The 576,716-nt window shown below is 41.5% G+C and overlaps 4 protein-coding genes across 19 annotated transcripts; 3 read left to right on the top strand and 1 right to left on the bottom strand.

Annotated features, from left to right (window-relative positions):
* Window positions 1-33,371: 33,371 nt before the first annotated feature.
* UCHL1 (ubiquitin C-terminal hydrolase L1) lies at window positions 33,372-47,212 on the top strand. The gene is made up of 9 exons (XM_042936514.1): window positions 33,372-33,465; window positions 33,583-33,594; window positions 34,070-34,198; window positions 36,945-37,095; window positions 39,174-39,259; window positions 39,338-39,385; window positions 40,262-40,328; window positions 41,486-41,544; window positions 46,775-47,212. Exons 1-9 carry the CDS (start codon window positions 33,433-33,435, stop codon window positions 46,859-46,861), a joined length of 672 nt encoding a protein of 223 aa, XP_042792448.1. The 5' UTR covers window positions 33,372-33,432; the 3' UTR covers window positions 46,862-47,212.
* Window positions 47,213-90,730: 43,518 nt separating this feature from the next.
* On the top strand, window positions 90,731-91,786 carry LOC122217177 (ribosome biogenesis protein NSA2 homolog). The gene has a single exon (XM_042934040.1). The coding sequence runs from the start codon at window positions 90,832-90,834 to the stop codon at window positions 91,612-91,614; it is 783 nt and encodes a 260-aa protein (XP_042789974.1). The 5' UTR covers window positions 90,731-90,831; the 3' UTR covers window positions 91,615-91,786.
* A 20,458-nt stretch (window positions 91,787-112,244) lies between these two features.
* LIMCH1 (LIM and calponin homology domains 1) lies at window positions 112,245-438,672 on the top strand. Of its 16 annotated transcripts, XM_042936513.1 has the most exons (33): window positions 112,245-112,392; window positions 238,897-238,967; window positions 261,535-261,604; window positions 332,446-332,552; window positions 338,074-338,104; window positions 340,329-340,439; window positions 347,375-347,570; window positions 353,686-353,938; window positions 363,352-363,654; window positions 366,118-366,357; window positions 367,127-367,456; window positions 368,788-368,903; window positions 369,013-369,124; window positions 369,567-369,827; window positions 374,606-374,641; window positions 379,452-379,578; window positions 380,995-381,152; window positions 381,363-381,771; window positions 385,665-385,880; window positions 400,315-400,405; window positions 402,263-402,426; window positions 406,417-406,522; window positions 411,278-411,318; window positions 415,807-415,887; window positions 418,850-418,942; window positions 419,804-419,908; window positions 421,255-421,385; window positions 423,134-423,255; window positions 423,522-423,645; window positions 425,716-425,793; window positions 427,670-427,778; window positions 430,222-430,324; window positions 435,739-438,672. In XM_042936513.1, the coding sequence occupies exons 1-33, from the start codon at window positions 112,297-112,299 to the stop codon at window positions 435,762-435,764; spliced, it is 4,617 nt and encodes a 1,538-aa protein (XP_042792447.1). In that variant the 5' UTR covers window positions 112,245-112,296; the 3' UTR covers window positions 435,765-438,672. The 16 variants fall into 16 exon arrangements, with proteins under 16 accessions (XP_042792447.1, XP_042792433.1, XP_042792432.1 ...); XM_042936499.1 differs by lacking the exons at window positions 366,118-366,357; window positions 367,127-367,456; window positions 368,788-368,903; window positions 369,013-369,124; window positions 369,567-369,827 and adding an exon at window positions 410,434-410,508 and having other exon boundaries at window positions 112,248-112,392; XM_042936498.1 differs by lacking the exons at window positions 366,118-366,357; window positions 367,127-367,456; window positions 368,788-368,903; window positions 369,013-369,124; window positions 369,567-369,827 and adding an exon at window positions 410,434-410,508 and having other exon boundaries at window positions 112,248-112,392; window positions 415,804-415,887.
* Window positions 438,673-493,941: 55,269 nt separating this feature from the next.
* PHOX2B (paired like homeobox 2B) lies at window positions 493,942-496,727 on the bottom strand. Its single transcript, XM_042934039.1, has 3 exons — window positions 496,487-496,727; window positions 495,452-495,639; window positions 493,942-494,457 (listed from the first exon to the last, which is right to left on the bottom strand). The coding sequence occupies exons 1-3, from the start codon at window positions 496,725-496,727 to the stop codon at window positions 493,942-493,944; spliced, it is 945 nt and encodes a 314-aa protein (XP_042789973.1).
* Between the last annotated feature and the right edge of the window lie 79,989 nt (window positions 496,728-576,716).

Raw genomic sequence — 576,716 nt, 5'->3', positions numbered from 1 at the left:
TGGAAGCGGGGGCCGGCCGTAAGACAACCCAAACTCATACAATGGAGGACTCACCAAAAATAGAAAAAAGTGTCTCCCCATCCTCCCTTCCCCACGTCATGATGCTTTACCCGGACTTTATCACTCACTGGCAAGCATCATGTAGTTCTACGCTTTCAAGACTTTGTTTATGCTGTTCCCTTTGCCTGAAATATACTCTGCTTCACAGACTGACCTACTCACTCCTACTTTCTTCACCTTGTCCACTTTTCAAAATCATACTCATTCTACAAAGGCCAGGACTCTTCCTTAATCTAGTACACAGGTTAATGGTCACTTCTCGCTTCTAGAGCACGTCATATGTTTTTGTAGCACCTCATACCTACAGTTAGGTATTGAATCATTCTCTGTTACTATACTGTGAACCCCTATTTCCAGCTTTATCACAGAGAAGACACTTGGTAAAGATCTGTTTAATGAATGAAAGGAAAAAGGGAAATTAGTTTTTATTAAGGCACTTTGCTAAGCACCTTTCAGTATTAACTCAATTTATTCTCAATTTGTAACACATTCTTTCCTCCAATAGGCTGTATCACCATTTTATAACAGGAAACTGAGGCACGGAGGAGTTAAGTTTCTTTCCCAAGGTCATAAAGCTATTAAAATAGACAGGCAGAATTTGAGCAGAGAGGAGAAAGCTGATTAAATTTACCTGTAAATTTTCACTAAATATTAAAAATATACTTAGTAAATTTTATAAACACTTATTCCACTGTTCTTGGACAACGATAATTGATGGGCTCTACACAGGAATTCATAGAAATTTAATTTATGAGCACAAAAGTACACAATAAAATTCATCACATTCTTTGTCTCTACCCTTCCCCCAGGTGACCAAGAATTGTTATTGCAGACACTGGCATTTTATTGAACTGGTTCTGCCTACAAAGAATTTATGTTCTTATGCTCAGGGCAATCTCCTTCCCTGGCTATATGATATCTTCTCAGCCCTCCAGAAAATGCTTGTTTTGCTTATCTTCAGAGAGTAGAAATTTGAGTCCAGAGTACCAGTGTGCATGGTGTCTCACAATTAATTGTCCACACAGATAAGGGCAAGAATTTAAGTCTTATAAATGGAGGAAAACCATCACCTTCGTATTCAGAGGGTACAACATCAATAATACCATCCAACCTGGAAAAATACTCAATTTTAAATTTATATAAACATAATTAAATAGAAAGGAGGAAATCTGAAATGAAGAATACTAAAAGACAGAACAGGTTATAGTGGAACCAGAAATCACTTACAAAAGAAAAATGCTTCACTCATACCTAGAGGTAGACAAGAAATATATTGCTAATTTGCAAAGGAATTGATATTCTCCTTGATTAAGCAAAAAATTTATAATCTCCTTTCTCTACTCATTCTTGCCAAGTATCTTTTACTTGTAAGCACTTCATTACAAGGTCTGCAAAAAAAAAGAAAAAGAAAGAAAGAAAAGAAGAAGGGAGAGGAGGAGGGAGGAAAACAGGGAGAGAGAAAAGAGGGGCAAACAGGGAAAATGTAGAGAAAGACCTAAAGATCTCTTTAACAGATTATTATTACATCTGTCATTAGGTTAAATGATACCTAGCTCCTTATAAATATCTGAGAGTATAAAAAGTGAATTTGGGAGTGAAGGGGCATTAGTATAGGAAAAAGAAATGTAATTAAAAGTAATAGCACCAAATTAATACCTAACATGGAGATTAGATATTCGGGAAAAAAAGATTGCTGGTAGGGTCAATTAGATAAAAGAAAGACTTCAAAGGCATATAGCAAGTGCTCTATGCCTTGAGACATTTAAAATTAACCTGGACAAAGAACTAGAATATATTTTGTAAAAAGCAATCCTTTCTGACAAGCTGGTAGATTAGTTGTAATTGATTTTTTCCACTTCTAATTTCTTTAAATCTCTGAAATGCTATTCTTAGAAGACAAATGAGTTTTCCTTGAGAATGAATTTTCTGTCTTTATTTTAATGAAATGAGATATGATTTCTCATGAAAATAGTTTCCAAGCCAAAGACTTTGCAAGTAATCATTCAAACTGTTATTTAGAATATAAAAGTTAACAATCAAAGTTACATCATTAGTAAACATGATAAATTGCAATGAATTGTCTTCCGCTGTGCACTGGCAATTGTCTTGGAATAAAATTCCCAAAAAGTGAAGAAATACGAGGCAATTCAAAAACAGGAAAAATGTAACAGGCAAATATTTTACCAGTTTTTACCTTTTTCTTCCAGGTTCGTATCCTGTCTAGAAAGTTATCACCAAAAAAAAAAAAAGTTCTCTTGAAATTATGCCAAATTTTATATTATTGAATCAGATAACAGTTTGAGGAGATAAGGGATAATATCATATACATAATATTTATTGTAAGAAAAGAACTAAATTAGAAGTGTACTAGAAAAAAATTTGCCTGATATCTTTGAGTTTCCTTAGAGAACACTTAACGTAGGAAAAGAGGAGGAAACACTAAGTGAAACAGGAGGCATATCTGTTTCTCCTTACATATATTGAGTTTCAAAGCAGTTCTACATACTTTGATAAATGTTATTGCTTTTCCATGAATGGTAATATGATTGGAAAAATATTTTTGATTAAGACTTTTTTTATCCCTCAGTCATGAAGATATTCTTCCCTATTATTTTCTGATAGATTTCAAGTTTCATGTCCTTTATTTTGTTTTTACATTTAAATCTTGAATTTGTTTTCTAATATGGTGTGAGATACAGATATAATTTTACAAGTAGAAAGCCAGCTATACTAAGGCAATATATCAAACAATCCTTCTCATCTGTAATGACATTTCTATCACGTACCAGGTTCTCATTGGGCTGTTCCAAGGCTCTCTATTCCCTTCCACTGATTAATATTTCTGTTGTGCTATTTTAATTTAACTGCACTATTTTAATTTCTATACCTTTGTAATATATTTTTATATTTGGTCATGTAGGTCTCTCTTTCTCCTTTCTCTCTTTAATATAAATATAAATAATAAATAGATAGATAGATAGATAGATATTTATTTAGTTTGAGAGAGAGATAGAGAGTGAGCAGGGGAGGGGCAGAGAGAGAGAGGGAGAGAGAGGATCCCAAGCAGGCTCCACAGCTATCAGTGCAGGTCTCTCAAGACCGCCTTAGCCTTCCTTTCACAGTATCTCTTCCTTATAAAATTTAAAATAAATATATGATTTTTGATGAAAAATGTTCAGAATTTTGATTGTTGTTACATTGAATATAAATTAATTTGAGGATAACCGACATTTTTGTTTTACTGAGTAATCTCATATATATGTGTATTATATTTTCCCACTTATTTAAGACTTTGTTTTAACCAATAGCCTCTAGATCTACTAAAAAAAAGCCCATATAACTTTTCAAGTTTGAGAGTGATATTAGTAAGACTTGAGTTTTATATTGTCCTAAATCTGCTGTTACTTTACCTGAGACAAGTCTCTTGGACAGAAGTCTATTGTTCTCACTTTATTTGTACTAGATTTGATCTTGGAAAAAGTCAGTGAGATGATGGAAGTCAGTCAAGCACATTGCCTTTGTCCAAGTGACTGGTGTTTATATAAATCCAGTGTGGTTTGGAGTATCGGCCTCAATTTTAATGAGGTTAAGATGACAGTGACTCATTTAGAGTAATCTTAGGTTTGCAAGGAAAGTCACAAAGAAAAAATAAGCAAATTTCTTTCTTTTAACTTGTGTGCAGACCACTGACATTTAATAATCCCTAGAGCAACCACTAAAAGAGAAAAATAGTTAAAAATACAATACATAAAGTTAAATAGAATACTAAAAGTATTTAAATTATCCAAATGAATATAAGAAAGGGAGTAGAGAAGAATAAAAGCATGGAAAATGACCAGTAAAATAATAAAATTGTGGACCCAAATCCAACCATATCAATAATTACATTAAATGTAAGTTGCCTAAATACTCTAATCAAAAAACAGAGATACTCAGATTGGATATAAAAATAGAAGACCCAATTATATGCAATCTATAAGAAAGCCAGTTTAAATATAATTATATACATAAATTAAAATAAAAGGAAAATAAATGGAAAGAGATATATGATAAAAACACTAATCAAATATTATTTTGCTAGGGCTGCCGTAACAAAATACCACAGACTACATGGCTGAAACAACAGAAATTTATTTCTTCACAGTTCTGTACACTAGAAGTCCAAGATCAAGGTGCCACAAGGGTTGGTTTCTTCTGAGGCCTCTCTCCCTGACTTGCAGATTATTTCCTTCTTTCTGTGTCCTCACACAGCCCTTCCTCTGTGCTCTGTGCAAGTACTTCCCTGATGTCTTTTTCTCTACTTATTTTTTTTTAATGTTTATTTATTTGGGGGCACTTGGCTGGCTCAGTCAGTAGAGCAGAGGACCCTTGATCTCAGGGATATGAGTTCAAGCTCCAACCACGTTAGGCACAGAGGTTCCTTAAAAAATAATAATAAATAGATAGATCGATAGATAAATGTTTATTTAGTTTGAGAGAGAGATAGAGAGTGAGCAGGGTAGGGGCAGAGAGAGAGGGAGAGAGAGGATCCCAAGCAGGCTCCACAGCTATCAGGGCAGGGTCCAATGCAGGGCTCAAATCCGCAAATGGTGAGATCATGACCTGAGCCAAAACCAAGAGTTGAATCTTAACCAACTAAGCCACCCAGGTGCCCCTCTTTCTTTACTTATAAGGACACCATCACACTAAATTAAAGCCAACTCATCTAACCCCATTTAACCTGAATTACCTCGTTAAACATCCTATTTCCAAATATAGTCAATTTTGAAGTACTGGGGGGTTAGAGCTTCAACATAGGAATTTGGGAGCAGGGGCACAATTTTGTTCGTAACATCAAAAGAAAATTTGGCCTGGATATATTTATATCAGGTAAAATAGACTTCAGACAAGAAAAATTACCAAGATTAAAGACAGACATTACAAAATGAGAAATGGGTTGATTCATCAGTAATACACAACAATCTTAATGGGTATGCACCTAAAAGTTAGAGATCAAAAATAAACAAGTAAAACTGATAGAAGTGAAAAGAGAAATAGACAAATGTGTAATTATACATGGAGACTTCAACATTTCTCTCTCAATAATAACAGAACGAGTGGACAAAGAATCAGCATGGATATATATCTGACTACTTTGTTAATCCACTTGACCTAATTGACATTTATATAACATTCTGTTCCATGACAACAGAATACACAATCTGATAATAACAGAATTAAACAAGAAATCAATAATAGAATGATATCAGGAAAATCCCCAAATTTTTGAAAATTAAACAGTGCACTCCTAAATAATCCATGGGTCAAAGGGGAAGTCTCAGGGAAAATTAGAAAATAAAATGAATGGAATGAAAATGAAGATACAAGATACCAAAATTTATGGGACACCGCTAAGAGTTTAAAGGAATATTTACAGCATTAACTATTTTTTTAAAAGAAGGAAAGGAGTCAAATCAATAATCTAAGCTTTCATGCTAAAAACAAAAAACAAAAAAACCAAAAAAACAAAGAGCAATTTAAATCCAAAGTAAGAAGAGAGAAAATAATAAGGAGTATTAATGAAATAGAAATTGAAAAAATAACAGAGTCAATGAGCAGCCCCTGGGTGGCTCAGTCAGTTAAGTGTCCAACTCTTGATTTCAGCTCAGGTCATGATCTCAAGGTTCTGGGATCTGGCTCTGCGTCAGTCTCTATGCTGACAGCAAGGAGCCTGCTTGGGATTCTCTCTCCCTCTCTCTGCCCCTTCCTGCTGGTGCACACATGCTCTCTTCCTCAAAATAAATAAATAAGCATTTAAAAAGAGAGAAAGAAACAGAAAAAGTAAGGCTTAAACAGAGGAGATTCAGAGGATATTCTTCCAAAAGCAAACACTCATGAAGTAACATGCAATGCAAATGAGCAGTTGATTATGGGGAGTTTGTTAATATCGGAACATATTATATAGCCTGGTAACGCATATCATTATCATTTTGGAATATGTGTTGTTTTCCTCACAAAGTTGTTTTCCCCTCAATTTCCTTGGCCTAAAAGCTATTCAAAAGTATAAAACATAACTTCACTGGAGGTGAAACTTTAAGCATCAACATTTTCTTTCGACACTTTGCTGTAAGATGGAAACAATTGTTGCCCAAATGGCCCCCGTTCTCCCAACTGGCTTACTTGTCTTAGTAGCTAGAGAACAGGAGGGGACTCCCTCACATCAGAACTGCCTGAAGCCCAATCCCTATATGGCAAGCAGTCACGATCTGACTCATTCACCAGGACAGTGACTGAAGTTCTTGTCTTTGGGTCCTGAGCTCCTCAGTGGTAACATTCATTTAACAAACATATTTGAGTACCTACTACGTACTGGGCAATACTTTGGTGATAGTGCTGTTTGATCTGCCATTCCCACATAATTGAACTATCAGAGTTTTTTTTTTTTAATGTTTATTTATTTTTGAGACAGAGAGAGACAGAGCATGAATGGGGGAGGGTCAGAGAGAGAGGGAGACACAGAATCTGAAGCAGGCTCCAGGCTCTGAGCTGTCAGCACAGAGCCTGATGCGGGGCTTGAACTCACAGACCGTGAGGTCATGCCCTGAGCTGAAGTCAGACGTTTAACCTACTGAGCCACCCAGGCGCCCCAAACTATCAGAGTATTATAAAAGACACAAGCCATCATCAGGTTCATCTTTGAGCCACTGTCCCATGAGTTGAATTGTGTGCCCTCCCCAGAAAGAAAAGTTGAAGTCCTAATCCAATACTTCAGAATGTGACCTTATTTGGAAATAGGGTCATTACAAATGCAATTAGTTAAGATGAGGTCATATTGGATGTAGGTGGGCCCCTCAACCATTATGGCTGATGTCCTCCTAAGAAGACAGCCATGTAGAAACACAGAGACATGGGGAGAATGCCACATGCAGACAGAGGCAAAGACAGAAGAGATGCATCTGTAAGCCAAAAACCCCCAAAACTGCTGTCTGTCAGCAGAAGTTAGGAGAGAGACATAGAACAGATTCTCCCTTAGGGTCCTTAGGAGGAAGCAACCCTGCTGATACCTTGAATTTGGATTTTCAGCCTCCAGAACTTTGAGGGAATAAATTTCAGTTGTTTATACCAGTTTGTAGTCTTTATTACCTCAGCCGTGGGAAACCAATACACCCATTCACCCCATTTACAGATGGGTAAGTATTACACCAGAAAAAATTTATTACCATAAACTAATATTTCCTATTTTAAGTTTTATTTATTTGTTTTGAGAGATGCCCCTCCCCCTTTCTGTGCATGAGCATGGGAGAGGCGGGGGGTTGGGGGGGTAGGGAGAGAGAATCCCAGGCAGGCTCCATGCTGTCAGAACAGAGCCCAACCCAGGTCTTGATCTCAGGAATGGTGAGATCGTGACCTGAGCCAAAGTCTAGAGTTGGATACTTAACCGCCTGAGCTACCCAGGGGCCCCTCCATAAACTAGTATTTCTAAACTTCAGAGATGCCCAAAGTTATCAAAGTCTGAAAAGTTCTTGCGAAATGTCATTGTCCTTTTCTGTAGTGATACATTGACAACGCACTAAACAAAAAACCTCCCTAGATTCAGAGTTAATTTTATCTCAGTAAACAAAATGATGTGTTGTTGATAAAAGGGGAATGAATGCTGAGTAGGCAGAAACAGCTGATGTCCGCTACATGAACCAATCAAATGTCCTCTAAACGTAAGATGAAATAATTATATTTGAAAAGCTTTAAAAAAAATTTTTTTTAATGTTTATTTCTTGAGAGAGAGAGACAGTGTGTGAGTGTGGGAGGGCCAGAGAGAGAGGGAGACACAGAATCTGAAGCAGGCTCCAGGCTCCAAGCTGTCAGCACAGAGCCTGACGCGGGGCTCGAACTCACAGACTGCGAGATCATGACCTGAGCCGAAGTCGGACACTTAACTGACTGAGCCACTCAGGCACCCCTGAAATAATTATATTTGTTAAACATGTAGAAAACAGCCTCTGTAACCTCAAGCTACTAAACGTCTCACTAGTTAGTTACAGTCATCTACAGATCTGTCCAGTTCTTTTAGACTGGAGAAAACACAGACAGAAGTTAGGGGAAATTAATTCAAAAAGCAAAAAGAAAGAACAAAATTAAAGTGGGTAAATTCTTTTAACCCGGCTCCGGACATCAAAGCAGGAACTCCATGATGAGTACAGATGCTTCCATTCCCCAGTCCTCAGAGTATGGAGGGGGAAACTCTTACCTAAAAGTCTGCCCCGAACGTGCTTGCTTGTGTCAGGCTGGTCCTCCTTCCCCGTCTTCCCTTTTGACATTCACTCTCCATCCTCTCTGCAGAAGGAAGGCACATCTCTGCAAACTACTTCTAACTCTGGTGCATTGCCTTGAGTGCAAAACCAAGCAAAAGTACAATTCAACATCCCGCCAGTGGTGCTGAGTTAGCTAAAGACTATGGAGACTGGATTGTCTTACGAGCCCACTGATTCCAACTCCTCACAATTAACAAAATTGGAGGGGGAAGGAATCGAGTTGTCAGCTAATGGATGACCGAATCTAAATTAGAGTTTGTATTTTTTTCATGTAACTTAGATGGAGTGCAAAAAAATGTAGTGACGTTGCCACAACAAAATTCTTTCTGTTCCCATCTATTTTTTTATGTGAACAAAGTTTCTCAGAGGTCTGTCTATAACACTGAAAAGCAGGAATGGAATTGATGTTAAGCTCTGTGTCAATAGGAGGGCAAGGGTGTTTACTATTAATATTACTACTATTATAAACCTTCTAGCAGTAGTAGTCCTTTATTCATCCACAAATGCATCAATTCATTTTTTAAATGCAGCCGTATTCAAAAAAATTTTTGCTTTTCATGTTTAATACTTACCTATAAAATTTGTAACACATTTATGATATTTTGATTAATAATACACTTATAATAATGGTAAGTCAGACTAGAAGATACTTTCAAACATTTAAAGACTTAGGCCACAAGAAATAAGAATAAAATTGAATTTCCATATTGCAGACAATTATCCTGGAATGATAAATAGAAGAGTTTTAGGCATAAAGATACATTACATTAGGATGAAATTTTCTGGGAGAAATGGAAATGAAATAGGAGATAAAGAGCAAAAAGGAACAATGTAAAATGTTAATGAACAGCTGGCTTAAGTATTTTAAAAATACATGATAGTGAGTATCAAATTGTTATGGCATTTAATTCCATTAGATACATTTAAAAGAGTAACACTTGGAGCGCCTGGGTGGCTCAGTTGGTTGAGTGTCTGACTTTGGCTCAGGTCATGATCTCACCGTTCATGAGCTAAAACCCCGCGTCGGGATCTGTGCAGGCAGCTCAGAGCCTGGAGCCTGCTTCAGATTCTGTGTCTCCCTCTCCCTCTGCCCCTCTGTGGCTTGTGTTCTCTCTCTCTCTCTCTCTCTCTCTCTCTCAAAATAAATAAACATTTAAAAAAATTTCTTTTTGGGGCGCCTGGGTGGCTCAGTTGGTTGGGCGACCGACTTCGGCTCAGGTCATGATCTCGCAGCCCGTGAGTTCGAACCCCGCATCGGGCTCTGTGCTGACAGCTCAGAGCCTGGAGCCTGTTTCAGATTCTGTGTCTCCCTTTCTCTCTGACCCTCCCCCGTTCATGCTCTGTCTCTCTCTGCCTCAAAAATAAATAAACGTAAAAAAAATTTTTTTTTTAATTTCTTTTTAAACAAAAGAGTAAAACTTTGTTGGTGTGTATAATGCACCAGAAATTATATTCTTTGCACTTATTTAAGCTCATGATAAAAAATTTTATGTCAAAAAAATGTATGAGGGAAGTACATTGTTTATGGTCCATGGTAGCCAAAAATGTTTGAAGGACACTGATCTAAAGGAGAGACAAGATGGATATTTTAAAAAGAAAGTAACATAAGGTACTGTGTGAGTCCAAAGGGAGTCCACAGAGAAGCAGATACAAATGCTTTGGAGGTGATCATACCTGTAGTGGTTTGGGGGAAGGTACAGAAGAAGGTAAGGTACCAGGGGCACCTGGGTGGCTCAGTTGGGTGAGCGACCCACTTCGGCTCAGGTCATGATCTCTTAGTTTGTGAGTTCGAGCTCCATGTCGGGCTCTGTGCTGACAGCTCAGAGCCTAGAGCCTGCTTTGGATTCTGTGTCTCGCTCCCTCTCTGCCCCTCCCCACTTGCACTCTGTCTCTCTCTGTCTCAAAACAAATAAACATTTAAAAAAAAAAAAAAAAGGAGGTAAGGTACTAAGGTAAAGGCAGGCTGGCTGCCAAAATTGGGTCAGAGTCTCAGCCTTTAGTCTCAGAGACTTGTTTTGGTCAGGGTAGTTCGTATTTGCCACACTCAGAGCTTACTTTTTAATTTACAGTAAGAACTGCAACTATCACATCCTGTATGATGTGCTAGAAGCCAAATTGCAACCAGAAGATCACTTGCTAGATTCAATGGAATCAGAATAAGGGTGAGAGTGATGTGAGGCCAAGAGCGCAATGGTCTGAGGTTCCAACAGCCTGCTGCACCTGTAAGATAGTGGCATTGGAGGACTCCCTTTTAGAGGTCAGGCTGTCCTCCTGTGCAGGACTGGAAAGGATCCTGCCAGCTTCTGGCTCCTGGGGCTTCCTTGTCAATGCCAGACCATGGCTTCTCAGAGCCATTATCTCAGGATCATTATTATGATCATAATCAAATTCCAATCTTGTCTCCTTCATTTGACCTGCCGGTGGCCTAACCTGAAGTTTTGGACAAACCCATTCTTCCATCACACATTTACAGACAATATCTTGGCCTTCTTCCAACATAAGATGAGTTACATCCATGATATGTGAATTCTTTTTCTTGTTTAATTTTCAGGTAAAATTTTTATTTCCAAATTTTTGTGGGAATAGGGATATGGGGACCTCATTCCCATGTATCATCTTTTATTAAAAAAGTGTAATAAATGCAACTAAAAATTTGCATCAGAGAAGAAGAAAATTTAGCATATTAATTATTCAAAATAAGGACTGGTTAGGATAGCTCAGCCCTGTACTGATCATAGCCAATTTGAAGACAGCCAACTAGGTGGGAAGCTTAATGAATTCAACGCACATTTACTGAGCTCCAACTAATGCACTGAAGCATGCCAAGATCAGAAGGTAGAAAGAGGAGTAGGGCAGACTCTGCTATCGAGTTTTTACCTGGAAGCAGGTAATTCTCATACAACATGATAAATGTATAATCAAGGAATAAAAGAGGGTTTAGGAGCACAATAGAGAGGAATGAGGGATGGGCTTCACAGAAGAGATATTTTATTTCTATCTTAAAGGAAGAGCAGAAATTTACCAAGAGGACACAGGAAACAGTCATGCAATGTTCAGAGTATGATCAATACCCGGAGACCTGGGAAGGCATTCATTGCACCTTTAGAGAGTGTTCCTGGAACTTAGGGTTTGGTAGAGTAGGGTGCATAAGGAGGTTTGGACTTTACCAATCTGCATGGAAAGGGTATGAGTATGATTTCACATGGATTGAACCTGTGGGCAACAGAGAAATAGCAACCATCCTAGACATCTTGGATGGACAACGGGGCCAGAGGTAGAATACAAAACACAAAACTTTGGGAACCTACCACCTCAATGAAATCTCTAGGAGTCCAGAGGCATGGGCTATGTTAAGACATCCTTCCCAAGGGTAAGGACAAGTTGCCACATATGATCCTCTTATCGCTGAGGAAAAGTAGAACACCTTGTGTTGTTAGGGTGCTTGGGGGGCAATATGCATATTTCGGACTGCTGCTTTGATTCATTTATCCAACAACGCAAAGGATTTCCCATTTCAAGTGCAGTACAGAGAAAGAGATGACTCTCCAATGGGTCCAGGCTGCCATGAAAGCTGTGTGGCCGTCTAGTCTGTCTGGTCCAGAAGATCCCATGGTGACCTAGGTGTCTGTGACTGATAGGGCTGCTGTATGGAGCCTTTGACTGGCTCCCCAGTTCAGAGAGTTAAGATTTTGGGCAAAACTATGCTCCTCTCTGATTATAACTATCCTCCTTTTTGAGACAGAGCTTCTAGCTTGCTAGTGGGCCCTAGCAAAGACTAAACTATTCAAACTAAAGGGTCCATAATGCTCTGAGTATTGACTGATCCATCAAGCCATGGAGCTGGATGTGCACAGCAGCACTCCATTATTAATTGGAAGTGGGATGTCTAGATAAGACCTCTAACAGATCCTGAAGGAATAAGTAAGTTGTGTGAGCAAGTAACTCAGATCCCCATGGCTTCTATTCTTGCTATAGTGTCTTCTGTCTCTCTCGATCCATGCTTAGAGCCTATGAGAATAGAAGAAGGAAGTCATAAATATGAATGATCATCAAATGATCATTTGCAGAGACAAGGACTATGGTAGTTATGAACATTTCTTTCTTACTTTGATAGGAATATATTTGTGTATATATTTTCGTTTTCTCTGCCCCATTCCCCTACTATCTAACATTATGTATGAATAGCAGTCAACCTTAAATTTTAGAATTTATGTTACAGAATATCAAAAAGGGGCTTCACTCAGCTAGAAAAAAGAATTTATGTAAATAACTAATGTGATACAGTGCAATTTTGCACTATTAGATGCATGATGTTATTAAGAAGTATGCTTTTGCCCTTGTCTTTATTTGAAAATTAAATATGTTTAGGGGTGCTGGGTAGCTCAGTCAGTTGAGTGTCTGATTTTGGCTCAGGTCATGATCTTGTGGTTTGTGGGTTAGATCGAGCCCCTCATCAGACTCTGCATTGACAGCTCAGAGCCTGGAGCCTACTTCACATTTTGTGTGTGTGTCTCTCTCTCTGCTCCTCCCCAGCTTGTTCTCTCTCTCTCTCTCAAAAATAAATAAACAAACATTTTTTAAAAAAGAAAATTAAATATGTTTAGAAAGGCAGCAAACTCACAGAGTTTGGCTGCAGACTCACAGAGGCTGTAACTACACAGAAGAAACAGATTCCCATAGATCTCTCCATAAACTCCCCCTTCATGGTCTAATTTAGTGGCTGGGTGTCCTTGGCTTCTCAGATTTCCTGGCAAGCTCTGTCTTGCATTAGTACTTCAGGAGAATTGGATAGTGACTATCACCATTCTGGACTTTCATGTCCCCAGCTGGTCCCACAGCTACATATGATCTAATTCCTATAATAAATCCCCTGTCCTACAACACTCACAGAGGTTCTGCTTCCCTGACTGAACTCTGACAGATACAAGGATATTTGAGCCAGGACCTGAGAAAGGTAAGGAAGTGGTCATAAGGCCACCTCAGGAAGAGTATTCTAGGCAAAGGGAACAGCAAGTGCAAAGGCCCTGAGGCATGAACATGACTGAGGAAGTAGTGTGGCTGAGTGGAGTCAGTTGGGAGGAGAGTAGGAGGAGATGAGATACAGAGGTAAGGGGAGAGAGACAAGGTCATGTATGGCTTCACAGAATATACAGGAGCTTGAGCTTTTTCTCTACTTGAGATAGAAAGCCATGGGAGAGTTATAAGTAGAATGACATGATCTGACATTTTAAATGAACTCACTCTTGCTGCTATGTTAGGAATAGACTGTAGGAGGCAGATAACGGCAGAAGCAGGAAGATGAACTAAAAGGCCGATGCAATAATCCAGATGAGAAATGTTACTGACTCAAACCCAGCTATTAGCACTGAGTGACGTGGTGACAAGTTGTTGGAATCTGGATATATTTTGAACGTGGAGATTTTAGGATTTAATGTCAAGTGGAATGTTGGGTGTGAGAGAAAAAAAGGAGTCAAAGATGAGTCTAAGCTTCTTGATTTTTTTTTTTTTTTGCAAAACAAATTTTTTTTAAATTTTTTGAGTTTTTTTTTTAATTGAAGTATAATTAACATACAGTGCTATATTGATTTCAGGTGTGAAATATAATGATTCAACATTTCTATACATTGCTCAGTGCTCATCACAGTAAATGCACTTTTTTAAATTTATTTTTTCCTTGAGAATAGGAAGACAAGATGGATCAACATGTTCCCTTTTGTCTGAGCTTCTGCTCCCAGTAGCCCAAATATATCTTAGTATTTATTTATTTTTTAAACATATTTTATTTTTATTTTTTAATTTTATTTATCTATTTACATCCAAGTTAGTTAGTAGTACAATAATGATTTCAGGAGTAGATTCCAGTGATTCATCCCCTACATATAACACCCATTTCTCATCCCAAGTGTCTTGCTTTACTACCCCTTTCCCATTTAGCCCATTCCCCCAACCACAACCCCTCCAGCAACCCTCTGTTGTTCTCTGTATTTAAGAGTCTCTTATGTTTTGTCTCCCTCCTTGTTTTTATATTATTTTTCTTTCCTTCCCTTATGTTCAACTGTTTGGTGTCTTAAATTCTATGTATGAGTGAAGCCATATGATATTTATCTTTGGCTGACTAATTTCACTTAGCATAATCCCCTCCAGTTCCATCCACGTAGTTGCAAATGGCAAGATTTCATTCTTTTTGATTGCCGAGTAATACTCCAGTGTGTGTGTGTGTGTGTGTGTGTGTGTGTGTGTATATATATATATATATATATATATATATATATATATATACCACATCTTCTTTATCCATTCATCCATCGATGGACATTTGGGCTCTTTCCATACTTTGGCTATTGTCGATAGCGCTGCTATAAATATTGGGGTGCATGTGCCCCTTTGAAATAGCATACGGGTATCCCTTGGATAAATACCTAGTAGTGCAATTGCTGGGTTGGAGGGTAGTTCTATTTTTAACTTCTTGAGGAACCTCCATACTGTTTTCCAGAGTGGCTGCACCAGTTTGCATTCCCACCAGCAATGCAAAAGAGATCCTCTTTTCCTGCATCCTCACCAGCATCTGTTGTTGCCTGAGTTGTTCATGTTAGTCATTCTGACAGGTGTGAGGTGGTATCTCCTTGTGGTTTTCCTGATGAGTGATGTTGAGCATTTTTTCATGTGTCGGCCATCTGGATGTCTTCTTTGGAGAAGTGTCTATTCATGTCTCTTGCCCATTTCTTCACTGAATTATTTGTTTTTTGGGTGTTGAGTTTGATAAGTTATTTACAGATTTTAGATACCAACCCTTTATTTGATATGTCATTTGCACATATCTTCTCCCATTCCATCAGTTGCCTTTTAGTTTTGCTGACTGTCTTAAGGTTCTTCAACTGAGTGATGAAGAACAAGATTGCCATTCAGTGAAACTAAGGGTAGGGGTACAACACATTTTGAAAGTAATATTGGAAGTTCAGATATAGTCACTTAAGTTCACAATGTTTATTAAATATACAGCAGAATATGTCAACTGAGCAATTGTATAAACGAGTCTGGCATTCAGGGGAGAGATCTGAGATGGAGATACAAATTTTAGGATCATTTGTTTACAGATGGGTAAGATCATTAAGAAAATGAATGGAGTTAGAAAAAAGAAGAGTTCAGGACTGAGCTCTGGGGCAGTTGGAAATGTTAGAGAGATGAGCAGTGGCCAGAGGACTAAGGAAAATCAGGAGCTGACCCAGGTGCCCCAATTCTGTGTTGCTCTGTCTTTCTTGCAGGCAGAAAATATGTCTAATTGATCACAAATTCCTGCCATCCAGTATGTTATCAGTCATTTACCTGGTACTCAGTAGCAGTGAGGGCCCTGCTAGATGACTAGATGACTGACTTCATGGAAAGATAGCTCCCAGAATGGGGGAAAGTAATTGTAAATCATATATCTGATAACAGACTTGTATTTAGAATATAAAAAGAACTCTTGCAACTCAATAATAAAAAGACAATAGCTCAACTTTTAAAATGGGTAAAGGATCCAAATAGATATAACTTCACAGAAAATTTATAAATGGCCAGCCAAATCACACTTGAAAGATGATCAACATCATTGGCCATCAGGGATGGCCACAATTAGATACCCACTAAGATGGTTAGGATCTAAAACCACAATTAGATACCCACTAAGATGGTTAGGATCAAAAGGAGAAAAACAAGTGTTGACAAGGATGTGGAGAAATTGGAACCCTCATACACTGCTGGTAGGAACATAGAATAATGCAGCCACTTTGGAAAACAATCTGGCAGTTCATCCAAAAGTTACACATAGAATTACCTTTTAATCCAGCAATTCTACTCCTATGTATATAGCCAGGAGTTACAATTATAATAATCAACAAGGTCAGGTTGGCAATAAAGAGGCAGCCTGACTTGCAGAGGTTTATTGAGATAATGGAACTCAGTGTCCCTAGGGGCAAAATAGGTGGGCGATTGATAAGGATACCACTTACAAGTAAAAGACATCAAGGATGGAAAATGACGAGGCTAAGAGAAGGTACCCCATTGAGAAGTTATAATTCCGTGCCTGGTTCAGGACAAGATTCAGTTTTTAGATCCGGACTCAATGACTGAATCTCTAGGAATAAGGGTCCTGCAACACCATGGTATGCTTGGTAGTGATTCCATGGGCTGTTCTCAAACTAGTAGCTTTGCCATATCTACCTGTCGGGTGTGGTATCTTTGTTAGAGCAGATGAATATGGCCTCAGGTACATGGTATGCCGTCATCGATATGCATTTTTCTATTCCAATCCAAAAAGAAGGGGAGAAACAGTTTGTAGTCCCGAGGAATTGACAACAATATACATTTATGGTCTTGCCCCAGGGCTATGCTTCCTTTCTCACATTCCATCATAATGGAGTGTTAAGAGCTCTGCACTTTCTAGACGTCCTATAGAACATCACATTGATCCCTTGCAGTGACAGCATTGGGTGGGTTAGGCCAGATGACCATGAAGTAGCTAGCGCTTTGAAGGTCTTGGTGAACCCTTGATACGGCACCATTCCGCAAGGAGACCAAACAGCCATGCAGTAGCATGTTGACTATATTGAACCTCTTCCATCCTGAGAATGCCCACAGTTTATCTTGATAGAAACAGACATGTATCACTGGTATGGATCTCCCTTTCCTGTCTCCAGGGCTTCATCCAGCATCACTATCCGAGGGCTTCCAGATGGTTTGATTCCTCCTGGAAGGGGAGCACAAGTAAAACTAGGAGACCCACTGGGGCGCCTGGGTGGCTCAGTCGGTTAAGCGTCCGACTTCAGCTCAGGTCACGATCTCACGGTCCGTGAGTTCGAGCCCCGCGTCGGGCTCTGGGCTGATGGCTCAGAGCCTGGAGCCTGCTTCTGATTCTGTGTCTCCCTCTCTCTCTGCCCCTCCCCCGTTCATGCTCTGTCTCTCTATGTCTCAAAAATAAATTAAAAAATGTTAAAAAAAATTAAAAAAAAAACAAACTAGGAGACCCACTGTATAGCAAAGAAGATGTGGAATGTGCTCAAGATTGAGGGATCCACTGATTGGGTCTCCACACGCACCACCTGGAAGCTGTTAGCCATCAACACTGGGGCAAACAGGCCACCAAGACAGCACAGCCAACAGTTGACTGGCTCTGGGATACAGAAGCTGCTGCCTTGTCTTAAAGGGAGGACAATTCTGCAGGGTGGTTCATGCTCCAGAAATGTTCCCCTGTGGATCAGGTCAAGGTCAGACTTTACCTGAGACCAGATCCCTGCTTGGCTCTTTTCCCTCCTTCATAAGGCCTTTCCTGGATAATTTTACCATCAACAAATCATGGTGCATTGAATTCCTCTCTCTGGCTCTGCTTCTTTAAAACCTGACCTAAGACAACCAGCCACAAGGAAATGCCCATGAGAGAGGAGGCAGCATCCAGAAAAGTGAAAACCACACTAGTTACAGGACCTTGGAGAGGACAAATCACTGGTTGAGACAAAGGATCTGCTTTCACTCATTCTTTCTGGCTAAACAGATCCTAAGGGCTGCGAGCCAGTCTGTTTCTCAAACTGAGTTTTTCACACCCTGGGAACACGCAACCACATTCCAGGAGTTATTAGAAATTGTAGGATAAACCCACATCCTCCTAGAGTGACAAGTGTGCTAGAAAACATGGGGGAAATATTTTATATTAGAACAGATGCACATCTATTATGACATAATGTACAAAATGGGCAAAACAATTTTTTTTAAGGATGAAATACCTGATCTCAAAAGGCACATCTCTCCTGATGCAGGCAACTGTGGGCCTCCAGAGTTCAAGGTTCTTCTTCTTTTTTTTTAATGTTTATTTATTTTCGAGACAGAGAGAGACAGAGTATGAATGGGGGAGGAACAGAGAGAGAGAGGGAGACACAGAATCCGAAGCAGGCTCCAGGCTCTGAGCTGTCAGCACAGAGCCCGACGCAGGGCTCGAACTCACGGACCATGAGATGGTGACCTGAGCCGAAGTCAGACGCTTAACCAACTGAGCCAGCCAGGGGCCCCGAGGTTCTTCTGATATAAGTGGTACTTAAGTAAAGTTTGATGAGCACTGGCAGGCAGTTAGTGGTGGCTGCTTTGAACAAGAGCAGAAAACAGGCTTTGTCCTGTAAACCAAGGCAAGAAAAGGAGAGAAAGTAAACTTCCATGAAACCAATTTATGTTTTTAGTCCTTCCCCTTGTAATAACCCTCGTGTCCGAGGGCTCTCTGTTTGCTAATCACTTGACACATGGATTCAACCCTCCAGCACCCTGTGAGCAGCCTCATTTTACACACAGGAAAAGGTCAGAGAGATGAAGTAACTTTGCCAAGGTAATTGGAAAATATGTGGGTATCCTCACTCCGGCTCACTCTGTATCTTCTCCACTCTTTGTGCTCATAGAATGTAGGACATATAAAAATAGAGAGATCCAGGAACGGTATCTCTAGAATAAATGCCACTGAAGTCAAAAGAGTTGAAATCTGGCCCGAATTAGAACATTCCATTTCCCACCTTTTACCCTGATGTTCATTTTATACTTTTGTTCTCTTGATTTCATGTTTTTAAACTGGATATTTTCAACTGAAAACATTGACTTTTTTCCTTGACCATGCTATATTTATTTCTCTGTCATCACCCTTATAAATTGTGCCCTGGGGTTAACCTCTTAGGCCTGGCTTGCTACGTAAAAATAAATAGAAGGTAAGTTTGAAGTTATCAGAAATCAGAACAATCAGGTTTCACAAGCATAGAAGTCATGAAGAATTTCTTTCTAAAGGTTACATTTTATTTCTTTATTAAAAATTCGCCAGTTTCCATGTATACAGTTGGTCTGTCTCTTAAAAAAAAAAAAAGACTTACATGCTATTTCAGGGTTTCATAAATACAAACTCAAATCTATAATCCGGAATTTTTTAGGAGAAAGGATGGAGGTTAACTTATCCCTCCCTTATCAGTAGCATCATTTAAAGAATTGTTTAGCACTATCTCCTTACTCTGCTGAGTCGCTGGGCGTAAGTCCAAGAATATGAGGCAGGTACGGCCAGGCTCTGAAGATAATTTCTATTCTTTTTCAGCTTGTTATTTTATAATTCAGTCTCACAGGTCAATTAATGCTCATATTGACATACTGTCCCCAGAGTATTCCAGCTTGCATTTGTGATATGGGGGCTGCTGTCACAGTTCCTTGTATTTCCTTAAAAACTTTGTCCCAGTGGATATAGAGCATTATTTTTCATAGGTTAGCTAGCCAAGATCTTCAGAAATTTTGTTGAAACTTATGGTTTCTGGCATTTAAGTTCACACTCATAGAATACAATAGTTGTACACAATTAAAATCATATTTAAACAGGTGATTTAAAACACTATAAAGGTATTTTCCCCACCTTTCTGACAAGTATTGAATAATTTTAATACTTTTTTCAAAGTATCATCTTACTGCTCATTATATAAACTGTTTTATATCTTTATAAACCTGTTTTTCAATTAGTAAACAACTCCTAAGGCACTAATTAAACTTTGCAGATACGAAAAAAGGTGTTCAAGGTTAACTTTATGTGATCTCTTAGCTGTAAAGGCATTTCATAAGCCTAACAAATGTATGAATTGAAAACCAAGCTATAGCAATGTGGCGGTTTTGGAAATCACAAACCAAGCATTTTGTTCCAATTTCATGTGTTATTCTGGTAGTCTAGGCCATCTAGAGTATAAAGCAGTGGTAACAAAAATGACAATGAGGATAAATTGCAACTGAATCTTTAAAAGGGAAAGCTGAAAGGGGAAAGTGGGAAGGAAGGAAGGAAGACAGAAAGGATGGAAGTAAGGAAGAGAGAGAAGGAGCAGAGAAAGGAAGGAGGGAAGGAGCCTAACTGTGGTTCTCTTTAAGAGACTGTTGTTCTAAGGAGACTGTTGTTCTAACTGTTGTTCTAAGGAGCACAATAACCCAATGGAAATCAGAAGGCAGTTTCAAGGAAAGACACAATAGAGGTAGGTATCTCTATTGGGACAAGTTGAAAGAAACTGTGTTGAAGGAAGCTTTGTCAAAACGTACCACATTGGATCTTCTGTCCAAGGCCACCATCAAGGTCGAGTTCATGGCTGGGACTTCTGAAAATGCAGATTTAGTGAAATCTAAAAGTCATCATAATGCTCTTTGCAATAGCGATGTAAATAACAGAGACACATGTGGCATAATAGGTTTCTGTCCTACTTCGGCCACTTACCTGTATGACAGTTAATTGAACAATTTGAGGCTTTACTTTCAACGCATTGAGGTGACAGACAGAAATGGATTGGAAGTCCAGGGCCGTCTCTTATTACATAACTTCTATGAATCTATTTCTTCAGCCATAGATGTGAATAAGACATAAAAGGTTGTTTGGGAGAAGCCAGACAAAGACTACATAATATATGATTCCATCTACATGAAACTCTAGAAAATGCAAACTAATCCTTAGTGACAAAAAATAGATCAGTGTTTGCTGGGGGAGCCAAGCAGCAGGGAGAGGCAGGAGGAAAGAATTATAAAGAGGTGCAAGGAAATTTTTTAGGTGGTGGATGTGCCCATATCCTCACCTGGGGATGATTTCACAGATATACACATATGTCAAAATTTACCAAATTACACGTTAGATATTTTAAATATTTATTGCTTGTCAATCATACCTAAATAAAGCTGTGTTTTTAAAAGGGTCAGAGAATTAAATGAGATAGTATATTGTGAACTAATTTGCATACATTGGTAACAATGTGCATTGCAAACAATGGTACAAGAGGGCGTCCAGAAACGAGCTCCCTTTCCTACTTATGTCACAGAACTATTTAAAGTGGTACTGTACTGGGGCGCCTGTGTAGCTCAGTTGGTTGAGCATCTGACTCTTGATTTCAGCTCAGGTCATGATTTCAGGGTTCATGAGATCGAGTCCCACATCAGACTCCATGCTGAGTGCAGAGCCTGCTTAAGATTCTCTCTCTCTCGGGGTGCCTGGGTGGCTCAGTCAGTGAAGTGTCCAACTTCGGCTCAGATCATAATCTCATGGTTCGTGGGTTCAAGCCCCACATCAGACTCTGTGCTGACAGCTCAGAGCCTGGAGCCCGCGTCGGATTCTGTCTTCCTCTCTCTCTGTTGCTCCCTGTTTGTATGCTCTCTCTCTCTCTTTCTCTCTCAAAAAGAAACATTAAAAAATTTTTTTTTTAAAGATTCCCTCTCTTTGCCCCTCTCCCCTGCTTGCATGCTCTCTCTCTCTCTAAAACACAAAAATAATTACAAAAAAATAATAAATAAAATGGTACTGTACTCCACAAACATCTGTCAATATTAGAAACACTGAAATCTTTCCAGCAGTTTTATAGCTGGATAAATATTTTCAAAGAAAAATATGGGACAATATAAAAATATCTCTGTGGATTTTTCAGGATATTGGTTCTGTGACTTTCTTTCAAATCTTTATTAGAAGCATATTTCACATTGTTGGAAGCATATTGTACATAGGACTTGCATGCCACCTTTCCACTCCATATTTTAATCATAAAATGTCTGCGTGTTATTTTTAATGACTGCCTTATAATTTTCTCAGTGGTAAGAATTTGGGATATGTTTTGAAGATAGAGCTGCCAGGATTTATGACAAACTTTGGGATGGGAAGAAGGGGGCCCAGGGATGATGCTGAGGTTTTTGGCTTGAGCAATTGAAAGTTCAATGAGGTGGACTTTGGATGGGGAAGAGTATGGAAAAGGCAGGCTTGGAGAGGTGATGAGGAAGTCAGTCTGTCTGGGACAAGTTAGGTGCTAAACATCAAAACGGACATGTGAAGAAGGCACTGGACAGGAGATCAGAGGGGACGTCTGGCTGGAGATATAAATTTGGGAGTCTCTAGCATAAAGATGGGATTTAAGGCCCTGGGCTGCATGAGGGCTTCAAGGGCATGAGTGCAGAGAACAGAAGAGGTTCAAGCACTGAGTCATGCAGACCATCTATGTCTAGAGATGACAAGCGTGACAGAAAAGGAATGTCAGGGAGGAGGGAGGAAATCCCAGAAGACTGTCTATCCTGGATGCCAAGAGACAAAAGTGTTTATGGGACAGAATGCTGCTGGTCATCCTAGTAAGAGGAGGACAAAAGAGTCCTCTTGAAGTAAAACGTGGCTATACCAAGGGAGCTTTTGGTGGAGTGCTGTGAGCAAAACTATTATTGGAGTGGATTCAAAAGGTTATAGTAAACAGAAATTTCTCCAAAAAAGATATATCAATGGCTAGTAAGCAGATGAAAGGAAGCTCAATATTATTAGCCAGCAAGGAAAGACACATCAAGATGACCATGAGATACCATCTCACGCCTACAAGGATGGTTACAATCAAAGGAAAATAATAAGCGTTGATGAGGATCTGGGGAAATGCTTTCACACAGGGGTACATTTTTAAAGGCCCTTACACTGCCTTTTCCGCTGACGTCAGCCAGCATTCCCTCCTTTACCTTCTCAGGAATCGTATATGTACGGACGGAATCCAAAGACATCCTTGGATGCCTGGTAAGCATCTAAGGCTGAGTATTTCTTCATTGAAAGAGTTTTAATTACTTTAAGTTACTTTACTTTCACAAGGCAGGATTTCTATTTTTTCCAGGTATTTAAATTTTTTCTCAGAGTTTTCAAATTGATTGACTAAAATTGTTCATAGTATTCTCTCACGGTCTTTTGAATCTGTAACGCGTACAATTGTTTTCCCGATGTACATTCTTAATGTTGTGTAGTAATCTCTTTTCTCCCATAAATCTTGCCAAGTGACGGCCTAGTTTATTAATCTTTTTAATTTTTTTGTCTCCCTCCCTTATTAATCTTTTTTAAAAACCAACTTTTGTTGATTGTCTCTATTGCGTTTTACTATATCATCTATTTCTGCTCATTATTACCTACTTTTTTCTACTTGCCTTGAGTTTATTTTGTTGTTCTTTTTCTACCTTAAGTTGGATCCTGAGCTCACTAATTTTCCATGTTTCTTCTTTACTCATATAAGCATTCAATGTTATGAATTTCCATCAAATATTACATTAATTGCATGTCATAAATTTTGATATTTCAACTTTTATTATTGTTCAGTTATAAATATTTTCAAATTTCAATTATGAGTTTTACTTTGAGCAATGACTTATCAAAAAAAGTGTGCATTTTAATATCCAAAGTTAATTTTATAGGTCTCATTTGTCATTTTATTGTTGGTATTTGAAATAATTGCATTGCAGTTAGAAAACAGAGTCTGCATAATACTGATTCTATGAAATTTGTTGAGTCATGCTTTATGACTAGGCATTTAATCAACGCTTGTAATATTCCATGAATGCTTGAATGCACATTTTAAAACGGTCGTGTACAGAGTTTTATATACGTCCATTAGATTGAGATTGTTAGTTGTAGTGTTCCAAAAGAATTTGTTTAAACTTTTATATGTCAGGAGCTCAGCCAGCTGAGATGGGAGAGAGAGAGAGAAGCTAGGTTTCAGAGTAGCTGATTAAAGCAATGTGCCAAAAATGAAAGGGCTAAGCCTTTATTCACTTAATGCTACGGTACAAGCAAGAGGTTACACTGGAGAAAGTGCAGACTTCTCCTGTTCCATTTTCCCCCACGGAACAGTACACTGGTCAAGGTCAGGTAGATTGGTGCAGATGTGGGGGTCATCTCACTATTGAGGGAACCCTGGAACAACAGAGTCTAATAGTGTTATGGAGTCTGCGGTCAGGGTAAGGACATGGAGGAAAGGCCAGGAGTGAAAAATTCTGAGTCAGCCTGGGTAGGAGTTCCCTCGGGGTTTTCCCTCCTCTGCTCCCCATAAGGAGGCCTCAGAAGGGGAACCTGGAAGACCTCTGCCCTGGGCTCAGAAAAAGAGACCTAGAAATAAAGATTCTGGGGCTAGGAATGCACATACAGTGTGTGAAAGAGCGTGACTGGACAGAGGAGCCTGAGTCTTTGCAGCTTTCCTCCAAGGCTGCACTGCGTCGATGTCTGGTGTGGGATGGGCAACCTCCCCCAGGAGGCCTGCCAGATAAAGCCTTTGGGATTGCCTATGGTCAGGCGTGAAAAATCACACATACATTTTCTTTATTTCTTTATCATTTATTACAGTGTGGTTTTATCTTTATTAAGTTCAAAATATTTTCTAATTTTTCTTTTGATTTCTTCTTTGACCCATGGGATATCTAGAAGTCACACATACATTTTAACCAGGAGCCATACTCCTCACCATACTGTCAGCTTGATTATAAATAATTGAGAAAGCTTGGTTCATAGTGATAGTGGCTATTTTCCCTTGTAATCCCATTTGAAGGGATTTTGTGTTTATTTTACCCATTTGAAGACTTTTTTGAAGCATACAATTTTAGACTCATTACATCTTACTAGTGAACTAAATAATCATATGGATGACTCTCTTGAATAATACATTTGCTTAACAATCTGTTATGCTGTTATTAATATAATTATACTAGGTTTCTTTGGTTAATGTTTTTCCTGTAAAACCTTTTCTTTTCCTTTTACTTTCGGTCTTGTCGTATCCTTATACTTTAGGCCCGTCTCTCAAAAATAGCACGTATCTAGATTTTAAAAATCTAACTTGATAAAACAGCTAAGTTTAGTCCATTTATATTTAGTATGATTTTTTATTTGGACTTTTTTCTATATTATCTCGTTAATCCTATTTGTCCTGGATTTTCTGTTTTGTTTTTTGTTTTTTTTTCTCTTATCCTGCCTTTTTGGGGATTTGATTATATGTATTTTTCCTTATTCTATTTCTACCTAATTATTTGGACTTATATATATATACATATATATTTTCTTTGTTAATTTACCTTGAGATGTTATCATGACTATTTCACTTAAAAAGGTCTAAAGTTAATTTCTTAACTCTGCCAGGATAATAAAAGGTCCTCTCAATACTTTTACTCTCATTGCACTTTCCTCCATCATACATACTATTATGCAGAACAGTATTTCACTCTTATTCTTTATATTTTTTATTTTTTTAATATATATATATTTTTAAGTTTATTTATTTATTTATTTATTTTGAGAGAGAGAGAGGACAGCAAGAGAGAGAATCCCAAGCAGGCTCTGCACCATCAGTGCAGAGCCTTATGCGGGGCTCAAACTCACAAACCACGAGATTGTGACTTGAGCTGAAATCAAGAGTCAGACACTTAATGGACTGAGTCACCCAGGTGCCCCAGATTTTTTTTGCTCTTAGAGAGAGACAGCAGGAGCAGAGACGAGTGGCAGAGGGAGGGAGGGGGGAGGGAGGGGGGAGGGAGAGAGACAGAGAGAGAGAGAGAGAGAGAGAATCTTAAGCAGGCTCCACATTCAGGGTAGAGCCTGATCCCCATGACCCTGGGATCATGACCTGAGCAGAAATCAATAGTCAGACACTCAACCAACTGAGCCACCCAGATGCCTCATTGCTATTCTTTTTATTAAAACTATACACTGGGTATTATTATTATGCACAAATACTATTTATTTGGATTTACATACATGCCTCCCCCGAATATTATTTTAATTCTTTTTCTCAGACCATCTACTGGATCATTTTTTTCTTTGTTTAATTACATCGTTTAGAAGTTTCTTTTACATATTGTTGAGGTAGCTTGTTTGTATGTATTTTTTTATTGTTTTGAAAAAATAATTTTGCCAAATATGAAATTCAAGGCTGATGGTTATTTTCTCTCAACATTTTGAAGGTGTATTGTCCCACTGTCTTTTGGCTTCCCTGGTTGCTATTGAGGAAACTGGTGTCATTTTCATTTATTCTTTCTTTATGGCTGATTCTAAAATCTTTCTTTGTTTGTGGTGTTCTGCAGTTTCATTGCCTATACTTTTTCAAAGATTTTTAAATGTTTATTTATTTTTGAGAGAGAGAGACAGAGTTCAAGTGGGGGAGGGGCAGAGAGAGAGGGAGACACAGAATCTGAAGCAGGCTCCAGGCTCTGTGCTGCCAGCACAAGAGCCTGACGTGGGGCACAAACTCAGACCATGAAATCATGACCTGAGCCAAAATCAAGAGTTGGATGCTTAACCAGGCACCACTGGCACCCCTCATTGCCTATATTTAAGCATGGATTTATTTCTCTTTTTCCTTTTAGGGAAAAATGTGTTTCTTCAATTTGTCGTTTTTGAGATACAACACAGATTTTTTTTCCCCTTCTTGACATACAATGTGCTTCCCACCCTCCTTAAGTGATGGGAATCCCCTTACTGAGATAGGCATAAGGCTCAGTTTTGGTCAGTTTTCACAAGAGCAATTTTCAAGGAGCAGGGGCTGCTGGGGACAGTTTCATAGCTGAGAAAAAGAAACAAAGAGGGTATCTGCTTCTGGCATTGTGGCTGACCTGGTGCTCTGAGGGGCTCTTCCACGGAAGGTCTACTAATACACTACATAGGACACTTTTTGAAATACTGCTGGTCTCCCAAGAGGCAATGAAGATCTCCAAGGACAGTCCATCCTTTCTCCTCCTCCCCCATCATCTTCCCAAAACGAAAATAGATTTGAGCTGGGGTCTGAAGAAAGCAGGATGGAGCTGGGGTTAGAACAGTTGGCAGCCAGTAAGGAAGGAGGAAGAGAATAAATTCTGGTTAGGAATCCAGCAGAGTTTGCTACATAAATGTCCAAATCCTGGGAGGAAAAGGGGGAGAAATGAAACTGTAAATTTCTTAGGGTGGTGGATTTATGGGTTGAGGAGTTTGAATTTTTTTTTTCCAATTTGACTTACTCATTTGTTCTTTTTTTTTTTTTTTTTAATTGTTTCATATTCTTAGGCCATTGAAGCTAAATGTCCAGGTAAGACCAAGACACCAGACATCTATATATTGATTTGTTCACTCTAAGGATTCTGAAAAAAAAAAAATGCTTGGTTAGGTTAAGACTCAGCAGTGTTCTCAAGAAAACATTTCTTCCTGGCATATTTATAGATTTAAATTTTTTTCTGCTTATCATATTCCTCATATACTAATCTCCTGGTAAAAGGAAATACATAACAAATGTCTCTGAAGGACACTTCAGAAGCTGATTTTAACTAATAAATCTTGTTTATTACAGCCTAGTGACATTAAAAAGGCCTAATGGCTAAAATTAAGGAATTAGAGACGAATGGAGACCTAACCCAGGCTGTTATATGAGTCGATCTATGTGTCTTTTATTTTCCTGCCCAGGTCCTTAGTATGCTGGACTAAGAGGAATCTTAGAGTTCATGCAATCCTCATTTCACTGTTGAGGAAACTGAGTGCATGCTGCTAGCTATCTTGAACACAAATCAAACGTGACGAGTTTGATAAAAATAATATTTCCCTGTTTCTAAGATGCACATGTTTGTCATGTTCAAACATTTTAAAAAGGAGCAATCCCTTGCAATTGATAAATACATTTGGTACCCTGGGTCCCCCTCCCATTCTCCCTGAAAAGCAGCTTTTTTTTTTTTTTAAGTTTATTTATTTATTTTGAGAGAGAGAGAGAACAAGTTGGAGGGAGGGAAGCTGAGAGAGTGGAACAGGGATCAGAAGCGGGCTCTGTGCTGACAGCAGAGAGCCCGATGTAGGGCTCGAACTCATGAACTGGGAGATCATGACCTGAGCCAAAACCAAGAGCTGGACACTTAATCGACTGAGCCACTCAGGAGCCCCTGAAAGGCAGCTTTAAATTGATGATTTATCTGTAAAAGCTAGGAAACATGGTTTATGCCTTACGCCTGTCATCTGCTACCCACCCCCAACCCAGGTAGCCTAGTATAGCGTCTGGCACCTAGTGCATACTCAAAGAACATTTGTTGAACAAATATATGAGTATATATAAGGTATAAGTCAATGAGAACCTATATTCTCCTCCTTCACAATTATCTTTCTTTCTTCAGATATACTTGTGACTACCCAGTAAATGAACTGCTTTTAGGAAATAGGAAGAAAATGGACTTCGCCATGGGAACTAAGTAGGGCACTTTATTTGCATTACACACTGTCTTTCTTTCTGTTATTTTTAACTTTAAAATCTCTGGATGTCAGAACCTTACTTCTGGGGACATATTATTGACAGAGGAATTGTCTAGTAACTTGAAAAATGTTGAGGAAGTACTCTGTCAATTATTAATGTCATGCTAATTATAAATTCAAACTAGACTCTTAGGCCTCAAAGTGAGCAATGCTTATCAGAAGATTGAGAGACCTGTTCCGGCCCTGCACATCGCAGAAATCATTTTAGCCCTTTCTTCTCAGTGGCTGAACTTCATACTTATTTCTAGTGGTAATTACTAAGGTCCATAGGGCTGGGCTGTAGATGGAAGCAGGCAGAAGAGTTGAACACGCACAAGTTTTGAAAGCAAATGAAATTGGGTTGAACCCCAGACTCAGACACTCAGCAGCTATGTGAACTTTAACAAGTTAAACAGCTTTTCTGGAGCCTCAGTTTTCTTATCTGCAAAATCAGTGTAGACATATGGATATCCAAAAATTGGTATGAGGAGTAAAGGAGGATGACAAATACAATGTCCTTTGTATAACAACAACAAAAAAGCCAGTATTCTTGCCTTTCTTATCTCCCTCCTTGGGTAACTTCTGTAGAAATACCCACTCCGCAAAATATTTGGGGAGTATTGCTTCAGTGCTTGAGTATCCTGCCTTCATAAACACACTGCACACTCTACCCCATCAACCAATAAAGCTCTTTTGTCATCAAGCAGAGTTTTTCTATCACCGTGATTTGTGAATGACTCCTATAGTTTTTGCAATATCCTTATAGACCAATGATACTATTTGCTTAGTATAGGTTAGATTTGCCCAAAGGTTTAATACGGGTAAAATCACAAACTTGATATTCTAATTATACACATATACAAGAACATATAGCTTTTCTGATGAGTATTAAAATAAATAACTATTCCATTTTTGTGAGTCACTTAAAATGCATGCAGTATGCCAGTATAGGAGTCTAAAACCACTCTAGGTATTTTAAGTAGAAAGGGATTTAATACAGGGAATTTGGTGCTTGCATAGCCACTGTGAAGTGCTGGTGGAATAAACCTGGGGCTGAGCCTTCAGGATTGACTCCCATAACACTGTAAATCTGACCTGCCAAGGACATTCGAGTTTCTGTTTTATTAAGTCATCAGAATTATCAGAAGGTAGATTTAAAGTTTTTTAAATGTTTATTATTTATTTTTGAGGGGGGAGGGGCAGAAAGAGAGGGAGACACAGAATCTGAAGCGGGCTCCAGGCTCTGAGCTGCCAGCCCAGAAACCGACGCACCTCACCGTAAGATCATGACCTGAGCTGAAGTCGGACGCTTAACCAATTGAGCCACCCAGGTGCCCCTCAGAAGGTAGATTTTAAAGGTTCATCCCAAACTTGCATTATTGTTAGAGAAAGAACACTTATGATAAAAAGAAATCCTGCTGCTGGTGCATCAGAAATGGCATGTTTATTTATGAAGGACAACTTATTCATTCATTGATTTGTTTCTCCACCTATAACAGGTCTATTCTGTTTGTCTTGTGTGTTAACTGATTTTTTAAAAATGTGTTTCTGTCACTGAAAAAAATGTGTTCCTGCCTTTGTGTATTCATTTAGTGTTTATTTATTTTTGAGAGAGAGAGAGACAGACAGACAGAGCAGGAGTGGGGGGAGGGACAGAGAGAAAGGGAGACACAATCTCAAGCAGGCTCCAGGCTCCTAGCTATCAGCACAGATGCTGGGCTCGGACCCATGAACTGCAAGATCATGACCTGAGCCGAAGTCAGACACCCAATCGACTGAGCCACCCAGGCACCCCATGTGTATTCATTTTTAAGTGAGTATAATCCAAATGTTGACTTTTCACTTGATATTTTCCCATATTATTACATACTTTTGTAACCATAGATTCTGGTAGATTAAAAAAAGAAAAGGTGAATATAAACTGTACTATGCTAATTGGCATGAGAAGCTTCACACATATCCCTACTAAGTTTTTAACAGCTTATTGAGATACGTTCACCATTTAAAGTTTTTTGGTATATACATAGGGGTGTATAATCATCACCAATATCTCTATTAAATTTCATCGTTTTATTTTGAACTCATTTTTCTAAATCTCATAATTCTGGCTTTTAGATTGCTTATTCTTTTTTAAAAAATGTTTATTTTTGAGAGAGAGAGGGAGAGCAGAGTGTGAGCAGAGGAGGGGCAGAGAGAGGGAGACACAGAATCTGAAGCAGGCTGCAGACTCTGAGCTGTCAGCACAGAGCCCGACACGGGGCGCGAACCCACAAACCGCGAGATCGTGACCTGAGCTGAAGTCAGACACTCAAGCGACGGAGCCGCGCAGGCGCCCCAAGATTGTTTATTCTTGCGTGCATGCATGCCATCTACCTCTGCTCTAATGAAACCGCCCAAGCAAGGGTTAAAACCATTGCCAGGTGGCTGCAGGTTGAAATTACTCCATTCAGCCGCACTTTCAAGTTTTTAAAGGTAGAATAAGTAAGTAAGCTATAAAACCGCCTCTACTCTGATATCAATTGATGCCAACCCAGGCAACATGAAGAAGACAATGGGAAATGATTTGCCTGTTCTGCTAGCCAGTGACTCCAAAAGAAAAGGCGAGGTGCTGGCTGGCATAACTTGTTCTAAATGCAGCCATTCTATTTTTTCTAAGACTCCCAGAATTTTGCTAATGACTGGTATCAAATCTCCCAGGCTGCAGTTTCAGCAATATACCCCTCCCCCGCCTTTTTTAAAGATCAGGATAAGATTTGTTTTTGTCCAGTCTCTGGCATCTCATTGTAAGCAGGGAGATGTTCTGTTCATTGCTCCTACTATGTGCCATGGTTCCTGGCACATAGTAGGCCCTTCATATACATATTTGTTGTGTGAATGAATGAATGCCTTTCACAGAGATTCTAGTGTTTTCATGACCATTGTTACTATTTATTTTGGTAATAACTGTCACCTGCTAACTTCAACCTGTCCATCAGCCCTTATCTTGAATGTCACTTCCTTCAGGAAGCCTTCCGGAGCCTCTCCACTAGGTAAGGTGTTCCTGAGCTCCCTCTTCCACATGACTCTTATTACTGATCAAAGCTCCATGGGGGAAGTTTCTGTGTTTATTTGCTGTGTTCACCTTTGCATCCCCAATTCTAAGCTCAATGCCCATCACAGATAGGTACTTAATCAGTATTTGTCGAATAGTTAAAGTAAATTGGAATGTCATTCACGTCTAAAGGCAAAAACTCATTCAACACAGCCAGGTGTTCTTGTACCACCTATTCATCTGTCTTGACTCTCAAGTTGTCTTTTTTTAATGTTTTATTTATTTTTTGACAGAGTGAGAGAGAGAGCGAGCACGCAAGTAGGGAAGGGGCAGAGAGAGAGGGACAGAGGATCCAAAGCAGGCTCTGTGTTGACAGCAGAGAGCCTGATGTGGGGCTCGAACTCATGAATGGTGAGATCATGACCTGAGCAGAAGTCAGATGCTCAACCAACTGAGTCACCCAGGTGCCCTGTAAGTATATTAAAAAAAAAAAAAAAAAAAAAAAAAAAAAAAAAAAAAAAAGTGCTGAGGCATGGTTTATATGTCATAAAATTCACCCATTAGAGTCTTCTTACTCATGTTTCTCTCTCATTTTCTGTGTGAAGGTCATTTTTCTGATGGTAAAAAATGGGAGAAGATAGAAGTGGATTATAGTGTTAACTTGGATAGAGAATGGGCTCCTAGAGCCCAATTTACCAGGATTTACTTCTGTTTTATTTCTCTTTGTGATTGTAAGCTAATTAACTTCTCTAAGCCACAAATTCTAACCTGTAAAATTGTACTAGGAAGAGTTTGTTTCATTGGATACTTCAAGGATTGAGTGAGATAACATCCAAAAGATCTGTCAACTGATCCACTGTAGGGATAATAACAAAAAAAAATGTAGATTACTTCTCTTCTCTCTGTAACTGTTAACTTGGACCCCCTAAACAGGTCTATTCTTTCACCATTATCATTATTTTGTTATGAGCATATTTAAAAACAAAACAAAAGAAAACAACCTTCTTGCTTCCCTAGCGTCTCTGCAAGCCCCACTTCATTCTGAGGTTTAGCTTCACCGACACTATTCCTACAGATTTTTGTCCCTCTTTTTATTCATTCTCCCGCATATGCTTTTTTCTCTCCATCTTTTGAAAACGCTGGTAGGAAAAACAAGCCCCACCTGAGATCATTAGAGAACAGCGGTTCCTTTAGTTGCCATTCTCTTTCTCCTTCACTCTGAATCTTCCGCCGTGAACTCAGAATTTTATTTTTCAAAGCCTCCCATTCTTTTAAAAATACGTTTCCTTTCACACCCTCTTGTCTCGAAATCACACCTGTCTTTTCCCTGGATCCGTTTCTTAAAGTCTCTGACCGCCTGCCTTCTGTGCTACATCACGGTCACATCCCCCAGTTTTCTACAGCTTCTCCGCGACCCACCAATTCTTCCCCGGGAGTCACATTACATCAGCATTACTAATACAATATCGTTTACATTCCAGACTGTTTTATTCTAGGCAATCAATTAAAAACGAAGCTCGGTACTGGCTTGATTTAACATGGAGGATGAATTGTCTAAGGTCAAATGCAAACTGCTGCAAGATGTGGGAGACCTATATTTATATTCATACTAAATATATACCTGTTGAATTTGGGCTTTTTCTCAACGCTTCAGAAACCCTGAGCTCTCGGGTAACTGGGATGGTAAGAAGGATAGGTTTCCAGAAACTTCGCAAAAAAAAAGACTCCATCTAAAGCACTGCTCCATACGCTCAAGGAATACCCACCAACAAAAACCATCTCCACAACCACCAGATTATCTCACCAGCAAGTGAGACTGCAAGGTTTGGGGGCCCGGCTGTACCACTCTGCGCGGCGCATGGGGGGGTTCGTACCCATTTGGTAGCGACTGACCGTTTCCCCGTCTCTTGGTTTTGCCCCTGCTCCCCCTGCGCAGGCACCTAAAGTGCGTCAGGCCGGCGCTTTATAGCGGCAGCCTGGGCGGCTCCGCTTGCTGTTTTTTCTCTTCTTCTGGGCAGTGGCTCCTCCTGCGGTTCGCGAAGATGCAGCTCAAACCGATGGAGATTAACCCCGAGGTGAGCGTCAGGTGCATCGTTGCCCCGGGAGCTCAGGGCTGAGGGTCCGCCCTGGCCAGGTAGCTGCATCGATGAGTGGCCTTGTTTTTGTATTTTTTCTTTGCATTTGCCTTTCAGATGCTGAACAAAGTGAGTGGCGTCTCGCGCCGCCTCTGTCCCCATCCCCCGGAGGGGCCCACCGGCCCCGGCTGTCTCGCAGGGACCCAGCGGCATCCTGCGCGCTCCACAGGCGGCCGGGCTGGGGCGAAGTCCGGGCGCCCTCCCTCCGCCCCTGCATCGGGGTCGGGCGGTGACTCTGCGGAACCGTCAGCGGTGGGAGGGAGGAGGGGGCTGCGCCCAGATGTGAGCGCTGGCCCGGCCCCCGAGGGCGTGGCGCGGGCCGCGCCGACTCGTGTGCCCGGGCTTCGCGGGAGCCACGTGTGGGCCGCGCTTTGTGCTGTGTCATTGCGCCCGCTGGGGTGAGGGGTGGGGGGCGGGGCGGGCCGCTACTCCTCCCCGGCTCGGGTCGGGGCGCGGAGACTGCCGGGGGGCGGCCCCGGAGTCCGGCCGGTGCCCGCGACTCGAGGGTCTCCGCTTGCCTGGCCGCCCTGTTTCCTCTCTGCAGGTGCTGTCCCGGCTGGGGGTCGCCGGCCAGTGGCGCTTCGCGGACGTGCTGGGGCTGGAGGAGGAGGCTCTGGGCTCGGTGCCCGCGCCCGCCTGCGCGCTGCTGCTGCTGTTTCCCCTCACGGCCCAGGTAGGGCGTGGGGCCAGGGGTGCTCGGGCCTCGGAACGTGTGCGCTGCTTCCAAACCCGAGGGAGGCGTTGAGGACAGTGTAGACGCCCGGCTTCCCTCCCCTCCCGGCCTGCGAGTCCACACCTGCAAAACTGCCCTCTTTCTGCGGGGGATGGGGTGAGAAGCCCTCTGTGTCATGCTACCTACTCACTGGCTGTTAACAATTTGTTGGCTCCTTGCTCGTCCATCCAGCACTGCCTGGAATTTCAAAGAGAAGCAGCATCTCTGTTCTATTATCTCAGTTATCCAGAGAAAGCACTCATCCTACTCATAAGTAAGCTTGAACCTGCGCTTTTCAGAGCCTTCCACTCCAAAGAATGGCTGGTTGTTTCCCTTTAAGGGCTGCGGCCTGTCAGTTTATTGTTTGGTTCTCAGACTCCCACCTTACAGTAAAACAGGGGGGCGGGCTTGCCTGCCTAGACCACAGGAAAACAAAATAGGTTGTTTAATGCTCCATCCCCACTCTTGGGTCTCCACTGGACTCCTGTTTCTTCCCATCCCTCCACTCCCTACAACATGCACACTTGGTTTTTAACCTCCCCAATGTGCTTGTAAAAAAGACCTTACTCATTTGCGTGTGGTTCCTGTGTGGGGACCTCCTTCCACCTCTCTTATCCTCTTTCCTCTCTGACCTTGTAGCTAAATGAAATAGGTGGGCATTAGAGCAGTCTTGGAAACACCTTTTCATTTCCCTTTAGATGGTCTTCCTCCTACAAGTGTGCATGGATGTATGTACCTCAAAGACTGAGCATCAGATATAAAAAGGTAGCTGGGTTAATTGTTGTCTTGCGATGTATGAAATCCCACTAATTGGCATGGCATTGTCTATCTCCTATTGCTGTCACTTGACCCCTGACTGGGGAGTGATGAAATCTGCATTAACAAAACTTGGGATATTAGCATTTGGGGCATCATTCCAAACACAGTAAGCGGAACTGAAGCACCATGCTAACGCTGGGTATTCTAGAAGCATCCTCGGCATAAATTATTAAGCTCTGTGGGAAGTTCCAGGCGTTCCTCCTAGTAAATGGGCTTTGTGTTGTGAGTTAAAAACCCTTATTAAAGCTATTAGGTTAATCCCACTGACATGTTTTTTATTGTTAGGTAAAACGGAGCCGCTAAATAATTGCAAGGCAAATTAGCTTCCCTGTTGACCGAATCAGACACCATCTCCTCTCTCCTTTGAGCTTCTCTCGAGCTCTCTTATTAGAGGAACCATGATGACTCGGAGATTTTGAGCAGCACTCACAGGCAAGGCCTCTGGGAGGCAGTGGTGCTTCGTGTTTGTCTTTCAAAAGCCCACTGCTTGCTTTTTGCTGATCAAGCTGCTCTTGGTAGAGAACCGGTCTGGTTTGAACAAGCGAGATACTTCATACTCCTTCACTTCCAGCTGGGCAGTCAGATTTATTGAGCCACCTGTTCTGTGACACAAAACACCGACTAGGCTAAACACTGAGACAAATTCAAAGAAAAGCTGGAGTTTATATGTTGACTTCCAAACAAGCTGATGTTAATTTAGAAAGCATCCACTTTTGCCTAAGAGAAGGTTATGAAATCCTAACTGGATCACATCTGAAACATTAAATTTTAAGTGGTAATGAAAAATTTGCAGAAGTATTTCCATGCAAGAGCTCAAACAAGTAAAGAATGGTGCTATCCGATTAAAAAAAAGTTAACCTAGAAAAGTGAAAACCCTTAAGTCCATGATTAACACGTTTCAAAGATGCGGTACATCTTTGATGCTAGAACTTCCTGTTGGTTGGAGCTTGAATTGGTCTGGTGGAACAAGCCCTCTTATTCGTATGGTGTCACAGACAAGGCTTAAACTTCAGTTATGTGTACAGTAATGAGAGGCAACTGGAATTGGAAATCTTCTGGTATCGTGTCTAAATTACACTGGTTATGGGAAATTAGTGTTTCTATAACATTGGCACCTTGCTTTTAACTGTGAAGTCCTACCTTTAAGGTCTAAAATTCATTAGCAAAAGGTCCAGACAAGCCCACTAAATTACTGTACAAAGAGCAAATGGATTCTTGGAGGGACACTATCTCTACTCTTACTCATTTGTTGATTTCTTAGGACTGCCCCCCCATTGTTAATCTGTCCTCAAACTGTGGTTTGCAAATGTGACACAAACAAGTGTCATATCTTGCTCTTGTAGGATGAGACGATTTTGTGAAATCACAGCCCAGAACCCTAGACCAGTTGTCTTTCCTTCCAAAAGAATGAGGGAATAGTTAATTTTTTTAAATTGCTTCTTTCAGCAGTTAAGTCTTGCTTTGTGTTTGTTTTTGAATTATACTTGCACACAATAGAGGTAGAACTTCAAAGAATACTGAGATAGTTGGTGGTGGTGTTTAAGGAAGAAAATAATGAACTTGTGTGTTTTTCTTCAGGACACCATCCATTTCAAGCTAAAAGGTTGTAGTGGTGTCTAGACAAATCCTTGGGCAACATCCAAGGCCATTACTGCACTGCAGCATGAGGGTGGAGTCTCCGAGCCTCTCAGAACCCCACGGACTGGCTGACGTGGGCGTGGGAGGCAGACAGGCCATTCTCTGGTCACTGGCCAACACCTAGGACCAAGGCTCCTGGTCCCACATCCCACTTGTGTTTCCATTTAGGTGGTAGAACTCGCTGTGCTGCCATCTGTTAGTTCTTTGCATTTTCATTTTGAGATACAAAAATGTTTTTTTATATTCACAGCATGAGAACTTCAGGAAAAAGCAGATTGAAGAACTGAAGGGACAAGAAGTCAGTCCCAAGGTATACTTCATGAAGCAAACCATCGGGAACTCCTGTGGTACCATCGGACTGATACATGCAGTGGCCAATAACCAGGACAAACTGGAGTTTGGTAAGTGGGTGTGGAGGGTAGTCCTCCTCTAGTTGACCTCTAGTTCACGATAACTTGTCATTCCAAAACCCCCAGGGGTCTACTCTGCAAAGTCTTTGCCTTAAATTTTTTTTGAAACCTACTTCTCCAGATATAATCAGTAGGCGAATTAACATTGATTCTCTTTCGAGGGAAGGAAACTCATTTTCCAAGAAGCACGGTCTAGCTTCTTCCACCTGGAGGGGAAGAGGGAGTGATACGCAGTTTTGTACTGCCTCTCTGCCTCTGCTCTTCCATTTGCAGACAGCCAGTCGTCATGATTCCCCTGTGCCCCCGTGCAGGTCTCAACAATTCGGAAGAATTAGAGATGATGTCCAGCCATAAAATAGTAACACCAAGGACCTGTCTTTAATGGTTCTGGGTCTCCTAAGCAACAGGAGAACCAAAAGCCTAGAACGGCTGGACAAAGATGTTGTGAACATACCTTCAGGGAAGCATAGCAGCAGCTCAAAACCTTGAAAGATCCAGCTGTGAACAAAGTCATGTCGGGGGGTGTTAGCTCCCCTCCAGTGAATGCTGTGGAGGATATAGAAGAAAGCAGTCTCTGCCCTGACGTTTGTCCGAAGCACAATTAATAGCACTAAGCTATGTTAAGATACACGGTGTAACGTATGATATAGGCCAAGGGTCAACAAACTTTCTTAGAAGGTAAGAATAGGTCTTTTAGGTTTTGAGGGCCATTTGGTCTCTGTAGTTCAAAAGCAGCCATAGACCAGATGTAAGCCAATGGGTGTGGCTGTTTTCAATAATACAAAAATAGGTACAGTAGTTTGCCAGCTCCTGATCTAGACAATGGATGGGAATGGCTAAGAATTGCATAATTTCAGCTAATAAAGTCCACGGTGTGGCTTGTAGCAAGCAGGTCAAATACTTTTTTAAACAAGGTGTAAGTGTGGCCAAGACCACTGCTAGTGTACTTTTGAAATTAAAACAACAACAACAAAACTCGTTTGGCTATAATAATCCAAATCTTCTAGAACCTACTTTTTTGAATGTTGACTTGCCATATTAAAGAGTATTGTAGCTTGATCCTTTATTTCTTCTGCAGTAAGTCTCCCTTTAGAGTACTGTGTTCAGAGGTCAGAAGGATACTGTAACTCTTTGTAACCATGGTCATGATAGAGCCAAAGATGTAATCCGAGTCCTAGCCCTCCCCATAAAGTTAAGAGGATTCCTATCACTTCCAGATTTTAAACCGTCTTCACTTAACGAATATGTTTTCGCTTAGAGCTGAAAGTTCGAATGCAGTCTTTAGAAAAATAACTCGCTCTTACTCTAGCTATGTATTCAGTGTCTCCTAGACTTACCCATATTGAGCAATGACAAAACGCTTATTCCACACCGTCAGCCGGTCACTTGTCTCTGGGCCAGGCTATAAGGCTCTTTCCATTTCTTAAGATCCTTAAGTCAGGGCGCCTGGGTGGCTTAGTCGGTTGAGCATCCGACTCTTGATTTTGGCTCAAGTCTTGATCTCAGGGTTTGAATTCAAGCTCTTACTTAAAAAATTGTTTAAAAAAGATCCTTAGGTTAATGTCCACCTGGATAACCATACTACGGAGATTGCATTTTCTACCCTGAAGTAAAACATCTTGGTTTGAGAATCGTTAACTAGACTAGAATGTAGTTGTACCATGTAGGATTGTGTACTGTCAGGTGCTGTAGGTAACAGTAACACACAGTAACACACAAGACCCACAGTTCCTGCCTTTATGGGATGACAAATCTCACAAATACATGTCACAAATGCACAACCACTGTAAAGAAGACGGTAAGGGATTGGAGAGGTGAGTGTGAGGTGGGAGGGAAAAGAGGTTGAGAGAGCAGGGAGGAGATGCAAGAGGGCTTGGCACACGGGGGGAATGGAGAGTTCTGTGACTTGAATGTGGTAGAAGGGGGGTGGTTGCAAGAGTGGCTGAGGGGGAAAGGAAGGCTCTTCCACCTCCGAGACCACAGTAAAGACTTAAGTCACTGAGCATGGCTGGCTGTGCACCCATTTGCGTTATTTTATTTATACTAATAGACTTTTCTTCCCCCCAAAGAGGATGGGTCAGTCCTGAAACAGTTTCTTTCTGAAACGGAGAAGCTGTCCCCTGAAGACAGAGCAAAATGCTTTGAGAAGAATGAGGTAGGAAGATGGCTTCTAGAGCATCAGTTTTCAATTCCTACAGAGGTTTTTGTGCTAATTATTCTCTCTTTCCTGCAGGCCATTCAGGCAGCCCATGATGCCGTGGCCCAGGAAGGCCAATGTCGGGTAAATACATGCAGATGCAAATCAGAGCCAGGCTGCCCAGGTGCTGTCTGTGTTTCCCCTGATACGAACAAGAACCTCTTCCCTGGACACAGCAAATGTTTCCAGCCACGGCCAGCTAGGCCCATTAATACCAGAACATTCTACCAGAATAATACTTTGACTACAACTGTTCATAAAATGGCTCCCCACAAATCTAATTGGCAATAAAAGAGTCTTGAATAAATTCAAACTGATGGTTTTTTGTTTAGATCCAAATGATTCTACAAGAGTAACACCCCTCCTGGAAATTGAGCATTTCACATACTTCTCTCACAGACTGTTGGCCAAGAGTGAGATTACCAGCTAGGATTGATGGTTTCTAGAAGGCTTAAATATACCATTAATCTGAATAGAGTCCTCCTGTCAACTGTTAATTAGATTTATGTTGGTTATCAGTGCCTTTATGACTATAGTTGACCCTGCCACTTTCTAGTCTTGACCTTGGGTGAGATGCTTATCCTCCCTAAGCCTGAATTTCTTTCTTAGTGAAAAGCAGAGTTCTGATAGTTACACTATATCTACCATAATAGATGAAGGTATTAAAAGAGTCTTCTAATATTGTCTATTATATAGGAAATACATGTTAGCTGTACTGATTTAAAATGGTACATAAGCGAATCAGTTCAAGCACATACTTAGTGACAATTTATTTTTTAACAAATTAAGCTCTGCTTTTAAAATCCTTGCAGAATATGTGTATTAAATCAACATGTTCTACATTTTGAACTTACACGATATTAGGTCAATTATATCTCAGTAAAGCTGAAGAAAAAAAAAATTTAATGCAATGTATATTACAATAAAAACTCATTTTCAAAATATTTCTTGACTCTTCAGGTAGATGACAAAGTGAATTTTCATTTTATTCTGTTTAACAACGTGGATGGCCACCTCTATGAACTTGGTAAGTTTGTCCATTTTGGGAACCCAGTATGGTTTCATGCATTCTTTTATTTAAAAAAATTTTTTTTAATGTTTATTTATTTTTGAGAGACAGAGACAGAGCACGAGTTGGAGAGGGGCAGAGAGAGAGGGAGACACAGAATCCGAAACAGGCTCCAGGCTCTGAGCTGTCAGCACAGACCCTGATGCAGGGCTCGAACCCATGACTATGAGATCATGACCTGAGTGGAAGTCAAACGTTTAACTGACTGAGCCACCCAGGCGCCCCATAGTTTCATGCATTCTTTCAGATGAGATTCCTTTTAACAGTATTGGTGTGTGACTTTGTGGCACTTAATGTATGTTTGTGGAGTGTATCTTTGTTCAGGAAGTCAGAACAGCAAGGTATTCTCATGGGGGCACTTAATCCTTTATCATACCCAGACCCTTCCCTTGACCAGTCAGTCAGTGACCTGCAGAAGGAATGACTTTGGTCACACACCGGTAAGGAGATCAGTGCCAGTTCAGGGCATTCATGTCAGACTTCCTCTTCCCTCCTTCCACTACAGCATTACTGGCTTAGGAGTGCTAGCAGCAACCTGACAAGGAATACTTTTGGAAAAAGATAAATGCACGTGATCTTGCTTGTATAGAAAGAATTTGGATGTGTTGGGGGATAATTTCCCTTAGCTTGTATACGGCAATAAAGAAAGCTTATCCATCTTGTAAAAGTCCTCCCTTCTGTATTAACGGAGGAAGACTGGTAGCCATGTTGCCTCAAGTCAGGAACTACCTTTGAGCAAATAAAAACAAAGCTAACGTGGGGTCAGTTGGCAGTCGTTGAGGGGCAGTGAAATCCGAAGCATTCCTTCTTGTCTCTGCCCCTCCCTGTACTTCGGAGGCTGCATCTGGCTTTTGCTTTGGGGTCCTGCCCGGCAGATGGGGCACAAGCCTTTCTGTTAGGATGGTTACGTTTCGCTTGTGTGGACCTGTTGCTTGTGGATTAGAATTGCCCGGAATGGGCATCTAGGAGCATTTGAACCTTATTTGCTTCTGACCAGCCTTCCTTTGTGGAGTGGCAGTGGTATTTGGGAGATCTAAAACTTCCCTTTAGGCTGGGTGAACACAGTAGCCAGCAAATGTGCAGAGAAATTGACATGCCTGGCTTCTTCATTGTAGATGGACGAATGCCTTTTCCGGTGAACCATGGCACCAGCTCAGAGGACTCATTGCTGCAGGTAATCTTCGGAACCCGCCTCCGACTGGGTCCACGTTTCTTTAGCCATATTATCTACAGTGCTAATACCTTGTCAGTGCGGCCAGCACCAATCACCTGGGTTAATAGCAGTCTTTAGGGTTAAAGGATTATTCCTGTCTACCTTATCTTATAAGATACGGTTTTAAACAGGATCCTTCAGAACAGCCCTGACTAATCTGTCTCGTGTGCTGACTTTAGCCTATGGTTAGAATTAGTCTGAAAGCTGTTGCTTAACTTCCTCGCGGGATTAAGGTGACCATTGTTCTCTTGTCAAATTACATCATAGCTAACGACTCAAAGAACAGCAGCCTGAGCCTTTCCTAAACCCTCTCAAACTGATGGATTTGGGTCAGTCTTATAGGTAGTGCACTATGGATTCTGGTTAGGCCGTCAACTTCAGTTTTTTCTTCTCCTTTGGTCCACTGTTACAGCACAAGAGAAGCAGATTCAAAATCTGCCTCGATAAGAACTTAAGATCCAGGATCACTATCCTACTCTAAGTGACTATAGAAACCTCTTAATTCTGGACAACAGGCTACTGTAGGCCCCTTCACCCTAAAAACAAGTTTCTAGAATCAATTTACTGTTATAAAGGAAAGATGTTTCATCGTGATACAATAAAAAGTGCAGTTAAGGTAAAAGTACTTCATTTTTTTTGAGTGCTTGCTATGTGCAGATGAAGGGCTGGTGAACTTCCTGTAAAGAGCCAGGTAGAAAATGTTTTCGGCTTCGTGTGGCATTTGGCTCTGTTACAAGTACAGAAATACTTCAGGGATATTGTGGGCTCTGTTCCAGACCATTGCAATAAAGGGAATATTGCAATGAAGTGAGTCCAATGAAATTCTGAGTTTCCCAGTGTATGTAAAAGTTATGTTATAGTATAAGTATACTGTGGTTTATTAAGTGTACAATAACGTTATGTCTAAAACAGTGCATGTACTTTAATTAAAAATACTTTATTTCTTGGAGTGCCTGGGTGGCTCAGTGGGTTAAGCGTCTGACCTCGGCTCAGGTCATGATCTCGCAGTTTGAGTTCAAGCCCCTTATCGGGCTCTGTGCTGACAGCTCAGAGCCTGGATTCTGCTTCGGCTTCTGTGTCTCCCTCTCTGCCCCTCCCCTACTCACATTCTGTCTCTCTCTCTCTCTCTCAAAAATAAACAAACATTAAAAAAATAAAAAGAAAATACTTTATTTCTAAAAAATGCCTACCATCATCTGAGCTTTCTGTGAGTGGTAGGTAATGTTTTTGCTAACGGAGGTCTTGCCTCGTTCTTGATGGCTGCTGACTGATCAGGATGCCGGTTGCTGAAGGTTGGGGTAGTTGAGGTGATTTCTTAAAATAAGACGGCAAGGAAGTTAGCCACATCCACTGACTCTTCTTTTTACAAACAATTTCTCTGTAGCCTGCGATGCTTTTGATAGAACTGTACCCACAGTGGAGCCTGTTTTAAAATTGGGAGTCTGTCTTCTCAAACCCTGCCGCTGCTTTGCTGCCTTGGTCTATGTGATGTCCTAAGTCCTTTGGTTGTTTCAACGGTCTTCACAACATCTTCACCAGGAGTAGATCTCATCCTAAGAAATGTGCTCATCCGTCATCTGTTAAAGTTTGATCATGGGGTTGGAGCAACTCAGGCCCATCCTCAGGCTCCACTTCTCATTCTTGTTCTCTTGCTGTTTTCACTGCATCTGCAGTTACTTGCTCCACTGCGTCTTGATCCCCCTCAAAATTATCCACGAGGGTTGGAATCCACTTCCTTCAGACTCTTGTTCATTTTGATATTTGATCTCTTCCCAGGAATCAGGAATGTCCTTAATGACATCTAGAATGGTGAATCCTTTCCAGGAGGTTTTCAATTTATTACCCAGGTCTATCAGAGGAATCCATATCTATGGCAGCTTATAAGCCTCACAAAATGTATTTCTTAAATAATGAGACTTGTAAGTTGAAAGGACTCCTTAATTCGTGGGGCCACAGGATGGATGTTTTGCTAGCGGGTATGAAAACCACATTAATGTCATTGCACATCTCCATCAGAGCTTTTGGGTGACCAGGTGCATTGTCAGTGAGCAGTCCTATTTTGAAAGAAATCTTTTTTTTCTGAGCAGCAGGTCTAACGGTGGGCTTAAAATATTTAGTAAGCCATGTTGTGAACAGATGCACTGTCATCCAGGCTTTGTTCCATTTATAGAGCACAGAGTAGATACAGCATACTTGTTAAGGGCCCTTGGATTTTCACAATGGTAAGTGAGCACTGGCTGCTGCTTCCAATCACCGGTTGCATTAGTCCCAAACAAGAGAACCTGTTCTTTGAAGCTCTGAAGCCAACTATGGACTTCTCCTCTCACTATGAAAGCCCTAACTGGTACCTTGTTCTGGTAGAAGGCTGTGTCCTCTGTGTCGGAAATCTGTTGCTCGGTGTAGCCACCTTCGTTAGCGATCCTAGCTGACCTTCTGCAGGTACTGCCTCAGCACGGGCTGCTTCACCGCACACTTTGATGCTACAGAGGCGCCTTCTTCATTACACTTACTGAGTCCGTGTCTGCCAGCTTCAGACTTTCCTTCTGTAGCCTCCTCACCTCCCTCAGCCCCCGCAGAATTGAACAGAGTGAGGGTCTTGCTCTTCGTTGGGCTTTGGCTTAAGGGAATGTTCTCGTTGGTTTGATCTTCTATCCAGACCCCGCAGACTTCCTCCATACCAGGAATAAAGCTGTTCTGCTCTCTTCCCATCCATGTGTTTGCTGGAGTAGCACTTTTAATTTCCTTCAAGAACCTTTCCTTTGCATTCACGGCAGGGCTGAGTATTTGGCACAATAGGTGTAGCTTTCAGTCTGTCTCCGCGATCGACATGTTTTCCTCAGTAAGCCTAATCATTTCTAGCTTTTGATTTGAGGTGAGAGACGTGGGACTCTTCCTTTCACTTGAACACTTACAGATGACTGTAGGGTTATTAACTGGCCTAATTTCAACATTGTGTCGGAATAGGAAGGCCTGAGGGGAGAGAGACACGGGGGGACAGCTGGCCACCGGAGCCGTGAGAACACACACGACATTTATACTAAGTTCTCCGGTCTCGTATGGGCGTGGTTTATAGCACCCTAAAACAATCCTAATAGTGACCGTCAGATCTCACTAAGCACAGGTCATCGTAACAAATACAAGAAAAAAGTTGGAAATGTTGCAGGAGTCACCACAATGGGGCACAGAAGCACAAAGCAAACGAGTGCTGTTGAAAAATGGCGCTGATAACTTGCTTGATGCAGGATTGCCATAGACTTTCACTATAAAAATGCAGTGTCTGAGACGTGCGGTAAGGTGAAGGGCAATAAAATGAGGGTGCTCATATTCAGTTCTGTTACAGCTGTCCATTGACCGTGTCCAAGTGAATGTGTGGCCATATTCTATTAAAACTTAATTCATAAAAACAGGCAGTTGGCTGCAGTTTGCCGACCCGTGTGCTAGATGCTCTTCTAAGTGACTTACAGCTTTTAGGGATGCTTTTAACGAGGCTCTGAGGCATTGTATTCACGTTTTACAGATGAGGAAAATGAAGTTAAGTGATGCACAGGGTCGTCAGTGACTTGAATGACAAAACCATGGTTCAAATCTGGACAATCTTAGCCACTGTTCGATACTACCTTTCTGTGTAAAAGACCGGATTTTAGGACATCCTAAACCTCATGAGCTGCAGGTGTTAGTGGGCCAGATTATGCTACAGTAGGTGGGGTCACTGCCTCGAGTTTGCTGTTACACACCTGAGATCAGTTAGAGACAAGTCTGGATTTACGAGGGGTATATGGGAACAGTACGGAATGAGACCTAGATCTAGAAAAGCAGGATTGAAGGATATTTGCAGAGTCGAATTTACTTATGGGAGAGCATAAGAACAAAGGCGGAACTTCTGCTTATGACCCATTTAGGGGAAAGACTGGTCCTTCTAATAAGGTTTGAGGTAGTTACTGTCCTCTTGAACACTGCTGGTACGATAAGTGTGCCCCACATAGGAAACTTAAAACTGTTACTTTGAGTAGAATTTGTGAGGTGTGGGGAAGATAAAACTTTGTTTTAAAACAACAACAACTATTTAGAATCTCATTTAAAATTAAATGGAATATAAACCAGCATCATAGTGAAAATTCTTATCCTAAGTAAGGCTGCTGCTATATGTGGTTACAGTTGTTTTAGATTATCTAAACTGTAAATTACTGCTAATCTGGTAAGAAAGTACATAAACTTGATCCAAGAATTCTGAACGTGAAAGGATTGAGGTCACTGCTCATTGTAGGGGATGGCTCTTCCGTTTATAGACACATCTTTAATGTTAATCATCATTGTGGGCCCTATAGGAAAGTCAATTTGGGGAAGGAACATCTGGAATATCAGTATATTAAAAATTCTGACAGTGAAATATGTAGATGTCAATCTATAGAATCCACTCTAGTTTTTACAAGTGGTTCTAAAGCAGGAGCAAAACTCTGGGTGTGGTTGATGCCTTTTAAGGGCCAAACTCACGGGGTTGATTGGTTTTAGACCTTGGGAGCTGACTGTTGTATCCTCTTAAAGGTCATATTCAATATGGTTTGTGGAGCTGTCTTTCCACTGGACTTTTTACAGACTAAACAGTGATTGATATTTACTATGCCAAGGCTTTTAAAGCCTAGAATTTGGTAAATAACTAACATTGGCATCAATTTTCTATTACCAATCTTTGTAATCTAGGCCTTAGAACTAGTCACACATGTCATTCCACCATCAATAAGAATTCATCATCTGCACCTGGAAAACCAGGCTGTTTTGTGAAATGTTCACTTGAAAGAAATTTGTGTCTCCTTGGAATTTCTGAGTTAGGGGAACTTTTCTCTTATCCCCCCTTATCCCTTATGGGAGAGAGGATCCATTTTTTTTTTTTTTTTTATCTTGTTTTGCTTTGAGGAGAAGAGCACTAATAGTGTTGTTTTCTTGTCAAAACCAGGCACGAGGCGGGAAAAGCACAGAGTATTTGGTGGAAGTAAAAAAAAAAAAGAGCTTCCGAAGTCAAGTCTGTGTGTTGTGGGTTCCTGTCTGCCCATCACCTGATTTTTGTCTTAAATCAGCCCTGGTTCTGAAGTTTAAGGGGAGGTTTGAAGTTGATCAGGGTGACCTGTTCCTTTTCCTTTGAAACTTCATTTCGAGCTGCTGCTGCTTTGGATATTAATGACCTTTCTCCTTGCAGGATGCCGCGAAGGTCTGCAGAGAATTCACTGAGCGTGAGCAAGGGGAGGTCCGCTTTTCTGCTGTGGCACTCTGCAAGGCAGCCTGATGCCCTAGGGGAGGGACAGAGCTTCCCCCCACCCCCTTCCCTTCAGCGTGAAACCTGTCCCCACAGTGCAGTCTAAAATGCTTCAGTACTTGTGGAACACAGCTGTTCTCCTTTGGTTCTGCAGATACGCTCTTACCCTCCACCACACCCAGGCACTAGCAGAGCTCAGCTGTCGATCGAGCAAAGTTTGATAGAAGCTTCAGATGGCGAAGCATTTTCCCCCAGTGTATGTATTGTACCTCAATAGCTAATGCTTTAAATGACTACTTTTGGTTTCTGTCTGTAAGTTCAGGCCTTGGATGTGGTTTAATTGTTTGTCCTTAAAAGAAATAAAACTTTTCTGCTGATTAAGGGATGAGCCTAAACTGGTTTTCATTTTCTCCTTTACCTTACCCTTCAGTACGTTTTCCTAGTGTTACACGTTTATGGCCTTCCATATAAGCAACTCCTACAGCCCATAGGAAAATGATGATGAAAATAGTATTGGTCCAGTGGGTCTCCAGACTTTTTCCTATATATTTATTTGTTTATTTTCAAGCTTTTATTTTTTTAAGCTTATCTTGAGAGAGAGAGCAGCATGGGCTGGGGAGAGGCAGAAAGAGGAGGAAAGAGAATTCCAAGCAGCCTCTGTGCCATCAGCTCTGTCTCATGAACTGTGAGATCATGACCTGAGCTGAAATCAAGAGTCGGACATTTAACTGACTGAGCCACCCGGGTGCCCCTCAAGACTTTAAGTAACCTCTACGCCCCGTGTGGGGCTCAGATTTCACTGTGAGATCAAGACTTGCATGTTGTACCAACCGAACCAGCAGGTGCCCCTTTCTGTATATCTCTATTACTGTATATACCTGTAGACTTAAAAGATTTTTAAACTTTGTTTAGAACAATTTTAGGTTTATAGAAAATTGAGAGGCTATTACAGAGTTGCCATATATTCCTCATCCATTTCTCCTATTAACCTTTGCGTCAGTAGGAAACATTTGTTACAGCTAGTGAACCAACAATTGAAATTACTGTCAACTAATGTCCATAGTTTGTTTATTCAGATTCTTCCAGGTTTTGACCTAATACCCTTTTTCTGTTCCAGGATCCCATCTAGGACACCATGTTACTTTCAGTGGTCATGTCTCATTAAGCTCCTCTTGGCTTTGACAAGTTCTCAGACTTTGGTTTTGAGGACTTAACAGTTTTGAGGAGCACTGGACAAGTATTTTACATGATGCCCCTCTACTGAACTTTGTCCAATGTTTTTCTCTCACTAGGGTTTTGTATTTTGGGGGAGAAAGACCACAGGGATCAAGTTGTCATTTTCATCACCTTATATAAAGGTTACATACACAGTATCAACAGGATTTATCACTTGATACTGACCTTGACGCCTGGCTGAGGTGGGATTTGTCAAGTTTTCTCCACTGTAAAGTTACTTCCCACCCTCCTCCCCTTCATACTATACTTTCTGGAAGGAAGTCTATGCACAGCCCACACTTTTGGAGTGGGGAGTTGAATTTTGCTCTCCCTGAGGATGAAGTATAAATTATTTGGGATCTTCCAAGGGAGATTTATCTCTTCTCCCCTATTTATTCAATCATCAGTATGAACTCAGATATTTTATACTCTGGGTTATAATCCCATAGTATGTTTTGTTCAAATTGTTCTAGCGTTGGCCATTGACCTACCTTATAAATGTAGGGGCTTTTTGTTAAGCAAGTCCTTGTTTTCCAGAAATTAGGGTTTTTTTGAGCAAATGTCTGCCATTTGTTGTTAAGGCTTACTATTTTATAGATAAGGATATGCAAATATGTGATGTGTAAGCTTGCATTAAAGAGTAAATGACATTCTCAACAATCGATGCTTGGATATAATTGATTCTCACTAATTAAAGGAATTAAGGACAAGGGGGAAGAAACTCAGTGCTCTTAACTGTGATCTTCACAGAAAAGCTTTGTTGCCAGGGGTCCAGATAATTTGGGTCTCTGTTACCTTAAATTTTTCAGCTCTGATTGTTCTATGGTGGTAACACATCTGATTCCAACTTCCAAGTGAAAGATATTTTGGTTCTCAGGAGGAAGATGGTCACTACTATTGACATCCTTTTAGTGTAAAAAATAAAATATACAGTGATTGAGAGAATTCTAATTGCTTAGGGTTGAAGCCAGAGGGATGTGGTTTGAATTTTACCTTATTGTGTGACTTCTATACAATTACTTCAGAGAAGGACTTAAGGGAAAGGAAGCAAATCAAGGCTTCTTCCTACTTATGTGAGCCAGAAAAAAATCACTTGGCCTCTGAAATACAAATTATGTCACAAAATGTAACTATAAGCCTTTATACTTCGTGTACAAGAAACCTATTTATTAAAATGATTCCAAACTAACATGCATGCCTTACCATGCCACACCATGAAAGGTTATGCAATAGCTAATATATGTGGGTGGTCCCACCCCTGGAGGTGCAGAGAAATTTCAGTTTTATAGGCACAGAGGTTAGGTTACATGCCCAAAGCCTCACAGCTATTCACTAGGGAAACTGGGCTTAGACTGTGGACTGACTACCCAAAGGTAGCTAGCATAGGTTGGGAGTCAGTAGAATAGGCATTAAGGTTTATCAAACCTGTCTTTGACCTCCACTTCTGCCTCTCAGTAACTTTGGGCAAAGGAATTACTCCCCCACCCCCGCCCCCAATCTTCAGTGTTTAATATTACACTGGACGCAAGAGTGAAGATGTTGGGAAAGTGCCTCTAGAAGGTTACATCCAGTAGCAACATCTTCCCCACTGCTCTCCCTGGGGCCCCAGCCATGTACAGCTCCAAGGGGTACCACTGACTTTGTATTCCACGTGAAGGCAGTATGCACCTGTTTCCCTATTAAGCCCTCTTAACTGACATCTTGGACTTGTCAAGGATCTGTGTCCAGTTGGCTTCTTCCTTTAAAATGTTATTAGTCTTTGACCTTGAAGATGACTAGTGCTTTCAACAGGCAAAGCCACCTGATGTTAAGCATCTCCCTTTTTAAACTAACACTCAAAATGTCCAACTGAGGACATCTTTAGGTTACACATCTATTGAGTATAATACTTGGTCTGTCTGAAAGACCCAAAAACATGGGAAAATATTCATGGATGAAATGAGTGAGATAGTTTTATAAACGTGGATGCATATGTGCTTAGAGAAGACCATAACAGCTAAGTTTTTGGCTATATTCTGAATTAAATTTTGTCATCATATGAGATTGGTATTATCCCCATTTTGCAAATAGAAAACTAAAGCGCCACAAAGCTTAAGCAACCTGTTGAAGGTTATTTGGTAGTAAATATTACCGAGATTCAAACCAAAGCAGACTAGCTCTAAGAGCCCACAATATTGATTATTGCCAGGCATAGATAGACCCAACTTAAACAAAATGAAGTTTAAGCTTCAGGGTCTTATACTTCCATCACCCCTTCCAACATACTGGCTGTGCGACTTCGTGAAATTTGCAATTTCTCAACGTGGATCTGTCCCTGTCTCTAGATTATGGGTTATTTTAACTTTATGTTCTCTTTTTCCAAGCTTTATAAAATTGCCATATTATTCATGATAAAAAAGTGTGAGTTTTTTTTCCCTAGGACTTAGAAATCTGCAGTGAGCTCCTGCTGGTTACTCTCAAGTTTCTTTAATTTATGGTTAAAGTCAGAGGAACTTATTAACTTTGTCTTCTGTCTTCTACAGGCTCCATTATAAGGCTATTTTAGTTAATTAATTAGTTAAGTTTTAAATAAGCTCTATGCCCAACGTGGGGCTTGAACTCATGACGCCGAGGTCAAGAGTTGCATGTTCTACCGAATGAGCCAGCCAGATGCTCCCATTATGAGGCTATTTTAGAACTTTAAATAATCATCGTTATGCTCTCCTAAACCTCAAATTATTTGGGACATGTTCAATTTCCTACACAGCCTGTCATGTTAAATAATGGCTTGACATGCTAATTTGGTAGAGTTACTTTCTTTGTCCCTTGAATGATGGGATCTTAACTCGTTGGTATAATAGCATTAAGTTGTTCACCTGTTTGATTTTTGGACTGGGCATTAGCTGAGGAACAAGGTGTGGTTTGGCTTAACCATTCAGAGTGTGCTATTGTGAATTGTCGATAGTCAGTCTGGTGCGATCCTGTAGAATGGGAATGATAGGACCTGTCCCACAGGATTTATCTTAGTTTATCAAGCTAAGTTAAGCCACATGGAGCTTAGTACATGGAGAACATGCCTTGAGTAATTGTAGTAATGTAACATAAACTGTTAATATAGGGTTGAGGAGTATGTGTGTATGTGAATCTTTATGAAAAAGGACAAAGAGAAGTAAAGTCTCAGCAGAATAAACAGTATAGATGATGTTTTCTCCTAATACAAAATCTCTGGATTTGGACAATTTAAATAATTTGATGATTGCCTTTCACTGCTTGTGTTTGCAATCAATATTCTTAAGCCGATTCAAAAATCAAATTTTATACTGATGTGTTTCCTAATTCTTAGGAATCAGACGTTTTCCGTAGTGTTAATCGTTCTCTAAAAAGCAGGTTTAAAAAAAATCTTAACCTGGGGTGCCTGGGTGGCTCAGTCATTAAGCTTCCGACTTTAGGTCATGATCTTGCGGTTTATGAGTTTGAGCCCGGCATTGGGCCCTGTGCTGACAGTTTGGAGCGGGCTTCAGATTCTGTGTCACCCTTTCTGTCTGCCCCTCTCCCGCTCATTCTCTCTCCCTCTCTCTCTCTCTCTCTCTCTCTCTCTCTCTCCCTCTCTCTGTCTGTCTCAGAAATAAGCATTTCAAAAAATCTTAACTTTAGTATGATACATTTACCACAGTGAACGAACCAATATTGATAAATTATTAACTAAAGTCATAGTTTATTCATATTTGTTTTCACCTAATGCCCTTTTTGTGTTCCAGAATCCCATCGAGGATACTGCAAATCATGTAGTTGTCATGTATCCCTTAGGCTCTTTTTGGCCGTGATTTTTTAAAAATAAAATCAATTACACGAAAGCAGGGGCTGCTTTGGCTTTGGCTCCGGGCAATGCTGTTTGTCAGTGGGACAGCATAGCTTTGTGCTTGAGAGCTGCAGCCTGTGCGGTCAGTTGCATTACCAGACGGGTGCCTCCAAAGCTTGATTTCCTCATCTGTAAAGTGGGTTCAGTACTTCCTCATAGGTTTGTTGTGAGAATGACATGAAAATACTTCTGAGGTTCTTGGGCATGTGCCTGGAATACAGTAGATACTATTGTTTTTATTTTTGTCATCAGCTATTTTCTTTCTATCCTTCTCTCTTTGTTTTCCAAGCTAAGTCCTAAGGTAGTATGTGTCCTTTTCTGCTCATTGCCGAGCCAGACCTCATTTTCTGGGGTAAGACGCTATTTCCAAAACAATTCTTCCTAAAAGTTATCTTAAACCGTGGTTCCTTGACCACTGGTGCTGTTCTTTGCAGTGAGAGGGTACTTTTCGTTTTACATCAAGACATGAACGGTACCAGTGTATTTACCCTCTTGTAGGGAGGGGTTTTTAAGGGACTCATGATTTAACTATCTTTTCTAAGGACAGAAGAGGTGTTTTGCAAATGGAGATTCATAGGTTTGTTTGCTTTGGTTGACATTAAGGTATCTCTAGGCATTAGAGAAAACGACCTTTAAAGGTTCAGTATTTGGATATTTACGGCCAAATTGAGAGGCTAAATAAATTCTCCGTTCCACATCCAAGCCCGTTGAGTAAAAGACAAAATCTTTATTCGAAACTATACTTCTTGTTTCCAGTAGGTGGCAGCATAAGAAAACTTATGGCAATTTTGTAGCTAAGCAAGTGAACAAAATTGAGTCAGGAAGAAAAACCAATCGCTATTGGGGTCTTTGGCCCTTCTGAGCAAATGAAGTGTGATAGTGTTTGGGCTTCATTTTGGCCCAGTGTTTTGGACTGGACTAACCAGTCTTGATATAGATTGGCCAAAGCCAGCCTTCTGAATTGCTTGTTAGGTTATTCATAATTTACCCAGGTTCTATTTATTTTTTCTGATAAAAATAAATAGAAATAAGCAGTAAGAAGTTCAAATCACAAGGTCACTAAATAAATACTTCGCCTGCCAATGCTGAGTTAGATATTATCCCAAGTACCATCGATGTGAGATAACCAATTCTACAATCAGTTCTGCCTCTAGTAAAACCTTGCTTCCAAATCCATCTTAATGTTAGAAAATACTGGAATTAATTGTATCGTATTAAATTGTTAGATCTTTAGGGAAGCATTGTCCCTAACACTTCAGTTAAAAAATGTCAATTTTGGGGCGCCTGGGTGGCTTGGTCGGTTAAGCGTCCGACTTCAGCTTAGGTCATGATCTCACGGTCCGTGGGTTCGAGCCCCGCATCGGGCTCTGTGCTGACAGCTCAGAGCCTGGAGCCTGTTTCAGATTCTGTGTCTCCCTCTCTCTGTGACCTCCCCCGTTCATGCTCTGTCTCTGTCTCAAAAATAAATAAACGTTAAAAAAAAAAATTAAAAAAAAATGTCAATTTTATTTTCAAATAGTTTCATACTCATTTCATACTTGTCTCGTTTGACCCTTCCATTATAAGTACTGGGTCTGGTCCCAACATTGACATTAGCTAGTTGGGTGACATTAACTCCCTTTTTTGTTTGTTTTAGTTTCTTCCTTAAAAAAGAACAGAATTAGAAGTCCTTTGTATCTCTGCGAGTTTATATATCAGACGCTCCACTACTCGTTCTCTTGGCCAGTCCCAGCTTCAGCAAGTCCACACTGTAAACCTTTGGCCCTTTCTTATAACCACTATGTTGTAATGCCTCCTTTACTATCCTGAGACTTTAGAGTTGATATAACCTATCCACACGTGTGATTTTAAAAAGTCAACTTAAAGAAAGAAAACATGGTGAAAGGTTCAGCTTTGGGAATACACTCAATGACTGTTGCAGCAATGAGAGTTGTAGGTGACGGACGGTAGGTACACTGTGGTGAGCAGAGTATAATGTATTGACTTGTGGAATCACTATGTTGCACACTTGAAACTAATGTAACGTTGTGTGTCAGCTAGACTGTGATAAAAAATGAAAAAAGAAAAGGAATACATGTTCAACAGGTAAACGCTTAGGTAATGCTGTATTATTAGAAGACAGGAAGTAGGGTGAGGCCTGTATTTAACATAAAAACGCCGAGACAGGGACAGCCACGACTTCAGTCGGAGGCAGGATTGGCACGTTGACAGTTCAGATTCCACGAGCAGCCTTGGTATTGGTCATGTGAATTTTCCAAGATGGCGAATAATTTTGGGAAAGTCCCCAACAGAATAACCACATTATTTCTCTGGAAATAATTTATTCACGAAGTGCATTTATGGACGCGTGAGTGCAAAAACTGAGCAAAAAATAGAGAGAAGTTCAGAAAGCTACACAGCTTTTTCACCGACATGAATGCCTGGAGGGACATCCGAGACTGTGTGGTACCTTGTGCAATTCCTCATTGTGTGAGCTGTCATCCGGCAAGCTGGCCATGGACACTAAGTGCCAGTGGAACCTACCCTCCATCACTACAACCCCAAAACAATTGCCCAGCAATTTCCAGAACATCCATTAGGGCTTGGTACCGCCGTACCCTGAAGATCACTTACCTAGACTGGAGAATCCTTCCTAAGTAATTTGCTGCGGGCAGAATTCTACAATGGCCCTCAAGACTCCCAGCCCCCAGTGTACAAAGACTTTCTCCCAGGTATTCAATCAAACACTAATCTAGATGTTGCTCTGAAAGGATTTTGTAACTGTAATTAAGGTTCCAAATAAATTGGCATTAAGATAGATTATCCCTGTTTGGCCTGACCTAGTCCTTAAAAAGGATTTGGTTCCTCCTGGCAAAGGAGTGTGGTTAGCATTTAGGAGCCAAGAGTGAGTCCAAGCTGACAGTCAGCAAGGAAATGAAAATCTAAGTTCTACAACGGTAAGGAACTGAATGTGAGCAACAGCCAGGAGGAACTGGGAAGCAGAGCTTTGCCTTAGAGCCTCCAAAAAGAAACACAGCACACCCAACATCTTAACTTGACCTTTGCGAGACGACCCAGTCCTGCCATACTGGACTTCTGACCTACAGAACTCTGTGCTAAGAAATGGGTGTTGATTTAAGCCTCTAAACTTGTGGTCCTTTATTACACAGCAACAGAAATCTCACACGTAATTGAACAAGGCAAGGCAGCATGGTCACTGAGTCACTGGATTGCCCTGTTTGTCCACTATAAACCACCCATCCACAGTCCCCACCGCTGACCCCATGGCTGCACTGGGAAGAAATCACATTGATTCTTCTCAGTTCCTTGCCCTCCCCCCATCTCTGAGTATAAGGGTGTGAACAATGTGCTGAAATGACAGGAACTGACAACCCTTCCTTATTCTACATCCTCCCTGGGGATGTTTAAGGTCACTCTGTTCCTTGGTCCAGCCCACAGCCTGAGTTTGCCTTACTAACACGTTCGTAACTCTGCTTATGGTTTTCATCACAAGGCACCAGGTTGGTGAAATATAAACAGGAAAAATGATGTGTAACCGTAATCACTTATTGAAATCTGACCTACGCATTTTACTCATTGCTATAGAAGTTCACATAAATCCAATCTGCATGAATATAATTTAAAAAAATAATGTTCTTAAAATGCATGGTACTGAACATTTACATTTCTTCTGCTATACTGTTTCTCAACATCTCAAACATTTCTCAAACTTTTAAAATTACAGCATTTTATATTTTCTTCCTAATCTTTCCCTCTGATTACATTTCTTCTCCATCGTGTTAATAGCTTTTAAAGTGTGATCTACATACCATGAAATTCATCCATTGTAAGTATGCATTTCAATTATTTTAGTAAATAGAGTTGTAAGCCCATCCCCATAAATCCAGTTTTAGAACATTTCCATCAACCCTAAGAATTTCTCGTGTCTGTTTACAGTTAATCCCTGCTCCCACTCTCAGCCTGAGATAACCACTGATCTGATTTCTACCTCTATAAATTTGACTTTTCTAGATATTTCATATAAATAGAGTTCTACAAATGTAGTCTTTTGCACCTGGCTTCTTTCACTTAGCATAAGTTCATTCACATTGTAGCCTGTACTAATAATTCAATCTTTTAAATTGCGGAATAGTATCCCATTGTATGAAAACACCTCGTCTCACTTATCCATTTCTCAGTTGATGGACATCTGGGTTTTTTCCCACTTTAGGGATATTATGAAGAATGCTGCTTTGAATATTTATATACATGTGCTTGTATAGGTGGGTTTTCATTTATCTTGGGTAGACTCTTAGGAGTGGAGTTGCTGGGGCACATAATAAATTTAAGTTTATAAACTGCCCCCAAACAGAGAGTAACATTCCTTCTCAATAAGTACATACTATTCAAAAAGTGTGATAAGAAATCAATTTTGAAATATGTATAAAAAGTCTTATAAATATACACCATCTAATTAAATAAGTCCAATTCTTAGAAGAATTGAAGATCTATGTGAAGATTTCTGTACTAAGCTTTGTTCTTGACAATATTATAATAGTGAAAAAAGGGAAAAATACAATTGACCGCAGCAAGGGGAATGGCTTAATAAGTGGCTACATAACCACAAAATAGACAAAAACCTGGGCCCTTGGGTAGGGGGAGAGGGGAAGGGTACAAGACAGACAGTAAACGATAAACATGTGAGGAAAGTATCTGGTACAACAGAAAGTGAAGAGAGCTATGGAAAAAAGAAAAAAATAAGATAGCAGAGCAAGACAAGAAGGCGGGGCAGGGGCATTGGCAGTGTTGATGGGGCAACCAGGATAGATCTCACTGAGAAAATGATGTGTTATCAAACAGATGATCTGGGGAAGAGGGTGCCAGGAAGCCAGTGGGGTAGGAGCGAGAGAGACCGTTGGTGGGGGCAGGTCATATGGGATCTGGACGGCCATCGTAAGGACTTTGGCTGTATTCTGTGTGACAGCATTGATGAGAAGCCATTGCAGAATTTTGAGCAAAATGGTTTGATCTTAAAAAACAAAACAAAAAAAATCCCTGTAACTGCTGGGTGGAAAATAGACTGTAGGGGGCGCCTGGTTGGCTCAGTCGGTTAAGCAAGTCCAGCTTCTGCTCAGGTCATGATCTCGCTGTTAGTGAGTTCGAGCCCGGTGTCAGGCTCTGTGCTCACAGCTCAGAGCCTGGAGCCTGCTTCGGATTCTGTGTGTGTCTCTCTCTCTGCCCCACCCCTACTCGTGTTCTCTCTCTCTCAAAGAATAAATAAGCATTTAAAAAATTAAAAAAAAAAAAAAGAAAGAAAATAGACTGTAGGGAAATGAGAGAGGAGCAGAGAGAAAAAGTAGGAGGTTCATAACGACCAGATTTAAATGATGTTAAAACTGGTAACTTCACAGTACTGGACTTGTCCACCTTCTCTTTCAATATCTGCTTCTTTTTCCTTTTCTTCTTTCACACACACACACACACACACACACACACTCCAATATGCACACCATCACATGTGAGTGGTGATGCAGTTGGGGTTGTGGTGGGGATTCTCCCCTTCTGGTTCTTTCTCATCTCCAGCAAAACCATGTGTGAACATGGTGCTTGTTCTGGAGGCACAGAAATAGGAGAGCACAATATGTCCCAGAGAGAGAGGGAGAGAAAGAGACACAAACAGGCCATGGCGGGGGGGGGGGGGGGGGGGGGGGGGTGGAGACAAGCAAAAGCCACAACGATGCCAAGACCCAGCTGGTCATATGGTCTCTGGCACAGCCCCAGGGGTTTGGGAGGGGAGGAGCGAGATCCCTCACTCTGTGAGGATGGGGAACCAAGGGCGCAGGTGAAGCACCTCAGGTGGTTGGGGGCTGAGCTAAGCCTGGAGGAGAAGGAGGTTGTCAGGCAAACACGGCTGGCAGGAAAGTGTGCCAGGCAGAGTGAAGTCCAAGGCACAGGGGAAAGTGTGCCTTTCTGGTTCAAAAACTGCAGACAACTGAGGGTGAGGTTGACATAAAGGAGGGTAAGGGTTCTGGGCGGGGTGGGGGGGATGAGAGGTGCTGGGAATACAGGCAGGAACCAGATTATGAGGGTTTGAGAGCCCCAGCTCAGGAATTTGGACGCTATCTTTCAGGCAGAGGGGAATTGTCGTGGGTGGGGTTTAAGCAGAGGAATGAGCTCAAATGATTTTCCGTGTAACTTCTGTGATTTTAACAGAAGTGGAAGCCCCTCCCCTTTACCATGGGGGGGCGGGACTTGAAATCAAGATTATTTAATGGGAGCTGGCACCATTGCCCGTTACAGCAAGCATTTACAGCTGGGTGGTTCCTCTAGTGATGCAAGCCAGGCTCGGCCGGGCAGGAAAGAGGTAAATCTCCTTCATGCAATAACAGCAGAGGCTATCTTGTTCCCGAACAGGCAGGGCTAGCAATCTTCTACCATTTGTCTGCCAGACCCCCTGCTAGAAAATGGCGAGGACAGGGCCTTATATGTACAGTGGTGTTCCCAGCCCCAGGGCTTGTGCCTGGAGCTTGGTGGACATTTAAGAAATGTGTGGGTTTTTTGTTTTTTTTTGTTTTTGTTTTTTTTTTAATTTAAAGCGGGTAGAAAGGGTCAAAGCCAGATTAATGGGAGAAACATCCTTTCCTCTAGATGAGAGTGCATCACATTGACTATGTCATTGTGATGTGTGCTCACTGCTCAGGTGCCCGTGGGAAATCATCTATACCTCTCTCTGGTGGGAAGACTGAATACAGTATCTGCATCCTCCCTGGTGGGAATTGAAGTGCCCCAAGCCCGAAGCCCAAGCTGAAACTGAGGCTAAGACCCTCAGAATCCTCAGCCTATAGTAGGTGCTCAGCAAATATTTCTTTGCTGACTGAGCAGATGTCTTAATGAACATCTCGTTGAATCTAAAGCATTGCTCAGGTTTGCAAAGTGCAGGTAGAGACCAAGAGACTGGAACTCCTTTTCCTCAGTGGAGGGATTGAATTTTCTCACGGAGGCCACCAGGCTGAGGGATTTGAGATGTGGCTCAGGAAGTATAAAGCGGGTTTGGGAAAGGAGAAAGTATTCCTGGAGACCTGTCCTGGAGGAAGAGGCAGCACAAGGAGAGGTCAGGGTCAGAATTCCAACACTGTCCTCTCACATCAGACTGGCATTCTGGGTCCACTACCCTGACTCTTCCTTGAAGGTCTTTGGCTGCACAGAGCGAAAGTGTTGGTGTTGGTGTGACAGAGTCCATTCAGGAAGGTAGCCTGGGGAGAGGATGGGCCTCATTCTCTGCCACTGTCCTGAGGAGTGTCTGCAGAGAAGGGAATGGGAGGGACAGGTGACTGTCTTGTAACCGGTTTTCACACATGAGCCATGTGTGACAGTGGCCTCCTCAGGCTCGAGAGTCTCTAAAGCTGAATTCCCTGATGGCCCCCATGGATTCCCCAAGAGCGAATTTCAAGACCTCCTTGTAAAATGTGCTCTGTTACTATTTTGAATGTGCAGTGAGAGGTAGTGTAAGTCGGTAAGAACTTCGGGTCCAGAAGACCTGGATTTGAATCTTGGTTCTGTTATTAACTATACACATTTCCTTGGGCAAGCAGCTTAAATGTGTCCCGATCATCATTAAGCCAGGGAGAGAAGAGCTACCTAGCAGGGTTGTCATAAGGACTGAAGGAGAGAAAATGCTTGTAATGCACTTAAAAAAATCAGAATGAATACACTTTATTGTTTAAACCTTTTTTATTCTAATAAATGACACATACAGCAAGACCTTATAGACAATCATTCAACTTTAAAACTGTTATTTTTTTAATGTTTGTTTATTTTTGAGAGAGAGAGAGACAAGGGAGGGACAGAGAGAGAGGGAGACACAGAACCCAAAGCAGGCTCCAGGCTCCGAGCTGTCAGCCCAGAGCCCGATGTGAAGCTCGAACCCACAAACTGTGAGATCACGACCTGAGCTGAAGTCAGAGGCTTAGTCAACTGAGCCACCCAGGCGCCTGGATGATCATTCAACTTAATGAATTATTTTAAGGCAAATACACTTGGAGCCACCACCCAGATGAAGAAACCACTTTGCCTGCCGGCCGAGTCCTCTGTGTGCCTGGTCTCAGTCACCTCTCCCTGCCTCCCCACAAATGTAACCTTTGTCCTGACTTAAGATGGTCACTTTCTTGCTTGTCGTCATTCAACAGTGCAAACCTACATGCTGTGATTTTCTCTTCTTAACAAAATCTGTCTCTTAAATCCCTTTTCATCTACAGAGATTTTTTTCAACCTGCTTTTTAAAAAATACTTTATTTTTTAGGGGCACCTGGATGGCTCAGGTGGTTAATCGTCGACTTCAGCTCAGGTCATGATCTCGCAGTTCATGAGTTCGAGCCCCGCGTCAGATTCTGTGCTGACAGCTCCAAGCCTGGGCCCTGCTTCAGATTCTGTCTCCCTCTCTCTCTTCCCCTCCCTCACTCATGTTCGGTCTCTCTCTCTCTCTCTCTCTCTCTCTCTCTCTCTCAAAAATAAGTAAATAAACATTAAAAAAACATTTAAAAAATAAAAGTACTTTATTTTTTAGAGAAGTTTTAGGTTCATAGTAAAATTGAGAGGGCAAGTACAGAGATTTCCCATTTCCCCCTGCTTCCACTTATGCATGGCCTCCTCCATCACCAACACCTCCCACCAGAGTGGTGCATTTTTTACAACTGATGAACCTCAGTGTCACATCGTCACCACCTGAAGACCAGTTTACGTGAGTGTTTCCCCAGTGTTGAACACTCTATGGGTTTGGACAAATGTAGAATGACCCGTATCCATCATTATAGTATCATGAGAGTAGTTTCATTGCCCTAAAAATCCTCTGTGCTCCACCTACTCCCCCCCACCCCCTGCCCCTGTGATACACTTTTTAATACAATGCCTTCAACTGTCTACCGACATATTCTGAGAATGAATTCTAACAGAGATGGCTAATCAAGGTCTCAAACATATCAAGTCCTAAAGAGTGCAGCCATATTGGCCTTTTAATTTTTCTCTGTTCCTAAAATCTTCTGAGATCATCTTTGCCTCGTGTCCTTTGTACATGAGGTTGCCTCTATCTGAGATACTCTTCCTCCATATCTTTGAAAGACAGGCTCCATCCCATCATTTAGGGTGCAACTCACTTATCACCCTGGCAGTGGTATCACCCTCACTGACACATCCCCCTCTTGGAGTTAACTCACACCTCTTGCTCACTGATACTGTTTTGGAAGTTGCCTGTTTTCCCTTCACTAAAATCATCTTGAGGCCAGGGACTTTGCCCGTCTTTCCGGCACTTACCCCAATGCCTAGGATAGTGCTTGCAAGATTGTAGGACTCAGCAAACATTTGTTTAGTTCAGGATTTCCTTTCGTACATTCCTGTGACGTAGTCTATCGCTTTTCTTTCATTCAGCTCTGTACTCTACTACCTTCTAGTCATTTCAGAATTCGTGGAAACCAAAAACCCTAATCCGTTTTCCTGGAGGATCTCACATCACAGCTTCTGAGGAATCAGCAAACTTTAAAGAATTCCTGGCCCGAAGTTGGAAGATTTGTGGCAGACCTTTATGGGTCTCCATTTCATCACCTTACTGTAAAGCGTGGATAGAACGATGTGTCCTTTCTAGCTCACTTACCTCCCAAGACTGAAACCTGGAGTCCCTCCCTCATCTCCATACACACTCTTTGATTATTTTCCCCCCAAATGTATTCAGAATTTGTCTTCTCTGCTCCATCTTCACTGACATTGCCTCAGGTCAAACTCAGCACTTCTTACTCGATTATGAAGAAAACATTTAAAAAATATTAAATCGTGGTAAAACACATACAGCATAAGATTTACTATCTTAACCATTTTGAAGCGTGCATCTCAGTGGCATTAAGTGCACGTACACGGGGTACGATCATCGCCATCCATCTCCGGAACTCTTCATCTTGCAAAACTGAGACTCTGTACCCATTAAATAATATCTTCCCATTTACTCTTCCCCCGGCCCCTGGAGCCATTCTACTTTCTGTTTCTATGGATTTGAATTCTAGGTGCCTTATACAAGTGGAATCCTACAGTATTTGTCTTTTTGTGACTGACGTATTTTACCCAGCGTAATGTCCTCGAGGTTTGTCTGTGTTGTGGCACCTGGCAGAATTCCCTTCCTTTTTAAGGTTCAGTAACATTCCATTGTATGCATATGCCACATTTTCTTTATCTGTTCATTCACTGATGGGTACTTGAATTGCTTTCATGTTTTGATTATTGTAAATAATGCTGTTATGCACATGAGGGTACAAATATCTCTTCGAGACCCTGCTCTCAATTTTTTTGTGCATATACCCTGAAGTAGAATTTCTGTAGCATATGGTACTTTTACTTTTAGTTCATTTGAGGAACTGCCATATTGTTTTCTACATGGTTGCATTTCATATTCCTGCCAGCAATGCCCAAGGGTTCCAGTTTCTCCCCATTCTCAAATAACCTTGTTATTTTCTGTTTTGTTGGTTGGTTGGTTTTGATATTAGCCATCCTAGTGGGTGTGAGATGGTATCTCATTGTGGTTTTGATCTGCATTTCCCAAATGGTTAGTGATGTTGAACATCTTTTATGCGCTTACTGGTCATTTGCGTATCTTGTTTGGAGAAATGTCTACTCACGCTTTGCCCATTTTTAAAATCAGGTTGTTTGTTTTTGTTGTTGAGTTGTAGGAAGTCTTTATACAGTGTGGATATTAATTAGCCCTTCATCAAAGGGTTAATTTGGGCCTTTACCGAAAAAGTTTGTGGGCTCTTGTTTGGATGCCTCTTTATGTATTCCCACTCTCAATCCTGCTGTGATAGAATATGTCACAGTATTGGCCATCTTGTCATATATCTGTCTTCCTTCTTGATTCCCACCATCAGAGTAGGGCCCATGCTAACACAATGCTTAGTACACAATTGGTTCTCCATCTATGTTTATTGAATTAGGTAAAATGTTGCTTCCTACAATATCATTATGAGGTCACTCTAAATAAACTCATTCAGGGGCGCCTGGGTGGCGCAGTCTGTTAAGCGTCCGACTTCAGCCAGGTCACGATCTCGCGGTCCGTGAGTTCGAGCCCCGCGGCAGGCTCTGGGCTGATGGCTCGGAGCCTGGAGCCTGTTTCCGATTCTGCGTCTCCCTCTCTCTCTGCCCCTCCCCCGTTCATGCTCTGTCTCTCTCTGTCCCAAAAATAAATAAAAAACGTTGAAAAAAAAATTAAAAAAAAAATAAATAAACTCATTCAACTAAATGAGAACTTTTGGGAGCATAACTATGACTAGGGCAATGGAAGAGGTACAAAAGCTATAGGAAACTTGGTCACCATTCCTTAGAAGGACATGAGAATTTAAGGGTTCTTGATGGGGCACAAGACTCAAACTAAGCAGCACCTCAAAAAGAGAATGGCAAAGAGCAAAGTGGTGGTGTACATAGGGAGTGTGGAGTAGCAGCATGAGAAACCGGGTAGGATTCATTATTGCACTTGACTGCAAATGGTAATCACCTGGAATGCTATAAAGAGTACTGATGCCTGGGTCCCACCCCTGGGATTCTCATTTATTTGGTTGGGGTAGAGACTAGTCATCTGGATGTTTTAAAATCCCCAGATAAGTGATGGAAATATTCTAGAACTGGGTAGTAGTGATGATCGCACAACTCTGTGAATGTACTAAATGTCACTTATATGACACTTGTGTGTAAATTTATGTTTGTGTATTTTAACACACACACACACACACACACACACACACACACACACACACACACAGTTCCCAGATGCTTCTAATGAGAAGCCAAAGTTGAGAATCAATGAGCCTTTATTACTATTTCCCAGAATCAAGTGGAGGTCTTTATTAAATCCACAGACTGCTGGATCTCTGAGCCAGAAATTCTGATTCTGTTGTTCTGGATGAGGGCAAAGGAATTTGCTTTCCAACTAGAGGGGATTCTTAACATGAGAGAAGGTTGGGAAACCCAGCCTAGTTTAGTGTTTCCCAAGCTTGCTGAGTCCTAAAAATCACTGGGGACTCTCTTAAACTTTCAGATTCTGGGGCCCCACCCCAGGCCTATCAAATAAGGATCTCTAGAAGAGAGAGGGGACTCAATGGGTTTGACAAGCTATCCACATTCTTTGAAGGAGGCAAATTTGAGAAACACCATCTAGCCCAGTCCTCAGTGTTGGATCTTCCACAAAAACTCCAGTGAGCTTGAAAAGAGGCAAATTCCCTTCTTCTAGAGATGCCGTTTCTGGGGCAGGGCTTAAGTATCCACAGTTTTGGGGTTTTGTTTTGTTTTGTTTTGTTTTTTAAGGTACCACCTCTGAGTTTGAAGAATAACATTATTGTAGCTATTCCTTTTTTTCTTTCTACTTCCCTGAACCCCCCTCCCCAGCTTTGTTGAGCTATAATTGACAGATAAAATCATATGATATTTAAAGCATATAGTGATTTGATATACAATATAGTGATATATACAATATAGTGATATACAATATACAATATAGTGATTTGATATACATACACATTATGAAAGGAGACCCCCCCATTAGGTTAATTAACACATCCATCACCTCACATATTTATTTTGTTTTATTGTGTGTGAAAACATTTAAGTTCTACTTTCTTAGCAAATTTCAATTATACAACACAGTGTTACCAAATACAGTCACCATATTATACATTAGATCCGTAGACCTTATTCATCTCATAACTGGAAATTTGTACCATGTTTACTAACCTTTCCCTATTTTCCCCACATAACAGCCCCTGGCAACCACTTTTCTTTTATTTATTTTTATAATATAATTTATTGTCAAGTTAGCTAACATACAGTGTATACAGTGTGCTCTTGACTTCAGAAGTAGATTCGCGTGATTCATCACTTATATACAACACCCAGTGCTCATCCCAACAAGTGCCCTCCTCAATGCCCATCGCCCGTTTTCCCCTCTCCCCTACCCCCGCCAACCCTCAGTTTGTTTTCTGTATTTAAGAGTCTCTTATGATTTGCCTCCCTCTCTGTTTGTAACTATTTTTTTTCCCTACCCTTCCTCCTCCATGGTCTTCTGTTAAGTTTCTCAAATTCCACATATGAGTGAAAAAATATGATATCTGTCTTTCTCTAACTGACTTATTTCATTTAGCATGATATCCTCCAGTTCCATCCATGTTGTTGCAAATGGCCAGATTTCATTTTTTTTCATTGCCAAGTAGTATTCCATTATATATATATCCATATATATATGGATATATGGATATGGATATATATGGATATGTATATGGATATATGGATACAGATATATATATGGATAAAGAAGATATTATATATATATATATACACACATATATATATATATATATATATATATACACATATATATATACATATATACCATAGGAAATAATGGAAAGAGCCCAAATGTTCATTGACTGATGAATGGATAAAGAATATATATATACCATATCTTCTTTATCCATTCATCAGTCAATGAACATTTGGGCTCTTTCCATAATTTCACTATTGTTGAAAGCACTGCTATGAACACTGGGGTACATGTGCCCCTATGAATCAACACTCCTGCAAACTTTGGATAAATTCCTAGTAGTGCTATTGCTAGATTGTAGGGTAATTCTATTTTCAATTTTTTGACCAACCTCCACACTGCTTTCCAGAGTGGCTGCACCCATTTGCGTTCCCACCAACAGTGCAAGAGGGTTCCCCTTTTTCCACATCCTCGCCAACATCTGTTGTTTCCTGAGTTGTTAATTTTAGCCACTCTGACGAGTGTGAAGCAGTATCTCAATGTGCTTTTGATTTGTATTTCCCTGATGAGGAGTGATGTGGAGCATCTTTTCATGTGTCTGTTTGCCATCTGGATGTCTTTTTTGGAAAAGTGTCTATTCATGTCTTCTTCCCATTTCTTCATTGGATTATTTGTTTTTCAGGTGTTGAGTTTGGTAAATTCTTTATAGATTTTGGATACTAACCCTTTATCCAATATGTCCTTTGCAAATATCTTCTTCCATTCCGTTGGTTGCCTTTTAGTTTTGTTGCTTCCTTTGCTGTGCAGAAGCTTTTTATCTTTATGAGGTAACAATAATTCATTTTTGCTTTTATTTCCCTTGCCTTTGGAGACGTGCTGAGTAAGAAGTTGCTGCGGCTGAGGTCAAAGAGGTTGTTGCCTGTTTTCTCCTCTAGGATTTTAATGGTTTCCTGTCTCACATTTAGATCTTTCATCCATTTTGAGTTTATTTTTTGTGTATGGTGTAAGAAAGTGGTCCAGTTTCAGTCTTCTGCATAGTGCTGTCCAGTTCTCCCATCACTGTTTGCTAAAGAGACTGTCTTTTTTCCATTGGATATACTTTTCTGCTTTGTCAAAGATTTGTTGACTGCACATTTGTGGTCTGGGCTCTCTATTCTGGGCTCTCTATTCTGGGCTCTCTATTCTGTTTTTGTGGCAACCTCTTTTCTACTGTGTTTCTGTGAGTTTGACTTTTTGTTTTATTCCATATATAAGTGATGCCATGTGGTATTTGTCTGGCTTATTTCATTTAGCATAACACCTTCCAGTTCTAACCATGTTGTCCTAAATGACAGGATTGCTTTAAAAAAATTTTTTTTAACATTTATTTATTTTTAAGAGAGAGAGAGAGTGCGAGCAGGAGACTGACAGAAAGAGAGGGAGACACAAAATCTGAAGCAGGCTTCAGGCTCTGGGCTGTCAGCACAGAGCCTGACCCAGGGCTTGAAGCCAAGAACCATGAGACCATGATGGTTAACTGACTGAGCCTCCCAGGTGTCCCTGATTTCCTTTTTTTTTAAGGCTGAATAATATTCCATTGTATATAAATATATACCACATTTTCTTTATGCATTCATCTGTGGAGGCTCACTTAGGTTGTTTCCATACCGAGGTTAGAGTGAATAGTGCTGCCATAAACATGGGAGTACAGATAACTCTTTTGAGATACTGATTTTATTTATTTATTTGTTTGTTTATTTATTTATTTCTACTCAGAAGTGGAATTGCTAGATCATAGCGTTGTTCTATTTTTAATTTCTTAAGAAACCTCCATACTGCTTTCCCAGCAATAGCGCTGGGAATGTTCCCCTTTTCTCCACGTCCTTACCAGCACCTGTTACCTCTTGTCCTTTTAATAATAGACATCCTAACAGGTGTAAGCTGATATCTCATTGTGGTTTTGATTTGCATTGTTTTGATGATTAGTGATGTTGAGCACCTTCCCATGCCCTTGGTCATTTGTACGTATGTCTTCTTTGGGAAAATGTTCTTTGGCTATTTCTTATTTTTTCCTGCTATTTAGTTGTATCTTTTGCCCATTTATTTTTGAGAGAGGGAGAAAGAGAAGGAGCACAAGCTGGGGGAGGGGCAGAGAGAGAGGGAGACACAGGATCTGAAGCAGGCTCCAGGCTCTGAGCTGTCAGCACAGAGCCGGATACAAGGCTGGAACTCACAAACTGTGAGGTTGTGACCTGAGCTGAAGTCAGAGCCACCCAGGTGCCCCTCTTTTGCCCATTTTTAAATTGGGCTATTTGTTTTGTTGCTATTGGATGTTGTAGCCATTTGTTATGAAAACTAATTGTCCCCGCGCTCCCTGGTTACACACGGAGTCACTGAGCATGCTCAGTTCTACATTGGCACTATACCCACAAGCTGAGAGTTCCAAGGTGAGAGACCTGGACCTGCCTGCTCAAGGGGCTGAGAAGTCACAGAAGCAGCAGAGGGATTAAGATGTACCCAAAGTAAAGAAATAGAATCCCCCATAACAACTTCGTGTTGTGTGGGGGGAAGTAGAGACCCTGGGTGACATCTCCAAGGGGCATGGTTGGCAGAATGTTCAAGGCTGGGTCCTGGGAAATTGTTCTGTGGGTTATGTCCATCCTCTGGCCTGGTCCCCTCCTAATTAAGAAGTTAGCTCAGTGATTAGTGCTGACCAGGATATGATTCTACCTGGGGTAGAAAATCCACAAGACGAGGATTCTTTTTTAGTGTCTTTAAAAAAATATTTACTTATTTAAGCAATCTCTATACCTAACGTGATCATGACCTTGAGATCAAGAATCGCATGTTTCTCTGACTGAGCCAGCAAGGCATTCCTCTAGTATCTTTTTAGGCTTGACAAGAATAACATGAGTTTGATAATCAAGTAGAATAAATCAAAAGTCATTTATTACAGTAATCTTTTTTTTAAAATGTTCATTTATTTATTTTGAAAGAGAGAGAGCACACACAGGGGAGGGGCACAGAGAGAGAAGGGAGAGAACCCCAAACAGTCTCTGAGTCGCCAGTGTAGAGCCCAAAAAGGGGCTCAAACCCATAAACTGTGAGATTAGGACCTGAGCTGAAATCAAGAGTCAGATGCCTAATTGAGCCACCCAGGCACTCCACTAATCTTTTTTTAAAAAAGTAAGCTCTATGCCCAATGTAGGGCTTGAACTCACGACTCTGAGATCAAGAATCACATGCTCTACCAACTGAGCCAGCCAGGTGCCCCATATTTCAGTAATCTTTATATCTGCAGAAGGAAATCTCCTATTTCACTTTGCCTGTCCAAGTTACGAGTTTTAAATAATTTTCTATAGCCATCATAAACATTTTCTTTCTGCCTTGCCACCATCCAAATACTCTTTTCTTAGGTTGAGAGCATAGGGGGAAATAAACACAGGCATGGCCTATTGTCCACAGCACCTTGAACAGTTGTTTGTTAGAGCAAATGCATTATAAATCCAGAGGGAAGTCCAGCCAAAGCCATGACCCATAAGGATGGTGCTTATGGAGCTTTGTCTGTTCTGGCCCCCGGAATCTTGACAGTCATGGTCAAGTAGAGTTCAGTGCTTATTCCAGATGTGAAGGAGAAAAATTATGATTTTTACTCCCTCTAATTTTTTTTAGTGTTTATTTATTTTTGAGAGAGAGAGAGAGAGAGAGAGCTGGGGAGGGACAGAAAGAGAGGGAGACACAGAATCCAAAGCAGGTTCCGGGCTCCCAGCTGTCCAGCCCAGAACCTGACACGGGGCTCAAACTCATGAGCCGCAAGATCATGACCTGAGCTGAAGTTGGTCGCTTAACCAACTGAGCCATCCAGTCACCCCTATTTTTCTTCTAAATTACTTATTTACATGTCTGTCCCCTGGCTGGCTGAAGAGCTTGAGAAGGGGAGCCTGACTTTATTTATTGTTGTATATCCAGCAATTATTTCAGGGTCTGGTACAGAATGGAGAGTTGTAATTGTTGGTAAAATTAATGAATGAGATAGACTCTATCTCTTTGGAAATAACAAAATGATGGTAAGTCTAAATTTATAAGAGGAATATAAACCGTTGCATAGATCTATCCACTTTGATACGTATATGCCTGTACTCTGCTGGTAAAGTCCCAGTGGTCAAACATTCCCAAAAGAAACACTTTCTACTTGGACTTCTGTTGTTACTAACATCTGCTTCGCATGGCTTAATGCACCTTTTAATTTTTGTTATACTCTTAAGTGCGCTTTGAAGAAAATGTCCACAACTTTGCTGTGTGCTTTATGTTGTTAGTTGCCATTTTTTCCTCCACATTTTCAGTGGCCAACTTGAATGTATTCATCGCTTGATTTCTCATCAAATCAACACATTTGGAACTCCTCTCCTTGCTGGATTTTCCACCTTCAACAATAATAGAGCAAGAAGGAGGAGCACGTCGGAAAGTAAACATTAAATTTCTGTCTAAGAACACAACAGAAATGTTCACCCGAGTGATTGCCATGTACAAAGGAAACCCGCCACAGAAATCCCGCTGCAAACGTTAGTGTCCATTAGAATCAGCCTCGGTGACCTAGATCGGCAGAGGCGAACCATTGTGTTACTACATTCCCCTAACCAAGCCGCTGAGTCAGCATGTTGGGGAAAAAAAACCCACTCATTTTCAAAATAAACTTGAACTTGGATAACTGGCATCTCATCAGCTTGTTTAACGGCAGCACAATAGTGTTTGCTACAGTTTAACTTTCTTTCTGAAGAATCTATGTCCCTGGACTCTCATCTAAGCGAAAACTGACGTTATTGCACTTAAAATGCCAGACATTCAGAACCAACAGAGTAAAAAGAATGGGCAGATTTTCATATGTGTCCAAAAGACAATGGATAGCATTGACTGTCAATTTGTTTGGGACTCTGTCTCACATGCCGGGCTGGCATCTCTAATCCCCACTCCTGTGGGATCTGTGACCTTCCTCACCCATATGGCCACTGTGGGAGATGCTATTTTCTTATGTGACCTCACCCTGTCATCCTCGATGGCTGAGTCTTTTCCTCGAATTTATTGTAATATGAAGACAGCAGGAGCGCAGTGACAGATCATAGTGCCGAAATGGAGCGAGAGGCTGAGAAGAGTGACCAAAAAGGGAGCTCTGGTCGGGTTTAGGAGTGTGGTTCTGGTCATCCCTTGGGTTCAGCAACATCCCTGCTGGGTTTAGTTGTTCTGTTCTTTTTGGGTTCTACAAACCAATAAATTCTGCTTTTTGTCCAGCTGCTCCGAGAAGTGTTTCTATCATCTGAAACCAAACAAACACAGTATTAAGAGCAGTCAGTGGTCACCTCCAGGCAAAGACCTTTTTAGGGAACTTACTTGAATGATTTGTATTTCCAGACCCTGTTTGGTGCTAGATACAGTATTATTTGAGTCGCCCTCTTCATTTGAATTTGCTGGAGGAGATAAAATGGAAGAACTAATCTCCATAAAGATTTGTGGGTTTTTTTTTCCCTTAGTATAAAAAGATGTTATTATGGATGTATGATAGAATGCCTTTTGAATAACTTTTTCAATAGTGATGATTAACGTTAATGTGATTCAATAGAAAAGCACACATTGGACACCCACTACATGGTGGCACTGAGCACACAGAGACAAGAGGCCAGTTCCTTCTCTACAAGAAGCTTATGGTCTAGGGCCTGGTGCTTAAAGTGGTTTTTTGGCTGGCCACCTCAGCGTCACTGGGAACCTTGTTAGAAATGCAAATGAGAGGCGCTCGGGTGGCTCAGTCCGTTAAGCTTTCAACTTCTGCTCAGGTCATGATCTCCTGGGTTCGTGGGTTGGAGCCCTACATGGGGCTCTGTGCTGACAGCTCGGAGCCTGGAGCCTGCTTCGGATTCTGTGTCTCCCTCTCCCTCTGTGCCCCTTCCCCGCTCGTGCTCTGTCTCTCTCTCAAAAATAAATAAACATTAAAAACAATAAAAAAAGAAATTCTGGATGTGGCCCCAGTAATCTGTTTTAGGAAGCCCCCCGCCCCGCTGATTCTGATGTGGTTAAAGTTTGAGAACAACTGGTCTAGGAATTTATTATCTATACCTGCTTACCCCATCTTCCGTTTCACTAATGGCACAATTTGTGACTCACCTGAACTATAACACAAACCTGTGTCTTCCCTTTCCCCCCATTTTAATGACTGAAATGGAAGTCATTTTGAGCTTCCTGAACAATTAAACCAAGTTTAAAAATCCTGGGAAAATCTCTCGGCTCTTTGCCCCAGGGTCAACAAGAAAGGAAGGTGTATGCTCCAGGCCTGTCTGAAGTGGCTCCAGTTTATCTCAGCAGATAAGACAGCATATGGAAATGACTGGAAAGGGTTGGTCCCTGCAGGCCTGGACTCCATCTTGGCACTGTCTCACTCAAACCCAATCTACGAGCAGGGAGTCTGTGCCAGGGCATCCGTGGGAAGGTGTCCGAGAAAAGCCACCGATATCAGCCCTCAAACCGCATTCGGAGCCCCATTCTTCCTCTATTAAAATTTACCACTTGGTTTGAAAAGAGAGAGAGAGGGAGAGAGAGAGGGAAGAATAAATTGAGAGCTAATTAAAATCAAAATGTTCAGAGAATGTAGGAATTCTTCCACCCTGAGAAGTTCTAATTGGCATTGTTTTTCTGAAGACTGTCTTCTGGCTACTTTCTCTCAAAGGACTTTCTTTCTTTTTCTTTTTTAAAATTTATTTATTTTTGAGAGAGAGTGAGCAGGGGAGGGGAGAGAGAGAGAGGGGAACAGAGGATCCGAAGTGGGCTTTCTGCAGAGAGCCCAATGTGGGACTCAAACTCACCAACCGAGAGATGATGACCTGTCTGAAGTCAAATGCTTAACCGAAGCATTTCAGTTAAGCATTCAGCTTAACTGAAGTCAAATGCAGGTGCCCCTCTCACAGAACTTTCTAATTTGCTCTTTTCTGTCCTTTTGCTTTCTCATTTAACTTCCTATTTCCCATCGCTCAATTCAATTAAATATTCAGTCAGTACTTATCACGTGCCAAGCTCCAAACCTAGCACAATGGGATGAATAATATTTAGGGCTTGCTCTCAAGAAGCATGTAGTCTGCAATACTCCAGTCAACCGCCATTTGATGGCTGAACTACGTGCCAGGCATTGAGTGAGGTTCTGGGGGTTCAACAACGAATACAAGATGGCCCCTGCACCACAGGAGTTTGTTGTCTGTAGGAGACTGGCCTAAGTGATGCATCATAAGGACTGTAATGGAGGTGAGAAGGTGCACAGAGACAGGAGTGACTGACTTTGCCAAAAGGGGTTGGGGAATGCTGGAAAGAGAATCTGCCCTTGGAGTTGGGTTGGTCGTGTGAAGAGTGGTGGACAGGGGATGGCATGTGACAAGCTGGTGTGTCCGGAGATAGAGGAGAAGCTCGTGGTGGCTAGAGTTCAGGTTTCATGGTTGAAGATTAGGTTGAAAAAGTAAGCTGGGGCTCAATTGTGAAGGATTGCGTATGCCCCAGGGCAGAAGTAGGAGTTGAGACCTGATTCTGTATGAGTGGAAGTCCATCAGGGTTTACTTAGGGAGGAGATATGGCCAGATTCAGGCTTTGGAAAGAACTGGGAAGGAGTGTGGAGGATGCATTTTTGGGTATAATGGCAAGTAGTGAGTGTTTTAGTTATCAATCACCATGTGCAAATGACCCCAAACTTAATGACTTAAAACAATGAGGAAATATCATTTATTATAATTTTGTGAATTACTTGGGTGGCTCTTCTACTGGTCTCACCTGGGCTCACCCATGTGGCAGCCTTCAGGTGCTGGGGCAGCAGAGAGCTGGCCAGGACTCTTTCCACATGGTCTCTGTGCTTGCTCATCGCTCAGTGTCTAGGCCACGTTTTCTTACATCGTGGTGAGAGTATTCCAAGAAGGCAAAAGCTGACGCTTCGAGTCTTCTGAAGGCCTCCCATGGAGGTGGCACAGTGTCATTTCTGCTGGAGTTTACGGCTCAAAGCCATGCGGGAGAAGGAGGAGGCACAAAGATGAGAAGCACAGTTAAATGGGAGGCCACAGAACTAGGGGGTTACTTTCAGTGTCGGTGCAATAGACAATGAGGGGCTGAACTACATTAGCGGTGTGTCAGTGTGGAGAAGCAGATGTTTAGGAAATGTAAGAATTAGCTGTACGATGGGACGTTGTATTAAAGGTCAGGTGAAGTTACAGGCTGAGCTCGAGTGAGTAACAGGCTGCAGGCGGAGGGCATGCACCCCTGGTACTCTGTCCCTCGTCGTCTTTATCTGCCAATCCCCCGCCCAGGGCTGAGCCTTGGCTGGTAACAACTCACAGCTTTCCCTTTTTCTGGAAAATTGCCCTTGGCTGGAGAGGAGCTGCCTTCCCCGGGGAGGTGATGTACCCCACCCCACTGATTGGCACAGCAGTACAAAAGGCCAGCCCCCTGCCTCCGGGTGGGATGTCCTGGGGGCTTAGTCTTCAGGAGGAATGGCATCTTGCTTAGCGACTCCACTGTCCTGTCTCTCCCTGAGAACCTTCCTCCACTCTGCTTCTAGGGACCCCAACCTAAGAATGGAGGAGGGAAAATACTCAAATAGGTGCTGGAATTTCTGATGGCTTTGGTCCTCTCTGCTTTCTTGGTTACACCCTTTCGCCATCTATTTTCAGTTCATCTTTCTCCGTCTGCTTTCTGTCTTCTCTCCTATAACTTAGTTTCCCTTCTTCTTACGGATTCTTCTGCATGACTGTGCAGATTTAAGACTGTTTAAATTATTCTTTCTGTGAACCTGAATAGATCTCTCTGCAAATGATATGGCCTTGGGGCACCTGGGTGGTTTAGTCAGTTGAGCGTCCGACTTCGGCTCAGGTCATGATCTCAGGGTTCGTGAGTTTGAGCCCTGCATCAAACTCAGGTCCTCTGTCCCCCTCTCTCTCTGCACCTCCCCTGCTTGTTCTCTGTCTCTCAAAAATAAATAAACCTTAAAAAAAAAAAAAAAGGTATGGCCTTTACAGAAGTGAAGCCAACAAGCTAGCGTTAGATAAAAAAAAAATAATGACCTTAATCTTATAAAGTAATAGTTGTTTTATGGACAAAGAACATGGTCTATGGGTCTGAAGACTTGGCACAGTAGCCACCTGGTGTTTTTGTTCTTCAGCATCTATTCATCCTCTGGCATATAGCCCGATGCCTCCCCTGCAGACCCTCTCCCCCACCCTGAGCCATGTTCTTCAGGAGGGGCTGCATTTCTGACTCAGAGGAGAGTATGTAACCTAGATATCGGGCAATCGGAACATATTACCCCGGAGTTCACAGATACAGACCTCAAGTTAGGCCAGTTAGGGGCGATCAGATGCAATTTGTGACTCTTCCTTCAGTTCTCAGAGAAGGAGTTTCCTGCTTTTCTCCTTGTGGTTGTGAATCAGGAAATATGGGGCTCCAGGAGCTACTGGCCGCCATTGTTTGTGGGTGAGGGGAGACTGTAAGCCGGAGGGAGTCAACACAGAGGAAACAGAACTAACAAGTAGACAAGCTGGTCCTGATTTAATCGTGGGAGCTTCTGTGTCTCGCTGTGCTTGTTATTCTTGGATTCTACAGCTACGCGAACCGCTAAAGGCTTTTTTTTTTTTTTTTTTGGTTTGGTTTCACTTAAGCTGGTTTGATTTGGGTCCTGACACTTGCAACCACAAAAGACCCAACTAAAAAATGTGGATTTTTTTTTTTTGAGACACTTGGTCTATTATACCCACGCGCCCACTTTCTGTTTGTCAAACATATGCAGTGGATAGGAAGAGCTGATATGGACATCTAAGCAGGGCTGCAGCTTCTTAATTAGAAAGATCATAAATAAAAAAGGAGACAAGTGTTGGCTGAAATGAAGGGAGATTGGCTGCTAGGGGAGGAAAACATGGATACTTATCCCAGTTCTGCCACAAATCGTCCTAGGACTCCTGGTCCAGCATGTTTTTGTCACATGGCTACTCAGTCCTGAAGCGCCTCTCTGCTTCCACTCCATCACTCTCTTATTCCTATTGGGTCTTTGGATCTTCTTCTTTCCCTCCTTCCCTTTATCTCTATTCAGGGGACAGAACTACAAAATTGAGGGATCCCTACAGATGATTAGAGCCCTTTGCAAATATAAAACCCCTGGCTTCCGTGTCCCTGGCCCTGTTTCAGCGACGTCACCTCAGGGTGGTTCCCGGACCTTCCCAGAACACAGCCACGCACACAGATGTCCTCACCAGTAATTTTCGAATGCTTACATAAGTGACCATCAGCTCACATATGCTAATGCCTTCAATTCTCGGAGGAACCTTGCAGGGTAGGTATTCCTGTATCCATCTTATAGGTGAGAACATTTGAGTTCAGAGTAAGGGCTTTCCTCAGATTAAAAAAAAAAAAAAGCTTGTAGGTGAGAGTCAGGACTGAAAGAGCTCTGACTCCATATGCCATGCTCTTTCCGTTCTGTCCGCTCCCTTGCAGGAGAATGCGAGGCTTTCTGCAATTGTGCTGGGGAGACAGGTACTTTTGCACACCCTCCCCCTGACCCTGAAACCTCTTTGAAGGCTCTCTGGGGTTAAATCTGCATATGCATTCACTTAGTCATTCAGGAAAAATTAGAGCCTATCAGGTGCCAAGCCAGTTCCAAATGCTGAGAATACAGCAAGGAACAAGAGAGAAAACGTTCCTGGTCCTCAGAGAACATTACATCCCAGTGGGCAGGACACATAATAAACATGCAAACAGATGATGTATGTCATAGCAGGTGATCATAAGTCCTATGAAGAAATAATGAAGCTGGATAAGCGTGTTAGAGAGCAAGGAGGTGCTATCTGAGATGGAGTGGTCGAGGAAGACATCTTTGAGGAAGGACTTTTGAACAGAGACCCAAATGGAGAGACAAAATGAGGTATGCAGTTTTCTGGCACAGCAGTGTTTTCTGCAGAAACTTTTTCACCACCATGGAGTATCATCAGCTGTAACTTCTCTGCCCTACCATCCCTCCATTAGCCAACTCCCTGAATGTGGGGAAAGCCCTGTAGAAGACAGCAGAAACTGCGCCTGTCCTGGAAGTGACCAGAAATGAAGCCACTTCTAACAAGCAGATGCTGACAGGAACTCACCTCAAAAATGCTAGCTGCCTAAAAGCTATGTGGTAACCTGAATTGGATCCTGGAATAAAGAAAGAATGTTAGTAGGATAACTGATAGGAATCTAAATAAAGTCTATAGTTTAAGTTAAAAATAGTTACCAATGGGGGCACCTGGGTGGCTCAGTTGGTTAAGTGGCCGACTTCAGCTCAGGTCATGATCTCACAGTTCGCAAGTTCGAGCCCCGTGTCAGGTTCTGTGCTGATAGCTTGGAGCCTGGAGCCTGTTTCAGATTCTGTGTCTCCCTCTCTCTCTGTTCCTCCCCCGCTCGCACTCTGTCTCTCTCTCAAAAATAAATAAAGATTTTTTAAAAAATTAAAAAAAATAGTTACCAATGTTAATTTTCTTAATTTTGGTAATATATCATAATGTTAACATTAGGCAAAAGTGAGTGATGGATATGTGGGGCTCTGTACTATCTTTACAACTCTTTTGTAAATATAAAATTATTTTTAAACATTTTATTTTAATTAATTAATTTTTAAAATTTTTATTTATTTATTTTGAGGGAGAGCATGCATGCATGAACAGGGGAGGAGCAGAGAGAAAAGGAGAGAGAGAATCCCAAGCAGGCTCCATCCTGTCAGTGTGGAGCCTGATGGGGGCTCGATATTATGAACCTTGAGATCGTGATCTGAGCTGAAATCAAGACTCAACACTTAACCAACTGATCCACCCAGGCACCCACTATAAAATTATTTTTAATAAAAAGTAAAACAAAAGCAAAAACAAAAAAATACTGAAAACTACAAAATATTAGTGAAACACATTAAACAAGACCAAAATAAATGGAGAAATATGCCATGTTCATGAAGTGATGGACTTCATATTGTCAGTTTTTCCCAGAAGGATCTCTAGATTTGATGTAATTCCCCTTAGCATTGCAGTAGGTTTTGTGTATATATGGAAATTGATGATTCTAATTTACATGGATGTGCAAAGGACCAAGACAGCCAAGGTAATCTTGAAGAACCTACTAGGTATCAAGATAATTACTATAATTAAGACAATGATGATGCAAGGGTAGACAAAGAAATGAACAGAATAGGCAATCCAGAAACAGACCATATATGATAACTAGATTTATGACAAGGGATCAAGAAATTGCAAGGAAAGGAATGGTTTTTAATAAACGGCACTGAGTCAATTGGATATCCACTTAGGAAAAAGTGAATTATGACCTCTGTCTCAAACAATACACAAAATCAATTCCATATGTATTGTAGGAAAACAAAATAAAGCTTCTGAAAGGAAACAAAAGGGATAGTTTCATGACCTTGGTGTAGGCAATTATTTCTCAAGACACAAAAAACACAAACAACAAAGAAAATAAGTAATAAATTGGACTACCTAAAACTAAGAACTTTCTTTATTAAAAGATCTCATTAAGGAGCATAATAATAATGGGAGAGAAGATATTTGTATTTCATATATCTGACAAAGGACTGGTATCCAGAATATGTAACTAACTTCTACAAATCAAGAAGCCAATTAAATACTTCCCAAACACAAAGCAATATGGATGAATCTCACCAATATGGTGAGTTCAAAAAGCCAGACACAAAAGGACATATACTCTATGAACCCATTTATGTATAGTTCAGAAGCAAGCAAAACTATTCTATGACCATGCTGGTTGCCTTTAGGAAGAAAGTGGTTATGTAATTGGTAAAGGGCATAAGGAATCCTGGCAATATTTTATTTCCTGGTCTAGGTGCTGTATAAAATGATGTATTCTTTTAGGGTTTGTACGCTTTTCCATATATATGTTATATTTCAATAAAAGTTTATTCGAATGCTATATGACTTAGTGGATGAGGGAAGTCTAGGTTAGCATGTATGTGAATAATTTTTGGATGAGCTTGTAAACTGGTTAGTATATTTTTTTTACTGCTGCATAGCAATTATTCCAAAACGTAGCAGCTGGAAACAACGAATATTATCTCACACGGTTTCTGAGGGTCAGGAATCTGGGAGTAGATTAGATGGGTAGTTCAGGCTCTGAATTTCTCACGAGGTTGCAGTTGTCTGAAGCCTTCATGTGCTGGGGGATCCACTTCCTGGCCCCTTCACCTTGTTGGCAGGACTCAGCTCCTTGCCGGCTGTTGCCCGGTCCTCAGTTCCTCGTTATATGGCCCTTTCCATAGGCTGCCTGAGTGTCCTATCAAAATGACAGCTAGCTTCCCCTGGGATGAGAGAGCTGAGGGAGAAGAGATTCTAAGATGAGAGAAACAGTGGTTTTTTTAATAACCTAATTGTGGAAAAGCCATTCCATCACAGCTGCTGCATGCTGTTGGTCATCCAGACCAATCCTAGTATAGTGAAAGGAGACTACCCAAGAGGAATACCAGGAGGTAGGCACTGGGAGCCATCTTGTTGGCTGGCTCCCCTACCCATCTTCCTCACCATCCCCTACTAGAATGTTTGTAGAAATTCTAAGATTCCCAAACTTCCCTTTGTGTGTGTGTGTGTGTGTGTGTGTGTTACAGTTTCATCAATATACACAAAGATTTCCAGCTACTTGTAAACTGGTGACTCTGTTGGAAGAACTTGCTGGTAGGAGTGAGGAGAAACTTGGGAAGAGGGACCGATTCTCCCATTGCTGTCTCACAGGACATCTGTTCTATGAAGATGGCTGTTCAGGCCTGTGATTACAGAAATTCTGGCGGGCTTCCCATTCCTATTACCTCAACCTAACTTCTTCCTTTGATCTCTGATGCCTGAAATACCACCAGTTGAAACCAGTACCATTAGCAAAAGCTTTTTTTTTTTTTTTCTGGTCACTTGCAGGCGCGTTAATCAGAACACTACAGCAGTGGTTTTCCACTGCTAGCTGCTCATTGGAATCTCTTGGGTAGCCATTAAAAGTACCAATTTCCGAGTCCACTTAGATCCACTGGTTCAGACCCTTCAGAGTTGGGCTCCGAGAATCCATATTTTGAGAAAAGCTCCAAATAGGTTCCGAGAGAGTTGGCCAAACATCTCACAACTGATTCTGCAGCGGTATTTGGAAACCCCTGGTATATACCATTAATGTGCGTGGATTACAGAACCTTTCTGGAGAGTGAGTTTCAATGAGGGTAAACCATTTGTTCGCAAAGAGCCCATTTTCCTTTCCACCTCCATCTGCTCAATGTGTTGAGTGAGATAATGCTTCCCGGCCCCTTTGAATGCCCTCTTGTTCCTCTGCTGCACTTTGGTTCCCATCACATCAGCCTTGAGGTGGAGTGGCCTGTCAGCACCGTGGGCTTCTGCCTCGCACTGCAGAATCAACTTTCTCTTCTCCGCTGCAGACTCTGTGTGAACCCATGCCAGGAGGGGTCCGGGGACTTATGGATAAGAGAACACATGGCCATCTCTTGACACAGACAGGAGATGTTTCCTCTTTGGCAATAAAAGGACGCAATGCCTTCTAGAGCTGCCACTTAACATGAGTGAGATTACGGTTTTTGGACTGGATGGATCTAGAGACTCTTTTCTCACCTATGGGAAAATATACGAATAGTCTGAAAATCCTTCAAAGTGAATTTTAAAAATAAATATTGTTGGGGTGCCTGGGTGGCCTCATCTCAGGTCATGGTCTCACTGTTTGTGAGTTTGAGCCCTGTATCAGGCTCACTGCTGTTAGCACAGAGCCTGCTTCCTGTACCCTGTCCCCCTCTATATCTGTCCCCCCACCTCACGTGCTTTATCTTTCTTTCAAAAATAAACATTAAAAAAATAAAAATAAGTGTTTTTTCATTCATTTCCTCGACAAATATTAAAAAAAAATTTTTAACGTTTATTCATTTTTTGAGAGACAGAGAGAGAGCGTGAGTGGGGGAGGGGCAGAGAGAGGGAGACACAGAATCCGAAGCAGGCTCCAGGCCCTGACCTGTCAGCACAGAGCCCGAGACGGGGCTTGAACTCACAAACTGTGAAATCGTGACCTGAGCTGAAGACGGACGCTTGACCGACTCAGCCACCCAGGTGCCCTCCCTTGACGAATACTGATTGAATATTTCTGACCTCTCTTCTGCTCTCTTGCTTACCCCATTCCAGCCACACTGGCCCTATTGCTATTCCCTGAACAAAACTCGCACTTTCCTGCCTTCAAGAATCTGCTCTAGCTGCTACTTCAGCCTGGAACACTTTACCCAAATACCTGTTGGACTAATTACCTTTCCTCCTCCAAGTCTTTGTTCAAATCCTACCGTCTCATTGAAGTTTAACGTGGCCACCCTATTTAACACTGAAACCAGCTCCCCTTCCTAACCTGGCTCCACCTTTTGTTTTTCTTCCATGATGCTTTTCAACTTTTGACATGCCATATACTTTATTAGGTTGGGCATTTATTTTTTGAGTTCTTGCTCCTGAATCTAAGTTTAATCAGGACAGAAATCTTTTTTTTTTAAGTTTATTTATTTATTTTGAGAAAGACAGCATGAGTGGGAGAGGGGCAGAGAGAGAGAGGGAGAGAGAGAATCCTAAGCAGGCTCCACACTGTCAGCCTGGTGTGGGGCTCAAACTCATGAAACTGTGAGATAATGACCTGAGACGAAACCAAGAGTCATATGCTTAACTGACTTAGCCACCAGGCACCCCCCTTTTTTATTTTTAATTTTAATTTTTTTAGAGATAGAGAGTGTGTGAGTGGGGGAGAGGGGCAGAGAAGAGAGAGAGAGAGAGAGAGAGAGAGAGAGAGAATCTTTTTTTTTTTTTTTTTTTTTTTTTTATTTTTTTTCCAACGTTTTTTATTTATTTTTGGGACAGAGAGAGACAGAGCATGAACGGGGGAGGGGCAGAGAGAGAGGGAGACACAGAATCGGAAACAGGCTCCAGGCTCCGAGCCATCAGCCCGGAGCCTGACGCGGGGCTCGAACTCACGGACCGCGAGATCGTGACCTGGCTGAAGTCGGACGCTTAACCGACTGCGCCACCCAGGCGCCCCGAGAGAGAATCTTAAGCATACTCCACACTCAGTTCAGAACCTGACTTAGGGCTTGATCCCAGGACCCTGGGACCATGATCTGAGCGGAAATCAAGAGTCAGATGCTTAACTGACTGAGCCACCCAGGTGTCCCAGAGCAGGGATCTTTTTTTGTTGTTCACCATGCATCCCAAGTATCTAACACAGTGACTGTCACATAATAGACATTTGTTAATACAAGCATACTTCAGAGATACTGTGGTTTTGGTTCCAAACCACTGCAATAAAGCATATACCACAATAAGTGAGTCAAATAAAGTTTTGGTTTCCTAGTGCATATAAAAGTTATGTTTATACTATGTTGTAGTCTATTAAGTGTGCAGCAGCATTATGGCTAAAAAAAGCCAATGTACATACCTTAATTAAAAGATACCTTATTACCAAATAATGTTAACCATTATTTGAGCTTTCAATGAGTTGCAATCACTGATCTGGAGTTCACCATAACAAATATAATAATAATAGTTATATATTGCAAGAGTTACCAAAATGGGACACAGAGACACAAAGTGAACAAATATTGGAAAAATGGCACTGAGAGATTCAAGGCGGGTTAACCACAAACCTTCAATTCATTAAAAAAAAAAAAAAAAACCATAGTATTGGGATGCCTTCGTGGCTCAGTCAGTTAAGCGTCTGACTCTTGACTTTGACTCAGGGCGTAATCTTGAGATTTGTGAGTTCGAGCCCCGTGTCGGGCTCTGCGCTGATGCTGCAGAGCCTGCTTGGGATTCTCTCTCTTCCTTTCTCTCTGCCCCTCCTCCACTTTCTCTATCTCTCCTCTCAAAAATAAATAAATAAACTTAAAAAAAATTTTTTTTAAAAACCCTTAGGGTCTATGAAGTGCAATAAAGTGAAGTACAATAAAATGAGGTTTGCCTGCATTGGTTGAGTCGATAAATTGGGGCTGGAATAGTGGCAAACAATGCAAATATGATCATTGTTGTCACAGAGCTTATGATTTGTTGGAGGAGATCATTAACACAGAAGTAATTACAAAGATGTGTATTCAGTGATTACGGTGATTGCTAGGATGGAAATATACTCTTCTATAAGAGGGTATGTGAGGAATCAGCTTGTCAGGGTGTTAGGGATGGTTTGCTGGGAGAGCAACATTTAACTTGAGGCTGGGAGGTTAGATGGAGTAACCCAGCTAAAGGAAGGAGGGGAGGCAGAAGAAATCCTCTCCTACATTTTGAGTAGTTTACAGTAGCCCAGCTACTTATAACCATTGAGTGAGCCTACAACCGCATCTGGAGGTGCCTCTCTGTCCTCTCAAAGTATCTATTCAAATTAACTTTCTAAAAACCTGTCGACCATTTACCCCCATTTCTAGTGAATATCAGTATCTGAAAATCAACTTCAGAAAACTTCTCCTGCTACAGGGATATTCTTTGATGATATTCTTTATCTTCTGGACTCCTTAATCAGATGAAAACACAGTAAATAAATCAGCTTTCAAACCTCATGGATCTGTCCGGTCAATAAATAAAATTTAAATACCCTTGGCAATGACTCAAGAGTTTTAGAGATGTTGTCTCAGAAACAAAACCAAATAAAAGTGCTTCACACTGAGATGAAAGCCTTAGTTGATGAGATGAGTAATTCTCCAGGTATTCTTCTAAGAATTTGAAATAAAGTACTTTGCAAAAGGCAAGTAAAGAAAATGTCTGTGGGGATTTGAAGGTCAAAGTTATAATAGCTAATCACCTGCTAGAGATCACCTGACTGCATTAGGCAGTTTTTTTCTTTTCGTTTCTTAGAAGGACAAACACATTTGTAAGAAAACACACAGGTATGGAGTAATGAGCATACTGTGAAAGAGATTAGAAAAGCTCATAAACACTAACAGAACTTAAACATTCACTTGTTGGCCAGGACGTGAAGAAAAAGAACCCTAGTGCGCTGTTGGTGGGAATGTAAATTCCTGCAGCCACTGTGGAAAACAGTATGCAGGTTCCTCAGTATTAAAGATAGAACTACCTTACGACCCACCAATTATTCTAGGAATTTATCTGAGGGAAATGAAAACACTAACTTAAAAAGATACCTGCCCCCTTATGCCCTTATGTTCGTTGCAGCAGTATTTATAATAGCCAAGACATGGAAACAGCTGTCATGTTCACTGATGAATGAAAGGATGAAGATGTGGTGCACACACTTACACGCATGCACGTGCACACCCATGCACACACACACGCTCAAACATTACTCAGCCATAAAAAAAAAAAAAAGAAAATTCTGTCACTTGCAACAACATGGATGGACCTTGAGGGCATTATGCTAAGTGAGATAAGGCAGACAGAGAAAGATAAATACTATTTGGCCTGACTTACGTGTGGAATCAAAGAACAAGACAAAAACCAAAATAACAAAACTCGAAACTTGTAGATACAGAGAAGAGATTGGTATCTGCTGGAAGCGATGGGTGGGGAGGTGGGCAAAATGGGTGAAGGTGGTAAAAAGATGTAAACTTCTAGTTATAAGATAAATAAGCAATAGGGATATAATGTACAGCATGGTGAGTATAGTTAACAATATTGTATTGTATTTTTGGAAGTTGCTAAGAGAGTACATTTTAAAAGTTTTCACCGAAAGAAAAAAAACGTAACTGTGTTGAAAGACGTTACCTAGACTTATTGTGGTGATCATTTCTCTCTCTCTCTCTCCCTCTCTCTCTCTCTCTCTCAGTATATATAATTATGTTGTACACCTGGAACTAGCATAATGCTATAGGTCAATGGTATCCCAGTAAAAAATTAAAAATTAAAAAAAAATTTACTTGTTAACTCACGTCTGGGAACCCAGTCTTGGAACTGGAAGCAAGAGGAAAAACAATATCATTTTTTAAGCTCCATGTTCCCAATTTTAGAGATACCCCTGAGGTTAAGCCACACGTAGTACGTGAAAACCGACTGAATGCTTGTAGGAGGAACATGCGGGCTCCTTCATCAGAGGACTATGGTTCCATTAATAAGATCTTTGGGGGCTGAGTGTGCTTTTTGCTTTGTTTCTGTTTTATTTTGTTTTTGCCAAGTTGTGGAGAGGAATGGTAAACGTTCATTGAAGAGTTGTGGTGGTTGTGATTACTTCAAAGGAATCAGGGACTTTATCTCAGTATTTCCCTCTGGATCCATCAGGAAAGGCTAAGCTATGCTGCTGTAACAAACAAGCCTACAGTCTCAGTGACTTAAAATGATAGAGGTTTGTTTTTCACATGACTCTATGTGTCCATTTTGGGTTGGGCAGGAGGGATTGACTCGTCACAACTAGGAACTCTTACTGATGGAGCAGCTAACATCTCTAACGCTGTGGGTCACCACACCAGAGGAGAAAGATCTCTGGAAGCTTTCCCACTGTCAATTAGTCATAATTAGTCATTATTATGTCATAATTAGTCATAATTTGCTGCCCAGAACTAGTTACATGGCCCCACCCAACTCCCAGAGGAATAGGAAGTACAATCTTTTTATATCCCTGGAAAGGAGGAAAATAAGAAATATTTGGCAAAGAGATTTAATAACTGGCATGCCAATCCCCAACCTGACAACTTATCACCTGGGTATACTATTCTCTCTGAAAGAGAGAGAGTGCTTCTTTTCAAGGGTCAAAAGGAGGCTAGAAATTGCTGCCCTGGTCTTAAATGAGAATGACAGAATATGTCTCTGCCAAGTCATGGAGAGAGTAACTGAAAGGAAATTGAGAATCCACATCCGGTTATATATCTATTACTTTTATTCTTGATGAAGACTTGTGTTGTTCTCATCCATCCTTTTCTTTAATACATTTACTACACTGATTTTAGAAAATTGTATCTGTCAGGCTAAACTTATTTTTGCTGTGGTTACAAGTAATCCCCAAATCTCAGGTACTGACTGTAACGAAAATTTACTTCTTATTCATGCTACAAGTCCACTGTAGGTAGATTCTGCTCCGTTTAGTCACTCAGAGACCTAGGGTCTCTGAGGCTCATCAGTACGCATTTCCATAATCACCCTGCAGTTGTGAAGGGATATGGTGATTCTCAAAAATGCTCTTCAAGGTTCTTTTTAGAAATGACATATATCATTTGTGCTCAAAATTCATCAGACAGAGCAAGTCATATAGTCATATCTAATTTCAAGGAAACAGTGAAGTGCATTCCTATCACGTGCCCAGAAAAGGGGAACAAACAGGAAAAATTGGAAAGCAACCCCAAAGACTACCCTCCAAGGGAAGCATGGAATACAGAGAAGACATGTCTTGGGTAGAATCACCACATTAATTTTTAGGCAGGCCCAGGATTGAGGACTGACACATGGAGTTGAGGAGTTGAGGAAGAACTTGAGTTTTCCAAGGCATTTTAAGGTTTGAAACGATTTTCATACTCCTGTTTTTTTGTCTTTACAAGAATGCAATGAGACAGACTATGCACGAGTTATCCCCATTTTATTTTTTAAAAAATGTTTATTTATTTTGAGGGAGAGTTTGAGAGTTCAGAGTTTGAGAGCATGGGAGGGGCAGAGAGAGAAAGAGAGAATCCCAAGCAGGGTCCAGTCTCAGTGAGGAGCCCGACTCGAGGCTCGATCCCACGATCGACCGTGAGATCATGACTTGAGCTGAAATCAAGAGTCAGATGCTTAACGGACTGAGCTACCCAGGTGCCCTGAGTTATCCCCATTTTAAAGAAAAGATGCCCAGAGAAATGACAAGTTTTCCTAGATTCCTCACGGCCCCTAGTGACAAAGTCAGGACAGCCACCAGAGCTCTGATCCAGAACCATTTCCCATCTGTACTTGCCAGCCACCAGGCTGGGTGCTTTCTTGGACATTACTAGTGACTCCTGGACCCTACCTAACCTGTGTGCCAAGGTAAGGAGCCACGTAGGAGATTGGAATGGGTAATAAAAATGCAATAATTCTGGCAATTGGTTTGATGCTTTAAGTAAAGATATGCTTAGTTCATCAAAAGTAATATTCAACATTACTTTTAGAATAGATTAAATCATATAAATAATACGTGGTCATTACAAAAATGTTTAAAAATACAAGAATATTCAGAAGAAAATAAAAATCACCCCCCCCCGATATTCTGCTTTTTAAAAATTTCTTGTTCAAACGAAAATTTTAGCACATGTAATAATGTGATATGTGATAAGAAAATACATATTTGGTTTTCATCCCTCTTTCTGGCACAGAGCTAAAACATTTGGAATTTCCTAAATGATGAAAGTAATAAAAGTCTTGATGTTCACAGCAAACTCCTTTCAACCACCCCTGAGGTTACATTAATGAGGTTACTTTTGGAAAGCACCTAAAGATGCGAGTTGGTTGCCACGTGATTATAGGGGGTTGGAATTCTCAGTCCCACCTCTTTGAATGCAGGGGAGGTGGGCATGGCTGGAGGTTGAATCAGCAGCCAATGGCCAATGATTTAACTAACCATGTCTATGTAATGGCGCCTCTATAAAACCCTAAAGGACAGAACTTTGGGATCGGCAAGCACGTGGAACTTCTGGGAGAGTGGCATGCTGGGAAAGAGCATGGAAGTCCTGCCTCCATTCTCCATCTCTTGCCCTATGTATCTCTTCCATTTGGCAATATCTCAGTTATAATCTAGTAAGTAAAATGTTTCTCTGAGTTCTATGAGCTACTCTAGCAAATTACTTGAATTGGAGGTGGGTGTCGTGGGGACTTCTGATTTACAGCTGGTTGGTCAGAAGCATAGGTGACTACTTGGACTTGTAATTGGCCTCTGAAGTGGAGGGCAGTCTTGTGGGATTGAGCCATTAATCTGTGGGATCTTGTACTATCTCAGGGTAGATAGTGTCAGAGTTGAGTTGAATTGTAGGACACCTAGCTGGTGTCAGCAAATTGCTTGGTGGTGGGAACATCCACCAGTGGCCCCTGCTACCCCTGCTCCCTGGCCCATGTTAAAGAGGAAAACAGAAATGGCCCTCAAATGGAGTCACTTGTGCTAAGCCCCATGTCAGCAAACCAAGATTTAATACATAACCTAAGTGTAGTTTCAGCCTCTCCCAGGAATGTGACCTTCAACTAGTCGATCTGGAATCACCTGGTCAGCACTAGTAAAGTAATCTGCCCAGTAGACCCCTGCCTTCTCCCAAAGGAGGGTGACTTTACGTGAAACAACCCATGCTTTGCAAGAATGTCTTCCTGGACCCACTTCCTTCTGTTTATAAAAGTCTTCCCATTTTCACAGATCCTTCTAGCTCCTTTCTATCTGCTAAGATGGGAGGTGCCTGATTCATGAATCATTTAATAAAGCCAATTAGAGCTTCAAATTTACTCAGTTGAATTTTGTTTTTTTTTTTAACACCCCTCCCCCATACATATATCAGGAATTGGGTATCAGAATCATTAGCATGTAAAAATTAATGAAAAATCGAAGTGTACTTGTCATGCAGCTTGAGAAAAAAATAATCATTATAATTGCAATTGAAGCTTCTCTATAGTTTCCCAATCCCCTCCCTCCTTCTGCAGAGATAACCAGTATCTAGAATATGGTGTTTATACAGTTCCCTACATGTCTAATATCTAGTACATACAAACACATTCATAAACATATATAGCATTATTGTGCATGTTTTCAAATTTTATTTATTTATTTAATTTTATTTTTTTTTAATTTTTTTAATGTTTTATTTATTTTTGAGACAGAGAGAGACAGAGCATGAACAGGGGAGGGGCAGAGAGAGAGGGAGACACAGAATCCAAAACAGGCTCCAGGCTCTGAGTTGTCAGCACAGAGCCTGACGTGGGGCTCGAACTCACGGACCGCGAGATCATGACCTGAGCTGAAGTCGGATGCTTAACCGACCAAGCCACCCAGGCGCCCCTCAAATTTTATTTAAATGACATTGCACTATACTCATCCTTGGCAACTTGTATTATTTTTCTCTGAATATTATGTTTTTAAGAGTTATTCATGTTGACCCAAATAGTCCTAGTTCATTCATTTAACTGAATAGGACAGCACAAACTTTGATTGGTACGTGACTTACCGGGATCTTGTTAAAATACAGATTCTGGTTGAGTGGGTCTTGGAGCTCTCGGGTGGAGTCAACAAGATTGGTCGGGAATCTCATTTTGGGGAACAAGGCTGTAATATACTTCAAGTACACATGGAACAATTAACCTGTCTTGTCCCTTGTTGATGGACTTTTTAACTTGTTTTCCTTTTTGCCTTTACAGACATTCGTACAGTGAGCACCCTTTGCATATCTCATGGCACACCTGTGCAAGAGTTCTCTAGGTTATACACCCAGGAAGGCAATTGCTGGGTCATACGGTCTAAAAATGTTCAATTTTATGTATGTATGTATGTGTATATGTATACATGTATTGTTGACATACAATGTTATATCAGTGTCAGGTGAATAACATAGTGATTCGACATCTATCTATGTTATAAAATGCTCACCCATGATAACTGTTGTTACCATCTGTCACCAAAGTTATCACAATATTATTGACTATATTCCCTATGACGTACTTTTCATTTCTGTGACTTATTTATTTTATAGCTGGAAGTTTGTACCTCTTAGACCCCTTCACCTATTTCACCCATCCCTCCACCACCCTCCCCTTTGGCAACCACCAGTTTGTTCTTTGTAGTTGTGTGTCTATTTCTGCTTGTTTTGTTTTTTTAGATCCTACATAAAAGTGAAATCATATGGTATTCGTTTTTCTGTCTGATTTATTTCACTTAACGCAATAGTCTCTAGGTCCATCCATGTTGTGGCAAATGACAAGGTTCCATTCATTTTTATGGCTGCATAATAGCCCGTCACACGTATACATCACATATCCTTTATCCATTCATCTCTCAGTGAACACCTAGTTGCTTCCCTATCTTGGCTATTGTGAATAATGCTGCAATAAACATAGGGGTGCACATATCTCTTTGAATTGGTGTTTTTGCTTTTGTTTTGTTTTGTTTGGATAAAAACCCCAAAGTGGAATTGCTGGATTGTATGGTAGTTCTATTTTTAATTTTTTGAGGAACCTCCAGATTGAATTCCACAGTGGCTGCACCAATTTACGTTCCTACCAGCGGTGCATGAGGGTTCACTTTTCTCTACATCCTGTTCGATTTCATTAAATGTTGCTAACTTGCTCTCCAAAGTTGCTGTTTTCACTGATTACTCCACCAGCAAGCAGTTCGGAAGCGTTCTTTTTGTTCTGAATGCTTGCTCCACATATTATTGTCACCAGTGGGGTTCTTTTTTCATACACTTATTGGACATTTGACTTCTTCAGTCTTTTTTTCTCTTCTTTAAAAATAGTTTTTTTTAATGTTTATTCACTTTTGAGAGAGAGAAATAGAGCGAAGCAGGGGAGGGACAGAGAGAGAGGGAGACACAGAATCTGAAGTAGGTTCCAGGCTCGGAGCTGTCAGCACAGAGCCCAGTTCAGGTCTCCAACCCAAGAACCATGAGATTATGACCTGCGCCGACGATAAACGCCCAACCAACCGAGCCACCCAACAGCTCTGTTTAGTCTTTTTTTCCAATCTTGCCTGGGAGGTACAATTTCAGTACGTTAACTCAAAAGTACAATTTTTTTCTTTTTGCCAAAGCACAACTGAATTTCAATTATAAACTCGTATTTTGCCAGACTGGTAGAAAATTAATCTTAATCAGTTTGGGATTCTCTTACCACTTATTTTCCATGAGATTAAATCTAAGTCCCAGGAGGTTTATGCAGTTACAGGGTGTTAGGGGGAAGTCCCTAGGTCCTTCCTCTCTACATTGTCACTGAGATGCCCCTCATTCCTGCCAAGCTGGTTCTTCTGTATCAGTTTTGAGTGCAGTGGAAACATGTACTCTTTTTACCACACCGAGCAAGGAAATGGCTGCAAGATTCTAGAAAGACTTGGGGCATATGTTTTCCAGCAATTTCCTCTCTCTGCTTTGTGGAGTCTAGTCACCAAGGAAAGCATGCTGCCCACCTAACAACCACCTTCTGGGACCCAGTAACTATGGTCTCATCTCTTCTGTCCCATCTCCTGTTTTCTGCCCAGCCCTGGAGGAAACTTTTCTTGTACTGAGGATGGGGTGGAGTGGAATGCATGAGGGAAGTCCTCCCTCTAATCCTGTTTGTCTCATCTGCCAGTCTTCATTGTTCCCCAGAGGGTGTAGGCTTTTGGAAATGAAAGTCAGGAACACCCCTTCGTTTCTTCTTTCAGCCAGTCACATCCTTTCCTTGCGGCAAGGGGAGAAGAAAGGCCTAGCTACTCGAATGGAGGGTCCAAGGAAAGAAGGGGAGATTATGGCAATGAGAAATGTTGCCGCTAATTTGGAAAACAGTCTTGCAGTTTTTCAAAGGGTAAACACAGTCACCATATGGGCCAACCATTCTACTCCAGTGCAGGTGCCTATGAGAACTGAAAATGTATGTCCACAAAAAAAATCAAATGTTCGTAGCAGCACTATTCACTAGCCCAAAGTGAAAATAAGCCGCTTTCCCGTCGGGGTGCGTGGAGTGAACTCGCGGGTCTGTGAGACCCGAAAATTGAGAGCTTCTTTGCGCCCCGGCACCTGCACCCGGCGACTCTGCGGCTGTCACCATGCCACAAAACGAATATATTGAGTTACACCGGAAGCGCTATGGCTATCGTTTGGATTACCATGAGAAAAAGAGAAAGAAGGAAGGTCGAGAGGCTCATGAACGTTCAAAGAAGGCAAAAAAGATGATTGGTCTGAAAGCTAAGCTCTACCATAAACAGCGCCATGCTGAGAAAATACAAATGAAAAAGACTATCAAGATGCATGAAAAGAGAAACACCAAGCAAAAGAATGATGAAAAGACTCCACAAGGAGCAGTACCTGCGTATCTGCTGGACAGGGAGGGACAGTCCCGAGCTAAAGTACTTTCCAATATGATTAAACAAAAACAAAAAGAGAAAGCAGGAAAATGGGAAGTCCCTTTGCCCAAAGTTCATGCCCAGGGAGAAACAGAAGTATTAAAAGTTATTCGAACAGGAAAGAGAAAGAAGAAAGCATGGAAGAGGATGGTTACAAAAGTCTGCTTTGTTGGAGATGGCTTTACTCGAAAACCACCTAAATATGAAAGACTCATTAGGCCAATGGGCTTACGTTTCAAAAAGGCCCATGTAACACATCCTGAATTGAAAGCCACCTTTTGCCTGCCAATACTTGGTGTAAAAAAGAATCCCTCATCCCCACTATATACGTCTTTGGGTGTTATTACCAAAGGTACTGTCATTGAAGTGAACGTGAGTGAGTTGGGCCTTGTGACACAAGGAGGCAAGGTTATTTGGGGAAAATATGCCCAGGTTACCAACAATCCTGAAAACGATGGATGCATAAATGAAGTCTTGCTGGTTTGACAGCACTTTCAGACAAGTAACTCTTGACAATTACTGAAGACTACTCACCCGTTAAGAAGACACCGTTTCTGTGGTGGTTCTCCAAATACTGCCCAACAGCCTTACATATCTGCAGCCTTCAAGAGAACTATTTATTCTATTGTAAGAAACATTAAAATAGGCTTATTTACAAAAAAAAAAAAAAAAAGAAAGAAAATAAGCCAAGTGTCCATCAACTGATGAATGGATAAATCAAATACCTATATCCATGCAATGGAATCTTATTTGGCAATAAAAATGAATGGCTTGAAAGCGTTATACGAAGTGAAAGAAGCCTGACACATACAAAAAAACACACATTGTGTGATTCTATTTGTAAGAACATCCAGAATAGGCTAATCTATAAGACATAAAGTAAATTAGTGGTGACCTAGGTCTGAGGGGAAGGGCTTGGGGAGAAATGGGAGTGACTGCTAGTGGGCTTGGGGTTTCTTTCCAGGGTGATGAATGTTCTAAAATTAATTGCGGTATTGGTTGGACAATTCTGTGGATATACTAAAAACCATTGGATTGTATACTTTAAGAGAGTGATTGCATGGTATGTGATTTATCACCTGATAAAGCTGCCTAAAAAAGTGAGCCAATTAAAAAAATACTGTTACTCCCCACCAAACCACTTTTCAACTACATGGACATCATATACATTACAGATATTTTAACAGTTGGGAGCAGATCCTATATACAGGTTATCTTACTTTCCTTCCTAAATGAGTATTAGGCGCCTCCTTTGAGCAAAGTACCATGGTGGATACTGGGGAAATACAAAGATGGATAAGGCATGTCCCTTCCTTTGAGAATCTTACAGTATCATTGTTTCCATCTGCTTGACTTCTAGCTGCCAAGGACGTGTTATCGATCATTTTTTTCACCTGCCCAAATTAACATCACAAACTTTAGTGAGTTGAGAGCAGCAGTTAAAATAATCAAGAGGACAGAAGGATTCAGTAAGAAGTCATACTAAAAAGCGTTCAACTTTGTAGTCAGTAAAGATGCGTGGAGAAGGGCAAAGTTGGCTTGAACTGAAATGTACGCTCGAAATCTAGGAACCCTCACCTAAACTTTTGAACCTTTAAAGAGGTTGCACCTTGTGTTTATTAAGCCAGACTCTGAGGGTGAGATACAGGCATAGATGGTTTGAAATGTCTCCCTTGATTCCATGTGCAGGTTGGAAACTCCTGGTTAAATAGTTTGTTGTGAATAAGGGACAATGTTACTTTATTAAGGGGAGGAGCAGTTAACCTAAGGGATGCATTTCCTATCAAAGAGCGTGTCTGGAAGGTTGGGCCATACTCAGTGTGACTTGTCTGGGTGTCTGGATAAATATAGAAGATGGCTCCCAACATCCTGGTTGTGATCAAAAGCCATCAGAGGGACATAGGAGTTTACAAACCAAGAAATAGAACCTTGGGGTAGACTGCAGAAGAGGTAGTCATCAACTCATTAAACTGGAGAGCCAAGGAAAAAAAAATGCACTGAAGGATGTCCAAAAAGTGATTGAAGAGGAGGAAGTAAGAGAAGAGGGAAGTTTAGGAGTTATCTCCTTGAATGCTGAATGATGACTGTATAAACTGACTCAGTCTGTTTGGCTGGGTTCAAGGTAGAAATGTTATATGACTGTGTTAGTCTTATGAGGACTTATAAGCTGTAATTAAGGGCAACTGGAGATATCTGGGGTCCACTGATACCTTGGGGGCTTTACATCATGAAAGGCAATTATACTATTCCTGGGGGGTGGGAGGGAGGGGAGGGTGGGTGATGGGTATTGAGGAGGGCACCTTTTGGGATGAGCACTGGGTGTTGTATGGAAACCAATTTGACAATAAACTTCATATATTGAAAAAAAAAACATTTATTAGTCTCCACTCTTAAAAACAAAATATTGGGTTGAATGGATTCCTCATCACTCTGACTCAGTGGTTCCCAGTGTTCTAATGTCTTACATTTCTTTTTTCTTTTTTTTTTTTTTTTTAAGGATTGATTTGTTCAGAATGAGAATTGTGACTGGAAGTCTTTGTCCACCATACGATCCAAACAGGGACAAAGGTTTCTGTGTTTGCTCAAGGCTCTATGTTGAACAGGATGTACTTTAGACATCATGCTTTTTTTTCCCCCCAAAGCATTATCCCATTAGTAGCAATGGAATTAAACACAGAATGTCAAACTCCATATGATTGTGGTCTTGGCATTGGAGTTATGGTCTTGGCACTAGGAGCCATTTCCTGGTACAGGAACCTAGAGGAACTGCTTTCCTGTTATGTTTCAACTATCCAACTTGACTATCTTCTCTCCCAGAGTATCCATAGAAGCAGGCTAGCTCAGTTGTGGGGAAACCCCGCCCAGACTTTTAGGACTGATAGGCAGAATTTCCCATGGCAGGATGGCTGTCTGCAAAGCAGGGGCAGACGATGATTTGGAAGGGTCCGACTGAAGGTCAAATCAGTGCTGTGGAGGACACTAGCATTCAGTCAGGCAACCTGAAGGGTCTTCGGTTTAGGATCAAGCCAGATTGTCTCAGCATCTCTGAAATCCCTAAACTGAAGAAGTGAAGAGGTCTTAAGGTTGGGCGGGGGGGGGGGGGGGGGGGGGGGGGATGGGGGGGGGGGGGGGGGGGGGGGAGGTTGGTCTTTCATTTCCTTCTTTGATTACATTTCCAAGTACATTTTTACTTAAGTTCTAATTGCTTACAGGATTTAGCCCTGGAACTTTAAAAAAGTCAGAATATTTGAGATTTGAAAACCCTTGTGCTGGGAAAGATAAGGAATCCTAAGGAGTCTGTTAATGCTGCCACAAAAAGCAACTGTAGTTTTTGGAAAATAAAATGGATTTTTGGCTGGTTTTATTGTGATTTGGATAGAATGAATTGATTATTGATATTAAAGTTGGAGAAATGGGTGAGATTTTGATAAAAGGGATAATGGACTTGTGTTCTCTGTTCTAATATCTTTTTATTTGGCTACTGGTCAAATATTTGAATTGGTAAAACAAACTTGTTAAAGACTGGAATTGTCTCAATTTTGCTTTTACTTTGATATGTTGACACTGGTTAATTAAAGACATTACACATTCAGTTTATTTTCTTGAAGTTTGTTATAGAAGCAACCAAAGTTCTGCAGATTTGTAAATAAATTATATCTCACTGTACATAACCTGGGTTACATTCTTGGGTGAATCACATCAACATTGGCGGAGCGTTTAAATAAACATTCTAGAGAAGGTTAAACAGAGGTTAAACAGTTTATGTTCTCCTTCATACCAAGTTCCTTAGGCATTTGAATTCAACTTTAAAGTTGCTATTTTGCTCAAAAAAATTTTCAAAAACAAAAATTTTCATGTTCAGTCTTAGTAAAAATTATTAGTATTCCTTAATATGAAAGCCAATTAATGTTTCACTAATCACTCACTTAATCTAAACAGATCCATTAAAAAATCAGTGCCCCCCAATGTCACAATATTAAAAATGTTTGCTGCAGAGATTTTCTCACTATAACATTAACAGGAGTTTCAGCTTTTAACAAAGTTTATGGGTGGAGTGGGCATTGGGGTAAAAGGGATACAAATAATGAATTAGAATGTTGGAATTCCTTTGTGTTTCTAGCAAGGCCCGAAACCCCTAACTTCTTTCTCTACTAGACTATCCTTTTGAACACAGAGGTTGACGTAAGACCCAAGTTGGACCCTGTCCTCTTGGCCTCAGGGATTGATCCAAGGTAGACATGTGATCCAAGCTGGACCGGTTTTTGTCCTTCGTTGGAACTTTTCAGCCTGGAGTTGGAAGTAAACAGTTCTTTTTCATTCCTGAACAGGGAGCTATTGGGATGTGAGTCTATCACCACAGGCCACCATATTCCATATCACTCCTTGCATGGAGAGCGAACTTTCGGAGTATCAGAGAAAGAACAGCAGGCAAGTGAAAGCAAAGAGAAACAGAGATGGATAGAGTAAGAGGAAATTGCAAAAAATAGAAGACACTAGAACTACTCAAGTACAAATGGTTTCTTGGTAGCAGTGTCAGGAATGGCAGAAAACAGCTGTGTTTATTATTTGGCTGCTATTGAAGATGCTCATCCGTGAAGTCACTCAATGCACGCTTTGTAAAGGAATACACTCCTCACGCTTCCTGTTTCCTTGTGCAGAGAGATCCTCAATGTCACACCCTTGGCCTCCCTTGCCCATTCTTACTCCGCCCTACGGCAAGAGGAATGCCTGGTTTAATTGGTAGTATGGAAGAAGGAATTGGGCATGCTCAGCTATTCTCCCTCTTTCCTCTCTGTAGAGCTTTGCCTGCCACCAAAGTGGTGTTCTGTCCTAGTTTTGTGATATGCATCCCTGAAGTGCTTGGAGGGGAGAGACAGTAAGACGAATTCATGGACAGATAGTACAGATAGATGCATATTTTTTTAAAAACTTTTTTGATGTTTATTTATTTTTGAGACAGACAGAGACAGAATATGAGTGGGTTAGGGGCAGAGAGAGAGGGAGACAGAGAATCCGAAGCAAGGTCCAGGCTTTGAGCTGTCAGCACAGAGCCCGATGCGGGGCTCGAACTCAAGAGCTGTGAGATCATGACCTGAGCTGAAGTCGGACACTCAACTGATTGAGCCACCCAGGCGCCCCCAGATAGATGCATATTTATAGAATAAAACAAGAATAGTAAAATGTTGTACAGAATTTAGGTAGTGGTATAGGGGTGCTAATTATAAAATTCTTTCAATTCTGCTTCATGCTTGAAGTTTTCCATAATAAAATGTTGGGGGAAAAAAAAAACCAGTCTGCATTATGATGGTCTAGTTTGACACAGGCATTTAATATAAGCTGGGAAGCAGACAGAGATTATATCCCTTGAAAAGAGCCTGGTATCAGGTATTGAGTTTTGCAGATCACATAGGTCTTGCAACCAAATGTAAGTCTAGCTGTACAGCTTCAAAAAGTGGCCAAACAGGTCATACTACTGATTGCCTAGAAGAAGCAATTCTTCCTCACCGGTGAAAGCTTTTGCTCTATTCACTGGCTGGAATTTTGAAACGCGACTCTCCTTACCAGAAAGCAAAGTAATGGAAACTGGATATTTCAATAGCTGATGGGATGTGGAGGGGTAGGTTAGGGGAAACACATTTTGTAACTTAATTGAGATAATGCTTGTAAAATGCTTACTACGTTGCCCGAATAAGTTCTCCATCAATGGTAGCTGTGATTATGATTAGCTTCTTATTTAAAAAGAAAATCATATATTAGGTGTAACTTGTAGTAGGTTGTGTGTCCTCCAAAAAGATATGTGCAAATCCTAACCCCTGGTGCCCCAAATGTGACTTTATCTGGAAATAGTTTCTTTGCAGATGTAACTTGATGATAGCAGGCTGGATTTAGGTGGGTCCTAAATCCAATGACAAAGAAGAGAAAGACACAGGAACGAAAGGCACTTGAAGATGGAGACAGAGATTGGGTTATGCTGCCACAAGCCAAGGAACCCCAGGAGCCCCTGGAAAGGAACCCACACGGAAGGATTCTCCCCTAAACCATCAGAGGGGGTGTGGCCCTTCTGACACCTGACACCTTCTGGCTTCCAGAATTGTGAAAGAATAAATTTCTGTTGCTTTGTCTCCACATCTGTGGTGATTTGTTACAGCAGCCCTAGGAAACCAACACAAATTGTAAACTGAGAAAAAGGATGCGGTTTGTTACAACTGAATAGTATAGATCGGGATGGGAGTGTTTGGGGGAAATGTATTAGGATCACCTGGAGGAGGTGTCAAGTCTCATGTACTGCACTTCTTTTCCAGGGAGGAAGGTACCAAACTGGGGGCAGGTTCTGCTTTAAAAATCACTACCTTGTTGTTGGGAAGACATGGGGCCCTCAACCGGGCTGGATCTGAATCAAAGCAGGAGAACCCCAGTATAGATAATAATTGTAGTATATCAGATGGCGAGCAGATGATTACCACCTGGAAGGCATGCCAATCTATATTTGGTTGCCTAGACAACATAGGCAAAAGGAAATAAATGATCTATACTTAAGCCATTTACAGAAGATTTAAAATGTTAAGATATTGGCTGTCGTATTAATTCTCAAGGCTCTCAGTGCCTGCTGAGAGAAATAGCTCAGTCATTTTTACAGTTATGTTGTTAACTGGAATGCTGGGGAAAAAATGTCTCTGTGATGTATAAGGCATGACAAATATTTTTGAGCTTATGATGTGAACCTTAAGTGCCTATCCATTTCTCACCTGTGTTCAAGTATGGTCATGGTATGTTTCAGCCATCTCAATGAACTTTTTTCTTTTAAGTAAAATTAAGAAAATAGTAACACTAGCAATCCCTGCCCATTGTAAAATAGAGCATACAGAGAAGTTTAAATTATTAATAATCGTATCAAATATTGTTACTGTTAGTCATTGGTGTTCCTTACAAAATTTTTCTATGCAAGCATATGGTTACAAGAATTTGATCATAATATACACACCATTTAGAAACTTATTTTTCTCCTCTTTCACTATATATTACAAACATTGAATATGTTAGTAAGCATAGAACATCCTCAGTGATTTTTAATGGCTATATATTGGTCCATTTAAATGTTTTTAAATGTTGATTTTTGACAGAGAGAGACAGAGACAGAGCATGAGTGGGGGAGGGGCAGAGAGAGGGAGACACAGAATCTGAAGCAGGTTCCAGGCTCTGAACAGTCAGCACGGAGCCCGACACAGGGCTCCAACCCATGAACCACGAGATCATGAGCTGAGCTGAAGTCGGATGCTTAACTGAATGAGACACCCAGTCGCCCCTATATTGTTTCATTTTAATAATTTATTATAATTTACCCCATTGAATATTTTGCTATAATTATTCACTATTGTGACACTGAAATGAACATTCTTTATATATACTAACTTGCATGTCCAAAGATTTCCTTAAAATTGGTGCCAAAATGTCAAGATCGTTTATATTGGTTTATTCTCCCACCAATGGTATTTGTGAATGCCTGTTCCCCTACATTCTTAGTAATGTATCATTACCAGCCTATTTCATGTTTATCAATCTGTTAGGCAAAATAAATGGAATTTTGTTATAATTTGTGTATCTCTGATTATTAATGATTTCTAAAAGATATGACACTCTTTCCACAATGCAGGAGTGAAAAAGCCACTATTTCTTTATTTTTCTGTACTTAGCCTCTTTCCTCAGCCTTCCAGTCCTCATTCCACTGGAAGGCTGGAAACAACCTCAGTCCCATTCACTCTTCTCAGGGATTGTAGCCAAATTCCAGGGCACTGAGGTTGAAGGCATTGGGTGTGTGTGTTTTGGGGGAATCCAACTGACTGGCAATGCCATTTTTTTCCACACTACTGTCTACTGGAATGAGATGGCCATCTATCCTTTTGATTCTTGATCACCTATCCGTCCCTGCAGGCTAAGGGACAACAAGATGTCAAGATGTCCAGAGGAGCTTTCAGTGCTGACAGCTCACTTTGCCATTTCTGAGGCTCCCTTTGGGTACAGGTAGCATTGTGCTGCTCTGTGACAGGCCGGCACTCCGGAGAGATCCTGAGGCTGTCAGAGGCTCCATCTGCCTGGTAGGGCCACCACGTCCCTAGGGCAGTAAGTGTGGAACACCCAGCTGTTGAAATGCAGGGAAGGAAGGGCAAAGGAAGAAAGCAATTCCCCAGTGAAAAATACCTGCTACTGTTTCAGAGTATTATCTTATGTTAGGATCGGCCAATTGCACTAATCCTTTTGTGAGATGCCTATTCTTGTTCTTTGTTTATGCCCACTGTTTTCAACTTTCTCAAAGGACCATACTCTTGTGTACTTGCAAATGTCTTTGTGCACACTTTTTCTTCCGGTTAACTCCTTCTTCGATTCTACGTATAATCATAGTTCTAGTCCCCTCCAAATTAACATTTATCATGCTGTAGGTAACTGCGTATTTATTCGTTTGTGGGCAGTGTCGACAATAAAACCTGATAAAACAATTATTCTTCTCATTGAAATACTGTATTTCTTGAAGGAAAGGACTGTGTTATAGGCTTCTTTTTTTCCAAACATGTCCTAAAACAAATTTAGAAGTACAGAAATAGTTTAAGCCTTGGGGCGCCTGGGTGGCTCAGTCGGTTGAGCATCTGACCTCGGCTCAGGTCATGATATCCTGGTCTGCGAGTTCGAGCCCTGCATCGGGCTCTGTGCTGACAGCTCAGAGCCTGGAGCCTGCTTCAGATTCTGCCCCTCCCCTGCTCATGCTCTGTCTCTCCCTCTGTCAAAAATAAATAAACATTGAAAAAAAAAAGAAATAGTTTAAGCTTTTGGTGAATATACTTCACTAAGATGAAGATTAATGAGCAGGAGTGGTTTAATGTGCAACCTCTAGAATCAGAAAGAATCGAGTAAAGCTAGAATTTGTTATTTACTAACCATATGACTTTGGGCAAGTTATTGAACAACCTCAGTGTTCTCATCTACAAAATGGGAAGGATTATAGTGACTTGATACGGAATTATTTTAAAGCACAGTGCCTGCCACTTAGTAAGCAAACAACAAATACAGGTGATTATTGTTAATAAATGTTCTTAGGTGGAGAACAGAAAAGCTGACATGCTTACAGTCTTCTGCTTTGCTGGTACTTGGTGGGCAGCACTACGAATTATTGAAATCAAGTAATGTATGCCAGAGAATTAGTGCTAGAGAGGCAAAAGAGGTGGTTAATATAACTGATGATTAGTGACTATGACTGATTCTTTTGCTGCTTTCTGTCGGGCTGGTAAAAATAATGTCTTCGGTGAGCTAGAACGTGATTGAGTTTATGTATGACTTTTTAGGAAGTGAGCGTTACATGAATTTAAGGCAGACATTGTCAATGCAAATGCTGTAGAGGCCAAGCAGCAACTACTAATGAATGAAGCAGGCTAAAGTGAAAGGATCAAGAGTGACAGGGGTTGCGGCAAATGGGAGCTCCATGCCCCTCCCAGGGGACAGCTGCTGAGCCCTGGCTTTGACAGTAATGCAGAACCAGCCACATCTTCCAAGTTTTCAAGAGAAGTTGGAAATCTAGAGTTTTGTTTTGTTTTTGTTTTTGTTTTTCCTCCCCATGAAGTTTCTGAATTTCTAGAAGCTGGTAAGTAATTCAAGCATTGTTTTGAAACACTCTGCAGGCCAAAAAACCATGTCTGCCGGCCAGAACTGATTAACGGGTCACCAGTTTGTGACCTTTGATTTGAGATATCATTAGCATTTTCAAGAAGCACATAGAAATGAGGCAATTTTAGAGTTTAAAATGCTGATAAAACATTACACAAACTTTGTCCAGTGTAATGTGAACTATTTTTAATAGCCCATCTAGTCAATTTGCATTATACATAGGTTAATTTAAAAAAAAAACTGCACACAGTATTTTTTAACTCTTTTCATCCTTCAGCTAATTCTGCGTTTGGGTTCAGCTGACTCTGTTTTCAATCTTGACCCCTGTGGAGATAGCCCAGGGAGTTCCTAAGTAAACTTCATTCTCCTAACAGGCCTCTGCATGATATCAGCTGGAGAAAGCCCTGTAGCTCAACAGGCAGATGGCAGTAAGAAATTAACTTGAACTTCAGCAAGGCCAAGGTTTCCATGGGAACAGAGGAAGCAGCCATACTGCCTGGCATTTGAACTGAATAGGAAACAGCCTCCCTATCAGCATAGTTTTAGAAATGACTGTACTATTCTACCATTCTCCCAGTGTATATTTAGTTTTCCCTCCTAGCGTGCTTTAACTTTAGCTAATAACCAGATAATAAATGATACTCAGGGACACGCTTAAATGGGTTAAAGTGTCTATGAGCATCAGACACAAGAAAGAAAGTGTAAGCATCTAATTGCTGAAATCTGAAAATCATTAATAAGCTTTAGTTGTCTCCAGCACAAAAACTGTGTTCTTTACTAAGCGAGCCCATGCCATGCAGAAATCATTGCTTTAATCTTATTTTACTTTAAGGAATTCAAAACTCAAACAAATGTATTTTTTCTGTCCGTGTGGGGTTTTTTTTAAGGAATAAAATATATCATTAATATGTATTTTGTCTGAACTTCCAGGCACTCAACATGTGAGGAATAACTAACTCTGGAGAGTACTATGCTTTTCTGAATTAATGACTGAAGAGGGTTCGTTTCACTTGTGTCTTTCACCCAGAGGTGGATTAACCTGGAAACTAAGGGAATTTAAGCTTCGTGTCCCCTCAGTTATGTTAGCCTCTTCCAAGGCCCTGGAGTGAGCCTCCAGAATATTCACATTGCCATATATTTTTGTAACCTTTTTGTAACATTTGTAAAAGATATTTTCATTGCAGTGGTTAAGACTGCTGTCTGTTTCCACTCAAACTTGCCCTCCATCGTAATTTCCCTCCAGTTGATGGATGATGAGACGGCTACAGGGATTTTTGAGGTGTGGGTAAGGGGAATAGAGTTGGGGATACATTCATTATGGATTTAGTGGGATATATGTGGGTCACAGTTTTGTGTATGGGTGTGTTACTGCCAGTTGTCCTGGAGTAGGAATAACTTCTAGTAATATTCTTACTGCCCACTATGTCAATCTACAATGTGTCAGCTCCATGATACAAAGGGGCCAGTTCAGAGGCTGGATTGAGGCAGGAGTATGGCTCCTGGCGTCCTGGGATGTGGGTGTGGGGGAGAAACAAAATTAAGTAGAGCCAGGATCTAGCCTGTGGAAAATTCTTTCCATCATCAGACAGGTAAAGTTATAAATGGAGGATTTGGCTTTCAATATGTTCTAGACAAACTGGAAGTTCTAGCCTATGGGAAATAGTCTTGATAATGCAATGCATACAATTATAAACACACTGTATTCTTATGGGAATTGTGTGATACGGAATTTATGAGAATTTCTATAATTAAATAATTAAATTCCCATCTGAAGTTCATGAAACACTGATGACAAAGGTAACATAAAAATCAATACATGAGGGGCGCCTGGATGGCTCAGTCGGTTAGGCGGCCGACTTCGGCTCAGGTCACGATCTCATGGTCCGTGAGTTCGAGCCCCGCGTCGGGCTCTGTGCTGACAGCTCAGAGCCTGGAGCCTGCTTCGGATTCTGTGTCTCCCTCTCTCTGACCCTCCCCCGTTCATGTTCTGTCTCTCTCTGTCTCAAAAATAAATAAACGTTAAAAAAATTTTTTTAAAAAATAAATTAGTACATGATTACCACAGTAACACCGATGACAAAATGGTTAATGAGACCAGTTGATTCAAAGAGCATTTAAGATGGGTCATTACTACAGTGACTGTGACTTACAGGAAACTTGAAAGGCTTAAAAGCTCATAACTTGTATAAAAAAATTAGACGTTTTCCCAAATTTGATAATAATCTTGAAAATTTACATCATGTTGTCCAAAATGGACTGTTGCAGCTGAAAGAAACTTTCCGAACAATAACAAAAGTCTAGAATTTATTAATGCCACGCATGCCACTGTTAGTGATAAAATACTCCTCTTCTACAAAATCATTTACTGGTCTAAGTCCTAAACAATTAGTGCTGTTACTGTTGAGTTTTTACAACCTAATATATGTACAGGGTTTAAATTAGTTCATCTTGTATTATTGTTCTTTAATCAGCATTATATACTACATGGGAGTTTTGTATTTTTTGGGGGGGGGAGGGAGTTATGTCTGGAAAACTCCCAGTTATACAGTTAACCTCAGACACACACTGATGCGGTCACATGTTTTGTCTTGTTTTTGTTTTTGTTTTTGTTTTTGAGAGTAAGCTCATAATGGCTCGGAATTATTCCAATTTACCGTAAACACAGGTGTCTCTAATGCCAGTGATAATATGTACTCTGCATGTAAACCAGCAGCTTCTAAATAAACAATGATAGCATGACAATTGTAAATATGAAGAAATAGAACTTGAGTTATTTTAATGCTGTTATTCTTCATGAAAATCAACCTCTGAACTTCGCGAGTTTCTTTTTTGGAATCAATTTTTCATGTGTTTTCTCCCCCCATTTTATAGTAATATAACTAAACACAGTAATGCAACTAAAATATTAACCTATTACTTTTGTCCTTTCTGCCCTTTCTGTAATGTATGTTGTGATATTTATTATTTTATTTATTCCTATTATGAGTATATAAAGTCTAATAAAGGAAAAGTTTGGTGAAAAAAACCAAACCAAATGTCAATTTACATGCAAGATATAAGACTGCATCTCTCTCTGTCTCTTCTCTCTACAGAAAATGATTATACCAAATATCATATGAGGAAGTAATCAAAGAGGATAATCCCCAAAAAGGTAGGAAAAAGCCTTACAGAGATGTGTCAGGCAGTCAATTAACAAAAATAATTTTATTTTTCTGGATTTTGTAATGGTTATGGTATTTGATAGCCACTTAAAATTTGTAATTTGTTTTATTTCTTTTATCATTCTAAATAAATATTCATTTTCAAAGCCAATTTCGTATTTGTAATTTGTAAAAGGTCTAGGACGAGTAAAACCCAGATCTACCCTATTCTTATTCCCCCATTAAGAGCAAAGTCAGTTTTTTTAGAGAAGAATTTACAGAGAGTAAAATGCACAAACCTTAAATGTATACATTAAATTTTTACCTATTTACATAACTGTATAACCACCATCCATGAAGATGTAAAACATTTCCATCACCTCAAAAAAATGAAAATTTCAAATATTCTCAGGTTTGAAGAGTTTCTGTATCCATGAGAATATTTTGCCAAGAAAAAGCAATACTCAACACAAGCAAACTCTTAGTAATAAAATTAGAGTTATTAAAATTAAGAAATTTAACAGAGAGACTAGAAATGAAGGTTGAGGAAAGTTGAGGAAGGTTGAGGTTGCCCAGAACATCAAGTGGAAAGACAAAGAGATGGAGAAAAGAAGAGAAAAGATGAGGCACAGGGGACCATCAAGAGGAACAGCTCCAAAAAATAGGAGTCCCAGAAGAAGAAAATGGAAGGGAAAAAACTTTGAAAGAAATAAACATTTTCAGACTTGAAGAATGATATGACTTTTAAGGAATCTCTTACTACCCAGAAGATCCATAGTTCAGAAGTGTTATATAGTATAGTTTTTACTTGCATTTCTCTTACAAAATCATCTTAAAATTTTGTGAAACAAATATAGTTGAAAAATTAAAACGATTAAAGATGAATATGTTAGACGTGTAATTGATCTTCACTATAGTCTGGCTCAAACTATTCATTGGACATTTGGCCATTGTCATTCATTCATTCACTCACTTATCCATCCATCCATCCATCCATGCATCTATTCAGCACTTACTTGGTGCCAAGCCATGGCAGTTCAGTGTCAAAGGAAAGGACTGATTCCTACTATACATCTAACCACAGTATAGTATTATACATGCTGTTGTAGAGGCACAAAGAAGCAGCCATCCAAGTATTTATCATTGTAATTAAACAATGTCTCTTTTAAATAAGTGTAATACATTTTTCTGGACTCATGCTGTTTGAATCTAATGATTCATATGTTTCATAAATTCTAAAAAATTCTAGCCATTCTTTTTTGAAATATCACCTCTCCTCATTGTCTCCATTCTCTTCTTCTATAATTCCTAGTAACTGTTTTGTAAGAAATTTGTATTTTCTTAACCATTCTTTAGTTTTTTTTTCTGATTTTCCTATGCTTCATTCCATATAATTTCCAATGATCTATCTTCCAGTTCATGAATCTTGTCTTCACTTGTGTCTAACCTATACTCTAACCCATTCTTTGCATTTTAAATGTATCACCACAATTTTCTAGTTGTTCTTTTCATAATTGTTCATATCTGTGTGTCCTTTTTACTGTATCTTGTTATTTTCTTCTGTTTGGATTCATTATTCTATGTCTTTAATCACTTAAAAATTTATTTTATAACATTTACTGATAGCTCTATTAAATGAATTCTGGGAAACTTGATTGGGTTCTTTGTTGTGTCTCCTAAAATTTTGTTTAGATTACATTATTTTTGCATGCATTTTGTACTTTTATTTAAAAATTTTTTTTAATGTTTTTATTTTATTTTTGAGAGAGAGAGAGACAGAGTGTGAGTGGGGGAGGGACATAGAGAGAGGGAGACACAGGATCTGAAGCAGGCTCCAGGCTCTGAGCTGTTGGCACAGAGCCTGATGCAGGGCTCGAACTCATGGACTGTGAGATCATGACCTGAGCTGAATTTGGATACTTAACCAGCTGAGCCATCCAGGAGCCCCCATATATTGTACTTTTAAACTGAAAACTCATCTTTATCAGGGTTTGTCTGTGGGAGTCCCATGAGGATTGGATGGAAGTCATGTCTTCCAAAGGAATTTTACATTTGTTTCTTCTAGGTGTCCAAGAGGTCCTAGACTAAATTCCCAGTTAGGGTCTTGGCTTGAGGGCCTTTGGATCATGTATATGTTGTCCATAAAGAGGATTAGGCTTTTGTTTACACATTCTCCAGGGGGGCTCACCCACATCCCCCAACCCAAAGCCGAGGTCAAGACAAAACAGCTTCCTTATTGTCTCCTTCTCTGGTGATGGAATATGTTCTAGTGCAGTCTCTCTCTGTGGAAGCAGTGTGTGTGTGTGTGTGTGTGTGTGGGCATTGCTGCTCAGTTGCATTCTCCACATGGCACAGGCCCCAGGCCTCAACTTCTATTACTTCAGTCCTAGCCCTAGGTTTCCTAGTCTAGCAGCTACTATGCACTATGGCTCTCCATGGGACAGTCAAGCGTCAGATCATGAATCTACTGCCCTGGTTTTATCTTTCCTTTCCATTTTGCCTCCTGGGGAACCTCTGTTAGTTTCTTTTGAGCTCAGCTCTTCATGGAAAGAATATTGTTTTGTGTGGCATTAATAGGAATTTTGTAGCAGAGAAGTTATTTAGTCTGTCATAGTGTGGGAAATTGAAATTGCTACTTATGTTCTTTTTATTTTTTATACTAAAACTTTTTTTTAAGTTTATTTATTTATTCTTGGTGGGGGGGGGTGGTAGCATGAGCAAGGGAAGGGCACAGAGAGGGAGAGAGACAGAATTCCAAGCAGGTCCTGCACTGTCAGCACAGAGCTGATCTTAGGGCTTGAACTCACGAGCTGTGAGATCATGACCTGAGCCAAGACCAAGAATCAGATGCTTAACCGACTGAGCCACCTAGGTGCCCCTATTCATGTTATTTTTAAATGGTTTTAAATGTCAAAGCAATGATGAATTGAGAATATTTTTCAAAACCCTCCTTAAATATTCTCACACTTATTTCCCTGTGTTGAGAATCACTACATTATGGGAACAGAGAAGGAGAGGTGACTAATTTTGACTTGGCTGTTAAGGAAGTCACCAGAAAGGTGGGGTTAAAGTCAGACTTTGGAGAATGAGCAATTTGCACACTTATTTACCATCAACCATAAATCTTCAAGCTATTTTGCACAGTGAAATTTAGAGTTAGTCTTTGTCCAATTGATTTACTTCATCTTATATATTAATAGATATACATATTTTAATATACGACGTCATCAAAGTTATTATTAACCATTGATTTCTAAGTGTCAGGCAAGGAAGCAGATGCTTTATCAATAAAACTGAAAACCTAGGAAGACTAAACAAGATTTTCACTCATGTAACATTAATGAGTGACAGGGCTGGATTCAAACATTAGTGTGGCAACTGTAAAATGCACACTTCAGGGAGCTTAGCTGGCCAATGGCCCCAGCTGCTGTGCTCTGAGGTCCATTTCCATGTTTGCACTGAGCCCCACTTTCCCCTGGTCTGCTCTCAGGCTGTTACTAAATATGGCAGGGATACTAAGGCAGGCTTTTCTGGGGCAGACATGGGACTCCTCTGGCAGCAGACTGGCTCCCTGACCTCCTTGCTGAACCTTCCTCCGAGTGAAAGGCAGCCTAAGATGACTATCTACCCGACCTTCCTTCCCTCTCTTGGCTTGAGGTCAGGCTTACATTGTACTCTGCTTCCTCAGCATTTTCTCTCGAAGTCATTTCTCTAAAAAATCCTTACGTCTTTAACTCCATCTTGGTTCTGCTTCTCAGAAGACCCCGACTATCACCCTCAATTTGTGTGACCTCAAAACCCATAGGTTTTTATAAAAAATAAGTAAAAACACTAAAGACCGAAACATAAGAGTGACAACTGCAAAGTCGTTAGAAGAAACATAGGCACAAATCTTCGTGACTCTCGATTAGGCAACGCTTTCTTAGATATGACTCCGAAAGCACAAACAACAAAAGAAAAAAAAATAGGTAGCTTCGACTTCATTAAAATTAAAAATGTTTCTGCTTCGAAGAACAGGATCAAGAAAGTGAAAAGTCAACACATGGAATGGAAGAAAACATTTGCAAATTATATATCTGATAAGGGACTCCTATCTAGAATATATAAAGAACTCTCATAACTCAACGATAAAAAGAGAAATGAGTCAATTAAAAAATGAACAAAGATATGAATAGACACTTCTCCCAAGAAGATGAACATGAAAAGATGCTCAATTAAAGGAGCATCAGGGAAAATTAGTCATCAGGGAAATGCAAATTAAAGCCACAATAAGATGCCACTTCACATCCACTAAGATAACTATAATCAAAAAATCAGAAAATAGTAAGTGTTAACAAGGAGGTGGGGATGCTGGTGGGAACGTCAAAATGGTACAGCCATCTGGAAAAACAGCCTGGTTGTTTATCAAAAGGTTAAACATAGAATTGTCATATGACCCAACGATTCCACTTGGCATATATCCAAGAGAAATGAAAACATACGTCCGCACAAAAACTTGTACATGAATGTTTATTGCAGCATTATTCACAATAACTAAAAAGTGAAAATAACCCAATGTCTATCAACTGAAGATTGGGTACACAAAATGTGATATACTCCTACAATGGCATATTATTTGCCTGTAAAAAGGAATAAAGTACTGATACATGTTGCTACATGGATGAACCTTGAAAACATTATGCTAAGTGAGAGAAGCAGTACACAAAGGGCCACATATTATGTGATTCAGTTTATACAAAATGCCAGAATAGGCAAATTTATAAGGACAGAAAGTAGATCAGTGTTTGTCAGGGGCATGGGAAATTTGGGAGATGACGGCTGAAGAGTATGGGTGTTTTTTTGGAGAGATCAAAGTGTTCCAAAATTAATTGTGATTGCTGCACAACTCAGTGAATGTACTAAAAAACACTGAAATGTACACTTTAAATGGGTGGATTGTATGGTAGGTGAGTGATATCTCAATAAGTCTATCACTAAAAAATTCATGTTCTTTGAATACACTATACTATCCTTCATTTGGCATTTATCATAGAGTACCTTGTCTTATGGTTATTTTTTCCAACCAAAATGTTGCTTCATACCTTCCAAATAGTGACGATCATTGAATTGTGGAGCTTCTTCTGGATTTGGTTTCTTCATTATAGTTTTCAAATTCTCTCCAATGGGTGTACATTACTTTTATATTTGAAAATTACATTACAGAGAAATGCAAATGTTGTTTCATTAACAAAATTATTAGCTCCTAAAGAAAAAGGTCTGTGTCCCTTGTGGATTCTTCTGAATCTGTTACACATAGTAGGTGTTTAATAATAATTTGTAGATATTCTTTTTTTTTTTAATTTTTTTTTTTAACGTTTATTTATTTTTCAGACAGAGAGAGACACAGCATGAATGGGGGAGGGGCAGAGAGACCGAGACACAGAATCTGAAACAGGCTCCAGGCTCTGAGCCATCAGCCCAGAGCCCGACGCGGGGCTCGAACTCGCGGACCGCGAGATCGTGACCTGAGCTGAAGTCGGACGCTTAACCGACTGAGCCACCCAGGCGCCCCAAATTTGTAGATATTCTTGATAATGGCACTAGGTTTGAACTCTATTGTGGTTGTAAGTCCTTGGGTCTTTGCTAATCTACATGAATTTCTTATTGGTAACAGAGTCCCGGAAAAGTAGGTGCTATTGTGTGATTATAAACCTTGCAAGACAAAGTATTTTCACTTAAAGAAAAAAAACCCATGTTTTAGTTTGAGTGTCAGTTTCAGTAGCAGATTTTTACAGATATGATAGATTTCATCTTAATGGAAGCATTTTCAAACAGATTCAGATATGTCATCTGGGGCAGTGGTTTCCCCTCCTCCTAGCGACACTCCTATTAGCGTGTTCGAGTCAGTTTGTGAATTATTTACTTTCCCGTGGTTCTTTGTGGAGACAAGGTCATCCTCTGACAATATTTTATTAGCCCCTTTCCTCAGCTTGTCATCTTTACTCGTCTTTGTAACATCACCCTTCCCTCCTTTTTTGGAAGGCGGGAGGGGAGGGATGGTCAGCTGGCTTATACGGAGCACTGACTATCTGCCAGCCCCAACTTTGGTCCTTTTGCATTCAGAAATCCTGTTTGCCCCTCACAATGATTCTGCAGGAATGTTGCCATTTCAACCTCATTGGAGATGAGGAAACTGAGGCGCACATTGTAAGAGGCAGGGTCTGGACCGCGGCTGGCAAGGCAGGGCGGTGTGTGGGTAAAGGCAGATCTGGCACCAGGCTGTCTGGGCTTGAATCAGGGCTTCAGTGCTCACCAGCTGTGGGGACTCTCCCCCCTTCTTTCTCCTAGTTCCTTACAGGGTTGATAATAGTCTATCTTACATGGTTGGAATAGGGAATGAGTTAGTCAATTATTTGTAATGCACTTAGAACAGTGCCTGGCACAATGTGAGTGCCATATAAGTGTTTTAAAAGTAAATAAACTGAAAGCTGTCTGACTCTAAAGCCGGTAATGGTGGAATTTCAGGCCTGCTTTTTGTTCCATTCCCCTATTAAAGCAGCAGAATTGGGCAAAAACTAAACTTGGACTCTGAACAGGGAACAGAGACTTAGCTGCTGAGACGTTCATGGATTTCCTGCCCTGTCCAACCCCTCTTGCCATCAGCCGTTCTAAAATGTGAATCCATTTGCTTAAAGTTAGCTAAGACTATTGAGTTCTTATGTACCAGCCCTGGGCTCACCTGTGGATGCCCATGCAGTAAAACCCCACCATGGCCTGACCTCACCTCCCCCTTCCCCACCCCAAGTGTGGCCTGGCCTGCGTCTCCCATGTTGTCACTCCCACTTGGTTCCTTCCCCAGCACACTCCAGGCATGCTGGCCTTCTGTGGGCTCCTTGACCCCCTCCAGGCTCATTCCTATCTCAAAGCCTGTGTATGCGTCTGGAAACGTTTCCCCAGATTGCTGCGTGGTTAACATCTCTCCCATTCATGTCCCCTCATCACCTCATCTCGTCAGAAAAACCTTCCAGGATCATCCGTTGGGCTCTCAAGCAAAACAGAAGGCATGCTTCAGGAGACTGGCTGAGGGAGTTTATTAGGACACCATTAGGAGGAATTGGGCAGGGTGGGGAAACCACAATAAGATGGGGAGGCCTCTACCACCACCTGGCCTGGGGAAATAGGATGGCACAAGAGGAGGCAGGGAACTTTGGAGAACCCAAGGACGGGCCTCAGACAGAGCTGTGGTCCTCAGGGGATTGGTGCAGCCCATCTGCTTCTGCGGTATGGGGCAGCTTAAACACTCCTCCTCCCTCTCCTCCAACCCCCCCCCCCCCCCACCTCCTGCCTCCCTCCCATTCACGGAACCTGGACACCCAGATCGGATCAGCCTCTCAGATGGAGGATGGAGAGGTAATCAGAAGTTAGCCAACGCTCTCTCTTCCCAGGTCAGCGTTTATCTTCTCTTTTACCTTCTTAACATACATGACTCTCCACAATTACCTTATTTTGTTTTACACGTTTATTGTCCCTCCCCCCATTCCCTCTAGAATGTAGTTATCTTAGAGGGCATAGATTTCGGAGTTTTTAATTTTTCTTTCTTTTTTCATCTCTGGGGCCCCAGCGCCAACCTCAGTGTCTGATATATAGCAGGCGCACAGTAAATATGGGTTGAATGAATCCAAAGACTGGGTCACAAATAGCTCTCTTGAAGAGAAAAGGCTTATAAGGGTCGTTTTTCCTTTTTCGTACAGAAGGACCGGGTGAGTGAACACTCCGGAGCGCCAGGACCGAGGCCGCACCTCTTGCCCCCACTTCCGCGGCCGGGAAGGACGGCAGGTGCGGCCAGGCCACTGCCCGAGCGTCCTCCTGCCCCGCTGCGGCCGCGCCGCGCCCCCGGGGACGTGTGCGTCACGGTGGGCACGCGTCTCCCAGGTGCCGCCAGACCCGCCCGTCCGCAGCAGGCCCGGCGCGGGGACGTGCGGGGCGGCTGGCCGAGTCCCTCTCCAGGCCCCGTTGCGGGCAGGGAGGGAGACACCCAGTGCTCCCTCGTGGTTATTTTTAGTCGGTAGCTGACACCCTCCCCCCGGAGGGGGGGGGCGAGCCGCCCGAGAAGGTGGGGAGAGAGGGAGCTCCCGGCGCCTCCGCGCTCGCTCCCGCCGGGGACTCAGGGCGCGGCGGAGCCCGAGCGGCGCAGGGAACAGCTGCCGCGGCGTCCTCCGGCAGCGCGCCGCTCTCCTCCGGGACCTGCGCCGGGCGGGGGCGGGGCGGGCAGGGGAGGGGAGAGCGAGCGAGCAGGCGGGCGGGAAGGGGCGGGGAGCGCGCTCCTGCGGCGGCAGCGGTGGCGGCGGCCGTCCTCATCCCAGCGGCCCAGCGCTCGAGTGCACGCGGGGCTTCGCAAATGGCTTGTCCCGCCCTGGGTCTGGAAGCTCTTCAGCCTCTGCAGCCGGAGCCGCCCCCCGAGCCCGCTTTCTCCGAGGCGCAGAAGTGGATCGAGGTAGGTGCTCGGGACTGGCGGGAGGCCTTGCAGGGGCGTCCGAAGCCACCTACCCGCACACACGGACGACAGGTCCAGTCTCGCCTCCCCCCCCCCCCCTACTTTCTTTTGCCAGCTGCTCCGGGTCATCCGCCCGGGGCCCCGGGCGAACTGCGATGCCTGGCACGGGTCTCGGGCGAGGGTGGGCGCGAATAAGGGACGCTGCAGTCTAGCTGCGCGCGTGGATAGCAGAAATCGGGCTCCTGCGCCTCCATCCCTCCTGCCTGCCAGCCGCGCAAATCTCAGCTCCCGCCGCTTCCACGCGGGGCCAAGGGAAGCGCTGTGCCCGCAGAGGCGCCGCAAAGGCGCAGGAAGCGCGAGACCCAGAGTGCTGCGGGCGCCGCATTTCAGGGGGTCCTGCTCACCGTCCTACCTTCTGCCTCTTGACGCCCCCCGCCCCCCCTCAACTACTCCCGAGCGGAGTTGGCAGTGTCTCCACGGAAGCGCGTACCCACCGGAGCTTCTGGCTGTATTCCTGGCAGTGGGTCAGGTGTGAGCCTGGCATAGAGCACAGGGCCGGCAGCCTGCAAGACCCACCTGCGAGCGCGCCATCCGCATAGACGCTGCCTAGCCATTGGCAGCTCCCACTCCATGCCAGAGGCGGTGGGGCGGGCTCCCAGGGGCCGGGTACCCGGCCCCGCTGCATATTTCACTTCTTAAATGACTCGGTGGCAGGCCAGGGAAATCACTGGAGCTCTCGGCTCAGTCCGGGAAGCGCTCGCTGGGTGATCCTGATTCTCGATGTCTATCTGTAGATGCAGTTTGGTGGCCCTGCGCTCTCGAAATGACGTGTCTGCTGGGGATCAGGACGCTTGGAGGGCGCGAGGGGGGAAAGGTGACCCCCTGTGATCCGTGCACTGAGCCTCTGTTTCGCTGGACCACCTTTCTGAAGGCTTAGCGGAAGGCAAATTTGACCCTTTTTCTCAGTTACAGGCAGCCCTCCTTGCCGATAGTTCAAAGGAAGAGAGGTACCGCTAAGTCATTGGCCCAGCAATGGTGAAGCCTGTTCCTACCCAGCTTGTCACTCAGTGACATCCCCTGTGGCACAACAGTTCTCAAGATGCTGCTGGGGTAACAGCGCTACATGGTACAGATTTGAACCTGCTGAGCTGCCTGCAGAAACCACCCTCACTTAAGGCTGCCCTAATGCTCCAGCAAGGGACCTCCACCTCACTGGGTTAACCTGCCGCCCGCAGGATTGTTAGGCAGAGTTTAGAAACATCTATTTAAAAATAGGGCTAAAGAAACAGAAGAATAAACTCAAGGCTTTTTTGATAAAAACCCCAATCATATCTCTCTTATGGCTCATGACCAGATGAGAAGACCACTCGGGCTTTTAATTTTTGGTATGTGGCTGGAAAGGCTTGGGGCGCGATGGTGCTGTCTGTGCTGCCCCCAGGGCACACAGGAGACATATCCGTGTTCGCTGGCTTATTGAGAGTTGGAGAACTGTATTTTTCATGTTCTTGCACTTTAAAATTCTCAGGCGAGATTTTGGATGTGGAGAGTAGGTAAGGGGAGGGTATCAGGGCAGGGCAATCTTGCAATTCTTGAAGGCAAGTGGTTTATCTTCAATATCCTTAATCTAACATTGATATAGCCTACTTTAAAAAAATGTGTTGTAGTATAAATTACATGCAGGAAAGTGCACAAATCTTTTTTTTTTAATTTTTTTTTACATCTTTTATTTATTTTTGAGAGACAGAGCACAAGTGGGGGAGGGGCAGAGAGAGAAGGAGACACAGAATCCGAAGCAGGCTCCAGGTTCCGAGCGGTCAGCCCAGAGCCTGATGCAGGGCTCGAACTCACAAACTGTGAGATCATGACCTGAGCCGAAGTCGGACGCCTAACCGACTGAGTCACTCAGGAGCCCCAGGAAAGTGCACAAATCTTAAGTGCACATCTCCACGAATGTTGTCACGTGTATATATACACAATTATAGTCCCCACCTAGGTGGAGATCTAAACCGTCTCCTTCAGCCCAGAGGACCACGGTCTGTTTTTAAGTGGTGGTGTACATTAGGCTACATATTTATTATGCAGGGCAGGATATCAGCTTTTGTCTTGGTTCCACTCGTTTTAAGAAAAGAAGGGCTTCCTTAGGAAAGCAGAGCCCCATTAGGCCCTGTGGACGGTCTGGCATTATTCGTCCTACCTTACCAGTATGCCAGTTTGAGCCTGCGAAAACCGAGGGTCGCGCGTGCCTTTAGGACCAGGCGCTCCGCTCTGCGCGTGCATTATTGAAGCGGCCTATCTCCTTTCAATTGCGGAGTTCGGTTTCTGGGAAAGGAGAGCTTCCCCTCCCAGGCTGTATAAAAAGGTATTTGCTCCAGGGAGAGATAGTGACCTCCCCCTTTCCTTCGCGGAGGTTCCTCTTGAAATGTAAATGCCGCGTCTACAAACCCGGGGAACCCGGGAGCAGTAACAGATGGTTTTGCACGCAGTTGCCCGGTGAACAAAGATTCCTCGGCTAATATAGCAATAATGTAGCACTCAGAGCGAGCTGAATTCCTGGATGGATCGTTATCTCGAGACAATTGCATCTCCTTTAGGGGCCCCATTGTCTTCAGCGACATCCTCATTGGTAGGGCTTTGTTTTTCACTTTTGTTCCGTCCGTGATTAAATTTCCCACAGGCGCCCCTCCCCCCCTTGAGTGGTCAGGAATTTCACCCTTTCAGAAGAATGTTCCCTTGGGTGCAGCAGGTTAATCAACAAACTTTGCAGCTTGTCTCTCCTCCTCAGTCCTTGGTCTTCCTTGAGTCATGGGTTGGCGAGAAAAGGTTCATTCTTAATAAAGGCTTGAGGAACAAGCTCCATGAGATCACTTGTTAGTGAGGAATTTCTCAGCCTTCAGCCGGGGCTGTTGGAAGGCCGGGTTACTGGCAGGAAACGGTGGCCTGGGAACTGATGCTGCCACCTCAGCCCACCCCCAGTTTCTGCCTTAGCTGGCAAAGGTGAAAACCCTGATGGGGGTCACAGACCATGTGGGAACAGCTCCGTAAGGCGGTGCCTCTTTTTATAGCTGCATGTGTTCATGTGGGTTTAGGGCACCCCTAAAGGAGACAGCAAACTTCCAGTATTCATTGTGGCTACCGGCAGGCAGGAGCCTAACTTCCTTCCAGATTCCTTTTCTAGAAGGCCTTCCTAAACAAAGGGGCAGCCAGGACAGCACTGGGATTAAGAGGTCAGACTTCGGAGCTGGGGAGTCTGGGTTTGAATCCTGGGTCTCTTGCCCTCTAGCTGCGTGACCTTAGGCCGCGTTTCCTCTCCTTTTGGTTCTAAACATTTTCTTTGAAAGCTAGCTCTATTTGTTAAAACATAGTGTGGAAAGCATCTGTAAAACAGGGGCACTAATCATAGCTTGCCTATCTCTAGTGTGAGTGTGTGAGAATTAGATGAATTAATAGTTTTTAAATGCTTAGAATGGGACCCACTATTAGGAAGTGTCGAGTAGTGGTTGGCATTATCTCCATTACTACTGCTAGAACCACGACCATCATCACTACTAACATGATTAACACTCCTATTACTGCTATTATTGTTGTCTTCTACAGCTGTTTTGAAAGAAAATCTTCAGGACCCTGAGTTTCTTCCCGTAAAAAGTGTAATTCAATCACCTACCGATCTCATGCCGTTATTTACCTTGTTAGCTCTGAACACCTGGCCTAGAACTTAAGTAGATGCTCTGTTAACTTACATTCAAAGAGATTTAGGGATCAGAGCAAAACCAGTAATGTGTACTCATAAAATGATCCTGGTAGTCCATTAATGCTTAGAAAATCATTCCTCAATACTGTGTTGAAAATTTAAGCTTAATGCAGAATCTTTGTTACTAACCACTAGGCAGAGTGCTCAATGCCTCTCCTCTGGCAGACGACCCAGTAGTTAGGTTATTAGACACATAGTGGCTGTCTGAATATTCATCTCAAACATAGCACTGTTTTGTTCACTAAAGTTGTACCTGCGCCTGCTGGGAAGAAGGAGAAATCCCCCCCTCTAAACAAAGAAATCCCCCTTCCTTCCTTTCTTTCCTTTTTTCCCCTGATGATATTTACTGACTTACAGGAGTTTGTTAGCAGGTAGATGATTCTAATTTTTTTTTAGTAATCAAGACCCCCCCCCCCCCTTTGCCTCTCTGCCCACAACAATATTTATCTGTTCTAATCTGTAGTTCTTCTCTGCAGTGCCAAACACTTTCTGGAGAAACAGATGTCCCTTCAACTTGGTTTCAGTTATGATTTGGAATAGGTTGCCAGGTCTTTGAGGAGGGGTTGGAAATTTCAACCCAACTCAGCCTTGCTTGCTTCTCAACTCGAGAAGTCTCTGGACCCCTTTAACTTTAATCATAGCATGCCCCTGGGGCTTGGTGCTGAATATAATCTTATTTGTGACCTAATCCGTATTTCACAGGAGTGGGAACTAGTGCCGGGAGGGATCAGTTCCTCATTTTGGGTCATTTCCCCTGTCCATATACAATTGTTTTCTTATTCAACTGGGACCTGAGTTTGAAGATTAAAAGCACCGAGGATACCTTAGCTCTCCAAGACTGAAAGATGTTATATTGTTTGGCAGTGGGGAAAATTTATGAGTAGTCTTTGAGAGAATCTAGCATTTAGCGGCCAGTAATATATGACATTTGCAATGTAATGACAAGTGAACATGTGCCATAAGTTATATAGTCGTTCAAATTCTCCACCTCTTAGGGACCCCATGAGTCTTACGTCTTTTTACCACAGCGAAGATGTAACTTTGCACATGCTTCTCCAGCATTGCCTGGAGACCTGAGGAAGAGGAAGAAAACCTTTGCTGGCTCGATGGAGAAAGGAGTAGGGGTCTGAATGGATATGTAAATTAGAGCAGGCAGCGTCTTTCTCACAAGGACATTTAAATAATCTGGCCTGTTTGTATGCAAGGGCTGCTGTGACACAAGGTTGTCATGTGGTAGGAGCACAGAGAGGTCCCACAGATTTGGGGAAAGGGGAAGCGGAATAGGAGGTTGAGCGGGTACTTCTTGCCCCAGCATCTCCCCGGAAACCGAGTTTGCATCAAGGGAGCTCCAAATGCAAGCCTGAGCTCTGGTCACCAGGAAGGGGTAGGGTGGGACGTGTGTTCCCAGCGACTGGAGCCCTTGGCCCCCTGCTCTCCGCTGATGCATGACAATGGAGCCGTGATGCAGACATCTGGCTGTGATTCTGTGGGTGGCAGTCAGTGCTAGGTGGGACCAGGCAGCTCCTGGAAATCAGCCTGCCAGCTTCTCTTTTTGCTTTGAATCACTCTGAAATTTAAGAGTGTTATAGTTAGGAGTACCATGGTAGTGATGATGATGGTAATGAAACTGAGGCTCATGATGAAAAAAGCTGATACTGAGTACTTATTGTGTGCTAGGTGCTGGGTTAAAAAGTCTGTGTCTGCATGAATCCCTTAGAAGTAAGTACTATTATCATCCCCATTTACAGATGAGAAAATTGAGGCTCTAAGAGATTTGGTATCTTGTCCAAAGTTAAAAGTAAGTTGGCATAACTAGGACTTAGGCACCGTTTCTAACTTTAATGAATATCTATATCTTTAGATACCTCAAATCTATAGTTGAGGAAATTGGGGCTTTCAGGAATCAGGGAACATGTCCAGAGTCACCTAGTCAGTAAGAACTTGTTCGAGTCAGGATTCAAACCCAGGCTGTCTGACTTTGCAGCCCTTGTTGTCTGATCCTTATGTTGCTTCCCACATTAGGACCGGGTTTAACAACTCCTGTAAGGACTAAGCATCCTGTTCCTCTGACTGCAGAAATCTCCCATTCCCCCACCCCATTTCCCTGTAGGTGCGGACAGGATGTGGATTTCTGAAGCTGTGGGTCCCTAGACAACTCCCATGGGTGGTCTTTTTCAGCTGCAGGACCTAGGGGCTCTCCTCACTTGGACACACCACGTGTGGGGTGTAACATTGGTGGGGAGCAGGAGACCAAGGAGGTGCACTATGGAGGCCCTCAGGTGAGAAGTATCAGGCTCCTCACCTTTGCCTGCTGCCTTCAGACCTCACGTTGCTAACGTAGGCATTGGAGTTGTTTGTGGTTCAGGATTGCTAGAATCTGGTTTCTGTCTCCTGTTGTCACTGCCACAGCCCACAGTCACTGTGCTGAACTTTTATTAGGGCCAAGTGGCCAATAGGTAGGTGAGAAGGTTTTAATTTTTTTAAAGCTTGCTGATTCATTATCATATGCTTGTTTAAAGAAGGCAGTACCAGAATATTATGTTTACGATCTTCAGGACCACGGCTCTCTCATTACAGTTTTCTCCCCAGTGCCTGTTGCACAGTGGGACTGAATAAATGCATAGTCTGTGTGTGCTTTTAACAGTATCTAATGGAGAAGGTGCACTATTCCATACTTTAGATTCCCCAGAGAGTTTGAGCCGAGACCCGTGTGGCCTGTTTTATTTTCCAAAGATGGGTGCGAAGCGATGTCTTTTCTCCGTGCTGATGTGTTTAAGCGCTGTTGGCGCATCCGTCTGAGGCCTTTACCACAGCTCCTTCACCTTCACCTGGGAGTGCTCCCATCTGGCTAGGATCGCACCTGGGAACAGCTTCGTTGTTGAGTTCAGCCAGGAAGCAAGTCCTTCCGAGAGAGGAGCTTGTCAGCCTCCCCTGGAGGTATCCCTGTCCCATCCCGAAGAACCAGAGGGTCTGAACAAAGCAGCTCTGTGACTTCTGGGAATCTTGGCAGGTACTCAGCATCCCTGTCACCTCCCTTGCAGTCTAACCTTAATCGTTCTGGCCTTCATTTTCATGGGTGAGGACTGAATCAGTTAACGCTGGTTGATCTTTGACTAAACTACTCTCACTGGAGCTAGGTTTTCTTTTTAAGGCCCGTTTGCTCTTCTGTGGTTCAGAAAAATGTACAGAACAATTTTATAATATTTCCCCTCATTTGTTCCTAAGGATGTGTGTGTGTTTACATCTGAAGCCAAAGAAAGGTCTCAGATATGGTCTTTTTGGGGTGGAGGGTTGGGTGGGAAAAAGGACAATTTCAGTGAAGTCAGATGAGGAAAGGAAAGGATAATAGAACTTTGTTTTTAAGTGATTGGGAAATATAAAAATAGCCTAAACTAGAGGGTTACTAGATGATACAGGGGAAAAAAATAGTTCTTAAAAAATGACAAAATATTTTTTTTTAATTTTTTTTTAACGTTTATTTATTTTTGAGACAGAGAGAGACAGAGCATGAACGGGGGAGGGTCAGAGAGAGGGAGACACAGAATCTGAAACAGGCTCCAGGCTCTGAGCTGTCAGCACAGAGCCCGACGCGGGGCTCGAACTCACGGACCGCGAGATCATGACCTGAGCCGAAGTCGGCCGCTTAACCGACTGAGCCACCCAGGCGCCCCAAAAAATGACAAAATATTGGAAAGACTTCTGCCTGGACATGTGGAGATGTTATATCTCTCTCTGCAAGGAAAGATGATGTCATGGAGTTCAGTGCTGCTGTGGTAGAATTCCATGTTTGCAATGTTGAAAACAACACTCCCCGAGAGATGTCCTTGTGCAGCTGACCCTGACGGGATGGCCCTTGTATCTCAGGGAATTATCTTTGGCGTAAGGGAAAAAATGAGGTGACATAGTCATAGAACATGGACTTAAGGAATATCTTGGTGGGTACCTTTTCTCACTAAACTCATACTATCAGCAAAACTGCATCTTATATCTAGCGTGGGACCTTAAGAACAAAATATTGGTTAGGCTGAGAAAGCTCCATGTTTCCACGGCTCTGCATTCTGCCTGTGCTAGTAACTGTGGGGTAGCTAGTGCAAGATGCAGCTTGGACACCTGGTCAACCATAGAATTTAGAGCCATACCCCACCCATCTATCCCTAAATAGCCCATTAGGAGGCCATGTAAGAATAGACCTGCACTTGTTCTTTTTTTTTTTTTTTTAAGTAAATGTCAAGGGCAAGGGCTTGTGGCATTTTTATTTCCATGACCCAACACTGTTATAAAAAATCCTCAGCCTTATTTTCCTTAACAAGGGATTGAAGTTTCATTTATTATGCTGAGTACACAGCTCTCTCTTCCTTCCCTAAGAAACATTTAAAAAAGAATGATATTCAAACAATTATCTTATTCTAATAGGAAACTGAACGAAGGCTAGGATAGGCTCAGCCAGATGGTTTCAAATATGAAAATAATCAAATAATTATTTGGGACACTTGGCTCTCATTTGTAAGTTCACTTCAGTGTAAACACTAAAGATAAGCATTAATGGTGGAAATAAATATCAGTGTGTTAAAGCGTTTTAAATGAATTAAAAAATTTGTTTCCTGGAAAGTGGTTACTAAGCTCCAACAATGTGCCAGGCATAGTGCTAACAACCAGGGTCAGGTGGTGAACAACATACCTCGACTTCCCATCTACATGAAATACGCAAGGTTGTATGTGTATGAGTTGAGCTTGAACAATAAATACACAATTGCAAATTGGGGTAAATACTATGAAGACAAAAAATGGGGGCTTAAGAGAAAAGTATTTGAGGTGGACAAGGACTCAGTGAAAGTAATTAAGCGAAGACCATTGAAGGGTGCTGAATGGGGGAATTAGTTGGATACTGATTTATTGAAATAAGAGCTTGCATGCTTTCATTGTGATTATGCTTTGAGTAAAGGTAGAATAGAAATGCCATTAAAGTTCTCCAGATGTATTGAAGGTGCGTGTATGTGGAGGGGAGGGGGCAGGAAAGGGGGCTGAGTAAGAGTTCTTGAATGTTCTTGCAGGCCACTCAGAGTAAGGTTTGCATGATGATCACTGTACCTCTTAGACCCAGGCACTGAAAAATCAAGAACTCTTCTAAGAGAAGTGACAGAGAGGATCTTGGGATTTCTTTTTTCAGCCTGGACTCTGGAATTAAAATTCTTCTAGAAAATCTTATAAAATTCTTCTATAAAAGCCGTACCTCACTTTGTGGTAAGAAGAGGCTTGCAAGAAACCTGCCTGCCTTTTAGTGAGTAAGCAGAATGATTTTGTATGAGAATTTGGGTGATGACCTACACATGTCCTTTAACTGAGGAACTTGCCCCAGACTCCTCTAAAAGAAGGAACTTTCTAAACTAATAAAGTTATGTGCCATTTGGGAACCCCAGAAATTGTAAACTCTGGAGGTCTGTGACTTTGGTTTCTTTAAACCCTTGAAACCACCATCTCTAGACCCCCTTCCTCATGGTTCAATGTGGCTGCTAGAGACTCATCATCACATCATCTCTCCAGAAAGTAGGATGGAAAAATGGAAAATGAAGACTACATCCTTCCCTGATAAGATGCCTTTTAGACAATTTTTCCTGATACTTCTGCTTGTATTTTATTGCCCAGATTTTCAGTACCATGGCCACTCCTGGTTACAGGGAAGGCTGCAGTGTCCTCAGGTCATACTCTGGGTTCTGTTACTCAGAAGAAAGGGGAAAATGGCTCTTGAGGTAGGGGGACCCTGGGATGTCCTTTCTTCACTTCTCCAGGGACAGATCCTTTCCAGACAGAGCTTCAATATGTCTGCCTCTGAAAAAGACTCCCTGATTCCTCTAAGCCCATTAATCCTTCCTTCTCTGTGCAAATCTGGCGTTTAGTATTCTGTTAGAAACGTTGTCATGTATCATTGTAACAAATGTATGGTTGCCTGGGATCTGCCTCCTTTGATAAACCCCAGAGCTCTTGTGGACAAGGACTGGGTTTTCGTCCCTGTCCCCACTCCTCCTCAGTCTGCTCCCCACTGGAGCCCCGTGGCCACATTACCCACGGCCTGAAAAGTTTCTCAGGGAGCCTGTGCCCGGCTACAATTGCCTGATTGGCACTTGGACTCAGCCGTGGCAGAGAAAATAGACTCTGTTGCTGCCCTGACAGGAAGCAAAGCTTTTTTTTTTTTTTTTTTTTTTTTTTTTTAAGGCTGATTAAAAAAAGCAGTTTACCCAGTGGTTGCCTGGAGACAGTCAGTGATTGGACACTTGGAAAGTGATTTCACTGTTGGCTCTTAAGCAGGTGATATCAGTTGAAGGAATGACTTAGGAGGCCAACTTTCTCCTCAGGTTGGATTGGACCGATGTGGGGCTCACAGTTCCTCTCTGCAGGGATGGAGAGCAAACATCTCTGTTCTTTAAATAAACATGCCCCCGGCATTCTGGCCTGGGACTCTCCTCTCTTCCTCTCCCACCTCAGAGCAATCAGTCAGCTTCCTCTCTCTTACCTGTTGTGGGGGTCCAGATAAGTCCCACCTCTTAGCATGAAAGAAAGATCAGAGTACGTCTACTTACAGGATATTTTTTTAAAAAAAAAGGCACTGAGGAATTTTTATTACAGTGGTGGCCTGTATGAGTTCTTATTAGATAGGTATTTTTAAAAGGAGAATACCCCATAAAAACTAATGACCAGTAGCTGGCAGTAAAAAATGACCATGGCTATGACCATCAATTGTCATGACCCAATGGAAACCCCGAGAAATAGCATCCTCTCTGCCTTTCCTGCAGAAAATGTACAAAGGACCTTTTGGAGCTGAATGTTGTCATCGGCCAACAGATGTGGTTGCCGCCTGTTTCCACAGAGACCTTGCAAGATGTCATAAATAGGAGGGGTGGGTGACAAGTGGAGCCTGATTCATCATGTTGCAAAAGTTGACAGAATGTGATAACATCAAGTGATAAAGTGGCGAGTTCAGTGCCAAGGAAAATAGTAATAGTTAACATATTTCCAGACCACTATGTATGTGCCTGTGCCTAGTCTAGGCCCTTGTTTGAGTTAATGGGATTATACTATATGTATAGTATATCTATACTATATATATAGTATATCTATATTGCATAATTATAATTGTATAAATTATATTGTATAAATATAATTGTATATATATCTATAGTATATATGTATAGTGCATACAGCACACCTAGCATTGTGCCTGGTACATAGGTGCTTCTCAGGTAAGCACCATTTTATGCCCATTTTACAGACAAGAAAACTGGAATACAGTTACCTGATTTGCCTGGTATCATACAACTAAGTGGCAGGGTTGGAGTTTGTACCCAGGCAGTCCCATTCCAGAGCTTAAGCTTGGGCTAGTGACTGCTGTGCTCCAGAAGAAAAAGCAAAACTTCTAAAAGTCATGATCCCAACTAACTCTCTAACCAAGCAGGTGACCTGCCCTCCCACTCTCCCTCCTTTCCCCTAAACAGCTGTTTATTGAACATCTTCTTTGTGCATGGTGCTATTAGTTGCTAGGAAACAGTTTTGTCTGTGCTAGTAATTTGCAGTGGTCTTACTGCTTTTTTTCAGTGTTCTGGTTACAAAATTGAATGGGATTTGAGCCTTCTGCCTGAAGTCTCTATTTCCCATAAGCCCTGTTATTTTTTAGTGTGTGATTTTGCAAAACACGAGGTTGGCTATTTGTCTTACTTTGGGACATTATTCATTCACTTTCAGGGATGTGTGTATTGTTTTGCAATAGAAAGACTTGGATCTTAACGTTTTATACAGACTTACTTTCTTTTCACTCACAAGCTCTTGCGTACAGCTGTAATCTGGGAATCTGGGATCTTGGGTCATAAGGAGACTTTTTTTTTAGGAACTTCACATTTCCTATCCACTGTCACAAGACCTTGGACACTCGGCAGTATGTGAGACACCCGTGGTTGCTGCCCTTGTGCGATTATATTTCACCGTGAACACAGAATTCTGAGCCCAGAATTCCACGTGTCATACATGTTCAGAAAGGGAAGAGCAGGTCTTGTGGATCGTGGAGAAGCTGGGACCACCTTGGGCCTTAGGCAGGCCTCTGAGGAAGGGCTGTTTAGGCTGAGACCCAAAGGATGAGCAGGAACTGGCCAGGCAAAAAGGAACAGGATGTGTGGAAGGGACAAAGGAGCCCATCGAGGTGCCGTAGGTAGTGGAAGGACTGCTCGGCCCTCAGGCAGAAGGTGTCTTCAGTGCTGCCTGGCCCAAGCCTGGGGCCATGGATGGCTCTCTCTGGAAGCTCAGATCTTCTTCAAACTCCCGCAAATTACCATAGTCCATGACAAAAGTTTTTGAAGGCTTGTAACCTGGCTGGCCCTGTTCTAAGCATTTTACTTCCCACCCATCCTGTGAGCTAAGTTCAAACTCTTTTTAATTCCCACTTTATAGAGAAACAAGTGACGTCACACAGTCATTAGGTTGTGGAGCTGACCTTCAGACCCAGGCAGCCTGGCTGGTAACCACTGTGCCATGGGGTGTGATACAGGCTCTTCACCAAGAGCATCCTTGAGGGATAGTGGCGAGGGGAGCGTAGTGAGGAATGTGGGGTGGGGTTGGGGAATGCCTAAGGATGCAGGAGGCCAGTGTTGGCCTTCGACATGCTTTCGGTATTTTTGAAGAAATCTCCCCAAATGAATCTCATCACCCACTACACTGCTTGATAGTTGGTGCCACCTAGAAAGGAGAAAGAGCTTATCCAAAGGAGGTTCCAGGCATGTCCCCAACTCTACATTCTAATGCATATGGGGACTCTGGGCCCCTAGTGGCCTGATGGACCCTGTTGTTCTGATATGGTAGGTACTGTTCTGATATGGTGGATCCCCACTTCAGAAAAAGCTGACTCAGCAGCAAAATGTTATCAGTAAGGACAAGGATTCCCTCAGCCTTTCACTGAGCTGTGCATTATGGGGCTTTATGCTCAGGATTTACACAGTGCATCCACACCTGTCCTACACTATCCTGGGAAGTCTAGGCTTTTCCTGTTGAGGGCTGGCTGGGCAAGACCGAATCCAGTCCTCAAATTCTCTTTACGCCCTCTGGGCAAAGGAAGGAGACCCATCCCTCTTCTGTGATCACCAGGGGAATAGATGAGTTGATTAGCTTAAGCTAAACAGGGTCCACCCTGGTCCATCTCTAACAAAGATTCCGGCTACTACCCAATAGCAAAGTGCTGAATTCCCTAAAGTCAAGTCTGGGGAAGTAGATACCAACATTTTAATTAAAATGTGATAGTATATAGGAATGCATACACAGGGGTGGAAAGACTATAGGGAAAAGCAAGGACATTTTTTTTTTAAATAAAAACTCAGAAAAGTGGCTAGTTCTTGGAAGTGAGCATGAGGTTTGAGACTTTAAAGAAGGCTTTAAGAGATTGTTTTATTCCTGTTTTTATAAGACTAGACAAGGGTCAGTTTTAAAGATGTCATTGAGGGGCGCCTGGGTGGCTCAGTCAATTAAGTGTCCGACTTCAGCTCAGGTCATGATGTCGCGGTTTGTGAGTTCGAGGCCTGTGTTGGCCTCTGTGCTGACAGCTCAGAGCCTGGAGCCTGCTTCAGATTTTGTGTCTCCCTCTCTCTCCCTGCTCATGCTCTGTCTCTCAATAATAAATAAACATAAAAAAAAAAGAATAGCAATTCAGGAATTTAGTGTTGCAATAAAGTTGATTTAAAAAAAAATAAAGATGTCATTGAATGGCAGGCGCTCAACCCAGCATCTCACTGGTTTTCCTAGCATTGGGCTTTGCGCTGGCAGCTCAGAGCCTGGAGCCTGCTTCGGATTCTGTGTCTTCCTCTCTTTCCCATTCACTCTCTCAAAAATGAATAAACATTTAAAAAATGAAAAAAATAAAAAATAATATAACCCATACAACTCAATAGCAAAAACCCCAGACAATCCAATTAAAAAATAGGCAGAGGAACTGAATAGAGATTTTTCTTTTTCTTTTTTTCAATATATGAAGTTTATTGTCAAATTGGTTTCCATACAACACCCAGTGCTCATCCCAAAAGGTGCCCTCCTCAATACCCATCACCCACCCTCCCCTCCCTCCCACCCCCCATCAACCCTCAGTTTGTTCTCAGTTTTTAAGAGTCTCTTATGCTTTGGCTCTCTTCCACTCTAACGTCTTTTTTTTTTTTTTCTTCTCCTCCCCCATGGGTTTCTGTTAAGTTTCTCAGGATCCACATAAGAGTGAAACCATATGGTATCTGTCTTTCTCTGTATGGATAAAAAAATTGTGGTTTATATACACAATGGAGTACTACGTGGCAATGAGAAAGAATGAAATATGGCCCTTTGTAGCAACATGGATGGAACTGGAGAGTGTTATGCTAAGTGAATAGAGATTTTTCCAGAGAGGACATGCAAATGGCCAACAGGTACAGGAAAAGGTGCTCAACACCACTAATCATCAGGGAAATGCAAATCAAAATCATAATGAGATATCACCCCACACCAGTTAGAATGCTTATCATCAAAAAGACAAGAGATAACAAACGTTGGTGTGAGGGTAGAGGAAAGAGAGCCCTTGTGCACTGTTGGTGGGAACGTAAATTGGTGCAGTCACTATGGAAAACAGTATAGAGGTTTCTGAAAAATTAAAGATAGAATTACCATATGGCCCAGCAATTCTACTTCTCGGTATATATCCAAAGGAAATGAAAACAATGAGAAAAAATATTTGCACACCCATGTTTATTAAAGCATTATTCACTATAGCCAAGATATGGAAACAATCCAAGTGCCCATCAATGGATAAATGGATAAAGATGTGATGTTTGTGTATGCATACACACATGCATGCACACACACATGCACGCACGTGCGCACACACACACACACACACACAGAAATATTATGCAGCCATGAGAAAGAAGGAAATCCTGTCATTTGTGACAACATGGATGGAACTTGAGGACATTATGCTAAGTGAAATACGCCAGACAGAGAAAGACAAATACTGCATGGTATTACTTACATGTGGAATCTTAAAAAAGAAAAGAATTTTAAACTCATAGAAATAGAGAGTAGAAAAGTGTCTGCCAGGGGTTGGGGATGGAGGAAATAGGGAGAGGTTGGTAAAAGGATACAAACTTGAAGCTGTAAGAAAAATAAAGTTGAAGATCTAAAGTATAACATAGTGACCATTGTTGATAACAGGTGTTGTATCACTGACATTTGCTAAGAGTAGAATTTAAATGTTTTTATATATATATATATTAATATATATATAAATATATATATTAATATATATAAATATATATAAATATAAATAAATAAATAAAATATATATATATTCTCATATATATGTTGTCATATGTATATTTGTATTTATATAATGTATAAAAATAAATATGTGAGGTGAGAGATGAGATGAGAGAAATTCTTTCACAATGTATACATATATCAAATTATCACAATGTGTGCTTTAAATATCTTACAGTTTTATCAATTATACCTCAGTAAAGCTGAAGATAAAAGAATATAGAAAGATCCATCCTGGGTACTCCTGTTTTCCTTTCTTCCCAGTGTATCTGGACCTTTCCACTGAGTTATAAAACAGCTTTTAAAAAATGTTCAAAATGAAAGTATTCGATACCAGCATCTGATTTGTTTTCCCCATTTAATTCCATGTTCCTCAGGTAACAATGTATTTTTTAAAGCCTGAAGCCTAGAAATAGCAAAACCACACAGTTGCTATTTGCTGGATACTCTGGCTGGAGAGTGTTGGGCTCCGGGCCTGTGCACTCCCCAGGCATGTGGGGCCCTTCTAAAAGTGGAGAGGCGGCTGTTGCCCACTGATCCCCTGGTTGAGTGACCCAGATTGGCACAGCGCAGCTGGGTCCTATGCAGAGCCAGCACGGGAAGGAGGAGTGTAAAAATAAAAACTGGTTGGACAGCTTAGATGGGGTCAGGATACTTGAAAGCTTACTGACCACTTTGCTAGTCCTTGATCCGATTTTCACTTCATTGTAATATTGTTTAGAAGGATGGTTTCCTAGTTTCTTAGATTTGGTAAAATAGTTTCATACAGCATAGCAAAATAAAGCCTGGGTTACTTTTTGTATACATAGAAGATATGTTTTTGGGGGCACCTGGCTGGCTCAGTCGGAAGAGTGTGCTACTCTTGATCTTTGGGTTGTGAGTTCAAACCCCATATGGGGTACAGAGATTACTAAAATACATACATACATACGTACATACATACATAAATGCATACTTAAAAAGAAAATGTTTTTTTGTGTTTAGAGCCTTTCCCCCTTGATATGAGCCTCTTATTTATCTCATTATTCAAGATACAAGAATTCAATAAACTTTGTTTCCAAAGGCATCTCTTTTATGGAGTTACTCTTTGAAATAAGATCTCTCTCTCTCTCTCTCTCTCTCTCTCTCTCTCTCACTCGCTCTCTCTGTTTTGGTTAATACAATGAAATGAGCCTGTCATTATAGAGTGTTTTTTAAAAATATAGTTTTCTTGGGGCGCCTGGGTGGCTCAGTCAATTGAGCATCCGACTTCGGCTCAGGTCATGATCTCACAGTCTGTGGGTTCGAGCCCCGCATCAGGCTCTGTGCTGACAGCTCAGAGCCTGGAGCCTGTTTCAGATTCTGTGTCTCCCTCTTTCTCTGACCCTCCCCTGTTCATGCTCTCTCTCTGTCTCAAAAATAAATAAACGTTAAAAAAATTTAAAAAATATATATGGTTTTCTTTGTAACAACAACAAAAAATGAGTAACAGTGTTTAAATACGGTGTCGATTATCCAACCAGAATAATTTTTCAATCCTGCCATTCTTTTGGATTTTGACATTTGTGTTTTTAAAGTGTGAATTTGCTAGTTTTTAAAGCTCTTGTCCCTATTATTAGAAATATTGAGATTTTTAGGAGCACCTGCGTGGCTCAGTCGGTTACGTGTCCAACTTCAGCTCAGGTCATGATCTACAGTTCATGGGTTTGAGCCCCACATTGGGCTCTGTGCTGACAGCTCAGAGCCTGGAGCCTGCTTCAGATTCTGTGTCTCCCCCCTCTCTGCCCCTCACCCTCTCTCTCTCTCTCTCTCTCTCTCTCTCTTAAAAATAAATATTAAAAAACAAGAAATATTGAGATTTTATTTTTGGCATTTGACCAAGAGATTTTTTTCTTTTAGTGTTTTCCTCAGTTTTCCTCAGTTACTGATAGCTTTGAACTATGTGAGATTTTTTTTCTTCCATCCTGTATGCTTTGTGGCTTTTAATGTAAACCTTTCTCTGTGATCTGTAGATTAAAATTAAATCTCCAAATGGCCTCTTGCAATAGAGTTATAAAGAATATTAAATATTTATGTTTAAAATATATGGGAAATACGTGTATAAGTTATTTAAAAATGACCTTAAAATACCTAATAGAGAAACATTTCTGAAAAAGATTCTTTTTCTGCAATGTTTATATCATCCTGCTAGCTTGGAGTAAGAGTTCTTCTAAGAATTTCCTTACATTTTTCACTCATTAAGTTATTCATTTACAAAAACCTAAGGGACTGCTAATGGCTCTGAGTGTCTTTCTGGGGTGATGGAAGCATTCTAGAATTGGGTAGTGGTCATGATTGCCCCTTCATTTATAGTACCTAGTGAAAGTACTAAAAGATTCTGATATATACACTTTAGGAGGGTTTTATGGTATATGAAATATATCTCAACAATGTCAAGAGTTCTGAATGTCCTAAGCACTGTTCTCAGCCTTCAAGACATGTAAACAAATTAAGACTTCTGTGTATGTATTAGTCAACTCTTGGCACAGTATTGTGGTGTAACAAACCACGTCCAAAGCTCAGTGGCAGATAGTGATGCTTCTTTTTTCTTGCTCACGGATCCAAGGGACAGCTGGAGTGGTTCTGCTTCAATCTCTGGGTTGGCCACATTCAGCTCAGGGCTGTGGGTTGGGTACAGGTCTGCTTCTCGTGTCTCTGTGTTCTCCTTGGATCAGAAGCAAGCGAGGGGATGTTGTCTTCGTGGCAAATGAATGACAGGTGCACTACAGCACAGTCAAATCATAAATGGCTTTAAAATCTCCACTTGCTTCACATCTACTCATGTTGTACTATCAAAGCAAGAAACGTGGCCAGGTCCGGAGTCCTGGGATAACGAAAGACATTCTAACTTACAGTGGGAGGGGAGTGGAGGGAATATATGGTGAATAATACTTCAGTCCATCACAAAGTATTAGGAAGCAAGTTTGTGTATGTTTTCTTGGAGCCACAATGGAAGAAGTGAACATTTCTTCCTTGGCAGGGATTGGCATCTTTGAGGAGATGGGTGTTGGGTTGAGGCATGAAAAATAAGCAAATATTGATATTTGGATGAGAAAGGTAAGAGTGAGGAATGGTGAGAACAAGGGCTGGAGAAGACCTTCTAGATTGTGAGAGTGGCTTAAGCAGAGGCATGGAGGTTTGTGGGAGCAGGGTACATTTAGATTAGCTGCATTGCTGGAGTACAGCATTTGCCATGAGAAAAGACTCCGGGTGATATCAATGAAGGCCCTGCGCATCATGCTTTAGGATTTGGTGCCGGAACTAAAAGGGCTGGGCTCCAGAATCAGACGGCCTGAGTTAAAAACTTGACTGTGCCATTTACGAGCTCTTTGACCCATGGGGAACTTACTTGGCTTCTGTGGAGACTTAGTTCATCTTCTATGTAATGGTAAAGGTATTCTCAGTGTCTGAGTCAGGAATTGTGGTTAACGTTAGAAAATTAATACATGTAAGGCCCCAATAAAGGCGTTTGACACGTGGTCAAATGTTCAATAGGTGTTAACTGCTATTCATACTTTAATATTGAATTTGGATTTTATCCGTAAGGCATAGGGAATAACTGAAACGTAGGGAAGGGACGTAATTATAGTATTTTTCAGGATGATGACCTTGGCGGCAACATAGGGAATGATTATAGAGGCCAGTGCTAAAGCAGAGGGGCTAGAGTTGTTGCAGGAATATAGACAAGAGGTGATGATGGTAACGACAGTGGGAGCGAATGTGAAGGATGTAAAATTGATGGAATTCAGTGGCTGAATGGATGTGGGAGGAAAGTGGAAAAATGGAGACATCGAGGGCAGCTCCTGAATATATAGCTTGGTTACCGGGGTGCAGTGATTTCCCAAGGTGGGGAAGCCTGGAAGAGGGGTGGTGTGAGGAGAGAGGATGAGTTCCGGCTTGCGTGTGTGCTTTGAGGACCCCGTGAGATATTCAAGAAGCAGGTCTGTGGTTGTGGGAGTTAGGAGGACAGTGTGAACTGCTTTGTTATCACAGTGGTTGCAGTGGCTCAAGGCTTGTGGGAGGCGTGAAAACAGAGAGGGACTGTAGATTACTACTTCATGGTGCCTGCCAGTGGAGAAGGGAGAGCAGCGAGGACCGAGAAGAGAGGAGTGTGGCCACGGTCAGATTTTTTTGGTTCTGCGTTTAAGGACGGGAGAGACTGGAACATATCAGAAAGCTTTCAGAGAAGAGAAGGGGAGCTACAGCTTATCTGACAGAGAGAAGAAAGGATTGGTAAAACAAGGTTCCTGAGATACACAGGGAGGGTATTGAGAGTATATAGAAACGTAAGAAGGGACATTTCTAGCTATTTGTCAAGAAAACTTAAAGTTTTGTGATGGTGCATAATCTTTGCTCTATAACAAATTAACCCAAAGCACAGAAGCTTAAACCAACACATATTCATTATTTCATTGTTTTTGTGAGTCAGACATTAGGGAAAGATTGAACGGATAGTTCTGTGTCAGGGTCTTTTTTGAGGTTGCAAACAGGAGGTTGGCTGGGGCTGCAATCACCTGACAGCTTGACTGGGGCTGGGAGGGCCTGTTGTAAGATGCTCACTCACGTAAGCAGGAGCTTCCGGTCTTTGCTGGCTGTTGGCAGGAGGTCTTAGTACCTTACTATCTAGGCCTCTCCGTGGGGCTGCTTGTGTGTCCTAATAACATACAGCTGACTTCCCCCTCCCCTCCTGAGTGAGTGACTCAAAAGAGCAAGGAGGAGGGCACAACTCTTACTGTGAATTAGCCTTAGACTTACAGGCTTCCGTATCTGCCACAGTCTATTCCCTAGAAATGAGTCACTAAGTATAGTCTACACTCAAGAGGAGGGGAATTAGGCTCCACTTTCAAAGGGAGGAGCTTAAAGAAGTGGTGGACATATTTGAAGCCACCACAAGTGGCTATAGAATCAGCATGTCCTTTTAACTCAGTGTTCATGTGTCGTGTTTGATATATAAAGGATTCATTATTAGATATTCTAATCTGTAATCATTAGTCCTAATCTAGTCTATTTGGATAAATGGTAAGCTTGGGATGTTCTCTCTAGATATGTCTTCTAAAATGAACCTAGTCTTTTAAATTATAAGGTTACAAACAACACCAAACAATAGAGTGATAGAAGAGCTTCCGGACCTGAATCTCACCCTGATGCAGGTAATCACTGGTCCTATGGACCATTTACACCCAAATCCACATTGCCCCCAATTTTGCTTAATTCTGGGGCCTTTCATTCAAATAAAGTCTTAGAGGAATTTGGGATATTCTCAAATTTTATTTTTTAAAATAAGCCTTCAATAATGATTCCCATGGCCCTGCTAGCAGATATCTCTAGCTCAGCAGTTCCCGGCTCGGGTTGCACATTACGGTCACTTGGGAGCTTTCGATTTAAAATGATCTGGATCAGGGCCTGGGAATTGTTAGTTCGTAACGGTTTCCCCCAAGTGATTCCAGTGTGCAGTCGGGGTGGAGAACCCAGCAGATGACAAAACAAGGGAGTAAGTTGCGCAGGGCAATATTGGCAGATGTAAGATTCAAAACTTATTTTAATGATTATTTCCGTGGGGGGTGTGTGAGGGATGTGCATCCAGGGAATATTATATTTTCTGCCAACAACATCATTCCTGGCTCATGTGATGGAATAAATAGTCAGTCTATCATGGCAGACGCTAAAGAACAGTCTGAAATTCCAAGTATCTGAGCAAATTTGACAACAGTTTCTTTAGGAGAATCTTCCTATTTTCTGCATTGAGTCACAGATGTCCCAGGGCATGTGCTTATATCCTTGTCACTGTCCCTTTTATGAATGCATTCATTTATTCAGTAAACACTTCTTGAACAGCTATCATGTGTCAGGACTGTGCAGGCAGAATAAGACATAGATGTTTCCTTCGAGTGAGCAATTCTCCATCCCAGTGCAGGAGACCAGCAGGCAAATAAGAGGCAAAGGAGCTGAAATTTTAAGAGCTGTTATCAAAACAGCCCAGCGCCTACCAGTCAGAACAGCCCAGTTACGGTGTACCAGCCATCGGCAACTGGTTTAGTGCATACCAGCTGTCTATCACCCCTGAGTGTAGGTAGCACAACATATGATATTTTAAATACGAAAAGAAAAGTGACAGCAAGAGAGAGCACAGAGAAAGGGGAACATATATAATTCCAAATTCGTGTTGCCCTTGTAGAGGGAACAGAATTCATATGGTTGACTGCACCGATGCTTCATTCTGTCCTGTCTGTGTATCCTTTGGCAAGTGACTGTAGTTCTTACTAGAGAGGTGGAGTCTGTCTCCCTACCACTTGGATCTGGGCAGGCTTTGTGACTTGCTTTGGCCAACAGAATGTGGCAGAAGTGATGATGTACCATTTCTACGCTTAGACTGTAAATGCCTTGCAAAATTCTGCTTGTTCTTGCTTCTCTGCCATCACTATGACAAGACGGCCAAGACAGCCTGCTGAAGGAGAAGAGACGGTGGACAGAGCCAAGTTGCCTCAGTTGATGGAGACCATCCTGGATCAGCTGATGGCCAGCCAACACCGACAGCAGGGTTTCTCAGCTGTGTCACTATGGACATTTGGAGCTGGAGAATTCTTTGTTGTGGAGAAATGTCCGTTTTAGGACATTTAGCTTCATCCCTGGCCTCTAACCTCCAGATGCCAGTAGCACTCATCCGCCTCTAGTTGTGACAACGAAAACTGTCTTCAGATATCCCCTGGGGGGGCAAAACTGCCCCTGATTGAGAACCACCGCTCTAGACTTAGGAGTGTGTCCATCCGAGATCAGCAGAACTACCTAACTGCTGACCTCAGATGCATGAGCAATAAGTACTTATTGTTTGCCATCGAAATTGGTGGTGGTTTGCTATGTAGCATTATTGTGGAATAGGTAGCTGATACAACGAGTTGTGTGAGTACACGGATGCATGAGGTGGAACTGGACGGTAATGAGTAGTCCCGTATGATAGTAGCACAGAGTGGGTTGCTAGGTAGAGTGGGGGTCAGTGTAGTAGACAAGGTTGAAAGCTGGGTTGGGAGCTGTATCCATGGAGACTTAAGGTGCCTTGGGAAGAATTGTGGACATGGTTATTTGTGCACAGAGGGGAGCCATCAGAAGTTTTATTTATGTGTTTATTATTTATCTGCAGCAGAGGGAACAGGGTTATCAGTCTATACTTTAGGCAGCAGTGGTGAAGGGAGATTGGAGGCTGGGGTGAGGGTTTTGCAGTAGTTCAGCTGATTGGTGCAGAAGGCCTGAATTAGGAGGATGACTGTGAGTTTAAAAAGGCAAGGATGGGGGCGCCTGGGTGGCGCAGTCGGTTAAGCGTCCGACTTCAGCCAGGTCATGATCTCGCGGTCCATGAGTTCGAGCCCCGCGTCAGGCTCTGGGCTGATGGCTCGGAGCCTGGAGCCTGTTTCCGATTCTGTGTCTCCCTCTCTCTCTGCTCCTCCCCCGTTCATGCTCTGTCTCTCTCTGTCCCAAAAATAAATAAAAAACGTTGAAAAAAAAAAATTAAAAAAAAAAAAAAGGCAAGGATGGTTGGGGCGCCTGGGTGGCTCAGTCAGTTAAGCGTCTGACTTCAACTCGGGTCATGATCTCACAGTTTGTGAGTTCAAGCCCCACATCAGGCTCATTGCTGTCAGCACAGACCCTGCTTTGGATCCTCTGTCCCCCCTCTTCTCCTCCCCTGCTCACACATGCTTGCTTTCTCTCTTTCAAACATAAATAAACATTTAAAAGAATAAAAAAACAAAAAAAGGAGAGGATGGCTGCCAGACACATTTGGGTGTAAGACTGATACAACTTGGTAACCCATACATTGCTGCCTTTGCAGATTTGGTTCCCTTGTGTGAAATGCCCTTTTTCTCCAGCGATCCTCTACTCAATCTTTAATACTCAGCTGAACACTCAGGGAGGTCTTTTGGTGAGGTCTTCTATGCCCCATCGTGGTAGAGCTCATAAGGCTCTTACCTCTGTTTTGTTTTGTTTTGTTTTGTTTTCTTCCTCATAGGACTATTGAATTTTCTACCTTATCATTTAATCAGTCGTAAGTCTGTCTCTTCCACATTATTGACTGCTAATTCCCTTATTAAGCATCTACTCTGTGTTTGGCTTGGTGCTTGGTGCTTGGGTATAACTGAATTAGAGAGGTATATGCTTTCTTGAAGCTTATGGCCTAGTGGAGTACCACACAGATAAACAGAAAATTACAGTAGGTGCTCTGATGAGAGAGATATAGAAGGACATAGGGGGATATAGGAGGGGCACTTAACCTGGAACAGAGGGTTCCAGTGAAGGCTTCTTGGAAGAATGAAATGGAAAAGAGGTAGTGGTGTGGGAGGTATTAAAGCCAGGGAACTGGGGGTTTTATGACTGGATTGAAGGAAAACGCACACATTTGAGAAACATACAGTTGAGCATAGCTTGACCATGAAGGGCCTTGTAAGATATGATCAAAGCTGGGTTGGGAAAAATCACTCCGATTCATTTTCAATCTTGGCTGCACATCAGAACCGCTGTATGGAACTTGTAATAATACAGATTCCTGGGTTCCACTCCAAACCTGTTGAATCACCACGATGTAGATATAGGTGTATGTCCATATACATATATATGTATATGTATATATTTAAAACCCCATGGTGATTCTGGTGTGTGGCCAGGGTTAAGAACCCTAGGCCTGCACTGGAGATGAAGGAACAGAGGGAAGGGGCAAGATCAGAGTCAGAGAAAGGAGTAATCTAGGTGGCTGATGATGGTGGCTCCAGCTAGAGTCGTTCAAGTGGGATTGGAGAAAACATACATGCATTAAGAGATTGAGAAGTTAGAATCCGCGGACTGTCAGGTTGATTGCTTGTAGGGAGATAGAGGATGTGGTTCATGGATGACACCCAGAATGACCACAGAGTGGTAGGTGGTGCTCTTTACTGATCTAGGAAATGTCAGAGGAGGAGCAGGTTTTGTGAGGAGGGTAAGGCTTTTAGTTTTAGCTGAGTTCGAGACACTCAGTGGAACCTTCACCTAGAATTGTTCGCTAGGTAATTTCAAGAGTCTGGAATTCAGGAGAAGTATCTAGTTTGAAGAACTGTAGATCATCACTGTATACCTGACACTTGAGGCCATGATAACGGGTGAGATTGACCAGGGAGTATGCAAAAAGTAAGAAGAGAATGCAAAGAACCACATCATTTAAAGGATGAGTAGAAGAGGAATGTACTGAGAAGCTAGGATAAGGACGTCTGAAATGCTGGTGGACAGCTAAGAGGGTGGAGTCCCAGAAGCCACTGGAAGACACGTTTTCAAGAAGGAAGGGGTGAGCACATCTGTCAGATGCTGCAAAGAAAGCAAACAATGAACTGAGAGTGGCCAATGGACATGACTCCTGAAGGCTGAAGTGTGGCATGATGGGGGAGAAACTTGGTTGCAGGGGGCTGAGTGGTGAGTGGGAGATGAGAAAATGAGGGCAGTCAAAGGCCCTTCGCCTTGGGTTCTGCCATCTTGGTCATCATAGAGTTCCTTAGCACCTGAGTTGTAAGTAAGTGGAAGCATTGGTAACGGGAGAGGAAGGGGTTAAAGATGGCGCAAAATTTTAGCCTGGGAGCTCCTGGGTGGCTCAGTTGGTTGAGCGTCTGACTTCTGGCTCAGGTCATGATCTCACCGTTTATGAGGTCAAGCCCTGTGTCCAGCTCTGTGCTGACAGCTCAGAGCGTGGATCCTGCTTCAGATTCTGTGTCTCCCTCCCTCTCTGCCTCACTCTCTCTCACTCTCTCTCTCTCTGTCTCAAAAATAAATAAACATTAAAAAAAAACACAAAAAATTTAACCTGATGTTTGGGCCCTTGGTAATGGCCTTTGCTGAGATTTGCAGCAAAGCAGGAAGAACAGCCTGAATTTGGTTTTGTGTCTTAGGTGTGCAAAAGAAAAGAGTGCATGTGGGCTTTTGTGCTTGTTGAGTTTGATACTCTTCTTCTGATTGTTTTATAAGTAGAATATTGCCTTCAAAGCCCATTCTAAATACAACCAGGGATTACTTGCAGTTGCCAAAACTCGCCTGGTAAGCTTGGGACTATGACAGAGCTTGCATGAAAACACAGTAATAAATCTAGGAATTTAAGAAAAAAAGGGAATGAAACAATTCATTTCTGGGCATAAATGAAGTAGAACTGATGGAAGAGAAACAGTCTTCTTTGGATGACCACCTTGGACTGCCTCTGTTATATTTTCAAACTGTGTATTTGGTTTTTCAGTGTATTTAACTTCTGTCCTTTGGAAATTGGGAAAATTCAGTTGTACTCTGGACCAATGGTCATTGTGATCTGGCTCTGTTACTCTCGGGCAAGCTTTGTTTCCTTAATGAATGCACTTCCTCATCTGTTAGTGATAAGCAGGCAAGTGAAGAATTCTTATCTGCATATATGGATTGAACATCTGTTTCTATTCCACTGTGTTTTAGTTTAGACTTCTCTACGAAGAAATTAATGCAAATAAGTAAGCCCTCTCTTGTGTAAAGCCATTTGGGACTGTGAGTATTTATTATCTGAACACCTTATATGGATTAAATTGATAAATCAGAGATTTTTTTTTCCTGATATTTTGAGTGATGCAGAAATCATTGTCATGGGTTTTCCCCAAATGTCTGCTGCAACAGATTTTTTGAAAATGTAATTTTGTGGATGATAGCTACCAAGTTTATCCTCTGGGATAATTCAGATTTGTCAGAGTGCTATAAGATATCTTATTCTGCGTATAAAAAATGTTCCAGAATGAGCAAAAAAAAAAAAAAAAAAAATCACCATGGAAACTTGAGAGAATGCTCATTTGTTTTTCTGAAAGTAAAATTCTAAAACTAGGAAATGAAGTAAAAGAGCAGTGGAGAACGTGTAGCTGACTTCCAGGAAGCGAGCTCAAGAAAGAATGGATTTGCCAACACTGTGTAGGTCAGTGTCATTTAGTATCTCATTTCCCTTTTCTCATGAAGAAAAGCTATAAAAAGGTCCATCAAATAGCCTGCTGAATTTTTGTTTGCAATGCAGCCTTTTAGAAGTCACCTGCAAGTATCAAGGCCAAGGATGAATAAAGAGCTGCAGGGATTGGTGAGAGAAGTTCCTCAAGATGCCAGAATTACCCAACCTATCTGCTTGTCAGAATCATTTGAGAAATTAAGAAGGAGCCCTGGGCCTAAAACCCAGCCTTAGCATCCTTGCTTTCAGTGTTCTTCCAGGTGGTTGTCCTGGCCAGCTGTGTGGGACACCACTGTTCTGTGGCTCTAGATCGTGAACTACTGTAAATACAAGAACATGCATAGTCAATAGGTGTCGATTTCACCTCTCCTTCCGGTCTGTGTTAAATAGACGTCCAATTCGACCCTCAGAGCCCCATGGTTTGCTTTGCAGCCTTTCTTCTCATACTTAAACCCGGACTTGGTATTTCTTTGCATTCACCATGGGGAGCTAACTCACCTCACAAGCATCAGCACTATGGATTTTTTTTTTTTTAATTTTACTTTAAAGACAGAAAAGTAGCATTAATCACAGAGAAAACAACATTCTCTTTCCCCCTAAATCCTGGGTGTCCTCTTTCTGTGACCCTCTGCCAACTTGCTGATGTATGCCTCTTATGCCACTCCTTTCCAAAGCTTAGGTGACCCCGCATGTTACTGCTGCTTCTCAAAGAGAGGTGACTCCTCAGGCTGGGCAGCCTCCGACTCCCTAGAATTCTGGGGTGTACAGTTTTCTTCATTTTGTTGACTGGTTGTTGTTTGTCCCTTTTGTTTGAGTATGTATCCTGCTTAGTTCAGCTCAGGTCATCAAATAGCTCCGGAGGGAGTGTGATGTGTAGAAGATCTGCTGTGTCATAGTGTGTGATGTTCCTGTGCCCCTGGATTATCAGATGGCATCGAGGTACCTATGCTTTGCAGTCTAACTAGGGTTGCCAGATTTAGCAAATAAAAATACAAGGTGCCCTGTTAGATTTGAGTTTGAAATGAGTAACGGAAATTTTAGGTTTAATATTTTCTTTCATCTGAAGTTCACATCTAACTTTGTCTCCTGTGTTTTATCAGGCAACCCTAAACTTTCCATCAGACCTGGCTTCACTCTTGGCTTCTCCACTTGACTAGTTAGAAATTTAGCAGGTTATTTAACATCTCTGAACCCTGGTTTCTTTATTGGAAAATTAGGGTAAATATCACCTATAAGTGTGGGCTCCCCTCCTTCTCAGTGGACTTCAAGCTCACAGCAGACAGTGGTTAGCTTTATGTGCTGAGCTTAGAACTTCTTATATTTATTGTCTGGAATTTAATCAAATGGCTACACATTGCTCTGTGGGTGGCTTGGATTGGGTCTTTATTCTGGGCAACCATATGCCTAAGCTACAAATTGAGGATTCTATTATATGGGAAGAACTTGGGGACAATTAACAGTCTTGCCCACACATTTTGTTTTCTTTCTACAGTACTGTTAAATAAATGCTATTGATCAAACACAATTAATAGAACAAAGGGTATTACCCAGTTGCAACAGTCAAGAAATTGTTTGGGTCATTGCCAAGGATGCAGAATGGGAGATTATTCTTGGATTCAATTCACTGCTGTTTTGTTCTGCCATGTTGGGGAAATATTTTAATCCTTAAGTGTTCTACTTTTTCTACCTCTGTGGTCACACTCTGCCTACTCCCCCTGCCCCCATTCACATTGATTGGGTCCACAGAAATAATCATAATATATGGCTGCTTATTGATCCCACTTTTGGGACACGTCACCTTCATTTTATAGACCACATCTTGTCTTGGTGACCGAGTGAAAGTGGAGGTGCATTTTTTTTTATTAAAAAAATTTTTTTTAAATATTTATTCATTTTTGAGAGACAGAGAGAGACAGAGCACAAGTGGGGGAGGGGCAGAGAGAGAGGGACACACAGAATCTGAAGCAGGCTCCAGGCTCCGAGCTGTCAGCACAGAGCCTGACGCGGGGCTCAAACTCACAAACTGTGAGATCATGACCTGAGCTGAAGTCAGATGCTTAACTGACCGAGCCACCCAGGTGCCCCTGTGGTGGTGCATTTTTGCAAGAATTAGGTTCTAAAGTCAGCACAGGAAGCAAACATCATATGTAGTTGGAAAGCACTCCTGAGTGTGGGCTGACATGGTAACTTACTTTGAGCCAATAGAACATGGAAAGGGAAAGATAGTATCTTCTTGGTGCAGGAACCTGGTAGCACTGGCTTTACCAACTATTCAAGGTTAATGTCACTAATGATAATGATAGTTGGCATTATATGCCCTTTGATATGATGCAACGAGAAGGGTGCTTCAAGTCTGTGTTATTCTTCAAAATCCATATCCCAGACTAATAATGTGAAAGCATCAGACAAACCCAAAGGAGGGACATTCTATAAACTATCTGACCAAGTGCTTTTCAAAAGTGTCAAGATCATGAAAAGCCAAGGAAGACTGAGAAGCTGTCACTGAAGGAGGAGAGTAAACAGTCAAGATGACTAAATAGAATAAGGACGTTCCCGGGGGGGAAGAAACTGTGGTTTAGTTAACAATATTGTACTAATGCTCATTTCTTAGTTTTGATAAATATAAGTGGCTAGATACAATGTTAACATTAGAGAAAGCTGGGTGAAAGGCATACGAGAATTTTCTTTGCAATTCTTATTAAATCTAAAGTTACTCTTTTAATGTTTTTTGAAAAAAGGTACTCCTGAAATTCTCTTGAGAATGTCCCATGTTATGAATGAGAACCAAGGGCCGCCTTCAAAGAAGATTAGCATGTCTGTTTTTCTTCCAGTATTAGAGCAGATTATTGTTTTATCAATAGATATTTACACATGGATTTTTCTGGTACTGGGTATACAACAGTGAACACAACAGTAAAAGAAATTCTCTGCCTTCCAAGAGCTTACATTCTTGTAGAGGAAGATAACAAACAAGATAAAAGAGCAAAACGTATATATAGCATGTTGAATAGTTTTAAGCGCTGTGGAGAAATATAAGGCAGTGAAGGAAGAAATAAAGTGTTGGAGCATTGATAAAGTTTTGTTTGAAGGCTCAAAGAAGACTTTACTGAGAAGATGACTTTAATGTAAAGACATGAAGAAAGTGAGGAAATGAGTCATATAGACCATATAGATATTTCGAGGAAAAGCCTCCCAGACAGAGGAAATAGCATGTGCAATGGTCCCGAGGCATCACTTGCTTGATATATTTGAAGAACAACAAGGGATGCTGTTTACTTGTTTGAGCCTCAGATTAAGTGGCTAGTTTTCATTTGGGGTCATACTGTAGGCAAAACATGTTATCTTTACCTCCTGGAATCACACTCAGCTTGCTGGGATGCTTATACTGTGAGAGGCATGTGGGAACTCAGCCTGATGGGAGGGGCCGTGTTCCATCTCATCCAGTGCCTTAGGCTTCTCTGCTGAAATGGAGGGCTGAAATGGTCACACTATTCAAAACATTATTTTTCTCTCTTTTACTTTTTTGGTCAACCACATATGGTTTATATTGAATTTTTTTTTTCTTTTTTAAATTTTTGCTTAAATTCTAGGTCGTTAACATACAGTGCAATATTGGTTTCAGGAGTAGAATTCAGTGATTCATCACTTACATACAACATCCAGTGCTCATCACAAGTGCCCTCCTTAATCCCCATCACGCATCTAGCCCATCCCCACCCACTTCCCTCCATCAGGCATCAGTTTGTTCTGTATCGTTGAGTCTCTTACGGTTTGTTTCCCTCTATTTCTCTTTTTTCCCCTTGCCCATATGTTTATCTGCTTTGTTTCTTAAATTCCACATATGAGTGAAATCACATGGCATTCGTCTTTCTCTGACTGATTAATTTCACTTAGCATAATACACTCTAGCTCCATCTATGTCATTGAAATGAAAGGTTTCATTCTTTTTGGTGGCTGAGTAATACCCCAGTGTGTGTGTGTGTGTGTGTGTGTGTGTGTGTGTGTGTGTGTGTATGCCACATCTTTTTTATCCATTCATCAGTCAATGGACATTAGGGCTCTTTCCATCGTTTGGCTCTTGTTTACATTGAATGTGTTAAAGGTGAGTTGCATGTGACTACATAGTACATCCATAATGGACATGTTGAGTATAGCTGGAAAAGGATGACTTTTTCCTTGATGGCTATCAGTCTTCTCTGACTTTCTGCATTTTGTGCCCACTTTCCTCCCCGAGAGAAGTGGCCAGGAGGAGTGTGCTCTGTCTTTCTTCCCTTTGGTAGAGGATGAGAATGTGGCAGCTGCTGCAGGTAGCAAATTATGATGATTGTGTTCTGCTGTCCATGAACGTCACTCTCACCGGCAATAAAGTGTGTTGGGAGAGTCTGTGGGATGGCTGCACTTGGTTTTGGCATGCCCTCTGATAAAAGGATTCCTTTATTATAGGGTCATAAAAGACAGCCTCTTTAAACATACCTGGTGAGAAGGACTGGACTGGTTATACAGTTGTGGTTCGAGTACCTCACATGCAGCTAGTCCTGTGATGGAGGCAGAATGTTGGGAAACTCCACAGGAACTAAAACAGTGAAGGTTTCTCCCACAGACCAGAGAATCATAGTTTCATTTGGAGCTTTAATACCTTATAACAAATACCATGGCTTTAAAACTGTTTAACAAAAGAAAACATGCTTTTATCTTGACCTCTTCAGCCTATAAAAATGGATCCCTTTCTTAAGCATCTAGATGCGTATGCCTGAATATAAACGGTAAAATTGGAAAGACCTGAAGATACTTGTACAAAAAGAAATAAAGTTTCCTTTTACTCAGAATGCATTTTTATCAGCTGGCTCAGAATTTGTCATTTTTAGGAGACTGAATTATCAGTCTATTCAGCCTATTTCAACTGCATTATCTCAGGTGCTATTTTTACTGTGTCATTAGGAAAAATAACAATGGTTTCAGAATAACATAAAATGTCCTTGAGTCTGAAATTTATAGGCTTAAGTAGAAACTTAATATGTGAGGGCAGCTTTTTATCCTTGTTTTGGGGATGGAATTCTTTGTCTGTGGAAACTTAGTTCCTACAATTTTAAAGTAACAGCATAAGGAATTTTCCCTCCATTTCCGAAGCATACTATGCCAAAATTCGTTCTGTTTTATGTATTATTAACAGTTTGCGTTTGAGCCCTACCAGCATCGTCGGGAGAGGATTGTTGTGTCCCTTGTTGTGATATGTTAAGGAACGAACACTTCCAATAGAACCCAAGTTGTGGCATGTTGATAGAATCAGAAGTTGGATTCTTAGGTTACATCTAAACCTCCCAATGAAAAGGACTTTTTATTATACTATGAAACAAGAATGAAATATTCGTTTTCTTGGAGCCTGTTAAATTCTTAAATTTCATATAGGAGGTACAGAATAAAGACCTATTGTGGGCTAAACCTAATCTGAAAATCTCTATCATACTTCTCTGCAAGCTGGAAAAGCTGTGCAGTCGTACCCTTGGTCTTGGTATTTAAAACCTTTGGATTTCCTGAGATTGGTGGCGGAAGGGAGTATAGAAGTGAAAATGCCAGGGAAATTACTGCTTTTCCTGATCTGGGATTGTAGGGGCTTCTGTGACCTTTAATTCAAGACTCTTTATTATGAGTCACCTTCGTGTTCCCCTGGAAATCACATGTGTCAGGGAGTACCTAAGTAGCTGTCTCTTGGTTCTGTAATTGGGAAGTATTCAGGGCAGGGCAGCTGATTCAGAGCAGCTTTTGTGGCTGCAGGAATCTGAGTTCTTGGAGACCTTGCGGCAGGTCGTGACATTTCCACATTATGCTCAGAGCAAGGGCACTGCCTGGATCCAGGTCAGAGCAGAAACCGTGGACTCTGCATGAGTTCTGAAGATCTGTGCAGACTGGATCATTAAACCTAACAGAACAGCCTTGCTTCCCTCTCTGGACAAAAGGAGAAGATATACTGCTGGGTGTCAGAGAGAACGAATTGCAAATGCACTTAAAGAGACTATTAACGCACTGTCAGTATAAGACGGGAAGTACCAAGAATTTGTTCTTTACGGGTCTAGCACCTTTGTCATCCTAAATTAGTGTCTCATAAAAACAGGGAGCTGAAGAGAAAAAGTTTGCCTATGTTGGGTGATTGTTGGGCGATTGTTGGGCATCACATGTTAATTTTAGCAAAATAATTGCATTGGACTCCTTTTATGGGCTTACCCTGGAAAAAATAATTTGGTATTCTAATTTATATTTTTTAAATGGATTTTCTTTATCAGCTGGTATTATACTCAGTGGTGGTATAATTATTTTCACATTTGACTTCAGGAAAGAAAGAAAAATATACTGCTCTCTTAAAGTACTTCTTAGTGGCTAGGTCTTGATTTCCTTCTCTTAAGCTTGGGTGTGCTTTTATGAAAGTCTTTCCTGCTATGGTTTCCTGTTCTCTCCATTCTTCCATTTAGCAAATATGTATTGAGCACCTATTATGTGCCAGAAACTTTTCTAGCTCCTGGGGATCCCTGTCTTCAGGGAACTTATATTCTAGAGGGTAAAGACAAAAAAAAAAAAAAAAAAAAAAGAGCTACATATATATGTCAGGTAGTGATGAGTGCTATGGAGAAAAAGAAAGCAGGGCAGTTGAGATGGGGCATATTTGGGATGGGAATATGCTGTGTATTTAAGGTGGTCTCACTGAGAAGGTGACATCTGAGCAGAGACCCAAAAGGAACCAGAGAGAGAACCATTGTGGCACCCAGCAAATGAGCCAGAGTGGGGGAGTGTGTGGAGAGAGAGGAGGAAGCAGTGATAGGAGATGGCCTCCGAGAGGTCACGGGACCAGACGTGTAGGCTCTCATAGGTCAAGGGAAAGATTTTGGATCCTGGATCCAGTGCGATTGCTGCTCACTTTCTGCCCAGCCTCTTTCCTCTTCCAGCACCAGCCCCAGTTGTTCTACCATCCAGACATGGTAAAGTTTAAAACCAAACCAACAAAAACAACCCAAAGAACAAAGTGCTAAGTGCAAATAAGTGAAATCTGGGTGTCTATTTCTATTAAAACACTCTTCTTTATGTGTGTCATTTGCTGGGGAAAGCAACATTTGCTCCTGACCTATTTAAATATGCTGAGCTCAGTGCCCTTCCCGGTCCAACAGAATGTACTGAACCCTCTGTGGGGATAGAAGCTTGATATACTGTTTGTTTCGGGATTGCATTGTGTAGTTTTGTGATTGTGTGTCTGGCTTTGAAGTTCACCTGCCTCAGGACATTTTTAGAAAGCAAGCTCTGGGAAAACAGGTATGTGTTTGGTATGATGGTTATTGTGGTTGGCTCCTTGACATCCAGTCTACCCCACCCCACGCTGATCACTGTGGTTGGCTCCCTATATCCAGTCTTTTCTACTAAGCCAGTCATGGCTTTCCTTTGCTCCTTGCCAGGGGTTGGTTACGGAATGGATGTGGCCAAAGTTGGGGGAACTTCTAGGAAGTGTTGGCTTCTAAGAAAGACACAAAGAGAAGATTGCCTTTTTGCCTCTGGTCATTGCTGTGTCTGTATGTGATGCCTGGGACAGCTGCGGCCACCTTGCTACAACCTGACAATGAAGTCAGTACTCTCTGAGCTATGGAATCATCCAGCTCTGGAGCCCACCCACTTTGGGCTTTTTGTATCCTTATTGAGGTAAATTATACCCTTATGGCTTGAGGCAGGTTTGTTTGTTTATTGTTCCATTTACAGCTGGAAGCATCCGAATGGATCAAGATTTGTTCTCTTCTGGCAGCTCTTTTCAGAATACATTATGTGGATTTACACTTACTATATTCCAGGGACACTTGGCTGCCTGGACTCTCAAGTTACTGAAATAATTTAGAAAATTAAAATGGAAACATGGTTGCATTAAATAGCCTATGGATAATATCTGGAGTTTCGCATATGTGAATATAGATTTTTGCATATATGATAACTTTGTGTGTTTAAAGAGTGGATAGGGCTCTTTAGACAATAGTAATTTATTCTGACGATCATTACTCTGCTCTTTAAGTTAAATTCTTTAAACATCTGAACTGGCAATGCTAGAAACGTGAAGGCAAATGTTAAGGTACAAACCTATGCCCATATGACAGATGCTTTGGGAGCTATTCTCACATAAACCCAGATACCTTAAGAACTTAAAAGGTACCATCCAACAGCTTTGGATTCATGCCTTTATCCCGCTTATTTACTGAGAGTATCCCTAAGCACAAGTGAAAATGGTAAATTGAGACACCAGGATGCAAGGGTTTTAAGGTGGGCAGAACGGAAGCCTCATCAATTTCTGTACTTTTCTGTCACCTAAGTTTAGGGTATTAGGAACATTATTGCTTTATTTATTTTGAAACAATATTGTTGGTGTTTTGTCCTAACTTACACATCTCTCTTAGTAGTTCTAAAGGCTTGGGAAGGATCCTTGCTGCTCCAGTGAGGAGTGAGCAGGTAAAATGAAAAGTTTGGCTGAGACCCTGGGAAAATGGTAACAGTGAGTGTCTTTTCTCTATCGGAATTGAAATCTGAGAGGTTCCGAGGTTCTGCACAAGGTAGCTTTGTGCATATTCCTCTGATTGCTGAGTCTGGAGTGAGCTACGTGACAGGCTTCTGCTAATCGATTCCAAAAGATTGGAATTCTCTTTCTCTTTTAAAACCTTATAGGAGAAGGTGAACAAAAAACCATGAAATAAGTATTCTCTGCCCAAGCGTCCCCATCCCAAGCAGAGCATGGCTGTGGGATACTGACAGACTTAAAAATACTTCTCTCTCTCGCCTCCTTCACCCCTGAATGCAACCACCCCAGATGCCTTGCAGGAAGACGATTCCTTTTTTATTTTGGCAAAATGTAGGAACTCCTGTGTTTTGGTGTCCGCAAACATAAAAGGCGAAATCTATGAAAAGATTTCAGCTAATTAACATTTACAGGGTACCTGCCGTGCCACCATGTGATGTGTTAAGTTCTGCTGAGATAAATTAAAAATTTGTCTTTGTCTCCTTGCCCGCTTAGAGCGGAAAAGCAGGAGGCGTCATTATAAAGAGGTCAATTTTCATGTGAGGCTTAGTATAAATCAGTCTCATTACTTTGTCTTATTGTTTATGCTAACAAACATGATGTTTTATACAAAACAGACTCCTTTACTTATTTGCTTGTATACTAAGACTGCTCAATGGGATACATAAGAGGAAAACCGCCCCCATAAGATATAGAGAGGGGGCGCCTGGGTGACTATGTCGGTTCAGCGTCCGACTTCGGCTTATGTCACGATCTCACAGTTCTTGAGTTCGAGCCCCGTGTCGGGCTCTGTGCTGACAGCCCAAAGCCTTGGAGCCTGCTTCGAGTCCTGTGTCTTTCTCTGTGTCCCTCCCCTGCTCATGCTCTATCTCTAAAAAATGAATTAACATGAAAAAAAATTTAAAAAGGTATATAGAGAGGCTGAAGGGGGTGGGGAGAAGGGAGGGAATGTAGAAGGAGAAGAAATGACATGATTCACAGGAAATCAGCCGAGGAGATGAAACAAGTGGAGGTATGTTAGTTCAAATAAAAGAGAGCAGTTGTTGGTTGAGAGAAGGAAGACGCCCTAATACAAGATTTTGCATGTAGCTGGTCAAATACGTAGATTCTAGACACACCTTTCAACAGTACTGGCTGATGGTTCATGGATGCTTGTCACATGGGCACCCACACTGGGGAGAAGCAAGGCTCTGTGTGCATTATTCAGCTCATCTTACTCTTAACTGTCCTGGGAGGTGAGTACGATTTTCATTTCCATTAAAAAAATTTTTTTAATGTTTATTTATTTTTGAGAGAGAGAGAGAGAGAGGGAGGGAGGGGCAGAGAGGGAGACAGAATCTGAAGCAGGCTCCAGGCTCTGAGCTGTCAGCACAGAGCCCGACACGGTGCTCGAACTCAAGAACTGGAAAGGTGACCTGAGCCGAAGTCTGACGCTTAACTGACTGAGCCCCCCAGGCGTCCCTCTACCCCTGTATTTCAACTCTCCAAAAAGGGTAAAATGCATATTCTGCCCAGTCAATTTGTTTTCCAGCTTGTTGTTCATGATAACTGTCAGGGCAGATCTCTATTTTAAATTGGACCCTGTCACGAGAAATGCTTGAAGAATTATGTGTACCTGGTAGCTCATACTGAATGCCAAGCTGGGATGCAGTAAATTTTCCTATCTCGTATCCCTTGTAAATTTTCTCTACACACAGAGTAAGAAGAGTAGAGCTCTAGTGTAGAGCTCACCAATAGTAACTAAGATTATTCCTGTGCTATAATTCTGCCAAGGGCTCTAGAATATAGTTCAAACATTATTTGGTGTTTTCTAGATGATCTTAAAATAGATATCAATATAAAGCAAATTTAGTGGGGCACCTGGGTGGCTCAGTCGGTTAAGCGGCCGACTTCGGCTCAGGTCATGATCTCGTGGTCCGTGAGTTCGAGCCCCGCGCCGGGCTCTGTGCTGACAGCTCAGAGCCTGGAGCCTGTTTTAGGTTCTGTGTCTCCCTCTCTCTGACCCTCCCCTGTTCATGCTCTGTCTCTCTCTGTCTCAAAAATAAACGTTAAAAAAAATTAAAAAAAAATAGAGCAAATTTAGAGGTACAGAAAATTGAGCCTACAATGTCAATTCTTGGACATATTTTGGTGAGAATGTGAGAGATTAGCCACAAATCACACTTTGCAATTTAAACTTTGGAACAGAAATTTCAAAGCTAAATACGTTCAAGTGTTCTTTGAGCTCACTTTTTTTTGTTGTTTTATTAAAAAAAAAAAAAAGACCTATCCAAATGCTGAAAATGAAATGAGTAGGGAGTTGGTAAGGGTGAAATATTTCATGCTGATGGTTTTATGTAGTTATCATGACCTGTTTTCCAAGTCCAAAAAACAAATAAGCTTAGTGAATCAAATCTAGGATAGTAGACTAGATGCTGTAAAAATGCTTCCACTATCTATCAGACATTTTATGACTAAATTTTCTCTCGGGGTAAGGTTGGAAGATGGAATTTCCTACTTGATTTATCACATGAAATTTAAGATGTAAAGGACTGTGTTTCTGTTTTAAAGACCCACTACTTTTTGGTAGTAACCCTGTAATTCCCACCTAGCTCCTGCAATGATCCTATATATTTTCCAATCCGGTACATTTGAGTTGACTTATTTGTATGTTGAATTCCCATGGCAAGGTTCATTAATCTCATTAATTCCATGGCCTTGTCAACTGCTGGGAAGAAAAGTTGGAATTATGGTGGCTTCTGTTGGATGAAAAGATGGAATGCTGCACTCCCTCCTTCCCTTTTCTCTTTCTCTTTTTCTGTCCAAATAGTTTGCTTTAAGGCAATATCATAAAAACATTGATTTGGGGTATTTAAGATTTAATGTGTTGGGCAAGTGAGGAGTGTTTGATATGGGTGTAGGAATAGGGGAAATGGGAATGATTTTATGTGCTTAATAGCGTGTGCCTGAGCCAAGATAAGCTATATTATCCTTCAATAACAAGCAATCCCAAGATCTCACTGGTTGGTACAACGGAAGTTTTTTTCTCACTCATGCTATATATCTGATATGGGCTGGTGCCCAGACTGGCAGAAGCTTCCTCCACAATATCTCCTAAATGACCACCCTTACAATGGGAAGGGAAAGTAACTTTTTTCTGGGAAGTGAGTCACTGACCAAAGTCAGTCTTACAGGATGCCCAGCTGTAGAGGGGGCAGATAAGATCCATCTGGCCGTGTGTGAACAGAAAAGACAGAAACCCATGATAGCTAACAGTACTCACTGCCTTTCCTTGACAAAGGGCAAGATCAGTACAGGTTAAGGTGGGTACAGGGCCAGCCACTTGAATCCTGTGCTGACCCTCTGAGAGTGTCTTCTTTTTAAAAATCTGAGAACAGAATTCAATAAACCAATATCGCTTGCGGAAGCAATGGCGGCATAAGTGGTCCCAGGGCATGTTTGTCTATTCATTCTTTTCTTCGTTCTTTTGTTCCTTTATCCCTTCAATAAATATTTATTGAGCTATCATATGTCAAGGACATAACGTAAGCCTTGACTTATTTATTTTCTTGATTTTTATTTGACGTGTATACTCTTTGGTGTTTGTTTCTTTAACACATTTTTACTGCCTTACCAATTTCTTGTATGTGTGTTTATTTTGAATCTGTTATTTTTTAACCTCCTTTGGGGTATGAACCTGATCTGTTTTCTTTACCATACTATCCTTAAAAAAATTTTTTTTAATGTTTATTTATTTTTGACACACACACATACACACACACACACACGCACACACACACAGAGTGCAAGTGGGGGAGGGGCGAGAGAGAGGGAGACACAGAATCCAAAGCAGGCTCCAGGCTCTGAACTGTCAGCACAGAGCCCGATGCGGGGCTCAAACCTATGGACCGTGAGACCGTGACCTGAGCCGAAGTCAGATGCTCAACCACCTGAGACACCCAGGCACTGCTTTACCATACTATCCTAATGTTTTCTTACTAAAGATTTGATAACCAAGGAGTAAGCATGGTGTAATCGTTGTATTTTTTCCTCAGTAGTTCCATAAAGCAATTTCAATCAGAACAAAACAATCCCAATTTATTAACATTTCAATTAACATCTTAAAATTTTATCTAGGACACATAATTTTTCCCTTGCTGTTTCACCTATAGAGTCAAATGACAGACATGTCATACAGGTCACTCAAAACACTTCGGAATAATAAGAAACATTATTCTAGAGGAGTGGTCTCAATTAGACAGTGAAACATGGCATAGTCCTTGAGTGCAGCTAAAAAAAATTTTTTTTCCCCCAGTAATCACTGTCCCCTTGGTTCATCTTTTCTTTGCTTTCCACATTTCTGTTGCATGGCCTGCCTTAATGTGATTCTATAATTTTGTCTCTCTCAAAACTGGTTGAGCACAGGAAGTGTCTTACTTGTCTCTGTAGCCTACCACCCCTTGTAAACCTCACATAGTACCTCGTCCATAGTAACAGGTGGATAAAAACTTGTTAATTGGATGTGGTTTTCATCATCCACAGTGGGTGAAGTTTTCATGTGATGCAATGTGAAAAACGAACTCACAGTCATTTCACACAGAAAGCAGTTGCAGAACTAAATCTGGGGGAAGGTGGGACAAAAGAGACTGCACAGGAGGTTCTCTGTATGGAATGTTCTAGCCTGCTTAGGTTGTCTTGATGTGTTTCAAGGGAGCCATGTTTTTCACTTTGCCTCTACAAAATTAATGTTTCTGAAATTAAAACAACAACAACAACAGCAACAAAACCCCCTTTATTCTGATATAATAAAGTGTCTATCAATCACTTGAACTTTCTTTTCAGTAACTTCAGTATCTTCCTTTCAGGAGAGTGTTTGAAGTAAACTCTTCTGGGACCAAATCCAGTGTTTCTGCCTTGGAGAAACATAATTAATTGACATTTTAAAAGCTACTCTGACTGTAGGCAAAGAATATCACTTGATTTATAGTTTCTGAAAAGTCGACATGCAGGATTTGGTTGGGTTTTATGGCAGTTCTTTTAGTTGATTAGTTTCATTTTTATTTGGTGGTAAATTATTTACAGCAGCTGTGTGATGTCATCAGAAACTTGACTTTTACTTTACTGTACTTGGAAGGCTGAAGCACAAGAAAATATTTCACGGTGAATGGGAAGGCTACACTTGTGTTCACAAAGAGAAGGTAACTGCGGATGATGCTGTCATTTATTAATTTCCCTCTTACTGTAGTGTAGAAGCCAAGGGTTTGGACATTGTTGAAAAAAATTATTGAAATGTCAAGGAGTTTGTTTTGTGGCTGGGATTCTCTGAAGACTTGTTCTAAAAGAATCCAACAGTGGATTACAGTGTCACATTCTAAAGAGACTGGCAAGATTTTTGGCAAGACTGGCATTAAAATTTTTAAAAAATTGCAACAAGATACTGGATAATCGTACCTTCCTTTGGTGTGTGTGGTAATAATTTTATTCCTCTGAGCTGAAGGCAGGGTATATATTCACTATAAAAGATCACAACAAGGCCATGAGAATCTTCCATGAGAAGATTCCTCCAGAGTTACCATGCTTCAGGAAATATGGTTAAGAGTTTGTGACATTTGTTCACAAGCCACAGGCATTCTTGGCAGTCTCTGTGCTTCCAGGCATAGGTGACTACCACTGCTGAATGTTCCAAAATGTTCCTAGCGTCTCATGTATCAGTTCAAGTTGATGTGCCTTGTGGCTTTAGGATCCTTTAGTGAAGACCAGCACCATTTTCATGATAATGGGCTTCTAATGAAGAGGCTTTGTGTTGGTCCTTGTGTTGGTTCTGGGGATTTGGGTAAAAGAAAGAAACCCCCTCCTTTGTGAGTCAGATTCCCCACTGGGTGCTTCCTGTTGCCTTCATCCTCCACAGGAGGTCCTGGGGGGAGCAGTCAGTGTCCCTAGGTGGGTGGTGTCAGTGTTGCCATTTGGCCCGGGAAGGTGCCAGGTTAAGAAAAACAAAAACAAGACAAAACCAAACAGCCTGGGTCTAGACTTGAATATTTGAGTATTTGAAAACCATTAAGCCAACTGCTGCTACTTTTTCGGGTTCTTAAACTCTAGGCTGTTAGTGTTCTGAATACTTCAGTTTGTCATTCAGCAGGTTCAATAAGTGCATACTGCTGGGCTTAGTTTATGAATGTCATTAAAAAAAAGTTCCTGGTGGGGCGCCTGCCTGGGTAGCTCAGTTGGTTGAGCTTCAGATTCTTGATTTCAGTTCAGTCATGCTCTCATGGTTGGGCTCTGTGCTTTTTAAAAAATGTTTATTTTTGAGGGAGAGAGAGAGAGAGAGCCAGCACGAGGAGGGGAGGGGCAGAGAGAGAGGGAGACACAGAATCTGAAGCAGGCTCCAGGCTCTGAGCTGTCAGCACAGAACCCGACGCAGGCTTGAACTCATGATTCACGAGATCATGACCTGAGCCAAAGTTGGCCGCTTAACCAAATGAACTACCTAGGCGCCCCCCCCCCCCCCAATAAATAAACTTTTATAAAAAAAGTTCCTGGAAACAATATAAGTAGGAAGTATTTTAAGGTCATTGGCCTGGCCTGATTTCATACTTCCTCTTGCTCTGTGTCTTATCCATAGTTGGTGCTCAAAATATCGGGTTAAATGGACGAGGAATGAGTGGTAGGCAGATTTACCAATAGAAGGGAATGAAAGAAGCAAGGAGCAAGTGGGCAGGGGTAGGGAGACCTGCCTGGGGGTGCTTTAATGAGTCAAAAATAAATAAATAAAATGCTCTCTAGGTTGGTGAGGTCAGTGAAGTTTGCACAGAGATGGCTGGATTGGAGCACAGGAAAAAGAGATTTTCCTGAAGCTATCACTCTGTGAAATGTTCTTTGGAACACAGCAAAGCTTGTGGAAAGGATAGGGTTTAGAATTAGACAGAATTGGGCTCACACTTATTGGCTGTGACCTTGAGCTGACTACATAGTGTCTTTGGGCTGTTGGTACAAGTTGAATAATTAGGATAACATTATACACTGCTCAATATCTTCTTGAGAATTAATAATACACATAAGAGTGGCTAACAGCAATGTGTATACATGTGTTTATGCATGTGTGTGTGTATAAAATTTCATTTTATGATTTATTGAGTGCAGCTTGGTGCTACTTTCCAAGTATTAACTTATTTGTGCAACATATTAGGTTGGTATTATTATTATTATTTTTTTCTCAGATAAGGACACTTCGGCATTGGACAGTAACAACGTGCCCATAGTTGTCCAGCTAGTGAGTGGTGGGGCTGGACTGTGAACCTGGGCTGTCTAAGATGAGCCAGTCTTCTAGATGCTTACAACCAGAACAAGACCTTTGAGGTCCTCCTGTGCCCAACCGGGGCTGGTTAGCCTCTCCAGTGAAAATAACATAAGTTGTCACTGTGTTAGCTTTCATTGTGGTCACGTTGCCATGAACCCTCCATCCCCTTTAAAAAATACTTCAGAGAAATTTTGAGGTTAAAGATTTAGTTTTTACTGGTCATATTATAGTAATAATATAGCGGTAGGGTCCCAGAAAAATGAAGGACACTATCACAATACTTAACGTGCTGGCCTTGATCTAATGCATCTTTATTTTCCTAGTGACAGCACGTAAGCAGAATTAATATTGGCTATTATTTGTTAAGTATCCATGATGTCCTTAAGCACCTATAATATTTTAAATTCACTTCTAGGTCTCATCGTACACAGGGATTAGGTTTTAAACTTAAAACTCAAGTCTATACAGTGGAAAAGTGTATACAGTAAAAATTATCCCTAAAATACCTTAATTTCGACCCTTTCTCAATTCAGTTAGAATGTTAACTCCAAGGACTTGGTTGCTTTCATTCACTGCTATAGCCCAGGGATTAGAAGAGTGATCAGTACATATTTGTTGAGTAGATTAATAGTTGACTTGCACTAAGGAGCCAGTTTCTTGAAAACATGACACCTTTTAATGCTAGCATCCCGTGTTGTGCGGTAAAAGGCTCATCTTAAGAATTCCCCATGGAAACTTCCTTTGTGGAATCCATATGGTTGAATTTCTGCAACCTAATGCAAATATAACATGACTCCATGGTGTATGTTTCTGTGATTACAACATGCTGCACAACATCCATTATTATCCCATTTTGGAAATGAGGAAATTGAGACTCAATAGAGTCAAGAAACACAGCCAGAGCCTCCCTGCTGGTCCTCAAAATGCAGTCTCACATGAAAAATGTTGGCTTTTCCAGTCTTTCTCCTGCAGCTGAGGGTATAGCGTCTGTTTGCCCTGGACAAAAGTAGGGAGTGGGTGAGAACCAAGTAGTGTTGTTTCTTGTCTGATTCTGTGGAATCAAAAAGCAACAGGTGTTGCTTCCACCCGGATAGATATCTTCATTTTGTTTAGCCCCTTTTGAAGCATCTGTGATGGTTGGAACTTTTGAGAGTTCACTTGGACTATAATGAAGGTAAGCTTTCAAGAGCCCCAACAACTATTGCCATAGAGTCTTCTAGCAGTAAAATTAGTCCTGATGTTTCTGGTAAGTTCCAAGATGATCAGCAGTTTGGTCTTGGAATCAAGGCTTATCACCTTAGCTGCATGGACCAATGGCCTTGAATAATTTGTCCGCATCAGTATCTTGATTAAAAGTATTTGTGAAATTCACCACCCCTGACTTTGTCAGCCCATGCATTGTGTGTAGATCAGTGTGGGGGGAGTGTTATTGCTTCATTTTGAGGACTCTTTCTTACATAAGCTTACATAAAGACTTTCTCACTTGACTTGAAATTCTTTGGTGTGACTTCTTATTCCTGAGTTGATGCCAGGACTTGGCTTATTTCTCATGCCAAATTAAAAAAAATATATTATTTGTAAGGAATTACATTTGACTCATTATTACTAATGAACACCTGAAGTCAGTGGCTTGAATTTTAAGTTGCTTCATTAGGAAATATTCAGCAAACAATTCTTGGATCCCCTCTGGGCCTGGAGTATCAAGGGGATTATTGCAGCTAGTAGACTATTTCCATTATGATATTTCAAATTTGAATGATAGCCATTGAGGGGAGTGAGAAAATGTATCTAGTGATAACCAGTAATAGCTTAATATTGGGTAAATATTGACTGATTTGATTAATCTTTAAAAAATTTGGATATCCTTACTATAATTAAAAATCTGTCATTTATACCTAAGTGGAGAAGAGTGATGATTTGATAGTTGTAAGCTGGTGGAGTCTTTATTCAGAAATTGTATTGAAATTAACGTATGGGTGGTTCCTATAAATGACATCATGATACAGTAACACTGTATTAATCTTTTAGAAGTCAATTCTTGGCTCTTTTATCCAAACAATGTTGCCAGATATTACAGCTGCAGTGTAACTTGAAACAATGTGAAAATTGCCCTGTTTACTCATTCCAAGCAAAAAGGCTAATGCTAAGTTAGTTTCCATGCTAAAAGTTGATGGAATTGGTAATAGCCAGCTGTATTCACTCTTCTCTGGTCCTTTTAATGAAAGTCTTTCCTCCATTGCAATCCTTTTGATTTAAATTCTTTAAAACCAAAAGAGGAAAAAAAATCCTAAAAAAGTTACTTTTTTTAAAAAAAAATCTTCCTCAGAATAGCTGAGAAAGAGTATTGTGTTAGGAATTCCTGAAAATGAATTCATAAAGGGCTTTATATCTCATGCTACCAGAATCCTTTTATGTAAACTGGGGGAAAAAAACAAACCCGTCTGATTCTGAATGAAAGCACAGGGAAAAGAAAAAAAATGTTAGGGCTGATTTTAGTGGAGTAGCCTCAGAAGATGAATGTAGTTACACTGTGATGCCTTTCCAAAACAACGGTGATTCTGGGTCCAACTGATACCTGTGTGCTTTCCTAGGAATCTGTTTAGGATTCCTAGGGTCTATGGATTGATCGCATCTTATACAGTTTGATTCTTCTGTCTTGTCCATGAACTCAGCTTCACGGTCTTCAGGGTAGCTTCTTTTGGTTCAGTGAAGATCTGCACTCCTCTCCACCTGCTTGTTCTCTTCCATCAGGGCCTGTGTTGCTGGTGCTGTAGGAAAGAATGATTTCTTCCTGTTCGCGTACTATCGCTTTTTACTTTTTTATCCGCGGTCCTTCTTTGCTTTGCTCCGAAGAATCTGCCCTCAAACTACTTTACATTTCTACCTGATGTGATAGCTCTGCTTGGGCGCACTTTAATAAAATGTGGTGAAAAATAGAACATGTATTCCCTGCAAACAGTACCTCCCCCATGTTGTCCATCACTGCCAGCAGTCCCTCCCTTATCCTTGGGATTCAGAGACAAGTGTTTGGGCCTTAGACATTTTGGGGTTGTTATGTGCTTCTGTTCCCACTGCATAATTGGTTCATTAGCTGTCTTCTGGCATTCGTCAGCTCATCCTTGAATTAGTGAAATCCTCTGATTTTTCTCCATGCTTGTTGCAAAACTCAAAAGAATTACTATCACCTTTTTGTTGGATCACGGACGCTTTTTATTTGAACCGCTATTGATTTGTCTCTGCCCTGTAGGAATCTGCTTATGGCCAAGGGACCTTCACATGCCCTGGGCCCCTTTGATTGTTTGGTGAAGCCTATGGACCTCTCTCAGAATAATTTTTAAACATATCAAATAATGTACCTAGTGCTACAAAGGAAGCCAGTTATGTTGGAATAAGTTATGAAAATGTTAAGTTTACATATGGCTACACATATGTGCTTTTTGAAAAAGCTGATGAAATGACGAGATTCAGTGGTAGATCAAAACCCTACCATAATTTTAAAGTAATGGCAGTGGTAAAAGATGTGTTTGATGCCTAAAATTGTAATGTTACAAGCAAAACAATCTTTGCTCAGAGATTCTTTCTTGGTGACAAAATCACAGATTCTGCCAATGGTTCTGTGGATTCTACTGTGGTTTCTTAATTAAAGGAAATGGTAAATTTCAGTCAGACTTAGTGAAGTAAAAATGTAATTTTCTTCTTCCAAACTCACAGATACCTCCAGCATGATCAGTAGACTCCTACCTGTCTATGTACAATGCTCACTTAACCTTTGGCTTTAGCTGACTTTCCTGCACCACAGCCCTTATCTGCTTGGGACAAGACACCACCTGTTCTTTCCATCCTACCTTTCTGGTCTTTTCCATGTCCTGATTCTGCCCTGACCCTGAAAGCAGATAAACTAACCCATTCTGCAGTCTTGCCCTTTGTGTTTGTACATGTTTATAGAGCCCAAGAAATTATTCGCCATCATCAGATTGTTTTTTTCTCTTCTGTTAGATTGCATTTAAGACTCTCTGTCTTCTCAAACTCAATGTTTAGTAATAGCTTAAATGTATAAAGCATTTTTATAGTGTGTATTTTCACCTCAATGTCTCATTTGATCTTAAGAGGGAAGAAAGGTTATTATTGTTATTATTATTATTATTATTATTATTATTATTCCTTTCATCTGTCCTTCCATCCATCCAATATTTATTGAATCAACTATCTACCAGGTATCTCTACATCAGATCTAGGCACTTGGGACATGGTGGAGAAATGCTGTGTGACTGTACAGGATGGAGACCTAGTCTAACATCAAGGATGGGAGATGGCCAGAGGCCAAAAAGTTTAAATTAAGATCTGTAAGATCTGGTGGAAAGAGTTGGGGAGTATTTGGGGGGAGTGGTCAGGAAATTGAGGGAATGTTTCAGAGAGAACAATTAGCAGACAATTTTCTATAGATGAGAAAGGAAACTGTTCCTGAAAGTTAAATAACTTGTCAAAGCCACACATCAGGAATCCGGGATTCCTTATCTCTTTTCTTTGTGCCGTCCCTGGGTTAGAAATGACGTTATCCTCTGTAGTGCATAGCTACATGTGGAATTAACCATTCTGATGTATCTGTTTCTTTCCTTTTCAAGTTGGGTGTTTATTGAGAAAACGTGTATGTGTGCGTGCGTGCGTGTGTGTATTTAAAATCCAGTGAAAATTAAAATTCTATGAACTCAGTTGGCACCCAGGGAAGATTTAGCATTTCATAATAACGATAATGATGATGATATGAAATGGTAACAGTTAACGTTTATAGAGCCTTTCCTGTGTACCAAGCACTCTTTTATATACTTTGCACATATTCACTCATTTATTAATCCTCAAAATACTCCTGTGAGATAGACAGTAATATTGAATTACATAGGGGTAGAGTGGCCTGAGCTTACAAATATATCCAAAACCTAGGCTGGGATTTGAACCCAGGTAGTCTGGCTCCAGAGCCTATTTTCTTAAATTACTAAGTTTTGTACTTGGGATAATAGAGAGCTAAGACCTTGCACAAAACCCTATACTATATATAACCTGTTTTGTTTTGTTTTGTTTTGTCTTTTTGCCTGCCTGGTACTCTAACTGATCATGGCCAAAGTTGTCTTCAGGTGTCATCAGTCAAAAGTTACTATGTTGCTGTTTTGCATTTTCTCAGTGCGTTTCCTTGCAGGTTTAAAGAGACCTTCAAACCTCACCTTTTCATTGCCTGGGTGACACTTGTACCATCCCTTCTTGTGTCCTACACCTGCCCATGGGCTTAGCTCCTAGAGAACGAAAACGTAGTCGTGACACAGGTTGAAAACGCCTGTTTAAAACCGATTGCAGAGAGTGTAAATTTTTAAAAGGCAACTCCATTAGCAGAGGTTATTAGCTATATCCAATTTAATATATGTGCTGCCGAAGCGAGCACAGCTATATCCAATTTAAATTAAGTTCCTTTTTAAAAAAAAAAAAAATGTTTTCTCCCTCTCCTTAGAGCCTGTGACCCACAGCTCCAGTCCTAACACTCTCACCCTGGAGTTGATGCAGCCGAGCCACGATTTATTAGGTACAGATTGAAGGTTTCATATGGAGTTGGGTTTTCCTCTTGTTTCATGCAGCCACATATTTTCGAATGTGTCTAAGAAGGGGTCCAGTTGAAAATGAGAGGATGTTAATACATGAAATTATGTCCTGGAGATGCCTGACAGCTGTTGTTCTAGGTGCTGAATTGCATGTCTCAACTCATATGTTTCCTTCGCTTTCACGTTGGAAGACTTAAAAGAATTTTTTTTAATGTTTATTTATTTTTCAGAGATAGAGAGTGACAGAGAACGAGCAGGGGAGGGGCGGAGAGAGAGGGAGACACAGAATCCGAAGCAGGCTCCAGGCTCTGAGCTGTCAGCACAGAGCCCGATGCGGGCTTGAACTCATGAACCGCGAGATCATGACCTGAGCCGAAGTTGGCCGCTTAACCGAATGAACTACCTAGGCGCCCCCCCAAAATAAAGAAACTTTTATAAGAGAGTTCCTGGAAACAATATAAGAAGGAAGTTCGAGCCCAGTGTGGGGCTTGAACCCATAAACCGGGAGATCATGACCTGAGGCGAAGTTGAATGCCTAACCGACTGAGCCACCCAGGTGCCCCAAGGTTTGAAGACTTTTAGATAATTCCATCATCTATAGAGGTTACTCAAGGATACCAAGTGACTTTAGGTTTTATAGTCATAGGGGGAAATAGAGGTAAAATGGGAAACTCTCAAATATTAATATTTAGGGCAGTATTTAAAAAAAGAGTGGTAATTGGGTCAGCTTATATATGTATGCATACATATGAGAAAGACAAATGCACTGGAAAAGGGAAGACGTTTTTGCATTACATTTGAATACTGTCACATATTAGAATAGTGCTTCACAGATGGAAAAATGAGCCTTTGAGAGGTTAAATGAGTTGACGAAGGGGCCATGGGGTAGTTAAGACAGAGCCAGTGTTGAAATACATCCTCTGCCTTCATATATGCTTCACGTTTGCCTTCTCTCTAAACAGATTGTAAAAAAATTCACCATGTCAAGAGAAAAAAATGGAAAGAGCTGTTTGTCTTGGGGGTCAATGTGCTTTACCTGACTCTGATTCACAAAAATGGGTTAGTACAGCTCTGGGGTTTCCAGCTTTGTAACCTGTGTAAGTTTCAGGGCCTAGACCACAAGTGTGGAGATCCTCATACCTAACCTGAAAAATTTTGGGGGGATGAACTTGCCTGCTACCTCTGAGGTTAACTGAAATTATGTATATGAAAGTATCTGGTACCTGATAAATGTGAAATTTCTTTCTCCTTCCTTTACATACTGGTTTATAAATTGTTTACATTTTTCCTGATGACATTATTTGTGTTCTGCTTAGTCCTCTTCGTCTTATAACACCTTATAAAGAACGATTTTATGAAATGCAGCATGTATACTTAAAAAGTTAAAAAAAAAAAAAAAAGCAGAACTTTGGATGTTGTAAGGTAACTTCCAGGAGGTTATTATCTGGCCAAATGGTTTGAAGTCTTGTGAAGCCAAGAAGATTCCATTTGCAATTTAACTTTTAGGAAAACAGTAGGATGTAGCCTAAACAACTAGAAAAATGAAGAGATGTTAGTAACTATACCATTTATACTCATGGCTGTGAGTTTTGTTGTGGAGTGGTTAATGACCAGATCAGTTCCACATAATGGAAGGCTGACCTCAAATACGAGCAGGATAAATGGGCTAAAAGAAAAAAAAAAAAAGACTAGCAAACATTGCTGTGGTTTCTACGAAGGAAGTGTCTGGGGAGGAGACTGATCACTGAAGATGGTTAGGCCAGGGATAACTGGTGCAGCGTAAGAGGTGGTGGGGCCATGCCTCCCTCCTTCCTGGTAGAATGGGAAATAGCATTAGAGGGTAATAAATACATTCAGTTTATACTTCAGTTCTGTATATTTATATGAGAAGAGATTAGATTACAGATTTATTATAACTCATTCCCCAAAATATCTGGGAATGAGTAAATACCCAAATAATCCTCTATTATTCATATTAACAGGATGGGGGAGGCAGGAAGAGGGTGTGTATGTGGACAATATAGAACAATGAATAATATAAAAACCATTGATGGCTGACAGACTCCCACAGAATTTTCTCCCCGGTCTTCTGCCTGACCTTCTTGGCTGGACAACACTGGACACAGCTGAATCCTTCACGAGAGGAAGGGGAAGTGGAGGAAGAGACAACTCACCTACTACTGACAGCAGACGATCTTAAATTTTAAGAAAACATTACCCCACCCTTCCCCCTTAAAACCTGTTTTCCTCTCAACTTCCCACACTCAGTGAAATACACTTATATGCTTCTAATGCCTGACTTGATCCTCCCTGTAATGATTAGAGTCAGATGTTTAGACACACTAGGCTAATGGGCTTTGACTTGGCCACAGTTGAGACCATAAATCCATATGACAGGTACTGGGCAGCTGCCATGTTTGTTATGAATGTAAATTATGTCGGACCTGGAGCCTGATGTAAAATGATGCATTATGTTGCTGTGTCAGCTAGTCATCACAGAAGCCTTTGTTTGATGTTGGTTCTGATTGTCTAATTTCAGGAGTATGAAATGCAGTAAAGGGTGCCAATTTCAAATCCAGATGTCAGCCAGCCATGATGATAAAGTTTTAGACATTCATGCTTTGAAGGAACTTAAATCTTACAAAGGGTTCTCAATATATAAAGAACAGAACCGTTCAAGTGCTTTCGAAGAGCGTTGTGCACATACTGCACTCACAATATTAAAAGAATGTGTTATACATAAAAAGGAAAGTGATCGGGAACATGAGAGTTGGTTTAGGTCTTGATCCTCCCGTTTAGTAGTGAATGTCTCTCAACCTTATTTCCCCCATATGTACAACGGGGAGAGCACGATACCTGTTTCATGGGGATGTTGTGATGATTAATTGAGATGATGCTTACAAAGGCGTTAGCCAAGCATATTGTGAGTGCTCAGGAAATGCTAGCTGCAATTAATAATAATGATAGAAATAAATAATAAAATTACCACTTGTAGCATCTTGTGGTACCTTCCCGAAAATGCGGGAGGGTTAATGTCGTTGATGCAATGTTGGAGAACATATTTATTCTGTCTTTGAGCACTCTTTAGAGTCATATGGAGAGTGCCAGTAACGTGTCCTGAAGGGAGATGACTTTATACTGATTTCTTTTTTAAACATCCAGTTGAGGTGAAATGTTCTTTAAGCCTTTCATCTCCTCTCTTGTTTTCTCCTCGAAGAGAAATTTGGTGGCAATAACGTGGGTATGAAATCTTTGCTGGCCTAAATGATCTCAATTCTTTTTTAGAAAGTGTTTTAATGTAGGGGCGCCTGGGTGGCTCGGTCGGTTGAGCGTCCAACTTCGGCTCAGGTTACGATCTTGCGGTGCTTGAGTTCGAGCCCGCGTCGGGCTCTGTGCTGACAGCTCAGAGCCTGGAGCCTGCCTCGGATTCTGTGTCTTCCTCTCTCTCTGCCCCTCCCCCACTTGTGTTCTGTCTCTCAAAAATAATAAATAAATGTAAAACAATTTTAAAAAGTGTTTTAATTTAATTATTTTTTTTTTTTTAGAGAGAGAGTGTGCACATGTGTGAGCAAGCCAGGAGGGGGGTGAGCAGAGAGAGAGAGAGAGAGAGAGGGAGGGAATCCCACGTAGGCTCCACACTCAATGCTGAGCCTGACTTGGGGCTCAGTCCCACAACCCTGGGATCATGACCTGACACTTAACTGACCGAGCCACCCAGGTGCCCCCTAAATTCTTTGAGTTAATGAAATAACGTGCTGCAGGGAAAAAAAGCAGGATTAGAAGCAGGGGTCTGAAACCCACCCTTGCTTAAAGACATCTGTTTTCAGCTTTGGAGGACAGCTCTTAGAAACATCACCAGCTCTTTGATGCTTCTGTGCTTCAGGTATGCATTGCTTCCTTTGTCTACATGCCTGGTGGTGCTATTTGTGTACATGACTGCAATTATGCCTGGAATACCATATGGTTACTAAAAGGAAAAGCAGCTGCCTGTCCACCAGAGTGGGAGTTGTTTGAGAGGATTTTATGTACCTTTATATTCTCAGTGCCCAGCATAGAGCCTGGCGCTGAATATTGACTTCATAAAGCTTTGTTGCGTGATTGCACGGCCCGGATCAGGACATGACTGCAGTCTTCCTTGTTGGATGATCCTGTTTTTAAGCCCTTCATCTCTTTGTCTCTCCACTGAGCATTACACCTAGCTTTGTCTCCTACAGAGCGTTGATGTGAGCTCAAATGAACACGTGTGAATATTTTTTGGAAATTTCAAAATGTTGGGCAACAGAAGGTAATAAAAAAGAAGTCACGATACTGAAATGTAAGCCGTAATCTTTATTGTGGTATCGTCTGGAATAGAATTGGCAACAACTGAAACTTGTACCATGAGGGCGTTTGCTGAGTAGCTGATGCCATGTACATGGCATATAACACCGGGCAGCTGATAATAAGGTTAGTGAAGTTTTTATTATGTCCCAGGTCCTATTCTAAGCACTGAACAACGATCTCATTGAATCCTTATAACGTCCCTATCAAATCTGGATGCGATTATCCTCAATTTCCAGGTGAAGTAGGACGACATGGCTAGCACAGGAAGAGGTACTGAGTATTTTGGACTTGGAAAAAAAACAGGTTGAAGCCAGGATGTAGAATGCCATCTGCATTTATTGAGCAGAGAAGAAACAAGCCTGCTAGGTCATCCACCAAGGAACCAACAGTGGTTGTCTCTAGGGACTGAATTTGTGGAGATGCTGTTACTCTCTGTAGGGTGCTTTTCTATTTGGTTTGATTTTTTTTTTTTGTTTTTACAGTGAGCCTGTATTGTTTTATAGTTAATAAAATGAAGCAACAAATGATAGTTCTACACAAAAGAGACTTTTGCTTTCTTATTCAAAACAAGAGATACACAAGATTTCTTTTTTTTTTTTTTTTTCCTCTCACCCTGCTCACCATTTTCCTGTTTCCCAGATCACAGCAATTCCCTTGACTTTCATTTGCAATGTTTGCGCAGCGAGTGAAGTTTTAGCTTGTGCATAATATAGTGTGATATCTCCGTGACTATTAAAAAGATGACAGCTTGGGGCGCCTGGGTGGCTCAGTCGGTTAAGCGGCCGACTTCGGCTCAGGTCATGATCTCATGGTCCGTGAGTTCGAGCCCCGCGTCGGGCTCTGTGCTGACAGCTCAGAGCCTGCAGCCTGCTTCGGATTCTGTGTCTCCCTGTCTCTGACCCTCCCTTGTTCATGCTGTGTCTCTCCCTGTCTCAAAAATAAATAAAATGTTTAAAAAAAGAAATTAAAAAAAAAAAGATGACAGCTTGCTGGCTGGCACATGCCTCTTTCCCTCAGGGAACTAACTCTTCAACTTTCAAAAACTGAATAAGCCAAAGGCAGGAGCGCCTGGGGGCTCAGTCCGTTAAGCCTCCGGCTCTTGACCTCCTCTCAGGTCATGATCTCACGGTTCGTGGGTTCGAGCCCCACATCAGACTTTGCACTAATGGAATTCTCTCTCTCTCTGCCCCGCTCGTGTATACTCTCTCTCTCTCTTAGAATAAATAAACTTAAAAATTAATAAACCAGGGGCGCCTGGGTGGCGCAGTCGGTTAAGCGTCCGACTTCAGCCAGGTCACGATCTCACGATCCGTGAGTTCGAGCCCCGCGTCAGGCTCTGGGCTGATGGCTCAGAGCCTGGAGCCTGTTTCCGATTCTGTGTCTCCCTCTCTCTCTGTCCCTCCCCCCGTTCATGCTCTGTCTCTCTCTGTCCCAAAAATAAATAAACGTTGAAAAAAAAATACAAAAAAAAAATTAATAAACCAAATGTATCCTAGATTATATGGAAGTTGTAAAGCTTAATTAAACCTGCCTTCTTCGTTCAGCAGTGTGAGAAGGGACTTCACCTGGCTGAGCAGTTGACAGCTGGCTGGGGAGGCCTTGGCCACCCGTGCGCACATGTCCGTAGACCGTATGGGTCCTAACGGCGTCCAGGTCCGCTTTAGGAGTCCACCACCAGGTGACCGTGTGCCAGCAAAGTCTCCAGGCTCCCAGGAGCTGCCTGGAGGCAGCGAGGCCGTGGGTCCTGCCATCCATTCGGCGGCCTCCCCGTGGCACCTGCACCTTGTTGCCCTTGGGATGCCAGCTCTCGTTGTTGCTTCAGAAACTTTTGTCACCGCAGAACTTTCTCACACTCGCTGGCCCAGATGTTTGCTGAATTCCAGGGCTAGAGTGTGTGGTCAGGCAGCCAAATTCCAATTTTAGAATGCTGCTGCTTGTGACTGTGAAACTCTGTTAACTCAGGCTTTTAAAGGGCTGACAGGGTGAGTGTGTGTGTGTGTGTGTGTGTGTGTCTGTTGTGTGGTGTGTATGTATGTGTTGTGTGTGTATGGTGTGTGTTGTACGTTGGGGTAGGGAACAGAAATGAAGAACAGTCAACAAGCAACTTCCAACCCGAGAACAAGCATCTATTTGGAGAGGTTTTGAATGTCAGCAGTGATAAAACAAAGGTATCTGAGAGGTTGAATGTCCCTGGAATTTAAAGTCTTCCACATTTCACAAAGGATTATACTAACACTTTTTTTTAGAGGGCTAGAACACTTACTTTACCTCTGAATTTTTAGTTATTTCACAACTTTCTTCAGTGAATGTGCCTCAGAATTTGACATCATTTCTAAGTTACAAAGTTCTTTCTAATGCTCAAAATAAGCCTTCCTCCTTATGGAGGAAATTATGGAGGCATCTGTGTTCCATCCCTCTCTCTCCCTCCTTCCTTCTTTCCTTTCTTCCTTCCTTCCTTTTTTCCTCTCATACTTAAGTGCCTATTCTTTTTTTTTTTTATTTAAATTTTTTTTTAAATTTTTATTTTTGAGACAGAGAGAGACAGAGCATGAACAGGGGAGGGGCAGAAAGAGAGGGAGACACAGAATCTGAAACAGGCTCCAGGCTCCCAGCTGTCAGCACAGAGCCCGACGCGGGTCTCGAACTCACAGACCGTGAGATCATGACCTGAGCCGAAGTCGGACGCTTAACCGACCAAGCCACCCAGGCTCCCCTTAAGTGCCTATTCTTTACCAGGTACTGTTACTGGCATTGAGTTCGTTGTTACTCTCAGAAATTGTCATTCCACGGGAGACAGACAATAAATAAATTAATAATTTCAGATAATTTTAAGTGCTATGGATAAAACTAAACAAGATAATGTCATAGGGGGTCTGAGAAGTGGAGAGGGAGGGGACTTGCTGCTTTCATTTGGGTGGGTGACCTTTCCACTGAGACTTGAATGATGAGAAATTATGGGGGACTCTGTTGGCCAGACTCAGGAGCTTTAGCTGTCCTGTGTGTAAAGGTGGGTCAGGATGATGATACCTACCTCACATGTTGGTTGGGATTAACTGACGTAGCATGCAAGAATGCCCAACATAGTGCTTTGGCACACGATAGCCTTGAATTCTAATAATAGTAGGGCTTTAAAAAATATTTCTCCCCACCACAGTTCTGCATGTCTGTTAGTGGAAGTAGTCATCATATCATCTATGTAAAAATCTGTTGGCCGTAGAGGCCAGAATAAAAGATCTACTGGAGCCATGGTTTGGATTTAGCGTGTAGGACCAAACAAGATGATTCCAGAATCTAGCCTGGCCTCTTGAGATTACTGGAGGGGCTGATTGTGTTCCATAATATGCCAACTTTATTTCAAGAGTTGGCTAGAACACAGTTATTTGATAGATGAGCTGGACCTAAGACTTCAGAATATGAACCACGCCTTAGGTTTGCTTAATTCAATTCCTCCTCCCCAAGGAGGTGAGTTTCTGGAAGCCCCGAAGGCAGGGCCAACATGCTAGCCTCAGGAGGCTCCTGAGATATGCTCAGACCTTGGCAGGGTCTTCCACCGAAATTCCCCAACTCCGCAGTGCAGAGCGTGGAAGAGATGGCTTTGGCTTTGGGAAGATTTGACAGCAGGTGTTACCTTGTGGCTGCCAAGTGCTAGATGATAGAGATTCCTCATTGCAAGAATGCCGGAGAAAGCACATTTTACTGTACATGGGCCAATCGGAATTTATTCTTACCAGCCATAATTGCTGTAGACTTTATTTCAAAACTGGATTCAAGGCTTCCTGAAGTAACACCATAATAACTAATGTTCACATTTACGTAGTAAATACACCTTGACCTGGATCTTTGGACCTTACAGTAACCCTGATGGTTCTTAGCATTTGCTCAGGAATGGTGTCCCCAAGCGATGTGACAGAGTATCAATGAGGGCCGTCGGTGCTGTGATGCTAGACTTCTGTGAGTTGAACCCAGGTCCTACCACGAGCTGTGAGATCCTGGTTGACTTCTTCAATCGCTCTGTGACTTGGTTACTCATTGTAAAGTAAGGCTCGTGGTACTCACCTCGGGAGTGCTGTGCGGATTAAGTTCATATGCGTAAGCCCTTAGAATAGTGGCTGGGCAAGAACCAAGACTTTACATGGGGAGAGATGGAGACTCCAGGGGTCACGTGGCTGGCTTGCCTTAGCAGATTTGCAGAGCGGGGACCCAACACGAATCTCTTGATTCTGAGTCTGGTGATCTTTCTACTTTTTCTTGTGTCGAACAAGTTGTTGTTTTGATGTTAAAACATGAATTCAGAAAGGAGTGTATGAAGATATTTGAGATCATAGTAATAAAATATTATTATTTTTATTAGTAGTAGTAGTAGTAGTGCTGTTCACCCTGCTTTACATATGGGGAAACTGAGGTTCATAGTAGTATTTTTTTAAGGTAAGCTTTGTGCCCAGCATGGGGCTCGAACTCATGACCCTGAGATCAAGAGTTGCATGCTCCATTTACTGAGCCAGCCAGGCACCCCACATAGTAATTGTTTTGAAATGACTTCTGATGTTACTTTTGTTGATATTTTTAAAATGCCATTCGTCTTTTCATACCTGCTTCCTAATTTTATAATGAACACGGAAAGCATATGACTGAAGATGATATTTCCAATATAACAATCAAATGAACTTTCCTTGAGGGCAAGACTATAAAAAGGATGGAATTTAAAAAATGAGCAGAAACAAGGGTGCCTGGCTGGCTCAGTCGGTGGAGCGTGCGACTCTTGTTTTCAAGGTTGTAAGTGTGAGCCCCCCGTTGGGTGTAGAGATTACTCAAAAAAATGAAGTCTTTAAAAAAATGAACAAAAAGGTGTAAATCATAATGCTCATTTTCCCTTCTAAAGTGAGGCTATAGTCGTCTCACTGAGGCTGTCACTCCTCCAGTACTCTCTTTCTCTTTGGAAATTGCCTGAACAATCAGCATTACCTTATTTTAACTAAAAACGTTAAGGTTCATACTAATTAAAAAAAAATATTTCAATGTAGGGGCGCCTGGGCGGCTCAGTCAGTTGAGCGTCCGACTCTTGATTTTGGCTCAGGTCAGGATCCCAGGGTGGTGGGACTGAGCCCCAGATGGGGCTCTGTGCTGAGCATGGACCCTGCTTGAGCTTCTCTGTCTCTCTGTCTCTGTCTCTGTCTCTCTCTCTCTCTTCCTCCCCCTCTTGCCACCCCCCCCCCCCTTGTGCTCTCCCTCTCAAACTGAAAAGACAAGCAAAACAAAACAAAAACTAAAGGCATGGCAAGATTATGATTTTCCTATGTGGTTCCAGCGGAGAGGAGGATTTCAAATGCCATTCTCTGCACCCACAGCAGCCTCAATGCAAAAGTGAATACCCTGAAAGAGACTACACTGAAGGCTAGTATTCAAAGAGCGCTTGATAAATATGGCCAGAAACCCTCTGTGTGACAGGAAGAAGTAAAAAAGAGCGCATTTAGGAACAGGCTTGAAGTCATAACTTTTCTTTCCAAGGGTAATCGCCTAAGGGAAAGTCTTCTGGCTCTGACTACAGACATCAACAAATGGAAACATTTGAATTTCATGAAGCCAGGGAGAGAGATTTGGGCGGGACACACACCAACGTGCTCAGGAGGCGGCTAAAGTAGATTTTGCAAATGAGTAAAAAAATGATTTGCATTAAATACAAGGCTGTTGTCTTGGGGTAAGAAGAAAGCCTGCAGGGCTCCGAGGAGAGCACCAGCTATTGATTTGAGAGTGGAGGTGGAAGGCGTGGGGTGAAGCTTTGGTGGTGGTCTGTTGGAGAGGCAGAGGAGGGCAAGTTATGGGCTTCTAGAGAATTTCCTGAAGGCAAGAGGAAGTAGTTACCCACGTGGGGCAGCGGCGGGGGCGTGGGGGGCAATAACCTGGAAGTGCCCCCAGACCAACTTGATGTAATTACCCAGTTGTCTTCATGCACACCATAGACACACACGTAGACAGGAGCTGTCTGCTTGGAGCTATAGATTGGAGGATAGTAAACTCAGGCACTTCCCTGGTTTATTAAAATCTATGCAGAATCACAGATGTTCCTCATCCATACAGGACTAAAAGCTATCACTTAATCCGCCTGAGGCAGGACACCGGACCTACCGAATGTCTCTGAATGTGACACCGGTACTTTCTTCTAAAACTTTTAGATCAGACCTACAAAAGCCAGACGTTTATTTTACAGTGGATTTAATCTAGGATTTCCAGTCGTAGCTGTGGCTCTGGTTGTTAACTTCCGCCACAACTTACTTCACTCGTATTTTAAATCGAGTCTGAGGCAGTAATTTTTGCAGATGTCAGATATGTGAATGCGTGATTGCATTTAGGAAATTTCAGCATTGGGAGATGATTTTAATTTGGTTTGAGATGAGAATAAGTTGCTGCTCATAAGTTGTTGAGATGAGAATAAGGCTGACATCATCACGAAGAATACAAGCCAGGAAGCTGTTCCACAAACATCCAAGTTAAAAAGACCCTCCCAGGTACCTGTTCTACTGGGGAAACAGAATTCTTGCATCCAGGAAAAGAAACAAGAGCATCATTCTTTCTCCACAGCCTTAGCTGGGAACAGGAAAGGAAAAGAATCACTCTATGATCTTGAATAAATACTCCATGTCTCTAAGTGTGTTTCCTCATATCAAAAGTTAGATTAATAATGGTATCTGTATTATTGAACTTTTGCAAGAATTAAGTAAAACATATAGCACCTGGCATATTAAGTGTACAGGTGAGGTAAAAAAAAAAGTGTTATTTGAAGTGTTGTTCTCACAGTCCAGTGAGGTAACCTCTTTTATGTTGAGGAGGTGACAAATCAGAGTTCAAGTCCTGTCCTCATGGCCACATATTTACGTAATGGTGGGGCTGGGACTCAGACTGAATTCTTTCTGACTGCAGAAGTTCATATTCTTCCCACTACACTTAACTTTTTCTGATTGTTAACCTAGGCTGTATAACTGAGTAAAAAATAAATTCATCAGTTCATTAATTCCATCAGCTTTTATTGGATTTCATCCTCTGGGTCCACTGTGTGTTAGCTGAGTAGGCCTCCCTTAGTAGGCTTCCCTGAGTAGGCGTACTAAGTTATTTCACCTTGCCATACCTCAGTTTCCTCATCTGTAAAGTGGGAGCAATACTGGCATCTATTTGTGGGGTTGTATGAGCCTTAAGTGAGTTAGAACACACTAAGTGTTTACCAGGATGCCTGACACATACATAGTATGTGCTCAAGAAGTGCTGGTTATTATCAATTTTATTCTTCACACTTTTGTCATTATTGGTTCAAAGTTGGCTCACGGGTTCTGTCTTTAGTATCAGCTTCCAGTACTCCATTTGATTTGCTGCTTTGGTGGAGATGAGGGTTCTGGCACTATCCCTCCAGCTCTCAGATACCAGAATTGCAAAGTGAGTGTTTGTTAAGAGCAGGCCAGCATGTTCACTTATGTAATATAGGATATGTGTTCTGTATTAACTTTATAATATCTAGACAAGTCTGAAGTATAAAACGTATCCAGACTCAACAGTTTCAAATAAGGCTCTGTCTAGAACTGTACATGGTAAGATTACTTCCAGCAGTTGAAAAGAATATTTGAACCAGGGCTCAGTATATACTTTTTGGCACAATTGTTAAAATTAAGTATAAAATGAAAACAATACTTGAGCAAGGAGTAATCAAGTTTCCTGAGACCTGTATCTCACTTTTACTTAAAATTCTTTAATTCATTTAACCAGCATTTTTTAAAGGCCCCGTATTGTGCCAGACACTGTGTTAAGCAAACAGGTCCAAAGTCCCTGCCTTTTCAAAGCTCACAGACTGTGTGTGTGTGTGTGTGTGTGTGTGTGTGTGTGTGTGTGTAAGTTTTATAAACTGATGCAGTATATCCCAGTTGGTTGCTGTGATCATCTCAAGCTGGGAGAGTTCTTGGTTGAAGGCTGAGAATTGAGAAATTAAATTTTAAGGTGAAGTCAAGGCCCGGGCTTTGGGGAAAAGGGGCTTTGGGGCTTTCTTTAGGGGAAAGAAGGTGGAGGTAGCTTGGGGGAAAACTGCAGAGTAGCATAGTGGTGTCTCGGGTTGGCGGGACCAGTCAGTGGATTACTCTTTCCCCAAGAGTGATGTTCCGAGCCTTAAATAATTGCAGGAAGGTTCTGCCGATAGTGCTGTTGTGTGTGTCTGTCTCTGTCCCTGCCTCTTTTCCCCTCCCCCTTTCTCTTTCTCCCTCTCCCATCTCTCTCCCTCCTTCCCCCACTTCTCCTTCTTTCCTTCCTTTCATGACCTGTGAACATAGAACTCTGTTGATAACTTAGGCAGCTATGGTGATTCTTATTACTGATCATGTTTTACGGTTAAGACAAAAATAGAGCCGAGGCCTCCTGGAAATAAACACATTGATATCTAGCACTGTTTCAGGCGCATAGTGCTTTACAAACGTTGCCTGAATGAAAGAACGCAGGTGAATGTTAAAAACTGTTTCAGAGGGGCACCTGGGTGGCTCAGTTGGTTTAGTGTCTGACTCCTGCTTTCAGCTCAAGTCATGATCTCACGGTTTGTGGGCTTGAACCCCGCTTTGGGCTCTGCACGGACCACACGGAGCCTGCTTAGGATACCCTCTCTCTCTGCCCCTCCCCTGCCCGCACACACACACTCTCTCAAAACAAAGCGAACTTAGAAAAAAAACGGTTTCAGAGATTCTTATTGGCAACTTCAAATAATCTCACGAGGTACAGATCCGTGAACACTTATCTGCAACTTTGCAGGCTAAGTATGTTTCATATTTCAGGATTTTCCAGTTTTAAGAGGTTATATTCAGGGCACATAACATGTATTATGTAACATCTCTAGGTCGCAGCACCTTACATTCAAACGCATTAATTTTTTTTTTTAATGAAACTTAAGAATGTTCACGTTGAATACAGCTTCGAGTAAATTCAGGTCAGGTTTTGTCACAAACTGAGTTTTTACCAAACTTACATGCTTGGTGTTTTTGGAGCTCTTGGGATTTGGGGATTGTGGGCATCAGGAATTGCGGGTCATGGTAGCACTTTGCAACTACTTCTTGCTTATGTTGCTGCTGGCCGTTGCCTTTGAAAGTTGGATTCCTCTGGGTCAGACAGAGTGGCCATTGATACCATTTGTCTTCTGTTTCCTGCAGGAAATCTGTATTTCTTTCATGTTCCACGGTCAAAGAGAAAACCAGGGGAACATTCATCTTTGGTCTTCCCTCTGGGTGTCTGTGTTAGATCCTGATTAGCCCTGACTCTTAATTGTAAAAGTATTCCCTCTCAGCCACCAAGTTTCCCAGTCCCTCTCCTGGTCCCTTTCTTTCTTTATTAGTGCTCAAAGAATGTGACGCCATTCACCGCTTTGAACAACCTAGGTCTGGCCGTGGATATAAATGGATTCTTAAATCCAGAAGGGCGTATCTGTTTTTCTTCTGAATATTTAAGAAGATTCTGAACTTGAAACAGATTGTAAAGAATAATCTCCTTGTTTAAATACAGAGAGAATGACTTCTAGTGGCTTCGAGTCGATAAAGGGTTGTGATCCCATGAACAGTTCTGGCCTCATCTGTTTCTTGTTCCTCGTCCTAGGGACACCAGCTTCCACCCTCACTTTTCAATGCATTCAGGGGAATCTTTCCTGCCACCCCATCTCTATTTCTGTTGTCCACTGCCTCTGTTTCCTGCTGTTTTTTTTAACCAATTATATGGATTTTTAGTTATTTTTCCACACAGATCGGGTGTCTGTGGGCTTTGGCTTGGGCGATCAGTTGCCAATCTCTGAGAAACAACTTACGTTGCCTCTTCCTCACTCTTCACATCACAGACTTCTCTGGGATTCTGCTCACATATGCAGACACTTAGACTTCTGGTTTCATGGCTGTTTTAGAGAACTGGGGTTTCTGGGCAGCTGAAAGCTGGATATCTGACGTGCTGCAATTTTTAGGAACATTTATATGCATGTGAACAGTTTTGATCTGAAACTGAGGCTAGCTATGAAATCTGAGAGAGTGAAAAGATTCCTATAAAATTCCAGGTGATTCTTAGTTCTTTTCATGTATGTATATAAGAAGTGTTTTTCTACATTCTTCTTTCTAATAGTGAAAGATTTATTCTGTGTAGATGTTTCATAGGAGACTTTAGTGAAATTTATGAGTCATAACTGTATCCTGGCAATTTTACTTTAGAAATATTATATGCTTAGAGTAATTCAGATAACTGAATCTCTTGAAGGTTGTCTACATATTGCTGCCTTTCATGTTTGAGGAGAGATTTGGAAAAGATTATTCTCTGGGTGTAAAGAATCCAATATGTACTACAGTTGTTTCCACACGGGCTTGTCATTTCCTACGAGGGACTCTCCCCTTTAGAGTTAGGGCTGGCACGGAAACAGTATTGCTTAAATAAGCCACCCCATTCCCGAGTGCAGTTTGACAGGTTTTTGTAAACAAACTTCTTCAGCCTTGTTGAAATTCATGGACAGATCTAAGCTGTCACATTCACAATTCACAGTTATTGAGCAATTGTTGGCTTCTCTTTCATGTAAAATAATCATTACAGGTAAGATACTAGGTAAAAAGTACATTCATTTATTCTTGGTATGTAAAAACACACCTGCTTGGTGTTTTCATTGAAATTCTAGTGAACTTGCGAGCCCCCTGAGGCCACAGATGGAGATGTGGGGTGTTAGTTTCTACACCCACCGCCTTGCACAACCACTGGGCAGAGAGAGTGGCATCCGGTTCACATTAGGTCAGTCAACGAACGAATTATCTTTGGTACTTCCTGATTCCATCTGATAATCAGAGAAAGTGGCCAGACCTAAGTTATTTTACATTTGAACATTTCTTGGGAAGTTTGGAGGGGGAGATGTTTTGAGACTAATGGCTTGAGATCATTTGCATTTGGGGGGAATTTCCTTTGCTCTTACTTCCCTACCCTCTTTCCACCATGAACGGTCTAGGGTCTTCCTGTATGCACTTTTCATTCTTCTGACTCAAAGGAAAGCCGTTTCATGTATATTCGAAGAACTACATAAAGTTTGTCTTCCAAGTAAAGACTCCTTTGCCAAGCTCGCAAATGATGGATTTTGTTTTCCTTCTTCTTGAGGGTCAAGAGAGTGGGCAGTTTTGTATTTATCAGTCTGCATGGCCATTTCCTCTTTCCTACCCTACTGTCCTCTCCGTGTCTTATGCAAGAAATCACTTGGTCCAGTGTAGTGACCTCCTCTGTGTCAAACAATTCTGGAAGCCTTTGTGTGTGCTCATTTCCTTAAATAAATGGAAGGTGAAATATTTGAAAGCAGGGCAGCTCTGGGCTGTTCCAAAACATCAGTGTTGATTGTTTGTTTTTCTGGATTTTAACAAAGGAGCTTTAGCCAGAAGACCTTTGCACTCCTGCTCATACAGCCCCCAAATTACAAAAATACATAACAAAAATAAAACAGAAGCCAGACTTAAGGTTATCTTACCAAAACAGGACTTCTTCCTTCTTTAGATTGTACAAACAAATGAGTTCCCCAGTTAAGTTTCAATCAATCATCCCTGATGAATTCAGTGCAGGTTTAGCTTTATCGTTAACTCATACCACATTGTCTAGTCCTCGGGGCTTAGTTTGGTTTCCTCACCTTGTTTACCCAACAAATGGTGAGTCCATTTGGAAAAAAAAATAATGGTTTACCGGTTTCTTTTCCTCTCCATGTGTTCAGCAATTAGAACGAAAAGGCTCCAAAATGTGTTCTGGGGAATAATAAGCAGTTTTTCTTGGGTGGTCTTAACAGCCCAATGGCTAGATTACTCTGAAATTGAGATTTTCAAAAGTGACCTCTTGAGGAGGCAAGGAGATTGTTGACTTTCTAGTCTTTGGGAGAGAAGGGGATGCAACAATGGAGAGAGACAGCAGTGGGCAGTGGCAAAGAACAGAACTCTGAGGCCAGTCTACTTGGTTTCCTGGCTCTGCCTCTTATTAGCAGTGGACCTTGAACAAGTCACATAATTGCTTTGTGCCTCATCTGTATAATGGGGATGATAATAATAGTACCACCCCATGTCATGGTGATTAAATAAGTTAATATTTCTTTCTTTTTTTTTTTTTAAGATTTATTTAAAGTAATCTCTACACCTAGCATGGGGCTTGAACTCACAACCCTGTGACCAAGAGTCACATGCTGTACTGACTGAGCCAGCCAGGCACCTCTAAATAAGTTAATATTTCTAAGGCACTTAGAACAATGGCCGATAAATGTTTGTTATATAAATTAAAAAGAACTGAAGATGGAAAAATGCCAGGAAAGATTAGTGTCAAGATCCCCAAGGAGGGGGTCAATTTAAAATAAGAAGAGATAATTAGCAGGGAGAAAAGTGGAAGAGAAAGCAAGTAGGTTGGCAGTCAAAAGGTAGACAATAAGGTGGCTGTTTGGAGATCTTAAGTGGCTTTTAACTATTCCGATGTGTGACCTTTAAGCAAGTCATTTAACTTCCCATCTATAAAAGGTGACAATCCACTGGCTAGATGGTCTTTTATGTTTATTACAACTCTGGAAATCTATGGACCTAGTTTCTGTTTTTAGTGAAATGCTTGCAGCGGCAGCTAGATTGTGGTTTCAGGTAGGATTGAGGAGAGATTATAGAGTCCACACCTGGTATCTGTCATTATCTGAACATGAATGGAAAAAAGAGGACAAGGCTGAGGACATGAGTTGCTTCATGACAACAGTTGTTCAATGTTGCCTTACGACTTTCATGGGTTTCTTACATCTGTTCTTCTTTTCCCCTCTCAAACATTTGGTTCCATTTCCCATTTCTTTTTTTTTTTTTTTTTGATCCTTTCCCTTTCTAAGTTGCATGTGAAAGGGCCTTATTGTTTGAAATCTCTCTGCTTGGGAAGGAAGAAAGTGGCATGCATAAGATGCTAACAGTAACATAAATAGCAGGTGCAAATACTCCAGATGAGTTCCAACAAAGGGAGAGTGCGTATGTGGCTGTGCTGAATTCTTCCTGCCTAATTTGATAGCATATTTTTGATATTCTGGTCCATCTGTGCACCATTTTCTTATGTGTATGGTTTGTGTGTGGGGGGGTGTGCACACACGTGCATGGGGGGGTGCATGTATTGCTTTATTGTTTTCATTTTTCCCTCGGCCTCTTTAAATAGTCTTGTTCTATGAAGCAGCATTTGTTTTTTGCTTCTAGTACTCTGACCCCTTGGTTACTTGAATATAAATTTACTGTGTTCAGTCATTGAGTGAAGGGTACTTATTTCTGAGGTACACACCTGTTATTCTGGCATAAGGTATGTGAACAGACTGTTCTCTACAGATTTTAGTATCTTCGAGAGGTGATGCTGATAATAGTGGCATTCGGTAGCATGATATTCTATTTAAACAAATATTCAACTTGGTTGTATTAATATTTTTATCAGGCTACTTACTGCACACTATCCTCAGGTTTAAACCTGGAAAGAATTATGAAGAAAGTACTGTGAGTTCATAAGGATTCTACCTATTGTCTTCAAGTTTTCCTTTCTTGAGTTTTCTTTGTTAAAAAGTTTCATTCAGAGTTTGTTTTTTTTTTAATCAGTCAGACTGTGCTAGGTTATGCTGCAGTAACAAACAACAGTCATTGCTTAAGACAACAAAGTTTTCATTATTGTTTACATTACAATCTAGTGAGGGCTGGCTTTGGGCCCCATGTAGACCTCATTCATGAATGCATGGTGATGGAGTCTTCCCCATCTGGAATGTTGTCAGTTACCATGGTGAAGGGAAGGAAGCATGGCGAATCATGTGTGATTCAAGGGATTTGTCTTAGAAATCATATTACTTCCACTCGCATTTCGTTGGCCAGTCAATAAAAGGCTGGTCAAGGCAAATCAATGGCCATGCCTAACTCCAAGTGGGCAGGAAAGCATAATCTTATCATGTTCATGGAGGGAGGATAATCAGAAATATTTGGTGAGTAGCACTAAATGCTTACCGCAGAATTTACATATAACAGATACTATAATGGTTGCTAGGAGCACAAAAATGAATGGAGCGTACCCTAGTCCTAGAGAAATTAAATTTGGGGGAAACAGCTTTATGTAGGAATTTCAAAAATATAATGATGAAGTAAAGATGATTTAAAAATGATCTCTGTATTTAAAAAGATTGGGAATGTCTTCTTTATCATTCCATTTCTCTAGTTTTTATAATTATTTTCCAAAAGTTACAAATAGCTACCAAATAATCTTCAGAATGTAAATCTGTTTGAGAAAAATTGGCTTTACTTAATTTTACACAAGTTTTGGGTCCTCTTTATGAAACGCACACTTTTTGTGTTTTTGCCATGCTTTAGCAGTCTAAAAATTGAATGTGCCTAAGGAGAATAACTTCTTTATTACATGCTGGCTGAAAACTCAGCCAAAATTCCATTGAAAGCCAATTGGTTTTCTTTCTTTCTTTTTTTTTCCCCCCTCTATGTGTCCTTCAGTGCTGAAACTGGAAATAAACCAGCATTATGGGTTCATAACTGAGCATGTAGCGTTTCTGCACAATACACAAGGAAATTTGTCATTTAAAATATCAGACATCTGTCTGAAGTTGATGCTGACCTTCTAAACTGCAACTGAATGTCCAGATTGTTACTTCTCATCCTCCTCAAAGGCTTTTTCAGTGCTGGGTTCGCAGCCCCATGCTTCGTGTCTGCTTCCTAGTGGGTTATGGGTTGTTTCCTAGAGTCTAGACATGAAATGAAAAATGATTGTGTAATTCATTTCCTGTTCGTCTCTGCAAAATTCAGAGGAAGGTCGCAAAGCTTTAAGACACACCACCTTCTTGTACTTGGTAGGAGGAGCAGACATTCTGGCTCTGTCGACACACGTTGAAATCTCCGCCAACCCCTTGCTACCTGTAGAACCTTGGGCAAGTCGCATAATCTCCTTATGTGTCAGTTTCCTTCTCAGTAAATGAGGACCAGAAGAACTGTTTCAAAGGGTTGTTGTGAGAGTTGAGTATATAGTTTATAGAAAATGCCAACGATATCTGACATGTAACAAGCACCAAATAAATATTCCCTACTGGCACAGTGCTTACTGGTTTTCAAAGGATTTCATTGCATTTTTATCTCATGGGAATAAATCAAGGACATGGAAGGCACATAGCTAAATTGGTTTTCCATTTACTTGCAAAAAAAAAAAGACTTTGAGTTCTCTTGGAGTCAGAGTCACAGTTGACTTAGCAAAGATTTTATTTAATTATGACGTGTGTCTCTTCTCCTCTGTTCACATTTTTCCTCACTTATCATCTTTTTAGATTCTATATAGACTGAGTCCCACTAACTACCTTCCTTAATTTATAAATCGTTTTTCATGCTCTTTTGAGTTTTGAGTGATTACTTTAGTGAGCAATGATCACGGACTAAAGGGGGTTAGTGCCAATACTATCGGAAAGCAAAAACTTCTGTATTTTTATTTAAAAATTTTTTTAAATGTTTATTTATTTTTGGAAGAGAGAGAGAGAGAAACACGCACACACACACACACATACACACATACACATGCGCACACACACACACACACACACACACAAAGCATGAGCTGGGGAGGGGCAGAGAGAGGGAGACACAGACTTCAAATCAGGCTCCAAGTGGTCAGCACAGACCTGGACGTGGGGCTGGAACTCATGAACCATGAGATCATGACCTGAGCCGAAGTCGGACGCTTAACCAACTGAGTCATCCAGGCGCCCTGTATTTTTAATGATAGGGGCTAACATTATTTGAATCTGTACCTAGCTCATAATTAAAGACTATTTTTTCATATGAAATCATAGCTAAAACTCTGTGAACCCTGTTGAGGTAGCTCTGAGGACTATTTGTACATTACAGATGAAGAAATTCAGGCTGGGAAGTTAAGTAGTTGGCCCTAGGCAACACACTTAGTAAATGCTAACAAGCAATATTCTTAGAATTTGAATCCAGGACATTTTGACTCCCAAAGAGCTTGTTTTCTCTCACTAAGCTCTACGGTCCAGGCAAATTTGAGTTCAAAATAGGGAGGTTGTATTCCTGGCTGATGAATGCTGTGTGAGCACTGTTTGAATAGATTAATCATGGCAACTAAAAATAACAGGGTGTTTTGTTGCCTTTTTGTACATTCTACACTTGCTTGTCCGGATGACTGTAAAATACAAGCGTGGTCTGTTCTTGATTCCTGACAAAGTTTTGAGGCTTAAAAGCTTGTTGTTTGTGTAACTCTCCATATGTACGTTCAGATTTTGTGTACCTCTGGCCTTCCTAGGCATCCATGATGGAAGGGTGAGTAAGAAGAAGAAAGATGGAAAATAGGCCCTGCCTTCCTGTCTGAATTGCTCCCTCTTTTTTTTTTTTTTTTTTTTTTTTAATTTTACCCCTGACCACTTTCTAAACAAATTGGCCTGGTAAAGTAAATCTAGGGCTCCTCTGTCCTTGTTTGGAATAGTATCATTTGAACATGGCTTCACTGTCAGTTTTCCATTTAAAAACATTTCCTAAGGTAAATGTTATGGACCAGGTGACAGCCAATGGATCAGGATTTTTACTTTGAATTATGATGCTTACTTGTCTGGACAGCATTTTAAATGGTAATGATCTTTCATGACTTAAAACCTGATTGCTAAAACGTAGGGCAGTTTGGAGATCTTAAAAGGCCCAAATTCTTACATGTTTATTTATTTATGCATTTTTTAAGCAGGCAGTGGAAGCTGGTGCATGATTTTCTAATCTAGTTTCACGGTCCTTTTGATCAACCACAAATAAAACTGAACAAGACAGCATCTCTCAAAGGGTTAATACCCTGGAATTTCACACTTCACAATTGGCATTATGTCCTCTGCATTCTTGAGGAATTTTCTCACTGATGTCAAAAGACTTTGGTTTGTTATGCAAGCCAGTGGTCCAGTGACTTTGCATATTACATTCTCTTAAAAGGGAGGGAAATCCTTGCATGCTAATTGGGGAAGAAAAAAAGTACATAAGTGGTTCTTTGGCTACAGAATTAAATGAGTGAGTGCATTTATTGAGAAAAAGCACAACAAAACTCTTGCAAATAAGTGGGCATTCTGTTGAAATGTCTCCTTACCACATTTTTGTCATTTTCTGTATATCTTACTATTGTGTCACCATGATCACATTTTTAAGGAAACACTTCAATATATTTATATAGTTTGTTTTCTGGGTTTTGTTTTTGCTTTTGCTTTTTTTTTTTTTTTTTTTACTGACTGCTTTAGTTACCTATTACTGGGTAAGAAACCACTCCAAACTCAGTGGCTTACAGTAACACCAATTTATTATTTCTCAACATTCTCAGAGTTGACCAGCTCAGCTGGGCAGTTCTGTTTCATGTAGTGTCAGCAGGTAACCGGATTCAGCTGGTGTCAAGGCTGGGCAGGAAGGTCCAAAAAGTCTTCTCCCACCTGTGTGGTACCTCAGTGCTTCTCTTCATGATCTCACTACGTGGCTAGTTTGGGCTCTCGTATAGTGTGGTGGTCTCGATTTAGTTGTATTTCCTCAGCTAGCTGGCTTCCAAGAGAGAGAAGACAGAAGCTGCCGGTGCTGTTAAGACTAGGCATGCAAGTCCCAGAACACTACTTGGACCATATCTTTTCGATCAGAGAAGTATGGAGTCAAGCCCAGATTCCAGGGCGGGGAGTTGTGGGAATAGATCACACCTCTTAATGGATGGAATAGACATGTGCCTAAAAGGAGGGAAGGAATTGATGGCCAAAATTAGACAGATAGAGAGTAGTACTGAGGGCAGAGGGCCTTGTGGCTGATGGAAATGCCAGAGGTGGAGGTAAGTTTTGTCCCACTTCCTTTCTAGGGTTCTGGGCAGAGACTGCTACATGGGCTAACTTCGTGCCAAGCTGCAAGAAGTGCACAGCAACATAAGGGGACAAAATGATGAGGTCAGGAGGGGACTCAGAAGATAGCTGATGAAGAGGAAGTGGGTTTAGGTCAGGAACTGGATGGAATGTGAGACCCTGTGCTGGCTGTGGCACCCAATGTGGCATCCCAAGGCCACCAGCTTGGATGTCAGCAACAGATGCCCATGGAATATCCAGGGTTGAAGATCTAGCCAGTCCCTAGGCCAGGTAGCAGCCCAGACTAGCCCAGACTAGCCACTTAGCAGCAAAGGGCAGCCAGGGTCCAGGGGACACCATTTGATTTGCATTTTCCATCTCCCACATCATCATGACAAAGGGAGACACACACCCTCTCCTCAGGCATCTAGTTACTCTCTTGGAGATGGGCCGGAGGAGGGTGAGAAATCTGAGCAACTCATCATGATGCCCAAAGAGACTGAGCCTAAAATAACCGTGTAACTTATTGCTTTGGACTAAATATTCACCAACTTGTCTACAGTTAGGTCTTTTTCTTTCTGGTAGTCCGAATAATCCCCTCCCCCGGATGTGTTCATGCTCTACTCTTCAGAACCTCTGAATATGTTATCTTCTATGGTAAAGGAGACTTTGTAGATGTGATTACGTTAAGGATCTTGAGTTAGGGAGATTTTCCTAGATTATCTGAGTAGGCCCAAGGTAATCACAAGGTTTCCTTATAAGAAGGACACAGGACATCAGAGGCAGTAAAAAGAGATATGATGATATAACCGGGTGTTGGGATTATACATGTTGAAGACAGAGGAAGGAACCATGAGCTAAGGAATGCAGGTGGTCTAAAGGCTACAAAAGCCAAGGAGAGCTCCCAGGAAGCCTGGAAAAGGAATAGAGTGCTACCAACACCTTGATATCAGACTTTGGAAACTGTTAGAAGAATAACATTTGTGTTGTTGTAAACCACTAAACTTAATGTGGTAATTTGTTACGGCAGCAATCGGAAAGGAATCCACCCCTACCACCTCCTGCCAAAGTCCCTTAGAAACATTGAAACTGAAATTTCTTTGTTCATGCGAGTGCAGAATAAAGCACTCCCCGTTCATTCTCCTAGTAAGATATCAGTTCTATTTGATAACTAAGAACATTAGGGGTAGGGAGTGAATTCAGGAACTTCGTCCAGATGGAATGGTTAGTGATTGAGCCAGGATTGGAACTCGGTTCTAGAGCCATAGATGAAGCTGTCTGGGAACGCCATGCAAGAGCATGGTCTTGTACCAAAGCATGCCAAGTACAATGTATCAGGTAGAAATCTATATGAGTCAGCTTTCAGGATCTCAAAAATCCTATCTTAAAAGTCCTGTGTTATAGAACATACTGACACGATGCTTCTAGAAGTCCTGTGAAAAAGAGTACCACTACAGGACTAAATGACCCACTCATCCTTAAGAAATAACAAGTACACCAATACTGGCTCTACTTTTAATGCTACAGGCAGTCTTCAATTCACTTACAGTGTTTTACGAAGTTCAATTCAAATTTCCCTTGGTGGGGAAGTTCATAGAGCCACACAAAAAAATCTCTTTACGCTTTGGTTTTCTATTAAAAAATAATAATAAAACTGCATTCTGACTTCTAAATTAGGATGCCAGGCATCTTCCTTGCATCTTTGGAGGTGACGTTGACGGCGGTGGTTTGAGCCTCTTGTTTCCTCACCTGGATCTTGGTATCTAGACACCAGAATTGTTCACTCTGGACTTCCCCATCTGGATGTGGGCACACCTCCAGGTCACTTCTCCTTCAGCTTTTCTGATTTAAGGAAGGTGGGCAGTGGGGTGCCTGAGTGGCTCAGTCATTTAAGCATCTGCCTCTTGCCCTCAGCTCAGGTCTTGATCTCAGGGTCGTGAGTTCGAGCCCTGTGTTGGGCTCTGTGTTGGGCTCCTCACTGGGTTCCACACTGGGCGTGAAGCCTGCTTAAATTAAAAAAAAAAAAAAAAGTAAGAAAGGTGGGCCGTTGTCTGCAGCGGTGGATTGGGATTGCAGGCTTATTCAGGGCCAGCTCGTGAGCCTGGGTCACTCAGAAATCATATCCATATGTTGGGGACAGCTTGCATTGAGAGTAATCTTTGTGACCCAGTTAATACCCAGAGAGATTTTTTCCTAACGTTGTCATTGTGCTATTTGCAGCACCAGTTCCAACAAAACAGCTTTTGCATGTTGTCGTTAGGACTGTAGAGGCAGCATGGAAAGTAATAGAATAATAGCGCCAGAGCAGTCTATGGGAGACATGCTATCGGAACTGGAGATGGAATTCAGGCATTTGAAAATTTCTGTGCATGAGCTTTGGTCACCCCCCAAGCAACTATAATATGTGTTTTACTGCTTTGCTTACAGAGGATGGGGAAACTCAGATTTGGTCAGTGTGCAGGTCTATATTGGAAATGTGGTAAAAAAAAAAAAAAAATCACCAAGGATATGGATTCTAAAGGGGGAAATTAGGGTAGAGATCCCTGGTTTCTGGCTGGTCTTCCACACTTCCTATCTGAAAGGTGAATTCTTTGGGGCGCCTGGGTGGCTCAGTAGGTTAAGCGTCCGACTTCAGCTCAGGTCACGATCTCACGGTCCGTGAGTTCGAGCCCCGCATTGGGCTCTGGGCTGATGGCTCAGAGCCTGGAGCCTGCTTCCGGTTCTGTGTCTCCCTCTCTCTCTCTGCCCCTCCCCCGTTCATGCTCTGTCTCTCTCTGTCTCAAAAATAAATAAACATTAAAAAAAAAATTAAAAAAAAAAAAAAAAGAAAGGTGAATTCTTTAATCTGAACAATGAAAGCCGTCTCAGAGGCCCCCAGGTAACATGTCAAACACTGTCATGGTGTTCCCATCCCTTTAGTTATGCTCTTTGTTATTTCTGAACCTGAGCCTGACACCAAAATCTTCTCTTAAGGAGGATTTCCAGAAGGGTTACTGAAGCTGTGTGCATGCTTTAGAATACAAGTAAATCCATTTCTCATTAAAACTAAAAAAAAAACCCAAAACAAAAGAACCCCACAAAAACTTAGTTTGTGCCCATGAAAAATATCTTTGCACGTCTAGACGGTGGTGCTGATCAGTTGCCTTTCGTAAGGAGGGGATACAGAAAAACTATTCTTCTCTGCAGAAACCTTGTAAGGTCCCACGTGACCCAAGTGACCTCTCACTCAGCTAGTGTAACAGGAGCCAGAGGTGTGCAAGGAGCCCGAGCTTGATGACTGTCATGGTAAATCGGTGCTGGCATCGTGGAGCTTTCCTGGTTTGGGCTGGTAGCCTCTTGAGGACTGTTGTGGATTGTCTTGCAGGTTGAGGGTGAAGAAACTTGTAGAACCAGTGTGAGTAGCATCAGTCACATATTGCGAGGTTGCCACCCGGACAGCATTTATAACAGACAGAAAGGAAACTCCCTAATGTCGTTAACTTAAATAAGGTGAAGGCAGAATTAAAACATAATTTTACAGGCAAAACTTGCATAGACGGATCCAAAGGGAATGTTTATTTCCTATCTGCTCTTGCCAGATATTGTGCTCGGGGTATTGCAGATGGCCTTTACAATAACGAAAAAGGTTTCGGTTTTTGTTTTGCGTTTCCCGAGTGGCCGGAATGCCTTATGCATGCTAGTGAGAAGTCATCTGTGTGTTTCCCTCCATTTTCCACATAAGTGGAATTTTTCTCCGTCTTGTTCTCCTAGACATCATCTTCCATGTTTATGACTGTAAGTCATTAAAGCTGTCCCAGAAAGCTGTTTTTAGGTCTTCAGCTGTTGTTGGATGGAGTTGAGAAATTTTTGCTTTCACAATGGCCCAAAGTGAATTGTCACATGTGGTGAAGTCTAAACCCCACAACGACCACAGGATTATCATATACACATCCAGTCCATTGTGTGTGTGGGATTTATTGCCAAGACACTTTCTACCTGGGGTATGAGAAGGTGCTGGGGCATTCACTATGCTATTGCGGGTTAGCTGTTGCCCAAAATAGCTATCGGTTTGTTCACACAACTGTGGAGCAAACCACATCCAAAGCATTTTCAAGTGTGTTGAACGCACGCTTCAATTGTTGCCCAGTTCGTGAGATGGAGAGGCAGCAGTGCATTTAGCAGAGACATAGCCTCCTGCACACAGATCTGCTCAGAGAAGAAGACAGAGGTTCAGAGTGGCTCAGTAACTTGCTCAGGTCCCACGATCAGGTGAGTGGTAGAGTGAGCGGACTCATTCCTAGGTCTGTCTCCAAAAGTCTATGCTTTTTAAATTTTTTTTTTAACGTTTATTTATTTTTGAGACAGAGAGAGACAGAGCATGAACGGGGGAGGGACAGAGAGAGAGGGAGACACAGAATCGGAAGCAGGCTCCAGGCTCTGAGCCATCAGCCCAGAGCCCGACGCGGGGCTCGAACCCACAGACCGCGAGATCGTGACCTGAGCTGAAGTTGGACGCCCAACCGACTGAGCCACCCAGGCGCCCCAAGTCTATGCTTTTTATTACAGGGCTTCTTAGACCTTTATGGCAAAGGACTAATTTTTTTTGTTTGTTTCTGGGTGTTTTTTAAATTTCTAATCCATTGTAATACTGTACCTGTGTATTATACATTGTAATACTGAATGTACACAATTAGCACACAATCTGTATCCTGTGCGGCTCACCTAGGTGGTGAGCCCACACCTAAACATTCACACCTGCTCGGCAAGATGAGTCCACTGATCATGTGCTTGGATGTAGGGCAAGGTCACATTGCCGTGATGATTTCTAAGTGCTTCTTCTCAATTCCTGTAATTTATGACATCATGGACAGGTAATGATCGATTCACAGATCATACTCTGAGTGGTGCTACGTTAGTGTAAGGGTGAGGGGAGCATATGCCATGCGAAAGCCCGACTCTGACTGAAGAGAAGCTTTGGGGATAAAGCTGAACATGTGGACGATCGACCGGTCAGCTGGCAGATGGTATGGTTTCCTTATTCTCTCAAAGACAAGCCTGATCCCGGTGGCCGTGCTCTTATTCGGTTATATGCAGGGAGGGCATTGCTCTCAAGTCAGATAGGAACACACTGCAGCTTCCTGTGCAGGGGAAACACCAAGTGATTTCTAACGCCTGCAACAGAATTTGCATGTGGTGGGGTTGGGAGGAGAGATTTCAAAAGGGGAGGGCAACAAAACACTCATCTTTACAGTAGTTTCCCCTAAAGTCCTTATTAATTCACTTGGCAATCTGTTCGGCTCCTGTACTGAGCCTCTCCTGTTGTACACCAGGCACTTTAGTACATGTGACGTGATTAAAGAAGTGTTTCTGTATCTTGTAGCTTATTGCTGCTGGAGGAAGGGAAGAAGTAAGAGACACTTAAAAAATATCATTAAATAGACATTAGTATTAATTTTGTTATTAGTTGTTATTACCCTATAAGTAACAATTATAAGAAAATGTTTAAAGCTTAATTATATCCTTTATAGGTGATTAAGCATGGTTTTTTGTAGTAATTGTATTTTTTAAGGGAATTAACCAGGAAACTGGCATCTGATTAGAACAATGCTTCTACGGGAAAATCACATCTTGCTGAAATATTTTTGACTTTAACACTTTCCTCAGGAACAAAACCTGTCAGACAGAAGTGAGAAAACCGTCCATACGTAGCAGGATAATTTGTTATGTGAGCCAGTACGGGCTAAATTGTGCAATATGGTACCATTTGGGTTTCTTTGGCCCAAGATGTCGTAAACAATCTTCTAGAATTTTAGAGTCTACAAAATAAAGGAAAAATACCACTGTCTATCTTTAGTAATATGGGCAGACCTAATTCTATGGTGACTGAGTATAAAAAAAATTAATGACATTCTCAAAAGCCTTTAACAATAAGGCTGAATACGAAGTGGAAGGATAATAAACGTTGTCTTCAAGTCTTTGACTCTAATTGTTCACGAATTCTTTTCCTGCCTGTTAGATTTCACTTTCTGTTTCGTGGTTTGGGTGCCTGCTTCACTTGGTAGTGATGTATAGGCGTTACCAACTTCAATTCCTTTTCCTACCACTTCTTTGTCTGGGAAGGTCAAAGATGACCTGGGTTGCTAGGGATTCTCTTTTAAACTGATCTCTTGATTGAAATTAGTTTACAGGGAGAAAATATGGCTGCACTTCCAAATTATTATAGAAATCAGTAAAAGATGAAATTTGCCTTTGTTTTAATGAAAAATGAAAATTAAGCAGCTTCTTTGTAAATAAAATCTATTCATAATATCTTAAGTAAAGATCTAATTATTAAAAAAATACTTGTGTGTGTTTTAGGTTCCTTGGCTCAGTCCTCTCTCTCTCTTTTTAAAGTTTATTGATTTATTTTGAGAGAAACAGAGAAAGTATGAGCAGAGAAGGGGCAGAGAGAGGGAGAATCCCAAGCAGGCTCTGTGCTGTCAGCAAAGAGCCTGACATGGGGCTCAAACCCATGAAACTGTGAGATCATGACCTGAGCCGAAATCAAGAGTCAGATGCTTAACTGACCGAGCCACCCAGGCGCCCCATCAATCCTCTCTCTTGCTCTCTCTGTTTTTATGTTTCTATGGAGAAAGATTTAAAAACTTAAGGTGTGCTGTCTCTCAAATCTCTGATTTTTCTTTCCACTTTGGCAAAGGCATTATTGTGCCTTGGTTTTAATATGAGGGAAAATGAAGATGGGGGTGGAATTTGTATTAAATATTTGGAATTTTTCTTCTTCTCCACCCCCAACATCTAAATATGCATGGGCTTTGGAAAACACATTAGAAACAAGGTCTCTCACAGATACTCAAAAAATGCATTTCTAAATGGTGACAAGTTCCGATTTCTGAATAGTGCTATTTCATTTAGGAACTTTGTTTGCTAAATTGTATGTGACAATCTCTATTTTTCTTTCTCCTTGGGTTTTATTTTGACTTCCTAAAGAACGAAAGACTTCTTATAAAAAAATTAATACCAAGTATTCATTTTGCTAATACAAACTCATTTGCTGGAATAAACCAATAATAGTATAAGCTAAAATATATTAATTTTACATATATACGTATATATTGTGGGACATTTGGTAAGGAAATATAAGGTAGTTAGAATCTGGAATAGTTTCGCTTCTTTGTCTTTCTCTGTCCCTAAACTCTTGGGTTAGTGGGAGCATGGAGACCATACATGAAACAAAAGATAGGATTTCTTCTCTAGGCATGAATTCTAAAATAGAAAAAAACAGGCCACCAAAAAAGCATTTTGCAAAAGGCGCAAGTTTGGCCATTTAGGGTTAGTGTTTATTTTTTCTCACTATTATGTACATGCTTAGCATATTTCCTTGCACACACACAGCCCTCAGGATATATTTGTGCAGTGAATGAGTGAAGGAAGAAATTGGGTATGTAACCAATCAACTAATTGACTGATTGCAGTGATAGTTTAGAACTTCATTTGTGTGGGTCACCATTGCAGAGTGAAATCACCTTATTTTTCAAATAAACTTTCTCTGTATTCATTTTCTCTGTACTCCGTGTTGATGAGGGAAGAGACTACCACCCAGAAGTCTAAATATAGCTTCTCACACAAGTGCTCATGTTACAGTGATGCAAATGGAAAATCATAACAGACTGAGTTTTAATCACGTAAGTGGCACATGTCTCCTTGTCCTCCTCACTCAATTTTATCACAGATACTTACATTGCTATGCATCAGTAGTTTTTACCAAGATAGACAATAATTGTTGGAAAACTACAGTTTTTCGTTTGAAGAAAGGGCTTGCTAAGTAAATGGAGGGGAAAAATGCGAACGTCTTGTGTTTGGTGATTCTTTTTGTGTAGCCATTTGTTTAGCAATTCGGGAAGTGACTTAAATTTTGCCTGCCAATGTTTGATGCTAGATTCTTATCAAAGGAAGGGTCATATCGTTTTTCATGTGTGTTTAGTTAGAGATTTGTGTTAATGGAAACATAAGCTAGCAAGCAACAGTCTCACTTCTAGGGAGCGAGTTCCCTCATGAAAGCTTTGTAGTGTAAAGAGAAAAAAGTCATATTGGATGTCTTTTCTTTCTGGTTTGGAGAGTGCATCAGACACAGCCAACATAGTGAGTTCAGACCACCTGTGAGACTCCAGATTGCTCTTCCTGGATCTATGTTGAATTAAAAAAAACAACATTTGATTATAGTATTTAAAGCAAATCAAGGAATATTCAGACAAATCAGTGGATAAACACATTTAATAGTATGGACCGTGCTCTTATTGCAAATGGATTATTATCCAGTGAAACCATTCTTCTTTCATGTTGTAAAGCTTTCCAGATTTCAGGAAGCCAAGGCAGCTGTATTTTTCAAAACCTTCATATGTCATCCAAAAGCACCATTTCCTAGGAGAAATGCAGATCTGTTAATATACAGTATTTGTAAGCAATGGCTAACCTCTTTTCTGAGAACATCAGAAATACACCTGGTGAAGGAAAGCCCTCATGCCAGATAAAATGGAATGTTCTCAATTAACCAAGGGAGCAGTTTGGATAAGAGAGATCCACATTGCTGGGGCTGCTGGGCCTCTCATTCCAGCATACGAAGGATGGGAGGAGATTTGCCTGGCCTCCAAGGATTGAGAACCATTAACATGAACAACTCAGCAACTCCCTACTTGGTTACTTGCTTTGTCTTGAAGGATGTGCCCACATGAAACTCACTGACTCAAGGAAATGCAAGCTGCTTAGACCTAATTCAAACTGTGATTGATAGAAAAGGCTGTCAGAGAAAACCGTGTAATCAGAGACAGTGCAGATGTTTCTATCTGATTGCAACTGTCAGTGGGTCTGAAGGGAGTTGAAATGTGTACAGATGACTCAGAGACTAAAGACCTCTTCCAGTTTGTAGGAGTCCGAATAGTTCCAAAAACTTAGACACTCATTTAGTTTAAGTTCTAGCAGATTTTCTTTGTACAAAATTTTATTTTTGGTACTCCTAAACAGCCACGTGGTGATTCTTCAGTCATATATACATACACACACATATATTGTTCAGGACATAGTGTCTATGGAGAAGTGGTAAGGATGACATACAGTTATAGAGTTTTAGGAAAAATCAATAGTAATACATTAGCTTGACCTTAAAGGTAAGTCACTGGTCCTGGGAATATTTGGTTGGTGCTGGGCCAGCTCAAACTTGTGTTTGTGGTGACTTCATTGCCCAACACAGTGGCATCTTTGCCTGGCAAACTCTACCTCTCATTAAGGGGGTCAACATATCACAGTAGCCCTTCCCTCCCCAAATAACCCTGGGAAAAGAGGAGCTAACACAACCATTAGCCCTTGCCAAGTACAACAACATGAGATTCCATCTGCCCTAAGGAGGGGCATCTCTAGAAACCTGAGTGCCCCTGAGCCGGCCATCAGAGCAATGGGATTTTTAGTCTTGCTCAACATTGGGGATTTGAGTATCTCTTTGGATAATCTTCCCTTCCCTAGTGGTTAGGCATATGGTTTTCATAAAAGAAATCTTCTGTGGACTATATTTTGCTCAAGTCTGCCCATCCAGTCTCTGATGTGATAACCAGACCACCAGACTGAGGTTAAAGTGCCCGATGATTTATTGGTGATGTTGCCAACTTCTTTTGGCTCAGATAGTCTTGCTCAGTAACCACTATGTGCTTTTGTAGATACAGATTAAAGGGCTCTTCACCATTTCCCCAGTCTTTATTACCTTGTAGGAAGCATATTTGGATCTCAGGCCTCTGACTGATGATGAGTTGATTGACCATGAAAGGTGGACTCGTCCCATCCTGAGTTTGCCAGCACTAGTGTAGGTTGAAAATGATGGCTGTCTTCTGAAATGAGAGCTCCTGTAAGGAAACCATAAAGCCAGAAGGATTGAAGACACTTGTGGAATTTTTGTCCTTAAACTTTTTGGCAATAAAAATGATAATGGGAGCACTCTTAGTATTTTCAAGAAAAATAGTAAAAGTCAATTGGTATAATTAGTTCCTCCAATTAGGTATTCCAAGAAAACATGAAAGTTTGTGAAGGTTTCCTTATCTGTGTGTCTGCTGACTTGTATCTTTCCACTGTACTTTTCAAATGGAGCTTATTTAGCCTAAAAATGGAAGTTAATTTTGTTTTGTTTTTGTTTTTTTTAACGTTTATTTATTTTTGAGACAGAGAGAGACAGAACATGAACGGGGGAGGGTCAGAGAGAGGGAGACACAGAATCTGAAACAGGCTCCAGGCTCTGAGCTGTCAGCACAGAGCCCGACGTGGGGCTCGAACTCACGGACCGTGAGATCGTGACCTGAGCCGAAGTCGGCCGCCTAACCAACTGAGCCACCCAGGCGCCCCAAAATGGAAGTGAATTTTGCAGCAATGGCCTGGAATTAGGGTTTCTGTGCATTCTGGAGATAGGGGTAGCTACTGACCTTTATATCTTGCTTTACGGACTGTTGCTCTTGGCGGTGCCTTTCTCTTCCAGGACGCATTCCCAGAATGGGTCAGCGAAACAAACGCAGTCTTTGGAGGACTTTGGCTATTTGTGGCTGAGATAAATATATATCAACTTAGAGTGGGTTTTATTTCCCTCTATGAATGAATTCCTAGAGAATTACAATTGTGGAAAGAATTAAAAGTTCAGATATAACAGAATGACGTTTCCCTACAGGATTATGGTTTGAAGCCTCAGTACGTTGAGTAATTGCTCTAAAATCGGTCTTTCTTGTCAAGGGGCTTGAGGGTTTCTGCCAGTCCATTTTCCAAGCAGAGGATGAGGGGAACACGTCGCAACTTCAGGTACAATTGGAACATAGTAGAGAAAATGTCTCCATCCTGTCAGACGTTGCTTGTTTGAAGCACAGATGAAACATAAGAGATCAGGATGGCCTGGAGGTGGGGGTGGGGGTATAGCAGGGTATCGAGGAATTAGGCTGGTATTTCCTATCCATTCCTGTTGCACGTTTGAAACGTCCAAAGCTTTTAAGGCTCTGTACAAGTGTACATAAAAATAGATGAAAGACTAGATCCCTAATCGATACGGAAGGGGAAGATTACCCCGAGAGATTCACAAATGTGGATAATTAATGGAACCATAACTTTTAGAAGTCAGTATACAGAGAACAGCATGGGAATAACTGGAATGAAGTGAGTTTTGAATGCTGATTGCTTTACTTTCATACTAGCTAATGAGTTAATGTGCCACACATCCTCTAACCTTTCTGGAATGGTGAACAAATGGAGAGATGTGCTGAGTAAGTACTGGAAGACAACATGAGCCCTTAGGCAATTAGCTGGAATTTAAAGGAATAAACCATGCGTTTATGATTAAACTAGTGAAAGCCTGTGTATAAACCCGATTGGTAACACTTCATATAATGACAAGTGATAAAACCCTTATGCTTTTCTTGATCTTTCAAAGTTTCTTCAAAATGAAAGGTGGCTTCAGAAATTGAATTAGCAAGAGAGGAAAAGGAAGAATGATTGTAGGGTGTGTGTGTGTGTTTCTCTGTTAAAATATTAAAGATTCTTTTTTTTAATTAAAAAAATGTACGTTTTATTTATTTTTCAGAGAGAGAGAGCTCGCACAGGCGGGGGAGGGGCAGAGAGAGGGGACAGAGGATCCAAAGCAGACTCTGTGCTGACAACAGCAGCGAGCCCCTTGCTGGGCTCGAACTCAAGAACCGCGAGATCATGATCTGAGCCAAAGTCAGACACTCAACCGACTGAGCCACCCAGGTGCCTCAAAGTATTAAAGGTTCTAGTGTGAATCTGTGTAATGGAAACATCAGAGACAAATTAGAAGGTTAATTCATTGCATTTCAAGAGAAGCAAGTGTTGTGAGAGGTTATAGGGTCTTTGGTTAAGTTGGGCCAAATACTGATTTCTGCTGCTTTCACAGGGTCACCACTCGTGTCTATGTCTGGAAATAAGATGATTCGTAGGCAGCAAAATGCTGTTTTTATTATTATTGCAGTGATGTCAATCCAAAGTAGATGACTATGAATCATGGAATCTTCAAGGAAAACCAAATATTCTTTTTTAATAAAGTAATGGAGTTGGGATTTGCACATCTGCTCTTAAAAATCTGTTTTTTATAATATGGAACATATGTTAATCGCTACATCTTTTATTAAGTGGAGGGAAAATTTTTGTCGAGGGCATTAATACTAGATCCTGAAAATGTGGAAAAATGGAGGAGACCATACTGAGACAGATGCCTGTTTGTCTCACCTCTGCCCCATAAAGTGGTGGCTTGCCCACTGCTGGGTGTGACCGTGGCAAAGATAAAAACATCAAGTAATGCATTGTGAGTAGCATTTAAAAACAATGAAATGGAATAGAAAATATCGTGTACACTGAGCATAGTAAAAGGTAAGTACTGTTCTGTGAACTCTGTATCAGTGATGTGTGTGTGTGTGTGTGTGTGTGTGTGTGTGTGCGATCATGATGTGAAATGTATTTTTCCTGCATTCCAGAGCTTCATCGTTGGAGGCTGCTTTAGGCTTGGCTAGGCCAAAAAGTCCCACCACAGACGAAGGCCATGTCTAATTTAGGGAGCTGTTTTCCCTACAAGCCCCTGTCTGTGCCCCCACCCCAATTTGATGCCCTCAGTTTAGTGTGGACTGCCCAGTTGGGTTAGGGCTCAGCTGAGTTCTCAGCCTCTTTTTCTGTCCTCCAGCACTCCACCCTCCTTTTCACAAACGCCAGCCAGCTTTCCTAGATGCTGAGGGTATTTTTCATGATGCCAAAGCCATGTCCTAGCTGTTCCCCGGGCCTGGGATTTTCTCCCTCCCTTCGTCCTTCTGGTGGATTCTTTCTAATCCATAAAGAACATGCGGGTTTACGTCCTCCACTAATTTTCCTAAATCTCCTGAGCACAGAGGCACAAATGCTCTGCCTCTCTCTTCCCTTCACATCCCAGAGCTGTTTACCTATCTCCTATGTCACTTAGCAGGTTTGTGGGTATCCCGCTAAACTTCAGGGGTTACATTTGTAGATTGTTTACCTTTTTTTTTTTTTTTTTTTTTTTTACTGTTCTAAACAGTGTTATGAAGAACAACTTCTGTACATGAATCTCTTCACTTGCCTTCTGCCTTCTTAGGATAGTTTGCTATAATGTTGATGTCATTTTTTTGTCATAATGAAAAAAATGTTTTCAGAAAAATAGGTTGGGATCAGACTGTGGAATTACTTGGACATCAGATTGAAGTGATTCTAAGCCTTAAGACTTGTTTATTGGGATATTGCTTGTATCAGTTTGCTAGGGCAGCTATAACAAAGTACCATAAAATCAAGTGGCTTAAACAATGAAAATTTGTTGTTTCACAGCTCTGGAGGCAAGAAGTCCAAAATGTGGGTGTTGGCCCGGCTGGTTCCTTTTGAGGGTTTTGAGGGAAAGATCTGTCCCAGGCCCCCTTCTATGCTGTGTTCATGGCAATTCTCCTGTATGTGTGCCTGCATCCAAATTTTCCCCTTTTATAAGGACACCGGTTATGTCGGATTAGGGGCCCACTCTGCTCCAGTATGACCTCAGCTTAACTAATTACATCTATAATGACTTTATTTCCAAATAAAGTCTCTGGGGGTTAGGATGTCAACATATGAATTTTTGGTGAGGGACATAATTCAACTCCTAATATCAATTGATACAAAATTAAATTTATATTTTATTTAGGGAGATTTCATGTATTTATAATATTGACCTTTTCTTTTTTTTACAATTTTTTAAGGTTTATTTTTGAGAGAGAGAGAGACAGAGAGACAGAGACAGAGTGCCAGTGGGAGAGGGACAGAGAGAATGGGAGACATAGAATCTGAAGCAGGCTTCAGGCTCTGAGCTGTCAGCACAGATCCTGACTTGGGGTGAACCCATGAACCATGAGATCATGACCTGAGCTGAAGTCAGATGTTTAACTGACTGAGCCACCCAGGTGCCCCATTATTGAATTTTTCCTATCAGGGACAAGATCTACTGTTGGTTGGCCCTTGAACAACACCGTTTGAACTATGGGTCCACTTGTATATGAATTTTGTTCGATATAGTGCAGTATTGTAAATGTATTTCCTCTTCCTTATGATTTTCTTAATAATGGCTTTCTTTTCTCCAGCTTACTTTATTGTAAGAATACAGTGTATAAGACATATAACACACAAAATACGTGTTAATCAACTGTTTATGTTCTCAGTAAGGCTTCTGGTCAACAGTAGGCTGATAGTAGTTAAGTTTTGGGGGAGTCAAAAGCTATACACCCGATTTTCAACTCTACAGGGATTGATGCCCCTACTGTATTGTTCAGGGGTCAACTGTATCTCTCTGTGTAAGACCTGTTTATCACTGTCAATTAAATTTATAGATTTATTGGATTTGGGGCACTTAGAAAATTGCAGTATTCGAAAAATAACAAAAGAATAGGAATGTGGGGTAAACTGTGTTAGGAATGTATGAGAATGGGGGGGGGGTACCTTGCATATAGTTGGCGTTCCATAAATATCTGTAGAATGCATTTGCTGAACAACTAGAGAGACAGTAGAAGAGTAAGGCAGAAAATTTAACTTTGGAATATAAAAATTGTAGGAGATGTTGCTGGATATCTGGGGTTACTGACATATTTGAGTTAGTCTAAAATTGTCCTTTATCAGCAGACTGAGTTTTTAATTTGATATTTCACTATGTGGGTTTAGCTTATCATAGAAGCATAGGATCTGAAATACTATTATGAGAAGTTTGCATAAAATAAATCATTACTAAGGTCTCCTTTTACTTTCAGAAATACAGGTAATTGAAAGTTATTTATATTACACAGAAAATAAGAAACACCCTTATTTATAATACCCTTATTTATAAACACCCTTAATGATAATAATTACCCTAAAAGGGTAATTCTTTTAAAAGATTTGTTTTTATGGTCAAAAGAAAATTCAAGTCTGCCTTCTGCTATATACCCTATTGCATTTCCAGCTCCGGGGACTTTTTCTGCCTCCCGAGTCCTCTTCTTCCTGGTGGAGTGCTGGTTCAGGAATATGTGAGGATTGGCCTATTGTGTCAACACTCAGCATTTCATATTTCATCTCAAGTCCTATAGATGAAAGGAGAAATATTTTAAGTTTTGAAAGCATGAGGATTTTTTTCCATTTCACAGATCCACAGTTCTGGTTTCAGAGAGTGGCTTTGATGTTTGCGACTTTACTCCAGTGCTTAGTTTAAACTACCTTCAGGGTGGCACCGCACATTCAATCATTGCATTGTTTCCTTTTTCTATCTTCTTTTTATTCTGCACGAAAATTGATCTCCTGAGCTAAGCTCCTACCTGCCCCATCCTTTTACCTTTTGGGAAGGCTCTGTCGGTTTCAGGCTTCTTTCTTATGAGAGTCTGCGGATTACCACCTTGTTTCCTCAGAAGCCCCACGATGGGCTTTCTGGATGAACTCTTTTCTTTTTAGAATCAAACAATCCAGCCCCAGCTGGGATTTTGTCTAGGCTCAAGCTCTAGTCCAGAGTCTGACACCCACCCCCTCCACTTCTTCTTCCCCATACAGAAAGAAAAAAGGCAGGACATGCTTCTGCTGCTAGGGCAACCACTGCCTGCCACTTATTAGCTCATTTTGAAGTTATTTCTTGGTTGTGAAGGTTAATTTGCATAACAGTATCAACCTGTGGGGCTAAATGCTGCTAACCCTTCCCAGTCCTCATTAGAAGGTTTTGCCTCACTTCCTTTTGGAACCCTTTGTTATAGCTCCTACAGTGCAAGGATTTCTCCACTGCGGATATGTGGAGTGTGTTCCCTGCCGATTGTCTTGAGACCTACAAGTCCCTCCGTGTGAGAGGTCCATCAGCTTGTTATGCGCTGTCAGTGTGAAAATATCTTTTGGCAGACTTGTAATTGGCTGCAAATCCAAAGTAGGGTGGTATTTTCAAGACTGCAGACTTGAGAACACATGATATAGATCACTTTGGGCCTCTGTGAACGCAAAAATTCTTTACAACTCATAACAATAGGCTACTTTAATTCCTACCATTAGAATGGATGAAGATGTCCAGAAGATCGTGGGAAAACACAAAATTGTGTGCAGGCAATGAAGAGGAGCACGCAGGATGGCTTCTAATGACATGGTTTGGAATTTGAGGTCCCTTCTTTTGGATGGTCATTGAAGCAAAAATCCTAAAGTCTTTAGCGTCACATGATTCCTGAATCCCGTTTATGACTTCTGGACCAAGAAGATTTCTCTATTCCACAATAACTACCTTCAGGGTCTGGAAAGGGTCTGCTGTTTAGGAGTTTGGCCATCTCCTACTTAGTTAGTTAGTTCTTTCTTCTTGAAACTGCCTTTCTAAGATCTGTCATTGTGTCAGCTTATTACAGGGTTTTCCAACTGTTTAAATTCCCTAGACAGTAGGGAAACATTTGCATTTGTTGTGTGGCTAGAAGAGACAGTAGAAAGAAATGATGTGTCCAAGCAAAGCCATGAGAGACAAGCATCCAAGTAATGCTCACATGAAATGTTAATTCATCAACTCACTCAACAGATTTTGAGAACAAATGACTTGTGAGGCATAGCGCTAGATGATGAGGACTTGGAGACCGGAGTTGTGCTGGCTTCAGGAGTGTCCAGTTCATCTGGAGAAGAAGTATATATAATATATATATGAAGCCTACTCTATCCCTGTTCCCAATTCCATTCTCTTTCCACATTTAGAAGCAATCACCAATCTGATTTTGGTTTTTATCATTCCCATGCATGTTTTTATATTTTTACTAAATATGTGTGTCTCCGTAAATTATGTGTAATATTGTTTTGCATGTATATAGAAATAGTAGCACACTGATCCTATCATCTTGTAACTTTGAGATTTATGCTACTGAGTCTTACTGCATGAAAAAAACCACATTGCTTATTCATATCACTTGTTAATAAACTCTTAAGGTGTTTCAACTTTTCACGGTGGCAAACCCTGATGGATTGGACAATTCTGCACATGCCCTTGTACGAGAGTTTCTCTGGGTCTATATGTGTTAATTGTTGAATTGTATGATCCGTGTGTCTTCAGCCTTTTTAGATTTTGGTCAGAGTTAGTTGCTCCTCAAAGTGATGATGCCAACTTAATCTCCCCCCAGTGCTGTGTTTGAATTTCAGTTCCATGCATGCTCACTCACACTGGGTTTTGTTGTCTTTTTGATTCTTGCCTCTATGATGTTCTCACGGCTTTCTAAGCTTTTGTCTTCTCATCACACTTGTTTAATCTCCTTGTCAAACTATAGACTCTAAGAGGCAGGGACAGTGCCGGCTTATTCATCATTTCACCCCCAGGAGTTACCCAAATCCAACTCCTCCATCCTTCCTCTGTACTTCAAGGCCAATTTTGGATGCCCTATCTTCCCACAAAGCCTGCCTTGCTCACTCAAAATCAGACGGCTCTTGCTTATTCAGGGACAAACAAGAAACACTTTGTTTGTACATTTTATGTTCACCATAGTCTACCACGTCTTATATCTAAAAAATACTTTTTGTTGACCCCGTAGATTAGTTCTTAAGGGTAAGCAAGTCTTACTTATCTTTGCAGCACCCACAGTATCTGTGCCCTGTATGTTTTAGGTGCTTGGTAAGTAAATATTTATGCAAACATTTCAGTGCCTGGTATGTTCTAGACAATCATTCACACCCTTCTTATTTCATAATATTCAGTGGGGTTGCCAACAAAAGATAGGCACTTATTGTAGGCTCATGCTCTGGAAGGACTTCAGAAATGAGAGGACTTTCCACCTCACATCTGCCCCATGCTGGCATTCATCTGTCAGTAGGACAAGGAGAAAACGGTATCTCTTTGCTTTAATTTATTTTCAATATTAGTTAAGATGGACATCTTATAAATATTAGCTAGCATAAATATAATATATATATCATGTATATATTATATATACAATATATATAATCTTTTTCTTCCTTTAGTAAGATTTCTGTTTATGTTCTTTGCTCTTTTCTCTTTTAGGGTGTTTGTCTTATTCCTTGTATGACCTTTTTCTGCATTAAGAATTTTAATACTCTTTACATTAAGAATTTTATGTTGCCTATTTATGTATTATGTAAAGCTTGTTACTTAGAATGAATTGCCTGCCTGAGTGCCTCCACTCATACTATTTCTCTGGAAAGAACATTCTGTCTCTTCTACCCTTCTCTTCCTCCTCCACCCTCCTCTCCGTGTCCCGCCTCCTGTAACACTCTTAACCTGGTCAACTCGGACTCACTCTTCATAGCTAAGTTTCAATACTGCCGCTTAGGATAGGCCTCCAGTCCCGTGCTCTCACCTCATGTATATCAACCCCTCCCCTTATTCTCTTCCATAACTTCCTTCATGCTCCCTCATGCAACCCCCCCCCCACAACCATTTGCAATTATATGCATGTTTAATGTTTTTACCCACCACTACAGTGAAACCCCTTCAGGGGCTGGGATTGAATCTGTTTGGTAAATAAGGGAATGAATAAATTAAACGGCCAAGTGATTCTCTTTGATCACTGTTTTATGAAATTACACTAAAATTTAATTTCTATTTCATCAGGTGGTAAAGAAGTTGTTTAAAGACTTCCACTTGCATTCTGAAAAAAAAACTTATATGTTTGCTAAATGACAATTAATGAAAATGGGAGTTTTGTCAAATGGGTGGATGAGTGAGAGAGAGAATTCGCATTTGGGAGCCAGACAGCTGCATATTTGGGCGTAGGTGTGGTCAGCTGTGCACCCTGTTTCAAGGATGCTACATCGCTCCCGGTTTGTTTGCCCATGTCAGCTCTGGGAGAAGTCTGTAATATTCAAACAGCCTTTTGAGAGTGTCTTAAGGCGGTGGGTCTAGTGGCAGTGCACATTTTACAGCTATTTCTAAAAGATAAAGCAGAGGCATGAGCTATGCAAGGCACGTCAACATTCACAGCAGGCTGTTTTCTAGAGAGCACTTGTGAATCTGATCTGATTATCAGGCTATTTTCACACATGGTAGGTGTTTTTTAAGGGCAATCCCTTGCTCAGTGGTGAGAAAATGAGAAATCGAAATCCTGACCTTTTCTGATTCTGCATCAAATGCTTTGATAGCACAGAAAACGTATTTTTTAGGGTCTTAGAGCTGTGTGTGTATGCACAGAAGCGTGTGTGTACGTGCATGTGTGATCAAATTTAATGCAAATTTGCTGCTTTGACTGGTTAGTTGGGATTATTGACACGGATACTATAGATACAGCCATAAAATGTAGTGTGTTTCTTTGCGGGTTTGACTGTTATAAATATTTATGTGTAGTTTCTTTTCTAGAATACAGTTTTGCCAGATTAGAAGGAAAACAATAACTGCCTATTCTGAAAGATGAAGAAACGAGAGGCTGCTATTAATTATAGTGTTTGAAAGTATGGCTTTAGATAAAAGGATGAGTTGTTGTTTAATGTATCAAACAATATTGTGAGCAAATTTTGGTTGACCACAGCAGGGTGTGTTCCCTTTGACCCTTAAGGAGAGGGGTGAGCCAGAAGTGATGAGGTTGGAACCAATCCACAGGGCAGAGAGGGTGGGGCTGGATTGTGAGGAGGGGAGAGAGACACTGCCTGGGTTGAACCTTATAAATGAGCATGGGTATTTGGGGAAGACATTGCTTTAGTCCAGCTGTGCAAGGTCAGCTGCACATGATCTTTAGTTGTTTCTTCCAATCAGCCTCTAACGATGCGGCTTAAACTCAGCTCCTTTCGGGTGGCTGGCATCCTCAATGGAGCCTTCTCTTAGATCAGTTTTATCCATTGCCCAAAGTGATTTAAAACACACACACACACACACACACACACACACACACACACAAACAGCCATATTGCAAACATGCTGATGACGACCTCTGCATCTGCTTGCTTTGACTCAGCACACAGATAAATTTAATGCTGAGTTTGAGGAATTATCCAAGCCCTAAATTGTTACTGCTGTGGCTAGTCTATAATGTCAATAGTTTTGTTCATCATTTTGGCTGTATTAACCTGTTGCTGAGGCTAGACTGGCTTCAGATAAGATATCCGATAGTAGTCCCATCTGACTTGATCCTAAACACAGAAATGCCTGGTTTTTTTAGAATGACTAGTATAATTCTTTAACTAGTTAGTGAGTTTATATCTTAACATTCCTTTATTTCTAATTTTATTTAGCTCCTGTGTCTGAGATACTTACTTTTTTTTTTTTTTTTGTCTGCATGGCAAAAAAAAAAAAGTATCAGGGAAACAGCTAGATCGATATCTTTTATTACAATAGTGGTTTTGTCAGTGGTTTGGTCTATTGATGTTTATAAAACTTACGACTTAGGAGCAACATGAGCTTCGTCAGCCATTATTTTGAAACATGGTTAGGTTTATATTTCTCACACAGCTTATTAACTTTGGTTTTAGGGTTCACATCATATCATTTTATCAATAGAGAAAATTAATGATCAACAGGATTCTGTATTCCTGTAATTTTCATCAATCTGTACCACTCTGGGGCGCCTGGGTGGCTCAGTTGGTTAAACGTCCAACTTCGGCTCAGGTCACGATCTCGCGGTCCGTGAGTTCGAGCCCCGCGTCGGGCTCTGGGCTGATGGCTCAGAGCCTGGAGCCTGCTTCCGATTCTGTGTCTCCCTCTCTCTCTGCCCCTCCCCCATTCATGCCCTGTCTCTCTCTGTCTCAAAAATAAATAAAACGTTAAAAAAAAAAATCTGTACCACTCTTTGATACAGTTTCTTATTTCTCTTATTTTCATTTGTTTTTTTGGTGATATTTCCTTGCTCAAAAAAGGGACCACAGATTTCCTGGGTGCAGCAAGTAATATGCCTTGTCTTAAACAACTAATTAGACAATCTATAATAATTCATTATTTTAATAATTTTCATAATAATTCTAATAATTTTAGCTAAACTCAGCTTTATTATCAGACTGGTCTAGATTTAAAACAATACTGTTTGGCCTGGATCATCCTCTTTGACCAATGTTGCAATTTTGAGGGATATATGCTAAGGCACAAGCAGGTAGAAGCTACTGCCTTTATCAGTTAGCTATTGCTGTGTAACAAACTGTCTGCTATAGCTATTATGCCTGCTTAACAAATTGCCCCCAAACTCTGTTGCTGGAAACGCTGATAGAATTTATTTCACTCACAAACCTGCAATTTGGTTAGAACTCTGCAGGGATAACTTGTCTCTGCTCTACTCAGTGTCTGTCAGCCAGGTCAGCTCAAAGCTGGAGGCTGAGATTCTCGGCAGCTCACTGGCTCCCACATCTCATGGTTGATGCTGGAAGTCAGCTGAGCCCTTAGCTGGGACCAGTGCCTTCGCACCTACATGTGGTCTCTCACATGGCCTGGGCTTCCTGGCAATTATGGGGGGTGGGTTTCAAGGGCAAGGACATATTCTACTGTGTAGGAAGGGGAGGCCACCTAGCACTCTGTCACTGGCCCTGAGACCATCAGGGCCAGAGCACACAAAAGGAAAGTACCACTTGGAAACTGGGCACGGCAAACATAAAAATCCAGAATTCACACATTGATTAGATACAGAGAATACATGTGCATTCTCTACAATAGGCGCGACAGAACGAATCTCTTGGATTTGTTGGACATACAAGCTCTCAATGTAGACAAATTGTGAAATATTTTAACATCTTAACTGTCAATTTTATCTTTCTTTCACAGTTGTATTGATATATTCTGCTGACAGTAAATTTGATTATCTTGTATTATAGGTAGATGATTTATTTTCCGGAGGCCAGGACGAGACCTGAGAGAGATTATGGATCTGAGATTTTTACTTCCATGGCTAAGAGACTTTATGTGCATTTTAACCAAGTGCATCATACTGATTTGAGAGGCAATGCCATATTAATAAGAACTCACATTTATTGAGCTTTTAGTATGTTCCAGGCACTGCTATAAGCACTTTATATAAATAGCTCCTGCATCCTCTCAATAGTATTATGAGGCAAGTAGTTTTATTATCTTCATTTTATAGGTGAAAAAACAGTGGCCCGTGTAGTTAAACATAGGCGGTTAGACGTTTTTGGCGATAGAATCCATGTCCCTAACTGTGGTGAAGGTAGAGACTTTGGACAAACCTTAGGCCTTTGACTTCCATGTCTCCTGAGAAACCACACGATGCTGCATGTGTGAAGAGTGATATAAATTAACTCAACAAATAGTTGCGAATCGTCGAAAAGGAATTTGTAAAAGTCACTCTTAGATACTGATAGATTTTAAACATTCCTTAAAACACCACCTTTTTTCTCAAGGGCTTTACTATTTGGTAAAGATACCACAATAAGAACATAACTGGAGTCGAAGCCAGACAATGGAAAACTGAAGGAGAAAGTAAGGACATGGGGAGAAAGATGAGAGGACTGGGCTTTGGAAACAGTAGGCAATTAATACATATTTATTGTGCTGAAACTAAATGGAATTTTGAGTAGGTCTTGGGAGGTCTCTGAGTGATAGAACTGGGTGGGAAGACACAGATTGTGTATGTGAGGGAAACAGTGGAAAGAAAGCTGGGATGCTGGTAAGACGAAAGGAGGAGTCAGGACTGGAAAGGTGTGTTATAGTTCGTTACGGAGAGTCTCTTGTGAAGATTAGGCTGAGGACGGGGAACTTTTTCCTGAGACCATGGGGCGTACTGGATGGTGTCAGACAATGTGCTGGAGTGGGAGGAGCTGGCAAGAACTTCTGAGGCATGCAGAAAGTCTCTTTGTTGCTGTTTAAGCTGCCTAAGTTAACCCTCCAGGCCTCATTATCTTCAGTTATAAAATGGGCATAAAAACACTGGCCTCATAGGTTTTATAAGGAACAATGAGCTATGATATGGACAATTCCCAATGTATTTATTTATTAAAATGTTTGCTTATTTTGAGAGAAAGCACAGGCATACACATGTGTGAGTGGGGGAGGGGCAGAGAGAGGGAGAGAGAGAATCCCAAGCAGTCTCCTCGCTGTCAGTGCAGAACCTGATGTGGGGCTGGAAACCATAAACCAAAAGATCACGACCTGAGCCGAAATCAAGAGTTGGTTGCTTAACTGACTGAGCCATCCAGGCACCCCCTAAAATCCCCAGTGTAATGCATGACATGCAAGCACCACCTAAATGGTGATTCCTGATGTACTTTCATATCATACATTATTTAGATGACAAAGATGATTATGGCTGGCTTCATGGTGGCCATTGTCAGGATGAATTAGAGTAGAGTTAAAGAAGAAACTCCAGTCAGTCTTCAGTAAGAAAAATAAAAACCATAGTAGGTGTTTCAATGGAGAGCATTTAATAGAGGGAATTGGTTATATAGATGGTTTAAGGGGTATGAAGCAAAATGGGACCGTGAAGCAACCCAGAGATTAGCAATGGCAGAAAGCTGCCACTACTCCTAGGGCTAAGGGACATAGGGAGAAAATAGTGTTACCTGAGCTCAGAAATGGTGCTGCTCAATGGGCATTGGACCGCAGTGAAGGCTGCCGTTGCTAGATTGGGATCTAGCAATGTAGAGGGAGGGGCTGGCCGCTGCTAGAGATGCTACCTGAGGCACAGCGAGGGAGGGGACAGCTCTCTGGCTTTTCTACTCCTTCTGCCTTAGTCTTTCTCAAAGCCTCTCACTGACTTCACTTACTTGGAAGATAGTTATCAAGAGAGCCCAGGAATTGGAAGTGCCCTGTGATATAAAGCAGAGAGTGGGTGTAGGCAGGAGGGGATAGTTCTGAGAGCAAACAAAAGACTGGCACAGATGGAATTATAACTGGCTGTATCTGTGCTGCCCAGTATGGTAGCTGCTAACCACACATGGCTATTTAAATTAAATTTGAAATTCAATTTCTCAGTCGCTAGTGCAGTCGCACTAGCGACTACATTTCCAGTGCTTAAGAGTCACATGAGCATGTCCATCATTGCAGAAAGTTCTGTTGGCAGTGAGGAGGTAAAATGAACAGACATTATAAAATTATGGTGGAAATAAAGACAAGACAGAAGCTTGTCTTTGTGACAAATGCACTGATAGCACTTCTAGAAGCAATGGGGAAGCCGCTTTGGGAGGGGAGAGACTAAGCTTATTTTGGGCCATGATGGGTTTGAGGATCCACTCAAGCTGTATGTGTGAAGGTGTTTAGGCAGCTGCGTGTTTGGATCTGGTTAGAGGTTGGGCTAGAAATATAAATTTGAAAGTTCTCATGGAAGTGATTTTTGAACTTTTAGGAAGAGGGCCACCCACTAAGGATTTGTGACTGTTGAGTATACAGGGACAAAGTAGACCATGTCGTTCAAGCCTTGGCAAATCAAGAGATGATGACTCCATCTGAAATTGTCAATCATGTGGCCCAGGTTGCGTGGGAAGGTCATCAAAAGCAAAACAGAAGAGACAGATTTAGGAGAATAGGGCAATTGGAGATCTTGATGGAAATGGAAAAGTCAATTGAGTAAGTGGGAAGTAATGTCAAGAATAAAAGGGAGAGCAGTTTCCTGTTAGGAAACTTGAGTTTGTTCAGGAGATGCTTGTACAGTGTTGGGTGCAGACGAGGCTTGAGGTGAGGCAGACATGGGGTGGAGGGGCAAAAAGGAGATTCAAAGAAATTAGTCCCTTTAGAAGTTGAAATTGCTGTGGATTCATCCATTAAATAAATATCTGTGAACATTTGCTGTGTGCCCAGCACTATGATAGGCACTGGGCATAACCTATTAAAGATAGAGCCCTGTCACTTCCAGGAAGTCATAGTCTAAACTAGAGTAAGGATCTCCATGGGGTGGGGGAGGTTGTTAAAAATGTGGTGCTGGCCCCACATCCAGAGAGTCTGAAAGATTTGATGGTTGGAGGACAGAGGAAATGGGTGGGCTAAGACACTAGAACTGAGAGAGCAGAGGTGATTCTAGTTCTGAGTGGGGGCGGGGGGAGGGGACCATTGCACACCAATGCCAAGGCTACAAAGACAGTTAAGAAAGAGGAAGGAGAGAGATGGGCAGGTTCTAGACCCGTGTTAAGGCAGGAAGGATGCTGAAGAGGTAGGTTTTTATTTGGTTTTGGTTTTGGAGGAGTTTGGAGAACAAGCCAGTTCTAAAATTTTGTGAACAATTTTTCTACCTATACCTTTGTGCTAATATTTAATAAAATCACATGTTTCAACCTACAGGGCAGACTTAAGGCAACTTGACCTTGGCATTCCAAAAATGAGATGGTTATTACTTCAGACTGGTGGTGAGGTTATAGCTGTCACTAGCAAGCTCTGGTCTACCTCTCGCAGTGGCCGCCAGTGCGAATGGCCCTGGAGCCTGGCTTTGTCAGGCCACCTCCCAACTTACGTTTCAGCTTGGTTCACTCTTTGGAAAGAGCCATCTGCTTTGGTCACAAGTGCCCCTGCACATCATTTGTATGCCATGATGAGTGGCTGGGAAGGATGTCCCTTCACCTTTTCCTTTTCTAGATAAGCCTGTTATTTCAGTTTGTGTAGTCGACTGAGGCTCAGAACCAAAGTGACAGGCTTGGTGGCAAGAAAACGCCTGCGCACATGAACTTCGCGCTGTCCTCACTTCCCCTGGGAGCAGGTGTGTAGCTGGTGCTAGGAAATTGCTGGGTTTTGTTTTTTTGTTTTTTGTTCTCAAACACATCATTTATTTTATTTTATTTTATTTTATTTTATTTTATTTTATTTTAGTATTTTACGTTTGGGTTTTTATGTTTTTGAGAGAAAGAGCATGTGCACAAGCACGGGAGGGGCAGAGAGAGGGAGACAGGATTTGAAGCAGGCTCTGCACTGGGAGCAGAGAGCATGATGTGGGGCTCGAACTTGCAAACTATGAGATCATGACCTGAGCCGAAGTCGGCCGCTTAACCGACTGAGCCACCCAGGCGCCCCTCGAGGCCTAGATTTAATGCTAGATAGTTTATTTGCACTTACTTCTTTGCTTAAAATGATCAAGGAGATTTTTGCCTCACTTAATATATGGTTGTATAGTGAGTTACACAACTTTTCTGTCGTTTGCTTGAAAAAACAACAAGATGAAAAACATGAAAGAAAATTACATATGTTGGGGCACCTGGGTGGCTCAGTCGGTTAAGCGTCCAACTTCGGCTCAGGTCATGGTCTCACGGTTTGTGAGGTCGAGACCTGCATTGGGCTCCGTGCTGACAGCTCGGAGCCTGCTTCAGATTCTGTGTCTCCCTCTCTCTCTACCCCTCCCCCACTCATGCTGTCTCTCTCTCTCATAAATAAGTAAACTTAAAAAAAAAATTACATGTTTTTTTTTGAGAAGTTGAGGGTCGGTGGTCCCATTTCACTGTATTGGTACCTAATGCCTGCCTCAGATCACATGTATAGTCTTAGCTTACTGCTACACTCCCTTAGGATGTCTATGACACGCTTAGCTCAAAAATAATAGAAAAGGCCTTCCTGGGGGGCACCTGGGTGGCTCAGTCGGTTAAGCATCCGACTTCGGCTCAGGTCATGATCTCACGGTCTGTGAATTCGAGCCCCGTGTCAGGCTCTATGCTGTCAGTTCAGAGCCTGGAGCCTGCTTCGGATTCTGTGTGTGTCTCTCTCTATCCCTCCCCCCTTCACACTCTGTCTCTCTCTGTCTCTCAAAAAATGAATAAACGTTAAAAAAATTGTAAAAGAAAAAAGAAAAGGCCTTACTGGGGTTGCTTCTAGGGCTGGTGCTTGATTTCTGTTAGGTTTGTGAAAGCTTGGCAGTTTCTTAAGGGCTGGGAAGCCCTCAACATAATCTGGATTTTTTTTTTTTTTTTTTTTTGATGACTTACAATTGTGAAAGCCATCAGCAAAACATTAGCCCAAATGGCATTTCCCCTTCACATCCTGTCCCTTTACTTTGCATGGAAATGATTACCTTAGTTTCAAAACATAAAGGAGAAAAGTCCTCAGACCTAAGTTAAGATCCTAATGAAATGAACATGTGTGGACCATGGCCCTTCATCGGGGCTGAGACCATGATTGATTGTTCTGCAGGACTGTCTAAATCAGTAGCATGTTTTTGGACAGCTTGCAGAAGACCAGCCTCTTTAGCATTTTGGCCAGCGTTACTGAGGGGTCTGCTGCTTCATGTCTGTGCAGTTCTTTGTATGATAAATAATTATAAAGGGAACTGTCAACTTGAGCATCTGGCTGATGGAAAGACTGACTTGAAAGCATGCTGAACTTTGGGTGTATACAGCCCCAACATCTGGTGTGGGGACTTGATGGGTTTGGGGGGGGGAGCAGTATGCTTGGCATCTGTGTATTTAGGTCCTAGAATGTTCCTTTCAAGTTGTTCGTTCCGGTCCCAGTTGACTTGTATTCTCTAGGAAATAAAAAGACAACTGCAAAAAGGATTAATTAGATTCCATTTCTCTGGAAAAACAAAATCTTTATTGGTAACTTACGGTTTAAGATGAGAGTTTTCATTGGTAATATAACTTCTGATGGGTTTGACTTCTGCCTTGAGTAGTACAATCCAGGAGATGGCTCAGGAAGAAAAAAAAAAAGTTCAAACATCATAAAGGTAAAAAGATAGAAGAAGAGAGAAAAAGAATCCCACAGGAATCGTGAGAGCATTTGGCATAGAGAAGAAGAAGTAATTCGAACACAAGCTGAAAAAAAAAAACAACGCTTTGAATCACATAGAAAAGCATAAGTAAATCATCAGTTTGTGCTGGATGCATCCTGAAATTTTGAACTTTTGTACATTACATAAACTCAAAAGAGCACAAGTTTTATACCAGTGACCCAAAACCACAAAGTAATTTACTTTTATTAGCATTGGAGTAAATACCAGTGTTTTCTGGCTTGTGGCTTGGATATGAAACATAAAAGAGGAAAAGTCTGTTTGGATTTTTTCCCCCAAAAAACTAATACAGCTGGCAAAAGGCAACATTTTGCCTTACTTGTAATTGCCCGGAAATTTAAAATAGACCTTTTACTTTTTCGGAGTTTATATTGAAATTCCATCTTGACATGAAGTCAGTGAACATAGGTTTAATAGCACACATTGGTCTCTCATGCGTACTTTGTATTATGTGAAAGACCAGAGCAATTTTGAGCACCAACATGGCACAATTCTTAATTCTCTTGGGATGGGGCTGCTTGGAGAGGATCCAGGATCTTGAATATTGAATCAAATATTGAACCAACTGAATATTGTCTTCTGTGCTACTGCAATCATGTCCTTCCTGGAAGGTCTCAGAGGGACTTACACAGAGAATCTGTTGAGAAAATTCATGCTTTTTTTTTTTTTTTTTTTTTTTTTAATAAGCTCTTTTGCAACACCTCCGAGGCCCCCTGAAGAGCTTGGGTGGGGTGACCAAAGTGTCACCTGTTTAAGATCTAGACACAATTGAGTTCCTAGAGGTCATTTTTTCTTTTTAGGATATAAACCTGCATTTATGTTATCAGTGATAGCCTAGAACAGAGATTATGTTTTCTGTTTTTAGAGCTCAGAACAGGAGAAAACAAGAGAGTCTTCACGGTTTTATCTTTGCCAGTCAATCTGTGACAAATGTCTAGAATCCAGGGCATTTTGAGTTGGTAGAAGTCTGCTATCATTGGTTAATTGTGGCATGGTTTCTGGTTAGGAGTCTACAACAGAAGCATGCCAGTGTTGTTCTGCATCTACTCTCGTTTCCCTTCTCCCAGTGCTTTTTCTTCACCATGGGATTTTCCTCAAACATTCGTCTGACCTGTTACCCTCTTGCCTGACTCAGCTTCATTCCATGGCTTCCCACTGTTCCCGGGCTCAGGTGACATATCTTCAAGTGCTTTGCGAGACTGTGCTGGCCTTCTTTTCCACCCACCTCTCTCTCCAGGTGTTGGACTCACGCTCACCTTGCTCCCTGAGCTCCTGATGGAGTATCCTTCTTTGCATGCCTCACGCTTGCCATGTTCCCTCCCTGCACGGGGCTGTGCACATGCTATTTCCTCTTTCTGGAAGGCTTTTCCATCTCTCTTTCCTTCCTGACCTTCTACTCATTCTTCTAATCTCAGCTCTGGAGCCATTTTCTTGAGTAGATCAAATCTCCTCATAGTATGCTCACCTACAGCCGTATGTTTTTCCTTTGTGGAACTGACAGCTGTTGTAACTTTACATGTCTGTAACTTAAGGACCGCTTCTCCCCTCTGCATGGCTCATCACCATTCTCATCGTAAGTACACACAAATAGTTATTGAATCAGTGAATATTCTGCAGGGTATAGCTATTCCTGGATCACAGTGACCAGAAGCATACCCAATCTGCTTGCAGAATTAAAACTTTGCAATCGTGGCACCTCTCATCTCTTTGTTTCCCGGCATCCTGGTCCACTATTTGATGCATATTCAGAACCTCAAGCTTTCAAACTTTTCTTTTGGACATTCCTAGCAGCCCAGAGTTGAATTGAGCAGGCTGCTCCAAAATTAAAGGAGGGACTTCCTCCTTTACATTCCGCACAGCTTTCTCCTGCCTGTTTCTATGTTTTCATTCTCGGCTGAGTCCCCAAACTTTGCCACTCGTATGCTGCCATTTGTTTCTCCCTGTTTGGATCTCTAAAACCTGTGAGCTGGTCTCCTGGGATGGTTCCCACCTGCCGCCACATTCGTTCCCATCTGAGATGTCAGCTCAACGGGTTTATACACTGGTGGTGCCTTTGGTAGTGATTCCCAAGTCCCTGCTGCCAGCATGCTCGTGAGGTCCAAAATGTCCTCGGCCAAATGATCCTGCTCAAGGCTCGGCTTCCCTCAACTTTTGGACCCCAGGCCTTGGGTTAGAATTCCCTCCTACCAACATGCCTTTCTACTACCTCTTCTGCAGCCCAGATTACAATTCCTGTTCTTCCAGTGCTTCATTTCCATTGTTTTTGTTTTTAAATCCAAAACTAGTGTTTTATATTGGCCCTACTCCTCTCTGCATTTGAAATTCTCCTGCCAAAGCCCAAGTAATAGTTTTCTATCTACTTAGAAAATCTGAAGCCTTCTTTCCCTCTAGAGCAGAGGTCAGCACATTGTGGCCCACTGCTGGTTTTAGAAATAAAGTCTTATTGGAACCACACCCATTCATTTAGGCTTGTTTATGGTGGTTTTCACACTACAAAGGCAGAGTTGAGTAGTTGTGACAGAGACAGTATAGCTTGCAGAGCCTAATTATCTGTCTGAAAACCTTTGCATACCCCTGCTCTAGGTCAGTAGTTTTCCACCCTCTCTGTGCATTAGAATTACCTGGAAAGGCTTTGAGGCGCAGTCGGTTAAGCGTCCGACTTCAGCCAGGTCACGATCTCGCGGTCCGTGAGTTCGAGCCCCGCGTCAGGCTCTGGGCTGATGGCTCGGAGCCTGGAGCCTGTTTCCGATTCTGTGTCTCCCTCTCTCTCTGCCCCTCCCCCCTTCATGCTCTGTCTCTCTCTGTCCCAAAAATAAATAAAAAAAAAAACGTTGAAAAAAAAAAATTAAAAAAAAAAAAAAAAAAGAATTACCTGGAAAGGCTTTGAAAGAAATGTCAGTGGTCAAGCCCTGCCCCAGAATGATTAAGTTAGAGTCTCTGGCTGGAGCTGCATTTCCAGGTGATTGTAAATGTGCAATCAAAATGAGAAGTGCCTTTAATAGTTTCCCCTTTCTTCCTTCTTGATTATTCACTGAGCTCTGCCTCCTGGGCCTCCCAAATTTATGACCATTATCAGTTGCTTAGCCTCAGCTAAGAGAGAGAACCCCGTGCTGCACATCATCTCGAAAGCCACCAAGCTGCTCGCTGAAGGTCACTGCAAATTCCCAAGGAGATACAGTTCAGTTTTCCTTTCCTGTTATGTTAGTCTCCTACATAGATAACTTCCTGGTTCGTCCGTATACTTTTCCGTGGAATTTTGGACTTTTTTTGGCTGTTCCTTATAGAGTTCCCGTGTTATGTTTCAGGTTGTTCAGTACATTTTTTTTTCACACTATGCCTTTTTGTACTAGGAAATTCCTTGTTATTATTTTGTGGTAAAATACAGATAATGCAAAATTTACCATTAACCATCTTAAGTAGACAGTTTAGTGGCATTAAGTGAATTCAGATGGTGCAACCATCACAGTCATCGATCTCCAGAACTCTTTTCATCTTGCAAGACTGAGACTTTGTACTCATTACACAATAACTCCTGATTACCTGTCCACCCCCCCCCCCCCCTTGGTAATCACCATCTACTTGCTGTCTCTGTGAATTTGACCACTCTAGGCACCTCACATCAGTGGGATCATACGGTATTTGTCTTTTTGTGACTGGCTTATTTCACGCAGCATAATGTCCTCGGGGCTCATTGGTGTTAGGACATTGACAGGATTTCCTTCCCTTTTAATCCTGAATAATATTCCATTGTATGTATATATCATGTTTTGTTTATCCATTCATCTGTCAACTGGTATTTGGGTTGTGTGTTGTCTAAATGGGGTGTTTAACTGGTTGGGGGCCCCCAGATGTGGGGCGATGATCAAGTGGAAGCCGGTGGTATGGGAGGTGAAAGAATTCACCTGAGGCAGGAACAAAGGAGATAGAAGTTTATTGAATACATTGCAAGGGAGCGGCAGGCAGGACAGCAGGGGAGAGGCCATCTGCCACGAGGCAGTGGGTGAGGACTGTTTTTAAAGGGGGAAGATGAGGAGGTATGGTGACATATGGAATTTCCCCTTTTTTGGTAACTGCACCTAGTTTTAAGTAGCCCACTGGTCAGTTAGGGCCTATGGATAGTTTGAGGTGGGTCACGTGATCGGCCTATCTGTATTCAGCCAGGGGCCCCTGTAACCCTTTCTACCTTCCATTGTTCAAGCCTGTTTGCCTAAAAGCAGCCTCTATGCGTTGCTCCTGCCTCTTGGCTATTGTGAATAATGCTGCTATGAACTTGAGTCTACAAGTATCTCTTCAAGTCTATTACATTCCTTTTTAACTTGATATCTCTGATCCTGTCTACGAGGAATTTGAACCTGGCGTATGGTCCTTATTATTCTCACATTGGACATGATGTTCTGGAAAAGTCAATGGTCACTAAGCATTGTATATCTTGCAGCTTTACCAGAAAACAGAATACCAACGTCATGCTTATAGGTAGCACTGAGCCCAGAGGCCACGTAATATTTAGCGTGTCCCTCACCGTGCAGTCAGCAGCACTGGCGTGTGCTGGGCACCATTCATACAGTAATCACAAATCATCCTCCAGAGATGGGGCTTGCCTGTTGATTTTAAATATTTGATAATCTTCATGTTTTCCTTTCGCTTTTCACATGGTAAAAGCGCCGGCTCTTTGGGAGTCTGGTAGTTAATATGGCACGTTTACAAGCCAAACTGCATATTGACTTCACTTTTATAGGTCCACGGTCATTGGGGCACAGTTACAAAACCTAAACCGCTTTGAGAAGTACAAGTTTTCCTTTTAATTTTAGGTTTTTAAAATGTGGGGTTTTTTTCTTCTTCCTTTCTTCTTCCCTCCGCTGCTTCCCTCCCTCCCTTTTCCTCTCCCCTCCTGTGCCCTCCCCTCCCCTGTCTCTCCCCTTCCTTCCTCCCTTCCTCCCTTCCTCCCTTTCTTCCTTCCTTCCTACCATGATTCATTCAGGCAAAACTTTGACCTGATCTGAAATGACTTCATGGTATTCATTGTCTTTATTTACTATTTACTCTATTTCATGTGAACATTCAAACTTTTTACCACAAAAATATTGTGTTTGATTACAGGGTACTTGGCTAGACTTCTTGGAGGTGTTACATAGGGGACAGTACATACATTCAATTACCATTCTAAAATCTAATACATTGGGGGCAAGACTTCTAGCCCTGCATTATCAAGTATCTGTTTTTCTCTCATTCAGATAAGATCAAGGTTGGTGATGACATTCTAGCTCCCCTTTGGAGTCCTGCTTACTTTTACACACTCTTTCTGTTATTTGGCCACCATAGCATGTGGGTAGCTTCTCAGACTTCTAACTCTGGGCCTTTGTCTGTTGGGAATGTGCGTGAAGCTCATTTGTGGAGAGATTCTTATTTTTAAGAAGTTACAAAGCTGTCATACGACCCTTGAAAACCCAGGCAAGATGTGTATCTTAGTGATTTTCAAACCCTTCTCCCAAGAGACTCTGTAGAGGATTTGTCGTAAGGGCTCCACTTAAATATCATCAACTGGACAGCTTTCCCCATAATTATGAAGCTGTCACAGGGTTCATCCTATGAATCAATTGAGCTATATAGACCATCATACCTCCTAGGAGGTGGAAAGTCGGTAAGCTGTACCTCTTGGTAATCGGACATTGGTATGTTTAAACCACCACAACCACTGAAAGGGAGCCAACTACATTTGAGTGACTGGCACTCTTCCACCTTTGCTGAGCTTGCTTCCTTTTTTTGCGGAAAATGGGATCCTTAATATTACTCCAGAATATGCCAGAATATGTGAGTGTGGTCACAACTCAAAACTCAGACCATGCTGGTTTGTTTTCTGTCTCCTTGAATTCAGTAATAGATTCCCCAAGTCTGTTTGAAGTATTGTTTCTCTGGCATGTCCCGCTTGTCAATGACTCCCATGTACTTGTCAAAATGAGAGGTGAAGGTGATTCTGAATGTGGGCTGTGGGCCATGCTTGCAGTCCTAGGCGTTTTCATAGTGTCTCAAGTGTGGCTGGCTACACACAGTCCACAAAAACTCTCCCTTTAGAGTTAATACCCCACTTCAGGATAATATCTTTGCTGGTTTTGAACAACTTGTAAAAGTTCCTCTGGCTTTGAGTTTCTTCTGGCTTCAGGTTTAGAGTTTCTGAGAGAAGTAAGGCTCATCTTGAAGCACAAGTCCCAGGGTTGTGTGCTTTTGGATAACAGCTGCAAAGCTGCACAGGTTCTTGAAGGAGAGCCAAAGTAGGTGGTGAGGGAGGGATGGACCATCAGATGGCAGCTTGAATGTATTCACCACCCACTTATCAGTTCACTCTCCACCTTTTTCTTTCCTAAACCTCCAATGCCATTCTTTTCCCCTTACCCTCAATGGATGCCTTCTAAAAAGCAATGTGAAAAGATCTGCTTATCTTCCTACCATCAAACTTGTCATCTACCCTGCTCTGTACCCATTTACTCTGCTTTCCTTCTGTTCCAATGAATGATCTCTCCCTGCACATCTGAAGCCAGACCTTCCCCTTGTGATCTGCATCCCTCCACAGGTTCAAAAATTGGCTCTTTGCTCCCTCAATTGTCATCTCTCTCTTTTCTGCATCACTGACTTCTTTTTGCCACTGAGTCCTTCCTTTAGCACATGCCCTTCCTAAAGTACACGCCCATCTCTGCCTGCTTCTCCAGATCTGCTCACTTGAAGAGTTGACTGTGCTTTCCTTGCATTGTCTACTCCAGAAGATGCACATACTCACCATTCCAAAGAAATTACTCATGAGAAATTACTCATTATTCCAAAGAAATTACCTGTGCCCTTCACTGCCCAAATCCAACAGATATTTCCCGGTTTTCACCTTATACCACCTCTCAGCATGGTTTGACCATTAACGACTCCTTCCCTCTTCAAACATTTTTTCTCCCTTGGCTTCCAGACCATCCTTATCTTATAACTGCCCTCCTAACTCCTTAGCTATCCCTTCTGGTTCTCCTTTTCTGGACTCTCCTCTTTTTCCTGACTTTTAATTGTTGGCTGGTCTCAGGGTTCAGTCCTTGGACCTCTTCTCTTGCACATGGCGTGGATGATTTTATCTTGTGGCCCACATCTAATCATGTATCTCTAGCTCTGTTCTTGCCTTTGAGCTCCGCTATGTCTAATTCTTTCCCCAGTGTCTCCACTTGGATATCACACAGTCATCGCAACCTTAATAGGACTGAAATACTGTTCTTGATTTTTCTTTCCAAAGCTGCTCCTATCCAAACCTTCTCTATCTTAAGAACTTGTACTACCATGCATTCTGTTGCTCTAGGTCAAAATATATAGATATTCTCTACTCTTCTTCTTTGCTGATATCTCATATTTGGCTAGTCCATCAACAAACCTTTTAGCTTCTATCTCCAAAATAAGCCTGGGATCTGACCACTTCTTACCACCCCCTCAGCTACTATCCTAGTCCAAGTTACCATTTTTCTCAACTGGCCTACACAACTGTGTCTCCACTGTCTTCCTGTCCCCAGTCTTGCCCATCTGTTTCTCCATGTCAACTCTCCATACAATGGCCAGAGTGGCTTTTTTAAAATGTTAATCAAATTGTATCACTTCCCTGCTCAAAACTCTCTTTTCAGTGGCTTTGAATAGCACTGAGAGTAAGTTACAATGTTATTATTGTCTATAAGGCTATTAGCTACCTCTCTGCTCTCATCTTGTTGCCCTGCCACCCTTAACTGGCTACATTTCAGCCATACTTGCTTCCTTCTTCACCAGAAATTCCACGCTCACACTGACCTGTGGGCCTTGAACTTGCATTTCTCTGCCTGGTGTGCTTTTCCCACGGCAATGAGCATTCCTCACTACCTCCTTCATCCATGTCTCTGATTATGTGTCACTGCTTTGGAGAAGCCTTTTAAATCTAAAATATCTCAAGTAGCCATCCATTCTTTGCCATTTTTTATCCCCTTGTTTTACTCTATTTTTCTTCATAGCTCTTATCACTACCTTATACTGTATGTTATATTATTTATTCTCTTTCTTGTCTACTAGACGGTGCCATGAATTCAGAGACCACACTTCCAGGATCTAGAATAATACCAGTTACAGAACATGTACTCTGTAAATAATTGTCGAATAAATTAATCTACTCAGGAACACAGGGGCAAAACATAGAAGTATTAATGACAGTAGGTAAGTTACATGAACAATTTTCATGTGCTCTCATATGCATAACCTCATTTTTTAAAAAATTTTTGTTTTAAATGTTTATTTATTTTTGAGACAGCGACAGAGCATGAGCAGGGAAGGGGCAGAGAGAGAGGAAAACACAGAATGTGAAGCAGGCTCCAGGTTCTGAGCTGTCAGCACAGAGCCCGACGCGGGGCTCGAACTCACGGACTGTGAGATCATGACCTGAGCCGAAGTTGGATGCTTAACCGACTGAGCCACCCAGGCGCCCCTGCATAACCTCATTTAATACTTACCTAAGATCAGTGCTATCATTTTCCCTATTTTACAGGTGAAGAAAGAGCCACAGTACAGATGTACCTTCCCCAAATCACAGAGAATTAGTGGTGAAGTCAGGATTTAAGCTCAGATCTTCTGATTATAAATCCTGTCTACTTCATGTGTAAGAGACAGTAAATACTTTAGAAGTTGGAGAGAAATGTGGTTTACAAAGAGACACCAGGTACTAGTGGGTGCTTTGTAGAAATCTTAGAATATTTGATCTGGAGATTTGAACATGGGATTGGATATAAGTAAATAAAGAGTAAAGATATTCTGGATATCGTAAATGGCATGTAAAGAGCCATGGATATGTGTGGTGAATTTACACAAGGAATAGATTCTTTCAGGAGATTTCTTGATCAGCAGTCCAAGGAGTTAGGGCTAGAGCTTCAGGCAGTAGGAAACATTTGGAAATATTCGAATCAAGAATGCCATATGCAGTCAGGTATTTTGAAGATACTCCAGCGTGGCCAGCAGTGCAAAGAGAAAGGAGTGGAGGGGATCAGAGGGGGAACAAGTGGAACCGAGGCCTGAGTTGGAAGGACTTGCTCTGAAAGAAGGAGCGGCAGTTCTCAAAGGTAGAAAAAAAGGTGCTAATGTTAGGGAAGATTCTGGTAGCTCCCAAGGTTTTGGAGAGTGATCTTTTTTGTGTCTGAGGATGCCAATCTTTTCAAAGCAAGGCATGCTTTTGAGAATATAGGTAGAAGACTAATCGAGTCTGGGGGTAGTGGTTTTGAGCTCTTAAAGAGAGTTGGGACACGTGGGTGGCTCTTGATTTTGCCTCAGGTCATGATCTCACGGTTTGTGAGTTCGAGCCCCGTGTTGGGCTCTGCACTGACAGCACTGAGCCTGCTTGGGATTCTCTGTCTCCCTCTCTCTCTGCTCCTCTCCCACTCATCCTCCCCCCCACCCCCACCCCCACCCCCACCCCCACCAAATAAATAAATAAACTTAAAAAAAGGAGAAATCTTGAAAAGAGTCATCATGTGAAAAATAACAAATTATAGAACAGCAACAGTTAGATCTTAATTCATAGTGAGAAACACGTTTTGAGCTCCTATCATGTTAGATCTAACTTCCTAATAAGAAAGTACTTTTGTATTTTTTTGTTTTGCTTTTTAGACTGTGCTTATCACATTGTGGTGAAGTTAAACTACTATGCATCGTGACTTGAGGCAAGGTGGAGCTTTATTTTAGAAGCTGACTCACTTTGAACTGGTTTTTAATAAATGTTCTAGGATGGTGGAAAGATCTGGGTGGAACAGTGCTTAATATTTCAAAGTGAGCACTTGAAAATCTATTTCTGCTTCTCAGTAACAGGATCTCTGAAGTTCCAGAATTATTTTCAACTGGTTCACTGGTTCTTGGAGGCCCTGCTATCCCAGGTCTGTGGAACTGGAGAGGATTTTGATGTGATTGCTTTTGCACCTGGCATTTGATGGAAATTGTTTGGGGAATTACTTAGTCATATATCTCAGAAATATCTGGTGTTTATCCTCTTAGAGATTGGGTTTAATGGCCAAAAGGCTTGAGTTGACCCTATGTATGGCTCAGAGCTACTTAATTATTAAAATTCCTGACTGCTGAGTTCCTCGATTAAATTGCAAATTTAAATCAAACATGTGTGTTTCGTGTCTCTAATTTGAGGCAGTCTGTGATCTGTTTTTATGACTTTCTGATCCCAGCCCTGTGCTTGTGTTCTTGGACCTTCCTTTCACTCTGCATATATCCCCCCTTTCTTCCTGCCCATCTGAGCTCATCCCTCTTTTCAGAAGACCTCTTTACCATCCCATTCTCACTCGCTTTGTTTCACTTCTCTGAACATTTATATGCAAGCGCACTTGTAATTTTTCTTTCCTTAACTTTGCCCCAACCTGGATGCCATATACAGTTTTTTAAAAAAAATTCCTGTATGGTTTAAAATATTCTGCACACTGGGGCGCCTGGGTGGCTCAGTCGGTTGAGCGGCCGACTTCGGCTCAGGTCATGATCTCCCGGTCTGTGAGTTCCAGCCCCGCGTCGGGCTCTGTGCTGACAGCTCGGAGCCTGGAGCCTGTTTCAGATTCTGTGTCTCCTCTCTCTGACCCTCCCCCATTCATGCTCTGTCTCTCTCTGTCCCAAAAATAAATAAAAAACTTAAAAAAAAAAACTTAAAAAAAAAAATATTCTGCACAGAGAAAGCAAGTCTGTGGGCACAGCATGCTCCATTAGTCCAGTTTTTTTTTTTTTTTTTTAAGAGAAGCAATAAAGACCCTTTGTTGTTGTTTAAGTATCAGCACTTCTGATTTTTTAATTTTGGTGGCTTTTTCAAATTTTTAAAAACCAGGTGACCAGGTGATACAATGTGACGAAGGCCAAACAACATGTGTGAGGCCCTATTTAGTCCCCCAGGCCAAGAGTTAGCCAGCTCTGCAGAAAGCCAGACTTTCTTATGGTTCCACTCACCAGAGACTTTTCTCAAAAAAAGGTCTTGGGTAGATGGATTGGGAAGTGCTATGTTATTCCCCACTGGAGAATGTCTGTGCACATTAGTCTGTTACTAATGTTTGAGCTCTGAGAAGCTCAAAGTTGAAAAAAAGCGTTTTTTTTGTTTTGTTTTGTTTTGTTTTGTTTTTAAACACAGCGTTCCTCAAACTTACTTGACCATGGAGCCTTTTTTCCACATCACATCCCTTAACATCCTGTGGAATTAGGATACTGTGGGACACCGGGAAATGCTTCTGTTAAGTATTTCCTCTCTTGGGTAGGCCAAAGAGTAAATGTGAAGGCCAATCCCCATGAAATAATAATTTAATGCCCCTAAAGACATGATGTGAAGTTCAAGTATTGTCTTGGCATTTTAACTCCACCCTGTGCCATAAAACGACAACTCAATACATTTTGGTGAGTAGGTCTTTGAAGGGCCGTCCAGTACCAAGAGTGGGGAAAGGACACGCGTGGGCTCTTTGCTGTGTATTCTTTGAGATGTTGGGTCTGCTCCCTTGTCTTTCATCAGGTTTGTCATTGTGTGCAGTGGCATATACGGGTCCCATCACCGCCAACGTGTTGCATAATGGATGAGGCTAAAGAGACTGAGGCAGCAGGTGTTCTAGCAATTAAAAAAAGAAGAAGAAGAAGAAGAAGGAAGAACAGAGCTGTTGATTGTTGGAAATAGCATTCGTCCTCCCTCCTTCCTTCTACAGACAGCAGCTCTCTGTGTCCATCAGGGGCGAAATAGCACTGCTCGCTCTGATTGCCTCCCTAGCAGTGTGGGCAAAGCTTTTGTTTGATAGTTTCTGTTCTTAAGTTGGAGGTGGGATGTGTGTTTGTCCTCTGTGAGGGTATTACATCCTGGTAAATATCCACAAATTTATTTAGTTAAAAGTTTTGTCGCTGTGTACTAGAACGGATCTGGGAACAGCTACTAGCTTTGCTTATAATTCTTGGCTCTCCTATAAAAGGAGGAGCCGTGTCTTCAAATTTAGGACTAGAGAGCATGCAAACTTTCGAGGACCTGAGCTGTATCCCATATCTCAGAAACATTTACTTCAGGAGAACAAAAGTAAAGTTTTTATATTTGATTTCAAATGTTTGCAAAAGGCCTAGTCTTTGGATTGTTGCTACTGCTCCAATTTTCGGGAATTTAGTAGAGACCTTTTGCTTTGCTTTCTATTGCTTCCCTAGTAGCCAGGAAATTGGAAGCAGCTATCTGAAGAGATAATAGGCTCGTATTGTCATAATAGTTGCGTGTTCTGTAAGATGTTGACTATTTACACAGAGGAGTACATGCAAGTTTAGAAGCATTTACATTTTTGTGTGGTCATATGCTTTGTTTTCAATTATTATTTGATAAATTCTCCAATATCATGGATATTTAGAAATTGTAATACATGTGAAATATTGTACTTAACTCAGCCTCATCGTGTCTATGTAATATGGATTGCAATTTTGCAGTGGTATTTCAGAGCCAGCTTTTATGGCTCAGGAGAGAAGACTGTGTGTATCTGCTCCTCTCTGTGTTCAGTGACATCAGGTTGAGTTTGAACTTGACAGCGGTGGGCATTTTTACACCACGGGGACTGGCAAATGCCACACATCAGGGCTTCCCCCTCTACCCCCATGAACCGATGGTTAAGCATTTAGCAGGACAGTATTGGTTCTAGGCCATCTCTGAGGACATCTCGATTATAAAAGGTTTTTAAAATATAATCAAGGACCTCTTAGAACATAGCACAAGTTCTAATAATAACAGAGTTACCCTTTAAACCTCTTCTCATTTCTTCCTCTCCCCACTGTTTTGGTTCATGTTTTCCAAGATGACGTGTGGGCAGAAGTTCTCATTGTTGCTTTTGTTTCATTTTTGGTTAAACATGGCTCTCACCTGTTGAGTTTACAAAGAATAGTCTTCTTGTTTTTTTCTTGAATTTGCCTGTAGTAGTCCTGTGTTACCCTATTTTCTTTGTAACACCCTGAAGACAGGACTCCTTCCCTGTTGACGTGCACATTATTTGTGCAGGAAGAGGTAAGGAGAGCTAAATACACAGCCTGAGCAACGTTTGCTTCCCTGGATGCCAAGATGGCAGCTGCTTCCTCAGTCTGGGGCTGCCATTACACTGAGGTGTCATGAGGTCCCATGATGAATGACATTTTAGTGGGCTGGGATTACCACCTGCTGTCTTCATCACAAATCAGCCAAAAGAACAGATTTCCTGCCATAATACATTATTTGTAAGTTTAAAGAACCAGAGGAAGATAGGGAAATATTTTGTTGTAGAAATGCCTAATGGTCTTAAATGAGGCATCTTGTCTTCCTTCCTTCTCATCCCCTCCATTCTCCATTAATGGATATTTATTTTTCATTCCATAGGGAGTCACATTGTGTACAGGGTTATTTCAGTTTGGATTCTTTGGATATTTGTGATGATTCTTTACATACAGAGATAAAAATGCAGTGACATCACAGGTTGTTATTTTTTTATCCCCATGGTGGTGAGTGAATTGATAGTAAATGCACAGACAGTTTGACATTCTTCTGGATTTGGGGGCTTATTTTCTTATGCCATAGTTTAAGGAAAAGAAGGTGGCACAGGCAGTGAGAAGTCAGATCTTTAGGAATAGTTTACAACTGAACTGATAATAGGGGAAAATCACACGGATACAGATGTATTTAGGAAGCATAGCATGCTGTGTAGGAACATGGGTCAGGAGCCAGACCACCCAGCTTAGAGTCTGGACTCTGCCACCTACCAGCCATATGAAATTGGACAAATTACTTACTGGTCTTTACTTCAGTTTCTTCACCTGGATAACGAGGATAATAATAGTACTTATATCTGAGAGCCCCTTGAGCAATTTTATATAAAGTCAGAAACACATCTGAGGGTAGAATGTATGAGTTTGGGTACAGACAGTGGCTTTTTTTGTGTATTTGGAAAACGTGACTTTCCCTTCAGAAGAGTTGGTGTGGTTTGATAAAGAGAGCCCAGGCTGGTTCTTACCCTCAACTTGTCTCCTCGGCTGGGCACCCTTGTCCAGGGCACAACCTGTGTAACCAGCCATGGGGAGATGAGGAGTACACGAGTCAGTTAGGGTTCAGTAAAAGATGCTGTTAAATTTCAAGGTGAGAGGGTAGGGTGGAAGAGGGTTCAGAAAGCCTATAGATTTGTGCAGGGCTTATAGATTTGTGCAGGGCTGTCTTGGACTTAGAGAAGTGAAGTGATTTGCTAGAAGCTGTTGGTTATTGGCAGACCTGTGACTAGAACCCTGTTGTCTTGACTTTTGGCCTCCTACCAACGCTGAGTAGGTGTCACTAGACAACTGTGTGATTCAAACAAAAGTGCCATTGATATAAGATGGGAGTGAGGGGCACTGTGGCCATTCCCAACACCAAGTGCCTGCCTAGAGCCATTCACATGGCAAATTTGCAGAAGATGATGTATCTTTTATTTTTCAAAGCTAAACAGTACTTTGGCTCCTTTGTCTGATATCCAAATACTTTTTTAAAAATATACTATGCAGAGAGCATGTGTAGATCCCAGCCACCATTTTAACAGTGAACTTGAGGAATATTATTACATGGAGTTATGCTTCATTTGAGTGAAAAACCTTTGGAAAGTGGCACTTTCCCACTCCAAAATTCTCTAAGTAAAACCAAATGGAAAATGGCTTTAGTTACTAAACAGAGAAAAAAGAAATGAGGTTGAGTCATGATGGAGGTTGGCCTATTCCCTTTTAAAATCTTTTAAATTGTAGGGGCGCCTGCGTGGCTCAGTCAGTTAAGTGTCCATTTCAGCTCAGGTCATGATCTCATGGTTTCGTGAGTTTGAGCCCCACTTTGGGCTCTGTGCTGACGGTGCAGAGCCTGCTTGGGATTCTCTCTCTCTCTCTCTCTCTCTCTCTTTCTCTTTCTCTGCCCCTCCCCTGCTCACACTATCTCTGTCTCTCTCAAACAAATAAACAAAAAAATTAAAATATTTTAAATTGTAAAATGTAGCATAATTATAGAAAACCACATGACACAAACACAGAGCTCAGTTAATTATTGAAGATGAACAGTCTTGGAATCCTGTGTCAAGAAGTAGATCCAAATCAAGGAGTAGAATTTTGCCATCTTGGAAGCCCTTCCTGGGCTCTCCCCAGTGAGATGGCTCTTGACATTTATCTTGGTCACTTTCTTTTCTTCATAGTTGTGTTGCCCAAGCCATACAAACTTCTCAAAGGATAGGCTATTTGTGTGGTCATCCTATCTGTATAATGAGCATTTCATCATTTTGTAAAGTATAATTAACATACGATGGTATCTTAGTTTCAAGTGTGCAACGTATTGATTGGACATTTCTATACATTATTCACGATAGGCATGCTCATCATAAGTGTGGTCACCATTTGTCACAATACAACATTATTACAGTATTATTTATTATATTCCTTATGCCGTGCTTTTTACCTCTGTGACTTATTTATTTTATAACCACAAGTTTGTATCTCTTAATCCCTTTTATTTATTTCACCCATTTCCCCTACTCTGCTCCCCGACTGAATACCATCCGTTTGTTGTCTGTATTTAAGAGTCTGGGTTTTTCTTTTCTGTTTGTTTGTGGTTCATTTGTTTAGTTTTTTATATTTCACATGTAAGTGAAATCATATGGTATTTGTCTTTCTGTCTGACTTCTTTCACTTAGCATAATGCCCTCTAGGTCCATCCACGTTGTCTCAAATGGCAAGATCTCATTCTTTTTCACCATGTTTTATTTTCATTTAGTAATCTAATAACTTGTTTAGGTGAATTCTAGTAGTTTTCTAACTTAACTTAGATGCCTTTTTAAATGCCAAGTACTGGTGAAGTACAGCAGTTTTGTGGTTACTTTGGATTCTTAGCTAAAAAGTATTCATTTATTAGAATATCAAATGGTGAAATCGATCAGTTCTTCACACAGCTCTACAACTGTCACAGGACTGTGTGTACTTGGCAGGGCCTCTGGTTCTAGTTCTCCTCCCCAAATCAGGAAGCCAAGGGGCTTGACCTCTCTTTCCTTCCCATCCTCAGTGCTCACGTCATTGATTTGACGGCTGGCAAGCGCCATTTCTGTGTAGTGAGCCGGTGAGGGAGTGGGTTGAATATAAATGAAATGACCAATAGTGAACTGGTAAGTGACTGTCATCAGTGTAGAGATAAGAGAAAGTGCTCCAGGGAAATGAATGAGTGAATGAATGAATGGAGGAAGCACTGGTCAGGTTGTTGACCTGAGTACTCTGTGGGCACTGCTTAATGACTTTCAGTCCTAGTCCCAGACAACATTTTGTTATGAATATTTTTGAAACATTTGAAAGAAGGAAAAGAAGGAAGGAAGGAAGGAAGGAAGGAAGGAAGGAAGGAAGGAAGGAAGGAAGAGGGAGGGAAGAAGATAGATAAGTTCAAAGAAACCCATGTAACTACACCTAGTTTCAATGATTGCAAACATATTCTGTATTACCTCTTATACACACATACACACATACTTTCACACATACCCCAACTATTTTTTCAACCATTTCAAAATGAATTGCAGGCATCAACGCTCTTTCCCTCTAAATACTTTAGTGTGCGTCTCCAAAGTGTAATAACATTCTTCTCCATAACCAGGCCACTGTCAGTCTTAATAAAGTGGAGTAATGCCCTAGTATTATCAGGTCACCGGTATGTATTCAGATTTCCCTGGTCGTACCCAAAATGTCTTCTATAAAGTTTCTTTTAAACTAGGATTCCCTTTGGGGCACCTGGGTGGCTCAGTTGGTTGGGCGTCTGACTTCAGCTCAGGTCATGATCTCGCCATCTGTGTGTTTGAGCCCCGCGTCAGGCTCTGTGCTGACATCTCAGAGCCTGGAGCCTGCTTCGGATTCTGCGACTCCCTCTCTTTCTGCCCCTCCCCTGCTTGTGCATGCTCTCTCTCTCTCTCTCTCTCTCTCTCTTTGTCTCTCTCTCTCTGTCTCTCAAAAATGAATGAACATTAAAAATAATAAACTAGGATTTCCTTAAAGAGCAAATAATGCAGTTGGTTGTACCTTAAGTCTCTTATTTTATAATAGCAACCCTCCCCTTTCTTCATGATATTGGCTTTTTGAAGGTCAATTTTCTTATAAAATTATCATATTCTGGATTTGCACAATTGCTTTCTCATGGTGTCATTTAATCCAAACCGTGTGGATAGGAAGTTAGCACATTGACTTCCCTGTGTGATTTTGTACCCAGCACCTACAAACCCAGATCCATCTACCAATGAATGGCTGGTCTGCCCCAGCGATACTCACTTTCTCCTGAGTACTGTTTCTGAACAAAAATTGCAACCACTTGATTTAGACACTTAAATTGTGGGTTTCTTTCCTCCTTAGATATAAAGCTTGGAGAAAAAAAGTAATAGAACTTCTGATCAGCATTAAATATCCTACTAGATGGTTTTCACTTATGATTTGTAACAGGCTCCTGCAACTGTCTTTTAAAGACAAGAGAGCTGGGGCGCCTGGGTGGCTCAGTCAGTTGAGTGTCCGACTTCAGCTCAGGTCATGATCTCACAGTCTGTGAGCTCGAGCCCCGCATCGGGCTCTGTGCTGATGGCTCAGAGCCTGGAGCCCGCTTCTGATTCTGTGTCTCCCTCTCTCTCTGCCCCTCCCTTGCTCATGCTCTGTCTCTGTCTCAAAAATAAATTAAAAAAACATTAAGAAAAAAATTAAAAAAAAAAAAAAGAAAGAAAAAAGACGAGAGCAGGTCTGAGAAATTAAGCCATTTGTCCAGTGTCACGTAACTCCTGAGTGTCAGACCTGAAATTTGGACCCAGCTTCGCCTAATTCAGAGGTTTTATACTTCACTGTGCTGAGCACTAGATGACAGTTACATACACTGATTTACCAAAATTAGTCTAGAACTGAAGTATTTATTTAAGGAACTAAACATGATAGCCAGGTAAAAATAACACCATGGCTGAAGCATGCCTCTGCCCTTTGAAATGGAGACAACATACATAGCCCAGAAGCCCTCCACTAGCCATTTTCTCTCTGGACTCTTCTTCCTCTTTACTCTCAAATCAGTCACTAACACTTTTTGTTGTGTTAAAGCTCACTTTAAGTGTTGTTTTCCTTTGCAGCTTCTGTTCTGTGTCTTTGTAAGGCAAGAACAACTTGAGGATGTGCAAACACAGTTACTGCTAAACCCACTCACATGTTCCTGGACTGACCCATTTTCTGTGTCTAAAGCATACAATGGCTAGATCAGAGGATTTAATGCTCCCAGGGTGCTTTTGAGCATTGCCTGTATTCTTAATTATGTATTTTTTTTAGTGGAGTCTTTCAATCTGTGGCTATAAACAGCGCCTTCTGGTTTTCTGATGACATGATGAAAATATAAATGGATTCTGCAGATTGCATTTTATTATCCTCAGTATTAAGCGCTCAGATCTAGTGCTGGAGAGGATCATGGTCTGATAATGTTGATTAAATAATCTCAGGCCTGGACTTCTGTGCTGTTTCTTTGCCAACTCAAACTGAATGGATATAAGAAGCTATTGTTATTAAAGAGAGTATGGCAGTGTAAGTGTCACAAGAAGTGACTTCAGAAGGCAGTGTGATGAGGCAGTGAAACCCTGGCCTGGGTGAAGGAAGGCCTGATTCTAGTCTCATCCTTGCTGATAGCTAGCTGTATGATCTTGAGCAAGTCACTTAATTTGCAGGATGTTACTTTTCTTAAACGTAAAATGAAGGGGTTGTATATATGACTTGGACTTATTCTGGGTAATGAGAAGGGACACAGGATGGATCTATAGAAAGATTCCTGGGTGCTGCATGGGAGGCGGTTTGCAGAAGGGCCACAGTGGGAGCAGAGAGATCACGGCAGTGGCTGCCGTTGTTATCTTGAGGAGATTCAGTGGAGGCTTGGGCTGGTGTGGTGGTGTAGAGACGAGGGGAAAGAGCAGGCATAAAGTACATTTAGAGGGAGAAGCATTGCCCTTCTTGATGGTTTAAATGCATCTCTGTGTTCTTAGGGATGGGAGATGGTGGTGCCTTCCCTTGATATGGAAGAGACCAGGAGTAGAACAGGTTGGACCAGGGGACACACATCACAAATTTTCTTTTGATCTTGTTCATTAGGTACCCAAGTGGAGAAGTCAAGTAAGAAATTGGGTGATTTCATTTTGACTTCAAGGGGGAAGGGTCAGTACCACCTAGGAAAGTGTGTGAGTTAGGATATGCAAGATATTTAAAGGGGGGATATTTAAACTCATAACAATTTATGAGTTATTGTGTGTGACGTATTTAAAGGCATGGGGCTACCCAGGGAAGGGAATGTGTGGCTAGAGAGAGAGAAAAAGGCAGCGTGAAGAAAGGAGAAAAAGAACCATGTTGTACAGGTAGGAGATGAATGAGGTACATGTATGTAAGGCTACAGTGATGGGGTATTTACTGAAATGCTTACTTTCTACTGAGGTAGAAAGAAAAGCAGGAGTGTCTGGTTGTGGAAAAGCCTAGAACATGCAAGTGATCCAAACAGGGGTGAGTGGTTGACTGTCATGGTGCTGGGGCCTTGATGCACATCAGCAGAGCAAATGTCTCAGTGGATCAGACAGTATGGTAATACTAGAATTTAAGAAGAGAACCAGTAAACCATGGCATCAATTAAGATCAGGGAGGAAAGACCTGTAAAGAGTACTGGAAAAAGAGAAGTCAATAATGCGATCTAATTCCAGTATTGTTGCCAATACTAACAATGAGATTGACCAAACTCTTGCTGTGGGTCAGGTACTGTGGGAAGGGTTTGACATACACTAATTCACTTACTCTTCCTGAAAACCTTTGGAGTAGGTATAAGTATCATTTCATAAGTAGGAGAGCTGAGGATTAAAAGAAGTTCATCAATCTACTTATAATTTAGTTTGTGCTTGTGGAGCTCAGGGTCAGACTCATGAGTCTCAACTCAACCCTCTAAGAATTTTCGGTGAATTAAACGTGGACAGCTTGTAGGCACCTGAGCTATGATGATAAGGGCAATGGGTACTGGATACTCATAGAGGGAGTTTGGACTGTGAAAAACAGGATAGTTGATGGGCTAGATTGAATTAGCATTCTTAGGAGAAGAGGGAACTCATTCAACCAGCAGGGAGGTAAAGAATGCTGTGGACCAAGAGGTAAGGTAAGCACCTGGGGAAGGGGAGGGATGGCATCCAGAGCCTTGATAGAGGAAAGAGAAGGTATATTTCTTCCTTTTGAGGAAAGGATGAAAAGGTAGGTGTAGGTACTGTATATAAAGGGATGTGTGGGAGGCTGGAAGCAGTGGTCCTAAAGGAGGTCTGGCCAGATGGTTTCCATCGCACTGTGATTCCAAAAGCAAAGCCATTCTATATTAAATGGGGGTGGTAGAATCTGCAAGGAAGTAATTGAGAGCAACAAGCAAAATGTCGTTTTGAGACTGTCTCTTTGGGAATGGAGAATTAGTGGGAAATGGGGAGAATGATTGCCAAAGAACCACACCCTTGCCTTCATCTTCTTTTGTTTCAGGGGTGTCTCTTTTGTTTCAGGATCGAGTACAACCCATAATTGTAACACGTAGATCCTTTACTGTCTGGGCCATGCTCACTCTGGCACGTCATGTTCTACCACCCCGCCCCTCCCCACCTGCCTCCCTCCTGTGGTCAGCCCTTAGAACTTTTCCTCTCTGCTCAAAGAAACCCATACAAGTCTTTGTGTCTGCCTGGAGTGTCCCACTTCATCTTCGTACTTTGGAGAATCCCTCTTATCCTTCAGGACCAACTCAAATGTCAGCTCCCCAAAGGTTTTTCTTGACTGTCTTAGGCAGAGAGAGTTCATTCCTTTGCTCAGATACTGCACAGAATTGTGCTTAGGAACATGAACTCTGCAGTCACACTACCAGGGTTCGATCCTGGCTCTCCTATTTAGTAGATTTGTGTCCTTGGGCAACTTACTTAACCTTTCTGTGTCCAGGTTTCCTTGACTTTAAAATGGTAATAATAGTCCTAGGATCCACCTTACTGGGTTGTTACGAGGATTACATAAAATAATATTTGGCGAGCATCTAGAACAGAGAGTGATGTGATACGGTAGTTAGTATGTGAAGGTGAACTGTTATCCTTCAACTATTCCTTTAGTTGTGCAATTTGTGTTAATTGCTTCCTCTCTGCTCTTGCAGAGCTGTGTCCATATTTCTCTTCCAACACCTACTATACTGTTTGATCTTTCCCCTTGGATTGTGGACTCTTACTGGGTAGGGTACAGAGCTTGTTATTTTGGTTTCACACACACACACCTATTACTTTGCCTGGGATGAAATAGGTATTCAGTAGATGATTGATTGGTTAGCTGCTAATTCTGGTTCAGAGGAATATGACTTATGATTGTTTATGAAGAGTTCCCATAGAAACTTGGTTTGATTTTTCTAGCAACCCCACAAAGGAGACGGAAATAGCAGCGGATTTGTTTCTCAGTAAATGTGAAAAATAAGAGCAGTTCTGTACTGTTTTATTTTGCAATTTAAGTGTGAAAATATGCAGAAATGTCCTTTTTTATTAAATAAGTCAAATATGATCAGAAGACAAGGGAGCATAATAAGCCACAGATAATCTTCTTTGGTGAATTTTAAAGAGGTATTATTTTTCATTTACTGCTTATAGTAGGAAATCAATACCTTCTGAAAGCATACCTTTTTTAAATTATTATTATTTCAACAAATATTTATTGAGTACCTACTGTGAGCCAAGTACTTTTCTAGGCACAGAGTATGCAAAAGTGAAGAGAACAAAGAAAATTTCCCATTCTCACCTGACTGGGTGGAGCTGGACAATAAACAAAATAATAATGTAATATCAAATGTACCTGTTTTTGTACAGCAATTTAGAGAAAATATCCATGGTTTTCAAAAGTTAAGTCAACCATATTAAATTCTGTATTTTCTTCAATTGCTTGAATCCAGGGACCATTATTTGTCAGCCAATAGAATCTCCTCTTAAGATCATTATAATAGGGTTTCCAACATTTATTGAAAATCTTCTTCATTGGGGCACCTAGGTGGCTCAGTCGGTTGAGCATCAGACTTCGGCTTAGGTCATGATCTCATGGTTTGTGAGTTCGAGCCCCGCATTGGCTTGCTGCTCTCAGCACAGAGCCCACTTTGGATCTGTCCCCTGTCTCTCTGCCTCTCCCCTGCTCATGCTCTCTCTTTCTCAAAAATAAATAAAAAACATTAAAGAATATTAAAATCCTCTTCAGGCTTACAGTTTATTGGTGGACTTCAGTTTACCCACCAGATTGCATTTACAAAAACCCTGAAGATTATGAAAACATTTCTGAAATACAGTTTGTATAAATGGTAATGATCAGGCTGAGAGACTGATTCTTGGCAATCTTTGGCTATTCATGGCAATTAATAACAGTGGTAACAAAGTAATTAGCAAAGTGTAGCATTTTGATATATAACGTGTTACATTATAAACACATCATAAAAATATCACCATAAAGTTCTGTGGATTTTTATTAGACTTTTTTTTAAATCCTCCATATTTCAGTTATTTGAATGGTTTAGAGTAGTGCCATTGACATGAACAGACTCAGAAACATAATTACCTTTCAGATCAATGAGAGGGAAATCAAATACAGATGAGCTTACTTAATAATTACGTGCATATAGCGAAGGAAACAATCAGCAAAACTAAAAGGCAACCGACAGAATGGGAGAAGATATTTGCAAATGACATATCAGATAAAGGGTTAGAATCCAAAAATCTATAAATAACTTCTCAAACTCAACACCCAAAAAACAAATAATCCAGTGAAGAAATGGGCAAAAGACATGAGTAGACACTTCTCCAAAAAACACATCCAGATGGCCAACTGACACATGAAAAAATGCTCAGCATCACTCATCATCAGGGAAATAGAAATCAAAACCACAATGAGATACCACCTTACACCTGTCAGAATTGCTAACATTAACAACTCAGGCAACAACAGATGTTGGCGAGGATGTGGAGAAAGAGGATCTCTTTTGCACTGTTGGTGGCAATGCAAGGTGGTGCGGCCACTCTGGAAAACAGTATGGAGGTTCCTCAAAAAACTAAAAATGTAACTACCCTATAACCCAGCAATTGCACTACTATGCATTTATCCATGACATACAGGTGTGCTGTTTTGAAGGGACACATGCACCCCCATGTTTATAGCACCACTATAAACAATAGCCAAAGTATGGAAAGAGCCCAAATGTCCATCGATGGATGAGTGGATAAAGAAGATGTGGTATATATATATACAATGGAGTATTACTCGGCAATCAAAAAGAATGAAATCTTGCCATTTGCAACTACGTGGGTGGAACTGGAGAGTATGATGCTAAGTGAAATTAGTCAGAGAAAGACAAAAATCATGTGACTTCACTCAGATGAGGACCTTAAGAGACAAAACAGATGAACATAAGGGAAGGGAAATAAAAATAATATAAAAACAGGAAGGGGGACAAAACAGAAGAGACTCATAAATATGGAGAACAAACAGAGGGTACTGGAGGGGTTGTGGGAGGGGGGATGGGCTAAGTGGGTAAGGGGCACTAAGGAATCTACTCCTGAAATCATTGTTGCACTATATGCTAACTACTTTGGATGTAAATTTTAAAAAATAAAAAATAAAATTCAAAAAAGAACTAAATATAATTGGAAAAAAATTAAATTAAATTAAAAACATAATTACGTGCATAAAATAGTATGATGACACATTGTGATGTCCTCTTGCTTCTGCTTTTGGTTAATTGCTAAGATACATGGAAGTGCTCCTTTTCCTTTAAAACAATCAATGTTCCGGTAAGTTATCCATTCATTGAGTATTTTAATCTGACACTTACAGCATGTCCCTCCATTGCTGTAAATAGCAAATCTTTTGCTTAGTAATGAAAGTGAATTAACCCTGAACCATAAAGCAGGAAAGAAATCTGTTATTGGGCTTTCCTGAAACGCACAGGGGACGTAGATGCGGATATAACTGCCACCATAAGTGTTTCTGAGGATCTCTTTGAATGGGGAGATGTTCATTATGGCCAGCCTTGACGTCATGGTGGTGTCTAGGGTTTGGTCCATGTGCTCCTGTCAGTTTTTTTTTTGTTGTTGCTTGTTTGCTTGTTTTTCTGGTGAATACCTTCAGGGAACTGAAGGAACTTTGGCTTTTACTATGAGTGAGATGAGGAGGTATTGAGGGGTTTTAAGTGGAGTAGTGACATGATCCAACTTTATGGGATTCCTCTGGCTGCCCTATTGAGAATAGATGGAAGGGAGGCAAGGTAGAAGCACTGAAGCCAGGTAAGGGACTTATCCAGGTATAAGATGGCGGTGGCTTGGAGTAGGTGGTAGCATGGAAGCAGTGAGAAGTGGTTGGATTCGCGATAAGTTTTGAAGGGAAAATCAACAGAATTTGTTGGTGGGTGTGATTGGTATGAAAGGTAAGGGTCAAGCATTGCTAAGCTGAACAACTGCAAGGATGAAGCTGCAAGGATTAATTGATCAGATGGGTGAGGATCAGCAGCGCGGGGAGAGCAGGATTTAGGGGAAATGATAAAGTGCTCTTGACATTTCAAGTTGCTCTTCCACTGCTAGTCCTGGGATGCTCCTGAACCTGGATTCTCTCACCACCCACTCCATGTCCCAGGTCTCCCTTTCAGGTTCTCTTTAAGAACTTTACTAGATCTTTCCATCCTGCTCTGTGTCCTTGGAAAATCATAAGGAGCTCATGGCTTGGCCAGCGCCTTGTCTGAGAGGTTATTGAGAGTCCTTAGTCAGTTGAAATCCAGGTGGGAAGGTTAGTGAAGAGTGTGGGTGGTTATTGTTCCCTTACCTTGCTCACAGATTGTTGGTAATGGTGGTTGAATCTTGGCAGCCATATTGTTTTTTTATAGCAATGGCTTATGCTGTCATTAAGGGAATAGTAATTAGTCTTTAGAGTTAAAATAAATGTGTGGCATTGTAAACACATGATAAAGATGTTGCTGAGAGGCATTGTTGAGACAGTTCATTCAAAATCCTGATTCCAGTTAAAGGTCCTCCTTTTCTGATTCTGAACTGTTGGCTTACTTTTGTATACTAGTTCAGGGCTTTGTAAATTTTACTTTGCATGTGAATCATGGGGATCTTTTTTGGATGCGGTTCTGATTAAGTAGGTCTTATAGGAATGGGAGGACTGATCGTCTGTATTTCTAATGTTAATTCCAGGTAAAGATGCTGCTGCTACTAGTCTAAGAACCTAACTCTTCAGTGGCATGGTCCTTGTTGAATTTCTGGGGTCTATTCCACTGATGACCCTCCCAACAAAGATCTAGACACCTCTATACTAAATAACGTGGCCCTGGAAGAAAGGGAGACATTAAAGTCAGTGGAGAGCAGTGAGAAGGTTATGCTGGGACCTGTAGACGCAGGAGCAAGGACAGAAGCAAAAGAATAGAGGCAGAAATGATCACCTTCCTCCAAATGCATGGCGTTTGTTCCCATCTCCAGAATTGGCAGTCTAGGAAATTGAATTTAATCAGACTACATCTTGGAGGATGTGGATTAGCAGGCTGACTTGGGACTGTTAAACATATCTACTTGCAATATTTCACTGGCTACATGTCATATACAATATAGTTTTAAATAGTACATGGGCACTTTAGGTGGTCCATGGACCACCAATATTTTCTTACAATCTTAATGGTCCTGTTACTGTCTGTTTATGGTATGAATTTAGATATCTGCTCTCCTCTGCAGTCTGTGAGCCTTCTGCATGCAGTGACCATGTCTCATTTGTATTTCTATCTCTAGGCCCTGCCCGTCATTATGGCTCAATAAATGGAAAGGGGCCTGGGTTATCTTGGCCAGAGATTCTGTAATAGATGTAGGTAAATTCTCTTGGGTTTCATTGTTAGTTAGCACCATTTGTGCTAGAACATAATAATTTTAACAAAAATGTAAAGACCTGGGGGAAAATGTTTTCAAAATTTTCTAATGACTTCTTGGTGAATAGGGGTCAGTTTTATAAATATTAGTGGTGTTTTGAGAATATAAATTAGGATTTAGGAAGAAAATGCTAAAATGTTTAAAGTCTGTGTTTAAAATCTTAGCTTTGTAAAGGACATCTTTCCTATTTATTTCTTTACAAACTGTAAATACAAAATACTTTTTATACATTTTCTCACCATCCCTTAAATAAGAATGAGAAGATATTAACAAAGGACTTCCTTCTTCCTTCTTTCCTTCCTTCCTTTCTCCCTTCCTTCCTTCCTTCCTTCCTTCCTTCCTTCCTTCCTTCCTCTTTCCTTCAGGCATACATTTTATTGACTTGTGATTTGCCTTTCTAGTGGGATTGGCAATGAGGATGTTTTATAATACAATTTGAACTATGGTTTACAAGAGTTGGGATCACTTAGTTTCCTTAGACTGCTCTTTAAAAAACAAACAATGGGGGCACCTGGGTGGCTCAGTGGGTTAAGTATCTGACTTCAGCTCAGGTCATGATCTGTAGTTTGTGGGTTCAAGCCCCGCCCTGGACTCTGTGCTGACAGCTCGGAGCCTGGAGCCTGCTTCGAATTCTGTGTCTCCCTGTCTCTTTGCCCCTCCCCTGCTTGACTCTCTCTGTTTCTCTCTCAAAAATAAGTAAACATTAAAAAAATAAAAAACAGACATCAAACAAACAATATTGTTTGGATTTTCTGATGATTAGTAGTGTGTATTAATTGTACAACGTTTTAGGAAAATAGGGAAAATTTAAAGAAGAAAATAAAAATCACACCTGCTTTCCACCATGAAGAGGTAACATGTTGGCATATTGTGTGTGTGTGTGTATCTATTTTGTAATAATATTCTTGTCTGGTTTTGGAATCAGGTAATGCTGGTCTCATAGAATGAATTGAGAAGTATGCTTTCCTCTTCAGTTGCTTGGAAAAGCTTGTGTAGAATTGCATTATTTTTTTCTTATATAGTTGTTGTAATTTTCCAGGTAAACCTTCTGAGCCTGACGTTTTCTTTTGGGGAAGTTACCTATTTCTTTGTTGAATGAACTTGGTTGATTGTGTCAAGAAATTTCTCTAGTTCATCTAAGTTGGTGAATGTATTAGTATAAATTTATTCGTAATGTTCCCTCTTAATTTTTTTAATTAAAAAATTGTTTTTACATTTATTTATTTTTGAGAGACAGAGAGAGACAGAGGTCAAGTGGGGGAGGGGAAGAGAGAGAAGGAGACACAGAATTCGAAACGGTCTCCAGGCTCCAAGCTGTCAGCACAGAGCCCAGTGCAGGGCTCAAACCCACAAACTGAGATTATGACCTGAGCCGAAGTTGGACGCCCAACCAACTAAGCCACCCAGGCACCCCCATTATTCTTTTAATGTCTATAAAATATGTAATGATATCATCTGTGTCATTCCTGTTGTTGGTAAGTTGTGTCTTTCTTTTTTGGCTAAAAACCAAAGGTTGTCGATTTTATTAGCCAAAGATGTATCAATCTGGCTAAAGTTTTCTCAATTTTACTGGTCTCAAGTAAGTAACTTTTCATTTCATTGATTTTTTTCTGTATTGCTTTTTGGTTTTCTGTTTGATTGATTTCAACTGATATAGTTTTTTTCCTTTTTTTTCCTACCTAATTTGGGCTTAATTTGCTTAAGGTAGAAGCAGAATTTATTGATTTGAGATTTTTTTTTTCTGATATAGGTGTTTTGTGCTATACATTTCCCCAAAATACTGCTTTAGTGCCTTTGTCACATTCTGCCATTATAAAATATATTCTAATTTCTTTTTATTTCTTCTTTGATCAATAGGTTTAACATTGTGTCACTTAGTTTAAAATTATTTGGGGATTTTTTTCCTAAGATATTTCTGTTACTAATTTCAAATTTAATTCCACTGTGGCCAGATGACATGCTTTTTTATGAATTGAACTCTTTTAAGTTTGTGGAGACTTGTTTACAGACCCAGAAATTGGTCTATCTCAATACATGTTCACTGTGAACTTAGGAAAAAAAATATGTATTCTGCTACTGTAGGGTGAAGTATTGTTGAAATGTTAATTAAGTCAATTTGGTTGACAGTGTTGTTCAAGTCTTCTATATCCTTATTGATTTTTTGTCTACTGTTCTATCAGTTATGAAAGAGAGAACATTCTTCTGGCTCTAGTTGTGAATTTGTCTATTTCTCTTCACAGACTTTTTTTGGTTTATGTATTTTGAAGTTTTTATTAAATGTAAAAATGTTTAGGATTTTTATGTCTTCCTGATGAGCTAAACCTTGTGTCATTATGAAATGACTTTCTCTGTCCTTGGTATTATTATTTTTTCTAAAATTTTCTTTGATATTAATATCCAGCTTTTTAAAATTAACATTAGCATGTTATTATCTTTTTCTATTCTTCTATCTTTAATCTACTTCTCTCTTTATCTTTAAAGTGCATTTCTCCTAGGCACCACATAGTTCGGTTTTATTTTTTATTTCCAATATGACAATGTCTGTCTTTTAATCGGGGATATTTAGTCCATTTATATTTAATGTACTTATTGATATGGTTAGGTTTAAGTTTATTGTGTTGTTATTTACTTTTTATTCCATATGTTCTGTATTCTCTTTTCCTCTTTTTCTGTCTTTTTTCATTGTTAAGAGTATTTTTTATGATTCCGTTTTATTTCCTTTTTAAGCTTATTAACTGTAACTTTTTATTTTGCTGTTTTAAAGGTTGCTTTAGGGTTTTTAGTATACATATTTACCTGGCATATTCTAGATAGTCAATATATACTTATTGAATGAACAAATGATTGCCCTAGGTGCCTAGGGCAAAGGGCTGCTGAGAGCCAGAGGTATCAAGAATGGTCATCAGTCCTGTGTTGTTAGTCATTCCTTTCCAGCTTTTATTTTCCTCTTTCACACCAAGTTAGTATGGATATTGGCTTTAATATTCCTGTCTTGATGTTTGTCTCTTGAGGATAGGTGTCTGTATCTTCCCCACTACTCCCCCCACCCCCAATAATATTTTAACAAACAGATGTTTTATCCTTAGGTGGTGCTTTCTGCAGGCTTTTTTGAAAGTGTGTGGATTGAGGCTGTGGCCTTGACTTATCATGGCCAAACCCTAAAAGTAACACCCTTATCAGGAAGAACAGACAATTTAAGGAATTGGGTAGGAAAAAGCTTCAAAATAATGGTCTACATTTAGGATTAGCTGATCTCAGCAAACTACACATGGAAAGGAAATTCAGACCTAACAGATTTTCTCCATTCTTGGAATGCCACCAGTTATTTCAAGCCTCTTAAATATTAAAAAAAAAAAAAAATCATTGAAATTCTTGATTAAAAAAGAAAAATTTATGCTCTCTCTCTCCCTCTCTCTTTTTTTTCCAGCAAGTAACCGGCAGAAGTTTTGGTGATAAAGATTTTCGGACAGGGTTAGAAAATGGAATCCTTCTCTGCGAGTAAGTATAGCCTATTGTTCAACTGGTTTTGCTCAAGAAGAATCATCAATACTATTCAGTTCATCTGTAAAGCTTCGTATTTTGTTTTGCATTTTATTCATAGTTTGATTCTGAGATTTTAAAAAATCACTGGGCTAGGCAGTAAACCTAAGTAGGTGAGGAAGCTTTAGTGTATGGTAGGTGGGAAGTGATGGGGACTGTGGCATTTCTAATCAGGTAAAGAAGATGTACCTGGTAGCTGCTACTCAGCTCCAACCAATATTTATAATGTAGGAATCTGAGCCCAGGTAATTGGAAGGATGTGGACCCATTTGTAGTGAAAGTAGCAGCTTTTCTCCCCTGTATCCCCCAAGCAAAAGCAATTTGTACCATGTGAAGCAATGCATCTAATTACTTACAACTTCTTAAAACATGGCAGTTAATGTTCCTCACTGGGCTTGCTCCCCTGACGCATTTTGAATATATTATGCTACTGGCAAATTTCAAATGTGAACAATAACTGCCATGTTTAACTTTTATGGTTTGAACCTGGGTTTTGTCATAAAGCGCGGCTGTGGGGATGGTTTCAAGAACTTGCTGTGAAGTGGTTCTAGACACAAAATAAACTAGAGACTTAACACTTAGAGATGGATGAACATACACTTTAAGGTCTCAAAACTTGAACTTAATAGGCTCTATAATTCAGATACTGATTTTTGTTCCACTGAGGTGAAATGTACACACAGGAAAAACACAGCTCCAGATATACAACCTGATGGATTTTGAGAACTGTGTACATGCATGTAGCCTAAACCCTGATGAAGATATAGGACAGCAAATGCCCTCTTGTCCCCTCCCAATCCATCTCAACCACCTCTAGAAAAACACTGTTCTAATTTCTATCACCATAGCATTTATTTGCCTTATATCTTGAACTTTGTGGATGTGAAATTACATAGAATGCACCTTTATTTTGGCGACTTCCAGAATATTGTTTGGGACCTACCAATGTCGTTGAAAGACTTCCGGTTTTGGAGCCTGAGAACTAGAAATGCAAGTCTTACTGTACCCCTTAGATCATTTAACCTTCTTGAGTCTCAATCTTTTCTTTCTAAAATGGTAATGAAAAGTTACAACTCTTGCTTACTTCATAAACTTTTTATGAATTTCAATGAGATAATGTGGGTGAGGTGCTTTGAAAAATTACATTTGCTATACAAATGTTGATTATTAGGCAGCACTTTTTAACACAGTTCATGCCAGCATTTTTTTCCTGCTCCCTACTGTCCTTTTTTCCTCAAAGAGAAATTAACATGCCCTGATTGCTGTTTCCATTCCTTCCTTCCTGTGGAGCCTCTTCTCTCTTCTCATACTTTACTTCCCTCATTGCCTCTTTTCCCTTTATTAAATCTAAATCTGAGCTCATCTCTTACATAAACCATACTTAGTTTAGCATCTCCCCAGAGATAAACCCAGGCAGACTCCAAACACTTCCCTTGTGTTCTAACACCTGCTTCTCCAATGATTCTGGGCTTAGCCTTCTCCTGATGTTACAGACTAGCCACAATCTGATCTAATTTATGTGCATCATTCTGTCTTAATTCTGTTGAAGTGGGTCTTTGGTACCAATTTTTGTTTAGCTCACATTTGCTTCAAAAACTCTTGTAGGCGTCCATCTCTCCACTATATTCCTGTGAATAAATCTGTGAAGGAGTAGCATTGCTTGCCAGACTTTAGACTGAGAAGGCTCATCTGAAGCTGAAGCTCTGGGTCTGGAGACATTTGCACGCATAGAACTTGCTTCTTACCAGATAAAGATGTTGAGTCAGAGGATGGATTCTGTCATGTGAGCAGTGGCACTATCCATTGGCCTTTCACAAACACATTACTGAATGTTAGAGTTGTTTAGGGGTGGAGGGATGGGGCTTGGGCCTAGGAAATATTATGGTTAGCCAAGATAGAGGCACAGATTATAGCCAGGGGCCTCTTTAAGTTATAAAGGGTTTGGACTGCTGACAGCCAAGAATGACGCTGAGTGAACTGGCCAACACAGAGGCTTGGACAAGTGTTACTGAACGGCCAAAATAAGTGAGTTATTGTCTAGGTCTTCTACACATGGAAGATTAGACCCACTGGCGTATTTGAAGGAGTCTGAGGACCAGGGTCAAGTCTTGGCTTCCTTGTGGGACTCCAGCTGGCAGCTCCAGCAGAGGTTGCTAAGGTGAAATGAACTGCATCAAAAGAGCCAGTAGCATGAGTCTCAGTCAGAGGCTTTGAGGGAAAGCTGGGTCAGCAGCTGGAGAAACCAGATACAAACAGATTTCTAAGTCCAGGACCCACAGAGCAATGAGAAACAAAAGCATGGCCCAAAAGCTGAATGCACTGAAGGTTGGGAGCAATGGAGGAAGATTTTCCCCTCGTCTTTGGTCGGGGCGGGGGCATGGCTAAGTTTTATCCAAGCTGGAGCATACTGGGCTGCTGTAGACTGAGATCAGCAGGTTTGTTTTCTGGGACTTGTATCCAGAGACCCATCTGGCAAGAAGAGGGACTTGCCCTGTTCCAGGGGTGGGGCTGGTTGATGGCAAGGACCAAAAGGCAGGAAACTCCGTTTGGAGGGTCTCAGGAAAGTGTGGGTTCCCAGACAGTGGATCCATACAGGTTTTAAGCACCTGTGTTTGGAGAGTAGAGAAGAATGTGTAAGGCTGTGCCACTCTGTAGAAGCAGAGGGAGTTTCGTGGATGCTGGTGATTCAGGAGTTCTAACTCCAAACCTCCACTCATGTAGCAACGTTTAACAACGTAAGAAGAAATCCCTATAATTTCAGATTTAGAAAACTAGCAATTCAGCTCTTCTGAGACAGGCTTTCATAACATACAGCCCTCTTTTTAAAAATTGTTGGGTTTTTCAACTTTATATTTTTCAAAACAGAAGCGCAGTTGGTGTCTTGTAATAGTGTAATGACCCCAGTTGAAAAATACATGAACGGCATCAGTGAATGATTCCTTTTGTTCAGCAAACTCTCGTCTTTTTGTCTGAGTTAGATCAGCTCTAAATGGTGGTTGCAACTGGAGAGACATGCTCTTTGTTCACTAAACATTTCCTGAGTTGTTTATGAGACTGAAAAAAAATTCATAGTTCTCATCAAACAGAGGTCACCCTTCTGTGCCTGGGGCCTGATTTCCCTTCTTACCAAACTTTCATGTGGCCTGTAAGAACTATTATCATACCCATTTTACAGAGGAACGAAGAGCAGCACAGAGGATTCAATAACTTGGCTGAGGTTATACAGATAAGAAAGTTTTACATTCAGAAGTCTGATTCCTTAGCTTTTGCTCTAAACGACTGTCCTGTGCCTACAGTTGGGATTTCAGTGGGAGAGAAAAGCAAGAGGTTTGGTTGGAGGTTAGTGATGGTGGCATGGAATTGGTGCCAGAAAACACTGAGCAAGCAGAGGAGGGCAGTGCAGAGGATAACCGCTGGGTCTCAGCATGACGGAGTGTGAAGGAGGACTGCATGGGGTTGGTGGTCTTGGGATGTAAGTATCAAGGGCCTGGTGGTCCTTCTTAAGAAGGCAAGTCCCATGAGAGTGAAAGCATGAGAGAGCGAAGAGGCTAAGGAGGCTCTAGTCTGCAGAAGATGTAGGGATTTCAGCTTTCTTACGTACAGCCGTCAAACCAGATGGAGACAAAGGCAAGGGTGCTGATGTTTACTAAGGACTACAGAGACAAGAGAGAAGAGACTGGCTCCAGGCAGCATATAAGGTGGAAATGGAGTAGTGTCAGAGTCACCCTGGGAGCTTTTTTTGACTTTGCCTGTCAAGTGCAGTACCCATGGCTTTGCATAGGCTGCCCCCATATTCAGTAATACTTCGGCATAAATGTATAACTCACGGTAATAGCAAGTACAAACCAGACTCTGTGTGTGCCAAGTAGAATTCTAGTAGATGTGTTTTTGCTATAATCATTTCTCTCTTTCTCTGTTGATTTTGCCAACTGTGTGTACTTGAAGTTTGGAGGTTAAACGATCAAATGATGTGAGTCCTCTGCGGAGCAGTAAATAAAATGGGGTCAAAATGTGGCAAATATATGACTTCAGGGTTTAAAAGGAAGGCTGCAAATAACTATTCCCTAAGGAAGTCCCTCCCAGTACAGTGTTGCTGATGACTGCCATCTACTTCCCTGTCCCTGGATCAGACTGTTTTGAAATAATTCCAGAAAGGAAAGTTTCTGACTTGGTTTCCTGGCTATGACTTTATTATTTAGATAGAACTCTATGGAATTCTATCTATATCAGGGGTTGGCAAATTATGGCCTTTGGCCTGTTTTTGTACTGGTTTTCTCACTAAGAATGGTTTTTATATTTTAAGAGGGTTGTAAGTAAAATAAGACAAGAGTTGGTATATGGCTCACAGAGCCTAGAGTGTTTACTATCTGATCCTTTACAGAAAGTTTGCCAGCCCATAAGGACTATGGGATAAATTTTGGATGTAATTGTTTACCCACATAAAGTTAAGTGAGTTTGGGCAGTGCAAAAATGCTGTTCAGGTAAATGAAATAACTTTTTAGAAAAGATTTTCTCAGGACTTTTTTTTTTTTAAGCTTATTTTGAGAGAGACAGAGACAGCACAAGTAGGGGAGGGGAAGAGAGAGGCGGGGAGATAGAGAATCCCAAGTGCACTCTGCACTGATAAGATGTGGGGCTCAAACCTATGAAACTGAGATCTTGACCTGAGCCTAAACCAAGAACCAGATGCTTTACAGACTGAGCCACCCAGGCGCGCCCCGTTCAGGACCTTTTAGAAGTCCGTCTTCCACCCAACTTTTTATTTTGAAAAATTTCAAACTCCTAGAAAAGTTATAAGAATAATATAAGGATTATGCATATAGCCTGCAACTGGATGCAAATGTTCAGGAAAAAAGAGGCATATGCAGAAAGAGATCAAGTAAGTATGGCAAGATGATAATACAGTTAGCCCTTGAACAACATAGTTTGAATTGTGTGGGTCCACTTACATGAGGATTTTTTTGATAAATACAGTGCAGAACTATAAATGTATTTTCTTTTCCTTATGCTTTTCTTAATAACATTTTCTTTTCCCTAGCTTATTTATTTATTGTAAGAATGCAGTATATAATACATATAACATACAAAATATATGTTAATTGATTGTTTATATTATCAGTAAGGCTTCTGGGCAACATTAGGCTAATAGTAGTTAAGTTTTGGGCAAGCCAAAAGTTATACATCAATTTTCAACTGTGTAGGGGGTAGGTGCCCCTAACCCCCATGTTGTTCAGGGGAACTGAGGTAGCATCTAGTTACGGGGTGTATGCTCTCCTACCTTCTCTGTTTGATTTCTCATCCTCCCTCACCCCTTTTACTTTCTTTTTTGTTACCATCCAAAGATACACAAAGCCAATTCCTGTGCTTTTATGAGATGGTATAGTGGAAAGTGAATGGATCGGGGAACACTTAGGTTGAATCCTGTGCAACTATACTAATAGACCAAAAACAGTCAGAAAATGTGGTTTCATATGGTTCAACCTAGTTAACAGCTCACATCCTCGGTTTGTCTCCTATGTGTCCTCAAGCAAGTTACCTAACCTCTTAGAACCCCAGTTTCCTTAGCTATAAAAACCAATGTAATTGTACCTAATTAATAGAGTTCTTCTGAGGATTAAATGAATTGATGATATGGATAAATCTCTTTGTTTAGTGCGTGGAACATAGCAGACACTTAAATATTAACTTGTCTCCCTTCATCTATGGAATGAGGAAATCACTACCTCATAAGGTCCCTGAGAGATTCCAGGAAGAGAATACTGTAAAACACTCAGCAGTGTTTGGTGCTCGCTTGGCACTCTGGACCACTAGCTGTTCTCATTATTATTGTTGGAAATAGGCCCGAAGTCAATTATGAATATAACATTGTCAATGCAACTCTATGTCAAGGGGCACCCATCAGCTCTTTCTCTAGGACAGCCAACAAGCTACAGGATGAACGAACTGGGATTTTCCTTTCCAGCTTCTCTTGCCTAGCCTGTGATCGAAAACTGGGCAAGAAAGTTTGAGTCCCTTACAAACTTGATCATCTGTGAATAATGAGCTTTGGCTGGCAGAAGCTCGAGGCCTAGAGTGATTGTTTTGAAAACAGTAACCTTGACCTCTGTGGTGATGTCATTTCCTCTCACTCTCTCCAGCCTGGTTTCTTTCTCTGGGAAGCTGTTCCAGAATCCTCCAGGGAGAGTGAGTAGGTTCCCATCTGGCTTCTAAGGACCTGTACCACCTCAGGGCTGGCATGTATCACAGTGTTTCTACCTCTTTGTCCCACACCTACTTCCTGTACCAGAGTGAAAGCTTCCTGAAGACCCCTTCTGTTTATCTTTGTATTTCCTTCACTGGACACTGGTCTGGCACATAACATGTCTATTACAGGCACCTGTTGAATAAATTGAGTCCAGTAGTAAGATTGCTATCTAGATTACCTAATCATCAGTGACCTTAACTTTCTCCTAGTCTTAGTTGTCATTGTCAGTATCATCCTCTGTCTCTGTCCCCACCCCTCCGGTCCTCTGCCCTCTTCTTTTTCTCCTTTTTCCTTTTTTCCTCTTTCCTCCTCTGCCTCCCCTCCCCTCCCTTCCTTACACACACACACACACACACACACACACACACACACACACTTTTACATAAAGAATAGGGCCATCCCTGAAGTCTAGAAACCAAAGCACAGAAGTATCTACTTTTAGTATAAGAGTTTCTACTACATCCCCATCTTCTTTGGAATTATAGAGGTCAAATTATGGGTTTTGTTCTACAGATGTGTTTTCATGGAATGCAAAGTCTGAATATGTCAGTTTGCAAATAATAAGTGACCAACAGAGAATGTCTTGGTGTATTTTTGTCTCAGTTCTTATGTTGGTGAAATAATTGTCTGAAGATAAGAAATCTGTTGGCAGACACTTGTCTATATTACCACTGATGAATGAGCTGCTTATTCTAAGGAAGGCTTGTCCTGGATCCTTGTCCTGATTTCAGTGTGAGATGTGGTGTGCCACAGATGTGTACTAGCCTTCTAGGACAGGTTAGAAGTTGATGGTGTGACTTTGCATGGAGACACTTTGTCATATGGAGGATTTGTTAGATGTTGACCATGTTCTGCACAGCCCCAAAGGAGGAACTGAGAGACATGAAAAGGGAATGGAAGGCGTGATTCCTGATCTTCAAGAGTTTTATAATGTTTTGGGGGCTTGAACACACTCACAAAATAGTTAAGTAACAGCGTAAACCAATATGTGAGTAAATGCAAGTGACCAAGATTTAATGAGACATTAGACAAAGGAAGATTGTTATAGTTTGGGAGATAGTTATTGGAGAGATGCTACATCAAGTGAATTTTACTTAATGAGAATAGTCTGAGGGAAAGAGAAAGGCATCCTACACAGAGACAAGGGTAGAAGGCAAGGTTTGGGGTCAGAAAGGAGGATGCTGTGTTTAGTATACATAGAAGAGATCTGCCTGACAGCAAGGAGGGTTTCTTTTTCTTCATTCAAGTAACATTTTGAAAAGCCCACTTATAAGTGTGCTAAGTTACTAGAAAGTCTAGTATACTCTACAATTAAATCATGTAACAGGGGTGCCCTGATCAGATCTGGAATCTAAATCCTGACTCCACAGGGGGCATAAACCCCACTTCTCTTGTAGAAGAGACATTAAGGTAGAGATCTGAATGAAGAGTAGAGATTAGCCAGGAAATAAGGAGGGGAGATGGAAGTAAGGAAGAAGCATGTTATAGACTGAAAGAGTAACATGTCTCAGGTCTCTAAGTGTATTAGAGGAATTACAAGGGACTCATTGGGCCAAAATATAGGAAACAGAGGATGATGGTGTGAGATGAGGGTAGATGGAGAAGAGGAAGAGGCAGGGGCAAGATTGCTCAGGGCCTTGGAAGCCATGGAAGGACTTTGGGTTTGACTTCCAGAACAATGGAAATAAGAAGAATGCTGAAGAAATCACAGGACTTAGTAAGGTAAAGGATATAGATAAATGAAAGAAATGACTACAAAATAACTAGTGTTTCAGTTATTAATGGCAAGCAGAGTAGGGCCCCTGATGCACACTGAAGAGGATCCTTTATTTGTTGGGAGAGGTCATGATTTCAGTTTGCGCAAGGTGAGTTTTGGATATAGAAGGCCCACCTAGGGGACAGTCCAGCGGACTGTTGGGGACAGGGGCCTGGAGCTTAGAGATGAAGCGATGCCTTTCACTTTCTCAAATATGATTTGCCAGCCATTGTTGGACATCAGGGCCAAGCTGTGATTTGTGACCGTCTCTCTGCAGAAAAGATCACATCAAGAAAGAATAGCAGAACAAGGTCTCCGTTTGAGGAAGCTCACCACCGGATCAGGGACAAGAGAAAGAGAAGCTTACAAAGGGGGATCAGAGAGATGAGAGGAAACCCAGGAAAGTATGTCTTGGAAACCAAGGAGACTAAGAAGACTTTTAAGAGGCTGGTGGTCACCTGTATTACATGGCCCCAGCAGAGGTCAGCTTGCACAAGACCTAAGAAAAGGTCTGCCTTACTGGTAGAGGGAGGCACTGGAGACCTTTGTCAATTACTAGCTGTCTCTGAGAACTGCCAGACCAGTGATCATGATTCCACATTGGTTGTAAGTCTGGCTCATTCTGTTACATCATTTCAGTAGGCTCTTGGTAGAGTCCTTATCTAATGTAAACTACATATGCAATATTTTCCTCAGCTATTAAAAAAGAAAAGAGGTTCATCTGGCCTAATGTCTTCTTTGTAAAGCGACTATATAATATAGTTTGTCATTCAATTGAGATGGTTTTGAGAGTAAAAGGGGGTGTCGACTGGCCAAGACACTAGAACGACAAATGAAATCTGAGCCTGTCCTCAGCAAACGGGGTTGTGTGTGGTCGGCCCGGTTGTTGGCGACTCCAGACTGATGCCTTCTAATCACCACTGCTTTGATCAGTATCTGCAAACCCAACCCTTATTTAATCCTCACAGCAGCCCTGGCAGGTGAACAATCTGGGTGAGCTCTTCCCGCCTCCCTTTGTAATGATGAGATGGAGACCCAGGATGGTAGAGCGCAGTATGTCTTCGCACGCTTTGTCTGGAGCTCTTTCGCTAACCCAGATGCTCACTCAAATCTCAGCAAGCTTGGGTCCTTTTGCCTTTACTGATTTTGACCTTAGCAGGCTGGTAAGAATTTGATAGGCCTTCTGTGTAGGGTTCTCCTTTGTCTTTCGACCATATCACAGTTGGCTTCGCTGACTTGGCCAGTCTCCCACTCTTTGGCACCAAGACTCATTAAGCTTTTAAGTTCAAGTGAGGACGTTTCAACCCACTCTTTTTTTTTTTTTTTTTAAGTTCTCCAGTGAAAAGCTGCTTTTTGTTTGAAGATTGGCCTGGCTTAGGTGGGGACTTAAGCAAGAACTGAGTATCCCAACAGCCTTCTGTTAGGAAAGATGAAAACAGATGAAAACCATAGCAGGAGAATCTGTAGGATTCATAATGAGCATAATGGACTCCCAGTGTTGTCTTTTTCCTTCTTTCATTCTCATGAAATAAACAGCCCTTGGTTCCTACTCAAAAGAGGGACTCTTAGCGCAGTGTGTGTGTGTGTGTGTGGGGGGGGGTTACTGTCCCCATTCAAACTGTGCCTTGGCATCAATTACAGGAGTCTGCTGGATGGGGGAGGGGGGAACGTGTGTGCATTTGAAACATTCTCAAGCTTATCCATCTTTGCAAATATTTTGTCCGTTAAAATTATATAATCCTGGTCGCAACTTCTTTTTTCTTAATACACAGCTTTACATGACCTAGACTCAGTAGGGAAATTATACACTTGTCTTTATGCTGCCAGAAAACGTGTTTGAAACTTAATTGGTACAGTTATCATTCAGGAACCATTCCTCTCAAAACGTGGTGATTTCTTTCACCCTGCCAATCTGTGCCTTAAAAAAGTATTAAACTTCTGCTCACTTAAATCACATGCTTAATCTCCTTACTCCTGAACAAATTTATTCCACATTTGTTGGAATGATCAATTGACTAAAAAAACATATAACAACAGGTTTAAGTATGGGCTGCTTGTGTGGTAGAGGGGAAACTGGCCCATCTCATTGCCTGCCTTTGGAGTTACATGCTGGATTAGGCTTTGCTTGTATTTGAGAGGATTTAGTAGCTCCCTAATTGTATTTCCATAATAATCCATTTTTTGATTGTCTCTACTGGGCTGTCAGGCTGGGTGGGCTGACTTCCCACAATGAAGTGTGCAAAATTCCTGCCTCAAGCGTGCCATTCCAAATGTTTCCTTTGGTAACCCACAGAAGAGGACCCTTTTAAATAGCCCACCAAGGACCCGGTTTTTAAATGATCTTTTTTTTAAAGTTAACTATGCAGAAATAGACTTCCCTCTTTATATTAAGGAAAAGAAGAAAGAGTGAATGACATGACAAATAGAAAGTTAGGACTTTATGGCTGGGCGATTAGCTCTGGTGCTTGCCTTTCCTTATACCACTGTAGACTCTGCCATGAGGCCAACATTCCCAGACATGACCTCATCATGCCCGGTACCCTTCCCCCAAAATAGGACATAATTCAAGTTCCTTTGCCTGGAACCCGGTGTCCCTCACTGGGTGCAGTGTTTCTATTCTATCTTCACCATCCCTTTGCACTGGCTACAGAAAATTATTGTATTAATGATTTTCTTTGTGCTTCCCCATCTCTGTGCCTTTGCTGCATTTTGTTCCAGCCACCTGGGGTGTTCACTTCCTGTCCATTTCCATCTCCCTAAATCCTAAACCCACATGTTGGGTGTCTTTTCCTCCACTAAGATATCCCCTCACCGCAGCCTACATTCAGTGCTTCCTTCCTCCTCTTAGCAACCATGGTGGTAACAACCATACATCCTGGGGTGGAGACAACTGTGATTTCAAGTGCTCTCTCTCTTGTTTCTGGTCTGAAAAGTGTTTTGGCTATGCCTAGAGCAAGTAATTTGTCTTACACAGGGCACTACTCATGAGATTGTATGTTTTAACTTTCTAGTTATGAATTCTTGATACAGGGACAGTGACTCACCTATCTTTCTATGCTGAATGATGCTTCTTGTGTAGGAATGTAAAAAGCATTTAGGAGGAAGAGTGGGAAAAAGGAAGATTACTCCAAAATTCACATTTTCAAGTTATTAACATGGTTATAACTAACCAATGTGTATTAAAAACATGCTATATTAGCTGAAAATGCATTGTAGACCTAAATGTAAGGGCTGAAACTAGAAAGTTTTTAGAATAAAACATAGGAGTATATCTTTGTGAGCTTGGATTAGGCAATGGTTTCCTGCATATAACATCAAAAGTACAAATGACAAAAGAAAAAGTGGATAAATTGAACTATATCAAAATTAAAAGCTTTTGTCCTGCAAACGATACCATTTCCCAGCTCACAGAATGGGAGAAAGTAAGATGATATTTGCAAATTGTATATCTGAGAAGGGACTTGTATCTAGAATATATAAAGAACTCATAACTCAATAATAAAAGAATAAACAATCTAATAAAAATGGGCAAAGATGTCTGAATAGATACTTCTCCAAAAAGGATATAAAAATGGCCAATAAACACATGAAAAGATGCTCAATATCATTAATTTTTTGAGAAATGCATATCAAAACTATAAGATACCACCTCACAGCCACTGGAATGGCAAAAATAAGTGTGGTATGGATGTGGAGGAATTGGAACCTTCATATACTGCTGGTGGTAATGTAAAATGGTACTGCCACTTTGGTAAATGATTTGATAGTTCCTCAAAAATTTACACATTAAGTTATCAGATGACCCAGCAATAATACTTCTAGATACAGATCCAAGAGAAATGAAAACATGTGTCCAAACAAAAACTTCTATACAACTGTTTGTGACATTATTCATACTAGCCACATGTTGAAAACAACCCAAATGCCCATCAACTGATGAATGGATTACAATATTATTTGGCCATAAAAAGGAATTAACTACCAATGCATGTTATAATATGGATGAACCAACATCATTATGCTAAATGAAAGAAACCAGTCACAAAAGACCACGTCTTATATAATCCTATTTATAGGAAATGCCTGGAAAAGGCAAATCTATAGAGACAGACAGTAGATTAGTGGTTGCCTAGGACTGGGAGTTGTGTGTGGGTGGGGTGGGAGTTAAAGCCAATGGGTAAGGGGTTTCTTTCGGGGGAAGGATATTTAAAATTAGTTTGCAGAGATGGTTGTGTGATCCTGTCAGTGTACCAAAAAAAATGGATTCCGCACATTCAATGGGTGAGTTATGTCTCAAGCTGTTAAAACATACACATACAAAATGCACACCCGTACACTCACTCACAATGGAATTTAAAATTTTTGCTTCACGATCTTTCAAATGCTATCTAAAAGACTCATTCCAAATGTCATTTAGTGCATTTCTCGAGGTACTAATATCATATTGTAATGTGCTGTTAATATTCTAGAACTTTATTGAAGAGCATGTACTGTAGATTGAATATACTAATATTCTACCTCCAATAAGATTTAAAGAAAGTGTCCAAATGAAAACTAAAATGAGACATCATAACATTAGACATAGAAAGGCCATGGGATGGGGAAATGAGGAAACTTTGTTGCTTATATACTGTAGTTTTTCTTCCCTTAAAGGTCTTTTTCTACCACAGACGAAAAGGTTTACTTCTAGTCTGATTCCTCCCCTGCCAGAGCCTCTGACCTCCAGAACACATTCTCTGTTCCTCTGAATAAGACTGCATTTTGTATTTCTACTGCACCCACAGTAATGTGGCCTGCCCAAGGGGAAGTGACCATGGTGTTGCCTCCCCTGGCACCCTTCCCACTGTGTGCCCTGTGGGACATCGAAAAGAAGAACCTAGAGACTTTACTGCTTCCTTTGGGGCCAACCAGCTCCCAACAGTCCTTTAAAGGGGAACAGGGTGACTCCACTCATTTTCATCCCGTCCCACAGACCCAACAGAAACTTACTAAAATAAATGTAATTGGTGGGAATGAACCAGAAGCCTGTCAGATGATCCTTGTATGGTGTGATTTCTTGAACCCAACTCTAGTCTTGGTGCTGAGAAACTGGTTAGGATGTGATGAAGAATAACAACCAAAGTTGCCAAATTGTTCGTGGCTCTGAAGTTCATTGCAGTTTCAAAACTGATGTTTTCGGTTTCCCAATACTTTGCAATTGTTGCTCATTTTAATATCACTTTACTCAGCAAACAAACATTGAGGTCCTACGAAGAGCTAGCCCTTCCAGTAGAGATGGGGTTGCAGAGAGAACTAACCCTTTGCCTGATGGGGATGTTGGACAATTTCTGTGATGTGTGATAAGTAAGGAAGCCAAAGAGTATTGGAATCTAGAGGTGAAGATATAATCTGTACCTCGGAAATGGGTGAAGAAAAGGTAACATGTAAGCTGGGTTTTGAAGGATGAGTATGAGTTTGCCAGGCCACAAAGGAGTCAAGGGAGGCCTGTGGTAATGGCAAGTCAGAAGGAATAGCAATAACTTGAAATGCTCAGCAACACGAAGGTGCTTTGAGTGCTCAGGGAAGAAACTGTGACCAGAGCCTAGGACAAATTCAAGATGGGGCAGGCTGGAGATGAATGGTGGGTATCAGGTCAGTTTTCAGAAGACCTTGAATAACATGTTGGGGAGTTTCAATAGCATGTGGCAAGCAATAGGCAGCCAACATGGTTTCTGTATAAAGGAGTGATGGGATTATGTTTGTTTTCTAGGAAATGACATCTGGTGATGGTGGAGACACTTGATTACTTTCTGCTGTGCACCAAACACAAATATTTGAATAAAATGCTTTGCTTCCCAAGGAGAAGCAGAGATATTTCCTACACTTGTCTTACTATGTCCATCCTTAGTTTACAACTCCTGTATGTATACTGTGTTTCCAAAACTCTCTTCCAAGTCACCATTTAGAACCTGGAAGTTTCCCTATAGAACTAATGTTCTTCACAGTGTTATGTAACTCCTATCACATCTGAAATAATGACAGTCCCATTGTAGACCCCAATTTCTGAGGGCATCTGAGCATAGCTCAGCACCTGGTGTGGGGTAAGCGTTTGATAACAGTATGTGGAATGGATAGTAAATCAATTCAGAATTCTAACTAGCCTTATAGGGGCTGACCTCCCCTTCCTAGGATAGCAAAGCATCTCTTCAGCTCTTGGCTTTCCTCCATCACTCTCAGGATGGCAAAAGAGGTAGGGAGACAGGAGCAAGAGTTAAAGGATTAGCCAGAACTTGGCAGGAAAGCAGGGCCACCCGCAGCTGTGGGCACAGCTGCAATGTAGCCGAATTTGTCTTTGGAGCTTTTTACTGCCTTTCATTTGTCGGCATCCTTCCTTCCTTCCTCCCTATCCCCAGCTTTGGAGACTACGCCCAGAGACATAGTCTCTCCAAAAGGACTGACATTATCTCATTCCTTCCCTTCTGTTTTTTCATCTCTTCCAACTCTCAGCCTCCCTCTAGCTACAGGCAGGATGCTTGGGAGGAGAGGTGAACAATGTTGGATATATCAGATTTCCATCTTCGGGGAGAGCTGGGGTCAAAACCTGCATGGAGATGGTAATATCCACCGCCATTTGTCAAGTGTATACTACACACGAGGCTGGTGCCAAGTGCATTACATGCACTATTTCACATTCTCGTGCCATGACTAATAGGTATTATTGTCCCCATTTTACAGAGGAGGAAACTGAGGCTCAAGGATACTGAATACTTAAATAACTTGCCTAGTGAGTTGCAGAGTTGGGATTTGAACCCATGTCTTTTTGTCTCTGGAGGCTACTCTTACTCTTGGAATTTTGAGTGCCAATCCTGTAACTCTTGGTTTTGAGCCCTTCTTCCTGAAGTGTGGAGAGCAAGGGCTGGCTGTGTATCCTGCTCAAGTCGGGCTACAGAAGCTTTCAGAGATAAATCACAGCACTTGCGTGTTCCCTGTTTTCTTTCCACCCTCCTGACAGTAAACCTAGCAATACCAGGTTTTAGTTGTGCAAAAGAAATACTAATTACTATCATTTATCCATAATTACTACATAGCACAATTGTGATCACATGTATCATTGCCTGTGTCGGGGTAACTCTAAGTTTCCATTTTATTTGGTTATACTGAATTCTGTTCATATATTGCCAGGTTTCACAGTTCATTGATCACACGTGCCATCTCAAACTTGTGCCTTATAAAATCAAGGAGGATCTTGAGTGGGAGGCATGGTGGGGAAGGCAGTTTGGTGGGGGGAGCTTGATTACCAGGTGAAGGCATTTGGAGGGTGTCCTGTGGGCACTTGGGAGCCTAGAAGTCACGGGGGGGGGGGCGGGGGAAGCAGCATGGCCAAAGCCAAGATTTAGAAGGGGTCATTTTGGATGTGATGAGCAGATTGATTCAGATGGAGATTATTTCCTGAAGTGCAGAAAGTGAAGCATCAAAGGAAAGTCGTCTTCTCAGATTTAGAAACGTGAGTTTGTACTCCTAATACCCCTTACAAGCTCTGACCTTAGACGTGTGCCTGATGGCAGTTTCCTTATCTAGATTGATTTATTGATTTTTCAGCCTCTTCTAGTCCAAAACTCCCATAATTTCCTGACAGCAGGAATGGCCATAAAAAGATTGGACTGTGGGAGAGACTGATAATGAATCAAAAGGAATCCAGGATGCTCAGATAATTGCTAGAGTTTCTCTTCCATGCTTATAGATTATTTCGTTAGTGTTAGTTTTTTAGTATTGAGGACGGAGCCATACGTAAGAAGAGTTTTCCTCTAGCAAATGCGGGAAAATAAAAATGGGTCCACTTGTTTACAGTGTGTCAGTTGCTAGTTCATCCCCTTCTAGCTGCCCTCCCAGTGAGCCCCAGAGGAAAGGATGTGCCAGGCGTTCAATTCCGCATTTTAGGACGGGATTTTCTTGGGTATAGTTTGGCAAAGTAGGGCCCCTTTTTACAGGAGAAAGACCGATCTGCGATAGGTAGGGTAATGCTGTGATCTCAGTGGTTTAAAACCATGGAAATGTACTTCTTACTCTTGTGTAGCCCACTTCTGGCGACAGGGAAGAGTGGAGATGACTTTGCTTCCGGCAGTGGTTCAGGGATCCCAGCTGATAGAGACTCCATCCTCAACACCTGACTTCTTCCTCAGGTCTTCCTGGGTGTCAACATCTAACCTGTAAATGCTGGAGGAGAGGGAGAATGGAGCAGTACTTGGGAGGCGTTTTCGGGGCAGGCCTGCGTGTGACATATACTACTCTGCCTACACCCCATTGGCCAGAACTCCGTTATATGGCTACAGAAAATTGCAGAAGAGGATGGAAAATGTAGCCAAGGTGGGAAATATGTGCTCAGGAGGAAAAGGAGACAAGTGGTGGGTTTTCTCTGCCACAGGAGGTGTGTTAGAATACCAGCATTGCTGAGCTGAACAATTCACAGAGTTGGTCCCAGCTTCTGGGAATTGTAAGACAAAAACCTTCTAAAGCCCTCCTGATCTCTTCTTTGAGTACGTTCAATGCAGGTGGCTTAAATAGACCTATATTTCACACATTCTGGATGATGCATAGCACCCCTCAAACGTTTGGTAGATATTAACGATGGCAATTTACATTCCATCACTGTTTTGTTCGTATAAAACTCTTGTTTGGTTCAAGTTTCACTTTTCCCTACAGTTTAGTCCATTTTTTTTGATCTCAGGTTTATTAACATTTATCCTTCTGCCGAGGCAACTCTAAAAAGAAGTCTTTAAAAATGACATCTGTAACAGGTTTATAGTCAAGGTTAAATTGATCTCATGCTTAGGTTCAAAAACAGTTGCCATGTTAGATTAAATGAAAGTGCATACACCTTCATTCAGGATGCATAGTCAAACTCAGAAAGTGATCAAGGAAACCACGTAGAAAAACACTATTGAGCCAAATTAAAAGAGACACAAAGTAGGTAATTTTGTGATCATAGCTGCCTGTTGCAGCTGTACAAACCAAGCTAATGAGATGGTGATGTAATCTCTTGTTGCAAAGAATAAAGTGATTTCCCATGAGATTAAGCATGACCTTCCCAACCCTGTGCTCAAGGTCTAGATAGCTTCTCTGCTCTCCCCCAAACTCTAGGATCATTATTAGATGTGAATTTATGAATTGAATGATTTGTAGGGTAAGCTGAATTCTGCAATTTTTAAAAAAATCTTGCCTTTAATGTTTATGTTATAGTTCAGTAACAAACTTCTCATTGGTATAATTCCTGATGTCTGGATGGTCTTGTAATGTATCCTTTGTAGCTATATTCTCAGTGTTACGTCCCTTGCGGAGCTATTATATTGGCTGCTGGAAGAATCAGAATGAACCAGAGTGAAGTAGAGATTTGAGGTTTTTTCTTTTTAATCACAGATAAGAACAAATTTCTTCAGTTTGTATTTTATAACCATTAAACAATGATTGAGGGTTGCCACAGCTGGATATTAAGTGTTACAAAGAGTTAATAAATTCAGCCTGTGGTCTAATCAGAACATCAGCATAATTCCTAGGTGTTTCAAGAATTGTTTCTTTAAGGAATCTAATCTTTAATCTTTTAAGAACTATATTCCATAGAATTTGTGCAGAGCAAGTCTTTAATTCATCTTCCCAAAAACTCAAGATGGCCATGCATTAGGTTGTGTGACAATGAACCACACATGTGCATAGTTCTGGTCTTCCTGTGGGTTTTAAATCTACTAGTGAGCATGCCCCATGAGGAAACAACCTGGGGTCTCTCCTGCCTTCCTTTATATCCCTGTGCCGAGCTTCAGGCCAGAACATCATGCATGCTCCATAAATATTTGTTGAATACGTGAAGGAACATATGAAATATCCTTCCTTGAAATAGGTCACAGTGTGTTTCAGATTTAGAATGTGAGTTCAGTAGATACCATTTAATTTCCATTGTATAAGAAACACATGTATTTTTGCTTACCTTTAATGTCATTAACTTTTTCATAATTGAGGATTATCCAAGATCATGACTTGCCTTCCTGTTTCTGGTCATTTCTGACCACACATATATTAGGCAAGCTATACACATTTGTTGAGTTGATTCATTTATGTAAGATTTTTGTCCAAATGTGGCCAGAAAAAGAAAATAAGTAAAACTTATCTTAGTCTTTGGCAGCTGGCTGATGGAAAAATTGAAACTAAGATGACCTGAACTTACTTAGCAGAAAGAGGTATGCTCAGTATACTAAATGAGTATGAATATGCAAAATTCCACTTACCAAATGCTAGCAACACGCAGTGTCCCACTGGCTCCTCACTACAATCCTGGATGGAAAGTGAGGTTTTCAAAATCCCCGTTTTGGGAATCCCAATAAGGGAAAACTGAGATTCTGATCAAATGACTTCCCAAAGGCACATAGCTAATGAGTGTTCAATTTAGCTTTTAAAACCTAGACTACTTACTCCAAAGTCACTCCACCTTCCTATTCATTAAGTGTTAAAGATTCGTTCTCTCATTCTCTCTCTCCTTCTCTTTGTGTGTGTGTGTGTGTGTGTGTGTGTGTGTGTGTGTGTGTGTGTGTGTGTGTTGAGTTGTACTTTGATGGTACATCCTGAAGCCAGACTTTCTAAAGCACTAAGTTTCAGTATAAAATGACTGGCCTAAGACATAAAGGCTGTCCTGTCCCTAAGACATGAAGGTCTTCACATCTGTCTGGAGCTCAGTCTTTTCTTCTATAAAAATGGTGGAATGAATACATGACCTGTCTCTATAGGACAGGATAGTTGGAGCTGGTACATCTCAGAAGGTTCATGAATATGAAATATCATCATCTCTTTAAAGTATGTCATCAGTAAGTATTTATTGAAAATATTTATATTTTAGTTTACATAGGAAGGCAATAGTGGTTTTCAATAAAATTGCAAGTGAATATCCTTGACTCTTACTCATAGCTTTATTTTGAAACGTGCAAGAAACGTCCTCGGTTTAATGCAAAATACAGGATAAGCAGGTGTTGGGCATTCCTGCAATGTAAATTCAGTGTAATCTTCTTTAATTTTTTTTTTAACGTTTTTATTTATTTTTGAGACCGAGAGAGACAGAGCATGAATGGGGGAGGGGCAGAGAGAGAGGGAGACACAGAATTGGAAGCAGGCTCCAGGCTCTGAGCCATCAGCCCAGAGCCTGACGCAGGGCTCGAACTCACAGACTGTGAGATTGTGACCTGAGCCGAAGTCGGACGCTCAACCGACTGAGCCACCCAGGCGCCCCAAGTGTAATCTTCTATTGTTGTGTACTGTAAACTGTGTACAGAGCAGGTGCAATGTTTATATTAGAAAATATACCTGCCTTGATCTTTTAAGAATACTTTGGCATTTTATTTTTTAATTTATGGTTAAACATTTTGACAGATGTCATAGTTTATTTGCTGCTCTTTTAATTAAGGTCTAGAATCATAGTTGTTTTTTTTGACATCATGTGACAGGAAAGATTTCTGCCTTATAATTCTACAAAGGAAAAATATAATGAAGTACTTAAGACTTTGAAAAATCTAAACCTGGATAAAAGAGGGGTTGGTGAGCATTGTTATTAAAATTATTAATACAAAGGTGCCTCTTTAAAGGAAGAGTTTTAATTTATAAATTCTTTGTTAGGGTGTTTGTTGTTCTTTCTGCTTTGGCTAATCAGCGGCAAAGCTTGGGCATCTTGTAGCAATGGTATTTCTATTTCATTAGAAAAATCTAAAAGCATTAGAGAAGATGCTTGATCTAAAATGCTATGAATTAGTATAAAATAAATGCTTACACACAAATGTAGAGAAACATTTATAGAGAGCTTATTATGCACCAGGCTCTGTGCTAGCTCCTTACATATTTTGTCACATTTATGCCTCAGTGATGCCAATGCAATTGGTATTATTGTGTTTCTGTGTTATAGTCAAGGAAACTGAAGTCATTGGACTTGGCCCTAAGTAATACTCCTAGTGAATGGCCGAGCTGGGCTTTGGATTCGTCAGTTGGACTCTGGAGCCAGTGCTCTCACCCCTGTCAGCTCCATATCTGTCTGCAGTCAACAGCTATTAAAAAAGGACACAGGTCCACGTATATAGATAAGGCATACTCTCAAAGGTACATTGTTCAGCCTCCAAGTAATATTGGTAAGTGGCAAAGCAGGGTGTAGGACAGTGGGTATGATTTGCTACATCCGTCCTTTTAAGATATATATATATATATATGTATATATATACATATATACATATGTACATACATATATATATACATATATACATACATATACATACATATATACATATATATATATATCTTTATACATTTTCTTTGCAAGGTCTTTAAAGTTACCTTCCAGGAATAGTCTGGGGCCCTGTGAGACTGGGGTCACAGTGAGACTTATGTTCTATTGTATATCCTTTTGGATTATCAATAATGTGCACAGAAAACATTTTAAAATCCAGCTTAAAATGGCACTGTTAAGGACTAGTGAGAAAAGTAACACATCTTAAGAGTTTCATATATTTAAAAAGTTTGCTTTGGATACATCATATCTATCTGCTTATTTTAAACCATAAGATATGGGACGTTAACACTGCCCAAGAGAGCATGCTGATCCAGGAAACTTGGGTGCTGGGCCTGATTATACCACTAATCAGCTCCGGAGAAGTTACTCATTCATCATCATCAGGCTTCAGTTTTCTAAGCGGTAAAATGAGGAGAGAACACATTGTCTTCTGACATAAAAAACCAGTAATTCCAAAATAAGTTATAAAGAAGCGCTTTTTAAAAAAGATTAGACTCACGGTTAAAACTAAGTGGGGTCATGAAAAGAGTGCCGTCTTGACTCTCGGCAGGCGAACAGGCATGCGTCTGCTCTGAGTGGTGCCTGTTGGTGGCAGTGCGTTGGAATTGCAGGGAAAGTTACCAAGAACAGGCACCTGATCCTTGGAGCAAACCACTATCCTGTCTGTCATAAGCATGGGGGCAATATTTCTCAGTTCATTAATATGCAGTGTGTCAGAGTCAAACATAGGCTGTGTTTAAGACTAATTCACTATACTGTTTCAATGAATCTTTTGTTACTGATTTGTAGAGATCTATCAAGCATAGGTTCTTCAGAATTTTCTATAATTTCGGATTCCATGAATTGTAACAGAAGTTGGCAGACTTATTCTGTAAAGAGCCAAATAGGAAAAATTGTCTGCTTTGTGGGCCATATGTTCTCTGTCATAGTAACTCGACTGTGCTGTCACAAAAGCAGCAGTAGATAGTACATAAATGAAGGGGTATGGCTGTGCTCCAGTAAAACTTTTTTTTTTATTTAAAAATTTTTAAAATTAAGTTTCTTTATTTATTTTGAGAGAGAGAGAGTGTGAGCAGGGGAGGGGCAGAGAGAGAGGAAGAGAGAGAATTTCAAGCAGGCTCTGCACTGACAGCGCAGAGCCCGACGTGGGACTCGAACTCCTGAACCGTGAGACTATGACCTGAGCCAAAACCAAGAGTCGGATGCTTAACCAACCCAGGCACCCCTACAACTTTGTTTACAAAACAGGCCCTGGGCCATGTTTGGCCCATAGGGTGTAGTATGCGGAACCCGGAGTTGTAATAAACCCCTGGCCTAAGTTTCTCTTTGCACTGCATCCTGAGATAAGTTACCGGATGGCCTCTCCTGTAATTCCTGACTGTGGGAATAAATGCGTGCATTCTACATCTCCTTACCTTCAACTATTCCTTTCTGAATAACCTGGTTTGCAAATGCGACGCTCCACCACATCACCCCGGTGCCAACCCTATTTTCGTTTTACAGGTTGCCTTCCTTGTTTCTTTTCACTCTGAACTATTTCCTGAAGACAAGTAGTTATAGTTGTTTCTTTTGCATTCCTTTGCTTATATTACCATTTTTACGTGATTTCAACCTTTACCCCCCAAAATGTTTTGTTCACATATCTTCTGTACCTAGGGAATTGTGGTGAGCCTTATTTAGAATCTTTAAGACATGATTGGTTAACCTCTGGCTAAACATATTCTTCCCTTTCTTAAGTGAAGATCACCCACATTTAATAAGCCACTCTCAAGGAACAAAAGGGTCTGGAGGTAGAATTAGTTTTGGCAAATTATTGCAAAGACAGATGTTGGTCCCTGAACTTAATGCATTCCTGGAGAGACCCCTGCCTTGGCCAGGAAATTTGGGAACAGGCCTTGCCCTATAGTAACAGTTGGCTTCAGTCCTAGACAGTTCCCTCCCACCCCCATTCCAGTTCGAATCCTTGTCCCTTCCCTTGATACAGCTCCCCGTCTCCATCTCTTCTTCTCTCCCAACATTTCTAAGTTCTAAAACTTCGCCCACTCTGGACAAACTTGACGTAGGCAAAGCTTTTCACTTGTACGCATGAAGGCTCATAGATTACTGAGATTTACTACATGCTTTAAATTCACTACTTTTCCTATTCAGCAATTTGGCTATAGCCCCGGATAAAGGTGATTTGTGTGATCCATCTTGCTTTAATGTCTCACTTGACATTCTGCCTTTTTCGTGACAGGTTGCTGAATGCTATAAAGCCAGGACTTGTTAAAAAGATCAATAGATTGCCTACCCCCATTGCGGGATTGGTGAGTATCCAGAATTGAGATTTATTTTCCAATATTCCTTTGCTCTAACCTAAGGGTCATGACAGTGCCATTTATTACAGTGCTCCCCTGCAATATATATTCCACTTGAATGAGAACGCATTGAATCCATTAAACTGAGAGGTCACTTAAAAATGGAAGATCGCAGTTCCGCTTAAATGGCATCTTAGCCTTTGTTTGTATTTTTCCCATGAGTGATAAGGACCTTCATTCTTAAAGAGGTAAATTTGTTTTGAGGTGAGAGTATGATAATTAGGTTGACCCCAGGGGGAAGAATGTGATCGTAATGATTTCAGTTTTTCATTGCATTCCCCTGGAAGGAAGGGGAGTGGGGGTAAGGAAAGAGAAGTTCATGATTAACAAGCAGCACTTCCATCATAAACTGCTGTTTTCAACCTTAAAATCTACTTGTGTTTAAATACCACATTTGTAGACCAACTCTTCTAAAGACATAATGGACACTAAAGTGATCCTTACGTCATCTGGAGAATTGTTGAAGCAAAGCCCTTGCCCTTCTGAACCTGTCCGTTTAAACAGACAAAATTCACATGTTCACACGTGGCTAGAGGCAGGTTTTTATGCATTGATATGTTTCCTAACTCTTGGCAACTAATCTTAATTCTCTAGTTGATGTTGCCTTTGATGTGAAAGGGGGGGAAAGGTGGATGATCAAGAAGACAAACACACCTTAGTTCTGGAAGGAACATGCACACATACACATGTGCACAAAAAGCTGAGGATATGTGTGGCCTGGTAAGGACTCACTGTGTCCATTGTGACCTCCTTCTCTGCATGTGGTTTTTGCAACAAACAATTAGAAAAAAAATGTCAAGAATTTAGGCAGCCTCCTACATAGACCTTATTGGTTGTTGTTAAAAAATTTCTCAGCCATATCAGGATGATTAATTGAAATTAGATGTATCCATCTTCCCCCAATCACGCTCTCTCTGTGTCTCTCAAAAATGAATAAACATGAGAAAAAAAAAAAAAAGAAATTCGATGTATCCCCTCCCCCCCAAAGAAAACTGTGTTTGAGAACATGTGAGGGTCATGGTAATAAGGTACCTGATTTCAGCAAGTTAACGAAGTTGATTTTTTTTTTTATCATAATAATTGCTATTTCTATGGATGCATTTTATTTCCCATACTGGTTAGTAGTAAGCTGGTGACTAGTCACTAAAAACCCCTTTAATTTTGTTTATCAGAATCATGTAGCCAAGTAAGTTAATAAATAGATAGATAGATTTGGAAGGAATGGATTTGAATAATTTTATAAAATAAGTAATCCATATATCTGTATTATATATTATATATGTAGTAATGTGTACATATATTATTTTAAAACTTTTTATTAAGTCCATTTCTTCCAGATGTTAAGGTCATAGTCTTCATGATGCTGACAAATATCTGTGTGGCCCCAAGCCCGTGGCATCTCCTGACCTTGGAACTCTGGGATTTCATGTTATCGGAACAAAATGTGTAGCCTGAAGTCAAGGGAGGTCCCAGTACAATCCATGTCAACAGAAGCAAGTAGCCCAGAGTCCAGAAAGCTAAGGAGAAGGGGTTTTGAAACCTTAATTCAAATGTGAATCATAAATCATTTTAGTAAAATTAAGGGTTTAGGACATGTGCATTGATCTTTATATCACTTCTTATCATAGATCAAATGTTGTTCTTTACATGATGCCTCTACTTGGAGCAGGCAGGAGTTCGAGTCACGAAAACAAGGGGCTCTGGTTGCTTTGCTTCCATTTATGTCCTTGACTTTTATTTCTCCTCTTTCCTTTTTCATTTGAATGTCCTTTTTACTTTATCCTTGCCATCATTTTTTCTCTCTCTTGCCCTTTTCCAAATAATACTTCCTCACTTACCTTCATTATTCATCCCTTACATCGTCTTTACCATTTTATTATTGTGATACTGTCATTTATAATAAGAAATAAATATTTGGTCTTTGTCTGCTTCGGGCAGAGAACTCCTAAAACCCTTGGAACTTCCAAAGCAACAAGAACAGCAGCGGGGAGGATCTTTGTAGTGATATTTGGTCTTTTGTCATTGGTTCCTGAAATAGCTCCAGTTCCTGAGGTTTGAAGGAGTATCTTGTTATTCATAACAAGCCCTCCCGGCCCCCACTTCAACCACACCTTAATTTATGTAAATAGGTGACTTTTGGAGAGCCCTAAGGGGTGTGGGGGGAGCTAGTTCCCAGGGGAACCAACCAGGTGATTAGAGGGCTGGAACTTTCAGCCCCAACCCCCAAACTTCAGGGAAGGGAGAGGGGCTGGTGATTGAGTTCAATCGCCAATGGCCAATGAAGCCTCCATAAAAACTCAAAAAAGGACAGAGGTTTGGAGAGCTTACAGACTGGTGAGCCCACGGAGATTCGAGGAAAGTGGTGGTCCCAGAAAGCATGGAAGCTTTCTGCCCTTTCCCACATGTCTTGCCCTATGTACTTTTTCATGGGGCTGTTCATTTGTATCATTTATAATATCTTTATGATAAACTGGTAACTGTGTGCACATATTTCTCTGAGTTCTATGAGCCACTCTAGCAAATTAATCAAGCCCAAGAAGGGGGTCATGGGAACCTCAGATTTACAGCCTGTTGGTCAGAAGCACAGGTAACAACCTGGCTTTGGGATTGGCATCTGAAGTGGGAGAGGGGCAAGTCTTATGCGACTGAGCCCTTAACCTGTGGGATCTGACGCTCTCTCCAAGTAAATGTCAGAACTGAGTGAATTGCTTGATGGTATTGAAAAAACACACAACAGAGTTATCCTTAGTTCAAAAAAGTACTTGTATAAGTATAGTTAATTGCTACCCATTCATTAATGATTCCTGAAACTACAAGTCTGGTCAAACCCCTTTTCTCTCCTCCCATTACCTTCAAAACAACATTGCCAAAAACTAGGGCGGTAGTGGGGGTCCTGGCAAGAAACAAAACTGCCACCCTTCTCCCCTCCATCCCCCCATTCTGTTAATGTCCTTCTAGGTTCTCTCTTCAAACCTAAGGTCTGCTGCCTTTCCGTACCCATGTTCTTGTCTGTCTCCCTGACTCCAGCTCTTCATAATAGTGACCCAAATCATCACTGCTCACCACTTTTTTTTCTCCTGAACTCTGAACCTCTTGTTCTGTTTACTGGACGGCTCCATCCCAATGTCCTATCAGCACCACAACTCAACGTATTCAAATTAGACTTAAATGACCACTCCCACTCACCAATTTCCCAATGTCAGTAAAGGCATCATAGACATGCACAGGCCCGGTTCAGCTCTCAAGAGAATTTGGCAACTTTCTCCAATCTGCTTGTCTGAGTCTCCTTGGCCACCAGACAAGGCCTAGAGCAGGCCTCATCTCTTGCCTGGATTATTACAGTCAACCCATAGTTCCTCAAATATTATTCACTCTCATGCACGATGCCTTTGCTCATGATACTTCTTATGAATATAATGCTTTCCCCCTGGATTCTTGACACAATCCCATTTATTTATCAAGACCCACTTCCTTTGTGAAGCCTTTAATGTTTATGGTGCATACAATCTTATTATAGAATACAGTTAGCATTTCTTGGTTTAGGAAAAATGACAATATATTAGAGAGATCAAAGATAGCTCTGTTGAAATACGCTTTGGGGAGTAAGATTTTGAATAACTGTTGTTAACAATTTGAAATAGAAGGTATGTAAATGGTTTAGTATTCATGCTAAGATATTGTAGCTTTAAACAGTTAGTTGGCCATAATCAAACTTACCAATACGTATAATGGGTACAAATGATGTAAGGTGTCCTAGTGATGCACTAAGAAGTCACAGCATCACATCGATAGAGTATCTGCCAAATCCAACTCTGAGGGTACAATCAGACAAATCCAATTTGAGGAGACATACTGTTAAAACACCTCCCAAAGCCTGGAAAAATGGTTACAGATGAAAGGTGACTTCGGAGATATGCCAAAGGACATGTGATCCTTGGTTGAGAAGGAGCAACTACGATAGAGGTTATTGGGACAATTGGGGCAATTTGAGTGTAGATTGAATATTGGATAACAGTATTCTCTCAGTATTGAACTTCCTGCATGTGACAAGTGTATTGTCAAAGATAGTTGTATAATTAGGGGAATGAATTCTCTTGATGGCAGGAGGCGTATCTAGAGATGAAGTGTCACAATGTGTACATTAATCCTCTAAGTGTTCCGCAAAAAGAAGTCAGTGTATGCAGTGTATAATTTTATATATACATACAATGGACAGAGAGAGACAAAAGAAAAGAAGGGAAATGTGGCAAAATGTTGGATCTAGAGAAAGGGTATAGAGTTTTCATGGTACTGTTTGTGCAACTTTTTGGTAGGCTTGAAAATTTGCAATATAGAGTTGGAGATTAAAAAACATTAATTCTCTTATCTTTTCTTGAGGGACTGGGTGGGGTCTTGAATAAGCAGATTTGAAGATGGCAAAGGCCACCTTGGGTTAGCAGAGATGCAGTCCTTTATGTGGGCATATTCTTCACGTGACCTTTTCTTCCTCTTTTATTGGTGACAGGAAAAAGCAGACAGAGCCCCTCAAATGCACCTACAGACTTCTAGGCTGGTTTTGAACTTTGTCAGGGGTTGACAGCTCACTGACCATCTAGTGATCAGGAAGTCCTCAGTAGCGGGGGCTATGGAGATCTAGGAAGCGTGGCAAGAGGGCTTTTCATGCCTGGAACCCATGCCTGTGTGTCTTAATGGCCTGGTGTTGAGAAGAATCCATTAAGATGGCCCAGCTGCTTGACTTGAAGATAAATAGAAAAGTGTGTTTTCACATAGCAATCGCAAATTATAAACACGTGTAGATTTACAAAGCATGAATAGGTGTATTTTAGCCCCTGAGTTGAGCTGTGGTTACAAAGAATTCAGGGGTGAAGGTGTTAAAACAAAGTAGTTGAAAATGATTTCCTGGCAAGAATGCAAAGACCCTGGATCCAGGTCTGGGTTTCTTCTGTAACGATTGCTGACACATGAAGCCGCGTGGTGACTGCCTGCAGATGTGTGCATTCTTTTCTAGGTGTTAGTGATACTGTTAGCTCTTGCCAGAGAGAAAGACCTCAAATTTAGGTCTTGGCATACCAAAGACTTTAAAAAACGCTGCCCTGTAATCTGCCAGTTGGTCAGGATTGCACAATCGAGCCACATCCTGAAACTCAATTTAATGGTCATTAGAGATTGTGCTAAATTGTTTCATCCCAGAAACAGACTTTGTGCAAGAGACACAAATGTACGAAATCCTTGCTAACAATAGGAATTTAGGGATTAAGCTTTTTCTTGCCCAGATTTTAATTGTTACAGCCATTGTGTATGTGGGGGTGTGTGTGTGCACGTGTGAAGTATAATTGGAAAGAGATGATATTTGGGGATTCTGCCCCGGGTGCTGAACCTTTCTAGAGCTGTCATGACATATTTGCTTGATCTTGCATGTGAATCCATGAGGATGAAAGTGATCTGAGAAAAAGAGAATTTTACAGCTGGAAGGACATCTTAGAGATAATTGTTTTACAGATGAAGACATGTGGGTCTATAAAGGGGAGCTATTTGCCCAAGATCACACAGAGTAAACGCTGAGATGGATCCAGAGCCCAGGCCATCCTCCTCCCTGGTTGTGTTACTCATAAATGCTCCCAGAAAGAGGAGAAAGCAGAGACTTGCGTTTTGATAAAGTTCATCTCGCTTTTTTCTTCTTTCCTTTTGGCTGCTACCTTCAAAATATCTTCCCAAGCTCTACAAAAGGCTTTACTTCATGGAACGTCTCTTTGCCTGATGAATGCTGGAAATTCGACTTTAGCTGGAGTTCAGTAGAATATAGCAGAAATGAAACTGGCCGAATTGTCCTACCATTTAGTTACCCTAGCCCACTCAAAAACTTATTCTTTAGAAAGAGGATGTATTTTTCTTTAATCAAAAGATAATATTTCAAATATACTTAGAGCAGAGCTTCCTGAAATGGATACAAATGTAAATTTCCATAAACTTTGTGTACTTTAGGAAGCTTTCCGGGGGTTTCTGCTTTATTTTATGAAACTGATACCAGAACAGTTGATATTTCATTTTTCGAGGGAGGTCAGAGCAGGGGAAAAGATGAAAAGGCAGTCGAGATTTCCACATTATGAGAAGATTAAAAATATTATTCAGGACAAAAGGCAAATGCACGGAGCTGTTGAAAACTGAGTAGCAGTTGTGAAAGCCCTTACACAAACTTAATAATTTTAGGAAGATGACAACACCATAAATTTGAGTCCCAGGTGTTTTGGGTGTCTGTCTGCCAAGGACTGGTTTCCTGCAAATTCTACCTGGAGGTTAGCTCTTGTGTGCCTCAGCTCATCCCCAGCAGTGTCTGATATTTTAGGTTTATATTCCACAACTGCCTTTGGAATTTCTCAAGCATTTCCCTTCTCTTCAGCAATCTGTCTTATAGGTGTCCTCAGGAGAAGCTGGTCCAAGTTGTGTTCTCTGCCTCTGTTTCTCCTCCAGTTAAAGTTAACATTTTAGGCCAGGAGGGAGGCAGAACAGGCACAGAGGGAGGCCAGAGGTGTAAGTGACCAGAATGATCACCGTCATACATTAACTACCTAGCATGTGTCAGGTATGGTGCTAGATCATCCTTAATCTTTACAATTGCCCTGCACTGTAGTTATCACTGTATCTTTATACGTGTCAGGAAACAAAAGTGCAGAGAAGTAAGTTACCAGCTTTCCGAAAAATAAGAGGCAGAATTGAAATTTGGATCCCAGTTTGCCCAACTCCAGAGACCGTGCCCTTTCTACCGTGTTGCACTATCTCCTTTAGGCCTTGCGCTGTGTCATTGAACCTCAGCACCCCCGAGCATCCGCTTTTGGAGGTGACAGTCCCTGAGGAGACAGCATATGTTTTCAGAAGACAACTTCTCATCCCTCTCACTTAAGATTTATTAACTTTACCAAATTGAGACAGTGTCCTGGTTTCAATGTAGTGTTTCTACTCTTCTATGAAATCGCTCTCCATGTGGCCCCACCTCAAGCATCGTAGTCAAAGAAGCACCGGTTCAACAAATGATAAAATAATAGGAGAACATTAGAAATCTTTACTGAATCTTTCAAAAGAATGTCATAGAGTGATTTCATTTATAACATGCAGCAAAACTTTCTAAAACACTCTCTATTTTTCTCTCTTTACACACACACACACACACACACACACACACCCCTCATGCTTGCCAACTCACTTCAAATCTCTCTCCATCTCCAACTACCTAAAATCTTCCAAACTCACACTGTACGAGGTCTTGTCTGTCTTGCTTCTAATCCCTTTCTCTGTCACGAATAACCCTCAGCCTTTTCTAGTGCAAAGCAAGCACTACACCCAGCTCCTTTCAACTCCCCCTTCACACATGGTTCTGATTCTGGGTAACAAAAACTCGGTAAGAAGCAGACAGAGAATTCTCCTTCATGGCCAGGGGAGGAGGAGGGACTTGGAACACTCCCACTCAGGGTATTTTTCCTGCCTCACTCTGCTCTTTGTGGTAGTTGCACGGTATGACGAGGGGTCTCTGGAGGTGGTCTTGCTCTTCTTTAGGGCACAAGTCAAAGCTAGTAAGTGAGTGATGTTCTGTGCGAAGGAGGAATTTTGGTTGAGAAGGAATGAATAGACCATGTGAAGAAGCTCAGCCAAAATTGAGTTTAATGACACTCTTCCCGTTATCCTCATCCTTGGCACGGTGAGAGAAACCTGGGTTGTTCCCATACCACACACAGAAGGAGCGCTCAATTTGCTGCTTTTGAGTTTGGTACCAAAGTAGGGATGGTGGTTAGCATTTTGGTAGGTTTGGACGTAACAGAACACAGACTGTAGGAAAAACAACAACGAAACGCACGAGGTCTTAGGTACTCAATCCTGCATTCAGTTGAATGGTAGAGTATGAACCTAGAGGGTGCTTGGTTTATTTGATGCCCCTCCCCCAAGTCAGTATGGCTCGTGCACTGCTAGTTGTAACAGCATCCACAGGTAGCTTCTAAAAATACAGATTGTCTCATGTCTCTTATCCTCTCAAATAACTTTGTATGGCTGCCCACTGCATTCGGAATATAATCCAAATACCTCAGAAAGACATTTTGGCTTTCTCTGAGCTAAGGTAACATTCGAGGTTTATTCTAGGTTTATTTCCCACTGAATATATGACTCTTACGAACCAGAACTACAGTTCATTGGTGACCTAAATCAAAAGTCTTGGCCACATAGTGAATACAACATGAAAATGTGACCATTGATGAAAACCATTCTCCAGTGAGTTGGACAGAGTGAAAGGTAACTTTGATTACTACTAATGTGATTGGATCCAACCAATAAGTTAGTCTCCTTACACATCTTTTTTGAGTACTTGGGAAGATTCAATAGAGTTTTTTTGTCCTTCCCGTTCATCCTGTGTTTATTGTCTACCTTCTGATTTTCTTATTTGGTGAGTGTATTAGTTATCCATTACTGTGTAACAAATGACCCCAAGACTTAGAGGCTTAAAGCAACTTTTATTACCTCATACTTCCTGTGGTCAAGACTCTGGGCATGGCTTAGCTGGGGCCCTGGTTCAGGGTCTCTCAGGAGGCTACAATCAAGGAGTTGGCCGATGTCATGTCAAGACTTGATTAGGGAAGGATCTACTTCTAAGCTCATTCATGTGGATACTGGCAGGATTCAGTTCCTTGCAGGATGTTGGCCAAAGCCATCCTCAGTTCCTTGCCATGTAGGCCTGTTCACATAAAATAGCTCACAATGTGGCAGCTTGCTTCCTTAGAGTAATCAAGCAAGAAGAACCAGAGAGAGAGAGAGACCAAACAAGATGGAAGTCACAGTCCTTTATAACATAATCTCAGAAGTGACATTTTATCACTTCTGCCATATTCTATTAATTAAGAAGTCACTAATCCAAGTCACTAATCCAGCCCACACTCAAGAGGAGATTACATAGGACCTGTATACAGGAGGAAGGGTCACTGGGAACTATTCAGAAGCTGCCTGCCACATTGAATGAAATAGTATGTTTATTGAGAAATCAGGGCATAGATTTCTTATTTTCCTGAAAATGCATCTCTTATAGTTACAGGACTTTAAAGATAGCACAGTTTTCTTTGGCCCACCTCTCTTGCATGGCATCTAAGATCTGTCTTCCAGTTTTCTTCTGCACAGATACACCAAAGAGAGATGGTGTGTTCTCTTTTGCTTTCCAAGTAAAAATCTACTGTGACTCAAGACATAATTCCTGCCTCTCAGGAGATCACCTTCTGGGAGACAAATACACAAATAAGGTCTAATAAAGGTAGGCTGTGAAATGTTAATGAAATAGAATATTCAAGGAAGAACAAGGAAGAACATTCTATTTGAGATTAAGAACTTAGGAAGTTGTGGGATCTGAACTGGGCTTCCACAAATAGTGAGGAGCACTGGAGTTGGGGGAAGCACATTCTAGCCTCTGAGGACAGAATGAGAAAGGTTCTGAGCCACAAGAGCCTGGGTCTTGTCTGAGAGGAACTAGTATTTTTGCCTATGGCTGCAGCTGGAGCCTCAGGATCCCTGAGAGAAATCAATGCTGTGGAAAATGGACAAGGAATTGCAAGCTGAGACCAAAAATGCCACCTGGAGGTGTTTGGACAAGTTTTGTATGCGGTAAGAGCCACTGGTAACAAAGGAATCTTGTGTTCCAGACAACTCTGGTGGCTATGTGGAAAGCAGATTGTGTAAAGAGACCAGCAGCAAAAATCAATCAGGAGACAAGTAGTCCAAATAAGAGATGATGAGGACCTAAATCTTGGTAGAAACGGTGGGAGTGGAGGTGAGGGGACAGGACTTATGTTTCTGTGTTTTTCCTTGAATAGAATATGCCATCAATTATAAGACATACGATTTTTTAAAGTATGACTAATTGAAAAAACTGCCAATTAAATTATGGCACAGCACTTAGACACCAGCAATGGAAAGATGTGTCTTTATTTCAGAGGTTAAAAAAATTTACTTTGTAGAATTGATGAAATATGATAAATAATCTTAGGAAGATGACATCTACATTTTGGACTTGAACAACTTGGAGGAGAATGATGCCATTAACAGGAATCGTGGGAGCAAGGGATGAGAGGTGGGTTCCAAGAGAAAAGATGAATTCTCTTTTGGACATATTGAGTTGGCTATATCTAAGAGGTATTCATTCATGTGCAGATGTCTGGCAGATAACCAGAAATGTTGGTTTGGAACTCAAGGAAAAAGTTATAAAAAATTGGATGAGGTTAATGAATGGATTATTTTGAAGTTAAATCCTTATGCTTACATATGTATGAAGACAAATTATTTCTTTTTCGGAAGCCACAAGCTTTGAAGCTTTTCCATCCCAAATTATAGTCTTATCTTTGGAGTGTGTGAGCTACATTGGCAGAGAGAGTGGGGAGGAAGGAGAGGTGTTGAAATTAGTTTGAGACCACAGGAGGAGCCCTTAATAATCGTACTTAGATACGAAAATTATGACAGATTGTGACTTAGAAAGATCTTCGTATAGTTGACTGTTCATTGAAGTATAATATCCCACCAATCCCATACCCTCTAGCCTCTTTTATATTCTGTGATCCTTCCCTCTTAATACTAGGTAGGCAGGTTGGTTTGCTAGGGCTCCTGTGAAAAAGTACCACCGCCCGGGGGACTCAAATAACAGAAATTAACTTTCTCACAGTTCTGGAGGCTGGAAATCTAAGATGTAAGGGTTGGTTCCTTCTGAGGCCTCTCCCCTCAGCTTGCAGACAGCCATCTTCATATGGTCTCCTTTGTGTGTGTGTGTGTGTGTGTGTGTGTGTGTGTCGGTGCCCTAATCTCTTCTCATAAGGACACCAATTATATTGGATTAGGGCCCACTCTAATGACTGAATTTAGTTCAATTACCTCTTTAAATACCCTTTCTCCAAAAACAGTCACATTTCGGAGTTACTGGGGCTTCTGACTTCAACATATAAATGGGGAACGGGAGTACACAGTCTAGCCCCTAACAGTGAGTAAGCCAGCTGAGCACTTAAATTCTTATTTGCATATGTTATGAATGCCTAGACTTGCTGGCTAAAATCCTCTTTACACACCACAAATTATTTTTCCAAGCTTGTTTCCATAATTATTTTGTGTCTCTGCCGAGGTGGAAGGTTATATATAGCAGTGCTATGAAACTTTTTTTTTTTCTAGTCCCCCCCCCCCCCCCCGCCCCCTTCCTGTCCCTGGGGAAAAAAAAAAATCCAAAACAAAAAAACCCATTCTTTGAAGAAAGAAACCACTTGTTCTCCCTTATCTTTCATTGGACAGCATTTAGTAGTTTGTGACATTACATCAGTTCCTTACTTTTATCCCCCTCAGGAACAGACCTTCAGTTAGGAACTGTGAGGAAAAAATATGTAATAGCAGGAAATACATATTTCAGTCTAAGTTTTACTTCTTTTTTATATATATATAGTCATAGTTTACCTCAAGAAGAAATTACTGTAAAGTTTTAGCTTACGCTCCAAACCTGGAGTTGTAGGGATTCTGCTGTTTGACGACAGGAAGAAATTTCACCTAATATCTGCAAGCATTGTATGAAAGGCTGAGACCACGCTAGGTTGAACCAGGACTTCTCTTAAAATATGCCATAATCTGAGATTGTTTTTGTAGGAAGTTTGTCTTGGCAAGAGTTTCTTTTTTTTTTTTTTTTTTTTTTTTTTTTTTTTTCAACGTTTTTAATTTATTTTTGGGACAGAGAGAGACAGAGCATGAACGGGGGAGGGGCAGAGAGAGAGGGAGACACAGAATTGGAAACAGGCTCCAGGCTCCGAGCCGTCAGCCCAGAGCCTGACGCGGGGCTCGAACTCACGGACCGCGAGATCGTGACCTAGCTGAAGTCGGACGCTCAACCGACTGCGCCACCCAGGCGCCCCTTGGCAAGAGTTTCAAAAGAACTTGCTAGACACCTCTCTTGTAATTAGCTGGCTTCCTGCTGGAATCTTAAGCCTCCCATCACCTCAGTGGGTGCAAAAATTAGCCTCCTTCTCTGTCATTCTCTTGCCAATATAAAATGTTATATTTCTGAGTCAATTAGTTGGTATTTAATTTATCATTTGTTAGGAATTGTTGATATTTAATCTTATTCAGTTTAAAGTTTTGATTTGATTAAATAATTTTCCCCGTTTATTAAAAAAACAAGATGACTGGGGTGCCTCTGTGGCTCAGTCGGCTTAGCATCTCACTTTGGCTCAGGTCATGATCTCGGGGTTCAGGAGTTCAAGCCCCGCATCGGGCTCTGTGCTGACAGCTCAGGGCCTGGAGCCTGCTTCGGATTCTGTGCCTCTCTCTTTGCCCCTCCCCACTCACGCTTGTGTGCTCTCTCTCTTAAAAATAAGTAAAAATGTTAAAAAACAAAAAAACAAAAACAACCAAGATGCCTGACATGATGTTATGACAATGGCACTTCACCCCGGCCATCTTCCTCCCTAAACCCATTACCCTAGTCTAGCCATGAGAGAAATATAAGACAAACCCAAAATGAAGTACAAAATACCTGACCAGTGCTCCTCTTAACTGTCAAGGCCCTCAAAAACTAGGAAAGTCTGAGAAACAAGAAAGTCCAGAGGAAGTGAAGGAGATAGGATAACTAAAAATAATGTGGTGTCCTGGATGGGATCTCGGAAAAGAAAAAGCGCATTAGGGGAAAAGCTAATGAAATCCAAACAAAACATAGAGCCTAGTTAAGAGTAGTATTGGGTTATGCTGGAACTCTCTGTACTGTCTCTGCAGTTTTCTGTGAATCTGAAAACTGTACCGAAATAAAAAGTTTGCTTAAAAAATAGAAGGAAGATAAAAATAGAATAGAGCATAATGCTCTATAAAATAGACAAAGAAACACGGAAGTTATTAATAAATATTGACTGTCAGTCTGCCATGTGATGTATCAATAAATGGCAGGAGGATACCAGTGAGTCTGTTGGCATAGCAATCGGGTGAACTTTTACAAATGATGAATTAGTTGTAAACACTGCGTGTTATGGCATTCGAAGATTCCAAACAGTCAATCCACACACGAGCTTTCTGTTCACATATTTCAGGATCCCCGTTTTTAGAATCTGCACAAAGAAATATTTCATGTCCTTTAGGGAGGTTTAATAAAAAAACAACAGGTGGGAAATGGGTTTTGCAGTAGCACGAACAGTCATAACCGTAAATACTACTACCTCAGAATTATACCAGCAGCGGGTCGTAAACACATTAATCACGCAACAGTGCAGAAATTCCATTCTCAGATGTCATCTCAATTTCAGGCACAAAGATTAAATGCCTACATTTAAATTCAAACCACTGAGTAGATACGAGGATTCTTTATTTTCGTGGGGATTCATGGAGTGACTTCACCAGTTTCCTCATCTATAAAATGGGGTTGATAAATCTCATCTCACTGTTGTGGGATTAAATGAGATGATATATGTAAAATGCCTACTGTGGTGGACGGCACAGAGTAGGTTTTCAACAAATGGTATCTGCGCTTATTACTTACTATGTTCATGATTGTGATGATGGCTTTAGCATTTCAGAACCAGAAGCTGTTGAGAGAGATATTTTTGAAACCCCGTTGTTTTACAAATGAAGAAACAGACTCAGAAGTGACTTGCCTGGGGTCATGCAGCTTCTTTGTTCCCGCGTCAGGACTTGAACTCTTGTCCCTCAGGTCCTGTTGGGTGCCTGTTCCAGATCCACATCGACTGATAGTATCTGGTGCCTACTGTGCACCAGCAGCAACAGTCGCAGAGTTGTCCTGCAGAATTGCATGTGGGCATCTCTACCTCTTGGGGATTCCGTACCCCTTCCTCAGAGAGAGCAGAATTCTCCGCCTCCCTCCCCAATAGGTGTGGCAATCACGCTCCCTTCCAGTAAGTTCCCCGTTCCCTGCATCAGCACTTTAGGCTGCTGCAGCCTGCTCCTGGGCAGAGCTGGGTTTGCTGTGTTGAGGACAGTTTGGGGAAAGGGAGTGTAAAGGAATGTAGCAGCTGCTGTGTGGGGACTGACTGTTGGAGCACCAAGGAGGGATGCCCGCCCGTCTCCCCGGGTGGGCACGCTGGAGTTTAATGCAGAATATGAGGACTTGGGGGGGTAAGTAAAAGCCACCAAGTGTACATGTTTATGGGTGTCCATGAGAGAAGGAAGGAAGCTATTTCAATTTTAACACTTGTTTAGAAAAAAGTTCCTTTTTATGCCCTTTTTATGTGGCGAAAATACTGCCACAATTACTTTCCTAGAGAGTTCACCTTGTCCCCTGATATTTCTACTACCTGTTGCTTTTAATTCTTCTTTATTCTCTAAGGAAAGCTCTGTTGGTTGGTTTGTTTTTCTCTTGGGGTATGCCGTGGCACTTAGTTTCATCAAAAGAAAGAAGAGTTTCAAGGATTTGGTGAATTAAAAGCAATTCTGTTGCATCTGAAAGCTTTATTCCGGCAGCCTCATGGCTGTGTGTGGCGTCATGGGGAAAACATGGCTGCATACGTCTGAGGTGCGCTTTCACCTGAGCCCCCGCTCACGTTCTGTTCCTGTCTCCACTGACCCCTTGCTTTCTAAAAATTTCCATTTCTGAAGAGGAGGAGGGAAAGAATGGAGAAAATCGGGGAGAGAGTCTGAAGGGACACCGAGTCTGGGTTCAAGGGCTGCTTCTCCCAACCTAGCCCTCTTAGAACCTTGTCCTTCAAAGTCAGTATTTATCGCAGGCTGGGGAAGGCACGGAGGTTATTTCTGGGCAATTCTCTAATAAAATCCTGTCAGACCTGTCTGAATGCTAACGGCTTCATGGCACTGGTTATCTAGAGGAAGGAAATTTTCCTTAGTCAAATTTATGAGGCCGGGTTGAAAACCAAGCTGAAACAGAGCCTAGCGAATCCCCATGGCAAAATGATTCATCTTCGTAGAGTCGGAAAATCTATTTTTATCACCTTTATTCAGCCAGCTCCTCATTTTTATTCCCTCACTGAACGGCTGCTATTTCCTTCATGGTGCTGAATAAACCAAACGTCTCGGGAGTCTGAAATTTCCCTTCGGGTTGTTCCCAGCCTGGCTGATTCAGCAGCCCCCGGGAGAAGGGGACTGTTCTGCACCGCATGGGTGGGTCCTGCGCAATGTGAAGGTCAGACAGAACAGAGGCTGCACGCGTCAGCAGCCAGCCTTTTATTCAGAGATTCTGCCTGGGGTACCTGCCACTCTGCCTCCTGCCTTTTGTGTTAGGTGTGTACGGGGTCCCCCTTCTAGCCTAGAAGACCTTTCCAAGGGTGGGAAGAAGGTGCAAGAATACGCGGCTGTCTGGCTTGCCTTTTTGGCTATTAAGCAGAGCACGGAGAGGTTGCCAACACACCTCTTCAATCAGTAGAGCAGAAAGGGACTTCCAGACACCATTTTATTCATTTCTTTATTTCCCTTCAATGTCTGTGCCATTCCAGGCTGCTGCAGATTGCCAATGGCTCTTGCTAGAATTCCATATAATGCTGACAGGAGTCATGACTTTTCTATAAGGAATTTTAGAAGATTAAGACAAGGAAAAAGAATGGCTCTTACTGAATTTCCTACTCTAACAGATTCTGCATGCTTACTGTTTGAGAGATATGGTAAATGGCAATGAGGCTAGCAACGAGAATGTTGACTCTGACATAGAAACAGCGTTCATGGCTGTTGGGGGTATTTTCAGCATCCGGTATATAGTAGGCACTCAATAAATGTTTTATTGAACGGATGGCCAGGATATAATTCCTCATAGCCCTCGGCTAGTTTTCTTAACAGCTGTATTTCAGGAGGCATTGTAGTGTGGTGATGAAGAGCTGGTGGTGATTCTGGAATCAGATGGCCTAAATTCAAATCCTGGATTTGTAATTTAGCTGTGTGCTCATTGGCAGGTTACTGAATCATTTGAGGCCTCTGTTTCCTTGTCTGTAAAATGGGAATAATATAGTAACTGCCTTATATGGTTTTCATGAAGATTAAATAAGTTAATACAGGTAAAGAGCCTAGATTTTTTTTCCCCCTGTGTTGTGGTTCCAGATATGAAGAAGAAGAAAAGTAGGAGGAAAAGGGGGAGGGCGGGGGGAGGAAGAGGATTGGTTATTGAGATGAATTTGGGGACTTTTGAGATTTTGACCCTGTCTTTTGAGTTTAGTAATTCCCTTAAACCATGATTTCAGTGATTTATAAACCCGCCTTTGTTTAGTACAGAGAATAACTTGAGAATAGAAGAATAAAGTAGAATTTAAGGGAAAAAAAAAGATTACTTGTAATCTCTCAACAAATAGTTATTGAGCTCCTACTCGATGCCAGGTACTAAACTAAACATTGGCTATTCAGTGTTGAAACAAACACAGTCACAGATGCTGTGGTCTAGACTCTATTGGGCACTAAGGATTCATTGGCTCAGTGCATACAGCGGCAATATTCCTTTTTCTCTATTAAAAAGGTATGTTGACCTAAAAGAATGATGCTTTCAAGCTTAGCTCCCAACAACGAGTGAGGGGTAAGGAAGTGGGGAGACGTGTATGTGTGTGGAGTGGTGTACAAAGCCCGATTCTCCAGTGAATGGTAGGTAGGCATGAGTGCTGGACTGACCTATGAAACTGGTGGGAAATCCAAAGCAATGGTATGGATAATCAAGCCGTGGAACATAAAGGAACACAGGTTAGTAGCGAAAGAATGAGAGAAATAAAGCGGTTGTTATAATGATAGGAGGTAAGAGCCATTAGGGCCTCAGAGTCTCCAAGCTGAATTTTGAGAGTATAGATTGGAGAAGGCTGGATTTCTTCAAGGTCCTCCTCCCTGTTCAGCTCCTGGCTACTGCCATGGCAGGTGGGCTTCTGTTTCGTCCTTTTCAGAGCCTGGAGCTTCCCATCTCTTGGAAATTCAAGGATACATGTGAGCTACTTATCTCCATCTGGTTTTGGCAGTCTGCAGAACATTATGATCTTTTAATCTGGAGAATCTTTTTTTTTTTTTCTTACTTTGGAGAACTTCAATAGTGATCCATACCAGCCCTTTGAAACCATCCCCACAACTTTGCCAGGTCTGTGTTCGAATGACAGTTGTATCCTTAGATGTCTTACAGCCCAGAACTGGTAGGTCACTGGTGCGATTTGTGGAATGGAATAATTAACAATTTCTCATTCTACTTTCATCCTGGCAGCTGGATCAATTCCTGGGGTCTCTGTTTTCCGTAAACAGTCATTTCTTCCACAGCAGCTGTCTGTGGAGCTTATGAAATGACTGAGACATGTTTTGCATGGCTGTATTCAGTTCGTTCTGTTTGATTCCCTTGTAAGCTTTGGCAGTGATTTCCACACCGTTTTTGTGGGTGGTGCTGGAGAATGAGTTTGGTAAATAGCCCCCTGGCTGTTGTTGGCCGGGTCCCTATATATACCATAAAGGGTACAACTTGGATACTCACTGAGGCTCCCCTGCCCTTCCCAGAGCTGACCCCAGGACTGACGTCTGCAAACCTGACCTCGGCCACATTGTAATCTGAGCAGCAGCCAGGAGCTGGCCTGTGTTTGCTGCCTTCTTCTCGGCTGCTCTGTGCTGGAGTACAGTTCCAACTGCATCAGGTTTCCTTTCCTCTTACTGCACATCCTAGGATTTTCATCCTAGCCCTGAGTCTGCTGGAGTCTTTTTTGATAGGCTCTCATTTCATCCTCCTCTGTTTGAATTTTCATGGCCAGAGTAACTAACCAACCTTATAAGTTCCCAATTTGTTGATTTTATCCAGACTATTGCTGCTGTATTTTGCTTTTAGGGCTATGGAGAAGCCTAGGAAATTCTCAGATATGTATAGATATAGATATAGTATAGATATAGATATAGATATAGATATAGATATGGATATATATATACACATTTATATGATATGTATCCATATTTATGGATAGGGAGAGATGTATGTGTATATATACATATCCATAGATATATATATATATATATATCCATGGATATATATATATATATATATATATATATATATATATATATATATATATACACGCATGTGTATTCTATGGATAATGATATGTGTGTGTGTGTATGTGTGTGTGCATAGTTTGTTTTCTGAGAAGGTACTATGTACTCTCAAACTATTCAAACAAGGTAATTGAGGACTAAAACTTTAAATAAATTAAATTAGCAGTAAAAATCAATAAGAAGAAAAGAAATACCTAAGAGAAAAAATTGATTTAGGTGGACTTGTAAAACAGAAAGGAGGTGGGGGAGGAATGAGAAAACTGATTGGCTGGTAGCTGAGCACCCTTTTTTTTTCTTCCTGGCTTTTTTTTTTTTTTTTTTTGCCCTTAAATAGCCCATGCTACCTATTTCCAGAAGTTGACCTATTTTCCCTGTTTCTCTCTTGTTCCATTACTGTAAAACAAATATTTGTAAGGTTTTTTTGTCACATAGATATTTCAGTTTTGTCCAAAAATCCCTCCATAACTTACATTTTATGATACTATGAGCGGACCTGACCACAGCATTTTCTTATGTCAGTGGACAGTCTTACATCAGTGCAAGTATTAACAGTAAGAGAGAAAAACTTACTCTAGTGTGCTTATACGGACGAACTCTAGTACAGTGAAAACTAACAAATTATAAGTATAATTTGGACTAACAAATTATGAAGTATTCCTCATACTACTGCTAAAGAATTCTTCTGTTTTGATGTAAACAAAGCTGACTACCAAATATAATGGTCAAGGAATCAGTTGACTTTCAAGAAGTAATCAACAGTCCTATCTTTGGAACCATCAGCATGTTTTTTGGTAAATGACATATTGGTTTGATGAGAGTTAAAATTTGTGACTTGTGAGGGAGAAAGTAACCCACGGCGCTGTGTCTAAGAGATACAAGTGTTAATTCTGCTGGTGGGTCCAGCACTTCCTTCCCTACTGAGGAGTATTAGTCCCTAAGACAACTGGTGTCCTTTAAGCGCAGAATGTCTAACTTGGCCTAAAGTATTTAGTTTTTACTATAAATATATATATAGTATATCTTTATGTATTTTAATAGAAATACTTTAACCTACGTTTAATGATTTAAATGTAAAAACATTAAACACATGAAATAGTGTTTTAGGTATTAGGTATGGTATGGTTTTAGGGACATCTTTGAGCTACGGCATAGACAGTGTTTTGCCCCTTCAAGAACCTGAATTTTAAACAGTTGGATTTTTCATGAAATTTACTCAAATAAAACAACAGACCAGGTTTAATATATGCCAGTTAACCTTTAGGTCCATTCTGTCCCCAATTGAAACTTTCTTCTTTTTCTTTGAGCACAGGGATCAAGGCTGGCGTACTATCCAGTAGACTGAAATGTATCCTTTGTGACCATTCTGTCTGCATTATGAGCATGACTAGTTGGACAGCAGATGAAGGAATGTTGTCACCATCTCAATTTTGCTGTCCACGTCTGAGCTCTCCCTGCAGGCTTCTGAACCCCAGAGGAGTGCTATGCTCTGGGGTCCTGATGTCTTGGCCAGGTTTCTGATTAAAAAACAAAGGCATTCTGTGTCATACTTTTTATAGAGAGCATATGGTGTGTATTTATTTTGTGATAGGCTTTTATCACTTGGTAGAAAGATGTTACTGTATCTGAAGTGAATGATCATTCTCCCCATCACTTCACAGATCCTAGTTGTTTCTTCACACGGGTGACGGATTTAGGGGGCATGTCAACAAGACTGCCTTGGAAATATTTCCTCTCCAGACATTTACTTCTATCTTTTTATCTGAAATTCAGTCTTTTTGCCCATGGACATGCTTTCCCGAAGCAAATAACATGGTGAACTCTTGGTCTTGTGTTTCTAACACCACCCCCCCACCACCTCAACTCCAACCCATGATTATGCTGGATGCTTTCTGTGTTATGCTTTGGCTTGTAATGGGCCAGCTGAAAGATAAACTGCTATTAAATAAATCTGTGACCCTTTTGAAAACAAATAGAGCTGTTGAAAGAGTTTAAGAACATAGGGACTCCTTGAAAGATTGTCAACATTCTTGAACCCTTTGACTAAAAATGAGTTGTGTGTGTGTGTGTGTGTGTACTGAAATTTATAAAAAAGAACCTCAGTAGCAAGATTTTTGAAGCCTTTTGTGTTCTTAACCTTGCAATGTTTTTCTTGGCAGGACTTGAAGAAAACTTAGCTGTCATCTATTTTCTGCTCCTGTTGAGGGGAGCAGCTGGGCTATGAGACTCTGGGGTGGCAGGGAGAAGCCTGCAGAGGAGAGAGAAGCCCAGGTGACACTGGGGGCCAAATGTTTACCTACTTATTCCATTGCCTTCACCCTGCTCCCCAAGGCTGAATCTTTCTTTTCTCTTTTCTCATGTGTCTCCACTGGTGTGGGGCGGGAGCGCTGGATTTTACCCTGGACCACACACATCCCCTATTGCCGCCAGGCTCCTCTCTGGACACTAGATGAGTCTACTGCCATTAGGGTGGTTACGCTTCCTTAGGGGTCTCATTTGTCTGTGCTGGGGCTGCTGGTTATGATCGTGCAAGCTTTGCTGTTATGGGGTTAGCTCTCTGTGGGACTTCCCAAATTGCCTGGGTTACCTCTTGGGTATTTGATCTAAACTCTGGCTACCAGGTAACAAAGATGCAGTAATTTGAATTGGTCTCTCTCCCCTCTTCTCTCTTGTTTGTATCCTGAAAACAACTGCTCTGAACTGGACAACGCCTCCCGGGACGTTAATGTCATAGGACAGGATACTTCACTTCTTTGTGTAACCTCAGAGTTACTGCCAACATAGGGGGGAAACAGATTTTATTCATCATCCTGAGTTGCAGTGTGATGTAAGTTGGAATGCTAAGAGCAACTTAGAGGTATTTTTAGAAAAGTGAAATATTTTGATGCATATCTCTCACCTGAAATTTTTCCCAGATTTGCTATTTGTACCCTCTTAGCAATCTCACAAAGGGGTATTGTATTTGAGTCGGAAGAGAAAAATATTTTTATTTCCTGCCCTTGACGTTTAGTAGAATTGATAAAAAGCATCAAGGCTCTTTGAGTTCTGTATTTCTCTCCCCACACACACACACCCACCCACAAGACATTATATAAGAAAGAACTTGAGTAGTTTTTTCCTGTTTGTCAGTATGAGGGGAGAGTTACTGTGGAAAGCGGTAGGCAAGTAATAAGCAGGAATGGAAAACAAAGAGCTTTGCTAAGAAAATCATAGCAAGAGTGATTGGACAGCTACCATGTCATCTGGCTCTAAACTTAGCATTGCCCTTGACTGATGGCTTTGGCCTTCCCTCTGCAGGTTAGTTCAAAGGTTTGACTCACATATATTCCTGAAAAGAAACTGGTACAACTTGAGCTGTAGGGCGTTGGAGCTACATTGTGTTTTATTAAGTGGTTGTTTAATCAGTAAATGAGTGAGTGATAGTCCCTTATGGTTGATCAGAAAATATTCATGAAAAAAGCCATGAGTTTGACTTTTCAAAAAGTTAAATAAACACAGAGTTCATGTACTTAAGCAGTTGGAAGACAGAATGATGCATTTAGTCAAGAGTATCCATTTCATTTCATACTCATTTGGCATTTTCATTTTTTGAGCCATGGTTTAGATGGCCCAAATCTTCTGCTGGTTACATTTGCCAGCATAAAGTATTAGCAAAGGACTGAATACTTTACAAAAAATAAATTATTCCTGCTTGGCCTACCGATTCATCCATTCACCAAGATTTTCCAGGGTTTGCAAATAGATTTATAAGCAGACATCTTGTGACATATTGTTGTCAATGCACAGGAGACAGCCTTCTATGGAGAGTAGAAAGAAGCCCTTGCCTTTTTCTATTTTTTTTTAAATAAAAAAAATTCCCAGGAGACATTGTCTGCATTGTTCCATTACACTTGTCTGTCCGTGGAATGAAATCAATGTGTTGATTGTTTTTATTTCTGACCTTTCTCCAATGTTTGCTCCCTTTTAACACTCATTTGATTTCTTTACTCCTAGGTCTTTTGGGCATTTTCAGTGCACTCTTTCCTTGCCTGATTTAATGTTCCGCCAGCATGGCATTCTAGGCAATGAACGGATCGCTTCCCCTGTGATAAATGATGGCACTGAAATACTAGTGAGCTTTAGTGCAATCGCAGCAAAACTTGCTCTCCTGGGTCAGCTCCATTTTTCCTCTACTCAATTCCATGTTCTGTTAGCCGCAGAAATGCCAAGGGTTTCCCTCCCCGCCTCCCCCCAGGAATTTCTTAAGGTCTTCACTGTATTTCTACCTACCTGTCATCGTGGGTTTTTAATACTGAGAGAGACAAAGATTTGCAAATGAACATTTTCTTTGCACTATCTCTTTCCTATTATCACTATTTTTTTATTTTATTGAGGTAAAGTTGACATGTAATATTGTGTTAGTTTCAGGTGTGGAACATACCGATTCGTTATTGTATATATTAAGAATGATCACCACAAGTCTAGTTACCATCTGTCACTATACATAGTTACAGAACCTTTTTTCCTGTGATGGTAACTTGTAAGATCTATACTCTTAGCAACTTTCAAATATGCAATACAGTATTATTAACGATAGTCACCATGCCCAGATTTATCTTCTGGTTTAACCACTTCCGGGCTAGGTGACTTTGGGTCATTTATTTAACCTTATTCTAAACTCCAGCTTTCTCATCTGTAAAATGAGGAACAACTGTAGTAGCAACCTCGTAAGACTGTTGTAAGGGCTAAATGAGCTAATGCAAGTAGAAATAGGATGTTTCCCTGGTACATAATACAGGAAAATGTAGTGATGCTATTAGTGTTGATACAAGTGGTAGTCACATCCTTCCTGAAACCTCTATTTTCTCATCTGTAGAATGGCATAGTAATAGTACCTAACTCACTGATTTTTGAGGAATAAAGATATATGGACCAGCTTAAGTGTGCTGGCGTCTTATATGCTCTTAGTGAATGGTGGTAAAGACTTTTACAATGATGTAGATTCATGATACTTCTCCTGTTTATCTCCATTATTTGTTTAAGGCTTACACTTTAAGCCATAAACCAATCCATGACGACCTGAAACCAAACTAACCAAGTCACTTTGAGTAAGGCACTGGCACTCTCTGTTCTTATTACTCGTTGTAAAATGACAGCGTTGAACTAAGTGCTCTGAATAGTCTCTTCCTCTGAAGTATTTTAGCAATGATCATTCCATCAGTCAACTCAATTTTGAAAATACCTCTTAATGAGAAACTCATGCAAAAGAACTTCTTTGCCTCCACCACCAAAGACCTTAGTAAAGTAGTCTCCATCTCTTAGTAAATTTTCTTACTTAAAAAATCAGGCTGTTTTGTTTATATTAATTGGCCCTATACAAAAGTGTAACTGATCAGTCTGTAATTTTCCAAAGCCATTCTTATGTCTCATTGTTACATTTTTAATCTGTAAACCCTTGGCCAGTTTTACTGAAAATTAAATCCTGATGCCTTTGTGATATATCCCTATGGAGGAACATTATTTAGTTTTGTCTCTTTGCCAATAGCTGCTCTCACTTTGTTCTACCCCCCAAATCCCCATCCTCTTTTTGGAGAACAGATATGAAAACTGGTTTCCATTCCAATCTCATCATCCCTGAGGTAGGAAGACCAAGTATGCAATTTGGTCTCAGACCAAGAACATCAAACTGGAAGCCTAAAGACCTGGGTTACAATCCAGGCTCTGCCCCCAGAGCTGTGAGGCTATGGATAGTACACTTACTGTTGTTTGAGAGAGAGAGAGACAGAGAGAGAGAGAAAGAGAGAGAGAGAGAGAGAGAGAGAGTTTGAGAACCATAAGCAGTCTCCACGCTCAGCATGGAGCCTGATGCAGGGTTCAGTCCCACAACCCTGGGATCATGACCTGAGCCAAATCAAGAGTCAGATGCTCGGGGCGCCTGGGTGGCTTGGTCGGTTAAGCGTCCGACTTCGGCTCAGGTCATGATCTCATGGTCCGTGAGTTCGAGCCCCACGTCGGGCTCTGTGCTGACCGCTCAGAGCCTGCAGCCTGTTTCGGATTCTGTGTCTCCCTCTCTCTCTGCCCCTCCCCTGTTCATGCTCTGTCTCTCTCTGTCTCAAAAATAAATAAACACGAAAAAAAATTAAAAAAAAAAAAAAGAGTCAGATGCTCAACCGAATGAGCCACCCAGGCACTCCACCTATCCCTTCCCATTTTATCTCACACTATTTTGGTTTTTTGTGGCTTATTTTTATTTTATTGTAATCGAGGTATATTGGATATACAATATTATATTAGTTTCAGGTGTACAATATAATGATTTGTTATTTGTGTATATTATGAATGATCCTCACAATAAGTCTAGTTAACATCTATCACCATACATAGTTACAGAATTTTTTTTCTTGTGATGAGATCTTTTAAGATGTACTCTCATAGCAACTTTCAAATATGCAATGTAGTATTAATAACTAGAGTCTCCATGCTGTATATTACATCCCAGGAATTATTATTTTATAACTGGAAGTTTATACCTTTTGACTCCCTTTACCCATTTTGTTCACCCCCACCTCTGGCAACCACCAATTTGTTCTCTGTATCTATGAGCTTGTTTTTTTTGTTGTTGTATTTTGCTTTTTAAATTTTACATATAAGTGAGATCATATGGTATTTGTCTCTCTCTGGATTGTCTCACTTACCATAATGCCCTCGGGTCAATCCATGTTATCACAAATGGCAAAATCTTGTTCTTTTTCATGGCTGAATAATATTCCAGTAGGTAGGTAGGTAGGTAGATAGATGGATAGACAGATAGATCTCATAATTCCTTTATCCATTCATCTATCAGTGGACACTTAGGTTGTTTCCATATTTTGGATATTATAAATAATGATGCAGTGAACATGGGTGTGCATATATCTTTTCAAGTTAGGGTTTTTGTTTTCTTCAGATAAACACCCAGAAGTGGAATTGCTGGATCATCGGGTAGTTCTATTTTTAATATTTTGAGGAACCTCCGTACTGTTTTCCACCATGACTGCACCAATTTACATTCTCCCAACAGTGCACAAGGTTCCTTTCTCTCTGCATCTTTGCCAGCACTTGCAATTTCTTGTCTTTTTGATAGTGGCCCTTCTAACCAGTGTGAGGTGATAGCTCACTATGGTTTTGATTTGCATTTCCCTGATGGTCAGTAATGTTGAGCATCTTTTCTATACCATCAATCTTAACTACTGCTTATTTAGTACCTATAAATGTCGGATGTTATTCTAAGTTAACATTAATTGAGTGCTCATTGTATGCTGAGCACTTTACATCTCTTATTTACTCCCCACAGTAACCCAACAAGGTAGATGCAACTAGTATCCTTTATTTATTCATTCATTCATTCATTCATTCATTTATTTATTTATCTATGCTTATTTATGTTTGAGAGAGACAGAATGTGAGCCGGGGAGGGGCAGAGAGAGGGAGACACAGAACTCGAAGCAGGCTCCAGGCTCTGAGCTGTCAGCACACAGCCCGACACCAGGCTCGAACTCAAGAACCGTGAGATCATGACCTGAGCTGAAGTCAGATGCTTAACCGACTGAGCCTCCCAGGCACCCCCAGTATCCTCCTTTTATAGATGGGAAAACCAAGCTACAGGGATGTTAGGTGTATGCTCAAGGGGAATAAGGGAGCATGTGAATGTGTAATGGAGCTGGAATTGGAATCCAGAAGTGTGATGCCATACCCTTGTCCTTAGTCATTTTATTATACATCATTCCTAAGCACTTCCCTTTAACTTCCTACAATAACACTAGGAAGGATGTAATGGTACCCTCAATTTGTAGATGAAGAAACTAAGCACAGGGAGGTAAAACATTTGGCCATAGTAACCCACCTGGTGTGGGACAGAACTGGGGTTCAAACCCAAGCCAGCACATACTGTGGCCTCAGTGAATTTCTCACTGCTCTCATAGGTACCTTTGGGATTAGTGAAAAGCTAAATGATGGTACATTTTGTTTTCGTATTTTATTTTTTTTAAGCCTATAAGAGGCTTTTAAGTGATGAGATTTTTTTAAACATGTATCAGATTTATTCAGAGAACCAGGTATAAATCACTTTGTAAGCAACATATTAATCTATTTGCAAATAGATTCTTTTTACTTGGTAAGATATTACAGTTTAATCTAGTTCCTGTCTAGTTTGTCTTAGATTCCAAATAATGCTATTTGAATAAATAAAACTTCATCATGAACCCAGATTGCAAGAGATGACAGGCTTCACTCCCAACATCTTTAATGCAGCTCTAATTACTTAACCTGAATTCTTTACTCTGCTGTTCAAAATTTATTTCCTGTTTATAGGAAGGTGAGACCCAAAATTCGATATAGAATCTAATTGGTTAATTTTTATTGTATGCCTGACATACAGTAGGTGCTCAATTAATGCCTGTTGGCTGAATCAATGAGGAAAATAATTTGGTACCCTTACTTCATTTTATTCTCCCAGGCATTAAAAAAAATTAGTTTTCTACTTTTTTTCCTAATGTTTATGATTTATTTTTGAGAGAAAGAGAGAGCACCAATAGGGGTGGGGCAGAGAGAGAGGCAGACACAGAAATCCAAGCAGGCTCCAGGCTCTGAGCTGTCAGCACAGAGCCTGATGCAGGGCTCGCACCCACATACTGTGATATCATGACCTGAGCCAAAGTCAGACGATTAAGCGACTGAGCCACCCAGGTGCCCCAAGTCTTCTACTTTCTAAATGATATGGAGTAAATGACTCAAGGCCAACCCATCTCACCATCTCTGGGTGCATCAAGTTGGAATCAATCACACACCACTTGGCCTGAAATTTTAACTTAGAGTTGACAGAAAGTGGGCAGGAGTTGATAGTTTGCTTTTTATTGTTTGTGTAAATATTAAGCGTCATGGCAACAAAAAACTAACAGCCAGATGAAGAACAGAAACATATGGAGAAATGGAAGGCAATCTTCTAAAAGGGTATTTGAAAGAAATGCTTCATTTGGCCTGTCTTGATATGAGTGTATTGCTCACATTGTTTATTCTGTTTCTGAAGAAAAATCAAGATATCCTTGAGGGAAAAAGTAAAAGCTTTGAGCATGGAAAATCTCAATATAACCAAAGGATAAATATTTTATTTAATTTCTATAAAGTTGAGGCACAAACTTGACTCTGAATTTTCTGGCAGCCACAACAAAAAGGAAAGCATGATTAATTATAAAGGTTTTTCACTTCCATGAGACACAGTCCTATTAATTGATTTTTAGGGACAAGGCTATTCTTAATATCTAGTTTTAAAACAAATTCCTTTGTAAGTATTTCTGTGGGAGACCAACTCTTTGATTCTAAAAACTCAGAGTGTTTCTTCTACCTTTCTACCTCCATGGTAGGAAATTGACACCATTCATGAGAAGTAAATTTAAAATCATTGTCAGTGTAGTTGTGCAATTAGATAAAAAATACACTGGCCTGTCCTGGGAAATAGGTATCTTTTATCCCTTTAGCACTGTCTACAGGGTTTATAAGTTTAGTTGGACTTTCATGATCATGGGTATTTATAACAGCCTTTCCTTATATTGCCAAGTTCATTAGAGACCATTCAAAACAGTGCTCGACCCTCGAAATTTTCTAAGGGAGTTGCTTGGGACAGAGTAAGCCTAGTAAGTTTTGCTTTTCCTTATGCAATTGTAGCATAAAACTCAAAGTTGCTCTTATCAGATCAAAATGGTCACTACTGAGAATCTCCCAGGGGCAGTCTACTTTGCTAGCATTGGGAAGTAGGAGGATCCAAATATGAGATGAAATTAGAGTGTTCATGTAGAGAAGGCGTCAGCAAACTATGACCCACAGGCCAGCACCAGCCCACTGCCTTTTTGCATGGCCTGTAAGCTAAGAATGGCTTTTAAATGGCTGGAAAAAAAATTGAAGGAGAGTATTTCGTAACGCATGAAAATAAAGTGAAGTTTTAATTTTAGTGTCTGTAAATGAGGTTATATCTGACTATAGCCATGCTCATTCATTTATGTATTGCCTATGGCTACATACAGCCACAAAGCCTAAAATATGTACCATGATGAAAAGCTTTGCTAACTCCTGGTATAGTGGAGAGAGTACTTTCTGTGCATTCATGGGCTGTGCAAAGGGTCTGTAAAAACAAGAGCTATTTTCTGTAAGGGACAGGGACCTCTCTAAGCCTCAGGGGCCTCTATTCATTTGGCTCATCTCTTATAACCTCGTGTACTGATCTTTAAAACATGTCATCTGCCAAGCCTGCATCAGGATCCATCTGAGAAGAATGTTCCAGAAGGCTGGAATGATGAACCCAAGGCCCATTATATTTATAAATACCATCACCTTGCCTTTGAAGCCTTTCCTTACCAGCTCATGTTCTCCTGGAACCAGCGCCTTTTCCCTGTTCCCTGCTTCTTGTTGTCCTAGGCGGCTTCTCACTAATCTGTAAAAATTATAAACATGACTATTTTAGAGTTTTGTGCCACGAAATATTCAATATGCTTCCACCTTCCCTTGACACTCAGCCTGTTATTTATTACTTCTGTTCCTTTTCTTAGGAACTTGGAAAATAGCTTTTATAAATATTTTTCTAAATATTCTCTAAATATTTGGTTAGATCTGTGTGGCTTCTAGACCCGATTTCAACAATTTGCCCTCTTGGATTCAGGGACTGGGGGCCAGCCTTGCCATCTCCCATTCATTTGGGGTTGAATAAATATCTATTGACTACCTACTATGTGCCAGATCTTGTGCTACTGTCTGAATGTGTAAGGATGAAACAACAAAACAGATAAGGTTCCTGACCTAAGTGACTGGAGTCAAGCTCTCTAATGTTAAGCCAGGACAGGCCAGGTCCAGCAGCCCTGGCTTGCAAACTTGTAATGGGGTGCTCAGCTTTGCTGGTTTCTAAGCTCAGATTCAGTAAAGCCTATTTGTTTGATGGATGGCTTCAATCCTTATAAAGCTTCAGTTTTCTTTCTTTTTTTTTTTTTTTTGAAAGAGATAGAGAGCAAGCAGGGGAGGAACAGAGAGAAAGGAGACAGAATCCCAAGCAGGATCCACACTGTCCATGCAGAGACTGATGTGGGGCTTGAATTCACAAACTGTGAGATCATGACCTGAGCCGAAATCAAGAGTCGGACGTTTATTTTTTTAAATTTTTTTTTTAACGTTTTATTTATTTTTGAGACAGAGAGAGACAGAGCATGAACGGGGGAGGGGCAGAGAGACAGGGAGACACAGAATCCGAAACAGGCTGCAGGCTCTGAGCCATCAGCCCAGAGCCCGACGCGGGGCTCGAACTCACGGACCGTGAGATCGTGACCTGAGCCGAAGTCGGACGTTTAACCGACTGAGCCACCCAGGCGCCCCAAGAGTCAGACGTTTAACCGACTGAGCCACCACCCAGGTGCCTCAAGCTTCAGTTTTCTAAAAGCCAAAGTCTTCTTCTTAAGAGCCACTAAGTATGAATTAACTCTTCCATTGTCATCTCCTAAAGAAAGAGAACTATTTTGCTTTCTCTTATATATAATAGGCCATCCACTAATTTCTCTATCAGTCATCTGTGTTACAGTTAAGCTATAGAAAAAACAATCACAAAACCTCATGAGTGTAAAACAAGTGTTTCTTTTTTTTTTAACTTTTTTCTTTTTTTTTTTTTTTTGACAGAGAGAGAGAGTGTGTGCACATGCACAAGCAAGAGAGAGGTGCAGAGGGAGAGAGAAAGAGAAAGAAAAAGAAAGAATCTTAAGCAGGCTCCACACTCAGGGTGGAACCCAACACGGGGCTTGATCCCATGACCCTGGGATCATGACCTGAGCCCAAATCAGGAGTCAGATGCTCGACTGAGCCACTCAGGTGCCCTGAACAAGTGTTTCTTGCTCACATATCTGGGTTGGGTAGCTTGGTGTCTGCTGGGCTGGCCGGGCCCTCTCATATGTCAGGGGGGTGACTTGGCTGACAGCCAGGGTGATGGGCCGATCCAGTGCTGTCCCACTTGTCTGTCTTGCTTCAGTTGGCTCATGCCTCGTCATATTCTCATGCTACCCAACTCCTTCCACTATTACCTCTGAGACTTAGCTCCTGAACTCTTAGGTTCAACTGGTTAACTCTCTTCCAGGTGTGGTTTGACCAGCTCAAATGCAAAGGAAACTTTTTTTTTTTCTTACTCCCAGGACACATGGCTCTGTTAATTGTTAATTTGGGCTCAGATGGCATTAGCTTATTTAGCCAATGAATTGCACAGTTGGCCCTCATCTCATGTCAGGCTTGGGAAAAACAAAACCTCTCAGATCTCTTTCCATGATTACTGCTGCCAAGTCTCATTCATCCCGTTGACCAAAATCTTTACTCCTTGAACTGTGTCAGCTGAGTTTTGTAAAGAGTCTTTGAAATATGTATTGAAGAAACTGAGTTCATTCATTCAGTACCTACTTATCCTGTGCTTATTAGGTGCTGGGCACTATGCAAGGAACAAGATACTGACATTGTCCTTGCTTTTGTGGAATCTGTGCTATAACTGCAGCCTGGAAGGGTGGATGCTAACGATTCAGCAGTCAGGAGTAAAAGGCATGATCAACTTTACAGCATCTTTTTTTTTTTTTTTTTTTTTTTTTTTTTGCTATGGCAGCCTCTCCATTCTTTTGAGAACTCCTGTAGTTGATTAACATTCCAGTCATTGCCATTTGATTGATAATTTGGTGAGATGTTGACACGTCTGCTTGAACAAGGCATGAATAAGTTAGCGGATGTGGAAACTGTTCACAAATTTCAAAAGGCAGCTTTCTGTTCAACATTATGAACTTGATCGACATCACACTCATGGTGATGTTGATTTAGCAAGAGTTTCCTACTGTTTTCATGGAAAGTTCACACATCTTTCCCTTGATGGGCATAATGTGTGAAGGATTTTAGGCAAGGAAGCACATTGTGAATACGTAAGCCTATCTCAGAAAAGCTTTCTGTCCCTCACCCTGCTTGGTATGCCTGTGCTAGGGCCCGTTACACGCCTTCCATTGGTTCTGGGCACCCAGTTAGCGATGCCATTGGTCTTGCCCTGACCCTAACGCTGATGTGTGAGCACTGTGAGCAAGCAGTACCTCCTTCAACTGACCCAACATTCAAATACAAAACAAACCTAGGCGAAGTTCTTTCTTTCTTTCACTTAATAAATATCAAGAATTCACTAAATGCTGGAAGTGTATCTGTAGGAAAACCAGACAAAATTCCTACCCTTGTGAGGCTTATATTCTAATAGGATGGCAGTTACTATTACCACTACTATCACTAATAATAATAATGATAACAACTAATACATAAGAAAATTATAGAGTATGTTAGGTGATCATAAAATGTTGGGAGGAACAGCTGTTGGTTGTCCTGTTAAATAGAGTGATTGACTGGTCAGTGTAGTCCTCCTTGAGAAGATAATATTCGATCAAGCATCTTAAAATAGTAAGAAGAGAACCATGTAGCTAATGGGAAAATATCATAACATCCAGAGTTAACAACTAGTATCTAAATCGCCGATTCTACGTTTTTGTAGTTAACTCTGTCAGCCAGCCAATAATATTGCTACTGAGCAGCTGTAACTGACCAGACATTGGACATTTTGCATATGTTGTTTGGAATCTGCCTAGGAGGTAGGCTATATTATCAATCACCATTTACAGTTGAGGAAACTGAGACTCAGATAAATTTACAGGTCTCTTATTAGAAGCATCCGTGGAGATGGGATTTGAATCCATCTGATTTTGAACTCAAACTCCTGAAGCCTGAGCATTTTCCCTTTTGCCATGTGGTTTCTCTCATGTATATAACGTTGGTGGGAACAGACTGGGGAATTACCCTTTGAATCAAGAGATTTGGGGAGTGTCCTTGGAACTAAAAGATCAGGTTTCTAAAAGAGACAAAATTACATCGCTCACGCATTCTGCAAATTCTGCCTCAGGAGCCACTTTTTTCCTGGGAAGCCTCCCCAAATAAGGCAAAGTATTTGATTTGATCATCCAGCTAAGTTAGAGCTCTTTGTATAACCTATCTACATCTATGTTTTGAACCCTATAAAAACAGTTATATATGGGCGTCCCATGTACTATTTAGTGTACTTATAGCACATTAAAAAAAAATACAGCCCCACTGTCTCATACATAGAATTTATGAGATCTGGGAGAGATGATTTGGAAAGCCCGGGTCTCTTTAAAAAGATATCCACGTTTCTCAGGATCCACATAAGAGTGAAAACATATGGTATCTGTCTTTCTCTGTATGACTTATTTCACTTAGCATAACACTCTCCAGTTCTATCCACGTTGCTACAAAAGGCCATGTTTCATTCTTTCTCATTGCCAAATAGTATTCCATTATATATTTTAACCACAATTTCTTTATCCATTCATCAGTTGATGGACATTTAGGCTCTTCCATGATTTGGCTATTGTTGAAAGTGCTGCTATAAACATTGGGGTACAAGTGCCCCTATGCATCAGTACTCCTGTATCCCTTGGGTAAATTCCTAGCAGTGCTATTGCTGGGTCATAGGGTAGATCTATTTTTAACTTTTTGAGGAACCTCCACACTGTTTTCCAGGGTGGCTGTGCCAGTTTGCATTCAAATGTTTTTACTTTTATGTGGATCCTGAGAAACTTAACAGAAGACCATGGGGGAGGGGAAGGGGAAAAAAAAGTTAGGGAGGGAGCCAAACCATAAGAGACTCTTAAAAACTGAGAATAAACTGAGGTTTGATGGGGGGTGGGAGGGAGGGGAAAGTGGATGATGGGCATTGAGGAGGGCACCTATTGGGATGAGCATTGGGTGTTGTACGGAAACCAATTTGACAATAAATTTCATATTAAAAGAAAGATATCCACATTTGATACTTTTTCTTTCAATAAATGGCCCTAACTTAAGCAAAGGCATTAAATATATGTATTTTAAAATTACAGCTGCTGTATATGTGTATATGGATATATGTAGGGGTGTGTGTGTGTGTGTGTGTGTGTGTGTGTGTGTGTAGATAGTGGTCAAAATTCTTAATAAGGTGGGACCTGAAGGGCAGAACCAATACAGATTCAGTCACCAAAGTGCTGAAACATCACTAGTAATTTAAGGTGATGAGGAAAACTTGTTTTAGAATTCTCTCCAGGTGCTACATGCCTGAAGGGATCCTTTGATAAGTCCCATTGGGTGCAGGCGGACCAGTGAAGGCATCTCCAAGGGAAGTTCTAAGCCATATCCTAGTGCAGGTTGAGTCAATCAATGTGGGGCTTTGGTGGGGGCTTCCGTTGTGGACTTAAGCACTGACTAGGGATACAGAAGAGCTAAAGCTGGCATCTACACATACTCTTTTTCCAGCCTTCCCCGTGCTGACCTCAACCTTTCCTGAAAATTGACATTCAAAAGACAGGTTTTAAGGGTTGCTGATTCTTAGCCTGATTGTGGTGCCCGCACTTGCCAGCCTGGTGGTTTTTTTTATTAAATTTTTTTTAATTTTTTAAATTTTTTTTTTATTTTTGAGACAGAGAGAGACAGAGCATGAGCAGGGGAGGGGCAGAGAGAGGGGGAGACACAGAATCTGAAGCAGGCTCCAGTCTCTGAGCTGTCAGCACAGAGCCCGATGCGGGGCTTGAACTCACAGAGTGTGAGATCATGACCTGAGCTGAAGTCGGACACTCAACCGACTGAGCCACCCAGGTGCCCCGCCAGCCTGGTGGTTTGAGTTTCTCAGTGACTCCTCACGGTGCCTGGTTGTCAGATTTATTCAAGTATAGCTGCGATATTCATGTCTGACCAAATAAAAGCCACCCATAAACAGTATTTGCTTTGGGGACACTCTTTGACACTGTGTGACAACTCACAGACTAGTTCACTCTTCTCTAAAAGTCATTAAGAAATATACCAACATTAAAAAAATAAAAGAACTTCAAAATTTGTTTCTCAGAGTCATAAATGGAAGAATGAGACAGGATCATCCTGCCTTAGACCTGTGGAAATACCCTATAGGGAGGGAAAGGGAGGATTCAGAGAAGTAAGAGTTGAGCCATCATCTAAATAGATGGCTTGAAACAGCTTAGGCAGTGGTTTCTGGTTATGCTCCTTCTCAGTTCAAATTCTTTTATTGGTTCCATTCCCCAGCAGGATACAATTCATATTTTTCCCCAGTCTTTTCCCAACCTCATTTTCTGCTCCTTCCTTCCTACTTGCCCCACCACCCAAGGCTGTTACCTGTTATGTCCCTTCCCTCTTCAGAGAAGAAGCAAACTGGAAAGTCATCTTTGGACACCCAACTCACACCACCTCTCTGAAGCTTCCTGTGGGCACTTCTGAATGTTTTCCCACACTCCAGTACAGTTCTATGTGATAGTGTCAATCAGATTGTATTTAGGAAGGATGAGTTTGTGTTTCTCCTTAAGACAGTAAATTCTGTGGGATATGGGGACCATTTGCTATCAGTCCCTTCAGTGTGTGGCATAATTCTTGCTCGTGAGTGATTGAATTAATGCTATAAATGGTGTAAAGAGGAAGCTTCCTGCATATAATCTCAGTGCAAGCAGTGCTTCCTTCTTTATTAAAATCCTTGAATTTTGTGGGGCACCTGGGTGGCTCAGTTGCTTAAGTGTCCGACTCTTGATTTTGGCTCAAGTCATGATCCCCTGGTTTGTGAGATCAAACCCAGAGTCAGGCTCTGCATTGGACATAGAGCCTGTTTGGGATTCTCCCCTCTCTCTCTGCCCCTCTCTCTGCTCCTCTCTCTGCTCACATGTTCTCTCTCTCTCTCTCAAAATAAATAAATAAACTTAAAATCCTTACATTTTTAATTTCAACATTCATTTCAACAAACATGGCTTTACCATATAAAATATGATACATTTTTTATTTAATAATGAAGAAATTTTGCCAAACACATGTAGAATTTTGAGTTGATTTGTTTACTTTGTATTACCCCAAAAGTCCTCATCTTTGTAATGAAAGAAAAGTAAATCTTTTGTCCAGTTTGGGAGGTTAGCTTTGCAGGGCCGGGTAGGGTTATGACAGTATGTGCCAGAAGGTAGGGTTTCTAAATTTTGTCTTTTAAACCTAGTCTTGTAAGAATAGTAGATTTTTAAATAAAATTCTCATGCTATTGTTGCCCCTAAAATATGATAAAAAATAACTTAAAAGTCCAGCTTCAACTTGTCTTCTAGAAACACTCTCAACTTTCTTCCTCTGTATCCCAGATGTTTTTTGGAGCCTGTGTCTTGTCCCCCTTCCCCCAATACTGTCTTGGTCCAACTTTCTTCTAGAATCTTCGTGAACCAGGCTCCACTATTGTAGCTCATCTCTTTCACATTTTCCATCTCTCACTTCACCACCAACTCCTTCCCTACAGTCTACAAACCTCAGCCTCTTCTTACCCTTAACACACCCTTTCCTAAACCTGAACCTTTCCAACTTCTACCTCTCCACCTTCTTCTTCAGGGACAGATTTGTTGCAAAAACATTCTCCATTTACATCATCCATTTTCTCAGCATGTTTTCACATTTTAATCCTTTACTGACTTCCATCGTTGCATTAAACCTACTCTCTGAGTCACTGGAGGTCACCAACTACCTTCCATGTGATTGATCCCATTGGTTAATCCCTCCTTGAAATTACCCTTCCTCTTGATGTCGCAACCCTACAGGCTCTAGTTTCCCCCTTATTTCCTGTATTTGTTCCCTACAATGGGGGGCATCTCTTTAGTTGGTCCTTTTTGCACCTCTCTGTACTTCCTTCTTCTTGACAATTCTGCATACCCCCTTCATTTCAACCACTGTCTTCATGCTGAGGGCTCCAGGTCCATATGTCAAGGACTCCCAAGTATACTCCCACATATTTATTGACAGCCCCAACCTTCTCCACGGGTTTGCTTCCTTATTTCCTGTGTTCCTGACAATTCCTTAATTTCATTCTGTTGAAAATAGGATTGATCTCACAACTTGTTCCTACATCAGCATGCCTTATTTCCCTTAATAACCTATTTCTCTTCATGGCAACACCATCCTTTTGGCCATCATGCTTGAAGGCATCCCTAACACTCACCCCTACATCTCATCTTCCTCAAGTCCTGTAAATTCTACTCAAGTCCTCTCTCACGCGTCCATCTCCTCCTTTCTCTTCCCACCAGCCTTTGTCAAAGCTCCTGTCACACAGTGGGGATTATGTTACTACCCTGCCCATTAAGTAAAACAGTGAAAGACTTCAGATTCCATTACAAAGGCTTTCAAGACCACGTGGGTCTGACTATAATTTACTTTATATAATTACAAGGGCATGGTGGAAGGCAACACCCTGTTAGTGATAAAAGTCCAGGCTTCTGAGGCATACAGATACTAACAAAAACCTTGGTCCTCCTCACTCTCAAATCTAATTTCTTCTTTCTAAGCTTCATCCTCTTATACTCCCCTCTCTACAGTCTGTCCTGGGTTTGGGTACAAAACTATTCTGACTCTTTTCCACTGCAGGGTATTTCAGGTCTGTGAGAAGACCCAAGGGGAGAGTCGAATCCGTAGAGGTTGCCAGGCTTTTCCTGACCCTGTATTGCTTAATCCAGCCAACCTAAATGTGAAAGGAAAAGAAACAATACTGCTCTAACACATATTTAAATCCTTTGTAAAGAATTCTCCCTTCCCATCTCTCTCCCTCTGGTTTAGAAATGCCATACTTAAATTTAGTTTTGCTTCCTTGGCTATGTATATATATATATATATTTTTTTTTTTTTTTCTAGCACTGTGTGGATTTTTCTGTAGGTGTTAGAAAATCTAGATTCCAATTAACTTTGCCACTGATTGCTTTGTAAATCTTGGTGAGTCAGGGCTTGTTCGTAAATGGTGATGAAAATTTTAAAGTTCTTTGAGCATGGCAGTGCATGAGCGGAATACAGATAAACTAATTAGAATGTATAGTCGCTGCACTCGTATGTGTGGTTTCGAGAAGAAGGCTGTAAATAAATATGGAGCTTTCAATCAAGTCTTGTTTATGGTTTTCAAGGGGAATTTGTGTGCTTTACCCTGTATGAAAAACTGGTCTATAAAATTCTCTAAATCTCTCTTAATCTTAAATTCATATTCTTGGGCATTAAAATATGGAACAAGCATCATGAAGAAAAAAAAGAAATGGATCTTCTTCAAAAATTCCACTGACATTGAATAACTAAACTGCTACTAGGAATTTGATAAACAAGGGACGAAAGGCAAAGCAGGATGCAAAAAGTCCCCAACAATTCTATTCTTTATGCCTCTTAATTATACAGTGAAGAAATAGGAGGATGTCACAAGAACACGCACTTCAATAAACATTTGCTTGAAAATGGTATTTAAGAATCCTCAGAAATCTCCCCAAAGGCCCCTAAAAATCCTTCTGTCTGGAGAGAACTCTGATGATAAAACGTTTTCTGCACGTCTCACCCTTCTTTTATAGGCAGTGCCATTATTGCTTGTGGGCTTGGGGTTTCTTTGCTTTTGCTTCTGTGGGGAGCCTCTGAGCAGCATTGAAAAGTAGCCAGGGTGGCTGTTTCCAGGTGCTGCTGGCACCGGGGCTGGGCCTGGGGTGCGAAAGAGTCAGAATTCAGCCTCCCCTTTGCATGGTGGGTAATCAGCCACTTCCTCACTTTTCAGCCAGAACTTTCCACAAACTCTTTGCTTCCTTTAAAGTATTTTTTAAAATCTTACCACAGGTTGAGCGATGGGGGTGGACTGGGGAAGTTTGCTCCTTTCAATGTCTTAAGGGCGAATCATGCTTTCTACGTTGTTATTTTTAGCTTTCCTTTGTCCCCGCTAGCATTCAAAGAAGTCATAGAAAATGTCAGCGAAGTTTCTATCTAAAAGTGAAAGGAAAAGGGGAAATGTTTAATAAGTATGGTAGTAGGATAACTAGGTGAAATGTTTAAATAAAAGGAAGTATTTTCTGACCTACCATGAATGGTAGCATGGGTCCAGTTATCTTGTCCTGAAAGAAACTAACTTAGACTTTAAATAAATTGTGCAGTCAGATAGCAAAATCTGTGGCTAAATTTAAGATTGTTACCCTTAGTATTGGACTACTACATATTCCACTGTGACCATGATCATTGGTGTAGAAACATTTAAAACGGGAAACTTTAGGTTTTTTGTGGGTCTAAGGGTTTGACAGAATTACCTTCATATTATGTAAATATTTGAATATCTGTACCAGGGAGAAAACATTGCTCTTTCTGGGCCATTGTGTGGGAGGGTGGTTCTTGCTTTCCCTTTTACCAGAACTGATAGACATTTGATAGAAAAATCTTCAGAATGCCATGGGCAGTAACATTACACTGGCGGTGTATTATGAAAGGACGTAATTCCCTAATTATAGCATTCCTAACTAGATGAAGTTGAACAGCACAATTTCTTTTTTTTTTTTTTTTAATGTTTTTATTTAGTTTTGAGAGAGAGGAGTGTGAGCGGAGTAGGACAGAGGATCTGAAGCAGGCTCTGAGCTGACAGCATTGAACTCACAAACCGTGGTATCATGACCTGAGCTGAAGTCAGACGCTCAACCATCTAAGCCACCCAGGTGTCCCGAACAGCACCATTTCTAATGAAGATAGATCTTTTTTCCTCTCCAGATGGAACACTGGAAAGGATGGTCTTGTAAACTTCAGTGTTTTTAAGTTGGGAAGTTTTATCTTCCACCTTTAGTAGTAGAAAGTTTATAGCATGAACTATGGACTATGTAGACCTTAGTTCGAATCTCAATGCCATCACTTGTGACAGTGAGTCTTACACCTCACAACACTCAGTGTCTTTGATCTGTGAAACTTAGTGGTAATACGTTCAAGGGACTGTTGTATGGATAAAAGGTGATATACATAAAGTGGCCAGCACCGTGTGGGTCTACAGTAAGCTCTCAATCTCCTGATGTCCATGCTCTATGTGTGTTATTCCCTCCCGGGATATATCTGAACATGGATAATCAAAGCCCCACAAAGAGCTTGTGAGGTGAACATGGTAACCACTACACTGCAGAAACGTGGTGCCCACAAAGAGCTTGTAAAGAAAAGGGAGTATCCACCAAATTCAGGTCACCAGCCCAGACACTTGCAGACAGACTTTACTATTTTTCCTGTACAAAAAGGTAGAATTCAATTACTCACAGTGACAGGTACCAAAAGGAGAGCAAATTTCTTGTCTCCATTGTTCTAAGTCAGTATAGTTTACTGAGAAATTCTGGGGAAATTTTCAGAAACCCAGTGAGTCAATGGTTTGAAAAGCGGCTTTGCTTTGGAGAATAGCACCTCCCTCCTGCCATCCTGCAGAAATGCACCACTTTGCTTGTGAATGCATCGCACAGTGGCGTTCCAACTTCCCTCCTTATAAACCACCCAGCTTCAAGTCAAGTGTAATACATAGCAGCTCTCCTCATACTAACCAGGTATCACCAGATTTTATTACCTAAGTCCTAAGATGTCTATATGAGAGATGGAAACAGAAGAATGATGTTTTGCCTACTTCTGCATTCTCGTACCAACAATCAGAAACTTTTCCATCCAGGGCCTCCTGTCCGTTGCCTGTAGGTCAGGAGTGCTGGAGTCCTTAGCAGTCCTCTTCATTCTGTCCTAGAGCAGGGGGACCTTTACACCACATTACACTGTGTTCTACACACGAGAAAATGGTGAAGCACAGTGGCTGAGTGGCTTACCCCAGGCCTTTCAACTAGCAAATAATAGAACAGTAGTAACATTATACTGGGTGCTCACTGTAGGCCAAAAGCTCTCCTTAAGTATTTTATATGTTATTTCAATTACTTCTCATAAGGATCCCAAGAGGTATCACGAATACTATTATCCCCATTGAACAGATAAGGAAAGGGGTGCAGAGAGATATCGGGTAACTTTCCCAAGATGGTAGACCTGGGATTAGAATTCAGGTGGCAGGGGCGCCTGGGTGGCTCAGTCGGTTAAACGTCCGACTTCAGCTCAGGTCACGATCTTGCAGTCCGTGAGTTCGAGCCCCGCGTTGGGCTCTGGGCTGATGGCTCAGAGCCTGGAGCCTGCTTTAGATTCTGTGTCTCCCTGTCTCTCTGCCCCTCCCCCATTCATGCTCTGTCTCTCTCTGTCTCAAAAATAAATAAACGTTAAAAAAAAATTTTTTTTTAAAAAAAGAATTCAGGTGGCAGACTCCAGAGGCTTCTCTCACCCATTTGCTCATCCAACAGAACTGGGACTAGAACTCAGATGGAGGCTATTTCCAGCTTTCTGTAGAGAGGATTCCTGGTTCTCACATAAGCCCTATTGCTCAGGGTCATTGTGATGAAAAATAAGGGCCTGCTTTCGTGCAATTCAGGAACATTTATTCAGAAAAGGTTTATTGAGTACATACTATGGTTAAAGTCTGTGCTAGGTTCTGTGGGTGGGGGGGAGGAAGGAGGGAGAATACAGAGAGAGAGATGATCCCTGCTTTGTCCTCAAAGAAAATATGTTCTATTTCTGAAACTTCACAATGACTCCAATAGTGTTAGCATGACTAGTATCAGTTTTCACTATAAGCCCTGTCGAGTCTTTAGGAAATCTGAATTACTTGAAAGGTTAATAGTTCCTATTAAATAAGATACTAATATATGAATAAAGAATGTCCCCAGATTAGACCTTGGATAAAGTGGTGGAAATGACTTGACAGTTCTGTGTTGGCAGCGTCCAAGAGCTTGAGTGGGTTTGCAGTGATTTTTGAGTTGCTGCCATCCTGTTCCGGGATCAGCCATCTGAGCCACGGTTTCCTTAGTTTATGTATAATGGCTCCATTGCTTTTCATCATGGGTTGACATCCTTGGAAAGAAGGTTAGAAGTAACTTAACTCCCGGAAGGGAGGAGGATTTACCTACTTCTGTAATTTTTGTTTTCCAACATGGTATTTGTCTAGTGTCTGTTTTCATTGATCCAAACAGATGCTTATAGTTTTCAGAATTTCTCATCTCGTGGTTTCTCATCACACAGTTTTCATGTCTTTCACTAAGAAGAATTCCATCCTGTTTGACACAGTTCAGGTATCTGTTATCATTAGTACGCTTGAAGTGGTAAATAGTTAAATCTCCAAATCCCAGGTAAGTAACGTTGAGAAAGGGAGAGGCAGGCATGTTGGCTCTCATTCCCGGAACTGGGTTATGATGTGTGTGATGGGAACTTAGGAATCAGAGTGTCTTTCTGGCTCTGCCTGTGCTGTCCTGACTCTGGACCAGAGTGGGGGACTCATTCCCACTTGTGCTCCTGCAGTCTCACAACAACTATGAGCAGCTAACATCTTGGGATATGTACTGTGTACCAGGCATGGCACTAAGTTCTTGGGAGTTTCTTAAAAATTCTTGGCGATTTCTTAATCCCCGTTGCTTATCATATAGATATTCTTATTCCTGTTTGGCAGTTAAGGAAACTTGCCTCAAGTCACAGAAGTAGTAAGGCAGAGCCGGTGTTCAAACCAATGTCAGTCTCATTCCATCCCCTAACAGTTAGATGCTAAAGTGGAGATCCCTGGTGGAGTGGACACCAAAGGCATGCCACATGGATGGAAGCAACTGTGAGGCTTTGAGTGTGGGAAAGAGAAGACAGGAGACACGAGGAAATAGCACAGTATTGAAGGAGAGTTGTGTGGAGGACAGTCTGAGTGTGATGTAGCTAGTTTCATGGAAACAGAGTTAGAACCAATGAGGAGAAATCATTGGGAACACCATGTTGGCATGATACAAGAAAGGGTTTTGTGTCACATTCAGAGTTATCTAAAAATGGATTGAAGTGCCTCAGAAATTGATCACTGCCTCATCACTGAAGCCCTTCAGGCTCAGGCTGGATAGCTCCACGGTAAGGACTCAACCACTGCCAGTCTTACAATTCTTTGATTCTAACCAGTAATGTTCTCATAAGTGCCCCAGAGTGCCCATCAGAATAGTTGCAAAGTTGTCCACATACTCTGACTTCTCTGTTATTGAACCTGTTCTTCCTTTCACCAAGTTTGGGGAACTCCCAAGGGCTCTGCCAGATGGTCCATCACAGCACAAGGCAAGACTGATGGATATGCACAGAGGGTGGAAGAGAGAATGCTCACGCTAAGGGTAGGGTGTGCCAGGGTTTGGACCCTGCCTTAGCCACTCGTTGTGTGTGCATGATGAAGATGCTAAGCCTGTCTGAGCACAGGTTTCCTCATACATTATGCTGTAAAAAGGCTAATGTTAAAATAGAGATCTTTTTGGGATTAATAAGTTAATACATTTAAAGCCCTCAGAACAGTGCCTGGCATGTTTTGGGTGCTCAGTGTTAGTGTTAGTGTTAGCTTTATAAAGGTGATGTGCTTTTGACTTGCTCTCAGCCAACTAAGTGAGACATTTATTCAATAATAATCATGACAAGCTGAATAGCAGCAGCAACCGTAGTGGTAAGTTATAGTGATAAGCCAGAATTAAATTCCAGAGTCCATACTTTTGACTACCTACTTGGTGCTGGGTGCTGAGTTAAGTGCTATGCCTAAATTATCTCATTTATTTCTCAGGAAAACCTGGTACATATGTTTCATCACATTTTACAGGTGAAAAACGTGGGCATTAGAGGGATTATGTAGCTCACCCAGTGTCACCAGTAAGTAGGAAAGCATGATTAGAACCCAGGTCTTTCTATGTTTGTCTTTGGACAGATACCTAGCTCTGTGCAGTAATAATACATTGCCCTTTTTTAAAACTCCATAATTAAGTGGCCTCAGAAATGATTACAAGTTTGTTTCACTTTATAGGTAATGTCCTCAAGATTTGCAGCTCCGACATTTACTTAACATAGGCATTGAGAATAAATGGTCATCAAGATCCGGTATTTACAACTAAAAGTGATCACGAAATTACAGATTCACCACAAAGAAAGCTTTCCTATCACTGTATGATAAATCACGTGACCAGAAAATAATTTTTGTAGGAAAGAGTGTTAAGACTCAGCCTTGGGTCCTGCTCATGTACTATTTGAAACACCGGAATGACAGGACAAGAATTGCACAGTCCCTTGCAAAGGGGTGTCATGGAATTTGACCCATACGAACACTGAGTTTGTGTATTCAAAACAGTGGTGACATAATGTTCTACTTATTTTTGGACCTAAATATCTTCAAATACCAATGTTAGAAAAATACTCAAAAATGGATTATTTCTTCTGGCTTTTCTTCAGAAAGACTGAGTAAGAAAAATATGATGTTGCTAAAATGAGCCCAAATGTTGATGAAATGTCTATGGACGTTTTAGCATCTAGTCAAATGTAAATTGTCTTCTTCGTCATAAAATAGAGCTAGACTACATTCTAGGTGTTGGCATTTCCTATGAATAGTAAAGAACTGTTGAAAGACAATGCTTGACTCTGAAATTGATTGCAAGAATAAACATTTAAAAGTGTTTTCCCAAATTCTAGGTCTTTGAGACATGTTTACTTTCTACTCAGGTTATCCTGCCTGTCTTGGCTCTTTGGCAATCTCACTAAATTTTTCTCCTTTTTTTTTCTTTTGGTCTATTTGTGTTTGTGTTGCCACTTCTTCATCCCGTTGACCTTCTAGATATTGGTGTAATGAAAATACAAACTGAATGTAATAGAGATATGTTCTAAGTAATTAAGAAAACAATGCTGTGCTTCTTAACATTGTACTAAAATAGGAATTCTCCACCAGGGAAAATAGAAAAGAATCGACTATGTAAATATCTGAACCCTAACCAGCATAGATATTGTTTAGTAATTGGTTTTGTTTTGCATTATAATAATGCCCTATCACCTGTTACCCCATTGAGTGATGTAGAAGTTAGTCAAAGGTCAGAATGCTCACTTTCTTACTGATAGGAACTAGGTTGAAGACCGTGACTTTGGCCTGGCAAGTGTGCTTGCTACTGTTTCAGCCCCGACTAAGCTGGACTTAGCCAGCCAGCCCCACAGAGAACCCACAAAACGGGCCTCCCCTGAAGGAGGTGGGCTTGTAAAACTTATAGTGGGGAGGAGGAGAGAAAGCAAACTTCTCGCCAAGAGGCTTGGCTGAAAATGCTGTCTCTTCTCCTTTTCTTGGCACTCAGATAGCCCATGAGCAGGTTGACAGAAAAGTGCCCAGGAGCATTATTCTAATGGAGCCCCCTCTACCTGGAAATAGGAAGCAAAGGAATAAAAGGGTCTGCCTGCCCTCAATGAGAAATTATAAAATAAGATGCAGCTGAAATCTAGGACTTTTTCAAAACCTGAACACATTAACTACAGTACGTGGTGCTTACCAAGTAGAATAATTAAGATATCATACATATGCGGATTACTGGAGATGGGTGGTCAAGGTAGTAAAGCCCAGAGCCATATTCAGTACTGGGGAGAGTTTCAGAGATCATGGTACATACATAATAAGGACTCCAAAAATGCCACTAAAAGCAATTCTCAATTCTGGCTGTGCATCAAATTCACCATTGAAGAAGAACCTGTTGATTTCCCCATCATCAGGAAAGCGTTTTTGCATAAAAGTCCCCACACCATTTAATCTACTTTGCATTTCTCTTGCTATTACGACTGAATCTTTCTTCAGTGAGGAAAGGAGAAGACAAGCAGCCATCGTAGCTTCATGGCTGAGAGGACAGCTGAGGGTCGCACAGCATTAGCCACAGGTTTGCAGGCTGGTGTTGTGGCATCAGGTCCCCGTGTGTGATATTAGGCATGGGTGTCATGGATGTGTCTCAGTAACATACTGCAGTACCCTTGACAACATACTCTGAGACTCCCAGAAAATTGGAGATACGCTGCATCCTCTTGAACACTGGAAAATGGTAAGCCTGCCTGGCACTTACAATCCTATAGCCATTCTATGATTTAACCAAGATTCTTAAGCAAAGCTCTTACCTGAGGCATTCTGTTTATAACTCTAGGAAATCTTTGTCTCCCATGGGGTTTAAATAAATGATCAGAACATGTGGCCTCACCTCTGCTTAATCACTATAGAGATTCCATGGTTTCAACAGGAGCTGTTGAATCTGAAGTTTAAGCCTTGCTTTTGTTCCATTCCGCCCTCTTTTTCATAAGTGATATGGTTTGCATTTATGTTGTAGTGGGGCAGCTATAAACCCATATTTATTTTTGTTCGCATGCTTACACTTAGGCAGACATTCTGTAGACAGAATGAATCATGATTGTGGACCTTAGCACCAAGGAAGGTAGGAAATTGTCATTCAGCACCATCTGTAACAGTGACCATTCTCGGGACATTTTGTAGCATAAAAGATGTCCTGCAGGAAGTCTTGAAGAATTCAAGAATTATAATTGTTCCAGCAAAGGTAAATACCACAGGGATGAATGGTATGGCCCAAGAAAAGACCAAGAAGAGAAATCGGCCATGGGGTATGAGTGGGGGAAACTATCAGTTCCAGAACGGAGAAAAAGGGACTCAGGAAGCAGACTGAGAAAAGGGGACAGAGAAATATTGGAAAGGGGAGTATGATTGCATCAACAGGAGGGAGAATGTCTCAAGGAAGAAAAAGTTAATGACTCTGTCCAACACAGGCAGTGAATCAGCCCATTGTAAGAACTGAAAAGTCTCCCTTGGATTGGCATGATTGTTGACCTTAAGAACACTTATACCAGATGGTGGGAATTGAAGTCAAGTTGTCAGGGGCTCAAAAAGGAGGAGAGAAATAAAGACTGTTACTGGCGACAGTGCTTACAGGCATGAAAGCTGCGAGGGAAGCAGAGAGAATGGGTGTTAACCTGAGGGAGACCCACAGTCCATGGAGGATTTTTCTATAGGGCAGGGACTGTTTTATCTTGTTTATAGGACAAGGACAATACTGGTGAGGAAAAGAAAAAAAAAGAGAGAGGAGAGAGGGTAAACTAGATGGAACGATGTCTTAGAAGATAGGAAGGGATGACCTTGATGAGGAAGGAGGTTTGTTGCACAAACACACAAAGAGAGATGTGGGAGCTTGGATTTGTTGCCGAGGGGAACGGGAAAGTGCTCTTGGCGAGGACCCAGCTGGGTTTAGAAGTCACAAATTTATAGTGGAGCCAACATGTTCCACTGAGTGATCGAGGGGTTTGAAGTTTGTTATGAAGTTCAAGAACCAGTGCATTTTGAGCATGAGAGAGAGAGAGCTGGATGATGTGTTAGACCGTGGAACAGGGCACTGGATTTTCCAAGGTATCACTAAAGGTAACGAAAAGAGTTACAGTGGGTTTCCAGAGTGGAGCCTGAAGGTAATACAGATGGCTCCTGTGTGGCTTGATGTCAGGAACGCTGAAACACCATTGTCCCTGCAGAAAGTCACCCCTACCCCAAGTAGGTATTCATAGGAGCCTAAAATTCCTATCTTGGGTGCTATATACTTCCTTGCTTTTATAGTAAACTAGTAATAGAACTGACACTGGTAATATTTTCAGATGTAATGACTTCTAGCTAAGCCCGAATGAAAGATGAAAGGGACAGTTCTCAGAAATGTTCATTGGTTGGTTTGTTGGTAGGGGTAGGAGCAGCTGGAGACAGTGAGTGTGAGCTGTGATGACAAAAGAAAGAGAGAAACTTCAGCTGCCGAGCTGAATTCACCTCGGTCAAACTTTCCCAAGCAGCTCCATCGGCAAATGTAACATAATTAACGTCCTCTCAGATTCATACAAAGTGATCTTGCAAATGCCCCACTCAAATGATTATAAATAATATAGAGATACTTAACAGTTTGTGGGTTTAGAATCAGAGAGAAGCAAATATTTGACAATTAGCCATGTACTGGATTTAGGTAGATTACCATTAGAATTGGTGTTCTACTCCCTTTCAATGCCTAAGAATGCATAGTCCATAACTGATACAGTCCTGGTTTTTTACTTAGAGAAAGAAAAGAGAAGACGTCTTAATGGAGGAAAATTAAAAGTAGAATTTGAGTGAGAAGGGATTTGGCAGGGAAGTAGATACAAAGGGTCCATGAGAGAAGACATTCTGGCAAAAGAAAACGAGGCTCTTAGTAGCAAATTTTAAACGAGTACAGTTAAGGAAAATAATGTGAAACGGATTATTTTATAATCAAGGACAAGAGAACACAGAAAGGAAGAATACAAGATCGACTGAAATGAACTGGAATTAGAGTTTGTGACAGTGGGTTACCAGAATATTGCCACACGGATTTTGGGTTTTGATTTCAGTATCTTAAAAGTTAGATAGGACTTTGGCTTAAAAGCAGGGAAAGACCTAGTTAAGTGAATCTCTGGTTGGTTAAGGACTTTCTAGTTATGAGGCATCAGGAGATGGAAGAAAGAGACAGATGAGAGCATTCACATAGGAGGAGGCAGGCACTTCACAGGGGCTATTGCCGTTCAGTGACGTCATGGAAATTCTTAGTTGAAGAGGTTTTTATTCCTTGAGACCAAGATATGGTTGTCTGCAGTAATGGAATAATTTAGACATCAGAGGTTATATAGATAAAGGAAATCTCTAACTTCAGTCACTCTGGACTTTCAAGTCTTCTCCAAACAAATGTATGGCAATCACTCTGTCCTACTGAAAAAGCTGGCTTTGAGTTTTACTATCTCATTCCCTCTTCCTACACTGGTGATAATACCTATAAGCGATGAATTGGTCAGACTGCAGAAAGCAAAAGAGAATAGTGCTGCCTGTTTGACTTGGCTGTAACTGGAGACAGCTCATAGCTGAGAATGTCAATACTATCAACAACCTATGTAAAGATTCTTTTTTAAGGAGCGCCTGGGTGGCTCAGTCAGTTAAATGTACAATTCTTGATTTCAGCTCAGGTCATGATCTAACAGTTTGTGAGACCGAGACCTGTGTGGGGGTCTGTGCTGACAGTGCGGACCCTGCTTAGGATTCTTTCTCTCCCTCTCTCTCTCTGCCCCTCCCCAGCTTGTGCTGTCTCTCCCAGAAATAAGCAAATAAACATTTTTTTAAGCCTTTAAAAAATACTATTTGTTATCTTTTTCTGGATTTAACTGTAATGTATAATCATAACATCTACATTTTATGTATAAACAGAAAAATAAAAAAATACTTGAAAGGAAATAAAATTATGCGTAATAGTCCACTCAGATCTTTAGCTTCTGGATCACAGTCTTCCAGTTTTTTCTCTGTATGTATCTATGTATACAGATGACAGGGTTCATGTTACACTGCATATCAGTTTTCTGTCTTTCATTTTCCCTTGTCCTTGGTGATGAGGATTTGTCTGCGTTGTTTTCTTTGAAAACACCATTTCGATGGCTGTATAATTTTTCCCCACATGGACGTACAATATTATTATTTAAGTGTACCCTTTTTGTTAGGCATTTGAGCTATTTCCACTTTTAAGTTATTATAAACAAACTTGTGATGAAAAATAGTGTACATAAATCTTTTCTTTTTTCTCTGACCCCTTTTTAGAACAAATTCCAACTGTCCAAAGAACAAAAGAAACCCACATCTTTAAAGTTTTTGAGACCTATCGCCAAGTCCCTTCAAGAAGGTTGTAATACACACTTTGCTTATGTGAAGCGCTATGAATGCGTAAGGCAGGATACTTGATTTTACAGGCTAATGGCTATTCGGTCATGAGCTTTGAGACCTATTTGAAAAATGTTGTGTCCTGAACCTTTGCTATACGCTCCCATATATAATATAATTAAGAAGACAAATCTTTCTTATATGCCATTGGTGAGGCAATTTGTGCCAAATTGAACAAACAGACCTCTTTTTTTATAAAGCAACCCCAGGAGGCAGGAAGTACCAGGGGTTTGATTAAACTAGCTTTATTCCAGCCAGATCTTAAGTACAGTACAGGTGGGACCTGGCAAAGATCATTGAGTGGAAGTTTTAAAAAGGCACAATGTGTTCAGGGTGTGTGGGAGGACCGGCCCGGATTTCCCTGTTATCCATCAGAGTCTGTCTTCATATCGTAGGTTCTAGCCTCATCGCTGGGGGACTAGCACAGGCCCCAAACCTATCTGCTTAACCATCACTGCTGCCATTGTTTTAATTTGTTGAGTTTAAACTCTCAAGACTTCAAGTGTGGCTTGAGTCCTCTATGATGCTCTTTGGAACTTTATGGGAAAACATTTTTGAGACTGTAAAGGAGTGGAACAGGCAGGACATTGAGGATTGGGTTAGAACTCCAGCTCTACCATTTGCTGGCTCTATGACTGAGGGGAAATCATTCCACCGCTCTGAGCCTTCGATTTAATTTTCTTGTCCATGTACGAGGAGCAACTCAGCCCACCTTGTAGGGCTGTTGTGAGAACAAGATAATAATGTCTTTTAAATACTTAACACAATTTTACTTCTAAGATTTTTATACTACAGATGCACTCCCACTTGTATGAAATCTCTCTCTCATTCTCTCTCTCTTTTCCTCTCTCTCTCACACATACACACACACACACACAATTTATTATAGCATAGTATGAAGTAGAAGATTGGAGACAGCCTAAATTTCCATCCACGTGAGACTAATGTAATCATTCCATGACTAGTAGCTGTTGTTACTGCTTTAAGTATGAGGATACTGACAAGATTAGCATTTCTTTAACATCTTGTTTTTTTTTTTTTTTTTTTTTTTTTAATGTTTTATTTATTTATTTATTTGGAGACAGAGCATGAACAAGTGAGGTAGGGGCAGAGAGAGAGAGAATCCCAAGCAGCCCCCGCGCTGTCAGCGAAGAGCCCGATGCCTGGTTGGATCTCACAGACGGTGAGGTCATGACCTGAGCTGAAATCAAGAGTCGGTGCCTTAACCGACTGAGCCATCCAAGTGGCCCCAACATCTTGATTTTTAAAGGAATTACAATTGAGAAAGCACAGTGTTGCCTGTTAACTCTGTATTATGTCATCAGGTGCCGTTTTAATAGGTAGATGTCTGTCTCACCCCAAATTCAATCATTCAGGAAATATTTATTATGTGCCAGCATTGTGCTATGGATTCACATACTCATTACAAGTTCAAAAATTAAAAATTGTATTCATTTTGGTGTGTAGTCGTTGGAAATAATTTTCAAATGGTGTTTCATCGTGTGGATATGAAATTCTTACAAAAGCATCCATAGAAATCCTCCCTCATACATTTGAGACCACTCTGTAGTTGGTTTTGTAACTTCTTGGCATACAGATTTATGTGGTAGATAGTAAAGCTCATATTGGGAATGTCTTGTGAATAGTAGGAAGAGGTTTAAGGTTAAGGCCTGAATATATGAGATTTATTAAAACATATTTTGGCAGGTGTGGATTTCATTTAATAAGTGAAAGAATCCGTGGCTTGTCTGCCAGAGCTTTTCTATACACGAAGCAAGAATGAGTCCATTCTGGAGGCAGCGTGTATCTGCCTCTTGCAGTGTTGAGATGGCCCAGTTTTAGCGGACACTCGAGCCCGTTGGCCCTCACCAGAGATTTCCCTGCCACTTTTGGGTTTCAGGTCCAGCAACTGTAACAGATACTGTGGGCACTACAATAGCTGCCCGGAAGTCTTAGAGCTGCCTTTTCAGAACCGTTTGTTCTCTGAAAAGAAAAAAAGACAGGCTTCTGTCAGCCATTTCTTGTCACTTACTGACTTCAAATGAAAACTAACTTGGGGCGCCTGGGTGGCTCAGTCAGTTAAACGTCTGACTTCGGTTCAGGTCATGATCTCACGGTTTGTGGGTTCGAACCCTTGAACCCTCTAACTGCCTAATCTGTTCATTGGCACCGTTTCTTGTGGGGTTTGTTTGTTCCTGAAACTTCTATATGGTCTAAGTATGCTCAATGTTAATTACTCCCAATCTTGTGTTTCTATATGTGTTTATGATTAAGAATGCTTCAAACTTGCAGGGCCCCTGGGTGGCTCAGTCGGTTAAACATCTGGCTTCGGCTCAGCTCATGATCTCACAGCTCATGAATTCAAGCCCCACATTGGGGTCTGTGCTAACAGCTCAGAGCCTGGAGCCTGCTTCAGATTCTGTCTCCTCTTCTTCTGCCCCTCCCTGGCTCATGCTCTGTCTCTCTCTGTCTCTCTTTCAAAAATAAATAAACATTAAAAATTAAAAAAAAAGAAAGAACACTTTTAACTTGCTAAATCTACATTTTTCACATTATTTAATTTTACAAGTTTATTTAATTAAATTATTATTAAATATTAATTTATATTAAATATATACATATTAATTTATATCAAATAAATTATAGTTAATTGTTTCATCTTACTATAAAGCAATACTTCAGAAAAAATGAAAATAATTCTTTTTAAAATGTTTATTTATTTTGAGAAAGAGAGAGACAGAGCATGAGCCAGGGAGGGGCAGAGTGTGTGTGAATGGGGGAGAGAGGGAGAAAGATTGGGAGAAAGAGAGAGAGAGAAAGACAGAGAGGGAGAGAGAATCTTAAGTAGGCTTCATGCTTAGCGTGATGCCTGATGCAGGGATCAATCCCACGATCCTGGGATCATGACGTGAACTGAAATCAAGAGTCGAATACTCAACCAATTGAGCCACCCGGGCACCCTAAAATAATTACCTTTTTGGATGACAATCTGGAAATATCTATCAAATAAAAATAATGCAGCTATCCTTTGACTAAGCAATTTCACTGCTAAGGATTCTGTCCTACAGATGTACTCCCACTTGTGTGAAATTTACCTATGTCAGGTTTTTATAGCAGCACTTTTTGCTCTAGCAAGTAATTAGAAAAAACCTAAGTTCCATCAAAAAGGGAACTGGTTAATAAGTTGTGCTCATTTATGGATAGGATGACCATATGTCTAGGTTTGTCTGAGACAGCCCTGCTTATGCACAGCCTGGCTTATGTGTGCTGTTTCACTATAATTAGTAGGAACATCCCTTTCAAAAGTGTCTCGATTTGGGCAATAAATAATTTTTACCCTAATTTTGGCCCACTCATAGCACAGAATACCAGATAGTCATAAAAAATGATGGCATTCTTTATCTGTTGATTAATATCATTTTTAAAAAACAAGGTGTACCTACATTGGTTTTTTTTTTTTTAAAGGTGGGAGAGGAGGTTGAATATATGTAAATAGACTTGTATACACACAAGATCCTTCTGGAAAAATATACGAGAAACTGGAAATATCCATTGCCTTGGGAGTGGGAATCTAGAAGACTGCAAGACAGAAGCATTTTGTATATTTTTTTCAACATCTGAATAAGCCACCTCTTCAAACATTCAAAAGAATTTTAGAAAGAGGAAAAATTATTTATCTACTTACTAAAAATCACTTAAAATTATACTAATGCTAATAATGCTTATTCTGAGTATTGAACTCTAAGTTAGTTTTTATAATCATCTTTTAAAGTATCTGTATACTTCGGGCTTCAGGATTAAACTGCCCAGATTCCTCAAATCATTTTAGTGCCTAACATAAGCATATACCAACAGGAGCATATACCACAATAGTTTCCAATAGAAGTACAGTTCTATTTAAACAAGCCCCTGTCATGGAACATTTATGTTGTTTTCAATTTTTCATTTGCAACAACATTGCAATGGACCCTCATTTACAAAAAATCTCTGTGAATGATTCATGTTTATGTCTTTAGAACATAGGGGAAATTGCCAAAGTGGAAATTGCCAAAGCCAAAGAATCTAAAATCCTAAGGCTTTTGGCACTTTTTTTTTCTTCCTGAGTTTTTATTTAAATTCCAGTTAGTTAACATACAGTGTGATATTAGTTTCAGGTGTAGAATTTAGTGATTCTTCACTTCCATACAACACCTGGTACTCATCACAACAAGTTGGCACTTATTTCTAAATCACCCCTGAAAGGTAGTATAGAAGTGATTTACACTCTTGGTAGCTGAATAGTGGGCCTACCAACTTTTTCATACTTTCCCCAACACTGGATCTTCTTGTTTGTACTCATCTTGGCCAATCTGATAGTAAAACTATTCTTATGCTGTTGTCTTAATTTGCATTGAAATTTTTTCAGTAGGTTGAAATTTCCCCCACATATTTATTGGTCATTTGTATTTCTTATGAAGAAAAGCTAGCAAAAGAAATTTTAGTGGGATAAATGCCTTTGTTCTGGGGGGCACCTGGGTGGCTCAGTCGGTTAAGGGTCCAACTTGGGCTCAGATCATGATCTCACGGTTGGTGAGTGCGAGCCCCACATCGGGCTCTGTGCTGAATGCTCGGAGCCTGGAGCCTGCTTCGGATTCTGTGTCTCCCTCTCTCCTGCCCCTTCCTCTGCTTGCGCTCTCTCTCTCTCTCTCTCTCTCTCTCTCTCTCAAAAATAAATAAGCATTAAAAAAAATGTGGGAGGATGGGATTATGTTTTTTTTTTCTTTTTGCTTGTCCATGTACTCAGATTAAAAGCTTTTACCAATATCAAATATAAAATGATTATGTAAATCTACAGGCCAGCTGCCGTGTTATACCGGACTCTCCCTCTCAGTGTCAGGGCTGTTTGCCACGTCCTACTGCCTGTTCTAAAAGAGTCTTACCCTCTCGCAGAAACGGGCCAGCCAATTATATCACCACTTCTGATTCTTACATGATGGTATTAACACAGAAAGAAGAGGTCTTAAAAGTTAATTGTAGTTTGTTGAATGATTTTAACTAACAATAGAATGCTGTACCCTTAAACATGGGGGGGGGGATCATCTGCATTAGGATGGTTTTACCTTAATCTGCTTTTCAAATGGTGCTGAGTCAGATGTCTCGACATAGTCACCGTCCATCTGGCGTACAGACGGTCATCATTAATCCAGCAGCTATCTGCATCATGTGTATATGTCCAAACATCAAACAAATCAAACTCTTTTGATGTCCTTCTCAATCAGTCTTTAGTTTCAAAAATACTCGCTACAGTGCTGAGTATAACAGCAAAATTGCTTTAAGTCTCCTTCTCCATGCCCACCCCCCTCCCGCCACTCTCCTGCTTCCGCACATTCATACAGTGTTTTAAGGGAATTAAAAACACTTAACTGCTTCAAAGCCACTTGGTCGGGGATGACCGCCTTTTTCTAGAATCCTCTGGGGTGTGTGGAACATACAAGGGCGTGTGTAACGTCCATGCAGTGGTAGGTCCGTTTCTCCACACCGTGTGGTCCCAGGCACCTGACAAGACACAGTCCCCATTTGGAGGGTTTTCTTTGCCTACCAGGGCTGTGGAGAGCTGCTTCTTAAAGGCAGTATTTTGATGACTAACTGGAACTTTCAGGAAGGCTCTGTAGACAGATTACACCAGGTTATTTAATTTTCTCACTAATAATATTGTGATTCCAGCAAGCATGATTTACATTGTATAGATCAGGTAACTGAGACCCAGGCCTACAAAGGGAAGAGACGGGAGTTTTAAATTCCAAATCTCATGCTTTTTCTCATCATATCATAGTAGATATCCTGGAGAACAATTGCTGTGTGAACTGATTTCATGTCAACTTTGCAAAGATCATAGTCAATCAATAAAAATAGCCAGGTAAATGTCCCCAGTCATTTAATACTGTTGCCTTTCTCCTGAATCATGCTCTTCCCCACAAAAACACCTTCAAATACTCAAGGACAGGAGGGAGATTTAACAGGGTGCTCTCCCTGGTTGTGATATGATGAGATTAGAAAGAAACAAGAAGCAATTTTTAAAAAACCTTATCCACTTGCAAATTCCAAAGCTCTCTCGTTGATAACCCTGGGAATCAAAAAGGAAATCAAAGAAGAAGTAAAGTTATTGGGGAAGAAATTGGTAAAGAACATTTTGTTGTGAGGACTTCAAGTGTAGTGAAAGCTGTACTCAGAGGAAGTGTCTTATTCTTTGTTAAAGAATAAAGAAAAAACAGGGCAACTTATTACTTAGGAAATACACGAAATAAAAATTAGTAAGAGAAAAAAACGTTAGTAAGAGAGAATTAATAGATAAAAGTTTAAATTAAAGATATAGGTGCACCTGGCTGGCTTGGTCACAGAGCAGACGACTCTTGATCTCAGGGTTGTGATTTCCAACCCCATGTTGGGTGTAGAGATTTCTTAAAATCTTTTAAAACATGAATTAATTAATTAAAGGGATAGATATAATATACACCTGAAACTAATATAATACTGTATGTTAACTATGCTGGCATTAAAATTTAAAAAATAATAAAGGGATAGAATGATGGATAAATAAATCCCAAAGCTAGTCCTTTGGAAAGATCAATAAAATAGATTAAACTCCTTGCAAGCCCAATTAAGGATAAAACATGATAGCAAGAGAATGCAAGCCGAAGATTCGGAAAAAAAAAAAAAAAAAGAAATGGCAAAGCAAAAGACAGAAGAAAAATTAAAATCATTTTGAGACGTGTATAAACAAATCTGTGGTAAGATTTGTGGCAAGAGGTTTGAAAACCAACAGAAAAGGATGATTTCTTAGCAAAATATACATGATCAAAATTGTCCCCCAAGAACAGTAGAAACCCTGAAGATGTTGAATTATAATAGAAGAGACTGGAAAGGTGAAAAGTTACCATTGGCAAAGACTGGAGAACTGGATGGTGAGAGAGCTAACCTTTGAAGAACAGATAATAGCAATATTATTTAAACTATTCTAAGTGAACTAAGAAAAGCTTACTGAAGACATATACTAGCCATAGTGCTAATCCTAAAATCGTGGGTACACGTGTGAGCATGAATTTGTGTGTGAGAGCTCATGAAACAGTGGAAAAATAAGTCCTAGACTCTCACCAGGGAACACAGAGCTGGGTGTACACATTACTGCTGCTGTGGTTCAGGCAGTACCAGGGGAGCATGGCCCAGAGCCACATGGCACACTTTCTAGAAGGCAACAGTTAAGCCATCTTTAGAGTATTTTCCTCAGAGACTTTGTGTGAACTAACATTGATTAACCCATCTAAACATTATTTATAACCTATCAACATTTTTGGTTTGTGAATTATCTTGAGACTAATGAGGTTTATGTCTTTCTATGCTATGTATATAAATTTCTATGCCAAGAGGCAGTAAAGTGACATGGTGAAGAGTAGAGGATCTGGGATCAGACTGCCTGGGGTTTGATCAGCTGTGTCCCCTTGAGGAAACTACACTACCTGTCTGTACCTCGCTGTCTCATCTGGAGGATAGGGATAACCAGAATATCTACCATATAGGGTTGTCGTGGGGATTTAGTATGTAAGTACACATAAATTGCTTAGAATATTGTCTGGCACAAAGTGAGCGCTCAAGAAGCAGAGGAGAAGGAGGAGGAGGAGAGTATTTATTATTATCACCATCATCTTTATCATTATTTTCGAGAGATGCAGAGAAAGACTGTAGGCTCTGAGACAGACTGGAACGCCTCTTAGCCTTGTCACAGATGCACGGTGTAACCTTGGGAAGTTACCGAACTTACCTTTCCTTTCTTGTGGTAAAGTATATACAACAGAAAATTTGCCATTCAACTAGTTTTGCATGTACAATTCGGTACCATTCAGGGCATTCACACTACTGTGCCACCATCACACTGCCATCCGTCTTCAGAACTTTGTCATCATCCCAGACTGAAACTCTGTACCATTGAACAGCAAGTCAACTGAACTTGTTTTAAATGCTGTTTTTTTCCCACGTCTGTTAAGGTAGGCCTAATTAGGGCTGGGTTGCTAAAATTAAGTGTGCTAGAAATTGTGAAGTCCCAAACATCTTAGTACTTTGCAACCTTTGGTTCCGGCCCCCTGGATGAGACTTCAGAACTCTGAGCGTGTAGAACAGGGTCCTCTGCAGCCACATTGGTGGCCCTCTACATTCCTATGCTCATCCTCCCCCACCCAGCTCTGGTGACTTTTTTTGCTCGGATATCTTGTTTTGTGAACATGAACGGCATATGCAATGTGTTAACTCTTTTCCGATGCCAAGAATGTGCTAGGTGCTATTTGTGAGAGATAACTTGCCCATTAGATTTATTGTCTAAATTAGGCCAAACACTAACTTGGAAAGAGGAAGCCAGTATCCACGGAAAATTTATTGTTTTGAATATACTTTTTTTTAATGTTTCTTGAAGATGAAATGTGGTTTCCACTTGTGCGTGATTACAAAGTTGAGAATCTAGAGTTATTTGAAGATAATCTTTTCTCCACACCTTTTTTGAATTACATAGAAAAAAAAATTGGAATAGTTAAGGGGGCCCTGACTTGGGTTAAGAACCTGATAAACTTAAAAGAATAAAAAGAGTGGCAGTGATGTTTTCACCAGATTTCTCTTTTTTGCTTCGAATTCCTACTCCACATGCCTCTTCTTCCTTTTCGCATATGTTTTAATATCAGCAGAACATCTTAAGTGAACTTTTCTCCAGCCAAAAATTTTAAATACTAAAATTACTTCAGGCCATGGTATATGTTGACGAGTGCAAAGGTTGATTTTGGTGTTTTACTTTGTGGTATTTCCTTTCTTGCTGGCTTTTTCGCCTTCTCAGTAGAGAGGTTGTGACCTCTAAATATGATAGGGGTAATGGTATTTGGACCTATCAATATGGCTCCTGCTTTGCACTCTCATTTGCCCTCTAAAAGCCTGTTTCTTTTTCTAATGTCCTCCACATGTCTGCCCTGGACCATGAGGTACTTTGTTCTTGGGGTCATTCTGACTAGTAAATTGTTGGCTTCACTGGGAGCCCTATAAAGACAGATGTAAAATGTATCCTTATTGTGAGGCTTGAGGGAGGCAGAGATGAACCAGATCCTGGCTGTTTGACTCCTGTTAGCCTGGTATGCCTTGGAGGTTGGCACTGTCAGCATGGGAACTGATCCGAGGGTCTAAGCAAAGGTTGACGGTTTTAGATTAGGGGCCACAGCCTAAGTGTGGTGACTATTTCACTCTCATTTGTGTGCGATGTGGAAGTATAAACCATGTTTCGGTCATTCTTTGGGAGTTCAGCATTTCTTTGTGTTTTGTGAGAAAGCAAAAGGTGTATATGGGGGCAAAAGGGTTCTGAAGTCCAGTACGTTTAGGAAATGCTGAGTTAAAATTAAGAGTTTAAAATGAGAAGAATGGAAGGAGTTTCTCAGAAGCGTTAGTCTAAGCCTTATGAACTCCAAGGAGGGGCAGCACTTTGCAAGTTTTATTTGATTATTTATTTGACCCCCTAGGAGATGTGCACACTAGGACAGAAATTTACAACAATTGTGATGAAGAATAATTGTTGTTAGGGGGAGGGGTGTGTGCATTTTTTATTGTTAGGTAAAATACATATAACATGAAATTTACCATTTGAACCATTTTTAGTTATATAATTCAGTGGCTTTATGTCTCCTGATAATCATCACTATCCATTTTTAGAACGTTTTCATCATCCCACACTGAAACCCTGTAGCCATTAAACAATAACTCTATTCATCTGAATCTCTAGCCCATAGTAACCCCCATTAGACATTCTGTCTCTGTGAATTTTCCTATTCTAGGTACCTCATACCAGTGGAATCGTGTAAAATTTATCCTTTTGTGTCTGGCTTACTTCACTTAGCATAATGAATTTGAGATTCAACCATCTTGAAGCATGTGTCAGAATTTCCTTCTTTTTTAAGGCTGAATAGTATTCCATTGTATGTATGTATCACATTTTGTTTATCCATTTGTCTGTTGATAGGCAGATGGTTTGGCTTTGTTTCCACCTTTCGGCTATTGCGAGTGTGGACATTGATGTACAAGTATCTGTTAGAGTCCCTGCTTTCAATTCTTTTGGGTGTACATACCTAGAAGTGGAATTGCTGGATCATACTGTAATTCTGTGTTTAACTTTTTTAGGAACTGCCGAACTATTTTCCGCAGAAGCTACATTTTTACATTCCCACCAGCAGTGTACGAAGATTCTAGTTTCCCCACATCCTTGCTAATACTTATTATTTTTCTTGTAGTTTTTTTTTAAATAGCCATTCTACTAGGTGTCAAATGGCATCTCATTGTGGTTTTGATTTGCATTTTGTTGTTTGTTTAATTTCTAGTCTAGTTTGGACTGATATGTGATCCTACAATTAACTACACAGTTCCCATGATATGCAGGTTGGATAACATCCAAAATGGTGTCTACCTTGTTCAGGGAAATGTGTCTATTGATCATATGCTTGGATGTGCTTAGAATGCCAAATTGCTATTAAAGTTTTTAAAACCTCACTTCCGGTTCTGCGTTTGTCTCATCCTGGCCCAGCAGTCCAAACCTGCAGCAGTCCACAGACCGCAGTTTGACTATCAGTGTCCTGAGAAATGCTGAAGTCATATATTCCATGTCAACAACAGTTTGGCAGTATTGTTTAATGAGGTATGAGAGCTTGAACAGTTTTATTCTAGCATAATATGAAGCTATTTTTCATTAAATTCCCAAATGCAAAGAGAGAATTATGCCGGAAAACAATCTGGCGATATAACAATAGCATTTATGCTGAGTTTTAAGGTTAGTCTGAGTAGTTTGGGGAGTAGTGTAGTCACTTTTTGGAGGCATAAAACCTTGGAATCTAGACAGTTTTTCTGATAGACTGGAATCCCAGTTGTCCTGAGATAGTACTGTCGTATTGACCCTTGAGTAGGCTTGAATGTCAAGTCCTGAAGAGGAGAAGCAGCTGCCATGTGGACAGTCATGAGTCTGGAATCCAGAACAAGAGAGAAAATCAAGGTGCTAGACCTTTGGGATTGGGCACTCTGTTTTCCTACATGTCCTGAAAGAAGAAGAGCTCAGCTCCAACCACTGTATTGACCAGGAATTGTGCCTGAAAGCTCTTCCAACAGAATTAGTTCATTAATTATGCTTGTTTCATTCTGTGGTTAGCCACCTGTGGCACCAGGCCTGTTAAGTTTGGGAAACTGAGTCTGCATTACAGTGTAACATATAGGCCCTTTCAAAAGAACATCTTTAAATACATCTGTATTCTACTCCGTACTACCTTTGAGGAAAAGGTCCATATCTGGTCCACCCTTGTGAAGGTAGCTAGTGTTCTTATCTTTGTCTGACCTGGGTCCCCTGATTAGGGAATCACATTCTCCTTTTGGAAATTCTTCTGCCCCCGTACCCTTACCCTACCATTGATTAAAATGACTCATGGTCTCTTTTACCCATCTCCTTAGTCACTGTGGGAGGGAACCTCACCAATAAGGGTCTTTTCCTTTTCCTGGGATTTTTTCGAACTGCACGGGAAAAAAAGAATTAGTCCTCTTAGGGGGTGACAACCTTCGTATATGAAACTTGGTAACTAGGGATCCATGTGGAGGAAACCTGTCTGCAATGAAAGCAAATAAGTCAATGTGCAGAATGAGCAGACAAGAAATGAAGCGATTGCAGGTTCCAAACACATGAGGTCCTGGCTTCCAGTTTCAAAGGGTCAGGTGCATCCCCACTCCCCTGAGACTGGGGTGTACTGGGCTCTGTAATCCAATATATGTCTGTTTCCATCCAGAGTTCTCTCACTTGCAAATAAGAGTCCCAGCTCTTACCATGACCCCTTTCTGCCCAAAGCACCTAGCACAGTACATTGCCTTTCATTTAATGAATATGCAGTAAATATATTTGAATAAATTCAGAAGAAATAAACTAAAAGTAACGTAGCATACCACTGGCTGTTTGATCATCACTCTAATGTAGACTTACATTTTGCACCCATGGCTGAAAAAATGTTATCAGATTGTTTTCAAATGCCTTAAAATATCCTACTTTATATTCTTTTTTTAAAAAAAGCTTTCATATGCAGAACTGGGATCACCCAGAGTGAAGGGATTTAACTCTTGGGGGCTAATGACATCTGTGATGGAGAAGAAGATGAAGGCATGGCAGAGAGATTTTAGAAGGCAGAGGAGGCATGTAAAAAGCTCAGCAAGGACCGGGAGAGGGGCTGATCAAAGATACCTAGAAGGATTACCAAGTAAATCCAATGGGGCTCAGTGAGGTGGAAGCTTATAAATTTATAGCAGCCCCAGACCCAATAACAGCATCATTATTTCCAGTAGCACCAGGGGCAGGCCATTAGGGATTTAGGGCGATCGGTAAATAATACTCCTCTCTTCCCCTCTCAGCTGAGGCATAAACACAGGAGGCAAATAGAGACCAAAATATCAGATTTACTTCTCATGAAACAAATAGGAGAACATGGGTTTAGAGCTGTAGCCAAGTGGGTTTGCTAATCCTCACTCCTGAATTAACTTTATCCACCCATTCCTGGCACAGCTGGACAACCACAGCCCTCCCCCACAGAGAGAAGCCTCTTACCACATGGCAGAGACAGACAGGACACATATGTCTTACAGACAGGCTGTCTTCCACAGAGGGGAAGTCCAAACTGGCTGAACTGAGCATGCCCTGTTCTTTCTCCCACACCAACCTGGCAGAAGAAGAGTGAGGGGCCGGAAGTGTTGTCCCCTCGTGTAGAAACATGAAGAGTGGGCATACCTGATCCCTCTTCGAATAGAGGCAAGAGATGGCTGTGTTGGTTGGCCACCAGGCTCATTTCCAAGGCTAACTGTTCCACCTGCGCTATTTCCTTTTCCTAGTCCTTGCCCCTTAACAGAAAGACAGAGAGGCAGGGGTGCCAAAGACACAAGAAGGGGAGCAGTAGAAGAGTCTCACTGGTCTGGAGTGGATCATGAAGAAAACCAGGCAGCAAGGGGAGAGGGAAATGTACTGAGAACAAAGGGGCATCTGGGGTTGGAAGAGCAAACACTATGGGAGAGAAGGAATGAGGAGCCTGGAGGGAGAGGGGCTAAACCCACAGTAGGATGTTGGAGTTTAAAACTCCGCAGGCGTGACGTTTATGACCCTGGGTGACGATTATGACCCGAAATAGGGCGTGTAAGTAAAAACTTTTGAAATCAAAGCAGTTAAAGAGCTGGAAAGCCAGGTTATCGAATAGGCTGCCCGTGGAGAATTTAAAGTCAACTAAAATGTTGATTGTATTGAGTGGTGAGCTTGGCGTCAGCGTCCCCCATGATTGTGACAGAAATAATGAGTAGGATGGAAGGTCATTATGGTGGAGAACCGATGGCTCAAACCTCAAATGAATGAGCATTGCTCATGAGGATGATAGCATCAGTGGTCTGGGAGGGGCAGGGAAGCTCTAGGATGAGCAGGGCGCCACGTTTCTCCTGCCATGCAACTTGCCTAAAAGAACCAGCCTGCCAACCTTCCTTTGACCCACCATCCCTCACCTCAGAATCTCTTCTCTGCCAGACTTCCCAAAGGTGTCTCTGTGTGTTTTCTCCAATGTTTTTGGTTCTGCACTGACTTCCTAACTTTGGCAGTCTGGTTTCTACCCTGTCATTGCAGGGAAATTCTCCCAAAAGTCAGTAATGTCCTTCTAATCAGAAAATCCAGGGGCGCCTGGGTGGCTCAGTCGGTTAAGTGGCCGACTTCAGCTCAGGTCATGATCTCGCGGTTCATGAGTTCAAGCCCCGCGTCGGGCTCTGTGCTGACAGCTCAGAGCCTGGGGCGTTTCAGATTCTGTGTCTCCCTCTCTCTGACCTTCCCCCATTCATGCTCTGTCTCTCTCTGTCTCAAAAATAAATAAACATTAAAAAAAATTTTTTTAAATAGAAAATCCATTCATTGACGACTTAACAGTTTACATTCTAATAGAAATAAGTCTCATAATAGAAAACACTCATCGTGCCAAACATTGTCCTCTTCTAAGCACTTTATGTGTATTTTCTTACTTAACTCCTCACAGCAGCCCTATGATATTATGAGTATCTCCATTTTGATGGTCATTCATTCCTTCCGTGCATATTTATTGGATGTTGACTTACTATATACCAGAGATTGTTTTAGGTAATAGCTAGGTAAGAAAAAAAGCAGTGCAGAGGCACTGGCAGGGTTGGCTGAAGACCAGCAAGGAGTTGGGCCTGGCTGCAGAGAGAGGGAGGGCGGTGGAGACGGGGTCAGAGAGGTAGTGGGCAGCAGCTTCTGGAGGGCTTTGGAGGCCATTGTGAGGATTTACTCTTTTAGAGGAGGAAACTGAGGCAGGGACCAGGTAAGCAACTTGCCTGTGGCTATTCAGCCAGTAAGTGGCAGTGGAGGTACCCTAGATGCAACATGGTAGCATTTGGCTCTGGAAAACACGGGGCTCCCTGAACAGTGCTCTCATTTGGCTTCCCTGGCAGTCTTGCCTGGGTTCTCCTGTTCTCATTTGCCTCTCTTCAGGCATAATGAGCTCCTTCTCCTCGGACGGTTCTTTAAATGTTGGCATTCTGGATGATCCTGTTTTAGTGTCTCCTGTCCTGTCTGAACTCTCCTGGGCAGTATCATGCTCCCGGTCCTGCCATGGGCACGTCCTGGTGATTTCCAAACCTGCATAATTCCACCAGAATTCACCCCTTAGCTCCAGACCCAAATAGAAGCTCCCAAAGAGCTGTGGTTCTTTGAATACAGAATGTTCCAGACTTAATTTATCATTTCCAGTTCTCGCAAATCTCCCCCTCCTCTGTTCCTGAAGATGGTCTCAGTGGTTAAAAACCTCAGCACCGCCTCAAACACCCTCCTTCTTCTCTTTTTCTACTTCCAAATCTACTCAACTGACCAGCCAACGGGGGTGCTCACAACCGCCCCCTCTTTTCTGTTCTTGTTGCTTCTGTGTGGGTTCAGGCTTTCCTCATCTCTCCCTGAGCTCTTGTAATAATCTCTTAAGTGCACCCTGTGTTCCAGCCAGTGGATCCCCCTGCTGCCACCAGACATTGTCTCTGTAAATAAAGGTCAGATCCGCAGACTCCTTCCATCCTCCTCAGCTGCCCTTGTGTCCTCACCACCCAGAGAACAGTCCAGATCCTTCCCAGGGCTCTCACATGCTCCTCCAGCTGCCCTCTCCTGGCTTTCTTCCCCTCCCCAGCTTTTCCTTCTCTCCCTGCCACCAGCCATGCTTCTGCTCATTTCCCATCCATAAATTGTCTTCTGCTCCTTCTAGCAGCCACCCAGCTGCCACCTTCTGGGTCAAGCTTCCCCAGAACTGCCGCCCCCCGCTACTCACCCCCCACCCCCCCCCCCGCCGGCATAACAAGCCACCTCCCGGTGGAAGGCCTGCTATCCTCATTAAGCACTCCCGGCAAATATAAATGCATTGAAAGTCTGGCCAGTGTTGATTGTTCTGGGCACCTGCCAGTTGCTGGAGCTTGGCGGGAACCCATACAGGCTGGGAGAGCGACCGTGAGCACACGGCAGGTCCAGGAAATCCCCAAATTCTATTAATTGTGGGGTAAGTTCCTGGAGATGTTTTGGTAACGTATTCCTTAAATTCTGAAATCCGTAATTGCTTTTCTGCTAAAGGGAGTTGGTTTGCTTCACATGTAGAAAACCTAACAAAAGTCATGTTTCTTTAAAAAAATTTTTTTTGATGTTTATTGAGTTTTGAGAGAGAAAGAGGAAAGGACAGAGTGTGAGCTAGGATGGGCAGAGAGAAAGGGATACACAGAATCTGAGGCAGGCTCCAGCCTCCAGGCTCCAAGCAGTCAGCACAGAGCCAGACGCGGGCTTGAACCCACGAACTGTGAGATCATGACCTGAGCTGAAATCGGACGCTTAACCGACTGAGCCACCCAGGTGCCCCCTGTTTCTTTCTTTCTCTCTCTTTCTTTCTTTCTTTCTTTCTTTCTTTCTTTCTTTTTTTTTAAATGTTTTCATTTATTTTTGAGACAGAGAGAGACCGAGCTTGAGCGGGGAGGGGCAGAGAGAGGAAGACACAGAATCCGAAGTAGGCTCTAGGCTCTGAGCTGTCAGCACAGAGCCCGATGTGGGGCCTGAACTCACAGAGCGTGAGATCATGACCTGAGCTGAAGTCGGATGCCCAACCTACTGAGCCTCCCAGGCGCCCCTCTTTCTTTTTTTTTTAAATCAAACCTTGTAATATAATACAGAAAAGTAATATTGGTTTTAGTTATTGATTCTCCAAAAGGATCTGATCCTCTCTGATATACTTGCAAATTTTTTTGAGATATCCTAATCCTTATTAAGATTTTTAAGGCAAATATTTATTATAGAAAATGTATTAAGATAAGAAATTCAGCGGATGTCATCGCAGTTAACATTTTATTATTTCCACTCAGTCTTTTCATTTGTTGAAACAGAAAATTATATGGATGCTGGGTGTATATGGCATCTTGAATACCTGGCAATGTAGGCGTCTAGGTTCATTTGAAACACGAATGAGCTTCCTTTCATTTTCTGGGAACTCCAAACCCACCATCATGTTGACCTTTCCCTGTTGGCTGTAAAGGAAAGAAAGCCAAGGAGATGGGACAAAGAAGGCAGCCTCTTACCACCTGTTTGGTTTCCCTAGAGAACCATTAAATGCTGGTTCCTTCCCCCAAGCTGGAAAGCTGCAGGCTGTTCTGCAGAGGATCAAGGAACAGAGAAGTCCCTGTCCAGTTGGAAATGACAGCTGGAGAAGGGGAAAGGTAGCAGCAGGCTCCTTCCTGCCTTCTGAAGATATGAGGGGGAGAAAGGATCAGGCCGTGGTGTGATCAGAGGTTTGTGCTGAATTGCTTGTCCACCCTTCTCCCCTCCTCCCCCCAGTGGTACTGCCTTGGGCTGATGAAGCTTTTTCTATGGCCTCCGGAATCCTGGAAGCCAAGAAGGCTGCGTGATTGGCTTTTCTCAACGCATGCACTTTCCCGCTGAAATGTTGTTCTGCTCAGCAGTTAGGTTCGTAATATGGTTAATACTCCCTCCACGTACATTTTGGATTAAGTGGGCATGTTTGGTTCTGAGAACCACCATGCAGAGGTTGTTTCTGTGAGATAATTACAAATGACATGTCAGCAGCTGTCTTACAAATGGACTTTTGGTACATAGCTTGTGAGTAACTTTGAGGTAGCCTGTAGAAAAGTGACAAGTTGGCAGTTAATAATAGTAACTAAACAATAATAGCAACTACCTTTTTAAACTTTCTTTATCTTTTTCCTTTCTCTTTTTCCCTTTCTTTCTTTCTTTCTCTCTCTCTCTCTTTCTTTTCTTTCTTCCTTCCGTCCTTCCTTCCTTCCTTCCTTCCTTCCTTCCTTCCTTCCTTCCTCTCACCATGTCCCATGTCACTGGCAAGGGCTGTAGTGTATATGTATAGTGTATATACACTGTGTCTGTTTTTCAGGGATGGATAAACCATTCCTCATTTCACTTTCCATAGGCCTTTGACCTGAGTTGACAAGAATATAATAATAACTTCCATATAATGAATGCCCAGAAGGTGCCAGACATTGGCTGTGTTCTTAATATATATCCTCTATAATTCTGGTGTTCCTGTAAGGTTGATGGCACCCCCCCCCCCCCACCTTATAGATTCAGAATCTGAGGATCAGTAAGATTTGGAATCGATGCCTAAGGCCGAAAGCTAATAAATGGATGGGACTGGAATTCTAATTGGAGACCTTTGGACTCCAAAGCTGTTTTACAGTGTCCCTTGATATATTTGTTCTTCTCTCACTTCCACTGATTGGAAGGCAGACCTCTGTTTAGGGGTGTCTTGAACAAATCCAGCCATTTAATGTATCATGGAAATTAATCCAGAAGATAAGAGACTTTTGTTGTAAGTCCTTATGAATTTACCTACTAGAATGTCAGCTGCATGAAGATAAGGAATTTTATTGGTTTTTGTTGTTGTTGTTGTTGTTGTTGTTGTTGTTATTCTCATAAGTCCCTAGAATGCAGCACTTAATTCATTTTAAATGTTGAGTGAGTACCTACTATAGGCCAGGGATACTGCTTCACCCTGGAGGTAGAGACCACCCTGGGCTTTCCTTCATTTTGCCTTTGAAGCAAGAAAAGCAGGTAGCAAAGTACAAGGACTTTTTCAGAGAAGAGGCCCTAGAGAGGGCGGAAAGCTCAGGCCTTCTTAACCCTAGAGCCCTGAGGAGTGTTTTCATGCATGGGGCGGGTCCACAAATGAATGAAATGGGAAACCACTGAACCAAGAACAAGGAGGAGCTAATGCATGGTAGCTACAAAAACAGCGGTCTAAATACACACATTAATATTAGTCTAACACAAAATGGACTCTTTTTAGGAACTGTACATTAAGTACCCGTGTTGAATTGAGACTCGGGTTACAGTACTTTCCAGTTAGCCAGAGATGGTAACTTTCCATCAGTGGCACTTGATCACTTACCTCAGTGACTTTGCAATAGTTGACTCTGAGGCAACCATTATTTTCTCCTTGAATTTTATGAAATTGGTCTTGCCAGCCAAGCCATGTAGCTGAATACGCTTCTATAAATTTAAAACCCTTTTGTCCCAACTTTTCTTGGAAAACTTCCAAAGGTACAGAGAGGTTGAAAGAATGGCCTAGTGAATGTCTACGCAGCATTCACCTGGCATAGGCCCTGTGGACTATACAGCCTGTGGGCCAAATCCAGCCTAGTGCCTGCTTTCTTAAATAAAATGTATAGGACTACAGACATTCCCATTCATTTATGTATTGTCTGGGTGCAATGACAGAACTGAGTCATTTTGTCAGAGACCATTATGGGCCCAGAAAGCCATATTTACTACATAGCCTTTTGCAGAAAAAGTTTGCCAATCCCTAATTTAGATTCACCAATTGTTAATATTTTGCCATATTTGCTTTATCTCTTTCTTCATGACGAGCAAATATTCTCTCTCTCTCTCTCTCTCTCTCTCTCATATGCACACACCTTTTTTTCCCCTGACTATTTGAAATTATGTCATAGACGTTATCATAAATCATCCCTAAATAATTCATACGTTTGCTTAAAAATAAAGACATCCTCTTATATGGCATCATCATCCTGCCTAAGAAAATTAACATTTATTCAATAATGTCCTCCAACATACAGTCCATATTTAAATTAGATGTTTATAGCCTTATTTACTTTTCTGTTTTGCAACTAGAATCCAATCAGAGGTCATAAATTACATTTGGTCATCGTGTCTCTTCAGTGTCCAATTTTTTGTTTTTTAATGACTGACATTTTTGAAGAGTCACTCAAAAACTTTTTTTGAAGGCTTACTAAGTTTTAATGGGTTTGTAATACGACAATAGTAGGAGGTAATATAATGGTCACTGCCGTAAATCAGTGTCTTTTACTTCTTCTCCTGTGGGACCGAGACTCTGTTGTACAGTTTGGCTTCTGGAGGTACAACACGAAGATGGGAGTTTTTCTTGGAATTGTACATGTGGAAAAATCTCAGTGTGAAGAGCAAGGCAGATGGGAATTTGCAGAATGCATTTTATGTAATTAAAGGCACAGTCCTTTTTACCCACTCTGGCTGCTGCCCCTGTGAGCTCTTGGCTGCGGAGCTTTTTCTCGGGGCTTTTCTCCTGACCGGGGTCTGGCTCCCCTCCAGTCTCATTAGGTTGCAGCAAGGAGCCGAGAGGAGGCCGGCAGTCATTGAAATCTGCCAGCCCCAATCATTCAGCCTAGCTGGCAACGCAGTCTGTGTGATGAATATAGCATGGCGTTCAAGGGCACATCTGGGGTTGCCTAAGGGAAGAGCACCTCCTTGCCTTTCTTAAGGACCAGAAGTGCCACAGTCGTGTGCCTCTTGTGGGACTCCGTGGTGGTCAAAGCTTGGTCCTTTTATTGTGGTCCCAAATGATTCCTAGAGAATACCAGGACCCATCCTTTGTTTTCCTCTGGGTGAGAAGTCCTCAGAGCTCACAGACCAACCAAAAAGGTAGTTGCATGCCCTGGAAACGACTGGCACGCGCGTCTAATAAAACTCTAGAGATGGGAGGGAGAGGAGGAAAACTTCAAGGAGAAATTTGATCTTTTTAAAACATGCAAAGTAACTGAAGGAGAGACTATCAGGGGTGTGGCTAGCTTTGGACTATGACCAGCTTTTGTCACTCTGTAAGAGGTGTGTGAATGATGCAGGTCTTGTGCGTGATGGCCCATCGTGACTGCTGACGAAAACCCAGGACACGGGAAGGACATAAAACATTCTGGGAGGGGTCACCTCCATGGAAGCGAAGTGAGACTGTAGTATCTTCTCATTGGTCTCCCTGCCTCCTGTCTTACCGCTCTGAAGTCCTTCCTTCACACTCTCTACTTCCCCCTAGGCCTACCCCCAACAGTCTACTTCCGCTGCAGATCTGAGCACCATTTCTCAGATTACAGCCCCTCTGTGATTTCTGTGGTCTGCTTTCTATAGCCTTCAAGGCCCTCTGTGATCAGCCCCTAATTCCACAGCATCATCTTCCTTTGGTGCCGGCCTCAGATTTGATGCTCGTGTCCACCTTATATGCCACATCCTTTGCTGGCTGTGTGAACTTGGGCAAAGTGCTTAATTGTTCTGTGCCTCAGATTGCTCATCCATAAATGAGGATGACAATAATACCTGCTATCAGCGCCTACAAAATACCTACTAAGGTAAAATACCTACTAAGGTTGTACAGGGGTTAAATGAGTTAGTATATATAAAGCTCTTGGGAGAACGCTTTCAATATAAGCTATATAAAGGTTAGCAATTTATTGCTATTGCTCTTGTTGTTTTGAGCCGGGGTATATTAATTGTTTGGTTGCCTGCATAAAAAATCACTATAAACTTAGAGTCTTAAATCAATACCCATTTATTATCTTAGTTTCTGTAGATCAAAAGTATGGACATAGCATGATTGAGTCCTTTGCTAAGAGTCTCGTGAGGCTGAAATCAAGGTGTTGGTTGGGGCCGAGGTCCTATCTCTGCTACCAAGGCTCCTCCAAGCTTATGTGCTTGTTGACAGAATTCATCTCCTTGCAGCTACAGAACTCATGGCCACCAGGAATTCTGTTCACTTTCTTGAAATCCTCCCCTGATTATGTCAGGCCCAATCAGATAATCTTCCTTTCAATTAACTCAGAGCCAGCTGGTTAGTAAGGTAATCACAGAGTGACATCCATCGCATTCACGGGGCCCTAGCACTCCAGGGGAGGCGATTGTTACAGGGTGTGTACACCAGGGGGCAGCATTCTTGGGGGTCATCTTAGAATCTGGCCTACAGACTGGGTAATTGGGAAACACAATACTCTTTGGTTTACTTTGTTGAACAGCACTTGCGTGAATATAATTCCGTAACCACCATCATTTCAGATTTTTGTAGTAACTTTCTTAGAGTATTCAGATGGATTCAGACTGGTCGGGCCCCTTTATTATTCCTCTCCTGTAGGTCTCTCTAGCAGAAGTCTTCTAGGAAGAGGACAGTGAGGACCTTGTAACCAACAAACCTGCTGCTAATGCCCTGCAGTTCCAGAAGGGTGACCCACAGTTGTAGTCCCTTTCAGAAGCCATCTGTTTATTCTTGACTCTCAACAGATGAAGGGCAGGATCCTCAATGGTCAATGGTGCCTCTTACTCTGCCAGTTCAAAGAGAAAATGTTCACGTTGGAAAGGGTCTTTTGCATTATTTTCAAAAGCTTTCAATGCCCCTCTTTTTTTCTCTTCCCAATTAAGTCTAGACTGTTTTCCCATTTATTTTTGTTAATGTTTTATTTATTTTTGAGAGAGAGAGAGAGAGAGAGAGCGCACAAGCAGGGGAGGGACAAAGAGAGAGGGAGACACAGAATCTGAAGCAGGCTCCAGGATCCAAGCTGTCAGCTCAGAGCCCAACATGGGGCTCAAACCCATGAACTGTGAGATCCCGACCTGAAATGAAGTCGGACTCTTAACGGACAGAGCCACCAGGTGCCCTAAAAGATGCTATATTCTGCTTTTCAATAATATTTTACTTGCAGTTGTACACAGATGTATTAAGGTAAAGGAAAAAAAATGAATTTGGCATGGCTGTGGGTTTAGAAATTTGAAAGTGTCTGTTTACCTTGGCATATCCTAACCAAGTATGATTTTATTTTCCAACAAGCCATAATTTAGGTCTGACTCTTGCTGTCTTAATGACTGACATCCCTTTGGTAATTTGGACTATTAAAGTGGAAGGGCTGGATCATAAAAATAATATAAAATAATATACACTTGGATTTCTTTTCTTCCCTCCAGGACAATATCATCTTATTCTTGAGAGGCTGTAAAGAGCTCGGCCTTAGAGAATCTCAACTTTTTGATCCTAGTGACCTACAGGATACATCCAACAGAGTAACAGTCAAGTAAGTAACACAAGATTTATGTTTAAGGGACTGGTCAGAATGGCTAATTAACAACTCAGGAAACAACAGATGTTGGTGAGGATATGGAGAAAAGGGATCTCTATTGCACTGTTGGTGGGAATGCAAACTGATGAAGCCACTCTGGAAAACAGTGTGGAGGTGCCTCAAAAAATTAAAAATAGAACTGCCCTACGAGCCAGCAATTGCACTACTAGGAACTTATCTAAAGGATACAGAAATGCTGATTCAAAGGGGCACATGCACCCCCATGTTTATAGCAGCACTATCGGCAATAGCCAAAGTATGGAAAGAGCCCAAATGTCCATCAACTGATAAACGAATTAAGAAGATGTGGTGTGTATATACACACACACACACACACAATGGAATACTACTTGATGATGAAAATGACTGAAATCTTGCCATTTACAGCAATGTGGATAGAACTGGAGGGTATTATGCTAAGTGAAATAAGTCAGAGAAAGACACCTATCATATGATTTCAGTCATATGTGGAATTTGAAAAACTTAACAGATGAACATAGGAGAAGGGAAAGAAAAATAAGATAAAAACAGAGAGGGAGGCAAACCATAAGAGACTCTTAAATACAAGAACAAACTGAGGGTTGGTAGAGGGGGAGCTTGGGGGACTGGATTATATAGGTGACAGGCATTAAGGAGGGCACATTTCGGGATGAGCACTGGGTGCCATATGTAAAAGATGAATCAGTGGGTTCTACTCCTGAAGCCAAGACTACACTATATGTTAACTAACTTGAAAATTAAAAAAAAAAAGATTTATGTTTAAGGAAAACCTATTTATGGTTTGACTTGTAACTTTGTAATGATGTTGTAAGGTCTAAGAAGCAGAGTATTGCACATGTCTCATAAAATAAAAACGTGAAGGTAAAAATCAAGCTTTCCAAACAAGACATATTGGCCTTCCCCCTGTGTACGGCTTTCATTCTGATCAAATGTAATTTTTTTAAAGCAAAAATCACACATGGAGAGTTAGAATGTTAAAAAGAATGAGAAAAATGTTAGGTGAGACTTACTGGAGGGAGAAGCAAGAGAGAAATATGCACAGAATCCGTGTTAGACAAAAAGCCTTTATTGGCTCTAGTTGGGCATTTGAATAGGCTCTTAGAAGACTACAAACTTGGTAAACAGATCCGAGCACTGTTTGTTATGCAAAGAGGGCAATAGATTCTGGAGAAATCGCTTCCTCATTTACATTTGTAACTGTTTTCTCATATGTCAGTGATCAGGTTCTTTGAAGATGGATTATTGGCTATTTGACTGCTGTTGACTGTGTCTACTCACTGAGCCATGTTTGTGGCCAAAGAATTTTTGGGAAAGAATGGCTCAATAAAAGAAAAGGCAGTGTGCTTCTCTGGAAAGGAATAGCGGGTGACCAGGGTAATGAGAAGAAAGATCGTCTCGTCATGAGATGGTAGAGATAACTTTCCTGTGGCTTAGAAGTCCTTCACACTCTACACATTACATACAAAACATTTCCCACTTTGGTCAAACAACATTTGGCATGAATATGCCCTAATAATAAGCTTAATTACATAGATAGGGTCTGTGGATTGCATACACTTCTTTTGATTACTTTTGGGCCATTTTGTCATGGAGGAACAGAAAAGGGAGAGAAGCCAAAACTCAGGGCTCTTAATTGTATACTCGTTGCCAGTATTGATTGGGGGGGGGGGGGGGTAAAGGAAGCTACTGAATGAAATCAAGTTAGTTCACATTGGATTTTATGATTCGTGACTGGGAATTGATTATATAAAATCATTTCACTCTTGTCAATGTACCTTTCTTTACTATTTCTCATGGAAAAAAAATTGCTTAAGGGCACAAACAGAATACCAATTATGGTATTTGATTATGGAAACCACCATAAACCTCATTTTAGACATCACATGCTCCATATATTAATCCAGCCTCTATAAATTATTCATTTTAGGAGATGGTTTCTGCCTCATCTGACATGCGTAGTTTGACCTAGGTGGCAAGTGGCCAGAAGCAGTAGTAACTATACGACATCATAACAATTAGTGATATGCACATCGCTTGGAGGGTAAAGGAAAGTTTACTTTGACAGTGTTGGCAACTGCATTTTTTTTTGAAGCTATTCTAAATCAATGTGTCACTAAACCAGGAGAATTTTGAGATAGTTTGATTTTAGAGATTCAGAATTTATATCACCTCTACTGCCTATCTACAAAAACCTGGGCATCAGGAAGCCAGGAGTCTGGCCCTAGACCTGCTACTCCCTGGGTCTATAATCCTAGGCAAGTTCTCTTGCTTCAGTAGGGCTCTGTGTCTTTATCTATAAGATGGAATTGGACAGAATGTTCTCACAGGTATGATTCTAGCTAAAGCTTGCTCAGTGTTCAGCTTGCTCAGATCTGGGAAGATGGTCCAACCAACCTGTGAGGAAACACAGAAAACAACCTAAAGAGGAAAAGTCACTTAGACTAATGAATGACATACAGTCAGTCCCTTCTCACTGTATCATCTTCCCCTTCTCCTGTCTTTTTTTTTCCTTCTGTCATTTTTCTTTATCTTTCCAGCTGCTTCTTTTCTCCATCTCCTTTTCTTCCCTGTGCTTCCCCTCTCTTCTTTATCTTGTCTTTCCATCTCTCTCCCCTTTTGTATTCTTTTTCTTCATTTTCTTCCCTTTTTGGTTCTTCCTTCACTTGAGAATTATTTTCTTTAGGCAAGTCTTTCCTATCACCTTCCGTAACTTTATCATTTTTCGTTCATTCATTCAGTAACTATTTACTGAGCGGCTACTATGTGTCAGATACTTTCCAGTCATTAGACAACTGGAATGAACAAGATAGCCAACACTTCCTGTTCACAGGTAATTTACACACAGTGTCAGGAGATAAGAAATACACAAGTAAATCAAAAAGATAATCACAGGGAGTGAGTGATAAGTGCTGAGAAGGAAGTAAAAGATGATGTGAAAGATAGTGACCATCACAACATATACATGTATCAAATCATCATGTTGTGTTTTTTAAACTTATACAGTGCCATATGTCAATCTCAGTAAAACTGGAAAAAAAAGATAGTGACCAGTCCAGAGGTGGTCAAACGTAGCCCCTCTAAAGAAGTAGCATTTCAGCTGAAGGCTGTGGGCTGAGACATGAATGGGAAGCAAGAACCAGCCATGTGAAGACCTACAGAGCATTCAAGGCAGAGGAAGTTCAAGTAGAAAGCCTGGAGAGGAGCAACAGACTTGCTCTTTAAAAAGGATAAGCAAAGTATCTGGTGTGGTCGAAGGGTAATGAGCAAGAATGAGTGTGGTAGGTGGGCAGCCCACAAGCCTGGCAGGATGCTGAACCTAGAATCATTACGGAGAAAAGTGTTTCCTTCACTGTATGAGTTTATAGAAGAACATAAGGAACTTTGTATTAAAATTATACCATAAATTCATTTACAGTACTTAGAAACTCATTTCTAGTTTTAATGAAGGGTGGGGCATAGAATGAGCTATCTGCTTCACAGCTTTTCTGTAAATGATGCTGGTTTCATCTGGCACCAGACAGGGAACATTTGTAACATATGTAGATTCTTATCGCTATGGTAGATTAAAATACAAGTGCTGCATCTTTCTGCTTTACCCTCTGAGGGTTGAGCAGAACATTAGTAGAGATGGAAAACACCCCTTGACGCCACTAATTAATAGCGTAAGCCATACAGTACAGGGGCAGATCCCACAGAGCAAATGTGGATACTTTCCTGAAATGTTTTTTTTTTTTTTTTAAATATAATTTATTGTCAAGTTAGCTAACATACAGTGTATACAGTGCGCTCTTGGTTTGGAGGGGTAGATTCCCATGACGTGTTTTTTTTTTTTTTAATGCTCTTTAGTTTAGCTTTTATTGGAGGTAATTTTTCTTACTTTTCTTTTTTTTTTTTTTTTTTTTTTTTTGAGAGGTAACTTGAGTAGACTAAAAAGAAAAAAGAAAGAAAGAAAAAAAAGAGGGACAAGCTGCAAATGATTACTGCATGTGTAATTTAGTGAACTCTACCTGTAATGGATGCCAGACAACCTTGATGGGGAACGAAAGCCTAATCCAGAAAGGCATGCCGCAAGTTTATTCCAGGGAATTGAAGCAATTGCATAAAAATGAGGAAAGGCTATGGCTTGCTCCTGAGCATGTCTCCGAAAATTTTGGAAGCATTTTCACACAATTGGTTGTTAGGTAGAAATCATTCAGCAAATATTTTGTGAGCTCCTACTATGGGCCAAGCAGGATTTTTTAGAACTGGGTCACAATGATAGTCAATGAAGTTTCATTATCAATACAGAATACATTTTATGCTCCCCATTCTTAACTTATCTTTCATTACAATTTCAAATCTTGCATAGATTTTTTTTTGTTTTCATCATTTTGTTTTGTTTTTGTAAGTTAAAAAATCCCAGCAAACATCTAAGCAGGTAATGCCATATTTTTTTTTCTACTAAAAAGGGGAAATTTTCTCTTAAATCCAAATGAGACCAACGTTTCCTTCAATCCAAGTCCTTGTTGATGGGTTTATCTCCTTAGCATATACTATCTTGTTTTCTATTCCCTGAAATATCCACTGACTTAAAATTGTACACCTATTTATTAATATGTTCTTTGGGTCAGAATAAGCAGCAATGAAGTAATTGGTGTCTAAGTGCTTGAACAAATTCTTGACTGGTGTATACAATACAATTATATTCACCCTTCCCCTGCTCTGCACCCCAACTGAAGTTACTGTGGGAAAAAGAAATGCAGTCCTTTGTTTTTCCTAGCATTTATTTGTTGACATGTTAAAGAAACTTCGGAATAATTTTGTAGAAATTTTTATATTCCACTATATGAATATTTTGAAAGTATCAACAACTAGCTTTTTTTGTTTATAGTTCGAGAATAAGTACTTATGTATTTTTTAGAATGCACATGTGTATATTCGAACATAACACACATATTTTCCTGCTTATGGCTAATTCCCAACACTAATTTCTATCTGTAGCAGACAAGAACAAATATTTGGGTAACATTGCCTCTTCTGCATATATTTTCAGGTCTGTTTAATTAAGTAAGGTTCTAGACCCTTTAGACTTTTAGTACTACTTGTACAAAGATTTTGAAAGGGTAGTAAGATTTTGATTTCACAGTGGTCTATAATCAAGGCACAAATTTTACCTTAACAGCTGAGCTTTGAGAATACAAATATAAACGGTCCTAGTTTTTAGATGGAATCCTTCATTTTCCAGATGTTAAAAGGCATTCATCTTTTCATGGTGCACTTTGGAAGGCTGATTTCGTCTCGTCCTTTTGCATCTTGCTTCCTAAATGATTTTATTTAGTACCTGAAATCACTCATCATAGACCTTAGAAAAAATGATATAGTCTGCTGATTTCATGATATGTGTCTGCTTCAAGTACATCTTAGAGGTGTTTAAGGGAAGATCACAGGGAAGCAACTGCTATTCTGACTGTATTTTCTTTTCCTTTTCCTTAATTAGGAGCCTTGATTACAGTAGGAAGCTGAAAAATGTAAGTGTTTTCACTTCACTTTCAAAACATCTTTCCTTCTAATTTTTATGGTTCAGGTGTAAAATTTAGCTCATAAGTTCATTGCCTTCTGTATGCCTTGCTAGGAAGAGTCCTTAGAAAACAAGGATAGGTGTCTCTGATAGAATAATCAATCACTGTGATAGAAACAAAAATTATAGATGGGGGAGTTTTCTGTAATTAATAAGGACTCATTCCAGAAGTAAATAAATGAAAGCTCGCACTCTGTAATTGTTTCTTAAATACAAGATGATCTGTCTCAGCATTAATCTCAGTTCCTTTCTGTTTGTAGGCACAGATGGGATTATTAAATAAAGCAGCTGAGCACACTTTTTTTAGGGAAAAGATCAGCATGATATAAATAGTGTTAACTGTCATGGGCCTGTACTTTTTCTATTTTTTTTTAATTAATCTTTTGGGTTTTTATTAATACTTCCCCAAATCAACTTTTTGGAGTTGGATCTTATTTTCAAAGAGCAAGTACATTAGTGCTTTTTTTTTTTAATGGGAGAGGGTTAGAAGGGGTAAAGGGAGAGAGAGAGAGAGAGAAAGAGAGAGAAAGAGAGAGAGAGAGAGAGAGAGAGAGAATCTCAAGCAGGCTCCACACTCAGCACAGAACCCAAAACAGAGCTCAATCCTACAACCCTGGGATCATGACCTGAGCAGAAATCAAGAGTCAGACACTAAACCGACTGAACCACCCAGGTCTCCCAGTGCTTGTTTATTTTAACTTTAAATTAGGAATCTAAGAAATGACCTTGTGTATATAAAATTTAAAAGTGGCTATGACCCCTCCTTTTTTTTTTTTTTTTTTTTTTTTTTAATTTCCAGGGTGCTATTATATTTGGTTGACATTTTCATTCTTGTCTTCTTTTTCCTCCTGTAAAACTAGGGCTATAGGCCATTTTTTCTCATGCATTTAAACAAATCGGAAAACCCATAATCTAAAACACAACACCGTTCTATCTTTCTCCTGTTACACCTTTCAAAATAGCCTCATACTCTTAGCCCACATTAGTTAGTTTATGGTCCTAGTTAATGTCCTGACATTTGGAATTGTCTGTTCTCTGGAAATTTATTTGTAAGCAATCAGTTTAACAAGACTTTCTGGAAGTTTTGAAGGATTCCTGAAGTGCAATTTTCCCACAGAGGTGGAAAACCGAATCACATCGTAGCATCAATACCCACAACCATATTTTGGGCCTGTTGCCATCTGGAACCATGTACACATATCACATTGTCCAAAGCATTTCCTGGTCTAGCAAGTGGAGGGAGGAGGTACCATAAGTACTTCCCAGCCTGATTGAAGCAATAAGACCACATGTGAAAATAAAATAATAGCTTTTCCGTAAGCTTCAGATCCCAATAATTCAGTTTTAAGGAGCTCCTCTTCAGCCTTCTGGGTTTTCTGGAAAAATTGATGGAAAGAGCATTTGCTTTTGTGGACAGTTTCTTTGGAAAAACAGAAAAAAATTAACTTGGGACTGCAGCTTCAGACTCTTGAAACTTCTTGGACATTTGTAAGCACGCAAGGTTATTAAACTGGCAGTAATCTTGTCCAGGCTACAAATTCCCATCTCAGATTAATAGGAATCTAACTATACCCCAAAGCTGGATATCTGAAAATCGTACTCTCTATTGGATTGCTTTCTTCTGATTTCAGTTAGATGGGTTGTGTTGCTCTTGTGTTGGGAACCACTAACTAACCTGGCTCACTCCTCTGAGGTTTTGCAGTTGATCTTAGCAGAACCTCTCTGACCACAAATAGAAATCGTGAGCCTCTAAAAACACCTTCTCTCAAAAGGGATTGACAACCCGTTTCCTGCTCATCTGGGTAAAGGCTCCGGAGTTATAGAAAACTTTTACTTCCTAATTTTGAAACCTTTATTACATAAAAATAATTCTGGAGGATTTGTTTCTCCTTCTTGCCATCTTAGAGATCATTTTGTTACAACCAACCTTTTCCTAAAACTGGAGCTTTATTTTAACTACCGAATCATGTTTGTGTTGACTGATAGAGCGTTGGGTTCTTATTAAAATGATTTTACATGTAATGGATACCTCATGGATGGTGGTTTTTATGAATCGGTGTTGCACATTCTCTCCTTCCTGCTTTCCTGTTAGTAGAGCATTACTGATTCCTTAGCTTAAAAAGTAATTCTCGAGGGAAAATTCTCCTGCCCTTGGGCATGGTTTTGTTTCACAGGTATTAGTTACCATTTACTGGCTGGGAAAAGCAGCAAACAGCTCTGCATCCTATAGCGGAACCACACTGAACCTGAAGGAGTTTGAAGGCTTGCTGGCTCAGATGAGAAAGGTAACTTGACTTTTCTTCTTTATCCCAAGAGGTTAAGATAAGAAGGGAAATCAACACCTTTGCTCCTTTTTAAGATGATGGTTTGGTGTGGTGAAATTGCACAGCGATGTCTTGCACTCAAGGGAGGGACCGTTTGTCTTACCAATGAGTTCTCTGCCTTGTGTATCCCATGCCTACTTGAACTTTTTGTAGCCTTCAGAGAATGGAAGGTATGAGCTCTCTCCAACTTTAATTCCCAAAGAGCAAATTCAGTCTGTGAGTATGTGGCTTTGCATGCCAGAGAGCTCAGTGCTTGTTTTCTTGGGGGAGTAACGCCTGAGTTAAACAATACAGTATTATACGAAAATGAAGACTTGCTCTGCATTTGTCCTAAAGGTCATTTTGCTTACCCGTCAGGGTGTTGGTGGGGGTGAGAGGTAAGTCTGCCAAGTTCTTGCTGGGTGGGCATCCACTGGGCTCTGACAAATTAGAAACATTCTCTCCTGAGATGTGCATTTTATGGCCATTGTATTCGGATGACCTGGAAACTTGGAAAACATTTTTTACAATATTCAAAGCTTTATTTATTTATTTGATTATGGGAAAGACTGATCTAATGTAGGAATTTGTCAAAGAAACAGTGGGATGTTTTATGTGTGCCTGCCTGTATGTTCCTTTTAAGGTTCAGCGATGTATGTGAACTCATCCAAAGTTCTAGGATATAGTATTACCTGTGAGCAGCCCCACCCAACCAGCCTAGTGACGTGGTGAGGCTCACTTGAGGCTCACTGGTGTCATCCATGGGTTTTGGATAAGGTCCGTATTGTAGCACAAATAGTTAAGGCCTTGCCCTTCCTCATTTCTCAAACATGCAAACTAACTGCACTAATGAGACCCCCTGAGAGACATTCGCACTTTGACAAACTTGCCCCCCTGCCTGTCCCCACCAAGACAGAGAGTGAGCAAGTGGCAAAGGGGCAGAGGGAGAGAGAGAAAGAATCTTACTGGTAGATGGGTCATCTTTCTTTTAGATTTTTAGAGAGAGAGCACAAGTGGGGGAGTGGGGCAGAAGGAGAGAAAGAGAGAGGAAGAGAGAGAGAATCTTAAGCAAGCTCCATACTCAGCATGGAGCCTGATGTGGGGCTCGATCCCACAACTCTGGGATCATGGTCTGAGCCAAAATCAAGAGTCAGACGCTCAACTGACTGAGCCACCCAGGCGCCCCGCGTCGTCTTTTTACAACTGTTTAAAAGCCCTGCCTCACAGTTCCTCTCTTTGCTGGATACTCTTGGAATCTGATTTATTTTTGTTATGGACATTTCTTACTAGCTCAGCTCCTCTATAATCTTCAACTCTCTTGGGGCGCCTGGGTGGCTCAGTTGGTTAAGCGTCCAACTTCAGTTCAGGTCATGATCTCACAGCTTGTGGACTCGACCCCCATGTCAGGCTCTGTGCCGAAGCTCAGAGCCTGAGCCTGCTCCGGATTCTGTGTCTATCTGCACCCCCCAACACCCCCATTCATGCTCTGTCTCTCTCTCTCTCTCTCAAAAATAAATAAACATTAAAAAAAATTATAATCTTCAACTCTCCTAGCTTCCCTTTCTATTGAGACCATTCTCTATGTCAGCTGCCTTGAAATGACCTGTTGTTGTTAATAGCTGTTCCCTTTTTTTAAAAAAAAAAATGTTTTTTACTTATTTTGAGAGCGAGAGAGAGAGTACGTGCACATGCATGCATGGGGGAGGGGTTGAGATGAGGGAGAAAGAGAATCCCAAGCGAGCTCCACGCTGTCAGCTCAGATCCCAACATGGGGCTCAATCCCACGAACAATGAGATCATGACCTGAGCCTAAATTAAGAGCTGGACACTTAATCAGCCGAGCCACCAGGCGCCCCCAGCTGTTCCCTTTTTTTAATGAATGTAGACAATATCACAGGACATGAGGGAATACTTGGTATCCCTGGACAAGGCATGACTTAACTAAAATGGCCCGCTGTGGTATTCCCATACCTCTAGGTAGAGAGTAATTGACCTGAACTTCACACCTGGAGGTGCTGGAGATATCTGTTTCTCTGGAATATATTTTATTTCATTTTATCTATTAAAACTGGGCTTATCTGAGAAATGCAGAAAACCCTAACAGTGACTTAAATAAGACAGAATTTTATTTCAAAGTCACATAAAAGAGGTCTGAATGTGAGCAGTGGGCAGGTGATCATCAGGTCGGGCACCCAGGGTCCTTCTTTTTACTCCAACATCCTCAACCCTTGGGTTCTCACCTTCTGGTCCAACATGACTGTACAAGCTGTAGCCATCTTATCCACATTGGGGTCCCGAGAAAGGAGGGATGAGGGGAAGAAGGGCCTATGCTTTCCCTTTAAACACACTTCTGCAAAGTCATACACGCACCTCTGCTCATATCCCATTGACCTAAACTCAGTCACACATCCATGCCTCACTGCAAAGAAAGACTTGAGAGAGGTAGACTGTACCACAGCTAAAAACTGTGGATATTTTCAATGGAGAAGAAACGGAGAACAGATATTGAAGGGACAGCCAGGAACACTTCTGCACGGATGCAGGCTGAAATAAATTTGGAATTAAAATGTTTTCTTTCACAAAGGAGACTAGCCAGAAATTTTTTATATTCATTTTCCTAGGGTGAGAAATGTGTATAAAAATTATCAACTTGTAAAGTGACACATGTAGAGCCCTTAGCGTAAGCTTCTGGCACATAGTGGGTATTCATAGTAGATTGCTGTTGCTATATACTGAGAAAAGATCTCTGAAAGCATAGTGATGGTGGCCTGTCAGTGAGCCTGGATATGTCAGAGGGGGGTTTCCCAAAAGAGGGGACTCTGAAGTGGAGCAAAGGAGAAATATTGCAAGAACGTTGAGATTGAAGGAAGAACCACGGGGACTAAGGTGGCCTTAGAATCGTGGGGACGGGAGCTGGAAGGCAAACATTCCAGGTTCTTCCTCTCTACGGCTCTCTCTCCTTGAGATTTCCTCACATCGGGGAACATGGCCAACAGCGTCCACAGGGTTACCTACTTCTAGCTCCTTGTCCAGAAAGCGAGGGAATTCTTCCTCCTTGGCCCGGCTGCACAATTGCTAGGGCTTTACCCTGGCCCAGTGTGGGTCCTATTCCTGAACCAGGCTCTGTGACCGGGCCAACGGGTGCCGTGACTGACCTAAGCACCACTGCTTTAGGAGGTGAGGGGTGTCAAGTAGAGCAAGGGATGAAGAGCAGGGAATGTGATAGGCAGGAACGGACCTCTGCCAACATCCACTTCTCTTCCCTTACCCTGCCTTATTTTTTCACAATGCTACCGCCCAACTTTGTATTCATTTATCTGTTTATCTTTGGTCTCTTCCAGTAGACCATAAGGCCTGCGAGGACAGGATATTTATTGGCTTTGCAGAATGTTGTGTCCCCAGCATTAGGACTGTATCTGGCCCATGGAAGATGCTCCGTCAATATCTGAGGCGTAAATAGCTTCCCCGACCAGAGTGTGGTGGGTGCAGATGGGTCATCAGGTTGGAAAAGTAGAACCCTGAAACACTCCAGTATGGGAGTTAGCCACGTTATAAATCACAGAGAAGAAGAAAATGTTGAGTGGTAACACAGCGGCATCTGGAGTTTCTCGGATACTGTAAGTCACCCGGCAACCTTAGCTGGTTCTCATTATCTCTGACAAAGGGGGATAAGAAGAGGACAGATGAGTGAAACAATCCAAAAATACCAGAGATGTTGGTAGTTCACACCGCATTCATTAGCTCACATTTACTAGAACAACTAGCAATTAGTGCACTGGACAGATTTGAGTCTTCTCTCCCGTCCCTAAAGTGCTCTCTGTAGAAGACAAAATGCTGCTGGGCTCCTGGACAAAAACCATCGATGACATAACTAGACCCCACAAAAAAAGGAACTTAGACTGCGCTAGCCTTTGTGTTGGCTGATAGCTTTTGCTCTCCCCCAGAAGCTTAACTTTGCATGACTTGATGGACTCCAATAAAATTGTTCACCCAGCTAATGTCCACATCTTTATTTCTGGCAGAAGAACCAGCTTCTTGCTTCACCCTGAGGTTCCAAGGGACCAGGTTGGCCAAGGATGACCACGGGTGGCTTGTTTTTCACTTTACAAACTGGCCAAGCCTTTTAGCTTCCAGCTCTTGCTTGAGCCGCGGTTTCATTCTTGGCTTTCTACGCAGTCATGAACAGAATGGCTTCTCTGTTTTTCTTTCCCATAACAAGCTGTGAGAAAGCAGCTGAAGCTCCAAGAGACATGTTGACTTTCTCTTTCTTTCTGTTCTCTTGTGGTTTGTAGGGTAGGGGGAAGAAGACATTTGGGCCTTTGGGGGAGCATTTCTGATTATTATTATTTTCTTGAAAATCCAGTTTGTAATGCTTTGCCAAGCAGCTCATAAAACTGTGTCCTTTCTAGATGTGACCAGTGGCCTAGCTCCAAGTGCGTGCCCTCCCTGATGAAAATTGCATCCAAGGCATCTAGTTATGGGGTATAAATGGAGAAGAAGAGTATCAGTGCATGTACAGATTGTGTCCTTAACTACATTCATAAGTTCTGTATGATTTGCATGTTGACATGCACATGCCCAAATGAATGCATGGTAGTAATTATAACCATAGCTAACACTCTTTGAGCACTTAGGCGTCAGGCATTTTTCGATTGCCCAGCAATCCTGTGAAATAGATGTTATTACTAGCTCCATTTAATAGATGAGAAAACTGAGACCAGGCAAGGTGAGATAACTTGCTTAAGGTCACACAAATGACGAGAGGTAGACCCGGGATTTAAACCCAGGCAGTCGAGGTTCCAAGACCATGCCCCTACCTACCTCTGTTTTGCAGTGGTTATAGTTTGGTGATTTAGGCATAAATGGCATTTAGCAAAAGAGCATCATCCTCGTTCACAGAGTAAGAACCTAGTGAAGGTCCAGTGGTTGAAGAGATGATGCTGGTAATGGCAACTATAATAACACCCAAGTTGATAGGACGTTGTCAGGTTTTACTACTTGGGATTTGGAGACGGAATCCTGTGTTGGAATCACAGTTTTGCTGCTTACTATGTGACCTCAGTTAAGTTACGTAACCTTTCTGGTTCTTATTTTTCTCTTCTATAAAATGAGGACGAGACTAACCACATCACTGTAGGGTTGTGAGGATTAAATACATGTACAAAAAAGCATCACGCATGGCCCTAGACACAGTAAGGATTCAGTAAAAGCGGCCTTCATTTTTTCAGACATTTGGCCCAATCTCAGTGAACAAATAACCCAAGATTATTATTTGCATTTCCCAAGAAATTAAATACAAAACCATATCCAGTTTAGATCTATGCTTTTCAATTAGTTATGAGTTCTTTCTTTTGCAGCTAGTCGGGCCTGGCTTTTGTTCAAGTCCCCGTTAACTTTTGACCTACAAATAAACTACCTTAATTTCCATAACTGGAATTTCTGCCTTCCTCTGGAGGGTCAAATGGGCCACCCTCACCCAGGCCACTGGACAACCTATTCTTGGGGGGCAGTAATCAGGTCCTAGGTGTGGAGACTGCAGAGTGCCCCTGTCGGTCCTGCCCTCCTCTCTCCCACTCCTCCCTTCCCTCCAGGCAAAACCCGTGTGTGCCTTGTGAATTACAGCCTCCCTGTCCCCTCAGCACGCCTCCCGCGGGGGAGTGTGTCAGAGGGGCTGGATAGAACTGACAAAAGCAGCTGGCAAAGGCACTTCCTACAAAGGCATTGGCTCCAGTGGGCATATTAGTCAGCTCAGACAGTTTCCAAAATTGCTAACATGGAGAGAATATTTGTTTATTTTTCCTTTCTGTTGGGAATGTGGAAGGGACCTTCCTGATCATCCCAGGACATCCACAGTGTGACATTCCAGTCCTTGCAGATGAGAACATGCCCCTCTGCCAGCATCATCCGCAGCCCTCATTTTAAGCGACAGTCTGGAGGAGATTAAATTGAGGTTTATCTTTGAGTGACCGGAGTTATTTTTGTTTTCGTCAGCCTGGACTATTGTAATTAATGCGAAGACAGTGGCGGGAACAAGGCTTTTATTATAATACAAGGGTGAGGATGGCTTTGACTGACCTTTCTTCTGCTGGGGTTTCAGTGTTTTAGTATGTGCTGCTTGCGCTGGAAAGAATTTATAATCACAGGCTGTCAAAGACGGCCATTGTTCTCACTGCTCTGAACATGTGGGTCAGCCACAAGTGCTTTCTGCAGCCCCAGCGCCAGGAGCTGGCCGAGAGCGAAAGCATGCCTGGATTCTTCTGAGGCATCAGGAAAAGCATTTTGCATATTTTTCATTGCTTTTTTTTTTTTTTTTTAAACTTTCTGCCTCAGAAAGACAGCTCCCTTTCAGAGCAGGAATTTCCCTTCAAGGTAGCAGGAGATGGAAGCATGCTGCTCCAGGACTTTACGGAACTGATTCTGCTGCAAAAAACAAATGCCGTGTGCATTTGCCAGATAGCGTAAACAGGAGCAGTTGCGTGGCTACGCCGGGGGCTCGGTCCCAGACCGGGCATGCGGTTATGGATTCCGAAAGACGGGTCAAGGTTAAGGTTTCCGTTTTTTATTTTTGCTTTTGTCTGTCACTGTATCCTTGTGAATCCGAACGTAATGATCTTTTACTCTTAATTCCTTTGATTTTTTGTTTTTTTTTAAACGTGGTGGGGTAGGAGCTACTTGGATTTTTGTTTTTATTTATTTATATTTTGAAAGGCGCACGATTTTCTGATCGGGACAGTGGCAGCAGGGAAGGTCCCGGAACGAAATGTTGGCTTGTAGATGATAATCCGTGCCATGGTTTTTCCACGCTGACACTACATGCGGGATCTTTGGAAGATCACTGGAGACAGATTTTCCTGGCGTTGTAGGCTCTCCCTCTGTTGCTGAAGTGTCTATAATCCTTTCGTTTTATTTTTGGACAGGAGACGGATGACATTGAGAGTCCTAAACGTAGTATCCGAGACAGTGGCTACATAGACTGCTGGGATTCTGAGCGCAGTGACTCCCTCTCCCCCCCTCGCCACGGCAGAGATGATTCCTTCGACAGCCTAGATTCCTTTGGCTCCCGTTCACGGCAGACACCTTCACCAGATGTAGTCCTCAGGGGAAGCAGCGATGGTAGGTCGCAGCCTTCATACGCTGCCCATCTTTAAATTTTTTTTTAAATGTTTTTATTTATTTTTGAGACAGAGAGAGACACAGCATTAATGGGGGAGGGTCAGAGAGAGAGGGAGACACAGAATCGGAAGCAGGCTCCAGGCTCTGAGCCATCAGCCCAGAGCCTGACGCAGGGCTTGAACCCGCGGACTGCGAGATTGTGACCTGAGCAGAAGTCGGACACTTAACCAACTGAGCCACCCAGGCGCCCCACGCTGCCCATCTTTAAACTAAACATTAACAAGAGCCGCCTTGTCCCCGGTGGAGGGGAGGCAGGCTCCGTATCCACCTTGCTGGAACCTGGTAACTCTAAACGGGGAGAAGAAAACGTGTTTTCGTGTTGGTTTTCGTGGTCCTTAGAATTTGGGTTGGCTTTGCCAGCAGTCTGAACGTTGCCTCAGTGAGCATATCTTCTAGCGGAAAATACGTTACATCATTCCTCCCCTTGGTCTCCGTGAATCAAGACGCTGTGCAGGACATTAGCTCATAAAGTGTGCCGAAGGTTTATGTGCTCTGGGTATGAGGCAGGGAAATGTTTGCGCACCACACTGTATACGTGAAAATGAATCAACTTCCAGCAAACTGGAAATGCACTATACACACATAGGAAAGTTCTGAAGCTCAGGAAACTTTAATTGGCGGGGTTTTGGCAATCTGTTCCATGCCTGTGATACCTGACCGTTGACTGGAACCACGCGGGTGGCCCTTAATGTACACAACCCAGACTGCCTGCTTGCTCTGAGTCTGGGTTTGATTTAAATCCCGTGGATTTTATATCACCTACAAGGAATGATCATTTCTCGTTGGAGAAATGTGTGGTCATGCAACCTGATGTGAATTTAATGCCTATTTTCCAGAAGCTGTTTACGTTCTTTATCTTGCACCTTTGTACTTTTAGGAAGGGAAGATGGCTTACTTCTGCATGTATAAACTTGCAGAAAGACGCTAAGGCTGGTGGGGAATTTTTTATTTGTTTCTGAGTTTTTTAATGTGTTGCTTGATTGTTGCTAATGTTTCTAGAGACTTAAGGCTTCTCTCTGAGATAAAAATTCTCTTTTATGGCTAAATGACCCCTTTCAGCTATAACATTCTATCTAAAGCACTTGAGTGTTTAATGTGCCTAGGTCCTGAGTTAACTGCTCGACAGCTAGTATCTCATTTAGTCCTTAGTGCAGATTATGAGAAACATAGTTTCTCACTTAGCCCTCCCACAAGCCTGAGAGACATTTCTTATTTGTATTTTACAGATGAACCTTAGAGAGGTTAAGTAATTGCCCTTGCGTTGTTAAGTGACAAATGTCAGTGTTATTAAGTGGTGTAACAATGTTTGCCTTAAGAAGCGTGAGTCCAAAACTTACACTCTTAAACTGAATTTGCGCACACTTCTGTTTACCTAATAAATTTTTTAAATTCTAGAATGATTGAACTAATGTTTTTGTGTAGTACTTAAGCTTTCCAACAAATAGATGGACCAAGGGGCCACATAGTCTTTGACTCCAAAAGAATCCCATGGTGCATTGTGAGCTGCTTGGGAAACATTTCTAAAATTGTATACAACATCTTAAGTACCACACCCACAGTATTAGAAGTTACAGTACCAAGTGCAGGACTGAATTGAGGTTTCGGCCCCACCAAAAGGTGGGGATTTACTTTCACAAAACCTATCGAAACCAAACTATCTCAAATTATTTTGATTGTTTTTTTAAAAAATTATTATTTTATTCATCTTGGTGTTCTGGAAGTGGCAACACAGATCCTTTATTCTGTCACCAGCTTCGAGGGGTTCAGAGTTTATAACGAGCCACATCTTGAAGAGATTTGAGATGCTAATTACTAATATTGCACTAATATGTGCTTGGGCACAATTTAGCTTGCAACAATTAAGATTGATAAGCTAAGGTCTTTTTTTTTTAATTTTTTTTAACATTTATTTATTTTTGACAGAAAGAGATAGAGCGTGGACAGGAGAGGGGCAGAGAGAGAGGGAGACACGAAATTGGAAACAGGCTCCAGGCTCTAAGCTGTCAGCATAGAGCCCGACGTGGGCCTGAACCCACAAGCAGTGAGATCATGACCTGAGCCGAAGTCGGTGTTCAACTGATTGAGCCACCCAGATGCCCCTAAGCTAGGGTCTTTTTATAAATATTTTTTCCATGTAAAGAAAAATATGAAATTGATCTTCACAAAACACCATCCATAAAAGAGCATCTAATATACAGATTTCACCAAATAGCCCGACACCTTCAGGCTTATGTTCTTGTAAACTGATCAAGACCTAGTGAGGTTTTTAAAAAACAAATTAAAAAAAAAAAACATTTTTATCTGCCTTAGAAAATGTAGTATAATTTTATTCAAATAGGTGTTGTCTTTATTAGATTTTATGGTATTTTTTTTATGTTTATTTATTTTTGAGAGAGAGAGACAGAGTGTGACAGGGGAGGGGCAGAGAGAGAGGGAGACACAGAATCTGAAGCAGGCTCCAGGCTCTGAGCTGTCCGCACAGAGATGGACACGGGGATGGAACCGACAAACTGTGAGATCATGACCTGAGCCAAAGTTGGGCACTTAGCCAACTGAGCCACTCAGGCACCCCGATTTTATGGTATTTTTTAAACGACACTTACCAAGAAGATTGCTAGTCCTAATAAACACCTTTGGACTTAGAAAAACATTTTTAAGTCTTGGAATTTTATTTCCTAAGCACTCACAATCAGTTAGGGAAAGTCTTAGCATAAAATTCTCTGGCTCTATATTGGGGCAATATTTTATTGTTATTGAGGCCCACTGCCCCATTCGGTGGGGACAGTCAGGAGCCACTAACAGATGCCATGATTCCATGGGTTGCTCATAAGAGCTACCTGGTTGGGAAGCCGTGGTCTCCAGGGTCCATTCAGCCAATCTGTCTTGCTAAATAGGTGCCAGTTCCTCCCTTACCTCCACTAGCATTCCTCCTGAAGCCATAGAATGGACTTCGCTGAAGAGGAAATACAACAATTCACATGCTTTTAAAATTAAGGGCACAGTTTATAAATATGATGTATTTTGTTAAATGAATACTCTTTTATAGAAAAGATGAGTTGAGGGTGCCTGGGTGGCTCAGCCAGTTAAGTGTCCCACTCTTGATCTCAGCTCAGGTCATGATCTCACAGTTTTGTGAGTTTGAGCCCCACATCAGGCTCTGTGCTGACAGTTGCAGAGCCTGCTTGGGATTCTCTGTCTCTCCCTCTCTCTCTGCCCCTCCCCCCACCTCTCTCCCTCTAAAAATAAATTTTAATAAAGAGAAATAAAGAAAAGATGAGTCGAGGGAGAGAAACAAGGAATGAGAGAAATTAGACGAAGACGAGAAAGGCACAGGTTGGGGGTGTACATGGCAACGATAAGGGAAAAAAGAAAGACCCCCTAGTTCCTGGAAGGGAGAGAAATGTAGCCCCATGGAAAGGAAGGACCAGACTTTGATAAAGTCATGTCATTGTCATCATGTGCTGTGTTGCCATTTCCTAACTTTGGGAATAAATAGAGGAGCCACCCTAGTATATTTCTACGTTTTCAGGATGAATTCAAAATCTTTTGAAGTCCTGGCCTTACATTAACTGAGCGTATACCTTACTAGGTGCTTTGTGCCATCTCATTTAATCCTCACAGCCACTGTGAGAGCTGTGTTATCATCTCCATGTTCCCAGTGAGGACCCTGAGGGACAGAGAGTTTACGTTTTGCAGAGAAATTAGACCCTTGTCCAGAAAACTACACTTCTTTCAACTGGGTCGCTCGCTCTGCCTCGGGGCATTTGCACATTAACTTTCCTTGAACTGTCCGTTGAAGACATTTATTGAAGGGTAATTGTGGGAAGGAAAAGGGTGATCTGTATATGTGTTAAGCAACCGATTTGAGGCTTTCACTAAGATTGTTACAGATAATACGTTTTTATAGATACTGGACACAAATAAGGTTTGTAGATTATAGGATTTTAGAAGTGAGAAAACTGAGACAGCTCCAATTTATTGGAGCCTTCATCGTTGATCTAAGAATCATTTTCTTTCATTTATTTATTCAACGAAGTACAGCGCTACCTCTAGTCAGGATGCTTTAAGCAAAGGACATTTCTCCAAGAGACGTGGCTCACAGAGGGAGGGACTTTGGGCTGGAATCTAGAGAATGGAAATTGGGAGTCCTGAGCTATTACTTACCAGCCACAAGGAAGGGGCTCTATCTGCCTTTCTGAGCCTCTGTTTCCACCTCTATAAAATGGGGATAATGTCAAAGCAGGAAACAAGTCCAAGAGTTTGGCAAGGCAAGGTAGTGTTAGTGTTTGTTCATAAAGCATTTCACAGGGGCCTCTAAATGTTACTGAGACAGACAGATATACTTGATGGAAGACTTGGGTGGGAAGGTGCTGTTATGAATCAAAAACCAGCAAGTACTGAAATGGTCAAAACTCCCTTCAGAAGGGAGGCTGAAAAACCAAGTTACATGAATAATTCATAAACTGCATATTTCATCTGCAACAATGAACAACTTGTTTATGGTCAATGCTTTTAACTTTTAAAGTCTTTTAAAAGCCATGAAATCATTTAATCTCCAGGGCAAATCATTTCATTCCTATTTTTACAGAGAAGGACAGGCAAGTGTTAGAACCAGCCTAGGAGCCCGCAGCTCATTAGTGACAGATCCAGAACTCTTAGGGCAGAAAGAGTGGCCAACACTCATCAAGCACTGACTCTGTACCAAATACTCTACCAACAGTTTACAAGTACCTGATCCGCACCCCACCCCCACCCCCAAAGCCCTCTGAAGTAGGTGGCATTATTATCCTCACTTTGCAGATTGGGGAAACGGAGGGTTCAAGAGGTGATGTCATAACTGCAGAGTCTCAGAGCTAGGGAGTGGCAGAGCTGAAAACAAAGTGGCTCTGGCCAATGACCCTGCATCCTGCCACATCTCTTGACTTAGTTGAAGGCTCTTTTCACAAATGTAAAAAAAGTAAATGTCATTTGCTCTCAGCGGAGCTGAATAACCTATTCACGATGCTGCCCTTGATTAAGAGTTCCCAACGAACTTTTTCACATGGCAGCTACCTGTAAGGGTAGTGTTTGTTTCAACGACAGCGTCACTCTGTCAGGTCTTACCCATCTAGTGAGACTGAGACTCAGGAACACAAGGATACGATAAAATTATTGGGCTCTTGCCCCCCAGAAAACCGATTCGGCAACGTTGAATTCTTTTGTGTTGTCGGAAACAGTCTTTAACCCAAACCAGTTTGTTTATTCATCAGGTCTTCTGAGGATGCCCACTTGGGTGCAAAGACACTGTGATAAGTGCTGTGAATGATGTAAAGCCCTTGTTCTCAAAATAGCAGGTCAGAAGTGTAACATGCCCAAAGAAAAGACTAGATTGGGCCATGGGCTTCACAGGAAGAAAAGACTGCCTCCAGCTATGGGTACCAGAAAGGGCTCTGCTCTAGAGGAATATGCATTTATTATAACTCAGACCACTTCCTGGAAGGCAGACCTTGGTGTCATCTCAATCTGCCACTTTTCTGAATTCCTATTGTTCATATATGTCTTTGCTCTTTGATTATCGCTAATACCCTCCAGGTGTTTCATAGATTGGCTAAAGGTACCTCAAAGACAAAATGTCATTTTATGACATTTCCTTTGTAAACAGAGTCCTTTATAATTCTTATTTGTGTGACTGTCTCCCGTGGTGCAAGACGTGCAACAACAGGTGCTCCGTAAAAACTCCGTTGGTTAATTTATGGCTTTTCTTTTGAGAAAAGACATTTTGCAGAATCCTAGCAGGCTCTAGTTCCACTGCAAATGTGTTGTGAATCATGATTCTCAGATACCATTAGGTTTATCTCTATTTTTCCAATTTGATCCCCCCCCCCGATTTGAGTTCAGAGCTTTTCCCAGAATAGGCTGATTTAGACAGATACTTTAGATTTGTTAAGTGAATAACTGAGGGACGGAGTCCCCAGAACCCAGCGATCTAACGGCATCCCTAATACTCCACGCTTGCCGCTGGGAACTTTTCTGCGAGCCCAGCACGCCTTCTCAGCGCCTGTCTTCTCTTCCGCAGGGAGAGGAAGTGACTCTGAATCCGACTTGCCGCATCGGAAGCTGCCGGATGTGAAGAAGGATGACATGTCCGCGAGGCGGACTTCCCACGGTGAGCCGAAATCAGCAGTGCCTTTTAACCAGTACCTCCCGAACAAAAGCAATCAGACGGCCTACGTCCCCGCTCCTCTGCGAAAGAAGAAGGCAGAGCGAGAGGAATACCGGAAGAGCTGGAGTACCGCCACCTCGCCCCTGGGTGGGGACAGGCCCTTCAGGTAAGGCCCGAGCCACGCCGCTCCTGTCCTGGCTTGAGCCCTAGCACTGAGGGAACCACAGCTCCCATGCACAAACGAGCTCAAATGACCCTTTCAGAGCTCTGATGTAAGACTACAAAGGGAGGCGGGCAGGACAGACCTTTCTTTGGAGAGAGATTGCCATGATCGAGTGTAAGCTTCGTGAAGGCACCTGGGCCAGTGCCTGGCACACAGTAGGTATTCGACAAATCCTTGTCCAAAGAGCAGATTTTGAAACCAGTTCTGTTGACAGACGTTGAGTGTGAGTCTGTCATCCATGCCCTTCTGTGGAGACTGCCCGACTCCCACTCTTGTTAAATTAGGTGCAGAAAGCCTGGTCTTCGTGCAAAAAAAGGCTTTTTCTTAAATCTAGGTACATGGTTGTCTGGATACAAGCTCAAGTAGGTAAGGAATGCGTGGAACGTGTTTCAGAATCACATGTAGAAACTCAACAAACGGGCGGTACATTGAACCACTCATCTCTTCTGAGAAGTAGCGGTGATTTCCCCTACACTCTGCTTATGTTTTTCTCTTTGTTCAGCAAGTATTTATTGAGCATCTAATATATGCCAGGTGCTGCCTTTCAGGCACTGGGGACTCAGTAATCAATAAAATAGAGTCTCTGCCTTCAAGAACCTTATAGTCCAATACAAGAAACCTAGAGTCTAGTCTACTCCTTTGAGGAAAACCATCCCGATCATTGCACGCTTATTTCTTATAATCCACCTGCATTATCCACAATTTCCACTGAGTAAACATTTTATTAAAAGTTTTAATTATTGGATAAAACGTGAATTTCCTCTTTCCAGCAGAAAGGGTGTTTGTTTTTTTTTTTTGCCTTTCAATACCAGTATTGAAATAACTCTTAATAATGTTGAGGTTATGATGCATTGGACTTATTAACAAATTAATGGCTGCAGTTCACTTTCTTCACATCACCAGGACCATGTTGCATGCCGTGACTTTTTTTTCTTTTTAATGAAAAGTAATGTCAGAATGACCAGGAGAAGACATATGGTCTGCTCCCCAGCCCAGGCTGTTAGTTTGGTAAACCATATTGTCCAACTCACTAGCTATCCTGAGACAATAGAGGAAGAGGGAAGTGAAGTGGGGTCTCCCTGTGAAGAGGACCCAGTCGGCCAAATGGATCCTAGTGGGAAGCCTTCTGATGGTGGTTTAGAGTTACCCACTGGCGGTGGCAAGGAGCAGCCTCCCCACGAGGGGTCTGTGATGACACCAGCTCCCAAGTCGGAAGACAAAGATGCTGTTGAAATGCAAAAGCGCAGGAGGCTAGAGCAAGCTGGAATCAAGGTCATGCCGGCAGCACAGCGCTTTGCCAGGTTAGCTGTGCAGGCCGAAGCCTGGCCTGGCTGGCTCTGTGCATGCCTGGGGTTTGGAATCTGTCTGGCTTGGAGTTTCCGTCTTGTTTCCCACTTCCCGCTTTTCCCTTTGCAGCTCTCTTCCCTACGGGAGCAAATAGAAGTAGCTGCTAGTCTTCACCTCAGGGCATGCCTCTGCCAAGAACTTGGTTGTTTTCAATAGAGGAGAGGAATGAGCTTCTCGCTGCTTGATGAGACCTTGTCCTAGTCTTGTGGTCAGTCACTTGTGGGGGCAGGATTTACCCAGCAATAACATCTTCTTTTTCAGTTGTTTGCAGCTTGTTAATTTTCACGCTACTCCTAAATGGCTCTTATCTTACTTTACACATCACTGGAAAATGGTTCCTTTGAAATGGGGAGCCATCTCTTTAGAAAGAGTAGTTGGCTTACAAAAATCTACTTCACTTGCTTTGTCCCAAGGGAGTAGTAAGATTGTGCTTATTTGACTCCCTTTCTGAAGCCTGTTGATTTCAAAAACAAAGAATAGAGTAATTCCTTCTCTTAATCGTAACAAAGGCACCAGTATACAGCCCTGATGACTTCATATTACATGTGTGATGGAAACCTTCAGCAGCCGAAGTCACAGAAAACGATAGTTCTACAGTTTTACGTAGTGTTTTGAGAAGCTGGTTAATTTTTCTCATATAGTAACCACAAAGATCCTAACAAATTATAATGAGACCAAAATCTAGTTGACAAATTAAAATCCATAACAATGTGACAATTGAAATTCCTTTGCCACTTGCTGTTCCATTTAATCAGAAGAGGTAGGTGACATACCCATTTTCAAGAAGAGTAAACTGAGGATCAGTGATAGTAAGTGACTTGCTGGTCTGAGAGCCAGTTACCGTTGACCTGGTGGCCAGACTCAGGTGTTCTGACTACAGTGCCACATCTGCCTCTCATACATTTAACAGAACATTTGCCATGTCTCTGTACAATTCTAATTGTAGTTAGTGCCACATGGTCTCGTTCTCAAACTGAAAGTTCCAGCATTGACTTACACAAATTTAATCCTAAGAGTAGTTTTGTATCGATAAAAAACCAAGGATATACGTCTTCCCTGTCTGTGGTATCCCACAGATAAGTATATCTGTCCTAAACATATATGGGCTTCTCGAAAACTCTACCATAAAATTGTGCTTGCATTGCAAGGAGCTCTCTGGGTTTCTGAAATCAGGAAAAGTAATGTCATAGAATCTTAAAAAACAAAATCAAATCCAGATATCCTATACATTTTGGAACAAAGACCTTGTCAGATACATATTTTTTTAACATTCGAGCATCTACTCATATCAGAAAACAAACTAGATGCTGAGAATACAAAAATGAAGAGTATCCCCTTACCATGTATCATTTTCTGACTTCCTGCTTCTGTCTTCAAATCTAGGGCCCAGTGGGAGTAGGAGTATAGGTAAGAGTATGAATTTACAAAAAAAAACCATCTTGATATCCTTGACATACATTCCTTCATTTTTATCACACCTGTGATGTCTTTAAGCTAAAATTTACCAAAGATGCCATGATCTTTATTTTTTTCTATTTTATTATCATTGTCAAAAATTACTACTCTGCCTGGTTAAAACAAATCTCACTTTTAAAAATGGATTTTTCTATAATTACCAATCTAGTTGAATGTTATGTATATTGGCTACTCGGGTTTCTTCTTCCATAAATTGTCTCATATCCTTTGCCATTTTTTTTTTTTTCATTTAAAAGAATTTCATGTTATTGTGGTAAGAAGACTTAGCATGAGATCTCCCCTCTGAACAAATCTAACTGTACAATATAGTTTTGTTAACTATAGGCACAATGTTATACACTAGTATCTTTAGAATTTATTCATTCTGCCTAATTGAAACTTTATGCCCATTGATTGGCAACTCCCCATTTCCCCCTCCCCCAGTCCCTGGCAACCACCATTTGACTCTTTGATACTATGTATTTGATTCTTAGATATTTCATGTAAGTGGAATCATGCAGTTTTTTTCCTTCTGTGACTAGCTTATTTCACTTAGCCTAATGTCCTCAAGGTTCATCCATATTCTCATATATTGCAGAATTCTCTCCTTTTTAAAGGCCGAATGATATTCCATTATATGTAAATAGCACATGTTTTTATCCATTCATCCATTCGTGGACATTTACATTGTTTCCACATCTTGACTATTGTGAATAGTGGGGCAATGAACATGGGAGTGCTGCTATCTCTTCAGGATCCTGATTTCAATTCTTTTGGATAAATAGCCAAAAGTGGGGCCACTGGATCTTGTAGTGGTTCTGTTATTTATTTATTTATTTATTTATTTATTTATTTATTTATTTAGAGAAAGAACATGCATGCAAGTGGGAGAGGGGCAGAGAGAGAGAGGGAGAGAGAGAATCCCAACTGGCCTCTGCACTGTCAGCATGGAGCCTGACGCAGGGCTTAAACTCACAAATCATAAGATAATTACCTGAGCCAAAATCAAGAGTCAGACACTTACCCAACTAAGCCACCCAGGCGCCCCAAGGTAGTTATATTTTTAATTTTTCAAGGAACCTCGATATCATTTTTAGAGTATCCAAAAGAGCCACAAGAGATGAGTGGGGAGCTACACTGAGCTAACTCAGGACACCCAGGAATCATGGTGATGTAGAGAAAAGAAGAGATTGGGCCACTTCCGTAACTGTGAGGTTTATTTTGTAATGAAATACTGACATCTTTTATGACGCTCCCCATTCTGTGCACAAACCTAGAATCATGGTTAGTTTACAAATGTAAGTCTGATGGATGAATATTACATTTATGTGCTAATTTTTGCTGCCAACCACGTTTCCTGTTATCTGGCTTAATTTTTTACATATTTTGTCCAAGTTAGCTCTGTTAAGCAAAAATTCACAGGTCCATTAATATCGCCACACCTCGGATCCTCTGACTTAACACCTAAAAGTGGGTTCGGGAAAATTATGCATATTCCCAGAGAATGTCCCCAACAACAGTGTGACACAGCTACTCCAGACACCCAGAATTCATTTGTCGGCAGACTGTCCAGCTGCTAGCTCTCTCATAAACGTTTTACACATACCATGGCACTAGCCTGGCCTGTCTGTGTCTCTGTCACTTACTTATTGCAGCCTTCGCCAGAGTTGAGAGCCATTATAAGTTTATCCACATTTGGAATCCTGCTTTTAATGTGGCAGAAAGTAGCTTAACTGGAATGAAGCACGTATCATGAAGATGAAAAGGCTTCTTGGCATCTGGAAAATAAGAATATAAAATATGTAAATATGCCGATGTCTCTTAAAACATTTAACCTCCGTCTCCTGTCTTTGCCAGCAGATGGATTCTGGCCACCACATCTTTGAACCCAGCAAGAGGCCCAGTATATGTCCTGTGGCCCCTTTTGTAGCCTGGAAAGTCTGCATTTGTAGAGATGGGTAATAATATAAAGTCATAGGTGAGGGACGGAGGCACACAGACAAAGAACAAGGCTTTAATTTTGTAGGCTGTTTTCTTGTTGTTGTTTTTTTCCCCCAAGTCTTGTCAAACGCCTCCTTGTATTATTTCTAATACAGTATATAAGAAGGAGCAAAAGTGCATGTTATTCCATTTTCACATGAGTTTAGAAGCCTAGAAATCCCAAGCTTCCTGTCAAAACATATATTAGGAGGTATCTTAGCATCGAGGGATAGAGTAGGACTTCTTAACAAATGTGTGGAGTTTAATATTTCTTAGAGTCACCATTGAAGTAAAAAGTATATAGACTATTTTTTCTACTGTTTTAGTTTATGATTAAGTGAGCTTAATTACCCCCAAATCTGAGACTCTGCCAAAAATAGCCAAGATTTCTGTTTTTAAGAGGATAAAATAGGAACCAAGATTCACTTCCCCTGAATTAAAATGCCATGGAGATTTGAGTTCTCTTACTTGGTGTTTCCCATTGGAGAAGTAAACTTCTTTTATTTTTTTGAACTGAATTATAGGTTTCACGTGATCCTGCTTCTTTTCTAATTGTTTTCATATGTTTCAGCACTCAGTCTTTTCTGCTGGTCTGTGGATCTTCTCGACCACATAGTAATTAATTACAGAGGGGGGGAAAAGCCTCCAAGGAACAATAGACATTTTCAAAAACTTTAGAGGAAGGGTGGGTGCAGCTGAGTGCCAGACACGTAGTCCTCTACACCCTGCCCCCCGGACACCTGTGTCACTGATTGTTGCTGAACCGATCCTTGGGGATCGGGGACCAGATACACACAGAGCTCTCGTGAGCCTCCGTGACTCTGGATGCGGCAGCACTGTTTGGGCACCGGCTGAGCGGGGAGGTTTCTGGTGTTGCCCCTGGCATTCTCAGGAGACCTAACAGGCACTTCTGGAGAGCCCAGTTTCTTTCAATAGGAGACAAACTGGCTGCCAGTCTGAGCTGGTTGCTTGAGTGTTACCAAGTGAAAAGGGGTGAAAGAGAATGCCAGTTCTTCCTAATTTGAAATCATTATCTCGTTCACTTGGAAATATAGAACTTCGAGAAAACAGCCTTTTCTTTCCCCTCACCTGCTTCGTTCGAGCCCATATTCTCTCCTACAGAGATAGCCTTCCTTGTTCCAGAGGAGGCTGGACAGGGTTGCCAGGTTGGAGGCAGGGCTTGGCATTCCTTGTGTCGCACTGCACTGTATTCCTTCTCAGCGAAGCGGCGAGCTGTGCCCACAGAGTAGCCCTTCTTCCCAAAGTGACTCATCTATGAATGACTTGGAAAAAATAAAAACGTCAGATCTCCCCCATGAATATCGAGCCAGGTAGCCCGAGTCTGCCCCTTAAATTTGCTCTATTTATCTAAATTCAGATGACTGGGGCTGGAAGCCTCAGTATTCTCCTCTGCAAAGTAGGCATTGGTAACTCCTGTCTTCCAGGTCTGTCATGTGTATCTGGAGTAGACTAGCTGCTCAGTTATAATTATTGAGAACTGAAGGAGAATATACTGAACCTTTCCAGTAGACTGCCCTTAAGGTCCTTCAAGGGAAAAAGAAAAGCACGTTATAAAAGGTTATTTAAAAATTTTAGTGACTAGACACCTATGAACACAATCCTACGTATCTGCCTTATACATATTATTTATTACCACATGACCAGCCTCACTAGTCCAGATTTTGTGTCATTATTTTTTTTCCTCTTTCTCTGAGTCTTCCTTGAAATTCTGAATTTACAGGATTCACGCACGTAGCAGAAAATCATTCATTATGACCGTTTTTTTCAAGTGGGCAGGGAGTGGCTTTCAGTGGCCAATGATACAGAAAGCTTTCTTCACCCTCTTTTTTTTTTTTTAAGTCCACACATCTAAATTGAGATCATTTGAAACAAGTCTTGTCACACTGGGCATGTAGCCTAAAAAGAAACACCCCAGGGAGTTTGCGGCCTGGCTTGGGCTCATGTGATGCCGAGAACACCAGATTCTCCCTGCTCACTTGGCATCACAAATTGGCATGGTCATTTGCATAAATGCGTATGTTTTATTCTATAGAATTCTGCCTGAGTTGGGGGAGATTGTAACCCATGACCACCGCTGCTCAAAAACTGAATAGAGTGCTGCTTTTGGACTTAAGAGGTTCAACTAGGGGCCTGCTCCCCTCTAACTTGGAGTCAGATCAGCTGAAATGAGATAATGAATGTGAAAGTGCTTTGTAAACTATAAAGTGCTGTGCAAGCATTGTAAGGTATGATTAGTTAGCATTCTGCTACCAGTAATCCCAGAAGAACATAGGGGTCTATGACCAGCAGTGCAAATCACAACCCCAATCTAAGCACAGCACACAGGATCCCTTGATTTGGTAACCAAAATACTGCTCTTTCTCCTACTTCGTAGTCATGGTAGTGCCTTTTTTTTTTTTTTTTTTAATATGATGTTCTGTTTTCAGTACTGTTCATGGCCTGGTCCTTTGCGAAACACATGGTACAGTGGTTACAAACAGAACCTCAGAGCCAGACTGCCTGAGTTTAAATTTTAATTTCACCACTGGCACGTTGACGTTGGGCAAATTTGTTAACCTGAAACCTAGTTTCCACTCTCTTAAAATGAGGGATGCTAATAACACCACGATTGCAGGGTTAGTATATTGGGTTTAAATGAATTAACACTTAGAAGGAATTCTAGCCCATATTGGGTACTCAATAATTGTTAGCCACTGTATTTATCATCAATATTGTGCTATTTATTTATTTATTTGAGAGGTGGGGAGGGGCAGAGGGGGAGAGAGAGACCATTTTAAGCAGGTTCCAGCTCAGTGCAGAGCCTGACATGGGGCTCAATCCCATGACCTTGGGATCATGACCTAAGCCAAAATCAAGAGCTAGATGCTCAACCAACTGAGCCACCCAAGCACCCGTGTGCTTTTTAAATAGTGCATTTTTGGAGAGATTAATTCAATGGCCTATGATTTCCATTGGCTATTCTTTATGGCCATAGTCAACCAACATCAGTTGGTTCTTGCCAGATACAATGGCTAAGGAGGCAGGAAAGCACCATTCAGGATTGGCCAGGCAGAACACTGAGGGGTTAGGTGTGCACTTCAAAGGCAGGATTTCATGTTTTAAGAAATAAATTTATTCAGGGAGCAAAGCACCACCAACCACTTACAAATTCTGTGTGTTAAATTTTTATTGAGAACAATGTCAGCAGTGAGAAGAAGGAATCTTCTGGACATAATTGGTGATTAGTGATTTGATTTTGCAAAAGTCAGATGGAGTGAGGGCCTACTGTAGTCTTAAGATGATGCCCCTGCAGGAGCAGTATGGGGCCGAGCAGCTAACATGGGCTACCAGATCGACCAGGGAACACAATTTCATTGTTCGCTCTACACCTAGTTAGGCTAGTTCAATTCCTTCTTCATTTCTGAGATGAGTTGTCCTTTGAGGATGAAGAATTTACTTTTAACCCTCTCTTAGAAATTGGATACAAAGTAGGTGAGCTTTCTTTAGATATCAAGATACTTTATGAAATGGGAAGAAGAAAATAAATGACAAAAAATGTTTTAACGTTTTATTACTTACAATAATAATTACTTAGAAGCAAGGCTGATCTTCTGAGTAGGGGGAGAGGAGTTTGTGTGAATACCAGATGGCCGCATTTGACCCTATTCCTATCCCACACACCTCCAACTAAAACTAAAACTAAAACTAAACTAAACTAAGTGAAAAGTCCTGATATTCCACCATTAAATTGCATTCAGGGGTTTAAAACTTGGGGCCTTAAACATCTCTTTGAAAATGGAAATGGTGCAAAGTAGTAATTTTTTAGCCATTTTGGCAAAATGTTTTACGACAATTTACTTGACATTTAGCATACGATGAAGAAAAGCTGAGAGGTGGACAGTCACTGGGGTAGAAGATAGAAGACAGAGCTGCTCACGGGAGGGTTCAGGGCAAAACAAGCACTTATGCCTTGGGTCTATCCTGTGAATGGCCATAAACTATTCCAGATGTTTCAGGTTAGCTCAGCTCTGCAGAAAGACCTTCCTCACACTTTGCAATCTGGAACATATACTAGGTTTGCTGTTCCCCCAGCTGCATACATTAGCTTTCCCCCAGCTCAGTTTCTTGGTGCCTCAAATTTTTGCCCTATCACTCAAAAACAAATTGAGTACCTGTTGGGTGTGTTGCTCATGTGCTAAAGGAAAACAAAACAAAACAAAACAAAACAAAACAAAACAGCTAAAAGCTTTCATTCTTCCCGGTTTTATGAAGAGTTTGGAGGGTCACGCTCAGAGCCATTTAGGGTCCTGCATTGCTGATGCTGATGGGGCCCTGTCAATTACATGAATTTTTAGTCTTGCTAGTAGCTGGCTAAATTCAAGGTTTTAAAACCCACCCTAACTATGCTACAACTCTGGACTAAAATAGTAAACAGATGTCACCTGCACTAATGATGTTGAGAAGACCTTTCACTAACAACACAGCTGTGTGTCTGGAGATGGGGATTTAAAAAAAAAAAAAAAAAACATTCGGTCTGATCACGTGTAGAGTTCTATTTAATTTTGCTCTGGCAGCCACAAGCAATTAAGTAATGAGAAAGAAGCCGTTCACGACATTATCCTTCGCAAAGAAAACCCTTTCCTGACCCACGAATGTGGCAAAGATCCGCAGTCAGAAGATGAAGTTGTGTGTCGACGGCCTGATCTTGAGAAAGACGATTTTGCTGCAAGGAGAGTGAGGATGAACCAGACAAAGCCACCGGTGCCATTGAACCAGCTCCTCTATGGGCCTTACCGAAAAAAAGAGGCAGAGAAATCAGATAGCAGCAAACAACTCTCAAAGGGAATTTCAGAAAAGAAAAGTCTAGAATATAAAAGGTGTGCACTGTGTGTGTGTGTGTGTGTGTGTGAGAGAGAGAGAGAGAGAGAGAGAGAGAGAGAAGGGAGTGGGGAGAGAGAGAGAGAGATGGAGCATAATTAAGTGAAGGTGACTTGTGCCATAGCCCCCCATTCCTTTCTTTCCTGCCTCGATGACAAGGAATTGGTAATGGTTGATTTTAAAGTGGAACTCCAAAGATCCAATCTCCCTAAAAGCAGTGGCAGAAAGTAGAATGGCCATGTCCAAACTAGAGCTGAATTTACCAAATAAACTTTGAGTTCCAGTGGACACATCACCACATATGATTGGTATTATTGGCACAAGCAGACATGTGCCATTGGCTCTCAGTGACAGCCACCTCTCACGGCTGCTCCAGTCCATTAACAGGAAGCTGAAAACACTGTTATTCCTTGTCTGTAGGCTCTTCTCTCTGATTAGCTCCTTTTAGATATTGAAAGGGGGAAAATGAGGCTTGCTCTTTCTGCGTCCCAGTGAGATCACTTAGGCATTTAATAATGGAGATTTCTTATTACAAAAAAAAACCTTCTCAAATGTAATATACTTCCATTTGTTCTATTATGGAAATTGTTTTTAAGTGAGTTTTCTTCTCTCAACTTTTTCCCCATCCTCTTAATTCGGGAAAGGAAAATTGTAGCGAAATGGGTTTTGGCTGGTGATTTTCATCCTTGGAGGGATATGATTTTATTTAAGGTGTCACCTTGCTAAATTTCATCCCACAGAGTTGATCATTCTTATATTTTTTCCTTATATCAAAATCAGAGATTTGCATCGTCAAATTGCCATCCTTTGGCCTATCGTTTAAGAGGTTTGTAAATTCTGTTGAACGAAGAATATAAACATCTTAACTGTGGTTTACACGATTCAAATGGTTCTTTGGACAGAGTCACTAAGCTCAGTGGAGTTGTTAGTGTTGTCGTTGTTATTGTTGCCACTGCTGTTGTTCTGGGAGGTACCAGATACAAAGTGCATGGAAGATCCTCAGATGTAGAACAGGGTTTAGAGCACAGAGGCCCTGGCATGGTTTTTTTAGGACACATTATAGCTTCAGGAGTCTCTGGCCCTGTGCCGTTCCTGTTGGCATGCCTTGTAACAAACCATTCTAGGAGGGCCTTGTGGGAGGGATCAGTTGTTGCACATGAAAAAAGGACTTCTAGACAACGGGCTGGCACCAAGGCACATTGATGGTGATCAGCAACTTGAGTTAGGAAAAGGAATAGCTTTTGTATCTCCTTTTTTTCCTTTCTCCTGCATGCAATTTTAATTCCTGCTATTTCCAGCCTCATTTGTCTGTTGTCACCTGACTCTGTGTTTGGGGACACAGCTCTGAGTCTGGGATGGCCCATGACCTCTTGTGAGAGCATCAAAGAACGGATGAAAGAAGATAAGGCCCCTCGTGGCTCTCGGCTCTGCCCTTCCTTCATTCCCTTTCCCAAACTAAAAGTAAACATCCTACTTGCAGAGGCTTTGCAAATACACTGTGTCATCCAGGTAACAAGAGACTACCTCACAGTTTTCTCGCTTGGATGATATATTTTTTTAAAAAAATAAATAGTCCTATTTATGTAGGTTTTTGAGATTTTCTATCTCAAGAGGCATATTTAATTGGAAATTGATCTTTAATGCCATAGAATGTTAATGCACGGGGATGTCACAGCTTCTTTGATGTAGATTACAGCATTGTCAGCATTAGCCACCTGACATCCACTTCTTAGGAGAACAATTGAAAATATCAGTGTTAACATCAATAAAGATGACTTATTAGCACAAGAGACAAATGGATATTGGCTCTGTAGGTCCAGATAAATGGGATACACTGTTTATTCTTCAGGTTTACATCACCCAAATCCAACCGGTGCTATCGGGGACCAGAGGCTGAGTTTGAACATAAAAACTTTCTGTTCTGAATTGACTTCAATGTACTTTCTGGCAGTTGTGTGTTTACGGTTGAGATGTTTAACATGTGAATGACGTTCCAGCTATCTCCGAACTAATCTTAGCATTTGGATCATGCAGAGCTCGTTACTAACATTTTACTGGTGCTGTAAAAGACATTCCAAAAGGGCTCAGGGATTCAATCAGAAAACTTGAATTCATTATAGTAACTTGAATAGTGTGGGAATTGGGCATCATTACTCTCAAACCGAAATCTCATTACCATTCTTAATAGTCTTTCAGCAAGCCCTGGCTTCTCTTCCTAAACTAAACTTGAGACTGTCATCGGGTGGAAAAACTTCATCTCATTGGAGTGTCAGGAGGGCAGTATAGGCAAAGGGAATCAAGACTCCAATTGATTCCATATTTTTTGAGAAAGGGAAAGTTGCTTCCATCATTTCCTTCTGTCCTTAGCCTCTGAAGTTCCTTGCTTGACATTGCTCTTTGTCTGTTCCCCTTCCTTGAACCTGTTTTTTCCAATGATATGGGGGTCCGGATAAAATTGACAGAAACCAGGGCCAAATAGAAGAAACGAAGTCAATAGTGACCTGTGTTACTCGGACTCAGGAGAGCGAACCTGCAGAAGGAGTGAGGAGGGTGCCAGATCTTTACAAGGATGACCTGGCTCAGCGGAGAATTCAGGGCCACCTTGCCCCTCACCGAGAGGCTCCAAGATTTGTCACAGTCTCCAATATAACAGAGGCTGACTTGGAGACGTGGGAGAGACTGAAAGTGTCAGGAAAGACAAGGTGTGTCATTTTTTCCCCTGGTTTTCCCCTGGCAGTAGTATTATTGAACTTTGAAGGAATCAAATGCTTATCCTTCTATCATTTTATATTCTCAGGGCTAGAAAAACAAAAGCTCTCAAAACACAGTATATTCTGCGTGAGTTGAAAGTTATTAATACTAAAATTTATGAGCCACTGGATGGAAAACATCCTCTTTAATCGAACCAGCTACTGTGAATGGTTATGTGGATAGGCTTGTTTACTGTAAGCAATTTAGACTTGAGTTTTAGCTAATGTTAGTTATTTCATTGTACCTAAGATTTTTTTTTAATTTTAAAAATATTTTATTTATTTTTGAGAGAGAGGGAGACAGAGCGCGAGCGGGGAGGGGCAGAGAGAGAGGGAGACACAGAATCTGAAGCAGGCTCCAGGCTCTGAGCTGTCAGCACAGAGCCTGACATGGGGCTTAAACTCACGAACTGCGAGACCATGACCTGAGCCGAAGTCAGATGCTTAACTGACTGAGCCACCCAGGTACCCCCATCGTATTTCTGATTTTCTCATGCCATCATTTATGATGTTGGAAGTGATATTTTGAAAGCCATAGAAACTTCAAGCACTATTACCTAGGCAAGACAATGATCATTTCTTCATTTGATTGATTAGTGGAAAATCAATTCTGCTGTAGCCATAGAAGTGTTTTTCATAAATCTAGTATTTAAGAAAAAGAGCTCTTACTCATTTGTACTTGCCTTAGAAATCTTTGGAACTCATTTCTGGTTCTGACTAGGGATGGAGATGTTGAGCACATCTGTGCCCCTGAGCCTTCACCAGAAATTAAAGCAGAAACTGCCATTCGTGATGACTTTGCCAGCCGCAGAGCAAGGGCCTATGAGAAAGCTTCCAGCCCCAGGCAAAAGTTTGTGCACTTTGGACCCGTGACAGAGATAGATCAGCAGAAGTGGAAGCGACTCAGCGTCGGCAAGGCTGGGCCTAGGGAGGATGTAGAAGAAGTCATGGGTCACGGCAGCAAGATTGAAATGAACTCTGTCACCCCAGCCTCAGCGGCCACGTCCGGTTTACAAAAAGACCGAACGCTTAATCCACAAAATGACTGCAGGTATTTCTCGCCATCCATGTGCAAGATCTGCATGGGAATCACTGCTGCTTTTTAAAGAGCCTGCTGAAGCACATTAAAGAAGCCTCCGGAGATCACGTAGTTTTAACAGGCTCTTTTGCTGGTTGGCAGAGAAGTAACGTTAGCGGGTCGCCCTAGGGAGGCGCATGTATGTGAACGTTAATGGCAGGCGTCCATTTTGATTCTGTTGTCACCAGAATCACTGCCTGGGAATGCCAGTAATCTTGGCGAATGACCCTTTTTCCCTCGGCTGCATTAAGCACTATTTTATTAGTTGGAAATATTGAATGAACTAGATGGAATGTTTTAATGATATCCCTAGTGTTTCTTCTAAAGATCTATGGATAAAAATCAGGTTTATCTAAAACCTCCCTGTTTCTTATCCCATGGAGGGAGGAAAAAATAGTTATTAATATCGTTAAGTCCAAATCTGGACAAAGAAGGAGACAAAAAGAAAGTAAAGGTCTCTTCCCTCCGCTACTTAAAAAAAAAAAAAAAAAAAAAAAAAAAAAAAAACTATAATAAATCGTGAATGGAAAAAGACTTCTCTCTTGGGGTTTCTATGAGTGAAGAATTTCCTTGGCTGAATCACCATCCACATTTGTGAGGGATCACCTGGGTAAAGCCCTCATAGGCCCGCCACCAGTTCTCATCCTCACTGGAGGCCTTCCAGCTTTGAATTACCAAGCCCTCTTTTGGGGGTTCAAGTTCAGGGGGCTGGTCTCCCTTCCAGGAAGCAGGTATAGCGGGTTTTTAGGACTCTGGATTCTCTTGGGAACCTCCATTCCACCTGCATGGTGGGAGCGAAGTAAGGCTATCCGTGGCAGCAGGAAATGCTCAAGATACCTTCCTCGTGTCTTGGCCTTGCAATCCAAAGGAAACAGTGAAGGGTCCATGACATACAGAGGGGTATCTTTGGTCCAGTAGTGTAGCCGACACCATGGAGGATAGCAGACTGTAGATATACATAACCCTAGTAGACCAGAAATACATAGTTGGTATTTCAGAGGCTGATAGGGACCTGGGGTGGAGGAGGTGGGGATGAGACATTAGTAAGAAATGCATTGTTGAGTCCTTGACTACTGAGGGACCCATCGTCCAGGGTCATGCCAGCCTTTTTTTGACCTATCCCAGGCCCTCGCTGGGGTTCACATTCCATTATCTCCATCTGAGTATGTCATCCTTACTAACCAGCTTCCGGAATGAGAGCAATGAACTCTCTTAATCTCTCAGTCTCAACAACTTTCGTTGTGTCCTTTCTTAATTCTTTTTCCTCTTCTCTCTTGCCGCCACTGTTACTTGATTATCAACAGAATAGTGGATTCTGGTGTAGATGACCATTGCAAAAGGGTCTCACGGCTGGCTCCTGTGCTGGAGACCCAGGAGGAGCATACCTGCAGTTTGGGCGAGTGCCCAAGAACAGAGGAAGGTGAGGAGGACTTTCTCTCCCTTCCCAGGAGGTGAAGGATGACAGGTGGGGGTCAAGGCCTCTGGTGTGAATTCTTCCCTAGCAGTAAAGCCGTCCTCTCTGGCTTTAGTTACATGCAAACAGCTGCCGCAGGATGGCAAAGAGGAGAAAGAAGGAGCCACTCAAAGGGATTCTGAGACGCTGCCAAGGGCTGAAAGATCAGAGGAGAGCGGCCAGCCACTGTGAGCGCTTGCCTGCATTCCAGGGTGTGCTGCCTCTGCTGTGTGTGGCTGTTGTGTTCTCAGAAAACAGCTTAGAGCCACAGTATGCACTTGATGACTGATGTGGTGTGGAGTTAAGTCTCTTAAAAGAATGCACCCATCCCAGGGTCAGAGTCCTGCTTTCAGTGCCCTCTCCGGGTAGAGACTTGAGCCTTTGCATGTGGTTGGGTGCTGGCCAAATTTCATTCTCAGGAATCGTGAAAATCGGAAAGGGAAACCCATTCCTGTGTAAGTACCAGTTGCATGATGGAGGTCCACGGTATTAATACTCAGTTGCTATGTGTGCTGCTGCCTCCATGGACATTGGCTTCTTCTGTTTTGGGTTAATGCCAGTGAGGAATGCTACTGAAAACATCTTTAGCAATAAGTGGCCTTTGACTGGCTGGCCTGAATGTTGCCCTAGTTCTTGTCCCCCAGCCGCTGAATGCAAGGCTTCAGGGACAGAAGAGAGCTCGGAGAAGATGACAGCTCCTGCCTGGAGTGGCAGGGGACTGAAAGGCCAAGGAAAGTTGTATGATTCACAAAAAGATGACATGATGGTCAGGAGAACCGGGACATCTCTTAGACGCACTGGATCCAACGCAAACCAGTTCCTCCCAGTTCCATTTGCAAAGCAACAGGATGTGGAGGAATCTGCCAAAGGTCCGCCAATGAAAGATAAGAGGTCAGAAGACTATCCTGAGCCTTTGTGATTTGTTTCTCTAGTCTGAGCCTTCATGGATGCTTTGAGTATGTTATTAACACATTATGGTACTTACCCACTATTGCTTGCAGAAATGGCCCAGGCTGCCAAGACTTTTTTTTTCTTCCTTTTTTTGCATACAAGCAGGTATGGAAAAAATATCCAGTTGCAAGTTTTCCTGTTCAACATTTTTTCTGACTCTCATCTCGTGGGCAACCTAAATGGGTAACTCTTTTATTTCTTATTAGTGCATGTAGGAGCCCTCAGGTAAACGAATTGACCTTCTTTCTGACCTACTTAATTTCATTTTGATTCCTGGGGGGGTCTTCAGGTCCAAAGAAGATGTATACCACTTAGCAGTTTGTAATTTAATTTAATTTCAACATTAGCAAACACTCAGTGCTTTCTAGAGGTAAGATTTCTTCTATTCCATGCCATGACTTGATTTAAAAGGAAGAGTAAAGAAATAATCTGGGGTTTATGGTGAAAGGCCTATTCATCGAAGCCTCTGTTGCTATTTAGTAAGAGTGATACCTTTTTGTTAAAAGTGTGGTCTGCCAGACCTGTGTAGGGTAAAGGAGTGAGGAGTGTTTTGCATAATTATATGATCCACTATAGGGACGCCTGGATGGCTCCGTTAATTGTCCGACTCGGTTTTGACTCAGGTCATGATCTCACCGTTTCATGAGTTCGAGCCCTGCATTGAGCTCTGTGCTGCCAGCATGGAGCTTGCTTGGGATTCTCTCTCTCTGCCCCTCCCCTACTTGCATTGTCTCTGTCTCTCTCAAGTAAACATATAAACTTAAAAAAAAAAAAAGATCCACTATAAAACAGGAATGATGGAGTTCTGCTTCACGAAGGACCTTGAAGGGAGCGCGGCAGAAGGTAGGATGGGGAGCAGGGAAAATCTCAAGTAACATCCACATTTTTAAGTTAATATCCTAGCTATCTTTATAACCTGGATCTAACCTCTGCTTTACATTCCTCTGAATCATACTAGTACTAGAGGAGAGCCTTCTTGAAACATTGGCTTCAGGAAGCAAGGGTAATATTCGTAATATTTGTGGCCCTGTCAAAGTGTGTCTGTTCCCTCCAGCTTGCCTTCTTCTGGCAATTCACAGGTAGGGTGACGTAGAAGGAAGCGAGTGCGTGGATCACACGCAGATCCCGGCTGGTCAAGGCCAGTCAGGGCTGGTTAGTGACGGAGGGACTGACTGGGCTGCCCGGTCCACCGCACTCACTCACTTTCCAGACGCCCTGACACAGTGCAGCCAGGGATTATGGGCACTGCTGTAAAGCCAGTTAGAGCGAAAGGGAGGAAGGATGCAAAGCCCGTGGCCGCCTACTAGACACTTTCCAGGTGTTTTCCCATTTATTTAGTCCTCACACAGCCTTTGGGAGGAAGAATTTTCATCTGTATCTTGCAGTTAGGAAACCGAGGTCCACATCCGCACAGCTGTAAGTACAGTTCCAACATTCAAACCCAGCTCTGCCTGAGCTGAGCGGAAAGCCAGTGCCCCTCCTCCCCCCACCGCCCAGCGCATGGAGGAAGCTGTGAAAGCCTGATGAATTGCCTGTCACTTTTATCTGCCCCCCTATTTGTGATTCAGAGAAAGTCCTCTTTCTATTCAAACGAGAATGAATGGCTAGTTTGAGCAGAAGGAGATATGGTCAGATTAACTGTGTGACACAGTTGTGTGACTGAGTAAGCATTCGCTTTGGGAACTCATGTTTCTTTTCCACAAGTATTTATTGAGTAATCACTATGTGTAAAACACTGGTCTGGGTGCTAGGGGATAATTTTAAATGGGCAGGAAACCCGTTCTTCCCTCGCACTTCAAATGAAGCATATGCCGGTTCACAATAAGGAAGTTTATAACTAGCCAATTATTGATCCTGAAATGCTTTGTTAGTGCTGAAAGTTACATACATGCAATCAATAGATGCATAGAATATTCTGTTTATCTTTCTGAATATCCCTACCCTCACAATTAAAGTTTATTCGTTGCCTTTTTCTTTCTTTCTTTCTTTCTTTCTTTCTTTCTTTTCTTTTTGGTGGGATGCTTATACCAACTGATTTGTCTAGCCAATTATGTACCTATTGACTCACCTACTTTGCATTTAAAAAAAAGAAAACCTCTTTATTAGTGATTTTTTAACTTACCTGTACTTTTCGGTTTCCCATAGGACAACTGAGAAAGCCATTTGCAGCCCAAGTTTAATTATCTTTTCCTTAACTGCAAAGGCAGTTCTGCTTAAATTGATGCCCTCTTAAAACTAATAAGTTAGTCTGAGAGGAAATTCCTTAAACCCATAAGTATAGAGTAAAGGGCTAAATGAACATTATCTTTAGGAACTGCACTATTCAGTTTCCAGAGTATTCAATAAATAGTTGTCGAAGTCCTAGTCTGGTCACCATCAGGGAACCCAAAAAGAAAAATCCCTGTCCTCATGGAGCTTACATTTTAGTGTAAATCTACATTTGTTGACAGAGATTTCCATGAAATGCTGTTAAATATTTTGTGTAGAAGCAGTTTAAATTCAAATATATCCTACAAGTGGGGTGCCTGGGTGGCATAGTCGACTGAGTGTCCAACTCTTGATTTTGGCTCAGGTCATGATCCCAAGGTCATGGGATTGAGCCCCATGTTGGGTTCCATGCTCAGCATGGAGCCTGCTTGGGATTCTCTCCTTCTGCCCTTCTCCACTGTTCTTGTGCACCCTCTCCCTCTCTCTTAAAAAAAGAGAAAAATAAAAATTGGGGCACCTGGGTGGCTCAGTTGGTTAAGCATCCAACTTTAGCTCAAGTCATGATCTCATAGTTTGGGAGTTTGGGCCCCACATCATCAGGCTTTCTGCTCTTAATGTACAGCTGGCTTGGGATCCTCGGTTCCTCTTTCTCTCTGCCCCTCCCCCTACACCTCCTCAAAACTAAAGATATTTTCAAAAAAGAAAATATATCCTACATACAGCATACATATAGCTGAATCTCATCAACAAAATGTGTTAAAGAAGCCAAACTCAAAAGGATACATATTATATGGGTCCATTTATACAGCAGAAAACACTTGATACTAATCTCTGGGTATATATGGTTTGTGTAGATTCACTAAGGAATGTGTGTATGATAGGTGCACTTTTTGCAGCATATATTATACTTCAATAAAACATTAAGAGAAATCTTCAGATAGAAACACAAAAACACATGCTAACTATTAATTGATTATTTCTAAGTTAACTAGGCATAACTTCTCTGCTCTCTTCCATAGATAATTTAGAAAACACTGTATTTGCATAAGCCTGTTCCAACAGGCCTATTAATTAACTGGGAAGCATAGATCCAGTCTTCAGAATGAACACCGCTGATGCACTCTCTCATTATGGAGGAATCCACTGGTCATCTGTTTCAATGTAGTAGTATTTTTAGAAACTTGAGGGTATTAGGTTAAACTTTAGCTCCTTCTGAAACTATCCCCTGGAGAAACAGAAAATGAGTCTTACTACCAGAAGAGAAATATCCACAAACCTTTTGGCCATTTTAACAGAAACTTTGGGTTTTGCACTGGTGTCGTTGCCTTCACTGTAAATGAAAACAATTGTTAATGAATGCAGACTGTTCTAGAATGGTAAGAGCAGATAAGAGAGAAGGATGTGTGCATGCTCCCATGAATTCCAGGGTGTTTTCCCTAAGATTATAGGAAGAGATCTTTAGAAATTTTCCCCCATAAACTGTTATGAAACTGAACATGAGACTAGATAATTTTTGCTAAAAACCCCAAAATTTAATTTGCTGGAAACTGAAAGCAGGACATTGTTTTCTTTACCCAAATAATTCTTTGTCCACCATCAGAGTGCAGAAATGCTTTTGGGGCATAGGTAAGAACCTTCTCTTAAAATCTCCCTTTGCTGAGGAGATAGTCATTTGTGGAAGTCGCTTTTTTAAAATGTGCTTTAAAATATGCCCTATAATGTCCTCATATCTTTTTTCTAATTTAACCTTTTTCCTTGCTTTAGCAAACACATTAAAATCGAAAGTGTCTATACTGTAGAAGGTACAACTGTGTAGACTTAAATAATCAGAAGAATATAGAAGATTTAAAAAAAAAAAACATTGGTTTTTCAAGTTATGGAATATTATCCAAGCCTGGTTTTGATTAAGGCTGCCAGTTTTCTAGGAATTGTGGTTTTTGTCAAATGCATGCGGAAGGCACTGATTGGGGTTCTGGTTGGAGTTCTGGTTTGCTTTCAGAAAAGTGCAGAAACACTCTTTGATGTCATTTGTGCAAATGCATTAACACATCAGGGAAAGGGTCAGTAAGCGTGTGCTTCTATGTTGGGTGTCCATTACAGCCGTTACTGCAGAACATAAAGGCATGAAGAGCTTAACTGTTTGTGAACAACCATAATACAGGTTTTGTTTTGTTTCTTTTTAAACTGCCTTCTCTAAACATTGTGGGTTGCACCTAAGCCTTTTTGTGTTTGTATTGAACAGCTTCTTTTTTGTGGGTAGCATGGGGATTATTTTCATTTCTCCTCTGTGTTTTAATACACAGTTTGCATTCTTTAGAAATGCCAAGACTTTTCTTTCCTTTTCTGTAGCTCATGAATATTGCTAATTGTATAATGACACTTCTCTTCCAGTGTGATCAGCAAAAAAGGTTTGGCGTGCCAATATTTCACCAGTAGTGTTTGTTTCCAGCTTGGTTACAGTGTTTACCTTCTGTCATGCCCATCCTCTAATTGTGTATTTGGTCTTGTAGATACGGTCCGAGAACTCCTGTGTCTGATGACGCAGAGTAAGTTGTCTTGTGTTTATAGGAATACATTAATTATTAGCTTAAACTGCATGCTTCCGGTACTCACTACTAATTGAAACGCCATTGATGCAACAGTGAACTGAACAGCTAACTGACTCATGCAGCCTCAGAAAAGCACTTGAACTTGGAATGCAGAACATATGTTCTGTGCAGGACAGATGAATGAAGGAGTAACAAGCATGATTCTAATATGCAGCTGCTGCTTAAACTTAACATTTGCTTTTCCTAGACGTGGCACGGTGAGGTTTTTCTTCTTACGGTTTGGATGTTGGTAGCCCTTCTGAACCACAGACTTATTCTGCGTTTTGCATTTAATTCTTGATATGTTAGGACTTGGAGTTAACAATGGAGCAGTCATTCTTATAGCCATATTTTTCTGAACGAAGAAAACAAATCGTAAGCCACTAATTATAGATTCAGAAGCCCAAGTTCCTCCCGGGTTGGAGTAATATAAACTGTGGGGTACTCACGACCAGGACGTCGGGGTTATATTCCAGTTCTGTGGCATAGCAAGGGGTCAACATGTCAAACACGATGTGGGCTTCCTCTCCCTGCCGCTTAGTGCCGGTCTTCTCAGAGATTCATTCCCCACCTCCGCCTCACGTCCAAATTTGAGAAGAAGCCAACACTCTCCCGCTTGTGACCGCATTTACTCCGTTTCAAAAATGGATTTCCCATCTGCAGAGCATTCTGAAATAGATATGTAAGGCAAAAGTTTTCTTTGTAGAATGCTAGCTTTCTCAGATTTGAGTAATTTGTGTTTTAAGAATCACAACATCAGTGGCCTGCTGAGACTGATGTCTCCTCTGTGAGAGGCATTCTGTGCCCTCACGGGAGTCTGAGCCATGGGAGAAGCAAACGCTGGCCTAAGACATTTAAGTCTTGGCCTTAAAAACTTAAATGGCCTTAAGTCTTGGCCTTTAAGTCACCAAGTGAGGAGTCTAAATAAGAATGTAAAACACAAAAACCATTGCCACCAACGATAATGAGATTGGGCCAAAAAACTACTGTTTTGAGTACCTGTTCCATGTCTGTGTTCAACACATGAGCTTGGTTTGTACTCCCAGCACTAAGCGGTCTGACTCCGGTGCCAGGATATGATCCCAACGTGCGCTCTACGATTGCTCTGCGGCTGATGTGCAGAACAGTCATGTCTCAAAACCAAGTTCAGCCTGAGCCTGACTGATTGCACGGAGTTAAGTAGTCTATAAAATTGAGCCCTGGTTATTACTTTTAAAATCTGCAGTGGCAATATGTAACATTCACTGAAAGGTGGATTACCTAAGATTGATAGGTAAAGCACTACTTTGATATGGTTAGCAAAAACATTTTGAGGGAATGGATTTATTCTTCATCAATGCAAAGCCATCATGCACTTTACCTAAGACGGATCTCTGGGAAATCCCAAAAGGTGGAAGGAAGGAAGGTACGTTAAAGTGCGTTTGAATCTTGCCCGTACCTGAATGTGAAATCTCACCGACAGGGAAAGTTAACGATCTTTAAAAGGGGTGGAGGTGGGGACTCCCTTCTCTGCTCTAAATTTACAAAAAGCAGCCTCCTGGAGTAAGAAGCATAAAAACTTCTTTTCCAGAGGTCTTATCTAGGAGTATACAAAGTGCTGAATTTCCTTCTTGGAAGTAGACACAACTTAACATGAAACCATGCGGGGAGCCAAATGCAAAGTTTATATTGGGAGTTTAGTTTTTAAATAGAAATTAATATATGTTTAGTTTATTCCCCAACTATCTCCCTCCTTCAACATCTTTAAGGGCAATTATTGGCACAGGCTCTATTTATTCAGAATTGACACATTCTTAAAATACAGCCCAATCAAAAAAAGATGTGCCCTTTAAGGAAAATGCAGGTCAGGGGCAGACCTACCACACAGGCAAACAGAGATTTCCGCCTCCTGGCAAGCCAAGAATGTTTCCATAGATGTAGTTTCACCTTCTTGCCCTTTTCTTCATTTGCACACTCCTCCTCTCCCAAGGCTCTCCCCACCAACGGAGCGAGTGTACCGTGAGAGCCGTAGACTATTTTATTCCTAATTTGCTCACCGTAGACCTGGCCCAGAAACCGTTTTCCAGGCTCCCCTTGAGGTGATTTAATCCTGGTCCTCAAAAATGCCAACCTACCACCAGGAGAGACTTCGGGGCTCTGTAGCCAGGGACCCTTGTCCCAACAGCACAAGGCTGAGAAGCACTGCTTGAGTGCAAGTCACATTAATATGAATATTCTGGAACCTGGGCTCCTCCAGGATCCCCTACCCTGTCCCTAGACATACACTTCTTCATTTTGGAGGCTGAGTCCAACCTCTGAGCTGAGGAACATTTTCTGAATGGTGACTCAGCCCATTTTCTGTCTAGTATTATCAATTTTCAAGTTGCTTAGTTCCTTTTTTTTGAAATAGTATAGAGATATTGCTCATAGTTCAGTTATTTTATTTTATTTTATTTTATTTTATTTTGGCCAGTTTGCTGGTATTTCTTTTAAAATAAATAAATAAATAAGCCCCTCTGGGGGGAAATAGTGCTTCCTGGTATATGAGAGGGCAACCAAGAGTTTCTCTTTTGATTTCACTAACCAGCTTTTGGCCGCATTGGGGCTGAGATAATTAGAACTTCATGGTGGGAGCAGAGATAGGAATCCCGGACAAAAGAGGCAATTCTCAAGGCCTTTTGCTCCCATTCTCTTCCAAGTGACATAACCGAATCCCAAATATTAGAGAAGACTGCCTTTTTTTCCTGAGGTTCTAGAAGAAGACCTGGCTCTATGGCTTCTGCCCTTTAGAAATGGTAGATAGCGAAGTTGAAAAGGGGGCCTCCTTTCTAACCCACAGTCTGCCAACGACTTCGATTAAAAGAGAGCCCCGTTTAGAGAGGTTTTTATCTTCCACAGTCTTCGTGAAGACTGTAAATTGCCTTTAAAGATGAACTGACTAAATTGGATCTATTTAAGGTTAAGGGTTTTTTGGGTTTTTGTTGTTGTTTTTTTTTTTTTTTTTTTAACTGAGAGGAGAAATGGGATGAGTTTCAGTCTCTTTCTACAAAGCCTCCTTAAGTGAATTTTCATCCCTGGAGTTTAAAAAAACGTGAGGTTAGACTTTTCAGCCTACCTCTGCAAATTCCTAAATCTTTCTTAAACAACATTGATAAGTAGTGTAAAATGGATGAAAAAATCACAGCCCCTTCCCCCTTTGAGGACTGCAGTTTAGCTTTTTGGGAGACATGGCTGCCATAGTCCGCATCATCCTCTGAGTATGTAGAGGCATCTTCACACGGTGGTTTGTCATATTTGTGCTAATAGATGGTGAAAGTCCTTCTATGCAGTCACAGTATTAGAATACTTGTGGGGAAGACAGAGTCCAAGTACAATCTTCAGTTTTAGCTCTCTTAGGTCAGATTTAAATTGTCCAACATCTAGAGAGAGGGAAGAGGCACCCAACAGATCCACGCAGATTCATTTTGAATGTGGGCAGCCATTGCATTGAGGATACGTCTTCCCCTTCCAGAGAGCTGTCTGCCAAGGAACCCACTGGCAGCCAGTGATGCCGAAGCTGTTCATTGTCCGGCCGTGGGGATAACTATTTTGGACATCACTGATGATGTGTAGAATTAACTGGTGTCTAAGTGCATGGCTTTTCTTTTTCTTTGTGTTAAGCTGGCTTCGAAAATGGACTATCATAGTCTTCTGTTCTTAGAGTTGAACAGTGAACCTCCATTTCTTGATTTTGGACTGTTGTGACTCACTCGGCCCCAGAGCTCATTTCTTTGAAAGGAAAAAAAAAAAAGGAAGGTTTTGCTTTGGGTTTTATTTCTGTTTTCACCTTGCTGCTTCAGCTTCTGCTGTAACAAAGGTCTATGTAAGCACCATAGAAAAGGCCCTATGGTCTTGTCCAACATTTAATAACCTCCTATAGGACATATCAATTATACGTACAGCCTAAGGGTTGAAAAAATTGCCTTCCCTATCCTTTTTCTTTTAAAAGAGTAAATTCAGTAGTATCCTGACAAAAATAAGGTAAAATGCTTGTGAGACTATTAGGATACAAAGTATATGCTGATTTATATATTTTATTCCTTAATCTTAGTACAAAATACCTTATTTCCTTGATTCCAAGATGCTATCAAACTGCACTTCCAATTTACAGACATTTTTTACAGGAAATACAAATAAGTACACCAAATATATGAATCACTAATGTGTAGTTATCGGATGCATCCACAAGTCAGAAAATACAATATGAAAAGGTGGTGTCTTAGACTTGAGGCTGGATGATTTTTTTTGAAAATGGAGAAATTGCCTTAGGTAATGTAGAAAGCATGTAAGACAGCTCTTTACGCAAAGAAGCATTTATGGTAATAAAGTATTTGCTGCGTGGGATGGCACCCTCCTTCCTTCCCCACAAATTCTCCCTACGTTATACCTTGTAATTCTCTTCATTTTATTTTCTAGTACATTTCCAAATGAGAAGAGCCTAGAGCTCCAAATACCTTTTTCTAGCCCGTCCATAAACATATTTTGGCACCTACGGATAAAATGACATTGACTTGCTGCAGCCACCACGGAAGGCAAAGATGGCCACGTTTTGGCTTTCGCAGCAAAAGAAGTGGGGTGCTAGCATGCCCGCTGCAGGCTGGGGGATCGCAACTGGCCGCATCACGGGGCTGGCTTGAGCTGCTGCGGGGAAGGGGCGGTTTTCCAAGCGCGGTAGCGCCCCCGCGCGGCAGGACGCGCAGACACACCCCGGGCGCCGGTCCATTTTTGTCTCTTCTCTCTCCACGCTCAGGAGCACGAGTATGTTTGACATGCGGTGTGAGGAGGAGGCCGCGGTGCAGCCGCACAGCAGGGCCCGCCAGGAGCAGCTGCAGCTGATAAACAACCAGCTGCGAGAAGAGGACGACAAATGGCAAGATGTGAGTGTCGGCCAAGGCCACGGGCAGCGCGGAGGCTGCCCAAACCGTGGGTCATATCCCCCTTGGAGCAGGAAATCAGGGGGTTGGGTAGACAGGCTTGAAAGCCAGGCAGGGGGAGGGAGCCCGTAGAGGATTTCAAACCAGTGACGGGAAGTGTGGGATTAGTAAGAAAGTTAACGGCAACGTGAAAGGTGAAGGATACAGATGTGTATTCGGCAGGTACTCTTGCTAGAAGGTTGGCCACAAAGGAGGGGGAGCAGGAGGGAGGCAACCGGCATGGGATGTAGAGTTGAGGATGCCCTGTCTTTTGAGATGATACATTGAAATCAATAACGATGATGATGGCAACAATAATCGCCAACATTGAAAGCCTGCCGGTTACAGGCACTGTTCTGCCTTGCATGTAGGAATTCTTCAGTTTCCTTAGTAACCCGATGAGGTAGCAACTGGTATCGTCCTCAGTTCCACACATATGTCCCAGAAGAGCTAAGTAACTCACCCAAAGTCACACAGCAGTGAGTGAGGTAACCAAAATTAGAACCAGAGAAGGAGGTCTTTATGGCCTGATGAGGGCCTTGAGATCGTCTCTGTGCTGAGAGCAAAGAGCCAGGGCAGGGAAGAACGCGAAGATAGGGATGACAAGAAGGACTGTGGATGCTTCCATGTAATCCTCACAGAGCACTCTGAGGTGGCTAATGCAAAACTGGTGGTCCAAAAGTTAACATTTCCAAAGTCTACGTAGTAATAATTATGACTACAATATATTGGGTACTTACTCTGTCTGGTACCTTACATGTACTATGTCATTTAACCCTCACAATAGGCTGGTAAGAGTAGGTGTAATTGGCATCCCTGTTTTAGAGATGAGGAAACAGAGGTACAGACAGGCTAAGAAACATGCCTGAGATTCCAAAGCATGGAAGAGATAGCGCTGGGATTACTTCCCACAGCTGCACTCCCATCCACCTGACTCCAGACTCCTAGAAATAATTATTTCTGCCTTTTCTTCCTTCCCAGAGGAAATTGTGTAGGTCTGTGGCTGATTCCTACTATCCTGTTGTCAGCAAGTCCATTCACAATGCACAGGTCATAAATCGGAAGAAATGAAATTTCTTGTGATACCCTGTGAAGCAATAGTTTAAAATTTAGCAGCTGACGTGAAATATGATTGCATTGCACATTACTGTGCTTAAATGAATGCATTGCCCTGCTGTGGATATTGTAGCTCTATCTGAATATTTCCTGCCTTTGAGGCATTCCTGTTCCAACCAGACTTACATTGGATTGGGTGGCAATGCCCTAGCATAGTGCTGGGCCCATCGTGAGCGCTCACTAAACTCTAAAGAGTAAACATGGAGTTGTGTGTAAGCCTGGAGAAGTATGTCCTGTCTACCCCTGACCCCCCACCCCCACTAGGACCTGGCTCGTTGGAAGAGTCGTAGAAGAAGCGCTTCCCAGGACTTAATCAAGAAAGAGGAAGAAAGGAAGAAAATGGAGAAGTTACTGGCTGGAGAGGATGGAACAAGTGAACGAAGGAAAAGCATCAAAACCTACAGAGAAATTGTTCAAGAAAAGTGAGTTCTTTGGTTGTTTTTTTAAATGTGCAATATGCTCTAGATGTGCTTTTTCTAAAAATTGTTGGTATTCACAGAGGCTCTGGCACCAGTATTCCACACTCCCCGTGCTCCCCTTTCAGCTCGACCTTGGTTCCTACCAAGGTCTTCTTTGCCATTTTTGTGACTGTTGACTTTGTTCTTGCTGCCCTTCCCATGCTCCTCCTTTAGAGAGCGGAGAGAGAGGGAGTTGCATGAGGCCTACAAGAATGCACGGTCTCAGGAGGAAGCAGAGGGGATCCTTCAACAGTACATCGAAAGGTTCACCATCAGCGAGGCTGTTCTCGAACGCTTGGAGATGCCAAAAATTCTGGAAAGAAGCCATTCAACAGAGCCAAACTTAACCCCCTTCCTGAATGACCCCAACCCCATGAAATACCTGCGGCAACAGTCACTGCCTCCACCCAAGTTCACTGCCACTGTGGAAACCACCATCGCTCGCACCAGCGTTCTGGATACCAGCATGTCAGCAGGCAGTGGCTCTCCAAGCAAAACTGTCACTCCTAAAGCAGTGCCTATGCTGACACCCAAGCCTTACTCCCAGCCCAAAAACTCTCAAGAGGTTCTGAAGACCTTTAAGGTAGGATACGTTCCTTAAGAATAGAAGCAAAACCAAACCCCAGGTAAAGAAAGAAAGCATCTCACCTCAAGAAGATAGAATTATTTGCATCAGACAAAAGAGGAATGTATTAGCATTTACAATTGTGAAGTTTATGCCTCAGGAAATTTGGTTTGCAAATAGTTAAAGGACAGATGTTCCCCCCAATTCCTACTGTTAATACTGATAGACTCCAATGAGATTGATAATTGAGACATCTCCATGAGCAAGGCTTATTTTTGAATTTGATATAAGGGCATGGTCTCTCTATAGTAGTGGTAACAGACCCTTAGTTTAGTAAAACCCTGGGTATCCCAGGATACCCTGGGGCTATAGCAAAGTCCTCAGAACAAAATTTTAATTGCCTTTGGTTTAAATAGAAGCATAGGCAGCCACCTCTTCTTTTTAAGGAATTTGACATCCTAGCCAAAAAGATGCTACAATTGAAAAAAAAAAAAAAAAAAGAGTAATACAAGGAGTACATAGGAACATGGGATGTACTTGATTCCCAGATGACACGGGTTTTTAAATTTTTAAGTGGAAAGAAACTAGGTTGTTTCCTACCAACATGAATATGTAAAATACTGTTCCAGAACGAAGGATCGTTTGACAACCAGACATCTTTTCACTTCCTCAAATCTCAGTGTTCTCCCTCACATCATGAGGAAGCACTCATTCTTTGGCTTAAAGCTCTTTGGACTACAAAGAAAAATCAGTTCTCATGGTCCCTGCACGCCACATGGGTTCTTAATAGAAGACAGAGGTGGACTTCATCACCAGGAGACAAGGGCACATGACTGTGAAGAAAGTTTGCTCAGCTAAACTAATTGAGCAATGTGATGTCATGTATCTTCCTGTTGAATTTCAGAGGGAACCAAAGTGTATACTTTCTGACTATTGCTTACATAACTCAGAATGGATCTTAAATATCTGTGCTTTAGCCTTTGCCAGAACAAAAGGAGAGTACCCTGGATGTCTCATCTGGGTTGAATAGAGATGTGTGTCCCCTGAAGGGCTGGAGCTGTGTCTTTGTTGTTCACAGCTTCTTCCTAAGAGCCTGGCATAGGGACCTGGGAAATAGTAGGCACTCACCAAGTTCTTATTGAATAAATACATGAATGTTCCTTGAGAAAATGAGCCACTCATCAGGCAGGCTCACACATAGATAATCATGTCCCCATACATGCTCAGTATCCCACCTAAGTACTACACCAGGTCTCCTTCACCTAGGGCTCGTGACCATGAACTATCTGTGATGTTTCATGAAGGAAGATTTGATATTGAGGTGGCCCAGAACAGGGGTAGATAATACATTTATTTAACTTGGTATCCAAAGCATCCGATCAGATAATGTAGATGTCCATTTCCCTTTCTTTATATGAATAGTGCAAGGTGATCATTTAAACAGAAGAATTTTGATAGATGACTTTATGGCAAGACTTTGGCCCTGAGGAATCCCTGTCTCTCACCATTGTGGCAAAACAGTGTCAAAGGTCTCAGGAAGAGCATTCATGGAGGAATGGGGAGAAGAACTTAAGTAGAGATCTTCTTAGAGCTGGGGTTCACTCTTGACCACCAATGAGCCCTTGACTCATCATAGGCATTTATGGCTATCAGCCCCATTCACAGCCCCACCACTCAGTGGGTGAACCCAGTTATGGTCAAAGGTAGTATATAAATGGAAAGTTGTTACCAGATAATGCCAGGGTAGAAGCTAAGGGGTACGTGTGTGTGTGTGTGTGTGTGTGTGTGTGTGTGTGTGTGTGTGTGTGCTCATGTGGGTAGGGCAGTGGGATGAGGGAGACAGAGAATACGGGCTTAGTTTCGTAGTACAACAGAATTTAGAGTAAAGGAAAATCAAGTGAAATAGTTTAAGCCAGTGTTTTTCAAAGCGAGAATTATTACCTGTTGCCAGGTTATGAAATCAATTTAGTGGCTTAGTATTAGCATTTTTTTTAAATTTTTCTTTACCATTTATTTATTATTGAGAGACAGAGAGACACAGAACGTGAGCAGGGGAGGGGTAGAGAGAGGGGAAGACACAGAATCTGAAGCAGGCTCCAGGTACTCGGCTGTCAGCACAGAGCCGATGCGGGGCTTGAACTCACAAACTGCAAGATCATGACCTGAGCCAAAGTCAGTCGCCTAACCAACCGAGCCACCCAGGTGCCCCTAGCATTTTTTAATAAAGTAAAATAGAATACAAAAAAAAAAAAATAGTGCATCACATAAAATAAAGGTAAAAAGTATTTTGCAAAACCCCTATTTCAGCTATAGTTATGTGGGTGTGCTCAGTTGTGATTTAAGTTTCTTTCTTATGGATCACAGACAATAGATTCTTTAAGCCACAGGCTTAAGGTAAATAAACCCTAACTAATATCTGACCTTCCATTATTCCTCTTGAAAGATTTTAGAAGGCCTAGTAATAATAATGGCTAATGTTTATATACATAAATTGTGCCAGATATTGTTGTAAACTCTGTACATATGTTAACCCATAAAATCCCCTCAACAGCACGATCAGGGAGATGCCATTATAAAAGTTTATAGATGAGGAATCTGAGCACAGAGGATAACACACTTGTTGAGGATTATGTGGTTTTTAAATGGTAGAGCCAGGATTGAGTCTTAGACTGTCTGACTTCAGCTTCCTCTTACAACCACTGTGTATATTGCCCCAGACTTTAAGACGGAGGGTTCTAGGTGCCTTTCAAGAAGCCAGACTAACCACCCTCTCTGCTCCTCCTTTCTTGCTTTTACCACCTTTCCTACACATGGGTACAAAACAAAAATATTTTAATGTGATGGCCTTTTGTTCTTGGAAAAATTGGGATTGTAAAATTAACTGGAAATAGGGATTCACTGTAATATAGCATAGTATCAGGCCCCCTGCCCTTCGTGTTAGCTTCCAAAAATGTACCCATTGCCCCCTTACCACAGAATAACCTATAGAAGTTTCCTGAGCTGAGGTGGGTTCTACCTAATTTATATGATAACCAGAAAAAAAAATCTCAAAACTGTGGAATAGTAATCAGAACTTGAATGAAGAAGTACACTGCAACCCAAATATGTGACATGTATTTATACTTAAGATTCTTTAATTTTCTATACTTTAAAATAAGAGCACAGACTAAGTGAACAGGAAATTTAACCCAAAGTGAAGTGGCCCGAGAAGATTGATGAATTTTGAAAGAGGTTCTGGGCACCTGGGTGGCTCAGTTGGTTAAGTGTCTGACTTCGGCTCAGGTCACGATCTCACGGTTCTTGAATTCAAGTCCCCATTGGTCTCTGTGCTGACAGCTCGGAGCCTGGAGCCTGCTTCAGATTCTGTGTCTCCCTCTCCCTCTGCCCCTCCAATGCCCATGCTCTGTCTCTCTCTGTCTCTCAATAATAAATAAACGTTAAAAAAAATTGTAAACTAGGGGCACCTGGATGGCTCAGTCAGTTAAGCGTCTGATTTCAGCTCGGGTCATGATCTCACAGTTTGTGAGTTCAAGCCCCGCGTCGGGCTCTGTGCTGACAGCTCGGAGCCTGGAGCCTGCTTGGGATTCTGTGTCTCCCCCTCTCTTTGCCCCTCTCCTGCTCGTGCTCTGTCTCTGTCTCTCAGTAATAAATAAATGTTAAAAAGAATTAAAAATAAATAAATAAATAAATAAATAACTTAAAAAAATAAAAATAAATAAAAGAGGTCCTTAAAGAGGTCATTTTTGGGGGCCCTAATTTCCAGAGCCAATGGAAGCATTTGAGAGGCCTTACTTTTGGTTGGATCCTGATTATTAAGTGATAATGTTTTACCGTGACTCTGAATGTGTTCTTTTGTTATAGTCTTTCATTGGGGAATAGCTTGTGTTTTTTGTTCACTGTGTTTTTTATAGGTAGATGGGAAAGTCAGTGTGAATGGAGAAACAGTTCATGGTGACAAGGAGAAGGAAAGAGAGAGTCCCACGGTGGTACTTGCCTCCTCATTAACCAAATCCCAGATGTTTGAAGGTGTGGCCAGAGTGGATGGGTCCCCAGTGGAACTCAAACAAGACAACAATAGCATTGAGATCAACATAAAGAAGCCAAATTCTGTTCCCCAAGAACTGAGAGTAAGAGCAAACTTTTTTTTTTTTTTTTTTTTTTTCCTTTTTGGGATCATTCCACTGTGAAAGAATGTCTTTTTAAAAATAAGTATTGGTTTCAGGAGCAGAAGTCAGTGATTCATCACTTACATACAACACCCAGTGCTCATCGCAACAAGTGCCCCCTAAATCCCCATCACCCATTTAGCCCATCCCCCCGCTCACCTCCCCTTCAGCAACCTTCAGCTTGTTCTCTGTGTTTAAGAGTCTCATGGTTTGCCTCCCTCTCTGTTTTTATCTTATTTTTCTTTCCCTTCCCCTTTGTTCATCTGTTGTGTTTCTTAAGTTCCACATATGAGTGACATAGTATGATATTTGTCTTTCACTGACTGACTTATTTCGCTTAGCGTAATATACTCCCGTTCGATCCACATTGTTGCAAATGGCAAGATTTCATTCCTTTTGGTGAATATATATCACATCATCTTTATGCATTCATCAACTGATGGACATTTGGGCCCTTTCCATAGTTTGGCTGTTGTTGATAATACTGTTATAGACATTGGGGTGCATGTATCCCTTCAAATCAGTATTTTTGTATCCTTTGGGTAAGTACCTAGTAGTGCAATTGCCGGGTCGTAAGGTAGTTCTATTTTTAACTTTTTGAGGAACCTCCATACTGTTTTCCACAGTGGCTGTACCATTCACATTCCCGCCAACAGTGTGCAAATGTTCCCGTTTCTCTACATCCTTGCCAATTCTTATTTTTTGTCTTATTGGTAGTAGTCAGTCTGATAAGAGTGAGGTGATATTGTGGTTTTGATTCGAATTTCCCTAATGAGCGATGCTGAGCCTCTTTTTATGTGCCTGTTGTCCATCTGTAAGTCTTCTTTGGAAAAATGTCTATTCAAGTCCTCTGAACATTTTTTAACCACTTTGGTTTTTTTGATATTAAGTCATGTAAATCCCTTATATATTTCAGATATTAACCCCATATCAGATGTATGACTTACAAATAACTTCTCCCATTCAGTAGGTTGCCTTTTGGTTTTGTTGACGGTTTCCTTCTCTGTGCAAAAGCTTTTTAGTTTGATGCAATCCCATTTTTTTTATTTTAGTTTTGTTTCCCTAGCCTAAGGAGACTGGTCCAAACAAATACTGCTAAGACAAATGTCAAAGAACTTACTGTCCATAATTTCTTCTGAGCATATTATGCTTTAAGGTCTTACATTTAAGCCTTCAATCCATTTTGAATTTATTTTTGTATATGGTGTAAGATAACGGTCCAATTTCATTCTGGGATTTGTCTTTTGAAGAATAAAGTGTTCTTTCTCAGAGGAGCTGAGAGGATCTAATTCTTCCCCACAGTGCTCAAATCCTATGAAAGAGTTTCAAATTGGAATAAACCAAAATAATTTCCTCACCAGGGAAATGTGTTTACTGGTCTCCAGGAGCAAAGTTTTGTGATCCAGGCAAATGCTGAGTCTGTCAACCTGGAATTTCATTTCACTTTTCATTTGTGTAAATGTTATCATCTCTGAAGAGTTTTTACCAATTATCATAAGATGAAATAGTGAGTTTTGCTACTAGCATGGAAACTTTACTGGTAGAGTCAAACATATGCCTGTAAATTAGATGCTTCTAGAATTAATTAGGCATTACAGTGGTAGAATTGCTTTTCTAGGACAGTTAGTAATTCTGTTCTTATTTATCTTTGCCACACTTAATGAGAAGCAAGTTTAAGTTCCTTTCATAAATACCTTTCCATGACTCAATTTGACTATGCCATCAGGTCACAGGGCCTTTGCACATAGTGTGGAGCTCAGCTCTTTCTCATCGTACTTTGGCAAAGCAACATTGTTGGCGCTATGCTCATCCCATGACACCTGCCACATAATGGAGGTACACAGGGCTTACCAAGGCCCGGCAGATTAATTATAAACACAAATCCTGAGCGCTCTGCTATCAGGAACGTGTCTACTTTCTGCCTCTCACCATTTCTTCCCCCACCATTTTGTTATTTGAATTTGGGGGAAACCCTGCTCGTGGATGAATGGATTTTATTCCTGATAGAAGTTAAAGGATTAAGTGAAGAGATTAGATGGTGTGTAATGCCTAAACTCCCTAAACCAACTATTTAATCTCTCTTGTTCTAAGTTTTTAACGCTTTGGAAGGAAAAAAAAAACTTTACTTATGACCTTAAGTAGAAGACTCCTAAAACAGAAGAAAACGGAAGTTGTTTGTTTTTAGAGCAGTAGAGCCTCCCTTTAAAAATATACTCATTCCTGGGACACCTGGATGGCTCAGTCGGTTAAGCGTCTGACTTCAGCTCAGGCCATGATCTCATGGTTTGTGGGTTGAAGCCCCACGTCGGGCTCTGTGCTGACAGCTCGGAACCTGGAGCCTGCTTCAGATTCTGTGTCTCCCTCTCTCTCTCTGCCCCTCCCCTGCTCATCTCTGTCCCTCAACAATAAGAAAATGTTAAATAAATATATATATTTAAATTATATATACTTGATAAAGTTACTATTATATATATTTGATAAAATTACTATTATCAAGAATAGGTATATATATATATACATGCCATATATATACATATGTGTGTGTATATATATATATATATATATACCCCCATTCTTGGTAATAGTAATTTTTTTTTACTTTCACAATGAGCATATTAAAATAATAGCTTGTTCTCTTTTAATGACAGGTATTTTCCACTGTAATAGTAGTAAAACTCCCTAAAGGCAAAGAGAAAATGGATTGAAATATTTCACATTGATTGCATATCCCCAAAAGTATCTTGGTTTAAGAGAAGCAAAATTAGATGCTCTGAAAGAAATCATGTTATTTCAGAAATTTACACAGTGTAACAAGGAAAATTCCAAACACAAAGTGGCCAGGTGGTCTCTTCCCCCGAACCAGTCTGATCCTGGGCAGTCTCAGGATGCAGGCCCAAACTCATGGAAAAGCCTGGGAGTCTCTTCCTTTGTTGTCCAAGTATCTCTTACTTGGAAAAACTGCCTAGTTTTGGAGTAATTTCTAGTTCAATAAGTCCTAGTGGTTGTGAATAGGAAGTGGCATTTATTTACCCTGGCTCTGGTACCTCTGGCTCTTGAATAAACTATGGCAGTGGCTCTTACGTTATTTTCTGGGTAGATAACTACCTGTATATATCTGTTAGAGTCTAAGCCAAGTTGTTAGCTATATGACACAAGATGTTGGCTCATTATTAAGACACTCTTCATGCTCTCTTACAACGTATGACACCAAAAGTTTTCCATTCTGAGTGTGTTGTCCGAAGAGTCATTTTAAAAGAATCTCTTCTCCAATAAACTTACTGCTCATTTTACTTCCTTCACCGTATTCCAAGAAAAGCATTTCTTGACTGTGTTAACAGCCAGTGTATTCCTGTTGCAGTGATGGAATTCATTGGTCATGGCAAAATATGGCGGCCGGCTTAAAACAGGGCACTGCGCTTCACAGTCTCCCCAGGCTTGATACCAGCTTGGACTTGATTTGCTGTTTCTAATTCATTTGCCCCATTCTGTGGGGCTGTCAAAGGAATAGTGTTCTGTTTAAATGGTGTCTTTCTTCCAAAAACTGCATTCCCAACAGATACACTCTTTACAGAGGAGTTAGCCTCACCCACCACTAAAATGTCACGGCTCTCCAGGGCAAGCTGGAACCGTTCAAAGGGCATAGCGGCAGTGGGCAGGAGCGTTAATTCAGACCGTGGAGGCAGAGTAGCAGAGAAGGGTGATCGCAGGCCTCCGGGGCGGGGGTGGGGGTGGGGGGGGTGGGGGGGGTGGAGACAGAGTAAGGTTGGAGCATCAGCATCTTGGGCCAGCATGACCACTTTTGTACAATATTATGGCATCTCTTTGGCTCATTTCTACCTCATCTTTCTCATTGAAAACTCTTGGGACCATGGCTCTCTCACTTTAGAAATAGATCCCAAATTAAGTGAGGCTTGCTATTATTTTTTTTTTTAATGCTCTGGCTGTATCTGTCGATACCAGCAAACTCCAGATCATCCTCCGTTGAATCACCTTTAAGGTAATGAGACTGTGATGGCAGTTACCTTGCCAATGGTTGCCTGTTAACCAAGAAGCATGATTTAAGGAGTGCCCTCTGCCCCATTTTTGAGACAGGAAAAGAAACTCAGAAACATGCCAGGAAGGCAGTTTTCATAAAGCAACCAGAAAAGTATGTAAAATAGTATTTGCTTAAGTGGTAGACAATAGGGTCGGCAGGCTAGAAGGGTATAAGATTGCAAAGAACAAGTAAGATCATTATTGTTTGCGCTTAGTGGGAAAGGTTTTGTGTGAGATGTGGATTTTGAATCTTGAACTCAAGTGCGGGATTTGCATTGGAATGGAGGAGGCTATTCCTCATGTTGGGAATAGCGGAAGCAAAAGCATGGACAGTGGGGAGGAACCCATGAGAAGATTCCAAGGCGGGGGAGGTGGTCACAGGGCTAAGAGGTGATGAGGGTGAGTAGGATGCTATATCCTCCAAACAGATGGATCCTGTCTCCTGTGACCTTACCTGATATCCCTAAGATATTTCCCAGCAAAAACCTAACACCTTTTTTTTTTTTTTGCATTTTAGTATATTGGCTTCTGTAATTAAATCATGTCATAGCACAAATGCAGACTCCTAGAATCCAGGATTAGAAAATAATTTGGAAGTTCTTCTTCTCTGATGATGAATTTATTCTGTTTAGTAACCTACACAATGACATTTATGTCTCCATCAAAGTTAGTCCAGTGTTTTCTTGATCCACTGTGAGTTGTATTTGTATTTAAATTTCTTCCTTCCTCAGTGGTAGCAAAAATGACCATTTCCTAAAACACCTAGAATACTCCATGCAGTAGGTCAAAGATCTAACCCCACCTGCGCCTCAGTTTATATTTAAAATAAGGGAGATAATAGTATATGCATCTGGTGGTTATTGTGAGAATGTATGTATAAAGAGCATTTGGCATAATGTCAGGACGACTCACAGACAGAGGTGTCCTTAAGTTATTTTTAATATGGTCAAAGAACAAATGGGAGAAAATTACAATATATTTTTCAGAAGCCCCAAAAGGTTAAGTAGGTATAAAGTTTTTTCGGTTAGAGCAAGATCGTCAAAATTACCCTCCCTCTTGCACAGGTGTGCATTTCAAACAAATGACATGAATTCCTTGTCATCGTCCAACTCAGCTTGTCAGCCTTTCCAGCTATAATTCACTAAGAAACACGCAGATGTGAATAGCTTTTTCCAGAAGGTGATCGCCTTTGCAGACGCTCGTGTGATTCTTCCGCAGCCCTTTTTGCTCCTTCTATTATTCCCCCTTCCCCAATTCTGGCTTGCCTCTGCCACCTAGATCCTGCTGATCAGCTCCCACTTGCCAACTCATTGCAGGTGGTGCCAGGCAGGCGCCCCCTGCTGGCCAGCACCTTCTTACCAGATTTGTGGCGGTTCTCCCTCCTTGACCAAGAAGGGCCAAACTTCACCAGTAGGTATCCAGACTACCTCATCTGCTTTTCTCAAACTAAGTAATAAGGTAGGTAGGTCTGTTTTTTCAGCCTTGAAAACATCAGATTTAGGCCTTCCTCTTGAAAATGTAGTACTTTACTAACGTTTTCTGATCCAGGAAAACAGACAATCAGATCTTTCTTGAAACATTTCATTTTGCAGTGAGAGCAAGGGGAAGGCATTTGAGTAGGTGCTGTTTTCCTTACAACTGAGACCAACTGCAAATTCCTTTTAGATGTCAAATGTCATCAGAGTTTTTTCTTTAGAAACTGTTTTTCTCCATCTAGAAGTAATTGTAAGAGTGTTCAATTTAAGGCCCTTTTAAAATCATTAAAGACATTTAGGTACAGAAGCAGTGACAGGCTTCAAAAAGTATACATCAAAGATAATTTAAAAAATCAAAGCTGGCCCATCTTACCTGTTGGTTTGAAAAGTTTAAGGCAAAAAGAAAAAGTTCAAGGAATGGAGAGTCTGATTCTTCACGTGGATCCTCTTTCAATCCACTGAAAATAGATACTTAGAGGTTTAAAAGTGAAAGGGGAAACACATGCACCACATCTGTGGCACCTGGCTCACGGTACCAAGACATAAATAGACGGATTTTCCAGGCCTCTGTCCAGAGAAGTTATTCGAGACTGAAGCCAGGAAATCACTCAGTCACAGAATAGAAGCTCAGGAAAGGACGTTGGGTATCACATCTTCCAACCCATGGAGGTTAAATGATCAGTCCAGCTTCTCATTCTTCCTCTGTCCTGGAAACAGGACCACCCAGGCTCTGGGTCTCAGCACGGTTTTTGCTCTCGTGCTTCGCGTTTCCAGTTCCTTCTCTAGTGTCACTCTCTGGGCCAATCCACCAATCAGATCCTTGTGAGAATGAGCAGCCAGATGCTAGGTAGATTTTGTGGCTAGACCTTGTTCCTCTTGGGCCAGGAATCGGCTACCTCCCACCTGCGGCCTCAAGGCCAAGTCTGGCCCCAGACCTAGTTTGGATGGATCAAGTTCTCAGTCCAGGAGAAGCTCATTCCTGGCTTAGGCCCCAGCAACCTTTCTGTGCGTTCATTTATTCAGGCCCAGGGGTCCATTCTTATTTACTTGTTTTCATTCTTGAACAGTGTTCTGTTTGGAGAATTGAAGACCTCTCTCTGTTTAGCTGTAACTGAAGGAAAGTATGGGTCAGAAAGTAAATTTTCCAGCAAGGCAAGGTTTGTTTCAGGCAAATTTCTAAGTCTATCAGTAGTGGTTAAAACTGCCAATTTTGAACTCATTTCCTTTGAAATAGTGATGTGAGTACAAAAATAACAAACCTTCAAGATGCAGTATCCAGACACAAGTTAATTAAACTATCTTTGGGGATTTCCCTTGATTATATACACAGTTGACCCGAACAACGTGTTTGCAGCTGTACCGGTCCATGTATATGTGGATTTTTTCTGATAAATACAGTATAGTGCTATACATATTTTCCCTTCCATGTGATTTTCTTAGTAACATTTTCTTTTCTCTAGCTTACTTTATTTTAAGAATACAGTATAGGAATACCTGGGTGGCTCAGTCAGTTAAGTGTCTGACTTCGGCTCAAGTCATGATCTCACAGTTTGTGGGCTTGAGTCCCTCATTGGGCTCTGTACTGACAGCTCAGAGCCTGGAGCCTACTTGGGATTCTGTGTCTCCCTCTCTCTCTCTGCCCCTCCCCATTTACTCTGTCTTTCAAAAAAAGAAAATAAACTTTAAAAACAAGAATACGGCATATAATACATATAACATGCAAAATATGTATTAATTGACTGTTTATGTTATTGCTAAGGCTTCTGGTTATCAATAGGCTATTAGTAGTTAAGCTTTTAAAGAATCAAAAGTTACATGTGAATTTTTGATTGTGTGAAGGGATCAGCACCCTTAACCCCACCTTTGTTCAAGAGCCAACTGTGGTCTCTACATATTGCAGAACACAGAAAGGTATAAAGAAAATAGAAACTATGTACTGCTTCCAGCCACTCATAAATGGATACTAAGATTCTTTTTTATTTTTTCTAATTTTTTTAGTTTATTTCTTAGAGGGGAGGGGGAGAGGGAGAGAGAGAGAGAACTAGCAGGGAGGGTCAGAGAGAGCGAGAGGGAGAGAGAGAATCCCAAGCAGACTCCACACGACCAGCGGAGAACCCAATGCGGGGCTCGAACTCACGAACTGCGAGATCATGACCTGAGCTGAAACCAAGAGTCGGATGCTTAACCGACTGAGCCACCCAGGCACCCCCTAAGATTCTTTTTCAAATGTGTCTCCTTCTCCTCTTTTTCTCAGTGCATATAAAATATTTTTTAAGTGGGTTAATGTTATTTAAATTGTGTCACAGCTTGCTTTTTCTCTTAATTTATCCTGAATATTTTGCTAGTTAATCGCCTGATTTGGGTGACTAGCATGTCTTTAAAATAAGCTGGAGAGTATAAGTTCCATAAAAAATGCACAGAATATTTGCTTACCTAACATGGATTACATATCTGCTCTATGCCAGATACTGTGCTGTGAGCATCCCTGACCCCTCAGAACCGGGGCTGATGGAAAGCCCCAAGATGGGGTGGTGGCTGGGGGCTTTCTGGTCCCAAGCTGCCCTTGGGAGTAGAGACTTAGCTAAATTGCCTCCTCTCCTGAGAGATTCCGGAGAGTTTTCATCTTTTGCAGGACAAATGGATGAGAAGTAGAATGGAAAGAATGAGGTAGAATGGATGAAAAAGAAAGGGAATGGAAAAGGCAGTTTGAACGATTTCAGCAATAAACTTGGGGACTCTCAGGTTCTTAGACTGCTTTTTTTACATTTTTTAAATGTTTATTTATTTTTGAGCGTGTGAGTGGGGGAGGAGCGGAGAGAGAAGGGGGAAAAGAAGATCCGAAGTGGGCTCTGACAGCAGAGAGCCTGATGCAGGGCTCAAATTCACGAACCGTGAGATCATGACCTGAGCTGAAGTCGGACGCTTAACCTACTGGGCCACCGAGACACCCCTCTTAGGTTGCTTCTTAATGATCAAAACCTTTAAATACCTGGGGACAATGTGGAGGTAGAGAATGGAGCACTGGGGTTATCAGCACCGGGTAGGGTTCCCACCTCCCCGGCTTACTAGCAGTGTGACCCTGAGTAAGCCACAGCCTCCTGGGCCTCAGTTTCCACACCTGTATAAAGAGAATCATATCGATACATACCTTTATAAGCTTGCTCTGAGAATCAAATGAAATAATCCACGTCACATGCCCCAACAGTGCTGATACATGGTAAATGCCGCAAGTATTGTGACTACAAGATGTAACCTTTAAAGCATCATTTTAAGGGAAGAAAAATAGGGTCATCTGGGAACTCAGTATTTGAGTGTTTAGCCATATAGAAATGCTTTCAGAAGTGTGAGCATTCTTGGAAATGGAAGTTCTCTATTGGTCATGCATAAGTAAAATCTTCCTGGAATGTGATGTGCTAGTAAAATAATCCTTAGTGAAGGAGTGCTTGAGGATTTTGTCTCCTTTGCATTATAAATTATGTGCAAAGGACTTCATGAATTATTTCCTTGATTCCAAGTGGCATGCTTTCCACATTGGAACATTTCTACATCGGTATATATCTTACAATCGGTATATCATACTTAACAGACAGTATATTTTTTTTCTCAGTAGTACCTAAAATAATACAACTTAAAATTGCTGGCATCTGAGGTTTAATAAACCATGCCTGTTTCGTTGTTCGTTTTTGGAGCAGGGAGGCTTTGGCCTGGTTTTTGTAGTTAATTTTTTTTTTTAGTAATTGGAAACACTAGTGTTCTCAAAAGCATTATTCGTCAGTATTTAAATCTCCAAATTTGATTCCCAATCTCAGATAGACTTCTATAATCTAATCAATTTGGGGGCGACCTAAAAATCAGTATTTCTGATGGCATTTTATATATTGACATCATAAAACAAAAGTACTATCACGTATTAATATTTCTATGTGTATGGCGGGGGAAGCATGTTAAATTATAAAACCTAGCTTACTCTTTTGTAATGCTAGGCTGGTTCGTCTTCAAATGCTGCTATCATGTCAGTCATTCATATAACAATGTAAACACACACAACATATACGTACATAATAAAAGAGACTTTGGTTTCCTTGACTATTTTCATTCATTAGGTCTCTTTAAAGGGATTCAACTCAGGCTTGTTAATGTAGCAAAAAGTTACAAAATCCATCGAATAATAAAAATATGATGCTTATTTCCTGCCTAGGATTTTAAAAGTGTATTTTAATTTAATATTATGTTCTTTCAGAATTGACATGGTGATCCATCATTAGAAAATGCCCATCTAATTCTGAGGATTTCAAAATCACCCCATTCTCCAAAAGAAAAAACACATTTTGCCAGTAGACACTATTGTAAAATCTCTTAGAAAGCTTGAAAGGCTTGTTGCCTGAAGTTGCTTTGTGGGTTTTTTTAAACTTAGAAAATTTGCAAACAATTTTTTTACAGTGGTTTTTCCAATTTTTTCCAATTTTTTTTATTGTGGTAAAATACACATAGCATAAAATTTACTATCTTAACCATTTTCATACGTATACTTCAGTGGTATTAAGTACATCCGTAGTGTTGTGTAACCATCACTGCCATCCATCTTCAGAACTCTTTTTGTCCTCTTGCAAAACCAAAACTCTGTAGCCATTAAACAATGACTTCCCATGATACCCCTGCCATCAGACCCTGGCAACAACCATTCTCCTTTGTTTTCCCCTCCCCTTGTACCCCATACCCCAGCCTCTGGTAACTACCACTCTACTCTCTGTTACTACAAGTAATCTGGGGGGGAGTCTCCACACTATTTTCCACAATGGCTGTACCAACTTACATTCCCACCAACAGTGCACAATAATTTCCTTTTTTTCATATCCTCGACAACACTTGCTATGTTTTGACTTTTTAATTATAGCCATCCCTAACCGGTGTGAGGTGATATCTCATTGCGGTTTTGATTTGCCTGATGATTAGTAATGTTGAGCATCTTTTCGTGTACCTGTCGGCCATTTGTATACCTTCTCTGGATTGTCTGTTTGGGTCTTTTAACTATTTTTAATGGGATTATTTGCTTTTCTCTCCCCGCCCCCCACCCCCCAACTATGAAGTTGTAAGAATCCCTTATATATTTTGGACATTAATTCCTTATTGGATAAGTGATTTGCAGTTTTTTCCCCCCAAGCTATAGATTACCCTTTCATTTTGTTAATTATCTCCTTTGCAGTGGAGAAATCTTTTAGTTTGTTGTAGTCCCATTTGTTTATTTTTGCTTTTGTTGCCTGTGCTTTTTGTGTCAAATCCAAAAAAATAATTTCCAAGATCAATGCCAAGGAGCTTTCTCCCTGCTTTCTTCTAGGAGTTTTACAGTTTCAAATCTTACATTTAAGTCTTTCATCCAATTAGACATTGTTTTTTGCATATGGTGTAAGATAAGAATCAAATTTCACTCTTTTGCATGTAGAGACCCAGTTTTCCCAACCCCATTTATTGAAAAAACTATTCTTTACCCAGTTTGTGTTCTTAGTGCTGTGCCTTTGTCAAAAATTAGTTGACTGTAAAAGTGTGGGTTGGTTTCTGGGCTCTCTGCTCTATTCCATTGATCTGTGTGCCTGTTTTTATGCCAGTACCATGGTTTTGATTACTGTAGCTTGCTAATATAGTTTGAAATCAGAAAGTATGATGCCTCCAGCTTTGCTCTTCTTGCTCAAGATGGCTTTAGCTATTTGGGATCCTCTAACATTCCATATGAATTTTAGGGTTTTTTTTTAATTTTTGTGAATAATGCCACTGGAATTTTGATAGGGATTCCGTTGAATCTGTAGATCACTTTGAGTAATGTGGGCATTTTAACAATATTAATTCTTCCAATCCACAAACACAAGCTATCTTTCCACTTATTTCTGTCTTCTTCAATTCTTTCATCAGGGTTTTATAGTTTTCAGTGTACAGATCTCTCACCTTGGTTAAATTTATTTCTAAGTATCTTCTCCTTTTTGATGCTATTGTAAATGAGATTGTTTTCTTCTTTTTTGGATAGTTGTATATTGATTTTGTATCCCGCAACTTAACTGAATTCATTTATTAGTTCTAATAGTAGTAGTAGTAGTAGTAGTAGTAGTAGTAGTAGTAGTGTGTGTGTGTGTATGTGGAGTCTTTAGCTTTTTCTATATATAAGATCATGTCATCTCCAAACGGAAATAATTTTACTTCTTTCTTTCCTCTTTGGATGCCTTTTATTTCTTTTTCTTGCCTATTGGCTCTGGTTAGGACTTCCAGGACTATGTTGAATAGAAGTGGGGAGAGTGGAAATCCTGTCTTGTTGCTGATCCTAGAGGAAAAGCTTTGAGCTTTTCACCATTAAGTACGATGTTAGTTGTGGGCTTGTCAAGTATGGCCTTTATTGTATTTGGGCACATTCTTCTGTAACTAATTTGTTGAGAGCTTTTATCATGAAAAGATGTTGAATTTTGTCAAATGCTTTTTCTGCATCTATTGAGATGATCACATGATTTTTATCCTTCATTTTATTAATGTGGTATATCACATTTTTGATTTGCATATATTGAACAATTCTTGCATTCTTTCATAAAATTTCTTTGCTCTTAAAGAATTCAATAACAGTTTCCACCACTATATTAACTTTCATCTCATCAAAATATGGGTCATTTTGGTTAGTTGAAAAATGGGTCATTTTGGTTAGTTGAAAAGCAAATTTTGATTTATGAATAAAATATATATACTTAGACCAATAAATTCATAGCTTTCTGAGAACCTATGGGAATGTTTTATAAAGCATTTAATAATGACTTTTCTGAAGCCAATTTTAATATTTATCTTAAAACCTATTAAAATTTATTATTTTATACATATTTTTAAAATTCTTTAGCCCTTTACAATAAGATACTATTACCAAAAAACACAATAGTCATTAATTTATTCAATTTGGTTGTTGAGGTATATTCTAGCCAGTATTTAATTATCCTTTCATTCATTTTTGTCAAGCAAGTACTATAATATCAGTGGGAGAATTTTGGAATCACTCTGGAATCAACTGACTCCCAAGTAAAGATAACATAAAATTATAGTGATATTGTTTTCTGATTACAGAAGCAATACATAGTTATTGGAGAACATTTTAGAAAACAGAAAATATATTTATAAAGAAAAGTCATCCAAATTTAAGCACATTAAAAATAATCACTGTTAGCATTTTAGTATATTTCCTTACTGTCTTTTTATGTATACTTTCATATATGTATTAGCAGGTATATTTGTGTATACATATAGCATATATAAAATCTTACATATGTAGATTATAAGCATCATACTGAATATATGTTTTACATGTTTTGACTTAACATTAGATGACAAGTATTTCACATATCATTAACAATTGTTCAATACCCTTTTTTACGACTGCATAATACTTCCTTCTAAGGACATACTGTAATCCATTCACCCATTCCCCAGTTGTTGGACATTTAGGTTGTTGCAAATTTTTTTGACATCATAACTTTTATGAAGCATAAAACAGATAAAATGAAGTGCTTCTGAAGGAGAGGAACACAGGCATAAAAGTGATTTACTAAAGTACTACCAAAAGAGGTGAACATCATGGTGATGTGCCAAGTGGATTAGACAGAAAGATCCAAATCAGAGACCCTTTAGTGGAAGGACAAAGGAGTCAAGGATAAACCCAGGCCCTCGCTTATAGAAACAGTAAGGAAGAGATGGATATGAAAAGGATTGTGTTAGAACCTTAGCAGGACTTGACAAATGATGGGCAGTTGTGAGATATGAATCAGAAAACACTTAAGAATTTTTTCGTGTGGGGGCACCTGGGTGACTCAGTTGGTTAAGTGTCCGACTTCGGCTCAGGTCATGATCTCACGGTCCGTGGGTTCAAGCCCCGTGTTGGGCTCTGTGCTGACAGCTCAGAGCCAGGAGCCTGCTTTGGGTTCTGTGTCTCCCTCTCTCTCTGCCCCTCCCCTGCTCACACCCTGTCTCTCTCTGTCTTTCAAAATTGAATAAATGTTTAAAAAAAAGTTTTTAAGAGTTTTTTCATGTGATGCCATAAACAGAAATAGTCAGATTTAGAGGCAGAGCTTATTTTAAGGTAACTTTTAGCATGTCTAGTATGAGCCATTTACCATGACATCAATGTGCTAGACTGAAGCTTTGATGAACTCTCAGGGCTGGAGGTGAAAGAACAATTCATATATGGATAGAGAACGTAACGGTGAGTGCGTGAGAATAATTGATACATTTGAGAGTGATTCAGCACAGGTGATGGAAAATAGTTGAAATTTTTAGAAATGACCCATATTTTGATGAGATGAAAAGGAGTAAGAACCAGTCAGAGAAGAGGAGAGAGCATGAGAGAAATTGGTAATAGAGAGTTCTTGAAACCCCAGGAAGAAAAAGAACACCAGGAGTAAAATCCACAGTGCTAAGAGTCATAGGCATCTGTGCTGAAGACAAGCTATGGGAAGGTTAATTGTAACCTTGAAATTTTTTTTCCCACCGGTGATATGACCCTAAGCCAACTTTAAAGGCATGTGGGAGCAAGTAGGTAGTGACTATGATTTTGAAAACTCAGTGGTGATGGGAAAGGGAAAGTGGGATGTGCATCTGAGACAGTAAGAAAGGGTGGGGGTGCGGTGGGCACGTGTGACCTCATAATGCCCCTCTCCTCCTTCACAGTGTATCTCCTTCCAGCCAATCCAGCCTTTCACCGCAAAGCTGCCTAGGAAATTGAAAAGAATGAGTTCAGACAGGCCGTTTACCTCGTTAGCCTAAAAATTCCTCTTCAAAAAGAAAGAAAGAAGTCTTTTGTCTTTTAGAACTACAAAAGGGATAATTTAGTCAAAGGGGAAAAAAAGTCTTTTTTTTTTTTTTTTTTTCAGGAAACCACTGAAGAAACTGAACCCAACAGTCAAGAAGATGAGAATGATGGCAAAGAAACACAGAAAGGGAATACAGAACTTGCCTCACCAGGTTCGTTTCCTAACAGACTAGTTTTAAAGGAAATCGTGATAACTGTTAAGGTACGATGCAAATAGAGTCAAGAATTTCTCCCACTGATCTGAGAGATGTAGGTAGAGTCAAGGCTCTACAATTGGGTGTGACTGTGCTGCCACCTAGAGACTTCCTGGGGAAATCCTGACCGTAGGATTTATCTGGCTACAGAAACAGGAGCCCATACATCTTTGCTACTGTGGTATTTCTTGGTTTTTTTGAAAGTGTATCTCCATCATCATAAAGATTATGTTTCCAAAAACAATTATGCTAATAACTAGGGGTCATATTTTAATATACATAATATCAATAGATAAGATATAAACCAAAAATACGTTATCAAAATAGACACTAAAATGATAAAGCTGGCAGACAGTTTAATAAAGTAATTTTTTTGTTTTTGCAAACATAGAAACTGCCCACCCTCTTCTAATACCAAATTATTTTTAAATGGCATTTTATTTTATTTTATTATTTTATTTTATTTTATTATTTTATTTTATTTTATATTTTGTTTTATTTTATTTTATTTTATTTTATTTTATTTTTGAGACAGAGAGGGTGCATGCACAAGCTGAGAAGGAGCTGAGGGAGGGAGGCAGGGAGAGAGAAAGAGAGAGGGAATGGGAAAGAGAGAGAGAGAGAGAGAAAGAATCTTAAACAGGCTCCACGCTCAGCACAGAGCCCAATGAGGGGCTCAATCTCATGACCATGAAAAATCAAAAGTCAGACACTTGACTGACTGAGCCACGCAGGCACACCTAAAGTGGCATTTTAAAATAAATTAAATAGGGGTGCCTGGGTGGCTCAGTTGGTTAAGCCTCCGACTTCGGCTCAGGTCATGATCTTGTGGTCCATGAGTTCGAGCCCCGTGTCGGGCTCTGTGCTGACAGCTCAGAGCCTGTAGTCTGCTTCGGATTCTGTGTCTCCCTCTCTCTGCCACTGCCCTGCTCATGCTCTGTCTCTCTTTCTCTCTCAAAAACAAATAAACATTAAAAATTTTTTTTCTTGGAGCACCTGGGTGGCTCAGTCAGTTAAGCAGCCGACTTCAGCTCGGGTCATGATCTCACGGTCCGTGAGTTCGAGCCCCGCGTCGGGCTCTGTGCTGACAGCTCAGAGCCTGGAGCCTATTTCAGATTCCGTGTCTCCCTCTCTCTGACCCTCCCCTGTTCATGCTCTGTCTCTCCCTGTCTCAAAAATAAAACGTTAAAAAATTTTTTTTTAATTTTTTTTCTTAATAAATTAAATACCATTATTACAAATTTTAGCATATACTTTTTCCAAATAGATTGCACCTCCACATTTTGATATGCCCCTCACTCTAGAGAATACCTAATTCTTCCATATGTATCAGAGAACACTTTATTTTCACTGCATTATATATACCACGCACTCATTAACACATTTCAATTATGAAAATGTAACTGTTAAAAGGGGCATTGAAATTCAAAAGAAAGAGTCAAGCTGCCACTCAGTCATTTGGAAAGAAAGTGTCTATAAGTATTCTCTCATCCAACACACCTACCATAATATTTTGTGTCAACATTTTGTCTCATGTCATGCTCTTCATATGGAAACTGACTCTTACTAAGAACTTAAATTTTTCATGGTGGGCTTCTTTATGTGTCTTATGTTGCTTGATTTCTTTTTAATGTCTTGAAAGAGACTGGCCAATTCTGGCATCTCAGCCTCTTTATAACTCTCGTCACACTGTAATCCAACTTCTTACGGCCCAGGGCAGGATACGTATTGGATGTATTTCATGGCAGTGCAGGGGAAATGGTCCTTCATGGGATGTCCTTCTTTTTTATGTTTCTGAATGTAACTCCATTTCAGAGCCACAGCATTTTACAACAACTGTGACTCGGTCCAGCCCGACTGTGCCCTTTGTGGAGTTTTCCTCCAGCCCCCGACTGAAGAATGACGTGCCAGAAGAAAATGACCAGAAGAAGCTGGAAGATGAAATGAGTGGAAAGGTGGAGTTGGTGCTGTCACAAAAGGTGAGGTACACAGTGTCCAAATTAGTGTGGCTTCATGTTGTAGCTGGCTTATGAAGGGAACTTATATCAGTGGCGCTTGTTCATAATGAGGATTTATTTTCTCTCCGAATCTATTCCTATCTTTAATCTGTATTTTCTTCTAAATGCAAATATACTACATGTTCTTTCTTTAAAAAAAATGAAATGCATATAGAAAGATACACACATTAAGTCACTTGGGCTGCTATAGCAGACTACCACAGGCTGGGTGGCTTGTAAATAACAGACATTTACTTCTCACAGTTCTGGAGGCTAGAACTCCAAGATCAAGGTGTCTGGTGAGGACCCACTTCCCAGTTCACGGATGACTTTCTTGCAGTGCCCTCATTTGTTGGGTAGCGCGAGGGAGCTCTTTTGAGTCTCTTTTTATACGAATCACCTCTTAATACCACTATCTCAAGGGTTAGGATTTCAACATATGAATTTTGGGAGGCCACAAGCATTCATTCTGTAGCTATGCATTTTTTAAAACTTATATGTATATTTATAGTAATGTACCTGTAAATACATGACAAATCTGTCAAATAATATATGTAAACATATAAAAATAATATATAAATTAAAAAATAGAAATAAAACAAGAGAGGGCGCCTGGGTGGCTCAGTCGGTTAAGCGGCCGACTTCAGCTCAGGTCATGATCTCACGGTCTGTGAGTTCGAGCCCAGCGTCGGGCTCTGTGCTGACAGCTCAGAGCCTGGAACCTGTTTCAGATTCTGTGTCTCCCTCTCTCTGACCCTCCCCCATTCATGCTCTGTCTCTCTCTGTATCAAAAATAAATAAACGTTAAAAAAAAATTAAAAAAAAAAGAAATAAAGCAAGAGAGATAGCCACTGAAACCTACCTCTACTGGTAGCAATTGATACATATTGGTTTGTATATATTCAGTCAACATCTTTTAAATTTTATTTCAAATAATTTTTAATTATGCAGTTATATATTTAAAAGAAAAATGTAATGGGCCTAAGCTTGCTTATCTGCAGCTTACTAAATATTCTCTCACATTTACCTGTTTTATAGCAATGATACTTCTGATGCCTCTGGACTTGCACAACGAGGAAACTAGAAAATTATTTTTCTGATATAATGAGTTTTAATGTCTTGTTTTTATTAAATTTCTTCCTTGTTTAGAGTCTCATCTCATTCATACTAATTTGGTTTGTTTTCAGGCACAGTCTCAAAAGTCTTCGTCTTTATTCCAGTTGCTCTCAACCTCGGCTACCCTTTAGAATTCAAAAAATACCAAGCATGCTCCATATCAAATAAATCAGAATTGCTGAGGGAAGGTCCCAGGCATCTGTATTTTTAAAAGCTCCCCTGGTGATTCCAAGAGGGCCACCAACACAGACAGCCATGGGCTTGCACACTGGCGTACTGTATGTGGTGACATTCCAGCTTTAAGAATTAACCCTAAATTTGGATTGGACATTTTTACCACTTCTAGTTCCAATTCATTCGTCATTTACTCAGCCTGTATTGACTGTGCACCTACTCTAAGCCAGGCACTGTACTAAACACTGGGTTTCAACAGCAAACAAGATACAGCCCCGGGCCTTATGGAGAGGACAGTGCTGTGTCCTAGGTAGAACGTCAAAAATGCCTATTGTCTTGATGCCTTTGGGGGATTTCAGACTCCAGTTATTCCTCATTTTTATACATGGAGGATTAAAGAATGGTCTAGAGGTCTGAAAGTAGGAACTAAACCATAGGAAAACGTTGGGGGCAGACAGGATTTCCCACCTTTGCAGATTTGCTTTATCCACATGACGCTTGTAGCCATTATTTCATTTTTATTCTTCCAAATTAACTTTTTTCCCACTTAAGTCTAAACCGGAAGGAAAACTGTCTCATCACTAAAAAATATTTTTTTATGAAACAAAGGAAACACAATAACTAAAAAGTATTAATCTGCATATCTCATCTGCCTAACCTCATCTGTGTGGTCCATCTTTAGACCACCAGGGTCATGTCTACCCTACTGTGGAAAACACTGTTTTCAGGGGTTCTTAACTCTGTGTGTGTGTGTGTGTGTGTGTGTGTGTGTGTGTGTGTGTGTGTTTACCAGACCCTTTGGCATCTGGTAAACAGTATTCTCAAGATAATATTCTTAAAAGTATAAAATACACAAGATTACCATGTTTTCCTATGTACCAAGTGCTATCAGGGAGATACACCCCTTAAATTCTGTTCTGTGGACTCCAGATTAAGAATCTCTACTAGTTGGTTAGCAGATGCAATAATGGTTTTGGATCCCAACGCTTTTCGTACATATAAGAATCACTCCCCTCTATTTTCCATACTGTGGAGTTAACACTTAGGAGAAAAGAGAAAGGTCATCACTGTGGTTGCAGCAGCTTTTGTTTTCTGACTTCTCTTGAGAGTGTTACCTTTATAAAACAAAGTGTTCATGCACATGGGCTGACCTTTTTTGCGTAGTGGTGATTTGGGGCATTTCTGCTAGTAACATTCATTTACAACTGAGCATCACTGAAACACTTTTTTTGTCAGTCTCAACTATGGAGGAAATGGTATAAGGTTAAGATTTGGGGCTTGTCAACTTTGGTAAGTCTAAGCCTTAGCCTTTGCTGCGTATTTAACATTGAAGTTCATTGGGACATCTGGTTGACCTCTGCAATGCAGAATGAAGTGATTAACTGTTTTCTTCAAGATTCCATTAGGGCCAAATATATTATTCATAAAGAAAAATAAAATCCTACTAAGAAGAAATTATAGGCATGAAATCATCCTGAGAACCAAATCAGAGATCAGCTTATGATGAAACAAATGCTCTACAGCCTGACTTGCCCTGTTTGCTATCAAGTTAGTCTACTGGGAACACAGCCACTAGCCAGAGTGAACCCAAGCAAGTCCTGTAAGCAGCCGAAAGGACACGAACTGATATAGCCATGCCCTTCCTTCTGATCTTTGCTCGGAGTCTACTGACTCTTGTTTTAGACATCAGTTTGGTAATCTGGTGTTTCAGCAGTTGATTGGAAGCAATAAGTCAGAAGGAAGGTGCTTCTTCTGCCCAAAGCCATTCAGATTGGGGAATGGCTATTTCTACAAAGCAAACAGAAGAATTTATAAAGCTTAAAATTTTGAAACTGTTTGCCATAAGGACAAGTGGTCTAATCTGCCTCAACAATCCCCTAATGGCACCATTGCTAGGACACTAGTGGATGGTAGTTATTTAAAATGACACTTCTTTGTCAACAAGCAAAATATATTGCCTTTAATGTGCTCTGTGTAAGTTTGTGGGAGGGTGGTGTACTGTCTTGAGAATAATGTCCACTAGAAGGTGATATTATTTTAATACTCAGCACTTACATAGTAAGATTTATTTTATCTTATGTGGAGCGTCTCACTTTCTGATGTTACAAAATCAGTATTATGGAGTACCAAGAAGAGGATATGTGGTTGATTGATCAGAAAATAGTACAGAATGGTGTATAATCCCAAAGATAGAATATTATCTTCTGGGTTTGGAGAAAAGTGATCATCATACTTCTATCTCTAGTTTGATTTCTCTGAAGAAAATTGGCCTCTATATATATTTTTTTATGTTTATTTATTTATTTGTTTGTTTATTTATTTATTTATTTATTTATTTTTTGAGTGAGAGAGAGAGAGAGGGGCACACGGAATCCAAAGCAGGCTCCAGGCTCTGAGCTATCAGCACAGAGCCCAATGTGGGTCTTGAACTCACAGACCACGAGATCATGAACTGAGCGGAAGTTGGACGCTTAACCTACTGAGCCACCCAGGCACCCCAGGCCTCTACATTAATGTAGAAAACACAAAAGAGTTTTGGGGAAGGGGCAAAATTTTCCATTTAAAAGTTAAACATTTGGGTTTATTGACTTATGTAATAGCTATGGTTCTTAAATTGTATTTCACCTGTGCAATTTTTAATGGAAAATATTAGAATGTTTCTGTTTGTTGCCCATGATCCAGGTGGGAAAGCCAAAATCGCCAGAGCCAGAAGCAACCCTGACGTATCCATTTCTGGACAAAATGCCTGAAGCCAACCAATTACATTTGCCAAATCTCAATTCTCAAGGTAAAATGAAACAAATATTTTATTAGCTCTCTCTGTTTTCCTGGGCCCGTCTGCAGTAAAATATTCTTTATTTTAAAGGAAGACTACCTCCTTTATGTTAACATCCCTTTAGCCATGGTGTTTGCAAGAATCCGTGGTGGCTAAATTAAATAACTTCAGAATGGAAATCTGGGATCGCACTGTCTATGTGGCCCAGCCAGAAACCCAGCTACTGACACTGTTTTGTCAACCCGGCGCTGTAGGCACAGTAGGACCTACACAAGTGTTTGATACCTTAAAAGAATTTTATTGGCTCCAAAATTTTTTTTAAATTACAAAATAAAAAATCAATAACTTTAATAAAAAGTTTATCATCTTAATGGTTATGTCAACTTCATTAACTGTCAATTATCTCATCTTTACAAAATACTCATTCCTTTGACAATTTGACTCCTTTGGAAGAAAATCAGATTTTCTTACTCCATAATAATTCCCGGGTGTGCATGACGATTACTGAGAAGTCATTCACAATCATAGATTAAACGTGTTCTGCAAACTCCCCAGGTAACTCACAGGCCATGTACAGGTTGTGAATTCACCCCTTTACTCTTTAAGAGTTCCACTTGAATCTCTTTGTCCTTGTGAAAAACTCAGGTGCCCACAACCACCAGAAAGGAGTCTTAGGGGTGTGAACAGGATAGGGGAGTGTCCTGAGAATTCCCTGCCTGTTCTGCAAAACATATAGACTACTGGGCATTACTAGTGTGAGTTCTCTCTCCAGACGTGAAAACAGCTAGAGTTTAGGAGGCAAGAGCTGTGAGGTTTCTTGTTTATCTTTTTTTAATGTCCTCTTCCCAGTACACTTTATAGATTTATCAGCTCAGGCAAAGAGAAGATGGTACAGGGTCATTGTGGCTGGGGATTTATTTTTATTTTTTTCTTTTCAAGGATGGGCAGCTATTTGGGGCCACAATTGGCAGAATCTCAGTTGGCTTCCTTTAGCCCTGGTTGATGGCTGGGTGATAAGGTGGGCTCTATTTGTATAACAGGAAGTACTTTGGAGGGAATTAATTAGTACATACACTGATGATCTCTGGTTCCTTAATGTGGAAAAAAGTTCAATACTGCCTTCCAAGCATTTGTTTTAAATTTGTCGGCCCTACTGTCCTGAGGGGAATTGACAAAAATAAAGTCTTCTAACTGGGCCAGAAATTGACCATATTTAGACAGGTTTTAATCCTGCCCTATTTCTACCACTTTTTAATTGTGTGGAGAAGTAATAGAGAGAGGAAGTATATATTTTAAGGCATCTTAATTAGTTTTCTTATCTCACATGTTTTTACATTCTGTTACCTGTTGTGCATTTCAACTTTGTGAAATGTGCTGTTAATTAAGGGACTTTACATCATGCTTTATCTAAATTGAATGATAAAAAGTAAAATTTAGTAGCACTAGAGAATTTCAAAAATTAGTCTTCAAGATAGAACTCTATTCGATGTACACTTGTTCTGTACTCCTGTCCGGTTCACGGAAGCTGTAATGACAGCTGCAGGCTCTGGAGACAATGCTTGGGTTTGAATTCTTGCTCATCTAGTTCTTAGCTGTGTGATCTTCCCCACCAAGATCTCCTAATCTCTTATCATCACCTGTAAACTGTAAAATGGAAACAATAGTACCAACTTCATAAGAGTTTTGGAATAATTAAATGAGATAAACAAAAAAAAAAAGTGTTTAGCTCAATACCTGCCCCAGAATAAGCACTAATATAATCTGGTAGTTTCAGAATAGTAGGAATAGAAGTACAGAGCAAGATACCAGGCAATAATAAGCTATTCCTTTTTAAATTTATTTTTAAATGTAATGTACTGTACTTAAATATATTTTTGAGAGAGAGAGAGAATGAATCCCAAGCAGGTTCTGCAGTCAGTGCAGAGCCCAACACAGGGCTCAGTCTTACAAAGTGTGAGATCATGACCTGAGCTGAAGTCAGGAGTCAGATGCTTAACCGACTGAGCCACCCAGGTTCCCAGTAATAAGCTATTCTTAAATGCTTGTCTTAAAATACGAATGGATACTGTAAAGATATGGCTTTAAGCAGTAATTTTCAAACATGAGTACATGCCAGGGTTCCCTACAGGATTGGTTAAAACACAGGTCCCTGGGTTCCATTCCTACAGTGTCTGAGTAGGCCTGGGCTGGGGCCGGAGTATTTGCATTTCTAACAAGTTCCCAAAGGTGATGTTGATGCTGGAGATCCAGGGACCACACTCTGAAAACCACTGACTTGAAGTATGTGTTTTAATTGCTGACCAAGGACATTGCCAAGAGATATAAAAATAACAGTAATACTTTGTTTACAGTGAATAAATTCCTATCTTCGAGAAGAAAAGGCCTCTAATAAATGTAACCTTAAAAGACAGAATTTGTCTTAAATTGGGAGGGGAGAGGGGGAAGTATAGGGCTTTGCCCAGATATAAAAAGTCAGAGGGAGTGGGAGATACGGGCTTCCAGGTATGGAATGAGTAAGTCACCGGATGGAAAGAAAGTACAGCTCAGAGAATACAGTCCATGGTATTGTGACAGCGTTGTGTGGTGACAGATGGTGGCTATACTTGTTCTATGTGTATGTGCTATAGCATACTGTATAGAGTTATCCATCACTGTGTTGTGCATGAAACTAATATTGTGCATCAGTTGTACTTCAATTTAAAGGAAAAAGTCAGTGGAACTATGTAAGTGACTAGTCTGTGGTCACACATCAAGTCCAAAGAAGCTATACATTTAGGATCAGGAATCTTGGAGCCATACCTAATACTCTCTCCCTTAGACAATGATATCTCCCCCATTTCTACAAACTCGTATGTTTATAGACTGATTTACAGGCTACTGAAGATCTGGTGGTGAGCCCTAATGATATTTCACAGATTCCCCCTAAGCACGCGCGTGTACACACACACACACACACACACACACACACACACACACACAGGGAGTCTCTTTTTCATTTATTTTTCTTTTATTATTTAAAAAAATTTTAATGTTTATTTATATTTTTGAGAGAGCGAGCATGAGCAGGGGAGGCGCAGAGAGAGAGGAAGACACAGATTCTGAAGCAGGCTCCAGGCTCTGAACTGTCAGCACAGAGCCCGACGTGGGGCTCAAACTCATGAACTGTGAGATCATGACCTGAGCCGAAGTCGGACACTTAACCGACTGAGCCATCCAGGCACCCCATAAGTAGCCTTTAAATAATCTGAAAACATTCACAGAATACATTTGAAGGTGACAGTTTTCCTTTTCTCAACTATCTCCCAGCAGTTCAAAGATATATTGGTGTTTTGGGAAAATACGTGAACATTTTAAAACTGATGTCTTTGAACTGAGAATGATGTGAGAGTTGCACAGGGCCCCGTTTAAGGATGTAAATGCTGACCATGAGCTTGTGTCTATACAGACAGACATCTACACATCCTTTTGCTACACACATGCACAACTTTGGCCTCAGACTTCCATACATATGCTTTATAAAGGATAGAAAAGAATCATTGAACTCATCTCTGCTGTCTTTTATACTTTCCCAGTGTTCTCCAAAAGCAATTTAAACTGTGCGTTTTGCTCTTGCAGAGCGTATCATCCTATCATTTGAGATTTAACTTTTAACAGTATCACCATTAAGTATACGCCTATAAAATTTCACCTAACGCCAAGGAAGACCAACCACGGCAGGAACTGTCCCATTTCTACTGGCTTTTGTCCATGTCTTCAGGTTTTGTATGAGTTTTATTGGGATATTTTGTACTTTAGAGTCCCTCCTTCTCAACTCTTGTATCGACGACAGCCAAACGTCCTTCAGTACTTGAGAGCGTGGTTCTATCCAATTCTCACCCCGTCCTCATGGTTTTCTGTTTGTTCTGTTCTGCCATCTGATCTAGAGTCGCCTGGCATTGCCAGTGTTCCGCTTAGAGTTCAGAACTCTTGGCGACGTTCCCAGTTTTTCTCCCAGTCAGGTAAAATGCATACTGGGTAGCTGTATCTCTTTTGTGCAAAAATCCATGTTGGGGGCAGCCGATACTGTCTGGCATTGTTCTTCATTTCTGATTTCAGAAAAAAAAAAAAAAAACAAAAAAACGCTTGTTTCTGACACACAGTTAGCAAAGAGCTGGTTCTTTGGTAACGGTACCAGTTATACTAAAATTGGAAGGAAATGCATAGAATTTTATTTTGATTTTGAAAATCTAAAGACATAATATTCAGCTCTTTCTTTTTAAAAAAAAAAAACAAAAAAATAGGCATTCAAAATCATTTTTTCTGCTCTTCTCTTTTTTTTTTGTAAACAAAGGTTAGAAGTATTTGCCAGGAACCGGTAATGGTTCTCTTGTTAACTGTGTCCCTCTCTTTACTTTCTGGATGGTGTCTGGCCTCTCCCTGTATGATAATTCTCCATGTCAGACAGTGAGGGAACCGGGCAAGCAAGCTGGAATACAAGGGGCATTAAAAACCAGCACTTATAATTTTTGCTTCTTATAGTCTAGTCTCTGGTGCTAATTGATGTGATCAATCATATGACACTGGTCATAACTCCTTTTGGTGATGGGTACAAATTGCTTCAAGGGTCTGCTTTGTTATGATCTTCTAATGCTCTTGGCTTACCAAAAAAAAAAAAAAAATTGATCTAAGGCTGACATAGGAACCACCCTCCACTCAGAGGATCAGAGAGAAACACTGTTAGCAGCTGCTTAATCTTCTTTTTTTTTCCTTTTCTTTCTTTCTGTACAGTGGATTCTCCAGGCAGTGAAAAGTCACCTGTAACGACACCTGTAAGTAGCTGTGTGATTTTAATTTATAAAGTATTTGATTTGCTTAGAAAGAACTCGACCAAAAATGGACTCTAAATGATTATAAAAGAATAATTAAAAGTCTTGTGTAATGCTCTCCGGTGCAATGTGAGGAAAGACATTATATGGGTGGTTTATCCTTACACAGAGTTGTGATATGCCTGGAAACAAAATGGTAAGTGAGTTAGGAAAGTAAAATCTGATGAAGGTGACCATAGGAATTAGTATTAAAACATGCAGCTCCTATCAGCATTCAACATCATTATTTTAACCGAGGGTAATACTTCAATACTTGAACATAGTGTACTGTCGACAGACAGGGCGCAGCTAAAACTCCCTGGGAGACCCACGCTGCCCCTGTTCACTCCTTTTCACAATGAGTATCTTGAATAATATTAATTGTATGTTTAGTTTTCAATATTTTCTTTCAATTACATCAAAAAAAGTCATTTGCTAAAAGTAAACATTAAGACACATGATGCTGTGGCAACTGCTTGCTGCTGAATTGTACGTGAACGCTCTCTGTAGACCTGACTTTTCTCTGAACTGCGTGTTCCCAGTGCTGGGCCTGGCACCTTGTTCAGCCTCTGAAACTCCACTGGCTTTGGAGACTTCCTCGATGGCACAATCAACTGTAGCATTTCCCCGGAGCCCCCGAGGTGTAGCCACATAATCACCGTTGCACCTCTGTTTCCAGATTTACTAACATATGACCCTGCAGATGTTATATAACTTCTTTGGACCTTATATTCCTTGATTATGCAATGAGATCATAATCCCTCCTTTCAGGATGTTGTGAGCTTTAATCGAAATAATTACGTGAAGCCTCTAGCACAGTGCCTGATCCATGAACAAATCCTCCCAGTGGCTAATCCAAAAGGCCCACCATAGCCAATAGGAATTCTTTTTTTTTTTAATGTTTGTTTATTTTTGAGAGAGAGTGTGTGCAAACGGAAGAGGGGCAGAGAGAAAGGGAAGCAGAGGATCCGAAGCAGGCTCTGTGTTGACAGTAGAGGCCAATGCGGGGCTCAAACTCATGAATCGTGAGGTCATGACCTGAGCTGAAGTCAGATGCTTAACTGACTGAGCCATCCAGGGACGCCGCCAATACCAATTCTTACCTATAGGTACATTGTCTCACTCTGAGAAGTCCTAAGTGTCTGTGCAGAATGGGGAAGGGTCACACAGCCCTAAGTATTTCCAGCCACATTCCAGAACTAGCAACCACTTGTGCAGTCTGAGTCTCCAGCCAATACTGGGAATCTTGAGTTTCTCAGGAAGCTGAGTATACTCCCGGTATGTGGGAACCCCCAGAAGGATCCCAGAGGTGGCATCCTTGGCACATTAAGAGTATACGAAACACATTGATTTCCATCTTAATTTACATGGGAGCAACAGAGTCATATTGTTCTTGTACCCCTAGGCAGGGGTGGAGGGGAAGGGTGCCCTGAAGAGATACGTCCTTATTTCTGGTTTATGGAAACTAGAACAAGAAAGAAACAAATTACTGACCTATATAAGTGAATTCTCTGAAAATACCACCCAAATTTGACATTCTTTCAATGATAGCTCTTCATAGGACACAAAAATAAGTGACATTTGAAAATAAGAGAAGCTTGAAGAGGAACTAAGCTTGGCTTATGCTGACCTCAAAAGATCAGAACACTTGCAGTCAGACTTGGAGTGGCCTGGCTCAGCATCTAGAAAGGGGAGAGAAGGAGATGCATTCCTTGGCCTGAGGTGATTCCATCCATCTATTCAACAAACATCTGTTGAAGGCCTAAAAGTGCAAGGTCTTGGGATACTTAGGGGGATAAGGGTCCTCTCTGCCTAGGAAACCCCAGGCCAAAGAAAGTACAGATTTGTAAACAGATAAATTATAGAACAAAGTGGGCTAAATGCTCTTCATTCTGACTTTCTCTAGCAGCTTTCAGATCTCTTTTATGATAGCTATCACACTGTCTTCTGGTGTCATTTATACATTGGTCATTCCTTCACAGCCATCCTCCCCACACACTCAGTTGTGAGCTCCACAAGGCTGGGACCCTTGGCCAGCTGGTATCCCCACCTGGCCCACACTGGTGCTCAGCAAATAGTCACCAAAGGAAAGAGCGGGATCACTTTGCTTTCCCTTTTGTTTATCACGCAAGTATCTTCCTCTTTATCTTTCTTCCTCTGAAGACACTATTTTTGTCTTCCTTTTTAACAAATATTCCCTATTTTCTTCTGTGCTCAATCTCCCTACCCCACACTACTCCCTTCTGTCTGCTCACACTTTACTTATTCTTGCAATTACTGCCTGGTAAAATCTGAAAATTGAATAATTCCTAATTGTTCTTCTTTTTTCTGCCACGATTGGACAGACTCTCCCCACTGGACTCCCTATGGCTTTGTTCACAGAACCACACCCTTTTCCTTAAAAGACAGAGAAGGGTCATTCCTTCGAGAGGCGTTCTGAACACTTAAATGGCTTCTTAGTTTTAGGAAAATGCCAAGTGGAGCCAACCTTTAACACTGTTAATTCCTAATTTATTATCTGGAATCCCATTTGGATGACATCTTATGATCATCCAAGGAAATTTGGGAAATTTTGAATTATATACAGTTAAATATCTTAAATAGCTTTTCTCCTGCATAACCTGTCAGAGCCTTTAGTTTACTAATTGCAGTATGAATCCCAAGAGTGGTGTATAGGAAATACATTTCTCTACCTGATTTGCCCACCTTTCCTTGATTTTTTGTGGGTATCATCCTAACCATTTGCAGGTACCATAGCAAGAGTACCAATGGAGGCTCACATTTCATGTGTCTACATACATTAAAGTTATAAATATTTATCTTGCTATAAATCAAGCAACACCCATGGCTGGCCTGCATTCTCAGCCCAGAGACACTTCCTTGGGCCAGCTCAGCCCTTGTCCACCTAAGTGGTAGCATGGATCTGTTGGGGGCAGGGCAGAGCCGAGGGTGAGCTGGCCCAGGTGTCTTGGACAGTAACTAGACCCGTCTAAGCCTCGGACAGAACTGACCCTGTCCAGCTTCTCAGGCAGCTCAGGTAGATAGATTCTGCCTGCTGCCCACCACCCCCAGGCCCTCCCCCTCCTCTCAAATTCTGCCAGCCTCATCTTCCTTTTTTCTTTCTAGATTCCTAGACAGTTCTAAGTGCTTCCCCAAACCAGCCCATCAGAATAGAGGGAAGGGAAGAAGCACAGTTAGTGGGGAACGTGGTTTGCTTTGGCACCTCCCCCTGGGTGTTGGGAGAGGCCAAGTTTAAATGCGGCCAGTTTCCCAGAGGCCAGCTGTGATCTCTCTTCCCCTGTGGACCTGCTCCGTCTTGTATATTGTGTGACCCGGTTGCCCACTTTGGTTCTTGCATCCTTCTCCCGTTATTCCCATTCATTCATTGCTGCCAAACTCACAAAACCCTTAAAAAAAAAAAAAAAGTCTTTAAGTTTGTATGTTGGTTATTCGGCACCAGGGCAGGGACTCCCTCTTGCCTGAATCACAGGTGATGCTGGTGAGCATTGGTGAGTTAAATAACCCACTTTAAAGACAGCTGTGATGGAAAAGCAATAGCAGCATAAAAGATGAGTTTTGGGGGCTCCTGGGTGGCTCAGTCGGTGAGGTGTGCGACTTCAGCTCAGGTCATGATCTCACTGTTGGTGAGTTTGAGCCCCGCGTCGGGCTCTGTGCTGACAGCTCAGAGCCTGGAGCCTGCTTCAGATTCTGTGTCTGACTCTCTCTCTCTGCCCCTCCCCTGCTCGTGCTCTGTCTCTCTCTCTTAAAAATAAATAAACATTAAAAAAAAAAAAGATGAGTCCTATAGGGGACACCTCGGTGGTTCAGTCAGCTAAATGACCTTGATTCAGGTCATGATCTCACAGTTCATGAGTTTGAGCCACTTGTGCTGACGGCTCAGAGCCTGGAGCCTACTTCAGATTCTGTGTCTCCCTCTCCCTCTCTCTGCCCCTCCCCCACTTGACTCTCTCTCTCTCTCTCTCTCTCTCTCTCTCTCTCTCAAAAGTAAACATTAAAAAAAAAAAAAGATGAGTTGTATAGTATGGCAAACACCACTTCTCACAAAATACAGTTCTGCTGAAATAAGCATTCCGATTTGCTTGGACCAGGATCGATATCCAGAATGAGTATCTCATGCTTAGAAGCGTGCATACATTTAAGAGATCACTTCTAAAAGAAATGAAGCCAAAGCCTTCCCATGCCAGGGGCTAGTTACTTCATGTTTTCATTAGCTGCAAAAAGGTTCACAGATCATACCAGCTTCCTGGAAGTAAACCAAAGAGGAATTAGGATTAAAAAGTGGTTTCCGGCAGCAAAGAGGGTCTTTAAGACATGTGGAGGCTTCAATTTCCGTATGTCGGAGTGCCAGTCTGTAAGCTAATTGTGTCCCTTGCCCTGTCCTGGCCTTGAGGACGTGGCTTAGTTCTGATCGTGGTTTTATTTTCTAAGCAGTTTAAATTCTGGGCATGGGACCCAGAAGAGGAACGTCGGAGACAGGAAAAATGGCAGCAGGAGCAGGAACGTTTGCTCCAGGTAGGACTGGGCTTACTGCTTTGTTTTTTTCCATTAGATGATGCCCTCATCGTTACTGTTAAATAAGTTTTTAGCACAGGAAAGCATGGAATTGGATTCTTCTCAGAAGTTGGTGAGTCTAAGGCCATTCCCTTGGTACCAGTGCAACAGTGTCCTGTGTCTGAGTCCTCCTGCCAGAGTTTACACTGATGAACACAATGAAAAAGCATTTCACTTAAAAAAAAAGAAAATCCAAGGGGGCACCTGGCTGGTTCAGTCAGTAGAGCATGTGACTCTGGATCTTGGGGGTTGTGAGTTTTAGCCCCACGATGGGTGTAGAGATTACTTAAAAATAAAATCTAAAAAGAAAAAACCCAAGTATTAGGGGCCAACCCATCCATTCATCACCTCCTTAGTTGCCAAGTTCCAGTCCAAGTAGCAGTGGGGATGAATGATCAAAAAACTATTTGGTAACATACATGTGAAATAAAATGTGGCCTGGGTCTTGTTCCTTCAGTGGAAATGTTTGCTCCATGTTTGAGTAAAGGCTGCTCATTTTTAATCCTAGAAACCTTTCGGGAGTAAATTGATCATGGTGCTGCTTGTTCCAAGCCAGTTTTGTAGAGTAATGAGGATTCCAAAAGTAACCTACTAATCTTAGAAACTAACCTGAGTACTTGCATGTGCCAAGAACTGGCATATTTGTTGGTGCTTGATACATCTAATTTAATCCTCATAAAACTCTTCAAAGTATGCCTTATAGTCCAAGTATGCAACTGAAGAAACTAAGTTTCAAAGAAGTTAAGGTCAGACAGCTAACAGTTGTTGAGCCTGGTTTCAAATACAAGTCTGTATGAGTTTAAATCTCATGTTCTTTCTGCTGTATTCCAACTAGTACTGATTTTACCAAAAGAGCATAAAGAAAAAGAATGTTAAATCTCATTAATTTTGATGACTTTAGGCTGGTGTGTTTTACTTCTTTTTCCTTATCTTTTTGCTTTGACCGTCACTCTTGGCTTAATTCCCAGGGGCTGGGAGCAGGGGTCAGTTTAGATAGGTAGTTAATTATAGTATAGCTTTAGGTCTGCCAGTTAAGTTTAACACTTTTCAGAATTGCCCAGGGTTAAATCTTTAACCCAACATGCACAGGGATAAATACCCACATATTAGTGAGAACCCAGATTCAGCAAAGTCCCAGAACTGTGGGGACTTTCAGGTCCACTGGGAGACCCCAGACCAGCCATGGGCATCTACTGTTCCCTTGGAACTCAGATGCCCATTGCCCAGCTAAGTGGTGAACAGCTAAGAGTCAGAAATCCCACAAAGAAGACAAGCAAGCGTGCTTCCCAGGGTGGCACTCTGTCACTTACAGTCTCCAAGGAGGCCACCGTTACAGATGCAGACATATGTGTTATTCTTGTCCCACCAAATTGTTACGCAGCGTGGCACTGCAGGGTTGTGAGCTTTGGGGCAAGGTGCCTGTGCGAGCCTGCCGGTGTGGGCACGCGTGTGTTCACGCATGTGTCCACACATGTGTGCACGTGCTGGTGTGTGTACATGTGTGTGTTGGTATGTGCTGGTGTGTATGTGTGTGTGTGGCATAGATGTATGGCATCTTTCACTCCCTCACTCAGTTCATCCTCCTGGTGAGGGAAGGATGTGATGTGAGCTCCTAGAACCAATAAGCCTAAGCTTTGCTTGTTTTTCAGTTTCTGTTAACTGTTAGAGTCTGTTTCCTCTCTCTGAAAGGCCCCTAAAGTCCCTCTCAGAAACTTTATAAGATTAGGTTTTGATAACAACATTTTTACCTAGAGTTAAAAGCTGGCCATGGGTTGGCCAACAATGGCTTTTCCAGAACATTAATAAGAACATCAGGCTCCAGGCAATCCCGGTAGAGCCCTTTTGCTCCTAAGATAATGACATCACAGGTGATACCTGGAGGAAATCTCAGTGCCTTCTCCAGCAAGATAGAAGCAGACTTGTTTTAGCCTCAGAGAGAAGATTGACAGTAATTAGACTAAAATATTCGACTGTGTGTGGTACACTTCAGTGATGCCTTTGTCTCTGGCATGTCACAGGCACCATTCCCAAGACATCTGGGGTGTCAGCTCCCATTTTAGGCACTAATTTTAATCTCCATTTATTCATTTCTTCTAGTCAGCTGTCCAAGGGACTCCAGGCACATTTTTGAAGCCATCCTTATTCAGAGTGTTTTTTTCCCCCAGAAGTGGTGACTGGTGTTGTATTGTTTCCGAAAACAGTAATGGCAGTTCTGATGCTGGAGCCTTCTAATGGGCTGTTTACAAGCTACTCTTAATTCAGAAGTTACTTAAACCTGGGAAGATTCCATTCCGGGAGAATGGCTACAAGCAAAGAGTAACTCAGCTACTCAGCTAATTATCATCTTGTCCACTTTGGACCTTTCTGCATTGTGTGTCTTGAAACCCACAAGGTTTTTTTGTTGTTGTTTGGTTGGTTGGTTTCTGGTTTGTCTTTTTTTTTTTTTAATTTTTTTTAACGTTTATTTATTTTTGACACAGAGAGAGACAGAGCATGAACGGGGGAGGGGCAGAGAGAGGGAGACACAGAATCTGAAACAGGCTCCAGGCTCTGAGCTGTCAGCACAGAGCCCGATGCGGGGCTCAAACTCACAGACCGCGAGATCATGACCTGAGCCGAAGTTGGCCGCTTAACCTCCTGAGCCACCCAGGCACCCCTCTGGTTTGTCTTTTATCAGACCCTCTCAGTGGCAACATATTTCTATTAGTGAAATGGCAACACTCCTCTCTGAAGGGCCCAGTAGAAACAAACCATCAGTTTAGTCTACCTCCCAGGACAAAAACCAAGTGAAGGAAGATCTTACAGTCTGGAGATAGTCTTGTGATAAATTGTTCATGGTGGTTTAGAGGTGGGAGAGAAATGTCCCAGTGATGTACGTGTGCCACGGTCAGTTCAAGAACTATCTGTGGAAATTCTGTAACAGGAGAGATACCAGAAGGAACAGAACAAGCTGAAAGAAGAGTGGGAAAAGGCTCAGAAGGAGGTGGAAGAGGAGGAACGCAGATACTACGAGGAGGTAGGAAATTCCCAAGAAGGAATTTGACTTGTAGTTTTGATTCCTCAGATTCTATCAACGCATTTTTTGTCCGTGGTACCTGTATGCATGCGGCTGTGTCTGATTCTCCTTACCCACAGCCGAGCCCTGTCTACTTCTCCGAAGAGTCATCTCCTATAGACTCTGAAAGACCACAATTCCCCCCAAATATAGTTTGTGGTAAGGGCATGTTGAGTCACGGTCAGGGGCGACAATATAATTTTATCTTTTCTCTATGCAGAGAGTCAGATTCTTGACTTACCTTAGAGAGATGGCATGAAAGTATTTATTTGTGGGTTGCTTTGAGGAAAGCATGTTTGGGAGTAGTCAGTTCATTTTGGGAGGATGATGTTGGTAGTGAGGCTAAGTGGATCCTTCCACTGCATTCACTGTATGGCACTAGAGAGATTCGGAGGGAGGAGAATTTGGTTTTGTCTCATTTCTTTAGAAACAAACCAGACCACATCAGAGAATTAGAAGGGAGCTACATTTAATGTATATTATCTAAAATTTGTTTATGATTAATTTTCTGAATTTATCTTTAATAATTTTTCTGCATAATCTGATCCCTAAAATCATTTCCAATTAGGCTTCTTGAATCAGACTAAGTAATTCACAAAGACTTTGTTTTTCTAAACCAAATGCTAATTTCTAAATCGTTGCCCATAGAAAGTGTTATCTGATTTACATGCTTTTGGGAAATAATACCTTTTGTTTTTAGTGCCCTGCTTCTTTGCACATAATTCCAATATTCTTTTCCTAAAGTTCCTTAATGAAATTTTTCTCTTGACAAATATGATTTTATATTTTCTCCCTTTCATTAATTCCTATTCTTCCCTTTAGGAGCGCAAAATAATTGAAGACACTGTGGTTCCATTTACTGTTTCTTCAAGTTCTGCAGACCAGCTGTCTACGTCCTCCTCTGTGACTGAGGGCAGTGGGACAGTGGTGAGATCATAGATTAAAAGCAATTTGTGAGGGATGCCTGGGTGGCTCAGGTGGTGGAGTGTCCGACTCTTAGTTTTGGCTCAGTGATGGTCTCACAGTCATGAGTGTGAATCAGGCTCTGCACTGAGCATGGAGCCTGCTTCAGATGCTCGCTCTCTCTCTCTCTCTCTCTCTCTCTGCCCCTCCCCTGCATTCTCTCTGTCTCTCTAATTAAAAATATAAAAATTAAAAATAAAATTGGGGCGCCTGGGTGGCTCAGCCAGTTAAGCCTCCAACTTCGGCTCAGGTCATGATCTCGTGGTTTGTGGGTTCGAGCCTCGCTTTGGGCTCTGTGCTGACAGCTCGAAGGCTGGAGCCTGCTTTGGATTCTGTGTCTCCCTCTCTCTCTGCCCCTCCCCTGCTCATGCTACGTCTCTCTCTCTGTCTCTCTCTCTCTCTCTCTCTCTCAAAAATAAATAAATACTTTAAAAAATTTTTAAAAATAAAAAATAAAAATAAAATAAAATCAATTTGTGAAATGAATAAACCTAAATAGAAGTACTAAACAATAAGGCCAAGTTTCTTACCAGTTTAAATCCAAGACTGGCTATTTCCCTAGAATCATGTCAACTACTATGTGGCCATGGTCAAACTCCAGAGACACTTCCTAGGGAGCAGTAAAATCATTACTGGGGCCATGTCTGCTCCCACAGGCTGGCAACCAAAGTCTCTCTGCACTGGCTGGCAAGGTCCTGGTTAGTGGGGCCCCGTGCTGGAATGTCCTTCTTACTCCCCATCATTCACTTCTTCAGTAGACATGTATTCCTCTCTGCCACACCGTACGTTCCTTTGCACCGCATAGTAGCAACAGGATACCAACAATATGCTCTCCCACCAGCTTCCATGAAAGTTGCTTCTAACTCACTCTTCAGATTCCACGTGAAATTTATATGTGTCTTCAGGGGCTGGAGACAACCTAGAAAGGCCGGTCTACCTCCATATCCTACCAGTAAGATGGTGGAGATATGAAACTGAAGTCATACCAAGACTTGAATAGTCCGTAATCTGTGTAAAAAAAAAACATAATAACTCATGGGCACTAGAAAGCCAAGACTCCTCTGACTTTATTTTGAAAGGTGGGTTTTCTAACCAGTTCTCTTTCATAATAACTATCGAGAGAGATCCAGATTACACACTTATTTCAAATCACTGGAAATCAGTTACCAATCAGTTAAATTAGACAATTGTTTTTTTTAATTGTAGGCAATGTGATTGAAAAAATGTTTCAAATATCCCATGGCCAGAGATGAGTGTTGTCCAGTGTGTTTAAAAACTATATTCAATATTATCCTTGTTTTCTCCATTAGAATAAAACGGACTTGGAAAACTGCCGAGAGGAGGAACAACAGATAAGACAGAAGAAACCACTCCAAGGGGACAAAAATGATTTATTATTGCTCAAGACCAAGGAAGGTCATTCACTGGAGGAAAAGGGCAGGTATGAACTGTACCAGGCTGTCCATCTAAATGTGCAAAGCCAGGCTCTACCCATTCGCTCCCAGAAAGGGTACCCATTTCTAATGCAAATCATATTCAGCTTTGAAATTATCATTCCAGTAATACATTACATATTGCTTAAACACATTCTAATAGCTCTGAAGTCAGTCTGAGGAAGGGGAGATAGTATAGATCATCAAAGGAACATGCTGTCACTTCAAAGCTCCAAATCTAAATATCGTTCACCTGAAATGGTTAATGTGTCTGGAGGGAGGGAGGTTGAAATGAGGCCCTAGGGTCTTACCCACTGTGGTTTTACTGGACTTTGCCACTATCCTCTGAGGTGCGAGAAGCTACATTTATTCTGGGTGACAATATAAAGGATAACTAACACATTGGTTGTGGCTAATCACCTCACCCCGTGGGTTCCACTGTGTCCCATGGGAGATCAGAAAAGGACACGAAGAAACCCGTGGAGCATTCAGAGCTGGCTCAAACTGGAACAGAATCCAGTTGTAGCTATCGGCTATAGTGAGTGTATTCCTAGAAGGAAGGAGCCCACAGAATCCCAGGAAGCTGGCAGTACCCTGCCACCAGCAAGTTTTTGTGAGACAGATGTTTGCTTCTGGGACTTTGAGATACCAGGGAGAGATTAGCAAGCATGCCAGGATGTGTGTGCATGCACATGTACAAGCGTGCATATATACAGCATGTGTATCCACACACAGCATCCTCAGAGGGACCCGAAGGCATGAAAGGCTAAGCGTCAAAGATGGTCTAATTTGGAAGTGTGGCTGGGAGCTGGGCTCTTCTGGTGGGATTTGCTCTGAGAATTCTCCCTTGTCCATCAGCTGGAAGACCGGTTGAATTGTGGACATAGGAGCTTTAGGCCCAGGTCCAGAGTCTGCAGAATCTCTGGAATATCATGCCTGTTTCCAGTTAACGCTTTTCAAAGGAACTTCCAAGTGTCGTGCAACGAAAGCCACTACTCGGGAATATCTGAATGAAACCGCCAAGCATTATACATGGATTTGCACTGGTTCTCCAGACACTCCCTGTCATCTCCTGAAACTTGTTTTTCCCAGAAACTTTCTTAAACCTCCTCCGTCTCTCCTTCCTTGGCATACAGAATCTACTGCGAGGCCAGTGATTAGTATGGGCTGCCCAAATCCTATGCGGCCTAAGTGATTTCTACAATAAGTCCTCCCTCATGAAAATCTGGGAGATTCCAGTTAGCCCTGGCATCCCTTGATATTATTGGAAGCAGAGCTTTATGGACAGGGAGGTGGGGAAGACATCAGAAATAATGGTTTCCAAGCTTATGAAACTGGTGGGACATGAAAATGTGCAGCATTGTCCAGTGTTTTAAGTCCACTTTACATCTGGTTTAAAATGAAAAGAATAGGGGCACCTGGGTGGCTCAGTCGGGAAGTGTCCAACTTCAGCTCAGGTCATGATCTCGCAGTTTGTGAGTTCGAGCCCTGTGTCAGGCTCTGTGCTGACAGCTCAGAGCCTGGAGCCTGCTTCAGATGCTGTGTCTCCCTCTCTGCCTGCTCCTCCCCCACTCACACTCTGTCTCTCTCTCAAAAATGAATAAGCATTAAAAAAATGAAAAGAATAAATAAACATTTAGTTAGTCCCATTTCTGTTTTCATATTACAACTGGTACTTCCATGCCCTAAGGGATAGGATACGTTTACTTCATTTGCTTTCATTTCTGTTCTGAAATATACTGGTTTGTCTTAACAGCCTAACTCAAGGGGCCATGGCTCATTCTAAGAGTCCTGTATCAAAAGGAATCCATCAGGACCGTCAGCTGGATACAGAAACTGGAGCCCTACACTGTGGGATGAACCCACAGCTAGCTCAGGGTAAGAATGGGTGTTTAAACCCAATGATTAAATTATTGTAAGCCCCGTAACATGGTTCAGACAGGTGTGACCTCTGCTGACTGCAAGCTTCTCTCCTAGCTTATGTTAAACAGCACAGTGAATAGATTCCCACCAGGGTGGGCCCAGAGTCTAGATGAACTCCCCGTAAGACCACAGCAGGCATTAGCACATTAAAGAAAGGTGACATACAAAGCACGAGGGTGACCTTATTGAACACTAAGTTTATGTTCTTTACTTGGCCTCAGATCCATCCCAGAGCCAGCAGGTATCAAACCCACCAATGCACATTTTAGAAGATGTGAAGCCAAAAACCCTCCCTTTGGATAAAAGCATTAACCATCAGATCGAGTCTCCGAGTGAAAGGCGGAAGTGAGTAGCCAAATAAGACGCATGTGGAATTCCTTTTGTTTGCTCTTCTTTAACTAACAACGGGAAAAGTAGGATGAGATGGCAAGATGTCAGCAGCATTTTTGTGCTTCTCTCCATTGACTCTGAGTGACCAGATAACAAGTATTTATGGATATTTGAGACAGTCTTCTTGGCAAGTACATATTCACTCTGATTTTTATCAATCTGTCAGAGCAAAGTAATGTTTTTAACCCACAAATCTAAACACTGGGAAGAGTTTACAGGCCTGTTGTATTATGAATTTATTTAAGTGAGTTAAACTGTCTCGTAGACTATCAACAAATGTTCTTTCAAGGAAAAATAAAACTTTTTCTCTCATTTACATGCTGTCCCATTAAGTAACTACTCCAGGTTATATTCTAAGTTTGCAAAAACTGTATTATTTTACAATAAGAATAGTTCCTATCATTTTTGAAGCATGTCAGTGTATGAAAGTGTGTTGAAGCGTTTACATATCTCCCCTCTTTTTTATATGCATTTATTCACTGAACTCTTCCAATAACTTTACTGGGTTATGGTTTCCATTTTACAGACGAGAATCTTGAGGCTCATCCAAAGTATTTGACTGGTTAAGTGGTAAAGGAAGTCAAAATAAAGCCTTAGTTCCACTATAAGATCATATTTGGACCAGAGGTTCTTGTAATCAGTTCTTAAAAACTAGATTCTACCTAGAACCAGACCACCTGGATTCAAACTTGAACTCTGCCACTTGCCTGCAGAGGACTTTGAGCAAGTTACTTCATCTTTCCCTGCCTCAGTTTCTTCATATGTAAAATCAAGATAATATTAGTACCTGCCTCAGGGGGTTTCATGCCTGGAAGATAGCAAATGTAGAGCTATGCAGTGCGGGTGGTGGTGGTGACTCGTTTGTAAGTTCACCTTTTTACCTTATTTTTCATGTTACACTTTTTTCTCAATGACGCATTTTCCCTTTTCTCTTACATCTAACCAGTTTTGTTTCCATATGTTCCAGCGACATGCAAAATCAATAGAAGGTCACATCACAGAGAAGTAATCATTATTGTTGCTGATTCCTGTGTGATTTTCAACTTTTTTTTTTTTAACGTTTTTATTTATTATTGAGAGACAGACACAGAGCATGAGCAGGGAAGGAGTAGAGAGGGGAGGAGACATAGAATCTGAAGCAGTCTCCAGGCTCTGAGCTGTTAGCAAAGAGCCCGACATGGGGCTCAAACCCACGAACTGTGAGATCATGACCTGAGCTGAAGTCAGTCGCTTAACCAACTGAGCCACCCAGGCGCCCCGATTTTCAACCTTTTTTAAAGGCAATGTACTTATACTTTAGGGTATTACATGCAACTCTGATACTCTGGAAAAGACACACTCTCCCTGAGGAGGGAGGTTTGAGTGGGCAGCGCTTCAGGGAGTTTTTCTGCAAACGGTTTGAAGACAGATGGACTCGTCTCGTTCACTTGTTCACTTCTGTGCTGGTGCTTCTCTTTTCTTCCTTCTTTTCTGTGTTCTGTCCCTTTCTTTACAAATGAAATTAACTTTTTAAAAAAATTTTTAATGTTTATTTTGGAGAGAGACAGAGAGACACAGTGTGAGTGGGGAGAGGGGCAAAGAGAGAGGGAGACACAGAATCTGAAGCAGGTTCCAGGCTCTGAGCTGTCAGCACAGAGCCTGACATAGGGCTCGAACTCACGGACCACGAGATCATGACCCGAGCAGAAGTGGGACACTTAACTGACTGAGCCACCCAGGTGCCCTTAACTTTTTAAAAAATATTTATTTATTTTTGAGAGAGAGTGTGGGAGTGGCAGAGAGAAAAGAGAGGGAGACACAAAATCCCAAGCAGGCTCCACGCTGTCAACACAGACCCCAACGCTGGGCTCAAACTCACAAACTGCAAGATCCTGACCTGAATTACCACTAGGACACTCTGTTGTCTTTTATTTGGTTGTCAAGGGAGTTTTGTTTTGTTTTGTTTTAATCTAAAATGTTTTTTTTTCTCGTGGGATGGGCTTCTCTTTATTTCTCATAATTTTTGGCTCCTTTACCATGTTACAGGAAAAGCCCTCGAGAGAGTTTCCAGGCTGGGCACTTGTCCCCCTGTTCTCCCACCCCTCCTGGCCAATCACCAAACAGGTACAAGAGGTTGGAAAGCCTTTCTGAGGCTGCTTGGTTTTGCCTAGAGCCTGCTGAGCATGATTTCAACCAAATAAGTGCTTGCCAGATGATTTTAAGAGAGTTGTCCATCTACCTCTCTTGCTACACACACACACACACACACACACACACACACACACACACACACACAGACAAGAGGAAAGAATACAGTCGCCATCCGCCTGCAGATTTTCTCAGCCCATGATAGAAAAGGCCAAGTGTATGATGTTGGCACGGATTTGGCCATAGGGCTTTAATTACATTGTGCAGACCTGCAATCTAATAATAAAATCCACTAGACAATTGCTGGGCTCCTCAGCCGGCGCCTCTCCCTCCGAGTTGGCCTGGTCCTTCTAGGCAAGGTCTGCTGATGGCTCTTACAGTGAACCGGGCAGGGGCTAGCTGCGAAACTTCATCCTTCTCTTTACCCCACTCAAGCTCTGTCGTGATTGCTTCTGGACATTAATTGGGCCCCATGATATTCTTAAAAGCTGCCTGAGTTCCCATTCACGGGAGAGACGAATCCGCTGAGTACTCAGATGTTTTCTTTGATTTGGAGATTTCATTTAACTACCGGATAAGAGGGAAATCCTAATAAATAGAGTTTGCTTGGAGCAACTCTTCCTCTTTTCTTTTGTCTTCCTTTCTGTTTCTTCAGCTCCTCTGTACCCTGTTGGCTTTGGAATGAAATGTCAGATTTTTAAATGTCTTGTGTAATTCCAAGAGCTTTCCAGACAGTAGGCATCATTGCAATCGGATCTTAGTCGTGGGAAAGCTGCCTTAGAGGACAGCCCTCTAGTGCTGTCCGCGGGGTCCCATTCTAGTCCGGTGGTGGGCCCTGTGCTAGAGGCTGCAGGGTAGCAGAGATGGGGGAGACTCGGCCCAGGCCCTCCAGCTGCTTACAGTGCACAGAGACAGCTAGTGCCCAGCTCATGGAGGCACAGAGTGTTTGCACTGGAAGAGGTGGTGGGTAGATAAATCCAGTCCTCTCGCTTTAAAAATGAAAGGGAAACCCAAAGTGAGTTCTTTACACCAGATCATAGAACTTGGTGACAAGAGCATAGCGTAGGTCTCGTGTCTGCCTGGTACCTATTGGGACGTATCACAATTGCTTCTCTATTTTTAAACAACCACAACAGTTTTTTTTTCTTTTTCTTTTTTAATTTTTCAATGTTTATTTTTGAGAGAGACAGAGTGCAAACAGGGGAAGGGCAGAGAGAGAGGGAGGGAGACACAGAATCCAAAGGAGGCTCCAGGCTCTGAGCTGTCAGCACAGTCCCCGATGTGGGGCTCAAACCCACAAACTATGAGATCCTGACCTGAGCTGATGCCTCACCAACTGAGCCACCCAGGAGCCCCCCAATCTTTTTTTCTTAATAAATTAAAAGAAATGCCCTAGTGGGCCAATGAGCCAATTATACAACATTTTAAAGCAACACTGAAACCTTAGTGGAGCTAAATTTGATGATCTTTTCAGACTTAAGAAAACCTATGATAAATAACATTGAATCATTTCAAGGCATTTAATCATTGTGGTTGAATAGACACAACATAGACTTCTTAAAACAAATAACTGAAACACACACACACACACACACACACACACACACACACACACACACCCCAAATTCCATACCATCGTGGAAGCCTATTGTATTTAGCAGTTGTTTGCAACTCATCTCTAATGCTTAATTCCTGCTCATTATCAGTTCAGTAATCGCCATTTCATTAATGACATAAACATTTTTAAAATCTGTGGTTTGTTTTTCTTTTTTTTACATGAGGCTACATGTTTGTGTGTTTGACCAACTATTCTAAATGAACATTTTGTTATTACGTATATTTTGAAACCTAGGTCTATCAGCGGGAAGAAGCTGTGCTCGTCCTGTGGGCTCCCTTTGGGTAAAGGAGCTGCAATGATCATTGAGACCCTCCAGCTCTATTTCCACATCCAGTGCTTTCGGGTATGTAAGCACCACTCTCCTCCCCAAGTGCAGCTCCGTGATGTCTTCTGGCATCGTTCTGGGCTGAGAAAGTACCTCCTGGAAACCCTGACATCCTTTGCTTGGAAGGCCAGCCCCTCTAGGTTGTACAGAAGTGCTGTTCTTGGAGCCCATCCTTCAGGATGAAGCCGTCCTCCAGCACATCCCTCTGGGATATCGGGCAAGAAGAAGCAAAACCAATTTGCGCAGTGTCTTTCCAAGACTGTTTTCGTTGCTAAAGAGCATATACTCCAGCAGGAAGCAGAGAAAGCCACCCTGGCAGGACAATGATACCTCTGAATCTGTGAAGGTCATGTGGATTTATTTGGAATATAACATCTTCGCTGCTTCGGACACTCAAGTGACTTAACGTCAAAGGGTTTTTGCCTTGACTTCATGAAAGATGTTTTGTCAATTAAATGGTTAATAGCTAGTTGCAGAATTGTAGGTCTCCGAATATGCCTCTGATGACAGATTGAATATCGCCCCCTCTGAGAAGCCGCCCTGCCCACCAGACTAAGTCAGCTGCCTGTGTTACAGGTCCTTAGAGAGCCTTTCATGGTCCTTGTCTCTCACCTTTTTAAATGTGTAATTATCATCTCCTCAAATAAACTGTCAGCTCCATAAGGGACAGCTCACCACGATTTCCTCTGAACCTGGCAGAGATGGTGTCAGTAAATAGTTTTCAATGAATGAGTTGATAAATACATTGAAAATGAGGAAGTCTACGTTCTAATCCCAGATCCCCCGCTAGAAGGAGGTGCGCTAACCACTTCTAGCTCATTTATTACAAAACTTACAAGTTGTGCTGTATCAGCATTTCCTTTTTGTTTTTCACTCATGGACACAGTTCAAGTTAATATCTAATTTTGAAGCTAAACCCTCAAACTCTAAACAAGAGTCATTTCTTCCTCTTCGTTAATCTAACACGCTTTCTTTTCCCCTCTTGAATTTTGTTCTGTTTCTTTGTTGATAGCTTTTTCAGCTATGAAGTAAACTTGCATGGGTTTAAAATAACTCCCGCTTTACCTATTAGCTCAGAGAAAGTGAGTGAATTACTGATGTTATTTAATAATCTAGCAGTAATTACTGGAAAGTAAGACTTATGGGCAAAACACTACATGGATAGTTAATTAGACTCAATTTATCAGTATTGTCATTGTAAAACGAAGCTAGACAATGTATATCCTAAATTGTCTCAGAGTGTTTTGAGGCTCAAAGAATATACTTTTTAAAATTTCATGACAATGCCAAGATAACATGTTCCAACAACAGTTTGTTCTCAGAGACCTTCTCTGAACTTGAAATAATCCAGATGGCAGAGAGTCTTTGCAGTTTCTTTTTTTTTTTTTTTAATTTTTTTTTTCAACGTTTTTTTTTTTGTATTTATTTTTGGGACAGAGAGAGACAGAGCATGAACGGGGGAGGAGCAGAGAGAGAGGGAGACACAGAATCGGAAACAGGCTCCAGGCTCCAAGCCATCAGCCCAGAGCCTGACGCGGGGCTCGAACTCACGGACCGCGAGATCGTGACCTGGCTGAAGTCGGACGCTTAACCGACTGCGCCACCCAGGCGCCCCGAGTCTTTGCAGTTTCTTAAGGGATTGGAGACTTGCCTTCTTAGCTGTCAAGGCCTTCATTCTAATTATTCACTTCCTGGAGCTGGTCTGACGTTTAAGGCACATCACCTCTTAGATTTATCCCCCAACCCCTGCGAAATCAGAGCTTCTCACGTCATTTGGATGAAGCCTTCCTCTGCCCCTGGTGACCTCAGAGCATGAGTCTGAGGCTGGCCCTCTACTTGGGAGCTGGGTCTTAACGCCCCCCCCCCACACACCCCCGCAAGAGGCTGGCCTTTGAACCAACCCCCATTGCCACTTTCTCTGCTCCAAGCAGTGCAGTTTAGCCCCCAGCCTCCTCCTGCACTCGGGCTGACTTTGCTAAGAGGCGTTCTATTCCCAGCGGGTTTGTTACTCTGGGTGTTACTGCTTTTAGTGTAGAAATGTAAAGTGGAATTGCTGTTTCCTAGTAATCCTGATCCGGTAGAACAGGCCAACAATTCTGGAAAGCGTTTAAAGATTATTCACAGACAAGTGTCAACTGATAATCCATTGGTCGTGGGTTCATCTGTTTGAAGTGGCTGTTCTGTCTTGATTTGGGACCAACCTGACATCACCTACCAGCTTTACAGCCCTGAACAAGTCAGGGAGCCTCTGAACCAGTGTCCTTCTCTGTAAAATACAAGGAGTTAGGATAAATTGCTAGAAGCGTGTTGTGGCTGTAAGTCAGCTCGTGGTGCAGCATCTAACACAACAAATGTGGAGGTTGTACAAGTGATTGTTGTGTATTTGTGGGAACCACAGCTAAGCATTATAAAGAAATGACTTCTCGTACACCTTATAAGTTCTGTTCTTTCTGCCCTACAGTGTGGAATTTGTAAAGGACAGCTTGGAGATGCAGTAAGCGGGACGGATGTTAGGATTCGAAATGGTCTTCTAAATTGTAATGATTGCTACATGCGATCCAGAAGTAAGTACTGGGGTGTGGGGAAGGATGCTTCAAAATGAGTGAGTGCGATCACATGCCTCTTACAGAACCCAATTTAGGAATTCAACCTCCTCGTTGATTGACATACCTACTCTGAGGGTAAGATTTATTAGCATCTAGGTGAAAGAAACAATAATGAAATAATCTCTGTTTACCATTTGTTTCCTACTGGAAGTGACATTTACTGTGTGGGCCAAATTCTTTTTATCCAGAAAAAATGTTTTTATTCATTAGTACACCAGCAGGTAAAAACTGTGGATTGTTTGAGACCTTGCTTGAGCTCACCATAGAGATTTGGGTGAGACAGAAGAAAGATAACAAGGTCTGTGAAACACTCCTCATTTGTAGAGGCATATCTTTAGAAGACCAGCACCATTTGGGATGGTTTAAATGGGAACAGTGGCTCTCCAGTGTTCATCAGATCAAGCACCAACTCCGCAATGTCTGCATTCCCTGCACTCAGGAGTTTCATGACATGATCTGGTTTTGTTCCCAACTGAATTAAAAGCTCCTTTAGAGACAAAATGATGGGTTCTACTTCTCTGTGAATCCCCACCCCACCTTCCTCCAAAACACCTGAGGACACAAACAGAGCTTGACAAATCCGTGCTTCCCTGAAGCTCCTTTGAGCAGCCTGCCCTCTGGTCATGTCTGGGTCTAAAACCATAGAAGGTTCTTGTTGGTTTTGAGGGCACCAGGGGGTGCTGTTGCCCAGCTGCTGTTCAGAAAATTCTGCAAGTAGCCAGTGGCTCGCCTCTGAATCCTCTCTCCATCATAAGTCCTTCTGCCCACAGTCCTTCTGGTGGGCAACCTAGATAGCAGGAGACTTCTAGCAAATTCAGTCAGAAATTCTACCTTTAAGAAAAAAATGGGAGTGAAGAGATGGAGTTTGAAATGCAAGAATCTTTTACCATTTTTCAAAGTAAGTGAAGGGACATTTTTGGTCTTTTTTAACAGGTCTCTAAATCTGCAAGCCTGAAGATTTTAAGGGTACAATTGAAATTAAGTTGTTTTATTGCTATAGATTTACTAAATTCAGAGAGGTATATTCCTATTTTAATAAATAATGGGAAATAAGAATTGGATCAAACCCAGGTGGTTTTGATCTGTGATAAACGTTTGACTTAAAATCAAAACAGTTCCAACTTTGAGCTTCTGCCCTCAAACTGAACTATTTATACCACATATTATATAGAGATATTAATTTTAAGCTTTTTAAAAATGTATATTTATTTTTGAGAGAGAGAGTGCAACCAGGGGAGGGGCAGAGAGGGAGAGAGAGAGAATCCCAAGCAGGTTCCATGCTGTCAGCACAGGGCCTGACATGGGGCTTGAACCCACAAACCATGAGAGCATGACCTGAGGTGAAATAAAAAGCCAGACACTTAACTGACTAAGCCACCCAGGTGCCCCTAGAGAAAGTAATTGTATATAATATATCATTTATATAATATATAATATTGATATAAGATACAATATTGATATAATGCATAATATTGAATTTAATTTTATATTATGTATTATTCACATATGATATATATTAATCTTGAAAAATCTTGAAAAAGAGCTGAAGTCCATAAAATGATCAACAAAAAAACCAGTATACTGTGTATAATCTGTAAGTATACATATATATATAATATACTAGTAATTAAATATATTTATTTAAACTGTATTTTTGTTTGTTTTGTTTTTATACATTAGAATGGAGAACTAAATGCTTTCCTCCCAGATTTCAAAGTGATTTTTCCAATCCCCTTCCGTAAATTCCATACATTTTTCTCAACCTCTGTGAACCAGATGAATGTGAACCATAGAACCAGAAGAGGGCAATGTTAGGTTGAAGGACTGTTGAGCCAGATTTTAAACGTAGTGTAAATGTGAATTTCTTTCATAATTTAAAGTGCTTGAAGGATGTCAGCAGAGAACAAACCTGAACCTACCTCTGGGTGACAGTGACCTGTTTTCATCCAGGTTTTTATTTTGATTGAGACATTGGGTGACTCATTGTCATTTCTTTTGGAAACTAGGTTTTTGGATCTAGGCCAGCAATTTTTTTCTTGTGTATCTATAAAAAAATTTAACTGCTTTTAATTCCAAATCTAAAGACAAGAACCATGGAGTTGGAATAGTCTATAATTTGTAATAGTCTGGTAAGATGAAAAATTAAAAAGTGATTGGAGGCAGACTAACAGGATTTTTTTGGTTTATTTTATATTTATAATTAATATTTTCCCAGGATTGTTTTTCTTTGGATACTAAGAAGAAAGCAAGAATGCTCATCACTTCCCTGCCTAGATCACTTCTATAGACATTCAAAAGAAAAAGTAAATAAAATTATGAATGGCATAAGATTAGAAAACTGGGTTGTTTAAAAAGATACCAAATTAAAAGTGAAAGTCTCCAAAATTAACCACTGTGAGAGAGGGACAGAGTGTACGTTTATATATGTGTACCCACACACATACACACAGATGCATATGTGTGCAATACGTCTACCTACACACGTATTGTTTTCACAAAGCTAATCGCATAGTCAAATGTTCTGTTCATTTTGTGGCTCTTGTTTTTAACTTAATGATACATTAAGGCAGTTTTTTCATATAACATTCTTTCTCCACATTCTTTTCAAAGGCTTTTTAATTCCTGAATACCATCCCATTGTATGGACTTACCATAATTTAAAACTAATTCTCCATGAATGGGTGCTTTGGTTGTTTCCAGTTTTTAGATATTTTTGTAAAGGCTCCAGTGAACATCCGTGTATATATGTCTTCATGAACAGTTGAAAGCCTATCTGTAGGGTAGATTCTGAGCCATGGGACCGCCAACCATCATGTGCTTTTAAAATTTTCAGGCAACGTGTCCCATTATCTTCCAGAAAAGTGCACTTTCCCTGCAAAGTGTATGAGAGAGCCTCTTTCTCTCTCCATGCTGTGTCGCTTCTGGATATCATCAAACTTTTTAAATTTCCACTCTGTTATGTTAGAAAGAGAAAACCTCATTGCTTTGATCTGTATGTCTTTTAACTATAAGTGAATTTGAGCATCTCTTCCTGTGTTTATTGACCATTTATATTTCTTTTTTGCTATAAAAAATTTATCTTTCTTCTCTACCTTTTACCCATTGTTCTATTGACACTTGATCTGAATGACTTGATCTTTGTATATTAAGGAAATTTTCAGGGCACCTGGGTGGCTCAGTCAGTTGAGCATCCAACTTCGGGCTCAGGTCATGTCTTCCCGGTTCATGAGTTCAAGCCCCATGTAGAGCTCTGTGCTGACAGCTCAGAGGCTGGAACCTGCTTCGGATTCTGTGTCTCCCTCTCTCTCTGTTCCTCCCGGATTTGTGCTCTGTCTCTCTCTCTGTCTTTCTCTCTCAAAAATAAACATTAAAAAAAATTTTTTAAAGAAATTTTCCCTTTATATTTGCTGCTTATTGCAGTTGTCATTGGTCTTTCCACTTTGTGAACTTTTTTCATAGAAAAGATTTTCACTTAAGGTAATTAAACATATCGTTAGTTAGTTAGTTAGTTAGTTAGTTAGTTAGTTAGTTAGTTTTTGGATTCTGGGTTTTGCTTCCTATTTAGAAGAACTTTCACCACTCCAAGGGTTTAGCTGAGATTTCTCCTAGAATTGTTATTTTCTTTTTCACATATAAGTATACAATCATCAGAAATGTATCTTAGGATAAGAAATGAGATAGATATCCAGACTTATTTTATTCCCAGTTAAAAGTCGTGCAAATATGATATAATAATCCCTTTCGTTCTCACCAATTTGAAATGCCAGCTTTCTCATAAACTAAGTTCCCATAAATATTTGGATCTATTTCTGGATGTTTTATTATGTCTTACTAACTTATTTTCTCATATTGTACAGTTTTAATTATTATAGCTTCATAATATGTTTTAATACTGAGTAATAATGGCCACTTTGTCTCCAATTATTCTTTCCAATTTTTCCTAACTCTTCTCTCATGTTTATTTTTCCAGATAAATAGTAATAGTATTTTGGGCTAAACTTTACTCAGCACATGACAGGGACAATGACCAGCATACCTGAGCATAGCCCTTACTTCTCTTTTGGTGTCAGAAGAAGAAAAATATAGCTTAAGAGTGAATAGTAGAGGAGGTAATAACTGGCTTGAGAAGTATAAATACACTTGAATTGGTTGAGTATATCCCAGATGCAATAAAAAGAGGCAGAATGGAAAGAAATGGCTAAAAATCATTTTTCTTTCTTTTTTATTTGATTTTGATCTGAGTTGCAAATAGGGGAGATGGGTAGATGTGAGAGGTGGTTTACATCATAGGCATTCTAAGTGAAACAAAATAATTTCATTGTGTGGAATAATAAAACCTGAATATATAATCCTATTTTCTTCAAGTAACTAGTCACATTTAAATGAAATTTTTCTCTTGGAGGGGAAAAACAGCATAACAGCATATTAAAATGCAATTCCTAAAAGCAATGTAAACAGTTTTTAAGTTCATATGTAAATGGGAATGGAAGTGCAAAACAAATTACCTGTCACAAATCAAGCCATCACGTCACGTGGTTAACTTGTGCCATTTGTGCTTGGGTGTTGGATGACTGTGCCTCTGTGGCTGTTCCATCATTTACTCTGGTGAAATGCATTTAAAACAAAATCCCCGGGGTCTTTTCCAGTGTCACGATCGCCTCATTACAACTGTGGCGCCTAAAATGAAGGAGAAACTTTGTGAAGGTTTCAGCAGGAAATATGGAACCCAAGCCATCCTTCACCAGATAAAATACAAGATGTGCATTAAATTTTTTCTGCCCTATTAAATTTGAATTTCAGATAAACAATGACCTTTTTTTTTTAGTACGTGTGTGTCCCAAATATTGCACGGTCAGGATTTAGCACAAATATCTCTCAACTGTCACATGGGATATACTTACACTAAAACAATATTTGTTGTTTACCTGAAATTCAAATTTTATGGGGCGTTCCGTATTTTTATTTACTCAATCTAGCAATCCTATTTATAAAAGTTCACATGTAGATCAGATGCTACAGATGTTCAATGTTTTTATTCTTAGAGAAACCAAAACCTAAAGAAACAGAGAAGAGAGGTTATTTTCTTGCTTATTTGCCCCAGAAGACAATGTAGAAAACTTGATGAAGATCATCTGATTTAGGATGTTAAGTTCTGGGATGGGACTCAAGAAGGGCATTTCTCACAAGCTCAGGTGATGTTAATACTGCTTTTCCTGGGGCCACACTTTGAGTAGCAGAGTGAGACAAGATTCCCCTCCTAGAGAGAAGAGATTTGGGCATAGGTCATTCCTAATACTGGAAATGTCTAAATGTTCTGAGGCAAGACGCGTGGAGTCCTTTAACCAAATGTTACTCTGTGTTCTTTGTCACAGGTGCTGGCCAGCCCACAACATTGTGACGTGGTTTTCAAGCTTCCGGATGACTCACCGTTTCTTTATTGAGAGTGTCCCCTGGCAACCGTTTAACAAAATCCCAAGTGCAGGGGCTTCTCGGCATTTATCTAATTTTTGAAAGGCTATTCCTAAAGGTGGTATCTGTTCTTTTGTAGCACAGTGTTTGTGTTCTTCCGGTTTTTGTTTTGGTTTTGGTTTCGATTTTGATTTTGTTTTGGTTTTGCATTTGCACAGAATATACAAAAGAATACTGAACTGTAATGATCCTGTAGTTCACAAAAAGATCTCAGCATGGGCCACCAGGCTTATGGTTTCAAATGTGTTCATTCTCTTCTCTGAGAATTAATGAGGTAAATGATACAATATACCTGTTTTATTTTAGTCTTTCTAGGAATCAAACACTTCATGTTTACAGAATGGAGCTGCAGAAAGTGCAAGGCATGCCAATTTTGAGATACGTGCTCTTCTAAGACAGAAGCATACGATTCATGCATTTCGGAAACTAAAAATCACATCATATAGCTCTGAGCTATAACTTGTTTTTAACGCAGAGACGCTAGTCTGATAATGTATACTGTAATCCTGAACCATTTGTTACTTACCTTTTGAGGTAGAAGTCATACCAATAAATTATTGCACCGTTAGTGTTAGATTTTGTGTGCTTTGGAAGTTACGTCATTAATATAGGCTGGTCTATATTAGATAAAGAGAACCCTCCCAATATCGGCTAGACATACACTCTGGGACATTGCCCAAGGGTAGGAAGAAACCATAGGGAAATATCTCAGTCCTCATTTCCAAAGTCATCACCAAAATCTGTGAGGAAGTTTAATCTTGAGAAGAGTGGTGGGCCAGTGATAGCCGTGAGAGCTTCGTTGCCGGCTTCTCTTCAGGCTGTAGATTGACTAAGAGACTCAATAGGGGGCATACGGAAGCTGTCATCAAGATCAGTCTGTCGTTAGGTGTGGCCACTGCGCACCCTTGCCTGCAAGTTCTCCTTGAGGGCCTGGAGCACAGGTGTCTAAAGAAAAGCATTAAGTCCCTCCTGGTAGGATCCGATGACATATGTTGTGATAAGCCACTGACGTGTGATCAGCAAGAACCTACAGTTCACATCGTGCCCCACCCACTGCAGTGGACGTCTGGTCTCTTCCATTCTCCTTTATCACCAACTCTCTTTACTATCGAGAATTCTGGACCTTGCTCCTGGAGACGTTTAGAGAGGAACTCTTGTGGAGAGCTGGTTTACTTTTTGCCCTGTGTGATGAGTTTCAGCTGGCCAAGAAAGGAATCAAGTTACTAAAAAGCATCACGTTTTAGATCTCCAGGCTGTTTTCTTTAAGACTGGGGAAAGGGGAACTATTTATTCTGCCTTAAAATGATGGCAAATAAGTGAGGATGATATTTTGTGAATGTAGACTATGGATATACTCCTAATAGGTTAATGTAGTCATAAAAAGAGATCAAGTAGCTGTTTTTCTGTTGTGTAAGCAATAATTTTTTTCTGTGTCTTATTTGGTATGGCTAGCAATTATTTATTTACATGCTAGACTGTTCTCTGCATGCGGGTTCCATGTAAGTGCAGAAATTTCCTCAGCCACTGGAGGTATTTTGACCATTTTGTCATTTGGATGAGCTGTTGTTAGATTGAAATTTATACATCATTTCATTAAAAAATTGTGCCTTATAAAATGCAAAGCTGTTGCACATAGTCAGTGATGAATTATGGATGCAGTACATTGCGGAGATGAAGTCACTTCCAAGTCACCAAGACTTCCCATGGAGGTGTTTGCTGTCTTACAGGAAAAAAGAAAAAGAAAAGAAAAAAAAAAAAGAAAAGAAAAAGAAAAATAGAAAAAAAATTAAAAAGTAAAAAGTTTTGAAAATGTACAGATTAAGTTCAATATTTTGATTAACCACCTGCATGTTTTATTAAATATTTTGATAATGTGGATGTTTACACTTTGCATGATATTAGCAGAGTACTTTACCACAAGTAATGCACAAAACATGTACAATATGATCATTCATAACCAATTTTTATAGAATACTTTTTACATGTGGAACTCATCCGTTATGTAAGGATTATATGAATATTGCACATTCTCTTCTGGTTTCACAAACCCATTTATACATATTTCTTAGTGAGACTCATTGTACATGTATTGAAGCCTGAATCGAGTCAAGAAAAATAAAGCCCCATTCTCCCAACTGCGAAATGTGCTTTCCCATAATGAACAATAGTCACCAGCACAGAATAATCTCCAACATTTTCTAAATTCTAATTGCCAACTGTTTCTATTTATATTTGATTTAGATTTCATTTGGAGTCTGTTACATGGCAGCTTGGGCAGACTAGATCTTGTTTTTTCCAATGCAGCATAATGAGTATGATCTATTTCTTTTCAAATAATCTTTGAGATCCCAGGGAAAAAAAAAATGCTCTGCTCCGTTGAGCTACAATGTAAATGTGTTCGTTTAAAAAACAGATGAGGCAAGTGAGTGATTTATTGTTCCTGAGGAAATAGATCTGATTTTTTCCCCTCATACTCCAAAAGCTAGTCCTTTCTCTTCCTTAAGGAAAAATGGGTCACTCTTTGTTTTTCACTAGCAAATTTTCATGTCATTTCCCCATTCTTCCTATGTAGTGTTATTAATGCAATACATAATATAGTTATCTATACACAATGTAAGACTTAACAGACTGAAACGATCCACCTCATGTGTGAGTCCGTCCAAAAGATGTTACTGTTCTGGGTGGACCAATGTTCTATATCAGTTATACTAACCTTCATTTAAAATATTTATTCTAAAATGCCTCTGAGAAATAGTAAAAAAAAAAAATTAAAAGTTGTCTAAAATGCAACAGCTTTTATAGTAAATGTACATTTATAAATAAAATACTCAAATCAACTTTGTATTCCATTAATTTGGAGGGGGGTTGAGGGGTCAGCTTTCATACTTGGGGAAGAGAGAATCAAGCCCCCCGCCCCCCCGCGCTCTCTGGTAGCTTTTGGTCCAGGGTTATATGGTCAGATGATGGCAATGATACATATTTGCATATGCATCTTGATGCGTTTTTGAGGTCAACTATTGAAGGCAAGTCAAACTTAGCAGCTGGTTGTAGGAGTCACTAAGGAAGTGCCTTGCACTGAAGGATTCAGACTCCTTAAAATGAGACACACAATTACCAGGAGAGACCATGCAAATGCCAGTGGAGATTATCTGAAGCAACCAAATGATGGTCAATTTCCAGCACTGGCTAGAGAGAACCAAGCCAACGCCTTAAAGTGGCTAGATTCTGCCACTGTCCTCAGCACTTCTCCAATGTTCCCTCTCACTGTATACAGTCATTTTACTGAGGGCTTTTTTTCTCTGTTGAACCAGGAAATATTCTGCTCAACAGTGGCTTCCAGCTGATGCTGTGAACTTTCCAAAGTACACATGTATCTTGCCTGGCCCTCTGTTCCAGATTTGTAAGGACAGGAAAGTGTGCATACTTAACGATAGGCAAGTAAATTCTGTGAAAGTCCCCATTGCTCTAAAATGCAGCGTTCTGACTGCCACCACCAGTCGTATTCTGATTCTTTTTGCAAAGTTTGGTAGGCAGTTAGCAGTTGCTACTGTTTCCATAGATAAGTGAATCCTTTCCCTTTCATAAGAAACTTTCACTTGCTATCAGAGTGGTGTCATATATCCGTTGTTATTTAAATGAGAGTCCATTCGGCTACAATGCATTTCAAAACAAAGACAAGATTGTTCTTACAACATGTGATCTCTAAAGAATGTCTTTATTAAAAGAATAACATTCTACCTCAGATATGCTGAACTAGCTTTCTTTCCATTGACTTTCTTCAAGATGTAAGGACTTCCTCTTAGGGTCCTGATCTAGACCCCAAAGGATCCCTCCCCAACCTTTGGCATTCCCTAAGTCAGGGGCTACAAACTCAAGTGACCACAGGGACCAGTTATGCACCGTAAATAGGAACCAAAAGTGGATGTTACTGCGTGGTGTGGACTACAGCCAACTGACAAATGAACAGTTCTGCCTAAAGAAAGAGGCAGCTGCCGGGACACCAAGCAATTGTTTTCCTATGAAATCTCCAGCTTTTTCAATGTTGACAACAATTCAAAACATTTTGCAACATATACCAACCACAAAACACATCTGCAGGTCTAAGTTTGTTCTCAGGCCACCAGTTTGCAACCAATGACATCTTCTCTTTGCTTATCTATCTGCTACTACTAATTTGCTCTCCTACATGTCATTTCCTTTGACAAACATATCAAGAAATGCCTAAGCAAAATATTTACTTGCAGAGTTTCTTGAGTCATTCCGAGAAGGAAACTAATGAGTCATCAATCAGCTGGGTGTCTTGCTACAACTCATACCACTTTGGGGCAGCATTACTTGTGTGTTGTCACCAAAGATTGCTATTTTCTAAACACCCACGTGCAGTGTTTTGCCGAACCATGCCCTTCCCCTTAATAGTTTGCTCCTTTCTTCTGAGTGACTCAAAAGGACAGCAAAGTGTGTACATGACAAAGTAGAATTTTTTCCTAAACTACTTTTTTTTAAAGTTTATGTATTTATTGGCGGGGGGGGGGGGGGGGGGGGGAGGGCAGAGAGAGAAAGGGAGACAGAATCCCAAGCAGGCTCCATGCTGTCAGCACAGTCCTATGCGGGGGCTCGATCTTGCAAACCATCAGATCATGACCCGAGCCGAAATCAAGAGATGGACGCTTAACCGACTGAGCCACCCAGGCGCCGCCCCTTTCCTCAAGTTCTTAAGCATCGTTTCGTCAAATGTAGTTTTGCCAGCATTGTTTTATCAAAAAGCATTTTTGGCATGTGAGAATATACCCCTATTTTATAGATGAGAAATGGAGGTGTAAGAGGAATAAGTGACTTATTCTGGATGTGTAGAAGATTTTATATCATTGTGTATTTCACCAGCTGTCCCCAGTCCGGGTGATTTAAGTTCACCTCCTACCCGACTGTGCCTGGCTCTTGTGTCTGGGATCTCACGTGAGACCAACTAGGAGGACTTCTGAGCACAGGTGGAATTTGGCAGAATTTAATCTACATTCAAATGGAGAGGAGAACATTGTTTTTATAGTAAATATGCGCTTAGAAAATTTTCAGAGGGACCTGGAATTCCATTTTTATCCCCTAGGGTTTGATCTCTTTCTCTGAGAAGAGAGAATAAATCTGGCCCTTGTGACTTGACCTTGGGTATCTTGGTGTTTGGTGGAGTGGAGGCTAAAGAGTCTCTTCAGCCATTCACACTCCTGGCCAAAGCCCCAAAGGCCTCTACCCTGACACACAACACCTCCAAACCCTCTCTACCCTCCCCAAGTCTGCTTTCCAGAGCTGGGAAAAACACGTTTGTCCAGCCCAACCTTTGTTTCACAACTGGATCTCCACTTTCTCAACCAGCCCAACCTTTGTTTCACAACTGGATCTCCACTTTCTCAAATTCAACAGCAAGGGCCTAAACAAAGGAAGGGCCTCTTTCTAACCACTCGGGTGGGGAGATGATCCTGAAGGCACACCGTGTTGATTCCTCTATCACAATATTACTTCCCTGCTTACAGATTCACTGATACATTTAATCAAGGCATTCCATTTTTTCAGCAGGAAAAAAGTCTATTTTCTTCACTGTCCACCAAAGGAGACAGAGAATTATTTCAGTGGGTCCCATTGGTTTAGAAAATACTGTGGCTAGAAAGTGACCAAAGTACATCTCTAGAAAGTCCCATCAAACATTTTGTCAAGCACAGCACTCCTATTCTCTATGGGCCAGGCATTAATTACTATCCTGAGCTCTGTTCCTGGAGCATTCAACAGTTGCTCCTGATTCTATGAAAAGTTCTGATGATAATATTTCACGTTTTCTAATCCTGTGAAGACTGAGAAGCTACACCTTATTTATACAATAGCATTCTGGGAAACAAGTGGAATGTTTGATAGCTAAATGCAGAACGCCTATTCTGAGATGATCCAAGAAAGTTTGAAATGAAGGAAGAATCAAAATAATTTGCCTTACCAAACAGTAAAATTTACTATAAAGATAACAATAAACAAGGGCATATCTTGGGCAAGAATTAATAAACATTATAATTAACACAGCAAAGCATACGGCCCAGAAATAGGCCCAAATAAACATAAAATGTTAGTGTATATTAATGATATCACAAATCAGTGGCTAAAGGAGAAACAATTAGTATCACCTCTTCACAATAAAATTAATTCCAGATGAATTAAAGTGTTAAGTGCAACAAAAATGCAAGAAAAGAAAGAATCGTAGGTTTAAATATGTTTAAATACATAATAAAAGGAATTTAAGCAAAATTTAAAAGTAATGAAAAACTGGGGGAAATATTTCCCAACAAATAAGCCAAAAGATTAATATCTTCAACATACAAAGTCCTTTACAAATCAGTAGAAAATGGGCAAAAGGACATTAAAAAGCTGGACAAAAAAGAACTCTAAATGGTTAGTAAACATGAAACAAATGTTTAACTGTACTTGTGATCAAAAAAATGTAAATTAAAACAGTAAGACAAGACTCTCCCTACATCTCCCAAAATACACATTCAATTATATTAAGAATTGAAAACTTCACAAAAGTTTTATTTTTATTTTTTTATTCTTTTTTTTTAAAGTTTATTTATTTTGAGGGGGGGGGCAAGCAGGGGGGTCAGGAAAGAGGAAGAGAGAATCCCAAGCAGGCTCCGCACTGTCAGTGCAGAGCCCGATACAGGGTCCCATTCCACGAACAGTGAAATCATAACCTGAGCCGAAATGAAGAGTCAGACACTTGACTGAGCCACCCAGGTGCCCCACAGAAATAAAGTTTTTAAATGTCTACAAGCCAAGAAAGGTTTTGCCACACGTACAACCAACAAAGAATTAGTACCCAACTATATAAAGAACTTCAAAATTCGATAAGAAAAATTCAAATAAGTGAATAAAAAAATGGACAAAAGACATGAATAGTGAGATCATAGAAAACATGAGCAGTAAAAAAAAAGCAAAAATATATTCAGTTTTATTAAGAAGGAGATGCAAATTATAACCATTATGAGATGCCATTTTGTACGCACCAAATTGATAAAAATCTAAAGCTTTGATGATACCCAGTGTTAGTGAGGATACAGAGCAATATGAACTCCAACACTGCTTATAAAATGTGTATTACAAGGGTGCCTGGGGGGCTCAGTCGGTTGAGCATCCAGCTTCGGCTCAGGTCATGATCTCACCGGTTCGTGGGTTCAAGTCCCACATCAGACTCTGTGCTGACAGCTCAGAGCCTGGAGCCTGCTTCGGATTCTGTGTCTCCCTCCTTCGGATTCTGTGACCCTCCCCCACTCATGCTCTGTCTCTATCCCTCTTTCTCAAAAATAAACATTAAAGAAATTTTAATGTATATTGGTAAAAGGTTAATATCCAAAATATATAAAGAACTTACACAACTCAACACCAAAAATAATCTGACTTAAAAACAAGTGGAGAACCTGAATAAACATTTTCCCAAAGAAGACATGCATATGGCCAACACACATTAAAAGATGCTCAACACCACTCATCATCAAGAAAACGAAAATCAAAACCACAATATCACCTCACACCTGTCAGAATGGTTAAAATCAACAACACTTAGAAACAAGTGTTGGTGAGAATGTGGAAAAAAAGAAACTCTCATGCACTGTCTGTGGGAAATGCAAATTGGTATAGCCACTGGAAAAGAGTATGGGAATTCCTCAAAAAATTAAAAATAGAGGGGCACATAGGTGGCTCAGTCCCAGGGTCATGGGATCAAGCCCATGTCAGGCTTGGGATTCTCTCTCCTTCTGCCCCTCTCCTCCACTTTCTGTTTCTCTCTCTCTAAAATAAAAATAAGAAGTCTAAAAACAATAAAAAATAGAACTAACATATGATCCAGTAATTCCACTACTGGATATTTACCCAAAAAAAAACAAAAAACACTAATTCAAAACAATACATTCACCCTATGTTTATTGCAGCTTTATTTATAATAGCAAAGATGTGGAAGAAACCTAAGTGTCCATCAGTAAATAAATGGATATAGAAGATGTGTTTTTTTTTTTTTCAACGTTTATTTTTATTTTTGGGACAGAGAGAGACAGAGCATGAACGGGGGAGGGGCAGAGAGAGAGGGAGACACAGAATCTGAAACAGGCTCCAGGCTCTGAGCCATCAGCCCAGAGCCTGACGCGGGGCTCGAACTCACGGACCGTGAGATCGTGACCTGGCTGAAGTCGGACGCTTAACCGACTGCGCCACCCAGGCGCCCCTAGAAGATGTGTTTTATACACACACACACACACACACACACACACACACACACACTGGAATATTACTCAGCCATAAAAAAAAAAAGAATGACATCTTGGCATTTGCAGCAACATGGACTGACCTAAAGTGAAATAAGTCAGCTAGAGAAAGACAAGTACTATATGACCTCACTTATATATGGAATTTAAGAAAAAAAAAACCCACAAATGAACAAAGAAAGAAAAAAAGAGACAAACAAACAAAAACCCCTTAAATACAAAGAACAAATTGGTGGTTGCCAGACGGGAAGTGGGGGGCGGAGGGTGAAACAGACTTTTTTAAAGAGAATATATATTGGTAAATAATTCTGCATTAAATAGTGAAGTTGCATTAAATAGTCAAGTCATACCCCTTAATGTAGCAGTTTCACTTCTGGAACATAATACCTTAGCCTAGACTCTAAAGAAGCTCAAAAAACTCTCACGGATGTCCTCCCTGAGACATGTTTAAGAATGTCCCTCACAGCACTGTTTGGATACAAATTATGGCATCTCATTTTAGCAGTGAAAAAAATGAGTCAACTATAATGTACATACATACATCTAGATGAATCTCAGAAAAAATAATAGGCTAAAATAACAAGACATCAAATATGACATACATTACGACACCATTGGTATGAAGCACAAAGACAATGGAAAATTAACTATTATAGCCTCCTGGGAGGGGTAACTAATATGTGATAAAAAAGTAAAACAAAGGAATAATACAAAAGTCAGGATTTGCAGTCAGAGGAGGGAAATGCTGTCAAGAAGGGCACATTGGGAGTAGCAACTTTATTGCCTTTTTATTTTCTGTCATTCATTCATAAGTTCTGTTTTGAGTACCTTCGGCCTTACTAGATATTCCCAAGCTGCTTTTTATTTTTTTATATATTTTTAAAAATATATTTATTTATTTATTTTGATTTACATCCATTAGTTAGCATATAGTGCAATAATGATTTCAGGAGTAGAATCCAGTGATTCATCCCCTTCGTATAACACCAAGTGCTCATCCCAACAAGTGTCCTCTTTAATGCCTCTTACCCATTTAGCCCATCCCCCCTCCCACAACCCCCCCCAGCAACCCTCAGTTTGTTGTCTATATTTAAGAGTATCTTATGTTTTGTCCCCCTCCCTGTTTTTATATTATTTTTGCTTCCCTTGCCTTACGTTCATCTGTTCTGTATCTTAAATTCCACATATGAGTGAAGGCCATATGATATTTGTCTTTCTCTGACTAATTTCACTTAGTATAATACACTCTAGTTCCATCTATGTTGTTGAAAATGGCAAGATTTCATTCCTTTTGATTGTCGAGTAATACTCCATTACATATATATACCACATCTCCTTTACTCATTCATCTGTCGATGGACATTTGGGCTCTTTCCATACTTGGGCTATTGTCGATAGTGCTGCTATAAACACTGGGGTGCATGTGTCCCTTCGAAATAGCACCCTGTATCCTTTGGATAAATGCCTACTAGTGCAATTGCTTGGTCATAGGGTAGCTCTATTTTTAATTTTTTCAGGAACGTCCATACTGTTTTCCAGAGTGGCTGCACCACCTTGCCTTGCCACCAACAATGCAAAAGAGATCCTCTTTCTCCACATCCTTGCCAACATCTGTCGTTGCTTGAGTTGTTAATTTTAGCCATTCTGACAGGTGTAAGATGGTATTTCATTGTGGTTTTGATTTGTATTTCCCTGATGATGAGTGATGAGCATTTTTTCACGTGTCTGTTAGCCATCGGGCTGTCTTCTTTGGAAAAGAGTCTATTCATGTCTTCTGCCCATTTCTTCACTGGATTGTTTGTTTTTTGGGTGTTGAGTTTGGTAAGTTCTTTATAGATTTTGAATACTAACCCCTTTATCTGGTATGTCATTGGCAAATATCTTCTCCCATTCCACTGATTGCCTTTTAGTTTTGCTGTTTCCTTCGCTGTGCGGAAGATTTTTATCTTGATGAGGTCCCAATAGTTCATTTTTGCTTTTGTTTCCCTCGCCTCCGGAGACTTGTTGAGTAAGAAGTTGCTGCGACCAAGGTCAAAGGGGTTTTTGCCTGCTTTCTCCTCTAGGGTTTTGATGACTTCCTATCTTACGTTTAGGTCTTTCATCCATTTTGAGTTTATGTTTGTGTCTGGTGTAAGAAAGTGGCCCAGGTTCATTCTTCTGCATGTTGCTGTCCAGTTTTCCCAACACTATTTGCTGAAGAGACTGCCTTTATTCCATTAGATAGTCTTTCCTGCTTTGTCAAAGATAAGTTGGCCATACATTTGTGGCTATTTCTGGGTTCTCTATTCTGTTCCACTGATCTGTTTTTTGTGCCAGTACCATACTGTCTTATGATTACAGCTTTGTAATACAGCTTGAAGTCCAAAACTGTGATGCCTCCAGCTTCATTTTTTTTTTGTGTGTGTGTGTGTGTTTTTTTTTTTTTCAGGATTGCTTTGGCATTCGGGGTCTTTTCTGGTTCCATACAAATTTCAGGATTATTTGTTCAAGCTTTGTGAAGAATGTTGGTGCTATTTTGATAGGGATTGCATTGAATATGTAGATTGCTTTAGGTAGTATCAACATTTTAACAATTTTGTTCTTCCTATCCAGGAGCATGGAATATTTTTCCATTTTGTGTGTGTGTCTTTCATAAGATTTCTATAGTTTTCAGTGTATAGATTTTTCACCTCTTTGGTCAGGTTTATTCCTAGGTATTTTATGGTTTTTTGTGCAATTGTAAATGAGATTGATACCTTGATTTCTCTTTCTGTTGCTTCATTATTGGTGTATAGAAATGCAACTGATTTCTGTGCATTGATTTTATATCCTGCAACTTCACTAAATTCATGGATCAGTTCTAGCAGTTTTTTTGGTGGAATCTTTTGGGTTTTCCCTATAGAGTATTATGTCGTCTGCAAAGAGTGAAAGTTTGACTTCCTCTTTGCTGATTTCGATGCATTTATTTCTTTGTGTTGTCTGATTGCTGAGGCTAGGACTTCCAATACTATGTTGAATAACAGTGGTGAGAGTGGACCTCCCTGTCTTGTTCCTGACCTTAGGGGGAAAGCTCTCGGTTTTTCCCCATTGAGGATGATATTAGCAGTGAGTCTTTTGTATATGGCTTTTATGATTTTGAGGTATGCTCCTTCTATCCCTACTTTCTTGGGGGTTTTTATCAGGAAAGGATGCTGTATTTTGGCAAATGCTTTCTCTGCATCTATTGAGAGGATCATGTGGTTCTTGTCCTTTCTTTTATTAATGTGATGTATCACATTGATTGATTTGCGAATATTGAACCAGCCCTGCATCCCAGGTATAAATCCCACTTGATCATGGTGAATAATTCTTTTAATGTATTGTTGAATCCAGTTTATAATATGAAAAAATATGAACATTACAAAATATAGAAAGCAAGCCTTCTTCTACATCCACACCAAATAAGAGAGTTTATTAGAATGTATTCAGCTAAAAAATTCTAAAAAGAAATGTAGTCTCAGCTTAAACAAAGAGAGAATTCATCTGGGTATTGAGAATTTTTGCATCCATGTTCATCAGGGAAATTGGTCTCTAGTTCTTTTTAGTGGGGTCTTTGGTTTTGGGATCAAGGTAATGCTGGTCTCATAGAATGAGCTAAACTGCTTTTAAAGTGATTGTTTCAAGGGATTCCTGGGGGCTCAGTCGTTTGAGCATCCGACTTCAGCTCAGGTCATGATCTCGCTGTCCGTGAGTTCAAGCCCCGGGTCAGGCTCTGTGCTGACAATTCAGAGCCTGCAGCCTATTCCAGATTCTGTCTCCCTCTCTCTCTGTCCCTCCCCCACTCATGCTCTGTTTCTCTCTCTCTCTCTCTCTCTGTCAAAAATAAAATAAACATTAAAGTAATTAAAAATAATTAAAAATTAAAAAAAAATAAAGTGACTGTTTCAAGTACTCTGATAACAATATGTGGAAGATCCATTCCCCCATCATACCCAAAACTCACTATGTCAGGCTTCATTTTTGCCTGTCAGCTGGAAGGGAAGTGGTGCTTCATTGTTTTGATTAGTATTCCCCCAACTACTGGTGAAACTGAGCATATTTTCATCTTTATTGAATGGTTTAGTTTCCCTTCTGTGAGTTGCCTGTTCATTTCTTTTGCCAATTTTCTTATTGAATTGCTGTTTTTTTTATATTACTTTTTAGGGGTTTTGTGAATATTCTAGATCCTACTCCTTTATCAACCACATGCATTGCAAATGCTTCTCTCAATCTGTGGCTTGTCTCATCAATTTTATCATGTCTTTCAACAGCCACTTCTTAATTTGACATAGTAAATATATGAATATTTGTATGGGTTTTATGCTTCCTGAGACTCACTTCAGAAATCTTTGACTACTCTAATTCTGTAAAGATATACTGATACCTACTCTTAAAATTTTTTTAAGTTTTGAATTTCACATTTGGATCTTAATCAAGTAAATTCTTTTTCCCTTTGAATAGTCTATTTTCCCAGAACCACTTATTAAATACTCATCCTTTGCTGATTTGTAATATCACTTCTGTGAGAGACTGTTTTGCATAAGTCTGAGAGTCTGTTTCAGGACATTTATTCCATTCCATTGGTCTGTTTGTCTAGCCCTACACCAATATCATTCTTAATTACTATATTTTTATATTAAGCCTTGATCTATGGAAGGGCAAATTTCCTTCTTTTCTCAAAACTGTCTTAGCCACTTACTCCTCCATATGAATTTTAGGTTAAGCTGTAAATCTTCTCTAAATTGCCTCTTGGGATTTTGATCAAAATCAAACTTTATAGACTATAATTTTCTAGTTGGTTTTGTTAGTATACAAAAATGCCATCTTTTTAATGTTACTCTTGGGCCAGCAACTTTGTGGGACTCTCTTATTGGTTGTAACACATTGTTTGTCATCTCTCTTGGATTTTTTATGTAGTCAATCATCATCTACAAAAAAAAAAAGGATTTTTTTTCTCTTTCCAATTACATCTTCATTTTTTCATTGTTATCACATTTTTTTTAAATAATTTTTTTAATGTTTATTTACTTTCGAATGAGAGAGGTAGAGCATGAGCAGGGGAGGGGCAGAGAGAGAGACAGAGACACAGAATCTGAAGCAGGGTCCAGGCTCTGAGCTGTCAGCACAGAGCCCGACACAGGGCTTTAACTCGGGAATAGCGAGATCATAACCTAGGCCAAAGTCAGACTCTTAACCAACTGAGGCACCCAGGCACCCCTTGTTAATTGCATCGTTAAGATGACTAGTAAACAGTGATAATGAGTATCCTTGTCTTCCATTGCTATTTTCTAAATTATTCCACTTTTAAATTTCATTCATTTTAAATATTTATTACTGTAATATACAATGCTATATTAGTTTCGGGTGTATAGCATGGTGATTTGGCAATTCTATATATTATTCAATGTATCCCATGATAAGTGTAGTCACTATCTGTCTCCGTATGTTATTACAATATTATTAACTATAGTCCTTGTCTTTTGTACTGTTGTACTAAAATCACATCGTTATTTATATTGGCAAAACAGCTAGAAAACATTCTAGATACCTAGCAATAGGGAAATAGTTGTGAAGATTATGGTACATCATTATAATGCCATTCTGCCGTTGAAAAATTACATTTGCAAAAACATTTCATTTAAATTATTAAAACTGCTGACACTAAAATGCTGCATTAAAAAGCCATGAGGGGCGCCTGGGTGGCTCAGTTGGTTAAGTGTCCAACTTCAGCTCAGGTCATAATCTTATAGTTCATGAGTTCAAGCCCCACATCAGGCTTGCTGCTGTCAGCACGGAGCCAGCTTCCCAGCTTCTGTGCCTGACTCCCTGCCCCTCCCCCACGCTCTCTCTCAAAAATAAACATTTTTTAAATTAAAAAAAAATAAAACTAAAAACCCATGATATCTAATGATACATATTATGATTCAAATTTTATATGTAAAATGTATTATATATTGTGTGTTTTATATTCTATATGAAACCCAAGTGTCCCCAGTGTTCAAGATTTACAGGACTGAGTTTCCCCCATAATATCCAACTATAAATCCACACCCAATCCTACAGGGCTTTGGGAAGTCTAGTCCCCTCTGTGGTTATTTATGATGATCTTTGGCATGGCCCGGTTGTTTTCCACCTTCCATGCTTGGCTGTTCCGCAGGCTTCTTCTTCAGTAAATGTGTCATTCTTTTGATACTTAAGCCCCAAACATGGACACAATCCATCATTTGTTTATTCTTCAGACACCAGCTAACAGAGGACTCTTGTGGTTTAATAAACTTAAATATGGCTTAAGCATAGCATAGCCAAGTTAAAAGGCAAGAAAGAAAAATACCAAATTATACTTCATGGGTCATTGCTCTTAAAATCCATTGGCTGCACCTGTTCACAGGGAGCGATGTCTTTCCTTCCTCTTTACCTGTGGCCTCTGGCCAGCTGCTGCATGAAAGACACACCCAACTAGAGCTTGCTCTTCCTTTCTCTCTCTCTTCCCCTCATTCCCCATTCCTGCCACTTGGCATGCACCCTTATCTATGAACATGCCAGAGGAATCAGATGAGGCCAGCTGTTGTCATGATGATTTCCTAGGGCTATCTCAGTCCACAATGAAGACAGCCTTACCTTACTACATGTCTCAGTTAACATCTCAGTCTAAAGAAGGAACACAGGCTCTGGAGTTGGAAACGTCCACGTTCAGAGTCCAGCTCCACCACTTCCTACTCGTGATCTTGGGCAAGTTATTTATCCTCTCTGTGCCTTGGAGATGAGGCATAATAAAACATACCACATAGTGTTATTGTGAGAATTGAATAGGATAATGTATTTAAAATAGGACATATTCTAGCATATAAAAAGTGTTCACAGTTTCCGTTAGCATCAGGATCGCCATGTTGTTGGTATAATACAGTAGAAGTTGTAGCAGAATTATTCTACCAATATTCAGGGCTACAGTATGAAAAACTGCTGAACTTGTATCTTTATGGCTAGACAGGCTTACCAGTGTAGCTCTTCTGAGAGAAGAGAGTCTACCCCCAAAATAAACTCTAGCCTACCTCACTAAGTCCACAAAGAGTACAGAAATACTCTCAGCCTTTTGTGCAAAATAAATACCTACCAACTCAAAAGGAAATAAAACACTGAAAGAGATAAACCAAAATACTGACAGCAGTTACTTCTGATTAATGAGATCATGATTTTTATTCTCTCTGCATGCTCTCGTGTGTTTTGCCCACGCTGACCATCAACTGCTTTTATAATATGAAAAAATAAGAACATTACGAAATATAGAAAGCAAGCCTTCTTCTACAACCACACCAGATAAGACAGTTTATTAGAATTTATTCAATTACAAAATTCTACAATGAAATGTAGTCTCAGCTTAAACAAAGAGAGAATTCATCTGGGTATTTCATCCTGGCAGAGCCTTGCCATCGTGTGACCATGGAGCTGTTCTGGGAGTGGCCTGGGAGCTTTTCAACTGCAGTCCCTTCGTGCAGTAATTAGAATTCTGTTCCCTTGGGGCTGACTCAGATCTTAGCATGCACTTGTAGCTGATTCCAGACCCTCATCTCCTTTTACAGCTTACGTGTGCAGCGTTCACCCTTGCCTTCAAAGTGGGTTGGAAAAAATGCTTCCATAAACGTGTGTCAGTTGTCTAAAGCCACCATGTTACCACTTGCCAAGTTTATTATGACCGCGTATTTACATAGCAAAATGTGCTTTAAGATGGGGAAAAGGATCCAGATAGAGGTTAATGGCAAATGTCCTTCTGCCCTCAGAAATATGACAATTAAAATGAATTGGAGGCTTCTGATTCTGAATCTGCTCTCCTTGAGAAAATAGCTTCAGGGCCTTTTTCCATCCTACTACTCCTTGGGGAAAAAATGGCAAAGCTTTTCTTACTGGGTTCTGTCATGGAATAGAATCCTAGAAACATCTAGTAACAAAGGCTGACAAAAGATGGTCAGATTAAATAGAGTCCCAGAAAACGTGGTAATTTGACATGAATGAGCATTTCCCAAAGTGTGTTCCTCAGATGTATTATACGAAATGCTCTTTAAGCAAAGAATTCCATGGTCAAAGATGTGTGGAAAGTACTGCATATCCTTTTTCTTAGAGATATAGAATGCATATTAAAGGCCTGAGCAATTCTGAAGTAGTCCCATTTGAATGTGCTAAATCCACATTTTCCTAAATATATTTCACCAAGAAACTCTATTCCTGACTCTTCTCACAAATCTTCTAGCACTTGGGTTCCACAGAATACACTTTGGGAGATATTAATTGAACAACTGATACATTTGGGAAATCAGACAAGTACCTTGATAATGGTCCAGTATGTTTTTTTAATTCTTGGGCCACTTTTTAATTCTTAATGTCCAATCTCAAGAATGGCAACAATGAATACAACTGGGATACTTCCTGCCTGGAACTATGGAAGTAGGAAGTGACGTTCATGAGAGGGAGGGGCCAGGGCAGCTGTGGGAATTGTTGGAATCATTAGCACTTTTTATTCAGGGGACTAATTCTAAGAGAGTTCCAGTGGAAAGTAGTGCTTTCATCAGGAACTCTGTCAAGAAAATGGTTGAAGTATTCCTTTCTCAGTGCAGGAATAATAATTTCGCAAGTACAACGTTTGTAATATGTCAAGAGTTGAATATTGAAGAAAAGAGTACTTGCCCTATCAAACATGTCCTTCTCTCTCCTTGCTTCCCCCAGCACTCAGGAGAAAAAGCTCGAAAACTAGTATCCAAGGATCTCAAGCATTACCCCTTGTCTTGAGGGCCGGTGGGCCCTAGAACATCCCATCCTAGAACATCCTAGAACCCATCCTAAAACATCCCAGAACATGAATCCATGTATACATCCTAGAACATGTATAGCTGCCTTCAGCTAGATTTAAGGAGAACAGACTACCCACATGAGGTGGTATTAAAAAGGTGTTATGAGACAATCTATTGTGATAGACAAAGTGAGGAGTGTCTGAAAGTCAGAGAGCCAGTGAAAGAGCACTGTTAAGTTCTGATGCTGGTTGCCTACGTGACCAACTCAACCAGGTTCTACTCTTTGGTGTTTCAGAAGAGTATTCAATGTATGCTGTTGGTTTTTTTTCTATTTGGAGAATCTTTTGAACGGCAGAGTTTATCACTTGCCTTTGTCTAACTTCTTTGTTTTTGTAAAAAGGAAAAAAATGTAAGGTAAAGAAATATCTTTTTCTTTAATAAATCATTTTGGTTGTTTTGGGAAAGCATTTGTGGTAGTTCCCAGCTTCAGTCTCGTCTACCTTGATCCTCTTGAGTAGAATTTGAGAATTATTTTTGACTCTGCATTGAACAAGTATGCAAATCAGTATACTTTTACGTGATTCATAAAAGTCTGAGAACGTAAACAAGGAGACTCTGTTGAACAACCTCACAATCTCTCCTTCTCTAATATCTCTCAGAAAGGGGCCTCAATAAAAACACTGAGATTTCTAATAACTTTAAAGTAACCATTGTGTTCTTCACTGCCTATCATAACAGATATCCCAAAGATGGGGACTCTTGAATTCACTGTCTCCCAAGGTACCTACAGTGGGAAGTCTATTGCCTGCCCAACATCCATTCTACCAGTTGTGTTGTTTAGGTGAAATCAACAGCGCCAGAGCTCCAGGGCTCTGGTCTGATTGTTATGATCCATCAGGATAATCCCACCCTCTTGCCATGGATATTGGTTTAAGTGGCCTTAGTTTAAGTCAATTAATGGCTCAGTCAGCAGGAATCTCAGAACTTTTGTTTGTTGAAGAAAGCACTCTTTCTCTGGATGAGAAAAGGGAAGCATGTGACCCTAATTGTACTGATAGATATCCTATAACCTCAAGGGGCCCAGCCTTAGGGTGAAGCCCACACTATTGATGGCAGATATAGCTCTGAAAAAATTGAAGAAACAGAGTCAACAATGATATCATCGAGCTCCAGACTAACCAGTTCTGGAACTCACACCACTGCAGTTTCATGAAACCTATTAATTCCCTTATTTTTTAATCCGATGTGAGTTGGTTTTTCCGTTACTTGGAATGGAAAGCTTCCTAATTGAGGAAGACATATTAGGCTAGGGCACAGCCATAAAATCACATTCAAATGAGCACAGGTAATTACAATTTCATTCCTGGTAGTACTTAGGATTTTTAAAAATTATTATTATGCTTATTTTAAGGCCAAAATTGAATAGGCTCTATATTTTTTCCTTAATAACACCCTTCTTGCCTTTAATATCTTTGAAGAAAGGTTTATCTTTCTTCGTATTTATTCTTCAACACCACCCTCCTGACTTTCCTATTTAAGGGGAAACTAAAACAGGGGGAAGAGGTTTGATATCTCTTTTATTTTTATTTTTTTTAATATGAAATTTATTGTCAAACTGGTTTCCATACAACACCCAATGCTCATCCCAACAGGTGCCCTCCTCAATGACTGTCACCCACCCCCCTCCCTCCCACCCCCCCATCAACCCTCAGTTTGTTCTCAGTTTTTAAGAGCCTCTTATGTTTTGGCTCCCTCCTTCTCTAACCTCTTTTTTCCTTCCCCTCCCCCATGGTCTTCTGTTAAGTTTCTCAGGACCCACATAGGAGTGAAAACATATGGTATCTGTCTTTCTCTGTATGACTTATTTCACTTAGCATAATACTCTCCAGTTCCATCCACATTGCTACAAAAGGCCAGATTTCATTCTTTCATTTCATTGCCATGTAGTATTCCATTGTGTATATAAGCCACAATTTCTTTATCCATTCATCAGTTGATGGACATTTAGGCTCTTTCCATAATTTGGCTATTGCTGAAAGTGCTGCTATAAACATTGGGGTACAAGTGCCCCTATGCATCAGCACTCCTGTATCCCTTGGGTAAATTCCTAGCAATGCTATTGCTGGGTCATAGGGTAGATCTATTTTTAATTTTTTGAGGAACCTCCACACTGTTTTCCAGAGTGGCTGCACCCAGTTTGCATTCCCACCAACATTGCAAGAAAATGGGGGCACCTGGGTGGCTCAGTCGGTTAAGTGTCCGACTTCGGCTCAGGTCATGATCTCACGGTTCGTGGGTTCAAGCCCCGCGTCAGGCTCTGTGCTGACAGCTCAGAGCCTGGAGCCTGTTTCAGATTCTGTGTCTCCCTCTCTCTCTCTGGCCCTCCCCCGTTCATGCTCTGTCTCTGTCTCAAAAATAAATAAACGTTAAAAATTAAAAAAAAAAAAAAAAAAAAAAAAAGAAAATGGATAAAGGACCTGAATGTGAGACAGTAAACCATCAAAACCCTAGAGGAGAAAGCAAGAAAAAAAAAACCTCTCTGACCTCAGCCGCAGAAATTTCTTACTTGACACATCACAAAAGGCAAGGGAACTAAAAGCAAAAATGAACTACTGGGACCTCATGAAGATAAAAAGCTTCTGCACTGCAAAGGAAACAATCAACAAAACTAAAAGGCAACCAACGGAATAGGAAAAGATATTTGCAAATGACATATCGGACAAAGGGCTAGTATCCAAAATCTATAAAGAACTCACCAAACTCCACTCCCGAAAAACAAATAATCCAGTGAAGAAACGGGCAGAAAACATGAATAGACACTTCTCTAAAAAAAACATCCAGATGGCCAACAAGCACATGAAAAGACGCTCAACGTCACTTCTCATCAGAGAAATACAAATCAAAACCATACTCCGATATCACTTCACGCCAGAGTGGCTAAAATGAACAAATCAGGAGACTATAGATGCTGGCGAGGATGTGGAGAAACAGGAACCCTCTTGATATCTCTTTTAAAATCAGCAGTTGCTTCTACTTCATAAAAAATTCTAGAAAGTTGGCTTTAAGGATCAGGAGTGGCAGCTCGCCTATTTGCAAGGGGCCTGCGCAAACGATGAAGTGCAATTACTCCTCAGGCTAACCAAGTAATGGAAAACATGTGTGCCAGCCCAATTTTGTTGAAAAACACACAAACAAAAACATGGCCAAGTGTGGTCAAATCCAAATCCATGGTTTCCCCCCACCCCAAATTTAATGTTGTATCTTTTAATTTTCTAAGAATCATTTCAATTTCTCAAATGACCTATTCTGGAGATGGAAAGCTAACTGATATGGAAAAACATTATAATATTGATAATTTTATATTTATAATATTATACAATTTATAATATTTATAATATTCAAATATTGACATCTGGGGTTGAAAGGCCTCTATAGACCGGTTTTTCGTGGGTCCTTTGGAAAACATACTATGGCTTTCCTTCGTCAAGCCACAAGGCAAATCTCTGATTGACAATATTTGGGCCAAAGCACCAGAAAAATGAATTATGTGTATAAGACAACACCCACGTACTTAACCCACAGAGATTCATACTATTTATTTCAGAGCCAAGGTGATTCCCTTCAGCAACCTGTGCTATAGTTGGTAGGCTAACGGGCAGAATTAGCAAGAGGTTAAAAGAGTTATTTCTACTTGGTGACTAACCCCATTTGATTGTCTTAAGTGTGTCTGGCTCCTAGAGTGTGCTTTTATTTCAGATGATTATGAATGTTCCAAGTGGACTCATTGCAGCCACCTGGCTTAAGGACTGTAAGGCACTTCGGAAATCAAATTTCAGGAAAGAAGATTGGTTTGAGAAACAATGAACAAGGAGAAATCTTCTCTTTGCAGAGCTGCTGTGTGTCAAAGTTTATCCTCATTATATTATGGTAGGAAGAAAAGAACAAATTAAGACATTTAACTGCTTAAAATTTGAGACCCAATTACATTTAACACTGCAAATCTTGTTACAGGACCTGTGGGCTTACCTTTTCCCTGTGTGAAGTCTGGTGTATGTTAGCAAATAACATTTTTTTTAAATCATGGAATGGATCTGAGCTAAGTGGATAATCACTGCTACACATTCTCTGCCATATAAAAGAAGAGTCTATAGAATCCAAAGAGTTTTATAATTATATCAAAAGTCCTTAAAAAGAAAGCCTTAAAATATACTTCTTCCCTGCCCAGCATTCTAGTGCCAGCATGCTTTAAATTAATAGCAATTACATAACTGCATGAGTTCTAATTTTTAATATTAGGGGCCATTCAGATGCTCAATCTATCCTTTTAAATTGGCTCCCATAATGAAAGAACCATTAAGGGCTTAGTGATGTTCCAAGAACTCTTCCCAAAAGGGGGAGGGGGGGAGAGAGGGAGGGAAGGAGAGAGAAAATTGGCTCCTTCTCTTTGGCCAGTAACCCATGTTTTAATTGAATTTTGATGAGATGATGGATGTTGTCCTGTATTCCAAGTCTATATGCTAAATTAACAAGGCTGTCTGCTTAGTTTCCTCTTTTGAAGGCACACTGAGATGAGTTTCTGCTAATTCTCTTACATAAAGTATGATGTGGTATGTCTCAAATTCTTGCTTGGTGCCTGGAATTGCCATTTTCTCCAAGCTGTTGCCATGCTGAAGCACAAGGTATCTGGTTTGAGGAAGAACTCCTAGCTGAATTATGTTCAATCAGCCAGGAAGAATCTATCTCGATATTTCAAAGGCACGCGCCGAAGTCCTTAAAACTTCCTAACAGTATTTTTAAAGACTTACTTGTGCATCCCTTTACAGAAGGAACATGTCTCCGGTGTTGAATGCAGGCAGTTCATATTTGTCTATAAAATAAGAGTGATGAATGGAGCAATTGAGAAAATAGGTAATTTCAGCAAATTCTGGCACACAATTATTCACTCGTTTCCCAAGCTTTGTTCTTTAAGAAAAGTTGGGGGTAAACTCTATAACTCATTTTTCTCTTTATTCTGAATAGTTTCAAATCCACGGTCTTTTTTCTTTACAGTGTAGTTGACACATAGTATTACATTAGCTTCAGGTGTACAATTTAGCGTTTTGACAAGTTTATACATTATGCTGTGTTCACCACAAGTATAGCTACCATCTGTCCCATTATATCACTATTACAATATCACTGCCTATATTCCTTATGCTGTGCCTTTTATTCCCATAACTTACTCATTCCATAACTGGAAGCCCGCATTTCTCTCTTGCCTGGACCCAAACCACCCATTTTGCCAAACCACCATCTCTCTCCCCTCTGGCAACCATCAATTTCTTCTCTGTATTTATAGGTTTGATTCCGCTTTTTGTTAGTTTATTCATTTATTTTGTTTTGTTTTTTTAGATTCCATTTATGAGTGGAATTATATGGTAGTTGTCTTTCTCACTTTCTCAGTCTTACATATTTCACTTAGCATAGTACCCTCTAGGTCCATCCGTGTTGTCTCAAATGGCACAATCTCATCTTTCTGTGGCTGCATAATATTCCTCTGTGTGTGTGTGTGTGTATAAGCTATTGTCTATTGATGGACACTTAGGTTGCTTCCATATCTTGGTTATTGTGTATAATGCATAATCCTGCAACAAATATAGGGGTGCATAGATCTCAAATCCACAGTCTTTTTTTTTTTTAACATTTATTTATTTTTGAGACAGAGAGAGAGAGCATGAACAGGGGAGGGTCAGAGGAAGAGGGAGACATAGAATCTGAAACAGGCTCCAGGCTCTGAGCTGTCAGCACAGAGCCCGACGCGGGGCTTGAACTCACGGACCACGAGATCATGACCTGAGCCGAAATCGGACGCCCAACCGACTGAGCCATCCAGGCGCCCAAATCCACAGTCTTAAAGATTGACCCATTCCCTAGAATATGAGGGCTCAGGAGTAGAAGAGATTATTGAATTTTGTTATTTAGAATTTTGAGTCCTTTTTAATACTGGCATAGTGGTCGTTTTACTTTTTAAATTTCTCAATGCAATAGACCTGCCCGATTATTGAATATAAAATACAAGTTCATTCACCATTCTGGTGCCAGAAAATAACATACCAAATGACAGCTATTCACCTCCTACAGGCTGGATGGGTCAGAAAAGACCCTTCACCAGAGAAGCCCAAACAATGTAGTCTGGACTTGAGGTATGGCAGCCACAAAATTCTCAGGTGGCCAGGGAAAGACATAGACCCAGGGCTTGGGTTTGTGCTAGAAAAAACTGATCCCTGCACATCCTGAAACCCAGGTCTAAACTTCAAATTCCTCATATGCATCTTGGGCTAGAACTCATCCCTCGAAGTAAACCAGCTACCAAGAATCTCTGCAATCCATTTATGCCATAATATCCCCTTTTCTATGATACTGCTACAGACTGAATTGTGTCACCCTCAAAATTTGTATGTTGAAGTCCTATTGCCAAGTACCCAGGAATGGACAAGGAATGTGATCTTATTTGGAAATAAGGTCATCACAGATGGAGTTGGTTGAGGTCATATTAGAGTAGGCTGGGCTTCTGATGAAATATGTGTGGTATCCTCATAAAAAGAAAAAATTTGGACACAGACATACATACATGGGGAGAGCACCATGTGCACATGAAAGCAGAGATTGGGCTGATGCAACAAACCAAGGAACCCAAAGATTGCCAGCAAAATGCCAAAATCTAGGGAACAGATGCTCTCATAGCCAACAGAAAGAATCAGTTCTACCAACATCTTGATCTTGATTAGACTTCTAGCTCCCCGAACTGTGAGACAATAAATTTCTCTTTTTTAAGACACAGTTTGTGGTACTTTGTCATGGCAGCCTCACAAACTAATACACTAACTCAAGCTCTGTTATTCACACACCCCAGGAGGATCATGTGTAATCCAAGTTCAAATACAGATGTCAGAAACATTCATCCTCAATGATGAGCCAATTTGTCATGTTTGGGGTGAAGGTAGTCTAAAAGAGTATGACTAGAAAGCCAAAGCTTCCCCCTGTTCTTGAGGATATAAGCTGTATCAACATTTAATTGAAAACACTAAACAAAAGGTCAGTTTTGACTAACGTTTGCATGTTATCAGAGATCCAGTAAATCGTATCTTCTCTGGGTCTTATCTTCCCCTCACGTGTGATGACAGGCATAGCAAAATAACCGTTAAAGGTCCCGTCTACCTCTGTTTTCTATTAATTATTATGCTGTTACTTATTGCAGTAAAACAATATTCTCAATGAAAAAAACATTTCAGAAACCATAGAAAAATAAAGTTCACACCTATTCCCAGTACTTAGAGAAACCACTCTGGCATAGAGCCTGTATTTTAATTTAACAAACAACTATTACGTGAAATGTTGATTTGCATCCAACACACTTCAAAAAGGACTTGTGGTGGCTTCCTATATATGCCTAATAGTCCAAAGGACTACTGAAATTAGGCTAAAAGTAGAAGGCTTTGCAACAAAGACAAGAACCTCGACCAGAAACAGTGATGCTAAGAAGCATAGAAACGGATGATCCCCAACATGTATCCCATGATGCCAGGGATTTTGCCTGTTTGCCCGTATAGGGTTTGGTGGCTGCTCCAGGCTTATTGCAGAAATCACCTTGAAATGGGGCCAAGAATGAGAAGTAGTTATCTGAAGACTTTTAAAGATGGTAGGCTATTTAAGCAAACTGGTCTACTTAGCATTTTCCAAGCACCTAACGGCCAACCAGGGGCAGAGTCATTACTGAGAGTGGCCACAATTACCAGGTCTTAAGCACCCTGGAAACCACTTATCTTTGAGGCATATTGGTCTTCCAGAGTAGATGAAGATATTTCTAACACCCGATCTTTTTGTAGTAAATATATTCAAGCTCTTTTCGGAGTACCAGAAACTACCAGTGCTGTCTGTGAAATGATGCAGTGACTCTCTGGCATTAGCTTTCCTATCTAGCCTGATGTTTACAATGGTCCAGAATCAAAGCCGCTGGCATAATACTGAATGGTCTTTACTATAACCCTTTAATTTGTGGATAACTATGCTTTCAGAAAGCCAAACTGGACTTAAGTTTTTATCCTAATTTGTCACGGAAAACTGTACTTTGGCTCCAATAAGCCATGAACTTTTTTTCTTGCCAAATATTTACTAAAGTATTAAGTGGTGTGTTTATCAGAAATGAGTACTTATTGAATAATTATTTCCTCCCGCTAGTTGTACCATCTATGGAGACTACGTTCAGTTTCGTTCATTCATTACATATGCAATTGAACATCTATTATGTGCTAAACACTGGGGGTACAAAGTAGAATGAGATAAACAGTCTTTTTCCTCGAAGAGCCTGCAGGCTAGTGGCAGAGCTAGACAAACAATTCCAGAACAGGATGATGAGTGCTATTATAGGGAAAGGGTGACATAGTGTATGACTCATAGTATAAGCTCAATAAAAATTTGATGACTGAAAGAATTGATGAATGATATGAAAGCATTTGGCAGGGACAACTAATCCAGGCTTGGAGAATTGGAGAAGGCTTCCAGGAGGAAATTATATTTAAACTAAGACCTGAAGGATGAGTAGGAATTTGAAAAAGGAGAAAGGGAAGGGATGACCACAGGAGAAAGTATTTTAGGTAGGAAGGACAACCATTAAAGGAGCCAGGAGTCAAGACACACATGGCACCCTGAAGAATTTGGAACCAATCGAGGATGATTGAAATGTAGAGTCACATAAGAAAAAGCTGGAAGATAGGCAGGGATGAGACCCTGCACAGATTTTATTAGCAAGGTTAAAAGGATTGAATGTTATCCTAAAAACAATACAGATCAATGGGAAAGTTATAGAGGGTCACCAAAAACCATAATGATATTTGCATTTTAGATGATTCCTCTTGCTACAGGAAGGATCCAATACTAGAGAAGGGGATGATGGTAATCTGGAGTGGGCAGTGGCATATAGGAAAAAAGGGTACTATTCAGGACATATTTAGGAGGTATAATCAAAGGGGCTGGGAACTTGATGTGAAGGGTGAAGGGGAAAAATGAAAAGATGATTTCCAGATTTCTGGGTATAGAGTGTTTCAGTTACCCATATTGCTGTAAAACAAACCACTCACCATTGAGAAAACAATGTTTTATTTTAGCTAAACAAACAAGTGCTTTATTATTTTTCATTATTCTGTCGGTTGATGATGCTCAGCTAGATGGTTTCTCTGCTGTCCTGTTCTCTCTCATGTGTTTACAATCATCCAGCAGCTTGGGTGGACATCCAAGTTGGCGTCAATACATGTCTAGGGCCTTGTTGCAGATGGCTGGGAAACTGGCTCATCTGGAATGTTGGGAGAGTTGAGCCTCTCCTTTCTTTCTATATAGACCCAGGGCTTCACTGGTTCTATGGGGACTCCCCAGAGGGTACCTGGACACCTTTGGTGGCAGTCCAAGCCTCCCAAAAGTGCAAAAGTGGAAGCTGTTGGTGCCATGTCTCAATTCCGCCACACTCTATTGATTAAAGTAGGTCACAGAGCCAAATAGATTCAATGTGGGATGATATGAATAAGAGTGTGAACACAAGAGGTATGGTTCATCGGGGCCATCTTTGGAAAATAGCTACAATACATGGTGATACCATTCACTGAGAATCAAAAAAACAAAAACAAAAACAAAAACAAAACAAAACAAAACTGGAGGAGGAGCAGCTTTCAGAGAAGGAGAGCTTTTAAGTTGAATTTTGAATACACTGAGCTTCAGATGCATATGAGACATCCAGTAGGAAGGAGACCAGTATAGGGATCTGTAATTTAAGAGGAAAGACTGGACTAGAGGTATGGATTGGAGAGTCCTCATCATATGGTAATTGATATGAGAATAGTGAGTAGAACAAGAGGACAAGAGAGCCCAGGGTGGAAAACTGAGAAACTCCAGTATTTAAAGACTGGGATTGGGAAGAAGAACCTTAATGGGAGACTGACAAGGTGAAGTCAAAGGAGTCACAAGGAAAATCAGGAGAGCTTTGATTCGCATGATCCAAGGAAGGTCGGCAGAGTTAGATGACTTCAAACAGGGTGTAAGCCAGAATAAGCTAGGTGACAATGCAGTAACAAAACAACCCCCCCGAATCAGCATTATACTAAAAGTTTATTTCCTTCTCACACTCGGTCCGCTGCAGGGCTCTGAGGAAGCTCACTCTGAACAGCGATCTAAGACGCCAAGCCAATTTCATTCTGTGTCTCTGCCAGTTGAAAGATAAGGGTCCAAAAACCCTAACAGAGAAAGAGAGGGCATGGAGGGTCACACATGCTCTTCGGTGCTTCAGCACAGAAGTCACACATGTCACTTTCCTGTGGAGGTTTTGGCCACAGATAGGTTTCAAACTAACTACAGGGGACCCCAAAAAATGCAGTACTCCTGTACCTCGAGGAATAGGAACATAAAATAGAATTTAGTGACTGCATAATATTGTCTTTGTGACAAAGGTCAAGGAGGGTGAGGATAAAAAGTGTCTTTTGGATGGGGCAACAAAATTATCTTTGTATCCTAAGCAGCTCACCACAATGGGCCCGCAAAAAAAGATGTTTATTGTGATGCTTAAGCACCGACTGCATGCATAAATGTGCTTAAATCTCGTTCTGAAATAACCCCTAATGACTACTGCAGACCTAAGGGCCTTGGCTTTGAACAACCAGCTCTCCAAGTCTATATAATAACACCCACCAAGACCATGAAACATCTGTAAGGTGTCTTCCATCATGGTATATAGCAATTTGAATGAACGTATGGCCAATCTGACTGTCTTTGTCTTTTCAGACAGTCAAAAATAAGAATCAAAACAGTGGCTGTGTGGAGGCTGTAGTCTAAGCCAGAATCTTTAATTCCATTAAATAACAAATAATTAGAAATGACTGTTTCCTACCAGTCTGAATTACAAGATGATTATTTCCCTTTAACATTCGCTGGCTTCTTGGCATTGCAATACTGTGGTGTTATTAAAAATACACTAATTATTGGAGAAAGTGGCCAATGGGGAGGAGTTTTCCGGCTTTCAGGGTCAATGGTAGTCACAGAGACAAGCAAAGTGGGAGCAACTAGAGATTCCATGAAAACTCCACTTAAGGGCTTTTCAGAGGGTAGTCTCAGCAATATTGACATGTCACTGCCCAGAAAAGCCCCCTTTCAAATCAGCCTTCCTCCTTATGAATTAATTAACCAAGAATATAAATTTGGGGTGACTGCGTGGCTCAGGTGGTTAAGCATCTGACTTCAGTTCAGGTCATGATCTCACAGCTCATGAGTTCGAGCCCCACATCAGACTCTGTGGTGACAGCTCAGAGCCTGGATCCTGCTTCAGATTCTGTGTCTCCCTCTCTCTCTGCGCAGCCCCCCCCCACCCCAGCTCGTGCTCTGTTTCTCTCTCGAAAATGAATAAACATTTGGGGCGCTTGGGTGGCTCAGTTGGTTACACATCCGATTTCAGCTCAGGTCACAATCTCATGGTTTGTGAGTTCCAGCCCCATGTCGTCGGAGCCTGGAGCCTGCTTCGCATTCTGTGTCTCCCTCTCTCTCTGCCCCTCCCCCACTCATGCTCTGTCTCTCTCTGTCTCTCAAAAAGTGAATAAACATTAAAAAAAATTTTTTTAATGAATAAACATCTTAAAAACAAACAAATAAAACTAATAAAGGTAAGGTAGTGGTGAATGGGAAAAGATGTTTTGCCTCTAATAAGAAGAAATGATTACAGGCTCTTGGGTGGTTCAGTAGGTTAAGGGACCGACTAGCGTCCGACTCTGGACTTCAACTCAGGTCATGATCTCGGTTCATGAGATCTAGCCCCAAGTCAGGATCTGTGCTGACAGCATAGAACCTGCTTGGGATGCTCTCTCTGACCCTCCCCCACTCTCTCTCTGTCTCTCTCTCTGTCTCTCTCTCTGTCTCAAAATAAAATAAACTTCAAATAAAGAAAGAAAGAAAGAATAGAACTTTTTGAAGAAGAAGAGGAAGAAGAAGAAGAAGGGGGGAAAGGAGGAGGAGGAAGGGAAAAAAAAAGAAGAAATGATTAATCAGTACCAAATAAAGGGTGAAACCACTCACTCCCTTCACCAGGGGGAGAATAATTTCAGTCTTCATAATGCGGGGGGGGGAGGGGGGGGGAGGCCTAGAGAAAATCAGCCCAAGGAATTATTTTAGAGTGCTAGGTAAACATCATGTTGTTTTATAGGCATCATTTCCCCTAATGACGGGAAAGAATCAATTATTTTAAAAACATTAATGTGGAAAGTAAAGGATGCATTGAAATTACAGTTCTGCTCTCCCTCTGGCAAAAATCCATCCAAGCTGGAAAAATTATAATGAGCAAGTAATAGGAGCACACAATGCAGAGAAACTTTTCATAGGACGGTTTCTTCACAGTGGAATTACTGCCACAAATAATATAATGCCTCTGCTTTATTACACATCTCAAAGGAAGAAAATTGAGTTAAAAGCTTACAGTTTTAACATTTTTGTTTAATCCTTGTAAATTATATTCGAGTTTCAAAAGACAGTGTGGCCCCATACGTGTGGCAGTTTCTCTGACACGGGTATCTGAGCAAGTGAGGGCTGAGAGAGGTAGGGTCCACACAGTAAAAGTGGTTGATCTCATTGGGTCCACAGGACGGTGGAATTGGGATGGTCCATGCGGACCACCTGCAAAGCCAGGTATATAAGGAGCAGTAACCAGAGAGAGGTAGACACATCTAGGCATTTTGTTACCGATATAACAAGGTAAGGAGGGCTTACAGATGCCTGTGTAGTGGTCAAAGGCCATCCCTATAAACATATATAATCTGTGATTACCAGGGCAATGAAAAAGGACTGAAAAAAGCAACCAATGAAAGAAATGGTTTTTCTCTCGGGTACAAAATAAGCCAGCCTCTGAGCCGGCATCACAGATCCACAAAGGAGAGGTGATGGAGGAAGAAGTACACTGGGGTTCTGAATCGCTTCTGATGAACACAATCGTGTCACGTTGCCAATTACTGCGAGAAGGTAAATGACTAGGAATAGGACAGAAAGGATAGGCGCAGCCCAGCTCCACCTGTCAGCCCCGGGAGGATTAACTCGGTCGTGGCGTGTAGTTTTCCTCCATCCCTGCAGTTGCTTGGCTTTCAATGGAGTCAAACGAAAATAAAATAAAAAGGCATTTGCCTTTTGTCATTCATGCTTAAAAAAAGAGCATGGCTGCCTTGAATCTTCCATAGTTTCAATTGTTTTTGGACTCCATGAATGACATAACATTTAATGTGAAGAGGTGTCAAAATAAAATTCAGAGAGCCTTCCTTGATATGAAGATTTTATCGAGCGAGAAACAAACCAGGAACAGGGAGACTTCACATCTGAAAGTGGTAAGAAGCTTGGCTCTCAGCAGTTACAATTCAGTTTCTAAAGCATGAATGACCAGGTACGTGTTTTGTTTTGGTTTGGTTCGGTTTGAATTGTGATCAGTTACTAGAAACTCTCATTTCTCGCAGGGTAGTAGTAATTCTGCGTAAGCTTACTTGTTTGTAGCTGGTTGGCTAGGACGCTGCAAGATGAGGGTTACGTGAAGAAGGCTTAAGCTTTGCTTAAAGTCAGAGTCAGCATTTTGGGAAAATCAGAGCAATTGTAATTTGGGTTACGTGGCTATGGGTGGTTGCCTTAGAGGTATACTCAGACTGTGGCCTCCATTTTGGTTTCTCTTTAACAGAAAAAAAAGCGTGTGGATTGGCAAAATATGAAAATATATTCAGAGGATTCAGAAGGAGGAGGCACAGCACATGTGAAAATGCGTGCTTATTACTTATTTTATAATCATAGGTGACTATGTTCTTCAAAACAAGTATCCTTTAAAAGAAGATATTGTTCCTTTGGGGTGCCTGGGTGGTTCAGTTGGTTAAGCATCCAACTCTTGATTTCGGCTCTGGGTATGATCTCACAGTTTCATGAGTCCAAGCTCTGCATTGGGGTCTGCACTGGCAGCACGGAGACTGCTTAGGATTCTCTTTCTCCCTCTCTGTCCCCCTCACTTGTGCTGTCTCTGTCTCTCTCAAAATAAATAAATAAACTTTAAAAAAGAAGATATTATTCCTTGGAAGTTCAGCAAAACTTCATGAACCGGTAGTTTCTTCTCTTTCTTATGCTCTGAACAAGTGAGTTTCTGCCTGCAGAGGGGAGGGAACTTCCCCTCCATCCACCCTCCCACTTTCCGATCTCAGACCGGCTGAGATACATATGGATCCCCTATTGTTTTTTTTTTTTTACCAGAAATAATTGTTTAAGTATTTAATAGGCAAGAGATTTAAATGATTTTTTTCATTGTGTCTATACACCAAAAGATGCCAAGACGAGCAGGAAAAAAAAGTTACTTGAGAGAGAGAGAGAATTTCTCCCCCTCCAAAAGGAGAGAAATATACTTGTGACTGCATAGAAAAAATATTCTCTAAGGGAACACTTCAAACTTTTGACCATTTGTGTTGAGAGATGAAGACAGTTGTAAGGAAGGGGACCTTTTAAATGTTATCCACCTTATCATTTTATCTTTTCCCAGTGAATAATTTCTACTTTGATAACCATTTAAATATTTAATTTTTAAAAAATGAAGATACTTAACTAAGGGTAGTTGGGGGAGAAGATTGTGAGGAGATATCACTGAAAGTTATTATGCATAGAAATAATGTTGACTTATTTAATGTAACTGGACTACTATATATTGAGAACTAAGGAGAGAAGAAATCGTTCATTTTTAAATTACTGATTCAACAGAAAAAATATTAATGTTAATATTAATTAAGTGGCCTAATTAGTAACAGGTAAGTGGGTAGAATTTTGTAAGGAATCTGAGGAAATCTCTGAGAACACCAGACGGTTTGACCACACTGATTCCTTTTTATGTTATCTACAGTTTTAATGTTTTTGTTTGTTTGTTTTACCTTATTATTTTCAGCACTATCCTTTTTTTTATGTTTATTTATTTATTTTTGAGAGAATAAGAGAGCGCACACCAGCAGGGGAGGGGCAGAGAGAGAGGGAGAGAAAGAATCACAAGCAGGATCCACACTGTCAGCATAGAACCCAACATGGGGCTTGAACCCACAACCTTGAGATTATGACCTGAGCCGAGATCAAGAAATGGACGCTTAACCAACTGAACCACCCAGGTGCCTTGATCAGCACTATTTTATATCTATATATATTAGACAGGATAAAGTTTTTTTGTTTTGTTTCTTTCTTTTCATTATTATTATTATTTTTTTATTTTTGTCCCATGGTGAGAAGAAAGGAGAAGAGGTGGAGAGAGTTGTGCAGCAGAGGAGCAGTTTCTCAGGAAAGAAAAAGAGACTCCTGAGCTAATTCACAATAGTTTAAGAGGGAACAAAGAGGAATGTGTTTCAAGAATACCTACATGCAGATATGAGGCAGAAAATCAGCAGAATAGAGATAACTAAACTCTAGCTGTTGAAAAACAGGATGGGAGAGGACAGGATAGACTCTGTATGCTCTCCCTTCAGGAGAAAAAAGGAGGTACTCGAGTGATAAATACATGGGTTCAAACAACTCCACAGTGTTACCAGGAGGTGGGGCCATTGTCTTAGTGTGGCCTGGTTGCTGTCCCCAGTGTGCAGCAATCTATTCACATTCTATGATTCTGTGTGTCAGGATTTTGCAACTTGGGGAGTCCTTGTAATTGATTTTTATTTTTTTCCTCTTCCTTTTTAAGTTTTCTTTCTTTATTTATTTTGAGAGAGCGTGCACACACTTACACAAGTGGGGGAGGAGAAGAGGGAGTTGGAGAGAGAATCCCAAGCAGGCTCCATGCTGTCAGCACAGAGCCCCATGTGGGGCTTTGAACTCATGAGCCGTGAGATTACGTCCTGAGCTGAAACCAAGAGTCGGATGCTTAACCAACTGAGTTATAAGTGTCCCTGTAATTGGCTTCTTTAATAGTGTCAACCTTTTTTGATGTGACCTCAGGAAATCTCTATTAATGATCTCAAATTAAAGAGATGACAAAGGAGAAGTTGACTTCTCCTAAAACCAGAAAGGAAAATTTTCCCCACCCACCCAAAAGTGGTAATCGGAGAAAACATTTTGATCAATAATTAAAATCACTGTGGACAGTGCTTGCTGCATCAAGCATCTTCAAATACTATCTGAGCTTGGTTATTTATCAGATCTTCCATACCCAAGTAGATGTAGCTTTTAATGTGACTTTAAAAGTTTACAGACCATTGCCTTTAAAATTCATCTTTATTGATTGATACTCAACAATATTGATTCTACTGTATTAGATTGAGTGGTTTGTTTTAAACTACAGTGCAGAGAGCAGTACTTTGCTTGAAAACAATAAAATAATAATGATAATCATTTTTTCTCTCCCCCTTTTTTAGGCTTTGACCAGGAGAGAATAACTACAAGAAACTACTAATTTACAAAATGTGCAGATGACCTAGTTTATTCATAACCATAGGAGTTTTAATTTATTAAGCAACAATTTAATATAAACAGTGCCTAGTAATTCTAGTTCGCTGTGTGTTTTGTAGGAGAGTAATGTATTACTTAATGGGGAAGATAAATCTATTATTGGAAAATTTTAATAATGAACAAAATTATGTTTGGGTATTTTCATAGGAAGTAATTAGTTGCAAACTGTCCTTCCCTGAAGTGTGGCAGTATTGGTGGCAATTGTTATTTAGTGGTGAATTTCCTGCTAAACAACCTACCTATGTCTTGCTGCAGAGGAGGAAGAGAGGAAGAAGTGGGAAGTCCAGACCCTGGAAGAGGGCTCAGAAAATGAGGTCCTGACATCCACTAGCAGCCCCTGCTCCCAGCTACCGCCGAGGGGATCTATAGACAGAGTAGAGGCTGGAAGTGAAAGATTCTGCTTCATGGCCCCAAATAACTTGAGGAGATGCAGAAAGTCCAGGTATCCCAGCAAACCTCTCTCCCTATGGCTTGCTAAACTGCCTAAAACCTGTTCCCTCCACTGAAAAGTCTCCTTTGCATCAAAGCATTAGTTCTAGAAGGTCCTTGGTAAAATGCAAATGTTAAACCAGATGAGGAACATATTAATTCATGTGAATCTATGAGAGCTTGGCATTAATTGGTAATTTTGTTATAGATAAGCCTTAGGAACTGGCCATGTACTATAAGAACCCCACAGTGGCAAAAGCCCAATTTAAGCCAGCTTCAGCAAGTAAGGAATGCATTGGTTCACGGAACTGAGAAACTGGAGGTAGCTTATGGGAGTAAGAGGAGAGCTTCAGGAATAAGGTCATGTGGTCTGGGAGCAAACTTGACACCACAAGAATTCTCTCAACCCGTCTTCTAGGTTGAGAGTTCTGTTTCTCTCCAGGTGTTAATATAATATCTTGTTACAAAGATGAACTTACCCCATACAGCCAAAGAAAATTAATACAGACAGATCTATACTTTTGTTATCCTCACTTAGCAGCATCAATAAGAGAGATCCCTTCTTTCATCTAGCATCTATCAATCCCAGGGAAAGCCATGAGTGGCCCAATGGGTCACATACCCACCCCTACTGTCACAAGGAAGGGGCATTATGATCGGTACACTCTGGGACATGTGCCTGTCCCTGTGGCCAGAGAAGACTGAAAGCCCCAGTAGAATTCCATGAAGTAGAATAAGAATTTTCTCAATGGGAAGGAGAACTATTACCAGACATAAAAGAGACCTAACACTTATTCCTCCTTGCACAGAAAAAAAAAAAAAATGTCTGGAACCCAATACAGAGCCTTAGCCATAAGAGAGTAAGTAATGAACACTCTCTCCAAGGGTCAACATTTATTTCAAAACACCCAGCGGAGTCCCACACGTACCTGACTTCTGGTGACACAGACTACTTAAAATGTCACTCCCCCTCCTTTTTTCTTGAGTGATGCCAACTGTTGTAATGATATTGTGAATCAAAAGCTCTGATGGCTGGGGTGCCTGGGTGGTTCAGTCGGTTGAGCATCCGACTTCAGCCCAGGTCATGATCTCACGGTTCTCATGAGTTCGTGAGTTCAGGCCCCACATAGGGCTCTGTGCTGACAGCTCAGAGCCTGGAGCCTGCTTCGGATTCTGCGTCTCCCTCTCTTTCTGCCGCTCCCCCACTTGTGCTCTGTCTCTCTCTGCCTCTCAAAAATAAAGAAAACTAATTAAAAAAAAAAAAAAGCTCTGATGGGCTTTTGAGCAATTCCAAGGAATCTCTGAAGTGGGTAGGCAATACAAACACCCTCATCTGATAGTTGGAGTTTCTGAAGTGAATGGTGGTATCTGGAATTGATCTTGGAAATGGGTTTAAAGTGACTGACACAAGTAGTAGATATATTCTTTGTACTGGGGAAAAAATGTCTTAAAGTGTGGGGTACGTGTGAGATTGATTCAGAGAAATCCTCCCTGAAGAACAGAAAAGCACCAGTGAAAGGCATGTCTGGAGAAAAGTAGGAATAGATACGATCACAGCTAAGACCTTGGGGAGAAGAGAGTGAAGGAAAGAAGATGAAGATGAACAGAAGGGGCATTCTACGGGGACAATGGGAGATGGCAGGCTAGCTTTATCAATTCTCTATTTCTGCCAGGATGCCCTCTTCTGAACACCATAAGCCACCACGCAAACCAGGAACACCTCTCCCTTCCCCAGCCCACCTCCATCATTTATCTCCAGCTCAAGAATTTCACCTCTTCACAATTCTCCCTTTGTCTACTTCTCCCTCGTTTAGTTTAGGCCACCACTATTTTTCACCTGTTCTACTACCACAGCCCTATACCTGGTATCTCAATCTCTAATTCCTGCCCACCGCCCAATCTGTTCTTCATACCAGGGTGATAGACATTGGATTGTGTTAATTTTTTTAATTTATTGTTGAAAGAGAGAGAGAGAGAGAAAGCAGGGGAAGGGGCAGAGAGAGAGGGAGACTGAGGATCTACAGTGGTCTCTGCACTGACAGCAGAGTGCTGACTCAGAGCTCAAACTCACAAGCTGTGAGATCATGACCTGAACTGAAGTCGGACGCTTAACTGACTGAGCCACCCAGGCACCCTGGATTGTGTTACTGTTTTACTCAAAACTCTTCAGGAACTCTGCCTGGACTCAAAATAAAGTCACAACAGGGGCGCCTGGCTGGCTCAGTTGGTTAAGCATCCGACTTCAGTTCGGGTCATGATCTTGCGGTTCATGAGTTTGAATTCCACGTCAGGCTCTTTGCTGACAGCTCAGAGTCTGGATGGAGCCTGCTTTGGATTCTGTGTCTCCCTCTCTTTCTGCCCCTCCCCGATCTCTCTCTCTCTCTCTCTCTCTCTCAAAAGTAAATAATCATTGAAAAAGTAAACTAAAAAAATAAATAAATAAAGTCACAACATGGCCTCTAGGGCTGATCTTTGCAACCTCTCCTCTCAACAATTCCCCCAAACAATCCATGCTTCATGCACACAGTTCCCTTGAAGCACTTCTGTTTTTGAATTTTGATTTTGGCTTTGTTATTTTTACCTTACAGGCTCTGTATATGCTGTGCTATTTGGACCCATTGCCCCCCTTCTCTCTTTTCAAAGGTAGTAAGCTATGGGAACCAATTAATGGCACCTTAAATAAGAAGTAATTGCTAGGGCAGAGTCTAAGCTGCTGTGAAAAAGATCCCCTAATATTGTTTGGCTTAAACAAGAAGGGCTCAACATTTCTTTCCCCTGTTTCAGTCCAGAGCTGAGCCCAGGCTGGCAGAGCAAATCTGCCATCTTCAGCATGCAGCTTCTTTGTGGCCCAAGGCGGCTACTCTATCTTCTGCATGCATCCCAGTCCTCAGAAAGAATGAAGGGCAAAGGGAGCCCACTCATTTTGTTTATAGGTATAGTTTAGTACAATCTCATTGGCTAGAACAGATAAATAATCACATTGAGGCTCAAGGAAGGGTGAGAAATGTAGTGTGTAGCTGGGCAGCCATGTGTCCAGCTAAAACTCTAGAGTTGGTTTATTATAAGAAAGGAAGAATGAATGTTGGTGAATAGCAGCAGTCATTGCCATAAAGCATTATTCCCTGAGGCTTGCAGCATAGCTAGGAGGAGGAGGAGGAGGAGGAGGAGGAGAAGAAGAAGAAGAAGAAGAAGAAGAAGAAGAAGAAGAAGGAGGAGAGGAGGAGGAGGAAGAGGACAGAAAGAAGAAAAAGGAGAGGAGGAAGAATAAGGAGGAGGAAAAGAAAAAGAAGAAAGAAGAGGAGGAGGAGAGGAAGAAGAGGAAGTAGGAGAAGAGGAAGAAGAAGAAGGAGAAGAGGAAGGAGAAGAGGGAAGAAAAGAAAAAGACTAAACAACCACTCAAGGTTGCATATAGTCCCTTTTATCCCCTCTTCAGAAGCAAAGTCAACTCAGGATAGGGAAGTCGCCTGTTGGGGGAAGTGGGATCAGAAGCTCGAAGGTAGGGAGAAGGGCCAGAAGCAGAGCCAATATTCAGTCAGTAGGCACCAATATGGCCACACTGGTTGTTAAAATATTAAAATAAAGCTGTGCCATTTGATAAAGAATTGCTCCTCTAAGGTCTCCTGAATGCCTGCCTGAGATCCTGGCCTCTTAGTTCTTCTCCTGGGAACCTCAGACTTTTTTCATGATCCAGCTGCTAAAGGATTAATGTCTGGCACAGAGAGGGACCTCAGAGGTCAAATTCTCTCTGATGGACAGTCTATTTGATTGGTCACTGCTGATTATTGATAGTTTGAATATCACCCCTGGCTATAAGTCCAACATCCAATGGCCTTCTTCAGCCACTGAATCCACTCTAAAAGAAAGACAAAAGTGCAACAGACAGAGGCTATTGAACCTCATCCTTATTTTCCATTTGAAATCTTGCTTTAGATACACAAAACCTGAAGTTGAATCCGTCCTATTTCCATGACCCAGAACATCAGTGAATATGACCCTTTTGGGCAATGTTTATTTTGCTAGAGGAGAAAAAAGCTCAGCTCATGAATAAGAGAGATTCATGCTATGTGTCCAAAACAATGCGAACAAGACTTTAAGAAATTAAAATGTGGGAAAGACAGAATTAATTAATCGATTCTCCCCACCCCCCAGCCCTCATCCCCACAAGGACATCTTCAGAGCATCGAATTTTTCTGTCAATGGGTTAGAGAGGTATGACGGAGTGGAAGGAACACTGGATGTGGGGCACTAAGGTCTGGATACTAGCATGGAATGCTGAAAAGAATGGGCTTGAATCCCAGTTTCTTGTTTACAATATGTACAACTAAGCTCTACATTGGTAGAATGGGGGATAATAGCACTTACCGCAAATTGCTATGTGAACTGAATGAACTAGGGTATTCTGGGTGACTGGATGCAATAGGCACTCAATAAAACTAAGTCTTGCTTTTATTCTCCTTTCTTGTCCTCTATCTTCACTCTTTTTCTACTCTTACCCATGCCCCTGGTCCCCTGTGGATTAAAGCAAAGATTTGTCATACTGGGTAGTTAATGTCAATCATCGTGTCAAACAATCCTATCTTTCAGAATATGCTTGGCCCAGAGTAGGTACTCAGTCAGTACTCCTTGAGTAAAAGAATGGATTTGTGTTGAATCTGATGACCTTGTAAGGCAAAAACAGCATAAAGTAGGATGTACTTAAGGTATGTGTGGGCTTATTTCATACCAAACCCAGACTAATGTTTGAAAAAAGAAAAATGAACCAGCTCATGAATTATGCTCAAGTTTTACACTTCCCTTGAACTGGCAATTGCTTTAAGAAGAGCCTTCTGCTGGGGCACCTGGGTGGCTCCGGTCGGTTGAGTGTCTGACTTCGGCTTAGGTCATGATCTCACGTTTGTGAGTTTGAGCCCCGTGTCAGGCTCTGTGCTGACAGCTTGGAACCTGCTTCTGATTCTGTCTTCCTATCTCTCTACTCCTCCCCTGTTCACGCTCTGTCTCTCCCTCTCCCTCAAAAATAAATAAACATTAAAAAGAAGAAGAAGAGCCTTCTGCCTCAGTCATTGTCAGCTAATAGATGAAAATGTATGCTTTTCTAAATGTGTATTTGAATTTCTAAAATCTTGTGTTTCACACCAAGAACCAAATTTCAGTCAACATTTCCACTTACTAAAAGGAAGTAATCAATGAATAAACTTTGTTTCTAAAGAATTACCTTTGGGAAGGGAAGTAGAAATCGATGCATAATTCATGGGTTGGCAAATGATTTTTCTGTGTTTCTTTAGCATTGCTCTCATAAAACACCTGCCCAGGAGGTGCAAAATACCCCAGTTCTCTGCAGATCCATCAACAAGTATTTGTTGCATATCTTCTAGACTCTGTGTTACAGAAGTTTAAGGTGGTGGCAAGAAACCATTAGAGAAAGGGCAGGGATGTAGTCAAGAGTTAAGTTTTAATGTTAAAAATAAAACACATCTTTTAAATCAGATGCTATTTTGGGTAAAATTTGGAAGGCTAGGAAAAAAAGAGAAGTCTATGGCTGGTGCCTCATGAAGGACCTTGTGGCCCTATTAAGGAATTTAGATTTTATTATACCAACTGGGAGCCATTAAACATGCTCAGTGGCATGTGTGGGGTGAGGGAGATCTGTACTTTGGAAAGATGATGCAGGAAACTCATGGAGGATGGATTGGAGGAGACTTGCTTCGAAGGAACTGAACAGAGGAGGCCCCAGGGATGGCCCAGGTAATCAATGTTGTGTGGGGAGTTGGGGAGGTGTTGAGCTCAGGCCACTCGACTGAGGATGCAGATTAAAGGCGGGTCCAGGGAATGTGAGGGAGGGAATCCATAAATAGCTGAGGATGGGGAGAGCACTTTGCTGTCAGGACTGACAATACGATTTAAATGGCTCTTAAACAAATTTAAATGAAAGGTTAATCTTAGGGGTGAAGTAGTGAAGTTAGATGCTTCTGGCTTCTTCTCATAGTGTTTTATCTATCTATCTATCTGTCTATCTATCATCTATCTATCTATCTATCTACCTATCTATCTTGCTTTTAAGATTTTATTTTTAAGTAATCTCTACACCCAGCATGCGGCCTGAACCCGCAACCTTGGGATCAAGAGTCACATGCTCACCAACTGAACCAGCCAGGCACCCCCTTCTCATGGTGTTTTAACTAAAATGTTAGTTAATTTGCATTTCGTATGCATGGCCTGGTCTGATCTTTGTCTAAATGACAGTATTATTTGGAATTTTTTAATCTCTATTCTTCAGGTTTCAGGAAGTCTATCATGGTTTACTCTTCCTGGCATCTCCATTCACCTGAGGCAGTGACCTGGGGAGGGGCCTCTGGGTGAGAGAAGACAAAAACATCTTTTATTTGCCCTAAAACCTTAAATCTTGGGACTCCTGGGTGGCTCAGTCGGTGAGGCATCCGACTTCAGCTCAGGTCACGATCTCACGGTTCATGGGTTCAAGCCCCACGTCGGGCTCTGTGCTGACAGCTCAGAGCCTGGAGCCTGCTTTAGATTATGGGTCTCCCTCTCTCTCTGCTCCTCCCCCATCATGCTCTGTCTCTCTGTGTCTCTCAAAAATAAATAAATGTTAAAAAACTTTTAAAAATAAAAAAAAACCTTCAATCTTTTATCACTGATAAAGTGAGCCTTGTTCTATAATTTTGGCAAAAAATAACACAGCTTACTTAGAGTTCCTGTTTTAGGACCTCGAAACTTAAAATTATTATGTTCTTATTTCCCCATAAAGGCCCACAGTATAACATTGTGTTCACAGAGTACAGTCCATGTACCATTGGTAAAGGTAATATATAGACATATGTTTGTTTGTTCTTTTCTTTTTAAAGATTATGCAATCCTGGGGCACCTGAGTGGCTCAGTCGGTTAAGCATCGGCTCTTGAATTGGGCTCAGGTCATGATCTCAAGGTTCATGAGATTGAGCCCTACCCTGTGCCCCATGTCAGGCTCTGCAGGGGCAGCATGGAGCCTGGTTGGGATTCTTTCTCTCCCTTTCTCCCTGCCCCTCCCCTGCTTGTGCTCTGTCTCTTTCTCTCCCAAAATAAAATAAAGAAACATGAAAAAAAAAATTAAAGATTATGTAGTCCTTTATGGTCTCTGTTTACAGGAAATCATGCTCTTTTCATTTATAATAGTGATAAGAAATGTCCTTTTAACATAAATTTATTTAGGTAAAAAAAATAAGGTTAATGAAAAGGAAAATGGTAAATTACATAGAGGTTCTCTGATGTGTCAAAGCTGCGGTAAGAGAGCGAATGAAGTCTGGGGAGTACTAGACCAGTAGGCAGAATATAGAATTCCAAGTCAGAAGATTCAAGCCCCAGCTGGGTTATAAATAATCATGGTTTTAAGCAAATTGAGTGGTTTAGTTTTGCTGAATTTCATCTGTGAAATGGGGATGGTAACATCCACATTTTAGGATCTTAATCAAAAGAAGCAAAGTATCTGATGGCACTTTGAAGCCTGCAGCATGCATTTGGAATGTCACTTTTTATTGTCACGACAGGTGCTGCAAACTGTGATGTTCAACCACTGATTTACGATTGCTTTCCCTGAGACAAAACTATAGCGCAGGGGGTTTACCTCCCCTCCACCGTGTACTGAGCCCTAAAATGCATCTGTTGCTTCCTGATGATGTTGTCAGTCTTTAGAAGAAGGAATTTATTGATTTGTTTCCCTTAGAAGCGCTTCTGCGAATCGATCTGGCCATTTTGATGTTGCAGGCTTGCTAATGCCTCTGCCGTCCCAGGCTGTGGTTGGAAATGATCTTGCTGCAGGGAAAAGGCCGGATCATTCTGACACTTTCGGGTCTGGCCTGGCTCCTCTGGGTCTGAATGGCCTCAGAGCTGATGCTTAACTCCTGCAGGGTTCTTGTTATTCAATAATAACCAGTGATCTCAGGGTGTGCTCTGCTCCCAGCAATATTTGGGTAGGCGATGGTATTTTTATGTGTAACTTCCTTGTTTAAATTAGCCAAAGGGGGAGGTGCAAAGAATGTCGTGTGTGCCCTGAGTAATTAAGTCATTTCTATACTTTTTCCATTCCAGACATAGGGTTAGTGGAGGCAGCAGAACCACTGAATTAAGTGCACGGGGTTTTGAATCCAAATTTCCACCATTTATCCTGCAAGCAATCTGACGCAAGTTATTTATTCCCATCCAAGCCTGAGTTCATACATCTGGAAAATGGGAATAAGAACACATACCCATAAGGTTGCTGTAAGGAATAAGTGAAATTAATCACACTCTGTCTCAATTGGGGAGCACAACAGGTTCTGGACCTATAGTTTGGGGACATTGTTGGTCTTTGGTTATGTGCCATCCATTTATCACCTGCAAAAGATGTCCCAGGCTCAGGCTGAAAAGCGTTGGCATTCCCGAATTAACCTGCTACAGTACTTACCAAAGTGGGATAGTGACTTGGGCACTGTGCTCGGAAGAGGAACTCTGCTCCAAGGAAAAAGTCTTGGTTCACAAAGAAGGAGGACCTAAGGACAGAATCCTTGTCGTTTGGGGCCAACCTCCTAAACTGAAACTCACATGGCTGCTTCTGGCTATCCTATGTGAATGGGACTCTGAGAAAGGGTGCCCGGGAAAGGACTGATGGGCAAGGAGAGGAGCACCCAAAGTAGAGACCCCATGAGGATCTTACCCACTCCCAGAGTACCTTGGAATCTTTCGTGCTCCAACTCTTGGGCTTGGTGGACACCTAACACCACTAAACATAGACTAAGTGTTAGCCAGTGGAAGGGATATGCCGTTGAACCTGTAGATTGTTGCACGCAACGATAAAAGACTCTTGAATACTTACAAGACTGTGCACAAGTACTGCCTTATACACAATCAAGATCTTCTGGGGTCACGAGGAAGATTTTATGCTCTAATGTATGAGTGAGCACAAGATTGTTGTATACAACCAGATGCAGTAAGGCAGAGTAGTCTCTGGAGCCAGGCTGACCCGAGTTGAAATCAAGTTCCAGCTCTGCTGTTCACCAGCTGAAGGAACTTAAACAAGCTACCGAATCTCTTTAAGTCCTGGTTTTCTTACCTGCAAAATGGGGATAATTGCAATACCCATCCCATAAGGTTGTTACCAAGATTACGTGAAAGAATACACGTAAACTGCTTCGCACAGTTTCTAGTACACGATAAACCCTGAATAAAAGTTAATATTATTATTTGCAATCAGTAGTGGGTTTCCTTTTTCATGAAGGTAAGTATGTTTCTAGACCTCCTCTGAAGTTATTTACTGGGTACCTAATCCCTCTAATCTAGTCCTTGGTAAGGTTGCTTTATGTTTCATGGTAAGGTATTTTGAGAGGTATAGACGATGCTGGCATGCGAGGTTTTGTAAGAGGTCACAAGTTGCATTTTGAGGAATTGATTTACTTACTTGAAGACAATTATGTCTTTTTGTTAACCCAGGATGCTCCTGTCCAGAAAGTTTCTACTTAGAAGGAGAGAACCATATCTAGACGAGAACCCTGTGGTTACTTTCCCTTTGGAGAGACTGTTAGCGCTAGGATTGGTTAGGACTGGTTTTCATGTCATTCTAGTGGAAAAATCTATTCTGGGATTTCCCAGTGAATCACAAAGTAGGCAGTTTATAGGGGTAATACCACGTCCATCAACATTTTCCAGGGGAATAAAAACCTTAAGTGAACATCATACTAATGGTGTTGCAAAATGATTATGGACTCTGATGACAATAGTCCTGAATTATCTAATCTATCTGCCACTTACTGGCTCTTTTAAAAAATCATTTAAGTTTCCCCAGCTTTGTACATGCAATAGCCTGGAATGCCATTCTCACACCCCAGTCCATCTAGTGAATCCTACTCAACATTCAGCAGTAATGTCAAATATTCCAGGATACGTCGTTTATTGAAGACAACGGTTCAGCTGTCTAACACAGACCAAACAATTGCCAGAGGAGTAAGTTTATGTATTTCTCTGCAAAAATCAGTGAAGGATAATAAGGGGTGCCTGGGTGGCTCAGTCGGTTAAGGGTCCAACTCTTGGTTTCAGATCAGTTCCTGATCTCACGCTTCATGAGTTCGAGCCCCACATCCAGCTCTGCACTGACAGCGAGGAGCCTGCATGGGATTCTCTCTCCCTCTCTCTCTGCCCCTCCATCACTGGTGCTTGTGTGCGCTCTCTCTCTCTCTCTCTCTTTCTCGAAAAATAAATAAACTTTAAAAAAATCAGTAAAGGGTAATAGGATGATTCTACTCCAAGGAGCTGTCCATGGGCCAGGCACCTTATATTTTACCACCATGTCTACCTTTCTACCCCACAGCAAAAAGAAAAGAAGTTGAGGGTAAGTAGCTTTCTTTAAAGATCATGACCTAGAAGTAGCACATGTCACTTCTGCTCACATCTCATTGGCTAGAACTCAGGCATATGGAAATGTCTAGGTCCAAAGGAGGCTGGGAAATGTATTCTCTATCTGGATGGCCATGTCTCAGCCAGTCAAAAAACCACAAGGTTCTTTTACTAACTGGAAGAGGAGACTGTTTATCAGGGAACAGTCAGTAGCCTCTTGTCACATTCTTCCTTTCCCTTCAAGGTACCGTTAGGAGTGTTGGAACCATGTTGCATTCCTTTTTGGAAACCAAATACTATGCAGCCATTAAAAATAAGGCATATCTACAAGTTTTGACAGGAAATGAACTTTGGGATATATGTTAAGTAAAATAAAAGTCCAAAATATAGAAATTGAGTATAATGTAATGGCTTTGGTGCTCTTAAATATATTGACTATCTTAAGAAAGATTAAAAAAAGAAACTAACATGGGGGGACAAAGGGGGAGGGAAATATACCTTTCACTGAATAACCTTTTAAAACTATATATATATATATACACACACACACACACATATATATACATATATATATATATATATATATATATATATATATATAAATGTTTATTTATTTTTGAGAGAGAGACAGAGCATGACTGAGGGAAGGGCAGAGAGAGAGGGAGACACAGAATCGAAGCAGGCTCCAGGCTCTGAGCTGTCATCACAGAGCTGGGCCAGAGATGAGACTCGAACTCACAGACTGCAAAATCATGACCTGAGTCAAAGTGAGATGCTTAACCGACTGAGCCATCCAGGTGCCCCATCATTGAAGAACCTTTTAAATCATTTGAATTGTGTGTCTGTATTACCTAAGTGATTTTTTAAAACCTCGAAGTCACTGAATCGTTCAGATATATTTCTCTCTTTTTTTCTTTCCAGATACAGTTCTATTACTTTTCCAAACTATTTTTTCAACAAGTAGGAAACCAATCCTAACCAATTGTAGCACCAACAGTGCTAAAGAACATCCCACCAAAAAGAAAGTAACCACAGGACTATCATCTAGATGCGGTTCTCTCTTTCCAGGCAGAAACTTTGTGAACCAGGAGAATCCCAAGTTAACAAAAAGCCACAATTGTTCTAAGGCCAGAAAATCAGCTCCTCAAAAGGCAACTTATGTCTTCTTGAAAACTCATACACCAACATCATCTATAGTTCTCAAAAGACCTTACAACAAAACACGAAACAACATTTTGGGTGGGCTCCCCTGATTTCTGCTAATAAATGTGTGCTGAAAGTTTAGTCTTTTGAGGACTTTTTAAGAAATTACTTGTTTATGTTTCAATGGACTTGAAGAAAATCTCAGTAAAAGCGGATGGATGCTCTCACGTATTTTTCAAATATCCTTTAAATTTGACTTCTTCTCCTTTTTTTTAAAAAATTTTTTTAATGTTTATTTATTTTTGAGACAGACAGAGACAGAGCATGAACGGGGGAGGGTCAGAGAGAAGGAGACACAGAATCTGAAACAGGCTCCAGGCTCTGAGCTGTCAGCACAGAGCCCGACGCGGGGCTCGAACTCACGGACCATGAAATCATGACCTGGGCCGAAGTCGGCTGCTTAACCGACTGAGCCACCCAGGTGCCCTGACTTCTTCTCCTTTTACAGAAGATGAGACTGGCCCTACAGAGGAGTTTCCACACATGATTGCTTCACTCTATGGTCAGGTAGAGGGATACTTAAATGTCTGACTATTTTCACAGTTCTCTGGACTTTCAATGATTAGGTGGAGAAAACCACCACAAAACATAAGGCAAAATTAAGAAATTTTTGCCCACTTTGTTTTGAAATCAGTATTGTAGTACATTCACTAGACGGGGGGGGGGGGGGGGGGGGGGGAAGGACAATTGCTTAAGAAAACAGTAATATTTCCACTCTCTTCCCTCTCTGTTAATTTATGTTGTTCTGACTTAAGACTAAGATGAAGGTGTGTATGAACTTTGCCTGCAAGAAATCAAGGACATCAGAAAAGAAGACAAATCAATGCTGGGTTTCCCATATTAGTCTCTGCTTTAAAAAAAAAAGCTGAGAAATGAACAAGACTGGAAGTATCATGCTTCAGGATTTCAAACTATACTACAAAACCATAGTAATAAAAACTGTGGCACTGGCACAAAAGTAGATACATCAACAATGGAACGGAAGAGAGAGCCCAGAATGAAATCCCAGCATACGTGGTCAACTAATATATGACAAAGAAACCAAGAATACTCAATGGGGAAAGGATAGTCACTTTAACAAATAGTGCTGAAACACTGGAGAAACACACACAGAACAATGAAATTGAACCTCTGTCTCATACCGCTTACAAAAATTAACTCAAAATGGATCAAAGACTTAAACAGAAGACCTGATACCATAAAACTCCTAGAAGAAAACATAGGGAAGAAGCTCATTGATACTGGCTTCGGACACGATTTTGGACATGATGCCAAAAGCACAAACAACAACCAAACAACAGGAGCCAAAATCAACAAATGGGACTACGTTAAACTCAAAAGCTTCTGCACAGCAAAAGAAACAGTAAGCAAAATGAAGACGACCTACAGAAGAAAATTTTTGCAAGCCATATATCAGATGAGAGGTTAATATGTAAAATATATAAAGAACTCAGTCAACTTAATGATAAAAAAATCAATTAGGGACACCTGGGTGGTTCAGTCAGTTGAGCGCCCAACTTCAGCTCAGATCGTGATCGCGCAGGTTCGTGAGTTCGAGCCCCACTTCAGGCTTGCTGCTGTCAGTCTGTCAGCGCACAGCCCGCTTCAGATCCTCTGCCCTCCTCTCTCTGCCCCTCCCCCACTTGTGCTCTCCCCAAAATAAATACGTATTTTTAAAAATCCAATTAAAATTGGGCAGAGGAGGGGCACCTGGCTGGCTCAGTTGGTGGAGCGGGCAACTCTTGATCTCCAGTTTGTGGTTTCCAGCCCTATGATGGGCGTAAAGATTGCTTAAAAATGAAATCTTTTTTTTAACTATGAAATTTGTTGTCAAATTGGTTTCCATACAACACCCAGTGCTCATCCCAACAGGTGCCCTCCTCGATGCCCATCACCCACCCTCCCCTCCTTCCCAGCCCCCATCAATCCTCACTTTATTCTCTGTTCTTAAGAGTCCCTTATGGTTTGGCTCCCTCCCTCTCTCACTTTTTCTTTTCCTTCCCCTCCCCCATGGGTTTCTGTTAAGTTTCTCAGGATCCACATAAGAGTTAAAACATATGGTATCTGTCTTTCTCTGTATGACTTATTTCACTTAGCATAACACTCTCCAGTTCCATCCACATTGCTACAAAAGGCCAGATTTCATTCTTTCTCATTGCCACGTAGTATTCCATTGTGTATATAAACCACAATTTCTTTATCCATTCATCAGTTGATGGACATTTAGGCTCTTTCCATAGTTTGGCTATTGTTGAAAGTGTTGCTATAAACATTGGGGTCCAAGTGCCTCTATGCATCAGCACTCCTGTATCCCTTCGGTAAATTCCTAGCAGTGCTATTGCTGGGTCATAAGGTCGATCTTAAAAATGAAATCTTAAGGGGCACCTGGGTGGCTTAGTCGGTTAAGTGTCCCACTTCAGCTCAGGTCATGATCTCACATGAATTCAAGCCCTACATCAGGCTTTCTGCCCTCGGCAGGTTGCTGCTTCGGGTCCTCCGTCTCCCTCGCTCCCTGCCCCTCCCCTACTTTCTCTCTCTCTCTCTCTTTCATTTTCTCTCAAAAATAAATAAACATTTAAAAAAATAAAATCTTTAAAAAATGGGCAGAGGAACTAAATAGACTTTCCGAGGAGGGCAGCAAGATGGCCAAGATACATGAGATGATGCTCAACATCACTAACTATCAGGGACATGCAAATCAAAACCACAAGGAGATATCACCTTACACCTGTTAGAATGGCTATCATCAAAAAGACAAGAGACAAGTGCTGCTGAGGATGTGGTGAAAAGGGAACCCTTTTCCCAACCCATTGTTTGTGGGGATGTAAATTAGTCCAACCATTATGGAAAACAACATGGAGGTTCACCAAAAATTAAAAATAAATCTACCACTCAATCCAGCAATTCCATATCTGGGGCTATACCCAAAGAAACTAAAAACAGGATTTTTTTCAGATTTTAAACTTTTTATTAGCATATTTTAAAAATTGTGCATTCTGATAATTAAAATCATTTGAACAAAGAAATGGCATTCTGATTAAACTGCATTTTACAGCCTGCAGGGCACCTTGAATTGGCTTAGTTTTTACTCTAAATTTCTCTGTCAATCACACCCAGCTTCTTCCTTCCCCAACACGCAAGTTCTTTTCCTTCCCTGCCAGCTAAACAGGCAGATGGGAGAGGCTGGAGTAGCCTTCATTGTCAGTAGTTCCCGATTCTTTGATGTGAAAAGGGGCAGCTCAGTCACGTAAATTTGATCTGATCTGTTTGCATTTTACAAAGTTAAACAGCTAAAAGAAGGCAATGCTTGTGAAACATACAGTGCATGCTGATGGCACACCCCTCATTACAACTCACCTGCTTGCTTCTCCTGTTCAATCGTTTCTTTTGAAGACAGTGGATTTTTCTCTTGTCTTTCTGTCTTCTTCAATTTCGACTTCTTGAGTTTCTCCATCTCAGGCACACTGAGATTGTCAGACATGGTTGCAGAGGAAGCAGAGCCAGATGCGCCAGTGAGCAGAGCCTGGTCTGTGCAGTGGCCAACGAGTGCCTAAAACCAAGACTCTGACCAGACATTTGCACTCCCTTGTTTATTGCAGCATTATTCCCAATAGCCAAGATATGGAAACAACCTAAATTGATTTTTTTTAATGTGGTACATATACACAATGAAATATTATTCAGCCACGAGAAAGGAGAATATTCTTTCATGTGCCACATGGATGGACCTTAGGCACATTATGTTAGGTGAGATAAATCAGACAGAAAAAAACAAGTACTATATGATATCACTTATATGTGGAATCTAAAAACGTTAAACCTATAAAAAACAGAGTAAACTGATGGTTACCAGGGGATGAGGATTGGGGGAATAAGAGTGATAGAATAAGTACTAAATAAATCTAAATAATGAGGACTAAATAAGCCATAGAGATCTAATGCACAGTATAATGAATAAAGACAATAATATTGTACTACAATTATTACTCTTAGTAATGTAATAAATATCACTACATCAGCAATAATATTACAATATATAAAAGTATCCAAGTACTTTAAACTTAAACAATGTTAAATGTCAAATTTATTCATTAAAAAATTTTGAGATATGATTCACATATCATAAAATTATTTCACCCTTTTTAAGTATACAGTTCAAGAGGTTTTAGTATATTCACAAAGTTGGGTAGCCATCACCATGATCAAATTCCAGAACATTTCCATCACCCTTTCTACCCTTTTCGACATTGGCCTAGGGAGTGAGCTGTGGGCTAAGGGCAGTGCCTGGCTCTAGACTGTTACCTCAGCCACTCCTCTGGACTCTGAGAATAAGGACCCTTAGAGAATAAGGTTTGGGGATCAAAGGGACAGGGGTTTGGAGCACTTACCAGCTCTAGGATCTTAAGTAAGTTGCTCAGCCTTTCTGTTACTTGTATTTTTTTTTAATCTATAAAATGAGAATTATCTACCTCAGGAGTTTTGAAAACCTATAATATATCACAAATGCAAAACAGCTAGCAGAGTATCTAACACATAGAAAGGACTATAGCACAATATCTTATGACTCAGACAAACCAAGTTTACACTCTACTTTTGCCTCAGGTGGCCATGCCACTGGGACCTTAAAGAAATTAAGTTTTACACCCAGGCTCTTCCTGTTCTGGAAATCACTGCTTAAATCATTGGATAGCAAATAGCAAACAGTCATCCATTTGGTTCCCTAATGAAATTATGTCCAGGTAAGAAGGCTTTACTTCCCCCTTGATGTCTGACTTTCCCCAGAGGGAGGTCTTTGACATAAAACACATGGCTAAAGTAACATCATTGCTCAATCACTTGGCCTTGGGGTATTTTAACAAACCAAATAGCTTCAGGTTCAGACAAAAAATAAAGTGAATGACAGCTAGGCAAATGAAGAATTCCTCCCCCCCCCCCCCCCCCCACCTCTCTCTCTCTTTTTTAAAACTTTTTAGCATATTGTTTTAGAGGCTGGGTTTGGGTTGAGTCCTGACTTCACCATTAGCGATGTGGCTTGGACAAGTGATTCAATAGCTTTTGATTTCAATAGTGTAAAAGAAGGAATGCATCTCCTTCATCACAGAGGGCTGCTCTGGGGTGCACTCAGCACAGTGCTTGGCTTGTGCACACACTCAGTAAATAGTAGGCGGGCATTCAAGTCCCACTGAAACATTGGAATCACCGCCTCTTCTCCACTGTCTCCTCCATTCAGCCAGTGATCTTTAAAATCCTAGAACTTTCTTTGTTCAGCTTTTGGGGTTGTTTTATTCTATTTTTTATCTGAAGAAGTATTGTTGGCTTTAAAACTTTTCTAAGACTTCTTCCACCTGTAGAGCAAATGGATCACAAGCTCTGGTCCTAATAAAGGTTCTGAAAGTCAGAGCTTCACCACATGGGGGGCGGAGGACGGGGGGGGGGGGGGGGGGGGTCGACACCTGCTCTCATCAAATAACCAGGAGCTGTCACCTTTTTTATGTGCCATAGACCCCTTGGCAATCTGGTTATGTCTATGCACTCTTCTCAAGGTAACATTTTTAAACGCAAAAACTAAAATGCATAAGATTGCAAAAGAAACCAATTAAAATAAAATCATCAAAAATGTTTTAATTTTCTTATGTATTAATTTTTTGTTTTAATTCCAGTACAGTAAACATACAGTGTTATATTAGTTTCAGGGGTACAATATAGTGATTCAACGCTTCCATACATCACCCAGTGCTCATCACAGCAAGTGCACTCCTTAATCCCCATCACCTATTTTGCCCATCCCCCCACCTACCTCCCCTCTGATAACCATCAGTTGGTTCTCTGTAGTTTAGAGTGTGTTTCTTAGTTTGTCTCTCTCTTTTTCCCCTTTGCTTGTTTGTTTTGTTTCTTAAATTCCACATATGAGTAAAATTATATAATACTTGTCTTTCTCTGACTTATTTTGCTTAGCATTATACTCTCTAGCTCTATCTATGTCATTGCAAATGGCAATATTGAGATTTCATTCTCAATAATACTCCATTGTGTGTGTGTGCATATATATATATATATATCACAGCTTCTTTATCCATTCATCTATCGATGGACACTTGGGCTACTTCCATAATTTGTAATATAGTCATATATGTGTTTCTTTATTAATATATTAAATAACAAGATATAGTGGCTAGTCTAGTAATTACCATGATTTCAAATTAATGGGGAATATAAATGATACATTGAGATAGTTTCAAAAGCTCCAACGTGAAATAAAAATATCTATGACTTCCATTGGTGGCAGTCACAGGTACTAACAAAATGTGGCTTTGTGGCCCACATTGATCATGAACAAAATTGCTCAGTTTCAGGTAGAGATTACTAAAAAGTCTAAAAAACCAAGACTAACACGATCCAAAATGTCTACTGTGGTGCTAGGGACATGGTTATAGGCTGTTTGCGGATAATCCTGCCTACTGGCCTAGGGAAGTAGCAGGTCGTTGTTTTCCAATATGGAGGTACCACTGGGTGGAGGCATTCAGTCATTATTTATGCATGTAATTTTATGAATACTCACTCTAGAATCAAGGCTGGAAAATTAAGGATTCAGGTGGGCTTTTCCCATTTGTGCCACCTATCTGTCATGTCAGGGATAAATAAGCCTAGAGGTTGACATCTACTCTTGACATCCATTCTGATCCACTGGCCGATGTTCCATTCTTCATAGACATAACTGTCTTTTTTCCTTTTGTGTTCCATACCTCTGCCTACTCCTTGTCTTGTTCACTTACCAGAAAGATACCATGAGCTATAAATACGCTGCCTTGCAGAGAACATTCTCCCTCCTCCTGGGGATCCCAAAGCCTGCCCCCTTTCAGGCCTTGAACTTCATTTCGAACCTGGCTGGGATACTTATCCCAACACCACTCCTCCTGTTGCCCTTTCTAACTTTCACTTCCCTTTCTGAGTCTTTTTGCAAAATGAGATCTCTTCCCGGGTCTGGAAAGGTATGATTTTGTGGGCTGAAATGAATTCTTCCTCTTGCAGAGACTGTAAAGAACATGGGTTGTAGAGACAAACCAGATGAGGTTGGCTTCCTGCTGTGTGATCCTGTCCATGTTACCTAACCCCTCTATGCCTCCTAAGAGGAATAACCCCAGTTTCCTCCTAAGAAAAAAGTGGGAACAGTATTTTTTCCAGGGGGCAGTTGTGAGGACTAAATGCTTTAAAACTTGTAAGCTTAAAAATGCCTGGCATAGGGGTGTCTGGGTGGCTCAGTCAATTAAGCATCTGACTCTTGATCTTAGCTCAGGTCTTGATCTCAGGGTGGTGAGTTCAAGCTTGAGTTGGGCTCCACATTGGGTTCTGTGCAGGGCACGAAACCTACTTAAAAAAAAATGTCTAGCATATAATGAGCACTCAGTAAATATTAGTAGTTATTTTGTCAGCCCTTGGCTGTGACTGTTACCCTTAGCAAAGCTTTGCATATTCTTCACACTCTGTGTTCCTGGGCCACTGACTTCAGTGACAATTGAGGGCTCTTTTTAACCTTCTGAAGCCTGGGCTAGAGAGAACAAGAAAGGATCTAGAAGTTTCTTCGTCATCATCATCATCATCATCATATCTGACATTTGCTGAAAACTTCCTGCTATGCTGGCTGCTTGTACATTTTATTTCATTCCACCAACAACCCTACAAAGTCTGTATTATTATTCACATTTATAGTTGATGCATCAGGCTCAAAGGGATTAAGTTACTTGCAGTCCAAAGTCATGTGGATCTTTTCCCTGAATTGAGGATCATCTCAATCTAGTCACAGGCTGTATTTCTAAGGATGTGGTATGGCCAGAGAGAAGCATCTGGGTGAGTTGTAGACAGCTACTATTTGCTTGGTTACCTGCTGTCCTCAGAAACCACTCTCTGGTTCTCTATACTCAGCCATCTTGAAGGAGACTTGGCTTAGAGGTGGCCATCTGGCATCAGCTCATGCAGCTTTTGTGAAGTCACATGTGGTCCCGCAGTTGCCAGGAAAAAGGATGCCTTGATGAGCCAAAATGCAAATTCTTTAGGAGAGGAAAAGTGGAAGTGAGCTTGTTCACACTGTGCAGGGCTCCAAGGAAATGACACAACTCAAGAGACACAGTGTCCTGCCACTAGGCTCCATCATATTACAAGGGCATTATTTTGCATTTGATCATAAACTTGCCTCCTAATAGTTTGCCTCGTTGACCAGTAAGAGAGGCAGAGGTGACCCAAATTAAAAAAGAAGTTAATATTTAAAATACTGAAGCTGGGTGCTTCCAGACACTAAAAATGCAATCCGTTGGGAAGCCAAGGCAGTACGGGGATGGGAAGCATGTATTATTCCTCATTAATCTCCAGAGTTTCCCTTATCCTGGAGCTAAGTTGCTCAAGCAAGTCAAGGCCAAGAGAAGGGAATTTGGGGATCTTCATCTAGTTTGCACCCATCTGAAAGGATTTCTAGGACTTTCACTGAGGTTTCTAAAATCTCTACTTTGGCTATTTGTTTTTCCTCTTCCTTCTTTCTCTTTTGTTCCTCTTTCTGCTTCTTGTTTTCTTTCTTTCTCCTGGTCGTAAGTTGTCCAGAATGCCTGCTCACTGTTCTGGCCATCAGCTTACAGTGGCCCTCGATGCCTAAGGGAAGGCTAATTTTCTTCTAGCCAAGCCTAGGACTGGGTTACCTGGACTTTGAATGTTCTTTTCCTCTATAAATTCCTGTCCTACTTCTTGCCTCTCCTAGACCTTGTAAATTACACTTACAATCAAGGGATGGGGTCTAAGGGATCTTGCAATTGTTGGCATTTTAGATCAGCACAATTAATGCCATTTCTTATGGAATATTGTCTTGGGAGTTTGCATAGAGCATTTAAAAAGATTTAAAAAATTTTTTTGAATGTTTATTTTTTTTAATTTTTAAACATTTATTCATTTTTGAAAGGCAGAGGGAGACAGAGCTCGAATGGGGGAGGGGCAGAGAGAGAGGGAGACACAGAAACAGAAGCAGGCTCCAGGCTCCAAGCCGTCAGCACAGAGACCGACACGGGGCTCAAACTCACGGACCGCGAGATCATGACCTGAGCCAAAGTCGGCTGCTTAACCAACTGAGCCACCCAGGCGCCCCTGTTTATTTATTTTTGACAGAGAGAGAGACAGAGCATGAGCGGGGGAGGGGCAGAAAGAGAGGGAGACACAGAATCCAAAGCAGGCTCCAGGCTCTGAGCTGTCAGCACAGAGCCCGATGCGATGCGGGGCTTGAACTCACAGACTGCGGGATCGTGACCTGAGCCAAAGTCGGACGTTCAACTGACTCAGCCACCCAGGTGCCCCAAAAACAGATTTTTTAGACTACTTAAAAGTCCTTTAGAAACACTATTAGAAGTTAGATAAAATCCAAATGTTTAAAAATTCTAAAGGAAACCTGCCTGATTTGCTGAAAGCCATATTTGGATGCCTAAGGTGAGAAGCTTTGATAAATTCAAGCCAGATCAGCAGCTAATCCTCAGGCCAGAGGAAGCAGACTATGGACTCTCCTCAAATGAGGAGAACTGAGTCATCTATTGGTAAAGCCTGGAGAAGTACCATACAGGCTTCTGCTTGAAGAAGGCTGACCAACCAAACAGTTCAAGGAAGAAGCAGATTCCATTTTGGGGCTGTGATGATGATTCCCTCCTTTCAAAAGGGGATCACTGAAGCTGCCAGCACTCCCCCCTCAACACACACACACACACACACACACACACACACACACCCCTATTCCCAAGGTAGTCCCAATTCTGGAACCTTCCTGTTTGGGTTTCTTACAATGTTGTTCAGTGGTTCTCATATCCTCTATAGAATTCATTAAAACACATAAATTGCCAGGCTGCACTCCCAGAGTTTCTGATTCAGTAGATGTAGGATGGAGTCTAAGAATTTGTGTATCTAACAAGTTCCCAGATGATGCTGATGCTGCTGGTCCAGGGACCATACTTTGGGGGGACCAGTGGGGTAGTTAATGTTCAGGCTCTGTAATTAGAGTTCCTGGGTTCAAAGGCTGGCCCCATCACTCATACAGTAGAGACTCTAGAGCAAGTTAACTTCTTTGTCACTTTAGCATCTCATCTGTTTATAATATAAGAAAATGAGTATAGGAATATTACCTGCTTTGTGGTGTTGTTTTGAGGGGTAGATGAGATAACGCATGGAAAGCACAGATAGCTACATGCAAGTGCTCACTAATTTCGGTTGTTGCCAGTGTTATGTCTCCAAACACACCAACCTTGCAGAGCTGTTCTCAGGCCAAGGCCTTCCGGATCCACTTGCCCACACAGAGACCCTCTGGTGTTCCCGGGTGCTGGCATTCTGCAAGGCTTAAGGAGGCTCTACCATTCAGACCTTACTAGATGCCCTTGGTCCTGAAAGCACCTGCACACGGAATCCTCACTTATGAGTCTTTCTCCAAGCTGGGTATTCAAAACCTACTTTTGCTGTCACTGAGTCCCCTGGCCTCAGTGTAGGCATCCATGTGAACATTTTTATCAACGCCCTAGTTGTGCTTTTATGTTTGGTGACTGCAAGACAAATAAACACAGACCAGAGAATCTTGCCTGCTATCCCAAGCACTAAATTTTATATTGGCTGAATTTGGATGCGTGCATTTAGACTCCCTAGTCTGCTTGGGTTTCGAGCTACAGTGGCTTCTAGATATTTTGTACAATTTCCTCTTCCTCTGTCCTCCCTTATAATTTCTAAAATTAAATTTTAAAAAAAAATCAAGGAAAAGTCAGAAGAGTTCAATTGCTAGACTTGCTTTTTGTTTTTATTATCAACAATCAAGTTAATGGTACACTCTTGGAAAACTATATGCACATGTAGAAATATTTCCCTTTTAAATAGAAGCATTCATTATAACACATATAAATAAATTTGAAAATCTGAAACATAACTTATGACGCTTATGTTCACAAACATAGTCCAACAAGAAGAAAAAAGAAATCAGACAGACATGCACCTGATAACAAAAATATATACCATTGTCTGAACCTTGGTCTCTCTAAACACAAAGGAATTGAACCCGTGAGAACCTTATTACTCCATAAAGACACGCCATAGAGACTACAAGAAGAGAAAAACATTATACGGTCACGTAGAGGAGACGGTCTGTACTGATATTAACACGATACAATTGAGTCACAGAACACAGTTGTAGAAAGACACGGAAAAAGTTAAAGCCTCAACATTCAACTAATATCTATAGTTTGTGCCTTTTAAAATAAAAACAAAAACAAAAACAAAAAACAAATTCCAACAGAGATGTCTAATCTGCTTGAAGAATGGAATCATCAATATACAGTCCATCCACCATACAGGATGTGAGTCCATTTCCTATCAAACAGAAATGCAAACCGAGACACTTCTGCAAACTTGTGTGCACGCCTTTCTTTGCTCGGTAGGTTTCTCTGCAGCCAGTTGCGTGGACTGCAATTGACTCTAATCCAAAGCAGTGCCAAAAAGTTCGGTAAAAGCTGGTGGAAGAAGAAAATGCCGGTGGAAGAAGAAAATGCCGGTGGGAGGGGTGTGACAGGAAAGAAAAAAAAAAAGGGAAGAATTGCGAAATAGGAGACCGTTCGCAGAGTTTGCGGATGAAAAGGCATCTCATGTATAGGGCATCTTTCAGGGCCGAGTGGCTGCAAAGATTCGGGGTTGGGAGTTGCAACTGTGTGGGGTTCCGATGCGCTAATGGCAGGATGGTGTTGGCGAGGTGGGACAGGCAGGTGGGAGCGAGGAAGTCACCTTGGCCGCGGGGACAGTCTGCACGAGTCATCGCCTCAGCAACCCGAACCCAAGGACACGAGGGGAAGGGGGGCTGGAAGGCACCCTTACTTTCCCTTGAGGAGGAGCCCCAAGGGAGTGTGCTGTCAGGAGGGCGCAAATTTGGGGGTTCACAAGATAGAGCCCTCAGACGGTGCTAGCTTCAGCCTCCCTTCTTCCCCACCTTACTTGTTTTCCCTTGGATTTAAAAGCCTTTCCGGGTTGTTTGCTTGTTTTTAAAGTGATCTCTGCCTTACTAATTTTTTTTTTTTTCAGTTGAGGGGATTGTTTACTTTTTTCTTTTCCTAAGCAAGTCGCTGAGTCGGTTGCGCGCCCCCCCCCCCCCATCTCTCCCTGTCACCTGCTCGGGCCACAGACACACATTCCCCGAGACAGACATATACCGACACGCAGACACAGCCCCCCTGAGAGTGCCCCCGAGTCCGGGCCGCGCTGCACACACCCCCCCGGTCAGCAGGCTGAGCCCTGGCCGGTCTGCGCGGCCCCGAGGCAGGTGCCAAGCCAGGGAAGTTTTGAGTTTTGTTTTGTTTGGGGGTTCACGATAGGGGGAGGAGTGGGGTTGAAATGGGGGCGCCATTTTCTCTTTATTCTTATCGCGATAACTTCGGGTTCTCGGTGAAAAGCCGCGGCAGCAGCAACGACAATAGGCTTGGGCCTACCCGCTCGCCCGCTCGCCCGCCCGGACCCGGCTCGCCCGCCGCCGCCGCCGCCGCCGCCGCCGCCGCCGCCGCCGCTGCCGCAGGATCGCAGATCAGAACATACTGCTCTTCACTAAGGCGGCTTTGGCACCGTTGGGTCTTTGGAGCGAAGATAGGACACTGGCGAAAGGGCCCCCGAGAGAATCCGGGATGGAGGTGATGGGCCCGGGGCCGGGAGCCCAGCCTTGTCCAGGGCCCCCGGCTGCAGCCAGACCCCCGGCCGCTGCCGCCGCCGCCGCCGCAGCAGCCGCCGCCGCAGCCGCCGCCGCCGCCGCCGCGCCTCCCTTGCCGGGTTCACCTCCCGGGCCCCCGGGCCCCGCAGCCCCCGGGGCTCCTGCCGGGCTGGGCCCGCCGCCGCCGCCGCCACTCGCCCCGCAGCTGGGAGTGGGGTTGGGGTTGGGGCCGGGGCCCCCAGTGCTGTCCGGGTCGGTACTCTTGGCCTCTTTGCTCTCGTCGTCCCGGGACGAATCGGACTTCTTTCCCGAAGAGCCGTTCTTGGCCGCGGCCGCGGCGGCCGCTGCTGCCCGCTCCTGCTTGCGGAACTTGGCGCGGCGGTTCTGGAACCACACCTGGCGCAAGGGGAGAGGAGATGCGGTGAAGCAGCACGAGAAAGCAGGAAACCCGCAAGCCAAGCGCGGAGTAGGACGGCTCACGTTCCGCATCTGTTTGTTTTAAACTCCTCGCGCGACGGGGACCCCTGCGCGCACCCCGCCACCAAGTTCGCCCCCGCGGGTGCGTCTTCGGAGAAACTTTCTTAGGGTCACCTGAGCATGCCAGGAAGAAGGCGGCTTGCAGGAGATGTTAAAAGGCCCCCTGTCGCCGAGATTCCCTGAAAGGGAAGCCTTTGTATTGGCCGGCCTTTGCTCAGTCAATTTCTTGAGCCACCCCAAACTCTCCATACCACTCTAGGCCGCAGGTCTAAGGTTAAACCCTAATTGTTTGAAGGAGGGTATCTCTGGGTTTGACGCTCGCCGCCCATCCTGGCCTTTGAGCCCGAGGTAGCGTACAATGGGGCTCATCTGGAGTGGCGCCTGGCCAGCTCGTGAGTGCACCTGTGTCCCTAAAAGGTTAGGGTTAGCCGCGGTTCATGACCTTCATGGAGTCGCAGCCCCTTTGCAAATGTGATCCCAGTCATAGTTACCCGGGAAAGACACCTATACTCCACGGTTCCAAGTTAAAAGAACTTGAGTTAGGAGGCAGAAAAACAAAAACAAGAAACCCACGTATGATACGGGGGCAACGTCTGCACCCCCGCCACAAGGCATTTCCTGTCCCCCAAAGCCCTGCTCATTCACGTCCCAAGACCCCGAAAGTCTCTGCAGGGCTACCTGAGGTGGAAAACGCTTTGCAGCTGTGCACGTACAAACACGAGCGCACGCCCCAACCCTTCCTCGCGTGCACAGCCCTTCTGGAACTTGGCCTCTCTGTTCGGCCCTGGAGTCCCAGGCCCTCGTGTGGAGAGGCCCGGGTATTCCGAACCTTCAGGAGCACCGCCCGCTCCCCGCCTCCGTACCCTACCGGGCCGGGTGTGGCGAAGCAGGGTCGGTTTCCGGGCGCGCATACCTGGACTCGCGCCTCGGTGAGGTCGATCTTCAGAGCCAGCTCCTCCCGGGTGTAGATGTCAGGGTAGTGCGTCTCTGCGAAGACCCTCTCCAGCTCTTTGAGCTGCGCGCTAGTGAAAGTGGTGCGGATGCGCCGCTGCTTGCGCTTTTCGTTGAGGCCGCCGTGGTCGGTGAAGAGTTTGTAAGGAACTGGGGGACAACAGAGGGGACAGAGTGTGAGCGATACTGTCTGGAGCGCACGGGCCGCGGAGCCGGAACGTGGGGACTCCAAGATCCGGTAGCGCTGGAGCGGCCACCGACGCCGGCGCGGGAGACTGGCTGAGAGGAGCTGCGGAGAAAAACCGTGCAAATTAGTTATATACCGAAACAGGCAAACTCCGGGCTTTGGCAGGGTCCCTCTTGGCACGAGCACCTTTGGGTGGGTTAAAACAGCGCGCCGGAGACGACTGAGGGCCGGGGCACGGGATAGTGCTTTGAAGAGGAAAGACGAGAGAGGAAAAAAAGTCCAAAAACATCAGTCGGAATATCAGGGAACCAGGGAAGAAATTACCCCATACTCCCACTGTTGGAACTTTTCAATTCTCAGAAGTTGACCCTGCCCAAAAGTTGGGGGAAAGTGCTGCAAAAAATAATGATAATAATAAATTGAAGAAATAATCATAAAAATGACCAGCGAAAGAGGTGTGAGCCGCTGTCGGTTCTTAAAAAAAGAGACACTGCCAGTAATGAGCTTTACTCTTTGTTATTTAATTATTTTCTAAGCTTTACGTCTCATCGCAAAGTAAATAAATTATGCCTATCATTTTGGCAGCTTAAGATAATTTTGTTGGCGGTTCGGGTGTGACTAGGATAGTGTAACCCTGTAAGTGAATTACCCCTCCCTGCAATCGCTTCTAACGTGATAAATTCTTTCATTTGTGTAAGCAAATTTCGTTTGGTAAATACTAAACACATTTCCATTTTCAAATGCAATCAAGGCTTCCTATATACGAGCGGAAAGGCGGCTTCCTCCGCTGAGAAAGCTGGCGGTCCTTACCTGCGGCGTACGGACTGCTCTGGTGGTCCCTGAGGGTGCCGAGGCTGCAGGATCCCGGCGTGAGGGACGGGCAGCCGGACGTGGCCCCAAAAGTGGTCCTTATCGGGTTATACTGGAAGCCACTGGCCTGGCTGCAGGAACTGAAGTCAGCATAGGCTGAAGCCAGGCTCGAGGTGTCCATCCCAGCCATACAGGACTCGTAGGCAGAGGAATTGAGGTAAGAATATTCCATTTTATACATTGAAAAGGCTCTGGATGGCTCAGCCAAGTGGAAAAATGAAATAAAAGATGGGTATGGAGAAGGTGGCTGGAGTGGGGAGATGTGCACAGCTCAACGCCTGCCTCCAAACTGGCCTCCTTACTACCAGCAGAGCCTAGTTTTATGAAAAAGCCTCCTATGAGATGCCTTGTCTGAGGTCTCTAGAGCATATAGTCCTCATAATAAACTTGGCTCTTTCCACTTGGACAATAGCAAAGCGGTTGGTCTTATTGCTGGCGCTTTTTACATGACAATAACTCATCCGTCTATTGGGCTGGCACTGGGGAACTGAGCTGTCCAACCTCCCTATCATTGATTCCTGCATCTCTAATTAGAATTTAATACCACACCATTACGCACTGAGCCCCTGATCCTCCCTTCTAACCAGCTCCCTGCCCTTTAATTCAATCACACTACTTGGAAATAATGAAAGTTGGGTGACGATTCTCCCTGATCCAATTTCCCCGAGCTTTTAAGCCTTTTTAACTGATCATATACCTTAGGCATAAATTGAGATAGTGTGTGTGTTTTCCCTCTTCTTCGTCCTCTTTTTTTTTTTTTTTCTCCCCCTCGGTTAGGGAGAAGAAACCTTGATGTCATAGAAAACCTGTTTTGTAAGAGCGTTACACGCTCAATTTAACAACAAGCCTACCCCCGAAGTGCATGAAATGTTATAAAGGACTGGGACATTGGCAAGACTCAGGCGCCCTGTAACATAGAGTAAGTGGGCCAAGGGGGTTTATGTGAAGGATAAGCGGATTTCTTTAAAATACACCTGGTAGAGGGGGTTTAAAAAAAGAGAGCATCTTATAAATTGCATTTCTCGTCGCTGCTTAACGTGCTTTTTCTAGAGACTCCGCTTACACAGCTGTTTAAAAAATAAAACAACATCTGAGTAAAGCTCTTGAATGTGAAACATCTGGCTTGTCAACCGATGGCTTCTTTGAGGTCCGCTCTGGGTCTTTCTGCGTTAGCGTGAGGTTTGCATTTTTGTTGGTTTGGCAGTTCTGTGCGGTTTTGATTTTAATTACTCCATAGCTGGCAAGTGGGCAAGAAGTGTCCCCAAATGTGTCTCCTCTTCCATCCCTCTCGGGCACTCTCCTCTTTTATCACCTACACTTTTTCGGGTGCCCACAGCCCCCCACAGACCCGGGGCTTCGAAAAGAAGATTCCTGTCTGCTTGCCCTTCAGGTTTGTTGACTGCAGTGAGCACAATCTTTGCTCTTTAAATGCCCAGGCTGCAGGTTGGGCACTTTCCTTGTCCAAACTCCTCAGGCTCTTGGGTGCTGGCAGCAAGGTGCAGACAAAGAAGCGAGCGGTGATTTGTGGACCTCGGTGGCCCCATGATTTAAGCGGAGGGTAATTTTCATTTGGTTCGTTAGGCTCTAGCAGAATAAGGAAAACTATTTCATTAAATCCTTCCTCTCGGTGGACAAGAGGAGGAATGCTTAGTTGAATCGCCGTGTGGTGTAAACAAACCCTGGATATTTTATATGAATTAAATGTGTAGATAATTAGTTTTATTGCATTCATTACCCCCTTTATGTGCTCTGTAACAAGTCAGTAATTAAAGTAACAAACTCATAAAGTCTTTATAGGGGCATTTAGGCGTTCAGTGTTTGCCAAACTAAGTGGTTTAATTCGATGCTAGTGCTGGGGAGTGGATGGGCGCCGGCTCTCCACTGCCACCGTGTTTTATTGCGCACTAAACTGCAGCGGACGCTGTAATGGATTAAACAGGGGCTTCGGGCCCCCCAGCCTCGTGCTTCTCTGCTGGGTGAGTTTCAGGCTGGTTTCAGGTGATGGCGCATCCTCTGGACGCGAGGAAAAGCTAATGTCGGGAGTGCACGCAGCAGGACCCGCGGAGCAGCCTGGTGATAGTTTTATGGGGAGGGCTGATAGTTTTATTGCAGTTGTATGTTGTACAATGCGTATTTGATAAAGAAGGGCCCTTGGTGACCAGTGTGCACTTTTTTGTGCACGGGGGTGAAATGAAAATAAATGTGTACAAGGTTGTACTGCGCCGAGAAACAAATTGCAACGCTCTAAATGGTTTTTCTTTATGGTCACCAGACAAGAGGAGAAAAGAGATGCAAACATCTGTCTTCAGTCCCCTAAAACTAAAGGCCAGCAAAGACGGATGGGAATCCAAGTGTTATTACAGTGGGGATTTGTCTTTATTTATCCCGTTCTCATGAATATGGATCTGCATTTGGACCGGGAGGTGGCTGTGCCCCTTTGGACGCTACACATGGAATCCCCCCCCCCTTATTTACACCACCACCACCACGACCCCCCCTTTAAGGGAGGTGGAGGATAGGTTGTCAAGCATAAGGCTGCGATTGTCCAAGTTTCTAGAATCCCTCGAACTTTTGGGAGAGGGGGGTGCCTCCTGGTTTTCCGAACACGACCCCGCTTGCCCAGGCCGGCATTCAGGGGGTGTGGATGCAGGGAGCACAGACAGGTCTGGATGGCACCCAGCAAGCCCCCTCCTCGGGCTCACGTGGATTTTAAGCGCGTTTCTCTGCAGGAGAGTGACACAGTGCGTCTGGGCGGCGATGCGTTTTGGCTCCGAGGCCCGTGTTTGGCAATTACCAGGCTTACACCTCTCTTGGCGCCTGTGCCTTGGTGCACCCGGGGTTGTGTCTCCGCCGGGTGTAGAGCGCGCGCGCTCTGCCCAAGAAGCTCCATCCTCCGGGAGCCACGGCTCTGCGCCCGCCCGGAGTGCAGGGCAATTACACCTTGCGTCCTAATCTGCAGACAGTCCCTAGAGGTCTCTATAGCCCTTGGGACGGAGGTGGGCCGCAGACCCGGAGTGTGAGGGGAGCTCGGAGGTGCAGGGTTCATATCAACAGCTATTGACGGTGGCTCTTGAGTGACAAAGTAGAACTTTGGGATTCTGTCGGTGCACGAGGGCAGTCCCTAAGCGCTGGAGCTGTTGGCGTGGGGAGTGCGCTGTGCAGGTCGGGGGAGCTGGATCTGGAGGCTTCCGAGAGGGGAGACGGGAGAAGCCCAGGGAGCAGTGCTAAGACTCCGCCAAAGGGCCCGGGCGAGGGGCGTGCGAGGCCGGTGGGGGGTGCCAGAGAAGGGTGGGGGGTGAGGGGCAGGCCCAGCCGAGGCCCGAGCTGGGCACTGCCTCGCGCTCCCCGAGGCACCCTGGGCCCCCGGACTGGGTTTCTCCCCGCCCTGTGCTCCGCGGCTCCCACCCTCTCGACTCCCCGCCTCCTTCGCCCCACCGCACCAGCCCTCTCCCCGGTGCCCGGGTCTGCCCTGGCCTCTCTCCAGGCGCCCCCTGCCGCCCGGCCTCGCCCGGTCGGGGTACTGTGCGCCTCCTTCTCTTTGTACCAGGGGACCTTTCAGCGCGGGGACCGCACGGTCGGATGAGCAAATGCGCTTGACTTCATTTTCCCCTTTGTAGGCCTTGTAGGTTTATTTTGTTCAGTGTCACCGTCCCCCTTCCCACCCCACCCCACCCCACGCCTCCCCACCCCCACCGTCCCTGGCCGGTCGTCCCCTCTGTGGGTCTTTTGTGGCCCGGGGTCCTGCTTCTGCTCCAAAGATGAAAGGCATGCGGGGCTGGGCCAGACCGGAGCCCCAGCCCCAGCGCCCTGTTTTGTTAAGAGTTGTGCTTTCTACACGCGAGCTCTCCCCTAAAAGTTGTACCAAATGGTTAATTTAATTATTCCAACTATAGACCAACTGCTTCAGCAGCCTCCACCACGCGTCTGGGAGGAAAAAAGAAACCATCTATAAGAAATAATCTAATAAAAGTGAAGTGTAGAAAAACCCCTCCTGATTTTCAACCGGCACAAATAGAATTAGAGCTTCAGCATCCTTTTCCCAAACAGACCTTTTGTCCAGATCACAACTTCAGCCAACCAGCAATGGGTACAGTGCCTGCTATTTATTTTAATAGAAGCGGGCGGGTAGCGAGCTGGATTGATAGATAAATGACCACATGGATAGATGGATGGTTTGGTCCATCCTCTTCTGACTTCCCTTTCTTAATATGTGTACACGGTTGATTTTTTTTTTCCCTGCCGATTTTCTGAATCAATAATGGAAAGGCAATGCTATGCGGTAAAAGAAAGAAAGAAAAAAGCCATTTAAAGCACAAAAAAAAGGGAAGAAACTACCGGCATATATACCATGAGAAAAAAAAAAAATGTTTACATGCTACCCAGTACCAAATGAAAAAGGTTGAAAGTTTAAAAGAAACTTTTCTTTCCTTTTCTTTGCCATTCATAGGAGGGTTTCTTTTTCTTCTTCTTTTTTTCCTTGAAAGTCAGAAAGAATGTTAGAAGACAAGGAAACAAAACAGCAAACAAAATGCCATTGTATTGTAGTAGCAATTCATGGGAAAACGCTTGTCAGCCTCCTAATGCCTCACTCCTAGGAGGCTGTTTTGAGGCTGTTTCACCGCAGGCGAAGCACAATAACATGGGAATGAATAAAATATTAAATACCAGTGAGAGTTTCAGAGGAATTTTCTTTTTGATTGCTTTATTTGGTACTGCATCCAAATTATCCTGGCACAGTGAGACCACTGACTGCCAAAGGCTCAACTCAGAACCGACAGTTCTCTTGACCAGAGAATTAAAAGACAAGATTTGTCCTTAGGTTTCTCCAAAAAGATTTCTGCAGGCAGCAGCCTTTCCTACTCACCTGCACTAAGAAGATAACCTCGTCAGAATTTATTGAGACACTTCCCCAGAACGTCAAGCAAACTGACCACAGCATCCCCAAGTATGAAGATCCACTGATAGAGACCTCCTCCCAGCATTTTGGAATTTTTTCCACATTTTCCATTTGCCTAGCAACCATAATACACATGTTTCATAATAGAAACTCTTTGTATTTCTGGTAACTAACCTCCTGGCACTGTGGGACTCACAATTATTGTGTACAAAGCAGTTAGCACAGTGCTTGGCACCTGGTAAGAATTCAGTGAATGTTAGACATCAGTATTATGATGATGGTGATGATGATGGTGGTGATGATGATGACGACGACGACGATGATGATGGTAGAGTCTCCTTGAATTGCATATTAAACACTTGGCTTTGGAATTTAGACACTCCATGGACCCTGTCTTTCCTACTGCATGTTTATAATGCATATGAAAGAGGGGAGACAAATCAAAGAGCAGGCTCTGGGATAGCAAATGGGGGGGGGGAATAAAGCAATCAGGCAGATATTTTCTCTTTTAAGAATTTACTGGAGAGGTGGAAAAAAAATTTTTTTAATTAAAAAAAAAGAATTTACTGGAAGACATGTATGTATAGAAGTTGCTGATATGTTTTGTCTTACTTTATGCACAATATTTATGCATGAGTAGTGTGGTGCTTTACTCCTGTATGTAAATATTATGTGTTCAGCGTCATGTCACTTTAAAAGGCATTTGCCCTGGGTTAGCTGTGCGGGTTTGGGTTGGAGCTTTATGGCTAACTCATAGATGGTGTTTCTGTATTTAGATTAACTTCAGAGATATCCCCTATGTAAGTGTTAGGTTCTATATAGCTGACAGGATACAAATCTCCAGTATACATCTTTTTAAAGACATCATCATGGAAGAGCCCTGTTCTACTTCTCTTGTTCTCTCCCCCCACCAATGTGATGATTAGCAGAAGAGGCTGCCTGTTACCTTTTTTTTTTTTTTTGCTGGAGTTTGGCTAATAGTAGTAACATCTGCTGGGCTGGTGGTGGGAAGACATGGGGCATTTGATCAGAGTCACAGATGTAAAAGTGACATCTGCTTGTAACAAAGAAAGGAGAAACAAAATTAAATTAGGCAGGGAGGCCTCTCTGTCTGAACCAAAAAAAAAAAAAAAAAACTGTTTGAAAAAGGAGGAAAAAAATAATCATGAGCCCTGAGCAAGCTTGCAGGGTGCAGAAGAGCATTTCCAGAGAGGATCACGATTTTCCAGGCCAACAGCTGCTGTTGTAACTGGAATAGCAACGTGCTAAGGCAGCGCTGTCCTGAGACTTTGAAGGCATCTTCTTATGCTCCAAAGAAAAGAGTCAAGTAAGATTATCCTTCTCAGCTCGGCAATGTCCTGACCTGTGTGAGTATAGCATGGGTTGCGCTGAAGACAGAAAGAGGGTAAGGGGGAAGCCTCTGGGGTTAATAAAAATATCCCAGTATATTTAGAGATGAGTTGGGGCAAAAACAGACTTTCATTTCCTGGCTATGTTAAAACTCCTAAGAATGAGGCATTTTTTCCACTGGGTTTATATATGTGCTTAGAAGATGGTATTTGGCAGTTAAAATTGTCCACATGGTGCCTGAAATGGGGCTCAATTTGGGGGATTGTGTATAGAGAGAGGCAATATGCCTAACGTCCTCCCAACTGTTATGCTAGGAAATCATAAGTATTACAAAACGGCATCCCTTTTTTTTCCCCCTATAATGATCACCTAAATTTCTCCAAGTGGAAAGGATTATGGTAGCTTTATATAAGTCAATTTCCCAATAACAGAAGCCACTGAACCAGATTCCCTAAACTTCCTACTTCGCAATCTGTAAACCGATTCACATCTGTGCCCACTTGCTCCGCCATTGTTCCTACTGCATCCAGGAGGGAAGCCTATTCTAATCTAAAGCCAATCCCTCCACCATGCTTTAGAGTCCAGTATCTTCCACTCGCACAGAGAACTTACCCAATTCCTCCTTTTAAGAATCTTCAACCGCTAATGCTTATCTGGACGTACCCTGTTGTCCTATAAACGTGCTCAAGCTACACTCATACTAATTACTAATCAACAAACACTGGGGCTCCTTAACAAATATTTCCAGTTCTCCCCATTTCTAGTGTGATTTTGCTTCCCCATCTAAAAGTTAGATGTGGCTATATGACTTGCTTCGGGCAATGAAAATTGAACGGAAGTGTAAAATGTGACTTCCAGGCAAAAGCCTTAAGAGTTAGTGTCTAAGTCTCTACCCTCTCTCTTTTGCCCTGTTTCATGGCGGCTGACAGAACTCAGGTAGTGGCTGCTTTGTCAGCCTGATTCTGGAATAAGGATGCCATGGGGAAGAGGTCCCAGTAGACCCATAATGGACATGTAGTTTCTTAGAGTCTCAGGGAAGAATTCTGGCAGAGGTGACGTTCTCTGTGTTGGGTACCAAAGAGTGAGTAGAAATAAACAAATAAAGTGGTGATGAAGTGGAAAAAGAGAAAGTTGCAGGCATAGGAATCAGTGATAATCCGTGACTCTGAAGCCAGAGGACATGGAGTGTGTGGGAGTCTATAAATAGTTCCACTTAGTTGTGTTTTTTTTTTTTTATTAGAGCAGGAGAAATCCAGGAGGTGGGGGCCACACAAGAGAGGGGTGTGATGAGACCGAAGGTAGGACAAACAGGCTGGAATCGGGTCCTACAGGACTATGGATGCAGTGTAATATGATTTGCAGGGGCGGACGGGGTGGGGGGGATGAGGGAATGGGGAAACCAAGGGACAAATGAAGAGGCTTATTCTAGGCAAGAAATGATGGATACATAAGCAAGAGAATCGAAATGTAGGATGAAGAGAAGGAAAGGAATTCTAGAGATGTTATAGAAGTAGAGTCTTAGGGCAGGCAGAGTATACAATTCTTCTGCCCACTGCTGGGATTTCAGGGGACCCAAAAGGATACCTCAAAACAAAAACTATCCCTTGGGAGGGAGGGGCGGGTGGGTGATGGGTATTGAGGAGGGCACCTTTTGGGATGAGCACTGGGTGTTGTATGGAAACCAATTTGACAATAAACTTCATATATTGGGGGAAAAAAGCGGCATAAGAACATATTATATTACTAAAGAAAATATAAATATGAAAAAAAATTTAAAAAAAATAAAATAAAAAAAACCCAAAAACTATCCCATATCTGAGAGCAAGATCTTCACTTCTGTTACTTGGGTCTAGTGACCCTCATTAACACACGTCTCTGGGTTTGTAGCACTTGATGGTATCAACCATTCACTCATCTGACTCATAGTTATTAAATATCTATGGTACAATGTCCTAGAAATCTTTAGACTTATAGAACCACTTTAGAAGTGGTTCAGATATTGTCTTGAAAGCTCATTTTTAAGATGGAGCAAACCCAAAGTCTATGGGCTTCTGAGTAGAGAAGGAGCCACTGGGCTGAAGGTGAGGACCCCCCACAATACAGCATGGCTTTGTCGGGGCACTGAATTTGCAGAATCTGGATCTCTGCACTGGACTGGCCATTGGACCTGTCACTGCTCAATCTGGGGAGAGGCTTTAGTAGCCTCAGGAATTGAGATATGTATTTGTGAGGTTCTTTTAAGTCCTAACATTTTGTTAATTGATTTATTATTATTATTATTATTATTATTATTATTATCATTATCATTATTAGGGGGCTTAGAACCTCTTCTATGTATATTTCCACATGAAAGAAAGAAACTTAGGGGCAGTGTGTTTAGTGGGAAATCGAAGGAGGTATTTAAGGGGTCAGAGAAGAGCGCAACATGGAACTGGAGAGAAGAGAGTGATTGTCCTCTGTTCCTCCTTTCTTTACATTAGGGTCTTAGAATTTTGTACTCTGGGAGTATTTTCAAACGAAGATGCCAAAAACCAGATGTCACAGAGGGAAGAAGCACTGATGGTGAAAGAATGGGCATTCTAGACAGGGGAGCAGCTTTTTTAGGTGGCCCTTCCCTACCTATGTCACTCCTGTCACACCCGGTAGGTAACCCATACCCACAAGGAAAGCTTGCCTACTTCCTGGTACTCAAGGGCTCTATGTTGCCTCCATGACACACAGAATTAATTCCAACAAAATGGTCTTGCATTTGACCCAGCCCAGGGAGCCAACTGAGAGAGATGTGTCGGGAACAGTGGAGTCATTCACTCTCTAATCTGCTCAACCTTGAGATACATATAAAAATGCATGAGAATTCTAACACTTCTAAAGATGTTTTCCTTTCTGGGTTTTCAAAAGGTCTTGCTGTTGTTGTTGTTTGTTTATGTCATTTTGCTTTATTTGGGAAGTTTGTGGGGTTTGCCAGTAACATACTGCAGCATCATGCATTTTAATGTGAATTTCAGCTGCTTCAGAATTTAGAAGCAAACGTAATCCAGTACTCAGGGACAGGCACCATGTGTCCTAGACCTTAGGAGCCAGAAGACAATAAAATGGTTATAGTGATGCATGTTTGTAGTATTTCCCCAGTTATATATAATGGAGAATATTAATTTTCTTTTTAAACACACAGCATTTCTCCTCTCTCTGCTCCCCACCGCCTTTTTCTCCCTTTCTCTGTCTCCTATTTGTTTAGGATCATAAGTTTCACAGCAGCCTAGAGAATAATGAGGCTGAGGGTTCTAATCACAAACTCACTCCTAACTCTCTGGCTTATTCATAAACCTGCACCATTTGGGATTGGGTTTAGTGGGGAGGAAGAGGACAGACATTTTTAAGAAGAGGCAGGGAGGCTGCAAGGAGGGAGGTAGAACATAATAATGGACAAAACCGCACAGTGAGTCACACAAGAGACTACAGAGCAGAGGCCAACAGCTTTAACCCAAACCCCAGGGAAACCTCTTGAAAGAACAGTGTTGACCGCTGAGAGGTGAGCCACAAAGCACGGAACAACCCCAGGGTGCGGCCAGCCCGTGCCCTTCCAGAGGCCGAGGTGAGGCCAGAGCGGGCTTCTTGGGCTTGCCTTGGCCAGCCCCACGCTCCCAGGGCAAGTTCCTGATTTAGCAGCTACTGGGAAGCAATCTTCCCAACGTCCTACTGAGGGAGTCCCTCATTCTGCCCCCTCCTCTCTGTGCACAGAGGGAGCACGGCAAAAACCCTCCAGGGGAGGTAGACGACCGCTCCCGGAAGTGATCAGGCCAGAGAACACTAAGCACAACTGAGAGAGGACTGTGAAGAGGCCAGAGCTGGCCTCGGGGGCCCTCTTCCTCTTTTTATTGTTATTTACTTTGTTTTTATTTCAAAGTCATAAATGCCCATTTCAGAAAATGCTATAGGCATATATTCCTTTTTTGTTGTTTTTTTGGCGTGTGTTTTGTTTTGAGAGAGAAAGAGAGAGGCAGGGGGAAAGGGAGAGAGTCTTAAGCAGGCTCCCCTCCCAGTGCAGAGCCCCACATAGGGTTTGATCTCACCACCTGAGATCATGACCTGAGCCGAAATCAGGAGATGGACACTTAACTGGCTGAGTCACCCAGGCGCCCCGGCAAGTATTCTTTAAAAAGAGTTAGACTTGAATTTCTCATATAATTTTTCAGTCTTTTTTTTTCCATATGTAAATATAAATGTTTTTAAAATGGGAAACCTTCTCCATAGACTGCTTTGTTGCCTCCTTTCGCCCCTAAATTATGTGTCATGAACATCTTCCCATTTTATGAAATATTCTTCTAACGTATTTTTTTTTTAATTTTTTTTTCAACGTTTTTTATTTATTTTTGGGACAGAGAGAGACAGAGCATGAACGGGGGAGGGGCAGAGAGAGAGGGAGACACAGAATCAGAAACAGGCTCCAGGCTCCGAGCCATCAGCCCAGAGCCTGACGCGGGGCTCGAACTCACGGACCGCGAGTCCGTGACCTGGCTGAAGTCGGACGCTTAACCGACTGCGCCACCCAGGCGCCCCACTTCTAACGTATTTTTTACGGCTCCGTGATATTACGTGACAAGCCATAGCTTATTCCGTCAGCCCTGTTTAGTTGAACATTTAATTTGTTTCTAATTATTAAAGTATATTTAAAAAGCACTTCTCTGGATCCCTTTTAGCTAAATCTCTGCATATCCACCTGACATGCTTAGCGTGTGTCCCTAAAAATTGAAATTCCTCGATCAAAGGGTACCCATTTTATTTCTTCTTTTTTTTAAGTTTATTTATTTTGAGAGAGGTGGGGGCAGAGAGAGAGAGAGGAAGAGAGAGAATCCCAAGCAGGTTCTGCGGTGTCAGCATGGGAGCCCAGCAAGAGCTGTGTCTCACAAACTGTGAGATCATGACCTGAGCTGAAATCAAGACTTGGTCGCTCAACTGAGACCGCCAGGCACCCCGAGGAGTAAACATTTTCAAAAAATCATTGGACACGTGTTGCAAAATTGCCTCCCAGAAAGGTGGTTCCCCTTTATATTTTCAGAGCAGAATATGACAGTATCTGCTTTCCAAGACTTACCGTACTCACTGAAATTGTGTAATACCAGTGAGTTTTACCAACCCTCTTCCTACTCTGCTATTATAAATGAGCAAAAATTCTTGTGAAAGAGGAGAGGGTTGCCCAAAGAAATTAGCAATCCTATGCAAAAGAAGGGAATCAGGAACAGGTCATATTTAAGGATAACAAACAGTAAGAATAGAGTCAAAATGCCATAATCTACCTTTATTTTTTTTCAAATCTAATGATGACAAAAGGTCTTTTTCTTAGATTTAGAAAGTACTAGGCAATAAAAGGGATACATTTACCACTGGAAATTGCTTTTTCTTTTTAATGGTGAGAAATGATAAAGAACACTGAATAAAACTCCAGTTTTATTCAGTAAAGACAGTAAGTAAAAGACAGTAATTCTGCCTTTTCTGTCATGGAGAATGGGCTTCCAAATGGAAAGGGTTGGCGTGAGTGTTAGTGGCAGAGACCAGAGTACCGCGTGGTCAGAGTGCTTGTGAAGGGTCCTCACCACCTTAATGAGTTCTGCAAGGTCTCTGTCCTGGGAGCCCAAGAGAACTTGCCAATGAGATCACCACACAATTTTCAGTGGGGTTTCCTTTTAGGAAAGGATGGAAAAGGAACGAAAAGCTGCTCTTCTAACAAACACATTTTCAGGAAAGGAAGGAAAGGGGGTTGTGAAAGCAACAGATTGCTGGACTCAACAGTTTCAGGGAAGTTCTAGATTCAATTTTAAAATCGTGATAGAAAATGTCCCTCAGGCTAGTATCCAAAATCTATAAAGAGCTCATCAAACTCCACACCCGAAAAACAAATAACCCAGTGAAGAAATGGGCAGAAAACATGAATAGACACTTCTCTAAAGAAGACATCCGGATGGCCAACAGGCACATGAAAAGATGTTCAGGGTCGCTCCTTATCAGGGAAATACAAATCAAAACCACACTCAGATACCACCTCACGCCAGTCAGAGTGGCCAAAATGAAGAAATCAGGAGACTATAGATGCTGGAGAGGATGTGGAGAAACAGGAACCCTCTTGCACTGTTGGTGGGAATGCAAATTGGTGCAGCCGCTCTGGAAAGCAGTGTGGAGGTTCCTCAGAAAATTAAAAATAGACCTACCCTATGACCCAGCAATAGCACTGCTAGGAATTTATCCAAGGGATACAGGAGTACTGATGCATAGGGGCACTTGTACCCCAATGTTTATAGCAGCACTCTCAACAATAGCCAAATTATGGAAAGAGCCTAAATGTCCATCAACTGATGAATGGATAAAGAAATTGTGGTTTATATACACAATGGAATACTACGTGGCAATGAGAAAAAATGAAATATGGCCCTTTGTAGCAACGTGGATGGAACTGGAGAGTGTGATGCTAAGTGAAATAAGCCATACAGAGAAAGACAGATACCATATGGTTTCACTCTTATGTGGATCCTGAGAAACGTAACAGAAACCCATGGGGGAGGGGAAGGAGAAAAAAAAAAAAAAAAAAAAAAGAGGTTAGAGTGGGAGAGAGCCAAAGCATAAGAGACTCTTAAAAACTGAGAACAATCTGAGGGTTGATGGGGGGTGGGAGGGAGGGCAGGGTGGGTGATGGGTATGGAGGAGGGCACCTTTTGGGATGAGCACTGGGTGTTGTATGGAAACCAATTTGACAGTAAATTTCATATATTAAAAAAAAAATCATTTTTACTGAGTTGGGAAAAAAAAAAAAGAAAGAAAATGTCCCTCAGATACAAAGGAAAAGAACAGCATAAAGAAAACATCGTGCGGAGTGCCTGGGGGGCTCAATTGGGTAAGCATCCGACTCTTGATTTCAGCTCAGGTCTTGATCTCACAGTTGGTGAGGTGGAGAGCACAGAGCCTGCTTTGGGTTCTCTTTCTCCCTCTCTCTCTCTCTGCCCCTGCCCCACTTGCACACGCACGTGCTCTCTCTCTCTCTCTCTCTCAAACTGAATAAATAAACATTAAAAAAGGAAAGGAAACATGGTGCACCTCTCATCCACAAATGGCCATTTTTGGCTCATGGCTAATCTTTTTTCCCTACCCCACCCCACCTCCACCATTCTGACCCCTCTATGCCCTGACTAGATTGTTTTGAGGAAAGTCTAAGACATCATATCATTTCCTCCTTAAATATTTTAGTATTATCTCTAAAAGATGAGGATTCTTTTCTAAAAATACATAACCATAGTGCCACCGTCTCACCAAAAATAGTAACAATAATTTCTTTTTTTTAATGTTTATTTATTTTTGAGACAGAGAGAGACAGAGCATGAATGGGAGAGGGTCAGAGAGAGAGAGGGAGACACAGAATCGGAAGCAGGCTCCAGGCTCTGAGCTGTCAGCACAGAGCCGGACGCAGGACTCAAACCCACGGACCGTGAGATCATGACCTGAGCTGAAGTCGGACGCTTAACTGACTGAGCCACCCAGGCGCCCCTAACAATAATTTCTTAATATCTGGGGCACCTGGGTGGCTCGGTCAGTTAAGCATCCATGTTTTGATCTCAGCTCAGGTCTTGATCTCAGGGTCATAAGTTCAAGCGCCACGTTGGGCTCCACACTGGGTGTGACGCTTACTTAAAATTAATAATAATAATAATTTCTAAATATCTTCAAATATCTGGTGTTCAATTTTCCCTAATTGTCTCACAAGGTTTTTTTAGTTGGTTTGAGTGAGAATTCAAACACAGTTTACACACTGCATTTGGTTTCTGTCTCATGAATTTCTTTTGATCTATACATCCCTCCTCCCGTTTTTTGCCTTCTTGCAATTTATTTTAGAGGAAAATGGTTCTGATGTGCTGTAGAATTATACATATCCTGGGTTTGGCTGATGGCCCCCACATGATGGTGTTTAATCTTAATCCTTATTAATTCCTGTAAACTAGTTGTTGGATTTAGAGGCTTAATCAGACTCAGGTTTGATTTTTTAGCAAGCATACTCATAGGTGCTCCTATGGCACATATCAGGAGGCTGGTTGTCTGTCTCTTTATGATACCAGGCTTGATCAGTGGGGTTAGGGTGTTATCATCCGGAATTATCCATTACAAAGTTCCCCATGAGGTTGTTACCTAATGATTTCAGGAGCCACTGATTAGTGTGTTGCCTAGATTATAGGATTTCATTCATTTAAGGAATGAAAATGGTAATATTATAATTATATCATTTTCGTTAATTTATTAGCTAGAATGCTCTTATAAAGAAAAAAAAAAAACCTTCTTTTATCAATCAACAGGTACCTAAGGTGGCTGGTATAGTAAGGTGTGGCAAGTCAAGATATATGCTGAATCCATTCCCTTTATACACCAGTCGCAGAATAATGAGTTTTCTCCTTAGTGTCCTTCAAAGATCAAACAAAAAGTGGAGCTTTTTGATTTGTTTTTGGGTTGTTTTTGTTTTCAGCATTATGAACTCATAGGTCTAAATATATTTTATGTATTTTCTTTCATTGCAGTGTTTCTTCTTATTTATGCCCAAATTATCCAAACTTTGACCAGTGGAAGCCTCCGCAGTTTGGCTTCTCAGTTCTTTTGACAGGACCCTAGTGGTCTTCGAGAGCTTCTTTGCTAGCTGGTCTGACCAGATGTCCCAGCCTCTTTTTTTACGCTCTTTGCCTAGACCTGGTATCGGGCGTTTCTCCAAGGAGCCCTGGTCCTTTTTAGTGGGAATTGGTATTTAGAAACTACACTGTTGGCCCTAGATTGGATTTTGGAATGAGTGATTTATGAGTTTTTTGGAAAGGAAGCAATGGTCACTAGGCACCAGGGTCTAGTTGAATTAAAGTCATCATACATCTATTAAATAAGACATGGCTCATTCTAGATGAAGGAGAGGAGACTAAGCATAAACAAACAACTGGGACATGATATTATGTATAAAGAGCTTTGGGGAAATAAACCAAGCATGAAATAATTATGCCTGGAGTCAGGGAATAAAGCTTCAGCAAGAAGGTGACATCTGAGCAATGGAAAGAGTCATGCAGGCAAGGTGGAATGGAGAAAGTTCTGAGCAGAAAAATAACATGAACGAAGCCTCGGAATTATCAAAGTGCACAGCATGTTTGAGGAAGAGTCAGATTTGCTTCATTTCCTGTGACAGGGATAGTGGATTCAGAGAGCAGCCAACCGCAGTCAACATAATGTATCTGGACTTCAGCAGGGCATTTGTCCAGGCCTATCATGATATCATTATGGACAAGATGGAGAAATATGGACTAAACGATAGGACTATTAGATGAATTAACAACAGTTAGGTGAATAAATGAACCCAAAGGATGCTGATTAGTAGATGGATATCAGCATGAGGATGGTCTCTAGTGGAGTGACACGGGGCCGTGTCTAGGTCAACGTTTTTTCCAATGATTTAGATACAAGTATAGAACAAATACTTAACAAATCTGCAGATTATCTGGAGCTAGGTGGGATAATGAGTAGTCTGAGTGACAGGGTCTGTATTCAAAAAGATATTGGCAGGTTGGACCTATTGAGATAAAATTTCTAAGGATGGATGTAAATTTCCATAACTGAGTGAAAAAACAAACAAATGAGCACACAAGTGTACATGCACACACACACACACACACACACACACACACACACACACACACGAGAAACATGGGTAGTAGAATGCACATGAGAAAAGACTTAGGAGTTCAGTCCTGCACAAGGTATTATTAGTGTGCATGGATGACAACAGAGTGCACAGAATGTGGTGGGGGTGCTTATCACTGGTGAGATGCTCAGATCCCTCTTGAAGAATAGTTTGAAAGAGCAATTGACAAACTGGGGTAGTTCATAGGAGAGTGGCCTAACTGGTAGAGGAATTTCCAAAAACAATAATGAAAAAGTCAGAAACCTATAATCAAGGAATTCACAGAGACTACAATGGCTATAATAGCTACAAAGCTGCCATTTTGAAGTCTTTTGCAATATTCCTCTGAGATAATGCAAGCATACAACTGGGACCATTGTCATACTGCAGCAAGACTCAGGATAGATGGACTGTAGTTTCAGTTCTTTTCCTGCTAATTCTAGGACTTCAGGTATGGTAATGGTCTCAGATTTCTTGTTCCTCCCAGTAAGGATGGAGTTGAACTTCCCCTCCCCTTGTATCTGAGCTGCTCTCAGTGACTTGCTTCACCAACAGAATATGGTAGAAGCTATGGGTCTCCTAAGACTGGGTCATAGGAAGCCTTGCTGTTTTCACCCCAGCTTCTTGGAATGCTCATTCTGTGAGGATCCCCTGTGACCAATAGGGAAGACCAGATTGAGAGAGATGCCCAGAAAGTCACAGTTGTCCTAGCCCTCAGATGTTTGAGTCACTCCAGCTGAAGCCCCAGACATCATGTGGGGCAAAGATATCATCCCCCCCCCAAGATGAGTCCAAATTTCACATTCAAGAGAAAAACGAATGATTGTCATATTTTCAGCCACTGAGTTTTGGGGTGGTTCCTAGCATATCAAAAGGTAACCAGAACATGAGGTAAGTCACCCTAACTCTATGGGAGATTGATTTCCAACCTGTAAATGATGTGAGAGGATTGGACACATTTTTTAAAAAATGTTTGTTTTGAGAGAGAGGGAGTGTGTGTGTGTGTGTGTGCACGTGCACATGTGAGCAGGGGAGGGGCAGAAAGAGAGAGAGAAAGAATCCCAAGCAGGCTCTGCACTGTCAGTACGGAGCCCATCTCGGGGCTCCATCCCACAAACCATGAGATCATGACCTGAACCAAAATCAAGAGTCGGACACTTAACCAAATGAGCCACCCAGGCGCCCCAAGAGGACTTAATACTTTTTAAGGCTGCTTCTCACTCTGACATTCTCTGCAGCAAACATTTGTGGTCCCATGATTCCTTTACGCTCTTAAAAAATTATTCAGGACCTCAAAGAGTTTTTGCCTACGTGGGTTATATCTATCAATATTTGCCATATTAGAAGTTAAAACTGAGAAGAAAATGTATAATTTATACTTATTAATTTATTTAAAAAAAACAAAAATCCACTAATTGTTTACATGAACAAAATGTTTTTGATGAAAATACTTTCTTAAACAAAAAAAAATACTGTAAGAGTAACATTGCTTTATATTTTTGCAAATTTCTTTATTATTTTTAAAAAATTTTTTTTCAACGTTTATTTATTTTTGGGACAGAGAGAGACAGAGCATGAACGGGGGAGGGGCAGAGAGAGAGGGAGACACAGAATTGGAAACAGGCTCCAGGCTCTGAGCCATCAGCCCAGAGCCCGACGCGGGGCTCGAACTCACGGACCGTGAGATCGTGACCTGGCTGAAGTCGGACGCTTAACCGACTGCGCCACCCAGGCGCCCCTCTTTATTATTTTTTAACTTGCATTTCTTTTCCTTTTTAAAATTTGTATTAATTGAGGTATAGTTGACTTACAAAATTACAAAATCAGTATGTTGTATGCCCCAAACTTTGGGCGTATATAATTCAACAATTATATACATTACAGGTGTTCCTGGCTGGCTCAGTTGGTAGAGCATGGCTGTTCTTGATCTCAGGGTTGTGAGTTCAAGCCCCACACTGGGTGTGGAGATTACTTACAAATAAAATCTTTTAAAAGCATATTACTTAGAAATAAGATCGTATAAATATAAAAAGGTTATATACATTACCAAATACTGCAAGTTTTTGTTTAATATCTGGCTTAATAGAAGACACCTGGAGACTCGTATCTGCTTCTGCTTGCAAACTGTTGCAATCACATGTCATGTAACCTCTAGAAAACTTCACTGTACACTTGAGAGAGAACGAACAAGGTCAACAATGTATCTGTATTATTATAAGAATAGTTTTGACCCCACAGACCCCTCAAATGAACATTGGGGATTTCCAGGGATCTCCAGACTACTTTGAGAACCACTGCTCTAAAGAAATGATGTATAAAATTAATCTATAATCATTCATTTGTAGGTGATAACACTTACTAGGTTGAAAGTTTCGGAGTAAATTGCATTTTGCTAAGAAATAAAGTCTTCCTCAGACAGATCAATCTCTAGTGGCAGCATTTCTTTTTTATTTTTTAAATGCTTATTTATTTTTGAGAGAGAAAGAGAGAGTGGGGGCAGAGAGAGAGAGGGGCAGAGAGAGAGAGAGAATCCCAAGCAGGCTCTGCGCTGTCAGATCTCATGAACCGCGAGATGATGACCTGAGCTGAAATCCAGAGTCGGACACTTAACCGATGGGGCCACCCAGGTGCCCTGCTCACGGCAGCATTTCAAAACCACAGAAGGTCTTTGTCTGGTTAAGGATCCTCTGTTCTGGTCCACTTCATGGGCTGCTACCCCTTCAGCCTCCACTGAAGTTTGCTCCAGACCAGAGGGAGGCTGTGGCCACAAGACTAGACCCATTGGAGACAGGAAGAGAGCAAACTGGCTGCCACGTTCAGGTCTTCCAGAGCCCCTGCACTTTAAGAGAATATCTCTTTCTTGATTTATGAACAGAGAAGCGTTCTATGTGTAATTAGCAAAAAACTTGAGATTGCTAACCAACTATCCTTGCCCCCACTGTAAGCAATTAGACTGGGTTCTTTGTCGTGTTGGACACTATGCTAAGAGACTGTTGTAACATGGAGGTAATATGCTTGTTTATTTTAATTAAATCATTGAAAATCAGAAATGATATCATATCTAGCCCTTCCTAGCATTACAGACATTTCCCAGAACTTTTAACTGCAGGTTTTTAGTAATTGCATTGTGCTAATCAACTAAAATGGCCCAGTATAAATGTTAATAAATAAGCATAATCATAATCATGATCCTAGACATACCCAGTTGCCAAGAACTTTAAGAAGCCATTGAATCCATCCCTCTGCCTCCAGGCATGCTTTATCTTCCAGCCAATTCTCTGCAGAAAAAAAAATGTCAGAGAATATGTTCTATGTTGGGTACTTCTTCCCACCTTTCTTACATATATTTTTCAGATATCCTAGTCCAGAAAAAAAAGACAATTAATTCAAGTAATTTTAGAAAGCATTAAAAAAAATTGAGACACTGAGAAATCTGTTTGAAGGAAGATTGAGATTACCAAACAAACCTTTTTTTTTTTTTTTCCTAGAAATGAGGCAATGAGTATTTGACCAAATGCTTGCAGACCTGCTAAGTCCACATATGTTGAATATGTTTAAGTTCTTTGAGGGCTGGGTTAGAGAATTTTATTTGTCACTTTGGGAACAGCCAAATTTTAATTAATGATTAACTGAGCGTTTTTGACCTAGTTCCACCAGGAGTTAAGTATGTCTCAATACATTTAAAAGTTTTTGGATTTGAGGGGCACCTAGGTGGTTCAGTCGGTTAAGCGTCCAACTTCGGCTCAGGCCATGATCTCACGGTTCAGGAGTTTGAGCCCCTCATCGGGCTCTGTGCTGACAGCTCAGAGCCTGGAGCCTGCTTCAGATTCTGTGTCTCCCTCTCTCTCTCTGCCCCTCCCCACTCACAGTCTGTCTGTGTCTCAAAAATAAATTAAAAAACAAAAAACATTGAAAAAAAAGTTTTTGGATTTGAAAAGATATATAGACTGTATGTAAGCTATTACTTATCTGGGGGTAATTAGCAAACTTTTCAAAGATTTACATAAGGTTGAGGTTCTATTTTGTTACCTTTAGGAATAAATAATTTCTTAGAGAACGTTAGATGGTATCCTTTACTTTTGGCCCTATGGGATTTTTTAAAAGGTAGTTACTGAGCTATCAAGGACTCTTAAAATAATAAAAGAAGCTTCTGGTAAGCTCTCCACATACTCTGAGACCTAGGAAATAATTTCTTCTTTTATAGTCTATAAATAAATCTCTGACCCAAAAGCCACAAACATAAACAGAATGCTTAGATTTCCAGAGTTCTACCACTTTCAGAGATGAAACATACATTCCTCTCCTTTCGCAGGACAAAGCCCTTTGTCCAGACCCTGATACCCAGGGTCTGGCCGCCATTCCTTTTACCACGGCCAACTTTGTTGCAGCTGATATCTTCCACCTCAGTTGTCTGGAAATTAGTCCTCAAGCCTTGAAGAAACCCTGTCATGTTTAATACCAACTCTATGGTTTCAATACTCAGTCTTGAGTACTGAGAGAAAGTTCTATCACAGGGCCTGAATAGAATAGCGGAATGATTAAAATACCAACTTTGAGGGCTAAGCCTGCTTTACCACTGTCCAGTTATATAACCTTGGACACATCACTTACCTTCTGTAACTTTAGAAGTTTTTATGTATATGAAAAAATGTTCAACATCACTCATCATCAGGGAAATACCGATCAAAACCACAATGAGATACCACCTCACACCTATCAGAATGGCTAACAGTAACAACTCAGGCAACAACAGATGTTGGCGAGGATGCGGAGAAAGAGGATCTCTTTTGTACTGCTGGTGGGAATGCAAACTGGTGCAGCCACTCTGGAAAACAGTATGGAGGTTCCTCAAAAAATTAAAACTAGAACTACCTTATGACCCAGCAATTGCGCTAGTAGGTATTTATCCAAGGGATGTAGGTGTGCTGTTTCAAAGGGACACATGCACCCCAGTGTTTATAGCAGTACTATCAACAATAGCCAAAGTATGAAAAGATCCCAAATGTCCATTGATGAATGAATGGATAAAGAAGATGTGATATATATATATATAATGGAGTATTACTCGGCAATCAAAAAGAATGAAATCTTGCCATTTACAACTATGTGGATGGAACTAGAGGGCATTATGCTAAGTGAAATTAGTCAGAGAAGACAAATATCATAGGATTTCACTCATATGAGGAATTTAAGAGACAAAACAGATGAACATAAGGGAAGGGAAGCAAAAAATAATATCAAAACAAGGAGGGGGACAAAACATAAGAGACTCTTAAATATGGAGAACAAACAGAGCGTTGCTGGAGGGGTTGTGGGAGGAGGGATGGGCTAAAGGGGTAAGGGGCATCAAGGAATCTATTCCTGAAATCATGGTTGCACTATATACTAACTTGGATGTAAATTAAACAATAAAAAAATTTTTTTTCATGTGTAAAATGGGGTTGTGTTAGTCTTTTGGTGGTAAGACACAGAAAACCGAAACCAAATTGGCTTATTAATCTCCCTCCCTCCCTCTCTCTCTCTGTCACACACACACACACACACACACACACACACACACACACACACTGGGATTCACTAGCTACTACAACTGCATAACTGCAGAAGCAGAGGAAGAAAGCTAAAGAGTTCCTTTCAGATGTGGCCAACTTGAGTTTCTCAAACTCTGGCGTGGGAATTGTTTCTCCATTTCTGAGTTCTGCGTTCCTCTGTACTGCCCACATTCTTAGCCAGGATCTCTCCAAGAAGGGGCGAGATGGCCACAACAGTTCATTCCCAGTTTATAAAAACAGCTTTAACAAACGCAGGGAAGGAAGTGCCTCTTTGCCGGGAGTCCCAGCAAAAGTCCCCAGAGTGGCTCTCTTTGCCTGTGATTGGTCCCACTTGGGTCCCAGCCCAACTTTGAACAATTGCTGTGGCTAAGAAGATGTATGTTTTCACCAGCAAGGCTTGAGTCATGTGCCTAGTGCTGGCGTTAAGCACGGAATCAATGTCACCTGACTACACAGACTGAGGTCGTTGTTGGACAGTTCTTGGAAGAAAAATTGAGTTGCTACTTGCAGACGAAGGGACAGTGGGTCCCGAGCAAGACAGGAAACAAAACAAAACTAATCTGTATCTGTCTACTACAGTGGATGATAACATCTACCTTAACTTCATGGGGTTTTTATGAGAATTAAATAGTAATGCAAGAAGGGCACTTGGCACGGTGCCTGGCAAGTCGCCAGAGCTCCATAACATTAGCTATTATATCCCTCAATAAATCGTTGTGGAATGAATGTTGAATGTTAGTGTAGCTGCAATAGTAACCACTGTCAGTGGATGGCATTTCACATATTTAGTGAAAAACTTTAAAAGCGGAGTGGCGCCTCCCATGCCCAGTCCATTAGGGACTGCTTGGAGTGCTGTGTTAAGAAGGATTCTGAGGCTTACTCTCGGCCCATTAGGAATTTGTTCCACGCTCAGTTAGGAATGCCTATAGACCCCGAGTTCTCTCTTCTGTAACAAAAGCCAGTACATAAGGCTACTTAAGGAACCATTTTACCTGACTTCGGGTTGGGGAATTATTAAAATGTAGAATTACAGATAGACTTTCAATTCATATCATGAAGGTTAGAAAGGACCATATTAGGCAAAGTTAGAGAAAAGAGAGAGTGGGCATAGGTCTTATTCACTCTTAGAGATTCAGCGCCTGGCACATAGTAGAAACTCGGTCAATATTTTTTTTTGAACTGAAAATAATTATGTTATACTGAAATTCTTCCCAGGAACCCAGGGGGGATATTGGTAAAATTAAACCATGTGGAACTTGAGTAGTGATAATGTTCTGTTCACAGATTTCATGTATTTTTGCATATAATTCATGGCATTTATATTAAATTCATAAATAAAATATTCCTGTTGGTGTGAACTCAATAAAGCATTTTAAAATAACAACAAAATGTCCTCCTGCCCTCTTCTATATTTATCAGTAATTTCACTGATTTCTCAGTTCTTTAAGACTTAATGAAAGAACTCTGCACTTGGCAAGTTAGTGACAGCAAAGGTGGTCTGGGCAGTCAGACACGGGCAAAGCCATAGGTGACATGTGTGCAGGGATCGTGCCGGCTTCAAAAAAGAACTGTTCTGACCCCATCAACCCCTTCACATCTGAGATGATGGCCATTCACGTTGTTATGAGGGGCGTGTTGTGTTTTCACTGTGCACTTCGGGAGAATCTATATTAGAAATGACTGCACGACTACACATTGGATGACTCAGGCAAGGCTAATGGAGAGCGGAACACTAGACTGAGGGGCCATGGGAGAAAAATACCATGGGTAGTACCAAGAACATCGGTTTTGAAGCCAGACTTGGGCTTCAAACCCCAGTTCTACAAGGACTCTCAATAAGTTACTTCATCTCTGTGCCTTAGTTTATTCGCCTACAAAATGGAGCTAACAATATATTAAAAATAAAGAAATGTTAGCCTCGTAGATTACTATGAGCATAAACAAGATAATAGTCACAAAGGTCTTGGCATAGGGTAAGCACTTAATACATGGTAGTTATTGTTATTGTTGTTTTGATTTTAAGCCCTAACTCACAGGATGTTAGTAGGTAAAACCATATGTTGAATTTAATCTTGTAGATTAAATTAAATGTATGCAGAAGCATGTGTACATGCATATCTAATAACATGATATTGTGGATTACCTATTGCTAGATTTGATTGCTGTAATATTTCCCAAAATATTTTTTGGGAAATTTCTGAAGTTATACTCCCATTTATACATGATGTAAAGAGTCCACTTCATCCTCTTCGGAATGCTTTTTGAAGATTTATTCCTTCTTGGATGTCCTTAGGAGTCCTTGTATATATGCATTGGGGCAGGATTGAGCAAAAATTTAACCACATAGTATTTTATAAAAGGAGACAGAAACATCTAATCACACTATTTTTGCCATTAGAGTCCAGCTCCATAAGGATGGGGCCCATCTCTGTCATGGTCACCGTGGAATCCCAAATGACTGCTACCTAGTAGGCCCTCAGTGCGTGTTTGTTATTGTTGGATGGTTGTGAAAAAGTTAAGAGGGGCTTCAAACAAGTGGCGGTTTTGAGGCTGACTTTGCAAGTTGGCTATAATTTTAACTCGTGGAGTTGAGGGAGAAGAAGGTTCCGACTAGGGGAAGCGGCATCGTATCTCCCTGACAAGGTTATTATTGGGCTTAAATGAGAACATGTATATGAAACACTATATAGAGTCGTGCATTTTTGTAGCAGGGAACTGGGAAGACTGGAAAAATAGAATGATGTCTTCTGTAAATGGTATTTAATCCTCATTTACAGATGAGGAAACTGAGAAGCCAAAAGGTAAATTCATTTGCCCAAATTTGCCACAGCCAGCGAGCAGCAAAGCCAGGATTTGTACTTAGGACTGGCTAGCTCAAACCCCATAAAGTTAACCACTAAACCATACTACCTCTCATGTCAAAAAATCTTGAAATGCCAGGATGAGGAATTTGCACTTGATTTTATGGGCCCACTGGGCAGGCCGGGACTAGGGGGAAGCCAATGAATGACTCACGTTGGGCACACAATTTAAGGGCTACCAAAAACCCAGTAATCCAGATCAATAATATTGTAATGCGATATTAAAAACAAAATAAAATCAGCAAACTACAGCTCCAGTCCCTTTTCTGCTTTCTTTTTTTTGTAAAGTTTGATTGAAATCAGGGGCAAGATTAAGGTAAGGCAAGTGAGTCAGAGTTGGACAAATAACAGGGCTGGATCCTATTCTTTACTTAACATTTTTATATTTTATCATTCTGTTCAGCAATAATTTTGATACAAAAACATTGCATGAAGATAATATTTATCTTGATTACTGAGCATTTTATGGCCCCCTGAAAATTTGCACCCTCGGTGAGCCCTCTACCTGCCTCACCCTTGTTCCAGTCCCCCTGGGAATTTGCTTTCAAAACAAACAGTAATCTGGCGGTGATGGGTGATGACTTAGAGTGGGAGCTGAGAGTGGGCTGGTGCAAAAATATAGCCAAGAATGGCTCAAAAGCAGTCAAATCACTGTGTTTAAAAGCTTCTTGAAACAGTTCCCTTCCGTGTGGTTATGTCGTCAAACTGATACCTACTTGGATCGTTTGGCTAATTTTGCTTTTGAATCTTAGCTTTGTTTTTTGATTTAATTTGTTTTATAATTAAGTAAAATGCGTGGCTCCAGAGTCAAATCTATAAAACAAGATAGCTGGAGGAATCCAGCTTCTAGTTCTGTACCTTCCATCCCGGTCTTCACCTACTGCCCTAAGTAACCATGAAGAGGGGCGCCTGGGTGGCTCAGCCGGTTAAGCATCTGACTTTGGGCCAGGTCATAATCTCACAGTTTGTGAATTCAAGCCCTGAACTGGGCTCTCTGCTTTCAGTGCAGAGCCCGCTTTGGATTCTCTGCCCCTTCCCCTGCTCCCCCCCCCCCCCCCCCCCCCGCCGCCTTGCACTCTCTTTCTCTCTCAAAAATAAATAAACATTAAAAAAAAGTGACGACAAAGAAAAGTTTATCCCTCAAAATGACAACAATGACAACAACAATAATGAATCAGTACCCAAATAAGGAAATTGGGAGTGAAGATAGAAAACACAGGGAGAGGAGCGCCTGGGTGGCTCAGTCAGTTGAGCATCCTACTCTTGGCTTCGGCTCAGGTCATGATCTCACGATTCGTGAGTTCGAGCCCCACATCAGGCTCTGAGCTGACAGTGCGGAGCCTGTTTGGGATTCTCTTACTGCCCCCTCCCGCTCCCTCTCTCTCTCTCTCAACCTCTCTCAAAATAAACTAATAAACTTTTAAAAAAGAAAACACAGGGAGAGACTTTTTAGACGAGAGTCTGTATCACTTGGCAATGGACAACATGTGAGAAGGACAAGGCCGAGGACCCTAAGACAACCGCATGACTTGGAAAAGCTAAAGGTAACTCTTGAGTTTCAGAAATGTGCCTTGTTAGTCAGAGCTGGGAAATCAGGGGAAAAACCCTGGTTTGGGAGGGGTGATGTCAGCCTCAGATTCAGGGGATGTGACAGCCAGCATGCATTGGAGGTTTTTGTCCTATTGTTAGGCTACTGACATTGTTATATAGCAACTTCAGAGTATAAAACGGTTGAAATAATTGGGCCTGTGATTAGAACTTGGAAATAATTTGGTTTACATTTTCATGATATATTTTTGTTATTTTGGTAATAAGGTTTTGGCTTTTTGAGGATAAAATGACCATAATGTCAGTTTCTCCTCCCTTTCATGGAGGAAACCAAAGACAGGATTTATTTATTTGCTTAATATCTAGATTTTCCTCTTTTGATCTCACATCAGGCATCTGAAATGCGAAATATCTTTTATCTCTCTGGGGGGTCTTCTGCCTTCATAAACATTCACCCAGCTACTATATTAGCTAATTTTTCTTTCTTGAAATCCCCTCTTACCTGAATTATTTAAACTGATCTTTTCTGAACTCCCTCTAAGTATTTTGCTATTTCATAAAGCAAGGCATTTTAGAATGTGTCCATTTACTAGAAATGTCTTTGGAAGGCCTTTCAGCCCATTGTGTGACACAATACCCTATTGTGTATGTGTAACCCAAACTAGTTTCAGGCTATTTTTACCACACACGCTCACCCTGGTTTGAGCATTTTAATTAAATCAGACGAACAACCAATCACTAACTTAGTAACCATTCACTGAAAACAGTCAGACAGATTGTGTCCGTAGATATCGCCTCAATCTTTTTGTTAACACAGCCATTTTGGTTTTCTCCACTTAATCTCATTAAGGGTGCCCCCCTCCCTCCACCTGACTTACGACTTTCTAGGTTTATCCGGCCCAGTGAATGTTTAGGTTTCCAATTACATGTCCCCAGATGCATTTGTTCTGCTTTAATTCTTTTTGTCCTTTCCCTTCGATGTATTTAATATATTTTGATCCACTGCATTTTTCATTTGTCATAACTAGTTTTTCTACTGGTTTCCAGTTTAGGGTCTTATCGTTTTAGTATTAGGTATGCATACCATCTGTGTGTGTTGAGGCATTATAATATCCTTATCTTGGCTTCCTTTCATCTTTCCCTCATCCTGGGGATGGACGAAGGCCTTGTGTCTAATAAGTCATTTGCATCAGCATGTCCCAAATGACCAAGAGATGAGGATAGGAGAGATTAGCATGGTAATCTCATTCTGATGGATAAAATTAGCAAAGATATTCCCCACAAATGGAGAGCTGCCATTGGCGAACTGCTGTGCTTAGAATCAATTACTAAATTACTTTGAGCTCTAAGTTGACATTAACAGAAAAAAATTGCCATCGACCGAAGGGAAATAAGATAAAAAATATGCGATCATTAAATCTCTCGCTACTATTCACAAATGTGACTCACAAGAATGGTACACAAAATAGGGCAGAATTTAATTTCTGACAGTGCCCCCTGTCAACATTTCATCCTAAGCTTCTCCGTGCCCATTCCCATTCAGTCTTTGTAAAGGAATGAGAAGCAGGAAGGGGAGGAGAAAACAGGTAAGGAGAAGAGGTCTGGTTCAATCCCTTCACTTTTGTCCTGGCTCAGCAGCTAGCTGAGCAGACCCAAGGGCGATTTCCGATTCTGCAGCCGCCCATCATGCCAGGGAGGGATTGGCGCACTGGCCCTTTGTGTCCGAAGGAAAACCACGTCAGAGACGGCCTGTTGACATTCTGGATGCCTTCTGATCCACGTCAACAACAGTAACGTAAAGCTAACTCTCTCTCCCCATTTGTACTAGCTCGGTCTGCCAGGGAAATAGTAACTAAACATTTCCTCAGACCGTCGCTGATATGATCAGCTTTTCTAGAAGTTGTTCAACTCGCACAGAATTTCTCATTAATATAAAACACCTACGTTAAGAAAAGCCTTTCCCCATTCAAAAATTCATCCTTGTCTCAGTGGAGAGACAGTGCTGATGATGGGTACAAACAAGGACATCAGTTCATATCAGGGAGGGAGAAGCTTTAAGATCGCTTTTTTTAGCCAGAGCCTGGGGAATCCCAGTGGCATAGTAATTGTTAATATTATTAGCACAGTATACATATCAGCTGTCGAGATATTATGAGGACTTGAATTCAGTCTCTGTTGGGTGAGTCAGGGTCAACATCATTAACTATAGATCTTGTCTCAGTTTCCATATAGATGCCTCAGGGCAAGTGTCTGCCAGATACATCTCTATAGATGGGCATAACCATAGGACATACAAGGGGCCCATCACACACATCAGTAAGAGACAACAAGCTTTTGTTTATCTGAAGGTTTACTGGAATTAACTGATTAGTGTCAACTTGACACAATAACTTTTGTCTACGATGCAGTAGATCATTTTGATGGTTTTATTGATGGCGTGTGTTGCCTAATGTAAATTGTAGGACAAGTCGAATTTAGATAAAGTCTGGCACATTTTTCTTAAGAGGATACTGGGAAAACTGTTTGTAAATGCACCCTTGACAGGACACCTTCTGCAGTCTTATGGATATTACAATACTGATTGTGATATTAATAATAATAATTACGAGGGAGAGTTGTAATTGAAATGTATGCAATCCAGTGGTTGGCAAATGCATCTTTAAGAGGACACATTTTGTGCTCTTACAGATATTACAACCAAATTGTGATATTAATAACAATGATTAGAAGGGAGATTTGTAAGTGAAATGTAAGCAATCCATTCTTAAATTAAACTTGGAACACAAAACCATTAAAGGGAAATTAGAAAATAAGGCTAGGTTGTTAAGGGTGACACAATTTGCATGTAAAAATTGCCTGTGAAAATGGCAGAGAAATTAAATGGGAGTAAGTTGGAGTTTATATAATTTACATGGAATTTTAAATAACTGTAAACGAATTTTATTTAAAAGCTAAATTCTAATCTGGGGGAAAAATTAAAAATGGATGCTGAGCTTTGAGGGATTATTTGTGGGAAACATCAACATAGCAATCAAACGAACTGCATGCACAATTTTGAGACTTAGGTAAACCCATCACTTCCAGAATAATTCAACAGGGAGATTACTGGTGATTTAAAATTTCCTAAATTCAAATAGTGCCTAGAAACAATTCAGTACTTTAATTTTCTCTTCAGTTTTGTCCTAAAATTCTATACTGAAGTGTTAACAGTTGCAGTTGTCTGAATCCACATTCTGAAAAAAGAAGTGGCTTGCCATGGTCACAAGAGAAATGACAGGATTTCCCCCTAAAAGTAGAAACAGGGTGAGCGTCTAAGAATTGAAGAACTTCGTAAAGGAATAAAAAGATGAAGCAGGCATTTGGTAAACAGGCACAATTTAACCCCCAAATCACTTCCTGCTTTTGGGACCTAACTTTTCTCCTTCCATAATAACGTGTTTTATTTAAAATACAAGACGCATTTTGAACTGCCAAGTGGAGTAATTATATTCTGAGTGTTGCGTGCACGGTTTCTCCCAAAGGCTGCAAGCAGCCATTTCAATCCGCTTTTAGGTGAGAATTATTTTTTAGTCTTCATGAGAGAATATCCCACCGTCTTGTCCCTAGTTTCTATGTCTTTCTTTTCTCTTTCTTTCTTCCAAATTGTTCTAAACCCGCTGCAGTCATTCTGTATTGCAAATAACAACCACACAGATCATAGAGTAGCGTTAATTCTTTGGGAATTACTGGTCACATTTTCCTCCCAGAGTCCCACTTTCTTCTTCTGGGCTCTCGAGACTAAAAACATGATAATGCCAACAGAATCTCTTGTCCTGAGAAAGGAGAATTGCACTCTCTCCCTTGCAAATGTTGGAATAGCTTCTTCACACGTGCCTTTAGATACTCATGAACAAAAAAGTCACACGTGGTTCCTGTGCCTCCTGCACACTCAGATTCTCCAGCTAGAACAGAAGGTCACCCGAGGGTCACCTCTGGCCCCAGTATCCTTCAAACAAAAAGGACCTCCATCTCCTTTCTCCAAACCATGAACCTAGAAGAACAAAACCTCTGGGGGAGAGGAAGGGAAGGGAGGGTTAGTAAATTAATCTAGGCATAAATGAAGCCATTTAACTAAGTAGAAGAAGATTACATCGAAACAGGAGTGTTTTAAAATAGAAGAAAGTAGTTCCTCTGGATACCAAGGCGGACAATATCAATATCAGCGCCCATGTATTGATTGGCAAACACAACCGTTCAATTTTACTGAATTCTTTCAGCGCATTCTGTAAATTAGGGATCCCCATCACCATTTTATAGACGGGAAAACTGAGGTTCCACCAGGCGAAGTAACACAAACCAAAGTTACGCAGATAAATGGCAGGGCTGAATTTTAACTCAGAGTTCAAGAAAAAAGTCTGATTTTCACGGTGCCCTTCTACCTCCCTCCTTATGCCCTCCTGCACTGGGGTTCACTTGGTCTCCCACCCCCCACGCCACTAGGGGTAGCCCCAGACTGCTGGGGGAGGGGTGGAGAAGCTGAAGGCTCTTCATTGTTTATGAGGCAGGGCTGGGGCTGGGCGTCCAGTGCTCTGCCCCAGGCAGTGTCTGAAGCAGGAGTCTGCACAGCCTCTCTTACAATCACTGACAGGGCCAAGGGTTCCGAGAGCAGAAAGACCCAGCCCCGGGAAGGGGAGGAGGGGGGACAGGAAAAAGAGCCTCTTTTACCCCTCACTAGTCATCCTCCAGATTCTTCACAGGAGAGAGAGATCATAGCAGCAGATCAAAATTTGAGACTATCTCCCACTTACGCCCAGCCTCTGATGATCAAACCCTTGTACCAGGTCATGTCATTTAGATAATAAGGACCGTTCGGCCCAATGAAGTATCCAGATGGGCAAAAACCAGATGTAAGAAAATGTAAAAGTCTAGAACCTTCCCTTTCCTTCTTCTGTAGCTCTCTTGGTCGTTGTTCCTGTTATTTCCTGGGATCCAAATGTTGGGTCCTAGCTAGCCTCAAGTCTCCTAGCATCCAGCTTCCATCTGGTCCTTTCACACTACAGGTTTTTCTCTTTCCCTCCATCTCATTGCTGGGACTCTGCAACGAGACACTCTTCCTGACTCTCTGAATTTCAAACTCTGAGCATCTCTGCTCTGACATTCGGTACAACCCAGGTGTTCGACAGAGTGGCAAGCAGGTGAGGACATTAGGGTACATCCACTCCGAATAGGATTTCGACATTTCAAATGATAATGCCGAAGGTAATAGAATAGTTTGGGTAAAGGCTTATAACACGAAGCTAAATGCAGAGAACCACACGCAAACTTGCACGAACTCCAATGACAGTGTATCAAGGCGGTGGAAGCAGGGATTGGGGACTCAGGCAGACGTAGACTAGAATCTGCTGCTTACAAACTGTGCGACTTTGGGCAAATCCCTTCCCCTTTCTAAGCTTCCATTTTTTTTTTGTCAGCAAAATAAGAATAGTGAGAGCCAACACAGAGTTGTGAAGACCACCCGTTTGTGTCTTACCATAGGACTAGGCCTATTCTAAGTGTTCGACAAGTAGTACCTGTTACAATCAGAAGGAAAGTTGAGTCAGAATGGGAGAGAAAATTCTCTGAGATTTTTGTAAAACTTTCCCAATGATTGAGAGCAGGGTAAAAAATAAAAAATCTCGGGGCGCCTGGGTGGCTCAGTCGGTTAAGCGTCCGACTTCGGCTCAGGGCATGATCTCGCGGTTCGTGGGTTCGAGCCCCGCGTCGGGCTCTGTGCTGACAGCTCGGAGCCTGGAGCCTGCTTCCGATTCTGTGTCTCCCTCTCTCTCTGCCCCGCCCCCACTTGCGCTCTGTCTCTCTCTGTCTCAAAAATAAATATTTAAAAAAATTTTTTTTTAATAAATAAAAATTAAAAAAAATAAAAAATCTCAGGAGAAGAGATTTCTGGTGGGACCAGGATAAGGGACCACTGCCCTTTGGAGCCTAGAAATGAGAAGGCAGGGCAGGGTCCACCCACTTGAGATCAGCCTGGTCAGCCTTCTGGATCCATTCATATGAACACTTCTTAGGCTATGGACCATTAGATGGAAAAACAAGAACCTGTGATTCTTGGCACATTTAGGATCTACTTATATTCCCTGATTGCTTCAAATTCAGTATTTTAGGGGACCCAATTAAGTAAAACAACCATGAAGAAAAAAAATCTACCTGGCAATTAGAATCCCTGGTGGGGACAGAAATACATTAATTCTTATGATAATATGCCATTCATCCAAACATTCTTTTTTTGTAAAGTTTATCCCTTATTTATTTCAAGAGAGAGAGAGAGAGAGAGAGCACAGGAGGGGCAGAGAGAGAGAGAGGGAGAGAAAGAATCCCAAGCACTGAGTGCAAAGGCTGATGTGGGACTCGAACGCACAAACCGTGAGATCATGACCTGAGCCAAAATCAAGAGTCAGACACCCAACTGATTGAGCCACCCAAGCGCCCCTCATCCAAACATTCTTAATTGAGCACTCCTCTGTACTAGGCCCTGAGTCGCCTGCTAGGGTCTTGGAAATAGACCAGACACAGCCCTGCTTCCCACTCTTGCCCACCTAGTATGCTGTGCAGAAAACCTCACAGGGGACAACTACTAGGTAATAGAAATATATACAATTTGTTTCTTTGTGTTATTTCATGCTTTCCTGTTTCTATAATAAAAATGTGTTATTTTTGTTTTCAGCAAAAAAAAATGTTATTTAAACATACCTGCTACCAAATCACGAGTTCCAACAAATTTTTAAATTTTCAGTTGATGGGTGGGTATCAGGTAAGCCGACCTCAGGGGCTCCTGCATTTCTCGTGATCGTGAAGTCAGCTCTGTGTGGTTCCAACGGTGAACCTCCTTGAGCCCCAAGACCTGCACTTTGGCAAGAAGGTAGGAGCAGCAAGTCTTGATTTTCCTTTCTTCCTCTCTCCTTAACATGGACTCAGAAGCCCACAAGATGTGGTTTGGGTTACTTTCAAACCAGGTCATTTTTAAGAATTGACTTCATTTGGAAATTAATTTCCATAACTTAAAATTATTCCTCATGTTTCTTGATCTGCTACATTGTCCTAAGCACTTTGTATAATTGTCTCATTTAAACTTCACAGAAAAAAAAAATAACTTCATAGCAAACCTAAGGAAAAGTAGCATTATTATTAAATAAATTATCAATAATTATAATACGTGCCAGGCCCAGATTCAAATGCTGAAAATCAGACTCCAAAACCTAGACTTTTCACCACACTGCTTCAGTGCGTCCTGAAAGACTTCTTCTTACCAAGTGAAACGGGGTTTGGGAATCAATATTTGAGATGGACTTAACTTCTAAATTCCAGAGAACCAACCAACAGATTTCTTGCTGTTTGAGCCCAAATGAGTAAGGAGTAATTCCCCTTTCCCTGCTGCCCAAGGTGAACACCAGCCCCCTTTGTAAGATTTCACTGAAAGTTGCTATCAGGGATGATGTGGGGCCACAGAACTGAATGACAGTTGGCAAATAACACAAAAAGCACGTCGCCATGAGATCTGTGAAGGACAGGTTCTCACATTCTTATCAATGTACAAGATGAATCATTATGATTACCATGTTTTAAGCACTTATTCTGTATCATGTCCTCTTGTAAGTGCTTTAGACATGCTACCTTGTTGATGAGGAAACTGAAGCATGGAAGACTTAAGTAGCTTGCTCAAGGTCACAAAGAACATGGATTCTGACCTCGACCATCTGGCTCCAGAGCCCATGCTGTTAACCAATACAGCTGCATTGTCTCTCCTGGTCAGCACAGCTCCAGAGGGCAGTAAGGGTAGAAAAGGATCTCAGCCCTGTACAAGAGAAACCTTCCAGAAGCTTGAAGCTGTCCAACAACAGGGTGAGTGCATAGAATAATGAGCACTCTGCTACTGGAAATGTTGTCAAGGCTAGGTTTATGCACTCTGGGATGCTGGGCAGCGGATCCCTGCAGGTGTGAGAAGCTGAAACAGACGGCCCCAAAAGAGAACTCAGTGAGACTGGCAGTTTTCAAATTTTGTGCCACTTCACACTAGGATCCAGCCTCCGCCTTCAGATTACTAGTGTGGGACCTCTGAATTCCAAATGGACCGGCATTTACTATGAAGCATCAATCGTTTCCTTATCTAGCCCCATCAAAACTCGACACCACGCAACTTGGAGACCAGGACAAGTATCTCTGTTCTCACTTCTCTTCCACGAGATGTCCTCCTTCTTTTTTTTCTATTTTTTTTAACGTTTATTTATTATTGAGAGACAGAGAGAGAGCATGAGCAGGGGAGGGGCAGAGACAGGGGGAGACACGGAACCTGAAGCAAGCTCCGGGCTCTGTGTTGACAGCTCAGAGCCCGACGCGGGGCTTGAACTCAAAAGCCGTGAGATCATGACCTGAGCCGAAGTCAGACGCTTAACCGACTGAGCCACCCAGGCGCCCCTAGATGTCCTGCTTCTAAGAACCCTTCCAACCCTGAGGTTCTGCCATTTCTTCTGTAGGATATTAATTGGTGAAATGGACCTGGCATGCAAAACAGGGACCCTCATCACAATGCACAAGAAGTCAGCAGATCTAAGAATCATATCAAAGGCTTCTCTCAAGCATATCCTACCTTGGGCCAATCACCATCTTCAGCAATCAGAATCACTATGGCTTCATCATTATCTTCTCGCACTCTTGTCCCCTACACTGAATATATACATTCAATGTAGTGATCATTAAAATAGACAAATCAAATCATGTCACTCCTCAGTTCAGAACTCTCCACCTACTTTCCGTTTCCATTAAAATGAAAGACAAAGCCTTACAGTGGTCTCCAAGACCCCCTGTAATCGACCCTCCTCCACCCCAACTTTACTTCCTACCACCTGGCCCCTCAGTCATTCTGTTCCAGCCGCTGGCCTTGTTCCTCTAACACACCAAGAATTGCTCTTGCTTCAGGGCCTCACATTTGCTGTTCCTTCTGCCTAAAATACTCTTCCCTCAGGTAGGTGTGTGACCCACTTCCTCACTCTCCCCAGGTCTCTGCTAAAATGTCACCCTTATCAAAGCCCACCACTATCCTCAAACACTTTGGTACCGTCTGCTAGGAAATGTTCACAACTCCATGGATGTGTAACAGCCAGAAGGGAAAAGGCAACCCCTGGGGTTGTGTGACATCCATCCAGCCAGCCCAGATGAGGGGTTCCCTGACTACCCATACCCACAACCCCCTGCAGGACTCATCTCCCTTACCTCGTGCATCCTTCTCTCTAATACTTATGACCATCTGAGGTAGTACCCCTCTATTTGCTTGTTGTTTGATGCTCTCTCCACCCACCACTAGAAAGAAAGAAGCCAAGGACTTCGTTTTGTTCACCTACAAGAGTGCCTGCTGGATAGGAGGCACTCGGAGACGCTTTGTTCAATGTCTGAGTGACCGAAGGAGCCCGTGCCTCAGGCACGGAGAGCCCAGAGTCAGATGTGACTGGGCAGTCGTAGGAAATGTGCAGATCAGTAGCCGCGAACAGGAAAACGCGGGGGGAAAGTTACAGGGGTAAGCGCGCAAACGACATATAAATGGAATGATTACACGAAGCTGTGCAAATGACTGAGCAAAATAAAGGAAAGAAAACCAGGAGGGACACTAAACAATCTCACCGCCTGTGAGCTATGCTCGCCAGCAGTGACAAAGTCCAATCTGTGGAGTCTCGAGGAGATAGAGGTGTGTGCGAGGTTCCGAGCCGAGGTGAACATGAACGTGGCCACAAGAATAAAACTGGTCCTCTTCCAATGTCCCCCTTTCGTCCTCCCCTCCATTAGCCCACACACACCCGTATGAAGGGAAAGGAGAGGAAATCAAGCCTAAGATGCGACTGAATTTCCTCCCGTTGGAGACACAAAAGCAGCACGGAGCGCTGTCCAGCTGAACTGGAGTGCGGTGCACTGGACTGTGTTGGTGACGAGCAAATGAACAGCTCCGCTCCCTAGGATGTCACCGTGCAACAGGGCATCTGAGGACATCAGATCAAAAGGAACGCTTATGTGCAGCTGGCCATGCGAAACAACAATAAGGGAGACAATTGAGCAGAGGCAGGTTCCTAGGGAAGGGGAAAATATTGAAATCTCTTTGTTCCAATGACACACTCCTCCGTTGTGAACACACAGAGCAACGTGGAGCATGATTTGGGTCATTTCTGCCGCGATGACCTATAAGAAAAAAGGGTTTTCTATTTTAGCCGAAAACCCCCCGAAAGGACAGTAAGTACAAGTCATACTGGAGAGAGCCCTGGCTACATACTTCCCATGGAACATAAGCATACATTGGAGGATTTTGTTTGTTTGTTTGGTGCTTTGTGACAATTTAATCTTCCACATTCGATCCTCCTCTTCAGGGAAAAAGATGGAAACTCTCCCAAGGTCAGAAGTGATGCAATTTGGGGAATAACATCTCATCCGTTTCGGAGGCACATATATTTTGTTCTTAAATAATTAAAACACTTAATCCCGGAATTCCTTTTCTGCCCCTAAATGTGTCATCTCATTAACCGGGGCTGTGAGCAACAGCAATTCATTGAATTGCATTAACAATTTTTATTGTAAAACAATATCAGAACTGCATGTGATTTACTAGAATCCATTTTCTGTCAGGCATTTGACTTAATGATATTTCCTCTTCTCCTTACTTATGCATTTCATTATCTGTTTTTGTGTCTTCAGAAACACAATAAACTATAAGCAACATGAAAAGATTGGTACATTTTTCAGAGCATGCTTCATTTTTCATCTTTAATGGATCTTTTTGCAGGGTTCTTGCAACCAATTGAAAGAGAATGAAACATTTCCCTGCCTCCTACCAAAAGTACGGCTTACACTTGAGCGACTCTTGGAAGGAAAGGCCTGGCTGCTAAGGTCCAGGAAAGAAAGCGGTGGAAGAAAAGGCAGGTGCCAGGACTTTGAAGAAGAGTGGCCCCCCTCCGGCCACAGACACGGCAATTGCCACGGCCCTCCTAACTGCTCTCCACTTCCTCCCATCTGCCTTCCTTTCCTAGGTACGCTGATGTTTGGGTTCGATTCTAATTCCATTTGTTTGCCTGCTAAGCACACAGAGTTCTCTGTTTCAACAGGCATCATCTGTGAAGATCTGAAGCACAATTTCCTCCCTCCACTCCTTTTAAAATGTTTTTCTTCCCCTTTTAAAAAATTTCCTAAAGGAAGAGCAAAGTTCGATCTGGTCGCCCAGGACTTGGCTACTCAAACTGTGGCCCTTCGACCGTCACCGTCACCTGGAAATGCAAACTCTCAGGCCTCACCCCAGACCTACTGAATCAGAATCTGCCGTGTGACAAGATCCCCAAGGTGGTCCGTTGGCACATTTGAGTTTAAAAAAAGCACTGACAGGGCTGGCTGGGTGGCTCAGTCGGTTAAGCGTCCGACTTCGGCTCAGGTCATGATCTCACAGTTCGTGATTTCAAGCCCCGTGTCAGGCTCTGTGCTGACAGCTCAGAGCCTGGAGCCTGCCTCGGATTCTGTGTCTCCCTCTTTGCCCTTCCCCTGCTCGTGTTCTGTCTCTCGCTCTCAAAATAAATAAATAAATAAATAAACATTAAAAAAAATTTTAAAGCACTGACTTAGGTCAAATTGGGTAGAATACATAAAGTCGAGTGTAAGTTTAGATACGGATAGGTAGTAACATACAAAATGACTTTGATCTCCTAAGGCAGTAAAAGAAAAGAGAGGTTTACACAATTAAAATATTTGTTCCTATCTTATCTCTTTCTCATACATTTCCCAAGTGCCCAAAAGTGTACAAATGGAAATACAAAATGTCCCAAGAAAACATTTATAAAAATCTGTCTTGTGAGTTTGTTTCCTTATCAGAAATTGAGGACACAGAACAAAGATGAAAACACTAGATATTAAATACCCACATGTAGTGACGCAGCGTGGGGTACTTGGGTGCTAAGCTCCCTCACCCGCCAGGTGACACAAAGGGTCCCTGTACTCTTGGATAACTACAAAATAAATAGACCCCCAGCAGCCAGACCCCCCTTAACACTTTCAGACGTCCCCCTTTCAGTGTGTGCCCTAAGATGATTTTAAACACAGAAACTCAGAGTCGATTACATTGTTACCGTTACGTTGCTGCCCTTTTCAAATTCACTAGGAGAATTTGACTTATTGGCAGACAAACACCCTGGTAGATAGTAACAGACCATCCTGGTTCCTCTGGGAATGAGCCATTTCCCAGGATGCAGGATTTTAGTTTTAAAACTGGGGCAGTCTCAGGATAACTGGGCTAGTTGGTCACCCTATTCTAACATTGTTAATGAAACGTAATTGGCCTAATGGAATTGGCACACAGAGACTAACTTGTTAGAAGCAAACAACTTTCATAGAAATAATTTACTGCAACTGCGAGCTAATCCTCCGAGCCCTCGCACTCGAAAGCACAGAATCGAACAGATCATCCGAGCAGATTTCTTTAAATTGGCTGGAAGTGCACAGCTCTCGTTGCAGCATCGATAGACGTGTTCAGTTTCAACTAAGCAGTTCACTAACTGCATCGATTTTTAAGGCTAGGCTGAAGGTATTGAGGAAATATCCAGCAGACACAGAAAGTAGGGTGTTTGGAGGCTTTGGCAAAGAGAAATTTTGTTCGCATAGCTCATTCCTAGGAGCCCCTCTAGCTGGGTGTAGATATCCCAGGGCTGCTGGTGGTTTTAACCTTTGGCCACTTGATGATTGGCTCGTTCTAGTCCATCCCCTGCCTAGGGGCTCTCAAAAGACTCCACGGGTACAAGTTCTTGCTCAAGGTCCAACAGCTGTCAGAGCAGATGGTTGGGGATTTGTTTACTGTGGTCCTAAGTATCACCCTTTAGCTCTAAGGCACTGGGAACAATTTGACAAATTTGATTAACTGAGAACAATATGATGCTTGCCTGGGAAGCTCACTCTACACTTTCACAGAGTTCCTTATGTTCTTTTCATGGTCCAAGGATACAGGATGATATTAGCTACCACCTCAGTCCAATGAGACTATCAGAGAAAACAAAGACAGTCACCCTTGGCTACCCCTTTTGTCTTAGAGCCGATGGTCTCGCCTGGCCCGTGAGATCCACGATTCACACTGCAGCCAAGCCCTCGTCCTGCCTCCGATGAATGGAAATGGAGCTGCACGTTCTAAGCCACTCTCCGGCTTGTTCGTCATTTACAAAGCACAGCTGCTTTGTGAAACTAAAAATAAGCAGTCTGCTGGAAAATCTTATCTGCCCTTGCTACTTGTCTCTGCTTTTCCTCCTCTCAACTTCCAGGGGTTTCCTTGGTGAACCCCCTGTGGATGGTTTGCCGGGCGTTTTGTGCTTTGAGATGGCGTGTGTGTCCTTGGGTCTGTGAAATACCGTTGCTGCCGGGTGGGGAGACAATAGTCCGCTCTGGCAAGTTGGTCTGTGGGAATTCCTGAGGGAGCTGTAAGTTGCTATGAATAGCCTGGCATTTGGAGGAGAAGAGTGGGAGAGGAGTCCCCCGCTGTGCCCTCTAGCTCTCAACTTGATGAAGGAGGAGAGCCCAGGGCCCAGAGGTTGGGAAGGGCTGGGGAGGAGGCCCATTAGGGGACAGGCTTTCTTGTGTCCAGATTCCACTTGGGTGACCCTGAGGAGAGAGACTGCTGGCTCTTTTCCGGGGCCACAATGCTCCATTTACAAGCTGCAATTAGTCGCAAACAAAATTTGTGCATCCACCACTAACTGTCAGCTCAAGAGGTTGAAAGTTCAGTCCTGGGGAGGTCAGGATGCCTCCTTAGGGGCTGATGACTTTGCTCACAACCTTCCCCTCCCCATGATGCCTGGGGACCCTTCTCTGGGGGAGAGAACTGCATTCCAGCTTAGGATGCCTGCAAAGCTGAATGATCAATGTCAGAGGGGCTCTGGTTCTGGGACTATTGGTAAGCAAGCCAATGTACCAGTGAGACAATGACCTTTCTGCAGCAGAATGTTGACTTGGTTTATAATAAATATAGCCCTTCGAGAAGAGCAAAGCAAGAAATGCTCCAGTGATTATTGGGCTGTAGCTGATATTTGAAAGTTCAGCCAGTTTTGCTTGCCTATTCCAATAAAAAAGCCAGAAGGGCCCAGAAAAATGAGCTGTTCTTTGCCAAATCAAAATGTGTAAATAGTTCCTCTGAGGGCATAACAAAGGGCCCATTTTGCCTTTAAACACCAGAGCCAGAAACAGGAAAAGGCTACAATTAACTAACTGAAGCACCATGTGAAGTTAATCACTAATGGAATGATTATTATGAAGATGTCATGCATTGGCTATACGTACTGCATGAGTGTCTCTTTCAGAGTATGAACATTCTTCCAAATTCCAGATACTTTTTTCCCCCTCGGATGATATATTTTCTTTTTGCACTGTCTCCACAATCCTCATCTGCAGTCCTCTGAGTCTCAGTACCAACTGTGACCAAACTCCTTTTCCCCCCACCTGTGGTGTGCGATATTAGAATCCCTGAATCGCACCCCATTTCAGAGAAATGAAAGACATTTTCTTCGGGACACTCAGCTGGCAAGGATTGCGTCGTTCTCTCAGATGAGTAAAACGTAAAATGAATGATTTGATTTACGCTGAGTAAATCACGTCAGGTCTGCCCAAGGCTCCACTCGGGACCCCAAACAGCAACGTCAGGGCTACCCCAGAGGAAGGCTTTTTCACCTTTCTGGAAGTACCCGAACTGATCTACCCAACAAATCTACCCAATAGCCCAGCAGCTGAAGCTAGAACATGGTCCTGGGTGGGGGAGGCTGGGCTGCCTGCTCCATCCTGGCACCTTTGCAGGAACCATACCTGCCTGAGACAGGCAGCACGGTTTTAGACTTCTCTTCTAGGCTCCCGTTTGGACCAGACCCAGATTTCCAAATGTAAGGCCATCGGTGATGGTGCACGTAGTGTGACAAAACCAGCCACTCAGAGAGCTTCCCCCCCACCCTCAGCGGAACCTCTGCTTCCTTCCCTCCCCTTTCCCCTTGAAGTCACCAACAGCCACTTGCCGATGTGCGCCTGCTCCCACTCAGAAGGAGGTGCAATGGGGCTGCCTTCACAGACAGTGCTCCGGGAAGCAATCTTTCCCTTCACTCTTCCTATCACCTCCTTGCCCTACCACACGCCCTGCACCTCACCCCCCCGGGGTCAGCCATGGAGAGCACAAAAAATAACTGTTCCTGGGTGGGCGGAGATCGCGAAGCCAGATTATGATGCCTGATGATAAATTAATGAGAAAACACCCATCACCTGGTGGGTAATTTTTTTCTAATTACGTTAATGGGATTCTTTTTTTTATTATAAAAGGAATGCATGCTCATTATTAAACATTTGTAAAATACAGAAAAACAGAAAGTTTGGAGGACAAAAACAAGGCCCACAGGTGGGTAATTATAGTCCCAGAATTATTAGTCATTTTGACTGGGCACTGGTTAACCCATAAAGTAGGTTTTCAGAGTCAACTACAGTTCCACTTTCCAGTGTAACCACTTGTGTCTCCCCTAAGTCAATGCCACAGTTATTTACCACAATCCCCAGGGAGAAGGCAAAATCCTATCTGTCTGGACTTTAGGCCCAACTTAAAATTTCGAGGCAAAACTACCCTCATCAGAGTCACCTGAGACTCCCCTCCTGGAATTCTTCCACTGAGGCCCCAGGGTCTCTCCTTATGGAAAGCCTTCCCCAGGCTAGGCCGGCTCCCTGGACATCAGCTTTCATGGAGCACTGGAACTCTTATTTTCTTTTTTCTCCACCATCACACTTCTTTAAATTTCTCTGAAATCTGCTGTTTTCATAAGGTGTCCCAAGTCTGACAGAATTTCTGGCAATTAATCTCTTTATCTCCCTCTCTGCAAAGTGTGAACATCTCTACACAAGGATAAAAGCAGAATAATAAAGCAAACATCAGGCAAGATTTTGGCTCAGGTACAAAAATCAAATATCCATCGACCTCAGCTGCTTACAGCTCAGGAGGCAACAGATAAAGGAAGTTTCCTAAGCAGCCGAAGCAGCATCACCAAGCCAAGGTCCCAACAGCCACACGCCCTCTCACTTTGTCACTCTTATAAGAACCCCCCATTCAAGAAAATAAGAGTTTTCAGTTTTCGTAGCTATGTGGAGCCAACTGCAAGGTGACAATGGGTTCTGGCGGAAGGGTGACAACCCAACAGAGATGAAGACACAAGGCTTCAGAGTGCATGGCAATCTGAGGCCATCTTATATGGGGTAAATAGTTCTCTGCACCTCATTGCCCCTTGATGTATTACTGTATTTCCACACAATGCAATTATAGTGATAACGAGGTTGAATTGCATTCTGTACAGAGTTGAGAAAAAAAGAATATGTGACCCATTTTAGAAATAGTTTTTAAAAAACTTTCAGTGAGATAGCTCAACTATATGGTAAACACAATTATTAGAACAAGTTTATTGACGGGGAGGCGGGGGTTCGAGACGGCACTGGGATAGTTAGTATGGCTGACCAAGGAGCCTCCTGAAGCCACTAACCCCCTCTAAGCTTATAAGGGCACAGCTTGATCTATTTGCAACAATGACACTGGTGGTACATAATTGATGCCCAAAGTGATATTTGTTAAATAAATAACTAAAAGCTGATGGGAAGTCTGGGTGGCAGGGATGAGGAGGGGTATAAAGAACACTAGCAAGACATATTCTGAAAATAGCTGAAGTGTCTAAGACTTGGCTTCAGGAGATACCTAGGATACTGTGGACATCATCTTAACCTTGAAGATGTTCCAACAGAAAAGTATTTAGTTCTTTTTTGTAGTCAGTAGAGTAGAAGTAAAATATTTTGAAGCATCTTGAAAAACACAGTGAAATATATGTATTATAAACTGCTGTGACAAATAAACATGCACAATAATAAAGACTCAAGCATAACTCGCCTGGTTGTGGCTCAGCAGGTTGAACGTCTGACTTCGGCTCAGTTCATGATCTCATGGTTCATGGGTTCGAACCCCGTGTTGGGCTCTGTGCTGAGACCTCAGAGTCTGGAGCCTGCTTCGGATTCTGGGTCTCCCTCTGTCTCTGCCTCTTCCCTGCTCATGCTCTGTCTCTCTCTCTCTTTCAAAAATAAACATTAAAAAAAAATTTTTTTTAAATACTCAGGCACAACAAAGTTCATTTACTACAGTAATGGGCAGGTGAACAGGTCAGCCCTTCCTCCCCCCACCCTCCAGTTGCCCGGGGACACACAATGATAGAGACTCTGCCATCTTCCAGAAGGGGCTTTCAAGGCCACTCTCAGGGAGGAGGTTATCTTCAGTCCAGCCTACAGACGGGGACAAGGACATACAGGACCTCCACTCCCATCTCAGTGGTAAAAGCACAGTCTCATGGCCACGCCTACCTATAAGGAGGGCTGGGAAATCCAGTTCTGCTATGTGTCCAAGAAGATGAGAAAATGGGTTTGGACACCTACCATTGTCTACCATAACTTCATTAGCTGAACTTAATGATTATCCTCCCTCAGAGTGGTTCAACTAGCAACAAACTTCTTCACTTTGTTTATCTAGAAAAAAAAAATTATCCCCCCTCAGCCATCTAACAAATGCTATATACTTCCATTCTCTGAGAAATAACATACATAAGCAAACAAAAGTTCTTACAAGAAATTTGGGCATACAGGGTATGTCTTGAATTTATCACAGTTGTAGTCCAATCTCCTGTACTTTCTACGAGAAATGATAAAATCATAGTGCTTTAGAACTGAATATGAAAACAGAAGTCGTGTAACTCCATACCCTCGCTTTGTGGGTAAGAACACAAGTGTTAAAGTCCTCTGTGATTTTCCCAAGATAATAAGACTAGTTCGCTTGTGACAGAGCTGGGGCTAGAACCCAAACTTGGAAATAATCATTGAAATGAAGAACAGAAACCCTGAGTTTCCAAAAGACCTTTAACCATTGAGGACAGTAGGTCCGTTATAATCTACGTGTAGGACTAATATTTTCTTAGAAACATTTCCATCAACAAGAGTTGAAGTCAAAATGATTGCCTTTCTGAATTGATTAAAGATGATGGATTAAAGACGACCACAAATTCTTTCCCAATCCTCCATTGAGAGGTGGAGACCATTCCTCCCATCCCCCTACCTGTGCCTGATTCTGGTGTGGCCCTGTGACTGACTTTGTCAACAAAATGTAGCACAGGTGACAAGGTATAACTGCCAAGGCTGAATCTCAAGTAAGCAGCAGCTTCCTCTTGGAACCCAGCTAGCTGCCTTGCTGCAAAACACCTCCTGAAGAGGCAGGTGGAGGAGTACTAATGCATTCAGGTAGACACTCCCACCGCTGACCCCCAGCCTCTAGCCCTACCAGCCACGTAGGTCAGCCTGCCCCGTAGGACCTCACCTAGATTGTAGAATCATGAGAAAATAAACTGCTGGCCTAAGCCACTAGCAGTTTTAGGTGGCTTGTAATGCAGTGATAAATGATTGAAGCAACTTGCTTTAGCATCAAGCTGAGGGAGGCTACATAGTAATTAATTTCATCAACTTAGTAAAAAACATTCCAATATTTGGGGCAATATTTGGAGAAAATAGTGTTGAAGTATTTCCTTAAATTCCTAGAAATAAATGATAGGGGCATCTATGTGATTAAGAGTGGTCAGTAGAGGGATGCCTGGGTGGCTTAGTCGGTTAAGCGTCCAAATCTTGGTTTGGGCTCAGGTCATGATCTCATGGTTCATGGGTTCGAGGCCCACATCAGGCTCTGCGCTGACAGTGTGGAGCCTGCTTGGGATTCTCTCTCTCTCTCCTTTTCTCTCTGCCCCTCCCTCACTCATGCTCTCTCTCTCAAAATAAATAAATAAGCTTAAAAAAAAAAAAAAGAGTGGTCAGTAGAGCTCTTCAATAAGGTGAGCAGACACCTGAGAGAAGGAAGGGATCAGGTGTGTGAAGTCAGAAAATGCAAAGGCCCTGAGATAGGAGAGGACTTGGTGAAACTCAAAGGCCTTCCTCTTTACCTCCACCTCGAGTTCAGACAGAGATGGTAAAAAAGACTGGGTTTTTTCTTCTCTGTCAGCCCATTTATCTATTCCTTCATGCATACATTCAACAGTGGCTTATCTAATACCTGCAATGGCCAGGTGTTGTGATGGGGTCTCAGGATATATATGCTAATGAACAAGAGAGATAGGGGTTAGCATTAAGGTCAGGGTCGACATATCCAGAGAAGAGAAGACTGAAGTGAAGTAAGTACACAAATGAATGGATGAGATACTTTTGGATAGGTAAGTTCTATAAAGAAAACTGAAAAGGACGAAATGACAAGAAGTGACTGGAAGAAGACTACTCAGATTTAGAGCTCGGGGAAGGGCTCTCCAAGAAAGTGACATTGGTATGAGACCAAAATGACAGGAAGGTTACAGCCATGCAGATATCTGAAAAAGAGGATTCCAGGCAGAGGGAACAACAAATGCAAATGTCTTGATCCAGGAATGAATTTTGCATCATCAAAAAAACAGAGAGAAGGTCAGGGGGCCCGGAGAAAAATCAAGGAGGAAAGTAGTAGCAGATGAAGTCACAGATAGACAGGGCCAACTTCATGTAGAAACTTGTTAGCCATGACACGTCTGAATTTGATTTTGAGTGCAGTGGAAAGCCATCGAAGGGTTTTAAGAACAGGAGCTCTTCAATCTGATTTGTGTTCTTGGAATGTCACCCTGGCTGCCATGGGAGGGTGGGGGAACAAGACCAAGTGAAAGATGATGGTAGCCTCGAGTAGGGTCGTGTCTGCAGCAATAGGAGGAAGTATTACGCGTGTTTGAAATATGTTTGGGATATAGGGTCATTCCGATCTCCTAATGGGCTGAAGGTGGGAATGAAAGAAAGAGAAATCAAGAAGGACCACTATCCATTGAACTTGAACTAGGGTGAGAGTGGTTCCACTTATAGAGATGGAGATAATTGTAGTAAGAGTGGGATGGCAGGACACCCTGCCATGTCGGTTATATTAAAATCCAGAACCCATTAGACACAGACATGAAGATGTCAAATAAGCGATGGGGCTTTTGAGTCTGGGGTTCAACGGGGAAGACACAGCTGGAAGAATGAGAATCATTGGTCATAGGATAGTATTTAAAGTCTTAACAGAGGATGAAAATTCCTAGTGAGTGACTGTACAGTGAAAAGAGAATGAAGTCCAAAATCAAGTCCTGGGGGACTCCAGCGTTAAGGGCTTGAGCAGAGAACACATGAGCAAGAGACAGTGAAAGGGGCAGTGATATAGAAGGGAAACTAGATTCAGTGTGGCATCACAGAAGCCAAGAGAAAATACTCTAAGAAAGAATGACTGGATGTGTCCAATAATTTTCAGGGCTCAGGTAAGTGTTCTTCATCTTCCCGTTGTCCGGGCTAAAAGCCTGACCACTCTGTCATCCTCTCCACATCCAGTCTAACTGCACATCTGACTGTTCTTCACCATGTCCAAGTCACCTTCTCACATGGATTACTGAAGTAGCCTCTTAGCTGGTCTCTTGGCTTCTCCCTTTGCTTCCTAGGTTCGTTGTCTATTGCTGCATGGAAATTATCCCAAACACTTAGCAGTTTAAAATGAGCATTTACTACCTCACAGTCTGTATGGGTCAGGAATCCAGGAGTGGTTTAGCTGAGTGGTTCTGGCTCCAGGCATCTCATGAGGTTAGCATCCAGATGTCATCTGAAGGCTTGACTGGAGAGTCTGCTTCCAAGATGGCTCATCGACATGGCTGTTGCCACGGGACCTCAGTTCTGGCTACTAACAGGAGGTCGAAGTCCCTTACCACATAGGCTCTCCACAGGCTGCTTGAGTGCCCTCATGACATGGCAACTGGCTTCCCCCAGAACAAGCAAATGAAGAAAGAGCAAGGAGGAGGCTGGGCTACACCTTACGTTTGATCTCCAAAGTCACGCACCATCACTCCCACCACCTTCATATGTGAGAAGTGAGTCACTAAATGCAGTCCCCACTCAAGGGGAGGAAATTAGGCTCCATTCTTTGAAAAGAAGAGCATTAAAGCATTTGGGGGGGAGGAGAGGGGCGCCTGGGTGGCTCCGTCGGTTAAGTATCCGACTCTTGGTTTCCACTCAGGTCATGATATTGGGATTTGTGAGTTCAAGCCCTGCATCAGGCTCTGTACTGACATTGTGGAGCCTGCTTGGGATTCTCTCTCTCCCTCTGTCTCTGTCCCTCCCCTGCTCTCTCTCTCTCTCTCCCTCTCTCTCTCTCTCAAAATAAATAAATAAACTTTAAAAACCCATTGTGAACTCTCATTAAAAAAAAAAAAGATTTGTGGGCACATATTTTTAAACCACCACGATCCTCTATAATCTCTTCTCAAAGACAGAACCCAGAACAATCATTTACGTCAATTCTCTCCTCAGTGGTTTCTCATCTCACTCAAGTAAAGGCCAGATTGTTACAGTGGGCTTTAGGGTCCTCCAGACTCCGGTGCCCCTGCAACCTCTCTGACCCACTTCCTAGCCCCTCTCCCTTATTCTCTCTGCTCCAACAGCTATAGCCTCCTTGCTGTTCCTGCTACCTCCCCAGGGCCTTGGCACTTGCTGTCTCTGCCTGACATGCAGAGCCTCCCAGATACCCAAATGACTCATTACCCCACTTTATTTAGGTTTTTACCCAAGTGGCACCGTCTCAGGGAAATCACCCCTCGGCACTCAACGTAAAACTGCAACTCTCCACTTTCTTCCATAGCAATGATCTCATCTGCCATTCTATGTATTTTACCTAGGTCTTTTCTGTCGTGTGTGTCTCTCCCCAGTAGCAGGAAAGCTCCAGATGCGCAGGGGTGTTTGTTTTGTTCACTGCTGTAAAATCAGCACCTGGAACGGTATCTGGCACAAATAAGGCACTCGGTGAATATTTCCTGAATGTCTGTAGCCAGGGGTTACAGAACAGCTGAGGGGTCATGCTTCTAAAATGAGAGTCTGATCTGGTTCTCAGGGGTTTACATCAGTGAAGGTCTGTGGAGTCAAACAAACCTGGATTTGAATCCTGGCTCTGCTGTTCACTAGCTGTGTGACCTTGGATAAGTCACTCAATTTCCAGAAGTCCCAGTCTCCTGATACAGAAAACAGCACTGGTGATACTTCTGTCATCAGAATAAGCTCATACGTGAAGAACGCTTGGGTGCGCAGCTGTTCAATATGCACAGCTAACCTCCCAAGCAAATTGGAATTAAATGCGGGACCTAACTTCCCATGATGAAACCTTTTAAGTAAAGAGATTGCAAATACTCGTTCCACCAATATGTAGCCCAGTGACCCTAAAGCAGGGGTGATTTTGCTCCCCACAAGATGTTTGGCAGTGTCTGGAGATATTTTGGATCACAAATGGGGAATGTCACTGGTACCAAGTGGGCAGAGACCAAGGATTTTCCTAAACATTCTGCAAATGCATTGGACAACATCTCCCCCAACCCCAGCAATGAGCTATCCACCCAAAATTTCATCAGTGCCAAGATTAAGGAACTCTGATGTAGACACTCAGAATGAGGCCATTGAGGGGCGCCTGGGTGGCTCAGTCGGCTGAGCATCTGACTTCGGCTCAGGTCATGATCTTGCGTTTTGTGGGTTTGAGCCCCGTGTCAGGCTCTGTGCTGACAGCTCAGAGCCTGGAGCCTGCTTCGGATTCTGTGTCTCTCTCTCTCTGCCCCTCCCCCTCCCTCAAAAATAAATAAACATTAATTTTTTTTTTTTTTTTTTGGAGAATGAGACCATTGAGATACAGCCATTTAAAGATCTCTCCTCATTATTCCCTCAAGCCTTCCCCCCATGCTCCCAGACTCTCCTCCTACCTCTCACCGATTATCCTCCAAATTTCTACTTTTCTTGAAAATCCCATATGAGCACTGCAAATTCTCTAAGGAGTATAGACACAGCCATCTTCACAGAGGCAAATTTCACTTCGATGAATACGGTCACGGTCAAAAACTACCTCACCATCACATTTGCTGCTTTCTCTGCCGGGAGCACTCCGCCCCAGGTGTTTCCATGGATTGTTCGCGAGCTTCATCTGCTCAAATGTAATTTCCCAAAGAGGCCTTCTCTGCTCATCCTTTCAAAACCAGCCCACCCTCTCATTCTCTAGTCCCTGCTGCATTTGCTTCTCAGAGCCCCTGACATCACACCCCATGCTTGTTTGACTAGAACAGACGATCCTCACAGCAAGGATTTGGGTCTTCTTCACGACTATATCCCCAAGGCCCAGAACTGTGCCTGACCCATGGTGGCTGATCAGGAAATATTTGTGGAATAAATGGGGGAAAAAAACGCTTCTGGGGGCTCCTGGGCTGGCTCAGTCGGTAGAGCTTGCAACTCCTGATCTCAGGGTCATGAGTTCAAGCCCCACATTAGGTACAGAGGTCCTTTGTAAAAAAAAAAAAAAAAAAAAAAAAAAAAAAAAATTTCTATGTCACATACAATGACACCTATATTTCATATTTAATAGTCAATGCAGTCATTTTCTCAAGTGCAAAAAAAATGTATTTAAGTTTCTAGGAGCTCTCACTAATAGAATCTGACCTTTGTCAGAGAGTAGCGTGGGGAGACAGAGACAGACACATAGGGAACTGGTGGAGGTCTAAGGCTTTCCAGCCCCAGTTCTGTTTCTGACACATTCACCATACGAGTAAGTGGGTCGAATGCATGTAAGAGAGGGAGGGGAATTTTTGGAAAAATCCAGATATTAGGCTTGCTTAAATGTTAACAACACCACCTATAAAAATAGCTACCATTTATTGAGCATTACTAGCTTCCTGATACTATGCCTTGAGTTTGAGCATACTCAATTATTTAATTCGATCCCCTTTATAGCCTCTTAAGGTATCATCACCCCATTTTTCAAATGAAGTAGAGGCCTAATGAAATAAAGCAACTTGCTCCAAGACATGCAGCTAGCAAGCTGTGGGACTGGAGTTGGAACCCAGGCCTCTGGGCACCTGGGTGGCTCAGTCGGTTAAATGTCCCACTTCAGCTCAGGCCATGATCTCGTGGTTTGTGAGTTTGAGCCCCACAACGGGGGGCTGTCAGCATAGAGCCTGCTTTGGACCCTCTGTCTCCCTCTCTCTCTGCCCCTCCCCAACTCCTCTCTCTCTCTCTCTCTCTCAAAAACAAATAAACATTAAAAAAATAATAAGGGGGTGCTTCCTAGGTGATTCAATCAGTTAAGCGTCCAACTTCGGCTCAGGTCATGATCTCGCCGTTTGTGGGTTCGAACCCCGCGTCAGGCTCTGTGTTGACAGCTCAGAGCCTGGAACCTGCTTCAGATTCTGTGTCTCCCTCACTTTCTGCCCCTCCCCTGCTCGTGCCCTGTGGGCCTCTCTCTCTCTCTCTCAAAAATAAATAAAAAACATTAAAAAAAAAAAAAAAAAAGAAACCAGGCCTGTGACTCTAAAACCCATCTTACATATTTAATCACTATGTAAACTTACATATTTAATCACTATGTAAACTCCAGCCTGAACCTGAATTGGGGGGAAATTCACAAATAATAAAGAACTATTCCTGCTGCAGCACAATGGGTTTCTTCCTTTTGTTCCCTTTTTTTTTGTTGCTTGTTTTGAAGTAGAAAATGTCCTCTTAAAATTGATTCTTTTAGCCATCCCAGCTTTACAGAACCATACATAAAAGTTTGGACAATTTTATCAAAATTGGTTTTTAAATAGTACAATGTACTTTTTAAGCTAATCATTTTACAGACTGTCCAATGTAGAAACAACTCTGCCAAAAAAATGGGATCTCCTCACAGCCAAGAAGGAGAGACCAACTTCTTTCCTCCCAGCTCCCACGGTAGCCCAGGGCCTGGTACAAAGCAGGAGCTCACCTGGTGCCTAGTTCACCTCTGCCTGCCGCTCCTTCCTTTCATCTACAAAACGAGAGGCTTAGTCTTGAAGGCCTCCTCCCCGGGCACAGGGTCCCTGAGGTAAGCATTTGCTAAGCACTCTGTAAAGCTTGGTCCTGGCCTCCACTTCCCCACCCTTCAATCCATTCATACTGGAGCTACTGGTCACCTGCTCCTTAGTTCCCTGGCCTCCCAAAGGTTTGGTTCAAAGTGAGTTACCCTTCAAAACACAGCTGCCCCGGCTATGTGGCTGCTGCTTCTGCCATTTCTTGCCAATTATGTGTGATTTAAGCTGCCCTTAAATCATGGCCTGTTTAACCATGTCTTCTGCCCTGCCTGCTCCTGCCATACTCTCCCAACAACACTGGTCCAGGAAGAGTTGACAAAAATCCAACCTCTGTCTTTACTACCAAGGCAAAGACTAGTCAACATGCAAACTCTCCATGCAGAACTCCTTTGGTTATGTATAATTCAGGGAGTCCCAACTTGAATTTATTTTGCTAGAAATTACGATCTGTATAGACCTCATATCTCTCTTTTTTATCCTCTGGTATAACTTCAATGCCATTTCAAGGTCACTTAGTTGTTCACAATTATTGGACTGCTTGCATGATTTTCTACCCATACAGAGGTTCCTAATATATCTCTCATCTAGAAATTAGAGCATGTCTTCTTTCTACTTGGAAATTATATTCATATTATTTTTTATATTGTTATGGTGCTTTGTACTTTGCAAAATTGTTTCTTATACTGATCTCAGTAATAAGTCGGAAAAAGGTTGTAAGCTTCACAGGGGCATGGACCATCTCTCTTATTCCTCACAGAGTAGGTACGTTAAGTATGTTTGCTGAATGAGTGGTTCATCCTGGATTAGAAGCCAGGAGTCCTGGTTTCTAGTGCTTGTTTGTTCATAGTCTAAGCCAGCACTGTGCAAGAGAAATAGAATATAAGCCTCATACTACTTAGAATTTTCTAGTAGCTACATTTTTTTAATTAAAAATAAGAGTGAATGCATTTCAATAACACATTTGACTTAATATATCCCAAATATTATCTTCCTATCATGTAATCAGCATAAAAATTATTAATAAGATATTTACATCCTTTTCTTTGTATAAGTTTTTAAAATCCAGGGTCCATTTTATAGTTACATCTCAATTTGGACTGGTCACTTTTTAAAAATAGACTTTGGGGCACCCGGGTGGCTCAGTAAGTTAAGCATCTGACTTGGGCTCAGGTCATGATCTCGTGGTTCATGGGTTCGGCCCTGCGTGGGGCTCTGTGCTGACAGCTTAGACCCTGGAGCCTTCTTTAGATTCTGTGTCTCCCTCTCTCTCTGCCCCTCCCCCACTTGTGCTCTGTCTCTCTCTGTCTCTCAAAGGTGAATAAATGTAAAAACAAATTTTTTTAATAAATAAATAAATAAAAATAGACTTTGTTTCTATAGCAGTTTTAGATTCACAGCAAAATCACACAGAAGGTATAAAGACTCCTCACTTACTGACTCCACACTCGCACTCCACACTCGCACAGCCTCCCCTACTATCAACAACCTGCTCCAGGGTGGCATTTTGTTACAATTGATGAACGCACAATGATACATCATCATCCAAAGTCCATAGTTCACATTAGGATTCACTCTTGGTGTTGTACATTCTGTGGGTTTTGACAAACGTAGAGTGATATGGATCCACCATTATAGTATCATAGAGACTGGTTTCCTGCCCTAAAAATTCTCTGTGCTCTGCCCATCCATCCTTCTCTCCCTGCTAACCCATGGCAACCACTGATCCTTTTACTGTCTCCATGATTTTGCCTTTGCCAGAATGTCATATAGTTGAAATCATATAGTATGTAGCCTTTTCAGATTAGCTTCCTTCACTTAGTAACACTCATTGAAGTTTCTCCCATGTCTTTTAATGGCTTGAGATACCTCATTTTTTAACACTGAATCATATTCCATTGTGTGGGTGTACCACCGTTTACAGACCTGTTCCCCTACTGAAGGGCCTCTTGGTTGCTTCCAAGTTTTAGCATTTATCAATAAACCTGCTATAAACATATGGGTACAGGTTTTGTGTGGACATGAGTTTTCAAATCATTTGGGTAAATACTAAAGAGCACAACTGCTGGATTGTAATTTCCTAAAATTACTAAACTGTCTTCCCAAGTGGCTGCATCATTTTTTATTCCCACCAGTAATGAATGAGACCTCCTGTTGTTCTGCATCCTTATCAGCACTTGGTGTTGTCGGTGTTCTGAATTTTAACCATTTTAGTAGGTACGTAGTGATATCTCACATTTGTTTTAATTTGCAGTTGCCTGATAATAGGATGTTGAACAACTCTTCGTATGCTTATTTGTCATCTGTATATCTTTGGTGAAGTGACTGCTCGTGTCTTTTGCTTATTTTTTTATTCTTAAAAATTAATTAATTAATTAATTAATTAGTTTAAATGAGCTTCATGCCCAGCATGGAGCCTAATGCAGGGCTTGAACCCATGACCCCTGGGGTCAAGACCTGAGCAGAGATCAAGAGTCAGACACTTAACTGACTGAGCCACCCAAGCACCCCAATTTTGCTCATTTTTTAATTGGGTTGTATTGTCTTATTGTTGTGTTTTAAGAGTTGTTTGTCTTAGATAATAGTCCTTTATCTAGATACGTCTTTTGCAAGCATGCTTTCCTGGTCTGTGCCTCATTTCATTTTCTTAACAGACTAGCCACGTTTCAAGTACTCAATAGTACTCCACAGTAACCGTATTGGACAGCACAGCTTTCGAAAGATTTTGCCCTGGTAATGGGAGGTAGACACTCAAACTCTGAGATGAGACATCCAAGAGGAGACACCTAACTAGCGGTTGAATCCAGGAAGCTGGAGCTCAGAAGAGAGGTCTGGGCAGAATTTAAAGACTCGAGTTATCAACAACGAGATGGCAGCTGATGTTCATGAATGATGATACCACCTAAGAAGAGGGTATTGATTAAGAAGAGAAGAGGGTCTGAACTGATTTTTGAATAACATCTCCATTTGGGATGGTGGGGAATATTCTCAAATTCAGAATATTCCCTACACAGTTCATTATTTCCCCTCTCTCCCAGATCTTACTCAATCACCAGCTGGCACAAGCTGGAGATCCAGAAGTCATCCTCAGCTCGTCCCTCAGCTTCCAGGGCTCGTCTGAGGCCAATTCCTCCTGCTGACTCTGTAGCCTAAATTGCTCTCGCATCTGTCCCCTGTTGTCACGCTCATTTCATCATCTCTCACCTGGATCACTGCCATAGCTCCTAACTGGCCTCTCCATCTCCAGTCAGGCCTCACTCCAGTGTATTCGGCACACTGATGCCACAGTGATCATTTAAAAGGTAAATCTGATCGTGTCAGTCCTGACTTAATCCTTCAATGGCTTCTCATTACGTTCATAACAAAGTCTAACTTCAACATGGCATATGGGCTTTCATGCTCACCTCTCCAGCTACATGCACACATACCCTGTGCTCCAATACAACCGGGTCTGGCTGGCTCATTCTTGCTCTCACATCCTTCCTTCTGCACGCTACACACTGAATGTGTGTTTCCTCCTCAAATTCATACACTGAAGTCCTAATCCCAATGTGTTGGTATTTGGAGGTGGGGCCTTTGGGAGGTGATTAGAGTTAGATGAGGTCATGAGGGTAGTGTCCCCATGACTGAATCAGTGCCTTTATAAGAAGAGGAGGATACAGCAAGAAGGTGGTCGTGTGCAAACCAGGAAGAGCGTTCTCATCAGACATCAAAACTTCTGGCACCTTTATTTGGACTTCCCAGCTTCCAGAACCATGAGAAATAAATGCTTGTTGTTTAAACCACCCAGTCTGTGGTGTTTTATTATAGCAGCCCGAGGCTGACATGTTTCCCTCACCCTTCCTCCCATCACCCCACCACCACCCTCTCCCTTTTCCACCTGGGTAACTCCAGTCTTTTACTTTAAGACCCAACACAGTGGCTTTCTCTGAGCTTTCTCATGCTAAGCTGGGTGTCCCTCTTCTCTTCTCCTAGATCACCACGTGCGTGACTTTAGTATCATTTTGTGAGTGTTGTGTATCCAACTGTCTTGCTACCTGGACTGTGAACACTCCTGAGGTAGTCATCTCTGCATCCCCCGAGATTTGTCCAGTGTTTGGCAGAAGATGCTTGATAAATTTTATAGGATAAGAGAGCCTCACAATGCCAACCTAGTGCCCTGAGAAGGATCAAGCAGGGCTCTCTCATCATCTCACCCAAGGAATTTCTTCAGAGTTAAATTGTTGGGTGAAAGGAGGAAGTAGCCCCAGAAATATTGGAGGAGTGAAATACGCTTCATGTTAAGTGGTAATGGTTAGGATTTTTTATGACTTTATTACGACTTAATGATCAGATTAGAAAAGTCATAGGGAGTTAACATCCACCATTGAACAAACCCAGCAAAATTCCTTGTTTGCTACACATACGTTCCCACTTCTTGTCCCCTTATCTGCCATTCCAGAGTGGACTCCCACATGCTTTTTGTAGGTTCTCAGCCCCATTTGATGGGCCCTGTATTTTTATGTGGGGCATGCCTTGGAGGTACTCGTGAGTCCACAAATACATTACCTCTTGGAGGCTTCAAAGACAGAATGTCTTACATTAGTGGGAGCCTAGAGAATTTTCTAGAACTGTGGGAAGCCCTTCCTGTGGAGAATTCATTTCAGCCCACCCTAGGTAACAGGGTGAGAGAAGCCAAACAAATATTTTGGACTGACCTGGTGGGGATCTGGCTTTCAGCCAGCATCAGAGGAAATGAAAGAAAGAATTAGTGGCTTGAAACGGGTGGACAGGAATCCGTTTGGTGTGTGCCCCGGTGAAGGGATCCATTTCACGCAAGGGTTTCCTGGCTGCCACTAGGAAGCCTTCTTCTCCCCAGACCTTCCAGACATCCACCTCTTTCCATTGTAGCCCTTACTGATAGCAGCTATGATTCTTTGTTTAGTTGTCTGCCTTCTCTATGTGGAGAGGAGAGGAAGCAAAGTATTAAGAACTTGGGCATTGGACTCAGAACTGAGTTTGAATGTTGGCTCTGCTGGTTACTAACCGTAGGCAAATTATTTGAGGTCTATACACCTCAGCGTCTTTATCAATTTCCTGCAGCTGTTGTAACAAACGATCACAAACTTGGTGACTGGACATAACAAACATTTATTCTCTCACAGTTCTGGAGGCCGGAAGCTGGAAATCAGTGTCAGCAGGCTGAAATCAAGGTGTCAGGGGACCACACTCCCCGCCGGAGACTCTAGGAGAGAGTTCTCTCCGTGCCTGCCCCAGCTTCCCGGGGCTGTGGGCAGTCGCTGACTTGTGATCACATTACTCCAGTCCCTGCCACCGTGGCCCCATTGTCTCCTCCTATTCCTTGGGTATCAGAGTTCCCTCTGCCTCGTCATGTGAATCATTTCTGAGGATGAATATGATGGCATTTGGGGCCCAATGGATAATCTAGGATAATCTTCCATCTAAATATCCTTAACTTAATCACAACTGCAAAGACCCTTTTTCCAAAAGAGGTAACATTTACAGGGAGCAGACATTTGGGATTTCACATCTTTGGGGCCACCGCTGCATTTCTCAACTGTTACAATGTGCATACTAATTGCTTTTGAGCTTTGCCTCCTGGAAGGCAGGCCTGAGACAAGACTCACACAGGTAGGATTGGGGGGGGGGGGGGGGAGCGATCCCAGGGAACAAGAGAGGGAGTAGGAAGAGTAAAACAGGGAAGGAGAGAAAGTCATACATTATTGAGCTGGTGTCTGTGTGCAGCTGGGGCTCCATCCTGCTGAGGACCCTCTGAGGATGTGTGGGATGACCTCGGAATTGTCCTTTTGAGGGACAGAAGAGGGAGCATTTATCATCCGCGTGGCTTTGGCCCTGTGGGCATCACGCTCACACTTTCACTCTGAGCTCCCATCAGAAAGGCCCGGGCAGTTACACAGGTGCAGTCGTTGGCAGCGGCAAGCGAAGCCCCGCAGAAAGCACGACATAAGCGATGCAGCTGAAACAAGGCACGGCCGGGCCACACCTATAGGAAACTGGTTGTCATGGCAACAGCTGGACTAAAAAGATGAGTAGCTCAGTCCGTTAAGCGGTTAAGCGGGGGACTCGTGATGTCGCCTCAGGGCAGGATCTCACGGTTGGTGAGTTCGAGCCCCGAGTTGGACTCTGAGCTGACAGTTCGGATCCTGCTTGGGATTCTCTCTCCTTCTCTCTCTGTCCCTGCCCCACTCATGTGTGCAGACGCATGTGCACGTGCGCTCTCTCTCTCTGTCAAAATAAATAAACATTAAAAAAAAAAAAAAAAGATGAGTGAAGAAGAAATGGGGTGAGACATACAATGGTCCTGTACATCAAGTGTTGTTGGAAGGGTTAAATGCAGCCCTGTGTACGTCAGTCACCTGGTAAACACTCAAAAAACATTAGCCATTATTTTGGTGGCTGCAGTTACTAAGATCTGTCCTTATATCATATGCCTAGCCTAGTGCCTAGCATATGGGTCACTCTCAGTATCTCTTTGCTGGCTGGCTGATGCGTGGAAGAAAGGAAGGACAGACCAAAGCAAACAAACACACCAATCCACGTTCAGAAGAAAATGGCTTGGTTTTTTTTTTAATGTTTATTTTTGAGAGAGAGCCCACACGCAGAGGAGGGGCAAAGAGGGAGAGAATCCAAAGCAGGCTCCGCCCTATCAGGGCAAAGCCCCACGTGAAGCTAGATCAAAACCGTGAGATCATGACTTGAGCGGAAATCAAGAGTGGGGCGCTTAATCGACTGAGCCACTCAGGTGCCCCTAAAAAAAAATTTGGTATTTTAATTAGGTAGGTCAAATGTGAGTGGCTTTGAGGCACCAAGTGACTACCACAGAACACAGGCCTAGCACCCAAGATTAATGCTTTTTTTAGCCTAACTGGTTTGGTGGTTTTCTTCCCTTGCAACCAAAGTTAAAGGAGACTTTTTCAGTTCACTTAGTTTTCATTGCCCTGGGCAATTTTGAGATTCAGATCTCAGCTATTTTATTCTGGCTGTGAATAAATTAGAGCTGGAAGCGACTTAGCTTTCAATCCTGGGGTGAAATATTTTCTTAAGACCCCTGTACGCTCTATTCTTGCCCTAATTCTGGGGTACAGGATTACAGGTTAGCGAGGTGCCAATACCCTTTAGGAGAGAATATATACTTCCTCATATCATCCTTATCCTTTTCCTCCCCCCGCCCCACTCCACTTGTTCTTAAAAAACAATCCATGCTTCACTAGACTCTTACTAGGCAGTAACCCCTGTGATTTGGTGCTAAGAATAAAAGATTCATATTCCTACCCCAAATGAACTTATATTCTGTTTGGGGACATTGTATAGTTACATAAAAATAATGTTGTTAGGCAACTTATAATAAGGGCTGGTTGAATGCTTCCAACAAAACTCCTGAAGTTCAGGGGTAGGGGGAGAGTGCTCCCCAGTTACTGTAGCTCATCGAATCTCCCTGAAGGGTAGAACAACCTCAGGCCTTGAAGTAAGCGTAGGACTTGGGTACTTAGAAAGGGGACAGGAGGAAGTGATTCCAGGCAAGAAGAACCGTGTGGGATAGGAGCTCATAACTCTCTAAGGGGAGCTCAGAGCAAGGGCTTTTAGGCAGATGAGTTTGCAAACAGGATAGAGTAAGAACTCATGCTTTGCCACTCATCGTAGCTCAAGGAGGAAATGCTGCTACCCAGAGCTGAGCCAGTCTACCCATTTCTGAGCCAGTGGCAACAATGCCAAGAACAACTTAATCTGGGATTGAGGCTAGTGAGATCACACTTGGCTAACTTTCCTCTAGCCAGATCATGGTTGGCTGATGCTGTCTGGCAAGAGTGTTAAGAAATAAAGTCCCTCTTTATTTTAACCATATGTATTCCATCTTTCCTGCCTCTGCCTGGTTCCGCAATAGAAGAGAAAGATTGTCCCCTTGGGTTTACTCGTATATTCATCTGTTCAGGCAACAAATGTTTATTGAGCAACTGCTATATGCTCCACTCTATGCTAGGCATTGGGGTGTCAATGGTGAGCCAAAACAACCACAGGCCTTGCTCCTGTGAAGCTAGTAGTCTAGTATACAGACAGTTACTAATTTGATAATCATCCCAGCAAATGCAAAATCACAACTGTGGTGAATTCTCAGAGTTTCTGCATGTATGATATGGGGTTCCTGAGTCAGAAAGGTCAGATGGGACATGAAGGCTGAGGTCTAAAGGACAGCAGCCTCAGCTAGAGTTAGCCAGGTGTAAGCGCGGGGCAAGATCATTCCAGACAGATGGGACTGCTCATACAATGCCCCCGTAGTGGAAGAAGGCACAGCTCATTCGAGGAACTGAGAGAAGGCCAATGATACAGGGACAGAGAGACGCAGGGGAGCAGAGGGTGGGCAGAGACCATGCTTTGCAGTCTGTGTCACGGATTTTGGTCTTGTAGCCTAAGAGTGATGGGGAGTCATCACAGACCCCGAGTAAATGTTGCCATGGAATGATAGGCAACCATTGGCTGCCAGACTGAAGTGCAGACAAGTTCAAGTATCAGATGCTGTGGTAGTAAAATATAAAATTGTTCCAAGTTAGCCAAGCACTAACAGCTGAGTGCTGTAACAGAGACCACAAATAATAGTGATTTCAGCCTACATCTTTCTCTAGGGCAACATGATGGCTCCACACGTAATGGATCAGGTCCCCCTCTCTTCTGTCACTCTCATGCACGTGCTTCAAGATAGCCCACCACCTGGGCAGCATTCCAGCCAGCAGGGAGGGAGAAAAGAGGCCACAGACGGGTACAACTAGTCTTTCAAGGGCAGAGCCTAGAAATTGCACACACTGTCATTGCTCACGTCCCATTGACCAGAACCACTTTCTTGGCCCCTCCTACCCACAAGGGAAGCTGGGAAATGTGGACTTTCTCCTGAGTAGCCAGGCACCTGCAGCTAAAAACTCAATCTCACCTTCCAGAGAAGGGAAAATAAATATTGGTCCATCTTATATTCCACCAATAAATATTGGTGGAAAGGCCTCTGCCGCAGGGCCTTTATTTATTTATTTTTTTTTTAACGTTTATTTATTTTTGAGACAGAGAGAGACACGGAGCATGAACAGGGGAGGGTCAGAGAGAGGGAGACGCAGAACCTGAAACAGGCTCCAGGCTCTGAGCTGTCAGCACAGAGCCTGACGTGGGGCTCGAACTCACGGACCGCGAGATCATGACCTGAGCCGAAGTCGGACACCCAACCGACTGAGCCACCCAGGCGCCCCTGCCGCAGGGCCTTTAAAGATCACCCAGCACCAAGCCAATTAATGCAGGTACACATTCATTCAATGACCACCTAAAGTTTGTCATACACGGTGCCAGGGACAGAGGTTATAAAGATGAATGGCACACGGTAACTACCCTCAAGCAGCTCACTGTCCACTACAGTGGAGCTCAAACTTGGCTCGATGTCCCAGTCACCTGAGGAAGTATTCAAACCCTCAGCGCTCGTGTCTCACCTCCTCCCAGTTAAATCAGAATCTCTGAGAACTAACTACAGGTGCTGGCCGTGTGCTGCCCAGGCCGAGAAATCCTGGCTCAGTGGAGGAGAGAGAGGGGTCAAGAAATAGCTCCAACGTAAGGCAATCCGGGCTCTAAGAGAGAAAGGTACAAGCCTCTGTGGGAACACGAGGAAGCATCTGACTCCTCAAAGAGACAAGAGTCATCAGAGACTGCACAGAAAAGGTGACACACGAGCAGAGTCTTAGAAGATCAGTGGCAGCTTGCCAAGTGCACTTGGTTGGGACGGGCATTCCGGGTAGAGCAAGGAGTACGGACAGAGGCATGGATCTGTGAACAATTTTTGGAATTCTAAAATAAGCGGAAATCTTTTCCTCAAATTATACTAAGTTCTTTTTTTTAATGTTTATTTTTGAGAGAGAGAGAGCGTGCACACCCATGTGAGCAAGGGGGGGGTGGGGCGAGACAGAGAATCCAAAGCAGATTCTGCCCTGTTCGAGCAGGGGCTCGAACTCAAGACCCGTGAGATCATGACCTGAGCCAAAGTGGGCAATTAACCGACTGAGCCACCCAGGCACCCCCAAATTATGTTAAGTTCTAACACTTGCTGCCATTGACAAGTCAGAACCCTGCTCTTAGTCCCCGAAAGCAACTTCTAGCCTGCACATGACGAAATATTTAACATTTTATACTTATTCCTCTACTGCTGCTTGTAAACATTTAGCCTTGTGAGTTCCTGGGGCTACCTTTGAGTGCACCTGAGCTATGGCACCATGTGAGAGCGTGTCTTTCCAAAGGGGCATGGCAATGGCACCAACCAAATAGAATGGATACAACTAGATGCCCTGCTAGGCTCACCTTTAACCTTTTCGTTGCTGAAACATGGGGATCTGATGGAGGGAATCCTAAGGGTTGGGCTGAGAAGGCCAAGTTAGCACTTGAGTGGCTCGGACGGTTTAGCAAATGCTATCACCATACGGTTGCTTCCTAGCTTCCTGTTCACCCTGGGCAAGGTGCTTAGAGCATCAGAAAACTGGCTGTTACCCCAGTCACACGCAAGATGTAGGTGAGGCTCAGAGAAATGAGGCCACCAACAAAGTAGAGATCAGGCAAAGGACAAGGGTGACAAGATGGAACACTAAAGCGTTAATCGAGTGGGGGAAGGAATCCAGATGAGGGAACATAGGGCGCCAGTAAGAGAAGAAAGGAAGGAAGACATCGTGGAAGTCAGGGACAAAACAGAGGCCTGTGAAATGCTGTGGTCTGAAGCTCCTGGTATCAGATCATTGGAAAACATTTCTCTGCAGCCATCTTCAGTCCTTTCCAGTCTCTGACCCGGACTGAGGTTATGCAAAATGGCAAGAACCAAACTTCTGGTAGGGCCAGAGTTTTCTAGTTCAATCTGTGATTCCTCAGAGGGGAGAAGTGAAGCAAGCAATGGGCCAAATACGGCTGTCACCCATGAATGCTCACAGCTGGCCCAGGAGAGGAAGGTCCAGGAAAGAGCTACTTATGTCAGGCTTGGCTTTGGCCCCTTATCCGAAATGAGAAGTGGACAATAGGAGGCCATTGTGTATCCAATCAACTCTCAATTATCCAGGGGCAGATTCTCCACTCTGTGGGTCCCCCCGACTCCCTTTGAGTTCCCTCCAGCTGTCTGCCCTTTGACCGTTTTCCTGCCCATCAGAGCCACTGTCAGAGGGTGGGCGGACAGAGGAAGGGCAAGGAAGTAAAATTCAGATCAGTCTTTTTATAGTTGTTCCTTAGACTCTCTTGCAAAAGGGGGAGAATCATTGGTTAAACCAACATTCGGTTTATTTGGGGTTTTAATTTATCAGGGCTCTGCCTCATTCTTCATTACCATGGATAATTGGTAATTGGTTAAGTGATATTTATTCAATCTGTGGCGCCTCTGCTATTGTATCTGCCTTGTTTCATTTTAGAAGTCGTCTGCATCAGTAAATGCTATATTGAAATGATTTTCTTAATGCACTTAGAGCTCTGCTATTTTAGCATAAAACCTACATCTGCATTCCCTATATGGGGGGGGGGGGTAGTTTGGAAACAGTGGGAGAAACCACAGATATGGGGAGCATGTATCCACTGGAATATTTAAGTTAAATGCTTTACAGTTACATTTATCTCGCTTTCAACTGTAAGCAATTCAAATCTGAAACAGATATGTGTGGGCATTTTTTAAACACCCCCCTTGAGGTTTTTGTATGGTCGAGGTGAAGGCCAAACAGATTCCGGATTCCTCGCGTATCGTGGCCTCCTCAATTCAGAGAGCATAAAACAAAGGTGATTCTCTGCCTCCTGGAGTTTAAAAAGTTGAACCCACTTATGTCTGGACAGAAAAAAATTCATTAAGTTTGGACACACCATTCAGGTTTACAGAAGCATTTAAAATGAATTCTTATACCTAGGCAAACCAGGGCAGGGTAGATGACTTGGTTTTATTACCAGGCTACAGCAGGAGGGAAGCAGAATTTACATTTTAGAATTAGAAATAACATTCCATTGTGGTTTTCTGCGGTACTTTTATTACGAATATTCCATGGTGTTGTGAATCGTTTAGTGTTAGATATTTTTTTAAAGGAATAGGACCGGCCACGATTAACCACCAAAGAGTTGGGCTGAGATGTGGACAAATTAGCTCTCACACTTTGGATTTGGAATCAAGCAGCCTGGCTGAGAACGTGGCTGAGGAGTTGCCTCTGAGCACAAATCTGCCCTCTGAGGGACGGGGTGATATTCTGCAGGGCACCTGCTCTACTCCAAGAAGCTCTGGGTTTGACCCCTAACTTTGTCACATATTTGCCAGCTATTAGGAAGCATCCCTAAGCCTTGATTTCACCATCTGACAAATGGGAGTGCTAAAGGCTTCTTATTTCCTAGGATGTGAGGAAGAATTAAGTGCATGAGCGTGCCCAGCACGATGCCTGCCACATCACAAGTGCTCTATACACGTTCAGTATATTCAAGACTCGGATTCACAGCAGGGTCTTGGTGCTCTGAAAACCATCAGTAGCTGCGAAAAGAAAGTATGTGAGGAGTTGAAAAGAACGTAGCGAGAAGGAAGGATTGCATTGCATAAAATGATCTCCTCCAAAGTAACATACTTAGTTATCCATTCATTCTGTAATAAATCCGGTTATATTATGATCCCACCAGGTGCGGTAGATAACTCTATTCTTACCTTCAAGCAGAGACATGTCCTGGGTTAAATTGGCTTAGACGAGCATGTGCACCTTACAACCAGATTTTGCTGAGGGTCCTGAAATAGTTTGTTGAAATCTTAAAATATTCCCATTTCTCAGCTAGAGCACCCCACCAGATCTAGCCAAGAGGGCAGACTGTGGGGTAAGCGATTGAGCAGATATATGCCTGGTCTCTTAAAACGTATGGAACTGCTGCCTCCTGTTTGAGCATTTCGGAAAACATCTGAATTGCTTTAGATGTCTTACCATGCTAATTAAATAAAATATGACTAATTAAATGTCATAAAGCATGATGTAAACTTGTTAATGTCAGGGGAGATCTTTAAAAACAACTATCAAGATGGGCAAATTTGTCACATGTCAACATTTTTAGTTAATTTTCGCTGGTAAATAAGTAAATTTTATTTAAGAAATGTGAAAACGGGCGATGTGATTAGGGCATCCTCTATTTTGTGCCTGAGTCGACTGTGGCTTATACAGGGGGCTGGAGAGTCTCTTCTGAATAGTTAACTACCCATTTTTTCAATTAAACATAATGTTATGTTAACATCCTTAAAGAGGTAAATGATGGCACAGTAAATCCAATTAGAATACATACTTACAACTGGATTCTCTTGCAATTTTCAAAAAGCTGATTGCATTTTACATCTTCCCTGCTATTGTCAGAGCGGCTTGAGCACAAGTTGCTTGCACCCCCGCCCGGTGTCTGTGCCTTTTCGTGGTGACCTTTGCTGGAAGAGCGGCTGCAGACATCACAAACTCTCACATCAATTTGCCACAATTGGATGTGGCATCTTGCAGCTAATTTGATTTGGGAAGAAATGCACCTGGCTCTGTTTTTTCCCTATAGAATGTAGAGAGAGTTCTGAGTCCTCACAGATGCCATCTACCCGAGGAGCCCATGTGGTTTTCAAGGTCTAAGCAGTTTGTCTTCGTCTCCCTAAATACAACCCCTTACAAAGGGAAAGGAGCTGAATTATTTAATGCAAAAGTAAATTAGATTGGTGGCGGGAGGGAGAACACGAAACAAAGTGAACTGAAAAATACAACTGTTGATATTACGTCCGGTCTTCTTTCCTTAAAAGAGAAGCAAGCCCTTTTAATTTGGCTACTTCTCTTTGTTTTTATCACATCAATTAAACACAATTTCCCCCATACCAGAATTCTAAAGAAATGCCAACCTGTCAAATTCATGCTATTTGAAAGACATACAAACATACAAATAGAGTTATATGGGTTTTTTCTTTTTTTTTTAAGTTTCAAACTGATTTGAGGTTGTGGAAAATAGATAAAATGGTAATGTGCTTAATCTATTATTGATGAATTTAAATAGATCAAAGGGCTGCTTGTTGAAGGAAAAATACACGTCTCTTTTATTCAGTGACCCACATTTTATCTCAATTATACTCCAGATATTGAAAAACAAAATAATCAACAACAACAACAACAACAAAAGCTGCCTTATAAATATGATTTACATTGAACAGGTGAGGATGTTCCAAAAGGTAAGGGGGAGAAAAAGAATACTGAATATTTGCCCCAGAGACACATCGGATTTAATTTACATGGGGAAAGTGGATTCCTGGAGAAGTAAATAAATGTGTATTGCACAGAACTCTCCAAGGGTGGCTCATATCGCCCTAAGACTTACATACATCACAGCTTATATACAGTAAAGTGGGGGCATTCTTTGGAAAAATATATCTGTTATTGTTTTTTAAGTTTACTTATTTATTTTGAGAGAACACGGGAGAGGGGCAGAGAGAGAGGGAGAGAGAGAATCCCAAGCAGGCTCCACACTGTCAGCGCAGAGCCTGACATGGAGCTCAAACTCAGGAACTGTGAGATCGTGACCTGAGCTGAAGTCAAGAGTTGGACGCTTAACCGACTGAGCCACCCAGGCACCCCAATCTGTTATTTTTTTTAAAGTGATCTCTACCCTCAATGTGGGGCTCAAACTCACCTGAGATCAAGAGTCACATGCTCCACTGGCTGAGCCAGCCAGGGGCCCCTAAATCTGTTATTTTTAACAGTGAGTCTACACTGGGTCAAAGGTCAAGTTGAGACCATGTCACTTATATCTCCATTTTAAGAGTCTAATTCCGCATGATTCATGCACATGGAGTGGGGATGTGAATGATTCTCGTTAGGGAAGGGGGGGAGCTATAGAAAACTCTAAGCAACAAGAGGGCAAGGACCATTCTGATTTTACAGCCCTCCCCCATCTCTGGTGCCAAATCTGTAGTTGACGCTCAATAAATAGTTACTGCATGAGTTCCTGAAGCTTTATAATTTCAACACTCAGTTTCCTTTTGTGTGAATAGACCTAGCCTAAATATGTCTATTAATAGCCTGGCCTATCAAGAGATGACTGAAAGCTGTCTGTGCCTAGTGGATTGTCTGGTGATTTTTACTTTGAGAACTGAGAGGGTATGATTATTATCATCATGATTCTTTTGTCTACTCTGGTTTCTGATTCCCCTTCATCTTAAAGACAGGAGGTTTTATAGGAACTTTCATGGTTGTAGAGATGAAGGACAGCTCACTTTTGGCTGATGGGAGTGAGAGATTATGTCATCTCTAACAAAAGGCGGAAGGCAGAGAAGAATTCAGAGCCAAGGAGCAGGAAGCAAGCTCAAAACAAATTTCTAGAACTCTCTGCACTCCACAATTACATCACCAATGGTCCTTCCAGTCCTTTCATTCTTTTCTCCGAACTTGTGATTTTCAGATCATTAGACAGCTCCATTTTTAAAAGCAGGAAGATACTATAACACACACATAATCATTTTGTGTAATATTCTATTTGGGTTTATAGGAGCCACAACTCATCTCCATGAGACCAGTGACCTGGAGAAGGAAATATTTCAGGAGGTTGCTTTAACTCTTCAGAGCCTACCACACAGAGTAGGGACTCAATAAACATTTGAATGAATAAAGAATCAATTAATCAATGAGTACAGAAACTAGCATTTATGCGTCAGGAGAGGCTAGCTGCATATAGCAGATGTCAAACAAGCAAAATTACCGGGGCTCACCCCCAAAAAGTTGATTTCAACTCACGTTAATGAATTCTGAAGTCAAACGGTATGAGGTTGATACAGACGGCCGTTCCATGCTGTCTTCAGAGACACAGGCTCCTTTCTCTGCAGCTATTCTCAGAAAACAGCTTCTACCTTCCTGATTTAGGGTAGCTGCTGGAGCGACTGCCATCACATCAGATAGAAGGTTAGAAGACAGGAGGGTAGAAGGACAAGGGAGCCCCAACAAGCTGAGGCAGCTACTGTTCGGCAGCTTGGAAGCCCCCACAACAATTCCGCTTACTTCGGCATCTAGAATGTATTCATAGGGGCACCTGGGTGGCTCAGCCTGCTGAGTGTCCGACTTTGGCTCAGGTCATGATCTCACAGTTCGTGGGTTCGAGCCCCGTGTCGGGCTCTGTGCTGACAGCTCAGAGCCTGGATCCTGCTTCTGATTCTGTGTCCCCCTGTCTCTCTGCCCCTCCCCCGCTCATGCTCCCACGCTCGCTCTCTCTCTCTCTCTCTCTCTCTCAAAAATAAATAAACATTAAAAAAAATTTAGAATATAGTCATAAAGCCATATGTAGCTGCAAGAGAGGTTTGGAAATATAGTCTTTTGTCCAAGCCTGGAATTCAAGTTCTAGTACTAAGGAAGAGAGGGCAAATGGATATTGGGTTAGGCAATAATATCCACTACCTTAGCCTATGCCCTGCAATAGAGATTTGTAAAAAAAAACAAAAACAAAAACAAAAATGAATTGATTCCTCCATCTGGACTGATTATTCATTTCCTCCACATACCTGTCAGGAGCAGAAGAGGAAGAGGCAAATGGTTTCTTTAAGCATAAATGTCAAAGGCATTGAATGATAACACAGCGTTGCTATGTGCCAAGTACTGTTCTAAATACTTTACCTATATTAATTCATTTACATTTTACAACAACCCTAGGAGAAAAGTCCTCTTACTCTCCTCATGTTACAGATAAGCCTCTAAGACACAAAAGGGCTGGCTGACTCACTTGCCCAAGGTCAATATATGTGACGGCAAATATGTAAAGAGCCAAGATCAAACTGAGTCAGTCTGACTCTTAACTTACTCATCAAAAGTTGCCAAAGAAAGACTGAACAATCTAACATAAAGTTAGAGAGCAGATTCTTAGGTTTTCACAAAATGCAACATCTTCAAAATATGAGATGAAGTAAAACTCAAGAATTAAAGTCCCATCCTTTTCTCTTACTCGCCATTTTGTTAACATTTTCTTAATGCTCCTAGAATGCTATTTTTTATCATGTTTTTGTTCGTGGTAGATGGTTCAAAGAAACAAACATTAGAAAAACTTGAAATATACTTTGGTGATGAAATAATTCAAATTTTATTCTCCTTCTCATTTTAGCCATACATTCTCAGAGCATACACATGAGTCTCAAAGCTAAATATGTAGAACCATGAAAACATGTGACGTGAAAGAAGGCAGACACAAAAGAACACATATTGTATGATTCCATCTATAGGAATTGTCCAGAATAGGTAAATCTATAGGCACAGAAAGTGCAGCTGGGGGTGGGAGGAGGGGATGGGGATAGACTGCTAATGGGATTGGGTTTCTCAGGAATGGGGGTCAGGAATATATTCTAAAATTAGATTGTAGTGATGGTTGGACAACTCTGAATATACTAAAAACCACCGAATCATATCCTTTGAAGTGGGTGAATTGTATGTTTGTTGACAATCTCTCCACAAAACTTTTTAAAAAGAAAAACAAAAGCTAAATATTTAACGGTCAGTGCAAGTCCTGAGGGCCTGCCATGCTGATAGCTCTGTGGCTGCGTGGGCCTCAATAGCTTGTGGTTACAACCCGGTTTGGCCTTCCTCCTCTGTGCCCATCTTCTCCCCAGGCAAACTGGCAGACCCGCTGTCCCCTAAACACAATTGTGGGGCGTTTGTTTTTTAACTTGTTCTTTGTTGACTTTCCTGCCATCTTGGATTGCCTTTCCCAGCTGCTCTCTGCCTGTCCTTCAAGGCCAGCTCAAATCTTACCACAAAACTGCTTACCCACAAAGTTGCTCCTCTCTCAGCATTCCTGACATCAGTAGATGCCACCATCATCCAGTTAGTTAGTCCCCCTGTTTCCTCCCTTCCTCTTATTCTCTGCACAGGGCCCTGTTAACATAAATGTCAAACGTGCCTTGAATCCATTCCCTCCCCCGTTTCTACTGCCATCACCTCCTCAGGCTACCACAATAAAATTTCTGAACTGGTTTCCCCACTCACATTCTGCTTCTTGGGCTCTTTATTAATCTGTTTTTCTCACTTTCTAAACTCTTATTTGGGTTCCTACAAAATACATTTCTGCTTCATAGGGACTACAAACTGCAGCTGTTCCTATTAGGTTCTACCCATAGGGGGTCCTTAAGGGACACTTGAAGGCAGAAGGAGAAGTGAAGCAAAGGCTCAAAAAAGAGGTAAAGTATTCTACCTTAGAATAAGCTACCAGCTGGCAGTGTTCCATGGGAAAACCCAGAGGAAACCCCTTTACTGAAGCAATCACCAATGCAGCAGTAAACAGACACCCACCACTATTGAGATGGCTATCCTCCATAGCAGAGATCAGCAAACTTTTTATAAAGGGACTGAGAGTAAATATGTTATGCTTTGCAAGCCATACGGTCTCGGCCACAACGGCTCAACTCTGCTGTTGTAGCACAAATGTAGACAATATGTAAGTGAATGAACATGGCTGTGTGTTCCGATAAAACTTTACTTACAAAACAGGCAATAGGCTGGATTTGGCACGTGTGCAGTAGTTTGCCGATCTCCAAGTGATAGGTGATAACTGATGGTAGACCATGTTGTTCGCGGACTGAGCTCATCGATAGCATTGAGGGTGATAGAATCCTAAAATAATAGAGGCTAGGTAGTGGCACTTAAAAATCAGAAGCAAAGTGAGTGCACATATCATAATAGGCAGCAAGGTTAGATTGGCAGCAAAGAAGGCCTGACCTCAGAGATGTATGAAGATGGTTAATAGGATACGGAATACCTAGGGACAAGGCAGATGGGTAGCCCACGAGGATTTTGCTCAATTTATAAAATAAAATTTAAAAAATCAAAGATAGATAATCAGGAGACTAAGGGAAGCTGCCCTAATATTTAGTCATGATCCTTCACCTGATTTTGAACATTGAGCCAGTTCTCAATCCAGAACTCATTGACTAAAGAAGACAATAGGTCCCATGGGAAAAGGCCTGGCAACAGAATGGCAATAATATACAGTAAGGATTCCTTTGGTCCTTACCTGAAGGGACCAATGACCATTTATTCACGTAACCATACGCTAAGCAAAGGTAAAAGTCAAGACTCTTGAGGACTGTTAGACAAAACCTCCACATTTTATGGACTCTACCTGGGCACCTGAAACATTATCAGGGGTGCCTCGTTAGAGTGGGAGCATATGGGAGCCAAGGAAGTTAGGCCTAAGTTTGGTTACTTAGTCCACTGAATCCACAGATTCATCTGATCATCATATACGTGGTCCCCAAATGCATACATACAATGGACACACTTGGTAATTGGCAGAGTGCTATATGGGTTACTTGACCAAAGGTGTAAGAGCTGTCATAGTGGAGAAAGATACATGGAAACCTCTGAAACGGGCTCATCGACACAAAATAAAACATCGAAACAATTTCACATCCCAGGAGAAGAATGGTAGAGATTAGTGCCACCTTCCTACCTACCAGTCTGGTCCCTACAAAAACCAGATGGATCCTTGTGGACACCAGTGGACAACTGCAAGTTCAATCAAGTAGTAGCCCCAGCGACAGCTGTTGTGCCAAATGCAGCATCATTGCTGGAGCAGTTTTATGAAGGCATTCTTTTCCATCCATAGAAGGAAGGGGAGTCAAAACCTATTTTCATACACAAGGGATGGATAAGAGTGCATTTTTATAGGTTTGTCCCCAGATATAGCAACTCTTCTGCCCTGTGGTATAATATATTCCAAAGGTATCTGACCATCCTCAGATACCACGAAGCATCAGATTGGTCCACTCTCTCAATGACATACGGTCATCAGACTAGATAAGCAGGAAGTAATAAGTATGGTGGAGGCTTTCATAAGAGCCATGTATTCCAGTGTGTCAAAGATAGACCCTGTGAAGATTCATAATCCTCACACGTTAAAAAATTTTATAGGAGTTCAGTAGTCCAAGACATCTGGGTAACTATTCTCCACAGTGTGCCTCTCTTACCTCTGCCTCTAGGAAGAAAACCCCATGTCTTTTGGGGTCTAGAAGAAGTGTGTTCTTTTTTTTTTTAATGTTTATTTATTTATTTTTGAGACAGCATGAGCAAAGAAGGGGCAGAGAGAGAGGGAGACAGTATCTCAAGCAGGCTTCTCACTGTCAGCTCAGGGCTCAGTGTGGGGCTCAAACCCACGAGTCATGAGACCATGACCTAAGCTGAAACCAAGAGTAGGACGCTTAACCACCTGAGCCACCCAGGCACCCCTAGAAGAAGTGTATTCTTGGGGCGCCTGGGTGGCTCAGTCGGTTAAGCGGCCGACTTTGGCTCAGGTCATGATCTCACAGTCCGTGAGTTCGAGCCCCGCATCGGGCTCTGTGCTGACAGCTCAGAGCCTGGAGCCTGTTTCAGATTCTGTGTCTCCCTCTCTCTCTGACCCTCCCCCGTTCATGCTCTGTCTCTCTCTGTCTCAAAAATAAACAAACATTAAAAAAAAAAAATTAAAAAAAAAAAAAAGAAGTGTATTCTAAATGTTTGAGTATTACCCCAATTAGCTGACCAGGTGACATGGAAGGCTGCCAATTTTGGTAAAGCCCAGGGCAGTACAGGGCTCTGAAGTAGACCCAGGCCCCCGTGCAAGAAGCTATGCCATTTGGGGCACCTGGGTGGCTCAGTTGGTTAAATATCTGACTTCAGCTCAGGTCATGATCTCACAACATGTGGGTTCAAGCCCCACATCAGGCTCTGTGCTGACAGCTCAGAGCCTGGAGCCTGCTTTGGATTCTGTGTCTCCCTCTCTCTCTACCCCTAACCCGCTCACACTCTGTCTCTCTGTCTCTCTGTCTCTGTGTCTTTCTCTCTCTCTCTCTCTCTCTCAAAAATAAATAAAAACATTAAAAAAAAAAAAAGAAGCATGCCATTTGGGCCATATAACCTGGCGACCATATGCTACAGATATCTGTGTTGAGAGACAATTTTCCATGGCTTTTTGTGTTATTGCATGCAAGGTGAGTGATGCACTATCTGCCCTTTGTTCTGGACTAATCTTTTCAAAGATGTTTGTATAGCAAACAGCCTTGGAAGATAAAGATAGTACTTCTTTCTGGAGGAATGAACAGGCATACTTACTGCCCACTCTAAAGTATTTGGGTTCCCTAAATGCAGGGTCCCTCTTCTGTGACAACCCACTGTGGATACAACTGTGATGTGACACTCTTTGCATCACTTTATGGGAATTGGGGTTCAGACACTCAGTTCAAAAATGCTAACATTCTGGCTACTGCTACAGCTGAATAAACTACTCTTCATCTCTGACCCAAAAGCTTCATGTCTTCTACCAGCTTCCATGAAATGGTGGCAGGCTAACTTGTTAGCATGCAAGTAGGGTAAAGTTTCACACCCTTCACACTTCTTGAAACTGTGATGGAAACAGACACTGTGCAGTCTATGGCAAACCCTGATAGAAGAGTCATAATATAGACCCCTAGGGTCCTGGGCAGAGAGCAAAAGAGATTTTTTTTAATTAAGGACTTGACTCACATGACGGTGGGGGCTGTCAGGTTTACAGCCTGAAATCTGTAACGCAGGCTGAAAATTCAGGTGAGAGTTGATATTGCAGTCTTGAGGTCAAATTTCCAGCAGGCTGAAAACTCAGGCAAGGTTTTTGTGTTTCAAACTTAAGGAAAACTCTTTCTTCAGGAAACCTGTCTTGCTCTAAAGGTCTTCAACTGATAGTAGGAGGTCCATTCACATTATTGGATAGTAATCTATTTTGCTGAAAGCATAGTGATTTAAATTTTTTTTAACCTTTATTTTTGAGACAGAGAGAGACAGAGCATGAACGGGGGAGGGGCAGAGACAGAGGGAGACACAGAATCTGAAACAGGCTCCAGGCTCTGAGCTGTCAGCACAGAGCCCGATGTGGGGCTCGAACCCACAGACCGCGAGATCACGACCTGAGCTGAAGTCGGACGCTTAACCGACTAAGCCACCCAGGCGCCCCAGCATAGTGATTTAAATGTTATTACACGTTAAAAACAAAACAAAAACAAAAGCAAAAAAACCTTCACAGCAACATCTAGCCTGGTGTTTGACCAAACAACTGGGCACCACAGCCTAGCCAAGTCAACATAAAATTAATTGTCACGCCAATCAACCTGTAAAGCTCCCCAGGAATGGCTCCCCTGTTGCCCCTGCCCCTCAGTCTAACTCCTGACCCCCCACTGCCTAACCCTGCTTCCCCTACTTTCTCACTAATTTTGTTCCCAAGAGCAACCCCCCAGTAAAACTTCTGTATGTATAACTCCTTCTGAGAGTCTGTTTTCTCAGACTCCTGAAATAATACAGAGATACCATAATGAACAAAACATACTACTCAGAATAATAACCAAGTCTAAGTTAGCAGCTGACTCCCAGAAGTGTTGTTACTTTTTAAAATATTTGAAATCACGGGGTGCCTGGGTGGCTCAGTCGGTTAAGCGGCCGACTTCGGCTCAGGTCATGATCTCGCGGTCTGTGAGTTCAAGCCCCGTGTCGGGCTCTGTGCTGACAGCTCAGAGCCTGGAGCCTGTTTCAGATTCTGTGTCTCCCTCTCTCTGACCCTCCCCCGTTCATGCTCTGTCTCTCTCTGTCTCAAAAATAAATAAACATTAAAAAAAATTTTTTTAAATATTTGAAATCACACAGTCTGTAATCTTTGAGAGAAATGAGCCAGTCTTATGATATGTTGAAAAAGCCACTTGACTCCAAGAATAAAACAACTGATGGATTCAACAGAAACCAAATAATGGTTTAAAACAACAACAACAACAACAACAACAACAACAACAACAACCCAATACCTCTCTTACTTGTTTTTCTTTGTCTGCTTTTATGTCTGAGCAGGAACTGCTTAGAGTTTTAGAGCTTCAAGCCCTCGATCTGTTACTCTTATCCATGCACATGTTTTGGGAGTGTGTGCCCACAGACATTCAGCAGATGGTCTCAGGCTGGACATCTGGAAGTCTCATCAGATTAGGGGGCACAAATTTGTGATAATAGATTTAATTCAGTTTTTGCTTCACATTTTTTTGGCTGGTTTAAAGACCCTGGGGTCAGTATGTAACTTGGCAAGAGTTTTACAAAAATTGTTCTGAATTTACCATCAATGGGCTGATCTTACACAATATTTTGTTTGTGCAACTCAGAGCAGCTGGGTAAAAGCTAATGAAAGGAATGCAATTATGGGGGGGGGACGGGAGGTACATGTAAGCCTTATTAATGCATTAGTCATTCTCTGCGCACCCCTGACCATCCATCCCACATGTGCTGCTGCATAATGAGTGCAAGATAACCTTGGGGGAACGTGGCCATCTTCCTTTATTTTCTGATTTGAGACTCTAGAAGGTGTGTTCATTTTGACAATTAAGGGACAACGAAGCAATAAACGTAACCACATAATTGTGTATTATTATTAGCAATAGTCTGATATAAGCCTCAAGAACAAAAATGTAAATGAAGAAAAGGTTCATCCTAATACAACACTCACCTGAGGTTAAAAGAAGCTTTCTCTCTCTCTTTTTTTTAAGTTTATTTATTTTGAGAGACAGAGAGAGCATGAGTGGGGGAGGAGGAGAGAGAGAGAGAATCCCAAGCAGGCTCCTCCTGTCAGCGGAGGAGCTTGAGGCAGAGCTCAGTCTCAGGGCTGTGAGATCATGACCTGACCCGAAATCAAAAGTCAGGCGCTTAACTTACTGAGCCACCCAGACACCCCTGAAGCTTTCTCTTCTCATCATCAAAAAGAGTATTATACATCAAGTATTTGTATATAAGAGACTATGCATTTTCCATACTTCTTTCATGGTATCTGCCCCCAACTTTCATTCAAACAATATTTTAAATGGATGGATGGATTTCTTTCTTTTATTTATTTAAAGCTAAGATGAGAATAAGCCAAGAAGAAAAAGACTAACAACCCATTAACAAAGTAATCAGGGGTGCCTGGATGGTTCAGTCGGTTAAGCGTCTGAATTCAGTTCAGGTCATGATCTCATGGTTCATGAGTTTGAACCCAGCTTCAGGCTCTGTGCTGACAGCTCAGAGCCTGTAGCCTGCTTCAGATTCTGTGTCTCCTCTCTTTCTTCTCCTCCCCCGCTCAAGCTATGTCTCTTTCTCTCAAAAATAAATAAACCTTTAAAAACAGAAAGTAATCAAATAATACAAACATCAATAACAGGAGAAGAAATCTCAATAGCCAATAAACATATAGAAAGAAGGGCAGCTTCAGTATTAATTAGGGACATCAAATTAAATAACAATGAGATGCCATATCACACTCTTCAGATTTGCAAGAATTTAAAGAATGACCGATGATTCCAAAGATTTGCAAGAAACCTCAGACATCCCACTTGTAGGTTTACACCCTAGACAAGGACACCAGTTTACCCATGTTCATTGCAGCATTGTTGGAAATAACAAAAACAAAAACAAAATTGCAAACAACCCAAGGGTCCCTCAATGGAAGAAGGGAAGAATACATTGTGGCGAATTTATACAATGGGATACTATACAACAGCCAAAAGGGATAAATTACAGTGACATCTACCAACAAGGATAAATCTCAGAAGCAGTGACCAAAAGAAGTAAATTGCAGGAATTTAGAAAAAATGCCCCTCAAAAAGTTGAGTAAAAACTGAAGAAAAAGTTTGGATGTTTACTTATACAAAATATGTAGAAAAAAAAGACTAAATATGCACAGGAATGATAACCACTGAAATAATTAGTGTGGTCACCACTAAGGAGGAAGGTGCAGAAGTAGAATTGGGGTTCAATAATGGCTTCAGCTGTATCTATAATATTTATATTGGGGGGCATCTGAAGAAAATAAGGCAGTATATAAGGCTGGTGCTCTTTCCATAGTTTTCTATTTCTTTCAAGTATGTTTAAAATATATGATGATTTTTTTTAAAAAATCAGTATTTAAAATAAAGGAATCAAGTTTAGGGGCACCTGGGTGGTTCAGTCGGTTAAGCCTCCAACTTCAGTTCAGGTTATGGTCTCATGGTTCACAAATTCAAGCCCCACATCAGTCTCTGTGCTGACAGCTCAGAGCCTAGAGCCTGCTTCAGATTCTGTGTCTCCCTCTCTCTGTCCCTCTTCTGCTCATGCTCTGCCTTTCTCTCTCTCATAAATAAATAAACATTAAAAAAAAACAATCAAGTTTGTTTAGAAATCTTAAAGATCAGCTCTCTTGAACTCCATAAATTCAATAATGTGAGGGAAGACATGAGCTAACTCTAACACAAGCCCAGCAAGCAGACTCCCAGCTGCTTCTTTTCCAGATTTCCAAAGAAAAATCACCAAAGACAGCATGATTTGTCTAGGAGAGCTGAGCTCATCCTCTCCCAGAGAGTGTGCTAAATTTCCATTCATTTCATTGCTTACACAAATTAAAAAAAAAAAAAAAAAAAAAATTGAAGCTGCCTCTTCAATAAGCCTAGTTTGGCAAAGTCTGCATTAGTAGAAATCCCATCAACTACCAAGCTTCTGGTTTTAATTCTGCCACATACTATAAATATTTTTACTTGGAATTATTCACACATACAGGCACACACACACACACACACACACACATACACACACACCTCCACACACCTGCCTAGGGCCTTGGAGCAAACATGACCTGATCCAGACTTTATTTATTTCTTAAAAAACAAAACCAACAAAAATCCAAAACCCTCCCCTGCCACCTCTGATTATGATAGCAATACATGTCCTTTGTAGGAAATTCAAGAGGTGCTGAAAAGCACTTTGCAAATCAAAAAAGTCACTTGTAATCTCAAGACTCAGAAACAACCACCTTTAACACACCCACATTATCATTTTCCAGGTTTGGTCTATGTATATAAATACTTAACACACACACACAATTGGAATTATACTGTGTCTCCTGTTTTGCATTTTTCTCACCCAACAACATATTTCATTCCATTATCTATCTGGAGCATCATTTTTATGGTTCACATAGTATTCCCTTGTGCAATGTTCCACAATTTAAAGAATCTTCCATTGTAGGGCATTTACATATTGCCAGATTGCTGTTCCTGAAAGCCTGAACCAATTTAGACCCCTATCAGCAGTCATGAAAATGTCCATTTCCCTCTTGCCTTCACAACACTGCTGACCAAGTGCTTTTTCTTCCTCCACAGAAAGATAACCAGAGACTCTCATTACAAGTCATGAGCTTGGAGAGAGGGATTTACTTCGTTACCAACACTTTTGAAATGTGTATCGAAAGTGCCGCTTAATTACTAGAGAATGGTTATGCGGTTTTTTCTATTCAGTACAAGATATTCGAGTAGTGGTTGACATTGAGGATTTCAGGATAATGTTGATTTTAGTTAACAGGCTCTTCCCACTATGTAAGCTCCTTGGGGCCAGAGCCTATGCCTTATTTATTGTTGTATCTCCAGCATCTCACACATAAAAGGCTTTCAGTAAACGTCTGTTGAAGTCAAGAATAAAAGAAAGTTAAATCCACGTCAGGCAAACCAATGGTCAGTCATGCTATGGAAATTACTTTATGTGTCAAAGCTGTGTTTTCGAAAATAACATGAAAATTGGATTTGACTTTTCTAGTTTAAAAACTTTGGTTCTTTGTGTTATTCTCAACTGCTACATTTATTTTAGGACGCTAGACCCTGACTATATCTATGTGGGGTAGTGGAAAAACATAAGAGTAAAATAATGGCACATGCTTTGTCTGGCAATATAAGTAGCCTAAGGACTAGAGACGTTTTGGGGATGGGGGCGGGGGGGGGGGGGGGACTAGCGACGTTTTCACATGACTTAGGCTGTTGCCTGGGTTTTTGGTCTACACTGAGAATACTCATGTCCTTGGCAGTAAGAAAAGACTATCTCAGCCGCCAGCATAGGTTCCTAATGAGAAAGACCCAAGCACTGGCTGCAGAGAGGCAGTGAGGAGCTCCAACTTCCAACCAAAGCAAGTCTGCCTCGACCACATGCCAGACCAAGAATGGAGCTGTGTCTTCCCAGCCACTCACAGACGAACACAATTCCAGGAATTCTTTTGGGGCAGATTCGTAATAAGCTGCGGAATGCCTATAGAAACAGCCACAATTGGTGTTCTATAGCAAGACATATTTTTAGATTCAACTTTCAACTCTGGTCACACAGAGCACGGGCTCTGGACATTGTCTTCGCATCCTCTTTCCCAGGATTTTCTCAAATTGCTGGAGTGGGGGAGGAGGGGTTACGACCCTTACAGGGTCACAGAGAGGAAACCAGCAAAGCATCAAGTAGAGTTTTTTGAAGCCACGGTGAGGGCGAGATTCTCTGCTGTCAGCACGGTGAGGGCGAGATTCTCTGCTGTCAGTGATCCCCACTGATGCCTTCACTGCCATCCAAACCGCAGAATTCCCCAGTCTTCTCTCCATTTATCAGTAATGACAGCTGCCTCTGGTTTAAAACTTAACCAAGAGCCAGGCACCATTTAGGTGCTTTGGTTTGCAGTGCTTCCTCACATTTTTCACATCACAAAATGCAGAAAATGATACTATTTGTGCAGCTAGTGCACAGGCTGAGAGGATCTGGAAGCTCCAGGCCTCATGCGGCTGGTCTGTCATCTGAAAAATAGAGTATCATGCCACTCTTGTGATCCATTTGTGGCACACCATCGGGAAACTCTGCTTTATAGGGGTTATCTCATATAGTAAACATAGTCCTATGGGTTATGAGTATCATCCCTATTCATAGATGAAGCTCAGAAAGACTAAGTGCCTCGTGTCTTGATCATATCAGCTAGTTAAGAATTCAGACTCAGGAGTCGTAGACCATATTATTTATTCACAATTCTTTTTTTTTTATTATTTTAATGTTTATTTATTTTTGAGAGAGAGAGAGAGAGAGAGAGAGAGAGCGTGAACAGGGAGAGGAGCAGAGAGACACAGAATCCAAAGCAGACTCCAGACTCTGAGCTGTCAGCACAGAGCCGGACGCGGGGCTCAAACTCACAAACTGAGAGAACATGACCTGAGCCGAAGTTGGATGCCTAACCAACTGAGCCACCTGGGTGCCCCTATTCACAATTCTTTATTCCTTTCCTACCCTCACAGTGCTTCCTTGTAAGATAGAAAATATTTCTCTATGCTATTAACTTTGGGCTTGGACATATGACTCGCTTTAGTCAAAAAATGTGAGTGGATATGCCAAAGCCAAAGAGGGGCTCCAATCTCCTAAAGATATCTGCACTCGCATGTTTACTGCAGCATCACTCAGAATAGCCAAGATATGGAAACAATGTAAGTGTCCATCGATGGATGCATGGATAAAGAAATGTATACACACACACACACACACACACACACACACACACAGTGGAATATTATTCAGTCTTGAGAAAGAAGGAAATCCTGCCATTTGCAACAACTTGGATGAAATTTAAGGACATTATGCTAAGTGAGATAAGTCAGATGGAAAAAGACAGCTACTGTACTATGTGACTTATATGTGGAATCTTGAAAAGTCAAACTTCCAGGGACGCCTGGGTGGCTCAGAAGGTTGAGTGTCCAACTCCTGATTTTGGCTCAGGTCATGACCTCACGGTTCTTGGGTTTGAGCCCCGTGTCAAGCCCCATGTTGGGTTCCACTCTGATGATGCAGAACCTGCTTGGCATTCTCTTTCTCCCTCTCTCCCTCTCGGCCCCTCCCCCCTAAAATAAATAAATTAAAACCTAAAAAAAAGTCAAGCTTCCAGCTATAAAATTAACAAATTTGGGGATCTAATATACAGCACAGCGATTGTAGCTAATAATACTGTATCAAATACTTGAATGTTGTTAAGAGAGTGCATCTTAAATGTTCTCATCACAAAAATAGATGGTAATTATGGGATGGGATCGAGGTGTTCACATCATTTTGCACTATACACATGTATCAAATCAACACATTGCACACCTTAAACTTATATAATGTTATGTGTTAATTATATCTCAATAAACCTGGGAGACAACAAACAAAAAAAGCTACAAATGCACCTGCATACTATTAGCTTGACCTCTTAGGCTCCTGCCATCTGCCACAATAACGTGCCTTAGACAGAAGCACTAGAATGAAGATATGTGAGCAAAACCAAGCAGAGCTATTGCCAGCCTGTAGATGTGGGATTAAGAAATATCGTAAAACCCTGACTTGGGACTTACACAGCACAAGCTGACTGATGCATGAGGTGTGCCTGGGTCGGCAATCCGGGCCCTTTCCATCTTGCCCCATTGCTTCTCACCCCAGTCCCTCAAGCTCTCCCCACATCAGGCTATTTCCTGGTACTTTTATTTTTCATAGCCCCAGTAAAAGAACCTCTCTTTTTGG

The sequence above is a fragment of the Panthera leo genome, chromosome B1 (assembly GCF_018350215.1).
Source record: "Panthera leo isolate Ple1 chromosome B1, P.leo_Ple1_pat1.1, whole genome shotgun sequence".
In the NCBI taxonomy this organism is placed as follows: Eukaryota; Metazoa; Chordata; class Mammalia; order Carnivora; family Felidae; genus Panthera; species Panthera leo.
The sequence above is the reverse complement of the archived record's forward strand: the minus strand, read 5'-3'. Positions and strand labels throughout refer to the sequence as shown.

Excerpts from the sequence above, each read along its gene's own strand:
- UCHL1 (XM_042936514.1), top strand. The coding sequence starts at position 33,433 with ATGCAGCTCAAACCGATGGAGATTAACCCCGAG. Across the intron at positions 37,096-39,173 it reads CCAGGACAAACTGGAGTTTG|AGGATGGGTCAGTCCTGAAA; the intron begins GTAAGTGGGTGT and ends TTCCCCCCAAAG. Across the intron at positions 41,545-46,774 it reads CAGAGGACTCATTGCTGCAG|GATGCCGCGAAGGTCTGCAG; the intron begins GTAATCTTCGGA and ends TTCTCCTTGCAG.
- LOC122217177 (XM_042934040.1), top strand. The coding sequence starts at position 90,832 with ATGCCACAAAACGAATATATTGAGTTACACCGGAAGCGCTATGGCTAT.
- LIMCH1 (XM_042936513.1), top strand. The coding sequence starts at position 112,297 with ATGGCTTGTCCCGCCCTGGGTCTGGAAGCTCTTCAGCCTCTGCAGCCG. Across the intron at positions 261,605-332,445 it reads CTACCCCCATTGCGGGATTG|GACAATATCATCTTATTCTT; the intron begins GTGAGTATCCAG and ends TCTTCCCTCCAG. Across the intron at positions 366,358-367,126 it reads AAAGTGTCAGGAAAGACAAG|GGATGGAGATGTTGAGCACA; the intron begins GTGTGTCATTTT and ends GGTTCTGACTAG.
- PHOX2B (XM_042934039.1), bottom strand. The coding sequence starts at position 496,727 with ATGTATAAAATGGAATATTCTTACCTCAATTCCTCTGCCTACGAGTCC. Across the intron at positions 495,640-496,486 it reads GAGCAGTCCGTACGCCGCAG|TTCCTTACAAACTCTTCACC; the intron begins GTAAGGACCGCC and ends GTTGTCCCCCAG. Across the intron at positions 494,458-495,451 it reads TCACCGAGGCGCGAGTCCAG|GTGTGGTTCCAGAACCGCCG; the intron begins GTATGCGCGCCC and ends CCCTTGCGCCAG.